Consider the following 576,716-nt stretch of genomic DNA (forward strand, 5'->3'; position numbering starts at 1 on the left):
AAAAAATCTTATAATCGCATTAAAAGTATTAGCTTACCTGGTTTCTTCATAAATGGCTTCAACTGTGACCAATCTTTTCTAACATTTTTCAAGATAATGCTTACAGGGTTGAACAGCTGGCAATTATTAGATAAAAGAATGCCATTAATTTTTTTTTTCTTTTCAGTGAACAGCAACAACATCATCTTAAAGTTTGTAAGTACCGTATGTCAACATCCAAGAGCTAAATAACAAGCTTGTATTATAAAAATGCCATAAACGATGTTTATTAACTGAAAAATCAATTGCACACATTAGAATGCATTTAACATTTTAGAATAAAAACAGATGAATCATACTTATCATTTCAGTTAAACTAGAAATAATTCAAGAAGTTTTCAGAAAAAAACAATTTTACCATAGAAACTTGAAAGAAGATTATTTTAAAAGAAATGTTTATAAGCTATCAAAAAATTCAAAATTTTACAATGATAATTTCATTTCCGCACACTCTTTCCTTCAAATTTTATTGAATATTTTAAAGAAAATTAAACGTATTAAAATGAATGCTAACTTTGAATTACTCTGCCACTATTCTTTTTTTTTAATTTCTAAATTATTTTGTAATATATATATATTATCAGATCTTTATTTGTTTCAATCTGATAATATCTAAAAGCAGGTAAAGGTCAGTCACACACGTGGAAACAACAACAGCAAAGCGGAACAGATGAAGCAAGTTTTCGAAGACAGCAGCGGATTCAGGCTTTGACAAATTAGACAATATTTTGTATTTTTTTCCATAGAAACTTTAGAGGGATAATTTGTTCCGAAACGCTATCTTAAAATTAAAAAGTTTCTTTAAATTGCTATTATTTCTTTAGAAAAGTGGGCACTTGTGATCTGGAAATAAGAAAATTTATATAGAATCCTCTACTACGCAGTTTTTCGCAAATGGTTTTAAGTATCAAATATTTTACACGAAAGTGGTTTTTGAGGTAAAAAATATTATATACGAAGTGATTTTAATTCCAGAATACGCCGGGTATATTATTTAGTATGTTATAAATATCGTATATTGCTACGTACGAAGCTGCAGACGATCACACTTCTGATTCAAAATATTTTTCCTGTATCAAGCGGATGTATCTAAATTTACTATTTTATGGTCCAGCGTTTGGATATTGGATCCTTCCAAAATGATACCCTGGGCCAGAGTGTATAGTTTAGCTTAATATATAGACTGATGAAATGCATACGTGATTAAAATTTTACTATAAGTTGAAAGAGAATGTATAGATAATTTGAGACAGATATGTGTGCATAATATTTCTGGGTGGCACATGATATTTCTTACGCCATGGGCGTATTATCAAGTGTGCAAAATGCGTAAATTTTTTTTGGTTGAATTAGATTTTATGTACGTTGGTGGGGTAAGGCAGTGACGTTGGTCTTTTTACTTGGAATGAATGACAAATTTCTTACTGATTTTGAAATACTGTCGAATCATAATCTATTAATTTTCATTCAGAGTATTAAAACGGAATTTCTCGCTTCGTTTGTATAGTAATATTATCCATCATTGTTACTCTGAATATCAAGATACATTTTTATTCAGAGATGCATGCGGCTAATTTGATGTAGAATTGCTATTGCAAATATAAACCAACTCAAAACAGGTTTAATATTTAAATGAAAGTAATTAATTTTCCTGCAACTTTATAACTTTCTGCGTGTTATGCATATTATTTCAATTTCAGTAAAACCAACGTAGAATTTTTTTAAGCTATCGTTGATTATGCGATTTTGCTTAAAGTGAAGGATATAAAGGGATAACAAACCTCTTAAAAACTGGAAAAGAAATATTATAAATAAAAGTTTTCCAATTTTCAGAATTTTGCTTAAGATAATGGCGTTTTTTTTATGTAAATCAATGCATTCATATTAACTATAAAAGTGTGATTTGAACCAGCATATTGTTAAAATCTTACTATAAACTGGATATTGAAAATACCAAATCAAGATAAAAAAATTTCCAAACTTGGAGCTATTTTTTTTTTACAAACTTTGCGTTTCTAAAATACAATGACCTATTTCTAATCATATTTGTAAAAATAATCCATTTTATAATATTAAGCAACTTATTTCATTTCCATTCAATTATTCATTGATTGTTCTTTGATATTAAACACATTTTTATGTATAGAAATATACCCATTTAATTTTTGGAAAGATCCACGTTAAAATATTTAGAAATAGCTTTGCCTGATTTCGAAACATAGATCATTTTTTCAGCCTTAAACTTTCGATAGAACTATAAGAACAACTGAGAGTCTGCCGAGCTCTTTACAAGTATTTAATTCAAGCAATTTTCTTAGTGTGTTAAGGAGCCATTCCCATCAGCAGAAATAATAAATTTTTTAAAAAAAATCCATCCCTCTAATTTTTATTTGATCCATATTTTGATTTGAAAATGAATAGCATTTTCTAACCAAATCCTGTAGTTGCTAATTAAATACTCACTTATAGCAAAATGTTCATTGAATAACAGAACTTCTCTCCGTTAATCTATTTAATTGAGCATTTTTTGCTGTCAAAATAATGATTTCATTCATTTATTTTTATTCGGAAGGAGGGGGATGGTGGAGAAATGTGAAGTCTGTTTCCTTAAGGGATGCGTATTTAATTGAAAGACTGCATTTTTAACTCCAACTAATTACTCGAGATTTAATGAAATAAAATTCTGTCAATAACGTTTCATAAATGGATAAAAAATAGAGGCCATAAAAAATAGAGAAAAAGGAAATCCGAAGCAAGTAAAAATGTTGGAAACTTGTTATTGATGAAGTAATTTCAACTTACTTGCAATCCATTGAAGCAAATAATTAAATCTTTGGCAAGGGAAAATGCATTTCTTAATTACCTTTAAACTTTTCACGAAACGATGAGAAGGGAAAAAAAGTTGTAGTTTCTGTTAACTACGAATCATTACAAACGAAAGAGGTTTCAATCGATGCGTCGATCTTTTTAATGAAATGTCCGTAAATAGCAAATAAAAACGGAGTTGTTCTCCAAAGCTCTGTTTAACATTTAGGATCGACTCTATTTTTGGAGGCCTTCTTCTTCTCTTCTCCTCATCTCTTGTTTACTAGCATTCAATGTGAAAATATTTGCTACTAAAGACTAAAATGTTATAGATTAAGGGATATGAAAAATTTCTATAAGTGTTTGTCAATTTAAATGAAATTTTACTCCGTGAATGAGACGTTTATAAATTTATCGTTGATGAAAAAATACGAAAGTTTTCTTATGTATCTAGAGCAACAATAATCCCAGATTCTTAGAACATAAATGAAATTCAGCATTATTGTTTTCTTAATCTTGGTGTTTTAAACACAATTTCTGCCCTTTAAACTAAGTCAGATGTTGACATGCTAAACAACGAGTATTCAGGCATTCATATTTGGTATCAAATATGTTCCGAGTTCATTTCTTTTAAAAAGAAATCGCAAATAATTTCCGTCACTGTGATGTAGTAATAATGTGTCGGTTTCGGGAATCAAGGAATCCAGACTCGAATCTCAATTCCACCAAAAAATAAACTTGTACTGTCAAATCATCACAAAGAGCAGTCATGACTGTTGGGTGTCTACTAAGCGAATCAACGAGACGCATTTGAATGCTTGAGCAATGTACTATATCATAATCAAAATCTTCGAGGAATAGAACCTATAGCGCTATTTTAGGGATTAATTATTTTTTAGTAATAGTCTGTTTGAATGCAGAGCATTCAGTGACAATTTTAATTTTAGTTCCTAATATGTAAGTGCGGAATTTTGTTAATACTTTAATAACAGCTAAAACTTCAAGTTCATAGCTCGATAAATTTTCTTATATTACTTATATTTTTTTACTCATATAACCTATGGGATGTAAATTATCATCGTCGTCAACCCAGTTTGGAAGCATCTGAACGGAGTTCCAGTTTGGAACCTGGTTTGTACAAATGTAAAACAAGATCTTGCGATAAAGCTCTTTTAAGAGTCTCAAAAGCTTTTATTTGAGGTGGACAAAATTCAAATGTTACATCCTTTCTAAGTTAATTGCTTAGAGTCTAGCTATTAAAGCATAATCTTTAATGTACTTCCGAAAATATCCCTTTAAACCCAAGAAACTTTGGATTTGTTTTACATTACGGAGGTGAGCAAAATTTAGTACTACTGACGTTTTTTCAATTGATAGTCTAATTTGTTCATTTTCGATGACTTGGCCAAGAAGGTTAATTTTTTTCTTTCAGAAATTGACATTTTTTTTTTTTTTTTTTTTTTTTAGATTTAACTGTAGACCAAATTTAGAGGTTGTATGTAAGACACGTTCCAACTTTAGAATACCTTCAGAAAATGTTTAGGAGGGGATGATGATATCATCCAAGTAAACAATTAAGGTTCCGTCATATATTAATTCTTGAAAAATTATTTGAATGTAACGTTGAAATATAGCAGGTGCATTCGAAGTCCGAAACAACATTTTTTAAACTGAAACAATCCTTCATGGCTAATAAAAGCCGTGTAATTGCAGCTGCCTGGAGCCAAATCAATATGAAAATAAGCATTTTTGATATCAAATGTGGAGAAAATTTTGCCTGAGTGTAACTTATCAAAAATATCTTCTATGTTTTGTAGAGGAAATTTATCTTTGATTTTTTTTTTGTTTTGTTCAAAGAGCGGAAATCAATACACAGTCTGGATTCGCGATATTTACGTTTCAGTAAGACAATTGGAGACGCATAATCAGAATAGCTTTTTTCAATGATATCCTGGGCAAGCCATTCCTCGATTCGTTTTGTAACTTGTTGTTTTCTATGGGAGCAAGACTACGAACCGGTGAGGTCACAGGGATGTTATCTGTTAAAATAATAGACATTTGCAAATCTGTATTTTATTTGGAGAGTAATTTGAAATTAAATGAATTACGTGATTATTTTTTATCAGAAAAGTACCCTATATCAAGATCATTTTCAGAATACACATTTAAAACATTTGTGCATACTTCCTTCACAAACCATTCAGAATTTACGTCAGGAAACTTTTCAAAACAAGTATCATTTATTAAATTAACATCAACAAATTTATCCTTATTCAAAGACATATCATCACTCTGTAAAAAATTCAGAGTCAGCATTCCTAATCGAACAAGTAGTAATACTTGTATTTTCATTTAGAATAGCAGATGAATTATTATCATTTTTTATACAACAAGCAGAATGAGAAGAAATATGCTTTGTTTCTTTTTTATTCTCATGGATTAATTTATTCGATTCGTTTCCGGTTTCAACAGAAGGAATTATGCAACGTTGGTATTATTTTGCATTTGATGACTCAAGCTCAGATTTATTTTCAGAAACGGATTCAGTTATAGGATTTTTACTGAAAAAGTATTTTTAAGATCTAAATAGCAGTTAGCTGGCATAATACATTCAAAATAAATATTTGTATTTGCACCTGCTAGAACTCCATTCGCTTCTGATTTTTTATCAACATGACTTATACCTATCGCCACTAACGAAAGATTCACAATTGAATGGTTCACTAATTTAATTTTTGTGCTACGGCCTACATAATTTAATTTATTTACATAATTAGGATTAATAATCATTAACATGCTTTCGCTATGAACCAACGCTTTCATAGGAATGTCATTTACAATAATATCAGCGCATTCCAACTTAGCGATTTTTAACTCTTGTGGGATTTCATTTGATTTAAACATGGGGTTTACAGGATTTGAGTTATGGGATCTTCCCTGATTGTTATGTTGTCTAGCATCAACATTTTGGGGACATAATTTTATTAGACGCGATGTAGAATTGCATTTAAAACAAGTTTTCCTATGAATATTTCCATCGTGTATATGCCCGTTATTTTAGCGGGAATTATTGACGCGCGACTTCGACCTGTAGTCATGTAGCTTTCTGCTTTTCTGCTTTCTTCCCAAAACAAACTTTTGTTTCTTGCGCGGAAGTAAATGTGTATTTCTTTTGATAACATCAGCGGTTTTAACCAGTCTGAGCCTTGGTTTGATCAAAATATGCTCGGATGTGTCCTTGTCAAAAGTGTGGTTAATTTATCTGTTACGATTAGTTCACAAAGAGTCACAAAATCTTTTAATTTCTTAGTTCTGAATAATATTCTAAATTCGCTTTTAATCTTGAGACGAATTGCACGTAATTTTCTCCTTTAAATCTTTTGGCGGCTTGAAAGTTATCCCAACATTCTTTAGCAGATGGTTGGAATTTTCTTAACACTATTTTTTTTATTTCATCATAATCTTTTATTACGCTTTCGTTCGCGTATAACGAAACATGTCGGCATTTCTCGCCTAAGAAATTTAGGAGGACTTCGGCTTTGTATTCAGTTTTAACCTGTTTTGTTTCGAAAGCACGTTTCAAAATATTGAAAAACAAATTAAAATTTTCTGATTTAGTTCATATTATCATTGTCAGATGCTTTTAATTATTTGCTAGAGGACTCCGCATGATTTTTTGGAGGAGGTCCGTTAGGACAAATTACTCCGGTTGCTTGAACGTTTCTCATACTTTCTTCATGAGCTAAAGTTAGTTTTAATTTTTCTAATTCAAATTGACTTTTCTTTTCACGCGCTTATTCTGCCTCTTTACACGCCCGTTCTGCCTCTTCACGCGCTCGTTCCGTCTCTATTTTTCCTCATTCCTCTGCCTCTATTTTTTCGCGTTCCTTTACAGTTGAGATGATAATGTCTTTCGTGGCTATTTTCTATAATTTGTTGAAGCTGCACAATATTTGTTTTTTCCGGAACTACCTCACCTATTGTTTCAGTGACAATAATTAAATCTTTCTTTTTGTATTTTTAAATATTTTAAATATGCCTGTATTTTTCCTAATAACAAATGTTAATATAATAAAGATGCTAATATTTCTTCAAAACAAAAATTCCTAAAATACACACATTCAAACAGTTTCTTTTTCTTGAAATAGTTATTCTCAAGTATACAAATCTTAAAATAAATGCTTGTAAGATTCTTTATTCAAAATGATTTAGAAAATTCCCCTGCCTGTTCTTCTTCAATTATATCCGTTTTCTACAGGAATTTAACAATTTGCCGCCCACTGCCGAACTGAAGATTTTCTTGAAAAATTTTGTCGGCTATTGCCGAATCGTAGATAATTTGTTCGAAAACTAATGGTGAAATTTCCGGATTCTTAACGGATCGAAGGTTATTTTTCCATTGCCGGGATCATTGCATACCAGAACGTGCCCCCACATGTAGAGAGGTAACTCTGGCTCGAAAAACAGGCTTCAACTAACCGGACTATATATCAAATCAAATTGAGTGCAAGCGGCGCCAGGATGACGATTAGGATACCACACACACATACACACATATATATATACACGATCAAGAAATAACAGCAGGTGTTTGGAACCCTTTAACGTGTTATGTACGGGACAAAATATAACAATATTTGGTCACCATACACATTAAAGTATGCGATTTTGATTTATCAAAAAAAAAAAAAAATTAGTACTAAAAACGCCGATAGGGGATATCCTTGCTCTGCAAGCGCATAATGTGTGGAAAAAGAATACATAGCTACCAATGGAAACAGTAAATAGTAACACAACAAATACCAATGGAAAACGTTTCTTATAGCAACTTGAAAATTTGGCTCAAAGTGATCACCAACTTGATGTTCCAATAATTGCTTGCTGTATACGAGGTTTTCGACGGTGGGTCGCAGCATATCAACATTTATTCGTCTGACATGTAACGTTATTTGATATTTTAAAGTAGGAATGTCAGCAACATGCCCTTGATATACAACGGCTTTCAAGTGAACCAAAACCACCTCACAACCAGAAATTGACAAGATTCAGACCAGTGTCATCAGTTAATGGGTGTTATCTTATACGGATAAAATGTCAGGATCTTACGCAATATCTTCTGCATAGTCGATAACGGGGTATCTATTTGTCATGATATTGAAAGTGCACTGCTGGCACTCTGCTTATTTGCTGTCGCCTGATCCATAGCGGCAGTTCCAACGTTTTCAACTTGTTCCTGCTTGATAATTTTACGTCCTCGGCCTGGTTACACACCAAGAAGTCCTGTTGTTTCAAATCTTTCAACCATTCTTCGTAAGTTAGTTATGGTCATCTGTCCTCTACGTATACGTAACTGTTATAACCGCCGTGAATACTCACGAAGAGCAGCACAAGCATTTTCATCCCGCTGATAAAACAGCTTGACTAATAAGACGCGTTCACGTAGTGACAACGCAATCGACGGACAAATTCTTGCAGAATGACATAAATTCCCGCAATCCTTCCTTTTTTCTTCGATGTCATGTCACAAAGTAACCGTATAAGCAAAGTACATAATAAAGTTTTCGATAGCAGGATTTCCCCTATCAACATTTTTTGGTACTATTTTTTTCTTGATAAATCGAAACCGCATACTTTAATGTGTATGGTAGCCAAATTTTATTATATTTCACCCAGTACATAACACGCTACAGGACTCCGAACACCTCCTGTTATTTCTTGATCACCCTGTATATAAATATATAGGGTTCTGCCTATCCCACTTAGATGAAACTTGGTGTACACGTTATATAGACTATGGGTAAAAGATTTATGCAATGAAAAAATAGTTTTAAATTTTGTTCACAAGATGGGACTTTTTAAAAATTCCTTATGCAAATTATTCAAACCTATAAAGACTTGCAGTCAGAGCCCGAAATTTTTTCTGCTTACCTATGTCATTGTTATTCATGCCTTTACAGAAGAAAGATCGAACTTTGTACTAGTAAAACTGTTTTATCAAAACGGCAGCAATAGCTTAGCATCACTGTGTGGATATAGTCGTTTAAAAGAACTGTGAAAAGGACGCATGTCGAAGAATTGTTTGAAGAAGATAATTATGAAATTTGAAAAGACTGGAGACTCGGTGTGCTGCCAGGAAGAGGGTGAAAACCGGTCGCGAATGAAACTGTCGAAGTCGCTATTGCTATCGTTGAAAGAGCCTAATCTTCAGCAAGTGCTCCATCGGTGCCACGTAATTTGAAGATTCCGTGGTCGACTGCTAGGAAAATTCTATGAGCCAATTTAAAATGGTATCCTTATAAGATCCACTTGCTGCAAATGCAACAAACACACTATGAATTTGCTTACCGATTTTTGACAAAACTGGAAGTAGATGACGCATAACCTTGGCAAATTCTATGGTCAGATGAGGTTGAGATTCTTTAGATGGAGCTGTGAATTGCCGCAAATGAGATTCTTCACCTCCCAATGTTCTGCACTAACAGCCTCTGCATTATGATTGCATGACTGCATAGTGATTTACTGCTGATTTTATCCTCGAACCATTTTTCTTTGAAACTCTGACTCCTCAAGGTCTTAAAACGTCCTCTGTCACAAGTGCACGGTCTAATGAACTTCTTCTACAGCAGATCATTCCTGTTTTAGAGAAACGACAATGTTAGCAGAGCACTGTCTTCATGCAAGATGGAATAACACCCCATGTTGGACACCAAATCAAAGAGCTCCTTCTTAAAATATTTGTCGAGAATCGTGTAATATTCAGGGTTTCACCAGATGCTTAGCCTCTTCGTTCACCTGACTTAAAGCCTGTGATTTCTGGTTGAGGGAATTCCTAAAAGACCATGTTTATAGAGGAGGATTTAACAGCCAGCATTGTACACCATATTGCTGATATCCCTCGGGAGTTTCTTCACGCTACCACTGAACACGCTATAATGCGCTTTCAACGTTGAGCACATTTTGTAACTAAATAAATTTTAATGATTCTAAAGGATTCTTTACCCTTCTTTAGGCACCACAATTCCTCCTGGTTGTCAAAAGTTGAAATATTTTTTATCACAGGAATCTTTTTCCCATTGTCCATATAATATATATACCAAGTTTCATCTTAATCCAAAAAAACAAAACGAGTTCTAGAAAGGTCTTAATAGGCTAAATTTAATTATAACCAACCTGTTTATATATATATATATATATATATATATATATATATATATATATATATATATATATATATATATATATATTGTTTATCGGTATTATCTATTTTGTCGCCAAAGTCGTCAAATTCATCACCAAGTTGCCAAATGATCGCTAAGCTTGTCACCAAGCCCAATATACATATATATGCATACACATTTTTGAACAATTGCAGGATAACTCGAATAAATGTTTGATTTAAAGTGTGCAATATATTTTTTATACCACCTCGTTTTATGAAAAGAAACATTATGAAGCTCTGCTTTACTGCTTTTTTTCTATCGTGCATTGAAAAAAAGATATGCGTCGAAGTTTTCTTTGTAGATTGTAAATGTAAAAGACGATAACATGTCATATTTTTACCAAGCCGACATGCATATGCTGAATTAAAGTATTTCTCACGCACTTAACTTTTGAACGGTGATAGTTGTAGAAATACAAATAGCGTCCATTTTAATAAAATGAAGCTCAATTTTATGGAGCTATTTAAAGTCTAAATGTCATCAATGAAAGCAGGATCTTGAAAACTATTTCAGGAACATAAAAACATTCAGTTATAAAAAGTATTGTTTGTATACGAATTCTAACAACTGGACATGTGTTTGTTTATTCACAGTAACAAACATGTTAACTTCACGAGATATCTGAGAAAGAAAACTTACGATGGACGCAAATTCGTCATGAAAATTTAAATGTAAGTCCTCTTTCGGAATTAGATGAAATTAGGAAGCATGTTTTCCCATTAATAACATTATTGATTGGCAGAGCATTTATTATTGACTTCTGAGAAATTTTGTACATGGTTTGTCAGTTCGGTACCAGATGAGGATGGTTTTATTTGTTATGGAAAAGCTTTAATCGGAGAGTTTAATCATATTTGCATTTTAACAGTATACGCTAACAAAATTTTAATGCTTGTATGTACTACAAAACATAACGTGATTATTTATATGATTGTGTATTGTTTGATTCTTGCATGGCTGATCTCTTGTTTCACAAGAAAATATAAAATTAGATGTAGTCGGAACAATACAGTACCAAATCATTGCTTATGGAAATACAGTTAATTGATATGGTCGTTTGTGAGACTGCATAATCATTCGCTATACGTTGAGATTCTATCTCAAGTTACGTTTGTATACAATGAAGTTGCATGCTTCCCATTCTTTGTTTCCATTTGTAACACGTGCCTTTTTCTACCAACTCAGTGTTTCTGATCTGCTATGTAATTTACAACTCTGACCTTATTTTGCATGTGTTTTGAGAATAACACTCTAAATTCTGCGTTTGACTATAGCCTGCACTGTAAGTAGCCTCATTAAATAGCGGATAAACAGTTTAATATATGGAGATGCCACTTTTATAACTAATGCCTGGCGTCTTTTAAAATGTGAAAAAGTGAAAAAAAAAAAAAGATTTTACTCTACATCCTATATAGCTTTCAGAGTTGCACATGTTTTATTCTTAGTATTCATATATGGAAGGTATCCCTTAGAATTTTATTTGTTCTCCACTAATATTTTATCGCTCACGAGTTTATAGTTCAATAAATAATTTTATAAACAGGAACTCTAATTTCGGTCTTTTCTGATTGCAGAAGCTGTAAACAAAATTCTTTAGTAAAATGTAATCAGATTAATATGTTTGGACATAACTTCATAACTATGACTGTTGGTGTCCAGAAATCAAATGTAGGATAAAAGGACTTTACTGGGCACCTGTTCAATACAAATGATGAAAGAGATAGACTGAAATTGAAATTTCTTTTATATTTAAAAATGAATTCATGTCTCCTTCTTTCGAACATCACCAAAGTAGCAAACCAAGTATAGACGTCGAAAATTAGTGTGAAAACATAATTAAAATAAATATATGACTCTGTAGAACGTTAAGTCTCCAAAATAGTCTCCTCTTTAAATGACATTTACTTTTTGTTTTGTTATGGCTGACTTTGATGAAAGACGTATATTTTAAAGGAATCTCTAAAAAGATTTTGAATTAACTTAAACATTATTTTTCTCTCCATCGTTCCCTTTCGTTGTTTGTTAGATAATAAAACATTTTAAACCGTTTATTCAATAGGAATTTAGAATATACGTCAGCTTAATTTCAAGCTTGTTCCCGGTCACCATATCAAATGCTCATTATATCTGCATTCCAATAATCTCTAAAATCATTTTTTTTAGTTAACCCACATATATCATGATATATTATTAATCACAGTTTCAGAACAAAAGTAGCGGTTTCAAAGCAATACAATGAACCAAACATATGAAATTGTAATGCAGCATCCTTCCCTGAATGACTTGCGCATGCGTTCAGAGTATCTGTGAGTGAAATGCTGAGTATTAGTCCAAATATTCCGAATTCCTTCATTCTAAGCCGATGAGAAATCTAGTATTCGTAAATGTAATGTGTATACATGCAACATTTAATGGGATATTGCAAATGGAGCTGCAGAAGTTTATTGTTCAGTCTGTAAATGAATACATCATTTTTAAAGCCTCTTAAAATTACCATTATTACAAGAAAGCCCTTTAAAAACATAAATATGCATTAATTTCAGTGCCACGAGTGATTTCCAAAGCAAAACTTAAAATTAAAGCAGAAAATTCTTTTGAAAAATCGTTTTTATTTTCCGAAAACTTTCTTTTGCAGATTATCTTTAATGTTTCTTTTTTCAATTTATGTGCATATTTCTTTTAAAATTAGAATTTAAAAAATACAAGAAAAATACCGTAGCTATTTATGCGCTGTATGTTTTTGTTGAAATATAATTCTGTATATGCAGAAAGAAAAAATGATAATTCAAGAAAATAAAAGAAATAATTTAAATTGAAATCTTAATTTAAACAAGTGGATTTTTGCAATTTTTTTTCTGTCCGCTCAGATAAAATAACACGTTATCTTGCTTCAAATGTCTAAACACATTGTGAGACCATGTCTTCACATGGCATGATATGTGTTATTGCATCAAAGCATGACACATTTATCATCGGATGTCAATATTTTGAAGAACAACTTGGCGAAAAGAGTCTTTATAAAATCTTATGCAGTCACGTTTAACTGTAGATCTGTTAATTTTCTTTGAAAATCTTTTTATAAATTAGATGTTGTAACAGGAATTTAAGAAAGGAGTTTAGTATCTTTTCTCCTAAATCGTTAAATAAAATAAGTAAAAATAAATGTTTGCATAATTAATTGCAACCACTTTCTGAATAGAGGAGAACGCTTTTAGCAGTTTCTCAGTCTGTCTAGCTAGATTATGTGGTAACTTTCAGTTTTCAATTACGAGATGTTTATAATATGCATTTATTAAATTAGATAATGCTAGAAGGTCAAAGAGGACTTCGTTCGTGCATTACATCAATATTTATTATGCACTATGCATGTTCATTGACATGCAGTGCTCTTACACGTTGAATCTGTTTTATACATTTTGAAATTTAATAATTTATGAATTTATATGTGAAGCAAAAAGTTTGAAACAAAATTTCACGATATAATACGCTGAAGATTTTATTTCTTTAAATGCTAATTTGTATGAAAAACGATTTATCATGTAATTGCATATTTGTTTATTTACATTGAAATTGTGTGGCATTTTATACACTTTTAAATGCCTCCCGGTTTTTGCTTGTCTCTTTTGCATTAGTAATAATAAAAGAAGAAACTTTGTAATGGTTTTTTTCACTTATTTCTTCTTGCACAAAAGTTTGAGAATTTCCTACAGTTACTAGTTCCCATTAACTGTAGAATGTTTTAATAACTTTGGAACCGGCGTCCTGGCATAGGGGTAGCGCGTCTTCCCCGTGTTCTGGGCGTCCTGGGTTCGAGTCCCGGTATTGGCATGGTTGTTCTTCCTCCGTTCTATGTGTGAATGTGCCCCCCTGTAAAAAGGGGTTGTATAAGCGAAGGAGATGTGTGAGTAGTTACGACGTGCTCTTGGTCCTAGTTGGCGCTACTAAAAACAAGAGACGCTCCCTTGGCTTAAAATTGTGCATGGCAAGTGCCATTATAAACAACAAGAATAATTTTAAAGCCTTTAGTTATGAATTAATTTTAATTTAACTAAAAACTGATATCTCACAAAGGTGGCATCATCTATAAATTACATATTTAGACTCTATAATATTCATGAATATAAATTATAAAATACATTAAAATATTAAAAATTTGAATATATATATATATATATATATATAAAGGATTTTTAACTTCATCTTATTAGTGTAATAAAAAGTTTAAAATATTATTTTTTAATCGAAAATAAAACTATGTTGTAAAGTAATTAAGACACAGTTTAATTATAAGAAATAAATTCTTAGATATTCATTGAAATTTAATTTGTATTTTGAATATGACTGAAGTTCCATTCACGTTGATTACTTTTATATGCAAATCACGCTTTTGAAATTTTTTATCATTAATATTTTTAATTAAAAAAACTATTTTAATTAAGAAGTTAAGAGTTTTATAAAAAGATATGAATTAGAAAATTTATTCTGAAAATTTGAATATCACTAATGTAAGCAGGAATATTTGTTATTCTTGTAGAATAGTAAATATACAAAATTAGAATATCTATTCTTAGAAATCTGGAATATTAGTAAAAGGTAATTTATTTTATAATTAAATTTTATATGACTATTTAGAACACAGATGTTAATTTAAAGATGACCGATTTGCTGTATGGTTCTATTTTCAGCTGAAAATTCGTGTTTTGTTTACGTCGTTCTTAAACCATGAAAAATATCATAGAAGACTAAAAAATTGTAAATAATAAAAATTAAGAAATCTTTCATCAGTGTATTAAAAAGGATGACCAGTTACTTTTATTAAAATTATGAAGGCTAAAACAAAAATCGTAAACTTCTCAGACATAGAAAACACTGATAAAAGGCTCTAAAACCACAGTGAATGTCATAAAAACAAAACCTAAAAATTCTGCTTATAAGAGTTAAAGTACAATATAATGTTATGTTGAAATTCCGATTTGATGAACACTGTTCTATTTCTGTCTTCGCTGTGTCGCTTATTGTTTCAACCTGCGCATTTTTGTTAAAATAGTTTGTTTCTTCTTTTTAGTTTTCTGATAGAAATTGAAAAGTTTTTATGCTCACTATTGCGATTTATTCTAAATACTAAAAATAGTGTTGTGATAAATTATAATAATTGTTTTTTGAAAATATGTCCTTAGTAGTCTGGTGTTATACCGAGATCGGTTTATCAAAGATCTGTCATTTAAGTCAGTAAGCTAATGCCACTTCGATAGTCATGAATCATCACTTGCCTTCCACCGCCCTCTAATAATAATAATAAAAAAATCCTGATAAGTCAAAATGTACACTCTGCATGAAGGGGGGAGGGGCGGTGTTGAGAAAATTTTCCTGCTACAATCATTGCAAATTATATTCTGTATGAAAAGTCATGATATCTAAATAGGTAAAAGTCAATGATTATCTTTCAACTACAGTTCTCCATCTTTGAGAGGTATCTCAAAACAAATTTTAACAGAGCTTTTTCAGCCTCAAATACGGGATTGATTTCACCCTTTTGCAAACACAGTAACTAAAACAGAATTCTATATGTTTATTGAGAATATATATTTTAAAACAGTACTTTTTTGCTGTTAGATGTATTTCTTGAATTTTGTTGATACAATCAATTAATACAGATAATATAATGGACAAAATTCTGGCCCCCGAAGGTGGTTAGTTAATATAAAGCAATATAGCTTTATCATGAGATAGTACTTTAACGTCAAGGGGTACCCCCAAAATATGGACGAGAAGAGTTTGGTCTAATGATTGGTTTTCGTATCTTTGTTGGAACAGTTATGTTGTGGGAACGAGCTACCTGCACTCCAATATAGGGGAGGGCCTTTTACAAGATGACTGTACAGTGGACGGTGATGACCATTCTTAATTCCTTCCCCAGTACTGTCAAGGCGCCGATCATTCAATTTAATCCCGGAATTGGGCTGGTTGGGAACAATACCGATATGGTTAACATTAGATAGCATTGGCTTAAATATATATAAGCATATGTTATCTTTCTGTCATATAGAATGAAACAAGCAATTGAAGAATTTCATTTAGTTTAGCTATGTGAATATATCATTTTCAAGCAGAATAATCGCCAAAAAATGGCACATTAATATGAATTGAGTGTTCTTGACGAAATTACACTATTTTAATGTTTTCAAAAATTAATTCTGAATTAATAGATGCTTTAATTTGGAGTGGTTTTAAATTAAAGGAAAATAGATTATAATATTCTTTAATATTTATAAAGTGATTTATAAACTGACAATTAAAAACATCTACTGTCAGGAATTGCAAAAAAGAGTTTTTTTTAAAGAAAAAACTACTTTTTTTTAATATTTATTTTTAGCGAGAAATACAAGTTTTTTTTTTGTTTTTTTTTTTTTGATTGGGTAGCTAAAGAAGAAAGGAAATTAACCGAATATTTATTTTATTTGTTCTTCTCTACGATTTTGCTTTTAACATAGAATCTAATGTCAAGACGGTTGAAAATATATTTTCGTTAATAATGAATTTCTCATGACTTTCACTATCTTCTCTACTTTATTACTCGAGATCAGAAGAATTACCTTTATACTAAAAAAATGATATTTACCATAAAAAAAATGTTGTTTTAACAAACTCCTAGTTATTCAAATTATTATAATATATTTTATATAATGCATTTTGTTTTTTAGCATTTTGAATAAATTATTTGAGATATGTGTTAAGGATATAAAGAACTTTTCTTGCAAGAAGCATCTTTATTTAAGAAGCATTTGCTTTAATTTATTTGAAGAAGAAATTATTCTGCCTGAAGTTAAATCCTTGGTTTATCTTAACGCTTTCTACGCTCATGTCTGCATTTTCATTTGTTTACTCCTTCACACTTTAGTGATCTTAGAACAAGTGCTTTATCAGCTTACGTGTAAAATAATCTATTATCCTAGGCTGCTTTAATGGTGTTGAATACCTTTCTGCTTTCTCTCTCCAATTATATTCATTTTTTTACAGGTAAAACCTTTATGTCAATACCCTTGATTTGTTAAGTTATTAGTTTATCTTTCACCAGCAAGTGAAATGGTATATATTTGTTAAAGAAGAAAAAGAGATATTTGGATCAATATGTTAGATGTTAAAACTGGGTACAAAATTTAGGAATTTATAAATAGCAATTTGCGTTTTATAGTTCTCGAGTTAACTTACACTGGAAGAGACAGACTAATTTATATTAAATTGATTTCATTCAAAATTTAATTTTAAAAAAATCTAAAAATTTGGTGTTAAGACCACTGACGAAATTTCATCCGTCTTGCTCAAAGCATTTTTGAGTTATAGGGTTTTCAGATAAACAAATTCCAAAAAATCTGTTTTTCTGACTCAGGGAGATTTGAAACTTGGAGATTTATAAAAATCTCAATTTAGAATTCTTTAACAATTACAATACCTTTTTTGAGACAGATAGATTTTCTATATATAGATATAAATTTAAGCTATTCAACATAATTCTCCTAAAGAATTCCAGTTGAGGTTTAAAATTAGATTTTTCGAAATTTATAGATTTTTTGAAATTTTATAATCAAAATCTGGACTACTTTGCAAATATTGATTATAATCTGAAGCGTGATTTGAAGACTGAAAACTTAAAAGCTATAAATGCCAAAAATGATAATGTTGGGAAATATCAAAGAAATGCTCGATCAGTTCGTTAAGACATTACATTGGTGAACCAACTTATACGCTCTTTTGAATTACATAAAGGTCTACCAAGCAATTTACATATTTACCAGATTAAAGACCATTGCTCATTCTACACTTTAACGTGAAAAAAATATTTGGTAATCACATCACTTACTTTTAGTTTTCATTTTATCTCAATAAAGTGATTATAATTTTGGTAGATTTCTTTAATAATATAACAACAATTCATTAATAATCTAGTGTCTGTTTTACATTTTATTGTCTCATTTCTATTGGAAATCAGTAATATTTGCATAAATTAAAAAAAAAATTAAAATTAGATACACCAGATTAATTTTTGAATAAACAGAACATTGTCATGAAACCTGATTTTATCTGAAAGTTTTAATTAAAAATTCAGATAATATTTCGTACATTTTTCACAGAATATTAAAAAAGTATATATATCATATTATAGCAGTATTATATTTTTCAAATATTCTTAGAAAAGTCTAAAGTGCTATTTAGAAATCATTTGTTGATATAGTATCATTGAACCGGAGACTATATAAAAATGAGTATGTTCGATAGAAATTGAAATAATATATATATATATATATATATATATATATATATATATATATATATATATATATATATATATATATATATATATATTAACAAAATCACATTAATGAAGCGGTTGCAGCTTTATAGTTAAATTACATTAAAAAAGAGATTTGAGATTACAGAATTAATTTGAAGTTTATATTTATGGAAAATAAAAGTTTGATTTTAACAATAATGATCAACCATGGAATGTTATTTATAAATGTGCTATATTATTTATAAACCTATCCAAAGGAAATTTAAGGATAAAAAATATCTACACGAAATATTAAAATAAAAAATAGATAAAAAATATTATGTGCAAAGTGTAAGATTTTAAACTCATACAAATATACAGTAAAAACAGTATTTATAAATTTAAATGAAGAATCATATTTATCCCTATGCGATATTTATCATTTGTACCATATCAATAATATATAATTTTTTTATGATTCGACTTTAAAAACTTCAATTGATTCTTAGAAAAAGCATTTTTTTTTAAGACTCCGCTTAATTAAGTAAAAAATCAAAGTTTTTCCAAATTGTATATATTTCAAAAAGGTTTATCTCGTAGAAATTCATATTATTAATAAATGTTCTGTTCCTTTTTTTAAAATTTCTGGTGAGCAGTTAAGTTATATAAGTATAGTATTAGGCATACTTCAGCTAAGTTGCTTGCATTTTTATTCTTCAGAAAATTCTTGAGAAGACTTATCAATATTCCATACAATTTAGTAGTCGTATAAGAACAAAAATACTCTTAACAAAATGCATTTTTATATCTTATAACTTTTCTTATTTTTTTCTTCTTTTATAAAATATGAAATTAAAAAAAGGTTTAGAGGGAATTTCAGAAATAATTTACTCCTAAAATCTTTAAAACTTGCATTTTGAATTTCTAACAAAATTCTTTAGGAAAAATGTCTTCAACGATAGTTGATTCAATGCATAATCTCAAACATATTTTGCAGACAATAAGCTAGTTAACGAGGCCATTTTCTGAAAAAAAAAATGAATGTCTGGTGAAAATTTAAAAACATTCAGAAAGAGTCATTTAAAAAAAATAAGGAGAAAATGTGACTTTGTTTATTTCATAAATGTTTTTTTTTGTTGGAATAAAGGAGAGTTTTAAATGTTTTGAATCTCTAAAACATGTGATTGTTTTAAATTAATTAATATGTGTTATCAAAAAAGGAGGAAAAATCTGTGCATTTAAGGAAAAATAATATCCAAATTCGTTTTGAAAATCAGGCCAATGGGAATAATTTCATGACAATTGAGTCTTATTTCGCTTGAAATGACTCAAGCAGCAGTTGTAAAATCACGATCATATCATCTATTATTAGCACGATTATAAATTAGCAATATTTAGTAATGATGCTATGCATCATCATGATTTGCATTTCGGAATAAATATGTTAGAATAATTTAAAAACAAAATAGCCATATTTGATGAAAATGTCAAATGCATTTCAACGTATTTTAATGATAAGCAATGTGAGTGGCTTCTTATAAATTTAATGACCATGTCTTGATATTAAAGAATGAAAATATTTCTCAGCTTGCATGTTACGATGCAGAATCATAAATGAAACAATTTATTGTGTTAAATAAAATCAAATTCTTTTGGTTTACGAGCTCTGGCATTAAGAATCGAATCGTCGTTCTTTATCCAAATAGGTCTAAGATGATAACTAATTAGAAGCCGAATCAGAGTCGGAAACTTTTACGAATCTTAATGAAAGCGCCAGTTGCAGATGGAATTTCTCTTTAAAATACAGCTGTTTCGAATGAAAATGTCTTCGGTATTCAATTACTTGGACCACGTGGAAAACTAATTATGTCCTCTGCAAAGTATTCTTTCGTTTTACAATCAAGTTTATAAACTGAGACAGAATCAAAATGTTGATTTTTAATTTCATTTTTTTATATGTTGTCGAATTCTTAAGGGAATGATGATATCTAACAGAAATATTTACTACAAATAATTTTGTGATTTAAAAGAAAATATTAAGAAGAAAAATTGTATCTTAATTTTTTCAAATACAAAGTGAATCAATTTTATTTTCTAAGTTTTGATGATAAGCATTTATTCATTTAAATGACTAAAACTTTTCAACTTTCAAAATCAGATGTTAAACGCACCTTGCATATAAATTAAAATGTATTTTTCAAAAGGGATGAAATGTGTGCTTGTACCTTGTTCTTGAAGTTAAAAGTTTAATCTGGTAATCATCGCTTAATAAGCTTTGGTCTTACACCTGGATCTTAATGTTATTCAAAAATGGACCAAGTATTAAATTACTCCTATTGTTTTTAAAACTACAATGTTATTTTGTAAACAATATTTTTAAATAAACATTTCCATCTATTAAATTACATTTGTTTTTACGGAATTATTTTTTATTAAAAATTTTCTTTATTCGAATAATCTTAGCCTATAAAAGAATAAAAATTTCTTGCAATGAGAAAATAAAATGAAATAAAGAAACAAAAATTAGCCAAAGGCATCGTAAATTATAATTACTTATTCCCTTCACAATATATATTTTGTACATGAAATGCAATATTATTATAGTATATATCTTTAAAATTTTCTCTCTAATATTTAATTTGTAAATTTAAAAGAACTTTCACTATCTTAATTAATATTTAACATAATCTCCCAATAATGTCTACTCAGTTTTGTAAATCGAGTTTACCGATTAAATAGAACAATGAGTTCATAATCGATGCTCTTGCTAGAGTTCAAATAATTCTAAAGTCAGTTTAGCAATAGACTATTTTAATAAATTGTTTTTTCAATAAGGCTTAATGACGCTTCTTTCTTTTTATAGCAAAACATATTTTTTTCGCCATTTTATTTCTGTATCCGATTTTTGGTAATTATCTTTGGTAAACCATGTCTTTACAGTAACATAATTTGATTCTATTCTTTGAATCATATATTTTCTTTTAAAAAAACTATGATATATAGTTGAATGAAAATAAGCTCCCAACAGTTCCCTCCCAATATTTGTTGGTTAGAAAATGTGAGGATGCAAAAAGTTGTCATTGTACAAGAAAAATATATTTCCAGCAAGATTCAGTGGCGATGATGCTTTATGTTAAATTTCAGATTGTAGGAATCAATCAGAAATCCTGATTGTGCACTGCTAAAATGTTGCATTCTTGTGACTTATTACTTGAAGGATAGTAAATACATAAAGTTCATTGATCCGTAAATTAGGATGGCCGTAACATATAGAAGAAATTATGAAAATCGCGGAATGCAGTAGAACGCGAATGGAGTTCTAACACGTGGGACAAGCGTATGGTTAAATTATTAAAGCCGTGTAATCCAAGTGATATCGCAGACGCATGAAAAACTTGGGCATCATGTAATACGGAGAATAAGTTGTAGTGGCTAATATCATCCAATGTTAAATCTTTTTTAACACACAGCAAATTAAGCTTTCGTAGATCTTCGTTTTGTGCCATAGATATTTTGCTTCATGAATTTCATTTAAAATTAAGTTTCAATAACATTATCCTGTTTTAAAATATTTTTTCCATTTGTTATAAAAATTAAAATTGTTATAAAAATAAACGATTGTTAGAAAAATTAAATTTGCGTATAATGAATTTTCAGCCTTTGCCATCATTGTAATTCCATTTAAAAATGCTCCTTTTTCAAATGATAAATCTGATGGATTGCAATTTATTCTTTTTTGTTAACCAAACCTTCATTTTACTAGTAAGTTTTGCAAGGATTTCTTCATTTGTGTATTTCCATTAAAATAAGGCAATTCAATGTTAAGTAATTCAAAAACATTTTATTATGAATACTGTATTTGCTTCCCATTTATTCTGAGGAGTGCACATAAACATCAAAATAAAAATGAGTTGACAGGAATAATTATTTCATGCAATTCCATTTCTTTCAAGCTTTATAAGTTTTTCGTTTAAAAGTTTTTTATAATAAACATTATTGGCATAAGAAATAAAATTATTAAAAAATTCAAAAGCAAAATATTTACGCAGCATTTTCTTGGAAATCACGTTTAAAAAATTACAACAAATGTACTTAACTGAAATCATTTTTAGATATTATAAGCTTAAATATTTCAAATGGGTATAATTTTCTGAATCAGTATATAACTTCAGTAAATACTTTATACATTTTACAACAATCAAATGAAATACAATATCTAATTTCATTGAAATTCTTTTTTTTACATATATCTTAATATTTCAGAAGTGGTATAATATCATAAATACATTCTTCAAACGTATAATTTATTAGAAAGTGAATGCTTAAGCCGTGCATCTGTCATATATAAAAAAGAAATGTTTACAAAGCTGCATTATATAATAACATTCTTGTACAATAATCATATATATTATACAGCTATGCATTAGAGTTTTTTTTTATATTAGTTTCTTTTATTTAACACTACTTTTGTTAGCTTAGATCTTCAATACACTAAAGAATAACATGACAAAAAATTATCATATATCTTACACAACTTCTGTTGAAAGCAATGGATTCACCAGAAAACAATTTTTAACTTCTTGTTATTCAGAAACTAAAATGTTGATTTTTAGTTAAATACTTATTGCAGTAGAACGGAAAAAGCACATTCTTTTAAATAAAGATTGTCAGTGATTGTAGTTCTGATAAGCAAATTGAATGGTCCGAGACATCTATTAGCTAAATTTATTTCTCTTTAATGTATGAAGAAATAACTAAAATAAACTTTATTTGAATTCAAATGTTCTTTTACTTTATTTTTTACAAAACGGGGGGAGGTAGGAAAATTTAAACATTTAGTGTAGTAGGCCTTTCTTTTTCTACGGGTCAAAGCAACGAATGCTGAGAGAAGAGAGAGTCTCGAAGGCTTTCGTTTAACAAGATTTCCCATTTAGAATAAAGATTAGCTACCGTTAAAAAACATTAAGATCTTGCTATCATTAAACATGAATTTGAGCAAGGAGACTGCTGTACTATCGTAGCGTCTAATATTTCATGGAAATTTTTAATCGAAATACACTGCACAGTTCAAAATGAAAATCTATTCCCAAAAATATCCGAGTTAGAAGGATAGATTATATGATGTTTAAGTCCAGTAGAAATTTGAACTCTTATTATTTGCGATAAAGGAATATTTTAAGATGATGTTGATAAACAGGTAATATTTATAATAAAAAGATAGAAACTGGAGGTAACAGTATGCCTAATATATAAAGCTCTTTAAATAATTATATTAGTTTTGAGCATAGAGCAATTTTATAGGTGAAACACGCGCCTTCTAAAATATTAAAAAAAAAACATTTATTTCATTTCCAAACAAAATGGGGTTGCATTTTGATTTATTTCAACTTACCATGAGGCAAATGAATAAAATTTAAAAAAATTAGAAAAACAATTAAAAATTTCTTCGCACATTTTGACTGAGGACATAATCTAAATACTTTTTTTTCTGTGATTATACAATTTAAAGGTTCATGCCTCATGTTTTTTCAAATCTTGATCATTTGCAATTAATAATTATGCACGTTATATTTCCAATAAAAAGATCCTCAAATCTTATGTAGCGGTTGAATGAATAATACTCATTCTTAGCAAACATTTTTGAAAGTATGTAAGAATGAAAACGTTTCAAGTATACATGGTCCTTTAAATAATATAAACCCTAGTTTGCGGAGAAAATGAAAAATCTTGAACTTAATTGAACTACTACGATAGGAGGAATTTTACCAAATTATAACTAATGCTATACTATTTGGGAATAATTACGATTTCAATTCATCTCCATTCCATTGACGGATGCATCCACTTGCTAATGACAATCTTTATTCTGTTCAGTTAATCATCTTAAAAACGCCATTATTAATTCTAGGTGACTATATTGTAGAATGTTCTTAAAGTACAATCAGAAATTTTACTAAATATTAAAAGAAAAATAATCGATTCATTTGCGATACTTTTTCAATTAATCATCGATGTTTCTTTAATTATATAATAATTATGCGTCAATGGCTTATACACTGAATAATTTCGTATTGCTTTATTTAAAGGATGAATTTCCTTGATAAAAGAATATGCATAAAATAAGAAATACGAATATAAGTGTGCTTGCCAACTATATCTTTGCACAACCGATTAAATTGCGGATTGATCATTAATATTATTTTTGCGATCGTTTTACATTAATCAAAGACTAGAATTTATAATATAATTGACGCTGTTTATATTCATTTATTTAGCAGATGTAATTTATGAAAAAAATTATTTCTATTATTTAAGGAATGAGCATTGAAGATGAAAAAGGACCGCAAAAGATCACAGAACAATAAATATTATCAGTACAAATATTTTACTACTATTTAGAATAGAAATAACTACGAAACTAAATTTCACAACTCCTCATTATTATTGCAATATATCCTTACTATTATAGGAATAATACATATCCATGATACGATTATATTAATTGATCATTTTTCAAGAATTATTATTAACTCCATCCTTGAAACAAAAATTAAACATCCCTTAATGAGAGAATTAAAGAAATTCCACTAATATTCATACATCAGAAATCATTTAAGCCATACGGCACTTTAAAAATTAAAAAAAAAACAATTAATGCTGTTTGCAACTCCTCAGAAGTTACTTAAAGAATATTTATTTTTTAATCAATATAAAAGAATATTTATGGAGCTAAATACAGTTATAATATAAATGAGTTTTCGAATACATTTACTGAATCTGAAATTTATATACAAATAAGAAATTCATTTTGAAGGCTCAAAACTTAACCACCTGTAATCTGGTGAAAAAATTATTCTTAGCTCATCTACAAACATCTTAAATCATTAACTTACTTTCGGTTATCAGTCATCAATAGATAAAGAATATACATGATTAAAAAAATAATTCAACGAATAGTTGACCTGCAATTTTATCCAAGAAGTAGATGTATTAGTTTGCAAATTGCTCAGTTATTTGAATGCTAGCAGTATAAATCAAAGTGAATCATTGTTATGATTTTTTCATTAGATCAAACAGGCAATATACCAATGAATAACACGATTTCTATACCAAAAAAAAAAAAATCGCAATTTCAACGTAGCTTTCACTTTATGCAAGATCGCATTCTTAGAAGAGTACGTTTTTATACTCACATTTTACTTCACACCTACCTGCATAAGAATTGTAATAAATCTAAAGAAATATTCAACAAAACATATAAATACAATCAACAATAACATTACGTTCTATTAATATATTAACAATAACAACAATTTTTGTAAATCATAAAATGCTGTGGGCACCTTTTGAAATAACAAATTTTAAAGTACAATCCCTTGTGTGAGTGAAGTGATTAACAAAAAAGATGCAGTAAAAACCACTTGGTCCAAAAGATTTCTTTCTTCATACATACACTCAATTTTTACCAATGCGAACTCTAATTAAGTACTAAGCTAGAAGTCCATTGAAAGTTGTTTCAGTTCGAAATGCTCTCATTTCTCACATCAAGTGAAAGCCTTTTCCGGAGTCTTTGATCGCCCAGGAAAATTTCGATTGTTCCCTAAAGCTTCAGAAAAAATGAGTGCCTATCACAATAGCAAGACTGATCCATGTTACTAAAAAACACAGTTTCATACATGGAGCTATATCTGAAAAGAAAAGTAAAAATTATTGGTGTTTACTTTTTAGGCTTTTTAATTGTAGCAAAAAAGTAAGAAAACAAGGTAACTGAAAGAGTAAACAGAATTTTGCAAAGACGATTTCAGCATCTGTTATTCGAAGAATTTCTTTCGATTTTGATTCTTTAAAGCAATTATCTATTTTTGAAAACAGAAGGATTTAGAAATAAATAAAAAAAGAACTCATTTTCTCAGTAAATGATTATGTGCAGTTTAACAATTTTCTGAGTTCTATTCTTACTTGAGGATCAAATCACAAGAGTAAAGATAATAAAGAAAAAAATTCATTGCTTTTGTTTTTAAGTGTAGTGATGTATATTGTTTCATTTTCTCCACCGTATTATTATACTTTCTTTTATAAGGCTAGGCATATTGAAATTTACAAAATAATTAAATTTTTTCAGTAAAAAATGTGACGTTCCTTAGTTACTGCAATATATATATAGTTTTTATAAATAGCATATAAAAAAGTATATGTTAGTATCTTATAAATACTTGGAAAAGATTGTCTGCCAAGGTCATTTTTAACCACTGAATTTTAAAAAAGAAAAAAGAAAAATTGTTACCTACAAAAGAAAAGTATAGAATATCTTAGAAAATCCTGTGACAGAATTTTTTAAATTAGTAATTATAATGAATGATATTTTTAAAAAAAGCCTTAAATACATAATCTTGGAACAAAAAGCAGGAATGCTTGTTCATTTGGAATTCTTGAATTTCGTTTGGTTTGATTTTTGAAAATCTGCGCAATTGATTATTACAAGTATTCCTCATATCTGGTTTATTTTAATTTATTTATATTTACTTCCAGTTTTGAAGCAATATGAGGCCTATTTTGAACGAAGGATGACGAGGGCTACATCAAATCCAAAATCCCCTCTGCAAATTTTCGCACCACACCAGCAGGAGGACATTTGGTTTCGGCGGATTTAATGTGCACCAGACTGCTTAGAAGGTAGGTCTTTGGTGAAATGGGATTTTTTAGTTTTTAGAAATTAAACACTTTAAGTGTTGGCAAATAAGTTGACTTAAATATCACATGACAAAAATTAATAATATTCATATATTCTGTATGTGACGATTGATTTATAAATTGTATGTTGAAAATTTATATAAAAATAATGTACAGATTTGTTACTGAACTGTGTGAACTGAAATTTAAATTTAGAGGATCTATTTTCATTTGGTTATATTTTGGCAAGATATTTTTTTCTTCTAATTTTCTACTGATGTGGGCATTTGGCCAATATCAATACCATGTATTTATAAATGCTTTTCAAAGTAACACCGAAACTTACTGCAGTATGGTTCTGGACTGCCGTTCCAGTCGGGAGATTCTGGTAGCCACGAACCATTTCTGCAAACAAGTATTTCCGGCCCACGCAACAGTTTCGAACTGTTGCAGCTGTATTGAACCATAGCACCTTCTCTGGGTCTGTTCCAGCAAGACTTTTCTTCCGTCATATTATAAGTCCCTGGACCCGGGTGAGGCGGGTTAGGATCACAGCCGTAATCTACAAAAATAAATAAATAAAAACGCTGAACACTAATATATTATTACACCATTTTAAATTCCACCTAAAAAGTAATATTGCCAATGCTATATCAAAATATCATATAACAAATTCGCTGGAACATTTAATAAATACAAAATAGTTACATTATTAAGTTACATAGCTTTCAAATTGTTATATTGCCTGATTTTTTGTGTTGTCACTAAGCACCATATGTTTATAGGCGTTACAACAAAATTTCGTATTTTTCTGCTGTGTTATTTTTTAATAATACGACATTTTGATATAACTATGATGATATGTGAAAACTGTCAAATCAAGCAATTTATAATTGCTGATAGTGTAGAGGTATTATTTAATCTTTATACTAGAGAAGGAAATCACAGCTGAAGTTAAGAAGTCAGAATATTTTTTTAAAAATTACTTGCAGACTGAAAGTAAAAGTATCGTACAGTTTTTCAAAAGTATTCTTGTAAGTAGGATACCCAAGTAATAAAAAAGTCTGCGTGGAAAACGGAATATATTTCTAATAGAATATACTTATAAGTAAAAGATGTAAACATTAATTAAAAAGATAACTGCATCTTTAGTTGTAAGAAATGTTTTGGAAGAGAATTATATGTATCTTAAATCGGAACTTTTAAAAGTATATATAACTTTTTATTTCAATAATCTTCACATAACACACTATGGAAAGGTTTTAAATATATTATCGGATATCAGAATGGAGTTAATGCATGAAATTGAATAAAAATTCGCTATTTATAGAAAAAATGCTCCTTTTTCTAAGAAATTTTTAAAATAATCCATAACATTACAAAATATGGGGTTTGAAATATCACAGCGCAAAAATGTGCAGCAGACATAAAAATACTGTAAGTTAATGGAAATGTTGATCAAATACATAGTATACTTTAATGAAGGAGTATTTCGGTATTTTCTTTCATGTAAAATAGTTAAACACTAATTTAACTTTCGGTTTGCTTTCATGATTGCGCACTTTTATGGTGTTATGCTTGCCGAGTAATTTTCGATACAAAAATTGTTTTCTGATTTGTAGTTCACTTCATGTGTATCTTATTTTTAAAAAAAATATTTTATTATATTTTAGTTATCAAATATAAATTATTATTAAAAATATCAAGGAGTCCTTTAATAAATTTTCTCTGGGTTTCGCAATCAGAGGGCATCATATGTATGGAATCAACTGTAATTAAAATTAATTGATTATAAAATGGTAACGTATGAAAAAGACATTTAAAAAATAATTCCATTTTTACAAACATGAAGCAAATGAAATTAAATCAAAATGACTAATTACAAGCCTATTTTGACAGTTTTATCATTATTCTGAATTTTCAATGAGAATATAACTGAATATTTTAAAAGGGATTTATGCATTTAAAAATTTGGGGTTCTTAAAATTTTTGTGATGTTCGTTGAATTTTAATGAAGATTGCAAAAATAAAAATAGAAATGCCTTTTCATGTTTCATGAAAAATGTCACTGAATGTATGAAAATGTGGAATAAACAAAGAATTTTTAGAGTGAAATGATAAAATTAGGTAAGAAAAAATTCCGATTAGAGATATCTTACTTTTATGAAGGAAAATGCAATGCTGCACATGTTGATTTAATATAGGTTTCGTAAGTTGTATATTTATTTTGATATTAGTATAGTTCTGTAGAATTTATTGGTGGAACATGAAAAAAAGCATAATTTATTGAGTGTATTTGAATTTAAGCGTCACTTCAATTGAATGATATTATATTTTTTTTATTCTTCTCAAAATATTTCAAATTTATTCTGGAATAATAATATCTTTGAAACATCAAAACAATGAAATAACAGAAACTAAGTTTCGAATAGCAAGGAAAAGGCGTTTTTTTTTTTTTTAATAAAATAGAAATGTTTTACATATATGATAAACTGAAGCTATAAAACATATTCTTATACTAGCGATAGCATACTGTTTTCGGGATATAGATTTTATTTCCTTTAAAAGTGATTCTTCTTTATTGATGTAAACAGCTGAGAGGAATAAGCAGAGGATGAAGTTTATAATTCTTTTTAAAATCAAGACCTTTATAATTCCTTCTAAAAATCAATAACTGAAGTCGTGTTTTCTTTTGCTTTATCTAGATGTGGTGCCGTCACTTCTGGTCACAAGTGTCAAAATCGCGCAAAACTGTCTCCGAACAATACTGTGATGACTGATGCTGGCGTTTAAATTTTTTTCTTATCATGCGATATTGTAGAAGAAACTTTTTATAACTCCTTTGTCACCCCAGTAAGAAGTTGAAATAAAAAAGTTGTGAGTGCATTTGAATTTTTCGTGTTGAAGTATTTATAGAATATATTTGCACGTCTTTTCGAATGCGAATTATGCGAAGAGGAAATACTGAAACTGTCAAAAATTTAAAATTTAAAATTCAGGTGGAATTCCACCTTCTGACATTAGTTCGAGAAGCATGATTTTGCAATTAAGTCTCATTATGAAATGTGAAATTTGGTCCTCAAACCAAATATGTAGATTTAGATTTTAATTAAGTGTTGAACGAAATCCATTCAAAGGAAGTTTTTTGGCTGGGTAACTTAAACAATTAGATATATAGTATTTAACGCACTGTTTAAACATGTAATATATAGATTCATATCAAATTTCGAATCAAATCCGTCACCTGGTTAACCACCTCTCAATCTTATATTCGCATGCTTGTAAATGCGATTACTTACAAATGCTACAGCTTAGTTAAAATTTGGCATGTGATCTTGAAAAAATGTGGTTATCTATCACATTTTATTCCATTTGATAAACGAAAAAACATTTAAGTTAGATACTCTATTTTCTTCATTATAACATGAAACACAAAATGTTTCTGCGCGGGTCTCTGAAAATAAAAGCTTGAGAACTCATGGCGTTCACGGTTTTGCACAAGATTCACAATTTTTATGCGGCTACAGAGAATATAATAATTGTTTTAATATGTATGTGACTATTCCCGCTGGGTGTTAGAAGAGATTATGGGTATATAACAGTGATTGCACGATTAGACGACGTTAAATACTAAATGCAAAAGGACACATACAAAATAACTATAATTAAAATGTAATTACTTAATAAAAGAAATGAATAGATGAATGTGTAATAAGATGACCAAAGAAATGTCTGCTCCGACAATCACATTCCACTTTCCTGCAATTGACTCTGGGCTTAGTTAATCATCATTTAAAATTGTGTTAATCTCTATTCTAAAATATTTATCAATCATCCTTGATAATGTGTTACTGGGTTTAAAACTGGTCTGTTAAAGAACATCAGATGAAAAGTAACTAGCAAATAAGCGAAAATTATTGCTTTCATCTTAATAACATGTTCATAAAAAAAAAAGGTTTAGCTCTTATCTACTCAGCGAAAATCAAAGTAGACAAAGCTATTCCAGAGACATTTAACTGTATTCAAAAACTGATTGTTAGCTTCTCCGGAAAATATTTCTGATTATCATTAATTAATTTCTTTAGAGTTTTCTGTCATTTCACATGAATGCATAACATAAAGTTCCTAAAGTTTTATAAATAACATTTCTATTGTAGATATGCTGCATGCTGACAGAAGTCATTCAACCACCATTATGTTATTAATCCACATCATTAATTTTGAAAGATAATTTTCCAAGGTAATTATCCAAAGCCAAGATAATTTTCTGTGTAGGCATTTTTTTCACTTCATTAAAACCTATTTTGCGAATTATTTTGTAAATTTTATGTTAGTTTGCAAAAATATATGCAACAAAAGAATTTAGAAAAAAAGGAACAAAGATCTGAAACATTTTTTTTCTTTTACAAAATCGAACAAAGCCAACAGTCTAAAAGTGTATTTCATTTTCATAAGTTATTCCTTACTTACTCAAACAATTAATCTTTTAAATAAAAATTAGCCAAGGATTTTTTTTAATATTCGGAGATTTTGCATCATTAAATCGGAGGCTGTTTTCCTAAAGCTTCTTGATGCAGAAACCAAATATTCATTTTTAGTTTAAAAAAAATTGCTTTAATGGCATCGGGGAAAGTTAAATTACTGCGTAAAATGAATACGATGTCTTTTTTTTTTCCAAGTAAAAGAATTTCAGAGGTATGCGCTAAAACAGCCAACCGGATAACAGAAGTCGTGGCAGTCGATGTTAGATCACTTGTCGGAATTCGTTCAATAAGCGCCCAGAAAAGTATTTAGATGAAAGTGTACGAAACATATTGCAAGAAAGATTCATTGTTATGGATATCTTCAATAAAATATTTATGGCAAAAAATTTATCACGCAAAACATTAATATAAAATTATACAATAATGCTTTTTGTAAAACAAGGTTTTTACATATCGTTAATGCCAATTCAACAACTAAGTTTTCTAAACAATTTTATATCGCAAGTCAACACTAGCTTTTTTTTAATTAAATAATTCATTTTAGTAAATTTTTAATACAATAAAATATAAGGATAATCAAAAAATAAGTTTCGTTATTCAGATGGCTTTAAAATCCATTTTATATATCCAAATGAGATAAAAGTTGAATTAAAGGTGATTTAATTGATGTGGTTGACTTATATTAAATTAAAACTTTTAGCAGCCAGCTTCAAAACTAAATTATGATATAACACAAATATTATTTATTCGCATATATTGAAAATGTGAAACATGATTTGCGTTACAGAGCATGCCTATTAGCCTTATTATTTGGATTAAAAGAAGGCGAAAACTGATTGAGCATTAAATCTGTGCGTGTCATGCCTCGTAGCAAGAAAACGCTCTACTGGTAAAAATTTTCTACCTGAACAACAGCAACGGCTTTAAGGATACTTTTTTATATTATTTAACATTTATAAAGTATATTAAATGTTTTATGTGTATGATTACAATCCTCATATCAGCGTATTTTATACTATTTTTTTTATTTAATAAGTGTCAAGTGTTTGGTTTGAGTCATCTGTAGTTCAAAGTTTACTTCAGTTTGATCAATATTGCGCATTCTGGAACTCTGAAGTGGAAAACTTATTTCTTACTAATCCTGTTTAAGAATATTGAGGATGTGCCAAATCTGTTCAATGCTATATTAAATAAGTACCCTGATATCATTTTAATGAATAATTGTACAGAGGTTTATTCGTATTATATAGTATTGAAGTGCAGTAATCAAAACTTTTGAAAATATATTCAATAGCAAACTCAGTAAGTATTATTTTAGTTTTCATTTGCCTACAGAAGAAGTACAGAAGAAAATTAGTTCTTTGCAGTATTTGTCCTGAGGAAATCATTTATCTCAAATGTGTGCAAAGATTATACATTTAATTTACGTTCTTATGGCACGCTTTAATTAACGAAACAAATGTCTAATCAAAAGTAGACACAAAAGTAGTAATCAAAGTAGTAAAAAAAAGTAATAAAAAGAATGTTACGCCAAAACAATAGAAGCAATTGTACGTCGTTCTCTTTACGTTACGTCATTTTTTTCTCACAATATGCACAATAAATTCTAAAAGTGAAATCATCCACATATTCTATTTGGCTAACGGTCATTTTCTACTGAAATTGTAAAAATTAACCAATAGCGTAACAAGATGCTATACTCAGCGATTGAATGTTAAAGACTAATTCAATTTATTCATGACGTAAAAACATTACACTTTGACGCTACGTCGTTTTCTTCTCGCAATATGCAGAATGAACTCTTAAAATAAAATGTGAATCTTTTTCTTTTTAATCAAAGATAATTTGTCTGCTGACAGGACAAGATCAAACAACTGCATAGCTCATATTGATGCGATATCTAACGATTAAAAGCTAAGGATGAATTCAATAAAATCATACCGAAAAAAAATGACTGAAAATATAATTTTGTTACAAAATAAAGTTTCTGAACATTAACTATTCATTCCGTATGTCAAATTATTTCAGAAAGTTTTCTCAAACCTAACTGATATAGCTTTCGAGAAAGAAAAATTCCTATGAGTATAAAACACTTTTTCCTCGTTTGCTATAAAGCTAACATGAAACAACTGCGTTGCAAAAGTTGATACGATTTTTAGCGATGAAATTATAAGGACTAATTCAATTAATTCATGACGAAAGATGCTTAAAGATTGTAGGTATAGTTTCGAAACAAAATCTTAATTGTAAATATTCGTTTCAAAATATTAATTCTACCTGTCATAACATAATCATTTTAGAAAATATTTCCAAACTCAACTGATATTGCGAACAAGAAAGAAAAATTCCTGAGGGTATAAAATACTTTTCATGCATTTGAAGTTTTTCTTTTACGATGAAAAAATCAATGGGGTCTGTGATCGTAAATCACAATTCAGAAGAAAAGCGAAGAACAGTGTTATCGACACATTCATCAACTCATCATATTTGAAAAAAAGACGGTAAGGTATTTTCATTCTTCTTAAATGCTGAGCTCTGTAAGCAGTTTCATTTCAATAGCAATCAGTAAATTAAAACATTAAAAGAAGATCGGTGAACTATAATGTATAGCTCTCTAGTTTTCAGAGATCCTCCATTAATAATAAAAGTCGAAAGACTAATTTTGAGATTTTATTTTCTTTTATTGAATATTCCAAAAAAAATCAAGATAAAGTAAATAACACAAGTAAAATAATTCTGAAACAAAATCCGAATGAAAAGTAGTAGAAAAATATTTATTTATAGAGCGCTGAATGCTGCTACATCTAAAAAGCCTATGAAGCTGTCCAAACGAGAAATTTATATTAATTTTGAATGATAAAATTATACTGTCCTTTAATAAGTGGGAATAAAGTGGGAATAAAAATGAATCCGGTCATAAGTTCTTATCAATGGCAGGATTGAAACCAAGGATTTTCATTGAGAGAGACCTGACTTTCACATAAAAAAATTTTACTCGTTACAAGAAAATTCCAGGAAATTAATGTTCCGGAAGAACATGAATTAATATGTACAATTATTATGTGTATATTATAATTATAAATGAGCAAATATAGCTTTTCAAAATTTAACTGTGAACCAAAAGGAATCCTCAAAAGAGATTAGTATAAGTACTGAATGAAAAAGACATTGCTTGAACGTATTATCTTTCCATTATTGAGAGATATTCAAATCTAGTGAAAAATTGAGACATTCTGTCTTGATAAAACGTGTTATAGTAACTTAACAAATTCAGTTAATGTATATTTATATATTCCCTTATTTTTGGAAAATTTCTCAAAAATATTTCCTTATTTTTTTGTAAAATATTATTGAAACGTCCAGTGAGTTCTACAAATTTTGCTCCTTATTTCTAATTTCAATTATAGTAATCAGTTTTCACAATTTTAAATAAATCGCTGTTTGAACTTTATAAACTATTCTTTAACAATTTAAAATAAAAATTTAAATTTCCTTGTTTGTGAAACTTTTATTGTTCGAAAAAGAAAGTTCATTTTGATTACCGTATAAATATTCTTTAATTTAAATAAAAACCTCTATCGCTATACATTTTTTCCCTAGTTTAAATTGTATTCTGATGTAATAAATTTATTTAGACATAATAAAATTAATACAAAAACATTTATCTACAAAATGATACCTAATTTTTCTCCAATTACCTTTCATACAGGGAAGCCAATTAATTTATCAGTCATTAAAACAAAACTTACATTTTTTTTATTTCTTGGGAAAGAATAACCACTTATTAAACGTGAAAAGTGTTTAAAGTAAATTGTGATATCGCTTAGTTATTTTGAAGAATATTTACTCCTAAACACATTATTGTTTCTCTGAAGTTATGGATTTTAGGATAAGTATTTTTCTGCCTTCACGGAAAAATTAATTTAAGTATACTGTTGACAAATTGTCCTAAAATTTCAATGCAAAAATAAATGAAATACTACTACTGATAATAGTTCGAATGTTTTCTTATGTGTAATTGCGAATTTCTTTTCTTTTTCTAGAATAAAATGAGTATTCAGAAAGAATTATGACACCAGATAGATCTTTTTAATTAATTTAAATTTGTTGCATTCTCATAATGCAAGCATATTTTCCTTGGGCCTAAAATCCCTTTATTGTATCACAACACTGACTGATTTGTTCCATCTCATGCCTTGACATCACAGGGTGGCACTGCGAGTATTTGTCACAACATCAAACTATTTAATAGATTTGGGATATTTTCAACAACGTTAATCATCGAAATTTTAGTTGCAAATAAATTAATTTTTTGCTAAGTTAAAACTATAATCGCTTTCAAATTTAGTATACTTTGGAAGAATAAAATGCTTTTAGAAATAAATCAGCATAACTGCTTTCAGAAACAAATCAGCATAATATTATTTGTCTGTAAAGTATTTATTAATTATTAGCAAACTGAAAATATATTGTATTGTGGCAAACTTCCAGTTCGTAACGAATATTCGCTAAGTTAAGAAAAAACATTTACTCCAAAGTATCCATAAAATATTATAACAAATTCATTAATTATATTGAAGTATTTGCATTTCTGTATTCTTAAAATAGATATTTAAAAAATTATGAATGTCATCTAATTTGAGGATATCAAAAATACTTACTATTTCCTATTATAAATATCATTTTAATATTATATCATTCCTCAGAAATAAATAAAAGTACGTTTAACATATGCATAGCGTTTATTAAAATTATAGTATGCAATTTTATACTAATAGAGTGAAAATAAGTTTACTAATATATCTACATACAGAAACTTGACAATAAAGGGAAATGTTTTGAGAAAAATGCAAAAAGCTAAATATTTTTGCCGTAAGTGCTCCTCTTAATTATAAATTTCTATAATCGTGAAGAGTTCTTTATCTTTTGAGGCTTAAAAAACGATTTTTAAGGGCACTAAACGAGCCAGTTCGCTTAAAACAGTCTGGAAATTGATTGAAACTTATTTCTTCTCCAAATAAAAATTATAAGTATTTATAAAAGAGCTGTACAATTTTATTTCTTTTATCCTATATATAATCCAGAGACGTCCTTGTCTTGGAGATAATTCATAAAGGAACATAGGCCGATAAAGCATTAAATAAAAAGGCCACATTAATCTGATACAAAAATTATTTTGAAAATTGTCTTTATATTAAAGAACATTGGTAAATTGTTTTCAAATGTAAATGAAAATTTTATTCAGTCATGACTCATAATAATGATTTGAAAAGAAAAAAAAAACAAAAAACATAACGATTAAAAAAAATAAAGAAATTTTGTTTTATTCTCTTCTTTTCTGTAAATATTGATTTAGTACATACATTTATTCAATAATAGTAAGTGATACAACTCATTTATATGAAAAGTTTGAAAGATGTTATTTCACTTGAAAATGAAATAGACTTTTTGTGTCAAACCTAATGAGAGACTGAATAAATTTCTAACGACAGTACTTTATCCACTTTTCTGATTATTATGATCACTCAAGAGACTCAATATCTTTGTGAATGGAGCTTCGATTTCTTTTTTCTATTCGCATGCGGAAAAAGATCGTAATAATAGTCAAATTAACCACACTGCGATTGTCCTTAAACAATACAGAGAAGTCCAAGGAATCTAGAGCGCCTTTAAAATCTTTTACAGGCTCTGATTTATTTAACTAAAAAACGAAAGAAAAAGTTTCCTAGCAATACAAAGCAAGAGTTTAATCTTCCGCAGTATGAAAGCCACTTAGGCCCCAAATGGGAACACGCAAGGGTGATACCTTAATATCTTTGCCGCAATTGGTGACAAAGACTCATAAGCATAAAGAACTACTTGACATTTTTCATGCTCCTTTATTCCAACGATGTGAAACTTTTTCTTCGTATACCATAATTTGTCAAACCCTTTTTAACGAGAGTCAAGATAACTTTCGAAAAATCACGTTTCCATCCTTCTTTAAAAAGGATAAGAGGGATATTGTTTACGGGAGCGTTGCTGTAATTTAATACCCCTTTTGTTAGAAACAATAGAGAAAGAGATTCATCGTGGTAAAGATTTGTCGAGATTCATTTTTTTGTTGACACAAGACTATGCTCTAGTAAACTCCTGTTATTAAAAGAAGTCTTGGCTCATGGAAACAAAGAAAAAAAGAATTTCTTGTTGTTCACAAAACTTTCAGGTTCCTGCGAGATTCTCCTAGAAACCGTCGGTAGCAGCAAAGGATGACAATGTCTCTTAAGAATAAGTCAATTGGAAATCGTATTATTACTTTTGGTAACACTATTTTTAGGTACAGACACCTTCTCCAGGAATTAAATGTATCCTTTTCCTATCGAATGGTAATGTATTAAATTTCGTCAGATTGTTTTTATTACCTAAAATCAGTAGATTAATGTTATATATACAAAGGGGAAATTTGTAATGATTTCATAGGTGTCATGTTCCATTTAAAACAGTAACAATTCATCAGCTTTTAAATGTTCAATTATATGATTATATATATATTTCTTCTCTTATTAATAAATAAATGTTCTTGTTTATAAAAAAAAACTTTTATGTAGTTTATGATACAATGAAAACTATTCGCATATCAATCAATTCTATTTTAATATTAATATTTTACATACTATGACATCGAAAGTGAACATTTTCAAAACATTGATTCATTTAAGAGTTTAATTTTACCTATAACTTTCATTATTTGTAATATATGAATAATAGTCAAATACTAAAAAAACTGCTTGTTAGCAATGCAAGTTACTGAATGTTATTAATCAAATATAATAAGTTGAATCAAATGTAATGTGTCCGCTGCGTTTAGCTAAAAGACTAGTATCTGTTAGGTGATGGGGTTTCTGATTTCTACAGACTCAAAACAAAACAAAATATATTTATGACTCTTTCACTATATGTAAGTGCATCTCAAAGAGAATAGATCATAAAAACCATATAAAAGATTCACATAAGCTTTCAGTCTGTTGCACTTTTATCTTCTTAACCGTATGCGTCGAATATATATTTCTATAAATAGAATATATATATTCCTATAAGTAGAATATATGAATGCGAATTCCTATAAATGGAATAACAGTTGGATATAAGTGGAATAGGCCCTATAAGTTTAATAACAGTGGAATAACAATGTGGTGACAAACGGAAGTCACATCGAATTATATTAAAATTGTTACTATACTTTCGTCAATATTTTTCATCTATTTGAAAAATTTAATGTTTAAGGTTAATAAGGTTTAATGGTTTCGAAGCTTTTCTAAAACGTAGTGTACACATATTACATAACTTCGACACTATTCCTTTTGAGCTAAATACCTTATGTTAATCAGTAATACAGTACACTGCAACAACGCATACGCATTTAGAGCAATATCAGATGAAGGAATAGCGGCGGAGTCATCAGATGTTGAGATGGGCATTTCAGAATGGGAACATGCAGAAGGCAAACATGAGAATCATTTCAAATTTCACCTAGCTCCTACAAATTGTTTGCAAAGCAAAGACATTTAGATCTTATAGCATTTCATAACATTTGTCATGAAAAATAGTTTAATAAATTTAGACAAAAATTATATAAAAAATATTTCCCGAAATTATGTTTTATATTTGATAAATTAAACGTATTATTAAAAGAATTACTGTAGTATAAGAAATTACGAAACTTTCAAAAGCGAAAGTACCTTTTGCACGCTAAACACGATTTTTAAATTTATGTGTTTCAATCTGTCAAATATCTTAACTATTTCTTTCAATTTTAGAAAATTCAAGACAAATTAAATAAGCTCATGGTTGCATTTCCTTGTTCATAACTTTAAACGCTTTCATAATTACCCTCAATATTTAATTCTTTCAAGTTCGAAAGTATGTTGCTCTCATCACCGTTTCATATCAGTTGAGAACTACATCATTATTAATTCGCCCGTGAAATATTTGCATAAAGCATTTAATCTTCGAAATAGTTGAAAGACGATACTTTATTTTCTTCATCGATGTGTAAAGAAATCAGAAATTTCTCAAGCGTGAATCTGAATAACTCGTAAGCAGAGGTGTAGGGGATTTTACGAGAATAGTTTCAATACAAATAACTGATCTTTATTTTTTGCTGAAATTTATAGATTAAACATAGTAACATGACTTATATACAGCATTTTCTTATTATTTATTTTATAGATTGTGAAGCTGCTTGCCAGAATAAATTAGAAAATTATTTGCTCAGTTGCCTCCTTTCCTTCTTTATTTATTTTTTTTGTAGTTTACAATCAAAAACTTTCAAAATAATGGAAATTCTAAGTTTAAAACACGAATGTTGGTTATACTAGATTTGAAATCTTTAAACAAGAGCAGATTGTCAAACTGCTTGACTTACATTTTTATCTTATTGTTTTGATTGACATTATGGTGTGATTTTCAAATATTAATTTTGCTTAAAATTAAAGTCTTAATGTTTATTTAAGTCAAATAAATATGCAAGGAAAATACAGAAATGTCTCTCTAAATATATATAATTGATAATATTGGTAAGTATATAGATAATAATTGGTAAGATCTGATAATTTTGTAGAACCATTTGAATGGTAATGTACCTGATATGTTAGTGACGAAGGGGGTGAGGATCAATGAGAATAATGTATAGAACATTGCACGAAAGTAATAAATCAGAAACTATTGCAATTTAGGTAATTGTTGAACCTATCATTCATTCACAGACTTCATCCTTTTTAATTTTTTTCTTTAATTAATCAGTAGTTAAACAATATTAACTAGATAAAAAACAATGTTAACGAAACAGACATGGTGTTATTTAAAACATATTGCGTCACAAATGTAATAAAAATATAACATATTAAAGAAACTTCGAAATGATGGCGAATGAAAATTTAAATTGCTTTTCAATCTATGTTCCTTGTTTGTCCTTGAAAGTATTAATTTTCTTTAATATCTTGCATATTTTGAATCTAAATGAAAAAAAAAACTGATCTCTTCTCTTTGCGAAAAAATAAATAGAATTTCCAACCCGAACAATTTTCTTTCAAAAATAAAATGGAAATCATATATGCAACTAATTTTTATTTCCTCTCATTCTAAGCGTCTGACAGAATTCTCTTTCTAAGCATCTTTCTGTGCCTACATAATTAACAAATATGATCACATAAGGACATAATATCAAACATATTTGATAAACATATGACAAAAAAAAAAGAACAGGAGTATTTGCATAAACAGAGATTTTTATGAATATCTTGCATCTAGAGTTTCAGATTTTCTGTGAAAGATGCACCAAAGTATTTCAATAAAACATAAAAAACTTGGAAAAAAATGTCTGCGTTTAATTTCATATGATCCAAAATCACTGATTCATTCTACCCCAAAAGAGAATTAATGTATAGTTACATTCAAATATGTTTATATACTTTATTAGATGGATAGTATTTGTCATTTCAAAGATGCTCCTAATTTTTAGGTACTTCTGAATTATTTCACTACAAGTAAAAACCCCTTTCCCGGTTTCTTATTATTTTAATTGCACAGAACATCAAATGAATTAAAGGTGGAATGACATTAATTCCTGCTAGGACTATGAAACTAAATTTCCCCAACATATTGGTATATTTGTGGGAAGTAATATAACTCATAATGATTTGAAAATAGGACAGAAACTTTAGATTATGTGATTGAGACTAATTAAATAGTAGTACAAATAATTGCTGTGACGCTATAATAACTGAAATTACATTCTAACAATCAATCAAAGCTAATGACGAGTTCAGTGAAAAAGGAAAAGGAGGGAGTCTTTTATATTTATTTCCTGTTCTTTGATAGAATAGACTAGCCATAAAAACAAATGTCTGTTAGTTAAATTTTTCTTCAAGAACGATTAGAAATTTGCTGCTAGAATCAGAATATTTCGCAAGCAGAAGAAAGTCCACCGATGACGAACTACTCAACGAACCCTATATAATGTTATTGAAAAATATGCAGAAAATCACAGATTTTGGAATTTTAGACCATAGAGAATAAAAACCTATATGTTGCACCTATATAGAAGATATGGCTACACAATCCCCATATTGGGTTTTCAAAGGGCCAACTGCTTCGCATACTGCTGTAGAGTCCTCCCCAATCATGCAACGGTATGCAAAGAATATTATGCGGTCTTAATTTTCATGAGTTTTTCTTGTAGATTTATCTATAGAAAACAGCGTCAAAAAAAGCTAACAACATTTCTGATATAGTGGCTGTAACAATATTATTGCGTCCAGAAAATGGTTATACAAAGAGAACGTTTTAATTTTCATAATGTCAACAGACATTATTACTAGCGGAACGCAGTGTTTTCTAGTTGCATAGGATTCTAAAATGATGTGTATAGAGAATTTTTCACAAACATTACAAAGCATTCAGCAGTTCAAAGTTCTTTACTGAAAATATTTTTTAATAAATTTCCATTCAGTTCTGAAAGGTTTCTTTCGAATCTCATTTCATTATTACCTATGCTGAGTCTGATAGAAGAAGAACTAAGTTAAGGAAGTTTAATTTCGACAAGTCTGCAGAACTGAAAATTCATTTGGTATTTCAGAGATCTGCTGCAAAATTTGTTTTCTTATCTTGTTTTATCATTTTGTTTCCTTTCCCTTTAAGGAAATAAATAAGGCTTATTTCTGAAAAAGAAAATGTATCAGATAGAAATAAAGAATTTCCTAAGTAATACAATGGCAATCACAATGCTTTTGACAACAACAAAAAAAAAAGATTGGGCAAACTTTCAATTTGGCAGAAGAACTCAAATCCTATATAATTATTAATAATTTTTATGTTTTGCCCTCCATTTCGGGAGAAAATGTGATGAAAAATAATTCTGTAATTCCGGAGAAACAGTGAATAACAAAATAGTGAAATAATGACAAAGGATAGAAAGAAAAGCCGAGAGAATTACTAAATCATAAAACACAAACAGTTGAAAAGTCTACTGTTTTTATTACATTTTAAAATATAATATCTAGGCTTCACAAAAAATCAACACATATCAAACAAACTACATTTATCTACTATTTATACATAGATTAATCATAAATAACGAAAATAAAGTTAATTTTTGATTTTTTTTATTTAATTGATTCAAATTTAAATATTTTTCTTATTTACTTTCCTGCGTTAAAACATGTTTAAATTAAATGTCAGAACAACGATATTCCTTCCTATCTGAATTATTCAAATTAAATCATTTTTGTTAGAATAATCATTCTTTATGAATCTCATTTCTACATTCATTCTTTATGAATCTCATTTTCTACAAGCCTGTTATCTTAATTCCATTGCAGCAGCAATTAAAATCCTTTTCGGTCATGAAAGATTATTACTCAATGAAAATTTTGTTTTATAGTCCCTTTAGTGGAAATAAATTTTTAAAATTCAGCATTTTATGAGGTAAATAGATTTTTTATGCCACAAAATAGCGAATGTTACAAATCTTGAGTCAATATGGAGGCTGTTTTAACTTAGTAGCAGGTAGTGCTGGTGAATGCAGGGTCATATTTTCAGATTCTAATGAAGATTCTGTTTTTTTATGATGGATCTAGATTCCAATGAAGATCAAAGATTTCTTGTACCTCCATAAATATAACTCATCCGTGAATAGTATGAGTTTTTGCGTAACAGGCAATTCTTCGGGAAAAAAATGATGTTCATCTGTCTTTCTCTTCATTTGGTTACACCTCAAAAGTTCCCCAACGCTGGCTTTCGTCTAACTTCAGAACTTTAAGTTTATCAAAAAATTTATACTACAATATAGCACATCATCTCAAAATGTAGAATATTTTTGGTAGTATTTGTATTTATTTCGCAGCTCAAAATTACGATACGGACAGCATTTTGGACATTGTAATAACATTGATGTTTACAGCCATATGAAGTTGTGATAAATGTTTTTAATCAGATTATTTTGTTTTCGTACAGTTTTTTTATATTAAATGCATTTCCAAAACAAAAAGTTATTTTCCCTAATTTTATAAATAATTTTCCTTTAAAATATATTTAAAACTCAACACAAAAAAGTTATTAAAAATCTATCTAATGCAAAATTTTATTTTTAATAAGTTAATAAAAGAAGAGATTAATTAAAACTTTATTGCTGTTATTTAAATATGAATGAAAATTTCTTTTCATTTTAGATAGATAATAACATAATTTGAGCTAACCAATGCACTTTATTAATCCTTTTAATAATTAATATTAGATTTCAAATTCATTTATTTAATTTCCTGATTACTCTAGCATTATAATATAAAAAGCATTCCACATATTTCTTTATGTACATTTTTTCTTCATTCTATAAAATTTTCCAGCTTTCTGCTTGTTTTGAGATTTGAGTTATAATAATGTCTTTTAAACATATTTGTAATATAATCTCTACATTTAATTGATTGTATTTTAGGTATAATTAATTTTCCCTCCTTTTTCTCTTCTCTTTATTTTGTCTTTAATCCTTATATAAGTTTTCATCATAATAATTAAAAATACACTGTACGATTAGAGTTTTAACGCATGTAAATATAATACATATTCAAATATATCATCAGATTTATTTTCCTTAAACATTCTAACATTTCGTCCTTATGTTGATTTTATATTTTACTTCCTGAATAAATTATAATTTCATAAGATGATATCCTCTGAAACATCAAACCTTGCTTAATCATATATTTAATGATTGATTTAAAATAGTTCGATGTACTTGAATTTATTCTATATATATATATATATATATATATATATATATATATATATAACATATTTGATCAATGTTATATTCAGGCATGAAGGATTGATTATGTTTTTAATAATTTTTGACTTACTTCCCTTTCATGTGAAACTGTGACCATGTTTACCTTTGTATTTTGAGCTATCCATTCTTGCATATTTTATTTCAAAACTCTATAAATAAACATCAATTAGGAGATTGCTGGTATCATTTTCGTGCTTTCAACCGTCACGTTATAATAAGCGCGTGAAAGCTCAAAATTTAATATCAATGTTCCGTCTTAGAGACGCCTTTCCCCTATTCCAGCTGTAGTCATCAGGAAACCGGCGCATGCGCAGTTTCTGTTGAACTTTGATACGCTTCTTTTTTATTACTTTATGATTCAGAATTTTGTAATGCCTATTAGAGATGTAACGGATGTGCCTCCTGTTGCTGTGTGTGCGCGTGCTTTTGTGATGTTATGTTAATGTGCTTCAGATGTCTTCGTCAGTAGCTGCTTTAGGTATAATAAATAGAAAAAAGACAGATCAGGTCCCCTTTATTTGATTACCCACGAACATTTTGGCGCCCAACGTGGGGCCTGATCTAATGGAAAAGCAGCTATGAAGATCGAAAGGAATCAGTAACCAGAAAGGTGAGCGAATATTTTCCTTTATTTAAGAGAAACTCGGACATTTAAAATAATTTAATTTCATGGATTTGAATGTCCGAAGTTAAAAGGAATGAATGTAACAATAGAGTGAAATTTGATTTTTATATTTGAAGTTGAATTTTTGTTACATATTAATACTATATTCGCTTTAAAGATATTGGTTACTGATAGAATACTATTGAAATATTGATTGATAATGCATGAATAAATCTAAAATTGATATTGAAATTTGATGTATTAGAAATACAATTTTAATTTGGAGTTTTTGAATATTAAATATAAGAACGATGGATAAACTTTCTAAATTGAGAAAAACCAGAGGGTTGCATAGATCTTCAGTTACAAAATACATTAACAAAATTAATAGCGATTTGGAGGAGAAAATAGATTCTCTTACCACCAAAGATTTGCAAGAGGCCTTAAATTATTTGAATATATCGTCTACACAGTTAAAAGACTATGATAAACCTATACAAAATCTAATCAAAGATGATAAGGAATTCGAAACCGAAATTGAGTCGGCTTTCGAATACAATGAAAAAATCATAGTTTGTTTGTCCAAGTTATCAGCGCAATTAAAATGTTTACAAGACGAATCAGAGCGCCAATCAATAACACCAAATGTTTCTTTACTAGGCGCTACAGGAAATCCTAATTTAGATGCAATAAACAACACTCAGGAAAGTTCAGCCATCGTACCTGTAAACGAATATAATTTTAAGACCATAAAATTGCCTAAACTTACAATTGAAAAATATTATGGAGACCCCTGTTGCTGGTTAGAATTTTGGAATCAATTTCAAAATTCTATTAATAATAACAAATCTCTGTCAAAAATAGATAAATTCTCATATTTAAAGTCACTATTAGGGGGTGCGGCCGCTATTGCGGTTAATGGCTTTGCGCTCTCAGACGAGAATTATGATCAGGCTTTAAAATTGTTGAAACAAAGATTTGGCAGAGAAGAACTGGTTATTAACGCACACATGTCAAAATTACTAAATCTTGTACCAGTAACTGATTCAAATAATATTTATGGTCTTAGGAAGTTATTTGATACCGTAGAGATAAACTTAAGAAGTTTAGAATCATTAAAAGTTACTTCAGAGATGTATGGGCATTTACTCTATCCCATTTTAATTAAATTGATTCCCGAAGATCTTGTCCTTGAATTTAATAGAAAAAAAGTTGATAATTCGGTGAAGTTCGAATTTAATGTAACTGAATTACTAAATTTTTTAAGAATTGAAATTGAATGTAGAGAATCCTCTGCGTTTATGCATACCTCAAAAGGCGATAGACGCAACGAAAATTCGCTCCCGAAAGCGAAACAGAATCCTTTCAACAACTTCAGTCGAAACACAGCTAGCTCGCATGATATATTGCGAAGTCCAAGGTCAAGCGCAAAACCGAAAGATCTTCAATGTTTTTCCGCGTCAGCATTAAACGAAAATTGTTTATATTGTAAAGGAGAGCATCGATCGGAGTTATGTTCTCAAACCGACTTAGAAACGAAACTCGGTGTTTTAAAACAAGATGGCAGATGTTTTTTATGCTTGAAGCCAAAACATCGAGTTAATGAATGCCGCCAGAGAAGATATTTGACATGTGAAATATGTGGAAAGAAGCATAATAAATCTATTTGCTCTCAAGCAGAATCTAACATGTCCGATTTAAATAAAGATAATAAGAACGTAATTACCGCAATTTCACATTACGATAAAAACAAAACAAGCTTCTTTCGCGGTAATATATTTCTTCAAACATGTGCAGCCCTAGTACGCAATGATGAAACAAATGAATTTGAAACAGTACGACTAATGTTAGATAATGGAAGTATGAGAACATTTATAACACGTGAAGTTTCAGAAAAATTAAAGTTAAAAGTAATAAGAAAAGAATCTTTATCGGTATACTCTTTTGGCGCTAAACAAGCAAAGGAACATTCTTACAATATAGTGAGAGTAGAATTAAAAAACCGTGAGGATCCCTCTTTACGTATTGAAGTAGAAGCTTTGGTTACAGAAAACATTTCAGCCACTACTCTTCCTGCACCTAACAACAATATTACTAAAACGTACAATAAATTGAAGCATTTACAGCTAGCTGATATTATTGATAATAGAGGCAAGAATATCTCAATATTAATTGGTGTAGATTATTATTATGAAATCGTTTCAGGCAGAATAAAAAGATTAAATAACAAACTGGTAGCGACTGAAACAATTTTTGGTTGGTGCTTGCAAGGCCACGTAGGTTTATCAAATGATTTAATGACCATGAAGATTGTAGTAGATGAAAAGGATATTTCGGACCAACTTAAACAATTTTGGGATCTTGAGAATTTAGGGGTAGAAGGGGTTGAAGAGGATGATTTCGAAAAACATACTGTAGATAAAGAAATTATGAAACAATTTGAAGAAAATATTGTTTATCAAAATAAAAGATATACTGTAAAGCTTCTTTGGAAAACAAATATGAAAGAATATTTAGCTAATAACTTTGAAGTGGCTAAAAGGAGGTTTTCGCATTTAAAATCAAAATTTATTAAAGATAATTCGTTGTTTTTAGATTATAAAGCTGTTATTGAAGATCATTTAAAAGAAGGTATCATTAAGAAAGTTATAACATGTGAAGAAGAAAAACCTTCATTTTATTTGCCTCACAGGGCGGTAATAAGGGAAGATAAAACTACCACTCGTTTGAGAGTGGTATTTGACGCAAGTTCTCATGCGAAAGGACAGTTGTCGTTAAATGATTGTTTACATACTGGTATCAATCTCATTCCAGATCTTTTTGAGATTTTAATAGGTTTTAGAGAACAGGCTGTTGCCATAACTGCCGACATAAAGAAGGCCTTTCTGCAAATACAGATTGCCGAAGAAGATCAGAATTATACTAGTTTCTTCTGGACGGAAGATCCGGAAAAGGAAGAAGAGGAAATTTTCAAGATGACTCGAGTTCTTTTCGGTGTCAAATCAAGCCCCTTTCTCCTTGCAGCTACAATCCAATACCATCTAAAGAGGTATGTAGAACAATTTTCTAATACCTGTCAAATGCTAGAAAAATCATTGTATGTCGACGATTTAATCTGTAGCCAAAGAGACTTTGATTCAGCTTTTAAAATAAGCCTAGAATGTTATAACATCTTTAAAGAAGCGAGCATGGAATTAAGGAAATGGAAAACTAACTCAGTTGAGCTTCGTGATAAATGGAGAGAGGCAGGTTTAGAAATAGACGAAGAAAAATATTCAATTAATGATAACTCTGCTTTAACTCCTTGTAAAGTGCTAGGATTGGCCTGGGATTCCGATTTAGATGTATTCCAGTTTGACACTCGAAGCTTAGAGAAATTCATGTCTAAAAAGATAAATTCCAAACGATATGTTCTTCAAGTAGCTGGACGCATTTTTGATCCAGTGGGGTTTTTAGGACCTTTTACCATCAAGATAAAATGTCTAATACAGGATATTTGGTGCTTGGGATTAGACTGGGATGACCCTCTCCCGAAAACACTGACCACTAAAATAAATGAATGGTGCGAAGAAATAAAAAATTTGCATCTTATTAAAATACCTAGATATTTTTTCGCCGAAGCGAAAACCACTGAAATAGTTGAAGCTCAACTACATTGTTTCTCCGACGCCTCTAAGAGGGCATATGGAACTGTAGCGTACATTAGAGTCTTATTGAAAAACGGGGAAATCAAATCAAATTTGGTCGCTTCAAAAAGTAGAGTAGCCCCTCTAAAGACACTTTCGATCCCAAGATTAGAACTAATGGGTGCTCTTTTAGCAGCAAGACTAGGCTGTAAAATAGTTAAGTGCATTAACTTTCCTGTTACACGATTCTTCTGGACTGACTCTTCAATTGTTTACTATTGGATGAAGGGTGACCCTGAAAGATTTAAAGTGTTCGTAAAAAACAGAATTAAAGAAATACAAAATATAACCAATCCCACTGAATGGAATCACACTCCTGGAACTGATAATCCGGCTGATCTAATATCAAGAGGGTTAACGGTACATGAACTGAGAAACTCTAACTTCTGGTGGCATGGGCCAAATTGGTTGTTAAAAAATGAATGTAAATGGCCTAAATTAGCTAAAATAAATAATGAGACAAATATCAAAGAAGACGCAGACAATTTAGAATTGAAAAAGAATATTCTAATAAGTTCTACAATAGCAAAAGTAAATCCATTAAATGATGATTTGATTAAAAGATATTCTTCTTTCAGCAAATTAATAAGAGTAACTGCATGGTGTTTAAGATTCTTACATAATTGTAAATCAGCTCTGCAAAACAGAAAGAAAGATAATTTAAATGTAAAAGAATTACAAAATGCTACAAAATCTTTAATAAAAATTATACAAATGAGAGAGTTTGAATTTGAAATAAATTGTCTAAAAAGGAATAAAGTTCTTCCAAAGAATAATCCCCTTCTGAACTTAAATGTATTCTTAGATAATGATGAACTTTTAAGAGTAGGCGGAAGATTAAAATTTTCTGATCTTCCAGATTCACAAAAATTTCCTCTACTCTTACCAAAGAAACACCATTTCACAGATACACTTATAGAATACTTTCATAAAAAAGCACTCCACTCCGGTGTTCAAACTACTCTGTATTTAATTAGACAGCAATACTGGATACCAGCTGGTCAAGCCAAAGTAAAAAGTGTAATCAAAAGATGCTTAACCTGTTTTAGAGTAAAAAATAAAACTATTCAACAGATGATGGGCGATTTACCAAGAGATCGAGTTATCCCATCTCGACCATTTGAAAAGGTGGGGCTCGATTTCGCTGGTCCCATAATTACTAAACCTAATCTAAAAAGATCTAGGGTGACTTTAAAATCATACATTGCAATTTTCATATGTTTTAGTACAAGAGCTACTCATTTTGAAGTAGTGTCTGATTTGACTACTGAGAGTTTTTTAGCTTGTCTTAGGAGATTCATAGCTAGGCGGTCAAAACCCTCAATCATATAGAGTGATAATGCCACTAATTTTAAGGGCGCAAAAAATATTTTGGATTCTTTGCTAAAAGCATGCAAATCGGATTCCGTGCAAAGATTTTGTGCCAAGGAAGGTATAGTGTGGAACTTCATACCTCCAGCATCTCCTCACTTCGGTGGATTATGGGAGGCAAATATTGGAGCTATGAAACGGATCTTGTTGAAGGTGACTAAATCAACAGTGTTGACTTTTGAAGAGCTTACTACGCTGGTGACACAGATTGAAGCAGTTTTGAATTCAAGACCACTGTGTCCTCTTTCTGCCGATCCAGCTGATATTCAACCTTTGACACCTGGCCATTTTTTGGTGGGAGCACCACTGTTGTCAATACCAGAACCCAGTGATTCCTTGACTAACATTTCTTTATCTTCTAGATGGTCTCTCATCCAGTCTCTTAGATCCAAATTTTGGAAAAGATGGAGTCAAGAATATCTCAACTCCTTGCAGTCTCGAGCTAAATGGAAACTACCTGAACTGAACATCAAACCCGGACAGCTGGTACTCCTGAAGGATAATAGCAAGAGCCCCATGGAATGGAACTTGGCCCGAATTGAAAGGATATATCCTGGAACAGATGGACTAGTCCGTGTCGCAGACATCAGAACCCCTAAAGGAATTTTTCGGCGAAGTATCAACAGACTCTGCCCACTCCCTTTCGAAGAAGGTGTTGGACAACTGTCCAACGGGGGCCGGGATGTTCCGTCTTAGAGACGCCTTTCCCCTATTCCAGCTGTAGTCATCAGGAAACCGGCGCATGCGCAGTTTCTGTTGAACTTTGATACGCTTCTTTTTTATTACTTTATGATTCAGAATTTTGTAATGCCTATTAGAGATGTAACGGATGCGCCTCCTGTTGCTGTGTGTGCGCGTGCTTTTGTGATGTTATGTTAATGTGCTTCAGATGTCTTCGTCAGTAGCTGCTTTAGGTATAATAAATAGAAAAAAGACAGATCAGGTCCCCTTTATTTGATTACCCACGAACAATCAATATGTTGAGGTTATTATTGTGGGTGTATGTAAACTGTTGAATTTTCAGTGTTTTTTACTTTTATAGTTAGGCTTATCCTTATTATTATTATTTTTGCTTCTTTATGGATTGTTTTCGATGATTTTAAGATATTCTATAAACACTTTTTATAGTTTATAGCAAACGTTACTTGAGTATTATAAAATCGATTTGAGACTTCTTTTATCAAAGTCTCTTAAAATATTGGTATAATATAACCTTTTCTTCTTTTTATGTATTTATCATTATATTTTATTATCTTATATAAATAAATTTCTCCTCTGTTTTTAACACTGCTTTTGTTTCTCTCTTTTGCAGTTATATCTCTAATTCGAAACACAGTGTTTTCTTCCATTCTGTATCTGTTGTTAATGGTTTTTATTATTCATCATTTATATTGATTTTCTTCTGGTTTCTATTCTGCATTATAGCAATTGTATATCTAAAATATTTATGATAATTTTATACCAGTTACACTGTTCAGAAACCATGGCTTAAACATCTCTTAACATTTATCGTATATGATATTACGATTTAATTGTTATTATTCCAGTTTAGGCATGACTGGTATATTATTTGGTAAATCTTATTTCTTTTTACTGATAATTCTATACATTTTATATTTTTGATCTATCATTTTTACTTATAAATGTAGAGCAGATTATTTCATTTTTAATTAACATAGCACATCTCATGATGTTAAGAAAGAATAAGTCAAACGTTCTATATTTTTATATATTAACGCGTATTCTTCCTTTTCTTCCTTAACATTTTTATTCTTCCTTTTCTTCAAGTGATTCGACCTCTTTGGCAGCGACAAGAAGATGATTAAGTTGATAATTATGAACATATTTTCATCGAAAGTATGGTATTTTTCTGATTCTAATTGTTTTATCTTCGTTAGATTACTTTAAATATTTTATTTTAATTCAATATCTTCTTGAGATATATTTATCACTAAATCTCTTTTATTCGGTACAGATGTTACGCTCAATTTTCGTATTCTTAGATTGCAGATTTTGTCACAATTTGATGGGCACAATCACTAAAAGACGAAAAGATTATTCTTCTTATATAAGGTTATTCAGGAAATCTGAAATAATTTTCAATTTTCACTACTTACATATAGCTTTTGAAATTACAGTAAGAAAATGTAAATTCCTATTCAATATCAGAATGATTCCATCCCCATTCTGAATTCCAGTTTAAGGAATGATTTTACTTACAGGCACAGACTTTTAAACTAAAGAAATTGGGATATATCATGAGAAAAAAAATTGAAGATATCAAGTGTGAAATTCTCCTGAGTACAAATCTATACTTATAATAAAGCTCAATGTGTGTGTGTGTGTGTGTGTGTGTGTGTTGGCGCTCTACAGGCCAGGTCATTTGACATACAGCTACCAAATTTGGTACATGTATACCTTAGAGGTCCGGAATGTGCACCTGGGGTCCCTTTTTTTTGAAATTTTAATTAGAATTTTAATTATTAATTAAAAACTAACTTTCCCGCCAAAAAAATCTTCCATTTTCCCCACCGCCAAATGAGTAAGGCTTCAATTTTTTTTTCTCCCAACAGTAATAAGTCTAGGGTTAACATTTTTCGGCGGATTATTTCAAACGATTCTGTTTATTTTCTTAATGTTTTATGCATTTAAAATTAAACATTGTTAATTAATCCATGTTTCAGATTCATTCTGAAGTACTTTTGAATTAAAATAACACAGAATAAAGGAAATTAAAAATGTCTAATCTGCATAGCGTTACCCCAACTGGCGTAGAAAAATTCACGCATTTGCGTTACCGGAGCTGGCGAAGAAAATTCACGCATGCGCATTCTGATTGTTGCCATGACAACCGTTATCAACGGATGATTTAAATTATTTTTAGGTTAGTAGCATGCTTTTGTAATTAAATTGTATTTATGTTAGTTATATATTTTTTGTATATGCTTATAGTTTTAAGTACATCGTTTTTTAAGTAGTTTTTTAAAACTGTTTTCGACCGATTATTTTAAACGATTCATTTTATTTTTTAAAAGTTTGATGCATTTAAAATTAAACATTGTTAATGAATCGATCTGTTCATGACGAATCTGAGAAAATTTTGTTGACAAATTCTTGAGATATTACATAACTTAAGAAAGATATTCTTTAGTGCCCATAAAGTTTAAACGCCCAGGGACTCTATTATCAGTAATCATATTATTAAAAAAAATCTTTGTTTCAGTAAAAAATAATATTATATTAATTGCAGTTTAGTCATTTCCATTTTAATTTTAAGCATAAATTCTACCGGAACTAACAGAAAATCAGAGAGATACATATTATGTTATGGCTGAAGGACTTTATATTATTATGAGTGAATTACAAGGACTATCAAAATTTGAAGCTTTAAAATATTTGATGAAGAAGCTATTAAAGTAGGAATTACATAAAATATTTAATTGTTAAAATTTTAACGAGCATTAAGATTGGCGAACCGGCTGGTCGCCAAAGGCGGCTAGTATATAATAATTTTAATTTTTCATAACAATAATTAAATCTTCGGAAGATTTATTTAGTTCGTTGTATGTAGAATGCTCACATTTTTTAGTAAAAACAAAATTTTATCAACTTTAACATCATTTTCATGGCGCAAACATCATGAAATAAGTTCTAGCTCATTTTTTACAAAAAAGTGATTTTAATTACTATGATGATGAGATTTTGGGCCTTTCCGAATTGAATGCAATTCCGGGAAGAAACATTTATTTATAAAGTGCTTAAAAACAAGCATCAAACTTATCTTACTGCACTATAGTAATTAGTTCTTCTCTAAAGATTTATCTCTAATTTTCAAGAAAATTAAGTATAATGAACACCATTGGATTATTCGTGGGTATTTCAGAATTTGATACATGCTTACATGCTACATGGATACATGCATACCTGCTCTCATATTATACAAAATTACATTTTCTTCATTGCATGTGAAGTAGTCGAATGTCATCCAAATAGAATAAAATTGTTCAATCCCCTGACGATACATTAAACCGTGTTAGAAGGAAAACGGTTGAAAATATTTGGTCCGTCGCATAAAGGTGCTGTTACCGCCATGACACATAGAAAAAGGCTTATAATACAAACTCTTAAGTCTTTGTGAAAGGATGGAGAATGCTACAAATATCTCTTTACCATTTTCCCAGAATTATCTGTATAACAACTCCACGGAACTAAAAAGGAAGCATGTGACTAATCAAGATTGCAGTGCTTATAATTTTGGTAAGTGCCAAATATTTCAATTACAAAGACGAAATAAAATTAAACTTTTGAGAACTCAAAAAGCAAGGAAGTAAGGGGAACTAGTAAACATATTTTCTGCATTCTCCTAAAGAGTATTTTCCAAAAACGAGTGTTTAATGAGGAGGTAAAAGAGAGATTTCACCAAAAAAATGGATATGGAAAGATATTACTAAGGAAGATGGGATGTTACTATGATTGAAAACTACTTCTAGCATCCTATTCAGTGGGAAATTGGTTAAGATACATAGAAACAAAAATTTCACTGAAAGTATGACCCAGAAAAACTATAAACAGTGATCTGAAAAATTGAAGTATGCTGTTAAATATTGTATTTGTTAATTTTTAATCAGAATAAAAATTTTCTTTTTGTTTCATAGGTGTATTATTTAATAAAAAATGAGACCAAAATTTGGAAGAAAACTGTACACATTGCTGTACACAGTGGAGAATTACCATAGCAACACGATTTAAATCAACGAACACGAAAATTATCTAAAACATTCCATGTAGCAAAAGTTTTTTAAATATTTTATTCTTCAGAACTCCGATAATGAGTATAAAAAATGATTAGTAATTTAGATTCTTCATTGAGAAAGTTAACATATGCAAGGCATGCGGGCTCCTGGAGGGCTATTTTGAAGTAATAAATACAAGAATTTTGTATTCTGAATATGAAATTTATAACAGTTTTTCATATTCCTATCTGAAAAATATCCTTTATTTATTTGGAAACAATGAATCGCAAAATTATCACAAGAAAATGGAATGAAAACTTATTTTTGATGTCTTTTCATTGAAGAGTTGTTGTTTTCTGTTGAAAATTTCAATCATATTTCATAAATTTCTCAGTTTCATATTTCTATTATAGTAGAAATTAATAGTCAATTACTATATTTTAGAGCGGTAAAGTAGAGTTTTCTTGTTATTTCTAATTTAAATACAAAAGAAAACTCGGTGTTCCTAGCCTTACACAAAGTCTAGAAGATATTATTCTGTTCAGTTTCATTTTTTATATGAATTTCATTTTGATGAAAGCAAAAAGAAATGTGCTTTGTTTGAGGAAAAAAAATAATCAATAGCTAGTGTGCTCTAAATGAAAAAAAGGTAACCACCAGCAGCACTTTTTGAAGTTTTAATATGTTCATTTCTTTTGGAGTATTAATTCCGAACAAATTTTTAATCACTACCGCACAATGACAATAAGTTTATGTTTTGAAAACGGTAATATAATAAGCAAGATAATAACTATCTGTTCATATTGTTTTGCTGCCCTTTGTCTTCAATAAACGCCCAAAACTCCAATCTGGGCTCTACTCTATCGTTGACCTTAGAATAACAGACACTTGTAACAATTATGACGCTCTGAGAACACTGGAGATAGAAAATAAATGCTTGTGTAAAAAGAATAATAACATGCAAAAGATTACAGACAAAGGAAACAATAGCTTTTGGAGAAACAAGGATTTGTCCATTCCTCCACAGATGAAAAACGAAGTGATGCGTGTTTTGTTCGTTTCACTTCGGTCATTAAAAATACAGCCGGAAATAGAGTAATTCCTTGTATCTTCTTAATACTCGGAGAGTAGAAAGATCTGAAGCGTAGGAAAAAAAAGACGTATCTTTTATTTGAAAAGATGCTCGCTTTTGTAATTTATTTCAACTAGCTCGCTCTTATTTCCATTGGACGGTTCTGATGCTACAAAATAAAATTTTTCTGAGAGTACGTACGTGAAGTTTTTTATTTATTCGCTTTTCGTAACCGATAAGGAAGTGCGTATGCCATTCGCATGGGGCGAAATTTAAGCTGCGGAAGAATCCTCTTACAACAAATCTAGGAGATGGAGTAACGTAACATCAGAAATAAGTTTCAGAGGTGTGACTTTTAAAAAAAATGTAAGATTGAATAAAGTTTGATAAAAAAATATAATTCATGAAATCTTGTGTGAAAAAAGAAATTAAATTCAAAAATTACTTCGAATACGAGAAGTTCCATTTTGTCATTAATGTGTTCACTGTTATGTTTAAAGCAGAATTTTTTAAGATAATAGTCGGATTTCTTTACCTTTCTTTACATTTTACTTCTTTTCGGCAACAAAAAAAATTATATCGATTCCATTTTTTGTTGACAATAAATTTTGGAACATTATTTTGTATCTGAAAAAATTTTAATCAAAGAAAAAAAAATAATTAGTTTCAAGTAGTAATTTTTAAATTTAATTCAAATGCTACAAAATCCTTTCTCCATATTCAATATGTTTTTATTATGATGGGTCAAGCATTTAAGACGACTGAATGTTCAATTGTTTTAATTAAAATTATTTTTTGTGGGATATGAAATGTGTTGGTTGACTTAACATGTCTCTGAAAATTATTTTCGTTCATCCGGTAATATTTTTGAATGCACAAAAAGTTTGTATAAGCATACTAACTGAGAACTCCAATATTTTATTCTAGAATAACCAAATATGTAAGCTTATGTAAAGCAGAAATAAACCAACGAAACATAAAATTCTGATCTTACTATCCCTGAGAACAGATTGAACTGTTATATAATGGAGTATTACATAGGATACCGCTGAATCGACTCCTTTCCGCTGAATTCAATCATTCTACTGAGATATTTTTGAGATTAGAAGGAGAGGATAAATTCATTTTAAAACCCACCCAAACACCAAAAAATATCTTTCAAATACGCAGTTATTTTGAATCGGGCGTAACTAATGTCAAATGTATACATTAATATAAATTGATATAAGTGAGGAAATTTTCTGGTGCAAAAATGGAAATCAGGTATCTTAATTGCTTTCTTTGTGGTTACATTATATTACTAAGTGATTTTATATACTTGATTCTTTCTCAGTGCTTATTACAACTTCGTTCTTTTTACTTTCACATTTTATTGGTTTGTATCATTGATTTAGCATTTGAAGTACTAGATAAGATAATTGATTTTGTAGCTCGAATTTAGGAATGAAATATTATTTAGTTATTTGATTGCATATCGAAAGTATATATAATCAAATACTCTACATGGATCTGATCTATTTGTGAACAGAATTGTAACGCAGATTAGTGTGACATGAAAGCTTTCCTGATATCCTTACTTTTGAGGAAAAAAACCCAACCTAATCTTTGCTTATTAATTATTATCTTAACGAAAGAATGAAATATTTTATAAGTTGTGATTTCTATTTTGATTCCCTTACATTTTTTTAATTTTGTTTTTTCAAATGAGTTCGCTCTGAAAAACAGGAAACGATTTGAGTTGTTTATACAGAAATAGAATGGAACGGGAAATAACTGTTCATACTAATGACCAACTTACCCCCAAAGAGTTTATACGTTATTCCGCGTCGCCAAGAAGTGCCATCAATAACAAAGAAGCACTTGAACCATATGTTCGTGTAGCTTGTCCAGTCCCGAATAACATATCGATTAGTGAGTGTTATTTCGTAGGTCGAATTTCGAAGCGTCACAATTCTATCGAAAGGAACGCTTGTCAAGTAAGTCCTCGTGTCCTCGTTGTAAACTCCACAAGATGCAGATGGCTTAGGAAACAACCCGACGCAATGCATACGAATGGTGTCAGTGCAAGTATCAGGATCCAATTCAGTTGTCCAGACATTTTCTTGGCAGGCATCTAAGGATAAGACAGGTTGTTAATAAAACATTCATATAGTAACAAAACATTCAAATAATGGGATATGTATGCATTAATAACGAAGCCAGTTCATTATATTAACATTCAAATGAAATATTTGACATAGCCTAGAATATCCGAGTCGATAATAATTATTATCAAATTAAAACAACATAATAATAGGATCATTAGACTTCAAAATATCTGACTATAGAAGCACAAAAATGCTATTAAAAGTATTTGAAGAAACGGATGAAAGCATATAGATAAAAAGACTATGATAAAATTCTTCATCATGATAATAAAAACAATAAAATTCAAGTTCATCTTGAAATCGATGTTTTTGCAATCATAAAGCGTGATTTTTTTACCTTCCAGCGGGGTATTCGTTATTATTTGAAATTATTTCGAAAGCTTTCATTTTCAGTTTCCTCAAATTTCCCCTCTTCTAAAGTCAAACTTTGGTGAAACATTATTTAATTCGAAGTGAAAAAGCCTTATTAAATAAGAATCAGGAGGATAAAACAAATAAGTAACAAAGGAATTATTAAAGAAGAAAAGGACTCCACGTTTTTTATTTCGTAAGATATATTATTTCGTAAAGATTTGTTTCGTAAGATATATTATTTCGTAAAGATTTATTTCGTAAAGATTTATTTCGTAAGATATATTATTTCGTAAAGATTTATTTCGTAAGATATATTTATTTCGTAAGATCTTGAAATGAACACTATTAACCTCAAAATATTTTATATTGTATTATATATCAAAATGTAAATAGTGAACCTAAAAAATATTCTTAGCCAGACAATCCTAAATATATAGAAAACCAAACTCTACTAATACTCATCAATAGAAAGTAGAGTTAAATGTTTATTTTTCACGTCCACCTGAAGCTTTCTTAGTGAAATTTATCTTTATTTCCAAGTGGTAAGTTATAGATTATTCTAGTTTATTCGACATGTTTACGAATCTCATGCAATTTATTTCGAGTGTATTTGGCAAATTCGTATAGTTGCTATAAAACTTTTATATTAAAACTTAAAAGCATTTATAATTGTTGATAATAAAGTCTAAATTCTTCAATCACCCATTAAATCTGTATCATATATTTATTCGGAGAATGCATCCATCTGAATTAATGAATGTGAAGTGTAACTTTTGGGTTTCTCTTCTAGGAATTAACTGAATTAATTTCCATGCAAATGACATTTAAAATCTATAATCTGAATTCTCAAAAAGAAGCAAACGGAGGGTAAACAACTCTTTGGACTCGGATCAGCAAATTTGGACATTCCTTAGCTAGTCCAATTGCTTTGGCATAGATGTCATAATTGGCCTGAGCAAAGAGATTCAGATGTAAACAACATTTGCTTGAGTTACCAATGGAATTGCGAAATGTTTCATTTCAATCATTTTGGCATGCTGTTCTGAAACTAGTAGCCAATTAAATAAGTGATATCTTCGACTGGAAAGTAATGATTAAAATTTATAAATCTAAACAATGAAGACATTAAGTATTACGTAGCATTTTCTTTTCGCTACTTCAGAAATCAATGATTTAGAACATTCTTTAATTAGGTAAATATATTTTCTGAGTTATTTTAAGTGGTCTGAACAAAGTGTTTCGCATGTGCCACAGCCTTAGTGTCACAAAGGAAATATCAAAGTTTTTCATATCAGTTGATTTGACATTGCTGAATATGTTGGTATAGTCTGTATCAGGATTACATAAGCTCTTCCACTATCATTTCAAACAATAAGTTTGAATACAGCAAATATTTTTTTTCATTTTTAATATTAAATCATTTATGCGGACAATAAAGTTGCCTAAATAAAAGTCATGATGGTTACTAAGTAAAGGGTTAGCAAGAAATAAGTTACCCACTTCAGAGGGCTCCAAAATGCGTTCTATTGATCCAAATGAGAGAAAATTTGAACAATAGATTAATGAGATGATGCGCTTTACATTTATTAAATAAAAAAAGTACAAAAATTCACCGTTAGGTGGCGTTGTAATACATATAAAACCATTTAATATGGTTTATAATTGTTAAATAAAGTAAAATTAAAATTGCTCAATATAAGATGACCGGAGGTAGTCTGCTGGAATATTAAGAATATGGCGCCGAATGTTGTACTTCAGATGTGGTAGAGACAATAGCCTTTGACAGTAGATATTGTCCTTCAAATAACCCCACAACCAAAAGTCGCAAGGGGTGATTTCCAGCGAGTGACGAGTGAAGTTATTGGGAAATGACGGCTCATAACTCGTGCTTTTGTGAAATGCTGTATTAACAATCGCTTTACATGACTATCAATATGAGGTGGTGCACCATCCTGCATGAAAATGTCTTGAAGGCATCCACGCTGTAGAAGAGTTGGGATTATAAAATCCCTCAGCATATGAAGGTACCGTTGTCCTGTGACGGAACAGGTTTGGATTCCATTTGAAGTTATCTATTCAAAGAAATACGGTCCAATCATAAAGATAGCTGTAAAACCACACCATATTGTCACTTTTTCTGGATGCAAGGGTTGTTCCTGGATAACGGGAGGGAATTTTCCTCTGCTCAAATTCGACAGTTGTTGGTGCTAACTTGCCCATTCGTTCAAAAGTGGGCCTCATCACTCCACAGAATGTTCCATGGCCAAATTGTGTCAACCACCATTCGAGCAAGGAACTGAAGTGCAAAAGTTTTACGGACCCCTAAGTCCCCGTCCTGCAACAGGTGCACAGATTTGATTTTGTATGGATAAAAATGCAAAATCTGCCGTAAGATTTTTCGTACAGTTGAATATGGCATATCCAGAACACGGGAAACAACTCGCAAATTCACACTATTATGCGACGACTGACTGCTGGCTCAACGAGCGCGTTCGCAACATTTTCGAAGCTGGAAGACTAGATTTTTTTTCGTCCTCTACCTGGAATCATCTGATATATCTGTAGTTCAAATCTCATCTTATTGGGACCAATAGAACGCATTTTAGAGCCGTCTGAAGTGGGTAACTTATTTCTTGCTAACTCTGTATTTGTTCATTATGATAGTTCAGGAAAAGTCAGTTTTCTTAATTAAGTATCTTTTAAGTTCTAATAATTATAATATCCCTCAGTACAACCCGTAATAATAAAAGTTTTCAGAAAGCAAATTCTGCGAGGTGATGATAAATTGTTTTCTTTCTATGTAACAAGTACCATTTATCTGCGTGATTTTCACATTATATATTTTTAAAAAAATTCATCCAAAATTTTAACAAAAGCAATATAAGCTTATAATTTTTAGTAAACAGGGTATTGGAAATGGTATTATCTTTCTATTAATAAGACATGAATATGGCACTAACCTACAATGACTATCAGTTGAAAATCAGTATAACCAGACATTTCATTGGTCTGCACCACGCAACGATACTTTCCTTCCATGTCCATGTGAGCCTGTCTTATAATGATGACACTGGGGTCGGTATTGGAGACATCCGTGCGTCCGAAGAATATTTCTCTGGCTACTGGCCTTCTATTAGGTCTCCACACGTATACCTCGACACTTTCTTCCGAACCACGATGTTTCCATTCCCAACGAACCGAGGAGACTGTCTCATCAGGAGCTGTCTGGTAATGGCAGTGAAGAGAGGCATGTTCGCCTTGAAGAGCATAATCAGTGCGGTTTGATTCACTCAGTAGACTGATGTGAGATACAATCACTCCAAGAGAACCTGTAAAACAAATTAATATTATTTACTTGTTTTACCCATTTAGAAAGAAAATAAAAATTCAATGAAAGATTAAATTTTACAGTTTATCAACATGCGGCTGCTGCATTTTAAATTCGTTGTTTTCTAAAATTTATCAAATAATTTTATTTCATTATTTTCCATTTATGTATCAAATATTTAAAATATAATTTAAAATCAAATTAAAATGTAAAAAATAATGTACATTAGAAAATACCCCACCCCCTTAAAAAATATAAATGTTTTATTCGGGTAAAACAATAGGACTTTACATGTCTCTGTAATGATGTTTCAAAAGCAAATGGCAGCCATTAAACCAGTATCAAAAGATTGGTCTTTTTTTTAAATCATAGCTACCCAAAACTCCCTCTGCTTTCATTCAATAATTATGCCATCTACCCAAAATTATGAAAAGTACATTCAAGTATAGTAATAAGACTTGACTATAACTAATATAATGTCATTTCGGATGTGAGGTGAATCTCATTAGGCCTGTAGAAAATAATTTTTCTTCTTTGAGTCATTGCTTCCAAATAATCTCCCTGCCTTCATTCACCATTTCAGTCGTTCTCCAAAAGCACATTTATGGTACATGTGGGTATAGAAATAAAATTTGACTGTATCATTGCAATGCAATTTGGATCCGCTTATATCGTAGAATTTTATCTTCCTAGAAAAATCGTTCTTTTCATAAGAAACTTATAAACTAATATTAAAAAGATACTAAATATTTTGGGATGAGTCAAAAATAACACAATCACCCAAATACGCTATGTGAATAGCTGGTAAATTATATCATATACATACTTTATAAACTTAAATTTTGTCCCATATTTCAATAGAAATTTTATATCATAAATTCTTTAGACTAGTCTATTTACACAGATTATTGAAATTTTAGGCAGTTAAAATAATATGGAATGCATTTAAAAATATTTCACTTCAAATATCCGATACGACTGAAAAATACGAGTTTGATTGGATAACTTTACTGCAAATTAGAAAGTGTTAATATTACAAAATAACAGCGAACTGAAAATTCTGCAAGGGATTAATGATAGGTAAAAACACTATTGAATGTTTTGATGGATGGGTTTGAATTTCATCATGGCATTTAAAAACATCGTATCAAATACAATTAAAAATATTAAAATTAAGGAAAAAATTGTATGGAAATGAAATTGATATTAACGAAAAAGTAATTTCTTCACTCTTACAAAGACTATTTTTGGAAAATAACTGTTTTGAAAGATATGAATATGAATATTTTTGTAGGAAAGTCATAATGCTTACTTATCTGGCAACGGGTAAGTCTATTTTTGAACTCTATTAGATCTATTAGATATTGAAGTCTATTTTTTTAATTTCTTTTATAACTTTTGATCTCAGACTGAATGTGCTTTTTGGCTACACAGCGAACCACTTCCAAAATATTTCTATTTTGAAGCTACATTTACTAGCTGAACGAAGAGTTGAATTAAGTTGAATGACACAGTTGTACAGTCTGAAATTTATATGATGATTTGTTTTCATTTGTTTGTTGCCATTCAGAAATAAGTAATAAGAGCTATTTCTGTGCCAAGTATGTTCGCGTTATATATATATATATATATATATATAATATTTTGGAATATATATATATTTTGCTAAGAAGCTACTCGAAATATCGTTGTTTGAATTTGTTCTTTTCTAAATTTTATCAATTCGTATAATAAACCAAGGAAAGAGAAAGACTTTTTTTATTTCAAAAATGAAAGTTTTTTTTTTTTTTTAGTTTTATTGTGAGTTATTTGAAAATGTATTGCTTACAGTTATCGGTCTATCGTCTCTTTATGAAAAGAAGTTATGGATACATCCTTCAACATTCAGTTAGATGCGTGGGTTACATGTCAGCCGCAAAAATTTTAAACTACTGCTTTTCGGAGGGTTCATCCATAATAGATGCTATAAGCAATAGATCTTTCTGATGTCTCTCAGAATAATACAGTGCATTTTATCAAGTTAAAAACTTTTCTGAACGCCAAAAAGCCAACACGAAATTGAAGTGAGTGACAGCAGCTCCCGTACCTTAAAATAAAAAGATATCAGTGTAATTTTGTAAATCCTATGGTTTTTTTGTTAGACTTACTTTTATCTGGAACATATTCTGTTTTTGTCCACAAATTTAATAAACATCATGTAAAAAATTTTAGGAGTAAATATAGCACATCTGAAAATAACTATTAAGGAATTAGAAAAGAGACTGAAATAGGTACATATATTCATTAGGAAACAAGAATTCCATACGTGTTTGCACAATCGGATATACTGTTTCAGGTGCTACTGGCAGTAAATATAATCTTGTTCATTGCTAATGTTACTGCAAATATTTTTCATGATTATTACAGGAAATGCAATTCTAGTTTTTGCAGGTTATCTGAAAATGAGTGGAATTTCAGCATTTAAAATAATTTTCTGAATGAAATAATAATAAAAAAAATATATTCTGGTAGTGACTAGCATCCTTTTATTTGTATATGTCCTTATGAATGAGTTTAAATACTCATTGCGCTCCCCAGATAATTTTCCCAGTTAATGAGGTAAACAGCTTTATTTGTAGTATAAGAAATACATTCTTCTAACCGAAAGCTAAAATCAGCATTTTTCTGAAACATGATGTAAGTTAAGATATACCAATGTTTTATATTATTTCTTTAAGAAAATATTACATCTGAGGTACTAAGATATTAGAACAAAATTATTTAAAATAGCGTCGTCATGCGAACAGTTTTGAATCATTCTGTAATTTGCATCATTCTATTGAGAAGCATACCATGCGTATTGAAATAAAAATAATCACATAAAGATATAAGGTAACAAATTCTATCTAGAAGCGTAAAAGGCCATGTTGTAAGTGAATAGGCGAGCCTTCTTTAGTCTTATTCCTAATGAGTAATAATTTTTAATATTTAAAAAAAATATCTTGTACAAAACTCATGTTTCATCTGAAAAAGACTAAACAGGAAAACCTTGGTACCAAGAAGATGCTTTTTTATACATTGCATTTAGTATTATGTTGATGCTCTGTATATGTCAGTGTGGCTAGAAAAAGTTCTGGGTAACTATTGTAGAATCGTTGTTCATCTCTTTGTAATTTTCACTGCAGTAACTTGTAAATAAAATGCTGTTGATTCTGTGTATTGTGCATTATCCGACAGGATGTCTAGTATTTACGAAATGTATTTGCAACCATATGCCCTATATAACTTTTATTTTCTTCTTTAACATAATTTGAATCTCCCTGTATGAACGTATTTATGTCCTATTCAAAGTTGATGACTTGCGAATGGATGTCAATAAAATTAATTCTCCATTGAACCAAACCGGAATCTCAGGCACAATTCAAGTCTTTTAGTGTTATCTTCCTCTTCTCAAAAAGGGTGGGGGTCACTTTTAATAGTTTCCTTTCTTTACCGTGCATTTAGAGCCATACGATTCAGTTAACTCAATTGCTCCTTGGAAAGTAGTCATCATCATACTGATCTCACAGGCAGAATGCGCCCAAAATTGGAGCACGTACGAAGGTTTGTGACATTTTTTTCTTTATTTTCTTATAAAGAGGATTAATTTTATTAATTGTATGATTGTATTATTCAAAATCTGTCAACATTTATCGAAAATATGAGAGCATTTTAGTTTGGCCTCCCAGGCATTCAGCTAAAATGATCCTGAAATTCTACATTATCTCTAATCCAAGTTATCTTATCGAAATTCTGGATTTGTTAGAAAATGATGATGAGGGAAGTCCTTTGGTGAACTCGGGTTTGGGAGAAGAAAGTCATATTGCATCTTAAGATAAGGTGGAAGAATGTCAGTTGACTGATTGCAAATGAATCTCATTTTCTAATGTCCTGCACTGTTATGTTAAATTTTATAATTTTCAATTCTTTTTATAATTTACAACTTTCAGTATTCTTTTTTAAATTTTTCACGTTTATTTAATTTTTAATCTGACAATTCATATCAATTTCTCGGAAAATTTGGTACTTTTTCTTTAAAAAGTTATCTTTTTAATAAGGATTTATATTCTTTTTTCCCTATTAAACATTTACACCAAATTCAAAATCAAAAGTTAATTCCTATACTGCTTTTAGACCTGAAGAACTATCACGGATATTTCCACTCTGGTCACTGATTCTGATCTCTAAATTAATCCATTTTTCTTTACGTAATGTTTTAAAGAAATGTGTTCAATACTTTATTCCTTCAGGTTATTATCTAAAATGAGAGTGAAATATGAGTTGACTATAAAATAATATTTCATGCTTGAAATAAACTGCACACAAAATTAATAAACGTATTGAAACCGAATTTCATATGCAGACAATCGAATATAAAGTAGCCAGAAATAAAAGAAGAAAAACACAACACCCAAAAAAGGGAACAAAAAACGAACAATAGGAGAGATTTTGTGGTTGTTAGAAAAGAAATATTTAAATGACTAAATGACAACAAACGTTAAGTAAATGAATTATGCAAAATTTCAATAATATTCGAGTAATGAAAAAAGAAAATACAGAAATAAATGACCCAGAAAATATTCTTTTATTAATCAAATTACGGCTACATTTTAATGTGCTGATCTTACTTTTGTCCATAAGATACTGCAATGGCATTTTTTTTCATTTCATTTCCCACAGTCTGCGCAAAAAATTTGATTTCATTCCTTTCATTAGTTAAAGAGCAGACGTCTCCAAGCTAGAAGAGTTTATTTCTTTGACTTCCTTGTATCTTTCAGGGAAATCTAATACATTATTAGAGCTATACATATGTTTAAAAATTGGAACTGTTCTGACATTCTGTAATACAACTCTTTTGATAAATAAATTATCGTATAACAGTTTGTGAAATCAATCATTTAGTTATAGTTGTAAAATAATTGCCTTTTTTTTATAAAAACGTGAAAATTGGGAATTTAAATAATTTCACAAATCCTGATTTAACTGTTTTGGAAAGGAATTTATAGCAGCAAATTTTCTTTTATAAACAAACAGTTCAAGCAAGATAATGGATCTTTTTTAAAATTAATTATTCAGTATTTTTATGCAGCAATTTTAAGCTTTCTTTGATCATAATAAAACAGAATTTCAGTTCTTGGAAGAAAATAGGAGCAAGACATTACTTTGGATATGAGATAACACAGCAAATTCCTTCATGCTACGTTTAATTGTATGGAAAGAAGGAAAAGAACGATATTAATAATTTTCTTAAAATAAAAAAATAGAGAAAAATATTCAAAATTTGTTGCTTTAAATTTATATTAAGTCGAGTGATGAGAAAAAATCGAGTTAAGTAGATTTGTGTAATTTTTTTTTCATTTGAGAAATACTAACAATGGAAAATATTAAAATTGAGATATATTTATCTTTGGGCATTCAGCAAATTTTTCATGCGGATTAAAATCCAAATTCTATACGCAACTTTAAGCAATATTTTTATGTAACTAACAGTAGAATTCTTTTTATTTAATTTGAATTCTTTTACCAGATTTTTCAACTTAATAACATTCCCAAAACGTTATGTTAAACCAGAGAAGCATTTAAATGAATGCAAGAAAAAAAATGTTGCTTTCTACAGCATTAAAAAAGTAACAGTATTTAAGGCTTATTATCATTCAGTTATGTTCATTGATGCTTATTATTTGTTTTGAACTTATTCCAGTAAACTTATTCCTTTTTGATACTGTGAGGATAAACAATAATATTCTCGAAGCTCTCCGTTAATGAAAATAGTTTTTTGAAAATTCTAATTATAAAATATAGAGCTATTAAATGTATGTTTATTTTAAGCAAATTTTTAACAAACCATATGAAAAAAAGAATTAAGCATTTGCTTATTTAGAAGTAAATCTCTTTTTATATTGAAGGTGAGTATTCACCGTATGAAAAATTAAGAATACGAGTTAAATAAAAACCGAGTTATTAAAATCTTATGGGGACTTCAAAACTTGTTTTTATGTCTTTGAGTTCTGAAGCTGGTGATTTAAGAGTTGACATAATAATTCTTGTCTATAATATATTTTTTATAGCTGTCAAAGAAATGTGATTAAAATTTTGGGAGAAATTACTATTGGAAATTGGTCAATGTTTCTTATCACAGTTTCATGCAGAAGAGGAAGAAACTTTAAATGAAATGGTTGGGTATAAGAATATCACGATACAATTATTATATAACGATTCAATTTTTTGAAAATAAAATAGGAGGCATAATCTGATCTTTTTAATAAAATATCTGAGACAGCTAAGAAAATACTTGGATGTATGTTGCGACCAATGTATGAAAAGTGAAGAGAACTGCTGCACAGTGACTTTCTAACCCCCAAACAATAAAATACAGAAGAAGTTTTAAGAAAACAAATTCAAGCAAGCTGTTTTGCTGTATTTTTAAAGTTAAAAAGGATGAAAAGTAAGAAAAAAGTTCGTCTGAAGTTAAGATATTATTTTATAGCCGAAATTGTCAAATTGACGTTCGACTTTGTCAAAAAATAAGGTAGTCATTCTCTTACAATTACGCAAAATTGTCTTTACACCAGTCATTTTTTTTTGAGTGTGAGGAGTTTTGCTTCCGTTGAAATAAAAACCCGGAAGGTGTAAAAGAAATTTATCTTTGACGGTAGTCATATGCAAAAGGAATCCAACTTACACAATCTAACTTCAAATATTCATTTTATATATATATATATATTTGTCTAATTTTTAGAAAATCCAAGATGTTCAGAAAGGAATAACTAATTTTCAACTTTCTTATAATAGAGACTATCTAGAATGTTAACCTGATAAAATAAGTGCGCAATTAAACTAGCTGTAGCTTGTAAGCATATACGGTAATAAAAAATCCGTGAAAGGAATTATAAAGCTCGTTGTAATTTATTTATTTCATATTTAAATTAAAGTAATTAAATTAAAAGTTGTCATTTAATTCATTTAAATGTATATATTAGTTGATTAAAATTAAAAGTTAATCATTATTCAGAACTTCATTGGAAATTAAAATGAACTGTGTTCACTAGATTAACAGATGTTAGTTCAGTCATCCAAAGAAGGCAGTTCCTTTTCTCTTTTAGTGAATACCTGAATCACCAGAGAAAGGTTACTATAAATCATCAGATTTTGAATTAAATTTCCACAAATAAAAAAAGTTGCATGTATTGAACTTCCAGATCCTTTTACCTTTTTTATCATATATAAGTATAAAATAATAATTATTGGAAAAATCTGTGAACGGGCAATAGAATCTGCTGTTGATTTCACAATTTCCATCAAAACATAGTAGCCTGTAATTCATATGAAAATTAATGTAATAATGATTAATAATTATAATTTAGTCTATTGAGTTTTAGAATCAAACATCACAGTTAGCAAATCATGCTTGTATAACATGAGCTGCTAACTGTGAAAATTTAATTTTATAAAATCATAAATTTATAAAAGTTGGTTTAAATTTTATAAAATCATTCCCTGAATTAACAACGGTTTTTACTGCTTTAAAAATAAATTTTATTCTTTCCTAATTGCTATAATTCTCTAAAATCGTATAATAATTTTATCGCATTTATTTGCAATCGTTGCAAAAAAATTATATTTATTTTTTTAAGATTTTTCTGCTACTGAATTCTTATCTTGAAATACGTCATGTCATTAACTACTAGTAATCGTATTTTCCATCAACATTAACTTGTAACCGGACTACGATGTAGGTGTGTAGTTTAGTATTTAGTTTGTGATAAATAGGAAAGAAAATTAATTTAGAAAAAAAAGAACAACTTGAGAAATATTTATAACACTATTTTCCAAATCTGTTTGATGATTGAGGTTACAATTATTTTTTTTTTGGCAGTATCATTATATTTCAACTTCTTCGAAGGTTTGTGCTACATTGAAGGATTTATAAAGTTCGTGTGTACTATTTGGCAAGATAAGGATGCATATAATTTCAAATGACAAACTAATCTTCAAAGTAGTAATCTTTAATATTTATTTTATTGTGTCGCTTTTTATTTTACAGCCATGATATTGCAATTTAAAAATGGCGAAACTGTTCTCTATGCTGTTTCATTATTTTTATTTTGATGTACGTTATATTCTTATTCACCAAATTCAATTTAACGAGACTTTGTGACAACAGTAAAATCAAAATAGAAAATGTCTGTGAAGGAAATTGATAAAACTTTTTCTCTATACTTTTGTTAGAATATCGTAAATTATTAGTTAACGCTGTTAAGAGAGGTAATTAATAATAAAAGAAAAATAATTTCTCTTAAGAAACTATGACTAGAAAAGTCACAGGAAAAAGTTAAGCAGCCATAATAATCACAGATGACTAAAATAATAATGAACGGAAAACATTTATTAGATACGATTAAAAAAATAGAGAATAAAATGAACCCCTTTAGTAAATTCACAGTAGATGTCCGAAGGGTCTATCAGTAGAAGTGTATTTTTCCTGAACTCGATGCACCGAAACACACCTATGGCTTCTGTGACCCAAACAGTAGGCTTGACTCGAGATCTCTTTCTAAGTGATTCAATATTGTCGTCAGTCCATTCATGAATGAGATACATATTTACCAACTCCTTGTTCGTGTGTAAATACTATTCTTGCAATGACGGAAGTCTGATGAGAAGAGAACTTCACTTCAGTCACTTTCTGCTGAAGTTTTTATTCCTGTGAATTTATGATTCCTCAAGACAGAAACTATCTTAAATAGTTCTTCAATTATCTTAAATATTTGTGCTCATCGTAATGAGATACGCTCTACTTAAAGACATGCATTGAAATCGGTAACGTGTTATTAAATTCATTAAAATGCGTATTGTGAATGCTTTATAAAAGTGGCTGGCATCTTACTTTTCCATATGGTACTATCAGTGGCAAAGTGTGAAATTCGACATTCCATAGAATAAGTTTAAATATTTAGCGATTAGTATTTCAGTCATTTTTATATAATGCCGAATGACAAACTGCAAATTATAAAATACTTCACCGAATCGTGTCGAATTCCTTGACGCTTTTAAGTCATCTCAGACGCGGAATTAGGCAAGTTATTTTGCATTTTGTTCCGAAGAAATCTGATTTTTTGTTTCGTTCGTAGAATGCGTATCTTTTAAATAAAAGCCATATCTTAATTTCATACTTTGATTAAATATAATTCTAATTCTAAAGAATGCCTAGGTATTACAAACAACACCGAGGAAAAGTAAATAGCATATTCAAATAATTATTTGTGTGGCATCGCATATTCAAATAAATGTGTAATCTAATAATTCATATTTTGCCTAAAAATGTCTTGACATTATATATTCCGTACATTAACAGTAACAATACCAACCTAAGAATGTGTCAAATTTTTACTTAATGCTATTGAAATTTCAAATATTTTTTTATAATTCTGATCCGAAAATACCATCAAAATAAGTGATTATTTGATTTTTTTTTTCTATTTGTAAAACAGATTTTTTTATAGTTAAAAATTTGTCAGGTGTAAGTTTTCAAAGGAGAAAAAGATAAACTAGTCCATAAGTATTAATACAAAATAACATATGAGGATATATCACAAGGTAGAAATATTCAAGCTCATCGATCCAATTATTTCTAAAATTCTTTCAACTTTAATTCTTACTAGCATATGGTAAGTGATTAAACAAATTAAATAAAACAAATGAATCCTAATAAATTCAATAAAAGTAGTTTTTAAAGGCAAGCTTTTATTAGTGAGCTAAAAATACTTCTTTCAGCTATTTCTTTCTTAGATTTTAATTTACAGTTCATTACTATAAATGTTAAGATTTCTTTGTCAATTCCACCACCATATGATTCTGCTAATATACAACCATCATATAATTAAAATAGTTGGATAACTGATAAGTAAGATCTGAAAATAGGAAAAAAGTTATTATTGAGTGACGATAAAATTATTTTTAAATGGAAATTTATCCTTATTCGATCGTAGTTGTATAATATTTCAAAGCGCTATTTCACTAGCTAATGAACGGAAAATCAATTACAAAATTCGCTCTTAGCAGACATAAGTTAAATAAAATTAGTTACAAATGTTCTCTCGTGAATTCTGGATAATTCCTTCAAATTCCAAGTTAATTTCATTATCTTTATCCAGATTATCCAGCACATATAAAGGGCATCACTTTTCATTTCCTCTTTCCTCATGTGATCTAAAATAAACTGCCAATCCACTAAGAACACGTATCTATTATCTGATGACAAGATGGTATAAAATGTTAAAAGATCAGCGCCAATGCAATTGCAGTTATCATACTTTACAATCGATGTTAATTGAACAGAATGTTATTCTCAGTGACAGTATGGAGATTGGACACGAGAAAGCTGTTCTGATAAGGAAGGATGCTCTGTCTTTCCCTATCTCCATATAAGCAGATTTTGCGATATTCAAAGAGAATTCGAATGATTTTTTTCGTTTGACATTAGGATAGAGCAGATACAAAATCTGCTTTAAAAGTATGATAAAACTTCTTGCAGGAAACAAATGCCTTTTATAAACGCATCATTTGAATATTCTATGTTGTTATTCGTAAGTGGAAATATAATACTTACTTTATATTCAAACATTAAAAAATCAAATACAGAGGAAAAAAATCAAGTTCAATTATAATTTTTTTTACTAGAAAATATCCAAAGTTAGATAAAATCTTCATAAACTGAAGCATAGTCTAAATATCTAAAAGGAAATGAAATTCAATATTTTGTTTTGAAACAATTTAATATAAGTAAAAAAATACATAATTTATTTATAAAAAGCACTATTTTGGAATTATTTGAAGAAATCATTTTTAAATATTTATTGCGATTGATGATTTTGATAGTTAAGTGGCTTTAAATAATAACGAAAAAAATCACTCTAACCGCATGCATAGTTTAAAAATTACTTTCAGATAAGAGGGATAAAATCTGATAGTATTTTATTATTAGTTTCTGCCATTAATTCTAATCAAACTGGAACAAAATCATTTTTGTTCGCGAAGAATATTATCGTTCTCGTAAATATTATCACAAGAGTGCAATAGCTGTAACAAATACTGCATTTGAGTATTTCCAAGCACTATAAACAAGATATTGCTAAGAAGTTAAATAATTTGGAACTCATCTTAGAAGCAAATTCCTCTAATTAGAAGTCAATTGCTATTTCAAGAATTGCTTTAGGGATCAATTTTCCACAGCGGATTTAATATTTATGGGGACATAGAAGACAGCTCTACATTAAAAAGCAAATTTTCTCAAAAGAACTTATCAACGAAAAGCATTGAAATTTTAGTTGCAAATATCAAAATTATGATAAAAGGCGTATTTTGAAAAAAAAATGCAAAAACGGTATCTTATTAATATATTATCATGTTAATTAAACTTTTGAAAATTTTTAGGAGCTTTTGAATTTTTGAATCTATATATAGCATATCTGTCGTAATTCGTTAATTTTTTCATACTTTATAAGGCTAAATTTTTTTTTTAATGATATTTTGACGGTACAAACAATCCCAGTTCTCATAAACTGAATACCTTTGATATTGTATGTAGAAATAATCATTTGTAAACTATTATATGTAGAAAAAAATGAATCTGCTCCTTAGATACATAATAAAATATTTCATTTTTTTGAAATAATTTTTTAGCCGAAGTTTTATATGAAGGTTTCTGTAGTAAGACAGACATATGTAAACAGTTCGCAAAAATCAAATGCGTGTTAGGAATCAAAATTTTTTAAAGATTTTTATTTAACCTTTTCATATATTCTGGAAATTTTTACTGCACTACTTAAGTAATTTTAGACAATAGGAATTTTCTTGGATATAAATTTGCATAACTGGAATCCTAAAAACTTAAAAGGAAACATTTGAAATAAAATGTACAAGAATATGGAAGAATTATATGCTTTTCTTTGGTAAAAACTAAAGGTCTTAAATGGGTACGTAATTAGCATATCAGATAAAACGTGACTGTTAATTATAAGAACCTAATTAGTCTAAACAGTCAAACAGGAATCCGCAGGGATCTCAGTTCCTAGGATAACTGCTTAAACATTCTCCGTTGAAGAGTTTCCGTTTTTTAAACTGTGAAAAAAAATTATTCTAGAGATTGGAAGAATCCTACTGCTCTTTAGCAAAGGAAATGGAAACGATCACACATATGACTTAACAAAGAAACAAAAATATATTAGAAAATTTATTGTGATAGCCTTTATAAGTGCACATGTTTTTTCTTTAAAAAGGGGTCATCTTCATATTACAATTTCTATTAATTCATCTTTATAATATCTAGTTTTGACGAAATAGATTATTCACATAAAGCATACCTGCGTTTTGTTTATGGAAATATTTTTTGAGTCTGGAAAGTAGGAAAATTATAGATCAAAAATCAGTTTCCTGGTATGAATATAATAAAGAATCATGAATCATGTTTGAAACATGAAATTACACGGTATTGTCTCTTGAATTACTATCTAAAAACAGAACTTCTTAGAAAATTTATAGAGCTATTTATATTTGTTCTGCTTAACCATTTGAAATGATGTAAATAAAACAGTAAATGTGACGTCATAAATATTGTTAAAATTTGGAATTGCAATTCTTTTTCTCAATTATTTTTGACAAATAAAATGACTTTGTGATTTATTATAGATATGTATTCTAAACTTTGCTAAACTTATTAAAAAGCTGCAGAATATTATTTTATTCCTTTGAAATCAATTTGAATTTTTCTTCATATATAGCATTTATATTCATTCCTGGTTGGAATCCAATTCTCTGATTAAATGAAACAAACTTGTAATTGAATTTGCATATAAAAGTATACTTCTTTAAAATAATTCCATAATCACTGTTCTTATAATCATTATATTTTCCTTTTATTCATATAATTACATATAGAATGTATCAAGCTTGATAATATATAACAAAGTGTCTTATCATTGTACCTTTTCTAAATCTATGTCAATAAATTTATAGAATTGATCTTTATAAAAAAAAATCAAGGATTAATTTCACAATTTAAATTTCATTTCTATTTTTAGTTTATCATTTTCCATTTAATCTTCCATGTGATATGTTGTATTGTGTAGAGTGATTTAAAATAATAACGACAGCACATTGAAAATGCAAATCAGGTCAATATTTAACAGCTTTGGAATAAAATAATCAACAAACTGAAACAACTGAATTGAAACTTATAGTCTCAAGTGCTATTTAAATTTGTTAGATAATGTTATAATGAGAACCTTTAAATAAAGTAAGTTTCTTTAATGTCGGTCAATAGATTCTATTCGAGTATGCTGCGTTTCACGTAGTAACTTGATCTACCTGATATACATTTTATTTGAGACAACCTCGCAGAAAGAGAAAGAGAAACAACAGGATGTATGTGAGACTTTCCGAAATAGCCAACGTAGTGAAGATATAAAGTGTGTATCCGTGCATGTGTGAAATAATTACAAGCCCTCTTGTAATTGTTTTATATGTCCTCTTTCAGTAGTTAGGAATGCAAATATCATTTATTATTGAAAAATCGTTGTTGTAATTGCGTTATGCATTACATATAGAAATACTTCCAGAAAGAGTTTGTGACCCGTGGCTCCAATGTGAGTTTTGTTAGTTTCCACATACCTGATTCCCTCTCCCAATTCTTTCATTTTCAGGACGTTATTTTTAATCACCTTGAGTAATAAAAATTCCAAAAAATAGATATTCTTCATCTACACTTGTTAAACTGATCTTTTCTCAAAACCAATCATGAAATATAATCTTTATTAAAAATATATACAATTCAATCAAATTCCAGAATTTCTAAAATCACATTCCAGTTTATTTAAAATATCACTAAAGTTTAGTTTAGAATAAATTCAAATGATATAGAAATTAAGAACATATATCAAAGAATAAAACATAAAATAGCAACTTGAACCATTTTAAATTTCTCATTGAAATCAGCATTTCTTCGGCATCAGTTTTTCGATCATCGTCTTCCTCGTTTCGTTTAAAGAAGCCAATCGAACAGCCTGCAAATTGAGATAAAATTATTAGCATTTCGATTTATTAAAAACAAACGTATTGCATAAAATATCAAATTTTAGAAAATAATTGTGGAAAAATCAACCTACCTATAAAGTATCCTTCAGAAAGCAAACATCATTGGATCTGTAGCTATTTTAGATATTCTTGGTAGTTAACATAGAAAAAAATGGAATACATTACCTAATGAAAGTCTCATCAACCTCTCAAGTATTCGAATGAAATCAAATTTAGTGCAACAAAAATTTATAAGAAGATACCACGCGTCATAAATCCTTCCATAACTAACTACTAATATTAACAGCTAACTAGTAATAAATGTTATTTATATACTGTAAGTCAATTTTTTATTGTTAACTTATCTGTTATGAAATTTTTAATCTTTCATTGAATTTTTATGTTTCATTGTTGCAAAATGACATAATAATAATACAAAAATCGTAGTTTCTAACTTCCGAAAAGTTTATTTAAAGTATGAAATAAATTTTCTCACTATGACCAAGCGTTTAAAAGTTTTATATAGAAAAAAATTTTAGAACCGTATAACATTATTTAATAGTTGATAAAAATGAATGCAACAGATTTTAACTACTGTTATTAAACAACAGTCATCTGAATTGTTGATTCTTGGTATAAAAGAATGTAGATAAATTGACTTTTATTATTTTTAATTTGGTCCTAGATTACTCATGGAAGCTTATTATTATTGTTTGTAAACTTGCATTGGAAACAGTAGATTCAATTACAAATTAAAACTTAAGCTTAAATCATGATTCTTTAGTATTGACATTCATTGCCAATTAAAATGAATTAGAGTACTCAAATTTCTGAGCTTCAAACTCAGAACATAAAAGCTTCTCAAATATTGTTATATGGCAAGCAAAGCATATGACGTAAATACAAGTTATCCAAAATGAGGAAAAACGTAACAGAGAAAATTCCAATTTCTAATGTATTGGAATAAAAGAGGCATTTTAGAAATTGCTGAAGGAGCTATTGATTGAAATTTGTTTGGAATTCCATTTGAACTGAAGATGCTCGAAGTAAACAGTTCTAAATGCTTTCAGGGAGTCTAATCTAATTACACGAATAATACAAGAATATATCAAGCTTCAAGAACATATAATCTTGGTGTTACTGGTTCAAAGATAAGTAAAAACAAGGCACGCAATTTAGACTTACATAATGAAATATTGCGTTCTCAGTTCTCGAATAGATGGATTACAGTTCTGTTGAAAGGATTTAAGTAAATAGCTTCGATGACTTTCTATAAGCCCTAAAGGAAGTGCAAGATGACAAATTTGATAAGTAACTTGATCATTTCGGTTGTATTTTAAATAGACATAACGGCATAAAATACATTGGGATTGTTGGAAACGCTTTGCACTCATTAAATAGTCTTGATCTGCAACTATTTCTTGAGGAAAAAATAATTTGTCTACAAATATTTCACCACACTTCTGCTACAAGTGTTTAGCGCAAAAATCATAAAGAAATAGAAAATAATTTCATAAAGCTTGTTGTTCTTATTCGAAAGTGCATAGGTTAAGATTATTAGCAAAGTCGGAATAAAATTTAAACCTTAAAACACGAAAAAAAATTGATTTAAACAAGTCATTAATCCATAACATGACATACAAACAAATCCATATGTGTCCCCATCTGCCATTAACAAGAGCCAGGATGGGCAATTTAAAAATAATAAAGAATTTTGGTATTTAAATACAAACAAAAAATATATAAATTTCTAACATGATTTTCTATTTACGGATCTGTAATAGTTGCTTAATAACATTTATGCAAGAGGGATAAAAGGAAAAAATGCCTAATATTCAGTGAAACAATATTTTAATGTAAAAAAATAATTTACTAGATAATTTTTATAAATTAAAAAAACATAATAAAAAATAATACAAATGCACATTTTAAAGGTCCCAGTATACTTACTTTCAATATTTCACAAATATTGAAAGAATGGAAATAATTTTTTTTCTATTTTTTAGCAAACTATAGTTTGTTTACAATGAACTTTAACGAAAGTCACTTACTCAGCCAAATACTTCAGTATGAAGGAGCCTTTATAACTACTGTAAACAAGAAAATTAGTACCTAAATGTTAGAAGTTTCTGAAGAATACTAGATAAATATGTTTTATTTTTTATTTTTTATAACTGAATGGATAACATAGAGTTGATATTCAACTGTGTTGTCAAAAGTTAACTCTTTGAAAGACAGTCGTTCCGTTCACGATTTTGCTATTACGTACTTTAAATTGTGAGAGATTGCGTCAAGTCGAAATGACAGCACAATGAATTTCGTTGGTGTACATGTGCTTTAATGAAAATCAAGAAGTTTATTGAGATGACTGACTCTTACCGATGAAGAAATTGAAAAGTGTCGTCATTTTTCGAAAGCAATTTTTTAAAGTGCTTGGCACTCAAACGATGAAGAAATACGTGAATTAGCCATTGGTGAAACAATCTTTTATCATAATTCTTCTTAATAGAAATAGTTAAATTCTTAAGAGAAATAGATAAAGACATTCTCAACAAATGATACAAATTTGACATTTACTAATAATAATTTCTTGATGGAAAAGTGAGCATACCATCAATATTTCAGTTGAATATTTATCAAATGATCACAAGTTTCAAATTTCTAAATTTCTCGGAGGGCTTGTAAAATATTCCATTACACAAAGACTATGTATTATTTTCATAAACGTATTCCTTAGTTTACAAAGTACTTTTAAATGTAGGAGGTTATTAGTTCTTTCGAGATATCTAATTTAAATGTTGCATTCATGAAGTTACAGAACACAAAAAAGATATCAAATGAAGTTCTTATTATCTTGAAATGAATTTCTATATACTAATAAATATAAATGCATACACATTACACGAAATACTTAAAAATTACATGAATAATAAATGTAATGAATATTCTTGAAATGTATTTTTTAACAATGTGATATCATATGAAATTTTAAAAGTAAATATGAAATACACTGTCAAATTTTTTTTCTCCTTTTAACAGTTGTTTGAATGCCTTTTTATCTAAAAAACTAATACTACAATTGTATAATAAGTGTATAATGTAGCAATATTTATTAAAAAGGTTAATTGAGTAATTTAACAATTGATGATATAATTTAACAATATACTCACAAATAATGTAAAATTCATTTTCCAATAAAATACTTTTGAGCTAAATTATCATTCAATTTATTCATAATTACAAATACATTTTTATGATAAAGTAATTTTGAGATTTCAATAAACGTTGTATTAAATTATGTCATGAAAAATGATATTCACACATTAATAGTTTCATGAAAATTGCAGTACTTGTGTGAAATAAAAACGTATTTGTATTCAATTATTTCATTAAAATGAAAGAAATTGCGAGACACAATTCGTTTAAATTATGTCACAATTTTCCTTATCCATCTGACTTTAAAATGTATCATTTTTAAAAGTTCTTTCTTTGTATATTTTGTGACTACGACGAGAATTGCTATAAAAGACACTGTTTAAAGTGCGAATCCCACTATCTCCCAGAATTCCTTTTAGCACTGTTTTATTTTTGGATTTAATGCAGGAAGTCCATAAAAAGCTCCATAGATACGGTCACGATGCACTGAGCCAACGATTTCAGGGCTCATTTTGGAAATGCACTTTAGCTTTTCATTCAGATTAGGTCTAATTTTCATAGAAACTGTAGGGAAAATTCACCCGCAATCGAATTTGGTGCGACTGTGAAAGCGAATTAAGAATTCTGGTGATGGCAAAATTCCTGTTACAGAGGAGTCCTGTCAATAACGCAGAAGTAATTGCTGGCATTAGTCTAGTAACCATGTTAAAACATTCAACTTTTGTCAGAACAAAATTGCAGTTTCTCTAAACATTTACAATAAAGCGCTTGTGCTATGTGACACCATTTTTTTACTGTAAAATTGAAGTAATTTACTGACAATTAGATTACTGAATGAAACAGTGATTCATATCATTAGACAATGTTCTCTTAAGATGTTTTCTTTCTATTTGGGATTTTTCGTTCATGAAGAAGGTGCCAAGTACCCACATATAATAATAAAAAAATAAAAAAGCTCAATAGCTTTTTAAATACATACTAGAAGTGTGTTCAATTGCTAACTTAAGGTATTTGTAGAAGGACATACAACTGATAAACTAGCACTGCTAAAGAAGAAAAAGCATATTTAGACATTTATCTTTTTACCTATGGAATGCTTTTGAATCTGATTTTAAATATAATTTGATAGCTGCATTTCGTGTGTATACACATAGATACATATTTAATCAAAGATATGAAGAGCCCTTGATATTATGAAGAGCATTGTTTATTGGAATTTATTATACTTATTTTAGAGTGAGTATGAGCAGTTAAAACTTCGAAAATACTCATTATAAAATTTATGTCGGCAGAAAAGAATGTGAGAATTCTGTATTTTTGTGCACATTTGTCAAATGCTCCTAAGCCATATTAAATGAAACTAAATTGCAAAAAAATATGTATTTCGTCATTTTTTATTATATACAAGAATCTGAAGAATATCAAGCTAACATTGGTTTAATCATTTTGAAAGGATGCCCTGGTGTACCATTATTGTATTAAAACATTGCGTTTAAACATACCTTTCACAAAAATCATTTAAATGATGCAAGTTGTTTGTTTATTGCAAAAATAACTGTTTTTGAGGATATTTCACTTTTGTGAAGCAAAAATTGTCCTTACCAGATTCCATTAAAGAACTCATTTCTATACTAGCACAGTTTGCGGTTTTGATAATATTAAATCATAGTAAAAGCGACATTAATTGCAAAAATTATAAATCTAAAATATTAATAACAAATATTTTTTAAGGAAAGGTAGTTTATCATATTTTAGAATTTCCTCAAAATATTTATTCAATGAGAATGTAATACATTTGTAAGCCTAGCTCTATTTTGGGAAGTTTACTGTTGACAATAATTTATAATATAAACTAAAAAGTGTAATTTGCTTGTAGGCGAAAAGTTTACTTCTTAAAATATTGATATAAAAAGCGTGTAGACTTTTTTAAAAGAATATATGAAAATGCTTTCAAAAATTGGAGAGAGTATCCATGTATTTCAATGCATGAAGCTTAATAGTTTCCTGAATGATAAAGAAATATCTAACATTTCTTGAGATAGCAAACTACCATATAAAAGTTATGCAAATTAAAGATTGGTGAAAACAACATACTAAATGGGTACATTTAGTATTCAAAGAAAATTGCCTAACTTGGAGTTAGAGTTCATTATAGATTATATCAGTTTTGTTATCACACAAAGAGTACTTTTGCAATCTCCTTACTGGCAGAATGCTACTGATGAGCTTAGATTTAAAATTAAAGAAAAAAACTACCAGCGATTATTTTCAGCGGGCCATTTGGTCCTTTATTTTAACGATGAGTAAAAAAGGCAGGAAGAAATAGAACAACAATATGAAAGCTATTTTAAAATATTTGATTGCTAAAATATCCTATGGGGATACGCACAATTCTGCATGATTACTTAGTTGAAGCGCAGAAAGACTGAATATTTTATCCCAGGAATTAAAGGAATAAAAATTGCAAATTAATTGGTATGACTACAATAAATGAGAATATTAATGTTATTTGTTGACGAAAACCATGAATGTGCATCTCTCAGAAAATCAAACTTAGATAAGCCTGCCAAATGTTTCTAGGAGTAGATATATCGTTTTTAAAAATTTCACTTTATGCTGAATAAAAAAAAATAGTTAAATATATTATTATCGCATGCTTATCGCGTCTAAAAGAATAGGATTCCTACATTCCATTAAAAATACTAATATTTTTCCGGATTTATCTAATTAAAAAATATAAAGCTTTTCTCTGTGTTCAGCGTCTTAAACTGACCGGTAATTACGTGAGAAATATCTATTCAAACATTTCAAAAATGAAATAAATACTCATGCAATTTATGTTACAAAATCTTTTCTATTTAAAACAATAAAGTTTTTTTTAAATTCTGGTGAAAGATAAAGACCCATAAATATCTAGAAATACAAAATCAATATAACTTTTATTTTATTCTGTTGTGATTGCCTAAGGTATGAATCACAGTAGCAATTAATGCGAAAACTGCATTTTTTAAAAAACTGTCCAAATGTCGAATTTTCTTTCCTTTTTATGCGGACATTTCCTGCCAATTCTCTTTTAAAAAGTGGAAAATTTTCCATCCTAATGGAAACCTTTGTTTAGCTACAAAGAGACTGGGTTCGATTGGGTTCATGCCAGAAATTCTTTATCAGATTTATAGCCGGAGACCGTCTTGACAGCGTGTTCAGAATCGTTATCATGATAAAAGCACCATTTCTAAGTCTTTTTTTTATTCTTGTCACATGGAAGCATATGCTTCGCTAGAATGTCCACGTGTTGCCTTTAGATTTGAACTTTCCGCTGTTAATCAAATCCAAATAGTAATATATAATTCCAAATCACTTAATATTAGCTTATTGCTAGTTTGAAATGAGAACATTTATTAATTAAGTTTTAATTAAATGATGAAGTTAGAAGATATAAAGAAAAATATTATAATCTATTATTGTTTCTTCTTAATATAACGACGGAAGATATTTTGTCTATATTTAAGGTTAAGTGAAAGCTGGGATTTAATTTACTTTATATTTTCTTGCATATCTTTCAAAAACTGTTTTCTGGCTTTATTTCTATTAATGAGAATTAACAAGAAGTTCAGACAGATTTCCAATTTTGACAGCAGCTGGAATTTGACCTTCAAAATAATGACGCATGCGTTAATATTTAGTGTAAAGTCTTGCTTTGTTACAACAAATAAAAAGCGACCTTGATTATCCGAGATCATATTACATTAAATGTTTGCGCGTGAGTCTGTAAATCTGTGACACTGATGTCTCGCTTTAAATAAAGCTTCAGAAAGATATTGGCAAAAATAAAAACTTTAGTTTTTATTATTATTATTATATTTTTATAAATACATCCAGAGAAGAAAATTTTTAAAAAAGCAATATTAAAATAATATGAATTGAAGATATTTAATAGTTGCTAATAACAGATGCTTAGATATAGCGTATACATAAATGCAATTCAAATAGAAACAAAAATTGACCGTTTACATGAAAATGAAAATACTTCATTCTGCTGCCTGGATTCATTTGTTTCCAGGTTTAATTATTTACCTCGCACTGTTATAAGCTTTCTTAAAAGTAATCTATCCACATTGTTATTGCGTGAATAGAAAAATCAGGGTCTTGATGTGAGAGATCAGATTGTCGATATGCATGCTGCATTGCTATGTAACTGCAATATCACTTGACGTGCGTATTTGTCCAATACACATCTTATCACAGTAGCCCTCCTTCAATTCTAGACTAATATCTTTCGTCAGAAATGTTTTATTTCTGAAGTGGAATCTAATTCGATGTTTTTTATCCTTATAACTGCATTTTTGCGATTTCAAGATTTTCAAGTCCAGTAAATCTAATTATTGATTTAAAATCATTGATTGAATTTTTGATTTCACTTTTCAATTACTAGTTTAATTTTCGATGAAAAGACAGATAAAACGAAATAGCAAAAACAATATTTGGGTAGTTAAAGTATGTAAAAACTCTTATTTCGGCAATAGGAAAAATGATAAGCCAATAGATTAGCAAATTTTGTACATATTAAAAATTCCAGTATTCGTTTTGAAAATCCGGTATTAATATATATTACAAAGAAATTAAATGTATTATAATGAAAATTTCATATTTATACTGAAATAATGAAAAAATAAAAGTAAGAAATGAAATTCTTGTTTTAATTATATAGAATACAAATCATTCTGAACATTTATATAATCAAAATTACAAAAACTTTTCTATTATTTACGCATCAGTTACGGCTTTTAGCTCCATTATATTCTATTTTAAAGATTTTTGTTATGAAATACGCAGAAAAGTGAGGGATATTGAATTGCCTTTTCAAAGCCAACAATAACAAAAGAAAAATACTGCGGGGAATAAATTTCAAGCAATCTATTCGTATGTTGTTATTAATAACATTTTAATTCCGGTTATTATAAAGAAAATTTAATTTTATAAGGAGTGTATCCATAAGAGTTCGTAAATATTGAGTATTTGTATAAAAAACAATCTTTTATCTTTATTTTTGTACCAACATATGAAGTTTTCTATTCATGGAAGTTTTAACACAATTTTAATTTAACAAAATAACAAATGAATAATATTTTTTAATAATTAATATATTTAATAATTATAATATTTTCCTGTATATTTGTTTGTACAATGAATTGTAAAGTAAAAAAAAATTGTATCTAATAGGAATATCTCCTTTTCAAAAAATTCTTTAACTTTCTCAGGCATAATAAAGTGAAAATTTTAGGTATCTTTATTTGGAAATGTAGTATTACAACTGTTAAAATTAGTATTAGAACTGATTCTAACAGTTGTAATTCTACGCAGTATTAGAACTGTTAAAACCTTCTATATATGGATGTAATCTTGAACTCTGTAACAAAAATGACTATCAATGTTGAAAATTGCAAGGGTGGTACTCTTCAACTATCTCCAGACGATCTCTTATGAAAGTTTTATGCATTAAAAATGTTGAGCAGACTTATTTTTCTATCTATATAGAGCGTTTCATTTGGGCATTTAATAATGTGAAGGGATAGAGGAGGATTTTGTTTTGTTTCTTCGGCTGCATATCACGGTATACCTTTCTGGAGATCGGATGGGATCTCTATTAAGATATATTGAAGGAAATCATATAAAATTGACTACTCTATTCATATACCTGAAAATGGTGTAAATTTAAAAGTGAGACTTTATATATATGTGCTACATGCATCCATGAATAATTTCATGATTCTGACGGAATATGCATTAAAGACTATGATTTCCCTATTATTATTAAAACTTGAATTTATAAGATAAATCTTCACGTTAGTTCTTTTATTGTAGTTGAAACTAACATAATTGACGATGCAATTTTATTATGATTAGCATGAGCTGTATTCGTTTACCGCTTTATAATCACTTTGGCTATTCATACATGTAAAATAGCATACCGTGACAAGTTAAGAAGGCTTCCGGCAGAATGTTAATCATGATGTTTGATATAACTCATGATGGCGTCATATTAACAGCATTCATATAATCATAAGTCAAGAAAGAGATAGGACCCTTCGCATTGTTGTTAAGATTTTGTTTTCTTTAGGATCATACAATACAGATGCGTAAAAGAAAAGAGGATGATTTCGTCTGATTGAGCAAAATTACTTTTCTAAAAGAATGCTGACAGTGTTTTCACAGATTCAGTATTTACTAATTTATCAAATTTTTCATCACTGAATATAACTGCTTCTTCCTATCACATTTTGAATGTTAAAAGCTTTAACGAATATTGGTAATCTTTTTGTTTTTATAAAATAATCTCAATAGTTTTTACATCAGATATGATGCATTTTGCACATTCAAGATACATATCTATATCCTATTGTGGGTTCCACCATTTTAATATGCATATATTTCCTACCGTACCTTAATTTACAGTAGAAAATAACATGTAACCCATATAGAAATTGCTTTATGGATGTCGCATCCTCGTAGGCAGACACATTGTGACTTTCTGTACAGAAATATTATGTCTGCTGTGATTACGAGAGCTAAACAATTGGATTTAGTTTAACCATTAAATGAAAGCGTCGTGAAATCAAAGAACTCTTTCTAAAATGAGAACTGTATTGAAAAGACAAGGAAGTGATTTCCTCCCGTTTCAAGACATTGTAAATTAACATATGTTCTCCTTTAATAGTGCATTTGTGATTACCCACCCTTGTTTTCTGTCGTTAGTTAAAACCCTCGAATGTCATGATAGAATAAGGAAACTGATTTATGTTGTTTAAAGGGGCTTAAAGGCCCCACAAATTAGCTCTCTATTGAGAACTCAATATTTTAGAGGAATATTCAATGTACCAGTTTATGCGGAGAAATAAAACTTTACTCATTTAATACAAGTACAGCTCAGAGGAATAACATTAATAAAAACACAAAATATCCGTTATAATCCATTTGGAAGAATCTCACGAAAATCTAATGAAAACAAAAATTCTATAAGGCCTGCTGAATCCTCAGCTGAGCAAATTGATATGACTCATGCAATATAATTATACATTAAAACATAATAATACATTGACACTATTGTCATGCAGTACAAAACAAAAATTCATTATCTTTCAGACTTCCACAACCTAAGAGTGTCAAAGAGAGAGTAAACTGATACTTTAAAATAAGTTTAACTGTACTGTAGAGTATGACTTCTTTTTCTTCATCATATGTTCATGACCCTTTTAGTTTTTATAGTCAAATCCAAAAGCATTTTTAAAAATTATATGAACTTTGAACAATTTTTCTTTTTTTCATTTGATTCCAAATAAAGTACATTTTCAATTTCAACTTACATATTTAATTCTGAAAGCAGTTGAAAGTTTCGTTCATTTCAATCAAAATATTTTACATGAATTCTACTGAAACCAAAAGAAAAATAAACACAACTTCTTATTTTTTTATATAACTGCTTTCCAGATTTAGTTATTCGTCTCATTTCATTCAATAATTATTGTTATGTATGAAAGAGAAAACTTTCATAATTAGTAATGCGAACTTTTAAAAATGAATTTCAGCCCCAAACCATTATATATATGGTAAAATATTTGGTTCCAATCATGTAACTTCAATAAAACGTAAGGACTCCTTAAAATATAATAGAAAAGGATTTTGGAAAAATATTACGCCATCTGAAATTTAAAATATTTCTGAAACGGTGAAGAATATAAATATTTTTAAGCATTATAATATCCATTATTTCATCTAAATATTAGGCATCCACTCTTGTTGAGGCCCAATACATAATTAATAAACAAATGATGCTTTAAATAATTTCAGAGTTATATTTAGCGTTATTTAAGTTAACAAATGCATTGCTGGGAAATAACTGAGTTTAAATCTTTATAGATCGCGTCAGGCATATTTTTAATGCTTAGAAAAATATTCTTGACGCAATAAAATAATAAAAAAGGGCTTTTTTTCATTTTTAGAATTTATTCATTTATGAAACCTTAATTTTCATTATCTTAAGCCAATCAACGGAGGCCGCGAATAAGCGCATTCCATTAATTGGCGGATTTTTTCCAAAACAACTTTGAAATGTTCTAAAGTAATGATATTCAATTTTTTTTTATAACTCAGTCAGTTTTAGTCTCAGAAATAAAGAGCGTTGATTTATTTAAAATGATAGTAAGCAATGAGCGTATTATTGGATATTACTAATAATGATAGGAGTACTAGATAAAATTTAGACTTTGCAGTTTTTTGGCAGTGCAATTATTTACACAAACAGCATAAAATATTTTTTTTATGTAATTTAAAGCATTCTTATAGTTTCGATTATGTCTACGTATGTCTGATGGTGTAGAAGTTATAAATAGGAATAAGGTACGAGAGAATACTCCCTATAGCAGTATTTACTTCAAAATGTTTAATAATTAGATAGAGTAATTTTTAATAAAACTTTGAAGCTGTACAAGACGCCACAAAAATTATCACAAGCCTTTATTCCCTTATGTATTGCAAATAGACATATATTTCCTATCGCGAAGATTTATCATATAAAACACCTTTGTAGAGGAGAATAAAAAAAATTTGAAAAATTAAATTTTTCAAAGCGAAAAGTGTCAATGAGTAAAATGTTTTTCATACACTGATTGAAGAACATTTTGTAGAAAGAATGCATTTTTACGGTTTAAAAAGTGATAATTTTACAGTACTGTTTCAATCTCAATTAAAGTAAATCTACTCAAATTGCATTTCTCGGAAAAGAAGGATTTGATTTAATCTAAGGTGGAGATCAATTATAAACATCGATTGCGCAATTTTCCACATTTATTGTATCAGTCCATGGACTCCACGAATATTGTATGGATGCCAGTTATTAAATTGAAATATTCTTCACTCTGGTGGTTTTAAAATGTTGAGTTCTGACTGGCTGTTAGCTCAATCGCACGTGTGTAACTTGGAAAATAAGCCAAATTGCCAATTTCTACATCATATGTATAACACCTAATCCTTCCCATTTCTCTCGAGAAAATCAGGATAATGTAACTTGTAATTGATAATCAATTGATAACCCATTCTATAAACATACTACTTATAAGGATGTCGATAATTTGGAAATCAACGTTTGTATTCATCTACTGTTAGGCTGCCACTACGATAATATATAGAATAAGTCGTTAGCATATCCAAACTTTCCTTGTTACTGAAATATACCATCCTTCTAAAAATCCTAGAAGTGAGAGTAAAGAGTTTTATTTTCTTGCTCTGCATTCCAGTTATTCTTTTGGATATATTTAATGCCCATTTTCTCGAGTTTTTCTCGCCTTCTTTATTAAGGCGATGTAACTGATGCGACTGTCGACCAATAAAAGTGAGCAACATTATGCCTTATTAGCAAATTTCTTTGAAATCATTATGTTTGAATTATTTATTATTAAACAAATATTTACATATCGCAGTTCTTCTGCATTGAATAAATGTGCCCTTCTGTAATAACTGTTTTAATCTAAATTTCTTATTTGTCCACTAAATTTAAAAATAATAATATATTTACAAATTTTGTTGATAAAAATAAGAAACTTTGTGTGTGCATAGATGAATAAAGATCGAATCATTACTAATTGGCATTTTTACACTATAAGTGAAGCATAAAAATTTAATTTTCATAGCCTGTTACCATCAACACTCATGGAAATCCAAGTGTTTTTACACAATTTCCCATTTTATTTCATGATACTTAATAGTTGAAATTACATATCTATATGCAATATTTAGAAAAATAAAGACTTGTTCAACTTTAGGGATGAGATCCAATATCCTTGTACACAGGGAAATTAGTTTTATTTCATAAGTCACATTGTTATTGCTAAAATTTAGAACATTTCCAATGAGGGTTTTTTTCATAATTGCTTGTTTAAAATTGCATCGGCTTAAAAAATGCAGAGTCTCAATATGTGACAAAATTCGTAAGAATATTGAAAACAATTTATAAAAAGTATTTTTGGAAGAAATTTAATTTTCTAATCACAGTAAATATTTACTTTCAAATTTATGATTTTTTGCTAAGAGCCAGTCTCTAAGGAAAAGAATTAAATAAAAAATATGTTAATTCTAACGGAAGAAAGAATTAATTAGGATCAAATTTTACATTCTCAAAAGAATCATATTTGAAGAATAAACTGCTTGCCTTTTTATTTCTCATTAAAATGAAGTAAATTTCTTATCAAATAATGAAGCATTAAAAGAATACCCATGCTTCTTTGATAAATAAATACGATCATACTAATTATATCGCAATGAAGAGTTTGTCTTATTTTTCAGTTAAATAAAATTCTAAAATGTTGACTACAAAACAGTACTTCTTATATTAGTTATGTAACATTTTACTAAATGTGTTGAATTAACTGTTAATTCTTTTTCAGTTAATTGGAACATATATATATATATATATATATATATATCGGAAATCAGAAATTCTAGTATTTTTTGCTTTTAGTGTTTATTATCTAAACAACTGACTTTTATCCATTTAAAAAGTTTCTGCTATTATAAATTTATAATGTTCGATAAAATATAGCAAAATATACATAACTGAATCTGAAGTCACCATATAAGATTTATTTCTTTTAATTTAATTCGTAGTATAACATCAAATCGTTTTATTAGTTCGTTGCTTAAAGTGATGGAAAATTTCTTCAATAAAACTTTAATTCTAATTCTCTGATTTCTTTAATTCTAATCCTCGATAATTCTAAATTCGGATATTTAACGATTCGGACCCATAGTAATACATTGGTACTGCACTTCGTTTCTTCAATATCGTTTGCCTGATAGCTTTAAAACAAGAGTTCTCTGGAGGCTAATCAATCAAAAGCAAGAGTTGACCTGTATTTTTTAATCTGATTAATACACATCACAATCAATTCTGGCTATCATCATTCATGCTGGAAATTTCTTCTGAAGTGGCTTGTATATATTTGTGAATGCAGCAATGATACGTGATACGTTTAGTAAATTTGAATGCAGTAAATAAAAAAATCAGAGGGGGATGCAATGCAATGCAAGGTTTTGAATCCAGTGTCGATGAGTAATTAACAAAATATATAATTATGAAAAACAATTTTGACGTATTTTTCTGTTTATTAATTTTTATATATTGATGTTTTCATTCTTTATTTGCTGATTTTTACCTTTCGCTCGAGGGTCTGGTATTCATGCAATGTGGGTCACGTATTCCAGATAATTTGTCTTTTTTTATGTTTTAAGTTCCTACCAAGTTTTCCTAGAGTTTTTTTTTTACATTTATTTATTTAAAAATCATATTAGAAAGAAATTAAATAAGTATGAAACTTAAAACACAAACGAAGGAAAGATTTATTTAATTTAAACTCTAAAACTGAAAAGTTATATAACGGGTTTGGTAATTTTCTGCATAAAAACTGAAAAAAAATATTTGAATTTGCAAATTTTAAAAATCCTGATCATAATAAATGAAAAGATAGAAAAAATTTTGAAGCCTTGACCGTTCTCAGATTCTCAATTGTAGCATGTTTTGAAAACGTGCATCGTCTTACCCAGGTGATTTTTGCAAATGAAAATGAAATCAGATGCATTGTGCTCGTAGGATATTCAGTTTTAGGATAGACTTATGTGGAAGTCTTAGGAAGAGGTAGTCTGAAATAAAGAATTAGAAAAAAATACATTGGCGTGAAACGTATGTTATTATCCCCTCCAACTTAGAACTAATCAAAAAAGTGCAAAAAAATTTAATGTTATAAGTTTTAATATTATTTTGCGCATAATAATTGTTATATTTAAATAAAAAAATGAATATAAGAAATTCTTTACTCAAAAGTTTATTTGCGCTATTTTTATTTCTAATACTATTTTATTTAGGAATAATTTCACAACTTTTGCAGAGACAAAATACAATTGTAATTTTATGATTCCATTTAGTTTTCATTATGAAATAAATTATGTCTGTGATTTCAGTATCTGCGTACTTCCTTTAAAATCTAGAAATGTTGAAATTTCAACATTTCTGGAATTGAATTTTGCTCACGTATTCCCTGTTTTGGGCTACAGTTAAAAATTTAGAATCGAATAAGAACTAAGCCTGCTTAGAAGTAGTATTTCTTCATGAGCAACTGAAACCTTTTTTTTATTTAAATCTTTTCTTTATTTATTTTACATAAGAACTTGCAGCGATATATTTATCCAGTTTCAAATATGAATGTTTATTTTTTAACATAAAAGGTTTTGTGCAATTTTGTTATAATGCCTTGTGCCTCTAGCGATGTTAGACTTTCAACTTACTATATTATGTTCTGCAAAGGATGGGCTTCCTTGATGGATTTATATTGCTGTGGTATAGATAACAACACGAATAATACAGAATGCCACCACTACTAATCAGTTAAAACTGAATTGCCAATTATTTGCAATTCTATTTGTAGGTTTTATCAATGGTGCTTGGCAAATAACTGCCAGTAATTTGAGAATTTCCAACAGTTATCAAAATTATACTATTCAGTTCTGTGAATTTTGTAACTTATTTACATAATACTTATTCAAATTGTGTATATATTTTTTTAAGGCACCTGATATTACTCCAGTATAGAATAAGATATTCGACTTGCAGATAGTAAATCTAATAATAATTTTTCCTAGTCTATATATATATACACAAGATAAGGAATTATCTTCTTTTTTACATTTCAGATATATTTTCTTTTGTGTTTCTATCTTCAAAAGAACAAAAATTATCATTTGCAGGCATGAATAGGAAAAAACTATCATTAAATTGATAAATGTGATTTTATTTATTTGCGAACAATTCGATGCACCTGACACCAAAATATTTTTCAAGCGAAGCAGCAATAAAAGGAATTTTACAACAAAAGGAATTATATGATCGTCTATTGTTTACACTTGAATATGGGATATTATTATATTAGGACCAAAATTACCAATCATTCGACAGAAAAAAATCATAAACTAGAAAAAGAAACATGTAAAAGTAGAACCTCTGTTTAAATACTTCAGAGTTTTTTGTATAATTTATGTTGTTTCTAACAGTGTACGATAAGAGACATTGTAATTCCGATGAGTTGAAGGAAATGAAATGGATAACAATTTGAGTAAGATTATTTGACAGCTTTCAAAATTACTCTTTTATTTAAATTAAATTATTAAAATTGGAGTATATTCGATTAAATATTTTACTATAATTTATTACCTAAAGTTTTAAGTTTATGTAATAAGTTTTAATATTTTAATTTGGAAAATAATATATTCCTTTTCGCAAATTGCTTAAATATAAGGCTTTTAAATAATTGATGCGTTCGTCTGTCAATCCCAATTCTATTTGATTTCATCTAAAGCCCGACAGAAATATATTTTTTATGTCTCTTTTGGATATATAAAGTATCTAATATGTCTGCTTGTAAATAATTCAAATAATTTCGAACGGATGCGTGATTTCTCCCTCTTAAGAATCTTATGTGCGAAAAATTTTAAATGAGGTTATTTTTATTTATTGGAGTCCACTCGATTCGTCCAAAACCAGTTCTCTGTTAAGGACTCTAATTTAAATATCGAATAGTCACATCGAGCATTGTTATGCAGAGCACGTTCTGGTGATTTCCTCCATTAAAGTACCAATTTAATAATGAATATTTTGAGTTAGTTCCCTGGACAACAACTGAAAATTGAGAAGCTAATTATGCTATTACCTGTAACTTCGAATACCACGCTTTTTAATTGATAAGAGATATTTCAGGAAAGAATTATTCTAGAAAGAGAAACAAGATAAAAAAAGAATGCATTTTTATTAATATGTAATAAATATCAAATATTTTTTTGAAATACAACAATTTACGAGTTACAAATACATTTAACTCTATTCGGTGTTAAATGTATATATAATAATAATGAATACATAATAATGATTAGTTACACTGAAATATTTTGTAAATGCTATAGAAAAACAGCGGATTTAAAGAATTATTGATATTTATCTAAAAAAGAAATAACATATATAATATGGCAAAAATTTAATAAATTTGTTAAATAACTTTTATTTTAAAATTGATCTCTTAGTTTTTCCATAATAGGGCACATTTTAAAAGCACATTAATTGATTAACATTGATTTAAAAAATCTTATATGTAATCAAATTTTCATTTTGAGAGCTATAAATCTAGCCATACATTTTTAAAAATATTCCGAGTATTTTATGTGGTGAATTAAATAAAGAATCGAGGAAATAAATTAAGTAAAATATTAAATCACATTGCGTTTTTATTATATTGCAGCCGTATAAGCACTACGATGAATTTATAAGCTAAATACACTTTTCAAGGGAAGTATTATTATCAAAAATAGTGTTTTATCTTTTCTTGCAAACTGTTTGCGTTAAGAGCCGTACATGCCTGCAAGCCGAAAGTTCAAGAACTGCTTACGAGTCATATGAATGAATTATTTTCTCATGACGAACTCAATGCGATATTTATTATGGTGACCACAATTCCCACCATCTTTGTAATCTTCATTTGTAAATATGACCGTGCAAATTCGTTGAGAAATCCGTTTATAATTGAATTGTGCCTCTCAGTCCGTGAAGCCTTTAAAAAAGATCTGACGTTTGCACGTGTTTTCTAACAAATTGCACATATACATTTTAAATAAATTTCTACGCTTTCAAAACATTTAACAATCACTATTTTATACTTAATCCCTTAATTCTTTGGCAGATATGAAAATTCGAAGAATATTATATGTAAGATGTCTTAAGGAATGATATATTACTGAAAATGATTCATATGCGCAATTTAACTAATCAAATAGCTAAATAAATCGAAGAATCTCATTCTAGCGTTATTTATCACAAAAATCAAAATAACTTGATGGCAAAAAAAAGTATATGATTTTTTTCAATTTAAATATAATTTGAGTTGGAATTACTATTGTTCTAGTTTATATAGCTTTAAAGTACATCTTAAATATATGTTTTAATATTTTAGGATGTTATAAATTACTGATTTGATTTTCATTTTTAAATAAAAACTTATTTCGAAGATAAGGTATCGACCAAACTGAGTGACATATAATTATTATAAATCTCAACTTGCATATCATAATCCTATGATAACAGTTGAAATCTCATTTCAAAATTTATCTTATCTTTTGAAATATATTTTGATGTGACAGTAAATTTTATATACAAAGTATCAGAAGTTAAATAGAAATATATATTGAAAACTCAAGAGAAATCAAATTTATTTTATCCAATATTTTATCAAGAAATATTTCACTCTAAATAAACACAATACTATAGCAATACGAAATATGAACTATGATACAAACCATTCTTGAAAAGGAAAAATAGATGAACCGTAGAAAAAATTTTGCACTTTATTTTCAATATTCAACTACCCTTTTATATCTCCAGTTTATATTCGTAGTTCTTTCTCAGTGATATTATTTAGTTCCAACATTCATTCTTCAATAAAATATTAAAATTTATATCCACACTTTCGTATATGGGGCATCAAAATATATGACTTAAAATATAGCAAATTTCACAAAAAATGTTTTGATAAATTTTAATAACACATCTGTTTCTTTCGCTTATTTATATGTATCAATTTATTTAGCTTAGAATAGTATCTGAAACCTAACATAGAGTGCTTTTTATTTGTTACATCATAATTCATGAAAGAGGAATTCTGAAAAAGATGTTTTTCAAATTTTCAGGAATATGCTTGAAAGCCGCTATAATTGTAATATACAGCATTCATATAATAGATTCTGGTGTATAGCATCAATATAAACTAGAACAGCTATCTTGAGTATATTAAAAAGGCAAAAGAAAAAATGAACATTAAAAAAGTCATATTTTCCTTAATGTTACGCAAGAGACATGGCTCTTTTCTTTTTGTAAAAATATTTCATTTCAGAAAAGGCAAATTTTATTTCAAATATTGATCTAACTTCCACTGAAATGACATGATCTTCCTTAAATATTTGTTTTAAAATGCTCGACACATTATTTGTATAAAAAGTGCTTTAATGAAATGGATCTCATTCCCTCACAAAATATTTGAACATTGCTGAAGAATCGAATAAAAAAGAATCGCGAATATAACCATACATACCATTTTACAAAACTGCACAATATTTTATTACAAATATTTAAAATAAAGGAGAAAAAAAAAGATTTTCAACTGAAAGCATTTCATTTTTTCAATGATGTATATATTGTGATTTTTTTCTTCACATTGTGATCTGTAAGAAACTGAGTCATTTTTTACATGAGAAGTTATTTTTTCTCAGTTTTGCTCGATATTTCTTGGATTTAAAGCTAAAATAGAAAAGTAGCCAAGAAATGAATTCAGTGTGCAAACAAGTAATATATGCTTCTACTATGATATTTATCAGTTTTTCGCTTTATAAATTATTTAAAGTTCTTAATTATAGCTGCGAAATCAAAAAAAGGAGAAAAATGCATGCATTTAAATTTAAAATATAACGTATCCAGTCACATATATTTAAACACCTTTATGAAAAAATTTTTTACAAAAAATAGCAAATAAAATATCTAACTTAATTTGAGTACTTTCTTTAATATTTCTAATTAGCATTACTACATTTCAATTATATGAATGATTTCAAGTTCTTCAATGTTTATCCTTCTACGTTTGCTGCATAGTCAGAATAATTTTTATAAAAACGTCATCTATTTTCATAGCTTAAATTATTTTAAAAGAAATAACCTGTGATTTTTTTTATTTACATGACAATCTTTCATAAAATCATTTATAGAAACTGTGTTGAATCATTTAATAACACTTTTTCAACGACAGAAGTATCGATTCAATCGAGATAGTATTTCTTCATATTTCCCAAATAAAGTACAAATGTATGTTGAAAATGAACTCAGCATTCCCCGTTGTTTGCAAGTAGTAAGCACTAGAGAGTTCCAATTTTTAGACTGATGAATGAGTCATTTGGTTCTTTGTAAATATCCCTCCATATCTAGCTATTTCCTTCATTGCGGTAGATGTAAACGTGGATTGTGATCCTGAAACTGGGCGCGTATAATTCTTACTTCTGTTTATAAGATTACCGACAGCTTCTCCAAGAAGGAACAATAGTGTCAATTGTTGATGATCATTCAATGTTGAAGCCTGTTTATGGAAATAACTTTGATTCTATCTGCAAACAGCCATCCATTTCGTGCCTCATATGGAAAATCGCGCCTTCTTTCTACGTCGAGATCCAGAAACTTTTCATTCAAAAACTGTATAGAGGAATTCAGTAATGGCTCGTCGACATACAAAGATGCGTCACTGATTATCCATGATCGAACTACAGGTAACAAAATAGGCTGGGTAAAGTAATAAATGAATAATGCTTCTAACTACAAAATTTCATTTCTTTGGTGCAGGTCATTATCACACTACAATAAATTCTGCACTTCTTTCTTAACAAAAAAGTTCGCATTGATTTCAAAAATGGCTATACCAAATACCCCAATAAATATTTAAAGCGTTGGATCACCTGGAGTAAAATAAAAACTCTTAATCACTCTGCTTATTGTTTAATAAAGTTTAGAAAATGTGTTTAATAACTAAGGAGTCATTTTTATCATTTAATTGACGTGTCATTTGTGATTCTTTTAAAAACAATTGTAAGAATAATTGTTAAGAATTCAGTTAATCACGTGGTCTTCTTGGGCGGAGCTAGCTGCCAATCATGTCATTACCACTTGGTCTCTCTGTTGGTATTAATTATTTTCTTTCCGACCAGAAGCAAACCTGACTCATGTACTATGGGGAGTGTGATCTCGGCTCTCTCCCGAGAAGTTTTATGCGTAGGTCTACTACACTATGGCGTAATTATGGCGTTTGTTGTTGATGTTACCAATAAATCACAAAAGACAAACCTGTGGCTTCAAATCATTTCACACAGACAACAATCTTCTCTATCAAATAAATTATTGTGTGATCAAGAAAAGCAAAATTTTTTCAATGATAATTGAGAGAACCAAAGGGATTGGCCTTCCTGAAACTTCGTCACATACTCTCCAATGAAAGTTTTATCCCCCTTCCTTCGCATAAAATTGTAATCTTGGGTAAAGCTGCGAATACTTTGTATGACATTGGTAAACGACAAATACGAAATATATAAATCTTTGAATCTATAATTTTTACTGAATCTATCCCCGATAATATGTATTTTGTGCACCTTTTTGCCGGCCGATTGGTACCAATATTTAACACAAAACTACATATGCAGTTACAAGATTACATACCGAATTTCATTGATTTAAATTATTGCGTTGACGGGAATGCAAAATTACAGCCCGACAGACAGTCAACCATTTGACATTTGGTGGAAAATTTCAAAAATATCTGTATTTTAGAATGCTAATCCTAAGTGCCAAATTTTATTTACCAAGCTCTTTGAGTTTTGTAATTCACTTTATTCAAACAATCAGACAAACAGACTTCCTGTAAATGGATTTTGTCAAAAATTTGATAAAAATTTACAAATTTGATCGCAATTCCGTATATCAAATTTTAATCCTCGAACTCAAAGTATTTTGAGTTATCGTATTCAAAGACAAATAGACAGGCATACACAATACCAAAAATAGGCTTTGCTACCTCAGGAAGGTCTAAAACGTGGAAATTCGGGAAAACCCCGAGTTCGAATTCTTTGTCGATTACAATACTTCCTTTATACTTCGTGTACGAGAAAGTAAAAATAAGTGAATATTCTGTTAATTGCAATCCCATCTATATATGGTTGCCATGCTCTTGCAGTAAATGAGTTACTGAAAATGACAGTTCGGATCACCTAGTTTCTTAGTTTCAAGTAAAGGTATCTTGCAACCAAACACAGTGTGGGTAAAAATTGATCCCATCACTTTATTTCTTCAAAAAGAAGAGTCATGAAATGCTTTTTCAGTTACTATCTAAATAAGTATTTTTTGCCCTCAAAGGGCAGGACATTCAGAATAAAAAATTCTTATCAACTCTTCAGGAACTGATTCTTATACAATTTGATCGTTCCAAGTCACGTAAACTAAACCGAGACCAGGCAGGTCTACCAAAGATAGAAATGTGTCCGCATTTTCAAGTATGATATTTTATTCAGAGTTATTTTATCCATACGATTTTAAACAGGAATTCTAAAAGGAGTTTTCAAATATTTCCCAAAAAAAAAATATTCAAAGTCTTATTTAAAAAAGTGTCCCGTAGCCAGTTCCTGTTAATTTGATTCAGCGGATGGTAAAATTTCCAGACGGAAGTGCTAAATTTTCTAATAATAATTTTACTCTATCCATATATTTTTCAACCACTGAAGTTTTAAAAAAAATATTCATTTTTAATTATAGTTTTCTGTTTAATTCCCCTAAAGCAAATGTTATAGTCAATTTAAATATTTAAAAATTTGCAATTTAAATATTTAGACCAATTATTATAAGGTGGTTTTATTAATATATTTCAGTCACAGTCATGAATTTTAGAAATAATTTTACAACGTTGGATGAAAAAATTCATTCAGAAAAATAAGAATTTATTAGAAAATTTAAACTGGTACGCTTTTTTTTCTCTTATTAAAATTTCTGCTTTTTTAACAACTTGTGAACACCCTAAGATAAGAACACCATAACACCTTCCTCAAAGAACTTACTTTGTAGTAGTTACACTTTAAAAATCATTCAAAAATGTCCTGACTCAGTGGAATCAAAGGAACGTTATTATTTATTTATCTGCTGCTACATGATGCAAAATCTTTGTGACACACAGTTAGGAGACTTCGAGGCAATAAGAATCCACGCACGTCATAAAAATGGAAGCCAAGAAAAAATTGGTAGAACTATTTAAATTCGAGAAACGGACTTTTAATGTCAATTCTTGGCAATATAACAAATTAATAGACATAAAAAAATGGGAAAAGAGTTTCAACAGCAAGTCACTTCTTTCTTCCCGTATGGTGAACAGTCAAATCAAACAAGAAATAACCGAAGTGTGGAGTAACAGCAAAACAATTAAGTAGATAGAATTAATTCTGGGGATATTAATTTATTTTTTCAAATAAGAGAAATTCAAAATAATAAAATTAGTGCTTTCAAAAATAAGGTAAAAATTCAACGCAGCGTACATTTTCATTAACAGCAGCTGCATGTCAGGCTTGTAAATCAGACATTTCCAATTTAAGATAACATTCCAAGTTATGTTAAATAATTGGGCTCCTAAATCTCTCTCTCTCTCTCTCTCTCTCTCTCTCTCTCTCTCTATATATATATATATATATATATATATATATATATATATATATATGTGTGTGTGTGTGTTATATATATATTACACACACATATATATATATATGTGTAATGTATGTGTTGCAGAAATCACTCTTGTTGCTTATTTGCGAATGCGAATGGCAACAGTCAAATGTAATTAAATCATCATGAAAAATTTAGACTGAATTATTGAAGATTTTTACTGAAGTTTTTACAGAAGCATTAAATGAACGCCTCGTCTATCTAATTAACGAAACAGCAAAATGTTATTAGAAATGTTCTGGAGTGTTCATGCCACCAAGAAGTCCATTCAGTCAGGAGCCATTCATTCATCAAGCACAAAAATAGGGTTTACCATCGCCAGATGAGTAATCGTTGTGACTTGGAAATTGCTGTTCAAACCTTCCAAAACAATTATCTTACAAAGTTGCTTTTCGTACTTTCTTCACACTCAAAAGTTGCCTTTTTAATGATATCAGTTTAATTTCCGTATAATTTCTGCCATTAATTTCAATAATATTTTTTATTAAATTTGTTATTCAATCTAAACAATGTCTTGAACTATTATGATGGAATTAAGATTCACCCATCAAAAGATTCAATCGCGAGCTTTTAACTCCATAGTAAGACTTTCACTTCCGTTTTTATTTCGTAATACATGCACTTTCTAATTTGCAGTTTAAACTGATTTAATTGAATTCCCGTTTTTCAGTCGTATTGTACAGCAAGATGACATTTAAAAAATATTTTCATATTAAACATTTAACAGCTTAGAAAGTCAATAATTTGAGCAAACAAGCTGATAGCCAAAAGTTTAAAGTTTCTATTTTAAATTTAATATAATTCCTATCAAAACATTTGTTCACATAAATTTATAAAATCCGTAAAAGCAGGAACTTGATCCATAAAAAGCAAAATGAACTCGTGTGTGTTCCCAACGGTTCACTTCAAAATTTAAAAAAAGAAAAATCAAATGCGAGTTGTACTTTTTCGGAAAAAAAATGCTAAAATAGTTTGCATAAACTAGTTATTGTATCTGAAAATTTCATATGGTTTATATATGAAGCAAATATAAAATTATGTCAATAACGTGCTGTAAAATGTGTATGAATGAATTTATAATAGCAGTGTTTTTATACGCATAATACTTTAAAGTCAAGTGTATACACTTAAACAGCTGTATGTGGCAGGGTTACTATAGAATAAAAAGATTAGGTTCACAGAAATAGAGTGCGTTGATGACGCCACCTTGCGAGCAGCGCCGGATTCTCTCAATAAGTAAAGGAATAAACATCAAATTTAACACTTTTCTGTACATTGATTATATTAGAGTACTGGTAGCTAAGTCAAAGTTAATTAATAAAATGAAATAAGTCTGTTTGAATAAATGGAAAAAAATATAATATAAATCAATATTAGGAAAACCGAATGATGAGTATTATGTTCAGTGATACAGGGCATTGAATCTGTTCGATTACAATGCGATATCCAGTGATACAGGGCATTGAATCTGTTCAACCAAAATGCGATATCTATTGATACTGGACATTCAAACAGTTCAATCACAATGTGATATCTAGTGATACTGGAAACTAAATCTGTTCAACAAATATGTGACATCCATCGAAACTGGACAGTGGCCCTTAAAGGGCTAAGAGCTAATTTAGATACAGAAATTTTTTTTTCTTAGCCTAATTCTTCTCCATCTTCATTCCAATATGGTCTCTTTCCAATAAATAAAGAAAAGAACAGCTCCTAATATTTCATATAATTAAAAAAAACTCTATTGATTCAGTAAAATGTTTTTAAGATACCTAATAAGTAAGCATAATTTTACTTATCCTTATGCAACACAGATATTTCTTATCCTTATATACACTCCTTATAAAGCACTTATACTGCTTTAACCATAGTACATTGCTTAGCTTAATCCAACTTCATTAAATATCTTTGAAGAAATTTTTTTTTAACTAACTTCTAATTTTGATACATTAGATATGAACTAAATGACAATGAGTATATTACCAATACTCTGCAGAAGTTATCAAATAAACAAATTAATCTTATTTTCGATTACTTTTTTTAAATAATTAGCAGCTAGCAAGAAATAATTCAAACACTTTTCTGGATAAATGAAAAACTAGCTATAATATTTCCATAATAAAAATATTCAGAAGAATGAAAATGTCTTGGATGATAAAGAACACAATTGTTCCCACTCTTCTTAAAACTGATTCAAGTTGCCATCTCGAAAATCATTCTATTGATCAAAAATACACCTGGTGCGTAAGGATGAATGAGGAAGAAGAACAGGAGTGATACGGAAAACAAATCTGTACGAGACTGCTGATAGATTTCCTAGAGATCATAAATTTGGTGCTCTAATGGATGTGATGAATAGACACCCATTAGCTGAAATATCTGGGCGCAGATACTAGCGTGTCTTCTAGAGTGTGACAAATATGAATAGAATGATGGCGACTTGTTACTTATAGTGTGGCTAACAAATAAAGCTATGCATAAGATGAAGTGATGGAAGTTAATAATAATACTTTGTAAAAGATCATGATTATAAAATGGTTTATTTGCAATGGTATCTTTCTAATTTATTTATTGCTTATTTATTTACTTTAAAAGCTAATATTTTAGAATGTCATTGAAATAAATATCTCGCTGATTTCAAGTATCCCGATAGTTTTAACTTAATGTTTAAATGTAAATTTTAAGTTACTTCAACTTAGATGTTTTACAAGGATCTTGGATCAATTTATTTTCTTCTGATTGCATTAGTTTCCAGAACTATTATTATTGCTCAGACGAAATACAAAAACAAAGATTTAGTTCTAAAATGTTTCGTTGAAATTAGCTATACAAAACCACGGATTGATCAAATAATAATGGTTCCTCATTTAAATAATATTAAATAATATTATTAATTTTATCTTCGATAATTTTGAACACAAAGTAAAATGTCGCTATTTTGAATTTTTTTTTTTTTGAAGAATGTCAATTTTATAATTTGTTTTTGATTTTGTTTATTCCTTTTTAATATAAATCGTTAAAAAATGTCAATCGTATATGCATTTTATTTTCATATTATTTCAACAAAAGAATAATAATTTATGATTTATACTGAATTATTATGAATTAATTATATAATCTTGATTAGAAATAATTTAAGGACATAAATTTTAAGTTTAGATATAACAGTAAAACTGTTCGTAATTAGTGCAAAACCATAAAATAGTTGAATAAAAGGTCAGAATCAATAGAAGTTAAAACACAAATAAAAATTTTCTTTTCATTTTAAAGGTTTCAACCAATTTCATAAGAACGAATCGTTACCCTTTATCCATAATAAAGCCCAGACGGAATTTAACTCTTAGAGTTTTCTAGCTCTTTTATTTTACCGTGGCGCTTCAAACAGATAAACGCGAGTCAAAGCAAAGAGAAATGCAATGGTTCTTCCAAAGGGATAAAGAAGCTTACTGTTTGGAATAAGCAAAGGAAATCTGCGGTAGGAAAGGATAAGCAGTGAATTCACAGTTCTTAAACTTTTTCAAGGATCAGTTTTCCATTAAACCCTTTACCTAAGAAACTTAAAAAGACTTCCGACTGACGGATGAGCTTTTAATTTGACTGAAAGTGTAGGAATTCAGAGACGATTTTATGCTATAAGAAAAATGTTTTCATCGCGAACAGTTGGATTCCGCACAATATTATTTTAAATTTCAAGACATTGAAAGTTCAGAGGAGGAAATGATCAAATATTTCTGTTAAATTCTTTCTTTAGCTCTTAAAGTCTTCGAAACATAATTTATTTGTTACATTTTGCTTAATAGCTGTTTGGCTTGGATTCAAGTAGCTTATTTTTGAAGATAGGTTTCACGTTCTTCTGTTGCTAATTCATTATATATTTAAATTTATATAATTGTGGTATTTTCATGTTATTAATTTAAAAAGCTCTTTTTTTTTTCAAAACACGTTAAAGATGTCTTACGCCAATTTTAATTATATATTTAGGACATGGCGAACATAGTCGGTACTTTTTAATTAGAAAACACCATAGACCATAGCATGCTTATGAAAATATCTCTGGTTTACCTATAGGATAAAATAGCTGAATTATTATTTTTGGAAAGCAAGAAAAACAAGAGTAGAATATGCGAAGCATAAGTTTCACAAAGAATATACATAGATTTTTCATTGATAGAAAACTTATTTAAATTAATTCCTTTAGCGTGTATGTTACAGAACTTCCAATTTTTCATTATGTCAAGGACCTCCGAACTTGAAACCTCTAGGGTTCTCTATAATATAAATGCGTATCCGCTGAAAGATTTGTTGAAACAAATTTCATATTAGAGATCACATCATAATGTAGAATAAGTTTTATTAGGAACAATGAATTCATGGAATTTATTGTAAAGTTTTGTTTGCTTAGAGAAAGAGAATGATGAGGAACATTAATGAGCCCTCGATGCAGGTGAACTGAATTGGGTGGGAGTAAAGGAATTATTGTGATCTTAGAATATCCTCTAGATCTTAGTTATTCTGAAAAAATAGTATTAGTTTTCTTCTTTCTATTTTGATTGAATTTGTTGTTGTTGTTTTTTCCTCGCTTTTCCATCAGGCTGGTTCGAGGTTTCATTTTCATGTATAATTTCTTTAGGCCTATGATCTCCATCAAGTAGTCTATTCAATCTTTTTCAAAATAAATATTGTTCTTGAGTACTTGTTTACTTTTTGACAAATTGAAAATATTTAAAAATAATTATGAGATGCCACATTACAGCGTTTGGAAATACCTCCAGTTTCTAAAATTCTTGGATCTGCAAATTCAGGTACATGAAATTAAATCACCAATTCCGGCTGAAAAGGAGTAGAAACATACGAGCAGTGTAATAAAGTAACATTTGTATACGTGTTTTAAAGACACAGGGAGTTTCCGTGTAGTAAATCTTTATAACACAGCACGTCTATCAATGTTGATTAAAGCTGCATTTTTATAAAATACACTAATTGTTTTTAAGTTCATCTATGAAGTAGAACTATGTTTCATAGTTTTTAATTTTCAACATTAAAACTCGGTTTGGTTTTACTCACCTTAGGGTGTCAAGTCAGTTATGATAACTTTCAAGAACCAAATAATCCGTATAGCAAGATATCTTTTAACAATTTATTTTAAAAAAATAAAGATTCATAGTATTCGCTAATCCTATTTGTATCAAATGTGAAGAATTACAGAGAAAATTTCTTTTTTTTATAATAGATATGATATTGGCAAGAAAATATATGCTACATTCGAAAGATATGTATTCTTTCTTTGACTCTAAAGAGATTGGGTAGGTTTCCAAATTTATATGCGGCATGCTATTTCAAAATGGTAAGAAACATGCCAAATAAATTTTCCCTTTAGCGATGTTGATAGCCCCGAAGCAACCCGCCGTGTCCTGCCTGTTTCTAATAGAATTTGGACTGCACATAGTCCCCACCCACTAAATGATCGATCGCCTACTCTAATGACCTGTTCATTAAGATGCTCAATGACGCTAATGTACCGGCTACACCTGGCAATTGGCCGCTCCCGACTTTGACTCATGCATTATTTGTTGATTTTCAAATGAGACAACTTTTATTTAGGCTTCCATCGATTCATTTAAAAGTGTCACATTAGGCGGAAACATGAAACGAGAATTTTTCATTATTTATTATGTGTCATGTATGAAACCGTATTAAGATAAGAAAGCTAGCTTTCAATTCACCTTTCATTCACTTAGAATATCCCTCAATTACACGGCTTGTCACTTAGGTAAAAATTAGAGCAATAAATGAACTTCTGTTCAAGAATTCGTGTTTTCTGGTATGAAATCATTCTAGTTTAGAATGAGTAAGATTCATTATACAGTAAATTTAAAATTTTTAAATTTAATTAAATTAATTTTAAATGCTATAATAAAAATACTGAACTAAAATTTAAAAACTAAAATAAAAATCTTAAAACTGATTAATAACAAAAAGAATTAATTCGTCATTTCTGCATCCTACATTTTATTAAAAATAATAAATTTCGGCTTTTATTTTCAACTTATAATTAATTAAAATGCAAAATACCATAAAAATTGAGTTTGCCTTGAGCAGAAAGACAGTTAAGCTTAGTTCAAAAGTAAAATAACTGATAAAGGGAAATGAACTTCTAACATCATATTATTTTTTTAAATATATTATCTGTGCTATAGAATTTTATAGAGGAAATGCGCCTAATTCATATGTAATTAGCTTTTTGACATTGAATGTCCTTCATACACTATTCAGATTATTTTTGAAGAAATATATGGTCGATTTGAAAATAAGTTCATTAATTTTTTTATTCATCATGGAACTATTTGCCTTCGTAGTTTTTCTATATTTTTTGCTTATACCTTTTGCATTACTTTAAAATATTTTGAAGTTACTCTGTTAGCAAAATACTAAAATATTTTCATGTTTTTCAAGGATTAGATATTTACTCTGCTTTTCTTCATTTGTAGCGGCCTCTACATTAAAAAAAAATGATGGCTTGTTTCTATAGAAAGCTCCTTCTTTATATTTTTACTTTTATGCTTGGATTTAATGAATAATTATTTCGATTCGAGATTCCATTTCAGTTCGGCAGAAATGGATTTTCTACTATTGCATTTTCAATCGTTTTTTTTTTAAATTTATATCGTCCATGTTTATTACGCATACATAAATCAATATGCATAGCTATCTAATTTCATGGTAGAATTATTCTGAAAGAATACTATGTAGCTGTTTCTTATAAAAGAAGATAAAACATTTAGGAAGTCTTTATATCACAAAAATTTCTCTAAAGACATTGAAATACAATAATGCAATTAAGGGAATATCATAATATTCAGCAATATAGACCAAAAAATAATATTGATGCAACAGATTGATAAATATTTATCAGTCTGTCAAATATCAAAGACAAATGAGCAAAATTAAGTTAAAAATGATCCCGCTTCATCGTTAGTCACAAGACCTTGAATACTCAAAAATGGTTTTTTTTTTTTTTTTTTTTTTTTTTTTTTGTATATAGTAATCATTATAAATTTATACGGTAATTTTTTTTTTACTTTTAAAAATGCCTTCCAATTTCCATTTTATATTTCTATAGGTTTTTTTTTTTCTTATACATTTTTGTTACATCTAGAACTGCTAATTTTTTATTTCGTAAAAAATTCTGAAGCATATCTATTTAAGAAAATAAACTAGTATTAAAATGATGCAAATATAGAAACACCAGAAACAATAAATTATACAAACTATTTTTTACCTGCAATTTCAATCATCACTGAATTTGTCTTTAATTTATTAGAATCATATGAAAGCAGGTCAGAAATTAAGGCAGGATATTGACTTTGACTTTTCTTATAATTAGCGAGAAAAACTATTAAACAATAGAAATTTTTTCATTCAAAAAAATTATTAATTCTTCTTTCATGAAATAAAAAGAAATGTTTTAATTCTATCATTGTTTTCGCTTGAACTGAAGAAATATACTGACATCGTTCGCATTGCATTTCAATACTAGAATTACTTCCTTTGATGAATAAGTAAAAAATGATTTAAAACCAATTAATTACAGTATGAAATTAAAAAATGTTAATTTTTCTGAAGAGATTTAAGCTAGTAAGTTCTATAAGCAAATAAATTACATTTGATTTTTTTTTATCTAAAATGCTGCTAAAAAATTCGGACACAAATTAATACTTCAAAATATAATTATCGCTAATTTGTTATCTTTAATAAATGATCTCAAAAATTAACTAATAATAAGAAATTATCATATTAATCATAATTATCATAAAGATTTTTTTAAAAAATCTTTTTTTGTACTTTTTCTTCTGTAAGAACTTTTTACCTATTGAGATATAACTCATAGATTAAACATATGGTAATATGTCTAAAAGTCTCAGAGTTGCTCATAGATATTGCCCTAAATATGCACCTCAGAAGATATAATTTTTATAAGTCTGAACTTGATTTGAATATGCACTACGGATACAAAAACACAAGGCGATTGAAATACAGCATAGAGAATTTTAAATATTGTAAAATGCACAAAATAAATCAAAATCACATGGGCGTGTATGATCGGAAAAATTTCTCGGATATTTACCGATGCCCCTTCGTAGCTTTTTTTGCCGGCGCATAGCCAATAATATCCCTCAAAGCATTCATAAATTGTTACATGTTCTTTGTGCACAATAAGAACTTTAAATAACTAGAGTTGAAGTCGAACAATATCATTAGAGGTTAACGGTTTTTGCCTATTACATTGGGACCGTTTTTTCATTTTTTTTCTTTGCATCGCATTTTTAATCAATTTGTATATTAATGAATTGAAGTTTTTATATAATAATGTTTAAAAATGGGGTGGCAAAGAGACATAAAAATATTCCAATAAGCCTTTTGACTATACTATGTAGCACAAAGTGTTCATATGCACGACTGTATTAATAATATTAATTCTTAGCGTTCACTGCCTTGTCCAAGTACCACAACTTAATGAGCGGGGAGGAGTGTTGCACTTTTATTAGAGAATATATGAGGCAGTTTGGGGGAATCTACTCTCGTTGGTATTTAATAACAAAAAATGGATAGTGAATTTTAATAACTTTATTTTCTTTTTGTTCTTACCGAATGTTTCAAATGCATATTTTATTTAAGTGTAAATTGTATACATTTTGATGTTATTTAATTGCAGTTATCTAAGATTCACGTGCAATATAAATCTAAATGGCGTCTTCAGAGACTCTAGAGCTTTGCAAGTTAATGCCAAAATTTATTAAACCTTTATCTGACTATATTACGTAGTTTTGAAAATTAAATCTTTTAAATTCATTTAGTTTCTCTCGTTAAATATAAAGAGAGAATTTTAAGCTTAAAAACTGTATACTTATTTCCTTTAAAATATTTCTTACAATTTCAATAATAATTTCATTCAGATTATAATAAATCTGATTATTATTATATAAAACCATATATAATTATAATTATCCAAACAGATTGTCAGATTATAATTATGAAAAAGCTAAAAATATTTAATGATAAAATTTCTCATAATTATTAATGCGTTTCTATTCGGTTCTAGTAATGTATTATTTTTTCATTCATTAGTTTTACCACTCATTTCAGATATTTTATATTCAATCGATTTTACTGAAAACAATTGTAAAAAAAAATACATTTGACAAAATGTTGCTTTCAAGAAAATTGTTTCTCTTTCTTTTATACTCAGAGCCCCAACCTGCTCTGAATCTGACACCAGACAAAGGATTTAGTTTCGCTCTTCACCACAGAGTTTGAACAGAGATGTAGAGCTCAGCTTTAGGCACCTCTTTCTTTTCTTCACAGAATGAAGTTTCAACTCTTTTCTTCAAAAAAATCTTATATTCTCTAAAATATATTTCGAAATTTCTAGACTACTTGAGGATTCTTTGTATCATTTATTTAAAATTTTGGAATTTCAACAAGTGATTATGTTATTCTTTTCTAGGTATTTCCAGTTTTATATTTGCTGTAGAGGAGCTGTTAAACATAAAATAAAGAAGTATATCAATGCTTAATATTTTCCCCTTTGAAAATATTTTCAAAAGAACGATTTCAATTTTACTCAAAACGTGTCAGCATAAATTTGTATTTTAAAATGATATCAGAAAAATTGAATCCCTTACCTTTCTGATTTATTTACTTCGTATAATTTTTGCTAAACGTTTCAAGATTATCTCAAATTAGGTTCTAATCAATCTTTCTAATTAGTTTAATTTTTTTAGAAACAAACCAGAAACGTTTTAAACAAATCCTTCTAGATTCGAGTATTTTCTAGCACCACCAAATCCTTTCTGTATATAAATTAAAGTATATTAAATTATTTTTTTATTCATTACTCTTCACTTACCTGGAGAATGAGTAATTATTACACATTTGCTCTTTAACATCTAATATTATAGATTTTTCGAAGTTAAAATTGCTACATATTCCTCTTTACCTATAATTTAAAAAATTGTTTTCAAATATATCTAATCTAATCATAACTAACTTTATTGCATCGCTATCATTGAAATACAGATTCCACTTCTAACCCAAATTGGAATTATTCTTTAAAATTCATAAATCTTGCATCAGTTATTTCGTCACTCTTATATCTTCTCTTCACACTCACAATCTCATGCTATAATTATAAACACCATAACCATTACTTTTCTAAATTGAAGAGTGTAAGTTCTTGAGTGACACTTGTGCCAAGTAAATAGCAAGGGTAGCTTTATTCCCTCCCTGCTGGCCTGCATTAGTTAATAGGCTAAGAGTGCTTGGATTGCACGTTATTGGAAAATACTTGTAGAATACACATGAACAAAAAAAATCAAAATGTTTAATGTTCCTTCCAAGAATTATATCCTCTATATGTATTTTTGAAATTATTTCCTAAAGTTTTATAGATGCCAAATTGGATTTTTCTTATCAAATTAACTCTTCAAAACATTCCAGAAAGATCAAAGGCCAAGCTTATCGATACTAGCATCGTAAAAGTGGATATCTATATTTCTATGCAAAGACAAGTGTGAAATTTATTAACTGTTTGAAAAAAGAATTGCATGTGGGAGGAGAAAATCCTGTTTAGTCATTAGTGTATACTGTATAGCCAAAACATACTTTCTCTGAAACTGGATGACGTCTCTTGTGCCGACCACTTTTAATGCAATAATTTTAACTTCAAATATTTTATAAAATTGAAATCGGTGGCATATTTATGGATATAATTGAAATATTAAATAATTTTCGGAGTTATCAAATTATTAGAACATTTCCGTAAGGAGAAATGCACATTATTTTAAATACTAATTAAAGACGTCAGAAATAATTATTAAGTAAATAATATAGTGCATAAGGAGGAGGGTTAAAAGGAATTTTGATAATTAATTTTGCTGCGTAAATTAGTTCATTTTTTATGGTTCAGAGAATTTACAGTCGAATCTTTTATTTATAAGATTATTTTAAGCTATTTTTTTATATTTTAACATTCATTTATGCGTTTCAATTTTCAAATGCATTTAATTTTTATGCTGAAAATCTTCCTTATAGTAGTTTCTATTCTGTGAGCAAAGCCTTCGAACAAATCAATGGAATAATTCAAATTTAAATTTATCTAGTGGAATTTCGTGATTTATCTTTGAAGTTAATACTGAAAATGTTGCGAAATAAATATATTCAGTATTTATTTTGATAAAAATTTAGTACCAAATTAAATTTTCTTATATCCTTTCAAATCAAAATGAAACTCCACACAGTAGCTGCATGTCGTTTTCTCTATCAAAATGAAAGTACAAATGTTTAACAATATTTTATTAAAGTAAATAACTGATATTGGTAACAAAGCAGACTAAAGAAGTATTACTTTATATTAATTCACTGCTGTTTAATGTACTTTTGAAAGTACCGGACTGTAAATTGGCACTTGAAATGAAAGCAATGTCTCTTTTTTTAACGCGTAACTCGTATTTTAACGCGTCTCGTTCTTCGTTTATATTCCATAATAATGTAGTTTTGCATAAGATATTGATAATTTAGCAGCCAAGAGTTACCACACATCTCAGACACGAATCTCTAATGTGAAATATTTCAAGGATCATTGGTCATTTTCATCAGGTTGTTTCGAAATGCTGAATAATACATGAATCATAACAAATCAATCTACCCTCATTCGTTGTTGAATCGAAGCCAAAATAGAAGGACTTTGCACTTGACGAACAATTCAGTAGCAAATGCGTATAAACTTCCCCAATCTCTGTTTCCCGATGCTATTTAAATTCACACTGCGTTGCATTTCATACAATTACAACTCAGAAAAATGAAACGATATCTAAAAGGATCTGTCCAGAGCTCATAAATGAAAGAAATGCGAATAAATATTCCTCCCAAAAAATAATATTGTTGCTGCAATAACGAAATAAGGCTATTTGTGGCATTCTCGGCCTGTTTAGGCAAATACCGACATCGAGGCTCCAATCGATCCTACAATTCTGCCAGTTTCGGTGTTCTTTGTATCTGAAAGACTGCTCCCCCTGACATGCCAAACATTTCTGCTGTCCAATTTCATGGGATATCCTTCTTTCCCCCTGTTTTCGACCTAAACACGTTGGGCATTGAGATCAATATCCATCAAGGATCCGTCTTTACCCCCATATAACAGAAAATAAGTTTTTTTTTTTTTCAATATGTAATCTTTTAATATGTGGTAGGAAATAGTTTCACAGAAAAAATTTGAGAAAGCAAATTTATAAAATTTAACTCAATAGGACGGTTTTCGCATTTGCGGATCTCTTGATACAGTACCCTACATTGTAAATTAGAAAGATAGATTAAACAAATTAAAGATATTGTTTTCTTTTAAACTTACACACTAATTCTCTCACACTAAAACTTACACACATGAACTCTCACAATAATTTAACTCTACTAAAAATAGCCTTTTACTTGGTTTAGTTTAGTCAGGAAATTTATGTTCAATTTCGGAACAATACTAGGACTAAAATCGGAGGAACATCGAAACAGTGTACGTCATTTGGCCAAATGAAGGTATTTTACTTGGAAGAAATAGTTTGATCCAAATTTTCATATGTATATTGAACATGTATTTAACTATAAGTTATTTTCAAGCTAAAAGGTAGAATTGCTTTTCTTTCATCTTGAATAACTTCTAATTAGGTTTTGCATGCTCTTCATTAGATGTATAAAAATAGTTATACGCCGCATGATCAAATCACTAGGAAAATGTTATATGTTGCATAAAATTATATATTTTTCGTCGTAATTTACTTAAGAATTCAACGAATAGAACCACTTATGTTTATTAATTAAGACACAATGGCATTCACAGCATTTACGTGAAATATATTCTAGTGTGCCAAAATTACTGAATTTCTTTTGGATATAATTTTAAATGAATTTAAATAAAACGAAAGTTAATTCGAATTGCAATAAAATTATTGAATATTTTCTATTTAACAACTGATAATAATCTGAATGGTACCTTACTATATAAGAAAGTTTTCCATTTTCTTGATAAAAAGTATTTTCTCACAACACAAAGGTAAGCGAAGAAAAAATATCAGAAAGGTAATTAATTTATAAAAATTACATTTTACACAAAAAAATTAACTGCATATTTAAACAACCAAATTACGGATCTAAATGTTCAAATTAAAAGGATTCCAGAATTTGTAAATGATTCAGAAACCGTATAGATAGATGAGAGTTCTGAAATAGTTATTTTCGACGAAAATTTTATCGAACGGTTTAGATTTATTATGTTTTCACCTCACAGTCTGACAGTTATGGAAGATACAAAATTTTACATGTTCTTTTATTTAGATAATAGATTTTGAAACTCTATAATGGGCTATTGTTCATAGACTTCTTATTTTTGAATAGCGAACGGAAAAGGAATATCCTAAATACTGAATAATATTAAAGATGAAATACGTTATTGATTTCTGAGCTGCCAGGAATGAGTTAATTTATACAAAGTACATAATGCTAAAATATCGACATTAATTCCCATTTATTTTGATTAATTCGTATGAACTTGTATTTCTAAACCGTCTTCGATACACAAATAAAGTTTTGTTGAATAATCGTTGTATTCAAAAATTATATTATACTATTTAGTTATTAAATTTCTTTTAATTATTTACTTATTTATCAAAATTAATTTTTAAAATAATCATTTCTTAAATTATAGCTATTTTGATTTCTAATGTACCGTTTTTTCTATTACTAATAATTTGTTGAAATTGTTACACATTAAAAATAAGCATTTATTATAATTTTCATCAAGACAAAATGTTGATTTCTCTTTATGCAATTACCTCTAAGGCTACTTTTTTCTTAAACTTTTTGGATGGTTATAGTTTTTATTCTCGTCTCTTAGGCTTCGAATTGGAACATATTCTTGTGCATTCATATCCATATCCTGTTTACTACATGTTGAATTACATACATTATTGAATATATAACAATGACTATTAAGTCAGTTCTTTAACAAGAGGTGCTTTCCTTTTTTCGATATTCAACAACTTAACATTAAAGGTTATTTAATGTACTGCTATTGAATTGATTAGCATGGATTTTGTTATGGGTTTCCCATAAAAATGTCGTAAGTAAAGTTAATATAGATTTTCATAAATTTTAAAGAAGGATTTTAGTATATGACAGGAAATTAAGCATTTTAGATGTTTTCAGTGGTAGTCTAGGTACTAACCGAAAATAAAATATGACACTGATAACTGATTTGCGAAGAAATTGTAAATATTGTGTGATGAAAAAATCTTTGGGTTTAAAAAATTAAATTTCAAACTATCCAAATTAATTTAGAATATTGCATTCTATAAAGTTGTAAATCTTGATTAGACTGCTACAAATATAAAAGATATCATTTAATAAAAATTGATATCAAGCAACTGAATATTTTTATATGCATGTTGTATCTTAATGCACAGAACTAAAGTATAATATTTACTAGGAATAAAGATGAATGTCTCTGCAGTATAAACTACAGATTTTTCTATAGATCCCATCATTGTTTCCTATCATTCAAGGCCTTTCGTGATGAGACGATTTAAATTCGCTATTGGATATTTTTACGATTGTTTCCGAGTATCCCTGCCAATTTGGAATAATTTCAATAATTTAAACTTACATTTTGCATTAAAATGTAACAATTGAAAATTCTTAAAAATTTATAAGAGCAAGAATATTATTTCAGATGAACAGCAAATTTTATGTATTTTAATTGTCTGGTAATTTCATACAATTATGTGAAAGAAAATCCATTCAAACTCTGATATTGAGATCGAGAACCATTTTTCGAATAATGAAAAGTTCTAATGACAGATAAAGTAAAAATTTTAAAGAAAACGTTTTATAGAAAAATGAAAGTGCATAAATATAAATATGAGCTTCATTAAATTGAATGATTGAAGCGATTAAATTCATTGATATGACTTCTGTACAAAATTTAATTTCTGGTGTAAAGTATTTTCACAAGAACTCGGATGAAATTACAGAAGAATCTGTCTACGCAAAAGGTTATAATATCTGATTACTTTTTCCGAGAAAATTTTAAAGAGTTACAGTGATCAATTATATATTTTTCTTAATTTAAAATACATTTTAGTAATTAGTTATGTGTCAAAATATATGAAAATGCTGTGAAAGCGGATACTAAATAGGTACCGATTTAAATAAATGTCGTTTATTTTAAACATATTATAAAATTTTTAGCTTTCTTTGTTGGAAAAAACAGCAACAAAAAAGCGATCAATGGAAAAATCGTAATGAAACAACCTGATATTAAATTAATTCTTTTAGGTAATGCTATATATAACCTCCACCAGCAAACGATGTAAAAAATTCCAAAATATGCTACATTATTCATTTCTAAAAAAAATGTATTTTTTTATTTTAAAAGCTTAATGTTTTGGAGATTTATTACTTTAAAAGTTGGATCATAATTTTAACCGTTTAATTTTACCCAAAGAAATTTTAATCAAAACGCTTGTTCACTGAACAATATATATGATAGTACATTCAAACCAAGTTAGGTCTACTGATTCGTCCGTTCACACATTAGAGAGTCATTAAGCTCTACGAGAATGACGAGATAAAAACAACCACACGAAAATGCTTTGCCCTTTAGCCATGGTTCATTTACTCTTTTATGATAGGGGTCAACTGCTTTTCAAAAAACGAAAAAAATCAATGGGTGAATTAACTGTTTCCATTTCTTACATGATCTGAGGGTTTTGGTGATGATAAAGAGAAATCTCTCCTTGCCAGTTTGAAATACATTCCGTGTCAGATACTTTGAATTCATTTACCGAGGAATGGGAGTTTTAATATGGATGTTTGTATTATGTTTAGTAAAATATATGTATGTGAGATAAAAATAAAAATAAATTAAGAATTTCAAGTCAAATACATATAAGATAGAGATTAAATGTAGGTTACTAATTTGTGCATTTATGAGTTAGTTTTAAAATTCCAAAATTATATGAATAAATTAGGATGTGTACTGGAATACGAATGCAACACAAAATGGATTTTCTGTCATAATATTGATTTTTGATTTTTTAAACACAGTTGGATTTTATACAACTAAAACAATAGCATTTATAGCAACCACGTTTTAAATTTATTTCTTTATATTAAAAGCAACGAAAAAACGGTGTCAAAGTATAACCGCTTTCTACAATCATATTTATTCTAAGATTGACTTTGATATTCACTTCATGAATTTTAAATTCACTAATAATTGAAAAGTGTTTGAAACATCGGTTGTAACTTTCAAAGAAAGGTCTTAGTTTTTGTTTAGCATACATCATCCATAAGCTTCAAAAAAATTCAAAAACGTTAAAAGATTAGAAGAGTCTGATAGACATCAAGAAACTTTCAATTACTGTATTTTTTTAAGCAATTAAAGTTATTAAATAGTTTGGTAGTAAAAGACGTGAAAATACAGAAACAACATAATTACACGATGGAAAGTAATACGTAGTTCAGATAATTTTCAAATATTTTGCTATCGGGAATACATATCAAAGCTCATAATATTAACTTTGCTTAGTATAAGTGTTCATATAATACTAATTTATAGAAAAAATATTTCCTTTCATTACTTAACTCGGACTTTTATTGTTTTTCTAGAGTCAATGTAGGCTTGACAAGAAATTACGTGTCTTAAGCTGAATACTTAGCTGTAAAATCATAACACTGATCGATATATTACATTCTTTTTGCAAATTATTGCTGCATGGATATTAAAGGATTGCTACCATTTCTATCTATATTAAATTTTCTTATCTGAACATCTCCATGCTTTTTCATAAATTTAAGCATTTAATCATAACTGTTGCGAAAAAAGATTCGAATTTCAAGATTCATTTTAGAAGAATGGGATTCTCTTAATGCAGCTTTTGATGCCCCCCAGAGATATAATTTAATAGTTGTTTGTTCAACAAATTTAAAGATTAAAGATATAAAACGTAGTTTTTCGCATTTAAACTGCAATTTACTTGCAAATTAGGCCCTCAAATAAAGTTCGGGTGGCATAGATAACAGATGCATAAACCCTTTCTCTTCTGAATTATTAACATCTCAATCTCTGTTTCATCTGAATTTCGGGGCAACTGAACAAAGCGAGAAGAGGCCATTTCAAGCAGTCAGTGGAAGCCACCGTGGCGCCTTGAAACCTTGCACTGAGTCAGCATGCCACTGTTAATGGACACTTTTCTTCTTTTGGATGAGTGGTTGCCCTTCTCCGAGGAGCATTTCGGAGTGACTGATGGCGATCGCGAAAGAGCCTCTAGTGACGCCTCACTGAAATCAATCGAATCCTATGATTTTCGAATCAAATAGGAAATGGGGTGCTGATGAAGTGATTACAAATGTTGTTGGAATACCACTATGATGTTTTAAGTGTGGCCCATGCAAGGGGAGGGGGGATTGCTTGCTCCAGTTAAATGGACATAAAACTGCCCAAGAATCTATTATCAATGGATTTACAGTTTCTAAACAGCGTTAAAGAGCATTCAAGTAAAGATGTGTGGGAATAGTTTAGTATAGCAATGAGATGATACTCAGGAAATTCGTTCCATCGCTTTTGCTTTCTTTTAAATGATACTTTCTTTGAAACTACGCGGTTCGGAGATTGCTAAAAAAAACACCATGTTGAGACATAATTGTACAGTTAAACAATGAAATCGTTTCATACAAATAGTATGGTTTTGCATCCTGTTTAAATTGAAATAAATGCTAACTTTGAATTATTCGGTATTTCAAAACAAGATTAGATTTATATATCTTGCAGCAACTTTAGTAAAAAGAAATAGAATAAAGACTTATATAATTTTTATAAAAATATTTCACTAATAATAAAAGATTTAGAAAAGTTTTTCCAAGAACTAAAATTAAATGCTGTATAATTCTCAAAAAAATAATAATAATAATACTTAATTTTTATTTCAAATCGCTTAAAATTCATTCCTTGATTTTCTTCATATTTGTGTTAAATATTTGCACTCTACATATTCGTGCTAAATTAATTCTGTGTTAATTTAATTTCTTTTTTATTCTTCATTCAAATATAATTTGATGAATTTTACTTGAGAAGAATGCCTTTAATCTGATACTTCTTTCTTGCCATTTATTATCACAAATTACAAATGAGTAAACGAAATTAATTGCTTTATTAACACATTGTGTTTTTTATATTTAATGTTTAACAATGTAATTAGATAAGATATTTCTTTACAAGACGGTTACTTTATATTTGAAACAAATGTAAAGAATCCGTTTATTTACGTAAAACTCCATGCTACGTGCACACTTTGTAATATTTTTGATGCACGTTTGATGTTGCTATCTCTATTTTTAGAAGATTAGCTTTATTCATATAATCGGAAACAGAACGCTTTTTCTGTTTTCTATTTATGCTCCATTGATAGAAACCACAAAAACCACTCTTATTTTGTTTCCTATTTCAGAAAAATTTTTTGCATCCGCCGTGGTTGAGTATTTTTAATATGGATATCAGATTCTTCAGCCTTTTGAATTTCCCATACATATTTATTTTCTTCTTATTCTCTTTTCTTATTGCAGTAGCACTCAAATTGTAATTCAAAAAACATGTAACCTTATCTAAATTGCATTTATTATAGGTCTTACATAATATGTATAGCGCTTCAGATGTTGTTTCGTAACATCGAAAACAATTTTGTATAATAGATAGAAATTGCAGGTTCTTAGAATTTATTTACTTCGATATTTTATAAAAATTCTTTACGTTTATCGCCATATAATCGTAACATTTCCAAAATCCTAAGACATCGGAATTTGATGTAAAAGAATTATTTTTCTGATATTAGCATTGCGTATAGAAGCGTAACAGAGACATATGCTTCTTTAAGCAATTATTTGTAAATAGTTGAGAGCATTTGAAAATAACGTATTGATAGAAGAGCACATAAATTCAAATGAATCATTAGACGTCATCACGCTTTAAGACATTATGTTACAATAAAAGCGCACAAAACATTATAAATTGACTTATAATTTTACGATTGTCTAAATATTTTAAATTTATTTTACTGCTATTCAAAATTGAATGTTTTAGATAAGTGTTTAAAGTAATGAGAGAATTTATATTCAAAATATTCAGAAATTATTTTTGACGTTGAAAAAATGCCCAAAAATGGAAAAAGAAATTAACAATTTTTAGTGTTATTACAAAGTATTTCAATTTTCTTACTTCTAAAGATTATGAAACTAAATTATGTATTTAAGAAAAGTTTTAGAGAAAACAGCAAATTTTATTTTGCATGCAAGAAATTTCTTTTAGATAAAAAAAAAGTATTCTGAAGATGTAGGATGAAATGAATATAATCGAAATATTCATTGTTCTTAATATCTGAAATCCCATGTTATTACAGAGGGAATCTTGGTTTCTTTTATATTTAAAAATCATCGATATCATTAGAATGAATTAGATTAACATTGAAGCAGCATCAAAAAAATTTTAACAGCAGAAATAAAAAAAGAATTCATCACATCTCTCGTTTCTCAGCTAATTCAGTAAATGTAACAGAAATTTACAAGTTTATTGTGATTGAAAAATTAAGATATTCTCAGAAGCTAAATACCCAGGTCCTTTTTTGATACTTCAAAGATAAAAGACAATTATTGATTTAATATAATAATGAGGAAATTTCGAAGGGCATACATACTCATATGATCACAAAACAAAAATATTTCTGCTTCCAACAGAGAAACTATTGATTATAAAATCAGTATAAGAAATTCTATTAATCAAATATGAATACGCTAATATCCTTCACAGTCTGATTTGTGAGTCAGTATTAGAGACGAATTACATTTATTGAATGAGATGATTTATCATCTTTTAAGAAAAATGATATTAAAGTGATCTAAAACAGGCTTCTTCAATGTTTCCTTAAATTTGAAGTATACTCAAGAGCTATATTATTCTTTTCTTATGAGCCATAAAAATAATTTAAATCCAAATCGATTCTGAATTTATTTTTTTCTAAAAAGCGTCGAAAAATTTGATATATGCGTTCGTAAGTAACAATTTTCCGATACTGAAATTATAGTATGCAACACAACTTGGTTCGAAACTAATATTTTAAGGAGCATATTTAAATAATAATATGATATAATCAGCGAGAATGATCTGTCAGAAACTTTCTCGTATATTCTTTCCTAAATATGCTAGCGTATTCATTAATCGTATGCCATTGGAGAACAATAATTACTAAAGTCTATTAAAGTGAGATCTCTAATGTTTTTTTTTTTTTTTATTAATCGCAAGCATGTGATATACTCAAGTATCAGGCCACTGTATTTGTATTTTGGACACCTTTTCTCCAAACAATTGATACTAAAATTTGATACAAATATACAATAGTTGTCACAAAATCACATATTAAATTTCATACATTTAAGACACTGCGTTTTTGAGTTATCGTGTTTCCATGTTTGTGAAAATGCGGTCCAGCAGACGGTCAGCTCCTTGGCGGATTTGGTTTAAAATTTGAGAAATATTTTAACTTTATATATTTAACCTGTGTGCCAAATTTTATCCTTCTAGCTTTCTTTGGTTTGTAGTTATCGTGATAACATATATTCGGACAGCCAAACAACCATACTTCATCAGAAAAGATTGTGTGCAAAATTTGATAGAAATCTGCAAATTTGGGGGAGAGACCATATACCATATTTCATCTGTCTAACTCAAAAGTAATTTTTGAGTTATCGTGTTCACAGAAAAATAGACGAACAGACATACTTTTAAAGATATATTTTTAGGAGGATTTGAAACTTGGGAATTCATAACAATCTCTATTCGAATTTTTTCACCATTATAGTACTTTCACTTTGTATACCTCAAGCACGAGAAAATAAAAATGTATGACAATATTTGTTCTAAATTCAGTCGGCAGCATATTGGAAATTTTTCTGATATATATATATATATATATATATATATATATATATATATATATATATATATATATATATATATATATATATATATATATATATATATATATATATATATATATATATATATATAATAGTGAAAATGAATCACAATGCAAAAATTTCAGTTCACGAAAACGATTCATTTGTGCGAACATCTATCAATTTTTTTTTTTAAACTTCGCATAAAACATTACATTCGAACCTTCTGAAATTCCCTTTAGAGAAGCCTTGACTCTCAGTATTGTGCAAGAATTTGGACGGGAATCTACCATTCACTCTGTTGGTGGCAACCTTACAAATGAATATGAATAAGTCAGTCCCTATAGCTATGCGGACGAACTATTGTGTAGAACGCATTAGGAATTACGAAAAGTGGTGCTCGGAGAGCTCTTGAATACCGTCTGTCACGTGCTCTCTAACCACAGAGAGCCGACGGACGATTAGTAGAGTAGCCCATTCATGAAATTGTGAACACAAGCTATGACACGTAATCGCTATAATAGCAGCACCCAAACAAGAGGAATGCTATCACAAGCAAGCTGGAATCAGAAGTGTAAATGATTCAAATGTTGTCAAAGAGCTCATTTGGATCGATTGATTGGTGGCTCAGGTGGTTTTGAAAAGGATGATAGCCTTTTAAGCAGCATAATTATAAAATTTAAAAACCAAAAATACTGTGTGTTTCAGTCATGGCCTATAATATGCATATATGGCGCTATGTATTTTTCATAAGTATAATTTTGTCTATTTTATCCATACAATTGGCTTTAATTCACCTTTTTTTTATGCAGAATACACAAAAAGAAAGTTCTGTAATCGTCAAAAAATTCAAACTTCTGGATTTTACAAATCTCCATGTGTCAGATTTCACTGAGTCCGAAAAAACATTTTTGTAATCGGTCTGAAAACAAGTGAACACGAAGAAAGAGAATTAGATGTAAAAAATGTGTTACATATTTTTAACATTTAAAATGTAGACCCCCCCCAAATTTCCAAATTTTTAATCAAATCAGTGAACCGGTTGACTATCTGGGGTTCTTTACAATATATATATATATATATATATATATATATATATATATATATATATATATATATATATATATATATATATATATATATATATATATATATATATATATATATTATTTTGTCTGAATGCAGAATGAAGTTTCGAAGACAGAAAGACTGATTGAAGTTTTAATTAGATTATTAAAAAGAGGGAGAAAAAAACTATCCTGTCTTATATGCTAGTTTTTTTTTAATAGGGATTTTCCTTGTATGTCAATCAAAAAACAAGGGAAACACAGGGATAATTTAGAAGAATTTATAAAGCCGGCACTATTTTGTCCCTTCGCGCAGAGCGTGTGAAAGTGTCGGCGTTTAGCCGATTCAGCAATTTTATAAAGCTTCCCTTGAATTAATTAAGTAGAGAAAGTTTAATTAGATCAGGAACTAAGAGAATGAAATTACTATGGCTAAATTGAGATAAAGCTTTGGAAATTAATCTGGAATAAATTAAGATTTTAAAATAGCATTACACATATATATAATAAATTAATTTATTTTGTAAAATTTTGTTTCATACGGTCTAAAAAAAGACGTACAAAATGCATACACACTTTTATTTGTTATATTACGAATCACAAAATGCTCATTTGTGGGACTCTGACAATAAAAATCTCAGCACTCGTGACTTTCACGTCCAATCTCAAAGTCCACAATATATATGCTAGGGATAACAACTTTATAAGAGAGCATGTGAGCTGAACTCACTTACTGATTTATTTTTGCATTACACACTGAATAATTTAAACTAAAATATTATTAACTAGCACATTGGAGGATTTATTTCCAATGATAATTAAATGTGAGAAAGTATCAATTCGTGTTATATATATTCAGTTATTTCATGTTTTGTTAAAAAAAAGGGCCACATTTTTAAAATCTATGGCAAAATTTCTTAATATTTTGATTATGGAAATATTGTTAAAAATTGTATTTGCTTATGTTCGAAAAGGAAATTTCTACAATCATATGTTTTATATTAAAAAATTGAACTCCATCGAAAATATATTTCATCTGGAATAAAAAACGTGAATGAAAATACATCCGACTCTAAACCTTGAATTAGAGTAGCTTGCGATAAAATTTCAGACTCGAGGTGTAAAATATGCGTTTCTGCAATAATGAATAACTTTGCATCTTAATCATTTTCCATTACCAACCAAAAAAAATCTAATATTCATTTTTCATGTTTTATTCATTTTATCGCTTTCATCTGTTGAGCAAATAAAGATGCAAATTTTCTTTCTACTGAAAAAACCATTTGAATTATAACATTTTCCAAGTTAAGAAAATGCATGTTTCATTTGAAATTTTAGTCATAAAAAGAAATATTTGTTTAGCTATATGTTATTCAACAGCAAAAATATAGAAATTTGTAATTAATATGTAGGTTATTCCCGGATATATTTATTTATCATACTAATTATTTGCAATTCAGTTATTTCTCTTCAATGGTTTTCTTTACGCTGGAGATTTCCAAGTCGTATACCTGATTCTGCCAAAGATCCGGTGTGTATATGAACATGATGTTTGTTAAATCTGACATGAAAAGTCAATCTTCATCCAGCGTGCATGACGTAGAGCAATATTTTTAGAGTGGAGGTTGACGGTTCGTATATAGTTCTTGTCAATTTGATATAGTTCAAAATTAGGAAGTCATTCTAAAAATAGCACGCGTAATACTTAAAAAGGGGATATGATTGTAACTAATTCAAACTTTTTGATAGTGAACCACATCAAGATTTAAGAGCTTATTCCATTGAAAAACACTGTAGTTCCTTTATTTTGAGTGGAAACAAACAAAGAGTTCTTTATCTAACTTCATTTCCGAAAGAGAGTTGTTATATTAGTAAAATTAATTAAAGCGTTCATTTATTAATATATGAAAACAATCTAGCCATCCTGTTTAGAGAACAGCTTGTAAATGAGTAAGTTTCGAAGCAATCTAATTACTTGCGTATTCGTCAGAGATTTGATCGCATCTACAGTTTTTTTTTTTTTAAATTCATAATTTTAAATCAAAACATCAATTCAAAAAAGGTTATATTTAAAATATTAATCATTTTTGAATAAGATAAAGGTTTTTCCAGATGATACTTCAAGTAGAATTAAGCGTTTATTTTTAAATAGCAAAATAATAGCAAATGCAACTTTATTGGTGATCATGATTTAATCAAATCATGAAAATTTTTCCTATAGAATAGGTTAATCGCAAATTTTAGAAACGTTTTCTTCATTAATTAATTTTTATTTACATATGACACCTAGAATGATAATTATCTTAAAAACAATAGAAACGAAAAGATTTTGCAGTTTTAATACATAACAATTGCTAACAAAAGCCACATTTGTTTACAATTTGGAAATCTTCGTTCAAATTTTCAAAAAGCTTTTTTCATATTCTAATAGATTTCTCTTTTATTAGAAAGTTTGAAAGCTTACCAAGCATGCCAAATCATCTTACTAAATAATTATAATAAGTAATTTTTTATGATAAGTAATTTTTCAGAGTTATCGAAATAATACTGTTTATAGATAACTATATAAGATCAGTTTAGTTTATGTAATTTTTTTAAAAAAATTAACAAGGCAAACTCTGATAATCAATTTTTGATTCCAACGTTCTTTTCATTGTGTATGTACCTCATTTTCTTCACTTAAAATTATTTTGAATACATAATTAAATTAACATTTATATGAATTATATTATAAAAAATTTATAAATAACAAATTATATAACAATATCTGATTTGTTATTTTACAAAATTTCCTATTTTAGAACCGATTACGCCCTGAAATGTTGCACCGCATTTGGGTAAGAAGAAATCATTTCTCTTTGAACATTTTTTTCCGAAAGATTCATTTTGGTCAGTTTCATCTCTATCTTTCATCGCTTTAAGCGAAACCATCCATCATCTTTCGAAGTCAGCGCTGTTCGGAGTTGTTACGTTACTTGGTTGAAACGTTACTTGATTTTGAAAACAAATGCTTCTCGATTTTCTAGTACGTAACAGGCATTGTCCGATATTATTAAGAAAAGAAAGGCAAAAAGAAACGGCTTTCGAAAAACATCATGAAAATAACGAGAAATCCAATCCTAAATTTGCATTTTAAACGGAAAGCTGTTGGGAGGATTTTTTGGAGGGCACGTTCTGAGCCTTTGCGTTTGCGTTGTAATGCACTTGAAACGATGAAGGCTGATTCACGACTGCAAAAAAATATCAGGGAGAATTCCACTGCATGAATGCCTGCCAGAATGCGGCAAGGGTTTCCAAACTTTATCGCGGAGCAATAACGCACAAGGAGCTTTATTTCCACACTTTGGATATGGCATACATATCGTCGTATTATTTAAAACATTTAGGGCAAATGAGATCTGTTACGATATATTTTCATGTAAGTATGTAAAGAGCCCGCATAAATGTTTCGATGAGTAACGCGTGTGGGCAAATCTGAGATCGAGAATAAATCCACTTCTTTTATTCAAAAGATTGTTTTGCGAATATAGAATTATTTCGTAACTTACATCATTCAAAAATGAACCCTATTCTCTCTCTGAAAGCTTTTGCTTGGCCAGAATAGCTTTGTGAAATATGACAATTTTATTCCGTTTCTAGAGACGTGTTTTATTTCATTTTCTATAATATGGTTCATTTAAATTTTGACTTTTTGTTGTGAATTGTTTATTTGAAACGTTTAAATTTCAACATTCAGCTGGAAATACTAATCCGAAAAAAAATTTCACATCAAAGTCTTAAAAATAGTAGTTTTTCTAACCGATTGAAATGTGGCAATGGATATTAAAGAATTTAACTTCTTTAGCTTATTTTTTTATATCATAATTTTAGATTCTAAGAATTAAATATGCAAGAGATATCACTATAATTTATTAGCTTTGCTTGGAATAATTATTTTTATGATGACTTTAATTTAACCTTTTGTTTAATATATTTAACTCTTAAAGGAAAGAAAGAACCATCGAATAATTTACAAATTTAGTTATTATCAATATTTATTCATTTTGGTATTTGTATTAATTATTTAATAATGTCTTTATGCCTAATACCATCGTCAACACGGTCAAATATAAAAATATTTCGTGCAATCAAAATTTATTATTCAATCCATTCTTCCGATTATTAAAGGAAAATGCGTTCAACTTTTCCTTCCATTACTTTTCCTATCTCTTCTCCTTTGTTAAAAATATATACTTTTTGAGAAAGTAAAACGAAATTTAATCAGAAGTCAGCGAAGTAAAAGTTTTTAGAATAAAAGAATACAATACACAATCACTTAATTTTTTTTAACAATTGAAATACAAAATGAAGCAAGACTCGTGCATCCGATCAAAACAAATTGTATTTTCACTCTTCTTGGTTGGATAATTCATTTTCTGTATTTCATTGGCCACGGTTCAGTTTGGTATTTAGGAAATAATATTTTTTTATTTGGATAAGAACAATTACATAAAGCCAGATTTCAAACGGCTGAAAGTATCTTATTTATTTCCGAACGTTTTCTTCTGAAATATTTCTTGTTTCTTGGACAAAAGTAATTGGGCCTATTTTTCACAGATGAATGTTCCCTCTTGTTATTTCTTGATATGCTATTTCTATCTTTTGCAATTAAATTAAAGATCAATAAACGCAATAATGCGTTGTAATGACACAGCAATATTTCTAAAAAGAATCTGATTCGAGTTTTTCGAGTAAGTGTTGAAGGAATAGAATTCATTGAAAAACACAGAAATATAAATAAATGGTTTTAATTTAAAGTAAATATTTAGGAGTGGATTCATAATTTATATTGGTTAAACGATTAAAAAAAGTTTCTTCTTTTTTTTACTCTAGAAGGAAATGCATAATTAGGAATTCTAGAATTTTCTTTTCTAAAATCTGGGTTTTCATTAAAAAAATATTTATGCTGAATGAATCTGAATATTTAGACAAAATCTCACGGCAGAATTTTTTTTATTGATTCCCATACTTTCCTCTTTGTATACTTCGTGTATGTGAAAAAAAGAATATTTTATATATTTAATCATTTGTATGAACAGTAAATTACAAAATTTTTCCGAAAATACAAAAACTGTGATGCAAATAAAGCTAAAACTGAGACATTTATTTATTTATTTGTTATTTTATCAATGCCATACTAAACTAGAAACAAACAAAAAAACATTTATTTAATCTAACGCCATTTTTCATTCTTTGGCATTTATCATCAGTTAATAAGCTCGGATTGTTTTTCTCCTATCACTTACAAAAAGATTTATCGCCCGTTTCCATTTCGACTGTCGGTCGAAATGGATGTGAAGAATAGTTATTTTCTCACCTGGAAACAAACGTGTAACCGCAGTGAAGCTTCCCGAAATTTTTCGTTTCTTGTATAAATTAAGAGCATTCTTTCAAAATTCTTAAAATATTAAATAAAAATTTGGTGCGATAAACATTTTTACTTAAGTAACATATACATTTTAAATACCTTGAATACCATTGACTGTTACCAATATTTATTATTTTAACTCTATCAATGATCGCTTTCATTCTTAATCAATTATCTCTTTAATACCTTCATATGAAATGATATCTTCTTGAAAAATATTGTTACAACAACGCTTTTTTCCTTTATCTATTAAAATCAATTTATTGCATTTAATGTTAAGAATATAAAAAATTGCATGTAACTGACAAAATTTTTTAATACTTTTCTTTCATGGAATATTTAATGTCATTCTCAGTTGCATTGAAAATAGCTTGTTTAGTCACACTTTCATTGAAAAGACAGTTGCTATTTTCTTTAATTAATTTACGATTTTCTGTGCTTAATTCAGTTAAATTTTTTTATATAAATTGTAAAAATGAGACATCCGTTTTAATTCGGAAAAATTGAATGTGAATTATTTCATCTTACTTGACTGAATTACTTTTAAAATATTATAATGTTTGAATTAAACTTTTAGTTTTTGTATGATAGTAGTTTTTACATGAATTTTACCCTGATTATTAAAGAAAAATGCATGTTCATCTCAAATTATTAGTGATTTAGCTCTTAGATATCACTAATATCATTGTATAAGAAATTCTGCGTTGAACTATTATATTTACGCATTCGTACTGAAGGTAATACTCCTAGATAGATATTTCGCTGTAAATGGTTTAGCATTTGGAAACGAAATTTTTCAGCCATTTCATTTTAAACTGAACATTTCTTGTACTTGGAGGGTAGATTTTCGCCCCCGCCTCTCTCTCTCTCTCTCTCTTTTTTTTTCTTTTTGGTTTCCTGAATACTATAAATGCAGTGCTCTCATCTCAAAAGAGATTAATCCCAGAGAGCTGCAATATTTCCCCCACAAAATCGTTTGATCAATGACTAAAGAGCTATGAGAAGCACGATCCCAGTTGGCTCCCCGTGGATGACCCTCCAAGGCGTAAGATTTCATTTGTTTCTGAAGGCATCCCCTGCAAAGTGATAAAGCACGTAGATACCACAAAGAAAGTGTCAAACAGTTCCATTCTCAGCAGAGGCGGAGCACTTCAACTTCAATTGTTCGTTTTTTGACTCAAGTTGGATCATCAGAAGGATTTTTTCCCCTTACATTTTTTTTCAGAAGAAATTTTACTGCAAATCCAGCGAAAGAATGAGCACTATTTATGAGATATCTTGCCCGAAATAATCTAGTTATAGCCCTGGTTTATATACGTATTGTCTGCATGCATGACTTCATATTTGTAATCAGACCTTCTGTTTGATGCTTACTAACTGCAGTTACAGTCAGCATTGGAAAAGCTATGCGGTGCATCATTATCCTCATCAAATAGCCCTGAATATGATTCCAATGTATTTAAAAGCAATAAATGCAATCAAATTAATTTAATCTCAAAGTCAAAGTCAATTAATTTAGTCAAAGTCATTAGAGATGCAATAGTTCATAGATTTCTTCTAGTCATTTACGATATTATTGGACAGTTCATAGTATTCTACATAGTGTTGATCTAAGTTGATGATTTGATTTCACGGTGCTCTTTCTATTGTCGTAAAATCTATAGAGACATATGCGATGTCATTCGTCAGTGATACAGTCTCTCATAATATTCTGCATATTGACCGTCTGAGTTTGTGGTTTGATTTCAACGCACATTTCTAAAACCCCAAGATTCATACAAGCATATAAGGCACCATTCGTCAATTTTGCGATTACCTATGTCATTCTATACTGTCAATATAGATTGTTAAGTTGATTTCATTGCGTTCTTTCTAGACCGCTAAGATACGTGGGAATATGTAGGATGTCATTCGCTAGTGATATTATTCTACATACGGCCAAATACGGCCAAACTGAGTTTAATTTCATGCTGTATAAGATGCATAGAAACATTTAAGGTCTTCATTAAGGTAAGGTAAACATTCAGATACACAGATACAGCGACAGATCGTGGATTTATTAATTTTGCAAAATTGAGTTGACTCTGGTTATTATATTCTAATGGCACTGCAATTAAAATGAATTAAATGAAAAATAATATTATAAATTTGTATGAAATGGAAGACTAATATAATGCGGATATTTTTCTTCAAACCTATCGCCTAAATATCTCTCATTTCTCTTCTTAAAGAAAGATTTCAAGCATTTAAAATCCGTAAAGAATAACAGCTGAATACTGTCAACAAAAAAATTGCAAATTTTCTTTAACCCTTTCAGGGACGGGTCATTAAAAATTTTGAAATATGATGAAATCAATTTCCTAATGAATAGGCAATCAATCAATCCTAATCAATGTGATTAATAGGCTGTGTAGACATAGATTTTACAATCATTTTCTTTTAATATCCCTCCTTCCATAGGGTGTAGTGTCCTCATTTGAGGACAACACCCGTCTAAAACAATCTCTGTGTAAGAAAATCTTTCAAAATAATTGCGCAAATTTCTTATAATACCAGTAATTATGAATATTTTAGATTAATAAACATTATTATTTATGTTTTATGTCATCTGAAATATTAAAAATACAGTTTATGACATATTTATAACGGAATTTCTAAATTTTATATAAATAAATAATAAAAAATAGAAACCATTGAAATTTAATACAAAATATCAATTATGAATAAGTACTATCTAACTAAAATGCTAAAAATATATATTCTTAATTAAATTTAAGTTGATAAATATCAAATAGAAAGCGAAAGAATAAAAAATAACTCATTATTTGGCATGAAATCTTTCGAAACATGTAGGAGTGTTATTTCGTCAATGGCAAATTGAATGATTTGCACATTGTTAGTGTTTCATGTACACTTTTTTTTTGGGGGGGGGAACTACACAAAGCACATCTTCGATATCTTTTCGACATTTTTTTCGCAATTTTCAAATACAAACTACAATAATAATAATTACGATTTTTTTTTAAAATTAAGGCTATATAAACATAAAAATTTACAGGAAAAAATCGCAAAAATGTAAGCAGAGCATGAGGGTTCAAATTAAGAATCCGTCTGGAACGAAAAGCAAATCTGAAATGTGATAAGTTTTCTGAATTCAAATATGGGTGGTCTTTTTCCGAAGACAATAACAACCTCCCCCCTACCCGCAAACACAAAATCTGCATCGCGCCCTTCTCTGAAAAACATCAAGTTACAGCTTTCAAACGGTTACGGGAGGCAGCAAAACAGAAGTGAGCGAAGGAAGAAACAGATGTCCTAGACGGGCGCTGTCCCCAAATGAGACCAAGCAGAAATTAACCACTCTGGTTCGTTCTTAAATTAATGAGAAGTTTAAAAAAACTATTGTTTTAAAACATCATGGATATTGTAAGAAAGCGGGTGGGTGATTTTGATAAAATTTCAATTCTTAAGAACTCACAAAAATACCCACATTTCAGGCAAAAAATCGAGGCATTTTTAACATAAAATTAACATAAAAAAATAATATAAAATTGCTCGGGCTGCCCTTTATTCATTAGAAAAGAAACCAATTTCACTTTTCCAACAATTTTTTTGAGTTTGAAAACCGATAGTTTTTTTATAGATTTTTTTTTAAATCGGTGTCCTCTTTTGCGACCACAGTTCCTGAAAGGGTTAAATACTTAGTTAATTATTTAAATTTTTCATCATACTTAATAAATAAAAAATATTTTACTTAAGAAAAACCTTTCTTTTTTTTTTCTTTTTGTTTCTAAAAAAGACTGAACAGTTTAATATTCAAAGCAGATTGCTTGCCAGACAAGATATTAATAGAAAGTAAACAGCAACTGTGAAATCTCCAGCAATAAACCTGAATGGATAATTCACGTCTCTGCAGTTTTAAATATTCCTGTGAAGCATATTACGAGGAATAAGCTCGGATCCTACGCTGCTAAATTAATTGGTGTTACGCCAGTGAAATCTTAATCACCTAGATTACAGAAAAGCATGCCCTACCTAGAATTTAAATATTTACTAGTGGAAGAGAACATTTATTGTCCAATTCGAGGTCATTCTTAGAACGTTTACCTAAATACTGGTCAAATAAAAGAGGTAGCACATTCCAAGATATTTTTCATCTCATGCTAAGTATATATTTGCTAATATGTATTCTAAAATACAGACTTTATCAGTTATTTATATTTCATCATTTGTGCTTTAGAATTATTTTAATTTGTGACAAAATTGCTTTTACTGAAAATTAAAAATGGTCCTTCAGCTCAATCGCATCAATTTGCTTTGCAGATTTCTATAGCATGGTTGTGTGAATTACTAATAGTTTAAAGAATGCATGAATAGAAACATAAATAAATTATTGTGCTAAATAATAATATTTATTGCATTATTGCTTCGTTAGACAATTAGTAAAAGTTCAGAACACTTGAGCTGTCATCAACTTTGCAAACCTTCCCATCATGGATAACTGATTCTGTTACGTTTAGGATACCACAATAATGTTTGAGCTTGCAAAACATAGAACATAAAATTGGTGTGATCCCTGATGGACAACAGAAATAACAGTCATACACTCTTTCTGGATATCTCACTTAAAACACGAAATTAGTTTCGTAAACTTTAAAAAGTATAATAATTATTGATGATATTTTACAAATACAGTAGTTTCAGAAGAAAATCCGTTATTATGAGACATCTGATATTTTATGTTATCTAACTTTTTCTATACATAAAATGCTAGCACGGAAATTGTTCTTATTGCTTATTGTCGAATGACAACAGTGAAATATAAACAAATCGTCTTGCAAACATTTCTGACTGCTTCACTGAATGTTTTTACAGATGCACTTGATTCAACATTTCGTTCAATTAATTAATGGAATTGTAAAATATTGTTAGAAAGGCAAGGAGGAAGACTTGCCGTGTCACTGAAAATTCTTTTAATAGGAGAAAAGAGAATGTAAATGAAATTAATATGATTATAAATAGGAATATTAATGCCGTGTCACCAAATATGGAACAAACAAAATGTTTAATCGAACTTGAAAATAAGCTCAACCATTCGCCAGATAAAAAAAAATCACTATGACTTGCCTATTGAAAATGATGTTCGTATTATCTCACAAAAATAGTTTCTGTATGAACTAAAAGAAAATCAATATCAAGTTTCATTTACGTATAGAATGTGTGTTTCTTTTTAATAAATTTTTAAAATTCAATTTGATACACAATCTGTAATAGTGTTTTCATTGTTATGAGGAAAATCAAACTCATCCATAATTTGTAATGTTCTATTTCAATTAAATTCATATTTCACATTAATATCAAGAAATAAGGTGAATTGTTTTAAATAACACATTTCATGCTAATAGTTTAAAATCCTAAAAGGTCAATAATCTAGGCAAACAAGCTGGTCGTCATAGGCTACTAGTATGAAGAAATATTCAGTCACATTGTAAAAGGATTGAAAGATATTTTTATTAATGTCATCTGGGGTTTTATCTGGAATTGATATTGATCATTTTGCGATTCTTTCATGGTAGAAAAATTGAGCACTTTTTCGGACTCATTGATCATTGTGATTTATTGGCCATTAATATTTATTCTCTTTTTCGAGTAAAAATAGTTAGACATCTTTATTACTAACAATATTATATCATTTTATTTTCTATGATAGTGAAATCGATTCAAAAATATGACTACAAAAATAATACTTAATGAAGCATCTCATAAATGAAACTTGAAAAACCTAGAAACAAAAGATTTTACTTACGTTAACTGGACTTTCCCAAAGTTGCAGTAACTTTTATGAAAAGGTTCAGATCAGATGTCAGTGATTAATTAGTACAATTAATTAAAAACAAAATTAAAGATATGAATACACTTCTTCATAATAAATTTTTGTGTTCTTAGTTTTAAAAGAAACGTGCTTTCTCTTATAATTAGAGTTTCATCAAAAATCCTGCATCAAATGACTTCCAGATGTTTAGAAATCGAAATGTTCATGCGCATACAATGTTTTGTTTTATAGTTTCTTCAAAAATGTTTGATTGTATTAAAATTAAATTTTTCCGTAAATATTCAGATTTTTTCCAATACCTTTGACAGTGCAATAAATCTAACTCTATCTAAAAAAATTCTCAGCAATCCGCATTCCAATAGCAGATTCCGAATTCGAAAGCGATTCCAGCATGTTAAATCATCCATGTAATATTGTCCCAAGATAATATGGAGGTGGGCCTCATCGGCAGGGATTCCGCCCTCCTAAAAAATCAAACACAAAATATTTAGTCGAGAGGCGTGTGTATTAGAGAGAAGCAATTATAGGAGGGAGGGGCGGAAAAAAATTTTCGCCCTAAACTAATTAGGTAACGAATAAGTTGGAATTCTCCCGGGGTCCTAAATTGAGACATAACTCAAAGTCTCATTCTTCCCTGCTGGGAAGACGAAAAAGAGAGGGGCATAGTTAATAGGGTCACAAAGGTTAGCTCTAAAAAGCTCCATTAATTTACCCTAAAAACGAAGAAAACAATTCCCATGCTGATTAATTGAGCTGATAGCATGTGCTATTAATTCGCAACAAATAATACGCAACCGTTTCGAGAGGGACTAATGAATTTTCGAGACCCCTCGGAGACAAAACTAAACGAATGCTGCTTCAATTAGAAGCAAATACTCTCTGGGCCATTTACCCAGATACGCGATTATGAATGAACTGAGGAACAAATCAAATATCACACTTATTTATTTACATACTTCCTAACTCACTTCACCGAAAGAACAAAGGTTTGATGTGCTTAGAATAAACACAGGATGATTGAAAGGCTTTTAAAACGTAGATTTTATTCTCGGTTTAGTTTTATGATGTGCACTATCCATTTAACTCCTTCCCCTGAAACTGGATCTGAGATATCATCAATTAGCAGGACTTCCGGGAGCATCTACCAAGTCTAATTCTGGCATTATTTCATTAATAATAAGGCCTACTTATGAGTTATTCATACAATAATTAAAAGTCTTGTTCTACATTTTATCTAACAAAATTTGAAAATTTTTGGATTGAATAAGTTATGTTGAGAAACAAAATGGATTTAATGCCCACTGGTTTGATGTAAAATTGAGTTTAAAAATTTGAAAGAGATTTATTAAAGTTAGTTATCTTCCGCTTATTGAAGAAAAAATGTAGTAATCTAAAGCATGATTTGTATTCATTGTTTCAGCCTTTTTCATGATATTTTTTGATAAATTATTGAGCCTTTTACACATCATTTTTAATTTTTTTACAGATAGAAAAAAAGATTCTTGCATCGAAAAGAACAGTAAATTATTTAGCAGTGCATTTTAGTTGTAAACGTTATACATTGAACAATTTATTTCTAAAATAACCATTAAATGGCTGTTCTCAAAAATCAATTAAAAAATTCTAGAAGAGCATGAAGGAAGATTAATTAAATCAAGTATCATTTTAAACGATAGCTAGCTTCTTTTAATGCAGACCAATGAAATATTACAATGCACGTATTGTATGATGTCTATTTTATTCGAAGTAAATGTATTGTGTTCAATAAATGATAAATGATATAAAATCAAGATCACTTTGGACAATGAAGGCTTTGTAATAAAATACGAACAAGTGTAATAAATGTAAATAATTTACTTATAGATTAGTAATCATTTCAATTGTCTTTTTTTCAATTTAGTGCTACAAGCATGCACAAAATAAACAGCCAGCCTCAAAAAACTTTTATTTCCAAACTGTAAAACAAACTATGCTGAAACTTGCCAAGATTATACAATTTAGTCTAAAAAAATAGCCAGAAAAAGAAAAAATGAGTTGAAATTAATATTTTCGGAAGAGAAGTTCTATCTAGATGGATCAGATTGAATGGAGCAGAAGTGGTATGATTTGCGACACTTTCCCAGGCGCCGCCGCCGTTCAGGAGAAGAATCTGTAATGACCTAGCTTATGGTTTGAGCAAAAAGTTTTATTTCAAGTGAGCTCAGCAACGTCAAATAAGGGCTACATTTGCTGCTGAATTATTTTTCAGAAAAAAAAAGGGAAAGCATATTGAGATTCTTCTGGTTAAATATCTTAGAATACGAGCCCTGTCAGAAAGCTGAGGCTTTACTTTTTTATCTATCAGACATTTAAATCTTTCTCAAGCTTTTCTGCTGTTTTCATTTTCCATAACATTTAATGCAACTTACAAACTTCTGTATGGAATCTTGCAATTTATGGAATCTACGGATTCCATGAATTGCAAGAATTTCATTAAGAGAAAATATTATGAATTCTACTTGAGTAAAAAAAAAGGGGGGGGGGGGCACAACAGTAATCAAAAACAATAAATGCGGGAATGAATAGAAAAGGTGGATTTCCTAGGTTGAAGCACAAAAGGACTATAACCTGAATAGAAAAGAATGTTTTTATTCTTTTTTTTAAAGAGAGAAATGTAAGAGATATCAATTGAATACTTTTGATCGTTGGAATTCTAAATCACAAGCTTTTGAAGGGGGAAAAACTATCCCCTTTTAAAATCTGCTTTTCCAGACTTGAAGAATAATGTTACATTTGGTGATTTTAAGGTATCCGCCTACTTTAAAAATTAATCTTTATTTAAAACTACAATATTTTTAAATATTTTTTTAAACACCTGTATCTTTGACTTTTCAAAATAGTCTTTATTCAACTTTTACGATAGTTAAAAATAAAATTGAAGGCGCTTTAATAGAACTTAACACCTATAAACAATAGTATAAATAAGCGTTTCTCGTTATTTCTTTAGTTGTTTAAAATTATTATTTTTTCTATTTCTTTACCTTTATTATATATTAAATAATACTTTGGAACATTTTCCAAGATAAATTCCTTTTCTTTATACGGCATTATCGCAAATTAAGATAATTCTGAGTCACTAAAATTTGATGCGTAATAAACGAATGGAAGTATTTAAATGGCACCTTGGACAAATATAAATTGATGAAAGTATCTCGAGGTTCGTTAACGGGTATTTTCAAGTGAATAGTAGAAGGAATAAATAATAGATATAGTAGAATATTGAAAACCGCCGGTGCCTGCTCCGTAAATGATCGCAATAAGTATTCATTGGATCCAAAAAAAGACCGAGAAAAAAATCTAAAATTCAATTTTAAATTAGGCTTCAGTTCAGTAATTACAATTAAAAACTAATATCTAATTATTTTAAATTACTTTGAAGAAAAAAGGCAATTAGCCTACCTATCCAGGAAGTTTTGAAGAAAGCCCCTTTTTTTCATCTCACTGAAAATTAAAAACAAAAACTCTAAACATAATTTTCTCGAAATTTGGATTTTCCATAAAATATTATTGTCCCAACTCGATTACTAAAACACTATTGAAAATATATACCTGAATTTTGGCATACATTTTGTTTAGAATATTATCTAGAGATTAAATCGAAATATAAGTGCAGTAATGAAGCATTGCAAAGTTTTGCAGTTTTAAACTTCGAAAAAAAGTTAATTTTTTTAAAAAAATGTGATTTTACATTACAATTCTAGTAATTATTTAGAATTTTGATTTGTTGCTAAACTTATGGTTAAATCCCTTATCAATACATCCACGAATAAGTCACACTAAAACGTCATTTATTTTTAATCTAAAACATTTAAAAAAATCTGATTTAGATTAAAAAAATTAACTTTTTTTAAATATTTGAAAAAATATTAAATTATAATTTTTTTTTATTATACATTAAATTGTTGCATGAATCTCATCTGAAAATTGAAATAAATCGTCAAATATCAGTATGATATATTTGGTTATTTTCTTTTTAAATTCACACTGTTTATTTCAATATTTTTACAAGAAATTTTAATTCTTTGAATTTTCCCTTCTGTTTTCAAATGAGGTATGCACTTTGATAAATTATTTCTTATGTTATTTTTTACGTAGTATAACAAAGATATTAAATAAAAGCGATTTTTGATCCTAAAATAAAAGACATTAAAAATCCCAAATACTACATAGAATACTTTGATTTAACTATTATAAAATATCTATGCAACATATAATTTTGCCAAACTAAAAAACACATAGTAAATAGGAATGATAACCTGATTATTAATATGAATCTCACAAAGCATTGTTAAAATAATCAATCGAAAAACATATGAAATATATTATATTTAAAAGAAGGCCATGGTTCAGGATTTTGCCCACTCCATAAGAATCTGAACCACTAAGCAATAGGTATTTTAAACACAATACATATAGGAGCATGACATATTGCTTGTGGTTCTTGCAATAAAATTCTCATTTAGTGTGAAAGGGTACTATTCAAAGTACCCTTTGCCCTAAAAATACTTCGATATTATCATAATCACTATCATTACCTTCATTATGCCCTGATCCAGTACGAAAATTTTACTACTTATTATTTCGCGAGGAATAGGATTTGCAAAGATTATAACAATGACCATACATGAAGCAAAATAAATTCTATTTTTAATATCTATAGAAAGGAACCAATATTATATTTTCTCGAGAATAAAATATTCATTTTAATAAAGATTGGCTTTTAATTATCATAAAAATATCAAAAAAGTAATAATCTAAACATAATTGCAGTAATTTAAAAGCTTTTAGAGTTGGAATAAATACAGTTTTTCATAAAATATTTTTATTTATATCAGATACTGGAGGCTATGAAGCATCTTCTGTCTTTTCTCGAATAATGTAGAAATCGCTTTTCTGGTAAACTGTTCCTTCTTAGGTTCATTGCTTAGCTGTATTTTAAGTAGACAGAGAGTTGAAAGACATATAACATATCATATTCTCAGCCTTTTCAAATATAAATACCCTATTTTGCTTATATTAGTTTTTGAATGCTATAAGTTTCTTGCTATTTTAAATGAGACACTAAGTTCATTGTTATGCTGGTATGTTAAGTACAACTCTATGTCAGCCTCCCGAATTCTATGTGAGAAATTGAAATAGAAAGATTCGATTACTTATTTCATTTTTTTATTTTTTAATATTTTATTAGTCTTTTATATGTCTATTTTATATCTATATCTCTTTCGAAATTGCATAGCTGAAGCAAACTAGATTATGTAAGTCTATCCTATTTAAACATGGCAAGTATGACAATATGAATAGTTTTCTGAAAATATAAAGCAAATTTCAGGTGAAGGCGTTGTTTTCATTGCAGTTCTCTAATAAACGATTGCAATGAAAAGTTTTTTGGAAATCGTTCATTTAACTAAAATCAAAAATAAATAACAATAAAATATTTACTATATATAAAGAATAAATAACATGCATAGCAAAAACATACACTCGCAGAAATTTTATATATACAGAATAACGCTCATTTTACAGACAGAAAAGACAAAAAGTTATCAATCCCAATTCTTTAACTTAATATTTAACACCAGCTGATGCATATCATTGTTTCTTTGATCACTAACTGAAATAAAAAAGTTCTTTTAATAAAATATTGATTCATTTAAGTAATAAAACATAATAAATAACGAAAACAATTTAAAATGTTTTTTTTTCTACAGATTTTAAATCCATCAAACTTTCTTCTCTAAAAATCTCATGGGGCATTCATTCTTAAATATCCAGAAGGGCGGTGTTGGCTTTCTGCCAACATATCCTGTTAAAAAACACGGACCAATACAGATTTTTTAAAACAATACATTTATATCAGTCAAATATTCAGATAACTTTTAACACCAATTTATTGAATATATAAGAAATTTTGAATTGCTTCTTTTCTGAAAGTGAATTTGAGTTATTGCACAAGAAAAGTGAATACTTTCAATTGTTAAAGTACAATAATAAAGTACAAAGTAAAGCCTTCAAAAGTGAATACAGATGCACTGAAAAAAAAGTGTAACAATTATCAGAGGGAAATATGAGGAACTAAAAGTGTTCATTTTAACATGATTTTAAAATTGACAAAAATGACAATTTTTTCATCATTCTAAAATACTAATAGAGTTTTCAAACATACAAAATTAAAGAGAGACACGAATAAAGTCTCTTTCATATTAAATATAGCTATTCAAAATTTTAAATCTTTTTTATAGTATCAATTTTTCTTATATGAGGTAAAATTAAACATGAAAATGAAACATTTACTTTAACCATTCAAGGATATTTTTAAAAAGCAATAATTTGGATTTTGCGCCTGTAATATGATTACTTTAAAATGGAACAGCAATAATCTAGTTCCTTTCTCTATGGTAAAGAAAAAAACTTACCATTTCTTTATCATGAAATATTATGTCAAAAAAACATTTATGTTAATTATGTATCATTTCCCATTGTTGCATGAATACAACATTTTACTTAAATAAACCGTATTGGAATTTACGTGACACGAGTAAAATTTTCCTGATTTTGTAATTCAAATGTATACTCATTTTGTTGAAGATCAGTCCTTCTAGGAAATAGTTAAAATATCAGGCAAAGGATTTTTGAGGAATTTCGATAAAATAACTTTGCTACTAATAATGAAGACGAATGTGTATGCGTTCATTTGTGTTTGAATGCATGTATTTTTTTCTGTTCTCTTAGCTCTCTAAACGATGAATCTATAAAATCAGAATTGCCAAATTTTATCCAAATAAGCTTTAAATATTAAGCATGTACGTTTTCTAAAAATTATCATACAGTTAAACATTTAGCGTTTTCGTAAAACTTTAATTAATAATAAATGAAGCAAAATTTCTGAACTATTTCTTCTGGTAGCATGCAGCATTTTTAGAAGTTATTACTGCCCAAAAATGAGAGTATATATTAAATTACATCACTTATCATGTAGTGTACTTTCTGTTCTAATTTTAAGATTTAAAAAAAATCATTTTTGAATATTATTTGCCACAATGAAAACCACTTCTGCAACGAAGTAAAAAACAATTTCATACATGATATTTTTTACATTTGTTTAAATCCTGTGTTAGATGTGTTTTTTTCTAAAGCTATTTTCAACACCAGTTTTTAAAAGGAATTTCTGTTATGCTTTCATTATCAAGTAATACACAAGATGAGTATTTAATATATCACTCAAACAAAACTTTTTTTTAATTCTTGATTTGTCATAAATAGTTTAAAAGCTTTTTTATTTTTATTAGTTCCAAATTCCTTTTTACACTCATTTTATCTTCATTATGCTGGAATTTTTCTGTCTCATCATATGGCAAAAAATATTCTTTTAACAGTTTAATAGCCCAGAATTTTAATATTCTGGACAATCAAGCCAGATGTTAGAAGTGGGTAGTTACTAATAAAAACAGGAAATAGTCGCATACCTGACGGGAGCATGATTTCAACCAGAAAGAAATTTAATCAAATCTTGTTACTAACCAAACTCCAAATAATAAGATTTAATTACTTTAAATAAACAAAATTCAATTACTTTAGTTTATTTACTTCTAAAATTACAGGTTAATGATGGTGCATCCTTAAATTAATTAAACTCGGTACAAAAGGAAAATCAACGAGCATTCCTAATTGAATACAATGAAATAGTTATTTTTCCACTGGGAAACTTCTCGATAAATAATGAAAAAAAACAACAACACTTGTTTAATTTCAAGTTAAGGCGAGATAACTAATGGTAAATATCCGAATATTTTCAGTCCTTTATTATCTTTTTTTTTCTAGTAATAATCGTCAGAACATCGTGACATATTTGTCAGAATTTCAATCACGTGTTATTTTTCGCATCCATGTGAAAGAGCATTCTTACCTAATAAAAAATACTATAGCATGAAACGCGCGGTATTCAATTTTCGTTTAAAGGAATTTTTAATTATAAAATGTTTCCATGTTTCACGCATATAGTACTAAATTCATCAGTGAAGTTTCATCCTGAAATTATTTCCAATTTACATACAATTCTGATGGATTTTTTTTATCAAATTCAATCATCTGAAGTAGTTTACCCGAAACTAATCAACTCTTGAAATAGATTAGATCATCCTCATTTACATATAAATTTAAAAATGTTGTCTTTTGCGCTTTAAAATTCAGACATATCATATCTTTAAATACAATCAAAAAGAATATCTTATTTCTCCGAATATAAATATTTCTGACTATCAACTACAAAACAAGAATAAAGCTTTACCCCAAAAGTGTCAAATAATAAAAAAGTAAAACTCTGCGTCTAGAAGAACCAGACAAGAAAAGCAATAAAATGAAATGGGATACACTCATTTCTCGGCCTACGGTAAAAGAAATAAATAAATAAAAAATAAAAAAAAAACGATCTCTTTAAAAGACTCCAATCTGTCCTTCACAATTGCTCGAAAAAAATGAAAATAATAACTGAGCGTGAATGATAAACAATTTCAGCAATAATTCCTTCTCGACTGCAGAACAAATGTTCAGTTATGCAGTTCCAACGCATAAACCCATTAAAAAACGCTACGTTTAAGTGGTTTTAGATTTCTGATATATCCCTGCTGGAATTTATGTAAGTACACTATGAAAAGCAATAATGCTCTTTCTATAGTTAAATTCATATAAGTATGCGACATATTTCTAGAACATCTTCACTGCCGCCTGGTGATATGTTATTGCTTTATGTGTTTCTTTTTTTTTCTTTTTTTTGGTTAAATAACTTAATAACTTTGGTTAATAACTTTTTCCATATCTTATAGTTTACAATATGTTACTAAATATTTTTATACTATCACAAGAACTACCAGAAATCAAAAGAGGCACAAATTAAATTTTTGTTCCAGTACTGTAAATTCTTGTCCAGTTTTTATTTCTTTAGATTTGGAATAAAATACCATTGCACTCCATCTTATAAATAACAGATATCTAACTGCATGCTTCATGCTTTTTTAAGTACTCAAATATAAAAGAATTTTATGTAAATGTGTTTCGTTCTGTAGTAAATTTTCTTTCAGATGCCTTTCACATTTTCGCATTCGAATTTTTATTGTAAATATCCATTTCTGATCATTTCGTTTCCAAAGAATGAAAAATAATAATAAATTTGTTCAAGAATTAGCAAAACAAATGAAACTGTTGGTGTAATTTTTTTTCAGTTGCACTGAATGTCTTTTCTTTCTTACTATTTTATTTATTTTATTTTTAAGTTTCATTGTTTTTATTTCAAAGCTTTTCCTAGACATGTTACACTTAACGTTTATATTAGTTCCTGATGTACCTCACAAGCTAAACAAAACAATAAATAACTTCATGATATTGTCCAATATTTCCTTCCAGTTTTATTTATAATAGAAATTTTTTTAGAAAACCATTCATTTGTTACATACGCATGTATTACATTAATTTGTTACATATATTGCATTGAAATATTTAATTGCAAAGAAATTTTTATGCAAGGAGATTTCTCTAATGAGTGCATTGAAAGACAACATTTATGTTTGTTTCTCAGAGGTATTAACCAAACTGTCTGTACGAAAATTACCAAACTGTAGCAATGGTAACAGGATTAAATGTGATACGTATCAAGTATCGCATATTTAACTGGAGTAGAAAATGACGCCCCTTACTGCATCATAAAGCACGTTCTACCATATATAAGATGGCATGCATAGTTGTAGTTGTTATGTGAATATGATAACAAGTAATTAATATCATTCAAACCAATCAGAAATATAGTGAAGTCAAATGTTGTCTTAAGCCCCTTTTCTGGTTATCACCAGATTGCTTCGATTTCAAGTAAATTCTAAACGACTGTAAATAACTTTATATCCACTCCCATAATCAAAGGCAAAAAATCTTTTAACAAAGATGAATTGCTTTCAGTGCAAGGATGCCAATCATTTAATATGGAAAAACATTTTTTTTTATCTGGCATAGATCATCCACATTTACTTCTCTTTTTACACAGTGAAAATTTACAGATTTCGACTTCCTTCTGTAAGAGTTCCTAGTAGCTAGAACAGTGAAGAAAAGAAAGACCTTTTATCCTATAGAGATTAACTTATTGTTGAGTGTAAATCAAATGCCGTCGAGAGATTACTCCACCCTGAAAATTCCTAGCCAATAATCCAATCGCACTGACAATCTTGACAAGCAAGCGCAGCAGTAACTGTCTATCAGTAGAAAGGTGCTCGAAACCAAACTGATCATTAGTTGACATACTTGGACACATTTAAACTTGCATTACGATTCGTTTTTCTTGGTTTTATTTTCGACATAAAGATTATCTTTTGAATCACATTTTAATGGAGAATTCGATTAAAACGAAATATAATTCCAATTGGATTGACGGGGTTACTTATCTAAGATTATTGAGATTTCGTAAAGAGAAGGGACATATATTTCTAAATTTTCAATGACAGCAATTTTATATACATATGAAATATACATATATGAAAAACTAATGTAAATTGAAAGAAATATGGAATTATATTTAAGTTCAAGAAAATTATAGATTTTCTTATAGATTTCTTTAATTTGTAAACTTGCATTTATCTTAGGTAAGTAATATTTTAATATTTTCAAGTATTAGAAATATGTATGACCAATATATGTATTTTTGTATATGCCGAAACAAACATTCAATAAATATTCAATATATACTAGAAACCATACAGATTGTTATTACTTGACGATACTACTTATCTAGGTTAAAAGCAATTTTAGAAAGAAAAAAATAGAACATTTGCAATTTTCCATTATTTAGAGCTAATTTCTTTTGATTTGCATTTATTTGCTTGACAATTATATGATTTATTAGTTCAAATTAACTGAATATTAGATGAACCTGTTAAAATAAAATGTGCCCTATATTAGATGCTTATACTGTAGAAGAAGTTCACACTGTTTTGTCTAGAGAATTTTTGATGATTAATATCTAAGAATGTCTCCAAAAAAAAACATGCCGATTTAATTTCTAGTTTTCAGAGCTTTATTTAGATATTGAAAAAAATCTTCTAATAGTTCTCTATAAATTGAGATGTCTGTTTTTTTTTTTTTTCTATTAACACCAGTCTTTATATTTTGTGTATAAACAAACTCTCGAACAAATTGTGTGAATTGATTCTCTCAACGAATATTTTGGAATTAAAATTTTTTGATATCAGATATTAAATTAATTTTTTAAAGCATACCATTTCCGTTATAATACATTAAAAAAACTACAAGAAAAAAATCTCAGTTTTTAAAAATCACTACTTTTATGTAATTTTAAATGCATTAAGTTTTAATATCATTTTTTCATAATTCAGAATCTGATTTTTACTTTATTCTTTCGAAAGTAAGAAAATCTTTTTAAAAAATAAAAACTTTACATTTTTTTTTTTTTTGGAAGACGGCTGTTAGAAGTAATTTTTTATCAGTTTAGTATCGTTTATCGAATAGATTAGTTGATTATACGTTCACAAATTTGCTAAGTTTCGGCTGCTCACGAACCAAAATGGCGAACAGTTCAATTCTAAAGCGACATAGACACAAATCCATTTGGAATATTGTTTTCAGGCAAGATTCACTCTCCTTTTCCAAATGTATTCTCACCACGTCATAAAATAAAATATTCAAAAGACAGCCGAGATTTTTATCATACATAGTATATGATGCGTACTAATCAATCCGGGGTTCTTCAGTTTAGCAAAAGTGTTGACTCAATGGATGACTGCTTTGGACAGAGGCCAACGCACCAACTTAGTAAAAATATAGATTTAGAATAATTTTGCGAAGGTGGGCAGAGAGCGTTTATTTTAAATTTCTTGTATATTACAAACCTGCACAATTTTTTTTGATTGAATTTATGATACATCGTCATTTCTTAAAATTAATGTAGGACACGCAGCTTCAATAAAAATATGCAAAAATTTTAAATAATCAAATTAATGATAAACCGTTTTAGGAAATATTTTATTTTTTCATTACCAACTTTAAAGTGTTTTTTATAATAATATGTATCTTTTTCCAATGACGTGTGACATATTTCTGAAAAATAATTCATTTTTATTTTGGATGATTCTACATATTTGATTGTATAAAGTGAAGAAATTGGAGAAAAAAAATCAATAGTCATTCACTAAAAATTAAAAAAAGAAATATTTTGTTCTATTGAAACTTTAAAACAAACTTTATAGTCGAAAGTATATATCACTGAAATCAATAAATGCAATTTTGTAATAAAATACAAAATTTTATTGAATTACTTAACGCAGGAAAAAGATGTGAAGATCAGCCATAAATTTACACACTAAAATAATATGAGCTCTAAAAAATATACTTCAGCATATATTTAAAAATAATTTTTCTTTTACTTTTTTTGTTTTCTTTATTTTATTATTTTTCTAAGACTTGTTTTTCAGCTCGGAATTCTAATTTTTTTTTTCGATTTTCAATAACTAAAGATCGAACTGAAACTACATTTTTATGCTGCAATTTTTGAAACTGGATCAAATTTTGAATTTGCGAACGTTGGTTTTGATATGTCCGCAAGAAAAAAAAATGTTAGCCGGAATGGTGCAGATCATATTTTTCTAAGATATAGATTCGCGACCGTAGATGCTATCTTTCTACATAACAAAAAAAAATCTGTATGACTGGACTGATATTTCTTACTTAATAAAGAGCAAAAAATTTGGGATAATGGATTCCGAAGGTCCTATTTTTCATTTTATTCTGAGATGTCAGAACTAGTTCGCCTGAAATCCATCAAAAACTATTTCTTTGGAAAAAAGCCTGATATGAACAAACCAATCACGATTTGGAATCCTAGTGAATGGGTGTAAGTTGTACGGAAATCAAACAGTTTTATTTGATTATATCGTATAGAAAACATTTGTTGCTTGAATTTGATTTTTGATTTATTTGATGTCATGAGGAAATACATTTTTATATATTTGTATTTTTTTTTATTAAAATATTTCTATATAATGCTCTCATGCTATATAAGGCATAAATTCCACATATTTTTACCAGAATTGGAAAAAAAAATCAATATTTTTTTTATATCAAAAGTCTATTTTTCATCATTTAGGTTTTAGTGTTTTATAAAAAAAATTAATAGCGTTAGTTTAAAAAAAACACCATATTCTTTGATAAACAGCATTTTTAAAGAATGTAGAAAGACCATTTAAACTCAATGAATTCTGCATCTAAATAACATTTCGAGCTCGTAAAATCTGTAAATTAAATATTTTTCGATCAAAAATAATCCTCAACTGATGGTGTACATTGAGAATACCTGTTATTAATTTCTACCTTATATCATGGTTAACATAGTGTTTGAATTCAGAATAATATAGATGCGAATATTGACGCTTTCATGAGGCCAATTTATTAAAGCATTTTGTTTCATAGCGTCTAAGAGGACCACTTGGCACAACGGTTTTGTTAAACTCCGTGGATCAATCACCATGAAGTTTCATCATTCTCTTCACCCACATAGTTTCATGAATACAAAAAAGCGATATCAACGAAGCCTGGTTGTGATTTCCTCCCCCTTTTTCTAAGCTGATGAATATGTTTAGGCATATCAGTCATATAAGTTCATGGATTTTATTCATTGACATAATGCAGTGCATGCTAGTGATTGCATCTTTAGTACTTTGAAAACCGCATAATAATATGTGCTAGCTCTTCTACAAAATAGGGATTGTAAAACAAAATGTTAAGGGATGATGATGATTAGTAGAGAGAGTTCTAATAAAATAAGAAGCCATTCCATCATAAGAAAACTACAAAATTTGGTATGACAGAAACTGATTCGAATTTCGTAGAATAATCTAAAGAAATGTGTAGGGGCATATTTTCAATCAATACTTTCATAATGGCCAGTTCTGATAAAATTCAAGTAAAAAGGTGCGAGGAGGCAATCCTTTACTCTTCGGGAAGCATCCACCCGTTTATTCCAGCAAATCAATTGTTATATTTTGCCTAATGTAACTAAATCTGATCTGACCCATCTGATGCTAGGTTTGTATATTTAGAATCTTAGCATTTTGTTAGATGTCTTAAATTCTACAGAAAGTATAATACATAGTTGCCAGAATATGATTTCTTTTATATCTGAAACTCAATGTTTTCTTATTGTGTGTAATTTCCAGAGGAATTTTCATTCACTGCAGATTCCTTATTTGCATTTAAAGATGTTAAGTTCTGATTTTATTCACAGCAGCTTTGTCTTAGATTTTATTTCTAGGGAATGAAATAGTTTTTAATATACATGCATATGAAGGGTGCCCTCTCTAAAAATGGTTTATGAGTTATTTCTAAATTATTAGAACTGACCATATATTTGTAATTTAAAGACGATTTAAAGAAGGAATTATTTTTTATGTTATTTGACTGCTGAAAAAAATTCGAAATCAAAATTTTTATGCAATATCCTTGTACTATTAGTCATATTTAATAAGATATTGTATAGACACTAATAGCTTTTTAAAAAATCTCAATCATTCGGGACGAAAAGTATCGATTTATATAGCCTTGCATTTTTAAATATTCAGAATTATTATTACTTATTTTGCTTTTTAATATGGATGTATATCAACAATAAGTTTTATCTGTTTATAGAGAAAAGTCATTTTAAATGGAAATTAGCACATTCTGATTTTGGCAATCATGAAATACAAATCGTTCAAAGGGACTTTATTGTTATGTGTTTTAAACAATATTGAACCTTACGATTGGACATTTTCTTCTTCTTAAGACATGAGAAGTTTTTCGAAATTCATTATAACAAATGTTATATGAAACCATTTGCGATAAATATGTAATAAGAACAATACGCTTCGACTACATTCAATAATATAACATTTAATAAATACAACTTACAGACACATTATATAATTTGTTCTAATTATTACTTCATCTGAAATATCTGTTGTCATATAAAGTACTCGTCAAAGAAATGCTGCATCACTATAACTAGGTTATTTAGTATTGCGTTTTCCTTAAACTCACCAGTTTTCTGAATAAAGAGGATATTTTTATTCAGATCTGCAACTAATTAACCAAGTTAGCTAAAATTTCGAAATTCTTCCATCACAGGAAACCAGATTTTTCAATAATTTGATCTGAAAAACCTTCTTCTATATGCGCATCAAAATTCACAGTAGATTGTGATTTATCATTAATTTCGCTCTTTAAAAACCCTGCTTGAAAAGAGTTGTTGTTGTTACTTATGGCACTTGTCATAGACAAGCCCGCTGCAGAAGTCAGCGATTCAAGCCGAGTTTCTGCAATAGCTTCTGGGGGTTAAGACCCCTGAGTACCCAAGGGCAGAAGTCTGAGTTCAATACTTTCTAGCTCATATGAAGATGAACCCCTTTTAACACGGGGGGGGGGGCTCTTTCACACATCTCACATTTATAAAATAAGGTAAAGAACAACCATGTCCGAATAGGACTCGAATCCGAGACGCCCAGATAACGGAGAAGACCCCTAGGCCAGGACGCCGGCGCTTGAAAAGAGTAAAGTCACTAAGGAAATAATATTAAGTACACCTCAATTTGTTAATAGCATTTACAATTTTTTTTTCTCATTTACATGTGGGCAAATTAATCAAACAGAATAAAGACTGGTTTTCAATATGAGTGTTTTTTGTTCTATTCTAAACGTCTCATGATTTTTTTTAATTAAAAGTTTCATTGCTTTTGTACAAATATTTTTAATCTAGCTTTAATTATTTATACTTCCGAAAAGACATTTCATTCACATCCAGAAATTTTTATAGCGAATGAATATATTTGTTCCAAGGTTTGTAAACGAAGTCACAGGTCATTGATAAGAAACTGTTCGCGTGATAACATTTTACGCCAATGAAGTTATCAATATTTTTTGAAAGGAGGAAATAAAAATTTCTTTAAATTTATTCTCCAGCGGAAATGATTGCTAATCGGATAGGACATTCATTAAACTGAATACTTTCATTTATTTATCAATATTACGGATATTATAAAATTTGGTTTTCAATTGAGTTCTGTGATATTTGAATCGAATAAATATAATAAGTAAGCTTTAAAATACCTTAAAGGAAAATATTTGTTTACCGATTATTAAATGCGAACAAAATCTCAGATTTTTTCTGGTGTCGTACATACTAGTAATGGTTTCACCCAAATTCACAGAAAGATAAATTTCTTTTGAGGGATTATACCCAACAGATGATTTAGATAATTTTTTCAAATAATAAAGTAAATAGAGGCCTAAAGATAAAGGTAAAATTGTTTTATATACAATTAGAAAACTCTGCTTCAAACTGCATTGGAAATATCTGCTTTACATCAAAATGGAAAATAAGAAATTGAGAGTATTTCTCTCATATCTACTTTGAACCTACTCAGAAATTTAGTGAATGAAATATTAAATGATGGAGTTGATTTTAAATAATATTTTTCAAGTATCAGCAGGAATAGAGGTCTGAAGCAATCAGAGTCAAAACTGCTTTATATACAATTAGAAAACTATATTTCATATCATATCTGAAATGGCTGTGTTATATAAATCATGAATGAATAGATTCTTCATGGATCTGCTTTGAACATAATTAGACATTTAAGTGAATGAAATATTAAACTTAAAAGATAGCTCTGCATATCTCCAGAAAATAAGTATATGAAAAATATGATTACAACGTCACGTTTGATGAAGTAAAAAATCATAAAGAGAAAAAGTAGTTATTATGAAGCTTCAAAATTTACTGAAAGAAAATATCAAATTTTTATAATGAAATCAAAAATTGTTAAGAATACACATGTTTAGATACGTTTATTGAAAACGCATTGCTCCTTACTTGCTTATAATTACATTATATATTAATTTTATGAAAAATTATGCTCCACAATGCAATGTTTTTTTTATTTTAAACATCCCCCAAAAAACTTTATCTTTTCAAAAGACTTTGACATTATTTCACAAAATTTGATTTCGCACGTTTTATTGATTCCTGTCTATTATTTGTTTCTTTCCAATCGAAACATTCTGTTGAAAATAACTTAATGACTCGTCTTACAACGAAAGAAATGTCCTCAACTTTCATTCGCTTTTCGTTTCATTTCAAAATGACTTTCAAAAATTAATGATCTGGCGAACCTTGATTTGAAAAAGCTTATTTGTTGCTCTTCCCCTCGATAGAAATCTGAAGGCCCAAATTAGTCGTGGCATGCCTCACCCGTTCTCGTTAGGGTTCGAGGCAAGGCAATGTGTCTTGATTTTCAGCGTTGAACCGACACTGCACTTCATTGGAGGAAAGACGCTTTCTCAAATGGTCAGGTTGCATTGGATAAATACTTATCTTATTGTCACAATACTTGAAGGCTTTTTAATAAATCTCCCCAACATTTTGTAAGTGACTCATGACAAGAAAGGAAATAAAATTCCCTGCCAAATTATTTTTTGAGTGATTACATTGATATGAAGAAAATTTTTCGAAGTTCTTTGCAGTATTGAGAATCCAAATTTGTATATTTTAATTCATAAGACCAAAAATAGAATTGTATTTGTTTTTACATCATTTTAGTTAATTAAACTAGACACATACATTGTTTGTATAAGCTGGTGTTTAAGAGATATATTTGTGATACAGTGGTTATGAACAATAGTTATCACGAGCCATTTTAAAATTTATTTTATATTTAATATTTCTTCTAAATAAGAAAATAAACTATATATGTTCGTTTGGAATTACTCTGTTTGCTTGCGGCTATACCTTATATGTATTTTATTTTTTATGAACATGTAGAGTATGTCGGAAAAATCTTTTGAAAGATTTTTTTTGTAACGAAGTTTTTACTCTCTATACGTATGATCGTATTAAAAAAGAAAAAAAAAACCCTCTTTGATAATACAAGGACTCTCAAAGGCCATTTTAAAGTTTTTTTTATTGCTAATTTTCCTTCCTTTCGATCTTTTTCATTCAAACGGCAGTAGTACAAGAAAAGGAGCTTTTACTCCTTTTAGATGCTAGTTCAAAGAAAATGCTTCTCATGTTTACATAGTAAATTATTCAGAAGTATGTTATTAAAAGGGCTGTAGATATGTGCAAGCTTCTAATATTAAATTAGCCCTACAGTTGAAAAAATTGTTTGTATTCAATTTTTAAAAGCCTAGATCATGAGGAAAATATTTTTTGAAACTGAATTCTGGAGCCTATCTATTACTTAAAGTTTGTGATCACATCGCATAAAGTGTCTGATAAAAACGTGTGTTCTTTAAGTTTATTTACAGAGACTGGTCATTCAACACATAAACAGTAAAAGAAAACTTGGACATGTCTTAATGCATGTTTTGTGTAAAACTAATTCTTCATTCATTCTTCTCTCGAAAACGCAAATAATTACATTACTGCACGAAATTACAAGAGAAAAAAGTTTGAGCTCAATAGACTTTTTTATATTTTTAAAAAACTTATATCAAAACAAATCGATCCCAGATTTCTAATTTTGAAGATTTCGGCTGAAATCACAAGCAAGAGATGCAAGAGAAACAGAACGGATTACTTGGAATGAGATTTTCGGATATTTTCCATCTTTATTACTTTGCTAAGGTTTCGTAAAATGACAGAACTTCTATTAATAGCCATTAAATTTTATTTCCAGTGTAAAGGCAGCACTCATCGTCCATTTGGTTCCAAAGACGGGGAAAAGTAAACAGAGTGCGAAAGAAAATTTTCAAGCAAGGTGCATAAGAATAATCGTCTTCTTGAGTATTTAACCTTTATCGTTGTTTGAGTTTCACTCATTAAGGATGTTATGTTGCACGGAAGCAATTTCTTTGTAATTGTTGTCTATACCACAGACACGTTCTGGAGATCTTAGTCGTCTCCAAACATTTTATGAATTTCCATAATAAAAGCTCGGGATTAGATAACACCAGACGATGAGAGAAAATGTGAACAGTTTTTTTCTTAATAGGAAAGCTGCGATATAAATTTTCAACTTTCAGTATAAGTATTCCATGTTATGAAATAATAAATCTTTATACAGTGGATTATTTCAAGCATTTGTTCAAAGATTCTGTGCAAATTTAATTTCAGAATCCATTTGACAGAAGAAAAACCTACATGGTATGCTACTGCAATATATTATGCCACAGTCACGTTTAGGATATCCAAGTCATCTTCAGACATTTTATAAATTTTCGTAATAAAAACACCGATTTAGATAGCAGCAAAGAATGGGAGTGCATATAAATAAAATTTTTAATACAAAAATCAAGATATAAATGTTTATTTTTTAGCATAAATATTTTAGTAAAAAGTAAGATGTCTCTTTATAATGAAATACTTCATATAAAGGTCCAAATATGCGAGCAAATTTCAGTTTGAAATCCCTTTTTCAGGATAGAAAATGAAGTGATATCATGGATTAGTATTTAAAAAAATCTAGATATTAAATAATTTGCGCAGTTATATTTATATTTGCCACAGAAGAAATAATAACAAAAATGAAAAAGCATTCTTAATTACATTGTATTGCTTCTCTAAAATACAAAGGCAAATTGGATTTAGAAGCTATGGATATTGGCATCAATATCATATATTAATGCTTTCGAAGTCCTTACCTGATGAAATAAATAATTCGTAGCAATTTCATTAATTTTGTTCCATTTTAAATATGCATATTTGATTCACATTTCAAAATAAAAAAGGAAATGTTTACAGAAGATCAATATAGCTCGTATTTGCAGAATTTTAAGTGATATTTTCATTTCTTAGTTAAATATTGAAATAAAGATTTACTGTCCAAAACTTACTATTATGATTTTATTTGCTTCTTTTGTGAATAGTTATAATTATATTTGTAATAGTTTTAAATAATGTATTTTAACTTCATTGCCTCACAATATTTCTTCATTTCTTCCAGCAAACAAAACTCATCTAAAGCCCTTTTGAAGCACAATTTGGCTTACTTGTAACAGAATAATTGCATTAAAAGATACATAGAGATTCCTCGATATATATATATGCAATTTAAGAATTACTTTCGACATTAGAAAAAAAAAAAAAAAAAAAAACTTCACTTACTGTAAAAATTAAATTGAATCTCGAATTTTTTCACAAATGTATTTTCACAGAAAGCAATTCGTAATTCACATCTCCAGAAAAACGAATCTCTTCAGAAAACAGGAATAAAATTTCGGTACGAAAGAATATTTCTCGTAATGAAGCTAAAGCAAAATCTAAAACTCTAAATCCCCATTTGCGTCGAGAGTATGACGAGCATTGGTGAATTTTCAAGATCAAACACTGATTGGATGGCTATCTTGGATTGCAACCTATTACCGTTGAGCACTAAACATCTGCTGAAACGTTATTCGATATGTCCACCCTGAAGGAACGAAAAGATTCTATTGAGTTAAGGAAAAAGGAGACGAACTGCTTGGAAAGACAAAACAGAGGCAGTGTTAGAAAATGATAACGTTTATGTGGAGGCTGTTCTGAGAGCTATTACAAGGGGTTTGGAGATTCGGCTGAGAAAGGTGTCGTAAAAATCCTTTACAGAAATAGAAAAAAAAAGCCCTTTTTAAATGAAAACAGTAAGGGAAAGCTTTCAAAAGAGCGTAGCAGGTGGAGTACAAATAATTCACTTACATATTCTCTCAAATGAAAATTTTATAAATAAATGAATAAGTCCCAAAATTGATCTCTTTCTCGAAAGACAATAATTTCTATCAATATTAAAGAGTATAGAATTTTAACTTTTGATAGTAAAATGGTTTATTCACAATAATTATGTAAGCTAGTGCTAACTTAATAACTTGAATAAAAATGGATTTGTATAATAAATATAAAAAAAAAAAACTTCTTTAGAAACGCTTTTATCAATTTATTAAAAATATTTTTATCGAAATTCCGAAAGATAAATAAAAAAATCATAAAAAAATGGGAGACATAGAAATAAATGCTCTAATTAAATAGGGCGCTTAATCACATTGACAATTATTTTTCGATTTTTATATAGTGAATGCGCAGAAATTTTTATTTCTTATTATATTCATTGTGGCTTTACATAATTTTATTATATACTGAGGGCCTAATGATTTTTCGATCCTTATATTGACAATCGAATTTCTGAATTTTTCTATTATTATCTGATTTATCTGATAAAACTAATATCTAAAGTCATTTATTATCAATTATTTCATAGGTTTCAGTCTTTATTTCTCACAGCATGGATGTAAAGATCCAGGCTTTATCTGAGGATGCAATGCAGTCAAAGATGATGCTGCATCGGCGTCTGTAAATTATTATACCAGATCGTCCAGATAACTTTAAATTTGCATCTATATTTTAACTAGTCATAAAAAAATCTCATCTTGTAGAAAATATGATATTTCTAAGAATAAATATTCTAATTAATAGTTAGTCTACATGCGTAATGCTCTATTAGAATAATAAATATTCTATTTAATATTAATCATCTTCTTATTTTAGGAATGAAAACTTTACTTCTTATAATCTTCTTTACTTCTCAATTTTACATTTTTAGCAAATACATAGAAATCAAAACTAAGCTGTAAGATCCTGAGATTCTAATAGAAATAGTTTAAATAAACTGTAATTTTCGTCCCATTCGTAATATATTTCTAAATATTGTGTTTTAATTTCTTTATAATAATGATTCATTCTTGATTTAAAAAAAAAAAATATTTCAAACATTTTTACCATACCAACGAAAGGGTTTTTTTAAACCTATTTATTTCTATTTTTTCTACTCTTTAATCTTTAATATGTATCTTAAGTCGGGAAGTCTTCTAGAATCTAAAATTAATATCTCAGAATAATTCCAAGATGGTATTGGTTTTCTGAAATAAATTTTTATATATGTTAATATATTAATTAATGATTAAGAAAAATAACATTAGTAAAATATTCTATTGTAATCTGGAACGAATAGCCATAAATTTTTTTAGAATTCTGGAATTTGAGGGGGGAGTAAAATATCGATTATAAAATTCTATCTTATCGGGTAAGAAACATGATAAGTTAATTAAAAACGTTTAAAAACAAATGCAAATACTTATATTAATGCATGCCACATGTATTCATTGTACTTATATTTATACATATACATATTTTAGAAAAAAATCTGAAAGGATATAAATTCTACGATTTTAGCAATAAAATGATGCATAATTTTGAATTATATTTTTAATAATAACTAAAAGAACATAAACTGAGTCAAGCACTACGCGGACCTTCAATTAAGACAGGTAAAGCTTTGTTTTTCTTTAAATACGGTAATATTTCTATTTTTCATTAAAAGACTAAAATATAGAATTTAATTTCTTGTTTGAGTTGTTTTATTACATTGTGATGATTGAGTAAATCTAACAATAATTGGCACTGACATACTTAGAATATTTCTTACTAGATATTTTATATTTTATATTGGGTATTTTATGCGCATATGTTTTGATAGCTGAATTTTTGCATTTCATTGTGAGGAGTGAGATGAATTTCACCATCGCTTGCATGGATAATTAAAATATTTTATATTTGAAAATCATTCGTAGGTTTTAAATTTACCAATTAACTTTCCATTTCATTTTTAATGCAGAATGCAGATAGTTCCATTTCACTAACTATTTTATTTTAATTATATTTCTTTCCATGAAACTAGAGATGTTGGATCCTCGCTTACAATGGAAATAAAAAAAAAATTATCCAATAAATTAACCACATCGTAAATTTAATAGGCTTTCATATTAATGATCAATATTTTCTCCTTAATATTTAAATAAATAATTGTTTTCAAATATAAAATAAATATTTTATATTAAACATATATTTATATAATTAATATTTACCAATTTGCAGTTATTAAATAATAAAAGCCATGCAGTTTCGTATTATTGACTATTTTATTTTCATTTATGATTCATTTCTATGAAACTACAGATGTGGATATTTGCTTACAACAAAAATAAAATAATTTGCCCAATTAATGGATCATGTCTATATTTTAACAGGTAGTCTCTAATGATCAACATTTTACCATTAATGCTCACATAAACCAGTATAGAAGAACCATTTCCGTTAAATCCAATGAGGTAATATTTAAATAATGGTTACCTGTTGCGAAGTTGAATGAAAATTAACATTATGTGAAACAGTGGTTCTTCCTGTCTTAAGACTTTTTCCATCTAACACGAAAAAATCTTATTGGTTATTTGGACGGTAACATAATGATGCATGTCAATTTCTTTTATCTGTGGGAAGATAATTATCGGCAACAGTATATATATCAATGAAAATTCAATGAATAAATCTTGTACAGTATAATAAGTACAGAAAAAAATTATTTTAAAAGGAATTGACTAAGTTGCTTTTAGAATCCTAACTGAAAATCTTTCTGAAAGGATTTTATGTCAATGGGAAAAAAATCGATATACATTTACAAGCAACTGAAGCGACACAAATGTTTCTCGATATTTTTTTAAGCATATTATTCATTTTGAAAACATTTTTCCAAATAAATAGCAAAGCACAGACATCATTCTATTCTTTAACATAGCACTTAATGAATTGAAATTTTAAACCTCTGAGTTGTGTTGTATATAAAACAAAAGATCATAAAGTTTTATAGAGCTTTATCAACAATTATGAGATTGTTTTCTACACGCTAAATAAAAAAAGCAATGTGTACAGATTATCAATCTCTTTAATACATGTCTCAAAACGAGTTCGATAATATCGCAGCTTATCCTATTCTGACTTTTGATACCTCGAAATCACGAAACTCCTAATTTTCCCTGCTTCCTTATCATATTTTCCATTTTAGCATAAAACATGAAAGCAAAGTTCAAATATAAAAATTAGAGGAAATAGAAAAATAATAAATTTTTTCGGGAAATTAGCCAGAATTAATAGCAGAAACTGAGGTAGTTACTGATGGAATATAAGAAGTTGTCAGTCTCTTTGACATGGAAGTTGTACTTTGTCAATGAATTATTTGACTTGCATAGCAAACAGTTGGCACATTTTGAGCTTATAGAAAATTTTAAGAGAATCACTATCATATAATACGTCATTTCAGCCCCAGAACCAGAAGAAAAGTAAATGACAATTGGGAGCTGGATAGATCTCTATACACTTGAAAAAGTGCTATGAGTTTTGGACACTTTAATGGAGAATTTAGTCAAAATACAAGACAAGGAAGTGGAGAGTATTAGTCTGCTGTGAAGAACTCTTACGTGCGACAAAATATGGTTGAATCTTCTGAGAACGTCATTGGATTTTATGATGTCAGAAAACGACATAATTATTAAAGTCTTTCATTAAGGTGCACTATTTTATTTCAAAATATATAGGAGCTCCCTTCTTTTCTATGCATGTTTTTCGAAGAGCTATTATAATTTCCCTTGCCTCCAATTCTTTAAAATATACTGTATCTGAATGGGAGTAGAATTCGGAAATACTTGCGAAGTCTTTTCAGTGAAAAAACAACATTGATGATAATCTACATGAAAATTTTCCCCATTACGGTTCATCTCACAAAACAAGCCCGTTTCATGTGCGAGGTTCCTGTAAGCAATGTTTAGCAATATAAGAGTCATACTAAGCAAAAATTTTCTTAGGGAACGCTTTGATTACCACCAATAAAGAATTTTAAAACTGTTCTAGTAACATCTCTCAACTATTCATTTTATAAAAGCTGTCACGTATTAATCACCTGGCACATGGCTTTAGTTACCTTAGTATGCAGACATAAGTACCTACAGATCGCTGCCATTTAACTTCGCGTTGATAACAATGCGTTTCACGTTTGTGATCACGTTTCATTTATGCCTAAATTCTCTGGAGAGTAATGAGTAGTCCAGAAGGACATCTGTAGGATAAGTTGTACTAACACAGATGCAAACCATCTACAATTTCTACAGGTTCCTTATTCCACATTTGTCACAATGTCGCGACGTCCAAATCCTTCCTGATTTAATAGGCACCTTTGTAACACATGATTGTGTGTAGAGCTAATTTCAATTGTCCTTTAAAATACTTTTGTCTTTGTGTATCGTACATTGCCTATTCCATTGGGATTAGCGTGTTTCAAGAGACTTATGAATGACTTGGCAGCGTTTTCGTACCATCAGGGATATTTGTGATTTGAATGGATTACTGCAACAAAGTGTCAACAATCCAAGTCCAAAGTTATGTCCTCAGTTAAATGTGTTCTGTATATGTTGGGATTCCTATAGTAAGGCGCCTGGAATATATAGAGAGGCCTTGAGTTAGAAGTGTAAAGGAAGTTCTTGCATGGCACAAAGATAAGCTAATAGTTATTGAGAGATTGCTTGTGTTTGTGTTTTATTGTCACTGATTTGCCACCAAAAAAAGGATAGATAATTCAATTTGTTCTAAGTTATTTATTTTGAAGCGAACAATATTCTAGAAACATATTTAATTTTTGTTTTCCTTTTTTGAATAGACGAAAGAAAAGTAAATGCTATTCTTCTTTTATTTTCGAAGTTTTTTTTTAATTCTAATATATATAAATCAGTTGAATATAATGCTTTATGGTTGTAAACAGCTTTTGTAAAAACATTTTTATTACCTTACTTATGATTAAGAGTTTTGAAATGTTTGTCATCTGGGTATTTTTCTTCATAATACTTTATATTAATACTTTCAAAACTCAGTTATCAGTTAATTAAATAAGTTTTTTTTAGATACGCCCGATAAATTACTTATTATAGTTATCCAAAATAATTTCTATATTTTTTTAGCTTTTAATTAAGGAACAATTTCTTCAATTTCACTAGTTATATGTTGTAAATGTTCACATTTGTATTCAATTTTTCTCTAAATACCTTATACGCTATAATTTTAAAATTTTACACATTAAAATAGTTTTTCTAAATTTGCATCATTTTAATATATTCATATTTCAATATCAGTTTATCAATTAATACATTTTTTTTTTTTCATATACGAATGGCACCAATGGTCAATGAAATAGAGGGAAAAGAATAGATTTCAAGATTCCATAATATTCATAAAAATGAAATTATAAATCAAAACCTAAATACAAAACAAAATAAGAATAAAAGAGATTTACTCTTTAGTACTCTGATAAAAGTACATTTTAAAAAACTCTTTTAATGATATTCAATTTTAACGTGTATATCAAAAATATTTCATGAGATATTAAGCACGCAGTAACATTTTTGATTTTTAAGCCATATTTTGATCTAATTTTTCCATTCAAAAACTTCATGTTTTTTTTTTTTTACTTTATCGAGATTACTCGTTAAATGTTTAATTAAATTAAATTAAAATTTTTGAAGCGTGAGAATTGAACAGAAAATGTTTTGAAATTCGAAATAGTAAAACAGTTTCCTTGAAACTGAGCACAAGTGAAATATTTTACTCACTGTACAATGTTAATTTCCCTTTTTAATTTTTCAACAAATAAGAAAACAGATTTTTTTAATTAAATTAAGTAGAAAAAACATATTAACTTCTTTTAAAGTTAATTTGTATTTCTCTGTGAGAAAACATTATATATATTTAAATTGTTAATAATATTCAATTCTTAAATTGGAATATTGAATAATTTCATATTCTTACAAGTATGTTCTTAAGAAAAGTGAAGTATTGCCTCTCCTTCCGCGGCTTGAATTCTCAAGAGGGAAAAAAAAACCTTGCCGACGTAACCAAATAAATCTTTCTCAAATTTAAAAAAAATTCTTAAAACAGTGCACTAAGGGAAATATAAGATTTACTCATTATACAATGTTAATTTTTCTTTTTAATTTTTAAACAAAAAAGAAAAGATATTGTTTATTAAATTGAATAGAAAAACATATCAACTTTTTTTTGCTTTATGTATTTTTGCTTAAGTTAATATGTATTTCTCTGTGAACGAACATCATCTGAAAGCTTTCTTTCAGATAAATATCTTTAAATTGTTAATAATATGCAATTCTTAAATTGGAATGTTGAATAATTTCATATTTTTGCTAGTATGCTATTAAGAAAAAGTTAAGTATTGTCTCTTTTTCCATGGCTTAAATTCCAAAACGGGGAAAAAAAAAGAAAAAGAAAAAGAAAATTATATGGCTACGTCTTCCCGACGTAGCCATATAATTCTTCCTCAAGTGAAAAAAAAATCAATAAATAATTTATAGTGGAAGAAAAATACTATTCTGAGCTCCAACTTGGAAACCAAAAATTTGCTTCAATCACTCTAAGAATTCACAGCTCAAGATGACAACATAAACTAGTTTATTTACTGATGATAGTAAATAAATCTATAAAAAGAAGCTGTGGGTACGGGAAAAATGGTCGCCCTTTGTGAGATCATGGGCCATAAATAGGATACTGGTCTTATGACAAATTGCTATTTTGTCCTCCTTTCTTCATCTCCGATATTTTACTTTCCTTTTTCCATGAGAGTAATGGGCTCCGTTTCAGTCCATCTTGATGCCAGCAAAATATCATCTGTTTAGGATACAAATTCCGTGAAACGAAAAGAACTGATTACGGCTTGAATTGTGCCTTTTGTCAAAGGATGTGAAGAAAAATGCAGAGACTGTCTCATAACATTGACTTCGAATTCTTGTGTTACAGAATATTGCTTTGGCCTTATTCATGTATTCTCTGTTTCAAACCAGGTAACATGGCTTTTATAGAAGTTAACTGTTTCATATCACTTATTCTATTATTATAAGATCTTTACTCGTGCACGATTAAATTCCAGATTCGGTTACTTGAAAATTTATGAGCGAAAAATTCGCTAATTAAATATCCTCCGCCAATAAAACGAATTTTCATACTTAAAAAATTGCTATTATATTTTAGTTGGCAATTACTGACGATTTTCGACTTGGAAGATTTTAGTAATTCATTTATTAATTGAGATTCGGAAGATGCGACAGAAGTGATCTCAGGATTTGCAACTCAGCCGATTTGAAACATTTCCTTTGCATCATAAGCGTAGATTTATTTTTGAAATCATATATAGATAATAAAAAATATCTATACTGTACATGTCAAAGGTTTTAGAAATAAAGCTCAAAATTATGCAAACTTCTCGGCGGGATTTTGGTTTTGCTGCTAAGAAATACATTTTGAAATATAATGATTGAATTATTATCATTTTGAAGGATTTACTAAACACGCGATAAGTTAATTTTTATAATGGAAATATTTTGTTCAAAAGTAAAGATCTTGTCGCTAAATACGAACTGAAACTCGTAATACCAGTGAATAGGTCAAATTTAGTAATTAAAATGTATCACAGAGAAGGGAACAATGGCATCGTTTTTCCTTGGGGATTGAATAATTAAAATTTGCATATCTTACCAACATGTTCGTAAAACTTATCTCAGTGCGATTGATCTTAAAATGATTTTCTAAAACTGTCATGAAACTAAAAGATGGGAATACTTCTCATAAAGAAAATTCTGCAATTTATGCATCACTTTTAAAGAAAAAAAAATACTCTTCGAGACATCAAATATCCACTCCAGATGCATCTTAAAATGTTTTAAAAGCTCTTTAGTATATCTCGAGTGATTTATTTTAAAGCCCAGATCATATTTGAAAATGCAAAAATAAATGTATTATTCAGAAATTTGTTGGTTTCAAAACTATTTGAATCAAATGTGTTTCTTAGAACTAACAAAATAAAAAAAAATCACCAAATCAAATCATCTTTCCACATTTTTTTCCCAACAGAAATGTTTGAAAAGCAAATGAAATTACCTTATCAATATCTATAAAAATGAAAATTATAGAATAATGTCTAAGACTTTATATCTGTTCAATACAAAATATTTTTAATAATGATTAATAATTAATATTTTTTAAATAAATAGAGCTAATAGTTGCATGAAGATTTTTCAATTATGAATAATAGTTATGCATTACATTTCTCTTATTTTCAGTTCCTTTTAATGATATAAGATATGAATGCTTTCACTGACGTAATTCAATGGAGAGATAAATAAAAGATTCTCAGATAAATGTCAAGGCTTTTCACATAAAAGCGAATTAAGAAAATCTGTACTAAGGGAAACAGTTTTATGAGAAGAGTTGAAAAACACTCTTCAATCTTTTAGAGACTGTCTCAATGAATGACGTCTAAATTATGACTACATTTAAGACAGTCTTCAAAGAAATCAATATTCTACTGCCACTGAAATAAAATCAATAAAGACATCGGTAATATCTGAAAGCTTTCGCATAACATGAGTTCCTGGAGCCGGTCTGGCGCCATGTGGACAGCAACCGCAAGACGAGGGACCGTCAGCATTCAACTGATTACGGAGATTAATCTACTTCGAAAAAATACAGTGGCAAAAAAGTACATCCATGAAAACAGAAGTGACACTTTGGTCCACCAATCACTGTGATCAAGGGTAGTGACGTCATGTAAGGAAAAACAAGCTATTTGCTGGAGTCGAAAACAGAAAAAACACATACACAATTATTTTGCCAACGAAGCTGGCAGACCTTTTAGTTTTCTGTCCCTGCTGTAATTTGAATAAAGAAATCAGCCGAATTTATTTGGAACTTTGATTGAATCAATCTCCTGAGATATGCTTCAAACATTGATTTGTTCGAGACGTTTTCATTCTTATTTCACATCCCTATGGGAATAACTTTCACCTTCATTAAGTATTTCTTTTAAAAACTTTCTTGGGGATTATTCTTTTTTAATTTCTATGAGAGAACATTCTGTCTCTTTTTTTTTAAAGTAAATAAACAAAGCTTTATCATCGACTCGAGCAATATTTTCTATTCAGCTCTTACATAAGCTTTTAAAATGTCTTTTTATTTTTAAAAAATGTAGCAAAGAGATATTACGTGAAATAGACAAATTCTTTATATGGGTATACGAATTCTTTAGTTAATTTGTATAACCATATAAACAGAAAATAAGCATGTGCAATATTTATGAGAAAAAATCAGAGCACATCTAGATACCGATATTGTCTGCAATTAATAAATGCGTTTGAATTTTATTTCTTTTTGCAGAAAGAAACAAATGCTGTTTCCTTTTTTTTTTTTTTTTTTTTTTTTTTTTTGTTCTGAAGAATAATTTTGAGTTACAATGTTCATATTTTTGTTAAAAATATTCCTTTTAAGCAATCTTAAGTAATTTATCTTTTTTTATTCTATAAAAATATTATTTAATAAACATATTTACATCTAAAAAGAAACATAAGCCGATTGTTATGTATTAACGTGTCGATGATTTTTCTATAAAAGCTTTCTGAAACTAATATTTGCTCTTTCACGTAATATAATCAAACAGGTTTTTTTGAAAATCTAATGTAAAACTAATACTGAAGAATGTACGCTCTTCAATATTAGATACAAGAAAAATCCAAGCAAACTATCTTAAATTTAAACAATTTACCTAGAGGTGAATAGATATCAGAGATCAATAGTTTTATTCACCTCTGATCACCAAGATATATATATATAATTTTACTATTGATTTAGTTAAACGAGAAAAATGTGGACATAAGTGGGATTGAGAGGAACTATTTCAAATTTAGTTAGGTCAAATGTATAAAATGATTCACTTAATAAAGCTTAATAGCAAATCGGGATAACTGTAATTTGTCAGAAATTATAGTTAATTGTTTAAACGAATGCAATTAGTCGAAAATTATTCTGAAATACTTAAGAAACGTCTGATTGTTTATTACAAAGATAATAGAATTTCTGTACAGAAAAAGATGCGAAAAATCAACACCACAGAAATAACTTCATCGTCGATTGCGATATTTTTATAAATTTAGAGAAATAAGCCAATGGATATTACAAATGGAAGACATAAACATAAATATGAAGCAGAGAGTCATTTATAAATAAAGTGTGGCATAAAAGACATTTTTGCATTGAATATGCTACTTTCCATTTTTTCCCTTTTTCAATTGCTTGAAGTTCCACGGATATGTAAAGATCGCCAATTCTTTTAAAGTTTTACGTCCTGCCATTTGCATAATTTGTTTCTGTGGAGTCTGTAATGTATCACATTGTGTCTATTGTTGAATTTTTGTTTCAATTATTTTTCGCCTTCTAAGATTTGAAGCCAAATTTCAGATGTTTTCTGGAACAGCGATATTATTAGAATAGTTTCAACTCATGTAATCAGTTATGTTCTGAAAAATCGAGTGATGATTATCAAATATTTCAGAATAATTCTGTTTTATTTGCTGCTTTTTTTAAAAAAAGTTCATTGCCATTTTATATGTTTCTGATAACGATTTGCTTATTCAAATATGGTAACGTAATAAAAAATTCTGTTAGTTCCTACTGTTACATAACGGTAACCCCTATAAACACCCATTTTTGTTTAGAAGGAATGTTTTTCCCATTGACATAATGCTAAAATAAATCCTAGGAAAAGCCACTCGAGCCATTTCGTGAGGCAGAAGGGATCGCACTCTCAATTTCAATGAAATACATTCTTTTTGTCTTTTTGACTTTGATCCTTTTCTGAAGAAAAAAAGGAAAACAGGAAGGGCATAAGTCAAAAACTACATCGGTAAGCAGATCAAAATTAAGCATTCCTTTCCAAATTTAAAGAGAAAATGGAGCTTTGTTCTCATTGTGATTAGTGCTTCGACCACATATTAAACATAGATAAAGATGTCATTTTCACCACAAAATAGTTTTTTGACCTCTAAACGAAGTCGGAGAGTATTTTCCTGAATCAGGACCAGCGTATAGAAATGAAACATCAGTATGACAGCGAGGAATTTCAAGAAAGCCGAATCCATCATTTGCGAGAGGTGACAAACAAACAAATAAAAAAAAAAACCACGTAGAATTTCAACGAAATTGAAGATGATACAGTTTATTCATCTATAATAACCAACGCATAGACTGGGTTTTTAATATGTCAGTTTGAAAACGTTTAATTCTTAAAAGACTGAAAGATCATAAAATGGGCCTTCTTTCCTTTTTTCATCGAATAATGCACTTTTTATTTTCTTTAGATAAGTCTCAATATTCACTGTCTAAAGAATAATAAATTAGAGCTTGTATCAGTAAATATTTCGTTTTCCAAAATGAAAACACTTCAGAGCTACCAATTTTGCATTTAAAGGAAGGAGACGATTATAGAGAGGTTACACTGCATTTCATTTCATATGTAAGCCTATATGGTTTCTTAGGGCCGAGGTAACACCATGGTAGAATCTTTCGTGTTCGCAACAGAGGCTTACAGAGATAAGATATTTGATTCAGCAGACGATTCAACGTTTAATTGGACATAGTGTCCTTTTAAGTTCGTCGAAAATCAAATACCCTTCCGTTTCCAGGAAAGGAAATTTGAAAGGAAGAAGGAGTAAGGAAATTTGGTGAGGATGTGTCAGTTTAGGTGTCATCCTCGTCATGCGGTCATCTCATCTACTTTAAAATTATGAGTTCCATACCAAACCGGTTCTTCTGAAGCTTCAAGACTGGCTGTTAATGTAACTACTGGTACTGTTATTAAAGTAAACTACTGGTACCTGTTATTTGCATTACTTATTTTGGCCAGATCTCCTTCCTAATGAAGTTTTTCTGAAATATAATCTCTCTACATCTCCTCTCTGCTTGTTATGATATAATTATTTGTTTAATATATCTTTGTAATTGCTAACCTTTTCTGAAACTTTATAGATTGAACTAGGATTAGAATCAAAGGAAATATTTGAACATTTTAAATAAATAAAGTATTTATATGCATGTAATTTAATTTATGTGAAAGTAGTAATGTGAAAGGATTATCAAAACTACAGAAAAATATCTTAAATTGATTAAAACAATCCCTAGTGTTTTAGGTGTCATATTTTCATTAAATTACTTCAAATCATTTTATTTCCTTTTCCTCTTTTTAACGCTTTTCTACTTCTAAATCTTCTCTTCATTTACCCCCAGAAAATAAATTCTTCAGACAGAAGAATAAAAAGAGTTTAAAAAATAAGGAGTCACATCACTAGGAGAGAAAAAATAATAAGATTGCATTAAAGAAAAGTTTTAAAAAAAGATTTCTAGGCAACTAACACGAAGAAAAATTCGGCATTAAAAAATTCCACAGACGTGCACAAAAACCCGTAAGGAAAGTAAGAAGGCAGCAGTCGTGTAATTCTTTCAGTTTTTATAAAACTCCGGATTCAGATCAACAAGTAATTTTATAAATAAAGGCTGAAAAGACTGAAACCGAATCAGTCTAGGAACTAAAAAAAAAAACCTTTTTTCTAAAAGAACGCTAATAAAAAAGCGGAACTTGATGCATCGTAAAGAAATAGAACTTTTGTTACACTATGTTAATCTTAGGTCTTTTATAAAGGTGACACATAGCTTTTTTTAAAACGATTATACGCTTTTGAACCGAACCAGAATTTTTTTTTATGTTGGTTCTCATGAGCGAATTGAAGTCACAATTGGACCCATATATCGTTTTCAGTTAATCAAAATTTCTATTTGAGCATTAAAGATTATAAATTACTAATTTAAAAAGATATTTGATTTCATCCTTCATCCACTTGGTTGTTGGAAGAATACTAGTGGGAATCTCTCTCCGTGACTTTCTCACATTCTTCTATCATATGCCACATCACCTTTTAATATTGGGAACCAAGGTGATCTTTTTTTTTTCATTAGACCAATTGTGTCCAGAATGGGACATCAATCTACAATTTGATAGGAAAGACAAAAAAAAAATATCGAGCATATTACGATGTATTTTATTCATATACCTTCATTAAATTGTCATTCTAACACGAATAGACAAATCGACAGGTAGTCAATTCACTATGTATTTGGTTCAAACCTTGAGCTACAACTTTAGCTTGGATTATAAAATTATATGCCAAAATTCACCCGAGTAACTCGCTACGTTTTACAGGTGTCGTGTTCACATACACACATAAGAATTAATTTATTTTTGGTAAATTTAGTTCAAAATGGGAGTGAAATTTAGAATTTTGATCTGAAGACCAGAAAATAAATGCCATCTTTCCAGTTCGCTGAGTTTTTCAATTATTGTGTTTTCAGACCGGCAATTTAACAGACAGATATAATTAATAAAATTGCTTTTCTTCTGATTCTGAGTGGCCTTAAATAGAGAGATTTAATAAAATCTCAAGGATGAGATTACGGATGATTAAAATGTTCATATACGTACAAATAATAATATAAGAGGTTAAATATAAAAAGAAATGCACACAATGGAAGTAAGCAGATAAATGAAATGTTCCTCAAAAATGAAAGGTATCATGTTAGCATGTCTTCAAATGGATTCTTGTTGCGATGCAGTTAATATTGACATCCTTCAAATGAAATGGAACTCATTTCAAATTGCAGCGCACCTGAGCAGTAAATGGATGACAGAAAACTTAAAAAAAAGGGTTTGGTAGACATTTCGATTTTGAAGAAATTATATCCGTTGATAAGAAATGTATCAGAGAATAATAAACTCTCAGTTATTAATTTCTTGTTTCTTTCATCTTGTTTCATGCTCGATCAGTCATTCTGAAGTTCTTTGCAAGCAATAAAATTATGAGTGTAAAATTATCTATGGGTCCATCAAATGAACTAATAAAATTGTGTTGCAACTGTGAAATTTTTAAGACAGCATAGTACCACCTAAGACAGTTTTTTTTATTTTGGTGTTTGGAATAATATTTTAATTGTGTTTTATGTAGAATATAACAAAAAAATGAATTATTTCAAAAAAGTTTGAAAATTTAAATTTAAAAAAAAAATGAGCTTTTTTTAAAATGCAGATATTTCTACAGATTTTTTTCCTATATAGCTACTAATATTTTATATAAAACTTACTATGGATTTCTTCATGTATATTTAAGTTTTTATAACTTTTTATTATTTTGAAAAACACAAAAAAATCTGGAAAATTCATTCATTCTGACTTGGAACCTTTTTAAAAACTACTAAATGTCTTAGAGCTAATTCCATAACATAGTTTATAAAACATATATTTTAGAACATTCACAAAAAATTTCACACCTATAATTTAATTTTTAAAAAAGCCACTAGCACCCGACTTGTGGTAAATTTTCAAAATGTTAATTCATTTATTCTAAATTATTTAAAATAAAATTAAGTGCAAAAGATTATTGAAATTAAATAGTATGCTTGTTTAATGAATATGTAAAGAAAAACTACGAATGATCAATATTTGAAAAATCATAATCATAACAACTTAAAAAAAAATACATATCACAGAGATGATTAAATGCGTGTTTCTGCTAACGAAAAAATCTTTCATTTAAAAGTTTCTTTCTTATAAGGAAAATCGCATGTAGATAAAACTAAGTGACTTATTTCCTTTCAATTTAACAATGCAAGTTTGTGAGTGGCAGAAATAGACAATAATTCATTTTTTATCGGCCTGTGTTTTAGCAGATGATCTCAAAAGTGGACGTGGTAGCATTGTTTTCTCGTCTGTCATGCATCAAAATTTTTTCAATAATTTAATTAAAAAAAAGCAGATACAGCTCTAAATTTTACAGACAGATTTTGTAAGGTTTAATTTATCCCATGAGCCCATAATTATTTTAATTGATATTTAGGTACAGTATCGCCTTAATCATATTGTTATGAATCTGTATTACTGAGTTTTTGAATATGTATTACTGCAATAATATATCATAACAACTCTTAACGGATGATAAATGAATGTCGGGTTAGTGGCCGCGACCTTAGCAAACATTTGGCTACGAATTTGGTGACAAAAATGAAAATTCCCGATTTGTTGCAATATCTCCATTAAGAAACGAAATCTGAGGGGTTTTCTAAAAATTCCATAACCTGTCAGAAAAAGTATATAAAATCGAGAGGCTAAAGCAAGTCATTGAAGTGAATTTTCTTTGAATTATTGATTGGGAATGAGCTCCTATCGGAAGATTTCCTTAAAAATATATTCAAATAAAAAAAATTGAATAAAATTCCAAAATATAATTTCTTAAAAGAACGAAAAAAGAATATCATTTTTGTCTGATCGATTAAAAAAAATCTTTAATAACGATACGATATTTGATCTTACTGGATTCCTTATTTTAAAATAGCCACAATTATGCTTTTATAAGATTTATTTTTAATTATAAAAAGAATTATAACAGAGCCATGCAAAGATTCCGGTTTTAAGAGATTAAATTTATTTTCAATTGTTATTTTTTTAGTAAAGAATAAATTTGACAACACTTTTTTGTAAACTACTTTATGTGTGAAAAAACTCATGGAATGCAAGTATTTGAAAATTAACCACACTAGAAAAAGTCTGCTTTGACGAAAAAATGTTGTTTAGATAAAAGACTTTTATGAACTCACTTCTTTTCGATATCCACCTACTTCAAAAATCTATTTTTGTCCAGTAATTACAAATTTATTTTGATGTTTTATATGAAAACTTATTTTTTTGTCTTTTCAAAATTGTTATTATTTCATGTCTACGATAATTAGAAATGAAATGAAATGTATTTTAATAGAACCTAACAGTTGAAATTGGAGCTGTAAACGATAATAAAAATTAAAAATTTTCAATATGTTTAATTATATTTAGAAATAATTGCTTTTTCCCTGTTTTTTTTCCTTTAGTAATATACAAAATATTGTTTTGGAATATTTTCAGTAAGAATTTCTTTGTTTTTGGTTGCATTGTTGGAAATCTAGATTCAAAATCATTTGAATGACACGATTTTCCACTGATGCTGATATATGATAATAAAAGCATGGAAATCATTTAAATCTTGCTTATGGCAAGTAACGATAATAGTGTCTTCAGTCTAGTAAATATTCATTTTCAAATAAAAAAAAACTGAAGAAATATCAAAATCTGCTAATGCCAGTTGTATAGCAGGTCGAAATATATACTCATTAGAGTGGAAAAAAATACAAAGAAAATTTCCAATTTTTGGAAATTATTCAGACAATTTGGACCCAAATGATACATATTTGTCATGTTCCTTTTTTCTCATATTCTATATATTTATAGTAGATTTAGTACATTAAAATTCTGATTTTTTTCCAAAATAAAATATAATAATTTCAAAATTTGCTTTGTAAATTTTTGGACAACCGAATAAATAATCTTCCCATTTAGAAGTATTTTACAATTGCTTTAAAGCTCCATAATGTTAAAAAAAATTGAAAAACGTCTATTGCTTATCAGTCGAACCTGTTGAAAGATTTGATAGAAATGCCTCACATTTCTTAGTTCATAATCACCCAACATATTTTTGTATGTTATCGACAAGATTTTAAACAAATTATTTGATGATCTTCAAAACTAGACATGTTTGCTAGACATACCTCAATTTTATCTAAAGAAAGAAAAAAAGAACATATTTCTTCCAATTTTCAAGGCATAGATTTTCATTTGATATATACAACAGACTTTGAATTGATATGTATTTCTTTCATAGGTATTTTTATAAGCTACTAAATGCAAAAACTCGCAAATATAAGTATTTTATAACATTTATCAATTAATGCATTGATTGAACATAATCACATACCTTTAAAATATCCTTTTTCATTAATTTACAATAATCAGTTTGAATAACTTCTTTGTTTTTCGTGTCCAAATATCCTCCATTTTTTCAGATACTGTTTATTTTAATGTTTTGAGAAATCAAACTATTTAATCCATTGATGCCCTATCGAATAGAACAAAAATGATTGATTTTTTTATATATATATTACGTATTACTTTATTTCGTTTCATATTTTTTTAAATTTTTAAATTTTTATTTATTTATTTATTTTTTGCAAATAAAGCATATTTTTTTTATTGGTGTTTTCATTTAAGTTGCCTCACTTTCGAGTTAAGTTTTACAGTTTAATCAGTTTTACAAAATCTTAAAAGCATTAATCGAGATTTTAAGTTACTAGTGATTACAGGTTTACAACATTAACTATTTATGCAATAATTTTTTAAAATTTATTTTATGATTTATTTACATAATAAGTATCAGAGAAATATTTTTAATTTTTTTATTTTTAGAGCAATTATTCTATAATAAGTTGTTTTTTGCAATGATATCTAATTCCCTTAGATAAGTAATGCATATGAAATATTCAAATTATTTTCTAAGTATTAAACATATATATGTTATTTATTTCAAAATCCCAAGAATTTCATTTGTTTTTGGCAATGATAGCCATGTTGCCGTTTGAAATAAGTGAAAACAGTTTTAAAACATCGGAGAGAAAGCGCACCAAAATTTCAGAAGCATAAGCTATCGATCTTTGAAACAAATATTGCTATTTCTTTCGTAAACATCAAAAAAGGAAACGGCTTAGTGCGTGGACCATATTTCACCATCCATTTTTATCAGAATTTTGTTGTCTTGAAACGGACGCTTTAAAAAGTGTAATGAGATATGTTTACATATTCAGATGCCGGAGATCACTTGTAAAAAATATTGTATAAAGCATGTATAGTCATTCGATACTTTGACATGTTTTTTGTTTCCATATTTAACTTTGAAATTTCCCCTTTGTGTGTCTTTAGAAACATGGTTGGTGTTTTCTTTCCCAACTCATTTCCTTTACCGTTTGCTTCAGTGACCTCCATCGTTCGTAATAAATTTCTTAACTCTCAGATCGCGCACCCTACCCTCACTAAGAATCAAAAGCATTTTAATATAACTAGTTTCCAAAATGAAATCATTTGCTTCCACATTACGTAGCAAAAATTCGATATTTTTTTTCTATGCATACATTTTGATAAGGTTCTCATATTTTTCAATTCTTCTTTTTGGCTTCATATTTTTCGCCAAATAGATTTTCTTTTACAGATGCTATCTATTTTGATGTTTTGGGAAAGCAAATTATTTAATTCAATGACGCGCAATTGGATAAAAAAATGAGTGATGTTTTATGAAATTTAAACATGTATTGTTAAATTTCATCTTTTTACCTTTTTTCTCAAATGTACATTTAATTCATTTGGCTTTATTTGCATTTAATTATCCTTCTAAACGCCTAATTATTACCAAAGGGAAACTTCTCCTAAAGTGGTTATCCCTTAAGAAGATCCTCATATTTTATTCGAAATGTTCGAAACTTCTGTGCGGAATTTTACCTCTTCCTTTGTACCTCTTCCCTTTACCTCTTCCACTAGTTAACTGTATTCCACTATGCTGGAATCAGTTAATTTCCCCTGGTTCCCTGCCATTACCTGTTGGTCAAGTATTTATAGCTTCTATAGCAGCTCATCCAACAGTGCATAAAAAATTCATTATATTGAAGAATATTCTGATATTCTTCAATGCAATGAATTGATTCCCTTTTTTGTTCAAGACTAACAACCGAAACCCATTTTCGGATGAAAATGGGTTTCATACATTTTAGGAAAAGACAACGATAGGAAAAAAACACTCTTGAAATGATTCTGAAAAAGTTAACTAGAAAGAAAAATAAATCGGGGAGGAGAAGGGATTAAATTTTGAAAGAATTAAAAATACTTAAAATTATTTCAGACTACATCACAAATTTTCTAAGATTAAATCATTAAAAATAATAAAGATATATGTAAAAGACAAATTAATTAGTATTTCGGTCAACGAAACCACTAAACAATGGACATTTATTTTTCAAACGATTTTCATGTTGCGGGTTCAAAACAAATCCACGCGAATTGTAGCAACGATGTATGTAAAATTTATAGAACTATATATTGCTACCATCTATTGTGCCACTACGATAGAAAGATGAAGATGATGAACAGAAAAAGCAGGGATATCAAGAAGAGGAAAGAAATAGTAGTGGTATCGCCAGGGGAGCATTTGAGAGCGGGTATTGAAAATTAGACCAATTGTGCTTAATAAACATTTATATATTTAGAAACAGTTTCTGGTAGGATAAAATGATAGTTGCGCAACTGCATACGCGCTACATTGCTCATTTCTGTTAAGTTATTTTTGTACTTTGTATTTATAATTAGGGCTCTATATTATTATAGAATTAAACAAAATAAAGTTCCAAGGATTGTATTCGCTTTAGAATCCAAGCAAGATATGCGTTTTCTTATTAATAAAAACATAAATTTACGTAGTAAGAAAATATTTATATTTCTTCTTCTATTTTTGAATTTTCGCAGCCAATTAATTCATTTATTATAAAAATCTATCAAAAATAATAAATTAACGAGTGATTTAGGAACATTTTGTAATTGAATATCATGAGTAATTGTATTATTTCACTAACCGATTATCTACTGTATCATTAAATTACACGAGTTCATTTTGTTTTATGAAAATTTGACCTTCCATTGTATCTTTGTTATCTAATTGTTATTTTTTAAAAAAAATAGTATACAACATTTTCAGGAAATGTTCTAATATTGTAAACAAAATTTCGTTCCTATAGTTTTCAAAAGGAGAATTGCGGGATATTGCACCTATTTTTAAGATATTACCGCTACATTTCATAAAAACGCATTCCAGAAGACATTGTATACCAGACATCATATTTTGAAATTGTTCAAACTCTGTTTTTATTTTTCAAGACACTCTTAGCATTCTTCATCTTTATGATTCTTATATAGAAAATAAAGTTTCACCGAGACAGTATTATGCAACATAGGATGACTATATGCAAATATCCAAAGACAGAATGTTTTGAAATACAGTAGATTAGTAAAAAAATGTTACCATCCTTATTTCCAGAAGATAATAATGATTGGATAGGTTACATTTTCGAATTTATCACACATGTTTTGGGATGAAGAACATGATTAGGAAAGACATGATTAAAGAAATACAGTTATCGTCCGGTCGTAAACTTCCGCAATCGGAGGATATACGCATAAACCTACCAATTTTCAAAATATTCCTGATAAGGCCTGTTATAGAATCATCGGGGAAGGAAAACTCTAGAAATTATTGCTTCCATCATTCGATGATCAAACTTCTTTTTCCTCTACATTCTTAAGAAATCTCAACTGCTTGCATCATCTCTCTTCTCTTTTTGTCGATGCAGTGAAATAGTAGAAGATCCAATTTGCAATTATAAGCTTCTGGTACTATTTTATTCTTCTAATCTTATACAATTTCTTAGGAGTAAAAATGTCTTACTCTAAATATTTTACTTAAAGGCACATTATATCAAATTTTCAATATAATTATTACCACACAAAGCCTTTAAAAAAAGAGGATATACCATTAAAATGATCCATTTATACATTTAGTCTAAGAATTTTCAGCATGGTTTTCCTTTCAATTACTGTTTCAAGACGTTAATCTCCATAAAAGCAAAACGTAATATAAGAGCTCTTATAAATAAAACTGATCATTACATCTAAATATATAAATTATAATTGCAAAATATGGAGATATAGCTCGATTTATATGTATCAGTGTTATAAATTTAAAGGTTAGTCATAAAAATAGCTCGCTATTATTTTAATAGGAAAAAAAGAATATTTTTAAATAGTTACAAAAGTTGTGATTATCATAAACCTATAATTCAATTAGCTCCTGGTATATTATTGATCTCTTCAGTATTGAGATATACCAAAACGATAGAAAAGTTGCAAATTTCATAATAGAACCAGATACATTGAATCGTTCTGCAGCTTGAATACAGCTGTTCTGTGCGCAAATAGAAGCCAGTAGGTGAAACCATTTCGAACTAATCATCAGCAACAAAAAAATTGTTTTTGGTTTTCTTATTTTCTTTCAACTTTCCCTTCTTTCAACACAACTGGTGCCCTTTTGGGAGGTTTATTTTTTTATAAATATCGTTCTATATTTTTTTTTTAAAATCTTGAATGTTACAGGGTATCCCATTCTTTATAGCTGTCGCTTAAATTTTTTCTTCTTGAGAGATCATTGGAACCTAATTTTCAAGAACACGTGGTTTAAACGTTCCTTTTTTTTCTACAAATCGCAGCTTGAAAAGGGAGTGAAAATGTGTTTTATATTTAATTTATTATATTTCAGTCCCTTTCCAAAAAGTCGACTGATTGCTTTATTTTGTGTCTGAAATATTATATTTCTTGTTTTATTATTGAGTAGTATATAGTTTTGTTTATTTTCCATAGCAAATATCTCTTTAGCTATAACAATTTTTTACATTCTGTCTTCGTAAATGCGATTTGTAAACACTAGTAGCCAAAGATGGCGTACTGACATGTACCTAGAAATGTCAATAATTTATAAAGGCGTGCCTTTTATTTTTTATGGCAAACGAATTATTTTGTCATGGTTTTTGCTTTGTTTTCTTTCATTAAGTGATGCAAATGATTCATTAAATACAATGTCATGACTACTTCTAATTTTATTGAAATCTCTTACAAAAATTGCAATCTTATTACATTTTTAATTTAGCCTTTTTATTGTATAGCTTAATTATACGTTAAGTTTTATATAATTAACATTAATTACATGCAGCTTTTTTAGTGCAACCATTTAAGGCTTAATATTATGAACTCTTCACTCAAGATATTTTATTCACTTTTACGAGCAATCATTCTGCCATTGCAATTAGTTGAATGGATAACTGAACATTTTTCATGATTATGCTAAAACTTAAATTTACACTCGTCTGTTTTCTTGACTCTTTTGCATGGTAGCTTTTAATTACGAAGATAATAATTATATTAAAAGCTTTTCTTGGGAATTTTCAAAAACGTTTTGACATTATTAAAAGTATCGATGGCTTTCATCGGTTTCATATATATAGGAAACTTTAACATTATTATAATTAAAAAATCAGTGGTTTGAGTAGCATAATAAAATATTGATGAAGTGAAGTATTAGTAGAGAAAAAAGTTTTCGCAATGTAAATTATTTGTGAATTTATAATTATAAATTGCCATAAACGCAATGAAGTTTCTCAAAATATCTGTATAAATAAAGCCAAAATTATCGCCGAGTTATCTTTATCAATTGTATCGTTCTATTTTATTAATAAATTTTGTGGAATTTCATTTCAAATGTTTGTCTTATATGAATAAGTTTTGTAAGTGAATTAACATGCAATTAACTAAAAAAACTTTATATTCATCCAGGTGCTATTTAATATTCCATATTAAATCATTGTTTGTGAATTTAACTAAAATAATGCTTTTTACAGCATGAAAGAAAATTTTCAACATTGATGATTCAGTACCTCCTATTATCCCATTAAAATTGTCAAATTTGAGGATTGGAATTATGGTTATGAAAAACAGGATTTTTAATTTATTTTTTAAAGTAGTATGTATATATAGATACAATAAAATAGAAGTAACAAATAATATTTTATCAAATAATTATTTACAATAAAAAATTTTATAATGTCCAGCATCTAAAGAACATTATTTGCCAAAATGTAACTTTTTCAAAAATTTGATCTTTCCAGCTTCAAGTACTTAACAATTATAATATGTAATATCCTTTAACTATGTGAAAAATATTTCGAAAATATGTTTGTAAATTGATTAATTTAAGTTGACTTTATAAATTAAATAAAAGGTTTCAAATTAATTTATCAACTAGTACAGTCTGGAAAGGATGGACAATTTCACAACTGACGTTTTAATCTCGAAAGTATGTACCAAAAGATCATACAGTATATATTCTCATAGACGAACTTTATTTACATGCTAAATTCCAAGTATTCTAAGTTTAATTAATTAGCTTTTATGCGACAAGTTTTCAGAATTAGTTGAAATATGTTGCAGTTTATTAAGTTATCATAAAATTTTAAAAAAATTACTTTTAGAAATACCTTTTTAAAATTGACTATACTCAAATAGCATTATACATGAAGTATTCATAGCATTCATGTGTGCAATAATTTTAAATGCTGACTGTATAGATAGGTAGGATTATTTATAACTAAAAATTTGAGTTTGTAGCTAAATGGGATTTTTAAAAAATGCAAAAATTTGAGTTTGTAGCTAAATGGGATTTTTAAAAAATGCAAAAATTTGAGTTTGTAGCTAAATGAGATTTTTAAAAATGCAAAAATTTGAATATTTGCCTACAGCATACTGCAAAAGTATTTTATACAATAAGCTGATTAATATTTCAACAAATAAGAGGAAAGTAAAAATATCCAAAGCTTAGAAATAATAAATCGTGCATTCTTTAAGCTCATATTTCTATGTTATAAGATTTCTATATAGAATTAGCTAGAATAATTTTATATTAGCAATTATTTGGTTACTCCAAATGAATCAGTCAATGCCACATCTGTATTTTGAACAAAAAATATCAATTAAATGTTCACCAAAATTTTTTAATTATGTTCTAACATATAAATCTAAAGATTTTTAAAGATTTTAGATGTGCATTTATTTAGGTGTGCGTTTATTAGGCTTTCATTGCCTTTCAAGATAAAACGTACAAATTTTGATTCTTTTTTCTACTTGCTATTCATGAATTTTATTTTATTTATTCAAGTATTGCCAAAATAAGACAATGAATACCTCTTAATTTGAATCAACACACTGCTTAAAATGCATGTGTACCATATACACTATTATGTGGATGTTAAAGCTATCTCTATTATATTGACTACATATTCCCTTTAATAATGATATTGAATTTACTCTCTACAATAGAGGCATAAAGTATATCTCGAACATATCATAGAGAACATCTTGAGGATTCAACAGAGGGCTCTAAGTAAATGGGCATATTGATTTCACTGCAATTTCCAAGATTTATAAACAGAGTTCTAGAAATATAATGCGAATTTTCAAATTTTAATGTTAAAGCACACAGTTGAGAATACTTCTGTATCATTGAATTTTTTAAAAAAATCTTAAATGGACAAAACTGGGGAAAATGAATGAAAGTTCAAGTTAAAATTTGCCAACCACCATATCACTTTTGAAAGAAGTAATACCAGTTTCAATGCATCTTAAAGCTATAGAAAAAAAAACTTCTTTGAAATTCAATAATTTTTATCTAAATATAGTGTTTTATTGCAAAAAAATATTGCTTATTAATGTTAAGTTCAAATATGTCGGTGAAAATCATTGGATCGTAATTAGAGATTATTCAACTGAACATAATGATTTCATTTATATTTTTCAATGTCTCTCTAACAATATTTAACAATGAATCCTGATCGAACTAACATATAAGGTTTCTGAAAATCCATACTTACATTCGTATTTAGCACAAATGAGTCCATTAAAAGCATTTGGATCATAATCAGAGTTATTTAACTGAGCAAAATGATGTACTGTGTTGCTCCCCACATATTTTCAATCTTAGATGTCACTAATAATAAATATTAGCTTCTCATCTTAATTAATCAGAGATTTTAGCTAAATTAGTATGGAAAATATAAGCGGATCCATACTAGCAAGCCTCACGTCCTTTTACATTATTAAAGAATTCTTTAAAACCGGAATCTTTCCCAATTTACCGAGTTTCTACGATAGCGTTTCCAACTTTCTAAATTCGCTACTAAAATCACTGGGATCGTACTCAATCGATAGAGCGATGTCACTTTACCATAGATGGATTTTGCTTTTCCAACAGTGGAAAACTTTGTTCTAAAATTAACGGGGGAGAAGAACGGCGTATCGGATATCCCGTGGATCACCAGATTTTTCATATTTATTCATGATGTTTCGTTGACTCTGTTGCTATTTATTCTATTCTGTTTATACTACATCAAGATAAGGTTTTCGTTTACTTTTATATTTTATTCTTCGACTCTTTAATACACATTTTACTAACTTACAGTTTTTTTCTATCGAGTTTGAGTAAATGAGCGATATGCTTTCGTATTCATGCAGTCTAATTAATTCATTATATTTTATCCACTTGGTTAATTTTAAGTACAATAATAGGGTTATGCATTTAACCCTCTTATTCAAAGCTATACAAAAATCGTATCTTAAATAGACAATTTATCTAGCGGTTCATTATTGTTGATCAATTTAAATGATTTATATTTTACTGTTATGTTATCAATCAGAATGTTTCAAAAGTGAACTGTTAGGGGAAGTATCGAGTACAAAATCAAGGCAGAATCGCAGAATGTACGCCCAGGAACGAAGTACAAATAAACTAGAGATATACGAATAATTAGAAATGACAAAATATTAGCCAATGAGGCCCTTTATTTGAATAATTTATACTTGTAACGTTGCAAGTTGAATAGTTGTATGTGCTTCCTGCGTAAATTGTGACATTCAATGGATTAAGAAGCTGTGATATCAAAAGCTGGTATTTTCAGCAGGCATGCCGCTCATTACTGCTGTATCTTGTATCATATCTGCTGTTACAGAATGCGTCCCTTTCGACGAATTTTGTTGCAAATTCGAAAACCTTTGTTTACACAGCACATATCAGTTTAGGCATATTTGTAAAAACTTTCGTGCTGCGGCTTTTCTGTTACCTTTACTACCTCATGTGAAAGATGCACATTCTACCTCTCAACAACCGTAAACTGTCAATATAAGCAATCGGAGATCGGAACGAGAAATACTGAAACTTAAATGAAATGCTGGAGTCCTCTATATCATCTTGTTGAAAAATATGTTGAAATAATTAAGTTTCATTTTTAATTAATTAATGATTGTGCAATGAATTTTAAAATATAATAATTTCATAGAAATGCATATAAATAGTGATTGGATTCGTTGTTAAAATATCTAGAAATGTTCACAAGTGTTACATTTAAATAGTAATTAAAAATATTCCCGAAACTTCAGTCATACTTAGCTTTTCTAAATGAAGAGATAAATATTCATTTCTTATTGTTTCAGTAATTCGGTATTTAACAAGTAAAATAGAGAATTGGTTTCATAATCTGCATTGGCAAATAAATATATATGGAAAGTATAATTCATTTTGATTAATAGTTCTTTCAAAAATAAAATAATTTAAAAAGTGTACCAGTTTGTAATGTTACTCTTCACAAACCATTATTGTACAAACTACAATAATTTTTTGTGGTATCTATATACTTCTTATTTGCAATCTCAATTTAATTGCTGAGGAAAAATAAATTAAATTGGTAATTTTTGAGATTTAGCAATTCACACAAAGAAGGTTTTATAAGCTCTAGCAAATTCAACGTATTTTAACAAAGTAATAAAAACACTCCAATATTATAAAAATCGTTATTAAAAAAGTATATACACGTTTATTTTGTAAAAAAAGAATACTGTAATAAGACCTTAATTATTAAAAAAATATATATGTTTTGAAAAACGTTATTTCACTGGTATAGTTTTTCAAAGAAGTAATTAGTTTGAGTAGTTTTCTTTAAAAATTAATATTCTTCTCAGTTAATTAATCTTATATGAAAAAAGGTTCCAAAATAAGCTGAGCTCTTTCTATACAATCAGTATAATTAATGGCATAATATGATCCGTATATTAGAAATTCTTTAGAAGTATTCGCAGTCATTTTACGGCGTTATGGATATCCAGATATACTAGAATATCAGGATCCTTTCTTAGAATTAAAAAGCTACAAAATTGTGCCATGTGTTATGTTGCTTTTCTCTAGTTATTTATATAATACATAATTCGATGCCATTTTAAACAGCATTACTTAGAACTATTTAATTAAACCCTTATAGTGAATAAAATCGTTATGATCAGAGAATGTTAATGTAATATAGAGAAGATAATTTTTCGTAAAAATTTTAAAATTGGTAGAAAACGTTTTCCTAATTCGTGCATGTACAGCTTTGACGTGTTTTCATGGCATGCCCCAAATTAACAAAGATAATGTTTATTCACTTTGTATTACAACTTTTTAATGGGGCTAATAAATATTTTCCTCTTAATTGTCTACTACCCTGTAGAATAAAAATATTTTTAAATTATAATTATTTATAATGATTTTATATCTTGAACTTAAATAATAGCAGCAATTTCATATTATATATGGAATATTTCATGGAAAGTAAAATGTTTTTGAAGTGGTTGCTGATAAATAATGATATGTAACTATTATTTGTGATTCTTTAATTCAAGAGATTTTTATTGTTAATAATATTGAATTTGATCTACTAAAATGATTTATGACATAGATTTTTTTAATGTTCGGAGTAATTCGATTTTTACATTTGACTACAGAGAAACTAAGAAAGCAAATGCATGCATTTCTACAGACTATATAAACTACAATAATTTCGTAGCTACATATAGTATACGTGCGATGATTTATGAAACATTCATTATTTAATATTTTGAATCTCATAAGAGTAATGAAAATCTAGGTTGTATTGGTTTGCTTATTTTGTGTTTTTCCTCTTAATTCCGCTATGAATTTTATAAAATGACTCAATAATTTTAAATGCAAAACAGTCTAATAGTTTTTTATTTATTTACTGATGCATCTACTTCTGTAAGCTCTTGGGATCTGATTATCTTATTGCTTCGTTTTTGAGATACTTAAAATGTAACATTGAAATGGGAAAGAAAGAAAATACTTTTGTACAATATACAGAAAAAAAAATTAAGAAAAAAAATCACAGATTTTATTAGCATATTGCTCTGTTTTTAAGAATATTACTATAACATTTTGCTACGCAAATAAACATGCAATTCCCATGAATTTATTTAAACAAACGTATTATAGTTCCTTGCATCAAAGTCAACTTTATATGTACAGGATTTGGGCAAACAGAGTAAACCTTATAAAACGATGCGCCTCCGAAACACAAAAAATTAATAAGATTCTGTCTTATAGTTATGTAGTAAATTGTGTGATATTAAACATTAAATAAAGTTATTTTTCATTTTATCTGCGTTATTAAAATAATTGGAATGCCACATGCAATAAACTTTATTATAGAAGAAATATCTGGTAACTGTTTCATATCAAAGAATCTCAGAAACATGGTTAAATAACACTGATATTGAAATTTGTTCATGGCTGAGCCTTAATATGCAAATGGTTCGAATTTACAGCATCCTGAAGAAGCGCGAGTGCAAAAGTGAGCAACCTTTTATCAAGATTTAATCGTACAATCAACATGCATCTAGTACGATTTCGAAATGATTTAGAATTGCAGAAAATCAAATCATATTTAATCTCAGGTTCTATAACAAGCATTATGACTCTTTAATCTGGAAGTTAGATGATTGAGTATCAGACCTTAATCACCAAACTGCACATTCACTATGGATTTGTCAGATTTTTTATCTTCATCATCTTTGTTTATACTGAAGTACAAGACATCTATAAGCTGCATAAATTTCTATTCATCCCACATGGTTCTTTTTTAAAGTCTTCATATCGAAGAATATGACTTTTGTTGGCAATCTTTAGAATGAGCACCTTATTTTAAGCCTCTAGTCAGGAGCCAAACAGGTTTGTTAATATTGAAGTATACAGCGCATTTTATTTCTTAACTAAATGTCGGAAGTAATTATTCTGATTTATTGTTTTTATTAGTGGTTACTTTATTCCCCACCCACTCCAGTGGTGCAAGTTTCTTAGTCCATTAGTATATATCCATTTAACTATTACTGATTTATTGCATTTATACTACTCTATCCCACATCTTCTTATTTACTGCAGAGAGTTCTCTAGAATAATTTCATTTGCTGATTTATATTGAGGATCTCAGCTTCAGTCAGCTTGATGTAGCATCGGAAGTTCAATTTTCTAGTTGCCATTCTCACTTATTGTTTATGGTTTGATACTTCTTTCTTTCATGGAATGATACATAACATTTTATCATTGCAATAACTCACTACCACTTTTGTATTTTTTATTGATTTGTATTGAGTTTACAGTCAACATATATGTATGAAGGTGCTTCATATTTCATGCAGCACCATTAATTTTTAATAATATATTTATAATTATAAGTTTTTAATTAATGAAGTAGAAAATGCAATTGCACTGAATAGTTTATAAGGTATTTCAATTTTGTGAAAATCAAATGAGGTAAATAAACGTTAAATAATTTTGATTGGGATATGCCATTTAAAATCAATAATTCAACTATACGCTATGAAAGAAACCTGTACAAAACGGCATTTATGATTTAGCTTCCATATTAATTTATATCATCAATTTTTCCTCGCCAAAGTATAATAGTAAAAAAGTTCCCAGTTTTGTTAATTTCATTTCCATTTTTCTCCTTCCTTCTGAAAATGCCTTATTCACAACTCTTAAAGTCATTTAAAGCTGCATGCATTTTGATTGTCCTTCGCATAATAATTATCCAAAGAAACGATATAGTGAATGAAAGAGCTTTCCAATTAAGTCTGGAAAATGTTCTGTTACGAAACATTCTCAGTGAGTACCCATTTCGAAAGGGGAATTTTCTGTGAGATCCTTGAAGTTTTCCACACTCTGAACATTTTCCCTCGAATTTTATTACCATCCAATAGACGACTGATTCCTTAGGACCATTTACTGAATTGCGAATTCATGAGTGCAAATCAGATCTAAGAGCTCTTTTAAGTGTTGAAGGGATCAATGTTGGAGATAAAGAAAATAATTATTAGAATAATCAAGGAAAATACATTGGAAGGTAAGATATTCTAGACCTAGTTTCGGCTCCAAGTAAAAGTGAGATGAATTCAAATAGGAACTGTTAATTAGTTTTAAGCCTAAATATCTCGGAATTTCAACATCGTCCGCACATGTGTCTGGTACAGTAACTTCAATTAGAATGGCGCATAAAAGTACGACTTAAATATGATACAAATTAACTTGCAAGATTTTAATTGATTTTCCTATGTTTATAAGCTGAGAAGCAATCTTATTTGATTAGTTAGATTTACTAAAAATTATTTTTGAGAATTTTTACTGCAGCATTAGAATTAAAAAAAAAACATTTTCCTTCATTTAAATAATCTATCTCCCAGCATATCTTTATCGATTTTAGTGTTCAATTTATTTTTAAGGAAACATTTATTTTTGTATCTTGTAATTACTTCTTATCTTGATTACTGCTAGATATGCATTTTAATATTTTCGTAATGAAGTTTTAGTAATTTATCCTCTTTAAAAATGTTATGGGCGTGTGCGAAACTTTATTCAAATAAATTTATTTATTCCTAATTTTCTTATTAAATCATAGAGCTAAATACCAAATGACCATGAAAATATGGCTTTGTAAATGATTAAACGAATTTTTGGTATTATTTAAGAAAATAACCTTTAATCAAAGGAAAATTCTTAAAATAAATATGATACATTCTTTGACGATCCTATTCGTTTTATTTAAGATTTAGTGAATACCAGATGAAACACTGAAAGAAATGCGAAAAGAAAATAAGTAAAGTATTTATATACAATCTTGTATCCTGGTGACATTTTTTTTTAAATTGATTCACTCAGATTATCCCAAAACATGAAATCCACTTAGGGTAGAAAAATATTTTGTAATTGTATTATAAAATCGTCAAATTTCAAATTTCATCATGGTTACCATCTTTCGCATGATCGCCTGAATTAAACACTTCAATTATTTGAACACAAATCTAATCTTGCCATTTTTTTTTTTTGTTCTCTATGAATAAACTCCTTGTGTGCCAACAAGTATACCACAAGGCTTACAGATGTAAGTCAGTACGCAATTGAGAGTAAAATAAATTTCAAATATAAGGTCGCAGGCACAAATGCAAAAAAAGAAGAAAGAAAAATAGGGGAAAACAAGTAGATACACAAACAAAAACAAAAATGAAACAAAATTGCTCACATAGTAATAGAAACATACAGTAAATGCTATAAAACAATTGAAGAAGCATGATCAATTAAAATATTCAAAATACAAATACAAAAGTATATATGCAAATATAAGTAGGCAAACACACTGAAGTAAAGTTTAAATCATACGGGGAAAAATACTATTAACATATGTATTATGAATAAAAAATGTAGTATGTTGATTTGACTTCAATCATATTCTATTGATCCCAATTATTTTTATAATATGGGTTTATAATATAGTAATCCCGATTATTTTAATAATATGAATTTATAATATAATAATCCCGATTGTTTTTATAGTATGTCCGTTTTAATTTTAAAAATGCAGACGCAGATATTTTTATAAGAAAGAAATGATACTATAAACTCGACAGTTTTCTTTTTAAATATCACTTTCTTTTTAAAATTATTGTGAATGAATGCAAAACATGAAAATCTCAAGTAAGAAAAAAAATTTCTTATAAAATAATTCAAATTTAATCAGTAGCGTTAACAACTTAGTTTATTTTAACTAAAAACGAAAATACTAGAATATATAAAGATTCGGAGATGAAGTAATTACAAATTTATCTGTATGAACGATTAACATATAAGAATTAATAATGATTCATATTTAAGAAATAAAAATGCTTAATACAAACGATGCATTAAAAAATCTTAATACCCGTTATTTGAAGAATTAATTATGATAAAGAACAATTTTTACGAATTTTATTTCTCTTTTCCGAATTAATATGTGACAAAGAAGTCTTTAGATTTCTCTGGGATTATAGAAAATAAATTGAAAAATTAAGGATTACAGATGCAAACTGAAATTAAAATCATTAATGCTTAGGAATTTTTCACAAAAATGTCGAAATTCATATATCTGTCTTCAATGAGTCTGTGAAGCAAAACAATTTTTTGCTTGACAGAGTAAAAAACAGTTCCATTTTGAAAGTAGAACAAAACGCAATTAAATATGACACAATAAATCGTCGTTGTACAGAGTTTAGCCATGACGAAAATTCCACGTATTTTGAGGAACGTGTGTGGATTTTCCCACGATCTGAAGATTGGGAAATGTCTTTTGATCTTGGAAAAGAAGAAAAAGTTAGAAATTTTCTCCAATTGTTTCTCTTGTGACATTTGCAAAGAAATCCTGCCACTTATTAAATAGACAATTGAGCCTTTAAACAATATCCTAAATAAGCTTCTAAAATATTTATACAAATCGGGTAATATCATTTTTAATGTATTGTCGGGATGTGCGGAACATTTCTAAAATTTTACTATCAATGTAGTTAAATTCCAAAAAGTAAGGTACAGTTTAAAAACAACACCTTTCATCCCCCCCCCAACATTTAATACTTTTTGTCCCATTATATGTATTACAGGTAAAAATGATTTCCGAGTTGGATCTAACTGCATTTTATATACTGGTTTTATATTTGATATTACTATTTTTCAGGAAATTAAAAGATTCGATGTAATACAATCAATGGAAAAGAGGAGACTGAATGTGAATTATTAATTGATGCAATCTAACGAAATTTTTTTTTAAAAATGGGAAAAAAACATTCAATTTTTGGTGACGAAAAATCGAGACTGCTTCTAAAATAAACTTTTTAAGAACAAAAATTTCCCTAATACAAGCTTTAAAAATTCATTTGCAAATGTTACCTTTTATAGTTTTAAATAATTACTTCGAAAGATAAATAAACATTTTTTTCCGCAATGCAAGTTTTCAAAAGTGATATTAAAAACAATCCACATGAAAACAATTTTTTTCATTGTTATACAAATTCAACTTATACAGTACATCAACAGTTTTTTATTTTTGCAAAACCATCCATGATACCGCCCATAACATATACATAATTCCAACGTTATCTTGGAAGCTAACGTTATGAGACAAGGTAATATTAGTATCTTCATAAATTATCGATTTTTTTATTGAATATCCATATCAAATTCATGACTAAAATAATCATAATATCCATAAAAAATGTTTTTAATAAAAGAACCTTAATATGTAGAGTAAGGAATAATTCATATTTGTGAAATTAATATGAATAACTGACTCTATTTAATTATTTTTAATTGAAATACTGTAAATATCATTAAATTAATCAAGATATTTGAAGAAGTGACAACAAAAAAGGAACTGACATTAAAAAATAAAATGCCATCCATAAATAATGAGTGTAAACATATTTGCAAATTGCATTCATTTAAGCGATAAAGATTCTTTTCGATAAATAACGCAGTCAAAAAATTCACTTTAGTTGACATTCAAATAATCATGATTTGTCGATTCTTCTTCTAGTGAAAAATCTATATAAAACAGTTGCTGCTAAAACATTCTGAAAGATTGATTTCGAAATTGAAGTTAAATATTTGCCTTGCCAATCATACCACAAATCAAATAAGTTTCTTTCGCAAGAATAACAATTAGTTAATCGATTAATTTGTAATTCAATTTTGATACTATATAAGATTTTTCATATAACAATGAACTTGATAAAAATTATGGCAATATTTGTGAAATATATCAGAATAAAGAAAATGAAAATAATAAAAACATAAAAAAATCAAAGGTATATTTTTATTGGTGTTCTAAAAAGCAAAAGAACCCAACAATATCATGTTACTTAAAATGCCCAAGCAGTCGATCTACCTATGCATACTCGGCCTATGAAAATTCAGTTTTTTTAAAAAAGTAAATCCATTTTCCAAAAAACACTTACAGCTCTTATTTCGGTAGATTATATATATATATATTTGTTCATGAGGTCAAAGGGATGTAGATGTACAGATTATTTCAAGAAGAAAAGAACATTGTCTTCACTTAACAGAACTGAGTGTAACCATTTTTAGAACATCCTTTAGGGAGAAAACTTACTGCGAACAACTTTTGAATTTAACGGATACAACATTTTACCAACAACTCTGAATTGCCAAATAAAACATTAAATTTTCATTTATCTCTATGGAAAATAACTTTACAAGACTTTGTTGATGGAAATTTATATTTTGAAAAAAAATTATGTTTTATATTTTGATAATTACAAAATACATCATGGCTTTAAGATTTATCTAATTTTTGTTCATTGTTGCAAATATCGTTTTGAATAGATCCAGTCCTGTGTGCTCTTCATGAAATTGAATGCTTACTACCTTAAATAACAATATTTAAATTTTCCATGAAATTTGCTCTCATGTTTGACTGATATTCAATTATTTCATTAGAGTGATTATCTTATGAAAGTAAATTTCTAAACCCCAATCAGTATTTCTATAATACAGAAAATTTTCCAGTAGAATTTCGAATCCTACAAAAGGCCCAATAACATTCAAATTGTATATTCGTAGTTGCTCTTTTCATGAATGGTATTTAAAAATGTATTCCCTTTGATTGATTTTGGTTGTTACACTTTTGGCCATTTTTTTAAACTACATGGGGCTGTGGTCGTACGAACTTTCAACATACCATTCAAATTCTGATTGCGAAGAAAACTTTTCTACCGAAAATGCCACAGATAACTTAGACCAACGTAATGATGCCTGACCATGTCTACATACTCGATTGATCGTCAGTAGAATCCGGTTTCCACCTTTGATTCTCTGATTTCATACATGAGATTCTGTTTCCAGACCACTGAAATTCTAAAGTGCTTTCAGTATAACATGAATTCATTTTGCGAACCATACTTTGGAAATAAAATGAGTAATAAAACCTTTTGACCATCCGGATCAGTAAAAAGGATTTACTTAGAAATAAGAATAAAAAGTTACATGTATAATTGCTATAAATATGAAATTTTATCACGTTTATTATGGATGATATAAAATATTTGAGATGAACTTTTCCGAGAATTAGAACTAATTTTGATGAAAGAGGGAAATAACCAAACCATAGTTATTGTCATCAAAAGCAATTTATTTTAATATGTTCCAGATAAAAAAAATGACCGATGATTTCTTAGAAACTTCTGTAATTTTGATATCTAGTATTTGGTAGAAGAAATCGCTTTTCTGATTTTCCACAATTACATTTTAAACTGATCTTGAATAACTGATATATTAGCATGACTGGTTGCAGAAAGATAAAATTTAAAAAAATGAAGGAGAAATACTCCATTATGGAAGCTATTTAAAAGATCTCATTTCAATAGACCAGAAATCCTTTTTATTTTAATTCTCAGAATAATAAAATTTTGCTTATAAGAGAGATTGGAAGTAATATAAGTAAGAAGTAGGATTCGGAAGTAAGAAGCCTTAGACTCCAAAAGCACCAAATCAAAAGTAATTTCCACCAAAAATCTACTGGATAAACACGCAAACACACTATCATAAGCTTTTCTGCTTATATGTGTTGGAAGTCAGAAAATCAACCTAACTACCTGACATCGTACTCAAAATCATAACATCCGTCACAAAATAGCTTTCTGATGGATAAAAAAAAATCGAGAATCAAAATTATTAAATTTAACTACTGAAATTTAAGAACTATTAGAACAAGTAACTCAACTTTTGTATTCGAAAGGCATGAGTCATAATAAAAAATAAAATCGTGAAATTGCATATGCGTATATATTTGGTCTTGAATTACTAACAATAGGTCTTACATCATGGAAAATACATCATTTTTAAATTAGAGACTGTAACAATCTGTAAATGAGAGGCAGATATCAAAATTATCTCATGGAACCAGAAAAATTCACCAAATCTTTTCGGAGATTTCATGTAAAATGTTGTGTAAATATTTCTAGTTGATGTTGAAATAGAGGTTTTCAAGAAATTTACAAGCCATTCAATGAAGTTGCATAAATCGCGCCATAGTGTGGAAGTAAAGTCGAGGCACGGGCACATCCGATGGCGTTAGAAAGAATTCAGCAATATTTTTTCTTGGTTATTCTTTGTACTTCATTTCCTTTCCATAATCCTACGTCGAACAATTCTTAAAACAAAATTGCATCTTTAAATTTCATTTTACCGGTCGTTACATAATAATAAAAAAGTTGTCTTCGAAATAGTTCACTTAATTTATTTAGATAGAAAAATGGATAACAAATGTACTTTATTAGTAAATACTTGTTTTGCTTAATTTTAGAAGTGCTTAAGTGAATGCTATCTTTTCAATCTTCCGTCTTTTTTTAGGTGAAGACCTATTATTTGATAAATTAAAACAAAAATTAACTGTAACAATTAAAATCGATCGAATAATTTCAGAGAAATTTATTTTTGTAAAGAATTAATCATGCAGTAGCAACACTTCATTAAATATTAGATAATTGGCAAGGATATAAATTTTCATCACTGAAAAAATTATTAAACAAGTATAAACTTTACTAACTAAACTTAAAAGAGCCCGCGTTTTTGTTGAAATAAGTTCTGGACGAATTTCAGAGGTATATTGAGCTGTGTATTATAAGATTTATTTATTTATTTCGTATGTATAATTATCAATTAGTATTATATTGTATGGTGATCAACAGGATTTATGCAATATTCTCGTTCTATTATTTCAAACTATAAGAATGTCTTCTATAAAATATAAAATAAATATCTTTTAGAAATCGAACACAACTTTCTTTATATTTTCGTGAGATTGATATTTAGATTAGTTCAGCTTGCAATGATATTCCATCAGGATATTTCAACAGAATCTGTTTTATGTAGGGGAATCAAAATGAAAATACTCTAACTTCAATCCTTTTTATTTTTCCGAGTTCATATTATAGATCGAGTTTATAGTTGATATCTCCTACACTATTATAGTTCCATTGAAATTCTGATATTATATTATTGTGCCAAACTCTCTTTTTCTCATTTTACTTATTTAGTTATCGTGGTATATTTTCCTCGTGAGCTTCTTCGAATTCTAAACCATCGAAAAATATAAATGTATCCATTTGAATGCTGGTAGTATTATTATCATGTCTATTTTTAGATGTTGAGATAGTTTAAAAAAATTATTTTCTTATAACCTGATCTTTATGCATTCGAGTGGTACCTGCAAACAGTTGAGAGAAATGATTGATTTTTATAGGTTGTTATAAATTTCTCATCAATTCTAAAATGATGGATGTGATATTAAAAAATGTGAATGATAGCAATTTCTAAATAAAATTTAAATACAAGGTTGGCAAGAAATGAGTTATTCCACTGCGAAGGATTTTAGAATGGATTCTATTGGTCCAAATCAGATGAAATTTGAACTACAGATAATTAAAATGATGTGCCTGATATTTATTTAATGATTTTTTTAAATTAAAAGCATGCGCCAACAGGTGGAATTATAATACATATAAAAATTCGGTATGCTTCAGTATTTATTATATTAAATAATATAAAAAGTAAAATTAAAACTACTCGATATTGTCTCCGTCATGTTCAACAATATTCTGTAATCGCAAAATAATATTTTCCACTGCTGACCGGAATAAGTCGACCAGAAAATCAAGAACATGGCACCGATTGCTGTCCTGATCTGGCACAGAAGCTGGTATTTGACAATAGATAGCCGCAACCAAAAGTCAAAGAGGGTGCTTTCCGGTGATCGAGAAGGATCATGAACGAGGAAAATAACAGCTGAGCACCCGTACATCTGTGAAATACTACCTTAGCAATCACTTTACTCGATAATCAGTGTGAAGAAATTCTCCACATTGCATGAAAACCACGTCTTGATGGCAGCCAAGCTGTTGAAGTTCTGGGATTATAAAATCCTTCAGCAAACTGTTAGTATCCCTCAGTATATCACCTTACCGTTGTCCTATGACGGAACAAGTTAGGATTCCATTTTTAATTATTTCTTCAAAAAAATACAGCCCAGTGAAAAAGGTAATTGTGAGATCACACCATACTGTCACTTTTTCAAGATGTCAAGGTTGTTCCTGGATAGTGTGAGGGTTTTTCACAACTCAAATTCGATACTTGTGGGTGTTAATTTGCCTATTGTAGCAAAAGAGGGCTTCGTCACTCTACAGAATCCAGCGGTCATGTGACATCAATGGCTAGTCCAGCAAGGAACTGAAATGCAAAAGCGTTGAGAACCTTTGAGTCCCCTTCCTGCAAAAAGTGCCCAAGCTTGTATTTTAGAGATAAAAAAAAATGCAAAATCTACCGTAATTTTTTTGTGCAGTGGAATACAGCTACATGGGAAAGAATTGACACACTCACGCTACCATACAGCGACTGATTGCTGCTTCAATGACTGCCGTAGCTATATTTTTGAAACCTGATGACGATATTTCATTTTGTCCTCTACCTGAAAGATTGCTAAATTACCCAGTTGCTTCAAATTTATGTATACATTTTGCATGAAGACATTGGACCTCTTCATACCGCTTCAAACGATAGAATTATTTTACAGTTGCAAAGGAATTTTGCAGATTCTGGTAGAAAAATTTACTCAGAAGAACTTTTTTTCCAACATAAGCATGTTGTGTAGAGAAGTAACTAATGCTCGTACAGAATCTGCCATCTTTTTATCGACAGAATAATGCTGATAGGCATGCACTGTAAAGAAAATGATGTTTCCCATTTTAAATGTATAAAAATAAATATCAATTTTGTTATAGCTTCATTTATAACAAAAATGGTATTGTTAAATTTTTGTACTAAACGTTTTTTAAGAAATATCAAGCGCATTATGTTTCAATTTTATATCATTTGAATCAATAGAACATAGTTTAGAGTTTTCTGAATGGGAAAACTTATTACTTGCTCATCCTATAGTTTTCAACTAGGAATATTCTTGCATTTGCTATTAATCTCTTCAATTTTAGAAAAAAAAATGCTGCCTCACAAATAATTATCGATAAGAAATGTGTTTTAAAATAATCCAAATCTATAACAAACAATTAGGGAAAATAAAACGAAAATCTATAAACAAATTATGGAATTAAATAATTTGAAAATTAGTTATTCATATTTATTTTGAAAACCCTCAAATCCTAAATAGACATATATTTGTTGTGAGAGAGAAATTAACTACCGGTAGAATGGGTGATAAAGCAAGATTTAATAATTGTATTGAAACTATCCAAGCCATATATGAATATTACTCCAGCAGATAAAACCCAGACAAAACTAAACTATTATTCTAATTCTAGGATCTTAAGAATTCATATTTCCATGTATCCTAATTTGAATTCTGAATGATGAAATTCAAAATTTGAAATCTGAATCTGTTTTTGAATCTGCATTTGAGTCTGTTTTTGAACAGTGTTCTGGATTGTAATTTTCAAAGTAAAAATCTGACAATGTCTCAAAATACTGGCAGTTACGATTTTCACTATGTTTTATTCTTATATGTTATTACATAAGAAAATTGCCGAAATTAAAAGTAAATATCCATTTAAATAAGAAAAGCATAACACTTTTATTACATAAGAAAATGTTACTTGTTAAAGACTTTTTGACAACATTGCAAAGTTTTAGTTTAATATTTCAATCATAATATTAAAATATCTTCATTTTATAGCATTGTCAACAGAGTATAATTCAAAACTACGATTGAAATCCAGTACATTACCTCCTAATCAATATCTTGTGATTATGAATACATTCATAGTGTCATTTGTAGTTTTTAATTTTAGTGTTACTCTCCTCATTTAACACTAAAACTAAAAACTTATTTTTCTCTAAAACTAAATTTTTTGAACTTCTACAACAACTATTGCTATATATAGTCGTTAGAAGAAATATATTTTAAAATTACCTGCAATATTCTTTGTTCAATAATTGTGAAATAAAGAATTTTTTTCGATAATTACTACAGATTCATTTGAAAAATATTAAATCATAATTTGAAAATATCTCAAATAAATATAATTAACAAACTGTATTCTGTTAAAATCGGAAATATGATGTCGCTTTGGAATTACCTGAAGTAATAATATTCAAATACTATAAATCATTGTTTTCTTCCAAAGAATAAAGAGTTATTATAAACTAACGTACGGATGAAAAATAAAGTTAATATATATTAAACGATTTTGAAATAAACTGCTTTATTTACAAGAATGGCGACAAAGTGGCTCATGTGTTTGCCTGAAATTGTAAATAAGACTATATCTCTCAAATGAGCATAAGGTCACAACTTCGAGCTAAGACGAAACTTCTTCGTTTGGCAAAACTCCACTACTTAATGACAATTGCACGCTTAAGCTCTAAAGTTATTCATTATTAAAGTGATTTCATTTAGGCTTAAAATGTAGTATTCAGTTTATAAAGGCGCAAGATATAGTGACATATATACTATAGTCATTCCATGCCAATTGGCATGTTACCCAAAGCTTTTATCGTAATAGGTAATTAAAGCACACATTAGAGAATCATACCATGTGAGGTACTAAGAGATAAAATTAAATTATTTAACTTTAGGAAAACTTTAAAATCTATTGTAACTGAATTTGGGTACTTTATATAAGCTTTCTGCTATATAAGTAAAAAAAGTCATTTAGTTTATAGAATTTGAAAATGATTCATGCTTTTCATCTTAAAAATATATATAAAACTCTTGGGTTCAGTGGTTTTATATATAAAATTCTAGCACTAATTATTTCAAAAGTGTATCACGACAAGCTATTTACATCTGATAAATAATTTTATCAGTCCAAGAATCGTGTTGTTAATGTATTAGGCTGTAGGTTATTGCTATTTATATTTAATTGAACTTAGCTAAGTGCTTTTGCAAATTGAAATGAATCAAAATATTTACCTACTGACTTTTATTTGCATTCAATGATTTGTTTCATTAATTTATAAGATTTCGATAGTGAAACCGTAAAATTTATGAAGAATTTTCAATGATTATCTATTTCTTGTTATTTTATATCTTATAATGAGGATTATACAGCAAAATATTATTTAATATTCGCTTTAGAAATCTTATTTTACTACCATCTTGTTCCTGTTGAACGGCTATTAGTCTGGTTTTGATCGTTTAAAACTAAATTAGATGATATTTCTAAACAGAAGTCTCATCAAAATCTATTACCATTACAACGGAAATCAAAACGTGGTAGGAGTAATCCTTTGGTACAACACGTGGTACGATGTTCAATACTAATATTAATAATGTTTTCGAAATGAAAGCCTGTATAGAAAGTTCTGTGTAAATGGAATAAAAAGACAGGTAAATTGGAACTTTTATATTATCTGAGAAATATCAAATATTAGTCTTAATTTAAAATATAATAGTTATTGATTATTTATGTTATTTCTACTTATATTCAAATAAAACGCCCATGTACATCCATTAGTTAAAAATTATAAATTTCAGTGAAATTTATTTGAAAAGAGAAATAAAATATCAGGCAGGGTAATTGGGTAATGCTAATCCTTGGCAGGGTAATCCTAACCCTCGCATTCATAGGGCCATTCTCTTCGCCATAATCATTGTCTTTTCGACGTCTGATTTACTTGCGACCCAATGTTTTTTGGTAATTTTTCATCTACTTAATGCCTATTATCCTTGCTCTGAATGTGTCTTTCGAATTTGATAAGGCTCTATGAGAACATCGGTACTGATGTTGAAGCGATGTTTTCTGGTTCCAATTTTAGTCTTTCTTGAATATAAAACTCCCCAGTTCTCACACTACACACTTATATCAAATTATAGAATATAAAATTCCTTGCATTTTCAAGCCTTTACTTTTTCTTCAAGTTTTAAATTTTTTTTCAAATATGGGTTCTAAACTACTTTTTCGTTTTCAGTAATTTAAGATCACCAAGATCACCAAATCCTCCTGTTACCAGCATGAAAAAAAAAAAAAAAAAGAATGGCTTTCACTTTAATGGTGGCTTTCAAACAATTCATAGTTTAAACACCATTTGTTATTTTTTTTATTAATTATTTACAGTTTTCCGACTCTCTATATTTTTGCGAGTTTCACTAATTAAACGTCGTTTGGGACCTCATGTTGTATGGTGATTCTTTATCATCTTGATGCCTACTATCACCCCTCTGAATTGTCGAATTCGGCAACTATATATATATATATATATATTCTCCATCTCTAACTATTGTTTTAAATCAAAGAAATTGGTAATATCTGCACAATTTGGTGCTAATTACGCCAACTGACCCTTTATAGAATTCAAGCAATCTTCATAGAATTCAAATTTATGAAAATAGACTTTCTAATAGGCTTTTTCAATATTTAATTCACAGTAACTAAACTCTTGGAAAGGGAATTTCCTTCTCTTTTATTTCTGCTTTTGGACATTTTGGTCAAATATTTATTTTATGGCAATACTTTCTGTAAAACAATCTTTAAATAATACTTCTATCTGTAGAGAACAAACATTTTGGCAAATAACTTTTAGTTAACCATGAACATATGTCATGCCTTTTTTTGTTATTTCATGATTAAATAGCATTGTTCTATTCCCATTAAGTTTCTAGAGTTAGCATATTTCGAGCATTTAAAATTAAGTTTCTGGTGTTACATTTTTTTTTTTTTTTTTTTGCATGATACGCATTTTTCTGGTAGAAGACAACGTCGAAAAGTCGAGTTTTAGTTTCAATTTTGTTTTACATTCATTTCGTATAAGTTGATTCATTTTTGCATGCCTACAACCTATTCTTTCCTTCTATTTTGCATCACTAAACACTCTTCTTTCTAATAGTCCTAAATTGTGATACTGGCTTTTTAAGAAAAACCAGATAAAAGCTAATGCATATTCTTTTTTCAAATGGATGATTCATATTGTCCATATATTTCAATAGTTTCAGAGTTATGAAATAAGTAATCTGTTCATTTAGGAAAAGCTTGCAATTGTTTTAATGCTTCAAAATACAAAGAAATTGAAAACGTCACGTTTTATCAGTTACATATATATATATATATCGGTTTACAAGAGTATTTAAAGAATGGATAGACATACAGCTCATTTCTTATTTCAAAAATTAAATAACACATTTCTTAAGCTATACAAAAAAAATCCTAAGCAAACCATTTGATAAATTTTTAAACTAAAAGGTTTTTGCTTCAAATATTTTTTAGATGAAAAATATTTCTCCCGCTTCTAAAAATGCTTTTGTTTTTTTTTAACTGATATATTTTTGTTACATAGATAAATTATTTTGGACTTTTCACATAAAAATTCCAAAATTTTGATATTTTATAACATTTTTCAAAAAATTCATTCTGAACAAAGTCACATAACGTAACTGTGTGATCGGTAATAACATTTTTTTCCTTCACAAGAAAAAAAAGCATGAATTTTTTCGTCCAAAGAAAAGTGGATACTAAAAAATAATTTTATATAACCAGAATATTAGATCAAATTCTTCGAGTAGATCAAACAACATCCATTAAAAAAAGCAGAAATGTTTTATTTTACTGTCTTGAAAGCCGCAGAAACTTCAATAGAATTTGTTAGTCAAGTTATATTAATTCATTTACAGGAATACTTTTAGTCTTTATCTCATCTAGGTTACCAAACACTGCAAAATTGTTGCACTTTATAAAGTAAAAATGAAACTCTTTCGCATGGGGTGTGGCCTTCCCTCGGCAGTTAATGACTATTCTTAGCATCCAATCAATTAAACCAATGCAAATTAAATTAACGCAATAGTTAATTAAAAGGCACTGACAGAATATATTACAAGAGGGGGACTGAAAGAATCAAGTTGATCAAACATACACCTGCGCTTGATTTATAAACAATCTATGTTACTACCAGCTAATGAATATTCTTATTTTAATCATATATTCACTTGTTTCCTCATTTTACGGAACTTCTCTCATACAGTTATAAAGTAAGATACTATAAAAATTTCCCTTTTCTTTATTCAATAAATTTTTAAGATTACAGAATGACTTTCAACCTTGTGTATTGGACTGAAGATATTTGCTGTTGTATTACATTTCGAAAAGATTTTTTCAACCAAATTAATAGAAACTGCGTTTGTTCAATGCCAACTAACCGAAAACTTACTTGGTCTGTGATCTGAATTTATACATGTTTTTCTTAATGCAAAATGAGCAATGGGTTGAAAAATTAAATTGGTGCGATAGTTTTCACCTGTATTATGGGTTATGGAATTGAGTCTATAGAAAGACACAAATTTATGCTGATCCTGGGAACTAAATGAATGCTATCAAATAATGTGACTTCAAAGCCATATAACTATTGCAATTGCGCATGCTCCGCAACAACTAGCTACAAACTATCTTGGTCTGTAGTGTTATGTATTCTTTTCTTAATGCAAAATGAGCAATATGTTGTAAAATTAAGTTAGTTTTCACCTGTAGCATGGACCCATTCATTGACGGTCTCTAGGCAATAATTCAAATTTTAAATAATTCTAGGATCTGAATGATATATATGTTTTACTAATTGAAATCTTAAGTTGATGTTTTTCTTCATGAACTAAAATGTATTGGATCAATATTAATAACATATTGTACAATAGAGGTTAATGCAACATAAATTATTTAAAAATTACAGTATATTAAAATTTTATAAAATAGACAAAGTGCTGTATACAAATAAAGTCGGTAGATAAATAAATATTTTTTGCCTAGAAATTGCTAATTCTAACCTAAAAAGGCCATATAATGATCGAATAATATATTAATAAAGAGCAATTCTAATTATAATAAAAGAAAATTCTTACACTAAAGTAATGCATTATTAATCATATTAACAAAAATCTCCAAAGCAAGAAGGGTCGAAAGATTTTCTTAGCCATTAAATACCCAGTTATTTTTAGATTCCAATTATTTTAATAAATATTAGCCAGCCAGCCCCCCCCCCCGCACTAAAGTTAGGCATCCCGTTCGAATAATTCACAGAAAAATATCTATATTACTCAATATATTTTATAAATGGATAGAATATTTTTATCTATATAAAATCTCAACTTATTATATTATCTTTGCAAATTCATATTCGTATTTCCTTCATATATTAAAAAGTTAGATCCTTTTACAACTTATTTCATTGCAACCTACACAGTCTAATGTTTTAGTAGGTTCTTTTAAGTTCTATTTGCAAAATAAATAAAGCATATAAATAAATGTTCTTTAGCTAAAAATTGCAGATTACAAATCTAAATAAACGTTCTAAAGATAAATATTCAACTAACGTATTGATAAATTACTACATTAATTGTACTGTAAAAAAATTCTTTTCCCTAACCCATACGAATGTAAAACATTCTTTACCATGTTAGCAGAAATCTTCAAAATAAAATGCATTTCAAACAAAGTCGCAGGAGTCGAAAGAATTTTTAGGATTGAGATGTCAATTATCTCTGGCGTCGAACTTTTTAAAGAAATCTTTCTCTCCAAGACTAAAGTCTTTCATCCAATCCGATGAAATTCACAGAGCAATATCAGAAAGAGAAGTCTTGACGAAATGACATTAAAGTACCATTCAGTTCAACAAACACATCCATTCTTTCCTTTGAGGAAGAAAAAGACTCCAAACCTATGCGAAGAAGAAAAACCTTTTTTCAGGCGCTTGCCAGTATTTCTGTCCTAACTTCAGGTAAAGGGAGGATTCTTCAAAAATAAATAAATAACAGTACATAAATAAACACAGAATTTCTCTTGTACCGACTGCATGTTCTATCCATCACTGTCCAGACACAACTTTTCCTCTCAGAACTTTCGTTTTGAGTTACGTCACGTTGCACTTTCTGAATGATTTAAACCATGGAATAGGATTGAGATGCAGTCCGATAGTAAATCCTTAACTGAACTTTTCGTTCTTCCTCAGAAATTTGCTTAAAGCAGAAATAATTTGTATGCAATAATAATTAATCGCTGAGACTCTGTCTAAAACAGCTGAAAAACAAGAATTGCGTGCAAAATTGCTTTTCTGCTCTAAGAAAATATTATTTATTAGATCATGTAATGCAAGAACACTTTCGATACTATAGAGTTCTGAAATTTTTACAATTGTGAATTTCCTATCACAAAACACTATTTCATTTTTTACCCAGAACTCAGTTTTCAGTTAATCGATTAATTTTAATCAAATTTTGTCGTAATTTTGTCGTTGTAAAAAATTATATCAGATAAATATTTTTATGAGATTCTAGATTATTTATAATAATAGATCATGAAATATATCAATGACTGAAAAATGCTTAAATATTACTGATTTTTTCGATATGAAAAAGTATAATGTGAGATATGGATTGATGAATGTTTTTCTCTTTTAATTTTGCTTGATTTGTTCGATGCTTGTAAGAAATTAATTTTGTATAATGAATTTTTCATTCACCTGATGTAATAAAATTCCGAAATTTCATACAATTGTGAATTTTACCAAAAATATCTTATCATTTTCCAAATTCATTATCAGAAAATTGATGAATTTTTATTCTATATGAGATGTGATATCTGGTAATATAATTGACAATATTTTTGTGATCTTCTAGGTTAATTATAATAATCTATCATGAAATTAATCAAAGATTGAAACATAAAACATAATAAAAAAATCTGAAAGTTTTAAAAGCAAGATTATGTTGGTAAATTACAAGGTAGAAAATAATTTTGTTACCAAAAATATGGAGAACAAAATAAAATTATGAAAGCGTGAGACACTGAAAATTATTCTATAAAAAAATAAAATCACAAATAATATCAGAAAAAAAGAAAATTCCCAAGCATTAGTTGAATTTTAAAATACATTATAAATATAATTAAATTATCAAATTTTTAGAATATTTCTCTCGGAGACTCATGTTTCTCTAATTTTGTTTTGACTTCAACATTTTTAATGAGGAATATTTCCTACATTTTTATTCACTAAAAGAATCGTGCTTTTAAAAATGCTTTTATTTTTATATTATTTCTCCTTTCTCATCTTTCGTTTTGCAGGTTCGTCTTTATGACTGAAATAGATAAAAAATAAGTATATTTATTTTTTGTCTTATAAATATCTAGTCTTAAAAATTGATTATAAATATGTAAGATTCGAAGAAGCTGTTATTTCAACTGCAGAATCTATATTTTTGCAATTTTAGATGCAAATGAGGCTAATTGAGGTAAATAATCGATTTTTGCAAAATGAAGATAAAATTTCCATTTTCATTCATTAGTCACCAGTTTTAAAAATAAAAATATTTTTCAGCATAAAATGTTGATTCAGTGTCGTTTGGCTTCACATAAGTCACCTGAAAGTATGAAATGCATATAAATAATTAAGCTCAAAAAAAGTTTTCAACATCTTTAGGGGTTTCCGATTACAGAATTTTGTTTCGTTAAGTTTGTGATTTTGCCTCATTGTTTAGTAAAGACTTTAATTTTAGATTTTTAAATAATTTTATTTTTTCCATTTTTAATATCTTGTTCAATTTTCATAAGTTGACAATGATATTATTTTCATGGCTTTTAAAATTATTGATTTTAATTTTTGTTTTTGATATTTATGTTAAAATTTATTTCGGAATTAAATTTAGTATCTAATAAGAGATGAAAATTTTTCTTCTGAATTTTTATAAGTCCAAAACACTATAATACTTATTTATCTTAATTTTATTAAAAGCAGTACTATTTTAATTAATTAATTCAAAAAGAATGCTAAAAAGGGATATGCATTCACTTTCTTCAAACTAGGAGCAATTATGTTCCAAAAAGAATACATCGACTCTTTTACTATGCCACAATCTTTTCAAACATTTAATCTTTCCAAATAAATGCTGCATACTCAACAAAAACAACAATTTGCAACGAAATAGAATCTTCAATATTTATTCTTCAACTAAATAGGCTGGATGAAAAAGCATATTGACTTTGAAAGCTCGTTAATAGTGCTTTTCTCAAACGATATTGTTATTGTAAATAGCATGTAACGAATAAAAGTAATGTCATCTCTCAAGAAATTGAAAGACTTTTGAAAAGAATTAATGGACCACTGATGAAAGGCTTTACTGTTTGGAATTTTATGGGTTTAAGAGTAGTGAAGTTGGCACTGTAAAAAACGTTTTGCGTCAAAGTTAGAAAATGTTTATACGTTATGAATTCATATATTATAAATACCAAAGAATTCTAACGTTTAAGCGCATGAGTAAAGCAAAAATATATACAATTAAGTACCTTACATATTCATTCTTTTTATTTTCCCTTCATTAAGAAATGACAGAGTCCATTCACGTTCTGAATAATTATAATTTTTGGATATATTTTGTTAAACATTTATTTGCTTAGTTATTTACATTTTTTATTATTCATATTCTTTGCATCATTAACAATCATGTTTATTTTTAATAACTCCTTCCCACAGCATTTTAAATTTATTATAGGTGTTTTGAAGATCAAGTCACGCTTTAAATTAAAAATCATCAAAACAGAATGTAAGCAAATTTCGTTTTCAGATATTACTAAAAATTAACAAAGTATTTTTACTCCTCCTTAATTTAAGAAATATTTGCTATTAATTCTATCGAAGTCTTAAAATCATGCTCATTTTCTTTTAAATAGTTTATTTATTTCTCAATTTTCAATCCCTTATATTTTACCTGAACCACCATAATGTAAGTATTCTAATTATGTCTAGCTTACTCAATGTGAAAACCTGATTCAAATTTTGATATTTTATTTCTCACATAACCTTTAGCAAAGACTGGTTCTCGAAGATTGCGAGTTGAGCATAAAGATTTCTTTTTAGCGAACATTCTGTAATTCTGTAATTCGATGAATGATAATAAAACCGCACCAAACTTACATGAAAAATGTTGAATTTGCTATAAATTATATGATTCACTCGCTCATTAATATTAAGTTTAGGTTTAGGTTTATATAGCTTCTGTATTATTGCGGTTGATGTAACATGCTATAAAATAAAAAAATAAGTCATTTCTGGTTTAATTTTTAAGCTCTATGTTATGTATACATTATGAGCCTTGATTGTTTGTCGCACATTTGACCAGCTGGTTAATTCATGTCGTTACTATTCAAGATTATCAGGTCTGGTTACTGGATAAGATTTAGGCATTATATATACTTGTCACAAATCTCTCTTTCGCCGTCAGATGTGGATTTATAATGAGGAGTGGAATCTCTTTTATTCAGGCGAATGTACAAGCAATTAGAACATCAAACAGTAGCCACCCAAACAAATTATATTGCTTTACCGTGAACTTTTATAGCATTTTTTTACATACTTCTGTTTCATATTTTCCTTTTTTTGTTTAGTTTGATATTTAAAATTTTTGTATTCTTGTTGGTAATACACTATTTTAAAATTTTCAGAAATTAATGATCAGTTAATCGATTAATTTGTTATACTATTACATTGATTTGCATTCTTGTAGGAAGACGTGGTAACGAATTTGGGGAAAAAACGTACTGATTTCTAGATTCCATAACACTTGTAATAACAAATTATGGATCGAAGATTTAAAAAAAATAGATAATAATTAATATACAATTTTCTATTTTTCCGTATATAAAAACGAGAGCTTAAAAACCGTAAATATTACATTTATTGTAATTATTGTCATTATTAGAGATAAGTAAAATTTCCACGTTTCATTGAAAGTAAGGCCAGTAAAGATTTTAGATAATTAAAAATATTTTAATTCTTATTTTGAAACAAAAATTCTGTCAGAGATTAAAATTATGAAATATAGACATCAGATAATTTGTTACGTAGCAGGAAAACAATTCTAAACAACATTTTTAAACACAGGGAAAATAAAAGTTTTACTTGTATCACTATTTTTCCTTCTAAGTAAAAGCACTCAACCACACTTTTAGGATAAATGTAGATAATACAATGATGCATCATTTTACATTTCATCAATACATCGATTGCGATGATAGTTATGAACAATATTCTGCTAATAGGATGATTTTATAATGGGATAATTTTCCTTATTTTGAAAGTTTGGGAATAAAACATTAACTGCAGATAAGCGAATATTTTCTGTAAAAGTCATTTCTCTGTAATTTAAAGGCTGTAGAAGAGAAATCAATTGTAAATGAATCAAAAATCCTAATCTACGTAAATGAAAGTTAAATTAATAAATAATTTTCTCTCTATAAAAAATAAAACTTCTACATAATCTTTCTCCAAATTTTGTTCACATATGTTAAGTGCAAAAAAGAATTCACAGGTGGATTGTAAATAATTTTCAATTTATTGAATATTTAATTTTATTAATTGAAAATTAGTGATATTAGCTCAAAAGTAACTAAATATTTTTGTAAATATCATTTCTTTGCACATTGAATGTTATAGAAAGGAAACCAATGTTACTTTTATAAGTAAAAGTTTATAAATAAAAGCAAAAGTACTTTTATAAATAAAAGTAAATTTCATAAACAATATGTAAGCGATAAAAACCGAAACTACTGAATAATCTTCCTCAAATTTAGCTCCTAACTTATATTAAATATAAGGAAGGTCTTATGGTTGGTTTACTCACAATTAATTAACAATCCAATTTTTATCAATTAAAAGTATGTTACCACTGAAAAAAACATATTACTTTATATTTAGTGTTTCCGTTCTTATTAAATTAAAATAGAGTAAAGAACCTTTCTCAGCTCTTTCTAGGGACTGACGATATATAAATTAAAAGATGTATAATCGAAACTTTCATTGACAACATTCATTGTTGAAAAATTAATGCTATTGATGCAACTAGCTTAAAAGCAATATAAAAAGTATTTTTCTGACAAACTGCTGGTATATTACTAAACAGCATTCCAAAATAATAAAATTTTTAAATTAAACATTTGTCCTAACAGTGCAAAAAATCATATATCTATAGTATATCTACTTGCGTTTTCCTTACTTTATACCATTCGTTAGCTTGCAAGTAAACGATAAATTGGAAAATATCTTTCATTGCCTCTCTCACGCTGGTTATCTGTAAGTATTTAGTACAGTTTACAAATCAAATAAAGTTCACTGAATGTTTTTTTTTTCGCAATAAAAAAACTCTTCAGTGATGTCCACTGCATCCTTAAAGGAGAGCAAAATGATTTTCCATGTTCTTCATCATCTCTTACGTTACCACTTGTCTATTAGTCTTCTATCAATTAATCAAATCTCAATAATCTGCATAATCCTCAAGTCATGAAAATTCCTCTTTATTTAGGAGTAAAAGAATAATGATTAAGATAGAAAATGTGCGAATTTTAGAAACGGAGAAAAGAACGTATGACCGGGTTTGGGGGATTTTTGCGTTGTATACGTGAAGTAATTTATCCTTATACTTGTTGCGAATGATTCAGAACTCTTATGAAGTGGCATATAAATTTAAACGACGTGCAAAGAAGAAGCATATAAATTGGGCTTCTCCATTCGAATTAAAAATGTTTTGCATAAATAATAAAAAAATATTTAAAGTCTGTCAAAAATTTAATATTTTTCTCCCTATTTCATTTTGGAAAAATATCTTTTATATTTGTCTTTACATTTCCTTAAAATATTTAAGCTAATTTGGAAAAGAAATTCTTAATCTTCAAACAATGGCTTCTCATTAAAAATGCCTCTTAAAGCCCATTTCATAAAAAGCACACTGAGCTTCAATGCATTTTTGCCAGCAGTATTCAAAAATAAATAGTTGTTCCCCTTCGAAAAAGAAAAGAGTAAAAAAGTTATTCTTGGTTTGAAAGCACCTAATAGAAGATCACAACCTATGGCAGTTTCCCTCCCCTTTCAGTGCTCCCCATTGTCCTATTATGAAAGCTATGAAAATAGAAATAGAACAGATAAAATAATGTGCAAAGTGGAAAGGGTTTTTATTTAACACGTCTGAATCACATTCGTTCTCCTATGACTTCTCCATTCGTCCCAACTGCAAGATTACAACAGGATTTACGTTTACCATTTTTTATTCCTGAAACCACGGTGCTTAAATTATTATTTTATTCTTTGGATTTTTGATTGAATGCAGAACTTTAGTATAATGTAAGGGATAGACATGTATCCCAGATAAATCTTTCTGTTGACACAGAATTGGAGAAGAAAGTAGATATGTTAAATCCGATGTTCCTATCTTTTCTTTAACTTCTTAAAATATTTTCGAAAAATTTAAATGTAGTGCTGAAAAACTTTCTTTGAAAAATTATTCAAATATATTATGATATTCTGTATTTTATTTGCGAGGTTAAAAACGTTTAATGTTGCAAACAATATATTAATAGTTTTTTGTTAAAAAAATGCAAGGAATCTTTTTGTAATTTTAATTATATGGTTCAATTCAACTATGGAGCACAAATAATTTGCTTTAACCCTCCATTATCAACAATATTTTTATTACTTTTATATCTAAAATTTGCAAATATCTCCCAACATTTTTGAAGGATATCGAATTTCTATTCATATTCTATGCTACAATAAGATTTTATATTTTAACAATATAATAGAATAAGTTGACTTGAATAGCCAGAAGAAATAACAAAGCAAGGAAATAAAAGTTTAATCATAAAATAAGTATAATTTTGCAACTTTACCGATTTTCTAAACTTAGTGCAGATTCTTAAAATATGTATCTTCAAAACTGTTTAAAAACTACCTATGTCAACTCTCTTTATTTACAAAGGATAAAATAAAGAAACAAGTTTATTAGCATTTATTGTATTAAGACAATTTATTTAGCTGTTAAAGAAATGTGTAGGTTTCGCTTAGTTTGAGAGAAATTTTCTGAATATGAATATTGAATAAAAATTTGCAAAAAGCTAGTTTGGTTTATAAAATAAATTGATAATTCTTTTAATCCGCATTTATCTGTCTATATTTGAGAATATTTGTTCGTAGCAAGAATTAATCGAAATATATAACTTAAGAATTATAAAATCTGTATTTTGTATGATTCATAACTATAAACTTTAAATATAAATTCCCTATAAATAGAAAATTGGATTACCTTATTTTAAAATTTAATAATCGAAATAAATCTGAAGTCAAAAAGTATTATTTATATGACTAGGTAAATGATTTGCTGCAAAAGAAATTCTACTTGAAAGTGAAATACTTTTTGTTTTATGCAAAATATTCTCCATTAGAGCCAGTTTCTCTTACATATTATTACTTTATACGGTTCCTCCAGAGAAAATTGTTTCATAAAATTCAATTATGAGTGTCGCGTTTTACAGACAAAAGAAGTGATTTTTGCCATATTAAATATTTTCAAAAAAGCCTTTGAAGCCCTTTATTCGGGCTTTTGTTTCAATGCGAAATAAGAAATTATCTCTAAAAGAGTTTCGCTCTATTTCTTGCCGTAAAATGAGCATTAAAGAATTTTCATTTTGATGTTATTTTTTGACATCCTTATCGTGTACCAGAACTTATTTGCCCTGACTATTTTTATAAATAAACGCTTGACTATCTTTAAAAACAAATGTTAGGCTTCTTGAATTATATTTCTGAGCAATGGAAAAATGCTATCCGAAACCAAATAAAAATTTATTGGTGTAGGTTCTTAGAGATATCATCGTATGTTTTTTATTAATAAAAATCACTTACCTGCAAACGGCTCCTTAAAGATTATCTAAAAATTCCGTATTTAATTTAAAAAATTGTTAACCGTATGAGTATCTTTAATAGAAAGAATTTGTAAGTTTGATGCATCAAATACTTCGTTTTGCAAATTTTATTCTTAAAAAATTAGCACATAAATTACTTATATGTCAGAATTTCCATTGGCTCATTGTTCCTCTAAAAAAATGTATGTCACATAATTGCCCAAAATAATATCAAACACTTCTGTCAAAAAAAGGCTTCCAAAGCAATGCAAGAAAAAGTACCATGACATGTCGAATTGTCAATTTCATGTTTAGTTGGATACCAAATTTAAAACCCACAAAAATATACAATTTAATTCATAAAAATATTGTGATGGGGTAATTATTTTAAAACATTTTTCCGATTCTTTATTCTTTTCCGAGTGCCCTAGCCACCTTTGCCGACCGACTGTTTGGCTCTTCATACTGGGTATGCTTATTTTTAGTTAGATCTTTTATACATAGCTTGATGTTTATGATTCTCCCAAGAAAAGTTTTAAGCACCAAACTGCACTGCCATTAAAGCCATGTTATATTAATAGCGTTACATATATTCTATTCAGACCCATCCTAATGGAGTCAAGTCCCATGACATCATAGAACTGATAAAAACTTAAAGCTTTAGTATATATTCTAACTATTGAGATACTGTAACTACACTTTCTGATTTTTTATGTAAACCATACGATAATAAATAGAATTCTACTTATTTAGCTTTCAAAAATGGAAAAAATTACGAAATCAAGTATTTGATAAACAACGAAAACGATGGGAATTTTAATTCAACGAAGAATTTTCTATAGTTAAAAATTAAACGAAAATATTTTTAAAAAATTGTAAAAATTTAGAAGAAAATTGTGCAACAATTAGATACTAATCATCAAAAAGATTTTTTTTTAATTTTAAAGTTGTGTAAAAATCAGTTACATATTATAATTATATTTAATAAATAATAATATAATAATTAATAAATATTATTTCCTATCGCGAAGAAATTCAAAATTTTGCATGGTTTTTAAATAATTTATTTATAGTTAAAATATTAAAAAACAACACCAAAGTGCACAGATTTTCCTTCGAATGTATATATGACTCTAATTTGGTTCATCTGGATTAAACGGTCTTTCCAAAAGAGTGCCTACATGTATGCACATTCATTTTTATTCATAGTAAAGATTTACTTATGAATTTGCAAGGATTTAAAACTTTAAATGATCTTTATAAAATCCAATATAATTAATAATATGTTAAACATTTTTTTTTAATTTTTAAAATAATATTTAAAAAGTTATGAGAAACAAGCAAGTCTGATTTTTCAGACTCTTATTTAAATATTTAAGTATTAAAATCTTGGGTTTAAAATAATTTATCCTTTATATAGATTCGAATCCTATCCAGCTGAAATTATTTCTTTGCAAAAAGAAATGAATGATTTAGGGCGAAAACAACATTATAAAATGGATAGTTAGTAGAATAACTAATGCAGATTTAAATAAACGGAGAAACAAATCTATACATATGCGGGTTAATGAAAAAACTATATAGTTATAAACGATCTTTTGAAATATTACTCAGTACGTAGGTCATGAAATTATAACAAATCCCAAGAATGAGGGTAAAAATGTGAGTTAAAACCCTGAGAAGTAAACATGTTTAGTTTCAAAGAATATCGATTTTTTTTCGGATAACATGTTAAAATATTTATAATAATTGAAGTTTAACTTATCATTCATGCTTACAAAAAGTCGTTTCCATTGAATCCCCGTCGACCTCTGTTTCCATCAACCATAGTGACACTAACAAGTTTTAGATTTCTTTGACATTTTTTTCCTCCCCAAGATAAAGAAATTTGAATGATAAATGACCGAGGAAGAAAGCATTTAGATTTGTTCTTTTCTATACAATGGCATTTTTAGATATTCTATATCACTGGATGCATTTCGCTTCCATTTGAAGTTTAGAAATTTCTTTGCGTTTTGATAGATATATCTACTTTTGTATGCCCCTGCATTAAGTGAAGTGAAAGTTTTCAGGCTAAATCATTATACTCACAAACACATGTTAAAAACTGAAGAATCAAAAATAAAATAATACCTTTTTTAAATCTACTTTAAAAATTCAATACTTGAATTTAAAGAAATATGGTATACTTATATTTTTTCAGATGTATGGATTCCAAATTCGAATTATTTCTGATGTTTCCATAAGGAAAAGAGACAACTATGCATCAATATTAATATTAAAATGTATCTTCTTAATCAGTGCTTTAGCATAAAAAATATTCTTTCAAAATATTAACACAGCCACCAACAATACTGAAGCTCTCAAAATAATGTTTGTCTTGATATGTGAGCAATCACTTCTTTTTATATTCAACACTATTTTTAGCAAAAGGTTTTCCAATTTATATTTAATACTATGGCATTTAATTTTCTTGTTTTTTCCTTCATAATACCATTATTCCTTTTCTTATCTTGAAGTTTAGCCAGCATTTATGTCTCTATATAAGACACCGGCACATATTTCGCTGTGGTGTTAGACAAAAACAATCATCTTTCTGTAATAAATAAAAAGCATTCATTCTGTATTTGGCTCCAAAAATTTGCTAGAAGCGGACAATACTTAACTTAAGATCAAGTTAGTTTACATAATGCTTTTAACCAAAGATATTTATGATTACTCAAGCTTCATATGGTAGTTAATTTAATTCAAATTGCTGCCAATATTCATAAAAAAAGGATAAGAAAGAAATAGCATTGTGATTCTATTTTTGTTTTAGTTGTTTGGTCTTAAAAAAGTTCCAAAATATATTGTATTCAAATTTTTGTTCGTAAAAAGCAGATAATAATTTTTTCGTGCCAATGCAAACGAACGAATTCTAAATTTAATTTTATTGTTATCTGTTATTAATGATTTTTAATTAGTGTAAATCTGTAATAGTTATGCCTTTGAAAATTTATGCAATTTAACAAATTCTATTACTCTCAATTTTTAAAAAAACTTTAAACGAATTATCCTGATTAAGCACTATAACTGCTCTTTTACTGCCTATTAACTTCTTCTTTGGAAAAATATTTCCTGTCATTTGCGAACACTGCTCCTGTAAGTGTCCCACGCGTATTTGATGGGATTTAGCAAGGGATTAATTGTTGGTGACTCAATAATCGATAAGTTCCTTGATGTAGGAAGTTTTTGAGCATCGAATGTTTTATCAGGTTAAAATATCCAATCTTTGGATAACCCATAATTTCACAAAGGGGCCACAGAGGGCTTTCATAGATTTTAACTTACATCCAAACATTGGCTTCTCAGTGAAGAAATTTAAAGAACCTTAGGCATCCACGCAAAAAGGTTGCACAAACTTTATCGGAATAAAAACTTCTTTTGTTTCCTTTTAACAAAATAAACTATTTTCTTTACAAATATTAATGCAAGCATAATTATGTGTCGCTTTAAATTTTTTTCTATCTAAGGTATTTTTTAAGATAAAACAAATGTGCATTTGCAGATTCTAATGATAAAAATTTTCAAAAAGGCAATTAATCTAATTAAAACCTAACTTGCATATGATTTGAGATAAAACGTGTTTTATTTTTTCCACCTATAGATAGAATCATATACTTTTCTTCTTGTAGCAGAAGAAAAGTATTTAATACATAAAATGATATTACGTTCATGAGCTTAACCTAATTCATGCTCCTTGTCTTAAACTCGCTAAATTTCTCAGATGATCACTGGAAACCATTTTAAATTAGAATCAATTCATATGAATAATCATTTCATTGAAAAATTGACTGTGTGTCTCATCTTAACTACACATTTTTATCCATGTACTATGATGTACGTTCTTTTAATTGCTTTAAGATGCACCATGGATATCATCATTCTACAGTAACAATGCCATCGAAATGAGAAAGAATCGACCACATTATGGCATTTGCCATACAGTAAATATTTTGCCCCAAAATATTTACTGTATGACAAACGCTATGGGGTAACGACAAGAAAACTACATGAGCATGCTAACATGCGCTTGTTGATGAGTTTATCAGTTGAGTATTTTTTTTTTATTTCTTTAAACGTGTGACCGTTGACATTTCTATCCCAAATCACATAAAATTTATATTTATAAGTATTTCGCTCTCATTAAAGATCTCAAATTACTCCTGTATAATTTTCGTTGAATTTCTAACAATATCTTTCGATCTATTGACAAGATTTCCAAATAGTAAGCCTTGTGGTATGTTTTATAAATATGGATAACTGTACTTTGATGTTAATATTGTATAGGATTAGCAGGCCACGAAAAGTACCCTGTCCAAACAAAGCATTCAGATTTGCTGAGCGCTACATAGAGTTAAAATTTTTCTATATAGGGCAACAAAGCAGGTAAGCCATCTTTTCAAAAATTTAACAGAATCATCTAACACCTAAATGCTACAACTATACCATCACTGGCTTCACTTAAAATGGAGAAAACCCAGAGCTTGAAGCCTTCTCAAAAGGCTTTTTTACATCAATGTAGGATTTATCCTTTTTAATAGGCTACAAACAACTAAGAATGACAACACTTCTTCAAGGAAAGAACTTTATCTTAGATTCCTAAAAATCAAGAACCATAAATGATGTGAGATTTAGTACTTTATTCAAGACCGCATCGGCAGTTAGCTGATTTTCCATAGAAACGACTTAGTGAAGGGAGACTTCAGTGATATGAGTATACTTGTTTCAGGAAGAAATAGCTAAAACAGCAATTAATACGCACTTGCGGGAAATTTTAATAGTCAATTCTTATTTTAAATGGCGTATTCAATCTGATCTGTATTTATTTATCATCAGCTTCTATAATTTCATTCTGACTCATGGTTTAAGGATAGGCATAAAATATATAATGGTGTCTTTTTTCATTGCTTGTGAAGCCAGAAAGTCGGTCAATTCATTTTACTGGATTCCTACATTTATCTTGACCAGTGGAGGCCTAACTATCACGGAACAATGATTTTACTTTCTGATTACATTTTAGAAATTTTAAGTACCGACCAAGAGTCGGGGGAGGGAGGGAAATGCCCTTTTTAAAAATCTTTTATATGTTAGATTGCTTTCTGCCTTAGTATAAGAATAGCTCAGTCTTAAATTGTGAAGTTCAAAGTTATGTTCATAACAATCAACTCGATTATTTTTGGGCACGCCACTGTATTTTTGCAATCTAAGTGCGCAATTGATTTTAAAACCAAACAAGCGGTTATCATTTAGCGTGAACGTGAAACTGGTACTTATTGCCATATTCTTATATTAATAAGAATATGGCAATCATTAACTGTGGCATAATTTTCCATTTTTTAAAAACGTATCGACATAGGCAACTGTGTGATGTATGGTGATTGTTATTTCAGACACATTAAACTTCGCTAAATACTTTACAATTAAAATTTGTGAAATGTTCAATGCCATTTGATGCATTTTGAATAATATTTGAAATTCTCCGAATCTTAGCTTCAAGTTTTTCAAATTAAATATTGACTAGTAACTTTCAATATTGGTGCATTGCGGAAATAGTATAACCATATTTCCTTTCTCAGTTCAGATTCATGTGTTAAAACGCACTTTCACTTATAACAACAATCCACATCAAGTTTTTTTTTTTTTGACGCAGAATTACAGTTTGGAAATTATTTGGTAACAGGAATTGTTCACGCTTGAAAGATGAACATTTATATTTGAGCAATTCAAGCAATTATGGGATTTTATAGTATCTCAAATGAATGTCTTGTCTCACTCTAATATTTCAAAAATAATTAATGAACATTCACAGTGACAAATAGAAAGAAAAAGGAAACAAAGATAATTATCTAAACTTACGAAATTAGCTCTATCTTGATTGAAGAAATCGACCTTGCGTATAAAAAAGGGGTTCTCGAGAAATTACTACCCGATTTTATTTCACAGAAAGAAGACAAAAGCAGTAGACTGAAAACTGGCGAAATTCCAATTTATTTCTGACAAAGTACTTTTAATCTCAGAACCAAATAACATTGTTTACTTCACCCTATTAACGTTTTGACAGCAATGGGGCTTTCATTTTATGTCCGAAAGAAGTGGTCACTTAGTGTTTTTTCACTAGTTGCGGAGAGGTTGCTAAGATATAAGGAATAAAATATTGTTTACTGAAAATGGTCCTTGCTAACTGAGAATTTAGGGCACATTTGCGATGCTGAAGATATTTCAATATAATAGGAAATATTTCATTCAATATAGGTAAACGTTACAGAACATTTCTACCAATGTGAAGAGCATAACAATGTTCTATCTAATTTCTGCAATTCAACTAGAGAATTAGAAAATCATTCATTCTAATATATGGATATTGTAAAAAAATCATTCGTTTCTAATGGAATGGATAAATTAATAAATAAATATATGTTTACATTTTAAATCAAAATGGCTCTTCCTTATTGAAAAACAGTTTTGCTTTATATTTCATATAATTTATTATTCAAATTTGGAGCTACTATTATTATTAATGCCTCAACTGTTTCTATACCGAAGAGGAAAAAAAATTCAAAGGCTTTTATTTTTCAAAACAATATAAATTCTTAATTTTTTCAGAAACTTAGCTTTTTTTTCTGTGAATCGTATATGCAAAACAGAAACATAACTACCAAAACTGCTTAGAAAGGTTTAACCAAATGGCATGATGCATGGTTAGTACATTGCGATTTTCTTTATCTTCGGAAACCTCAATACATGGATTTTAAAACCATATTTAATATAACAAACATAAAAAATATTTTTATTCAAGAAGTTAATAAAAATAATTATAACTATAATACAATTCTATAATATTTGTATCAATTTAATTGAATATTTATTTTTGAAAAATGATTTAAAGTATTCAAAATATGTATTTTATACTCAACATTCATGCAACACTGTTGGAAGATGTTCAGTGAATGACGTGACAACAGTTTCTGTGAAAATGATGTATGAACAGTGTATTGCACAGGAAAGATGACAAATCATGTTCATATTATTAAAATGTAAGTCTTGGCAAATTAGAACATTGAACATTAAATTAAAATCATGTGCGAATAGCTTGTTAATGGAAATTATAAAAGATATGGAAGCTTTTATTGATATGTTATTGAAGTGTGTTTAAGGGAACAGAGATTAGTTTTTAATTAGAATACTTATAGTTTTATGGATATATTTGAGAGTGGCCTCCTGTCACTATAACGGAAGATATTTTAAGATCGTGGTTATTCTTAAATCTTTAGACCGTTATCTCCTTGAACTTCACATATACTTCAACAATATGCCGTTTTTAGGACTTAACTCCAACTTTAATACAGATTGTTGAATATGCAGTTTGAAGAATATTTTTGCTTCTTGACTTATTTTGGCCAAAATTTGTAATTGAATTACATTTTTTTGGTATTAAAATCACATTAAAAAATTCCTACATTTAATAGCTATTTCTATTCTATTTTTGCTTATCAGGTTCACATATACATAAACAGACGTAGAAACAAAATGACAACCTAATGAAAGGTGGGTGTAAAATTTAATACATATATAAGTTTCTGATGATTGGTATATACCCAATTTAATCGATATTTCTCTTTCCGACTAGGAGTCGATCTCTTTGTCTGACCATTTTTCGAATTTATGAAGTTCTTCTCAAAACAGCCCTGTTATTGCTCAGAAAAGAAATGTACATACAGATAATCTATGAAAATTAAATAAACTGAACTCTCTTTCACACTGCGTTAACAATAAAATAAACATGGATATTTTATCCCAACTGCTCCTTTATACTCATCAGATGCAGCTTTTTGATATATTTTTCAAAAACTAAATTGAAAATCAGAAAAGAGCACAGGTTTTGAGAATAATTTCTGCATAAAGCGAAGTATTTCAAATGAGTTAAATGCCATCATCCGAGAAATGAATGAATCGTAGGGACTCGAAGCTATACTAGTATAGATCTGCCAAAATGGAATCAGAATGAATGGTAATGAAATATGTTCAAAGATAAAAGGGTAATGAGCTTGTTACGAAAAAAATAATTAAGAAGTTATAGCAAAATTACAGAATTAAAGATAGCAAAATCCAATTAAATATTTTTCCAAGAACAGGCATGCTTTCAACTGGAAAACCAATCTCTTCGAAATGCTGTTTTATGTCTGTTTGAAGTATTCATAATCTTACTAACAATTCTAACGGTCTTTATTCGTTAATGCAAATTTATTCATAATTCACATTACCTAACAAAAAAAAAAGAGCAAAGCTGTTTTCTCCCATTAATGGCAATTATTGCAATGGTTCTGATTATTATTTATTGAACAATAGTATCACCTATACTAGATCATAAAATATAAGAAAAAAGCTTAATAATATCAATAACTCAGATCTCTTAATCATTCAACCTCGTCTGGGATCGAATAAAACTAATATAAAAACACAAAAAATTAAATTATTTTTTCATTTCTATGGAGAGTTTAATTTTCTAATTCGATTTCCTCTATTATGATTGAAAACTCCTTTCTTTATTGTTATTTTAATTTCTAGAACTTAGTAATTTCTTTTAATTATCTGCTTTAGACTGTTAGTAAATTGACATAGTTCAGGTTTTCCGCTTCTGGATAGAAAATTCCATATTTAACTCCGTCTAATATCCCCTTATTACAATAGTCTATTACAACTTTAAATTTGGCATAACTCAAGTGTCTGCAAAATGATGAAAGATAGATAAAGGAAGAATATGTAAATGCTCATGTTCACATCGTAGTTGACCTTGCAAATAAATTACTTGATTCTTCAATTTTCACAGTCAATCAACCATTTTCCGGATTTCACCAGCCAGAAAATTCCAGTTTAACTTTATATTTGGAATAATTCAAGTGCCTGCAAAATGGTGTAAGATAGATATAGGAAGAGTGTTTAAATGCTCATGTTCACTTCATCATGTCAAACTAGAAAATAAATGCCTTGCTTCATTTATTTTCATAGTCAATCAACTGTTTTCAAAACTTTTGACAGGATGTTGGTTTTTCTTGGTTACATTTTTCAAATCTGTTGTTTAAAGTGTGTCTTATTGCGCATCTTTGGTAATTTTTATATCAAAATGAAATGTCGTTTGTTTTAAATTGTGTTCCTAATTCTCCTCCTGTGCGTTTCATGATTGAGATTCATAAAAAGGAAATGCGAATTTCTTTCTTTTGTGCGTGTTTTCAATCATATTTTCATATATGAATAATACGTTGTTCATATCCCTCTTTTATGTAGGATATAAAATGATGACATCAAATAGAGAAAAGTCCGTTTTTTTATTTTATGCCTTCATGTGTTCAAGTATGGCAGAAAATATTATTTTTTTGAATCAAGCAATGTATAGCAGTCAACAAAAAAAAAAAAAAAAAAAAAACGAGACTCTTCCAAAAAAATTTAATTAAATTTCGTATATTCAGAAACTTAGCATCAATGGAAAGGGCTTAAGTGGGCAGACTTATTCAAATTGCCCATTTTAATTCCGTAATTAATTGCTATCTTAAAAATTTCTAGTGTGCCTGTCGATTTTTTTTATTGAATTGATTTATCGTCATGAAATGAGCCCACGAATGTGAAATGTGAAACAAAACACGTGATCTTTTTGGTGATATCTTGATAAATATAGAATATTCTAAGATATTTTTATGCTCACACAAGTACATAATATTTAGCAAAATAATTAAAAACCCATCCACGCATACCCACCCACATATATATTATTTCAAAATTGCATTTTATTCGCTTTGTGATTGGTAGACAGGGAAATACCTGACCGATGACATTTGAGATTTATTTTGCCCGTACTGTTCGAAATATTTAATGCAAATTTTTATTACGTTATAGGAAATATTTATATTGCCCTTGACGGTGATATGGTGGCAAATAAGGAAAACTAAAGTTTAATAAACACAAATTAACAGCGAATGAGTTTAAAACAATATTTGTTAATTCTACTTTTAGACACACCTTTATGGCAACATTAACGAATAGCTTTCCGGTTTGTTTAGCTTTTTCGTGTCACAGAAAGTTTTCGCCTAGCACTCGTCTGATACCGAAGAAATGCACGTGTAAACTCTACAACATGTTCAAAATTTTATATGGAAGCAAATCTGAGACGGTAATTGTTGGAATAATAATAATAATAATAAACATCATATCTGCTACAATTGTCGAAAGATTTACGAAAACTTACAATTTTCCCAAAGCAGACGGCTAACACCCAACTTTTGAGGAGAGTATACATTATATTTATTTTTTTTTTGTTATTTGCGGATATACTCTTCGGGAAACTCTAGCTTTAATGGCCATTATCAAATTGTGACTGGACAAATAATGGCACTACTTTTAGATCAGATGATTTTAATATGAAATGGAGTTTTCTTCTTTTGTAAAATATTAAATATCTTTTTTTAACTCATATGATAGACGATTTAAAGAATTTCATCAAATGGTATTTCTCATTAGATGAAAGGATAGTTATGTTGGTATTGTTAAAATCTGCTACCTTGATTGCTTCAGAATGGTAGTAAATATTTAAATTAAAGAAAATATTATAACACTCAATAAAATTTAGTAAATTGTTATTTTAAATAGCACACGGACGTATTATTTTATGCAGTATAGGATTGCCAATGTTTTTCTCCCACTGGAAGTAGAAATTCGAGTAGATAAGCTACTCTGTAGAAAATACGGTTAATTAGAAACTGCTCATGGTTAGAGGAATGGCCTGAATAACACATAAATTAAAAGATAAAATTCATAAATGCAAATTGATTTATAATTAAAATAAAAGTACGAAAAATATGTGAATCAACTTTGATTGTGTTGATTTGTAATTGAATTTTTGTAATTTTTTCATATTTTTGCTCTTTTATATTAAACAACAGAACCTTTCCATATAATGAAGTATTTAAAGATCATTGTAGACTGTAATTTGCAATTTAAATACTCAAAAGAATGCCAGAATTATAAAATATTATTTAACAAAAGAAAACACATTTCAGAAAGTGAAAGACAAATTAGAATTGAAAGATCAAGAAAGTGTGGAAGAAAGTAAGTTGTTCATAACTTTGAGATTCCTCTTTTAAAATCTTACCTTTAGAAACGATCTGTCTTGTAGAAACAGATTTTTCCTTCTTTTTTTTCGATTTGAATCTCCTTCCCATTCCATTCTCCGTTTCTATAGTAACAGATGCCCAAAGACAATACAGAAGTGCCTTATTGTATTTCAAATGTTGTTATTGGAATCTTTTTGTTCAGAAAATGTAGCTTTATTGCGATGAGACTTGGAGCTTAGAAAGTTTTTTTTTTCTTCCAACTTTTTTTTTTTTTTTTTTTTTTTTTTTTTGCTGCAAATTGCAGACTTTTTCTTTTTTTAATTCAAAAACACTAGGAAAAAGAATTGGTTCCTCTATTTTCTTTTACTTGACACTTGACCCACCAAAAAAATCTCGGTTTAATATAGCGATCAAGTTGAAACTAAAGAGCAATGCAATTCTTAATTCTCTTAACTACAAACAGTTTTCTTATATTGCATTAAAAAGTTCGTGTAATGTAAATGTATTGGTTTTTTATAGGTTATTAAAGAGATGCATTAAACTAGTGTGAGGTTACTGCAAAGTGACAAACTGAAGGTATAGCAGAATTTTCAATAAATTCATACTATAAAAATTTATATAATTGAAATAACTTATTCCCTTTTCATACAACTCATAGAATTTTTGTTAAAATATTGGTCAGAGGAAAAGACAAGAAGCTTTAAATTTGATTCAAATCTTTATCTAAATAATAAACATCTTTACCTATGTAAATATAAAAATTGCCATAAATAATAAATTACGTTTTTCCAAGATAAAACTTCTATGATGCTTTTGAAGAAATTGCGCCATATTACAACGGGAACAATGATCCTATTTACATTTGCTAAAATTTCTGTCCACTTAGATGAATAGTGAAATAACTGCTAAGTTACCTGTATATTAATTTGGAGACTTTCTTGATTCTGAAATAAAGTTTTTTCTTTCTTTTTTAATACATAAATTTATTGATTGTCTTATTATTCGAAAGCTGTGCGGTGACCCTTTCTAGTCTATATAATTTATGAACTATTTTCCTGTAATTCCATTAAACATCGTATTAAGTTTTAAGTATGATAAAAAAGTGAATAATTTAGTCATTTTACAATAAAAAAACAAGTAACAGAAACATATATCATCATTTTAAAATAGAAAGAAAACATTCTTAAAAAATATGAATGGTTCTTCTAGCAAACCAACTGATTTCAGGAATACTTTCCGAAGAAATCAAATTAGCAAATGAAATATACCAAAAATCAGCAGAAATTTATTTTTTGTGGACGAATTTTCATAGCTCCCCCTGGGACCATCTATCTGTTCGCGTGATAGCTATCTGAAAGGTCCATTCCGTTGCTCCGCATCTTTTATCTCATACATTCGAGTCCAGATCGTAATCTTCAAAGGCGCTACTCCCTTCTCATAGCACATAATGCTTAATTTCATTTATCAATGACACCAATCCTATAGAAGGCAGCAAGGAGAACTTTTTTGTTATCATTTAGAGCGCTCTCCCTAAAATGAAAGGACGATGCTATCTTTAGGCTTCTCTAATGATATTGACGGTGCTGATAGAGACACCCCGAAATGTAAACATGTTTCTGCAGAAAACAATGGATAGAAATAGGGGGAAATGCTGTAGGAATGTACGGCCCTGTTATTGGGAAAGACTTATTTGTGGATAGAGATTGCTTTCAGTCGCAAAGCGAAAGTATAAATATTAAGGTATCGCGTTAACAGCTATTCTTTCCTTTATTCGATACTATATGAATACATGATATTTGTTGTTAAGGTTGATTTATTGCGTTATACATAAACCTGTTCTGCTCCATCACCTTCTTCCATCTTTCAGGAAGCCTCATTATTATCTCTCTACAAAGATTTGGGATTTACTTGTAAAATATTCCTATAGGCGTGTTTTCAATTTCTGTCAGGTTTGGCGACGTCCGTAATAGGGATCATTGTAAATGACAGAAACAAGTAATATTCGGATGGAGCAAGATATGAGTGCACGATAGATATGGTCCATAGTCAAACTGTAACAGCTCTTCTCTTACAGCCAATGCAACATGCAGCTTTTCATAGTATTGAAAAAAGACGCCTCGTCATTTCGACAATTCTAGACGTTTTTCTGATATGACGACTTTCAATTTTTCAAGCTGATCGCAGTATTCGGCAGAATCGATGCTTTTAATTTGAGGAAGGAGTTCGTTGTAGATTACGTATTTCCAGTTATACCAAATGAAAAAAAGAACTTCTTCGAGTGAAGTCCAGGTTTCGTGACATTTCAAGGTCTCTTGACTTTAGATCAAGTACGTTTTCGATTCACATCTTGACACAAGATCCAAATTTCATCTCCAGTGATGTGAAAGAAGCAAATCGCACATAGAGACACGGTACACATGGCCGATCTTCGTCAGTAAGGGTGAAATCCAAACTTTACATTTAGTGCTCATATCGCATACAGCACTAACATATCCCATCCTGATCATGTGTATTGTTGTCCTCGTAATGTGAGTGGCATCCGCAGCCTCGCGGACACGATATCGCGAGTTTTCATCGAACGTGGCTTAATAAAGTCTGTATCTGAGAAAGAATCATGCCTGAGATGGATGCTGTATGCGATCTTCATCTTTCAAATCAAAACTAGAAGATCTAGATCTCTTAGACCTATTGCGAGCGAAAATCATAGTCGTCGCGCCATTTCTGTAAATGATACAAATATCATTTGTAATATAATTTGAATTATTGCCTTTTTTAAAGCAATGAAGCCTAACATGCTCCAGAAAAGAGTTTTATAAAAGATTGTTTACTGATAAAATATAATTTAAAACCACTCTAGGACTGAAATCAATGTCATAGACGTCTAATAGATAAGCTTGTATTTTTACATCAATATGGCCAGTTAGAGTCATTCCCAGCATAATATAAAAGCTGCGCATAGGAAATTCTTAATATTATTTTACGAGGAAAATTCAGGGAAAATTAACTTTTTAATACTTATAATATGTTTCACCTGCAATAAGCCACTCAAAGAAATAAATGTGAAATGTATTATGGTTAAAAAATTATTACTGAACCAAAACGCTTCTTTTAATAATAGTTTAAGTAAAATCTACCATTGATTAGGAATTAAAAATGAACAAATATAATTAATTTTTAATTGATTAGTGCATCTAAACTTTGCTTCAATTCTGAAGTATCTACTCGGGTAAAAATTTTCTAATTAAATAAATTGTGAAGCACGTGCTCAGAATTTAATTTAATTTAATTACCATAATGCAATTTCATAATTTAGTAATTAATCAACATGATTATAATTAGTTAATTGTCATAACTAATGCCACTTTATTAATAGAATACATAAAATTTTAAATTCACAAAAATATGTGTGCAGTTCTAGGTTTTCATAAGCGCACATATATTCTGAATAAAGTTTGATGTATTAAGTTGGGAATTCACGTGAAAATTTCGAACACAAGGGGACTAGTAATTAGAAAAATATCAAAATATATTGAAGACATTTTAAAGGAACTTGCATAAGCGTCTTTAGAATAGCTTTTTAAAAGGTGGAGTTCATACATGAGATGAAATAAATAAGCATTGTGTATTCGATTTTCTGCTCGAATTTATTTTATTGAAGAAAATGCTAATTTACTCTTTGATAATTTAATTTAAGTAAGGGCATTTTGAAAAAAAATTCAAGTAAGAAAAAGAAAATTATAATTTAAAGTTTTCGAAACGTAGAATTTAGAAAAAATTAGTTAATATTTTTTATAAATTTGTTGTCTCCATAAATATAAACTGATAGCCAAATTACTAAGTAATTAATTGCCAATCAATAAAAAACAAGTCTTGAAGACTACTCAACAGATTATTCTCAATAGTTAATTTAATAGTTAATAGCTCTCATATTTTATTCAAAGCAATATATCTCTATGTTCCTTTTTATTTAAAAAAAGCACACTGGATTTTATCAAATAAAAATTTTGAATTTATATTAACAGATATTCTACATGTTTTCATAAAGATTAGGTAGAATTTTTGATTAATTGATAAAATATGAACCTTAATATCATTAATAATTTTTATACAGCGGTTAAGATCCTCAAACGTATCCATCTTAAGCCGGTAATTGTACAAATAGGAATTTCAGTTGCGGGTGGATTTTGCGATGTTAAAATCATCTTTAAACTCTCCAAGCAATATTATCCATTTTTTATATAAAAATTTTAAAACATTTTATATTCTTCTATAGGTATGGTTCTTATTTTGGCTATGGCTTCAACATTTTAGGTGATCTCTCAAAGAAAATATTCCTGCATGGAACACAATTTTCCTGTCTAGACAAATAAATCATCAAAGAATAGAATAGAGAAAGAAACTGTAAGTTCCTTTTTCAAAGTACGCACTGAAAGTTTCAACCTGATGTTTGATAATGTTTGTTGTAGAACAGAGATTCGAAATTTTGTCAAAACGAACTTGTGCAAGTGCCTGTTAATATGACAGAGAGTTTTCTAAATTTGTTTCTGCCCTTTCTATTAAAGAAAATGTTCTCGAAGTATTCCTCACAAAAGTTCGTTTCATAGAAGCTTACATGTGAATAATTCTTCATATTATTGAAGTGATCAAACGGTCTGTTTCATGGTATTCTAACTTATAAATTTCATTCCTCTAAAAGGAGCGTATAGTGTAACCTTCATTTCTTAGGCAAACGAACTTTTTTCTTCCTTAGAAGTACAATGTTGCCTTAACAGACTTGATAGAAACATACAATAATTACTTATTCTGAAAAGAATTGAATTGTTTAATGCTGTAAAAAATGCATCTACTTATTCTGAATTAAGTGAGATTCAAATTTTATAAATAATTTCCAATTCTCTTACCATTTATTTATGTTTAATTCAGGAAGTAAATGAGTTTTGGAAATTCATAGTTAATTGTAGAAAATTGTTAGTCAAATTTGAATTATTAAAATATCACTAGCTAATAATATATGTAACAGTCTCACGTAACATAAAAAGGTCAATTTTTTTTTCTTTACCTCGAAAATTTGACTTATAATTTAAATTATCGTTGTTTTGTTCTACTTTGGGTGTTTGTTTTTTTCACGCTATATACCGCAAGGGTTTCTATTATATTTCTGCTTATTTTATTTTAATATTTTCATCATAAATAAAATAATAGAGTCATAATATTTCAGATAAATATTAAGAATGAGTTGTTTTTTAGCCCTTTTACTTAGTCCCACAAATTTTACGTTTGTATGGATGGAATTTTATAAATATATGTTTTTCTCTTATTTTCACAAATACCAGAATTCTGAAATTTTATACACTTATTAATCCTCGATAAAAGTGAAAATTTTAAGATCACTAGATTATCAATTATCTCTTATTATATATATATATATATAACCTAATTAGTAATAAATATCAAGTTAATAAAGTAAAAAGGAAAAATAGAAATAAAATTAAATAAAAAGAAAAAGAAGCCGGCTTGAAGCCTTTCTCAAGGGTCACCCTCAGGCAAAGATTGAAAACAAGGGATTTTTTCTGTAAGGGATCAGACTTCTAGTCCAACGATATTGACACCTCGTGACCCGAAAATCCCCTGAAATTAAGGCCTAAGAGATACGCTTTTTTATATAAAAATAACACAATAAATCACAAAAGATTTTATTTTATTTTTATTTTGGTTTAATTTTGTTTCTATTTTTCCTTTTTCCTTTATTAACTTGATATTTATTACTAATTAGGTTATCCTTACATAAATGGGAAGGAGATTAAAAATTTCCTTTTTAATACACTGGCAAAAGTCAAGTTTATTTCAGTTTTAATTGCTGTAGGTCAAGGATCGCTTGATTTTCTAACCGAAAACAGTAGGACATATACTCGACTGAAACTACAAGAATAAAAACGATTGAAGAGCTTATTAACGAGTATATTACCCACTACTTCTCCAAGTCCGGTGATACGCTGTGATGGAAAGAAAAGAAAGTACGAGAAATCAAACAGAGTATGGCATAGAGATATTCAAAAAATAAAAAGGTGGAACTTAATAATGCAAATACTTAGTCCTTGTCCAAAATGTTAATATATTAATATATCTCCTTTTTACGGAAAAAAATTTTTTTCATAAAATAAAAGTACGAAAAGATCCCTGCAGCAGCTTGCATGAAAGAAAAACCGAAGTAGATCAAAACAGCAGTCATTTAAAACATTTGTTCAAGTTCTCCAGAAAAAAAGAAATATTTTATTTCTCTGTTCTCAAAACTATTGTTCGAAACTCCTTATGTGGCATTCATTGAATTTTCAAAAGCCTTTCCAATATAAGGAAATTCCCTTCACGCAAAAATATCCCCTAAACATTCAGCTTTGAAACTCAAACTACAGGGAAAAACATTAATATGTGTAGAATATGTATATTGAAACAAAAACGGTTTCTATGTCCACTCTTCTCCATTCTAAAGACATTACGAAAATGATTTTCTGAGGAAGTTTATCCAAGGAAAAGAAAATAAAATGAAATAGATATATCTTTAAAAAAGGGCAAAGAAGTTGATCGATTATTTGAGTGGAAACAGTCGATTATAGAATATGGATTTCGTTTGCGTTTTAAGAGATAGCAATCAATGAAACACGCTCGAGTTATTCCGGATAGGCCAAATAAAAAATAACTTTAAAAATCGAAAAGAGTGAAGTAAACTGACTCACATCACTGCAGCTGGCAGAATCTATATAACCGTAATAAACTTTCTAATGTAAATATTTTTTTTTCATTAAAATATTCTACAGATGCATGTACACTTCTATTGCACTTAATACAAGTTAAATGTGAATGCTTAAAAGTATTTAAACCAAGTAGGATATTAATTCTATACTATAGGTTATTTTATTTTTTAATGAAAATGCTTTTTTTCTTTATAAAATACTGCAAAGAAAACAGGAAATGTAGATTAAAATTTTAATCTCCAACTTAATTTTAATGAAAACTTTACTTTGAAATAAAAGTTTTCAAGCTTTTTCTTAAAATTTCTTTAATAAAATACTTTACTTCGTTAAATCAAAGTACGACTTTGATTTAAAAAATAATTAGAATTAGAAAAAAAGAAGGAATTTAAATTAAAGTCTTTCTTTCGTACTTACTCTTTCTATGAGTAAAGTTTTTATTAGTCATTCATTTAATTATTCCAATTTGATCGAAAAACAACAAAAATGGCAGTGATATAAACATGATTTACTCTCTCATGCGTTAAAACAATTTTACAATTCCAAGCCTAATTACTTTCTTTCTTCAATTAAACTTGTAAATTTAAGTTTTAAAAAACCAATGACATTCATTTGAAAAGAGGAAATATGTTTTTTCTTTGGCTCAGAGAACTCTCCAGAATTTCATAATTTGATAAATACTCGTAAAAATATTGTTAGTCTTATTATTATTATACATTTTTCTGGTTCTAAGTTTAGTTTCTAAGCATTTCGAGCTAATTTCAGTTAACAAGGATTTAATATATGAATTTATTGTTTTTAACAAGGATTTATGTTTTATTTATTTGATTCAAGGAATTTTATAACGAATTTACATAGCTGCCGCAGTTTGTATTTATAGAAAAATAAATTTTAGGCATTTCAGTTTAAAAAATTATTTTTAGAGAAAAAATCATCCGCGAAAATCAAAACATAAATAACGCATTGACTTTCATATTTATTAAAAGTAATTTAGTAATCTTATTTCACCTAGATACCAGCATGTGATTGCATCATCGAAACATCATTAAGAAATATTCCATTCTAAACTGTTTATAATAATAAATGTTTATAAAAAATTAGATTTCTTAAATAGATAATGCTTCAACATTATTTCCACTTGTTTCAACTTTAATTTTTTTCATCATACCAAATAAATCTGGAAATTAAAATTTTTTTTAAGATTATGTGGCTAATTCATTTTATTCGGCTGGAAATGCTTGTTCATATTCGATAGTGATTTTTTATATATATATCATACATCATTTTTTAAATAGCAGGATCATTTTTAACATGAGGCTGCCCTGGCCTAATGATAAGGTCAGGGTTATAAAGCTACACATTTGAAATAAGATTCTACCAAAAATGCAAGTTTATGCAGGCCTAGCGCACATTAAATTTGACATCGTGGGCCAAATGTCCTCTTGCTGGTTTGGTACAAAAGTTTGGATAGGCAGCATACTAGCGCAATTGTTATCATCGTCATCTGACGGAGAATCAAAATTACAAGGTCCGCACTAGTATTCCTAGTTTTACTCTCAAATAGGACGTTAATATAACTAAACTTCGATATCCATTATATTGATTCAAAAAATATATACTATAAATAAGAAAAATACATGATGAAAAACATTGGCAATTTTATTTTCCAACAATAATTTTATTTAGGCGTATAAGGATCCAAACTTTCATCTTCCAAGGAAGGCAGAAATAATAGACTTAATTTAACCTGTAAGCCAAAAAATTATAATATGAATATTTTCTCATACCCAGTTAACGCGTTAAATGTCTTTAGGTTCAGAAAAAGCGAGGAGAGCATTTATCTCCTATATTAAGAAAAATAAAACACTTGATTCAATGAAATTAAAATTCAACAAAACTAATTCAGACAAAATGTTTGTATTAATCTGGTGTGAAAAATAAAATTATTAGGAGCACAGTTCCAATATAAAAGGATTTCTTGTAAGAAAAGGTTATTGTTTCACCAGCAATATGCGTTTCGACCAAAAAATTACAACGCCTGGGGATATATGGTTATTTAGTTGGAATAGATTATTTTAGTTCGCTTCAGCTATATTAAAGCTGAAACTTTAATATAGATCTAGTTTTCGCTTTTAAAACGAATACAGCTGGGTCCAGCTCTATTCGTTTTAAAAGCGAAATTAGAGCTATTTTGGAACGAAATGTAGTTTTGAGATGCCGTCAAATATAAAGAGAGACAGCTCAGCTGACATCCTCAACTCCAAGATGCTTCGCCTGAGAGTGACCACCTGAGCTGGGGTGCATCATCACCAGCATTGGGGCGTTTAGCCTCCACGGACTAGCTTCACTTACACGGCGGTAATTAGGTAGGAGCGGGTCTCGAGCCTGGAACCCTTCAGTTGAAAAACGAGACCTCACCACGAGGCCACCACGGATCATTATTTCGCCCAGAGAAATGTATCAGGTATTTTCTGAATAATAAAATAGAATTTTAATATTTTTGGAAAATCAAAATTAAGTAGTCTCAGATTTACGAAACCTGCCCGGTGCCAATTATGAATATGATATTTTAATCAGTGTACAACTTGAATTGCCTTTGGTTTTTATATTTTAATGTTCTTCTACAAAGGGAAAAAATGTATGCATTTAATTTCAGATGGCATTATGCGATTCATTATTTCACAATTGTATTTTTAACATTACAAAGAATATAAAAAAAGAGTTAGAATGATATCATTTCAATCTTTTGCTTTTAAAGTTTATTAAACATTTAATTCTCTAAGTGATTCAATTTTCCTCTTTTTCCATTTCATATTTTTAAAAAATAATTGGGATTTTTTTAAATTGATGATTATTTCAGAGAATTACATTCCCAGTTACATAAAAGCGCTAACACTTTTAATTAATTTTTATTTTTAATTTGCGATTGCTCCTAGCAGCAGTTCATTATCACAACTAAATTTAAATTATATTAATTAGAGAACGCAGTATTTAATTTATTTGAGTACATTTTTTTGATATTCTCAATAATAAAATATTTAATTAGTAATATTTATCTTAAGTGATTCGGAATTTTTTCATTAAAGTATTTTAATATAACTGAAAACAGTTTTTAGAAACATATTTTTATAAGATTACTAAAAGCAGAATTTATTTATTTTATTTAGTATTGTTTTTTGATTTTGTGATCCATTTTTTTTAAATTCTATGTACAAGTTTTAAATTCTATGTACAAGTTTTAGTTTTTAAATTCTACATACAAGTATATAAAATTAAAATTCTAGCACATTTGGAAGCAAGTGAAAATTTTAATATAAAATTTTATCTTTATGAAAAGAAAATAATTCATATTAAATAAAAAATTTAAAAATTTACATAAAGAAAAAGTTCTATTGAGAAACTGTCTTCCTAAATGAAATCTTATATTATATTTCTATATTTTGAACTATTACATAAAAAAATGATAAATCATAATCTGTTTATTTATACAATAAAAAAAGGGGAAGTGGTCTCCACGAAATTTTCTCACATACTAAAAATGTTACTTTCTTAATCAAAATGGTATCCCTAACTTTTGTGTCAAAATTGTGAATCTGGAGCAAGAATGTAAATGCTAGAAGTGCTCACAATTTTATTTTCTCATTCTCACTATACAAACACTTAGCATAAGAGTTCGTATAGTGATCTAGTATATATAGTTGCGCTTCTTAGGATAATGGTGAAAGTCGTGTATGCAATTTAGACGCCTTTCTTCCGATTGAAACCAAATTCAACACAGAATACAATTGTAGTAGCATAAAAAATACCAATTATAGTAATACGGCTACATACCAAATTTTGTTCATGCAAGTTACTATGTCCGAGTTATTGGTTATATGCAAGCAAAAGAACCTCTGACAGAAGGTCTACTCGTTGACAGATTGAGTTCACAATTTGATACATATCTACAAGTTAAAAGCTATAGCAATATATTGCATTCTATATCTTAGTTTTTATCATATTCACTTGCAAGCAAATTTTCTGCAAATAGATTTCGCTCAAAATATTAGAGAAATCAATAAATGTAGTGTAATGGCTACGTACCAAAACCTTCCGTCCAGCTGAAAGCGCTTTTGAGTTAGCGTATGAACAGAAAGATACAGAATATGTATTTTGTACATAATGAGGTCTGAAAGGTGGACTTTTATGAAAATCCCGAGCTCGGGTTTTTGGACTGTTACAATGCTTTCTGTTTATATTCTTCATAGAAGAGAACGTAAAATTCTATCTCTATTTGCTATGTGTAATAATAGTAAACATTTATTCTAAGGATTTTGAAAAACGCATATCGTTTCTTCTTTAAGTACTGTTTTCACCTGAAAAACATCTCTTGATGAATCCAGTATTTTCAATAATCCATCTTTTTAAAGTATGGGAGAGTGCTGTTATTTTATGAAATGGTATAAAACTTTTCATTTAGAGTAAACTAAGTATACTAGATCCAAAATGAGTTTCTGAAATCGCGAAATAGTTAGTCATTAGTGAATGCCATCTGTATTTGACCTTTGGTCGTATGATCTATCGCAAGAGATTTCTATTCCAATCAGAAAATCCGTGCAATATGTGGATATATAATTATATTTTGGAAGCCGAAGATTAATTTTCTGTGTTCCATTCCTCTGAAGATTGGAATATTCTTCTTGAAAGAAGGATGGATTTAAATATTTTTAAGTACATTTCAATCTATTATTTGATATACGAAATTTTACAATATCTCAATTCTAAATGTTTTTACCTCTAGATGATTTAGAATGAGTCAAGATAGTCTTATTTTGACACAATCCATTAAAGAAATTTGAATCCATCAAAAAACATCTCAAAACAAAAATTTGTTTGGGTAAGTACCCTTTTATATTTATTGATACTAATTCAATAATGCATTTGCTAATGAGTTTCGCATTTTGAATAAAAAAGCGATAGAAACATCATGGATTGCAAGCGAAAGAGCAATGAAGTCGTAGCTACAAACCTATTGCTAGCATTCTTGAAACGAGGAAAGAAGGATGCAAATTTTTTTCAAACGATAAAGTTGCGTAAATATTTTATTCATTAAATATTAGAGTAATGAATATATTTCAAAAAAGCATTATTCTTTTAAAATGTAATAAAATTCTATATAATAGAAAATGACTGACAACTTGTATTTTATATAAGGTGTGTAAATATGAAACAAGAATTTTTCTATAGAAATGACACATTTATTGTATGAAAAAGATAAAAAAAAATATTTTATCCGAAATATTTCCAATCGTTAGCAAGTTTCATCGATGCAAATAAATAGCAGTCGGACGGAGCCAAGTCTGGTGAGCCCGCTGCAAGCGCAAATATTTTCCAAATGAACGCCTCGATCGTTTTCTTGACTGGTTATGCTATTTATTTAAATGTTTACGTCTTCTCGTGTATTAAAGATCCTACAAAAGTCAATGAAACTCGCTGCCATGAAAAATGGCAGCACTCGAAAGATAAGGATTCTGTTAAGAAACGAAAGAATATTTTTAAATTTTTCTTCCTGCTGATGGAGACAGTTTGATTGCAGAATATAATCGCATGACATAAATTAAACCCTTATAGGAAGACATAAGAGGGTGTGCTGAAAATGATAATGAGTAACTAATTAAGAAAAAACTTCACAATGCTAAATGTGAACAGAATTTGACACGAGAAATAACAGCTTCAAGAAACTATTACAGATGAAAATGTATTAAATATTTTCAAAGGTACTGAAATTTTTTGAATATGCAATTTTATAATAAATTTGTACAAGATAGAATTACAGACTTTTTTATAGTAAAGGTTATATGTTAAAATCTATAAAGTGGACATATTTTTATCTTCATTTTATAAATTAATTTTTAATTTTTCACTTAATCAATTTTCTTTATATTAAAGTTTTTTGGGCGTTCCTTTTAGTTCGAGTTTTCGTTAAAAAGAGACTCGACAATATTTAATTTCAGTTTATGTAATTACATTTTATTTCGTGCATTTTAAATATAATAATTACTGTTAAACTTGCAAGAAAGACACAAGAATATTCTCTTTGCTTTCACTAGAAAAAACAATTGAAATAGAGAATTAACTGCGAGTGTTGAAAATACGATTTAAATATAAATGGCGAAACTGAAAGTAAGAAGTTTCATTTTTGCTTTAAACTTAATTTATCAATGTGCGTGTCTCTAAAAATATGAATAACAGGGAAGGAAAGCAAAATTCTCCTTGCTTTTCTTTGAGCAACTGAATAAATTAAAGATCATTGTTGAAACTTTCTAATAATAATTGAATTCGCGATACTTAATAGCTGGAGTGGAAAAGAATGACTTTCTCATGTTTGTTCTATAAATCAAAAGGGATCGTATCGAACGTTTGCTCAAACAAAAGAACACTTAATGAAATTAACGTCCTTTTTAATTCAACTAATAAACATTATTGCAATCTTTGGATTCACGTCGCAAAATGGGAACTTCTTACAATATTCAGCATCGTCCCTGTTTCGCTGGGATGGAAAACTCACAGAATCAATATTTTGTTTATTGACTTGCCCTCAGAAAAGAAGGTCTTCTGCGCTCACATACCTATTCAGGGGGTAATAAATTGCATTTCTCTAATCTAAGTCCAATGTATACCCAAAAGATAAATCTTTCGCTAGACTGAAAAAAAAATAACGTAATAAAATATAACAATAACAATTGAACAACAGAGTGTTTTCTAATAACTAATACCATACACTTAGTTAAGAATTTGATTTAAAAATGTTTTATATATTATAAGTTTTTTCATACTACTAGTTGTTTTATACTCCCCTCCCCCAATTATTTCTGAAAGAGAAATTTTATTAAAAATTATTTATATCTATATTTTTTGCGCAGTGTTTAGATAAGAATTATGAACTTACTTTCTAAAAGAAAATTCTTTTTCATAATTATTTGAATTTCTTTCTGTTTATAATCAGAATAGAGTAGATATTTCTTAGTATTTCAAGCAGTTTTCTTTCATTGTTTATTCAGTACGTTTTAGAATTAAAAAAACTGTCTGTAGAATCCAATTCCTTCAGTTCTTTAACATGAAAAAAAAAATACAGATATTTAAAACTCTTAATAATACGCTCACAGAAAATTAGAAATGAAACAAAAAAGTAAGAAGTATTAATCACGAAATAACATTATAGAATGTATTTAAAAAAATTGGGGGAAAATGTTTTTGAATTTCTCTCGAATTACATTTTTCCGGTTGTGATAGCTCTCATCATAGAAATAATCCCAGGTATGAATTCAAAACTTAATATAATTTAACGCCGAATTATACTGCATAGATGGGCAGAATATATCAACAAGCAATAATTTTAGAACCTAAAAAAATATTATTATAAATCATAATATCATACTTATTTCCTAAAGTTAAACAAGACCTATAGATGACAAACCCATTGTAAAATGTGACAGTAGCAATCGTAAATTAAAATATTAGATTAATATTTTATTTTTAAAACATTACCAAGTATTACCAAGTATTAAGATATATAAATTCAAAAACTAATCCCAAGAAATAAATTTTAATATCACCCTGAGATGTAATTAGCAATCTTCTATAAACTATTGGATTGATAATTTTATACAGGGTATCCCAAAAATTCATCGACAAGCTGTCAAGGTGATCAGGTATACAGAATCAAACCAATTTTAAATTAGAACATGGGACCGCAAACACAAAAGGGTATCATTATAGTAAGTTCTTTGATAGAGAATTAAATAGAATTATCACTAAAGAGTACAAACAGGTTTAAAGATATAAGCATTTATAATAGCATAATACAATTACATGAGCAACAATATTACATGTTATAGCAAGAAAAATAAATCACGGAATGAACACTAAACCTTTAGAGTAATTATATGAGTGTTCAAAGAAATCGCTGTCCAAATGTATGCCTGCCTCATGTATTATTTCTCATGCAGCTGTTTGTTTTAATATTGTAAATCTGTATTCCATTAAACATGCGTGGTGCACCCAATGTGATGTATTCTTTTCTTTTATTTAATTCGGTGTCAAAGAGATTCTTGCAACTGTAGTTCTTTACGTTTGGATTGATCTCATATTCTGTTCTAAAAAATGATTTATTTTTGTAGATCTAAGCTACTCTGAGAGTTTGTAAATGATTTTTTAAGATACCCTGTATAATATACAAAGTGATATTAATGTTTTTTAAGCTTCAGAAAAAAGTGGAGAGACAGTCGGCAAACAATAGGTATCAAGCCAAAGTTGTTCATTAATAACAATTAAAGTGATTGTTTGGAAAAGAATTGTAATTTATGGGTAGCTATTTTTAAAGTTTTTTTTCAGCCTAAATATTGAATAGCTATTGTTTCAGATACAAGTACCCGAAAAAAAATTGATAAATCAAATTCGAAAAATTTGGCGACTTCTAATTATAATAAATTATTATTTATTGCGTGATTAAACTTAGTATCAAGAACACAGAAAAATGCATGTTTTATAAGAATAAACATCATGAATTCTAATAGTGAAATCCTAAATTGGCATTAGAAATGGCTTTCATTTTTAAGTAGTTGAATGATTTTTATTTATTATTCTTATCAATGTATTCAATAGTAATTCGTTTACTCTATTTTACAAATAATAAATAATAAATGTATTTATAAGTTCAAACTGTGAGAATTTCGACATCACTTTAACGAATTCGAGTATTTTGATTTTCCTTGAAGACTAAGAAACTTGGCACGGTTTCTGTGAGCTGTACGATTCACTCCAAAACTGAAAAAAGATAAATAATAATCTTAACACTAATCTTTTTTTCTATATCATATTACACACAATCTCATTAATAATTCATGAGATGCGGAAGGCGCCAATCGGTTTAATAGTGAAAGAATTAATTCGTTTTAAAATACTATCTAAAAAAGAATGCTAATGTCGTTTGCAGCTGATCCAGCGCCACGGGGATTAGGACGCCCCAAAAGATCGACCTTGAAAAGGTACGTGATACCAGTTTCTTCAGATTTGGTTCCACGGATTCGGATGAAATATTTGCAGAGGTTTTCATTAAACAAAACATTCTTTTAAGTTCTTAGCAATGTTCAGCCATTTCATTTAAAGTTATAAAGAATCCTAAAAGAACATTTTGAAATTTATTTTTAAGAACTATAAACATGCAGATATTTTTATAAATATAAAAAGCTAGTAAAATTATCTTTCATTTCTAGCTGACATTCGGATAAAAATTATATAATCAAATATCAAAGCAGATACTTTATTAACATCTTAACTCTTCTTCATAATTTTTGCAATGGAACATGGTTATAATACAATTTCCAAGGAAACTTCTTTGAATTTATTTCAATTAGAATTTATTGAGTTTAAGTAATGCTTGTATTTTATATTTTATCATCTTTTTGCTATAAATGATTTATTACTGTAATTTCTGCATAAGTGTGTTGTTATTCAAGAGATATAGCGCACAAATTAGAATATAAAAAAATGTGTCACGCATTTTACCGATCGTGCATCATTTTTTTGTCTGATACGTTTCTTTTAATATAAATAAGTACATTAACTAAGCAAAATGTTTATTCTGAATCATGTATTTTATTAAAATATTAAGACATTTTCATAACCACCGACAACATTTCTAATGGATATGATAACAATTAAATAAAAATTGGATATATATGTAGAAACCTTCAGAATAAAATTGCACGATACTTCCTTTTTAAAATCTTCTGTTATTGCGATTGATTTCACTTATAAAAACTTAATTTATAAAATTAATCGCAAAATTATCATCACTTATCTTCGGAGGTTAAATAAGTATTAAGAACAGACAGCAAAATACTTTAATCAAATATTTAATTTTCATTACTAAAATTAAAAAAAATATCTATAATGATAAAGTATGATTTTGATTTTTTTGTGTGATCCGAATACATTTATTTCAAAATCAAACACGTCTCTAAAAAATGTATTACAATGTTCTTGAAAAAAGATTTATTTTCAGGATTTGTGTATCTAAAATAACAATTGCATTAACACATATTTTTTTCAATTCACCATGGTCTATTGAAAACAAGACATATTTTATATTTATTTCGCCATTATAATATTTTATCATATTTCAGTTAACATGAGTGGGAAAAGTTTTGTTCTTCGTATAAATTATTATTATATAAGTTATATTCATCAGGTAGTATAAGTTATTATTCATCAGGCAGCAATACAAAAAAAACCCTTAAAAATATTTTATTCAATTTTTGTGCTTCATTATTGTATAAATTAATAACCTACAGTAATAAATTGTATTGCATAAATAAAACCATTTAATAATAAAAAAAGCAAACGTTTAATATCTTATTTGAGATAAATATTAAGTGAATATATCTAGATAATTAATATTTTCACCTCAACAGCGTTGTTAAACAAAAATTTGCGATTAATATTTTAGAGACTCTGCCATTTTAAACTCTTTTTTCGTTCTTCTTAGAAGATTCCAGTGAGAATTTTAATTCATGTCATGGTAATTACTGCTGTTTTCGATTAAATGTATATAGCCTGTTTACGAAAGTGGTATTTAAAAAAATCGTTGACACAAATAGCAAGTAAAAAAAAAGAGAATGGAATGAAGATAATACGACATAACTTGTATAATGAGCTGAAATTGAGTCGGATTTCCAATTAAAGAAAATGAGAGCACAGAGCTGATGGCAATTAACTTTCGACCGAAGAGTGAAAGAAAATCATTTTCACGAAAACTGAAACGCGATCAGTTTATTAAAAATACCCTTCTCGAATCGCTTCATTTGAATACCACGATAAGTGCCTATTTCATGAAGTAAATGTGTTTATTTGCAAGGCCGGTTGCGATTACATTCATTTATTGAAAGTTCCGAACTAAGATTTTTGTACGCTTCTAAGTAAATTAATGTAGTTGGGAGTTTCAAAAATTTCTACCTAAATCCTCAAATAAAATATAAAACCGTCTTTTATATTTTTATACGCCAAAAGAAAGTTTCTTACAATATTTTATAAAATTTCGAATTGAAAATATTAATCACAAAAACAACATTATATTATAGCTCGCATTTATTTAACAAAGATGCTTATGGGAATGCCTAAGGGAACTGAGGATCTTGTGAATTCAAGTTATTTCAACAAAATTCCTCGACTAAATTAAAATCAACTTTAGTGGTTTTATAAAGAGAAACAATTTTTTAATGAATTTCGTAAAATATCGAATGAGGAATTTCAATATATTATAAAGAATATGATGTAGCTAAAACTATCATTTGTTTAAAAATCAAGTTCTTCAAATGAATAGTAGTAAATTTCATACAAACAAATATTTTATAACATTATATGTTATATATGATATGTTTTTTAAAATTATAAAACTAATAATAAATTAAGAATAATTATAAAATAAATCATAATTTATCGTGCATGACACTGAATTCTCTCTCATAAGAAGTGTTGAAAATCAAATGATAAAATAATAATTTTTTCATCAGAAATCTGCATAAAAATAAAGATTTTCTGTTTCAAAAAAATAAAGGAAATCCATTAACGAATAAGGATTATTTATCAGGATCCACATAAATAAACAATCAGACATGAAGAAGACAATACAATTTGTTGAATCCTTCCTTTAAGCTTATCTAATTATCTTTATACAAAATATTTATTATTTTTCCTAGACAATAACATTGTTCCAAGCGAACTGTAAGAGTAGTCTGTCTATAAGAAATGATAGCAACTTTCCCAAAACTAATATGAATTTAAATAGATCCGGAAATGTGAGTCATAAAAGGGGAAAAAAGTAAACCTAAAATAATATAAAGAAAAATCGAAAGAATAAATCATTATTTATCATCTGTAGCTGGAGAACCCATCATTGGCACTTCACTACGTAAAAAAAGAAAAGGAGGAAGAAAAAAATCTTATCTGAGGAGAAATCAAAACATAGCGTTAAAACTCGAAAGATATATGACGGTTTGAAAATCGTCAAAAAGCTTCCATAGATTCCTTCTGTGTTTTCTTCAGTAAAAAAGGAGGTCTAGTATATTTTCGTCGACTTTTTTCCGGAAAGCGTATCTTAAGATATCAAGAGATTATCCATCTCTGACACGCAGCCCCCAAAACATTTATTTCCACCATTCCTCACACATCGAATAGCACTCACGTGGTAGCCCAGTGCCAATGCCATTTACTGAACTCGGAGTGTGATTCATAGACTTTGATTCAAATGGGCCTTTTTTTACTTCCAGCTCTTTCATCAGTTCGATTTAGGGTTAGATACAAGAGAAATTCATGATTCTTTGCTCACTTGGTGTTGATTCATCCGGAAATAACAAATCTATTAAAGCTATTGACTTGCATAGCCGTTTAATAGAATTTAAAGATCATTCGTAATCTTAGGCAACACAATGGAAATGGATAATATAAAGAAAATGCAAAAGATAAATTATAATATATTTTATCTTGTATTTAAAAAAATGTTTTTGAGAAATGTACGAATTTTAGTATAATATAAGTACTTCTTATTTTTTTTAAAGAAAAAATGTGTTTTCACTATATGAATTTCAATATAATAATATATAAATCTTATTTTCGTAAAGAATAAAAAATGTATTAGAAAGGGAACAAATTTCCTTTCTTTAAAGAATCTACCAGATAAAGAAAAGTTCTAATTTAATTTTAATTTTTAGAAAAATTAGATTTTCTATTTTTATTTATTTAACTTTTCAATTTCCATTGACTGATCTTTTGAGTGTGACTCATAGACTTTTATTCGACTAGTTCGCTCTTTCATCAGTTTGATTTTGTTTAGTATGATAAGACATTAATTAATATAATAATTAATAATTTTTTGTTCCAAGAAAGAGCTAAAGCATGTTTTTTTTCAAGTTATATCCCTAAACCAATCCATTGTAAAAGTATCCATTTAATATTTAAAATAAGTATTTTCAATAACGTCCATAAGTAATCTTTTTTATAGACTCATTCAAACCTGAATCTACAATACATTTATTAAATGTATTCACTTATAATATGCTCTCTAAATAATTATATTAGATCTTAAATTTCATTTTCAATGACAAAAGTAAATAAGACAGTTTAATATATATATTACACAAGAGTAGAACATTTTCCGTTGAAAATATGATTTGTATATATTTAAAATAGCAGTTAGTAAACAGCAAAGAGCAAATAACGGAGAAATAAGATAACTGTATATTACTGTGTCTTTAAGCAAATTCAGTGATCGATCGTCTTGCATATAACAATCAAGCACAAAAATAGAATTAACTTCCATTTCAAGATTCTCTTACCTTCCACATACGGGAATTTTATTCTTAGAATAAAATACCTTCACTGAGGAATAAATGCCGCTGCTGCGTACGCTTGCCGACATGTTCTGTATATCTTGAAAACATATCACCGCTAAAATTAAAAGAGTCTTTCGACTCAAAAGAAAATCTTTCATTGTTTCTCTCAAATAAACTGAATTCCTACTATCTTATAAAAACTTCACTCAGAATTCTTCTCCAATTTTTCACCTGATTGACGAAAAGAAGTTGTAAACACACACTCGGACATTTCCCTACACATGGAACTTTTATCTCATCTTAAAGCTGCTTGTTTTAGAAAGAAAAAGCCGTACGTAAACTTTCTAACAGTAGAAAAATGTTTCCCGATCAATTGGATAGAATGTCGTTGTTCAAATCTACTTTATTTTCAATTGCTTTTTTCTCAGAATTCGGCAGTGTTTGGCATCTCCATCGAAATGCTATAGAAGTCTAAATTATACCTGAGAAAGACAGCGATTGGCGGTTTGATGTGAGAACTAAAAGCAATGTTGATTAAATGTATAGTCTAGTTGAAGGTGGTTCAATGTAATTGGAAAACCATAAAAATCACTTGTCTGAACATGTTGTAGAGTTAAATTAATTACCCTGGAAGAAATTAGATGTTATTTTACTTAGCAGAAGCTATTTGATCAAGCCAATGAATCTAACAAAAATTAAGCTAAATTATTTTTAAGTGGACTCTTCAATCAAATGCTGTTTGCTTTTTTTCTACGAAGGATAAACGAGAATGTGTGAGAGACTCACTATCGCTGTGTGTTGGCGTTCTAAAAGACAATTGACCAAGAATAACATATTTGGCACAGATATACTTTGCATTATAAGCATGTGCATCTTATATCGATTTATTTATTGAAATTTTAATTAATTAACAATTAACAAGTATTTTTGGGTTTTCCACAATTCCCTCACCAGTTACCAGTTTAATTGTCGTGCAAATTATATATATATATATATATATATATATATATATATATATAATATGCATGTTATTTTCTGTAATAGATTTCATTGTTGTAATGAAATTCAAATCGTTTGCATTGTTTCAGTCAGTGTTTACTGGCATGCGTTTCCTTTATTGTTGAAAGCAAAGTAAAGAAAAAGAATTCTTCTGATATTTGCTTATCTACATAAAGAGTAAAAAGGTTAAATTAAAGTAGCATGAAAGTTAGAAGACTAAATAATACTTACCTTTATAATAGAAAATGATGTCAGGGGACATGACTCCAATAAGATGATTCTTAGAAAACAAATAAAACAAACGCGGAACGATTGAAATAACATAAAATAGCACGACTCTAATATCTGTCACAATTTGCAAAAATCATAATCAAGTTATGTATAAGAGATTTAATTGAAATTAATCACTATACTAATATTCTCGACAAAAAAGCTAGTCCGTGAATGTAGCATACAAAAAAAAAAAAAAAAAAAAAGATCGTATTATCTTCGACCTGTAAAGACAAAGAACATAATCTATTCTAGTGATATTTGAAGTCATAAGACAGACGTATCAACGCATGCCGAATAACATTTAAATGATGTTTGCCTTACGTTGTGCCATCGATGGGTAATATCATTTTTTCTTTTTTGCAATATAAGTAATGGATTCCTGAAAAAAATTGTTCACGATCAGGCATTAGTTCTATTGTATCTAAATAATTTTGTACTGTTTTACAAAAGTTATGGAAAAGAGTTAATAGCATACATTAAGAGTTCTAAATATTAGTAATTACATAATAGTAATCAAATAAAATGGGCAGAATACAGTATTTCATTTTTACTGCAATTTTGAAATCATGTCTAAAATTGTGGAATATTTTAGAAAAAGTACAATTTGAAAATTTGAAGGCTCATAACAGCAAGAGTATTTGCAGTGATACCGTAAAGTTATATGTCATTTAATAAATAATTTAACTAGAAATGCATTGTATTAAATTATGCTCAACTATCTTTATTTTAAAAAAAGGCTCTATCTAAATATCCAGAAAAAAGGAGCATACTTCATTTGATAAGTCCTAGCTTTTCTTTATTTGAATTGTATATAGTTTATGAGCCTAAGTGTTTAGATTGCCAATATAGCGGCATTTTGTTATGAATAGAATCAAGCAATTGATGTCTTGTAACTGAGAGGATATCGTTTTTTTTTTCTTTATTTTTATTACTGCTATCAAATCGGTTACTTTTTTTTGTATTTTTTCATTTTGTAACTTGTTAAAACGGAATTTTTAAAAAGTGCTTATTTAATGGAATATAATTTTTATATAAATGGCTTATGGAATTCTTAAACGTACGAAAAGATTCCCTACACCTAGCGAGGAAAGAATAGTTAAAAGCCTGTGTCTACGCGACGAAAGAAAATCATCTGGAATATATAAAATGAAATGACTCGATGCAAGTGTCAGAGTTCATTGCGAGGATCATTCAATAAAAAGAGCAGGGATTTGGAATAAACGTAAGGATTCTACGAAAAAAAAAGTCATTTCTTATTCCGAAACGAAGGTTGAAATGTTAAATTGAACAACCAAATGTTAACTTGATCGCAGAAGAATAAGACATTGTGATTTTAAGTGATTTGGCCCAAATCTCACTGTTTGGTAGCAGCTGCATAAAATATGTAAGGAGAAGATTTTCAGCATAATTGCATTACACCTGTTTCAAAATACCCAGTTCGTGTTATGATCTGAAGTTGTATAACAGGAAAGTATGTTGAAAATGTGTGTGATTAATGAGAATATAAAACCCCAAAAATATATTAATAAAATACGCGTTGCTAAACTTTTGTCTTCCACAAGCGATCTTTTCCCAGATAATGAAGAATTTATATTTCAGCATGTTTAGCACCATGCCATGTTGAAAATTTATGTAAAAACTAGTTTGAAGATAATCATATTTCATACTGAAATGGACTGAAAACAGTCCAGACCTTAACTCAGTCGAAAAACCTAAGGTGCTGACTAACAAAGAAGCAACCCAGAAATAAACTGAAATGAATTAAAGCAATAATTCATGAATAATATCATATTATAACAGCTAAAAACTAAATCATGGGTGAACTTCTTGGGGCATATTAGCTAGGCCTAAATCATGTTAAAGCCTACCCCACTTAAGTGTGAATTGCCATAAATGAAAAAGTTTAATATGTTATTATCTCTATATTTCCTTTTTCTTCCTTATAAATACAAATATCAATCATAGAAATTATTTCATTAACTTATTTTGAAAATGATGAATAGTTTTAAGGTATTTCTCTCAATAAAATTACTATTGTAAGCCATTATATCACAAAAATGCGCTTTTTCCGAAAGGTTTCCACCATTTTGGACAAAATATATAAGTAAATAAAAATCTTATGAATGAAATGTTCCGCAGAATATTCGTTAATCAATTAAATATACTAAGCCGATTTAACATTTAAGCTGATAAGGCGATTATTAAACCTTTAATGAATATATTTAATCTGATAAAAATTCTGAGATGAGCTTGCTTATTTTAAATACTAGACGAGGGTAATATAAAAAAATCATTCATTAAAAATTTTTCCAGTGAAATAAATTATTCATATTTAGATATCTATACTTAAGGTATTCCCTCAACAGCATTTAAACCCATTTCTATGTATTTTTATTAACACAACAAAATGAAAGGTGCAACACTAATATTTCTTTCAAAGCATAATCTTAAGAAAAATAGATCGCGTTTATTGAGCATTGTAAGACTAAGCAAAACTGGATGAAAATATTATTATAGCTCGAAACATTTGATTTCCATCGAATGTGTAATCAATTTCTTCTTTCGATCATTGAAGTGTAGTAATATGTCAGGATCTAGAAACATTAATAACAGTAAGAAGATGAAAAGAGATCTGAAAATTTTATTGATTCATTCTTTGCAATGAATTGTTGTTTCATGTTTGCTTTAGAAATGATATACCCATTTATTATTAAGTTAATATATTGCCTTACGGTCAAGCAAAATTCAACACAAATCTTATTAACAAATTTTTATTACATTTTTAAATAAAAACATGATATTGAAGGTGTATCCATTTTGTTAAAATAGAGATTAATGACTATTTTATTTTTAAAAAATTAATATGATAGGATATTATAACGATAAAAATTGTTGTGCATATTTCAAATACTTTAAAAAATTACAATTGTCAACAGAAATCGATAAACATAATTGGTATATTCATAAATAATTTATTTAATTTCTTTAAAAAATAATTGAAAAATATTTCAGGTAAGAAATAAAGAGCATAAAATTATGCTAAAAGTCATGATACATAAACAATCGCAAGAAAGTCAACTGCTTGAAGTGACTCACTGTATTAAAATATAAGGCAGCTATTAAATATTGATTACATATCTTTTACTTCTTTTTTCCATAAGAGATATTTAAAAATGATGTATCATATACGTGCAAACAGAACTTGAATTTTTTCAAAATGTTTTTCAATATAATAAAACTGTGACAGTAATTTTTGCACAAAAAATAGATAGATAAGTTACTATTTGATTTTTTTAATCAAACACAAAATTTATGAGATTATGTTCTAGTCAGGAGCACATCTTTTTTCTGTAAACTAGAGAATAGAACGATTTATCTCAATGCAATCATCAGGAAGAGTTATATTCATTCATTAAAGTTAATTTATCCAACAATAAAAATTTTAAAAGCCGAATTGTACTTCCTCGTTACCAAATGATTAATAACCAGCTATCTACACATTCAAAATAAGTATTTCAATTTCATAAATCCGGTTGATAAAATAATGGTAACCAACAATTGTTGATTTTAATTCATCTGTAGCTCAATTTCGCTAAAATTTCAGCGACGGCAGATCTTTTGTGTAAGGTAAAATCAACAATAATTAAACAACGGCAAATGTCTCCTTTAAAAGTTTGAAAATACAATCTTTATTTTTCACACTGACCCAATTACTATTAACCAAAAAAGTTTTACTGTGTTTTTGATCATTTTTTTTTTACTCCATGATTATTTTTACTTGATATTGAATTGTAGAAAGCATGTGATTTATGTTGCCAGAGATACTTATCACCTTATTTACATATTGTACAAGAGAATAAGCATTTAAAACAAAGCTATTTTTTTAACTCGTATTATGCAATGCAAATAAAGAATGCCATTTGTTCCAAAGCAAAAGATAGGCCCTTCAACTAGCTAATTCGAATAACGAAGACCTTCATTTCTTCAAGAGTGAAAAATATACTTTACTTCAGATAATTAGATTGAATCTGAATATATAAATTGAAATTTTTTTTGGTTCACTTGTCAGTTCTTTTCCGTGGAAATTTTGCATCTCGTGACAAAGGAATATATATAAAAAAAAAGCATTATCAGTCTCGATATCTGCTGTGGATGAAGTATTTGGCTTTTTTGAATTTACTCATCGGATTAAAAGGTTTCTTTTGAGCGTGAGTTTTTTTAAACTTATTTGTATTCAGATGAGTTAGGTAACAGTATTCTCTGAAGACCAGACCGAAAGAAAAGAGATTTCTGACTTTTCATCTCCTCATAATATCAATACTTACTTCTGTTTATTTTCTACTTATCCAAGGTCGAAACCCCTGATTTGCATTTGAACTTGTTATTTATATCTCGTTCCTTTTTTATTTCATTTTTTTACGTGGTATTAAATCAATTAATGTTACCAATTTTTTCCATTTGTTCAATAATTAAGATTTTTTTCTTGCTGTATTAATTTACTAATATATGTTTCTTGACATTTGCAATTATACGTCACTAAGAAATAGTAAAATAAAAAAATAACTAAGGTATATAAAGCTTAATATTTTAACAAGGAAAAGATATTCCTCATTGTTAAATGATAACCATCTTATTGCCCAATTCTTCATTGCAGGGTTGATAATTATATTGTAATATTTTCAACTGAAAAATTTGATGAATATCTTTAATTCATGCTATTGTGAAACAAATGAAGTGGCATTGACCAATTTAATTTTGGTATTCGCTACGTATTTTGTCGAAAGAAAGAAAACGTAATATCCCTGTATTATAATGTAAGGAAACCTGCATTCATGCTAGAATGATGCCGAACTTCTGCCATAAAACATTGGAATCACGTAGTTTAGTTTCAGTAAGTATAAAACTCTTCCATTCTAATCCGTCATCTATAGTTGCAAACAAGCTCTATAACTAATTTTTGCAATAAAGCGATGTTTATTAAAAATCATTAAATCATCAAATTAATTTAAAATTAAATTTATTCTATGTTGTTATTTTTATTGCATTGATATAACAAAAACTACTGAGGGATCCTGTTAGGATTAATCTTTCCTAAAGATTCTGTTAAAATCAATTTTAACCCTTACGAGCTGATAATTTTTTTAAAAAAAATGCAGATGAAAACACAATAATTCCAATCTTAATTTATAAATGCATTTTCCAATAATCATTTGAGAGATAAACGGTATAAAATACAATTGTCTTATTTTAGAATAAATCTATCAAAATTATAAATCGTCTGATATTGTCAATGTGCAAATATGATAAACTATAGCTTTTTAAATCTTTTAATTTAATGTAATATAAAATAATCTGAAGTTTAACTCATTAAAAGAACTAGCATGGATGGGTGTACTAGTTCGAAATTTAATCTGCTGATTTAGAAATGACTGAATTTCGAAACAGGATAGTGTAATCATAAAAGCATCGACAAACATTAAATTAAATTCAATTATGGAAAATTTGTGAGCTATTAATATTACCGGAACCAAAGCACACTATTTTGTAGAAGTTTAGTTAATTTCTTTTTCATTTTTCTAAACTTGGAAAGTACTGACAATAAAGGAAACGTGGTTGCTCAAAATCGTTTTTTGACGGCTCGAAAAGCATTGCATTTTAAGCCGAAAGGAGGGAACCACAGAAGCACCAAAGAGAGACCAAAAAATCCAATTATCGATACTTTTTATGCCTATATGCACTAGAATCAATACAGCATATTTTACTCTTAATACATTTCATAAAACACTCCTTCTAAAAAATGTATTTGGGGAAAATACAGTAATCGCTTCTCGGAATGTTTGTGAGATGCTCAGATGCAGGATGGTAAAACAACAAATCATTCACGCCCTCCTATTATATTTTGAAGATGTGTAATCAATGCTTTTCCGCGTTTACGCCAAATGATGAAAAAAAAGGGGGAAGAAAAAAATCCCTGTAAGAGGGTTGACTGATTAATGATTCATCTCATCAGCCTATACCATTTCTTGGCTTCGTCATTAAAGCAAAGTTGATGCCTTGGTTTATGGATTATGCCATCTTCTAGTTTTTGGCCTCTTTAAGTGCCTTAATGACAGCCAGTGATTTGTCATCCTAAAGCGAGGGAGCGAAGACGAATTTTATCTGACCTATGCTGCGGTGATTTACGCGAGATTCGATAGCCACCCTTTTTAATATTTCTTGCCAAACAGATTCTCGATTTTTTCTTTGTTAGCATATTTTATTATTCATCCAGTGTTTCTTTACTCTTTGAATTGAATAAGAACGAAAACAACAGATTTCAAGACACACGATAGTCAGTAAAATGTGAGAATAGTGCATATTTTAATCTCATCTTGATTTTATCGCAATTGTGTTATTTTATCATTTAAAGTTTCGCGGTATTCAATCAAAATTAATATTTTTCCCTTGATATTGCTGAAGTTTATATGGATAAAAAATGAATGCAGCTGTAAAATGAATATTTTAAATGGTTTTAGTACACCTGACTATGCAGAAAATATATTGTGATAAAGAAAAATTTACAACTAACACTTAGCGATATATGATTATGCTTATTCTTCAGAATGTTTATACATTCAGATTTTATGATTATACATTTAAAACACATGAAACAGAATATTCTTACAGATTTTACAAACATGAAGAAGCAAATATTATATAATTAGTAGTAACTTATATGAAAAATCAGAATCTATTTATTTGAATTTAAAATGTGACGAACTATTACTTATTATGGAATTGACAATTGCATAAGGCAATTATGTAAATAATACTAAATTAAAAGTAATATTTGTAAAATTAAAAAAGTAAAGGTGATATTTGAGTAATAAAATTAAAAACAAGTGTCTACTTGGGAGGTGTGAAAAAACTCTAAGCTAAAAATTTACTATTAAGCTTTGATTGGAGAAGAAATTTGAAATATCATTGATATCACATGATCGGAAGATAAATATTAATACTAAATATATTTTTAAAATTAAAAATAAATTAAATAAAAATTAAAAATAAATATTAATAATATAATATTTATTAAATAAAATATTTTTGAAATGAAGATAAGTATAAATAATATAATATTCATTAAATAAAATATTTTTTAATGAAAATAAATATACATTTGAAGCATTTGTAACAATTTGTGCACTAGGCTTACAGCAGCCACATAAGGCTATTCCGCCCGCCTAATGAAAAGTATTTGAATTAGATTTGAATGGCCAAACAACCGCGGAAGCATTGACGGGAACTAAGGTTGAGCCATAATGAACATCAACGGCACCGTACAACCTTTCCCGTGGGAAGCACGTACCATCATCGGTATCGGGTGGCGAGAACCAACCACCAAGCCGGAAGTTTCTCATTCTCATATCTGAGGTGCCCACTAGAGGGAGATATGCTTGCACTAAAACTAAATTCTAGTATATGTATTTAATTACACTTTTCGATCAGATCAGATATGCTGGTAATTTTAAATATAATGATTTATTTTTAACAATTAATACAAAAGATTTTAATGGTTTTGAAGTACCCACATGAAGTTCTTTGGTGAATATTAGAAAAGACAGTCAAGACTTTAAAGATTTCGGCATTCATACCCACATTATCCGAATACTGCGTTTAGATTGATGGCACATTCAGTCTCAATCAACGGCTAATTTTTCCATCAACGACTGTAAAAAACTGGAAACAAATAAAAAAAATACTGAAGAAACTCACTGACTAATTTTTATGGTGCCTTTTTCGATTATATTATTTTCATAAATCCGTTGCTGAAATAACCCTAACAAGAAATCACATACGCTCGGGAAAAAAAATGTGATATTTTAAGGAAAATTATATATTATGCATAAATTAGGGATGTCCATTAATATGGGTATGGTGTCTCTGAAGAAGGCTTGTAGGCATGATGGTTTTATCGTTGGATAGTCCGTACAGCAGATATACATATCTGATGAAACTCCGAAAATTTCAGAACGATTTCACAAATAATTGGTTAAAAGAAATTTATTATCTAAATAATAAAACTGTCTTTATTATTATTTTTTTATTTTTCTGGTATCATTGTTAGCGAGAGTCATTTTTAAAGGTTAGAAAGTTATCAGTACTACTAACCGCTAAAATTGTCTCTGCAGTTAATAACTTATCAAAAATTACTGAAATGTCAAGGTATCTGAAAGAAGTTCACTAACAATGCCCTTTTTAATCAATGCGATGGACGATATTTCCTATTATATTATATATCTATAATTTAAAGAACTCTTATGACTCGGTTCATTAATAACGGAAACAAAGCAAAATATATACTTGAAACATACTGATTGTCTTTATTGTCGTAACAAAGATAAGGGAAAATATTCACTTCAAAATTTAGCTCTCCATATCACCTTCAGATATTAATTCAATGCATGAGAACAGTAGAAAATCAATTTTTAACCAATTACTTTTAAAATATGTTCTTAACCATGGCATTAACCCGAAATCTGTGAAGAGAAGACTGAATCACGTATTTCAGTGATAGTAAATTTTTAAAAGAATTTCTTAATATTCCTTCAGTAAGATCATTCACCAATCCATTGTTTTCTAGATAGACTAATTTTAAAATTATTAAATGGGACCTAAAATATTTGAAAGAAGTGAAAATAATAATGAATAAAACTGGGAAAAAAATTTTAAATTTATGTTTTTATGTTTTAAGTTGTCTGATCTTTCTTATACGGCGCAAGAGATTTTCAAAGAGCTGGAAGGATATTGTCTTAAAGATTCAAGTACGCCATCTTCCTCCCTGAAAAAATGATAAATAAAACTGCCTTTTATAAATCTAAATACTTTCAAGATTTTTTTCAATCCTGAAATGTGTCTAATATTATACCCTGCAGCTCACAAATTACTATTATCTAATACTAGATATGAGTCACATAAGTAACAAAGTGAAAATTTTAATTTCTATTGTTAACTGATTGCTTGCTTTAGTTCGTATCTGTTCTTGAAACTTAAAACTGACTTCTTTCCTTTCTTACTCATTGTTGAAAGCACAAAGGTGGTTGCATTTTATTAATAAAAAAAATGAGTCAATTTTTATCTGGACCTAAAGTAGTTGCGAAACGATGTACTTAATTAGTATTGGACAGAATTGTGACTTTCTTTTGACTTCATATGTAAATGTTTTGAATGTATTTAAAGTATATTTTGAGCAACTTTTATGATCATTTTTTTTCCTTAAATTATTTTAGAAAAAAATCATTCTCCAAAAAAAATCATTTTTCAGTTATGCTGGAGACAGACTAAAATTTAATCCTAAAAAAAATTATTTTCCCTCTAAATCAATAATTTTTTTATATGCTACAACATGGATTGATATGAAAAAGAAAACATTCAATTTTCATTAATTGCAAGTCTTGTATTCTTAACTGGAGGTCGAATTTTTAACTGATATTACCACATTTTCTTTCTGTACTTCGTGTATGAGAAAATAAACATTCTTACAAGTAGTGATGTTATGAAAACTACATAACTATATTGATCAGATTAAAATATATTACAGAAATAATGATGAGATCTCATGTCATGCATATTTACATAATGTTCCATATATGAATTCATATCGACATAATTCTAATCCTAAAATAACATAAGACTCCATTTGATTGATACGAATCCAAATGGTTTTATGAAGTTGACTGAACCGTTTTTATTTTTCTCATTCATTCTCATGATTAAATTCTACAAAGCTTAACCCAAGGGTTAATATTAGTATATTTTGTTCAATACTCCATATTGTATTTGTCTTGTCTCATCAAATAGCATTTTAAAATCCTCTTTTGCCAACTGAAAAGAAACTCAAACGTATATTTCAATAGCTCTATAACACTTCATGTTTATCATAATAAAGTTGTGAAAATAACGTGTGATTGGCGAAACTAAAGAAAGATTTTGGACCAAGTCTTTTTAGAAGCTGCCTTGGGAAAAAATACTTGTAAAAAGAAGATATTTGAAGTAAGGAAAAAGCTTTGAAATGAATTTCTTTCCACAAGGGAGATTCTACTAAATCTTTCGTATTTCTGTCGGACCCTGTGGTTTTGTCGAAAAGGAAAGAATCCATGGATTTCCTTTCAGCATCTGTTTTCCCCGCACATTTCTTTCTGAAAAGAAAAACTTTTCTTTTTCCTACGGGATGATTACTGTTTTTATAGGATAGCAACAATTAAAACCATGACATAAGTGAGCGACTGTTTTTTATGAAACAGCTTTTATTACAGTTAAATATTTTTTTTTTCTTTTTTTTGTCGATTGAAAAGAATTAAATGTTTTTTGGGATAAAATAACCTCAGAAAAACCTCATGTTTCCGTTAAAACTTATTTCAAATTTGTTAAAATAATCACGTATTTTGCACTCACGACAGAACAGATTCAATTTTTCCTTAATTTAAATCATGAGTGAATTTTATCTCATATATTTTCAGTTTACTTGAAAAGCTATAAGTTATTTATAAGAAACTTCTTTAACAGTAATTTATTGCCAGAAACAAAACACATCATTTTAAAGAAATCGAGTTAAAAAGCAATTATATGTACTGGAGAAATGGTATTGTTTAATTTAATTTTAAATACTATTAAGATTATAATCCCGCAACATAATTTTAAGTGGAAAACTCATTTTCAGAAATGCATTTTGATTTATAAATAATAACGATATTTTTTTAGCAAAATGATTGATGCTAATACCAATAATACGCTTTTCAAGAAAAAAAAAATTAAGAATTTTCTAATTTCTTCTGATCAAGTTATCTTTAACTTAAAAAGACTAATTAATTGAATTATAAGATTTAGGAATTAGGAATTTAGGAATTGAATTATAAGATTTAGGAACTAAAAAATTATAAAATCTAAAAATACATTTAATTTTGAAAAGTTTGAAAAAAATTATCTGAAGCACTATTTGCTAAAATCTTGGGCGAAATTTAAAGCTGTTTTAAATTTTTTTTGCACAAAATTTTATATCTGACCTCTAATCCTAAGTTATTATAAAATTCAGTGCAATGCAAAAAAGGGACGGCTGTGATTTTTTCTTAGTATTTACATTAAGTTTAGTGTATAGTAACATCATTTTCGGTGTCGTGTTCATTATTTTTCACTGATATATTTTGCCTCCTGCTACCCTGCTTATATCAACCTGTATATCCAAGAGTTTTGTGTTTAAGTAGGTCAACCTTTCTATTATTTTTATTTACATATATTTTTTTTCTTTCCTTTTATTTTTTGAAAAATATATTTTACATTTTATGTCACACTATTCTGGAAAACTTTTTGTAATGAATTTCTTTTAGTTGCATATATTTATGTGTACAATTTTTTATATTTGTATCTATTTATGTGTATATTTTGTATTTTAGTTTTCTCCCTCTCTATAATTAATAAGATCCGAACTAAAAATTCAATGATCACTCTTTTCCATACACTGAGTGACAGTCCCTCAAAAGAGAAAAGTTGAAATAAAATACAAATTCAGTAGCAATTTTTTTCGTTGAAAATTTCAGAGCTTGTATGCCTTAAAAACAATAATTTCTTTAATAATAACATTTAAAAATAAATAAATGAATGGTTTCATACCTCCCCTCACATACATTCCTAACTGAAAAACCATTAAAAATAAACAAATGAATCGCTTCGTATCTCCCCTCACTTACATTCGTAATTGATTAGGACAGACCTACACTCTAAGAACAGGGATGTGACGTGACGTAATAGTGGTATCTTAGTTTATTATAGTTATTCTATACTTTCTCTTAAAGATATGAATTATTTACTTCATAATGAAATTCTAGTATCAATTATCTCTATAACGATTAATGATCTCTATCTAGTACCAATGATCTTATAAACATCTTATAATTAAAGTGCATTATAAATATCTCCTTTGTTCTAATTCAGTTCCACCAAATAATTTAATAAAATCTCTTATAGATAAGAAACATGAATATTTCTGTAAATAATATTTTCACAGGTGTATTAAATTAATATATTAGAACCCAATAAAATAATGCATGCTTATTGTTGCATCGAATGTTGGGCAAATTCGGCATATAAAACGGAAAAATTCTTTAAAAAACATAAAACGGTTATTAAAAAGCCATTAAAATAATATATTAAAAGGTAGACTTTTTATTTTAGTTAATTTCATCATATAGTCTTTATTATGTAATTAATCATTATAAATACAATAATATTTATACAATACAGTAATAATCGAAAAATAATTTCTAAATTCAATAAAATTTAGAAATCATTTTTCTATTGGTTACCTATTTTATGCATTTCAGTTACACTGAAAATTTAATTATGAAACTATTTCATTATTATTGTCGACGCAAAGACACGATTGGACAAAATTCCTAAACTTTAGCATATTAGGGCATAAACATTAAATCGAAAAACAACTTCCATCTTTACAAAAATGAAATTAAATTAAAAATGATTTTTTGTAAAATACTTAGAAGCATGTTTCAAGCTTCATAATTCTACACATTTTGAATTGTTTCATTCAAAAGAAATCTCAATATAGTTTCTGAAAACAAAAACAGCCTTCTAATTTATGTCACAAAATTTGTAATAAAATTGTCACAATTTTCTTGGGTATCTGTTCAGGCATTGCTATCCAAGCTTTTCCATTACACTGCATTCGTATCAACTGTTCACGAATATCATTAGTGAAAGAGTCATTTGGACTATCCCTAGCGAACAATTAAATATTAAACGACAGCATAAACATATAATTAAATGAAACATGAGAAATACAACTTCTTTCAACGAAAATGGACTAACATAATGACAATCTATCATCGAGCAGTTCTGGACCAGGAGACAGAAATTAAGTTACCTGGAAGCGTCACAATTTCCGCAAATTCTAATTTGCACTGAAACAATGATGTTGCCTGGTGAGCAAAATTTATTATTCATACATGAGAGAACATTGAGTCAAATGTTCCATTTTTCTCTTGACATTATAAGATCTATTTTCCAAAACACTGTTTTTTGAGAGTATAATTTTGAACTACATGCAAAAATACAACTCCAATTTACTGGCGATAACCCGCTTTTTAATGACCTGAAAATGGTAGTAAAATATTATGTTTTTTTTTTCAAATAAATCAGTTTAATATTTCAATAAAGAAAGTCGAAATTTCAAAAAGTCCGAAGATGTAACATGAATAAAAATTTCTCGTCAAGTGTCACTTACTATTGAAAAATTGCGAAAACATCATAATTTGAAGAAAACACTTAAAAAGAAAATTTTATTACAACAGTAAATATATTCTTAAAAGGAATAAAAAGTGTCGTTTCACAAAACGCAAATTCGAAAATTTCTAGTTTATTTGTCCAATTCTTTCACCCTGAACATGTTGAAAATAGAAAAGAGCCTATTTTGAAACTCAGTAGATAAATTTAATTAAAAATTAATTTTAACTTTCACGTTAGCTTAGAAAGAAATTTAGATACATAATAAACCATCTAGAAATTAATCATAGCTTTATAATATTTGTATACAAATATGAATGCTTATCATCTACTTTGGGTTATGTGCTTAAGGGTTAGTTGCACAACTAATATAAAAAAAGGGGGAAAAATGGCATTCACAATCGAAATAAATGCGATAATGTAGATATAGACTGCATAAAAGTATTTCGAATGTTGGTGTTTCACGGAATAAGATTAACACAAAAGGAAGGTGATCACTTTTCCTATGGTTAAACGAATGGCTTTTAATTTTTCTCAAGGGAAAACAATTTCAGAAAGCTGATGTTTCTAAAAGAATCAACTTGTTTCATGCAACTAATATAGTTGTATCAATCCGAATAAAAAAATTTCTTGCAAAAGGTCTACAGCAAATACAAAAATAAAGTAACTCAACGACTAGTAGAATAATTTCCCATTTGTTTTTGGCCATAACAAGCCATTAGGTTGCTCTGTGTTTTGAGAAAATCTAGATTTAAGCTCCGCTCAATTAATATATCTGCACAAGTAGGTGTAAACTTCCTTGAAGGATAGGTGTTTGATGGTCTATGACTAATATAATAGGAAAGTGATCTTTGGCCCAACGACCAGTGGAATGGCGTTCCATTTGTTTTCAGGCGAAAGAAACGCAAGGAGAGACAAAGCTTTTAAAGTGTCTTCATTAACAAACACTCCCATTACGATTTTCAACTCTTTCTGAGTTTAAAGACTCTATCAGTCGCAGCAAGGGAGAAACTTTTCAAGAAAACCATCCCCCTTCCACCACTTCCGTCGGGTGTTCCCCGCCGCTTATTTTCACTTGAGATGAGGAACTGGATTAGAGTCCTTTTCGGAGAAAAAGATAAGTGCATTTATTCGGGAGTAAACCGCGAGCATTTTCGAAGGGATGCAAGGGGGGAGAGTGAGATGGAGCCCCAAAGCTGGTTAACAGCCGTAACAGAGCCGCCAGTCGACCGGCAAATAGAATAAAATCGATTTTTGCTTGAACACTTCTTTTCAATTCTTTTGACTGAGGAGTGAAAAACAGGGGCTTTCTCACGAATCTTGAAATAATGTTTTACAGTTTTAGCCAAGACTTCCCATATGTTTTCTTTTGTTTTCCATTCCAAGACACCTCGAAAGAACCCTTGTTTTAAGCAGGTAGAGGAACATGTCGGAATTTTAAAAGAATTTTAATAACTTTTGATCATATTAAGTTGTATGTTCAGCATGAAATGCTCGTTCAGTTTTTTGCTTTTTAGTAATAGATACGTCAGCTCTATAGGAAGAACATTGTTGGTAACATATGAGTTGCTATTTCTTGCCTCTTCAAATTTAAGACTGAAATTCTTTAGAATTTTACTTCAAATGTAATTTAACGAAAGATCAACGGTACTGAGAAACAACAATATTCGGGTAATGCTGTCTGCAAAGTGTTACAAAATGGTAGATGTTAGGAAAATAAAATAAATATTATTCAATACAAATATAGCTAAAATATATTTCTGCCCAATTCATTATTTTAAATAATTATCCTTATAAAGCGATCATATAGTTTCGAAATTCAAATTTCCTTAGATATATTGCATATAATAATTTTAAAAAATGGTTGTTTCCTTTCGTATTTAACACCTAAAGGGAAAAAAACATGTATTATGACATAGATCTCTTAACTTTTTGATTGGTCTGATGTTATGTATGGACTAATACAATTTTTGAAGACTTTCAGAGATTTTAAATTCTTTAATTTGTCTTGTAAAGATTCGATTGCCTCTCAATTTTGAATTAAGACCACGAAATAAAAACGAATCATTTTTTATGCTGAATTTTGCCGTGAGTCGATCCTACATAACTGTGATGTAATGGTCTGATTTAGTGAGCCCTCTTTGTTGTTGCGTAAGATTTTCAGTAAGCATATCGTATATCTTATCAGCTTCAATGAAAAGCCAGACTATCATATGTTATCATATTCCTTATTGCATCTTTCAGCAAAACCTGTAGCAACAATCGCATTATTTGTTGTTTTGAAAATATCCATTCAGGACATATGTCTAGACATACTGCGAAGTTTCATCTGCAGACATCATTTAGCAAGATACAGTTACCTTTTATTATCTTTTAGAATATACAACTACTGGCTTTTCAAAAAATACTCAATATTAATATAGGAACTTAATATAACGGCAAAAACTATCTGGCAAAATGATCTTTTTCTATTAAATTAAAAATAGAAATATCAAATATATTTTCGGGAATAATAATAGAAATTCGAATAGCCTGAAACTGACATGCCTTATTAAATGGTGATATGGCTTGGTTTGGTAACATTTCATCTTCAAACTATTTTTAAATAAGCAGATTACATCAGAAACAGAACTCTTGTCCATAAACTCGTATATTAGACCTTCTTTAAGTTAAATTTTATTTGAAACCTTGCAAATCATCACTAAAGTGATGTGCCATAAATAAATATGATTTAAAAAACAGGTGCGTTGCGAAAGATAGTAATATTGATGAGTATCGAAAATATTAGTTTTAATGTGTCAATCATTTATTGAAAAATTATATAAAATTCAAAAGTCTTATTATTTTTTCAATTAACGTAGAGAGTATAATTTTCCAGTGGTAGGATAAATAAACTGAATAAAAAAATATGGAGCTTTACATTATATTTGGTAACATATTAAAAGTACCACCATATTACTCTAATAAATCATTATTCTAATTATACTAAATGTTGTCAATATTTTTTTTTAAAAGTGACAAACTTCCAATGTTAAATTATAAACTATAAAAGTTCACTCAAACTGACAAAGTTCAAATTTGTGACATGTACTCAATCATAAACACATGCATCACATCACATCACATGCAACGCATACAGCATAATCACATGCACACAGTCATAACTGATGTTTGCATTATTTTAAATACATAAAAAGACAAACATTAATAAAGGTTTTTCGCTTTCATCACTACAATGAAAGGAGAAAAAAAAATTCTTTATGTAATTGCCGCATCTTATACAATTTATTTTATTATCCCGTGGGTTTAGAATTAACTATAGAGCATTCGAAATTACATTTTTCTTTGTCGCATGTATATGCATCAAGGATGGTATTTTTCTCAGCTGTCACCAACCCATAAACGTGACAAGATCAATGAGAAAAAGAATTAAGAGATAAAAACTAACTACCTCCACTTGCTGTAAATTGATATTTTTTAGTATCCTCTTCCACCTAGTAAAATTGGCGAAAATCAAATACTAAATGCTTCCTCCTTCAAATAAAATACGATTGCCATCTGTTCCTCTCTAAGAAAGCGTCCGTAAAGAGTTGTCAAGAAAAACAAAACCTTTCTCAAGTAAAGAATACGAACACGAAAATCCTATTTGCATGTCACCCACACCGTGCTCGATGTATGTAATAAGAGACGCTTGGCTTACCACGCGCTTTGTCCCATCAATCTAAATCCTATAACATTAACATTCTCAGAGGGTGAGGAAGTTTTCTCATCCCGCCTCAGGTTATTTTCTCTCCCGTGATCTTTTATCGTTTGAACAAATAACTGCATTAAGGATGGGAATTTTTCGGGCTTATCCGCTGTTTCGAATCCGGAGAGGCCGGCTAATTGTGAACTGGCTCGAGTGCTTTCCGATTCGATAGGTTTACGTGCATGTTATTCACTTTCCGCTGCATAGTTTTTGAGTTATAATTACTCAGTCTAAATACCTGGGGAAGTAGAAAAGCGGCCACTTATTCTAAAAACTCTGCATCCATTAAATACCATCCCTGCTGCGCTTTATTAAGGAACTTCATCACTCAATAAGATGCTTCAAGCAAACCACTTTGGGATGAATATTTTTTTTTTCTATTTCCACCGAATCAATGAATTACTACTTTTTTCAGCAACCTTCAAATTTACTATTTTATTGATGTTTTGTTTCAAAAGTTTGAAGGATCATAGATACATAGAGTAATTTATCTTGTAATCTTTGAATAACCGATTCAATTTAATTTCTGAAAGATGCTATATTCATATTAAGTATCTTACATAATACAACATGACATGATATAAATTATCAGTATAAGATACCTATATAAATTATTAGTATAAGATAAGTATATGCACTCTTACATCACCTTTTTAATGCAACAAATTTAGTTTGTTGTCCACAACAATTGCGTTTGCAGTTATAGTGGTACTGAAATCCATTTCAATTGGGTATTAACAATTTTTCTTATTTTAAACATTAAATTAGTAATTTTATTAACGATTTGTTTTAAAAATTTTAATGGTGATTTATACTTGATACAATCCATACCGTAATAGTTGAACATAGTGGTTCCAATTTCATTCGGAAAAATATCATAGAAGAGTTTGAAAGGCAATATGCTTCCCATAATACAGTATCGCATAATGTCAAATAATATATCTGAGGTAATTCGTTATGACAAATTTTGTAATTACAGTGTTTTTGAAATCACAGTTTTACTAAACATCAACAGTCTTTTTCAGCTCAATTTTTAGTTCAATCTGTAAACTCGCTTTTATTTGAAAACTTTATCGAAATGTTTCTCATTCTCCCCAAATAACAAAATAGCTTCACTACTCTATTCAAACGCATGCGAAATTAAAATAAATCAGTAATAAAATGTGTCCATAAACAATTAGAAAATGTCACTATAACAAGTTTTGTGTTATGATTACTTTTTCTAGTGCCGTTCAGTGAACTATAAAAACCGTTCCATATATTTAAATACCCTTAAACGAAAACAGTATTATAGTTAAATTATTTTTTTATCTTTGTACATATAGCAACATGCACTGAAAATAAAACTCTATTATAATTTTATGTCTTTTTCTCAAATTTATACCATAGTCCTTTCCTTTTATCATTATGGAAAACATACTATTATACGTATCTTTGGACCAAAATAACTATAAAATACTTTTAGTCAAAAGATTTAGCTGCAATGCTTCGAGGTTTTGGATCTTCTATTTTATATTATTTTACGATAACACTGTCATTTTAACTAGTTTAATATGAGTACAATACGAGTTGAGTAGTTTTGTTCTTAATGCAAAATTTCTGTTCTTTATGCCATATATACAGAAATTCAAAGGAATATTTTATAAACAATCCACGTAAAATTAATTGAAAATTGTTCATATATATATATGACTTTTGAGAATAGTTAAGGATTGTAATTCCTCGCCTTCCTATAAAATTCCGATCAGTTCTTTTATATCTTCTATCACTTTTCTCGACTAAGGTCAAATCATTCAGACGTTTCTAATTGGAAATAACTTCTTAAAGAGTTTTGAAGCATTGATTCTCGTTCATTTTTTGCGTATTTCTTCAATAAAAAAGCAATACCACAATTGAAATATTCCCTAGGAGATTTAAATATCCTTTTTCGCAAAATTGCTGAAAATATGAAGGAGAAATACGCTTCATAGTTTTGAGATGATGCAAGCAATTTGAATTTTGGCAAATGTAATTTGGAAAGGATTTAAATCTAAATAAACTATACTGCGTTATTTGTTACGTAAGCATTATTAATAAATCATAAATCATCGAGAATTTCCAAATAATAAAATTTGATTTAGTTGCTTTCATTAAAAGGCTGTATATATCTGTCATTTTGTGTCATAGCGCTAATATATGATATTTTATCAAAAGAGCATTCTGTTCAAATGAAATTTCAGACTTTTTGTTTAATATTTAACTAAAAATTGACCTATGATATCGTATTAGAGAAGCTGATAAGATTCAAATATTTGCGCCTCCATACATCTGTACATTAAAAAAAGTATTATTAATCTGAGGTATTAAGTATAATAGACTGAAAATATAGGTGCTACACAATATCCACACAACATTACATTTTACAAATGTAAAACAATATGAACTTTTACGAAACTTAAATTCTTAAATGATAAATAATTTAGTCAAAGTAGAATAAAATTGTACTTTGAGAGACAATATTCTTATAAATATTGATTAAATATTGATCAAATGAGATTAAATTTATTATTTTCTTAAAATTTTCCACTAAATAACTAATTCAGCACTAAATATAGAAAAAAAAAATTCGAAAATGTTTTAGCAAAAAGTCTTTACTAGCCCATTGAAATAAGAATACTCAGTTTACCTTTAACTTTCGCAGTTAAAACATAAATATTGCAAAGAACTGATGACAAAAAATGTTTAAATTGATAAACTGTTAGTGGAATTATTATTATCTAATGTAGTGGATATATACTATATAACAATCTGTAAACCTTGAACATATTTAAAACGTAATAAATAAAAACTGTTTTTATTCTAAAAGAAAATTCTATTCATTTATCGTCCAATAGTAAAGAAATACACTTTTATAAATTATAAGAAATTCAAATTTCATGGTATATTCCCTCAAATAAGTTTATTTTCTTTTGCCAAACATTTTCTCTTATTCTTAATACGCCCGTTTTGTTTTGGGGAATTTTATAAATCTTTCAGTTTCAGTGGAATCGCAAGAAAGTAAGAATTTCTTTAAAACATTTGAACTGCGAAATGCTTCACTCCTATTTTTTCTTTACTGGCAATTGAAAGTTCAGTGCGATCAGCAAATCATTTTGACAACGCCTTTTCAGCCATTTTGGCAACGACTTTGAGGAACTATTTACAGGAAGTAAATACTTCGTGAAATGTAAAGTATTTTGGTAAACAAATTCAAAAATTCTGGATTTGTGATCTTAAAATTCTACCCAGTCCATAATCAGCTCTGATATAGTCGTTTAAAAACCATCACCACCTATCTTTATTTTCTAACTTTTTCAGGGCAAGTAAAAAACTGTATTTTGGCTGAAAATCGAATCGATTGTTTTCCCCATCTAGTAAGAAAATGAGGTTTGATGCCCATGCTATATGAAAAAAACATAAATATTCGTTATGGAGTACAGAAATAAATTAATTTAAACGAATCATTTTTTTTGTGAAGCATTTTAAAATTGAGATATAAGTCGTGCTGCTTTCCTGCAACGATGTATTGTATCTGAAACACAACATATTCACTACTATTATGATTTTTACAAGCATTTCACTCGACACACCCATTTATGAATATAAAATTTTTGAAGCGATTCAATGGTAATATTTCCAATGACATTTGCTTACTTTTCATCTAAATGGTTTCTACCTTCAAGGAAAAGAAATCAGATGCTTAGATTCATTCGTCAATAACAGAATTTCGAGAATACTTCCTAGTTTTAATCACTTGATTTAAGATGAAGAGTATTCTTATATTTTCCAAATGTAATGTGAGTTACGAATTAAATAATTATGATTTCTTATTAACAAAAAAAAATGTATTGTATATATTTGCATATTTGTGCATATGTGTGTAAAACGTGCATATTTGTGTAAATCGGAAACATTAATTTTTCCAGAAGTAATGAATTCTTTATATATTAAGATCAAATCATTAAAGTTTAGCTTTAGTAGCAGTTTAAATTCTTTTTAAAAATTTTATGTGATTTGAAGACACCAAGATGAGAAGTAGTGACCTAATAATCCAGACAGAAAATTAAGCAGATCGAAGGTATAAAATGTATTTACTCAAAAAAAAAAATATTTTGTCATTCGCCATACAATTTTTTCGATAATTGTGCATCGAAAATTAGAAATGCATATCTTCAAATAATTATTAAAGGCTCCAAATATGAATTTATGAGAAATAAATAAATTTATTGCTGTACTCCCTTAAATAATAGATACATATTTATATCATACGCTGTACTACTGATTACTTTATATTACTTATTATATTTGTGTATAGAAAACAGAATATAATAAGTAATATACTATGAAAATACAGCTTACAATTTTTATGTCAATGAAGGGAACGAATAAGATATTTTGTAGCATAATTTAAAACTAATCGAATAATAAACATTATATAATGTAATCTAAGTCAAAATTAATAAAAAATCATGGAAATAACTCACACCAACATGATGAATGTGTCGTTATAGCAATCCAGTATTTAATTGTTATTTGGTTTTTCTTTCATAAAATTATTTAATTATTTTATTTTCTTGAAACTTTAGATGTCAATACTAGAAAATCGCATTTCATTGAAATGTACTCTTATTAAATTTTGTAAAATAATAATCTATACTGCTATTTTTCTTTCCAGCATATTGGTTACTTTTAAATACCACTATCGTTATTTCAATTTTAATTTAACGCTTTAAAAATGCTGCAATACTAAAAAATTTCAGATTATCCAAAGAATGAGTTAGTGTAATGTATAAGTGAAGTAAAATGCTATATCAAAAATGTTCAAAACAAATTCGCCAGGTTTTAAAAAGGCGAGGTAATTTTATTTTTTCGAATGTAAAGATATGGTTCCATTAATTTTAAAAGCGACTCAATAATTGAGCTAAAACTAAAGCACATTTCTTCAATTTAGTTACTTAAATCGTTGACTGTTTTTTTATATTTATTTGAGTAAAAGAAATAAAAAAAATTGTCGCGATCTTAAATAATTCTTTCAACTCATTAACAAAAGCTATTTATATTTATAAACTGGATTTTATTAAAGCGAAACAGCACTTTATTGTTTTTAGAGAATTGCATTTTTTTAGTAGACAAAATAAAATGTCAGTTGCCGTAATGAATGATCCAAGAGTAAAATTATTTTTTTCGATAAATCCTTCCAGAGAACACAGAAAGGCTATTGTTGCCTGATAAATTGAAGCTAGACTGTCCCCTCATCATTTTCCATGCTTCCAAAAGGGTTGAATACTGTAGAAGCTTTTATTTAAAGAATTCAAATGCTTTTAAAGCTTCTATGTCTCCCAAACACTTGTTTATTAAAATACAATGGAAAAACACATAAAAAGTTGAAAAATCATTTCAACAAAGCTACCCACTTATTTCATGGCCCTGTTATTGAGAAAACGTTTCTTATTGATGATGGAGTATTTGTTATGATATCTATATATTTTATATGTTATAAAAGAAACCTTGAAGAAATGAAAAATTCTTTTGTAATCTTCAAACTTTTTAAGTGTCTATGGCTAAGTTATTTTTTTTAATAAAAAATCGATTTTTGTGCAGAAGATACTTTTAATAAATCTAAATTTATCCTCCATAAAGAAATTAATTGTACGAATTAATGTTTTTAAAAAGAATATATCGATATAAATTAAAATTTGTAAAACTAAACAATATAGAATACACAAAAGCATAAAGATAAAATTTTCAATATTTTTTTAGATCTAATAATTATTTAAATTATAAATGTTCCATATTCATCCATGCTTATAATAATGATTTTGAATCCTAAAGGTTGTAATAATAATGTTAAATTTCGAGTTAAATTCAGTTAAATCTATTTGAAGTCATATATTTTACTCTTATTCTATGCAATCAAAAATTTGATAGTTAAGATAAATACACATAATATATTAAGCATCTTTTCATTAGACAGACAAAAAGTGTCATTCTTTTTTATTTTTATTATGTTCTAATTTTTATTCCATGGAATTCGTAATTATAAGCATTATGTACATATAAAATCAATTTTTTTCTCAATGCCTGAATGGTACTACAAGTATGAAATCAAAATTTAGTTGAAATAATAGATTAAATGGTCATTAAGTTCTCCCTTCAGCTTTCCTTCTAAAATATTAAAACTCTGGATTGCCGTTCAGACTGCATAATATTAATAATTTCGTCTTTATCACATCGGGAAATGAATAAAAAATCAACTAGAGAACTTCATTTTCACAAATACATGAAATATTTCATTGCATTGGCACAAAACTTTTTACTAAATTGATTTAAAATCATATGAATTTTTATTTATTTCTGAAAAGCAATAATTTTTAAGATGCCATTTATAAAGAAAAATCATTTATTTCTTAGTTACATATTCAACTCATTTCAGCATTTATTTTAAAATTTGAAAATGGAATCACAAATATTATCGAACTTTTATTCACATACCAAGAAAATTTTGGATTGTTTTATAAACCAGTATTTTTTTCTGAGCGTACTGATTTGTGTTTATAATTTTGAAAATTATATCACCACAATGCATTTTCAATTTCTCAATAAAATGCAAATATCCATGTTTAGGCTGTTTCATAACTATGTTAATTATTCCTGACCCTCAAACGTGCACCCATGGTCACGCTCTGAAAATAAGGGAGTTTAATACTCATTTCTATAGTGAATTATACATTTATCATATCGCCTTATAACGACAAGGTTGTAAGAAACCAAGTAAATCAAATAGTAATAAATATTTTTCATTGCAAAATAAAGCTATGCTATATGTCTTCTTCGAGCTCATAGCATATCGAAGCATGTCTCCAAGTCCGATACTGTAGTAGATTTTCCGCTGACTAGATATATGAATTTTTAATTTGTTTTGTCTCTAAAAAAAGATCTAAAACAAGCAAAGAAGAAAACCCCTGATGAATTGCTTCTTGCTCTCCTGCCACATCATTTGTTCAGAATAAAAAATGGCAGAAACTGCAGCAGTGGGACATCTTCCTAATCTTGCAATTACTTTTAATTAGGGAATGTATATGACCGTCTTGTGACTGGTCGCTGAAAAGAAACTAGTTTCACATGATTCTATTTTATTAATAACGATTTGAACAGTCTTTATTTTTTTCTATTTATCAAACTGAGAAGAAAATGATATTTTTCAAGAAAATCTGTAAAAATACAATCAGTTTCCATCCTCTAGAATCCAAGAGGAATAAACTCGACCAGTCCAAAGTAGACATGCTTTCCTTCCTCTAGTATATAATATATTTTTCCTTGAGTATCTCACAGTTGTTTCATTCACATTCTTGTTAACTCGGTTTGTTACATCCAACAATATATATAAGACCAGAATTTTCTGGTCAGTTTTATGAGTCTTAAAATCAATGCTACAAATGTGGTCCTTGAAATTTTTCCATTAGGAGAATTCATGAGATTTAAAGAAATGAATGTCTTAAATTTGCATAAATTATTAAAATTTCGTTAATTAACCAACTAGAAAAACAGCTTGGTAAATTCTTTATTTATCAAATATACTTTCCATCAGTTTTTCAATTTTATTTGTGCATCATTAGATAAATTTTGGTGCAAAATAATCTCAGGAAAAAAAATTCTTGCTTTATTAAAATAAATTAATTTATAATTAAAGATTTTTAAAATTTGCTTTTAGCTGATATCTATTGTTTACTATCGGAGTGACGCTCTTTGTGTTCTTTTGAGCAGCATCAGAAAAAATAGTCCTATTACGTAGATATTAGCATGATTTAAATGATATTTTTGAGTGCTGTCAGGATATAAGGGATTTAAATAAATTGGTAACAATAACTTTTGGAAATTTGTTTCAAGAAATTGCCTTTTTAAATAATGCAAAATATTAGAAAAAATGTATATATTTATTTATAACATACTTTAACTAAGTATATTTACTTCTCATGATGGTCTAATAATTTATAATATAAGAAATGATTTTATAATACATCTTTACATCGATTTACATTTTTCACTGATCCTCAATAATCAGTTTCAAAATAATTTTTTGTGTTATTTTCATTTTATTCTTCATCATTTATTTAAATTTAAAAAATAACTTATGAATCATATAAGTCACCCGAAATTACATTTATAAACTTTAAGGGAGAAAAAGAACCCGAAAGCGGAGAACATATGACCAAAAGATCACTCTGTTGTACTAACACGTAAGAATTACAAAGAAATAAATTTCTTTATAGCTCCTCAGTTTTAAGGCAACGATATTAAAATTTATCTATCTATCAGAACAACGATATACCAGACGTTTGTTAAATCTAGAATTCGCATTCTTGCAAAAGTTTATAATCACAGAGTTTGATACCCGAAAATCATAGAGAACCAACTTCAAAAGTTAGGTTAATCAAAGAAGTGCAAATTTCAATTTTGCATTCAATGTAAAGAATTGAAATCTGACACATCATTTGGAAAAAATAGCATGCCTGTAAATACAAATTGAAAATTTATGTTTGAATAAAGAAATTCAGTTTTCTTCTCATTACATTAATGCATCTTCTGTCTAATTAAGTTGTTTCTCTAATCTACGTATGAATATAATATTTATTTTTAAGACTTTCATTTTTCGGGGAAATTCAGTTCTGAAACATTATATTATATATATATATATATATATTTAAACAAATAACTTCAAATGAAATTAGAGCTTATCAATTGAAATAAACTCTACGAAATATTTCTAGTACACCATTTGTTATTCTGTAATGATCGAACATAAAAAAATATTTGCCTTGTCATGCATCTTCTGAAGGTTTTCATTTTTGTTTAAGAATTCAGTAATTTTTATGAGGTTGTGTTATATTTTCATTACTGAAAATAATGATACATTATTTCAAAATTTAGCTGTTCAATTTGCACGGCTCTATAATGAAATTTATTTATATTTGATATTTAAATACACTGCCCAAATAAAACAAATATAAAAACTTACAATTTTAAAGTGGCGAAATATTCTATTTATTTAAAATATTTCATTTTTAATAAAATTAAGGCTATATGGTTTGCATTTAACAAATAAAGTTATGCAGAAGCCCTATAAATATAATAACTAATGTTAATAGAAATGAACAGATTATAATTATCCATGATTAATCTATATGGTATGGTAGTATATGTCTTTTAAGAAATTTAAAAGAGGCTTGAATATCAAAAATTGTATTATTTAATAAACAGTTAATCATCTATAATATTAGAAATTTCAATATAACATAATAAATTTTGAGTTCGCCTTTCACAAAAATTCTATTTCTTACACTAAATCCTTATTCTTCAATTTTTTGAAACACCACTTGGTTCAAGTGCATAGCAAATAGAAATAGAGCGACAGAATCTTTAGCAATGCTAAACAGCTGTCAACAAGAAAGGAAATATTTCCGCCGTTAGCCACAGAATTAACTTAACATAAAAATTATTCAACTGCATTTTATTTTATGGAAGAGTCACTGGTTTTAAAACAGCTTTCTACAAATTTTGATAAAAGCAATCGACAACCAAATCCTTGCTTATTCTGATGTTCACATTTTTCTCTCATATCTCACGTCAATTTATAAAACTTTTTTTATTACATGATTATTTTTCAATATTATAAAAGGCAAGAATATCTTAATTTGATGCCAATTAATTTGTCTCTGTTTATTCAAGGACGAAAAAATTTTTTAAACATTCCATAACGGAATAAAAAATAACATTTTTATCACTCTATATTCAATTCTTAATATCCGCTCTTCCAGTAAAAATATTCCAACTTGTATGAAGTTATCTGAAGTTCTACCCTTTATGATACATTATCATCCTGCATGTAACATTGTATATGCATTTTTAATAAACGAAGAAAAACGCAGGCAAGACCATGAGATTTGGTAAATTAACAACATTCTAAATATACTTCAACTGATTATAAGAATGAAAAAGATTTTAATAACTCTTTTAGCACAAGTTCTATAAAATTGCTATAGTTCATTCACGTTATTGAACGATGTTCAAAATATCGGAGAATATCTAAGATATATAGTTCGATATCTAATTCCAATTTGAAAAAAGAAGTGTTAAAAGTGTATAGATTTTATATTAGTTAGTTTTAATAAAATATTTAAAGTATCTACCAAATTAAAAATCCATTTATGACCAGAAATAACGTATTTTTAAATATTTTATCTGAAATTCCTGTTCTTTACCTTCTCAAAACTCTTTTTATTTTACAACTATGTTAATTAGAAATAACATTAAATACATTTTGGTAGAACTTATCTGATTAAAATGGAACTGAGAATACGCTGAATAGACGTACTTTAAATACACTTTTTTTATTATTTTTATTTAAATTGTTTAGATATTATTTTTGAGATATTTTCAGCAAGAAGTTCTTTGTGTGTTGATAGCGTTGTTTTAAATTTTGATTATTCTGAATCATAAAGTGTCTTTCATGTTGTAATTTCTAACAATGAACGCATGGAAAGCATTCATATCGTACTTAGAGTAAATATTATTTGGTAATAATACACCCAGATCAGTTAAGTTAAAAAATAGAAGAAATATCAATATTTCCTAATACCAACTGCACAGAAGATAATAATAAATGCTCATTAGAGTGGAGAAAAAGACGAAGAAAAGAATTCCAAAATTTAAAAAAAAAATAATGAATTGAGTTCAAGAAAAAAGAGAATTAACGAACCAATCTAAGACGAAAACTCCTTTTTCTATCTTATAGAAAATTAAAAACAAAAACGTTACAGCTATTTTCTAGAAATGTAGTTTTAACTAAAATTTTTCCTTTTATAAACATGATTAATAAAACACTTTTAAAAATATCAGTGACTATATTTGACATATATTTAGTTTATAATACTGTCTACATAATGAACTCAAAACATAAATGCATTGATGAAACATCATAAAATTATGCGCCTTTTAAGTTTTGTATAGGGATGAAAATTTAAAAAAAAATTATGATTTTATTTAAGAAATTATTGTAATTTGCAAGACTTTTGCTTTTGATTCAGAATGTTTGAAAAAAATAAAATTCTGAGCAAAAAAAATTCTAAGTATATCAAATATTTAAAAACATAAATTAAATTACAAAATATATTTGTATGACTCATTAAGTTTTTACTTAAATATCATCTGAAAACAAAAACAAAAAAAAATATTACTTCAAATACGATTATTTAAAAAATGTGGCCGAACTTAGTTAATTAACTGCAATACATAGGCAATTTTAAATAACAATTTCTGCGTCCCTTGTCCTCCTTTATATGTATTTCACCAAACGTGATTAAAAAGTTAAAATTATAATGCAACGTAGAGGTTAAAATGTTAATTATTTTCAGTAAAAACAGTAACAAATGAAGCTTGAAACTCAAATGCTACTGTGTTCAAAGCTTACATAGTAGACTGATGTAATGCAATATCTATCAATTTATTTATCAATATTTATTGCATAAGCCGTAAAACATTCAATTCTTTTCTGTCAGTGTTTCATCTCAAACATGTCTTAAAGACACTTCCATGAAACTTCTTCAGAGTTTGCAGATAAATTTATTTTTCTGCATCAATTGCTTCAAAACGGTAAACAAGAAGCAACAATTCAATGCATAGAAAATAGAAAATGTCACATGGTACCTTTTAATATAAATCTAAAATTTGTAAAGTCATGTTTTCTATTTTTTTTTCTTTTTTCTTTACAAAAGTTAATGAATAATAATTGCACTATGAGAGGAAGCATTATTTTGATGTGAAACCTATACGTTATCTTGCCACAATTTAAGAGGTTTTCAACGATCTAAATACCGAAATTCACGCAAATGCCAAAACTTTCTAATAATCTTCTTCATAAGCTGGCTAGGTGATAAGAATCCACAATGATCAATACTAAAACAACCAAAGAAACAGACAGTTCTATCTGTTTTCAGAGATTTTGTTTTTTGTGTTTGACTTCAGCTTTTAAGCTCTATCCACTTGATAGCACGATTTTAACTGAATGAAAAGAATCGATGCAATTTCTTTAAAGTCAACAGTATGTTTTTAAAGTTATCATATTAAGAAACCACCTTCATTAACGTCAACAATGTTTTTTAAAAAGTTATAACAATGAGAAACCGTCTTTGGGACACTTTACCTTTAAGAATCGAAACAACCTTGCTATATCCAACACTAAACAAAACTAAATCCCTTTCTATATCTTGCGAAACCACCCGAGATGTTATTATTATTTGGATATGCTGTTGTTTTGAGAAAGATTTATATTAGAAGCAATTTCAGAAACAACAAAGAGCAAATCCAAATTATGTTCTCGACAAAAACCCAAACTTCTTTGACCCTCTAGACATGCTGATGATTTGTCGAAGAGGATTGTCTAAAAAACAATGATTCCTCTACAACAATTTTGTATCTTATTTCAACATTTTATACTATTCTAATATTCATATTTCGATAAGCAAGAGCTTCTAAAGTGTTTTTCCAGAAATGTTTTTGAAATTCAAAAATTGCATTGCGAAAACAACATTTAAATGAATATGCTTTCCTCAATGCATTCATCAGTTTGAAAAGCTGATGAAGTTAAAATTATCAACAAAAAAAATATATCTAGTTATCATCAAAATTATTTCTAATATATATAACTGTATCTGATATAAATATTTCAAACGGAGCATTCCTTTATTATATAATATCAATATATATATTTATGTATATATATTGAAATAATTACATAAAGTTAAATATAACATGGCTGGAATAAATGGAAAAATGCACAAAAAATAGCTAAAGCGGCCAATCAATTTATACAGATTATAAATTTCGAATAAACACCTATTTCGGTATCTTCTGCAGAAAGTGAATAATTCCTAAAAACGTCGTTCGTGCTCCCTTTCCAGTATTGCTTTTTGTTACATCTTTCTGTTTTTATTCCGAGGACATTTTATTTCATTACAAGTAATTTTTTGTGAATATTTATCACTTTGTGAATATTTATCACTATTGTGAATATTTATCATGTTGATGATTTGTTGCATTTAATCATTCACTGCATTGCTTTCTGTTATTTCTAACATTTTTCTAAAATTTGATCCTTTAATTTTAAGCGAAATTCGTTCAGAAGTCTGTCTTGGATTTCGAGTGCAAGTGAACTCAATACTTACAAAACGCAAAGAGCTATATAGATAAATTTGGTACACAGATTTACCATCTAAAATGAGGTTTCTTACCACATTTTGAATCAAATCTGTCAAAATGTCTGATTGTCTACTGATCTGTACTTTCGTATTCATATAAATATCCTAACACTTAAACACAAAAACTTAAATCAATGAAATTCGGTTTGTGATCTTGAGACTGCAACTGTAGTTCAATCTGATTTCAATCTATCAGAATGAAAGGCTCTCAAAATATAAATCAGATTTCAGCGTGTTTGTGTATTAATCATATGCTGATTACTCAACAAATCGCCTAAGATCACTGGATAGATTAAGTAAAAATGCTAGATTCATTCCAAAGATCTATATTTTGTAACTATTGTTCCCCAATGCTATGCAAAGCTTTTCTGACCTTCCCAAGGTAGATGATTTTATGAGAGGGGGGAAAGACCTTTATCGGAGGATATGTAAGAAAGTTTCGAGTTGACCACTGCCGTTAGTTTTAAACCAACTTTACTTTAAATGTGTTTAAGACCATAATGACTACTGACATATTGCTTGACAAGATAACTAATTTAGCATGCGCTTAATGACAATTCTAATTTCATTCAATAGTATGTGTAAGGATATTTTCTGGAAAATTATCCATCCTTCGTAAGGCACAGCAGAAATAAAATCAAACGAAGAAAATCTACGCATTTTGAATAGACTGTAGAACGCTGGTTAAGACATTGAGCACTTCGATAAAAACGCTGCAAAAGCGTTAATATGACTGAAATTCTTAATGAGTGATAATGTCTTCAATTTCAAATTAAATCTTTAATTTTAGCTATTTTAAATCTGTTATTAATTTTAGGGCAATAAGGGTAATGTCGAATATATCATACATTCTCAAAAAAGAAAATTGGTTTATTGAATTTTTTTTTCCATACTTGTGCATTATTAAACGCAGGTCAATGGCGAACAATAGCAACACAAAAGCCTATTAGCGTGTGAATTTCAGCCATTAATAGCTAAGGTGAGGTAGATACAGAAGTACCAGGAAACATAATGTGTATTTTTAACAACTTTTTATTGACCGAATAAGACTAAAATTTAACATGGAACTACAATTGTAGCTACAAGTTTTTATACCTATTTTCATATATTTTAGTCATCGCGTTTTTTGAGTTATCACGTTTACATATTTGTGAAAGTACAGACTGACTGACGGTCGATCCTCCAATCTAACCTTCTAGATTTCTCCGTTTTGCAGTTATCGCGTTAATTTATACTCTGATAGATAAACGTCTTCTGAATGCATTTCGTTCAAAATTTGGTAGGTATCTACAAATTTGAAGTAGAGACCATAAACCAAATTTCATCTGCTCAAAGTAGTTTTGAGTTATCGTGTTCACAAACCGGCAAAGGTAAATACAAGAATGCGTTTTATAGACTTTGGGAGGTCTGAAACATGGAGATTAATCAAAATCTCAAATTCCAAATTTTTTAACGATTGCAATACTTTCTCTTTCAATATTTCGTATTCGAGATAGTAAAAAAACGTTCATGCTCAAGAGTAACTCTTGTAATAATTAGTTTTGACTTAACAAGTCATTAGTCTGAGGCTTTCTTGCAAGGGCTCGCAGATTCCTTCCAAGACCTCACAGATATATTCATTTAGTTCTTTTCAAATTAGGGATTTTAAGAGAAAAACTATCTCTCTGTCCATTCGTACCTTTATATTATGGATTAACTTTATTTTTCAACTGAATTATTATTTTAATGTCATAAAGAGCAATTGAAAAAAATTTCGACGAATTGTCTCGTTTAAAACTTGAAATTCCTTTAGAACAAGATTATTATTAGAAACTTCATGTTCATGAATCATGTTTCTAGACATATTTTCATTTGGGATCTAACTTAATTCATAATAGATATTTAAACTTCGTGGATTCTTTTTAAATCACTATTTAATTAAAACATGAAAGTTAACAAATAGAGTCAAATATCTTTGTTTACAAAAGTTTAAAAAAGTTTGCATACAAAACTATAACAATGCAGTAAAATTCTATGCCATTATAATAGTATTATTAAATTAGCTTGCAAAATTCGTGATATGAAGCATAAAGAATACTAGTTTCAACACATAACTCACGAAATCTAGTAATATATATTCTTAAACTATCAAACAACTTCTGAAAGCTTATGCAATATGTGAGAAATTATCGAATTATCTGGCAGTGATCCTTAAATTAAATTTCGATTTTAAATTAATAACATAACTGTATGATGAACTGGCATGCGTTAAAATCTTTTACTGGCTACTTTATTATATATTGATTTCAATTAATTAAATGAAGCTATTTAAAGCACTTGATTAAATTATGCCTCATAATACTTAAACACAAATAACTTCTCCTGCCATTGCAAAATTTGGCCTTTTCTTGCTAGCCTTGAATATAAATAATAATAATTTCGCTGTGAAAGTACTAAAGCCATTGCATAAAAACACAATGAGCAATACCCTAAGGCTTCTAGTTATTGTTAGGGATCATTGGCAATTTGCCTATAAATTATTGGATCGTTATTTACTTTAGGTTTAACTTTTTGAGTTCTTACTCTATAGTTCTATTTTTGAGATGTATCTTCATATATGTCTACATATTTCACCAAGTCATTAAAATGAAATATTGAGAAGCATATAAAATCGAATATATATCGTATAAAATATAATGACACAAATTCAAATGTAAATTATTCCCACCACATACGTTAAAAGAATTACCTTCGAAATTTGACATTCATTTTAATACAGTTAATGACTTCCCAAATTATATGCATCGATTTTCATCACTTTTTGCTAAGCTCAAGATCATATCTTTTAGTTTTTGCAATGAAATTTATCTTATTATTTCTTTTTAATAAATTTTGGAGATAAAAATAACACATAACCTTATTTACAAAATATACATCACAACATGAGAAGTTTTTTTACCTCATACAATGACAAGATTTCGATTAATCATTTTTTCAGAATACATTCCTAATTTTTTTTTTCGAATTAAAAGTACTTGAATTTGGTCTACCTCTCAAATTATCTCAAAATAATAATTCGCATGCGCATATTTTAAAATATTCCCTCTCGTAATTCCAGTTTTATGATTCTAAATTAAAGGAACGGCATGTATCACCTTAGCATATTTCAGGGGGGAAAACGGAAAATCTACATCAGATGATGAAAAAAAGTCTCTCAAAAATGACATAAAATGATTGATGCCATAAAAGTTTTTTATGCGCATATGAAGAAGAGGAGGGGGTTGAAGTCGTTTGAATATCATTTCTAAACACAAGGAGGCATTTCAATGGAGACCCAAAATCTGGAGTGCTGTGAAGGCATTCATTTGTCGTCTCCCATTCAGATGGAAATTGGCATGGATTTGGTGACACAGCAGTCTTACTCAAAATGGACTTTCACTAATAGCTGTAAGTTAAATTAATTTGTTTGGCAAAATGGTGAAGACGGAAAGAATAATTATTCGTTATTAATGAAGAACCCGAGGAAAGGGAACGAAATTCCTTATTTAATAAAAAGTAGAATTACTATTTTTATAACATTAATTAACTTAATCACAAATATGCATCTCAGAAATAATAGTTCTTGAAATCAGCAAGAACCATTTAAAAGAATGAAATTATTCTGAATTTAACATAAGATTCATATAATGTGTCATAATTCATATAATTTTTAGTATTATAGAATTTTTTACAAAAAATATATAATTTTTAGATAAGCTTTTTGGACAAATTTTTTGGAAAAAATGTTCGGCATTTCATTAAATTAATTAAAAATTGCAGTGCATGATATATAAAGAAGTTAGAAATCAAAATCCTAAATTGTTTTACATTATCACTTATACGAAAAATTTCTTTTTACAAAATGTTCTTCTTCCACAAATTAAAAGACGCAGAATTTTAGAGAATTTCCATTGATATGCTAAACAAAAAATATGACGTCTCATGTTGATGACTCTCATTACAAGAGTTTTATTATAATTTTAAAATAAAGAAAGTACCGTAAGGAAATAAAAAAAAAATATTCATTATAATATCGCTTAGAATAAAAGCATAAAAAATAATTCAGTCATTTATAAACTTTGTAGAAATAACACCTTTTTGCAAAGCATGTTCAAAAATTTTTCTTTCCCTGCTACTACAGAAAAGAATTCAACTAACATGCAATAATCACCTTTGCCTCAAACTCACAATTGGTTATTATTCAATATTAACAAGCATTATTAAGTGACTTAACAAATATAGAACGACATTATTTAGCTACCCAAGCAATATGGGGCATTAAAAAATTTTGCCTTTAGATATTCAATTCCCACATTGAATTTTGCTATCAATCTTTAAATGTTTAAAGACTTTTTTCAAGTTTTCATTTTTGAAAACTTGATAAATAAACCTAATTTTGAGAAGCAACTAATATTTGCATTTTCTTATATTTCGGCGCAGTGAGGATTTTTTTTAATCCCAGAACATTATATTTTAAATTGTAATTAATCCCTCGGCCTTTAAAATTAAATACATATTTGCATTTATTATATAAAGTATGTTGTTCAAAATTAAAATAAGATCAGGTTTTGTACATCGCTTTATTAATATAAAAAATGCATTTTACTCATGAAATGTTTTTATTATAAGCGATATAAAATTAATTTTATTTTTAACTTTTTGAAAATATAATTCTACAGAATTTACATCGATTACCTACAATCCTGCTTTCTTTCTTAACAAAATTTATAATAAGTTTCTCTAAGACCAACATTTACGAAATTCAAATCAACGGTACGGAATGTATCAAAAGCATGAAGCATGTATACAATAAATAAATTCCGTATTCAATATTATTAAATAAAAACATACCCTACCTTCTTTGGATTAATCTTTCATCTCTTGAATTTATTATAAGTTACTATATATCTTATGCTTCAGTTTTATACAGCTGTAATTTTTAATGGATATCACATTAAAATAAACTAGTTCATATGAAACTGTTGTTTATTCTTGATATAGTGCATAATTTTAAAAAAAATGTATCTTCACATGAGTTACACCGACCATTTATTACAGCCTGAATATTCTGTAAGCAAAAGATATACAAAATCATTTTTTCTAAGTAATTTCCCTACTCTACTCTTTCAGATATTTAAAACTTCAGTTTGAATTTATTTAAATCCCTTCCACAAACGCGGACAAAGTTTGTTCTTTTTACAATTCAGAAAATTATTCTTATCAATAGAAACTCAAGAAATTCACTTCTCTGTCTCAAATATACAAGCTTACCTAATCCGGCGCTAAATATAAGCTCTTTTATCTTTCGGGCTTTTTTTGTATTTCTTTAAAGAAACGAATCATACACTTTGAAAAAATACGTTTATTTCTATTTTCTTCGGGATTCTTTTATCTCCATCTGGTTTATATTCTTCAAAAAGATTCTACAAAATACAATTGGTTTTTCTTACTTTGCTGCCTGGTTTGTTTTTTATTAGTCAGCATGTTTTTCTGATAGTTTTATCAACAAGTTTATAATATAACGCTCTAACGACAGTGCTTGAACTAGTCTAGAGTAAATATAAGTACATGTGTTTACTCTGTTTTCAGAATATTAATTTTTCAAAAAATATTTTTATATTTCAAATAGGTAGTTTCTTACTTTTTTTGTAAGTTATAGGCTTTATAAATTTCTGTAAGATTACTTTTTTGTTTCTCATTTTTGAACAAAATATTAACTATTCTTTCCTTTTGTTTTATACATCTATAAAAATTGAATGTTATTGTATTCTGTTTTATTACTAATTTAATTTAAAGAGTTGTATTTTTTGATTAAAAATACTTCATAATTGTTATCATGATTTCTTCTAATGAAATATTAGAATTTTTAGTACTGGGAAATATCTAAAGATTACTAGTGCATTGCAAAATTTTACTTATTTAAATCCACACAGTAACATAAAAAAATATACACAAAATTTAGGCTATATGAGCAAAGTGACCTACGTTAATGGAACGACTTCTGAATTTTTAATGGTATTAATTAATGCTACAACAATTTTAAAAGAAATAATACAAAATTATCTTATCGTTGCAGATACACATTGAAATTCGCGAAACTTCAAATGTGTGCATTGCATCACTTGGCAGAAGCTCTTTCGTAAAATGTAGGAAGTCATAAAAACTAATAAATTAATCCCCTAAATTTCAAACGAAAGCACCAAGAAAATTTTTCAGAAATTATTTAATCATTATATTAAACTCTTAAATAAACTTGTAAATAGCTCACATTACATTAGTGTTTGATCGTTATTGACAGTATATTTATTAGTATGAAGAAATTGTCAAATGGGTTAAGAGAAATAAAGGAAGAATGATATGAATCCTAACCTACGGCTGCATTCAAAATCAATTTTTTTTTCAAATTTGCTATATTTATATGTGTTTTACAACGAACAATTGAGATATCTTGAGATCTTCCTCTTAAAAATTCACCCAGATTTTCAAAGTAATTTTTCTTATAGGATTCATTCTTATTCTTGAATTTTCCTCCTTAAAGAATCAATTACTTCAATTTGTAACTTTAGATATAAGAAGAACCACAGACTTCAGTATAAAAATCGTATCAACAATAATTAGAGATCAGAGACCTTAATACTCTTCCATAGTAATCAATAGAAGAGTAATGTCGTATTTTGGCCAATTTCACTTTTTTATTTAGTAAAATATGAATAATAATGTCTTGATAATTGAGTATCAATTAAATTATTGGTTATTTCTCTAAGCGTTTTTAACCACCACATACGATAATAATTGATTGTTCTATAATACTGATTTATTATCAAATCCAAAAGTTTCTGTTAAAAATATTAGAAAAAAATATATAGTTACATGAAAAAGCACTCATGTATTTCTTTTAGTTATTAATATTAGCTATATCCCTATGCAGTTATATTCTTATGCACTTTTATTTTCTCACAAATTTACGGAATTAAGTTTCACATTAATTCATTCTGTGCTGCAATAAATTAGTATACTTCATTCGCTTTCCATTTTTCAGAAAGTTAGCAAACCTGACATCCCCTATGAAATGTGTCAAAATACATTTTGGAGCATAAAAAAAAAGTCCTTCAATTATTCATATAAAAATAAATCATTAAAGTCATTTATATTAATAAGCACAGAATCTTAAAAGAAACTCTTAAAAATAAAATAATTATAATCCCATAATGAATCAAAGAATGTAAGAGATTGAATTTTGAGAGGGTTTTCTAGAATATCACGTGCAATAATTAAAAAGCATACCTGTCGTTACACAAAATATAGACCTTATTATAAGACTGCATTCTTTCACCATGAAAATCAGAAATTTAAGTGGAAATTTCTTTTTAAAACCCTTATTTTCTACTGAAGTATGTTTGATACCGTAAACTGATGCTTCACTTTCAAACTACATAATGGACTGCTTGCCATTTTATTAAAATTCATTGATTCTCATGAGATGACTAAACAATCAAGTTAATATTAAATATAATCCTAATAACTATAAGCAAAGAAGTGAAATGAAGGACTTAAAAAAATCGCACGCTCTATGATATTGCTTTTAAAGTAGCATGGGGTCTCTTGAAGATTTATTATGGATTCTTTGCACTCACTATCATACATGGTCAGATATTTCTAAACAATTATTTCCATTAAATTATAACCAATGACTGATACTTTTTAATTCAAAGGTTTTTATCATCTACAGAGTATGTACCATTGCATCAAGCAGAAGAATAAAGGATAAAAATAAAGTCCTAGATTTGAGGTGATGGTTAAAAAAATAAATAAGGTTGATCTCAACGACCCAGATGGAATTTATAGCTGTTAGAGGGGTGATAATAAGGCCCGACGTTGTTTTTCAGCTTGTGAGATTGGGGGAGGCTCATTAGTTGCTTGGCGTGCAGTCGGCTGGAAGAAAGAAGGTGATATCGAATTAGGGAATGGTAGAATTAACTGTATGGCCTATCAAGAAATAGTGTGTGAGTAATTACCGACCAAGAGAATCAACGTAAATATGGTGGTAGGCTCTGCCCTTATGTCTCATCTTTTGTTACAATCTACTCCAAGGTTTTTGTTTTACTAGCGTCACGGTTTGTTCAGTTCCTTTCATTTTTCCATAGTTCAGTGGCAATTTAGAATTCCTTCCTGAATGAAATGCATTAAAATAATCTAGAAATCTGAAAAGCTAAAACGCTTTAAATATACTACTTTTAGTGATAGTTAATGACCAGATTAGTCTGGTATATTTTGTATAAAATATAATATAGATAGATAGATGCAAATACAGATTTATTTTTGAATACATGTTAATCTTAATATCTTGTTGATCCGATACTCGAGTTGCCATTATTAGTTGTTTCACAGTGCGTGACAGGAGATCTGGATTCACCTTTAAAACCATCTAGAAATTTGAAATATTTTCTGTAATATTAAATAATAAAATCAACCATTAAATACAGATAAATATTTCATTGTTCCACATTTCCTAAAGGGAAATCTTAATGCACGTCCATTGACAATTCATTCAGCAATTTGTAAAAAATGTCAAATAAAGGTTTTTAAGTATAATAATAACCATTAAAAGCTTATTATTTTGTAAAAAAGAGACAGCTGAAAAAGAGAGTCTAACCTTATGAATCGAAAATGGATCTTATCAAATTGCCTTATGGCGCTGAAATTTGATAAGGAATAAGTGACGATTGTAAAGCAATAGGAAAAGAGTTATCGGTCTCATGCTCAATCTGTGATCCATCTAGCGACCACACTGACGCGTTGACATCTCTAATGGTAGTCAAAAGGCAATTGCGGAATACGTCTTATCTTAATATAAATAAGTCATTGTGGCTATGAATTCATATAAGTAGATGTGTATATATTTATCTCCTCTTAAACGACTTAAAGAGTACTGTCAACTTTTGAAAATACAAATGCTAATTAAAAATTTATAGAAAGTTTTCGTTTTCTTGCAGGAAGTTAAAATCTTTCAAGAAATATTTTAATACTTTCTTAAAATTCAAAATTTTGCTATTTTAATGATATTTATTTCATTATTGCGCAATATTTCTTCCAAATGTTATTAATTTTTTATTAAAAGATAAAAGCATTAAAAATAATAATATTGAATTACCCTAACAATATGTCCGAATAGCAGTTTTATTTCAATACTTGTCTTTTTACCAGTTTTTATTTGATTCAAAGTAGTTATTTAACAATTTCTTAAAACAATATAACTCAGTCACTCAAACGGAGGTAAGAGAAGCAAAGCTCTTTCGAGTAAATGAAACAGAGCAACTGCTTCAATCTATAAGCAATTATCTCATATTTCTCCTGCTTTCTTCAGATATTTCGGAGGTAAAAAAGATTTGCATTATCATAAATGTAACGATTTTACATTTTTCAAGATACTAAATTCCGATTTATGCAATTCTTCTTTTAATTGTAATTAATTCTTTAAAAGATGTAACGCATATTATTTTGAAATAAGTAATTTTATATGTACTCTTTTGCAGATAACGTCAAAACTTTGAATTACTGTACCTCCATTTTTTAGATTTATCTCTTATTTCAATACGTATGTTTTACAAAGAACTTTGTGCATCATGATATTTTATAAAAAAATAGTTCTTACATTAAAAATGTTATGTATGAAAAGATTTTAATCGAGACGCACCGGGTTACCAGCTGCTTATTTATAAAACGTAAGAAACTTCTAACTGCCATTTCATGTACAATATTACATGGTTTGTAGTAGCATTCTGATGTATCTTTTTACAATTAGGCTCTCAGAATGGCATTAATAATTTGATCTTATTTTTTACATGACTTCATGGAGCATTTTTTGATTAGACTTATGGTCATATGCCACTTACAGTAAGATATTACCAAAGTATCGATTAATGTTATATTTATTGACTTTCTGTTAAAGTCAAGCATAAGTATAAAGAGAATCTAGTTAAATGCATAAAAAATCAAGGCAAGAAATAAGGAGTAAAACCAATTAAATAGTGATAACAACAAATAAATAGAGTTAGATGAAAATTTGTTAATAGGAATAGTTAATAAAAAATTATTTCAAGGCTATTGAAATTAAATTCATCACATAAACATCTATGCGATATTTCCAATAAAATTATGAACTCCTGAATAATGATATCTTTGTGAAGTAAAATTTTTGATGTTTATGATAAAACAGCCTTGGAACAGCACAGATTACGTAAGTAAAAATCATATCAAAACCAAGGATTAAATTGTTCAGGTATTATATTAAAAATGTGTCTGATTAATTACCTTTGTAGATACTGAGTGGTAAATTCGCAGATATTTTTTAACAAAGCCAAAAGCTTAGTGGTGTTAAAACAAGCTATGATCGGCAAAAAGTGACAAAAAAGTCTCTGTTGAGTCATATTTTAAGACTCTTTCTTTTTTGCGAATAATGGAACTCTAGATTTTACTACCCCATAAAATGTTAAAACAAATGCTTCCATAAGTTTTAGAGTTTTATGTAACGTGATAAAAATTTAATGTTTTTTTGCTATGATACAGAGAAAAATGTGCTTTAGCACTTATCGTAGCATTTCCTGTAAGATTTCATTGTAACAATGTGCAAACGAAGAAAGCGGCCAATCATCAACTGGTGACTAATGGAAATGTTATTATCTACCAGTTTTATGGCAGATAAAATGAAATTTAAATGTCAGAAATATTTCTAAACCCACCGTTTTTATTTTTCTAGTGTTTAAAATTTCACAATATAAACAACGTGAAGGAACATTTTAACACTGTATAAAACTGGCTTTTAGACTATAAATGTTACCAGAAAATCTATGGCATATCCTTATTCACGTTGCCTGAATTAGAGAAAATGTGTTGTTGAACCTATTGGCCGAACCAAATGCGATTCTGATTGGAAATTTTCGTTTGAAAATTAAATATTTTAGTTCTATCAACTTTAAGAATTCATACTGATATATAATTCCATTTTCAATACCTACATTCAAGACAATTACTATATTTCATTTAGTATTGTTTTTGTGTTTCTAAGTCGTCGAATTCACATCATACAGACAAGAGGAGAGATATTTATTTGTATATTAGATTTAGTCCGAAATTAAATTCAGACCTATAATTTTGGAATGATATTAATACACAAATTTCAGCAATACTGTTTCATTTACGCACGCCGATTTAGTTAGAGTACAGCAGCACTGTGTGGCGAATTTTGTGCTTCGGAGTATAAAATATAATAGTATAATGCCTTTTCGAAGCCTTTTTTTTCGTAGTATAATGCTTTTTGAAAGCCTTATTTTCGATCTGTTGAAGCCAAAAAACAAGATATTAGTTTCAATGCTACGAATTAAATTTTTTATAACTAAGTAGTTACGATTTTGGGTAATCGAGTTCGTATGCACGCAGACCTACGGATGGTCAGCCTGTTGACGAATTCGGTCCAAAGTGTGACCCATCTCTATGATTCCAATAATAACTTTTTTCTTAAAATTTTTTGTACTTCAAGTTTTATCCAATTGAATTTTTGAACTTTTTAACAGTAGTACTCACAGGCTGTGGAACAAATAGACAGATAACTATCCCTTCGACGTGACTAAAAGCATGACGCCAATCATTTATGTAAACACTTATTAAATATAACGAAATTTTACACAAATGTAACGAGCCGCTTCGAAATTAATGCATTCAGCAACTGAATTAAATGCTCATAACGAAATAGAGCTTCTTATTAACCCTTTATTTACTGACGGTACTTAAAAGTACCATTTAAATCCGGCTTACATCTTCGAAATATGACAATTTTTGCTGATGGTATTCTAAAGAACACGGAGAATGTAATCCAAATAGCAAGAAGTTAATATAAGCTAAAGGTAGGAATTAAAAATATTTAATAAATAATTAAATTAATTAAGTTATTTCTATTAATTAAAATATTTTTCTTGGGTTCCCTGGGATTATTCTGCAAGAAAACTTAACTACTAGTGCAAAAATAAAGTTGAAAAATTGATGGCAAAATAATTCAGTAAATAAAGGGTTAAAAGGGGTGAATCTTAAATCGATATAAGTCGCTTGTTTGTGTGTTGCTCTTTCTTTTATCGTGTTGCTACCATCTGGCTTAATACAAAGTTTACATCAAACAACATTTTTGGAAATCGAGGAAAGAGACATATATATTTTAAATCTTGTAGTTACCAATTAAAAATTGACTCAGAATCATCAATCTGTCAATTTCCGGACCATTCACTTAAAAATATTTATTAAGAAATTAAGATGTTTGCCAAATTTCATCGAAATCGACAATTTAGGGGTGAATATCACTTATTAAATTCCTTCCGTCAGTCTTAGTGTGTTTTAAATGACAGTGTCCCCTGACAGATACAACTACAAAAAAGGGATCTTTTAAGAAAAGAATTCAGGGACCCACAATCATCGAAATTTCAAGCTTAATATTTTTTTACCAATAATAAATATCATTTACCAATAATAATAAAATTTTTCCAATAATAAATATCAAAACTTTGTGCAATATTGTTTATGGGTATTTTAAATATTTTTTCTGTGTCTATTCAGCTATCATTAATACTTATAGGTTTTGGGGAAATTCAAATGTGATTAAGCAAGAATAGCAGCATGCAGAATAATTTACATTTAAGTTTGTAATTTTTTAGACTGTCGTGTCCGATATGTAATTCTTTATAATACAAAAAAATGGAGTGATATTTCTATATTTATTCAACAGTTTAAAGAAACAGTCGTAGTAAATCGAGGCTCAGGGTAAGAAGAGATTTTTTTTAAGTACATTGTATATATACGAAAGTAAAAATGTAACCAGAAAATCCGCGATTTTTTTCTAGAGAAAAAATTCTTTGCAATCTGAAACTTGAATGATTCTTTTTACATTTCTAAGAGTTATTTTAACTGATTGATCTTTTCTCTTGTATTTCCGAACTTAGGAATAAATAATCTTTCAGAATCTTGACTCAATGACAAAAAAGTTGCTTTTAGAATTATGCATTTTCTATTTTGGAATGGCATAGAAAAATGATAGATTATGAAAAAGAAAAATGGGCTTTTATTATAGCATTTGTTAAGAAAAATTCATAGATAAATTGTAGTGTCGAAATGTGACTGGAATCAATATGTATTTAAAAAAATGATTCGGCCTTTTCACCATTCTTCAATTTTTTTTCTCTTCTATTTTATCAAAAGTTCCGTACAAAAAAAAAAAAAAAAAAAAAAAACTAAGCTCTTTTTTTTTCTATGCCTTGCTGTCGGCATGAAATGGGAATGTGCTTTTCAATTTTTTTAAACAAAACTTGGAAACAAATCAACATTTACTTTTGACACTCGACAAATATTCGGAATAAAAAAACGTGTGTTTCCTACCTAGTGTGAAATATCTTAACACACGTGACCAAGGGCTTAAAAAGACGAATTTTTTTCAATCAAACGATGTTTCGAAAGCAAAAAGATAAAATATTTTAATGCATTTCCATCAGATTTTCAAGAGACCGCTGCAGAAATTTAATGCATATTGTGTTAGTTTATGATGCTAGTATAATTGAAATTTTTTTTAAGTTCGCCCATGCTTATAAAAAGATGTCTCGATTTTTTATTCTTATTACCGAAACGTGCTTTCTTATCAGTTGCGACACAATCATTATTTTGTCTTGTTAAGATTCACACTTGATTCATTTTTGTTTCTTTGTGAGTCAGTTCAATTCTTTGATTTGATTCAGCATTGTTTGGTTTGTTCTTTATCTCCATTGTTTATACATATATGTAATCCATCGTGCATTCTTGTTTCAACTTTTGTACTTTGAGTGATAATTCATATGATTTCTTTACCCCTCATGCTCCAACTTCGGGATATTTTGAATTGTTATTTATCTCTTATTCTTATAAAAGGGTTTAAATATTTTTATAAAGAAGTGAATAGTTATTATATTTAAATTTATAATACAATAATCACTTAGTCAACATCAAGGAGACCCAACTCAAACTTTTATATTTAAAGCATGATTGACTCCCTCGCTATAATGGCGTAATGTAAATCAATATAATAAAGAATGCAATAAAATTATTTTAATCAATACAAAATAAAGTAGTCAGTGAAAGGTTGTCTTACATCCGGAAGGACATTATTTAACATTTTGTCTTCATATAAAACATTGTGTAAGAGGATTCTATAATTTACAAATGTTGCATGTTTTTTTTTTAATTTTCTGTCATACAATCGTAGAAAGTATTGCAATTTTCAAAAAATTCAGCGTCATTTTGACGAAATTTACGTTTTAGATCTAATTTGTTTTCAAACTCCTTAAGTCCAAAAACACATTTTTGTAATATCTGTCTGCCTGCAAATGTAGTAACTCTAAAATAATTTGAGCCTGAAAGAGTGAAATATAGTCCTAACACCAAATCTGTAGATTCTTATCAAATTTTGGACATAATCCATCTTAGGAAAGTCTGTCGTCTATCTGTACGGATGTGATCTTGATAACACAAAAACACAAAAGATGAGATGAATGAAATTTGATATGTTTTTGGAATTTGGCTTGTTTATCTCCCTTTGAACACGATAATTCAGAAACGTTTTAAACTAGACAGACGAAATTAGATATATGATTTTTACACCAAATTTTTAGATTTCTGTTAAATTTTGTTTGAAATCTATTTCAAATAAGTTTGTCTTTGCATTTGTCCGAGTGAAAGTGACAAAGATAACTGAAAAGCGGAAGAATTAGACAAATAAAATTTAGTAACCAGTTTGAAAATCTAAAATGTAGATCATATCAAATCTTGACCCAAATCCATCAAAAAGTTGATTGACAGTCGATTGTCGCGATAACTCAAAATCGCAGCAACTAAGATAAATGAAATTTGGCACAATATCGTGTTATTAACGTTATAGTTTTGTATGAAATTTTGGTTTCGATTGATGATTAAAAATGTCCAAAATGTATACTGTTTCTTCTCTATACTACAAAGCACAAAACATATCATGAAAAGGAATTGGAAAAAAAAAAATCCGAATAATCGAGGCATTCACGGCTTTACCTATGATTCCCACTTTTTATTCTTAAAAGAGGAAGGATAATTTCTTTATTAGGGAGAATGAGGAAATTCTTCTTGAAGAACACTACCGCTGTTGAACGTATGATTTTCCCATTAGACCATAGTGATTCTATATTTACTAAGTTAATATCTCAAACATAAGTTACAATTATTTTCTCAAGTTATAGGGTCTTTCAGGGTAAAGGAATTGTTTCATCTCATGTTGTCTGTACACATCTTTACTTTTATTTGTAGGAAACTAAATTTATCGCTGAGTATAAATGTGGTAAAAAAAAAGCAAAATTTGGATATTATTTGTATAATTCATAGCCTGATTACTTGTCTAATGCTTTATAGAATCTATTGTACATCTTTAATACAATCAAACTAGGTGTATTAATTCAAATGATGAATTGTAAATGCTATTACATTAAAATTGTTACCATTTTCGGTTATTAAAATTAATTCTTCTTAAGATAATATTAAGACCTTACGTAACGAATTAATAGAAAAAACATGCACAACTGTCAGTGATTTAATAATTTTTTTTTTATTAAATTGTAAACAATAACTTTTTTCTACCTCAAACACTAAAGTAGTAAGCTTTTTAAATCTATCTCAATGCAGAACAACGCTTCCACTCCGATCTCAATAACATTTGTTTTTCAGCAAGAATTGACGTGTTTTGAATAATGCAAGCGGTTTTGTGAAATAAACACAAAGATTTTCTTGCATTTTTATGGAAAAAGTTTTTTAAGAAATGTTAGAATGTACACTGAAATTTAGTTTTTTTGTTCCTAGCAATGATTTTGAAAGCATTTTTAGTAGAAAACACACTTCAAAATGTATTCTTATAGAAGTAAGTTATAATTTCGACATTTAAACTAATATATTAGAAGAAATTAATCATATAAGCAAATTTATTAATTATCTTATAATCAATTACTGGAAAAACGCTTACTTGAACATTTTTTTCACCGACATATCATCTTTGTTTTTCACATAAATTTACCATCTTAATAGAAGCACTTCATAACATATTTGGCAAGAAAGCTTCTGAAGCAATAGGGTATCCCAAAAAATAGAACAACTTTTACTTCCCTAAATATTGCACCTACGTGTACATTTCCAGTTACAAAGGGCCATTAAATAAGGTGGGCATTTGTATGAAAACTCTTTGCTTTTTATGTAGGTTAATAGTCATATGTTTGAAGAAAATCAAATTTTTATACGTTTTCTCTAGCGTAAATGTTTCAATGAGTTAATATTGTTTTGCATTCAACTATCCGCCTATAAAGTGTCATGTTCCTAGTTACAAAATTTGTACGAATAGTTTTATTTTTAAATTTAAAAAGACTCATTACAAATATAGATTAAAACATTTATTTCTATATTGCAAATTTATAAAGTTCATAAAAATTGGATATGTAATTATTCGTCTAATTGTACATCATTCACTCATCATGACTTCAAATAAACGTGCCATTCACGTATAGTTCATTTTAATTGATCGACAGTTGCAACTTCGTCTTTAAGTAGTAGCAAAGAGAAACCTGCTAAACTGCACTTTTAAAATATCTCAGAGATGTATTGGAAAGCAGAGCAAGAAAACAAAACTCTTAGCTGACATTTGTGTGTTCCCGAAAAGAATGATACATTCAGCAATAAGGAATGTTTAGATATTCTGACGAATTGCATTATATAAAGTCGTAATACCGGCCTACTTATAGAAGAATATAAACGTTGTTTTCTAAATTCGTCGTTATCCATCAGGAAGTGCGTTTACAAAATGGGTTAGCTATTACAAATTACAGGATCATTATAATTGGAATTTTGTCTTATTTTTCAAGATACGCTCATGCTATTTCACGAACAATGAGTCCATAGACCAACATTCCAAAACCAAAAGTGTAGAGATTATTTCAGTCTAATTACTGGCATCCATACAGTACTCATATCGTTCATAGACTGTTACAGCAATTACATGGACAACTAACTACACTATCGACATCTAGAATTTTTTAATTGGGCCTTATTTTACGTAAAATCATATTCTTCTTTTCTCAAAAATACGCTTTGGGTGGACGAATGCAGCTTTAAACATTCGTAGCATTAATCTTCAAAATAATTACTTTTGAAAAAATAAAATTCTATTCTCCATATGACAATTTTTTATATATGTATGGTATGTCATTTTTATAATGTCTTTGGTTGTTTCCATTTTGTACAACAGTAGACTGAATGTTAATTGATATATCCAGTTAATTTTATTTGGCGTTATATTTGAATTAAGGAATGAATTCGCTTTTGTAAATACAAGCTTTCTATCTTTGCTGATGAATTCAAAAAAATTATTGTCTTTATGTCACAAGCGATAAACTTGGTGGCATATGAGCACGTATTGTTAAAAGAATACAACTTTATATCGGTATCGAATGTATTAATTTTGAAAAAAAAATTAAGCACTTCAGTTTATGTTTTATCTAGCCTTTTTCAATTTAATGAAAGTTAGTAAATGGTCTTTATTTTGTGATTTTTCCCTTTTAATAATATTTCGTGATATGAAAGTCTCCTAACTTTACAGCGAAAGCCTCCCTGAAACCCCGGCCAGATGTATGGATAAATGGGCTAAATCAAAAAATTTGCCTTTTAATATTTCAGCAAGTTTTACAGTTAGAAGCATGGCAGTTTATATCTCTATAAAAGAGTGCAAAAAAAACAATTTACACATTGACACATTTTAGCTATAGGGACAGTATAAAAAATAATTTATATATATTTTTTTAATTTTCCCCTCTACAGAAGTTAAAGTATTTGCATATATCTAGTTATCTTATTTAATGAAATTTTGCAATTGGAAATATATATCTAATTGCAATATTCAAAGGGAAAAACGCTTGTTCATCTTTCTTGCAACACCCTGTATATAAGCCCATAAACCCCCATTTAAATCTATAAACTATTAAGCAACGCTTCAATTTTTAAGAAGAGTTATAACTAAGAGTTCAGAAAATATGTGAAACAAGCACAATAGTCTTCTGCAAGTATAAAATAATAATCATAACCTTCCCGCCGACTAATTTATGAGGCTGGCGTATATTTTCGATTTAGATTTTGTACCCATTTTGCCTAGAATAACCGACTCTTTCATATTAAAATAACAGCAAATTTAAATTTATTATGTATGAATACATACTACAATAATCATCTGCTGAGTTGCAGTTTTATCAAATGAATTTAACACAATAACATGTACGGGATTTGGTACGGGATTTTTTTTTTCTTCCTTACAACAAAGAATTTTCCATGAATAGAATATCTGAGAAGATGAATTATCTCTCACGAAGCAATGAATAAGAATTGTAACCATATGGAGTATTCTGCCCTGGAATTTAATACTTGCAAAATACAGCGCCATTTAAATTTTGTATTATAATGACATTCCAAAATTTGATGTACATTTACAATTTTAGTGTCGCGATTGTATAGTACATTTAATTTATGCAACTTCTTTTGTTTCTGACTTAACGTGTTCACATACACAATGACAGACAAATTGATAAACCATCTTTTGATTGATGCAATCCAAATTTGGTTGCATATCTACAATATTGGTATACAATCTATAATCTAAATTTCATCCATCCCACCTGTTGTGTTTTTCAGTCACTGTTTCCCCAAAGAAACGAAGATACGTATCAATAGAACAATCCTATAAGGGATTTGATAAAAAATTGAATAAACATCTATTCAGCTTCGAACTCATTAAGAAATTTTTCCTTCTTTTAAATAGAACTGGTTAATACCAGCAATTGATTATATTCTCAGGCTCTGGGGTGGTGCACGGCATGCCTTAGATCACCTAGCAACTAAAGTAATTCATTATGTTTTAACTATTTAAAGTGAAGAAATTTAGTTTAGTTATAATCTCGACCGATTTGGAAGCAATCTAATGTCTTTTTTTTTTTCAGGGTGGGGAGTGAAGCTCGCAATTTCATGTTGTAGTCAAATAACGACGACGATACTTGTGCCGGCACCTCTTGTTCAAACTTCCGAAGCGCACTAGCGGGAGAATATTTGACCATGACCATGACGGATTTATCATACACCAGATCTATACATCCATTAAATGACACGGCAGCTCTTTGAAACTGGAACTTCCGGTCATGAATCCATGATTTCATCAATAAGCCACAGCGGCCACTTACATTCAAATATCGGTTATGCTGGCATAATTAACTATTAGAGGTTAGATATAGATATTCATTAATAAAAGTTAAATTATCAATTATTATCATATATAACTAAAATTCTGTTAATAAAAGCCATATTTTTTCCTTAAACTTGTGTTTTTAATCATGTAGCTCTCATATAAAGGGACAGCCGGGTAGATTTAAAAAATGAATTCCCATCAACAGATTTTTGTGCAAAATTTGGTATAAATATATATTTTAGGCGTTAAGACCGCAAGCGAAATTTCATGATCTTTTATGAGGTTCATGAGATTTCATGCAATTTTTAATCATCATGATCATAAAAGAAATATAATTCCAAAATTTGTTTTTTTGACTCACGGAGGCTTAAAACTTGTAAATTCATCAAAATCAGGATATAAAAGGAATTTTAACAACTTTTTACCTGGGTCGTTGAAGCATTGCTTTGTACACCTGGAATTGACAGCCAATTATTCAGTAAAAAAGTGTATCGTGATTACAATAAGTGGTAGATATTTATATATTAATAAATTTAATAAAATCAAATTAATTTATTTGTGCGCAGCCTGTATAAAATCCCCAGTTCTTTACAAAACATGCAATTACATACAAAAGTTTAAAGAGCACATTTTATCTTAATGCGTTGTTCATAGAAAGCATTATTGTGTACTAATGATCTGACATTCCCTCCTTACACAATCATCTACACGAAGACAATTTAGTACGAAAACAGGGTAAAAGATAAAGAAGCAGAACTTTACGTGGCTTAGAAGGAAATGTATCCAAATACAGGGGAAAAAAAGTACCATTAATCAAATAAATGTTAATGCTTCCTAATAAAATAATAAAAGCTCTTCGACGTATGGAAACTTTAACTTTTGGCATTTTACCAAACAAAACCCCAAACGAAGAATATTTCTTTTTGACCTCAAGCCTCTGTTTTGTTTCTTCAATGGGAGAAATATTGTTGATATTATTCCTTGACTGTGAAATGTCTTTATTGAACTATTTTTAAAAAGAGCAACTTTCAATTGGGATACTTGGAAGAGCTAAACGCTATTTAAATTTATCACCAGCAGTTTGGCACTTTGTAATAAATTTGATCGTGCGTAGAGGCTGCATTTAAAACGGCTCGATAAAATCAAAAAACAAAAGGAAACTTCAGATGCATTCCGATGAATCTTTAGGAGGGCGATTTATTAAATAATACAGCCATATGCTATTGAATTAAAAAAAGAAACAGATTCGCAATATATGATAAGCAATGTTGATAAAAAAAATGTTCTGCTATTTTCATTTGGATGTGTATATAGGAGAAGGTATGATGTAATCACGTGCAGCTTCCATAAAATTCCCAAGAGTGTGTATAAAAAGTAATTTGATGCTATTATAGTTGTTATCAAATTAACTTTAGTCATGCTATTTACTGAATATCGTAATCACATTCTATATGGTTCAAAAAAGAAAAAAAAACTATGTGCATTTGATATTCTATGTGTGCATAAGGAAATTCAATTTTCCAATTTTTTGGTCTTTATCATGTGCATCAAAAATGTTGAAATTCTGATTCTTTTCTAATGAGCGTTAATAAATAAATTAGATTTTATTACTACTGCTGACATATTAAATATTATTAAATAAGGCAGCTATATAAATTATTACTTTCTCGAATACGAAGTATAAAAAGAGTCATCCTTAAATAATTTGTACTCGAGATTTTGACAACTCGGAACACGTTTTTGAAATTATTTTAGTCAGTCACTCTGTCTGCCAAAACCCTAACTCAAAACCGCTTTGGATAGACGGATGAAATGTAACACCAAATTTATAGATTTCTATTAAATTTTGAATGAAATCCATTAAAAGGAAATCTGTCTGTATGCCTCACTATTCCAATGCTACTATTCCAATAAAAGAATCAGTATCTGCTACAGGCAGGTTTAACTTTTAAACCAGCAAACAATCATGTTACTATTCTTTCCTCTGTAACTAATCTTCGTCTGCTTTAATCACACAACTGATCGGATTGCTCTTCTATCCCGTCCAGTCAATCGATATATAATGACTAGTTTAATGACTCATGAAAGAAAACACGAATGGTAACTTCATGGCCAGTCGATGGAAACCAGAGATATTATTTTCTATTTTCTCGAAAAGAGAGAAAAGCTTTCCATATTTCTCAACTGCAATTTTCTATCTCAGAAGCATTTGAGTTTTCCTTTAGCCCTTTATCTATTGGTCAGGGAAATGAAACAACATCCCCTTGTAAAGAAACCTCAGAAGAACAAAGTTATTTCTAATATATGGAAAGGATCCTAGAAAGACTCTTTAGGAAATCAGCCAACATTCGCGTGTCACAGTTTGGAGGTATGTTTCTCCAGACTAAACTACATTGCAGTCTAGTATCTAACTGAAGCGCACATTTTATCTTCTGATTCAGTTACAAAAGAAATGGACTAAATCCATAACATTTAATAAGGATTCTCAGTTAACAGACTATGAAGACGTCTTTTAACTTAGATTAAATTAAGTTTCTTTAGATTGATGTATCGTTTTAAAGCTATATGAAGGACATTTTGGGATGAGATGGAATTTCCAGTCGTAGTTGAACGAGGAAGATAGTTTTGTAGCAATGAGAAGGTTGCTACGATGAAGATGGTTTGTATCTGCAGTGAGTAGGCATAAACCTTACAGATAACCAGCCCATTCCAACATAAGCAGGGTTGACCCATGTCATCATGCATCAGAGCGATATGAACGGCATATTTTTGATAGAATCATTTCTCATTGCGTGTGATCCACGAATCTGGAAATTGAGACTTTATCATCAGATAACATCAGCGACTCGACTCCTTCGTCTTGCTAGCAATTAGTGGAATTGCACTGTTTTAATTGATGGGGCTGCAGCAATAAATTTGGTTACCAGGTCATCACAGTGGCTCCCTTAATACTAATGATTAGAAAATATATTTATTTAACACAGGTTTATGTTTAAAAAAATAGTTGCTAAAAGCATTAGAGATTGTCATGGCAGACATTTGGATTAACGATTTTCATTTTGAAACATTTTTACAAATTGACAATTAAGTTTTAATTTTTTTCTTTGATACTTCTCGAATGCGAATCACCGAAGAAAAGTATTTTTATCGTCAAAAGATTCAGTTTAGAGATTTTGATGCATTTCAGCGCTTCAGATGTCATTGTATCTGGAAAAAAATGTCATTTAAATTATGAACTCAAAAACGCAAGGAATTAGAAATATGAAATTTGATATAGGGTTATGACATTAATATTGTAGGCATGTATCAAATTTTGTTAGAAATTTTTATCAAATTTTATATTTGTATTTGCCTACCCATCGGTTCCGATTATGAACACAATAACTAACTAGACGGAGTGATCTCCCCGAAACTTTCTAGCATATTCTACAATAAAAGTCTTATATTCCTTCCTCCGCATAAAACTGTGGACCTTGAATAAGGTCACGAACACCTTGCATGGAACTGGTGAGCGATAGTTACAAAATATAGATCTTTGACGTGATCTAGAACTATTTGAAATCTACCGAGAGAATGTGCCTTTTGGACGCACTTTGCAGCTCTTTTGACACTTACATTTGACTGCAGTGGTAGTCACAAAAGTGCATACATGAGTTATTAAATTTATATGCATGCGAAAGTACAGACTGACAGACGCTCAAACGTTTAATGGATTTCGTTCAAAATATGTTATCTATATTTTCAGTGCTAAACATGTTTTATGTACTTTGCCTTTTGTTGTCATCTACTTCCCTTATAATTGAACAGCCACACAGTAGTAAATCCACTTGTAATTCCATATAGCGAATTTCAATTGTCTAGCCGAAGCCTTTTTGAGTTATCGTGTTCGCAGGCATACCAAGAAGCCTAATGGTAAACATATATTTTTCGAATTCAGAAAGTCTGAAACAAGGAGAAATTTCGAGTTCAAATTTTTTGACGATAACAATACTTCCTTAATAATATGTATACAAGAAAGTAAAAGGACAACAATCTAGATATATGGAAGAATTTTGATGAAACTGGTCGTATAGTTTCATCACCAATATTATAAGTGTGTTTTAAATTTAGAACTAAAATAGTCATGGGATTGATAAATCGTCGGTCTGTTTATTCATGATTTGTATGAATGTGAACGCAACAGTTCAAAATTTCAAAAATTTAAATGAATGAAATGCGATATGTGGTCGAAACATTGATATCAATATAATAAAACTATGTTAAAAAAAACGTTACCTGTTGGTTTAGGAGAATACAATTGGTAATAGGCAGAAGTTTCCAGGTAAAGAAATTATAAAAGGTAATCAATTGTGAAACTCTATTACTATAAATGGTTTGTTTACATGTAATTTAATAGCCTTCTGGTGAGTTTCCAACGGTTTGATATATTTTTTTACTATTTATTCAGCATGCTCTCATAAAAAAATTATATCGTTTAATGAATAATTGTAAAATGTGCAGTTAATAAAAATGGATAATTATAATATGCATCGAGACGATATAATATGCACAAAATAATGAATTTTAATTTTTCAGGGGCATTAATAATGTTTTATATTTCACTTTTTTTGCTAATTGAATATGTTCTATGCAAAAGGATAAAATTATCCCAAAAGTTGCTTTTCCAATTGTACTTTGAAAAGAAATAAAAAATATACTATCTCCAAAAAATGAAAAAAAATCCATAAATATTACCGAGTTATTTCATTATTTAATTTTAAACTGTACTAGCTATATTCTGAATGTACAGATTGTATTCTGATAATTATTCCATAATGTGCTTATAAACAACGTTTTTAAAGTTATTTTTTTTTCAATACAACAATGATATTAAATTCACTAGTCTCTTAATATTTTTCTTATTTTATATTATTCTTCAAACAAATTTCCTTGCTTCAAGAAGAAAAAAAAATTTTTTTCTTGAAAGGTCAACACATATTTTAATAAAATAAAATGAAATAAAAATGGAAATGGTCGTCAGAACCAATCACAACAACAACAAAAAAAAACTAGAATTTCAAAACTTTTTTCGAAGGATCTTTGGCGTCTAATGGGTCGGTCAAGACGTATAAATTTGCTTGCATCAATCCTTATTCTCTTAAACCATATCTTCAAAAAAGGTATTTCGGTGGCTGTTTAAAAAGGTTTCTTGAGTGCATGACGTTGATGGAATACACGGTTCCCCTACAGAATTTTTCAGGAGCACTGGAGCATGCTCAAAAATTCTCCTTTTGTTCGAGTTTTCTTGTTATTCCCTTTTTTTAAAGGCGCTAAGCGAAACAAAAAAGAAAAGAAAAAAAAACAGCTTTTCAGCCAATCATAAAAGCGACAATCAGTTTTTGCTAACAGATGATATGAACAAAGCAATGGCTAAAAAATGCAACACTTTTATTCCAATTGTGTCTCTGGTTGTACCAAATCCAAAAAACTAAGCCACAGTCTGTATGTTTTATATAAACTCATTCAGTTCTGGATCATTTTCCACTGCATATAAAAAAAGAGCAATCACATACTTATCTCAAAGACCACTAACTCACAAACGAATTGCTTAGCGGCACGTTCCCGCGAAATACCTATTCAAAGTGATAATAAAAAGCGGCTAGACCAGTATGAGATGGACTAATAAAAATGGTACCTGTGCAAAAAAATCCTAACTAGGATTGGCTTCCTTAATCCCGAGAGACCAATCTACCTAATGAGCACTATGCTAGACAAGAAAAAGTCAACCGAGCGAAGCCTTCATTCTTAGGGCTCTCACGTTGGTACCATTTCTTCTAGATTTGGAGACTAATGTCAAACGCGCGCGCTTTCCGATCGATGGAATACGAAATAAAGTTGGTGAAAGCTGCTAAAAAGGCTGTTGGAGAATTCGCCTCACGGAAACTTGATCCTTTGACAGCTCTAGGAAGACGAACTTTTTCGGCCTTCTTAACCCCTAAAACTTTGGGCAATGATCTTAGATGCAGCCGTCACTATGGCACTTCGATCACGGGATTTTTTGATTGTTTTCGCAATGGCCACCGATCAATTGACGGTTATTTCAATCGAACGGCAAAATGCCATTCCTCTGTTGTTGTTCCCCCTCTCTTTGGGGACAGCTTGACAGACGTGACTTTTATCTTGTCGCATTCTTTCCCAAAAAAGATTTCTCCCGCACTTTAGATCCGTGGCCTTTCACAACATTTTCATTGATTTTAATTGGAGGAACATCAACCGGTTTTCCTGTAACCTTATTGCTTACCATTACAATCATTTAAAAAGAAAAGGAATGCGAAATTTATTTTTTATAAACTCTGAAATAAAAGGGTGCTTTCACTGAGAGCGTATTCTAGCCATTTCAATAAAAAAATTTTGATAGCTATTCCAAATATTTTTCTAAAGAAATCACCTGGTGAAAATCATTTTGTGCTTCCCTGTATTATTTGAGATTTCAGTGTTTATATAAATTAATTTTTATAAAGTAATTACTTCTACACATATCAGATTTAAAATAATATTATTAAGGAATTATTGCAAACATTTAAAGACAAAAAAGGTTTTTTTTTTTATTTCTTTTAGAAAATTATCATTGATATCATAGTAAGCTTCAAATTTTTGTAGCAGCCTGTCTAATTCATAATAACATCAGCATTAAAAAAATATCATTTTTTTTCTCCTAGCGATCTTTTGAATAAAATTATTTACCATTTATTAGTAAAGTTTATTATTCTGAGGATTACATGAAGCGACGTATTAAAAAAAACATTTGCAGTCTTTTTAAGCATATAAGAATATTGCAAAATTTTATATCATTAATACTATTTTTTGTCAAGTTTAATTTTACTTATCAGTAAACTTGTCTTTTCGGTCTATGTCCAGTAGAATCATTAATAATAAAATATCTGCCCATCAAAATTTTTGTGGTTAAGCCAACAACTCTCTGAAGAATTTGAATTAGTTCAGGGGTTCTTTCCGACAGTGCTGTTAAACAGCAATATTAAAAAATTGGTCGATCAATGTGTACTTTAGCAGTGTCAGCTGAAAAAGCTGAAGTGCAAATTAGAATTGCCAGCAGTGCAGAATTGGTATCTGACGTCAAGAAAGCAGATGAAAAACTCCCGACTTTTTTTCGTCACAAATGTGAACCAATTTCTCCTCAAAGACCTCAATCTAACACCATTTAAAGAAAATAAGACAGACATCTATCCAAATGGCTGCATTGGTGTGTCAAGATATTTTTGACTGAAAAGGTGTTTGGTTCATGAATCTAACTAGTTACACTACACCAGGAGAAAATTAGTCAACAGCAACATCAATAAAAGCTGTTCAAAAGTTGTGGAAAGTTTTCATAAAATAAAATTTTATCAAATGTTTTAAATAAATTTTTTATCAAATGTTATAAAATTAGCATAATTGATAGCATAAATGAAATAAAATTAGCATAAAATAAAATTTTATCAAATGTTATAAAATTAGCATAAATGATATAAAAATAGCATAAAATAAAATTTTATCAAATGCTATAAAAATAGCATAAAATAAAATTTTATCAAATGCTATAAAATTAGCGTAATTATGTAACATCATTAACATAATTGTTTAGTACTTCATTGATAATTGTATAGGTTAAAGTAAAATTAATCATTTTATTTCATTATATTATATAAAAAGTTCCATTAATTTCGAAAAAAAAACCATTCTTCTAAGCATCTGTTTTTCCTATTTACAGTTAAAAATCAATTTTAAATTTATACAATGTATTTTCCAAGAAATTTTCCAGATAAACGTGATTGTATTTATTCACAAAAACTTCAAATTTTATCGATTATATGAACAGACGCTCTTAAAGAAATCGCTTCTTGACTTTTGAGCTAATGCTGTTTTTCCAAACTTGAAAAGAATTATCCGAATTTCAAAGACAGTGTCAGATTTAATAACATATTACTTTCGATCAAAACTATAAGGATTTTCACTTCACTCAAAACGAAAGTCGGAAGAAATTTTATTTATAATGAAGTGCATATTTTATAGAAACTTTATTTCCCGAATCCTGTCTGAAATAATATAATCAGTAGCCACTAAACCAAACCAAAATAGTTTATGAAGAAAAACATTTTATGGAATAATGAACTTCTACAGTTCTATGAATAATATAAATTGAAATGTTTTGTTGTTTCTTCAGAATTTATAAAAGTCAATAAAATGCACTTTCCACAAAAACTTAATTTAACTTTTAAACTTAATTTAAACTTTTAATTTTAAACTTTTCAGTATTATTCAAATATTATTTTTAAACTATTAAATAAAAATATATATAACTTTAAATTATACTTCAGTTTACTTTTACCGCAGAAAATATATAACATATATTTAGTTTAAATTCAAATAGCTCATTCTATTATAAATGATAAATCATTTATTCCCCAATTCGTTGTTCAATGTACATATAAAATTATAATTCGAATAACCAATACTAAACCTCTGTAATTAAAATGAAAATTTGAATTATTCAGTTTGTAGAATGTGTGGTAACAATTAAATGTCCAATTTATTTTTTTATGTACATAAAGTTTCAAGTAACTTTATTATGACTTTAAGTCTTTAACACTGCTGTTCTGTTCATATTTACTGTACGAGTGTAATGTTCAGGTCAATATTAAGTGAGCATTTAATATTAACTTTAGGAACCTATGTCCTTCTTATTTTCAAAAAAAAATTATATTTTGAGATAAATAAGAATTATTTTAATACAAAAAACAACGTGATATAGTTGGAAATTTGCAATAAATATCTAAACATAATGCTTATGTATCTAAAATAAAAAAAATGTGTAAGATTTTAAAAAAATCTTACTTCAGTTTTAATTTCTATTAAGACAAAAATATGGCTTTCTTGTCTGTGTTTGTTACAAATCTTGCTCAGTTCATTTCATTTGTTTTGATTGTTTGATGGACCTTATTGATGGACCTTATTGCTCAATTATAAACTAACAGAGGAAGCAGATGATGAGTTATTTTATCTTTAACCCTGTAATTATTCAAGTGCATTATTCAAATCTTCATTTCTGGGGAGATATTGTCTTGTCTGAACATTTATTATTTGCCTAATTGTTTTAAAAACAGCTTTATTTTGATCAATTTGTTTTCAATCCACTGGGTATTTACTAATATTCAAAAAGTAAATGCGTTACCAGCAAGACTATTAAAGAAAATGTTATAAAATCTAATCTTAGGTCAGCGAGTTAGGTATTTTCCTTTGGCAAATTCATTTATTCAAAAGTGAATCAAGAGTATCCGCAGCTCTTTACCCTGTGATCATCTAATCTAATTTTATAGGATTTTGTAAAGTGTGTAACTAATTGATTTATCAACATACACTGTGTCCATAAGGTTCTCCTACTTTTTTAGTATATTATACACAGCAATTGTATCATTTGTAAAATAATAATTAGGGCTAAGCAAAAATGTCATTCGATCAGGAAGTTCTAATTTATTTATTTTTCTCTTTGTATCAAAAAAAATATTTTATTTAAGAAGATGCTGTCCTAGTTTGTAAGAAATTATGTTATCGTATGTACTAATGTACTTTCTAATTAAATCATTTACATATCGCATGGCGTGATTTTTTTTGTGTGTGAATCATGCTCTTTTACAATATAAATATGCACCTTTAAAGCTAATAACGTATTTACTTCCTCAAAAATATTTTTTAATTCCATATTTAGATGGTTCATTTGAAATATACTATTCTCAGGCTACGAAAAGAAGTAATTGGTCATAGATTGGTACATTTTCATATTGATAAAAATATTTGGAATTTCATAGGTTGGTTATAGAATAGGTTTCATAGAATTCGTTTGTCATCTTTCCCAAATTTCGCGAGCAGGAGAAACTTAAGCTGTGCGACTTTTTTGTTGACTAATTGATTTATTATTCAAAAGAATACTTAGCAGAAATTTATTTTTATCCTTTCTAGTATAATTAATAATACACAGTGCAAGACTTTCAGAACAATTAAGGATAAGAAGTGTCCGGTCATTTAACCCCAAAAGATACATTGCTAGAATTTGAAGAGAAAAAAAATTGAGGAAAATATATATATACAAGGGCATCCTTTTCAGGATAATGACATAACGTTCTCCTTAAAAAAGTTAGGAAATATCTATGAAATGATTTCATACCATCATTTTTCATAAACAGTTCAAAAAGGTTTCTCATCAAATAGACCCGAACATAACAAAACTTATGAAATTTTCAGTTTTTCAAAAGTCAGATATTATGGTCAAATTCAGTAATGTAAACTAGATATAATTAAGCGTAGCATCTCATTATTCTCGAAATCTTGCAAAATGTTATCAGTTATATATGAAATTAGAGTGAAAAATTAGGAATTATTTCTGATCAGACGGAATTAGAACTCGGAGAATTCAAGAGGTAGAACCAGAAACACCAACCATTAATTTTCAGCTGGGTTGCTGTAAAAGTAGGCCAAGAAATTTAATAAAGTAAAGTTCATTTTAAAACAGTTTGGACATTTTAGGATACACTTCTAAGGACGCATGTAAGTAAAGTAGTTGAAAATTTTCTATGTCGTATATTTTAAAAAGTGATAAAGGTAAATTTCTGTTTTACATACAATTCGTTTGAAATGCAAAATGCGTTAATGAAAAATCTAAATAACTCCAAGAATTTAATATTTTTAAACTATTACTGATGCTTATCTGCTAATTTTCTTCATCAACTACATAAGATCATAACTCTTTTCAAATAGCAATTGATTAAAATATAAGAGTAATTAATAAACTGAATTCGAATGCTGCATTTCAACTGTTCCTATTAATCGTAATGATACCATGTTCATATTTGAAATCCCAGAATGTCTAAATAGTCATCTGTGACTTTTCAGAAGACTCCGAGATTCCTGAAAATGAGTTGATTGATTGTTTGGAAGAAAACATAACAAAAGTGCAACAAATAAAATTGTAAATGTCTTCTTCAATTTCTTTTATATAGATTACAATAAAATATATATTGCCCTCATAAAATTTAAACCCTTTTGAAGTGGACTGAATACAGTGAAACTGAACCTTTAAAGCTGTGAAATGATTTTTTAACAGGGGTGCCAACACTTTACTGAATTAATGGTGGCAAATTCAAATTTTGCGTTAATGTTGTGTTAATATTACCCTTTATATATGAATAATAAAGATTAAATAAAATGTTATTGGAAACACCATTTTGCATTCATTTTGACTATTTTTTAATTTCGCCTTTATTTATATATTTTGTGAAAAATCTGCAAGACCAAAAATAATGTGAGGTACGTTTATGGTACGTGTTTCAATGTTTACAAAAACCTGTTTTAAAATATTTGTTTACAGCTTCTTTCCTCAGTAGGACTCAAATCTTCAAAATAATTCTAGCTATCCTAAACAATGAACCTTGTATTCTTGTTTTAAATATTTACTAATAACGCTTTTGATAACCTGCGTACCAATTTGCATCACAATTTCAATCAGCATTCATAATTTTTCATTTATTCTTCAGTTTTTAATGTTTAGACAGCTTTACTTTTAAAAATGTGATGATTTCCTTTCAAATTTGAACCTTCATAAATATGTATAAATGCAAAGCATGTATTAAATGATTTCGAAAAATGTTTTGTTTTTAAATTCTTTTATAACTGAAAAGTTATTGTAATTGTTAATCTAGATATATTAAATGTTTTAGCTTAGTTTGTTTTTCATGCATACGTTTTTCCCCTTATCATCATAAACATGAAGTTTTAAGTTGTTCATTTATTTTATCCAAGCATAAAACTCTGACGGTATTCAGAACTTCAATAAATGTCGTTTTTTTTTATTTATTTAAAATTGATTTCACTTTTTTTGCTTATATAGATGTTGCTTTTTTGCTGAATAAAGAATTCTTCTAAAAACATTTTTGAAGTAAAGAAGAGTATTTTTTTCTTCTAAAAAGTTATAACGAATTTGAATTTAGGATAACGGAATATATTAGAGAAGAAATTCGCTTACCATTTATCAAAAAAACTATTGAATAAAATTCAGGTAATTCTCGTGATGACTGATTCTGGTTTCACTACTTTTTTGTGGTATAATAACTGTAATTGGCTGATTAGTGTGTTTCTCTCTACTTCTATAACACCAAATGACATAAATAAAACAAGTAAGTAAAGTTGCAGAAATCCGAGTAAAATGAATCATGATCAATTTCGAAACCAAGTAAAAATCTGAATCCAGTCTGTTAAAATCAAGATATCTAATGAATGAAAGTCAATTAAAATTGTTATAGTTTCTACTTTAATTATAATGAAATAGATAATTGTTTTATAACACCCAAAACCACTGTACGTTCATTCCCTGAATCTTACTTTTAAAATACATTACCTGTGAGAATAAAATTTTTGTTATATTTGATTCATTTACTCTGAAGTTTAGTTCATACTTTTATAGGCAGCTGATAGTTAATTACCCATCAGTACTTCATAATCTGAATTTAATTATTCAAAGATTATATAATTTCAATTATTTCTCCAAATAATTTTGAATGTCTTAAATTATGTTAACACTTGAAATCTTTTTTGTTCAAAAACATTTTTTTCACCAGATGGACATGGTATCTAATTGACAATAATCGTCAAAATATAGCATTATTAACTTTGCATTCATTTCATTTTCTCGTAAGTCATGCTCTTTTTTCAACATATTGGTCGTTAAACACCTTTTTACTGATTATATTTAGATATTGTATCATAAAGAAGATTTTTCAAGAAATTCAAACAACATTGCAGTAATCTGTCTTTTTCTAATATCTAAGAGGTAAGATTTTTAATTTCATGTGCAAAAATTTAAAACTAATCCTAACCCCATTACTGTGGGAACTCTTATTTTCTTATTAAGAACGAATAAATAAAATAAAATGTTTTGATTTTGTGTGCAAGAATTTAGAGTAGTACATTTCGATTGAAATTTCCAGTCTTTATGCACATAATTTTTTAAAAACACATGTCTTCAAACTAATTACAATAAAATATATAATTAGATAATTAGCTAAATAACTTAGCAAATAAAGAAGTACTTCAACTACTCTTAAAATGATACCATAAATCAAATAGAAATGTATGTAAAAATGTTTTATATATTATGAAATGAAGCAAATTTGCACTTTTAAGTAGAATTCATATAGGTTATTTCTATAATAGCTGCATTTCTAATGAAAGCGCCAACTAATTTCCTCCCCTGCTACTTTGTTTCATGAAATGTTAGCCTAAATATTTTTTTCACAAAATGTTTATAAGTGTATATAAGGTTTTGATACATTGTGCAAGAATAGCCCTCTAATAGTAAAGGAGAATGTATGTCGCTCTCTTTGTATGTCTGTTTACGCTCAACAGAACAGACCAAGAGTTACTAAATATGGTACAAAATATTCTAGATGGCTTTAATACACTCTTCGAAGTCCCAATTTTAAAAGTTTTATTAATTAAAGGTTAGGCGAGATTTTGATACGACTTACTTGTTTATTAACGACTTAGTTGTACGACTTTTTTCTGAATTTTGACATTTATTAAAAAAATTATTTCTGAATAATTTATAATAATATTTTTCATTATTGCAACAAAATTCCATCTCTTTTCATTGTTTCAATAAAATAATTAATGATGTTATTTCCTTACACTGTTGAATTTAAGAAAGTTTCAATTAATTGTATACGCAGCTTACATATTTGATATATTAGAAAGATTCTAGTTTATATTGTTAGAGAACAAAGGCAAGACTATTAAAATAATAAGGCTTTAATGCTTCTCACAAAGGTTGGTTTGTTGAGACTATTCTGAACATTAAGATACATATGAAATATTAAATTTAAACTATGTACATCAGATATGTCTGGTTCACCTGCTGGTAACCAAAGACGTCTAGTTATAAAAAAATTGCCAAAATCAGGGAAATTTAATCTTTTTGATTGGATTTCGAAGCTGCGAGAGATCCAAATACTTCAATTTAAACAAAATTCATTCTACAATTTTTCCCTAAAATCTATATGCAAAATTTTAAGTCCTGTTTAATCATGGTGAATAGTAAAATACAAAGAGAATCGAACTTCATAAGAAACTTCTTGATCTTGTATTGAATGCTCTACATGCGTGTTCCATAAAGGCATTCTTTACGTCATAAGAAAATTTTACCCTGAAACGGAATTGGTCAGGTTTATCACATTTTCTAATCCAACAGAAATTCTGCCTCAACAAAAAATAAAGGAGAACCCCATCCTCTAATCTACATTATCATTGTACCTTGCGCCATTTGATGGCAAGGTGGCTTGAGTCTTTTCTCCAGTTCTACAGATAACATTTGAAATTCTGCTTGAAAATGACTACACATATGGGGCAATTGAGGCATGAGGGTATTTTGAAGCAAAGAATGTGTGTGTGTGTGTGTGTGTGTGTGTGTGTGTGTGTGTGTGTGTGTGTGTGTGTGTGTGTGTGTGTGTGTGTGTGTGTGTGTGTGTGTGTGTGTGTGTGCGTTTAAAATATGAATTCCGAAAAATCTAGAAAAGCGGTTTGGGCTAAAAGATATCTTAAGAAAGATTGAAGATTCGCTGCTTGTTTTATTTTAAATTGTAGCGTAAAACATGTATTTTTATAAAGTACACACTTAAAATCGCCACATCAAAAAAGTTCTCTTGATTTAGAACCATTTAATGTTATTAACAGAATCCTTCAGAAGAGTTTCAAATATCTGATTAATGATTAAATAGTATGATGCTCTGAAATTAATAATAAAATCTTCTTTTATCTTTCAAAATTAAATCGAAAGTGAACTCACGAGAATAGCGGAAGGGAAACGATCCACCACTTGAGAAACGTTAAGATTCGAAACAAATGATCGATGTTAATGCAATTAAGTTATGGAATGATAACTAGAATTACGGTGCTGCGAATTGCGCATTGCTAATGGGAATGGTGAATCTGAGCTCGGAAATGAAAAGCTCAAAACCGGAATTTTTAAAATACTTGGTTTGCGGGGTAAAATCTTTATATTTTAAATAAACCGTTTCTAAATTTCAGTGGAAAAAAATAATGTAAATAATGTTGTTGTTTTCTCAACAAAAAATGTTCAGAGATCCAAAAAAATGAATGATAAGAAATTGAGTTAAGAGCTTTTGAAATAAAAATAAGCAAAAAATATAGAAATCATACTTAGTTTGAAGAAAGAATTAAATAATCTCAAATAAAATGTGCATCAGTTTTATTAAAGAACATTATGTTGAAAGAAGTAATAGATAAAAATAAATAAGAATTACCTTACATGTAAAAAGGATTAACTATTTTTTTAAAAAGAAATCCAGATTTAATAAAAAAGAAGAAATCTAGATTTAATTGAAAGATTAGTAGATAATTCTATACATAAGTCAAAACTTTTGACGATGATGATGAAAAACAGCTTTTTTTCTCATTTTAAAATTTAAAAAAATGTTATTGTCATTTCTTGAAAAGGTAAGCTTTCACGTGCATAAAAAGAAACTTTGCAATAAAAAATACAATCAAAGTTCGTGGATAATTTTTTATATGTTAAAATATGTTGGTAAGTAGCATTTTGATGTGAGTTTGACCTGACATTTTCAATGCCTGTTGTCAATGAGGAAAGCTCTGAACTTCAGGAGAATCAGGCGCGTATTAAGTAAGTATCTAACGATACTTACTTACTTTTAAATATTTTCCATCCGAATTTTTTTTAAAATTTCAATAGATGAAAAGCAGATCATAATAAACTACAAAGAAGAAGTAGAAATAGATGAATAAAAACATTCATTGAACTTCACGAAGAAAACAATCATACAGTTAACAGCTGTTTTTAGAAGAAAGAAAAGTAATCGATTACATTTTATACTTCTAATAATCTGTGATAAAGAGTATGTTAATAAAAAAGGCATCCGCATATAATGAACACTTTCATTATTTTTAAAATTAATCAGCATTTGTAACACGTATTTAATTATCATCATGTCATAAATTTATATAGATTTTAATTTTAAAAAATTTTTGTGTATGATAAAAGCATTTCATTTGAAATGTTAGTTGAACATATTTTAATAGATTCATATTTTATTCTATAGGGTCATTTAAGGTAATTGGGAATGTATTTTTCAGACTTTATCATTTTTATAAATTTGAAATGACCTCATGAAATATAAAATACACAATTTATGTACCAAACATTACCACAATTTATGTAAAAATTCAATCACTTTATGGGAAGCTCAGTAACTCTGCCTGTTTTCCTAAACTAATTTATGAATTAATCAGAGCGACGTTCATAATTACACCACTATACTCACAATCACCCCTGAAACTATAGAATAAATGAGATCACCTGTTTTAGGCTCTGATAACAAACTGATTTAAATGGTTTTTAAGAAAAAGAGAAAGTTTATGTGAGCATAAAATTTTTGCTTGAAAAAAATAGGGAAATATGGTATCATTCTCGTTTCTGGAAAAACATAAAATTCATCTGTTTCTATGTTAGGCAATGAAAGATTAACTTCCAACTTAATTAAGTGAACTAATTGAGTTTATAAAAACATTAAAAAATCAGTTATGCATATTGTATGAAGCAAAAACGTTAAATCGTGTTAATGGAATATTCATTGAACATAATACTACATTAATAAGACTAGATTCCTTTCAAGCAGTTGTCTAAATAGTATTGTGGATAACTGCAATGCAAAATTACCACAATTTATCTTTCCCGCATATACAAAACATACAATTGCTATATCAATATTTCTTAAACATTTTTTTCCAGTTTTTTTCCATTTTTTTTAAATCCCGCATACCAGTAAAATATATGAAATTAGCTTCTACGGTATTTAAGATTATAAAGAAAATGATTATGCTTCATTTAGCTGAAAAAATTCTTCTTGTCATTTTTTTATATTCCATTCTAATATACATTCAGCAGATTTCTGTATTTTTCATCTTAATTATTTGAAATTAGCAAGAAATGACCAAAACTTTTCATTAATAAAATTTTAATTATCGGAAAAGTAATAGGGTGATGGTGTTTACACAGATTACTTTCTTTAACTACCTTCTTAAATTTGTAATTGTCAGAAAATTTGATCTTAATATTTGATTCATACCTACATTATAAACGTCAAAAAATTTCGTCAGAATTTTTTTAAAATTTATATCTGCCTATGAACACAATAAATTTATTAAAAATACTTTTTACATCACATTTATATTAATGCACCAAAACTAGATTATTATATTAATTTTAATTATTTTCAAATTTTCAGTCTTTTTCACTCTATTTACTAACCAATTGTCTATCAATATTGAAAGACCCCTAACGCCCATTCAACGAAATTACGAAGGGTGTCCGAAGCGACCGGATATCATTGTGAAAATTTTCCCCCATTCGTTAATCGTAGTTGATTGAATATCCGAGAAGCGAACTTTGTTCGTTAAAGATTTTGGTACAGGTAGGTATGTTAGACAGGGTGGTTTTGAGAGAACACTCAAAAGATGTCCGAAGGTTTATTTGCCAACATTGCAAGAGGAATCTTTTTCATATATATGAAACCCTTCAAAACATCATTGTGCAGTTTTTGAGGAAGGCGTTCCTGGGGTACATGAACTCGAATGAATTTTGGAAATAGACAGATCCGCGCTTTTCGGTTTCCTGCTACATGTTCTGTTGAAAAAACATTTTATTGTGTGCTTTACCTACTCTTTAAATCTGCCCCATGATTTTAGAAACACACTGCGTGACATTTGCCTATTAATTAATATTTTTGTAAATAATTAGGTGATAACAATACAAATATATAAGAACCAAATGTTAGACTTTTTTTCACGTTCGAGTTGCAATAATTATTTAAAACTTTTAAGCTCTCTCGAGTTTGATTTGAAAGATTTTATTTAGAAAATTGCAATAACTGAAGTGACTCACTAATGATTATGGTCACGAATATTCATTTGAATTTATTTCTAAAAATTCTAGATAGCTCACAATTTTTACTATCTTATCCACCTTTGCTGGACATATTTCTGCTTGTTTTCTTACTTTTGTTTCACTACTGTTCTTGTTTTAAAAAGGTTTCCTTACAACCTTGAGTTCAATTAAATCTCACGTTTTGTCTTTCTCAGCTTACAAATTTCTCTTTCAATGGTTTTCTCTTAAATGCTAGCTGATAAGAAAAAGTGATATATCAAAACCTTTAATAAAATTATTCTTAAAAAAGAACTCTATTTAAGAAAAATAGAAAATGGAGAAGGATAAAAGTGCAACATTTTATTTGGAACAGGCTCATGTGTTGCTTTCGGGATCTATTCGTCACACATTAGAAAAAAAAAATATTTCTAAAATATGAGCTTGCTTTAAACTTTAAAAATATACTTTAAATAAAAGTGTTGCTAAAAGGATTTTTTACTTAACTTTAAATTCATTGTTTAATCATCAGTAATATTAAGATTATAGTTATAATAAGATGTTATTCAGATATGCGTGTAATAAACTAATTTGACTCACTAATATACTCTTACTATATCGTAATTTAAATTTAGATACCTTTGAGTCCTTATACTGAACTTAATATATAGCTTATAGGCGTATCAATTATTTTTAAAATTCTCTGTCTTTCTCTTCTCTTGAAAATCCACAAATAATGTGGTGAATATATTGAAAGAATTGTAGATACGTAAGCACATTATGCTTCTTTTTCAAAAAATATAAAAGTGAAAAATCTTAAAATTTTTCTAGTAATCATAAGTGTTACTTCCAACAATTTATGATGCAATAATACAGAGGCTTTAAGCGGAATTTATTTACTTGATTTCTGATAGAATAATGGGCAATGCTTTTGAAACTTGCCTTGTCAATTACTTATTATTAAGTTACCTGAAATTATATACATTTTGTACAGTAATTTTGCTTTGGGAGTAAATTATTCGGCTACTCCGGCCCCTTCCGTCAGACCGTTCCGTTGCCTCAATCAAGGCTTACATGAATTATAAGATGACGCTCAACAGCGCCTTCTGATGGAACAGAAATCGGTAACATAGAGTATCAAAAGAAAAATATTTATTATATACGCAAAACAGTACAAACAAATAATAAATTACTTCAGCAGAATCTTTGTACTCTCATATTATAAATTCCTAGTTTCATTTCGCGCATATTTCAGTTTGCTTTCAATGTAAAAATACTCCTTTACAAATTTCTTTTTTAGAAGAAAAATGACTTTGTTTCATCATCAAATCTTTGTGAAATCCAATAATGATTTAATCTTGTGATCCACTTAACTTTCAATGTCTCTCCATATCATATAAAAATTTCAAATTTATTACAAAAACATTATACATCTAAATGACATGCATCTGTTAGAATCTCAAGCAAAAGTAATTTTTGAAAAATAGGAAAATTTAATAATAGTAATTTGTGATACGAATACAAAATATAATATTTGTTGAAAAAATAAGAATGAAAAATTGTGAATTCTGTAATGAGATTTAAAAACTATATATTCTTTGCGCTTTTTGCGCATAAATTCTGGCAATCTGTCTATCTAACAATTTTAGAGTCTTGGTAATTGTGATATTTTAAGCTGTTATGTGTATATTTAGCTTAAAACTTCGGTTATTTTTGCAATTTTTTATTACTTTCTTTCTTTTAAATAATATACATTGATTTTTAAACAAAAACGTCTTATTAATTCCTGGACTTAAGACACAATTCCTTATAAAAACTATAGAATTTTGCATTAAAAGGTTCTTTTCTAATATCTATAGGTCATTAATATTCTTAACTGAGTTCAAGTATTTTAAGAAAATAAATTAAAGTAGTTTTTGGTCTAGTGAGTGTACGTGAGAAGTCCAACAAGCAGCGTAACGATTAATGACACTTTATTCCAGAAGAAAACAAAAGATAATGGACATCAGAACACAGCAAAAGCCTGCACGAAAAGTGCGCTCGTAGAAACCAAGAATACACTCATATAGCAATCGTTATTAAATAACAGCAACAGCATAATGGCGTTTAGATTGCAGCTAGAGAATTTGCTCAGCCATCAACATTCCGAAAAGAGAATTGACCGTTCATGTGATAATCTATGATTATGTAATCACCGTGATAGATTTGGAGATCTCTGAGTCACGATTCTTAAAAAAAGATATCACTTGATGCTGAAATGATTGAAATAAATATATCACTATAATTCTTGTATTTTCGGGAACTTCCAATTTTGTTGCCGAATTTTTGAGCTAGGTCGGGGGTGATTGCATCCATTCAGCATCCAATAAATGTATCTGTAAATTTCTCTTTCTAGCAATGATACTATCATTACTGGAAAACAGTGTTACTTAGTCAAATATACTTAGTTCATATAGTAAATTATAATCAGAAGTTATATTATAAAAATGAATCGCAAATATATTCCTCGAAACTTTTTTTTTCACATCAGAAGAAGTAAAATGTTTTATCCAAATTTTTAAATGCTTTTTTCAAAAGTCAGAAAGTTTTCCATGTAACAAAAAAGGTGTTAAGCATCTATATAAATTTGAACATTTAATAAAAGTTGGATATACTAATTTATTTTTCACACATTTTGAAACAAATTTTCCCACATTAATAGTATCCTCGAATAAAAACAATTAGTAGAAAAATATACATTTTCAACCAGTTTGCTCTCTTTCTAATTATTAAAATACTTTTACATTATAGCTTACAAATTTCTCAGTTCTCATCTTTTTAAATAAATGCGGGAAAAAACATTAGAAAAACAAGTAATCGCCTCAATATTTCTACAAATAATATTAGCATTTGAAATAGTACTTAAAAAGGAAAAATTCAGGGTAAGAAATAATTGCATAGGTTTTTCCTCTTTTGACCGTCAAGTTGTCGAAATAATTATCGGCAAGTTTCCAGAAACGCTGAATCGTTGTTGAAAAAACAAATAATCGTAGAAAAGAATTCAAACAATTTACAATGCAAATTAAATCGCAGACACTGAAACAGTGCGCGTAATTACCATATTTTTCTTCTAAGCATTATCTTTAACAGACTTCTATGAACGAAGACACATGTCAAGACATCGAATTTTCTTGTAGGAATAAAAGTCTTTATATGAGCTATTTACTTTCCCCAAAGGAACGTAAAAAGTTATGGCGTCTCGGAGATTTCGAATTTAAATTACATATACCGGAAGGTGTAAAAGGATATAACCAAAAATATCAACTAAACAGAAAAATGTGTAGTTTTTGAGTTATTATTTATCAAATCATATATAAATAAAAATAAAGTCTAGAAAATTCAGCAGTTAATTGAAGAGGCGATGGAATTAAAAGTGACAGAAAAAGCCGTTAGCATGGATCTTGTTTATTGTATTGTGCTAGAAATCAGGAAATAAACCAGCAGGATTATTCTACCCTCAAGTATTTTGTATACTTAACCGATATCTTGTTGAATATGAGAGCATAATGAACAAAACTGATTATGTATTTCTTTACATTTTCACGTTAATAAATTTCGTCCAAATTTGGATATAAATCTATAATTATAGCAATAAGACAACTTATTGAAAATCATTTTTGTTGTTTGTTGCGTTAATATTTACAGGATAGAGAAACCGACAAATAGAGTAACTATTTGGACAATTTGGCCAGAACTCTGACACAAAAATTTAAATTTGTTGAGGAAACCATAAAAAAAAATTCATTCTTCTATCTCGTTATGTTAAGTTACCAGAGACAGACAGACAAACAAAATTCCAATCAACAATCGTAATCTACCCAAACTTTCTCACATACAATCTAATAAAGGTGGTATCTCCTTCCCACTCTCGTTTTCAATTAGGAATCTTGTTCAAAGATCCGTGAAATATATGGATATTTAATTTCAGATTCCCACACATGAAGGTTTTCTGCTTCTTATTGTAGTAAAGAACAGCATATTTGTGCGTTATTAGTCGAATTCTATTGATGAATAATAAAAGAGCCTATAAATGTGTGATCATTGACTATTTTTATTTAGAAATTAATCGCTGTGATGCGGTTACTTCACAAGAACAAGAAAGCCGAATATGTATTTCAGACGTCTTTTCTCCGAAAAATTTTATTACCAAAATTTCAGATAGAATTATAACTGTAGTCACAAGATAGCATACTCACTTTTACTAATTTAAGTCTTTACAGCTTTCATTTAGGGATTTATCAAAATACTGATGTCAAATCTTTTGACGAAAACAATACTTTATGTATTCTTTTTTATATACGAATGTAAAAACCGATTAAATTATCCTTATTCACGGCAGTGCTTTGGATGAAGAGAGAAATTCCCAGGAACTTGTTTTCTCCCAGTGAAGTAGGTCTTGTTTGTTAATAGTATCTTCGAAGTTTAAATTAAATCTTGCTTCGTCTAGAGTTTGAAAATCTTCAATTATTCGCTCTATTTTAAATTCTTCACCCTCTCTATCATGTTGACGAACTCTTTATAAATGCATGTTATGTCATCGTGTCATTTCTTTGCAGTCAACTGTCAACGATGTCATTCTACCTCATCGATAAAAATCTGGAAAGAAGCGGAAGTTCTGCGAAAAACTTTTTTTTAAAGATTTCTAAAAAAATCTTTATTTGAAAGAATATTTATTATTCAGAAGTAGTTTATTGTTTTCGCAAAATATTTCTATGTCTTTAAATAACGAGAAGCATTTAATTCTCCTCATGATGATCTTAATGACAAATCTTATTTGTTTATCAGTAACTAAAAGCATAGATAGCCTTTTTGAACAAGATATTACACAAATTGCTTACTATTGCAAAAAGTCTTGTAATAGCAAGACGGAGAAAAATCAAACAACACATCTTATTTTTTTATGAAACCTATTTTATTTGATAATATTAAAATGTATAACTCAAACTGCTCTGTACATACTTGTCCATGGTATATCCTGAATTAACTCTTTAACAGCATAACGGCTTCCCTTGTCATTCAATGGCAAGAATTTTATCACCAAACCCCAGTTGCACCAACATTATAGAGTAAAACTTGTGAATGTTTTTCTGTTTTTCTCACTATCCGTCAAAAATTCATTACTTTTCTGAATACCATTTTGAGTATAAATGCATCAATCCTTTTCAATCATTTCCTTTAAACATTGTTCTGAAATTTCAACAACAGGAAAAAGGAATACATTTAACTCAAAGAAACTATCTTACTCTACATTAAGAAAACATTTGCTTCAATATCCCATTAAGTCTATAGTAACAAGCAATACAAAAGTAGCTACAACCCACACATGCTAATGAAAGAATCAATAAATTAACTTTTTTTTCTTTACTTTTGAACTGAATCCTATATACAAAACAGAAAGAGTAGAATTATTCACATTCGCCAAGTCAAACACTATAGTTTTTTAACTGCTTTTATCTCTCAAGATAAAAATTCACTAATATTTATACATTATTATTCAAATCCGTAGCTATAAAAGTACAAAAATCGCCGTTTTATAGCTTCCTAATTAAGCTAGAATTAACAAAGAGAAAAGATAAATGACTTTTGTAATATACTAGCTAATATCAATGCGAGGACTTCTTTAATCCAAAAGCAAAACGAATAGCAATCGTTCCATGAACTAGGTCATTTGACTGAAAGCATTATGTCCAACTGTCTGCAACTGTAGAAAAAAATCCCATTAAATTAGGTTGTTTAGAACAAGAAAAAATCATCAACATTCGCACCATTTACATCTGATAGTGAATGGGTTCTTTCATAAGATGGTATCCAAAAATAAAAAATGCAGTATTAAGTTTCAAGACATTGATGTCATCATATTTAAAGCCCTTCAGAGGGCTATGGAAATTCTTGAAATGAATACGTATTGTGGAAAAGTTATTGAACTGAGTTTTTAAATTTAAGATATAAAAAATAAAAAATAATTCTAAACAAAAATTTTATTTTATACATGAAATTTACAAATTCCACTTAATTTAATTTTTTTTTCTTTAACTCATAATAACGCAGCTTATTCAGTTCGTACTCCATTATTAACGTACAAATTTTCAGCACATTTCTGTTAAAAACCATTTTCTATAATTAATAAAGAAAGCAGTTTTAATTTGATATTTAAATTATAAATCAAATCAAGAACGCCATGTGCAATCGTATGTGCGCATAAAAATTTTTTAATCAATCCGAAATTAAAATTTAAAACTCACAAAAAGTTCATAATTTTTTTACTATTATTATGTGAGTTTATATAACTTATACACACCTATATTAATTAATTATACTCTATAACTATATTAATCGATAGTCACTAAACATGAATTTCATTTTGAAGAATTCCAAATTTTCCTAAGTAATGTGGTTGATATATATTATTTCCATTTTTTGTTGGTTATTTTTTATTTGTCGGTGAAGATATTTTTCAAACAAAGAGTAAATCAATTTTTGATTGCCGCTCAGCGATTTGGACCCGTACAACTGGTTTGGTGGTATCTTAATTAATGGGTTATTTCTAAATGCAATCATATGAGCCCATAAAAAATTTCAAATCTATTTGTAAATGAAATCCAAGAATTTCAAAAAATACATAATCTCTACAGCGTTTTTATAGGTTTATAGCATCCATAGATAATTCACTTGTGATTCGCCTGAATGCCAACAGATGGCGCATTGAGAGGACTAAGAGCTAAACTCTTTTTTTTTTTTTTTTTTTTTCAAGACTCTATTACAATTGGGTGTTTTGATGTAAACAGTCGCATTCTGTAGACACGTGGATAATGTATGTTATCAGGGCCACATGTCCAAAATCTATGCTTTGTATTTTTAATTTTTAAGCAATTAATATTCCGTATGTCCAAGCCAATGAATCGAAGCCCTAAATAAGTATGAGATTTGAACGAGGTTAGCCAATCATTTGTTTGTGATAATTTTCATTTATTAAATCTGAACATATTCTATTCATTATTTTGCATCTAATTCGTCTATGTACTTAATTAAATTACCATTTTTGATCCGTAGCGCCTATGGACAATGGACAATGGCTTCCAAAGCGAAAATCTTAAAATCACTTCTAAATTTCAATAATGTCTGTAAAGAAGTTAAGAGAATTGAGGAGGTTAAAAATGCCGTTGAAAAAGCAGACAGTTCAGAAGCATTATTCAATGTGTTGTAAATAAAAGTGAGTACTTATGAGCAAAAATTTTAAAATTCGTTTTCGAATTTAAATGTTAATGCAGAGAAACTTGAAAAACATTTGGAAATTCAGGATGTGATTATTTGATTGTGCCGTGCTATTGGAAAACACTAATGCTAAGGCAGAAAGTCAGGCTGATAGCTCAAATATTAAAACACAGGCTACTAAAAAATTGATTAAATTTGAATTGCAACATTTTAATAGAGATATGGAGGATTAGATAACATTCAAAGAATTATTTTAAGCAACTGTAATTGATAATTTAGAATTATCAAACATAGAAAGATTACAATATTTATTCGCATCTACCGAAGGTAATGTCGCAAAATTAATTCGTACATTTGCACTTCGGGAAGAAAATCTAAAAAATTGTAGGGAATTATTATACGAAAGATTTGAAAACAAAAGCCAGTTGGCTAATTGCCAAATTCATAAGTTGTTTAATCAAAAAATACAAAACACAAATTCATCTAAACTATTATTCGAGATTCTAGATAATTTTAATGAATATATTAGAAATTTAAGTGTTTTAGGTTTAGAAGTAAATGAACTTTTTATAATAAATAATTTGATTTCAAAATTATACGAGGAGATAATTCACGCCCGAGATTTGATCTTGCACCCTGATACGTTTCCGCCGCTGTATTCCTTTAAAGCCTTCATCGAGAGGGAAGCGAGATCTTTAATAATCGTAGCTCAGCTAAACATAAACAACTGCCGGTTAATCTAACCACTGAAAAGAAATCCTTTCCAGATGGCCAAAAATATAGTCGGATTGAAAAGAGGGATCGATGTAGTCGACGGAATGTCGACCAAACAAAAAAAGTGACAGTCATTGTGTAACTGAGGGGAAAAGCGATTCTTTTTCTCCTTTTTTAATCCAAGAAAATTTAAATTATAAAGGTCCTGTTTTCAATCGAATGAAAGTCGGAGTGCGACTGGAAACAATCGAAAGAATTTGTTGTGAGAATTATCTTCGCACAAACCATAAAATGGATAATTGCAAAATAAATATCGTATGCAAGGTTTGCAAAGAGCGGCATCACACGTTACATCATGGATATAAAGTAAATCTTCCGACTGAGACGAAAAGTAATGTTGTAGCTGTTTCTAATGGAATGCAGTTTCAAACGAAGCAGTAAAATAGTTCTATATTTTTCTCAACGGCCGTGATAGAGGTCAAAGAACACTCAGGAAAACTTATTGAATGCAGAGTCTTAAATGACGATGCTTCACAGCTATTACTGATTTCAAAAAAGTTATCGCAACAATTAAATTTACCATTAAAGAATACAAATCATAAATTAACCGGTATTAATGGAATTAGTGCAGAAACTCCATTACATAGTTGTTCCATAGAATTCCCCCGTTATTCCTCGTCTAAATCATTTAATCTTGAAATACTTAAAAATAAAGTTACTTCGCCACTTCCAAATTCCGATATTCAAAATCAGCATTGACCACATGTAGATAAGTTTATACTAGTAAATTCAAATTTGTATATTTCGCAACAAATCCTTATTTCGCTAGGCTCAGACATTTATTCACTCCTCCTGGAAGGACTTCCCATTATTGTGTCTTCAGGAACTCCTACTGAAATTCCCCCTAAATTGGGATATATCTTGACTAGGAAAGTTTACACTTCACAAGTGCCTGAATCGATTATCCGTTCAACTTTGCGTGATTAGCTAAATAAATTCTGGTCTATCGAAGAGATCCTTCCGAACGTCCCAATGGAAAAAATTATATGATCCTTGCAAGAAATTCTATCAGCAATCGGTTCGTCGAAGTGATGAAGGCAAGTTTATTGTCAGCCTTCCATTCAAAGAGGACAAAACCTTTGGTGAAAGCAAAGAAAGAGCTATGCATCTACTTTATGTATTAGAAAAAAGACTTAGTCGAAAACCACAATTAAAAGAAAAAATTCGTCAATTCATCAATGAATACTTCTCGGTCGGCCATATGAAGGCGATTTTGGTGGACAGGGCGGGAGAATCACCGAATTGTTATATGCCATATCATATGCTTCAAAATAAAACTCCAATAGTATGAAGTGTCGTGTTGTCTTTAATGTGTCGTCAAAACTAGTAATGGTAAATATTTAATGAAGATTTGATGATAGATCCTAAGCTACAAACTATGATTTTCTTTCATTTAATCAAATCAAATTTAGACCCTACTGTGTAATTTCGCAGCAGGCATCGGAAAGATGTATTGTTAAATTCTAATTGCTGATGATGACCGTAAATATCAAAGAATCGTTTGGTGATAATTCCATCAGATCCCTTAATCTCTGATGTAGCTTCAAATAGTAACTTACGGCACATCAAGTGCTCCTTTTCTTGCGTTGCTAACACTGTAACAATTGTGTGTGGACGAATAAAAAACTTTTCCAATCACCACACATTATACTAAAACACATTTTTTATATTGAATATTTGCTGGCAGGAGCTAGCACTAAAGAAGAAGATGAGGCAATTATTGTCGAAATTCAAAAATTAATGAAATCAGGTTGATTTAGTCTTTGAAAATGGTCTAGTAGTCATAAAACTATTTTGAAAGAGTTAGACAGTTTCTTAGTAACCACAGAATCTATACATTCGTTGTGTGATTAAGAATTAAAACATAGTGTATTAAGAATTTTTTGGAATATTTTAATGGAGTCGAAAAATCGCTAATACAAAGAGGCAACTCCTATACCGCATGAACTATTGAAATCTGAAGTCGCTTGGGATGATCCTGTTCCTCCTATTATTCTGGAAAACTGGACTAAGTTCAGACAACAAATTTATAATCTAAACTTGATTTCAGTTCCTTGGTTCTTGGGAAACGACAATAATTCTTGCATCCAATTACAAGGATTATGCGATGCATGTACAAAAGCGATCGCTCTGGTTATATATTTAAAATCTTCACAGAATCAAGTATCACTCGTATGAGCAAAAACTCGTGTTGCTCCTACAAAACAACTTACTATCCAAAAGGTGGAACTATGCGGAGCTCTTCTGTTCGCTCAGCTAGTGAGAATACCAGAAAGTATTATTTTTTTCAATAAAAGAGAGATATTTATGGACAGATTCACCTATCATATTAATTGAATAAATAACCCCCAAGTAAAGATAATATTTTCATTCAAATTCAGGTTAACAATATCTTAAATTTTCCAAAGTCTGATTGGTGTCACATTCCTGGTAAACTCAATCCAGCCGATTATGCTACTCGAGGACTTCTTCAAGAGCATCTCAAAGATGCATCTTATTGATGGAATGATCCCAATTGGATCAGACAAGACCTCCGTCCTCTTCTTCCAACCTTAGAACTTCTAAGGTTGATAGAAGAGGATGAATGAGAACCAACTTAAAAGAGCTATACTCCGTGCCAGAACCTACATCCTTCAATGTGAACGCAAAGCCTTAGAACAACGAACTGCTCAAATTTTCTCCCAACACTAAAGTGAAAGAGTACTTACATGACATTTCATTTAAAACTGTAAATCTACTCATTCAAACTCTAAATCAAAAGGACAGCTTCAAGCAGAAGAAATAGAGTAGAGTCTTCGCTTAAAAGTATAGTCAAAATTATTCAGCAAAATGAATTCTATCAGGAAATTAATTGTTTGTAATTGAACAAACCCAGATCCAAATCAAGTATACTACTTCCATGAAATGAATTTATAGATAAAGATGGGTTTTTCAGAAGAGAGGACAGGTTATTGAAACCTCTGACTTTCCCCTATGATCAAAAATAGTCATCATAAAAAGGCATCATCTAATCCCCCTCATAATTTGGCATTTTCATCAACTCAGTCTCCATGTTGGACCGAAATTTATGTTATCTCTTATTCGTAAAAGTTCTGGATTCCAGATCGTCGTTCCACTGTTCGTCATGAAATCAAGCGTTGTAACATTTGTTGCTGACTGAATGACCTTCGAAACCTAAGATGGCGACTTGCCAAGTACCCGAATAATAAAATCTCGTTCTTTTGTAAGAGTTTCGGTTGATTTCACTGAACTGTTAGCTATTACTACTACTATTGCTATTACTAAAGTTACTTAGTCTGCCAAGAAGTTTCAACACTTCAGGAAATATCCCAATTTTTTAAATATTGACTGATACGCAAATCATTTTGACTTCAAATTTTTACATAATCATCCCTTATTTTATTGATTTTTTTAAACACGACAACAAGAAATTGCCTTTAATTGATGAGTATCTTTTCCTACAAGATGTATTAATGTACAAACATGATTTCGTGAATCTGAGCAATTATCGGTTTTCACAGCCATGGGAACACTTAAAAGATATTTTAGTTTCGCTGCTCATGTTTTTATGATATCAGTTGCCATGTAAAACGAATCTAAAATAACAACTAAATCACCTCGTCTTGTATCTTCTAATTACTTCTTTTTATATCACTATTAAGATATAGGAGACAATAACAGAAGTGTTTGAGAAACACCTTGTACTTTTTAACAAACCATGTATGTTTGGCCAAAAGGACCCCTCGCGCATGGTTGTGAATTACTTCAATAATATTAATTTATAGATACCTTCATGTGAAATAAGGAAGCATTTTAATTCTCGGTTCACCAAATGTCAGTATCTCAGAAAAGCTACCCAATTCAAGTCCTACTTTTGTTCATTGCACAGCAACTCGAGCAGTTAACCAATATGTCAACGAAAGCATTTTAGCCGCACTTCGTCGGTTTATCGGTTTTCTTCGACGAGGTTATTTCAGTGACATTTTGTCAGACAACGGAACGAACTTCGTAGATATAGATAATTATTTAAAGCAATTTTTCAAGTAAGTCCTATAACAACCTGTGCAAAGTTTTCTAACTGCGAGAAACATCATTTGGAATTTCTTCCCATCATATTCTCCCCATTTCAGTAGGATTTGGGAATCATTGACAAGGACATTTGCTTAACTTTGATCAAATGTATACCCTCTTGTGTCGGATAGAGGCGTGTATTAATTTCAGACTTCTAATACCACTTTCCAATGATCCAGTTCATCTCAGGACTCTCATCCCTTGGCCTTTCCTAATCGGGCAGCACCTTCTTGGGCTTCTTGAAGGAACTGGTGTTTGAAATCAAAATCTTAGTCTTTATTGCATATGGAAAAGTTTCTTACAGTTGAAACAACAATTTTCGAATAGATGGACAAGAGACGTCCTTCACCATTTTTAAGCCCGACAAAAGTTACATTAGCATCGTCTTCCGGTGCGTGTCGGAGATATTTTCGTTATTCAAGCGGACAATTTGCCACCACTATCCTGACCGCAAGATCGTATCCTAGAGATCTTCTAAGAAGCTGATGGTATTCCTAGAGTTGCTATGCTTCATACTCTATCTGTATCTGCCAAAACAGCCATTAACAGATTCATCGCACTGACAATGCCGACAATTCGTGCCTCGGTGGATGGTGATTCGCCTAAACGTCAACAGATGGCACATTAAAAGAACTTTAGAGCTATTTTTTCTTCTTTTTTTCCTTAGACTTGATTATTTTTCAGCATTTTGATGTGATCATTCATATTCTTTAAGCAATTATTATTGCGCATGTCCAAGCCAATGAATCGAAGCTCTAAATAAATATCGATATTTGAACAAGATGAATCAATCATTTATTTTCTATAATATTCATTTATTTAAATCTGCCCATAATTCTATTCATTCTTTTGAATCTAATATGTCTATATACTTAATTAAATTGTCATTTACAAAAGCATCACATATACACTTATATACTGATAGATATTTTCCAAACAGAAATTTCAGTCTAAAGAATTGTGCCTTTTCCTGAATAACGTGGTTGACATATACTTCCCATTTCCATGCAGGTTATTTTCTATTTATCGGTGCAGATATTCCTCAAGTGAAGCGCAAACCATTTGTGATTGCCGCTCAACGATTTGGACCTCTGTCACTGGTTTGGCGGTATCGGAATTAATGAGTTATTTCGAAATGTAATCATATGTCCCCATAAAAAAATTTCGGAGCAAGCTATAACTGAAATCCAAGATTTTCAAAAAAATTCATAATCTCTTTAGCATTTTTATAGGATTCTTAACTAACTTACCAAAGCCCTTAAATATTGATCGATATTTTTCAAACACAAATTTCATTCTGAAGAACTATGCATTTTCCTGAATAATGTGGGCAGACATATATTTCCATTTCCATGCAAGTTATTTTCCATCTGTCGGTGCAGATATTCCTCAAGCGAAGCGCGAACCAACTTTTGATTGCCGCTCAACGATTTGGAACACGCGTCACTGGCTTGGTGGTGTCTGAACTAATGAGTTATTTCGAAATGCAACAGTTTATGCTCTTTGCATTAACATTAGCAAACTTTTATAAATACGAGACTCATTTTTTGCTCATGGAAAAGTTGTATTTTTTAAAAAATGGTTTGGGGTATAAATTCCGATTTATTTTAAGTTACGTCCTCATTTCCTGAGAACAGTTATTATATATCTTTCCTGAATATATATTTTTTCCATTTACTACATTATATAAAAGTCTCAAAATTAGATCTCTTTTAATATACACAAGAGGAAAATTTTGTAGAACAAGAACGACAGGTAAAGATATCCTCAAATTTTTCCCATATGGTACCTGATAAAGGCTTTGTCTCCCAACCCCACCCTATAAAAAACATTTGTGGACTTTAAGCAAGATCCTGAATACCCCGAATGCTCATAATTTTATTTTCAGAAGCCCGTGTATGAGCATCTTGTACTTCGTATTATAGTGTAGAAAACATAATATGCATGTTGCAGCCTTTTTTTTTCTCACTCGAATGATGCCAAAATTTGGGACAAAGCTACAAGATTATTAAAAAAACCAACTACCAAATTTCATTTATCTCAGTTAAGTTATTGAGTTATTGCATTTGCATGCATGCGAAAGTAAATGCCAACAGACTATCAATCCGGTAATAGATTTGTTTCAAAATTTGATAAGAAGACGATAAAAGACATTTTATATGCTAAACCTGTGAACCAAAATTGTTCTGCCTAGTTCTATACATTTTGCAAATATATTGTTCACCTGCACTCAGACAAATAAACAAATTTCCTGTGAATAGAATTCGTTCAAAATTGGAGAAATTTTAAGAGATTTGGTGTAAAAGCCACATATCAAATTTTATCCATCTAGCTTAAAGAATTTCTGAGTTATTGTATTCAAAGGTATACAGAGAAATAGACAGGCATTGTTCCAAAGTTTTATTTTTGAACTCAAAAGTCTAAACTCGCGAAAATTTTCCACGATTATAATACCTTCTTTCGATACGCTTTTGTATATGAAAATGTAATAAATTTATCTCAGCCAAGAAGTCATGTAAACCACTTTAAACTCCATGTGTCAGGCCATTTTGCTTTATCTAGGTACTCCAATACTTCCCCATACTCCTTTTACATAACAGATAGAAATACTTTAAGCATGTAAATCGAATTTTTAAGTGAATTAACATTAGTTTCTGAAAATTTAATAAAGCAACTAAGATCTAGAGCAAAATTATCGACTCTTTAGCTCTCCAAAATGCAATGCGTTTCGCGTATATTTAATTAGCTGTATTATTTTAGCACAACTTTAATGCAAGCAAAAGGGGTTTCTTCTCTTCTATTTTCTTGTATATTTCTAATATGGCGCATTTTATGTTTAGGCTAGTCATCTAGCGAAGAAAATTGTATATTCTTTTAAGATCTCTTTCTCTTCAGCTTTTGCATTCAAAATGTGACAAATATTTATAATTTAGATGTTGAGATTACATTACAAATTTTATTTATCTAACTTGATGCATTTTCCATTTATGATCCATTGGTCAAGTATCTGACCTGATTTGGTCACTCGTTTAATTAACCGATCAATTTCTAGGTTCAATTTACAGAACTGTTTTTTTTTTTTTTTTTTTCACTTAAGTAACCGAACTTCACTGAACGGAACCTATTCAATGATCTCATTTTTGCTTTATTTAAGAATATGGCTTAAACTACCCATTAGTGGGATTTTAAAGTTAGTGACATCATTACGAAATTTTTTGTTCATCACTTTGATTTATTTTTGAGATAATGAAAAGAATTAGATAATAAATTTGAATTTTTCACATATTACTACTTTTTAAAAATCTTTTGACAAAAATCTATAATAAAGTTGTTTAAATTGATTTAGAATTTTACCGATTTTTTATGATAATTTTTCTAAAAAGATTTTTAAAAGTAATTAAATTCAAAAGTATAATTTTCAGGAAATATTTAATTTTATTCTACTATTATATTAATCTTGGTGTTTTAATAGGACTTAAAAGGCACTTACTGAAATCTATGCATTAAAATAAGTGGGACATTGGCGGATTAAAATGTGCAATTCCCATTATGAAGCCATTTGTTTAAAATTTATTAATTTAACTGCTTACGTCTTCGAGTAATATTAATTATTCAAATAAATACGCAGGGACAGACAGACTTCTTTTTGAAGATATCCATCCAAATGTGATAAAGATCTGCAATTTTGGTGTAAACATAGTATATCTAAATTCGTTCTTTTGTCTCTTTTGCTTTTTGTATCATTGTTTGTCCTGAGAAACAAATAAACAATTCCAAAAATGTGTTTTTGGACACACAAATATTTAAAAATTCGACAGATTCTTTAAAATTTCGACAGATGAATTGTTTGATGATTACAATACTTTCTTTCTGCGTACTTTGCACGCGATGATGTTAATGTACAAAGAGATGAAAACCTTTCATTTCCAGAATTTCTTTTTCTTTATCAAATTAACAGCATTTTTGCTTGATAACTGACATTTTTAATAAGACATAAAACATAAATGACGCGTTTATTTTATTGTTATCGATAACCTAACAATAAAATCTAATGATTCGTCTTTCCGTGAAATAGAAATATTAAGTAATCGAATAGAGAAAAATGAGTTCTCATGTCGTCAAAGATTTAATATTTTCATTTAGAGCTATGGCGATCACTTTCTGTTTATTTTGATCTTACTCAGAAAATCATCAACGATATTTCTTTGTTGAAAGTATTAAGACTGTTGATTGAAGTCTATGAATGCAGTCGTCGATGAGCCATAATATGAACTATAATTAACATATATCTAACCATTTGCTTTAGGCATGGATAAATTTGATGTGAAACTGTTCTACCTTTGAAATTTCAGTCCCTCCATAAATTAAACTTTTGATGCTAATGAGAAAGCATCGTTACATATACATAAAGCAATAGTTTTCAACAGTGTTTATGTGTATTCCTTTGTGGTGCATGAAATATTATGCATACTGTTCCAGAAATTTGAATTTATTCTAATTACATTGGCGTGTTGTATTATTTTTCCTAATTTTTATTTTTATATAAAGTAAGAGAAAAAAGATTTGAAGAAGTTTATATATGCGAAAACCAATGAGGCGTAATAAATGGACTTTAGTGTAATTGTATTAAATTGATTATAATATAGTTTTTTAATTAATACAAGAACAAATGCTTAAAATTGCGTTAAAGCTATATCATATATCATAACTATATCATATATCATATCTATATCATAACTATTCAGAATTAATATTCTAGAAAGAAGATTAATTTCTAAAAAAAATAATAAATTTATTCATTATGCAATCTTAAAAAAAGTTTAAAGTTTTGATATCGTAAATATTAATTTAGTCATTTCAGTCATTTTAAAAAAAAGATTATCCTAAGCAGATTTTTTAATGAATTGTAAAAATACGTTTTTTATAATAGCAGATTCCTTAGAATACCAGTTATTTAACTTCATATTCATGACTAAGAATTTAATATTGCCTCATCAATAATCCTCAATTAATAGACATAATAACACATAATAACTGTCGTGAAAATGATATCTTTGTTACCTCTTAACTATTTCACTCACGAATAATTTCGTGAAAAATTTAAGAATAATAGAGCAGTAAACTACAGAATATGTGCTACTGTTTAAAACAATTTATTTTGAAGCAGGAATGTGAATTTTTTTAACGTGAGAATCGTTATAGAAACACAGAATAAGAATACACATGAAAAATGATACTAAGAAACTCAAAGCAGAAAAATGAGCTCACTAATTTAATTCATTTTTTTATTTCCAAGAAGAACTTTACAAAGGAGAATAGGTTAAATTGAAAGGAACCAGATTTAAGGTTTCAGAAACAAAAATCTTTAACTATTTTATTTTTATATTTATTGTTGTGATCTAAATTAAATTAGTGTTAGTTACATTACAAGGAAACAACATTAATGAAAAATCTTTATTAGTTATACTTATTTATTAAACATATTTTGTATATGAAGCCTACAGTTACGATACATTCTTAAAATATTAAAATTAATAATATCCCCTACTTATTTCATCAAAGGATCAGTAAGTAAATTTATTACCAAAAATCATTTTAAAAATTAAAAATTAATTTCTGTTTATCTTGATTGCTTGATCATATCAAATTTTTCAATAAATTCGCTTTATCTAGAATTTCTTTTCTTTATCTATTAGAATACATTTTAGATTGTTTTCAGCTGTAATTTGAGATATAGTTTGACAATTTATCTAGATTATAAATAATTGTAAAATCAATTTCTGCCCATCTATGATAATATAAAACATGGCAATCATCATGAAGTAGTTTTGATCCTGGAAAAAAAAATCTGCAAAATATTTTTCCGATAAACTTATATTTCAACTAACGTTGTAAAGTAAATTTTCGTACCTCTAATTTACTATTACATTTTCTCATATATATATATATATATATATATATACACAAATTTTGTGTAATATCCTTTACTATAGTAGGAAAATTACAGCATTCTCAATTTTAGTAGTTTTTTTAACTGCATTAAATCATGTTTGATTTTAAGATATCGCATATGCAAAACAAAACCATAGTCTTCACATGTCATTTTACCTTCTAAATTTCTTCATTATTTTTAAAGTTACTTTTCAAAAACTCAACTTCCAATCATTATTTTTTTTAAAACCTGTTTCATTTGAATGTTAGACAATCTTAAATATTATTTTAATTTTCAGAACTCATTGTTGCGGCGCTTCCGTAAATAACAAATTGACAAGGATGCTTATCATGAGAGGCTACTGCCGAAAGAGTTAATCAAACATATCAGAAGCAAATTAATGAAATAAAATATTTAACAGAACTTATAATTTCTCAAGAACTAACAAGTGGTTGCGTACCTAATTATTTACAAAAGATTCGAATTTTTTATAGCATTTAACGATTTTCTACTACAATCTAATTTTTAATTCGTAAAGATCAATACACATTGAAATGGATATTTTTATTAAGAATCTAAAATCGGATAATGAAATCTACTTGGATCATAAACACCAGCCAATATCACACTCCCACAATTCTGATACTCAATCTATAATCCAATCATTTTGAATTAAAATGGACACTTGAAAACAGTCAGGGTTTATAAGAACAGAATCAATATCATGTACTTCAACTAAAACCCTTCCAATATCTTTTTATCTATTTTTAACTGAAAGTGAGACTTTGATTTGATCATGCAAGTTAAATTTTCTCATCTATTTCAAAATGACTGTCAAACGTAATTTCAAGAATTGACTTGTATACATCAGATGTTTTTATTATTTATTTCTATTTGTTTGTTTTCTTATTTTTTATTTTTTAAATATTTTGCTTTTTATCTCGAAACTCATTTCACCTTAGTCCATCCAAGCGATAAAAGACTTTCAAGTTGTAGTTCAGCCGGAGTTACTGAGGTTACTGAAAAGTATGAACTTCCCAGTCGCTGTTAAATATATCTGTTTAAAAAATTGCTGAATGAATACTTCTCAAGTCTCCGTTTTTATATGTAAGTGAAGATGCATTTGATTACTTTTATATTATGCTATATGATTTATAGTTTTAAAAACGTCTCATTTCATCAATTAACACTCCTTGAACATTCTGAAGTTTAAATTATAATTGAAAAAAACAATATTTTGTTTTTATTCCATTGTCTTTGTCAAAAGAGTCCACTTCTTTCAAATGCTATTACAATATTCCTATGTAATCAGATTCTGTATATTGCTATAAATGCAGATTTTAATGTTGCAGTATTGCTATGGAATATGAAAGGCACTAATATATTTTGGACCACATTTTCTTTAGTAATAATATGACCAAGGCAGGCCTCATTGAAGACTCGTTGACATTTCCAGATAAACCAGTTTCAAAAAGAAAAAAATGAGTGAAAGATATCTTAATTTTTTATCGTTTCGGGCCTTAACTATTAGTAGCGAACCTCCTCCTGCAGTCAAGTTTACAATTGTCAATACGCAGTCTCGCATGAATTGTTCGATATAACTTACAGCTAGTAGAGAGGTACATCGAAAGCGCAATATACGAATACGAATAACGGGTCTTGTTAAAAAAATCAACACTAGTTGCACATAAATCGGCTTCAGAATAAAAAATTAAAATAAAAATATTTTTCGGACATCGTTTTGAACTTGAGCCGTTAATGATTTAACCCTCCCCCTAATAAATTCGAAAAGTGAGAATATGTAGTAAAGCATGGAGAATTTACATGAGCTGAGTATGAAGCAGTGGAAGAAATTACCATTTGTAAGAGATATTCTCAATGTAATTGAAAAAGCTAAGAATGCGCAGTAATGTATAAAATTTTAATAATATTCAGCTAGCAGTGGGTCAGAAAATTGGACTGCGAGTAAATTAAAAATAACGGAAATTTTATGAGCTCTGTCCGATTTCCAACAAATGTGTTTCAGAAGAAAAACATAAAAAAATAATTTTCGTACAAAATTTTAGTTTTGTACCATTAATGATTCAAACTCCAATAATGAAGAAAACTGAAAATCTGTAGTTAAAGCGTGAATGGTTTGCTTGGAATGAGTATGAAGCAGTGGAAGAAAGTATCATTTGCAAGTAAAACTCTCAATGAAATCGAAAAAATGAAAACTCGCAGTAATTATGAAATGTTAAATATAACATTCTATTAGCGAAAGAATTGCACTGTCTGTTAATAGACAATAACGGGACTTTTGTGAGCTCAGCCCCATTTTCAAATAAAACTTTCAGAAAAAAATGTTTAAAAATTTTCACACATCATTTAATTTATTGTAAATGATTCAAACTCCAATAATGTCGAAAATGAAAAATATGTAGTTAAAGCATGAATGATTTACGTGGAATGAGTATGAAGCATTGAAAGAAAGCAACATTAATAAGTGAGTCCCCCCCCCAATGAAATCGAAAATGTATAATGATAATGACATATTAAATATAAGCTTACGCTAATAATTATAACAGATTAATTCAACCTGTTATTAATTCAGACCCACTTGCGAATAAGTCAATTTCAGAAAGAAAAAAAATAATTTTAATATTGTTCACGAATTTAGAATTTTAACCGCTTATCACTCCAACCCCAATAAAGACGAGAATGCGTAGGAAAGTATGAATGACTTACGTGGGATGAGTATGAAGCAGTGGAAGAAAGCCGAAGTGAGGAGCCACGCCGAAACGAAACGTGCTTTTCTCATCGCAACTCAAGCGCTCCGTCCACTCTGTAGGACTCTCAAATTCTGACTGAGGACACGTTCCTTGCCGAAGGGAGGCGGGAACACTCCGATCACCAATCGGAAGACGCCGCGCGCGCACCCGGAAACAAAATGGTAGGCTTCGAACAAAGTTTTCTCTACCCTTCTTTCGAGAATCACTGCTTAGGACGATGCCCAAGAATTAATAATAAAGAGTCAACGCAGACGAAGGAACTTCAGAAAAGCATGAAAAGTTTTTATAAATTCCGAGATGTACGAAAGCGTACTTACTTTTAAAACTATTTTCTTTAAAAATCGCATGAAAGGGTTATTCTAATAGTCGTCGTTATATTATTTTATAACAGTGATTTTTTATTTTCAAACAGGGCAGACCTGCTGAAACTATATTTCCAGATTGAAAGTGAGGTTTTGTACGTGAGTTTTGAAATAGCATCTTCGTCACTTAAGGTGAAATCTATATAAATAGAAAAAACAAACTAAAGTAGATGAAGAAATATTAAGAAACCATGTAAAGATTTTAATAAATCTGGAATTTGTTAAAATGGTCTTATTTTAAAAAAATATTTTCATTAATGCCACAGGAAACAGTTAATCCAAGATTAATTCTGTACTATGAGTTCTATCAGCTGCTACAAGCAGTAAGTTCCAATTTTGGGAGAGTACAGGATGGTGGATTGCTGAAACTGTGAATTCCGTTCCTAAATGAGATCTTGAATTTTGAAGTAATTAAGAATACTTCCTCATTACTTTAGATGATATCCGAGATTTAGCGATTAAGATTCACAACTGACGAAACTTAAAGGAATCAAGAAAATATTATTATTAATTCTGAGATTTGCAAATTGCTTCAAATAGAATTTGAAAAAAATTTCTCGTAGTAAAAATATTCTATCGATCTTCACAATAAGATTCTTGAGATTGTGGACTGGGATCGTGTACATGCATGTAGAAAGTGGTAAGTAGTTAAAATATGCTTCCCCTTTACTTTAACAAAGCAATTTAAATCAATTTAAACAAAATATAAGAACTTTTCTTAAGTTCTGGAGCTAATGAGGAAATGCTCAAGATATAAAGGTTCTAATATTGTTATTATACTGAACTGAGAATTAGAATGCTTCTTTATTTCACAGGAAGGTATCTATAAATTAAAATTATTGAAATAATTCACAACCATGCGCGAGGGTTCCTTTTGGCCAAACATACCTCGTTTGTTAAAAAGTACAAGGTGTTTCTCAAACACTTCTGTTATTGTCTCCTATATCTTAATAGTGATATAAAAAGAAGTAATTAGAAGATACAAGACGAGGTGATTTAGTTGTTATTTTAGATTCGTTTTACATGGCAACTGATATCATAAAAACATGAGCAGCGAAACTAAAATATCTTTTAAGTGTTCCCATGGCTGTGAAAACCGATAATTGCTCAGATTCACGAAATCACGTTTGTACATTAATACATCTTGTAGGAAAAGATACTCATCAATTAAAGGCAATTTCTTGTTGTCGTGTTTAAAAAAATCAATAAAATAAGGGATGATTATGTAAAAATTTGAAGTCAAAATGATTTTGCGTATCAGTAAATATTTAAAAAATTGGGATATTTGCTGAAGTGTTAAAACTTCTTCGCAGACTAAGTAACTTCAGAAAATGTGGAAACTTTCTATTTCGTAATGTCAGGAATTTTTAATAAGTTGCTTATTTGTAAAAATAATTTCGCTAAAAGTTACATTCAACTTGTTACAACAAGAATATTTTACTAATAATTGGAATAAGTCCTCTAATTGGGAGATCAACATTTACAAGAATTAATGGGCATGAATTTTGGAGTGACACTGACAGCCAATAATTTAATCAGATTCTGGAATATTAGTAAGTGAATATAGTTTATAAACTCGTCTTCAACCGAGGTATATGAATGAGTTAATTAAATGTCTTTGTCTGTCATTAACTGTTACATCATTTCCTGGATTGTTATCTCATTTATATAAATGAGATAACAATATGATAATATGCGGAATTATAGAATATCTTAACAGGTAAAAAGTTTTAGAATTTCCACGTTAGAGGAATCGGAAAATTCATAAAAGTGACTCTTTTCTTTTTCTCCCATATACCTATGAATTTTCATTAAAAATGATATATTCTATAAAATAAAGAATTTTAATATTTTAAAAGTTATGCTATTTAAACAATAATTAGGATCATAGATATAGCGATTATTGCAACAATTGAATTAGCAATTAGAAGAAAAGAAAGTATGCGAAAACAATTTTCCATGGAAAACTTAAAAAATGTCATATTTTTATTATTGAATGTTTTAGCAACACTTTCATGAGGGATTCTTTAGATCAATAATTAATTTATTTATTTTCGTTCCTACTTTTTACACTTTATTTGATAAACCTTGTTTTAAGCATTTCGAATTCTTACACTTTGTTCCCTCCTTCAAATTGATGATTCAACCTTTGTAGCAGGCAATTGAGACCATTCTGCAGCGTTCTCTCAGTTATGAATATGGATATTTCAAGTCTATAATTGTATATTTTGTCGAGCAAACGGAAAACAATATTAATAAGAAATTTCCAATTACTTCTGTTGCAAAATATTAAGCACAACACAATCTTAAAGAGAAATTATTTGATATGAATCTAAACAATTAACTGTTAATAAAATGTCAATTTCTACTGATCGCATTAAATTTATTTTTAAGACTTTTTATACTGATACTTCAAAGTTTTGTGGGACATAATGGATTTATAAGAGCTAAACGTATCCATATATTTTACTTTTAAAGAATCCAAAAAATCTTATTTCGAATTTTGAACTTCTAAGTATAGGATGAAACGTATTTTGAATAAAACAAGCTAAAGTTTATTGTTATTAATTCACCCTTATTACTTGGATTCAGAAATCAATACACAATTAATTTATACATGGTTGAAAGATGCTCAGAAATGGGATGCTCATGATAGTAGAAACTTGTAGAGATGAATCTATGACTGTTCTTGAAATTTCAAAAATGGAATTCAAGTGGTCTGTTACTTGAAAATAGCATCGATCTCGAATTCCGTCCAGAAGTTTTGGGGAAAACCCTTGAATATAAAAAAATATAGTAAAAAGAAAACAAATGAATGTAGTGATCCATAAAAAAGTGAATGTTCTGCATTTATAAGGTTTCAACCCTTTGTATCCATCCATATTGTCCTTGATTTTGATTGTCATAAAAAAACTCCCAGAAAGTTGCTAATTATTTTTTTGAGTCCTTATATTCACGCATATAATTATATACATAATTCCGAGTGCTAATTCATTTCCAAATCTAAAACATTATTATTTTTATTTTATTTATTTATTGAGATTTGCCAGAAAACTTCAAAAAAGATATGCTGAGTTTCTACTTCATAGTTGAACAAAACAACTAATAACTGTACGAAAATCCGAATTTCGATATCTCTAGCCGTATTTAATAAGATTCTCTAGTATTAAAATTTAATGAGATTGTATTTAAGACTGTGTAAAACATTAAAGGAACGTCTGGGTTTATATGAATAAAGCTAATTGCTAAAAATGGAATAGCATATTGGTATCCATGAAGTTGAAACGATGAGTCTTCTTCCATTTTTGACATTAATATTTGTCTCTTGTTTGTATTGAAGTAATACTTATCTACTAAGCAATCCATTTCCCTTTCCGAATCGTGTGATCTACAATAGGAAACAGGCACAACTTGTAAGTCATTCCATTTATGTTAAGTAATTTCTTTTCATTGAAAATTTTAGGAGTTTTATACGGAGTCATTTATAACATTTCTTGTTACATAGCATCCAAAAAAACTTTAATTATAAATATCAAAACTATTTTATTCATATATACAATAGTAATTTATTCTTTAGATGGAATTAATCTGTCAAAATAATATTTAGACCATTGGAATCTGAGTTAACAACAAATATTTCTAGCTGGTTTCATTGCTCAAGGGATTGTTTCTTGAATTCTTAAAAGAAACCCAATCATTTTCTTTCCATCAATAGAAAGCATAAAGATACTTAAAAAAGGTTTGTAAATTCACTTATTAGAATATCAGTATACAAGGCAGCTCCCAAATGACTAATACAGCATTAGATAGTAGATTTCTCAAATCTGACACTATTTGATTTTTAAAAATTACAGTTAAGTTGCATATGTATTAGTCATATCATCTTTCTCATTTGGGACCTTTAATCTCTATTTTTATCTTTTTTTCTTTCCCCTCTTTTTTCTATTTTAAAGAGGAAATAAACAATATTTGTACCTTACAATGCACAGAAAATTATAGATCCAAAACATTAAAAATAAATAATACTTAGGTTTTAAATACATAATAAATTATAGATTCAACATGTGGAAAATAAATAATGCTTGTTCTTAATGATATACAGATAATTATCGATCCAACATACTGAGAAAGTTCACAGGTAAAATATGCAATGCCGTTTCCAAATTTTTTATTCCCTTTTTCTATAAGTAAATTTGTAGGCATTATTAATATTTTTAATTTAATATTTGAAAAAAATCTATTCAAGTTGATAAAATTTTATATAAAACTATAAAAAAATCCTCAAGTTACATTGTAAAAAAATCATGCTCTGTATTGATAATATATTTATTTATTTTATTTATATATATTTTATGAATATTAATATATTATACTGTATTTAATGCTCTAAATTTCAAAGAATTCACTATCCCAAAGTTTTCCTGAAAAGTCCTTAAATTATAAGAATTTAATTTCAAAGTAAACATTATTTATAAGTAAGTATCATTCATTAAATTAAAAAAAAAATTCCTTTTTTCACCTCTTTCCATATTAAATAACTTGTATTAACAACATGTATAGCAATTAACCACTGAAGAAGCAATTCATTACTTTACTTGCGTGACAAGTCAGTTCACGGAGACTTGTTCCAAAGGAAGCTTATCCGTCTTTTAACGAGCGCCCTTACGTGTTTGGAACTTTTAGCAAGATCACTCGTAAGCAACAAAATTAGGCGATGCGCTATGCACATTTTGTCCACATAGCTCACAGTAAATAATCAATTTGCAAATCACGTCATTCCAACACAAGCTGTTGACATGCATATAGCTTTAATTAGAAACAAAATATAAATCAAGTTTTCCTTCATGTTCGAAGAACTTTGGGTTCTGTTAAATCTTCCTGTACGTTGGAATAAACTGAGTGATAACGAGAGAGCCTAAATTATAAATCCCGATCCCAAACAGTTATTTTTTGGGGGGAGATGTTTTCAGGCAGATTCTCTTATTCAGCAAACAGTGCTTATTCAAAAATAGAAAACATTTTAGTAGGATACTAAAAAATAAATCTTTTAAATCATTTTATTTGTTACTGTGACTTGAATATAAAATCTTGCATTCAAGTTTTTGAAACTATGAATTGCAAAACCCTTTGGGATCATGTAACTGAATTTTGGACTCGTTATAGGTTTTGCCAGCTTCTTCCCTTCTGCAAATTGCAATTTGATTACTTCAAGTAAGCTAAAATAAAGCAGAAAAATATTTCATTTAAAAATTTAAAAAAATATCTTCTAAATCAGTTTGAACATTGGTTTAAATGCAAAATCATGCATCGAAGGATCTGAAATTATAATGTGGTGGGGTCTTGGAAATGAATTTCATGTTCACTGAGGTTTTTTTAAGCTTCTTCAATGTAAGGAAGCAAAAATAATAACAAAAAATAACTAAAATAAAAAACACGTTTTCTAAAATTATCTAAAATAAAAAAATTAAAGCTACTGAAATAAACTAAATTCAAAAGTTTAAAATGGGGAACCTAAAACTACGGGATTGGATCTAAAATTAGATTGTTTAAATTAATTCTGGGTAAGAACGGTTTCATTTTACTTCTTCAGTATAAGTGAGCAAAACTAATCATGAAATTTAAAACATTGCATTAATAAAATAAAATCATTGCTTCCAATTTCTTTTCATTTATCATCAATAAATCTTTCATATCTGCATTTTGTTTTCTGTTTATGTGATCACTTAAAATGGATAATAAATAGCTCAGATATCATCCAAAGTAATTAGGAATTTGCAAAGTATTTTTGAGAATGAAATGCAGTAGTCAGAAAAAGAAATTTAACTTATTAGACTTGTCTTTATTAAATAGCATTAAAAACTTTTTCTAAATCTATCTGGATCAAATTCTAATGATACATACTTAATGTATTTTGTAGTAATTTTTTTATATCTGCATTGCATTTCATTATTAATAGATTTTTAATTTTTATCAATTGTATTATATAAACTATGTTACAATCCTTCACTGCTCATTATAATGATTTATATTCCATTATCCTCTTAATTCTCCTCATATAATTATTAAACTAATCATCATTTTGCGATTTGGATTATTTACATTAGCAAATTAGAAAAGATGTTTTTTCTTTTTTGCAATCTGTTTCAGAAATTTTATACAACTTTAATGAAACTTTTGCTATACTAAGCATTTCAAAAAAAAATCTTCTTTTTTTATTTCAGAACGCTAATTAGCCCATTTTTAATTATTCTATATGTTATTTTTATGATACTTTGTTGAAATAGAAATCAGCAATTAATTAAATCAGACTTTAAAGTTTTAAGAGCTTTACCTCCAATGATACGAAATTATTTCTTGGGGGAAAAATTCTGCCTGTGTGGATAATTAACTAAAAGAAGAGGCTGAACAAGTCACAAAAAGATTTCATTAAATTTAATTCTTTCTTCCTTAACGTAAACTTGCTTATTTATTTTCGTTTTCTTAAATTTAAAACCCTCTTCATCAATAGTTACATTAGCTTTAAAATATTAAAATTTTGCCATTTTATAGAATTAAATTAAATCAATTTTTTTAAATTGAAAATTTTCGTTTTTTGAGTTTTAAGGTAGATTAAGGTTTTTGAGATTTAAGGTATTAAATCGTGCATGAAAACTATAGTTAAGGGCTTTATTAACTTGTATTTGATGTATAAAATTTCATAAATCTGAGATCTGAACCTAGGAATCTTTAAGTCCATAATCCTAGAGTAAATATCAAGAGCGGTACAATGTGTTGTACTAATTAGTTACTTGCTAATGTGGAGTGTAAGTTTGGAGGGAGTGTGGTTCAGATATCGTTCCTTCACTCTCATAGAGGTTCGGAATTAAGAGATCCGTCCCAAAATAACCCAAAAGTAACTTTAAAACGGTGCATCAGTCTAACTTAACTACAAAAAAAATAATTTATTCTGCATATTGCCTTGGAAAAAAACATTTTATATGTAAATCCATAAAGTTCATTTCCCTCAAGCAGCTAACTACGATATCTTCAGTTTTGCTATAGATAAATTTTCAGTTTTTTCAGTTTTTGCTATGCTCACCAAAGTGTAATGACTGAATCCGTTCAATAATGAAAGACAGCAAGAATAATCGCCCCTCGGTTGATCGAAAGAGACGATATATTTTGTCTTACAATGATTAATTTAGCAAAAAAATTGCATTTTTTCCTTCGAAATTCTCCTCTTAAAGTACTATCTGAGATTTCTTTTATCCGTAATTCAAAGATTAGGGTGAAGTTTTAACCTCTATTTAAAATTTGACGGATAATGTTTTTAATATGTATCCTCTTTTTTTTTCTAGAATTGGAAGTATAGAAAGAAAAAAACAATTTAATTTTTAGCACAGGGAATGCCAAGGTAAAATATCTCTTTTCGGGGAAGCCAATTTTCGCTGCCCATACACGGTGTACGACTGGATGAAATTTGAAATAATAACTACCGCTCTATCTTCTCATTCGTTTTCCAATATTTGGATCTCGAATATTTTGTTGTTGTTGTTAATAACTGGAATATTATTGAAAAAAAATTAAAACAGTGAATTTTGTCTCCGTTTTCGAATTCGTTTTTCAACACTTGTCTCTCGAATCTTTTTTTCTGTCTAGAGAAAGACTGCGAGTGGAAAAAAGTTTTTGTCTTGCATTGTATTTTCGTATTTATTTTACAATATTTAGATGACGAAAATTTTTCTCCGTCTTTAGAGAAGTCAGAACTGGAAGAAATTTTAAGTAAAGAATTTTAGTCCTGCTTTTTTTAATTTGTTTTCTAACATTTTGATAACAAATACTTTTTTCTGTCCGTACAGAGAATGCGTGGAAAAGATTTAAGAACCGACAAAATTGATTTCGAGCAACAAAAGAAGCAGGAAATTTCTAACACTAAAAATACTAATATATTTTGGATTTTAAATCAAAAAACATTTAAAGCAATTTCTCAGCTATTTTTTTTTCCGTAGCATCTTTTAATGAGTATTTTTCCCTCATAAAAGAGAAAGTTCGAAAAAACAAAAAAATGCATTGGATCGAATTCTAAAACGATTTCTTCGTTCTTTTTCTTATTGTCTCGTAATGTAGCTTTCTGCGATAGTAGCTAGAGCAAAAACATTTTACTGTCGGAATAGCAACTTTATTGAGAAGTGTATACTACTCGATTGAAAGTTCTTCACTGTGATGTCTGTTTAGTCTAACAAAGATGTTGACATTCTCTTTTTTCAAGATTTTGTATCAATTGCATTCCTTTAGAGTAAAAAGTTGTATTTTTTCTGTATATTAGTTCATCTTGCTAGTGGCAGGCGAAACAACCTTTTTAGGGTTGAATTGTACTTTAAAATGTTTTCAGTTTAATAGTTTTCTAACAAGTTTTTTCATAAGATAGATAGATTTATTAACAAAATTAGTTAAATAAATGATAATTTTGAGCTATTATAACAAAAAAGTATTTTCTTGATATTAGATAATAATATTTATGGAGAAAATAATGTTTAAAATTAAATGGAAAGGGCTTTCTGTTAGCTATGGTTGGTATAAACTATCTTTAGCTCATTAGTGAAACGACAAACAGTCTTTTTGAACGGCTAAAAAGAACTTTAAAATCTTTGAGTCTATTATATTTTCTTTCAATTAACCAGACTGGCTTATTCCCAAAATTAATTAAAATAATTATTACAATCATCCATACATCTTTTAAAATAGAAAAATATTCTTTCTTAATAGAACTCAAACATTTTTGGAAGAAAGTATTTAAAAATAGAAAGAAATTTTTTTGTCTGTCACGGTTGGTATAAACTACCCCTCGCATGTCTGTAACAAGAAAACAGCATTTTTTGAGTAGAATAAAAACTTTTAAAACCTTTAGATCTAGTAGTGAATTCTTTTCTTCAAGTAGGTTTGCCCGCAAAATTAATTAAATTAATGCTTACAATGAACCATATATCCTTTACAATAGGAATACTCTTTTGTCGATATTAAAACGATAATATTTAAGAAGGAAACAATTTAAAAATAAAAAAGGAAATAACTTTTTATTATTTTCCATTTCTTTTTTACTCTGACAAACTTCAAATGCATTCTTATGATTTGGCTCAGAGCCATATGAATTTAGTGAGAAAAATGGATAGTTCCCTTTTCTTTATTGTTTTTTTCCCCAAAGAAATATTTTTCTGCTCATCTTCAACAAGTTAAATTGAGTATAACGTTTATCAGTCTAAACCATTTTCATCATATTGTAGGTTTTTTATACCCCATGTAAAATTCTGACCGAACTAAAATTGCCTGTAAATTCAACATCCTATTTCTAAATTCAATTCTTTCTCTTGAAGAAGTACAAATAAGAGAATATAAAGAATAATTACTTATTTTTCAAATGCCTGGCAAACATTGAAATAAATAAAAAGGATGGCTTCTTTAAAATTTTCCAGTCAGTTAAACAGATACTCTCATACAACGTTATTTCATGATTAGGGATGGATACAATGGATTAAATGGAATTTCCCCAAACGTTTCATAAAGCATGTCATGGAAGAAAAATGATTTCTTTTCGTTAAAAACACTGAGATCAAAGAGATTGTTCTAACGCAACTCAATCTTCTAAGCACTAAGTCCTTCTCTCTCTCTTTTTCTTTCCTTCTTGGATTCAAATGGAAAAAATGATTTCTCATTTCTAAATTTTGGTGCTTTTCTGTAAGCGAAATGCAGTTCTGCTTTCAGATATAGTTCTCAAACTTGCAAAGTAATCTGAGTAGACATTAAAGCAACATTCTTAGGATTAGGGATATTAGTTTCATTTTTGCATAGTTTGTATAAAATCATGTAATGTACGAAATGTTTTTGTCTAAAGAAATAAGAAAATCAAAAATATAATAGTAATAATAGAGTCATCTCGAAAATTTTTGATGAAAAATATTCTAATTTTTCCAAATACATTTTTAGAAAGCCTTAATAAAAGGCAAAGTAATATATAGGAGTGATAAATAGTACCTCATTATGCAATAGTAGGCTGAAAATATACCAAAATACATAAAAATATAAAGAGGATAATGTGATTGATTAAATATATGGTTTAACATTTCTTTTATAAGAAATCATGGATATAAGCATGCATTTTATATGCGTTTGTCTTATTTCATGTCTATCGAGATGGGTTTTTTTTAATCATTTTTTTACTCACTTTCTGATGTGCTAAAATTTTGAAATTTTGTAGCTTATATACTAAAGGTGATAATACATTATTAATGTTCAGATTTAAATTATAATTAGTCAGTTTAATTTAGCTTTGATTTTACTCAAATGGCGTCACTTATTAATGAATTTCAAAACAAAATGATTTCCAGATTTTATAATAATTATAATAATGTATTAAAAAACAAGGACGGGAAGGTAGAAAACAATTTTTTATTATATTTTATTATCTAACGTAATTTGTTGTAAAAACTTTTTAATTATTTATTTCAAATGCAACTTAAATATTTACAGAAATATTAAGTTAACATCATTAAACAATTTTATTACCTTAAATGTAATTTAAAAAAAGTATATGGGTTTGTATAATATAAAAATATATCTGAAACTTATGCAAACGTACTCAGGCGTACTCAAAAGAATTTTTTGGTAAATCCTATTTATGCCCTATGAACAACGTAAATTACAAGAAAGAAAAAAGTAACATGAGAGAGATTTAAATTATTTACCTAAAAATAAGTGTTCGGCACCTTCATTTTTGTTCAATTTCTTTAATGTATTCCCATAATTTACGTTTAAGGAATAAACTAGCACCTTTAATGTGTTCAAAACATGGTTTTCATTCCCCTTCCTTTGCATAAATATACATTTTAACTGTTTTATATTATTTCGATTACCTCATATATCATAACTGTGAATTCTCTTTCTTTTCTGGATCCTCATAAGTGAGAAGAATTTCAATGAAACGTGAGGAAGAAGTTTAATATGTGACCAATTTAAAGAGACGTTTTTAAAAGTAATACTGTTACAAATTACCAAAGACTTGAATTTGTCACTAACTTTGGACTAAGATCGGTGTTCACTGATCTGGCATCCAGTCAGAATCCACTACAAATAGTTGCAAATCTCAATTCCTTATTATGAGACTAGTTGCACAGGAAAGCAATATTATGTATTTGCAAATATATGAAAGAATCACTGCATATTTCCTGAAATAATTACTCTTCATTTAAGGAATCGAATGCAAATTAAAAATGTTCCGTTTCATTCAACTATTTAATTAATATGTATAACGTAAGTTGCAGTATACAGATGCACATTTCTACTGTGCAAAAATTGCATCCAATTTATTTTAATTTTTATTATTATTGATAAGTGATTCATATTAGTGCTGAGTTTAATAATATGTCACGCAGGTCATAGTAATCAGAACCATATATGGCTCATTTTCATAATAAATGTATAAAATTAGGTAATTAAATTAAAATCAATAATTGTGATTCTATTGATTTATCAGATTGATATCCTAATTCATCTTTCAGAATTTCGGATATTTGTCAGAAATGCGAGACGTAGGTATTGTGTGAACTACTATCAGGTGTTCACTCTAATCTAATAGCTAATTTTCAAACCATTAGAATTTGGCATATACTTCCATTTGATAAATTGCTCTAAATGAATCAAAGAATCGTATTTAATGTTGCCTGAATGAAAAAAAATGAACAGTTGGAAAAATTACATAATCTAAATTTTTATGCATTTGTCCTATTCATCTCATATTTAATGAAATATTTTTGACACATGATATCTTAAACAAAAAACGCACTATTCTGCGATCAAAAATTAACCATATTCTTAACATTTGAATTTCATTCTTTTAGGCAAATCAACTCCCGATAAGAGGTGAACCTCGAGATCGCCATTGAAATGACCTAATTTCTATTCTATATACGTAGAGTGAATATTTCGTTGTTTGACACTTTTGCATAAGAATAATGGGTCATTAATGCAAAAATCACAAACTGTTAAAACAAAATCAAAACAAATCACAAAATATTTAAAACTTATTTATATTTTCCTGCGCAAATCAAATTGCGCCTGAGATAAACACTTAAAAACGTTATTAAAATTCGACATTAGCTTCAAATAAGTTGAATTATTTTACTTGAGTATATTTAATACATGCTTCTAAAAACTATTTATAGTTGTTAAAACTCGTATTATTAAATTTACAGATCTTTAAAAATCTGTTCTTTAAAATTATTCTGTTGGAATACAATTCTGAAAGAACTTTTATTCTTTCAGAAGCCATATCCAATTTTGTGCATTTATACACATTTATTGCAACATATTCCATATATTTTGGTTTCTGTTTGTAAAGATTTCGTAAAGAAAGGACTGCAATAAGAAATGTACTTTTAGTTGCCATTGTTTGAAATCGGAAATAAAATTTCTTATACAGAAGAGGGATATACGACCAGCAATTCAAAATGTACCAGCTTCTGGTTTCATAAAAAGACCTCAACTTTCTTCAAAACGATCCAAATGATAGCTTTGCTACTTCTAAAAATCCAAAAAAGTGCGCAACAGTTGATTTTGGTAACAATTGCTTTCTCTTATTCTACCACGCTGTTAAATGGTTATCTTCTATATCTAGGAATCATCTGATATTTCTAAGCCCCATATGGCCTTTATTGTTAGTACTCCTTCTAATAAGGAAGCAGCATAAAGCCCTACACGCGCAATGGAATAGCGTGCCAAGAGTTGTTAAAAAAATGACCATGCGTGCTTACAAACTTGAAAGTACCAGTTGCTGAAAGAAACAGATTGTTCACTGCAAATGTTCTTTTCTACATTTTTAAGCTTTTCTCGACTGCTGAACAAATAATTCTCTTTTTTCGCTTAGGGTAAAACGGCCTCTTTTATTTAAAACTTCTACAATTCTTTCAATTAGAATCACATGAAATTCTCATGAGGCTGAAGTACATAATGAAAAGGGAAAACGCAGCTATATTTTGAATTCTCTTTTTCCATCTGCAAAACATAAATGTAAATTTAAGAAGAAATGTTTGAATAAAAATGAAAACTCTCCGTGTCTGTAGTAACGTTTAGTTGTGAATTTCTATTAGCACAGGTTATAAATATTTAGTTTCACCTCATAACACTTCGAACGAGAGGACGCGAAGATAGGTGCTGTTTCAGCAGCCTTTTTCGGAAGCACTCAGAATTTAAATTTCGCCTTACTTCAAACAAAAACAAAAAATTCTCGTTTTTATAATTCAGTTTTCGTTAAATATAAAGATTCAACCAGAACTATTTGGTTTTATTTAAATGTCTCTTGAGACATGGTCCATTTTTATCATTTAATAGCGCAAGAACTATAGCTATTATTACTGGGACAAAATCATCTCAAAAATTGAAATGAGTTAGTAAAAACCAAATATAAAGAAAACTACCATCATATTTCTAAAGAAGAAGAGGAAATACAGTCACCAGACTTTGCTTAATCTTATTTATATGTCATTTAAAAATGATTATTTAAAATAATGATTCTACCACTTACTTTAAGGATCATAAATTCTGTTTATCCAACGTGTAAAAGCTGTGAAGTTTAATGTTTGTCCTATTTAGCGGATACATCATTAATAAATCAAGACACGACATTAATAAATCAATAATAGCAATAACAACTATCAATTATTTTAACAAACCGAAGCAATTTTAATACATCGAAATTTTTATCTTCTTAGATACGAAACAGTCATTATAATTTAGTTTAATCGATCATTGTACGACTTTTATTGTAAAAATTCATGTATGTAATTCTATTTAGAAATATGAAAAACAATATTTTTAAAGAAAGATGTTCTCGTCAGTGTTACTATTCCGACTTGGTCTACAATAGTGAACCACTGTCATACCAAGGTATACTTGGTAATTTGGAATACTTTGTATAGTCTACCAAGTTCATAAGTCAAAGACTCGTGATAAAATGAGACATTTTCTGTTCATCTAAGAAACCCGGAGCACATAAACAATGCCTAAGGTGACTGATTAGCTTTATTCATTACAAGGGACAGATTACATTCCCTTATGCATTTCTGGAAAAATTGTTTAAGAAGGAAGAAGGGGGGAAAAGAAGAAAAGGAAAAAAAAATTTCATGCAGCCAATCCGCAGATCATTTCTAAAGTTCGCATCGGTCAAGGACTCATGATAAAATGGAACTGTTTTTCTTCTGTTAGTCGTTTCTAAAGTTCACACAGAGTCAAGGGATTCGTGTTAAAATAAAAGTGTAGCATGTTCTATGAGTCAAAATGAAATAGGACACATATATATCAACTAAGGTAGATGACTGGCTCAACTTTCGTAAAAGGGAATCGAAAAATTGCCTTTCGGTTTGACTATGAGAGGAAAATGACTAAATTTGTGCTTTTGCTATGAGAAAAAGTAAACGTAAAAAATTTCCAACAATGATAACATTGTTTCGAAAGCTCACATTAGTGTATCTGTTTTTGAGAATAATGGTTAAGAAATCAACGGGAGAACAAATCGTTATTCATTTATGAAACTAACGACAATTAAATATCAAAATCAGACACATACACTGTGTGCTGCCAAAATATGAACATAGCAGATAAAAAACGTTTCAAAAACTACACTTACTTTGGTTAGATTTTATAAATTAAATCTCAAACAAAATAATATCTTGACTCATTTACAAACAGAATACGAAAAATGACATAGTTAAAATATATATAATCAAAAATTGTGATTTTTTAATCATATTATTATTACTCTTCAAAGAATGCTTCACTTTTTCTACCTAAAAATCGATGATTTAATTCGATAATTTAGAATCTAATACTTTTATAAGAACTGAGTAAATTTTGATTTATAGAAGAAAATTAAAAGTAATTCAAATATAAATTATGCAAAGTGTGGGTATAATACCAATAGTTCACAAATTTAAGTGTCAACTATTTTTGAGAACAAATCAGAATATAAGATCTGTAACTTTCAATTGGTATCTAAATATTACTTAACCAGCTATACGTATATATAAATATATTTAAACGTGTTAAAAAATACAAAATTATCATTATTAGTTTAATTTTACTATGTGTTACCTAATGAAACCAACAAGTCGCAGTTCATTTACTCTAGCCAGGGAAATTTCACACTTTTAAAAGACGGCATGTTTGTTAACTGCTCTTTCGGTTGCAGTGAATGAAATATCCACTTCAAAACTGATTCCCCGAGGTTGCTGTTAGTGTGCTTCTAAGTGCGTTAATACATTAATCCCTTGAAAATTGTTGCTGCCGGTAGTAACTCGGACGAGGAATCAATGGACTGCAAATAGTAGACTAATCTTTCAATTAGTCTTTACATTGGATACCTAGAACTCGGAAATCGATATTGAAATTCTCTTAGAACAGAAGTTCTATTACGTTTGAATTCGTGGTCATTAAAGCTGTTCCAAAATTCAATTCCTGCAAACTATTTGTTATTTTTATTGATTCTGCCAAGCTGAAACGACTGTTTATAAAATAACTAATAGTATTTAATATGTTATTGGCATTTTGATGAGCGAATTAAAGTTTCAGCAAATAAGCTTCACAGATAATATAAAAAGAAATAATTTCATTTCATTTGCTTTTAATTTTAAAATTAATAAATATCAGACATTTAAAAATGCTCATTCAGTTTGGAGAAAACAAAGCATTTTCTTATATGTTTTCAATGCGAATTTAAAGCGAATAAATATTCCAGTTTGCATAATTCAATAAATTTGTTTTGTTCAATTTTATTTGATTGTTAGTCTAGTTTGTGAATCAATTCCTATAATAATATTAGTTTGTTTTCATAATTTCTTGAAATTTAAAAGTTTACACCTGTTCAAAAGTATGTAAGGAAATCAGATTCAATATTACATTATTTCCCATTTAATTTAATTTCATCTGGTTGATATGATTTAAATGTATTTATGCAAATAGGAACCAACTAGCATTTTATGGAGTTTAGATTCCCGCGTTGAAATTTGTAGCTAAATGTTTATAATTTCTCATCGAAAATCAATCCAATAAAACTGAATAAAAGATTAAGTAGAACAAGGCCAGTATTTTAAAAGAAGACAATATTGATGCTAATCTGTACCGTTTTGCCAAAACAGTTATATTCGAAAGTGTTGTCTTGGATTTGGCTCCTTACTCCATAGTCACATACATTTGAGACTTACGGTGACAATTTTTCCATCAAATGAAATAAACATAAATAATTTTCCTAAATATGAACAGTTATTAACATCTTTATTTCCTTTCAAATTAAATCGGAAACATATTCGCTATCGTGGATCCTCCAAACGGTCCGTCTAGAATTAAAATTCTTTGTAATGTAGGCTCAAAATAAATGTAAAAAATGACTCAAAATAAATTTGCTGAAAATCTCATTCATTTTTGATACAAAATTTTAAATAGTTTGCATCTAGGTTTGTAAATATATGTAGTACCTATTAAAATTCTTCATTTAGAACAAAATAAAATATCTTTAAAATTCAAATCTCTCATTTGTGGATTATTTTCAAATGAAGTTTTTTGGTATTTTTGTAAATTATCACGAACCGCAACAAATATTATTTAGCTTTCTACCGATTTTTTTTGTATTGATAGATTTAATTCTTACTCTCATCGTATACATGAAGAGATTAGCAACAATTTAATCTTAGAATTCTCTAAGCAGTGTGCCTGGGGAAAAAAAGTATGATATACAACTTGATAAAAGAAAACGTGCACCTGGAGATGACATGTACAAATGCTTATATCATGTGTTCGTTGAAATACATTAATAAACTTGACTCAAATAGGATTTCATTGAATATTATAAACAACGAAAAAAGTTTGAGATATCCTATATAAATTCTGAAAAAAATGCAAGCACTTGAGTCTTAAATTTAAAAAGTAAAGATTCCACACATACGAAACTAGCTTAAAGATGGACATTCTAAGATTAATATGAAGTGTTTTGAAAGTTTTTTTTTAAATACAATTAAGGATTTCTCGAATTTTTCACATTGTGCCATAGTATGATTATCCTATTACTTAGTAAAAAAGAAATTGTTAAACTAAAGTTTAATAAATATGTAATAAAAAACTCATAAGCATTGATATTTTGAAGAATAATTCTTGAGCAATAAGCAAAGTAATCACTCTTATCATGTCTCGAAAACTCATTCCTGAACCGTAAGAAATAGGCAAAAACTTCTATTATGAAAAAATGCTAATAGATGAAGCAATTATATCTAAATTGATTCAAGTCAGTAAATGTAGTTAAGAATAATTTATAGTCTCTCAGTCTTAACAGTAATTTTTAATAATATATTCTTGATATTACAATATTTTCAACTAAACAAGTTCCACTCTTATGCAACTAAAACTGATCGTGTTATGAAGCTTTGACTATCACCATTTTAGACGTTTTTAGACCTTTTCTATTGTCGAATTGAGAAAGATTCCCCAATCAACTGGCAATGCCTGCATGAAGTGGCAATAATATTCAAATATTATATAATAATATTCAAACCCTTATATTCCAATCATTGTTAGAGACAGAAATGCAGATTATGTTTTATTTAAGATGTTAAAACGTCAAGAAAACTGCATTGTATATGACTAACAGGACCGGGGAATTATATAGAAATCTAACTTTGTAATTTTTATTAATACATTTATTGTCTCAAATATTATAAAATATGCATCTTTCAAATTTTCAAATTGTAAGCTTATACTATCACTAACGGTGATATTATTCTCTTTTAGTTAATAAAAATTACCAAAGGGTTTAATCAATGATGGATTTTTTTTTCAAAATATAAGAGAGCTTTTTAATTTTCAAATAACAAATCTCTGTAATATATCAGAAACGGCATGCTGCAAGAAAAATTTCATTTATTACTTTTTTAAGCCATTCTCAACAATATCTTTTCTCTCTTGGCAAAATTTCTGTTTTATTTCTTCCTAGTATTTTTATAGTTAATTTATTCATTCATATAGCTTACATGATTTGCCCATAAAATATATTTTCCGAATATTTACAAGGAAAACCCCTTTCAAATATAAATTTCGTTTACATTTATCCATACTTCAAAAAATCCATTCTTCATAAATAATAAAAATAATAATTGGTATTAATAAAAGGATCCCAGACATATTTTTCGATCCATCTCTTTTCAAGATGAATTTCTTTTAAATTCGTTAACAACAAATTTGATTTTCAAACATATACTAGAACAAAAATTGCCTTGAAATCCTGAATTACAACAAAATTTGCTCTTAATTTCCTTGAATCAAGAGACAACACGAAAAACGAAAAGCTTGCTCTAGTTAAATAAAAATATTGACACTAATTAATAATTAATTGAAAGAATTCAGAAAAGGTAAATGTAAAGAAATAGCCAATAATGGTAGTTCATAAGTCCATTCAATAAAATGCAGTTATTTTAATGGATTGTATTTATTTGTCCACTCTTTTTCCCGTTCATATAACACTGTTGCCAATTAAGCAACCGAAATACGTGAAGAATATTTGAACTAATAAAATCCACTCTTTTTCCCGTTCATATAACACTGTTGCCAATTAAGCAACCGAAATACGTGAAGAATATCTGAACTAATAAAATGAATTTAGCATAATTTAAATTGAAATGCTTTTCTTGTGTGTTTTTTTCAATTTCAAAAAAGAAAAACAAGTTAGTAAATTATTTAAAGATGGTAGAACTATAATAATTAATTTAACAACTTGAATTTAAAATAATTTGGTCTAAAAAGGTGTTTAATAACAGAAAACGACAATTTTTAAGTTATAAATTATAGTTATGATTAAATTTTAATTATTTGCCAATTTTAATCAATTGTATACATTTAATAAATAATCATTTTCTAAAAATTGTAATAATTAAATTAGTAATTAATATAATTTTAAAATGTTATTAATTTAAGAATAATTTCTCTAAATCTGTATGTAAATCTAATTACGCACCATATTATAAGAAATAATGGCAACACTTCCAATGCAAGACGTAAGCAGAAAAATCAAACTAAACAGTAAATTCTTAAAAGAATGACGTGTTCAAAGTCATTCAAAAAAGTGAGACATTTTTATTACTTTTGAATTTAATACTTTTTACAGAAGTAAAGTTCTCGGGTGAATTGAAGGATCTTAAAAATTATTAACTTATAATTACTCTAGACTACAAGAACCTGCATATTAAAAATACGAAAACAATTCAGAAATGAAGTGTTTTTTATAAAAACATCAAATTAAAAAAACGCCTTCAAACTACAAATTTAATTACTTCATACTTAATAAATTTGAATCTTGTAGGATACTTTAACATTATGTGAATAAGAAATTCAAGATACCAGATAAAAAATTCGAATAAAAGCCTTTCAACTAACAAAATGCCACTCTGATATCCTACTTGATATTTTTTGTACTGTTTCTTGATATTCAAACAAAAGAAGAACACATATATTTAGCTAAAATATTTAACAAAAAAATCGTAGTTCCAATTGTATTTTCATCTTGAATTAGATAATTAATCCCTGAATGACAAGATTTCGAACTCCAAATTCTTGTCTTTGTGAGCGATTGCTTATGTTAGGCAATTACATAATTTCTTTCTCCTTCTTCAGAAAGAAAATTGAATCGTGATGATTAACAACTTGATGCTTTTGTTTAAAATACTAATTAATAATTATAACTTTCAGAAAAGTAATCTTATGAAAAGATAATTAGAAAAGCTGTAAACAAAATTTTAATTAATCTTGCATATTGTTCAGTCAGCATCTCAAAATTTTGCTTGAACGAACAACAGGACAAAAAAAAATTTGGAAGTTGCCCAAGAAAATTTTCTGCATCCTCATGGGAAAAATTCAGTTAAAAGAAGCAGTTTCCATTGATTCAAGTCACTGGAGGAAAAAAAAATTAGATTTCGAGTAGTAGTAGTATAAATATTTTTAAAGATTTTGCACTTTTGACAAAAGCTGCCGCAGAAACAAACGAAAAGAGAACAAAGAAAACTTTAAGAAGAAGATCTTTTATGATACATTTTATTATTAACAGAGATACTGCTCTTGTGAAAGTGCCTCCATTCACGCATGTTCGTGGTAGAAACACTTTCATGAAAAGAAAAAAAAAACTTCTTCTTACAGATCTTTTTTTTTTATTTGCTCAACCAGCTCATTGTGATAAAATTCCCATAAATAACAAGAAAATTACTGATATTCTAAAAACCTCGCAATATTTTAGGAAGAAAGAAAAATGCTCCTTTGAAATTTTAAGGAAAATATTCGATAGGCGACGTATAATTAGTTAACGACGGAAAACAAGCTTAAATAAACAAAATATTTTTAAATTTATCAACTAATTATACGCATCCATTCTACAATCTAATAGTTTCCTGTATACAAATCAGACACGTTTTATGGTTTTTATAGATCATTATTTTCTATTGTTTTCAGTTTTAATGGAAAACAAAACAATTCGCAATAAAAGAAAAAGACACGTATAAGAAATTTAACCCTACATTTTTTAAAACTTATTAAAGGAAGTAAAAATTATAAAACTATACTAATACAATATCTGAATAATGCTCGCTTTTTTTCCCTAGCTTTCTTTAAATGAAATAAAAATACCTTTTTTTTTAATGCAAATAGCTTTATATTGATTAAGTAAACAATGTTAAACAAAAAAGAAATTACGGAAAAATAGCTTAAACCATTCATTGGCTTAGATTAAATTATTAAGATATTTTTTACTATAATAGTTCCATATTCTTATTTCTTTAGCGTGAATTTTTTATATTTTTCGAAGTAGATTTTTAAGTACGATAGCTTATATTTCTCTGTAGGAAAAATAATAATCGAAATACATATAATTTTTTTGATTTCCAAGCTGCTGAGCTTCCAATTTTCCCCAATATACAGATCAATGATAGCGTTTAATGATTTTTATTATCCTGTTTTGTTTTTGTTTTTTTGAAAATATTTCTTGTGATCTGTATTAATGTTGTAATGGAAATCAGTCAGTTGGCGTACGGTGAACACGCTGGATAAGGGAAAACGAAAATTCCAGAAAACATGAATCACAGGTAACAAAAACACGGGCGAGATGTACACAAAGAACAACATTTGTAGATACTAATAATATACGCATGCAGAAAATCATTAATTGAATAATTGCAAAAGTGTCCAGCAACTATGGCTTCTAGCTATCTCTGCAAATTCAATGCCAAAGGAAGAATGAGTTCATTTTAGTTTCTCAGATTTATAGAGGTTTCGTAACAGAGCATGGCGTGGAATTTTCTTGAAGGATCTCGGTTCCAAATACTGATAGATTCATAATTCTTGAGTTTTACAAACCTTCATTTTTATCGCCAATGGGTTACCAAATTTATCACCAAGATTGGTTGTCATTGATCAGGTATCCATTAAAAATCTCTCCTTCTAGATGTGAGAGAAATCTGACAGGGAAGCGATATTACAGATTCGCAACAATATTATTAATAAAAATATATTATCTTCTCTGAAAGATAATTTATTTGTATCAAACGGCTTTTAAAATTTTAGTAATAAATGCAGGGCTGCTATGATCTCGTGGTGTGACCTCATCCGCAAGGTTATAGATTAAAACCGATTCCACAAACAAAAAAAAGCCGTATATGAGATATTGGTGCGAATTAGCGTGCGAATCAAATCTTGTAAAGCAATTTTTTTTTTGGGGGGGGGGGGGGGCTGAAATCCATGTCTGCACATTTCAGTTAAATTTAAATCATACATTTAGCGCATTTCAGATTCAAATGACTCGAGTGCATTACTACATTTAGAGATTTACTAATTTACAGTCAATTTTGAAATATATCCGTAAGAAGGTTACCATATTAATGCATTTAAAAATAAAATTAAACTTTAAAATTATATGAGAAAAAATAAGCATGGGCTTCATGTCTTTAATGATTTTTTTATTATTATCAATCTTATGTCCGAAAGAATTTCATGATTACACTTGGATATTAATATGGAAGAAAGTAGTAATAACATTGATGTTAAAATCCGGATAACAGTTCAGAAAAAATTATTAAATTATTAATTTAAAAAATTAATAATTAATTATTGAGGAAAGCTCTAACTAATTCAGGGTCGAAGTGGGACCTCCGAGAAAATAATAAAATCGTTTCTTGGGCCTGGAACACTGACCTTATCCTCTATTACGATTCTAGAATAAGCGATGGGCCGCTTTCTACTACGGTCAGTCGGTTTTCTATAGCAGACCAGCGTGACCTCTCGCATGTTTTGGATTCTAAAACCCTTTATGTGTTTAAAATTCGTGCAAATATTTCTAGTTTAACAATGGATTACATAGAACAGAATATGTATCTTCACCGACATGCACGTAAGTACTTAACACGTTTTGTTTCTCTTTATAAGCATTTTCCGAGTTTGAAATTTTTTATTGCAGCAACACATTAAGCCTAAGATTATGTTAGCATTATAGTCATTGTAGCGAGTAGACAGACGCGTTTTGATGATATTAATAACTCGTATTTTATATTATCACCTTAAGAATAATTTGTTTGATGTAATTTACTTTTGTTTTTTATGAAAAAAAATCTTTCTTTTGTGCATTTTTTTATCTTAAAGTTTTCGTCCAGTGACATTTCTAAATTATTTATCAATTTGTATATAAAATGCATAAAATTCGATTCTCTTACATTTCGGAAAATATTGTTTATAAAAAGAAATAAATTGTCTTAAGTATTCACATGAATTTTAAGGATGGTACTGTATTCTGTCCTTTTAAATGATTTTTTTAAACAATTTTATAAAAAAACAGTTTCATCATTTTTGATAAACACTATTGATACTTAGTATAAGAAGGAATTATTCCATTATTAAATAAAATTAACACGATAGTTTTAATTAGTATATCTGTCTTCAAAATTTTCAGTTATATTTGTCAAAGAAAACTCGATTGTATTTAATAGAATAACTTCTTAAATATTATATATATTAATGATTAATTGCTAAAATTGCAGTTTAAAATAATTATAAAACATTAAAAATATTTTGTGACATTTCATTTCATATTATTGTTCTGATGGCAGGTTTTATCTAGGGGAGGGGGGTAGTTTACTCGATGTATATATAAATAGAAAAACAGGCTTGCAATTCCCGGTCAAAATAAATGAAACACATGGAAAAACACCCTTCAGAAATATTTTGTTAATTTGAATATATAACAATTTTTAATTATATTTTAAAACTAATTTTTTTTTCGCTGATTTAAAAAATAATTACTCATTAATAAATTTTAATAGGATGGTTACATTTTTTAAAAAAAGTAAATAATCTGATACTATAAGAGGCAGATTTAGTAGATAATGATAATTTTGTGGTAGTCTCTACTGCATTACTATTGAACAGAATCGGACAAAAAAGAAACGGATAACAGACTGAAGTTGACTTAAAAATAACATGAGTTTTATGAGTAATTTAATACCCACGTAATTTTATCTTTCTAAATACACCATTCATAAACTGAAGTTTCATTTACGAAGTGATATAAAAAATTAATATATCATCCAAAATTTTAATATTTGAAATACGTTTTGTGTTAAAGAAATCTTTATTTGATATTTATAAGCGAAAGCTGTTACATCCTAATGAAGACATTTTTAAGAGGTAGTAATAAATTTAAAAATATTTTTGTTACAATATTTTTATACTGCCTTTATATTTGCTTAGAGAATGCTTATTAAGTGAATAATCTTTAAATTATTTTTTAGAATCAACTTTCTCTGTAAATACAAATTCTTCAAATTGATTTCGGAAAAAATATAAATTTAGTATCTTATGTTTTTACTATGATGAAATATATATAAAATGATTAAATCATTAACATTATAAAATAAGTAATCAATTCTGTTAGTTACAAATTGAAATTTATGTCACATAGTTTTAAAACATGAGAAGATATGTAAGCGAAAGCAATCATCGCTCAGCCTTTCTCCCTTCTCGGTTGTTCCAGACCCATAGAATGTATTTTCATCGTGGCGTTCTCTTCCGAAAGCGCAACAGTACATCATTACGTTCCCATGACGGGGAGGATGCCAAATTTATGATGATATCCGGGACCATGGGACGATGGGGTACGTTAGATCGCTTGAGTATGTTTTGTTCTCTTTCTTGAAATCAATTGACGACTGCTCTTATTGAACTCTCAACATTAGTTACCCACCCACCAAACACTTGAAAATTCAAATGTAATCTGATAGATAGATCACTATGTCGAAAGTCGTACATTTATTTCTCTATTTCTGCATCTTTTATTTGTAATTTTTACAATTTTTTCTGTCATAATTGTAAAACATGAAATTTATGTGACTTGGGTGTGTCATTTCTCTATAAATCGGAAATTTTTGTTTAAAAAAAGAATTGTTTGAAGCTTGTGCAGTAGAATACAAAAGAAAAAGCTACAAATATTGTCATTTTAGAATATGATTAAAGGAGGGTTGATTGAGTCGAAAGAATACGTGTAGCTCACATTATTTTGAAAGCAACCAAACAATGACCAGTGGGGATTGTTTTACGCAATACGGAATAACCTAATTGTATTTGCAATCAAGACATTCATAATACCAAACCTTTAAGCTTTTCTTAATTCATTATTTGTTTGTTAATTCATTATTTGCAAACTCCCCGACAGAGATACCTTGAATAGTATACTGGCTTGCAATTTCCCATTACTTCAATCTTAAAAAGGTTTATTACCTGAAAGAGACTCTTTTTGGTCACTTGAAGATATACTGCTACGGAAAGTTTGCCAAACCTGTCAAAACACCAAGAAATGAAGGCTGATGAAATTTACAGGTTACGGCTATGGTGTTTATTATATTTAGAAACATAAAAATATTAAAGAAATATAAAATGCAAATTTGACTGCTAACACTTGATCAACGAAGGCGATGAATCTGAATAAGAATTTTTGCATCATAATTTTTCATTAATTCAATATCTATGGATAAACTTATTCTATAAATACCAAAAGATAATTGCTATAAAATTGTTATTACTTTAACAATCTATGGAAAATCTGTAATTTTAAGAATATCATAATTAAAATTGCTATACTTCTCTTATTTTGACCTATTTATCTTTTAATTTTTACTATAATATAAATGTCATTAAAGATTGTTATTATATATTTTGTTTGATAATAAAAATTGAACATTAAGCCTTCGTGTATATAAAAAGGAGTATATAATTTTTAATAATCTCCACCCGTACTATGAGGCATAAAAACCCACACTTAGCAAAGGATTGATGTAACTAAAGTAGCAATGAAAGCACTTTCATAATTATATAAGCATTTCATTTAAAAGGACAATATTCACAGCCTAACTATAAACAAATCGCAATACACTGCAGCAAATGACTTACGGCAACTGAAATAATAAAGTAAATCTGTAAGATGATGCTTTTAATTTAACGTTGAGTTCAGGAAATCGCATAATGCATAATATAGTATAATGCTTAACCCTCTCTGCCTTTTCCAAAACCTACTCTTTCTTTCAGGACCTTTAGATCATTTCTTTAAGCATTTACAATTGATCCAAGCATATAACTTACAAAAGACGTATAGCTGTGCAAAAAATTGCCGTGGTTTAATATTTAAAGTCATGAATCATTTGCAGCTGCAACTGCGATTCCAGAATACGGCACATAAGTTTTAAAATTTCCATCTTTTTAGCATCGCAATAGCAGTCGTCATGACAATCGGAATTTGGACCAGAAGAATAATCTGGCTATAGTCTTCATTCCTATCATCTTTTAACTTATTTGAAAATAATTTTTTACCTTTCTTCTGCAATGAAGATAAAGTCAATTCATGTCATATGATACAAGAGCGCTAAGCCCATTTTATTTGAAATCTACGACGCATTTTTCTGGAAGAAAAGGGTCGTAACATAAAAACATAGAGTAAGAAAACTTAAATTTATATGTAACATGATATGAAAAATTACGTTTTCGCAAACAATTTCATGCAGTTGTGTATGCTATTTAATAGGGAGGCCTCGCAAACTGACTCATTTGCATGTTTATTGTTGATATTCCTTGCTTAAACGTAAAGTGAATTCTTTGTTGTTTTCCAAAATGTTCAAATACCCTAACTGTTAAAAAAATGAATGAATGAAAAATGAAAAAAAATGACATTAAAGCTTTGAAAACTCTTGATTATGAAGTAAAAATACATTAATTTTAAAAGAAATTACAGAAAAGTTGAAGTGAGAATGCTTGAATAATGAGAATGCTTGTTTTATTTTAAAGCATCTTTTATGAATCGTATCATTGCTAAATATTTAATCAATATTATTTCAAAGAAGATTTATTATCCAAGCATAAAATCAAATTTGATAAATATATTTTTCTACCCATTCTGGAAACCATAGGCCTTCTTCTTTTACCCATATACCTCATAAAAATAAAAGAAAAGATTTTGCGAAGAGTATATTTAAACAAATTTCGGTTTGCTCGTCCAAAAGAGTAGCTCGGCGTGAAGCTCAATCTCTGTCTGTTCATCAAGAACCAGTGGGGCTCGTTATGTCAAAAAAAATATCAGAAAAAGAAATTGAAGGATGAAAAATAGCGAGAAAATTCCTATGCCTCTGAGTAAATAAAGTTTTTGCTGTTCCAAATCTCATCTCCATACCTTACCATTTCTTAAGAAGTCTCGGATTCATAAAGCAAGGAGGGAAAAGAAAGCAAACTGAATTTCAAAGCAGCTGTAGAGATGACTAACAAACTGAATTGTTGAATACAACGCAGTAAAGAGAAACTGCGCTTAGAAATTACTCTGGATGGAGAGAAGAAAGCTGCCTTCTTCGCCCAGCGGTTGTGATCCATGGAATTGTAGAAGTGCATTTCCAAGCTTAGAAAATTCGCAGTCATGTTCTGGGAAACATAGGACCGAGATTAATACAAATGCGGTATTGGTATCGGTAGAATTTTGATTTCAATTAAACAAAAAAAAATATATCAAAGGAAAACTGTTTTTATTTTCGGAACATAAAAAACTTTATGAAAGAGCTAAAATAACGGAAGTGTGTGATGGAGCGTACAATTAAATTAATATTAGAAATAATCTTCTCAAAATATTTAGATTTTTTAACTAACAAGTTCTTCATAAATTTATTGTTCTTCTGGAATACACTTTCATTATATAAACTCTTTTTCACTCTAGCGACTTAACGATGATATTTCATCCTCGGAGCTCGGTGCATCTTGAATCAAACTAGTAACTATCATATAAATGGGAGTAAAGCATGTCAAATTTTTCGGGGCCAGATGCTCTCTAGCTGCGGAAAACGCTGGTTCTGTTTCATCCTCGTCATCTGACTACGGTTCGAAAATTAAAGATCCGCCTAAAAATAGTCCTAGTGGTGTTTCAAAACCCATTCAGGACCATGATCACGTATACCTGATTATGCGAGTCTCCCTTCACGGCCCACGGTATCATATACACGACGAGCCTTTCCCTCTCTATGGGCCCATGATTACGCCGGTGCAATTTCCATTTGGAACGTTTTATTTAAATTTTTAAATAACACTAGATAGTGGTTGAAATCCATTATAACTTTGAAGTATATAATGACCCCGAGTGTTGACCTTCAACATACGTTTTCGGTTCTGAGGTGTTTTGTGTGTGTGTGTGTGTGTGTGTGTGTGTGTGTGTGTGTGTGTGTGTGTGTGTGTGTGTGTGTGTGTGTGTGTGTGTGTGTGTGTTTACCCAGGATATTAAAGCATGTAAGCAATTACGCGCGTTCGGCTCTTTTGGGAGGATCGGACATTTAAAGGGCCATAATTTATTTTGCTCTGATGTTTTTGTTTACATTTTGAATGAGTGGGGAAAGGATGGAAGGCTTATTGGTTTATATAGCGGGAATAGGTTTGTTGTTTGCAGTTTCGGGATAGCTAGCTACATAGTATTTTGTATGTTTTTGATCATTCCTATTTTGCCTTCCCATTATAAAAAGAGTGAAATATTTAACTGTCTAATTGTATTTCATTTGACCTTCATTTGCGGGCAGACATTGATTTCTGTTATGCGCCTTTAGATTTGATAGATTTATTGGTATTAACAAACGGCTCTCTGAAAGTGTATGTGTGTTTTAAAGGGACTCCGGCGTTCTTGTTGACTGCTTAGGGTTTTTTTCATTAGGAGAAGAGGGATAGGGACGCTCAGATGTCTGTTGTTGGGGATGAGAGTGAAATATTATATAATTTTTATATTTATAATTTTGTTTCCATGTGTATAATATTTGTTTCCGTGGGTATAATTAAAAGTTAAGTGTTTTGCTTATTTCATTCATTTCTACTAATGTTATAATCTTTAAATTAATACATATTAACAAGTAGTATATTACAAATGTTACTTGTGAAATTGAAGTATTTACATTAAAATAATAATTTTATATGATTTTGGTAAAATTAGGCTGAACTGCGAAAACAGCGTGGGCTCATGGTGACGTTAGAATGCGGAGAGCCCGGGTCCGTGAGAGAGCTTCGTTAACCACGCGTTGGTCCTGAAGGGGTTAAAACCGAGAGGCAAATGTAATTAAACTAGCTTTTTCTTAATGAAATAAGTTTTTGATCATATAATGTATATAAAAGTATAACATTAATTTAATTTTGAAATCCACTGTGCATCTTGCAGGGGAAAAAGAGATTTATTGTAAAAGCCAAATAACATGCTTAGTTTATTTTGATTACTTTGAAGTTTCATTTTCATACTATATTCGCCTTACTTTCGAATCGGAACCCACAATTTTGAACCCCGGTCAGGCAGCGAGAACTACTCCTGAACTGCCACCACCTTCTTCCGCATCTCCGAGCGAGTCAGTGGGAGACTATTTGATTATAAAGCCTTGAACTGCAACTAGATCTTCCTCTCAGACGTTCTTCGCAGAAATCGTATTTCGAAACATGAAATCCCCCATCCTGAAATAGAGACTTGACTACCAGACGACTGAAATCCTGCAGATAAATATGCAGCTGCCTTTTAGAAGATATGCTGAATTACTCTTATGTGATTATGATGTCGTATGATTCTCATTCAAATTATCTATCAATTCTCTTATAATTTGATAAAAGTAGAAATGTGTATATAATATTTTTTTTCTACGAACTGCCTGTAAATACAAAATTTTGGTTTCACTTCTTTTTTTATTTGAATATCATTCCAACTTTCATCTTAGGATAATATTTATATTAGTGACACATTCGTCGCTCTTACATTCTTCTTCAATTATCGACTGTAATTCTTTGTTCCCTTCGAATCAACACGGAAAAAATTGTATTTAATTCTTCAGGTATGACATTCTGAAAACTCACGATTTATCACAGTAACATAGTGATCCATAATTGAAATTGAAACTTAAAACCAATCCATTATTGTCAGACATTTTTTTTGTTCGTCAAGATTCATTTTGAAAATGATTCTGGAATTAAAAAAAAATATCTTGGCAAATGTAATCAGTATAACTAGAAAAGTCATAGACTGTTTAATCGGAATAAAAGTTGCATCGCCATCCCTTTCGACTTATATCAACTGTATAGACTGGTGTCGAGTTTTCTACAAGTATATTTTCAGAAAAAAAGTATCGTATTCTGTTGAAGGAAGCGAAAATTAACGTTTATTTGCAAACATTTAATTAAATTATGAATTTTGAAATTTTAAATATGAGTCTCATATGTAGTTTTCATATTTTTAGCCTTTATTATATTTCAATATTGCCCCAAGAAAGAGTACAGTTTCTTCAATTCTTGTAGTATTTGGCTTTTCTAGAAACATGAGTAATGACATCGATATGAAAAGCAATGGAGTAGAATATTTATTCACTGGTTTTACTAATGAAACGAGAAAAAGGCAACGATCGAATAGTAGGAGGAGAAAAAGTTTTTGCCTTCGAGAATAGATTTGAGAAATTCTACATTAGATGATGTAAATCAAGAAGATCGTTAGAAAAGAATGTGCCGAGATTTCTATTCCTAGAAATCCTCTTCTGAGTTTGAAGATGAGCAGCAGATGATACGCCTTGAATTACGCAATCTCAAATTTAGATAAACTAAAACAAAGTTTTTTTTTTCCACAGACGATACTTTAGATTTATGTTTGAAGAACGCCTCATTGCGCGAAATAGTTTTTAATTATTTTGCTTTCGAATTATTGATTTTGCCCCAAAAAATATTTTATTGAGTGTAAAAGTTGTATTTTTAAGTTAATGTATACGCGCATTGAGTGCACAAACTTGAGACGCTGTTATATCAGTTAAAGAAAAAAATTGCGATCATAATATAAAGAATTTCAGATATTCTACCCATATTTTTAAATTTTTCGCACTGAAACGAAATATTATTGATCTTAAGTGCAATATAATAGTCTTCAAATTATTTATTTTCATTATATTTATTTGCATTTTATTAGGGAGCACTTTCTTCTAATCTCAGTCTAATACTACATATCAAAATATCGTATATCAAATTTGTATAGGATAACTAAATGCAAATATTAGTTATAACAAATATGGTAATATGATATTTGATTGTTGTATAGTCCCCAAGCATCATATGTACCTAGTGGTTCCACCTACTATTTCAACAAATAATAATAATAATGTCATAACAAACCAAGTATAAATACTATGGGTAGCATTTCATTCAAAACAGACTACATATACTTTTCTGCTAGTGATTTTTTTTGACAAACGGCATTTTGATATAAAAATGAACGATATATATCATGAGTTAAAAATGTTATGAAAGAAATTAAACTTAGGTCACATTTCTAGTAATCAGAGACTTACCCAGGCTCTCGATGTCAAAAGTATAAGTTTTAGATGAAAGTTTTTATTTCAAAAAAAAAAATCCCATATTCATTCCTGCGACTGAACTCACCAAAATGTATTTATAATCCTTTATACAATTAAATTATTTCTTAATCTCTTTTACAGATTGAAACATACAGTACATTATAGTCGATTCTAACTATTTAAATTTGATTCCATTAAATTCATTATACATCTAAGATAGATTCGCTGATTTTAAAAAATGAGCAAATTCAGTTGAGAGGAAAATGTAATTCTTTTGTTGTAAAAAACTGTTACTAAAATCACTGTTATCAAATTTCTTTCGCGTTACTTCTTTTTTGCATATGTATCAGCAAGTGTTACACATTTTTATAGACTAAATCAACATCACATTATTTAGCTATGGTAAAACATAAAAGAGTGACGCTAAGAAATGCCTCAAATTATTTTGGAAAATTCTAGTGACTAGTGTATCTACAATATTTAAAGTTTAGATAAAAGTTTATAAAAATTATAGACTCCTGGAATAAATTTTAAAAAAAGTCCATGTGCTCAAAAATTTAATTGTTATTTAAATTCAAAATGTGATACATTTTAAATACAATTTTGCTCTTATAACAATAAAAACGCATTTTCCATAATTAAAGAATTTACTTCTCTTCTTAAAAACGACTATCAATTAAATTTTTTTATTGTAAACTTAATTGTTAATTTTTATTTTATTTTTTTATTGTATTTTATTTGTAAATATATTTTGGTGTTTATAACTCATTTCTGTTTAAAATCATTATACAAGTATACACATGACTTAATAAATTTGTTAGAAATCTTACTATCCATTATAGGAGAGTTACATTAAAATGTCTCAAATACAATATAGCACATCAACTCTGCAGTAGAATGTAGTATTAATGAAAGAATGAAAAATATGTTATCTTAATTATTCGAAAAGTACTTTTATTGGTTTATATAAAACTAGAACTATTTATAGAATATCTATATTATATAATATCTATAAAATCTATATTTTTTTAATTTTTTTTTAAAAAATAAATCTTGATTTAAACTATTATGCATACTAGAATATATCTAGTATGCCTTCTTGAAGTGTCTAAAATGCAAGTATAAAATACACTGTAATATCAAGAGCATAGTTAAAATAATATCAGGCTGGATATTTTAGATGCATCATTGTTAATCGATATAAACATTAAAACGGTTTAATATATTATTGTATGACTTAGAACAGTGGCAACAAACTACAAACGTCTTTTAAACAATAGAAATATTTTATTAAAATTTTGGATTGTTGTGTGAAGTCTTTATCAAAGAGATCCCTTTATTATATATATATATATATATATATATATATATATATATATATTATGGAATTTTTCTTGTTTAAAAATAATATCGTTAAAAAATAACCTTGTTAAAAATAAATATCGTCGAATAAATTTAAGACATCATAATAGAACCTCAGAAATATGAGAAACAAATCTGCTGCAGGATTTAGCTTTCTTTAATATGTGATATAGGTTTCAATTGTTTTTTTAAGAAAAATAAAAAAAAATGTTGGTATAGTTTGGTATAAATATACAATGAGAAAAACTCACTTAATGTTCTGAAAATTGATACAATTGCAATTATATGAGATATTTTTATAATTTTAATACATTTAGTCCCTTTTTAATAAAGTAAATTAGCTCCGTGCTGTATATATACTATTCTGAGTAAATTACCACACAGTGCATTATTCCAACACAATGGAATAATTCTTGCTCTGTAAGAAATGTCCAACTTGATATAACGAACTGTGCGATCCCTTATTGACAAAATGTCGTGAATATTTCTTTGTACCAGTTTATTTAGAAACATTATTATCAGAGGATGGATTGCATATCAAAATGCATAACAATAAGGAACAGAATGCCGAAACGTTTATAGGTTATTTATAAATATATTATGCATAAATATGCCATTTCCTTTCTTGTGTCTTTTTATTTGCATATCATCAAAAAGTTCATCCTCGATATTTTGATAAATCATGCCGTTTAATACTTCATTGCCCTCGATATAAAGTTATTTTTAAAGTATGCCTGTCCTTCTGTGTAATAACGAATCAGAAATATAAGAAGAGCAGTAATAAAATTTTATAAGTGGTTTTTACATCAAAATTGTTGATCCGCTTCAGACATTTTTTGAAATCTGTTAAAGGCAAGTTTGTTTGTCCGTCCATGGTTATGGCATTACTTTAAAGCGCAAGAAGTAGATAAATGACATGTACTACTTGTTTTATCGCTGGAATTCTAAATATATGCCCTATTTCAGACTAAATTTGATAGCTTGTAAGCGTATGAGCTTATAAATATTATTCAAACTGCTAGAAGAGAGGGCAAGTATGTCTTTGTGCTTTCTATTGATATTAAAGGAGTCTTCGACAACTTTCAACACAAAGCAATACTTAAGATCCTGGATATCACCACCTGTTCTTTAAACATCAATAGTCTCATTCACAGCCTTTTTCGAAACAGAAAAGTAACCCTACTGATTCCACAATGTACGGCCATGAAAGGTCAGAGAAAGGCTGTCCTCAAGGATTATGCAGTAGTCCGACCTTGTGGAATCTTGTATCCAGCGAAATTTTTAAACAAGCCTGGCTAGAAAATGTACATATCCAAGCCTTCAAAGGTGTTTTTTACTCGTTATCAAAACAGACACAAAAAATAGCCTTGAAAGAGATACACAACTTGCAATAGCCAAATTCAAACATATCAAGCTAAGTTCAAACATATCAACATTCCGTAAATATCAAGGCGATTATTTGAACAATAGTTCAAATAATCAATCGTATTTCCATTTCCACAGAAAAAAAATTCATATTTTGTTCAGCAAAAATTCGAGAAGCCGCAGAATCACATGGGACGTATACATCATCAAGAGAACCAAATCTCCACCAAATGTCATGCATATTAGGACTAAGGGAAAAAAAAGAAATAAACTACCACAGTTTCTTCACATAAATATGCATTCATAAATATATTTCAAATAGAGATTCTCTTTGTTACCATTAAACAAATTGTTTTATATTCGATTTTTTTAACTGCATCCTCATCTGCTATGTTATGATAACAAGTGCAATAATCATATAATTCATACATATCTTTTGCATATTATTACTCCAGATAATTTTTCTATAATATTTTAACGTAGATAAATCGCTATAGGTGGTTTCATATTATAATCATTTCTTATATGTTTATAAATTATGTATATAGTTATTTTTGTTTTGTTCTTCTGTAAATATTCTGGTATTTAATAAAATTCCCGAAACATGCCCATCAAAATGTTCAGTGACCATAATGGTTAAGGATACGGGAGTATGAGACCTGTTCTGTGTATTCGTATGTATATGTATGTAAAGGGGAGGGAGAGAGAGAGAAAGGTTTGGATCATTTAAAAACACATTAATTAATTAAATTAAATTAACGTCCTGTTTTAAATCAACACAAGGGCCATTTTGGGACAGACCACGTCATTTTGAACGTCGGTCAGCTAATGAGGAATTCACCTGAACTGCACCTCACTTTCCAAACTTCCGCACAGCACAAGAGGGAGGACATTTGGACCCGACGTATTTAACGCGCCTCAGACCAGTTCACACGGTGGTTCTGTAAGAGAATCAGGTCTCGAACCTATAATCCTTCGGCCTCGCAGACGAGACCTTACCACCACACCACCGCGGCCTCCGAAAGCTCACGAGATAGATTAATATAACTTGGCATAAGTTTCTTTTCACCAAAACTATATGTATGTATCAAATTTTAGATTCAATCCGTTAAGACGGAAAAACTCCAACTCGTATATTTGCTTATTTTTATTATTCGAAGAAGCCAAACTCAAAATGCCCAATTTCTTACTCTAAGCCGGAATACTCTTTTTCGGAAATATAACTTAATAATATTTCGAGACCAAAAGTTTAAATCAAGAATAATTTTCGACAATGTTTTAACCAAAAGCCAAATCCTTATAATTTTAAAGTAAAACTCCAGTATTGAAGTCCATGTATATTTTTTTCACTCCTCAAGATATTCTCATGCAAATGGAAAAGGATCTTTATAACCTGTCATAAAGACATGGAATTCTTGTATTGGAAAAATCGAAAATGGAAGAAAAGAGTAAGGAAATGCTTGCATTCGGTTTATGTAAGTGTATGTTGGTCAGGGTTTTCAATTTGTTACGCCAGAAATGGAGCCTCAGATCCCGAGTGAAAAGATCCTTTGCTTTAGAGTTGCGATGCATATTGAAATAGTTGTAGAGAGCAAAAAGGTTTCTTTACACATCTTTTCAACTGATCAATGCTTTTGCCTCTCATAATGATCCTGCCTTTTGATGATTTCCCTCATTGTGGGTTTTGGTGTTTTGCGCATTTTCTTCTGATTCCCGGGAACATAATAAAGATTTTATTCTCACTGCCTCACAGCATCTGAATTGAAAGTGGATATCATCAGAAAAATGCACTTTCCCATCTTTTTGCATCGAAATGTACTTGACTTGCGCTTTTGCCAAAAAGTCTTTTCGAAGTTTTATTAGAAATATTGGATTATTTTAAAACTTTGGATGCCAGTAATGATGTGACTTGCATAATGACCTTTGAAGATTAGATAGATGAATTTTATTGTATCGTCTTCACTGATTTTTGCTTTTGGCCAATATTGAAAAGAATCTAATAAAACATCACATAAATAATTCCGAGAAAATCTTATTTAAATCCAATTCTTGGGCAAATAAAATTCAAAGGGGGTTAATATGGAACAAATTTCTTTCTCTAGATTGATTTCCCTGTTTGTGTACAAATAAACTAAAAGATGATGCCGTTCTTTATTCTTATTATACACTGTTATTCAACTTGTTTCATATTTATAAAATTCAATACTTTGCTTTACTCTTCCTGATGTGCTACATATTTGAAATTTTACACATTTATTTATTCTCAATTGCAAAACACTGCTTCAATAGTTTTAATCCAAATTAAAAATAAGTCAGTATATTTTGTTTTTGTTCTAGTACCGCTATCTGATAGTCAATTTTGAAAAAATATTTGAAATGAAAAAAAAAATTCTTTTGAATATTTTGATATAAAATTTTAAATAATCAAATGTTTTCTGTGTATGTTTTGAAAATCATTTATTTATATCAAATACTAAACAAGAATTTAAATTCAGCAAGTTTTAAATCCTCATCGATGCATTAATTTGAATTTTTCTGAAATCAGCAGCTTCTTCCAAAAGTTAATCATCTGATGTTCTTAACCTCTCAAAGGAATTTAAGCTAAAAATAAGTTATCTTAAAGCAGAAAAATAAAATAGAACAGGCTGTTTTAATATAAAAATATTCTCTCACCTTGAAGTTAAGTGGTAGTTTTAATTCAATTATTCATTTAATATTTTTTATTTACATTCCGCATTTGACGACCAGTTGATTCACCAGAATTACTGGTTGCAAAATATTTTAATTAAACATTTCATGTAACTTGGCTTTAATGCCTTCTTCAGTAAAATATTTTTTAATTTCAAATTTTTATAGGCATATAACTCATATTTATTAGAATTGTATTCCGCTTAAAAATCTCTCTCCGTTTTTTTAAAAAATTTGTATTTATACATATCCAATTATATCATATTAGTTAATCATAAAATAAAATATTAGTAACAATAATCAAAATTATATTAGTTTCATTTTGGTAAAGAAATACTCTGTTGAAAAATATACTCAAAACATTTAGAAGTTTAATTAAAAATAGCAATTTTTTACTATACAGTTTTTCTATCATTGAAAAGATAATTTTTTTGAATTTCAAGATGACATAAAACATTTTTTGCACTATAATGTTTTCGGAAACTATGGTGATAAACGTTAAAATTTTGACTCATTTTGTATTAAAATTCTAAATAAATTTTCAAAACAAAATTGCTTCGAGGTACATATCCTACCCTCCAAATGATGTAACTTTAGATCAAATACCTGGGAGTAGAGCGCCAACATATGAATATTCCTTTTTATTATTGGTAATTAAATAATTACATATAATTCAAAAGAAACTGACACTGGATAAAAAAAACATTATTAGCAATCCATGTATTATAAATTCATTTCAGTAAAAAATAGTATCAGCCAAGGCCACATTGACTAAAACTTGATTAATTATTTACAGGAATGGCTATGGTAATTCACTTGAAAAAATATACCTGACGCATTTCATGCATAAATGTTACAATGAACTTTCATTACTGCTAATTCATTAACTTCCTAATATCACTCGTTCCCTTTCCCAATTTTGGCATGCTCTTAATTAAGATAAAAAGGAAATTAGTACTCTTTTAGGATCAATAGACAAATTCGCACGAAACATGCAACATCCGAATGGATACATATCATAAGCATTTTTGTTAGGATGTAACAAAATTTAACTTGGTAAATATATGGAAAATTAAGCCGAATATTATTCATTTTATAACAATTTATCACATTTAAAATAGCAACTAAGCCCTCTAACCAACTTCACCAACCTTACAGGAACCTGTCCCTTCGTCACGCTATTTGCACTTCCACTTACTAATTCGGTTATTTCGGCTGCATGCAAATGTGCCTTTTCCAGAATGATTGTTTTCGAAAGCACTGCTTTGACAATTCTCACAAATGATATGCGACCTAAACTTTCCTATTAAAAACAAATATGAAGAGCAGGAAATAAGGAAAATTAAAAAGAATTCAGAAAGTCAAATATTAATTTTATAACAATTTATTATGTTAGCCAAATATTAATCATTTTATAACAATTTATTATATTAGCTAAATATCAATTATTTTATAACAATTTATTATGTTAGCTAAATATCAATTATTTTATAACAATTTATTATGTTAGCTAAATATCAATCATTTTAGAACAATTTATTATTAGGTTAGCTAGATATCAATCATTTTATAATAATTAATCACGTTTATGAAAATAACTAAGTCTCTTTATCATCATGTCCAACCATACAAGAAGATCCTATCTCGGCGTCACGCTACTTGTACGTCTATTTGATAATTCTTTTATCTCGGTTACATGCATATGCGTTAGTTCTAGAATGATTGTTTTCGAAAGCACTATTTTTGTAATCTATACCGAATGGTATGAATCCAACTTTTTATATTAAATTCAAATATAAACATGCAAAAAATTATGAAAGTAAAATAGCTTTTAGAAAGCACGTTTTTAATAGTGTACTAAAAGGTAAAATAATAATAATAATAATTTATCAAAAATCGTAAAATATTGAAGTGCTGTTATAAATATTCTGAATAAATTGAAAATTTTATAATATTCATAGTTTAACTTCTAAAGAAAGGCCGCGGTAGCCTGGTGGTAAGGTTCCGGCGTCAGAACCACAGGTTTTCAGCTTCAAGACCCAATTCCATTGAAGAAACACCGTGTAAGTGAGCTTGGTACACGTTAAATACGCCGGGTCCAAATGTCCTCCCACTGGTGTGGTGTGGTGTGGAAGTTTGGGAAAGGGGGTGTAGCTTATGTGCCGCCCTCGTCAAATGATCGTGGCTCAGAATTACGAGATCCTTTCCAAAATAGCCCTAGTATTGCTCTAAAACGGGATGTTAATATAATTAAACTAAGAAACTAATTGTCAATGAATGAATAGGAGTGTTCGTTCATTTCATATTGATTATTGATCAAATTCCTTTTCGTTTATTTTCATTATTTGTAGGATTTTTGCTTCAACTTCCATATTGTTTAGTAATTATTTACATTTGAATACACTAATAAAAGCAAGATTTTTTACAGTATTTTTTTTTTCTATTTTTATTATTTTGGTCAATTTAATATATTTCATTATTCCATATAACAAATAAGCAATGGAATTTTAGCATTCATATATCTCGAATTCATTTCCAGATGACCCCTCTCAAGAGTAAAGATTGAATAAAATTCATTGATTGACTGATAATTAAATTCTAAAAATATACAGTACAGAATTTTCCCACACATCAGTGAGCAATTCGGAAATCGATTAAAAAATTTTATCTTTCAACACGAAAAGACAGGAAACTAAATGCTAATTTAAAAAAACGATATCTATGACTTACCATATATAACCATAAAACCAACCTTTCAATGCATAAGTGGGTTCAACAAATAAATAATAAAGATATACAAAAAAATGTTTGATCAAATAATTAAGTACAAATAAAATATGAGGGTATGGATATGGATAAAATATATGGAATCTTTATCATGTTACAAATAAAATCCACTTTAAATAAAAAGTCCCCAAGTATTCTTAGAGCCGACATCTGTCGTATGATTCGAAATGAAGAAGTATATATATATATATATATATATATATATATATATATATCTTGAACCACAGTCTTTTAATTTAATTCTACTGAAGTCTCGTTTTATAAACGGGACGTTATAATAACTAAAGTGCTATTAGAGCAATATTAAGGTTATTTTGGGACGGAACTCGCAATTTCGAACAGCAATCAGATGACGAGAATGGCACCTGAGCTAGCACCCCTCACCAAACTTCTATATCACATAAGTTGGAAGACATTTGGCCCCGACGGATTTAAAATGCACTAAGCTCGCTTATACGGTGGTTCTTCGGTGGAATAGAGTCTAAAATCTTGAAATCTTAAGGCCTGAATCTGGGGCCTGAACATCCTACCACCGAGGCTTGCTTCAACAATAAAACAATGGAAAAAATTATTTATATGTTTCAAAATACTCGAAAAATCTAGACAAGATTTAATAAATTTCTTTCTATAAATTCGTTGAAAGCATGTAAAATCATTTGCAATGAATAATGAATTCAATTCTTATTTCGTTATTTTTTATTGAATTCAAAGAGAGTTCTTGGATTCGTAGGATATTTTTCCTTTCAACCATAGAATGATAAAAAAACAACTTTTACTTGAAAATATTTTTATTATTTCTGAAGTGAATTCAAGTATCTTAAATTCAAATTTAAGATTTTAAAAGAAATTGTGTTTCTGCCATCGTTTTTTTATCTTTTAAACAGCGTTAAGTAAATAAAAATTACTGGATGTAATCTTATTTAAAAATGTCTAATTTAAATAAAAATTTTATTCTTTTCAAAGATAGATTTAATAATTATGTTTTTTTTTTTTTGTAATAATTCTTTTATCTTCAATTTCTTTCCAAGCTGATTTTCTTTCGATAAAACATATACATTTTAGACTTCTGTCTTGGATCAATGAAATTCTATTTTAAATACATTTTAAAGATTTCGCATCTATTAAGGAGCTAAACAAAATGTTCTTTATTATTCTTCCGTTTCTCATCCTCGACACATTTCCAGAACGGTAATTAAAGTGTAATTAACACAAAGTTTCGTCAACTGCTTGAAATAAATCGCAGGCAAATAGATACTGTTGCACGCATCGTATTAGTAATGAGTTGCCTTAACTGGGTTCGAACTTCTTATCATACCCAAAATATTCAAAGATAAAATTAAAATATCTCCCATTGTCAATTGTAGTATTTGAGTACTTTTCAGAACAATATCTTTTAAGTCTCTCTGAAGAGATAATGAGGAAAAAAGAAGAAAATTGTGAAGATTTCTCTTAAATAAAATGTAAAACGCAAGCACTAAATTCTGGTATCAACTAAAAATATTCCCATTTATTAATCAGGGAATTTGTGAATGTTTACAAACAACATTCTCAAGCGTTGTGAACAGATAATTTTTTTCTTTAGGGAAAAAAGAAGAGGATTGCAGCAATTATTCTTAATTAAATAATTTACTACAGATCGAATCATAAAAAACTACTTTAAATGAAAATATCCCAATCAACACATTTGAAAAAATTTCAATCAATGATTCTAAGCCATTCCAACGAAATCTCAGATATAAAAGTTCAGATATAAATATATATATATATATATTGTAGCAATCGTTTGGATGAATAATTTAGAGCAGACACGATTACTGAAAAGTACTCTAAACTAAACACGTTCCAACTGATCAATTGGTACAGTTAAGACTATTTTCGAACAACGTTTCTAAACCTCTCGGAAGAGGCCATCTCTCCTTTCATGTGAAAAAAACGGGATTGTAATAATCATTTAAGTAAATAATTTACAACAGACACAACCACCGAAATCAACTAAGTGCTCTGCTTCAAAATCTCTTCCTAAATATTCCCCTGTTTGAGCACTTCCGCAGACCCATTGATCATCTCCCCCCCTCCCCGCCTTCATGCATGCTGCCGAAACCGTTTGCAGTTATACCAAAAAGCAACCCGTCTCAAACAGAGGATAACTCTTTGAATGCAAGGAACGCACTTCCAACTACAGCCTCATTGTAATTATAGAACTCACATAGAGCCTAACCACCGCCCAACTATTTTTGCCTACGGTTTAATATTTTCCCAAGCTATCATTAGGACTGCTTACGTTTAGAGATACTTTTATTGATTCTCTGGAGGTAAAATCACTGGCTTCAAATCACACGCGCTAGAAGAAAAATGGGAAATGTGGTTCGTTTTTGCTCTCTTTTCCATTCCAACAGGAAAGCAGGGATTGGGGGAAAATATTGCATTTTCCGTTTGAAATTTATCACAGCAGAGGGTGGCTGAATTCCGCTATTTCGTGAAGTCCCCCCAAGCCGACCTCTGGAGATTTGTAGGTATGGATCAAATAACGAAGATTGATTTTCCTCCCTCCAAGATGTGTACAAATATTAAACTATGCATTTTCTAATCTCTCTTGGCAAGTGTTATTGTGCATATATATGAATTGTTTGCTTCCATGCTGGAAATTAATGACTGTGACTACTGTCTGAAATGAATCTAACATAGAAAAATAGTGGGGCCATGTTATTATACGGTATTTATAGAAAATTAGCCTTATTCTCATTTATTATTTTCGCTTTCTTTTACTTACCTGAACTGAATTTATTTGAGATATTTGTACACACTTTCACGCATGATTTGAATAAACTTGCACTAAATGAATCATCATTTAAAAATGCCAGAATATGTATAAGATAAAATATCCTCCATCATTTTTATTAAAAACTCTTAACCGTATCACAAAATGACAGTTGAATTAGAAGATACAAAATCATATTACGTCGTGTATTTTAGATAAATACTGATTCAGCGAATTTTCCATGGATTAAAGACTAAAAATATTTAATAAAAAACGTTATAAGCAATTTCATTTTTATCACGTTGCCCATGTAGGCATTATGTTTCAGATTTCTGCTGCCTCGACAGGATAAGCTCATAAACATCAGATCCAAGCATATACGTTTCTGAATAATCATTTCATAGGGTATGCAATCTTCATGTATATATACAATTACTACGATGTGATGAAGATATCTTTTAGTCCGTTCAATTTTAATTAAAATTGAAATAATAATAATCAAAATATTTTTAAAGTAAAGATGAGTTGTGGCAACTTGTGTGCTCAATTAAATTATCATAGAGAATTAAATGACCTCTCTCGTGTATTATCGATGCAAATCAAAAACCTACCATATCATATACAAGACTTCTTACGATTTTTAGTCTTCTTTTCTCTAAAGGCACTTTTGAAGAAAATAGGACTGAAGCATTTCATTTAAATTTATAATTTTACAAAACAAAAGTTGAGAGTAAATAAGGAGACCATTCACATCCATTTTTTATTACAGCGGGTTTCTGACAATGGCGAACCTCCGACCTCATGTAAATGAGAGAACTTGCAGAAAGGGAAAAGTATGACATGTATGAACATGATGAAACATTATTTTATCCAACCAGTTTCTTTTTTTCCTATTTTTCATTATTGGCATGTCCTGCGTTGGTGAAGAATTTAGTATAATGAGGGAAGGAAACAGATCTAGATTTGTCAAATCTAGATTCGCTTCGCGCCCGCCTGTCCCCTAAATTATAAAATTAGACTCGTCTGATATCAAACTACTCTGATGACATTTTCACCAACTCATTAGAATCAGACTATACTCATAAAAAAAATCAGAATTTTCAGGTGACTGTCAAATTAGTTATAGAATATTTTGTCAAAACGTATTTCTCGTATGTTGGATTTTAAGCTTAAAAGTCCAAGCTTTGCTGATATTTATCATAGCTTGTCTTTATTTTTACAGCCCTTTTAAACAAAATTATATAATGATAAAATATTAAACATTTTTGTAATTCCAATATCATTAAAAAGGTTAAATTTTTAAATATGTATCATTAGATTTTAGAAGTTTAGCACTTTTATATGTTGATTCAAATCCTATAGATTCCGTCTATATATACAAAAGCATTTACAGCAGGGTGCAAAAAGCTTCAGAGGAATTGTATGCAAGATAAAAATTCTAACGTTTAATCATTTTTTAACACATTTATTAATAACGAATTGTAAAAAGTTAAAATTCTTACAGTTATACTTATTTACAATTCAAGAATTTGGATTAGTCTAGAAGATGTATTTCATGTTTATTCTAGTCATATCACTAAAATTCCGAAATCAATCATCAGATACATATTTTTAGGAAATTAACTTCTTTATTTTCTAAAGATTTATAAGATATTTTATGATCATCGATGCTGAAAATTAATTTAACTGAAATATTTAAAGTGAGACGAAATCAACATGAAATAATTGTAAAACAACAAAATTTATATTAACAACTCAATTTTTTAACATCGCTTTCGGCTTTTCTGTTAGCATAAAATTAACCAATTAAATAGAATTTTTTTTAATCTTATTTCATATAAGGTATCTTAAATTGGTGTAGTTAGATATTAATTTATTATAAATTTTTAAATTTATAGATGAAGTTGATTATGTTTGGATTAATTCACTTATTAAAGGTATTTCTATTAATCAATTATGAAATCAAAATGAATTTTGTTTTGATTTTTCTATCCATTTGACACTTCACAAAATAAAAGAAAATAATTTCAAAAATTGATTATTCCTTTTAAAGGAAATAATCATTTACTATTTTTTTAAATGCCTTTTAAAGTTTCTTTTAAAGGAAAAGTTTTTAAAATTTCTTTTAAAAGAAATAATAATTTACAGATTTTTTTATTATGCCACGGTATTTTTTATTATGGTTATCTAATCAAATTAATATTAAAAAAAAGAATAGAAATTAATGGTATTTTGAATTCCGAATTTCCCGAACAAAAAAGAATAGAAAATCCTAAAAATGTATCGTAGCTGAAATCAGTTATCTAGTTAATCTATAAATCCGATTACTTTATTCCGTACAATACTTAATGGTAGTATTTTTTTCAGACAAAAAGATTTATTTTTACCCTCTATTCAAACTAGACAGTAACAATAAACAAATAAACTAGCTTTCTAATTAATTTTCCTCAATAAGTAACAATAAAGGCTAGATTTGTCAGCATCTATTTCATTCATTAATCCCGACGTCCATTGATGCTTACGCAAGAGGTAAATCATGCAGTTTATGGATTTACTTAGTGCTAAAGACAAATACACAAACGCAAAAAGAAAGTCGTTGCCAAAGCTCTTTTGGTCACATGGGGAAGCATTTCAAGCTACTGCTAATGTTCTGAATTAACCAAAAAAATGTTTTTAAAGTTGTCCTCATTAGGTGCTATAGAAATAATATAAGAAATTTATTATAATATAAAGCATGTATTAAGACACAAAGAATCATGAAATGATTATATATTTATGTTTTTAACAATATAAGGAGATTTTGTATCCTATTTTGTACCCTATCTCGATGTTTCCGATGAGATATTTAATGTAATTTTCTGAACAACTAACAATTGAGAACTCCTGGCGTTTGAAACAATATTAAATATTAACTCATAACTTGACTATTAGCAAATTATTTATATTTACTTGAATTATTTCTTTTATGACTGATTAACAAATTAATGGATTATTTGTTTCTGTGTGAACGAATATTTTCCTTTTGTTTAACCCATCTTTGAAGATCAAAAATATGAAGAGCAGTTCTTTTAGTACTAAGTTATTTATAGATAATTAGTCTTATACTAAACACAAATTTGATAATTACCTGTTATGCAATTTCTATGTTACAGTTCAGTGATTTCCATACTTTCGGATTCTGCTTATAGCTTTAATACTCAGAAATTTTAAAGGAAATATATATTAAATATAGAACCAAGCCCTAACAGCATTTTGAGGTCTAGATCTTTGCTGCTCAGGAAAATAAAATAGGACTAGTTATTCAATACGCAACCAAGTTCGAAACAACATTTTGAGATAAAGCTATCTGATACTAATTTAATGGTAATACTTCAAATTCAATCAAGAAGCAAAATAACATTTCGAGATATAGCTGCTTGATGCTCAAAAGCATTAAACAAAAATAATTATTCAATAAAGAATCAAGCCCAAAAGCACAAACAGGACTCTAATGCTGAAGAATAATAGTTGGAAATAACAATTTATTCAGGAACTGAGTGCAAAATAAATTTCTGAGAGAGAGTTGTATTCATAGAACAATGCAGCTTATATCATATTTTCTCAAATTTAATTAAGCAATCTATGGTGTGTTGTCTAGATTACTATGGTTTTCATCCTGGACGGCAAATAGTATGCCCTTAGATCCAGTTTCTTGTATTGTAATCGCATTTCATGAAATGGATTTAACCTTTTAACCTTCCATAAACATTGCAATATTTAAATAAAAAAATATGACGATTTTTTTTTTCTTCTTATAAACGATATGAAACAAAAGCAGCATCCAAAATTTTTTATTCTAAACAAGATTGAAATTTGAAAACTTTTATGTTAAAGTATGAAAAGAAATGAAGGTTGAACCCAAGATGGATGCATTTTACTGCTTTCTCGAAAGAAAATAAGTGTTCTGAGTAAGAAAAAGTATGCCATCAGCGGACGGCGAACAAAAGTAATCGATCACTGTAGAAACAAACGTGTATTAGTCTACAGTGAGTAACTCACAAATGTAGAACCAAACATACGGCATCCACTCTGTCGTCAGCCAAGAGAGGAGTCGTCGTTGCCACATCATAAATCTATTTATCTATCTTATAAAAGGATGGATCTTTTGAAAAATATTCTAATCAATTTTAAATAGTTAGCGTTGAGAGGAGGTATATTTCAAAGTTTCTAGGCTGATAGGAGAAGATAAATGTGATATAAAGTTTAATAAATATTGTTCGATATTAAATGTCAATGCCTTTATAAAGTTTGAAAATTTCGAGAAATGCATTGCAGGTTGAAAAAGTATGGCACAATTTTTTCAAGAATGGAGTATAGCCTTTCAATGTATCTCAACTTTTGATTGTATAGTGTGACAACTATTTCATGACCTTGTCGGTATGATTCCTTTTAATAAATGACATTTAATCCTAATATATAACAATCTGATTACTAAACATGATAATTTGTCTAGTAATGAGTCTGAGGAGAAAATGTGTCAACATGGAAAGTTTAGCAAATATTATTCGATATTAAAAATCAATGGTCTTTAAAAGTCTCGACATTTTGAGAGATTCTCCAGCGTAGGTCGAAAAGACAAGTAACTTTTTTTTTTGAAAAATAATCTATATCTGTTCAACAAAATTCTACTTTTTGGTTTTGTATAGTGACGAGGGCTTCTTCAATTCATCAAACTTTTAGTAAATTCAAAATTTATCTTGATGAGAGTAAATTGGTTAATGAAGTAGGTAATTTTTCTTAGTATGATTTGCCAATGAAATTGAGTGATATTTCAGCTGTAAAACTTGTTGTAATTTAGATGTGTTTATTTTCTCTTATCTAAAGATAAATTTATAGTTTAAAAATCAAATAGCACTTTGGATGGTATCAAGCATACAAACTTTTACAAACATATCTGTACATAAATACATACTTTTTACAAACATATCTGTGAATGAAATCTACCATCTATGGGTGCAAGATTTCCAATGATTTTCAATTTTAAACGGTTTGGCAATTAGGACGTGCATCACGTAAACATGAATCGACTTCATTCTATCATAATACTCTAGACAAAAAAAATATTTGAAGAATAAGTAGCTGTATGTAAGTATATGTATTAAGGATAAATAAATATTTTAATTAAGAATAGATAATTTTTTTTAAATATTTTTACTGAATCTTTGTTTATACACTCTTGAAGGAAATTAGCGAATTTCATTTATTTCAGATAATTTAATGAATCCAGTGATGGAAAAAAATGTATGTAGGAAAAATCATTTTTTTAATCTGGATGTGTATTTTGATTAATGTAGAAACTATATACATCTGTGTTATGATCTATAGTTTACGGTATTAATCTGTTTGAAAGAATGATATTTACTGCAACAAATCAAGATGAAGTTAATTTTAAAATATTTTTGTTAGAAGAACACTTTTTCTGTAAAGTACTTTCTTTTCGATTTTTCTTGAGATGAATGCTTGAAGAAAAAATGAAAAGAAAAGCTTCCTAAGGGTTCCGCTTTCTCCTAAAAAAATTAGCTTTCATTTAAAAGAAATTTTTTATTTTTCGTTTCGAAATACATTGTAAATAATTTATTTTAAGGATAATGGTAACGTTTATGTTACCTTGTCAAAGGCGTGCATTTAAAAAGACTTTTTTTATGCGTTTGCTTTCGGTTTTTCAATACTTTCGTAATTATTCACTTTTTTTTATCATTATAAATAGACAGACAGTTTTTATTCAACAGCATTTTTTTCTACGCATATTTGTTTTGGAAAGTTGAAAGTGTTATTGAATAATTTTAAAAATGCAATTTTATATTAATTTATTATACTGAAAAAAATTCCTTTTAAGCCGTTTCAATTTTTAGCAAATATTTAAATAAACAATATATTTAATAATCATCAGAGTTTAAAAAAGAGCTCATAAATAACATTTGAAAGTTATGAAGGAACTCTTACAAGAATTATTTTTTTCTTAAATAAAGAATATACTGATTAAATATACTTACATTTAATTATCTGCAAATGCAACCAAATCTACTTACACTTTTTATTAAATACTTATTTAACTGCATCCAAAAAGAATCTGTAGTGTTTGTAATTTAATGTTTACATACCGTCATCCAATAATTAGATATTTATTTAATAAAAACATTTGATGAATAAACATTGAAGCGTATATAATTTTGATACATTTAAAAACGTTTTAGTTCTGCTCTAAAAAATTTTACTAAATTTATTTTATCTTAGTTCATAAATTAAATATTAAAACTTATTTTACTTTTCGTTTAATAAATTATTAAAGATTATTAAATTACACCCTCAGCAATAAATTTTTTCTTACAGATAATTTTTTAATGGTGATTGATTTTAATGAATGAATCTCATAAACAGTTGTGTAAAATGAAACCTCTCAAAATTGTGCTTAACTGTTTTTCAATTGTTTTTTATAAAAAATAATTAATTTTTAAATACAAACATTTTTCTTTTAAACAGATCTTATTAGGAAAATTCTCAAAAACATTGAAAATATCCTTTCAGTCATTTTCAAAAGTTTGCGAAAGAAGAAACCTGGGTTTTTTTTCAGTTTTTTTACTTTATTTTATATGCATGTAATTTTTCTTTATGCATATTCTTAAAATTCCACGGGTAAAATATTCTTGAGATTTTAAAAATATAAGTTAAAATAAAAAGATTTGGTTTATTTAACCGCAAAACTTACTTTCAGTGTCATTTTCCAAGTTATCATGGAATCCACTTTTTTTTTTATCACAAAAAATGAACATCGTATCGGTAGGAAATATAAGGTAGATGTCTATAGGATATCATTTTCAATTATTTTTAGAAGAATATTCATTGTACAGAAATAAACGTTTTACTTGTTCAAAAAATTATAGTGTGTGTCACATTTTAAAGAGAGATTTAAAATAAACTCATCAAAATTGATTTATTATGTTTTCATTTGGTGTAAATAGCATTTTTTGCAGTTGAAAGCAATTGAATGAAATCATCTTCAGAGAATTTCCACAGATTATGAATTTATATTCCGACTATATCGAATATTAATCTTGGATCCTGAATTATATGGCTCTAGTTTGAAAAAGCATCAAGTAAGTAAAATAATCTCTCTATCATATTTATTCTTCTCGGATAGACCTTAAATTTTCTTCCATTAATGTCAAATTTTTCAGAAAACCTGAGCCATAGAGAGAAATAAATGAAATGAACAAAAAGAGTGATCTCAAATAGATCGCGAAAATTTTTCATTTTTCATACTAGAGATGGACTATCAAGCATTACGAAGGATCTGTTTGAAAGCGAAAATGATTATATGTTTTCCAACAGTGACAGTGATGAAGGATTTATTTATTTATTTGGGGAACATCCTTCCCCCTAGTGGTGCCAGCCTACTGCCTTGAGTCAAAGTGGGTGAAAACGGAAACATTATCATTGAGTAAAAGAATATTTTCAGCTCATCCCCAGTTTGAAACAACGGTGAAACTGAAGAAAGAAAGTGACCAAGAAAATAACACTGTTGATCTCTGAGTTATAAAAATGAAAAATGATCTCTCTTCTGCAGCATCGCAACTTTATAATTTTTCATACAGTAAGAAAGGTGTTATTTTCAATGACAAATAATTAATGCAATATGGGTAAATCAAGCGAAGAAGTAGATGAAAGGCACAGCATGATTGAATTTTGGAAAACAATCTGCCTTTTTATATTCTTTCGCACCTTTTTTTTAAGTTGATAACCAAAAATTCCATTCAAAATTTCATCTGTCTAAGAGTGTTGCTTATACATTTTTGCCTTTTTCAAGATATTAAAAAGGTGCAGATCTTTAGATTGAGTATTACATAAAAATCTGGCGCATGGTAATCGACTTGATTCATCGCAATTTTTTAAATTCTAGTATACGAAATTGGTGCAGGTGTGATGGTCAAAATTTTTGCTTTTTAATCGTTCTAATTAGTAACATTTTAGTCATTGTAAGTTATAATACTGGTTCTTATCCCTAAATTGGTTATTACATTATTATGTTCTTATCCCTGGATTGGTTATTAACAATTGGTGCATAGTAAATGGCTTAATACTTCACAATTAGTCCGCTTTAATTTACAAGAATGGTAAAGATATGATGGCACACTGTATTTATTGTGGGATACATTAATAATAAAAAATAGAAAATGAGCGGGATAGATTTTCTTTTTTTATTGAATTTCTGAGGCTCAAAAATATACAATAATTTTAAGTGGAAAACTTGTTAGTTTCAGAAATTGCACCAAAATCAAAATCAAGAAGAACGTAACAAAAAAAAAGAAAAAAATGTCTCGCATTTGTTTATTAAAGCAAATGAAGGAAAGTAGCATTTTGAAGCCGAGATATAAAGTATTTTGTTAAGAGGACAAATAACATAGAAGTTGCACTCAAAAATGATGAATTATTGTTCTGAAATAACCGCTCTTTTCGATACATAAAGAAGATTTAAACGAAACCTCCAAATTGATAATGTTGATAATTTTTAATTTTTTAAAGTTGTTTAAGCTCACTTGCGGCGCTAGTCCCCCCTGGGGTGTCGAAAGAGGCAATCCCTTAGTTCAGACTGGGTTCTCCTACGAGCTGGACCAAGAGATAGATACTCCTCTACTAATCAGGAAACAAAATTCTCATTTTTATTACTATTCACATTTATCTCCTGTTAAACGAGGGTGTGATCTAATATTGCAATTTTATGATGCGTTTAAATAATTTAATTACCATTAATCAAATCATAATTTGATATGTCTTTGTTGAGTTTCACAATAAACTGTTTGAAAAACTACAATCCACTTCATTTTATTGAGCTAAAGGCAAAAGTATTAAATTTCAGGCTTAACAGTTGTTAAAAGCATTCAAAATGCTTAATTTACTACATTTTAAAATTCATTTATAATGCAGAATTGTAATGATACTACGCTATAATTTTATTGGCCGCTAATGGAGTTTTAATTGGAGATATCTGTCACATTACAACCTTTATCTAAAAAGACATCGTTATCTGAGCCTGTAAATATCTTACAGCCTCTGGATAGGATTCTTAGATACCTACAAATAAATAAATAGTAAAGAAAAACTTATTTCAGCAATAGTAATAATTTTTTTTAATTTTTTTTGTATATAATTTTAATGTCAATTAATACAGATCATCTTTATGAAATATCCTATCTAATTTTATCCATAAAAATCTGCAGATTTTCAAGTTCCGTCTTAATGCATGAGAAGCTCTCCATGTTGCAAACCATCTTATTTCAGATTAATACTTCTATCAAAGGTTTTTGATATAATCACATGTAGAATAGCATTGATTTTCAAATAGTTTGTTGAGCATTAGCAAATAATATTCATATTGTAGAAATTAAGCTTTATCAAGATCAAAACTATTTGTTTATTAATTTATCAAAAAAGTGCTTTTAAAAGCTTATTTTATCGTTAAGCTTGTCTTAACAGTACATATATCTTAGGTAAAATATTTTTTTTTTTTTTTTAAGGAGCGGTTTTCTTAAGTGTAATGAAACCTGGCATTTTTAACTGGTCAAAGTTCTGATTTAAAATTACATTATACTTTAGTAAAATTTTCTTTATTTAGCAGCAAAATACCTAATTAATATTAATTTATCGATGCTATGATTTAAAAGAAATAGCTTAAACCACAGAAATTTTGTCCCTTATTTATGAGTTTTAACCATACTTTGCCAAAAATTAGGAATTGTTTCATTCATTCCAAATCGATGAAAGTCGTCTTCCCCTTTTGCTTATCCTTATGAGTGCAAACAATACCCATGATCTCTGAATAAAATAACTCTTAGCAAAGTTTATTAGGAAGAATGTATAAAATGTCGCTTAATAAAGAATGCAGCTCATCTCAATTTTCCAAATTTTACAAAGAAAAAGAAAACAGATTTTTTCGCAACCATCACATATCATATCGCATAAAGTCTCGTGTTCATATTATATATGAAAAATATCAAAAATATTCATTATTTTCTGTGAAAATCATTTTTTCCCTTTCATATAACTCTTTCTTATGTAGGATAAAACAGTTAAAATTTTCTTTCAGTTAAAAATACGATCAGCGTCATGCGTGTTCTTTTTCATAAGAGATTTGTTTAACCTTATAATGACGGTTCGAACGATTTCGCGCAACCAAACACTTATTTTTTAACGCCCAGGAAAGAGATTGCAGATGCAGTGGGTTAATACATTAAAAGTATTTGAAATTGATGCATCTACCATCACTTACTCAACACCAAAAAAAAATGATTGAATAAGCTTCTAAGGTAATTCAAGAAAATAAAAAGCTCATTTTGCTCTATGCTTTTTAAATGTCTTATTAATAGGGAAACTTACTTATTAATAGGGAAATATACTGATGATAATTCAAATTCCACTTAATTTAACATGGCAAGTTAAATCCATTAATCGAAGATGCATTATAAAATAGAAGTATGACATTATCAATTGAACAAAACAATCCAGGAGACCTAGATGTTATTTGAAGTAGAACAGTTTATTGAGATAGGTTGCCTTTCTCTAGGGCACATAGGGTAAGCTGATTCTCATTGGATGGAAAGCAGGAAACTATTCAGTAGTTAGTCTGAACGCAGAGAACAATCAATGCACATTAGTCTATCAGTTTATGAATAATGCTGGATAAGATCACATTCTGATAAGAGAACACATAACCCTCAATAGTGTAATATTTAAGCCACAATGATATTGATTCAATTTCATAAATATAAGGTTGATAGTTCCTATATTTTTATTGTTAACATAAAAGGATCTATGAAATTTAATTTTTCTCAGAATGTTCTCTCAGAATTTAATTTCTCAAAATGTTCACAAAAAAGTTATAAAAGCGAGGGAAATTAGAATCGTCGAATTTTATATCTGTGTTAGTGATAATCTTCAGCATACAAACAAAACGTAAGAAAAATATAAAACTTCCCATTTTTTATGAGATCATTACGTATGGTATTTTTAGGTTGATTATCCACTTTGTATAGAGCATTATTGCCTTTTTTCCAAAATGTAATGGATTGCAAGAAAAATGGCTTCATCAACTACAAGAGCCAAAACATTGGTTGCTAGACTAAACAGTTGCAGATTTGCTGCTTCGAATCTGACTAATTTCTGCCCTGTGCTTGGATGAAATGCACTTTAATACGTTAATCTTCCCAACAAAAATATTTTTAAACTTGCTGAGTCAAGAAAAGCAACTGGCTCATTATACATGTAAAAATCGAAAAAATATTGACGAAGGCTGTCAAAAATAGCGATTTCGAACGTGAAACAAGTGCGCTTCATCGACCTTCTAAGACAAAACAGTGACTCACCGAGTGACATATACATGAATAAAAACAGGATTGTGTAAATTCTTATTGTTTATTCGGAGTTGAAATTTGGTAACAGCACAGTAAGCAGCAAAGTAATATGGTATGAAATCGCTCAAACCACAAAATTTAATTGAACCTATAGTATCATGTATATTTTTAAAGAATTATAGACAGTAGCGGAAAGGAACAAAAACGCTTCCAGAAGTTAATGGATAATATATTATTATTCGATGAAGAGGATGGCCGATTCGGGACTTCTACGGATAAACACGAGTCCGAATTTAGCTATTCGTCATCACTTAGCTCAGCGGGTAGCGATAAGCCATAATTAACTAATGGGAATCTTTCTTGCATACCCTCTAATAAGCTTGTCATGCCAGAAAACACCTTACATGGCATTTGCGTATAATAGTTACGAAATATTAACTTTAGCGTGAACTTTTTACTGGATCTATCTACTATCATCATTAGCGAATTATTTGGCGATGAATCCCTGGCATGCGTTAACAGTAGCCAACAATCGAATTTCTGTTTTAGACACGTTTTTCCCGACCGATTAAAACAAAAATTTGACACAATAGTTCATACTCATAGTTCCAAAATCCAGTACTAAATTTCATACATTTAAGTCATTGCGTTTTTAAATGATTGCGTTTACATGTTTCTAATAGTGCAGGACAGACAGTCAATTGGCTCAAAATGTGTCAGGTGTCTTTACTATAGATGTTAAATCTGTGCACCGCATTTTATCTATCTATCTCTCTTCATTTTGTAATTAACGTGGTAACTTATATACGAATGGCTGGACAGAAGGATTTCCTCATAACATATTTTACTCAAAATTTGATAAAAATTCTGCAAATTTGATGTAAAGACTGTATATTAAATTTCAACCATCTAATTGAAAGCGGTTTTGAATTATCTTTGTCATAGACAGACAGACCTTTTCCAAATATGTGTTTTCTGAATTCTGGGAAGTCTAAAGCGTGGTGATTCATTAAAATCTCGAGTTCGAATTTTTTGACGATTACTATATTTTCTCTATAATACATATTTGAGAAAGTAAAAAAGAACTAAGAATTCTAAGTTATTAAGAATTTTATGACTAATGTGACTCATTGTTGAACTGTAGATAATCAAGCAAAAGATTTCACACGAAACATAATACACCTTAACAAATGCATTACCTGTAAGATACAGTTGCTTCGCATGACGATTCATATATTCATCCTTCTGAGAAAAACATCCTGACATCCTGAAAATGGAATGCAGGCTCAGGTGTCATCCTCAAATAAAACAGTGGCACAAAATTTCTAGTTCAAACAGCATTGGCGTCAAAAACAAAAGGTTCATTTACAGAATCGTTATCATCTTAAGACATTATTGTATTTAATATGCAAACCTAGAATTGCGTATTGGATGAAAAATATTTCAATGACATCAATCGAATAAAAAAATATATTTCATTTTTTAAATTGTTTTCTTTTAAGTTTGAATAAAATATTTATCAAAATTTCTTACTATATTCTAAAATGATTGTAAAACACTACAATAATGAATGAAGTACCTTCAAATAAGAACAGAAATCCCAAAAACTTCCGGTTACAACGATGATTCTACGCATTTTACGATATCCTTTGTTATTTATTTCTTAGAATTGGTACAAAGTAAACTAACATAGATTTGTACGAAGCATTCGGAAAAATATTCAAATAAATTGTTATAGGAAATTGGTTTGAAAAATTCAAGTTAACGCATCGTTAACTCCCGATTCGACGTTTCACAAAGAAATATTCCTTTCTATTGACAGATTTTGGCTTTTTTTTTAGATCTTTTGTATTTGCTTTCTTTTTCAGTTATAGAAATAACTGAAAAATAAAATAAATCTAGTTCTAAATTTCTTTTCGCTTGAATTTCGGTGCAATTTGCCTTGCAAGAAAAGCAGAAACGAGAAATACTTAAATTGTGTCAACAAAAATAAGCTTAGCAGGGAGACAAGGTATATGTAGATATATTTTTGTTAGTTTCTGCATTTGCATACAATTTGACAAAATATCTATCTGTATGTATGCATTTGGATTCGGCATCCATACCACAGATTTTTTTAAAATTTTTAATACTTTTCAGAAAATATTGAAATTATTTAAGAAATTAAATCTAATTTCAGTTAGGTTAACTTTTTGTTGAGAAGCTACTTCAGAACTATTTTGGGATGCTTCCCGAAGCTAAATAATAATGACAATATTGATATCTCGGCCAGAACGTCGTTCTCTGAATTCACTAATCACAATAACAGATGGAACATTTAGAACGTGCAATAATATATTGAAACGGAAAATCGGCTATTGAGTGTGCGATGAAAAAGAATCTATTCGTTGGATAATGAGAAAATACGCTCGCTTTATTCTATTACATAAACCAAAGCACAGGTAGCAAGAGCACAGCTGCATAGTACTTTTAGTAACTCACTACACAAGCAGACAAAAAACAGCAATAGTGCTCACAATGGGGTTAGAGAGTGCACTACGATCAATATTTCAAAGAGAGAATTCATTGAATCGCTTCAACGACAAACGTTTATATAGTTTTCCGAGAGAGCGTGGAATCTACATAAAGAAATCCAAATCTCGAGTATTAATAGTGTTAGAGAGAAATTTCTTGTATTTTCCATAACCTTCATTTTTATAGCCAAATGATACCAAGGTTGCTGGTTATGGACAAGACATCCCTTCATCAAGCATTTAGAATCGTTGCAAGTTTATCTTTTTAGTCATGTCAATTTTTAATCATTTAACAATATCAAACAGGGAAATTGTATTACAGATTTGTAACAATATCAAACCCATCTGACAATCGAGATTCTATGCGAAGGTTTTCTCAGATATACAGGAAAAGTTAAATATTAATGATTAATAACTGTGCTCTGTTTTATTCTTAAATCATAAAACATTGAAAGCTAAAAAAATTAAAATATTAAATTTATTTTTATTGCATTTTTCTTCTTTTTGCATAACCTTTTGCTCTTTTCCTGTTATTTTCTCTAATCAATGTCCCCTTTTCTGACTGTAGTTGGATTTTTAATATAAATTTTTTTAGGGGTCAAAAAGAAATAAATTTTATGAAAGCAGATATTTTAGAGACGTTTTAATAAATGCCATAAAGATCCAACAATTTTAGGTAATCATTTAAAAGTAAATACAGTCTTGTCGAATATAAACATGTATAAACACTCAGTGTTCAATTTAATATCACTGTTTTAAAGCGATTTTAGACTATTTCAGCGGCTGCCTCAGGAAAGATCATACAATCAACGAATCCGCTTTCTAGTGGTGATCGTTGATTGATCTAAATTTTTAAAAAAATTCAGTGCATCATAATTCGACCAGCTATGTTCACAGAAGAATGAAACTTTTTCATTGAAGGCGTCGATGTACAAGAATATTTTACTATATATAACTAATAAGGCCGTAATTTGTAAACTTTTACAGCAGTACCTATATTGACTGAAAGAAGCCAAAATAGAAATGTTTATACATTTAAAGTTCTTTCTAACAATAAATATATACATGTTTCTAAAGATTCGGAAATTGGATATTCGCACACATTTACAAAGGGAGCCCATTATATAATACAGAAATGCAATAATTGAACACACACTCACATGTATATGGTGGATATGTTCAGTAGGATGAGAAAAATTCAGCATTAGAACGTTTTTCAAATATTTTATTAAGTTTATAGCTAGCAAGATAAAAGGGAAATGGTTTGGTTTGGTTATATTAACGTCCCGTTTGAAGCAACACTAGGGCTATTTTGGGACTGACCTCGTAATTTTGAATCGCGGTCAGATGACGAGGACGACACCTGAGATGGCCCCCCCCTCTCCACACCACACCACACCACACCACACCAGCGGGAGGACGTTTGGTCATGACGGATTTAACGTGCAACAGACCCCCTTATACGACGGTTCTTCGGTGGAATCGGGTCTCGAACCTGAAACCCTCCGGTTCCAAAGCCGAGACCTTACCACCAGGCCACCGCGGCCCTAGATAAGAGGGAAATAAGCTTTAAAAATGTAACGAGTTAATAAAAAAAACAATAAAATCACTTTGAAAAAAGAAATAATACTTAAAGAAAATAATACTTACTCGTCATTTTACATAAAAAGAAGGTCATGTATAAAAGTCTGTGTTTAGTATATTTTGTTCATTCTACATCTTTAAAAAATAGCGTTCCTTCTTTAAGTTTAAATAAGAGACGTTATCATTAAAGTATATCTCCCGTTAGTATTGTTTTCTGATATTAAGTAGTGTCATTTTAAATAAAAGTGTACATTGATGATTTAATTAAAGTGTACGAGTTTTAATAAAAGTATGCATAGATGCTCATAAAGCTAACAATGCTGCTTCACATAACCCAGTAACAGCCGGTAATTTTCAACTTTTTTTATATAAGTGGACTCTTTTTTTAATCCCTTTTTATGTTCAAAAGTAGCGAAATGTCCAAATATTTATGTAACTCAGGAAACTGCCATTTAGGAGCAAGGCTATAACAGTATACCCGAAAATTTACATAAAACAACACAGACACTATTTCCATGTCACTTAAATGCTTAAAATGTAATTTCTCTCATAGATATTAAATTTAAAAAAAAAATGACATCTTTTTTAAGAACACGTTCTAAAAAACAGATTTAACATAATTGTATTTTCAGTTACATGAATAGAAAGAAGAGAACGAGAAAAGACACATTAAAATGAAAAGAATACATTGAAATGAAGCCATGAAATCCCATATACATAATCTTTTGTTGCAAAACAACCCTTTTGGGAAAGCAAATATTGCTTTGTTGTCATATTGCAGAGATGGGATTCACTTATTGGAATTCCATAAGTATAGCGATTTGACTGTTTCTCTCTGAAAATGATATTTTGCGCAGTCAGCGAACAGGTGCGCGTTTGTTTGTTGGACGAAAATGGTTTCTGGCCATAGAGGTAGAAGGAAAACGTTTTTCCATGTTTGGATCAGAGGATTAATAAACAGTCTGCTATCATAAATTGATATGTGAACACTAATGAATATTCCATGTCAATTTGTAGAATTTAAACATCATGGGAGTTATTTCAAACCCCTGCAAAAACTCACAAGATTCAATGTATCAATCTGAAAGTTATATATAAAGTATCTGTCTCTGTTTATATTAATAATGCGACATAACGATAACCCTTGTGCAACTATCTTCTGAATAGACTGCTAATAGTAATATTTCTTTCAGAAATACATTTTTCCAGGAGTTTTAATATATAATATAATTTTTACTTTCTCATGTTCGAAATACAGAAAAAGAAACTATTGTTATCAACAAAAATTTAAATTTGAAAAAATTATTTAATAGCTATAACCTCCTTAAATTCGTAAAACAACGTTTTTAGTATTAACTTTGTTTTTGAACACTATAACTCAAAATCATAATAAGACAGAATAAAGACATTCATTCTTACATGTTAACCTCAAAATTGTTGATCATTCAATTTTATAGAGAGAAGGAATTGTACACCCATATTCATGTAAGCACGGTTGCTGTTAAACGTAACGAGCTACATAGAGGATATATAACTCACAGATTTCCTGTCCAAATAATAAATGTGTTTCAAATTTTAAACAGAATTTAACATTGAAATGACTGTCTCAAATATACTTATTTATTCGTGTGCATGGGATCATTGACAGGCTGGATGCAGGACTTTTCATAGGAGAATCTTTACAGTAAGTATGCGGAATGATATACAAGGGTGGAAAAACTCAGTAAACGGAAAAAAGTTCTATTTCAAAATAATCGTTTGATTCAATTCAAAAGTAACAAGGCTAAATATGAAACATGAATTGATGGGAACTAGGGATTGCAATACCGGACCAAAATTTCAATACCGGTATTCGGTATTTTTAAAATCTTAATACCGGGATACCGGTTTTAATACCGGTATTAGAAATTTTAGAAAAAGAAAGAAAACACAGGTGTTTCTTTGTTTTATTTACCAGTTTTGTTATAGAGTGTAAATGTCACAAAAAATAATTTATAACTTATAAATTATAACAGTATATAATTACAAAAAAGTAAAGAAACATCTTATTTATTTAAATCACAAAAAAAGTGCAAATATCACTATTCAGTCTGTGGTACTATTACAAAGTTTTGAAATGTGATCTTAAAAAACATAATGCATCCATTGTACTGTCATTAAGCCTGAAAAGTAATTTTGTGTAAAAATGACCAGCTGTCGAAAACGCTCTTTCGGCATCTACGCTAGTTGGTGGTACTGTTAGCAATGCGCGATATATTCCCAAGTATTTATCTCTAAATCCCTTATCTTCAAATAAAATAAATCGATTTCTCGTCGGATGATTTTGGATATAGCTGATTTCTGTATTGTATTTTGGTTCGTTTAAATTTTTTTTTTACCGCTAATTCTAATTTTTGTTCAAGAGACAATTCCTTTTCACTATTGATAGTAGTGACATCATAATCTTCGATAATTGAACCGAATTCTTCTGAATGTAAATAGGTTTGTGGGTAAAAAATTTTAAGAAAATTTACTATAAGCTTAATCAGATTTGAATTATTTTCTTTTCTTCTTTTTCATTTTCATTTTTAAAATCATTATAATTATGTAAATAATCCATTTCTATTTCGGTATGCCTATCTTCTGTGCGATTTTTCAATGTAATATATAATTCTTCAGATAGTGATGTGTGCTGTTCTTTCAATGACTGCAACATGAAATTTAGTGTTGCATTAGCTGTTAATAAATTAGAATCTCTCCGACATAATGCCTCAATCGTCAGTTTTATTGGAAGTAGAGCTGATATAGTTCTGGATATTAAGTCAAATTCACTATCTGAAAAATTAATTTATAGGTTTAAGTCGATTATTGCTTTTGGATTGGATTTCTCAGTTTCAAAAATCGTTCCATCATTAGGAGCAAACTGTTCCAACGTGTTTTAGAATCTATTAACATATATTCTGTTTTATTTTCAGTTAGTATATATTTTAGTAATATATCCTTTTTATAGGGGAACGTTTCAATATCTGAACAATTTTTCGAACTTCCTATAAATTATAGGAAGCATTTCTTGATAGGTTAATATTTCATCCTCATTAGAAATATCTTCTTCAACAATTACGTTGTCATTATCTTCATTGTCAATATCACTCTCACTCTTACACTTTTCGAAGTTGGAATCCGAAATTTCTATATCCACAGTATTTGGATTCTTCTGTTCTTTATTTTTTTTGGTATAATACATCTATTACTCCTAAACCTTTTTCATAATTGTTGCTCCATCAGTCGTTATGGTTACAATATTTTCTTTCAGGGATAATCCATGTTTCGCTAATATAGATTTAAGCAATTAATTAAGCCATTCATTATCTAATTAATTTCGCCCGTTAGGGAGGCATGAAAACAAAAACGTATACTATTTTGCTATGTTTCGCGATACCTGAACAGATAGTGGAGACAATTTTAAAAATTTCTAGTAAATACCGAAAAACCGGTATTTAAACTTGTGAATACCGGTATTACGAAATTGTACAAATGGCTCGAAATACCGGTATTCGGTATCCCGGTATACCGGTATTGCAATCCCTAATGGGAACGTATAAGAGAAAGTCAAATAGATAAAACTGTCGTTTGATTTCAAGCAGACCATCGAAATCCTGAAATTATTGAAAATGTCTTAAAATAATCATCGAAAATGATCAGTTATTGTATCAAAACAGGAGAAAATGATCAAAGGGCTTTCCTTAGGATATTGACAGTACCAATAATAAGCAGCTCTTTATTTAATTGCTAGATTATTGTTGGACGAAATCTCACGCATAAATGTAGGATCGTGTTCGATTTTTGACAATACAACAGGAAACTTCTTATCCGTCTTTTTTACTTTCTGGTATACAAAGAAAAAAATATTGGTTGTGTGAGATTTAATGGTGCCAGAGCCATATTTGGCTATACTGAAAGACTGTAAACGTCAGAACATTCAAACTTAAGATTTTCACGAATCTATCTGTCTTTGAACAGTATAACAAAAATCGCTTTGAGATAGATGAATGAATTTGGTATATAGACATAATACCCAATCTGTAGATTTCTATTAAATTTTGACCGAAATCAATTCGCAGAAAGTTTATCTGGTTGCACGAATTCAAATAAACACGATTTCAACAAAAAGTAAAAACTAGATTGATGATATTTGGTATACAGGTTTAGAAACCTAAAATATAGATACGTAACAAATTTGGAGCTAATCCATTAAGGGATTGTGCGTCTATCGTTTTGATTAAAATATACGAAATCTAGTGTGTGATATTGTGACTCTATTTGTAGTTTTATGTCAAATTTCAGTTTTAAGGCATCCAAAATAAATATTTGATTTTCTGGTACTTATGTATTCACATCATGCCTGTGAATGATCGTCACAACAAATTGCTAAACATCACATGCTAGATTTAACTGATAAATTGATATTTCGCATTATTGCTCTAATACCATGCAGCTAATACAAAAGTTTTATTTATTATATTAAGAAGCACACGACTCTCATTTGTGGGACTGACACAGCATTTTGTGGTTTACACAGCATTACCCATTGTCTATAATTTAATGCGCAGATGGATTGAGGATAACACCTTTATTAGTTTGAAAGATATGATGTTTTCGAGAGACCACTCTCGCTGATTTAAGACAGCGGAAAATAAGATTTGTTTAATCATATCTCAATTGCATCTTATCTTGCAAATATAACTGTTGTCATACAATAGAATACGAGAGTAAAATTGTCAACAAAAGGATTCAATGTACCTCAAATTATCACTGTGAAAAGAATGAAATCCCACTGTACATTTTAATAGTATAAACTTATAATTACCTATAGACACAGGATAAAATTTGTCCATACGTCTTCTTTATCTCTAGAAAGAAAAAGGACAGCTTCTTCTGTCAAAATAACACCAAATAACATTTATTGACAAGTCAAATAGATAAAAATTAAACTCGCTTCAATATTTGCTAAAATAAATGTATATTTTTTTTATTGTTTAAATTCTTCCAAATATATAATTTAGAGGGCAGGATTTTTCACTGAAGAATGATTTTTTATATTTTAATTACAATTTTAAGCAGAATGTTTGTGTTTTTTGTCAATAGCCGGTATCATTATCAGACAAAATTAATTTTTGCAATATCTTGAAACTCAAAAAAATTTATTTCCAATCTTACAAATTTAACTCCGAATTTGAGAATGTTTGAAAAATATTTACAAGCATAATTTGCAATAAAACTCTTTATTATATCATTAAAATTCAAATCGTTTACATTTCATCTACATTTTTTAATCGTATCATTTTCTTCTATTGTTGAATGTTGCGGAGGATGGATTTAAATGCATTTCATTTTTCGAATTTCTGGGTTGCTAAATTATGTTGCGATAATTTATTCCATTAGGCTAACTGGAGGGAGAGTATTTCCTTTTTACGACGTTAATGAATATGTCAGAAGAGGTATTCTTTGTGTCTGTGTTCCGTGACGAAACACTTAAACCGACCCTCTTTGGCTTTTCTCATAGTTTATTGATCTAAAGAGTGGCCTAAGCAATTCTCGGCCCAGCATTTATTTGCACGTGTTTCTAGTTTTATTCTCTAATAAATACTCGATTCAGCTATATTTCATAAAGAATTTTTCAAAACAGTTTTCAATTGAATTCCTTTTTATTATATATAAAAATTTAACTGAAGTATTGTATTATGAAAATTTGTATTATTTATACTTTTTTTTTGTGTTTGCAACAACTCATACTTACAATAATTTCATAGACTTCGTTTCAGGTCTGTTGAAAATGAAAAAAAACGGGAGAATACGTAATTAAAATACTTGTTCCCAATCTTGATCTTTTTTTAATAAGGGCAAATATACTTCAATAAAAATGACAATCATTAAATTTACTTTCAATCAGCTTCATGTGTTTAAGTTGCATAAGAGTGAGTTCATGTGTGAGGTATCTATGTGTGCGTCAAAATACCATATTCCATATTCAAGACGATAAAAAACGACTCAACTAACTACTCAAAGTTTTCCCTTCTGGTGAAGCTAGGGGTCAACAGTGATTCTGTAAAATAAGTCGATCTTAAGTTAAAACAAAATAAGAAATAAATAAGTAGATGTATTAGATCATACTTACCAAAATTGTTTACAAGGTAACCACTATTTCAAAATTTACATCAACATTATTTATGAATGCCCTTTATTCTTCAAAGAATTAGAAGGCTGAAACTCAGCTATTCTCTTCTGAATTTGAAAGATTATAGGATGCTTCGTAAGATTTGCAACATAATCTGAAAACCCTGTAGCATGTAAATAGAAGAGTACAATACATGCTCTTCAATTTTTATTATTATTATCAGGAATAAATTCGTTTTAAATTTTCTTTTTCTTTCAGTAGGAATAGAAGTTTCAAAAAAATGTACACATACCAAAAAGGATTCTTCAAGTTTCCTAATCTTTTTTACGAATTATTTCCCTCGCTTTTTACAAAGTCACGATTATTTTAGTTAGCAGATGAATTATGACAACACTGTTTATGTCAGTTCTAAGTCAAATCGTATCAAAATTCTGGAATGGATTGTGAAGCTGCGTTAACGACATTTATCATGAAACAATAATACGTATGTTTCCTTCTATGCATAATCTATGCAAATGAAAAATAATACGCATTTCAGAAATGTTCAGAATAAAAGATTATAATTTGTAGCTTAAATTATTTAAGCAATTACCAAAACTTATGATGATTTCGTAACTTGAAATTTCTGTCCTATCCAAAAATTAATATAGGTATTTATATTAAATATCATTTTGAAATGCTTGCCTTGCATTCAGGTCTCACTAACAGTTATATCTCATTGACATTTCAAAAATATAATTTTTAAATCTCAAAAATCTAGTCATCTCTCTCAAAACATCCATTTACTCTTAAATATTAAATTGAGTAACTGAAGTAAAAAACTATCCAAAAATCTCTCTCCCACTTACTAACCTTTTTATGATCTCAGGATAATTGTTTTTCGTAAATTATTTTTGCAGAGTTCTCAGCGAAATGAAATAAATTTCCCAGAAATAAAAACCAAGACAAGAACAATCCAAACTTTTCTTCCTCCTTTTTACAACATTTTAATTGAAAAACACCTGAGAGTTTTAAAAATATTTTTTACGAGAAAAAATTTCTCAGGTTTTCTGTATGATAAATAGGAATCTTTCTTCCCCAAAACTTGCCAGTCTAATGCAATAATGCGATTTTAACGTTTGTATTTTACATCCAATTTGAAAATTCCGCTAGAAAAAACTCTCTCATTTCAGGCACGCTCAGGCAGTTGGTTACTTTTAGACGCCTGCTGTAATGGATTTGAATTTTTTCGCAAAGGTCACGCATTCAACAGTTTTCTCCTTCAATGTGAAGAAAGAAACTCTCCTTTAAAAGAAAAAAAAGGCGTTCCACGATTCTAATTACCCAAATCATGCGGATAAAGTACGGCATCCAAGATGACTGTTTTTAGTAATTCTCCTCACGAAATCCAAAACAGCCCCTCGAACACTCACAGGGAGTAGAGGTAGACACTAATATATGAGAAGAGGGATCATCGAGTCTGTTTGGTATTCATGGCGGTGCTTGTATGAATTTTGTTAAATGCACTCAACTCGCGCTCCGATGTTTTCAGCTGTGATTTCGATTGGGAGATAAGCTATAAATAATGCACGACTAGCAAAACAAGGGTTAAGGCAACTCCAAGTGAAAACCGCTTGTCTCCCCAAATCATTAGTGAAAACGAAGTTTAGCTTTCAGCTCTTGATATTTGGAATCGCTCTCGCAACCACTTACTATTGTGCACCGCTCATATTTATCGCTATCGATGAAGCGTTAGCATATATTCTACTGCGCTCTTTTTCGCTTTTAACGACCTATGGAAGCGATTCCGTTGATAAATGTACCAGAAGGAAAACAGTTAGTAGAAAAGTTTTAAAGAGTCGCAAAACTTGAGTGTAAATTATGATATTTATCTCGAAATAAAAGTTGTTTTCTAATCAAAGTGAAATTTTTAAAAAGTATGAAGATTAAGAGGTCTTTTTTTTTCTTTGTACAAAAAAGCTACACTGTCTTTTTATTCTTTTGTTTCTCATACCTTTTGACTTTGTAATGAAATAAATTCCTTTTTCGAATAAAAAGATTTATCAGAAAAATTCGTTTTTAATTATTTAGGTAACGGTTAGTGTTTATAAGGAAGTATGCGAGAAAAAAAAATAGAAAGTTTTGAACTGTTGCAAAACTGAAGTATAAATTATGATATTTATCTAACGATGAAGGCTAATCTAATTAAATTGAAACTTAAACAATAATACATTTTTTAATGCTTTTATCCAAAAAATTCCATATAGTATTCTTTTACCCCCCCCCCCCCTCCCATTTCGAATTAATCAAGAAACAAATTTAGTTTGTCTGAAAACATTTATCTAGAAATTTTTTTAAGAATTTTTAGCTGATATCTGTTGATTTGAAAATTTGAATATTTATCGATTTTGATGAAGTTTTGAACAGATATCGTTGTGAAGCTTTCTTTCCTGTTTTTAATTACTTTTTTAATGAATTGCGCTTATAAATGAAAGTACCAGAAGAAAGATAGTAGAACAGCTTTAAAGAGTTGCAAAACTTGAGTATAAATTATGATATTTATCTGGAGATGAAGGTTGTTTTAATCCAGTTCAATGGAGTAGTGAGAGTTGATTTTTGTCGAAAATTAGAATTTTGTTTTATTCAACATATGTAGTTTCTGAAGAATTCTTTCATAAAGCCTTTTAATTTTGCTTCAATATTCATCTTTTGGTAGTTGCATCCACTTTTATATTTTCAAGTTCTAAGTTTTGATACAACCTTCTTACTAAAAAATCCCACATTAATAGAAATCTAATCCATATTTGTATCGCAGATTGATATGATAATTTCTCAATACGTCTTTCAGTTCCTGAACTGAAAATAAGAAATTTAAATTAACAATTTTTTTTTATTTTTATTTAATATTTCATCATGTAAAAAAAATCCGTCTTCCATGATATTTATCAGTTCAATCCTAGTATTTAAAGATTGGATAGAAATGCTGTTTATTTTTAGTTCAGGAATTCTGCAATATATTACCTAATCTATCTGTAAAATTCTGAACGAATCATTCAATAAATTTCTCAACTACGATATTTTAGATTTACACATTTTAACCAAAAAACTATATTCCTCCAATTATCAAATGACTTTCGACTTTTAACATATTTTTGTTTTACAGATGTTGTTTTCAAACTGTTTTATACAAAAATCCAAAATTGTAAACATTTTAAAAAATCAAACAATTCAACTCGAACGTATTTACATGACCTAACGAGGGAGGACGCACATTGCTTAGAAGGTTCCAAATATGTTTTATTTCCAAATTAATATTATAATTTTTGATCAAAAAAGAATAATTTCTATATAATTCTTATATTTTTGAGTTTTCAAAGTGTCATAATCTTTAAAATTCGCTCAAAGACTCCATGCTTAAAAAATTCTTAATTGTGCAATTTTAAAGCTGACATTTATCTGGAAAGACGTTTTGTATTTTATATATTATGCTTTTATGCAACTAAAGTTTTTTGCATTATAATTTTCTATAATAATGCGTTTTGCTAAAAAAAAATTCTCGAGCCCCTGAGAAGCTCGATACGAGTCCTTAGGTAAGTAAGAACAAATAACGCACATCTTAGGAGGTGAATGCATATATGTATCTTAGTGGAAACTTACATTTCATTAAAAAATACAGGAAGTCTATTGCTGATAATCTATAAATATATAACAAATATTAATTCTAATATAACAACGTACCCACTTTGCAACCAGTTAAACTGCATTTTAATAAGGGAACCTATTTCGATAATATTTTGGACTATTTTTGTTGGTTAAAATGTTTTAATCTTAATGAATTCTCACACATTTCAGTGTATGAAATGGCGGCTAAAACATTTAAAATTTCCCAAGTTTATTTTAAATTTCTTCAATAAATAATCATTAATCAGTGATATATAATAAGCAAGAGGTAAAGTAATTTAAATTAATATTTTTCAATTCAGAAAGATATATGGTCACTGCAACCTGTTCTACGAATCGGTGCATCCTTATTTTTTTAAAATTTTTGAATCAAATGTAATTTTGATTCATGTAATGAAATTGTATGTTGCAGAAGTTTCGTGATCAGCATTTACTAATGTAACAAAATATTTTTAACGGCCCCAATTTCTTTTTGGTTCGTGATTTTTCTCCTTGCGTTTGGATGCCTAAAGCCCCCCAAAATTACAATTCAATTCAGTTCGTCTGCTAATGAAAGAATCACCAATATTTTTTGTTATCGGTAGAAGTATCGTCTTTGTTATCTCACCACGGTTCAATGTTAAGAGGTCTTTCCCAAAATAGTCCTTGTGTTGCTTTAAAATGGAACGTAAATATAAATAAATTTCTACTGCTCATCATTCAGAAACCGTTTCTTGAAATTCAGAGTTTTACAAGTCTACTAAATAACTCAGTCTGGGAAAATTTCAATTTATATTAAAATGGTTTCACATGAAAAAAATGAATGCAAATATTAATATGACTATGATCCCTCTCATAAACAAAAATAACAGAGAAGTAACAGCAAACCATTTCTTTAAGATTATGAATGATTTTAGTTTTGGCCTGCGACTATTAGTTACTAAGTGTCAAACAACATTTTGGTACCTTATGATAGATTCTACCAGGAATATATAAGCGAGTGGTTTTATCGCTTAGTTGAAATAACTATAAGCTTTATAATTTTTATTCTTTACTTATGTTGTCAATCACTGTTTAAATAATAGTATGGGAAAGAGCTAAGATATATCAAATTTAAAGGTTACTGGAAAAAAAATCAAAAAATCCCTATGTAGAATAGCCATGAAGAATAGACATGTAGAATCCATATGTAGAATAGACATGAATCCAAACTACTTCTTATTAAAAACAACAATCAATTGTTATTTTACAGTTTGAAAAAATACTGCACAAAAGTTATGCAATTTGTAAATTTGCTTATAACATACTAAAAATGAATATTCTTATATAAAATGAAACTGATTATTTTTTATAGTTTCCTTCCACTTTCTACGTCCTAATTTCTCTTTCAAAGATTTCATTTAGTTAATCGCATCATTTTAGGATTCACTAAAGATTTCTGTTTAGGTGCTCACTTCATTTCAGAAATCGTTTAAAGTTTTCTTTCAGTTTATTTTTAGATTTTTTTTTTTTACATCGAACATGAATTTGAAGCAAAAGTCTAGATCTATGCAATAGGAAAGGTTATGAAATAAGGCTACTTAGAATAATGGGCTAAGAATAACATAAGTCATTACTGTTTTCTTGTAAACAATCCTCCAAAGTTCCATAAATTTGTTACAATTAGTTGGATGAAAGCCTATTGTATTTATGTTCCTTGTAATGACCAAAATCCGTATGAATGTTTATTGCAATAAGTATATATAACGTTTATGTGAACATATCCATTCGAAATATTAAAATTCTTTTGATATAGAGTAAATGGAAAACCAGGATTCCAGAAAAAAACTCGTTGTACATTGTTAACAATATTTATCATTATGTTGAAATACCAAGACAAAAGAAAAAATTCCGCTCGTTTGAAAAGTTAAGTCACGTTACGTTATTTTCTAAAAAATGCATTTTCATTACTTTTGAATCCCGTTTACTGGAAATAGGGAAAATTTTATTAATAAAAGTCTAAGTACAAATATTCTTAATTTTGAAGTGCACATCTTTAAAAAAAACAGATATTTCGATGAGAATCGCTACAATTTCGTTAAATGTAGTTCCCAGTGTAAGCGGAAAATGTTTAATTAGAATGAAGACCCTTTAGTCATATTTTATAAATTATCAGCTAGCTGAAATTTCCTTCTCTCAAATAATTTCAAAACATCGCAGACCCCCAAATGTATTTATATTTATGTGCATTTCACATATATTTTCATGTATCATTTATTTTCATGCGATAGAATTACAAACTTTTCAATTGATTTTAAGTTATATATCAAGACCTTAAAATCTGGATTGCAAGAAATTATTTTTGTATTCATGGAAAATACTGAAATAGTTAGTTTTGCAATGTAAACATGTTTGCTTTCCTCGTTTCACTTTCAATTGGAGTAGATTTGAAAGACATCAGAGGAAATAGAGGAATCTAAGGAAATATATCAGATGAATATGAACTCAGAGAAATAATAAGTATTAATATAAAGAGAAATACAACATAAATAACACTTTCATATTTTTAATAACATATTTGACCACTTTATTAAATTCTATCAGATTCGTAGGTATTTCATGTCTTTTTAATTTATCATTTTACTCTTTATTAATTCATTTACTTAATTCATTTACAGTATATAAATTGTCGGATAAATTAAAAAGCTGAGAATTCAAGTGTTAACTGCGGATAAAGGCTTGAATTTTCGCACGTCTTGTACAAAGGAACTTATTTGAATATTTTTATCGGATATAGTTAATATATTAATATAGTTTTATCGGAACTCGATTTCAGAATGAATTCTCACTTGAAATCCGTGCTAAAATCTGAAGAAAATTCATTTTTAATACAAATTTCCAAATGTTTAACAAGCTAAAGGAAAGTAGTGTAAGATGCTAAAATCTTAACGCGTACAATTTTTTCTGAATAGTTCTGGAATTTTATCTCCTTAGCTCATTACAAATTTCAATTTTGGTTAATATATCTCCATTTAGAAAACCCAGAAAGCAGGTAAGAACATATTTATTCAAATTGTATGTCAATGCAAAAATTTAAATGAGAATTAGAAATGCAATATACTCAGATAAAATTGATGCAAAACAAAGATTATAAATGGATTTACTCTCTATTTCAACTATTTCATAATAATAAAAACTGATAGAGAGTAACGCCAAATTATGATCATAAATAGCTGACTAACGAAAAGAGGGCTTTAATCAAAATATTTTTTTTTTTAACTGAGGGGTTTTTCCTAGTCAACTCAATACAGGAGTAAACCTCACCATTTCAGATTTGTTTGATATTTGATGCAGATATACAGGGTTAGCAAGAAATGAGTTACCCACTTCAAAGGGTTCTACAATGTTTTCTATTGGTCCAAATAAGATAAAATTTAAATTACAGATTATTCAGATGATGCGCATTACATTTATTAATTTAAAAATTTAGTACAGAAATTAACCAATAGATGGCGCTGTAACACAAATGGCATTTATTTGCATATATTGAAAATGTGAAACATAATTTGCGTTACAGCGCATGTCCATTGCCATTTTTCTTTGAAAGAAAAGAAGGCGGATTCTGCCCGAACATTAGTTTCTTCTCTGTTCGTCATGCCTATGTTGCAAGAAAAAGCGCTACTGGTGAAATTGTTCTACCAGAACCAACAAAACTCCGTTGCAGCTCTAAAGGAATTTCGCAGTATGAAACAGAAAGGAAGAGGTCCAATGTTTCCAGGTTCCCTATGCAAGATGATGCAGAAATTTGAAAAAATAGAACAATTTGCCATTCTTCCGTGTAGAGGAAGAAAAAAAAATCCCGTCTTCCAGCGTCGAAAATGTTGGGACCGTCTCGTTGAAACCAGCAGTCAGTTGCCGCATAACAGTGTGAGTTTGCCAGTTGTTTCCCGTGTTCTGGATATGCCGTATTCAACTGTACGAAAAATCGTACGGCAGATTTTGCATTTTTATCCATTCAAAATCAAGTATGTGCACCAGTTGCAGGACGGGGACTTAGGGGTCCGTAAAACTTTTGCACTTCATTTCCTTGCTCGAATGGTGGTTGACACAACTTGGCCATTAAACATTCTGTGGAGTGATGAGGCCCACTTTTGCCTCAATGGGCAAGTTAAGACCCACAACTTTCGAATTTGGGCAGAGGAAAACCTTCTCGTTATCCAGGAACAACCCTTGCATCCTGATAAAGTAACAGTATGATGTGATTTGAAACTTCTATCTGAAAAATGAAAGAAATTTTCAAAGTATAACCTCCTTAAATATATATTATTGCCCAGTAATAAATAAAAACGTTTAACACATGAATAATTTCTGTAAACATTTTAATAATTTAATATTGCTTCCCTGCTGATTTAGTTTCAGAGTAAGGAAGAAAGATTTGCAGCATCAATGACCCCCTGCCTTAGCAGTATACTTGTCAACCATTTAACGACATTGGCAAAAAATGAAGATTCTTGAAAATATCTCTATTAGATTACGGAGATCCAGGTTACGGAGATCCCTCTTGATATTTCTATAAAACGATAAAGCAAATGAGGAGCGATCGCGGAGCAAGTTCTCTAGCTACTATCTGAGCATTAGTACTCTGTTCAGTTATTTAATTAGCACATATACATTTGATTGCATGCTTGTTGCTTTCTGCAAGAGCTGTCTTTTTGTATACTTCAGGTATGTTTTACTCTCTGTGTTTCCTGTGGAATAAGGCGTGGTTATCGGGCAGTTTGTTTTTCCACCATACATACCAATTTCTGTAATAATACAAATGCAATAAAAAATTTATATATGCTTGTCGGAATTTCAAGAAAAAATAGGTTTTGAGAGATATGTTATATATAGTACCTTTATTGTATTAGCTCATTTTAATATTTTTTAGTTCATCTCTGAATTTTGAATGTTGTCGACACCGATACATTTTTGTAATCGGCTTTTTTTTTCATATTAAAACTTTCTCAGTTCTTTTATCTTTTCAAAGCATTATAAAACTAAATTGCAGATTTCAATAATCTTTGAATTTTACAACTAAATTCCTTGCCAAATAATTAATTAAATTTTAAAACATAAGATTGTCCTTGACTAGTCAGAAAGAATACCTTAATACATCTCTACCAACACTTTACATATTACTTTATTTATTTTTAGAAGTTGTAGTAAGAAATATGCGCCTGTTCGCATTTCCACATGACGTTTTCTTTCATTATAACCTTAACTGAATTGCCAGACTTTAAAATAGGTCATCAATCAAAGTAAGGAAAAATTAATGCAATCCTTTTTGTTCACTTTTTGACAACACCAACAAAAATTCTATCATGAATATTAAAATAAAATATAGCATCTGATTTTCAGCCTTTTTGATTATTCTTTTAGTGTCCTATTAGGGGTGCGCATATGTTCACCAATTTGAAATAGCTTCCCGAAAGCTGACACTCTTCCTTTCGCTAGGTTTTATAAATTTAAAGAGACACTTATTCTCCACGTTAAAATTTATCTATGCTTTCCTAAACAACAAAGTGGGTTCATTTACATATATGCAAAAATAGAGCAGAATAAAGTGACCCTCCCCCATCAACTTCAATCCCAATTTAAGTAAGAAACACTGAATATATATTACTGAAAGAAATATTTCAAAAGTCTTACTGCATGGTAAAATTTATTTTGAAAAGCAGTTCCTTCACAATTGGGTGAAAAGTAAAACATTTTTAAAAACATGTTTTTATTATTACAATAAAAATTATTTTTTACTTGTTTTTATATTTTAACATTTAATTAATATTTCATTGTTATAAATACATGGAGTTTTTTAAATCAAAAGACTAATACTAAATGTAGATCGATTATAGTATATCAGGGAAACAAATTATTTCTTCTTTAGAACATAGAACTCCAAATGCAAAGGGAGGCCCCTGAATAGCCCTTTTTCAGTGAATTTAAAAAATATACTTATAATTAATTAAAGAATAAAAAAGTATACACTGAGAAAAAATGTACAGCACAGTAATAGAATAAAATTTAAAATACTGTAACAACCCTATTGCATGAATCGCAACATTATAAGTCGTACACAACATGATAAATACGACGATGGCAAATAGGATGCAATATTAACAAGTTTCTTGGAATAGTTAATTTAAGTGTTCAAAGGATCTGTTGTTTAAAGTAATACACGCATCGCATGTTGGTAATTCTGAAACAATGATGTTTGTATCGTTTGTATTCCATGAAATCTTTCCTATGCATTTTATCTAATATATTCTTTTTATCTTAATTCACTGTTTCCATATGTTTCATTAAAATTTAAAGTTTAACTTTGATTTGAAAAATACTTTCCAGCAGAGTCATGAAAGCAGTATTTTTGTCGTATTCTGTTTCAAGTAGCATTCAAAATAAATCAATTTATCGATTACTTATAGCTAATTTTTCATAATATAAAAGTAGGATATTGTACTCAAGAAAACATAAATGTGCAAAACTGCAGAATCCAACACATCAGGAAGTGATAGAAAAATCAATTACAAAAATCCATTTTTAAAATTCTGAAGCATGTAGTTTAAGAAACAAAATATATACAAGGAAGCATTCAGTTATCTCATTTCATCCAACACGAAAATATTCAGAACTTTTTGTAAGAAATTATATTCGTTTTTGGAGTTCTTATAATCAGTAATTTACTTTGATGAAAGTAAATGAGTCTGGTGTTAGATACAGACTCATAATCTATCCTACTGGCTCTAATCACGGCGAAGAAGAATCCATTGACCCAAATTGACCCGAAGCATAAGAATTATTTAGAAGGCATTATAAGGGTCAGGAAGGAAACATTTCTTTTTTAGCGTTTGATTTTTTTCTTTTTTTTATATTGTATCATAGGATCAAATCAATGTCTCTGTAAAAAATTTAATATCTTTCACCCTTTTTGTGCCCCGTACTTTCTTAGATCACGATTATTTCACCGAAATTAACTTCCGAATTTGACTAATTTAGTGAATGGGGATTCTAAATGAGAAATGTTGATGATGAAATCCAAATTACTTAATTTAACTGTCATACTTTTCCTCTTAAATAATTCTATATATTAAAAAGTTTTCAGGTAATATAAAAACATAAGACAGAGATTAATTCAAGAAAACTCAAAAAACCATTCCTATCAATTGATTGTAGGCATGGTGTATGTGTATAAGACACATTTTGATTTTGACTTATTCAGAGAACATAGATTCTAGGGTAGAAATTTTGATGATGAAATTCAAGCTCATTGATCCTATAGACATAATTTCCTCTTAAAGAATTTGCAGCAGGAAGTTTCTTAAGAAATCAACTGTTTTTATGTTATATAAAATATCAGCCATAGTCTGATTCAAGGAAACTGAAAGGCCACTACCTTAAATTGAGGGTTGCTAAATTACCACCGATATCTGGATCTTTAACTGCATCGCACTTGATGCACCTTTAAATACTTTCATGTATAATATATTTAAAGCAAAAATTAATTTTATATAATAATTATAATACACAAAATTCTTTTTATTATACCACATTACTCAACTGACTCCCCTTAGAGAATAATAAGGGAATAATTAATAAGGGAATATAAAGGGAATTTCAGCTCTTCCTTTCATTTCTTGTAGGCACTGTTAAACAGCTCCTTTAAAGCAATAAAAAATTCAAAGATATGAAGCAGAAATTTCAAAAAATAGTGTTAAAATAGATGTCTTATAGTTATTGTAGCTCAAAATTGAAAATTAAATTTTAAGAGCATTAATAAAAATTGAATAAAAATTACTCTGCAAAAAATTCGGCATCATTGAAAAGGTAACAATTTGAGTATTAGATGACATTAAAATATTTCTTTCAAAATAATTTGCTCGGAAGTTAACTGCAGAAAAATGGAAAAATCACAGATAATTTAAAATTAATTGAATATTTGATTAACTTTCACACTTTAAAAAGTTGATGGTGTACCTTTTCTTGCCCAAAAAATGATTTGGTTGAAATCGGACCAGTTTTTAAGGATAGCATTCATACAATAATTCATATTCGCTTTGAATTGTATGAAAATGAATGCCCATAGTTTATAGGGAAAGCCTCAAATGAAAACCGTCTTGAAGCCCGAAACACCATAAGCTATATTTTTAAACAATCCATTTGATACTGCAATTGTTTGTTTGATTTCGTTATCTCCTTGACCATGTCAACACTTGGTCACTATCACAATCTAAATGCTCACAAATCCCATAAGTGCAGATAAATAAAAGCAAACTGAAACAGTAAATCGGTATCTAGAACATGAGATGAAACCATACCTGATTCTTAAATAAATATGAGACAGGCAGAATCTCTGTACTTCGACAACATTTGACGATCCTCATTTATATTTGAAACACAAAAGCCATGAAAAACCTCAAAATATTTTTGGCATTGTATCTCTGGTAAAACTAAATCTGCTTGTTATCCTTAAAGCTGCAATTCATCAAGAGAAGTAACTCAAATTACTCGAAATTCATACAGATTTCCGCATACAATAATTTTGAGTACATTATTAAAATATCATCCATTTTTGATACTACAGAGAATACAATCATACCTTGTTTTTCCGTCTAAACCTACGTTTCGCGAAATACTATAATTCTTCATTCGATGCTCGTCTCTTGACTTTGGGGGTTTAGTGATTACGAGAAAAATGTGAGACATTTTCTTTGGGAAAGACGCTATATATATATGCCTTTTTAATGGTTTCATATTTTTGAAAAGAATTTAAATTAAACAGCTTTATGGAAGCTAAAGCATAGGAAGGGAATTAGTTATAATTAAGAATAAATTGGATATTTAAAATTGTGCAAATACTAAATAAAAAATACTTCTTCTGTTCTATAATTATATTTAATCGCGAGTTGTTGGATAATGTAGTTGTAAGTTAGTTTGTAGCTTCAAATTGCTAAGTTTTCAATCAGAATCAATATTGCATTACATCTTTCATTTGCTTTAACATTTTTTTTTCAATTTTTAGCTTAACCTTATTATTATGAAATATAACAATTTTTTTTATTCCATTAGCTGATCGAAATTTGTTGTTTTATTTCAGTTCAATATGAACTTATTTTAAAAGTAAGATGAAAATAAAGAGTTTTCAAACAAAGTCCAGTTCCGATTGCCCAGTTCTCGATGCATAAAAAGAAAAAAACGAAAAAATACAGAAAGACCCAAAATAATGTAATTAGAGAAAAAAGAGAAGTAGCAGAATCACCTTATAAAGAATTTCGAAAAATGTTTCCGAAAATAATTAGCAAAGGAATCTTATCTTAATATTGATTATTTGAAAAAAAAAAAAAACAATTTATGGATAAAGATGCAAAGTTTATGTGGAAAAACTTAGGCAGGTTCTTCATAGCAGATAAGGCACTATAGGATCAGCAACTCAGGCCATTGAAGTTCTCAAATCCATATTATTCCGAATTGAATTTCAATCACTATCAAAACAATTCTTATAGGAAAGAATGAGGAAACAAAGTTTCGCAGTCAAGGGGTTCTGCTAACCAGTTTAAAATGTAGTTCTGAATTGAAAATTTTAAAAATCCAGAAATTATCTGAACACTGAAAGTAAGAATTAGGGATAATATTTTAAATGTGTAGTTCGATTGAATCTAGTTTTTTTTAATGTTACGTTCTATATTTATTTTCTTTTGCTACTTTTATTAAGGAACAGATTAAAGTCATCAACTGCTATTATTATCATGAGACAGGAGGAATATTATATTTTAAAAAAAGAGAAAAAGCATAGAAAATGCGAATTTTATATTAATTCCGAAGAAAAATTTTCATGAGCTCTATGCTTAAAAATGAAAGTTCTTACTGTAAACAATAAAAAAAATGCAATTTTTGTAATCATTTTTATTTCTTTTGTACTGGAAACTAAGTTAGACAAACGTAAACCATTATTCCTTGGAGATTCCGAGCTATCAGATAATGTAAAACAGAACTCGAAATGAGATAAACTTGATAAGACACCACATTAACTGTTATAAAGTTGGCTTTCATGCAAAATTTCGAGACATGAAATGCAGGTGCAGTTACTATCAGTATTTTCCATCTGCATTTTAGGAGTTTCGATTCACTTTTAACACATTTCCCTTGACTCCTTGAATAAGATTGAATAAATTGAAATATTCTGTAATACTTAATACTTAGAATAAATAATAGGAAGGGGATTTGCTTGGAACATGTATACATTTTAACTATATTGCATGCAAAATAATATTTATATTCGGCCTTTTAGTCGAATATGCTATGTTTGTTAATTATTTAATGTTAAAATGAGCCTTTTCTCACTGGAAATGAATTTAATTTTATTTATTTATTTCACTATTCAAATGCAACGAAAATTATTGCTAAAAATCACTCGTTATAAATCAAATTATAAGATATTTGATTATCAGCAAAAATGTGTCCTTGAAAGGATAAAAGTGCTCCCCAACAACAACAATATCTCTATTTATAAGGCACCCAGAATAAATAACACCAAACCAAAGTCATTCAAATAATAAAAAGAAAGAAAGTGTGTCAAACCGTAGTAAATGGATGCTTCAGAGGTGCAATGTGTACTGACTCATTCAGTCAAAGTGTGAGCAGATTATCAATTGATCATCCAGTGAGAGCACATTTCCATTTATTCCTTTCTAAGAAAGGTTATTTAATATAACTGACAGTGAATATTTCTTCTATGTTCATTTGTTTTCAATCTGGGTCACCATATTTTTGTACAGAGAGTTCCAAAATCAATCAACATCTTAAATAATTATTACATGAAAAATTAATAATAAGTTTTTAAGTTTAGTATCTCAAATAAAATAACACATTTAAAATAAATGCAGAATCTTGTTACTCACCGGAAATATTCATCATGCTTTCAATAGTTGTTCTGAAATCACTCATAATACTACTGTTAGAACTATAGACACTATGCCTATCAATTGGTATTTGGTGAATACTCTTTTAGTAATTAATCTTGTCTAGAGACGTTGAATTTCAATTTATCTAAGTAAAAAGAGTCAATCGGATTAAGATTGGTGAGAGAAAAAGCGCAATCTCTCTATTTATCTGCTTATAAAAATTGTATTTCAATTCTATTGTACTGCTTTCTTGCAATGTTAATGTCATCGAGGGAAAAGAGAGATTTACAACGATTGTTAATTATTTCTGAATGAGTGTTAATTTAATGACCGTAGCATTGGTAAAGAACTTAGAGACCATATGGAAACTAGGCAACGAATTTGTCGACTTTGACGACAAAAATGAAGGTTTTGGAAAATGTAGGAATTTTGATGTAATTGCTTTTAGAAGTATGTTATCGTGTAATGCAGAGCAGTTTTTGATTATGCAACGCCTTAGAATTCCTTCTCTGTACACCTACTGGGTGATATCCGGAATGATTCTATAGATAGGTTCTTACGCCACAATGGTAGTTAAAATTCTTAGTTGTATGCTGTCTATTTTAATGGAGTAATACAAAGGATGTGTACAAATGTTATCCATTATTGTCTTGGCCTTGATGATGACGTCGAACAATGAAATCTCCATCTCTTTAAAAGAGTTAATTGTCTTTGATAAATTTTCTTTCGATGATTTCTCTCAATTCTTTTATTGAAGTTGGTTTTGAGTTATAAACATTAAGTTTGAGATATCCTCAAAAGCCTCCATCCATCTGAGGAAACTATCTATTCCATCCGAATACGTCTCCCGTTACAATGTGGTTAATGCATTATTTAATGTGAATTATTAAACTTTGATGCATATCATTAATTATTTATTTAAAAGCTCAAAAGGATTACGCAAATTTATGGTACCCTGTATTATGTTTGAATATATCTGAGGGAATATCTGACACTCAATGAACGTTGAAGTCTAAAAAGTTCAAAATCAATGAAACCTGATGAAAAGTGAGAGCAAAAAAATTGTTCGTACACGAGACTTGAAAAGGTGGAGTTCTAATATATAAAAGAAGACAGCTAAAAAATTATTAAGCCCTTCGAGGCGTATTTGTCCAACACGCTTTCTTTCCTTTCGTTTAAGCTGTTCAGAATAAGGCGGATAAAATTTGACAGCACATTTTTTAAAAAAGAAAATAAAAGTAGAGCTCATACGTTTTGTGAATAGATTTATTCATAGTTTCTTCCAACTTGTTGTGCAAAAAGTTTAATAAAAAAAATCTGTTTTTTATAACTACTTGTAGTGATTACAGTACACTAAAAGTTTTCTTTTCGGAAACTGCAAATAACAAATTTCCATTTCTTCAAATATTATATCATTCCTTTGTGCTATTTTTATACTGATTTTAAATAAACCTAATTTACGTTAAAAGCGTGTTATGAACAATAGAGGTTAATTATAAAAAAAATTTATTATTAAAATGGGAAATGCAAGAATAAAAAAATTTTTGATCTCTCTTTCTTATACGAACGATTTACACAAAATTAAATGCATAATTTTGAATAAAACGTTATTCTATTTGAAACTTTAATTTGTTATTTTGCTAATTGGGCTCTTTCTGAAGATAAAATTCAATTGCAATTCTTTATTATAATTTATGGTATTAATATCGAAGTAACATAGTTATATATTGCACAGCTCAATTTAAATAATTCTGTAATTCTCAATCTAGTTCATTTTAGAAGATAAATACGAGAACTTTTACGTATGTTTCTTAGTTAAGTCAATCATTTACTTACAACGAAGCCAGTGTTTTGCTCTACTGGCTTCTATTACCCTGTACTACTTACTATTACTGTACTTACTATTACCCTGTATAATAACTAAATGTTTTAAATTATAGCTGCAGAATACCAGAAGCCATCCTTGGACTTCAATGTTACAAAACTAAACAAACTAATTTCTTAAATAACTTGGACTATTTGTCTGAAAAAATTCATGATATTTTTCAATATGAATGGCCCGTTAAAATCAGATTACGCAACAGGAATGAATAAAAATAAGTTGAATGAATAAAAATACTTCTAAATGTTACAGAATAAAGCTTCGTATGAATACAATAAAAAGAACTCTATGTATATTTTTATTCTGTTAAAAGCGTTAATTGCTTATTTCCCTGATCATACCTTTTTAAGGATAAAATATTTTATTTATTTTTTATTTATGGTTCATATTTAATTTATTAAATTATTTCAGTTATTAATATCGAAATGGGTTAAGTACTCCAATTTTTTAATACTTAACATAAGAGGGGCACAAATAAAAATTTCGAAATTTTCCATTTCGTAATATTGTTTAGCATTATGTAAACTTCTAAATTTGGATAATTTAGAGTTCTTATCGTAAACTAACGAACTACTGTGACAAGAGAAGTAATTCATTTTCTTTTATGGACATTATTATATGGTTCTTTACAATTGAATTTGGAATTTTATTGCTCCAAAGCCAGAATACTAGCCACATTACACCCAGTACGGATTTACTCATATTCTTAATAAAATGGATTATAATTCGTCAAGGACGAAATTTAAGAAAAGAATTCCTGGTGCTTAAACTTACTTAAAAAAAACATGATATAATTTTAATATAAATTAAAAGCTATAAAGAGTTAATGTTTTTATTTGAAAGTGTTTATGTGAGAGGAGACTCGTAGATCATGATGATACAAATAAGTATTTTTTCAAGAAACACTTTTAATATAACTTAAATTGTCTGAAGTATCGTGGGGGTATCAAACCTTGGACATTCAAGTAAAATTTTTAAAAATTATAATAACGTAGTTGTCTTGTGGTTACATAGGCATTTTGCTTTTCTAGTAATAAATATCAGCGACTAAATACCGTAATAGACAAATAAAAACTTTGCCAGTTATTTAAAGATGACAAGTTTGATACGTTAAGCATCATGAAGTCGGCTTAGAGATCCAAGACTACGCTGAATTTTATAAAAGAATGAATTTCTGAGATTTTTAAAATCTGTAACATTAAGGGGCGGGTCATTTTAAAGCATTATTAATAATGTAACTGCAGTTGCCTCGAATGAACGCGAAGGTATTGAAACTTGGGCTTTGGTATTGGGAAAATACGAAAAATTGTAGTGCCACAATTGCCATATGTACAAAGAGTCATTTTTTTCTATAAATAATAAATTCTATGTGTAAATATCGTGCATCTTATTCTGAGATAAATTAATATCTGTCATTTTATTAATTACTTAAATATCGCCATTTTTTTATTTTTATTTAGTAGCATGAAACTTGTTTAGAGTTTCAGAACTCCTCTGAATTTTATGTTGGAATAAACAACATCTTCATGTATTAATTCTTTAGAATGTATTCGTTAAAAAAGAGTGAGATATTTTCCTTTTATTTGCTATCATTTGAACGTGTTGTAGCAAAGTTAAAATTTTATATCGCTGAATGATTTGAACAATCAAGGAAACTAACGAGAATGATCTCCCTTAAACTTTTTTGAAATACTCCCTAATAATGGTGTTATCCCTCTCCCCCACACCAAATTGTGCAAATCGGCCTTCAATACCTTGCATGGCATCAGTGAGCAACAATTTCGAAATATGGATCTATGGTGTGAATCTAAGATTTTTACTGAATTTACGTAGGATCTTTGACGATTAATCCCTGACATGTGGTCGATACACAAGTTCTCGAAAATCGACAGTGTATTGTAAATGCCTTTTTTCCTGTCGATTCCATCTAAAATTTGACATAGAAATACAATTGTAGTGACAAGATCACATATCAAATTCCCTTTATTTTATATAATTGCATTTTTGAATTATTGTGTTTACGTGCATGAGAAAATACAGAACGACAGATGGTCAACCCTTTGGCAGATTCGGTTCAACATTTTATAAGGATCTACATTTTAAATACTAAACATGTACATCAAATGTTTTCAATCTAGTGCTTTAGGTTTTGTATTCATCAAATTCACTTCAGACAGACAGACTTCCTCTAAGTGGATTTAATTCGAAATTTGATAGGCATCTTCAAATACAGTCTAAAGACAATATACTAAAAGACATTCATTTAGCTCAAAATGCTTTTGAGTTATCGAGTTTACAAACAAACGACGGACATAATACCAAAAATGTGTTTGTCAATCTCAAGAAAGAGATTCGTCCAAATCTCGAATTCGAATTTTTTGTTGAACACGATAGTTTCTCTTTGTATACTTCTTATACTAGAAAGTAAAAAAGCATGAAATAAAATATCAAAAGTTTGTATTACTCAGTACCATATTGGAAATACTCCATTTAATTGAACAGGAAAGTACTATATACCAGTAAGTCTTGTTTAAAGCATAACAGATGCGTCGTTGCATAATATAAAGTTAAATTTAAACTCGTGGAATGATCCGAAAGAAAAGCACTTCCAGAACGAATCGAAGCTCCTTCATCTCCCGATTTGATCTCTCGGGTTTTCTCTTCTCTGAAATTTGTTTTTCATCCCCCACTCCCCTTTTGAGATGTCATTTGGGGTTCGACTTCCTGGAGACAAAAAAAAATAGGAAGAAAAGAGTTTCAAATGTAATTCTTTCTGGTAAAACATGGATAGTGCTCTGTTCTGAACAACGGCAACAGCTCTTTAAGAGTCGAGTCTTAACGGGCGATTGCTGACACTTAGGAGTTTTGTAAAGGGAATTCATCATTGCAGTCAATAAAATGGATTGATTGATTTTTATTTTGTTTTTTAGTGATAGGCAATAAATATCCTTTCAAAGTACTTTTTTTATCAAGAAATGTAATCGTGATTAACAAAGAATCTGTATTGAAATAATCTGTTTGGCATTTTAAAATATATAATTTTTTTAAAGCAGAAACCAATAGCATTTAATGAAGCTTAATATCACAATCAAAGATTTGGAAGGAGAAATAAATCTTAAAATACACGTTTTTATTTGTATTTTTTGTATGCTTTATTTGTATGTTTTTATTTGTACCAATAATGCCCATAAAGTAATTTTTTAATTAACTGTTTCTTTACGATTTTCTAAGCGTAAAAAGAGATTAAAATGATAAAAAATATAACCAGTTTTTAGAAATTGTACTGTTAGTTAACTGCACTGAAAAGTAGTTAGGATTAAATATAAGTTTGAACAAGGGCAAGATGACGATATCGACAGCTGACAATTATTAATAAATTTAATCTTTGAGATAAATTATTTTTTGCATATTTTATTAGAATTTTCTTTTCTTGTATAGTACCTAGTTGGACAAATCCTTAATATAATCAATATTACTTGGCTATTTTAATGCAAAAATGCCATCTTGCCCTGGTACTGGAGCAAGATGACAATCCGTATAAAAGACAAATACATTTTTTTTTATATTAGAAATCTTAAGAAAGCGCCCAAATGAATTAAACATTGTTAAGTACGTTTTCTAGAATAATATGTAATGGAAGGTTATTGATTTTAAAACTGTATCTCGTAGCAAATTAATGATCGGCGTTTCATAGCTCATAAACGATGAGGTTTTCTTTTATTGTTATAAAACATTTAAATTAAATTTTCCTTCTAAATTTGAGCATCCCTTATATAAAGTATATCTTTTGTGATATTTTGCCCTAGTTTCCTAATGATAATCTAAACAGATCTCACTGCATGCCTATACAAAAGTATAATCTAAAAAGGGAGAATTACTGAATCGTTTCAACCGTTCGTGATATATGCATTTTCCAACAGACTATGCCATTACACCGAATTATTAAGGATCTTCAGATTTTGTTTTCTAATAAAGATAGAACTATAATTCTTGCATTTTCCAGAGTCTTCTTTTTATCACCAATGTCAAAACTTATTGGCCTGGCATCCATTAAATATCCCTATGAATTCATCTTTCCATCGATGAGAAAACGTGTCAGTGAAATGATATTACAGATTCGTAACAATATATATATATATATATATATATATATATATATATATATATATATATATATATATATATATATATATATATATATATTGGGTGCCCATTATTGGGTTTCCATTGGGTCACCATTTTCAAATTGGTCACTCTGATTACAAATGGCTATAACTTCCTTATAAAGATTACAGGAAGAAAAAATATGATCATATAGGAGGAAGATTCAAGACTTGTTTCCCTATATACTAATTAACCCTGTGTGTACGTATGGACATATTCATATAATGAATTGCCTGCATGACATCGAAGTAATAGATTATTTCTTAATTCCGTGATACTGAAATGAATTATTCATTCATTGTTGCACTGAATGAGTGAAGATCAGAGAGGATCCAAATATGATGCACAATAGGTAAAGGAATACATTTTTTTAGCCATAATAATTGGTAAAATTACTCCCTTCAAATAGATTGCATTATCCACGTCATCTTAAACCATAACACAGCTTTTTATTGCTTACAATTTCAGCGTAGGGTGCTTTTATATTCAGGGAAATTATTCCCAGTTATTCTCACTCAGTTTACAATCTACAAATAATAAATATTGGCGGCCTTTTTTGGTAAATAATAATTTTTCAATGAATGAAAATAACCTTTTGGGCGTATTTATACCTAATCTGGCAATACTGAATTTATTTTTATCATAATGCCCCATGTGATTCATTTTTTTTTATCCTGAAATAATACTTTCTAACATTCAGTACCCGTTTTTCAGAAATATAATTTGAGGCATTCTGCTTTACGGTTAAATTGCTGCTGGTTGTGCTACGAAGCTGATTTTTTTTTTTACATATTTCTAAAAATTTTAACAAATTTTGAACACAAAAGGAAAAATCTCTTTAACAATGCAAATGCTCGAAATTTTTTTCAGCCTTTTAGTGGAAACGATTAGTGTCATGATTAGAAATCTGAATTGCTTGATTATCATACAAAAATAAATGAAAATAAAGAATAAAATACAATGAAGAATCGCGAAGTTGCAAAGAAGCACTCTAGATTAGAGTGGAATATTATCTTCTGAAAAATGCTGGAGAATTATTTCTTTTAATGTACAAGAACAAGACTCGGAAACTTCATTTAAATTATCGCCATCAAAGCAGAAGTATTCTAATCAAAGTTATTTAATAAAATTTTATTATATTAATTCTGTTTAAAACATGAAATACGTAAGTATATTTTATGTTGCATTTAGAATTTGTTGTTATTTATATTTGTCATTATTGTGTATGTGAAAATGTGACACACACATATGCCATACATATATGCATGTGTTTATAATTCATTGCGATTAGTGAAATAAACACAGTTATGTAAAATCGATGATCTAAATATTTGATATCTAAATCTAAATGATATTTGAAGTTAGAAGAAGTTAAGTGGATCGCTACAACTTAAATGAATAAACATTTTATACTCGAAAGTAAAAACAAAAATCATGTATTGCTTTAACTGGAATTGTTTTTCAACATTATATTTAAAGTTAGGGACCTTATACGTAATTATTTCTTTAGTTTTGATGAATAGTTCTTTATTTTTTTAGTTTCTTTATTATTTTTATTTATTTTTTTTCATTGATGTTACATCTTATAGAAGCTGGAGTTTTATTAAATATTCCACATTTCTCTTTTTTTCTTCGTATCGTTTAGAACTAGCTTAATGTTTTCACAAAATAAACAGATCTCAAAACAATTCATCTGATGCTGAAAGAATTATTAAATTTGAATTTTTTTTTTTTCATTTCTTAACGCTGGAAGAAGTTAGCACTGATACCACGATGACGTCATAAATGCATTTGCTCTTTATCAATCTACCTCTCTACTTCTTTATCACAAATAACTTTGGTTAATACAGTTTTCAGCACATCTCATCAATGAAAACACAAGAAGTAATGAGGGAAGATTTAGATGTCCATACGCATAATTAAACAATTTAAAATTATTACATATTTAAATGAATCGTTCTATTGATACTAAATTTTGCGTATGCATTCAATAGATACATAAAGTAGAAGTAACGATAAAAGTAGATGTTAAAGGTTCACGCAAAGAATATACGGTCTTCGATAGCTGCGAACATGCTTTTCAATAAATGATGCGAAGTGGAAGATCGTTTAAATATGACAATGAAGGCATAAATAATTTTCTATAATTGCTTAGAAGGGATTTATAGTAATTTGTGACCAGTACGATCATTTTGAATAATCCTAGGTTCAATTAATTATAATCGAATCTCACTATATCGAAAATCTTTGAATTCGACTTTTTCTCATGAGATTAAAATTTTCGGTAGAAAAACGTTTATGTGCATTGAATTCTAATATTGGATTTCTAATATTGGACGAAACTTTTCATATAAAAAATTTATGTTTAATTTATGTTATTGCAAACAAAGCGAACTGTTGGAGTCCATTCACCAGAATAAATATAAATGGAAAAAAATACTGTTTCACCTATTTTAGCTTCATGGAAGACATGAATCGTTTACAAAAAAATTAAAAAAATTTGCAAGACAGTCATATTTTTTTCTTCCCTTCTACAAATTTTATTTCTAACTTATAGCAAGTTTTTTTTCCGAATTCAATTTAGTTTTAGATTGCTAATACCAACGTTTTAGATTGTTTAATTGTTTTAGATTGAGTAATTGAGTATGAACCAAAGGAAAAAGTTGGAATAAAAAGATGATCATCGTAATAAATGATATTGAAAATCAGATGAAAAATAAAGACAGGGCAAAAAAGTTATAAAAGTTCTTTGAATACGACATCCAAAATATGAAAAATTAAGATTCAGATATCAAAACTTTTGAGATGGTGGAAATCGAGAAGGATTTAAATCCTCAAAATTTCGGTAGGCTTATTAGAATGGATGAAAACGATACAAAACAAGAAAATGCCTTCGACTAGACCGCTCATTAAAATAAATAGACAAAATAGGCTACAAATTTGGAAAATTTCTACTTTCAAGAAAGACCTGGATGGTTTGACAAATTCAGCAAACGATATGCCATTCAAGAAATGGTAATATCGAGTAGAATTATTTGCATATCGAGCGACTGATATCCCCAAAGGCAAAAAATCATTTCTGAAAATTATTTTCGAAGAATATGAAATCGACTATAAATTCAGCATGGATAAAACTAATGTTTACTCAATAAAATTCTTAACTTCAAAGGCAGTAAATGTTTCGAAGGAAAATATGGTAAAGACCGAATCATGGTTGCCGATTGTGTGAACATGATTGGTAAGGAGAAAATAAGAATCTTTGTGATAGGGGAAAGTAAAGAGCTGCAATATTTCAAAGGGCGTGAAATCGCTGGGAGTTTCTATGATTTTTAGCAAAAAATCGTGGATGATGGAAGATGTTTTTAACTAAGTTCGATAAGCAAACAGATGCTCAAATGAAAAAGAAAAGTGCTTCTTTTTGTGAACTTTAAACCGGATTATTCTATATTTAAAAGAAAATTTATTAAACTTGTTTTACATAGCTTTAATACGACCGTTAAATTAAAATACATTTATTTAAGGGTAGGTAAAGATACCTCTAAGGTATATTTGAGAAGTATTATCAAAAACAACTGTCATTGCGTTTGATCTTTGCATTTAAAAATAACAAATCTACAGAAAATGGATAAATTTTAAATTATTTATAATTTAATTATGTTAGTCAAAGTATGCAATAATGATTTGTAACCCAATACAATAAAAAACGCTTTTGCTATAGCTGGTCTTTCTGCATAAAATCAAGAATAAACAGATGATAAAAGAGCAAACAAATTTTCAAAATACAAACGAGTCATGGAAACTACTCTTTTCATTACAGGAAATAAATGACGGTATTAAATTCGAGAAATTTTATATATGGACGAGAACTCAATTGCAGCTTATTATCCCACCCATCTGAACATACAGAAAGACTGGCTTGATCAAGATGAACACAAAAATATTGATGAAATTAAAGACGAATATATATATCTTATATAACTTAATTATTTTAAGCCCTTTTTTAATTTCATCCCCTGCCACTTAACATTCTATAAAACACTCTGAACCTACAGATAGTCAATGTCAGAAAACCTCTTATTAGGAATTTTTTGCTTGTTTCCAAAGAATTTTTTTGTCCGTTTAAGGGGACGATAATCAGATTTCTTTCCCTTTCTTTTTTCTTTCTTTCGACAGGCTTTTATCTTCTACCGTATTTGCAAATTTAATATTTTATAATGGACTTTTCATTCCATGATTCGCACAGCTGTATGTTCCGGAAAACAACACACAATTTCAAAACAACCCAGCCTTAATTATCAGTTGATATTTTCTAACTAGATTTTCATTCCAATTATAAAGCGTCATCTAGCAATGAATTTGAGGAAAAAAGAGTATAACTGAATTCCGTAATAATTGTAATAATGAATCACAAAATATATTACCGATTATGAATCAGAAAATCATTATTAATAATATATCATTATTAAAATATAAACATTAAAAACTCGCTTTTATTGGTTACTAAAAGGCGAATATAATATTTTATAAAATATCTAAATATCGCAACAAAAATGGCAAAAATTTTAGGCGTCGAAAGCAATAAAATAAGGTCACTAATTCGCAGTGAATATAATAAAGAAAAAAATAAGAACGCTTGTTAAAAATGAAATTATCCTATCATTAAAAATCAAAATAGATTATGATTAAAATTCAATTTTATTTAAAACATTTCAAACAATGCCTCATTTTCTTACTATTTTTGTTTTGATCTCCGAGGTTTTGCTTTGGAAGTAAAATATTTTCTACTTTTTAGATTACTTATTTTTTTATTAAAAAGATAAAAGCTTCAAGAGAGAAAAACTTTTTAGGTAAAGTAAAAGTACAAAGAAAAGCAAACTATGCTTCCAGCCTTTCAGACAAATTTTGAGAAGTATTTTTCATCTCATTTTTTTAGACTATGATTATATAATTCAGTAGTTAAAGGCAATAATTTTTATTCATCAAAATACGTGCTCAAACCGAAATGGTACTTTCTCTCAATAATTTTTTGATGTCATCGTCTTAAACCATTTAATATATACCATGTTCGATCAGACTTCATGTAAAAGAAAAACAAGTCGATATCTAGATACATCGCATAATATTTATTAAACCAACGAAGTCACGAAGAACTAGCCTGTATAAAAACAAAGAACACCATTGAATTTTTAGAAAACTATGTCTGAGAAACGCCCCAAAATATCTTGGCTGAGTTCATGGGCATCATTTTTCTTAGAAGCGAGACATGCTTTTCGTTTGAGACATATCCATTACGTCTCAAGGTAAGCGTCATGTCTCACTAGAGATGGCTGTACATAATATCGAAGAGCAGTGACTGTACATGTGCTGTCAAACTAAAATGTCTCGGTATCTTTCAAATCTGATGAGTCACTATTTTGGTACAAATGGATTTTCCCTCTTTATTTACTCTAACCCTGAAAAATGATTAGATAATACAGAGAGGCCATAAAATAAGTTTCCTTGTTTAGAGTTATTAACAACAAAGTCTAATGAATAGAATAAAACCAAATTTCATATAAAGATTGTGGAAGTTATGGGGGGGGGGGTATTTCTAAAAGAATAAAAGTTGCCGATGCAATGTTTTGAACACAAAGGTAATATCCACACGCTGAAAATTAAATTCCTAATGTTGATATGTTGATTAATAAAAGAAAATTTTCTCTGATTTCCATACTACACGTCATTCATTTCTATAAAAGCTTTTTTTAATTTGAACATTGATGAAAGCATGCCTAATCTATTTTCGATGCGTTCGTTGTAATTATTGACCTCAGTGCTTTCGCTCCGTCCCTTTGTTGCTATTTTTTGTTGTGATTACATTTTAGACATTTTTCGAAACACATCTACCCACGCATTTAAGAATCTCTATGTGAAATTTTAATTTATTCCGTTTATTTATTGATGCCTTCAAACAGGAAAGGACAAAGAAAGTCATTTTATGACCATTTGTATTTTAGTTTATTAATTTCAATTTTTAAAAACGCACGAAATGGATTTTAAAGGAAAATAATTAATTCGATAAAGGCTGATGATTAAATCCAATAATTTTCATCATTAAGAGTATATTTTTCATTTCCAACTCATTAGCATATACACATTACTTTGGAAATATCTCAAAATGGTTGTCTTGATTATCTAAAGCTAAAACTTCTAAATAATGATAGGAAGAAAGAAATTTGAATATATTGTACTAGAATGAAGCTTAAAGTTATATCAGTGTTCGCAATACTTTTCTAGATTATCCTTATGGTCAATATCCAAGTATTAATCTATTTCAACCCATAAATTATGAAGCATGTCCTGGTCATGGCATTCTTTGTGTGTGAATTTAACGTCTCCTTCTATCTCTACTAGTCAACGGATTATAATAGTAAAATTTAGATTTAATGAAAAGATAAATTCAAATACTTAAAGTAAGCAGATTGTGAATTTCTGCGATCATCCAAATCTCCTAACATATTGCTTGTATACTTATTTAGTGGGGATATGGTGAACGCCCTGCCTTAATGCTTTCTTTACATGTAACAGCGAACTAACCGAATGAATTGTAATTGATAATACACTTCAATATAATGCGAAGAATTATCCAAAGAATATTAATAGAGAATGTCTTGCATAAAAAGGAATAGACCCCCTCTTTAATACTGTCAATGTGATTAAGAAAGTCAACTGAACAGCTATTGCGCACGCAAAAATGAATTGTGGCTTGTGGTCTTAAAAACAAAAATGTAGATCTAGATCAAATTTTGGACCAAACCTTCTGTGCTCAATCATCCCTTCCATTTTTACATTTCACGTGTAATAAATAATAATTTTTTTATTAAAACTTGTAAATGAAACAGTTTTTATTTTTCTGTTTTTGTAATTTACATACATCACATTAGATTTATTTCTAATTTTTCATGTCATATTTTTGAAGATCATGTTTTTTTTTATTTATATATAAATCATGTTTCTTTTTCAATAACTATATTTTATATTGTGTAATTCTTTAATTAGAATCGATTTATATATAACAGAATATATATAAACTCTAGAAATAGAGGTTTACAAGAGTTTTATTATTTTCACTTGAAGTATCACAAAATCGAAATAGGAAACAAACTTATAATTAAATAAATAGCTTAATAGTTGGTACAGAGATATTTTTTTTAAAAAAAATCCATTAAAGTTTAGCATGCTGAGATTTCTTGAAGCACTGGATTATTACTGCAATATCAACTTGAAACTCTTATTATTTACTCTAAGCTTATGAAGGGTAAAGAAAATTCAAAATCGATTCGTTGCCATTAGTAAGTAAAAACAATTTTTATCTGCAAATTGATAACTTCTTGAATGGAGGAAATTGGTTTTGGGATTTTAACTTGCAATATCACAAAATCAAAACAGAAAACGAAACTTATTATTAAATGAATATCTTAATCATTCATTTAGAAATTAAATAAAAAAGAAATTTCTTTAAAATCCGACATGATAAGACATTCTGGTAGCGTAAGATTATCACTATAGCTTCTACTGGAACCTCGAATTATTTACTCTAAACTTGTGCAGTGTAAAAAATGCGAAATCGATCCGTTGTCATCTGTATATAAAATCCTTTTTTGTCGCTCCTTGTAAAGTGCGAATGAAGACATGGATCGAAGGCGGAGCCTCTGCTCCTAGATGATTGCGGACAAGGGCTACGTGATTAAATCGAATCCATTTTAGAAGGAAAACGGAGGATAGTTTCCTCAGGGTTTCACTAGATAATAAGCACGGATCCATCGGAAATGGTTCTTTTTTATCATTCAAATGTCTTTATTTGATAAGCCTCCAAGGTTATTTTTGGTTTCGAGTGCTGCTGTTTGAGAAAATATTTGTTATAACATTTTTTTTTTTTTTTTTTTTTAGTCTGTAGTCAGCCCCGAAGAAAGTTTTTTATTTGGCTTTTTTTCATTCGCTCCAACACGATTTTGATTTTTTATTCAGATATTATTTATTATTCGCTAAGTTTTTAATAAATAGAAAATGCAAAATAAGATTAGCATCCACTTATAGAGGAAAACATGCTTAAATCAGATAACTTCAAGGAGGAAATAAAAGCTTGTAAAGAATTACTTACTGTTTAATCTTTCATAGATTTTAAATTGATAATATGTAATACAATACGAAGTAAAAAATTAAGTAATCAAAAATTGGAAAAAAAAAACCTAAGAATTCAAAGACTTGTTTACGAAAAGCATTTTTTTTTATCTCTTAGGTATGTAAGTATAAAAGTCCGTGGACGAATTGATCTTCAATTTCACGTAAAAATCGCATTTTATAAAAATAATTATTTGGTATTTGATATCGCCATCTGCCTGTAAAGCCATAAGACATAGGATAGTTAAAAATAAATATGATCAATAAAGTTCTACAGCCCACTTTCTTAATTAAAGAACATATCAAATGTTCGTTCTAAGCGATTTTTATGATGAGTTTAGTGCAATTTTGTTTTATTAAATTTGTTTCAAAAGAGTAAGGAGAGAATTTTGTATTCCATTTTTTACTCCCTTCCAAATAAATTGTTATTTTGAAATATTATGCGCTTGTGTAATTTCAATTAAAAGAGATCATTTTAATGTTTTTAGAAATTAATTACATTTCATAGAAATGAGTTTGGATTCCATATCTATGACTCCATTTTAGTTGAAACACCTGGTGTTGAATTGCAAAAAAGAAACTGGTTTCAGGATATTTCCATGGCTTTTGCAATAATTTATAAATGAAATATTAATGGATAAGGAATAATCAAAATTAAAATGATATTTTTAGTATATTAATGAAGTACATTTTAAAAACAACATGATTAAAATTCTCCTTATGTTGACGAAAATTCATATTAAAATAGTAAAGTTATTAAAAAATTTTAAAAATGCTTTTTTTAAAGTATCTATGGTATATGTTATTAATGGTTAACATTTTATATAAAGATTCTGCTGAAATTAATACTTTAAATGCGATCATTATTTCTCCATCTAAAATTTTGACCTTCATCATGAAATTTTGTAGGCTTAATTGTTTGGCAAAATAAAACAAAGTTTGGCGAAATAAAGTCCATTCTAGCACTCATTCTGGCGCATTTTTTTCAAATAAAGTTGATTTTTTGTTATTCTATATCAAGACCAAATCAGAATGCAATATATATTATCTCATATAACGTCCCAAACAGCTTTTTAAAATTCATAATAGCATTAAAAACATAAAATGTTAAAAACGTTATTGATTGTTTTGAAACATTTCTGCTAAAATGCGTGAGTTCGAATTTAAAATAATATTTCGAGACCAATTTTAATACTATTTATATAAAGATAATTCATAATTGTTAATGAATAAGTTGAACTAACGTTTCATCTTAACCTAAAACTTATGTGCGTTTCCTGTTTGTTAGCAACTCGCAATTACAAGCCAAAAAATTAAAAGTCAAAAGTTGTAATTACATATTCTGATTTTTCATGTTATTCCCGAGCATGACCAATTAAGAATAGGATTTATGTCATCATAAATAATGCCTCAAATGCCTTTTGAAAAATAATTTTTAGCACTGAAAACTTAATTATATTACAAAACTTTATTGATTATTATGAAACATTGCTGCTGAAATATTCGAATTCAAATTTAAGGCATTATTTCAAATCTATTTATATGCAGATAGTTCAGTATTATCCATAACTAGTTAGCGGTTCATTCTACCCTAAACCTTGTGTATATTAATGCGACATTCAGTTGCAAGAAGAAGATAAAAAATGCAGAATCTTCTTGTTTGATATCATGGCTGTAATTGCAAGGAGTATCTAGCAATAATCTTTTGTGTTGAATTTTGTCTTTCCAAATACAAAAACAAGAATGAAACAATTTAGCCTTTACTGAAATCTGTTAGAAGAATTCATATAATCTCGGAGCAATTTCTATCTCAGATGACTAATTCTTAATATATTTTGATTGTATTCTTGCGAAATCTTGAAAAGAGTTGTAAGAATTCTTTCACTTGATCAGATGGAACTAAAAGGAACAAAAACTTTATCAGTAAAACATTATTTGGATGTTCTTCTAATTAACTGGTAACAAAGACATTTGATTAGTTACGAACTATTTGAAATTAAATCCTTGGTCTATTTTACTATCCCCTGGCACTTAGCTGTGAAATATTATAATTATTAGTTCCTTAGCGTATTTAATACGTTATCGCTATAAATGCTATAAAAACGTTTGCTTTTTTTTCAAAATATTCGTATAAGCTTCTAATTTTAATTGATTATGCAGAAAAATAAGTTTATGAGTGCGAGATTTAATAAAAATTAATTTGAATTATTTCCAATGAACAGTTTTTATTGATCAATTGGTAAAATGATATCAAAATTTTGATCAATGATCAATTGATAAAAATTTTGCGTTTGAAAATATAGTATTTTAGTAAAACATGGAATTTATTTGTAAAATATAAGATATTGCTTTCAAATAATGATGCTAGAAAGAGTATTTATTTTGTTTATCCTATAACAGAACGATAAAAAGAAAGTAATAAAACTTGCATCGAAAAAATCAATTGAAGTTCTTAAATTATTAATGTATATGTAATAAAAAAATCTGGTTTTGAATGCTGAAAGAAATAATCTTGATTTTATTTTAAATAAATTCTTTGGAAATTATTTCAAGCCACAATATTTTTTACAGTCGACTTTCTATTCATAACACTATGTTCAACCCTTATCATAAGAAAGTAATAATGATATTTATTTCAAAAATTTCAAATGCTACAATCTTAAAAATAATGCAATGATTAAACTAGAAAATTGCAAAAATATAGTAAATATTAATAATAATAATAATAATATACGAAATATATGCAAATACAGCTTAAAAGATTGTGTTTCATAAGAATACAGACTAAATGGCTTTATAAATAGAAGATAGATGAATTCATCATGTTAAAATATTTTTGTTTAAAAGTATAGATAGGTGTCTATGGAAATAAACAAACCGCTAAATAAAACAAAAAAAAATTGACTTGTTTTCAAGATAACAATGCTCTGTTACCTTGAAAAGTTCTTTTTATTCAAAAAGATGTGCTGAAGCATGCTTGGGAATCTTGGTATTACAGTAAGACGTACTATGCCTCCAAAAGTGTTTGTACACTTACCAATTTTAATGCAATATTATTCTTTCTGTTACTAAAAACCAATATTTCAAAATTTAAAAAAATTATTAATTATTATAATTGCTTACTAACAAAACTTCATTAAAAGTTTTAAGAATATATAAAAAAAAATATTTTTTTGAAAAATAGATAATTAAAAGGAAACAAATAAGATATCTCGCAAAAGTCATGCCACAATTCCAAGAATACCTATACATATTAACAACTGTTCTGTTACTTCGGTTAGTTCGCAGAGCATCCTGTAACATCCGCAATAGCTTTTAACTTCTGCACATACAGACTACGTTTGTTTGTTTTTTATTGCATCAGTACTCCTCCATTCTTCTTTCATTATTTTTTTGTACCAATGTCGTTTCTTCGTTCTCTAACGTCCACTTCTTTCAAAATATTTTTATTGTATTTAAATTCGGTTATTGAGGGGATGTTTTCAGATATTTTGGACAATTATAGAGAAACCAGAGGTGAATGTTGAGAACAGTGCACCGGTATTCTGATAAAAAAAAATTGTTTGTTTAATATCCAAATGTTCCACTGATAATCTCAAATATCCTTTTTATATATTTTATTAAAAAATATGATTCATTACTACATCAATATATAGTTTTCTACAAATTTTTAAAATGCACGAGCACTTTTGGGAGCCTCACGATAACTTGGTTTGACAAAAACGTCTGAAGTGCCCAATTTTATACTTAAATTTGCTCTACTAAAATAATGACTTAATATTCCTTAAATGCTATGTATGATCTCCATGAGCCCATCTCACATCGCATACAATATGAAAATAAGGTTGAGCTTCTCTTTTATGAAGAGTTTTTCTTATTTGACAGTTTAGTTTGATCTATCAATGGTAAAATTGAAACGATGAATACAACTGTTCCAATTTGAGTGCCTGAAGGAACATATTCCGCATACATTGCTTAATTTATAAGAAAATAAAATGATATATACTCTGCCGATGATGTTTGTGAAAAGGAAAATATTTTATTGTTCCTGCTATCAGTTGTTGGCTTAGAAAACAGCATTAGAATAGCACCGCTTAAACATGATTTTAGTCATTGAGTAATATAAATAAGTCCCAAGTTTCCAGTTTCCAATTTCGTCATCATTAGAAATTCCATGACCGATTCTTGTGAAAGGTTTATCAGATGTAGAAAGATTTTCAAATTATTAAACCATTCAAGGTTTAAAATGCCTTTTGATTTAACAGAACCTATTACACTTGCAATGAATACGTGAGAAGCACTGTAAATCATCATTAAATGAGACGTTAACGTAATTTTAGTGTACATGGACATCATCTATAATTCTAATTACGGCCTGTTTATTCTGTCATACAACACCACTGAAAATACGTGCTATATTTTTCTATCATAAATTTCTCTTGACCTAAAATAGAATGTTTAATCAAACACCCGTTAAGCACGATGGTCCACCAACATATTTCAGAGCGGAAGTGCGACTTACATAGGAATATTTTTTTCATTGAAAAATAGAAGGTATTCATTAGACGTTTTGAATATTGTAGTGAATAGCTACCATACAGTATACTTTTGGCTTATGCCCGTTCTTCGGAATGCATTCGAGCTTTTCTGGGTTAAATATTCCTGATCTCAATTATTTTTATCAATTACTTTATTTCCCTGTTACTCTTCTAGCAGATACAAAGCATACATTACATAATACATTACATAAAGTGGCGTTTATTATTGATAAGAGTTTAAAGTCCAAAAAATATGACTTGAAGCTTCCTGAATCTCTGAGGTTGCCACCAAACTTAGAGACCTAAGGAAAAGTCTATCTTCAACTTCAGATAGAAGTACTTCATATTCCTCTTTTTACAGCCTTTTCCGTTCTTTACTTTATACTTCCTAATCATTTCTTTTTCAGTACGTCGGCTATAAACAGACGATTATTCCATAACAATCAGTCTTCTCCGTATCCCGCCCTCAACTGTCAGGAAGCAAAAATATGACATCTCAACATGTCCTTTTTTTTCTTGCAAAATCAATCAACAAACGAGTCGTGGCTGCTACCCAAAAGCCGAATCCTTTTGAAATAAAAAGTACAATTCAAATATTAAGGGATAAGAAAGAAAAGACTTTTCTCCAAATAAATGTTTTTTACTGTGATTCATTGTAGAAAGGGTGAAATATCTAAAACTCTTGGGTTGTTTTTTTAAAAGAAATTTCTGGTTCTCTGTATTAACATAAACTTGCATAAAAATAAAGTCTTTATCAATAGACAGATTCTTGACAAACTTATAATGAATTTTCCCACATTATTTTATTCAATCTGTATTTAGTGGAGATTATCAAAGTTATTTCATGAATTAAGTAACTTACTGCAAAAGATTATTGTTGTTGCAACGGGAAACGAACAAACTTTATTCGTTTTCGTAGTTTCCTGTAATTCCTTTTTTTATTATTATTTGTTTTTTTTATATATATATGATGCATCTGTTCATTTCCGGTCTGGTGGCGCCAGAAGGGATTATTATTTATATTGGGTTTTTTTGTAATTTAACAGTTGTCTGTTAGAACTCCTGAAGGAGTGTTTGTAATTTATATAACTGCATTAAAAATGCTAAACAAAACGTACTCACTGCTTTTGTCATGTGGAGAAGTTATTGGATATTTTTAGGGTAGGCAAGCTCTATCCCGGACATTTTGGCTCGAACTTTGATCAGCAGAAAGGTATGTGGATTCTTTTTTGTTGATCAATAGAAATTAAAGAACAGCAAATCCGCAATATGGCATCCCTGCCGGGATCAGAGCTTGATAAGTTTTTGATAGAATTTTATGAATAAGCATTTGAAAATCGAAACTTCGATTTATTGGAACATTTTCGAACATGTTTAGAACTTTATTTAAATTTGAAAATTAGAACATTTTAGAACTCAAGAACAATTTCGGTTTCAATTTTGAAATATTAGAACTTTTTCTAACCAACTGAATTTGGTGCTTAGAAAATTAGATTTCCTTTTAGAATTACTTGCAACTTGAAGCAATAAAAAGAACTTTTGAAATATTTATGAATGGTTGGATTTCTGACACTAGCATCAGGAATATTTTTTAGAAACGAAACTGAATTTTTATGTAACTTCAATTTAGAATTTTAGAATATTTGAATTTTTATGAAACTTGAATTTAGAATTTTAGAATATTTGAATTTTTATGAAACTTGAATTTAGAATATTTGAATTTTTATGAAATTTGAATTTAGGAGTTTTGAATATTTGAAATCTTGTGAATTTATACTTTTGTATATTTATAGAAACTGAATTTTAAATGTGCTTTCTATTTGAAATTTTGAATATTTGTTTTTGAAATTGAAATGTGTAAAAATTGAAGTATTGTGGGGAATAATTTATTATTGATATTGAATGCTTAGATTAGTAAAGAGTATTTTTTGAGTATTTAAAATGTCGGAACAACAGCAATTTGATTTGTTAAAACGAAAACGGAAGTCTTTACGCACCGCGGTAACGAAAGCTGTAAACGATTTAGAAACTGAATTGGCTAATGAACAATTAAATTCTGAAAAGTTAGAGGAATTTTCGGAAATTCTTAATTGTAAATTCGAACAATTGTCTATAGTTGATCAACAACTTGAGCCTCTTTTTAATACAGATAATTTTGAGGAAGAGTTTGAAACGGCGCAAGAATATAGAGATAAAGTTTTACTTTGTCTGTTCCGCACTAAAAAGAAAATTAATCATGTTGCTAAGTTGAACTTGGATAATTCGTCATTAGTAGAAAACACGGCTTCGACTATTCCAACAGAAAACTTTCTTCCCCAGAATGTTGAAAGTATCAAAATTAAAATCCCCAAATATCATATAGCCAGATTTTTTGGCGATGATGCCTCTAAGTGGCTGACATTTTGGAACAGTTTTGAAACGGCTGTACATAACAATGAGTCATTAAATAAAGTCGACAAATTTAATTATTTAAAGGCTCATCTTGGAGGATCTGCATTAAATACCGTAGAAGGATTTCCTATTTCAGCAGCTGCGTACGATGAAGCAGTTCAATTATTGAAAGAACGATTTGCAAGTACTGAAGTATTGGTTCAAGCCCATATGAATAAAATATTATCTTTACCACCATTAAAAGATTCTAACGACATTCGGTCCTTCCGACAATTTGTTGATAACTGTAATGTTCAATTGAGAAGTTTGGAGTCTTTAGGTATTTCAACCTCACAATATGGAAGTATCTTGTGTCCAATAATCATGAAACTTATTCCGGCTGATTTACTTTTAGAATACAATAAATCAGAAAAACAAAATTCAGGTTCTAAAATTGAGGAACTGTTATCCTTCATTACTCATGCCTTAGCTGCCAGAGAAAAAACGCAGTCTATTAACAAAACAAATAAATCGTGTATTGAATTGCGTAATCGACGTATGGAGTTTAAATACCAGGATCGCGAAAATAAAAGAATAAATCAAAAAGGTATCTCTACTGCTACTGCTAATGAACTGTTAGTGACTCCTCTCAATGAAAATAGAAACAAAACGAAGAATAGCTGTGTCTTTTGTGAATCGATGACTCATACTACGAATAGCTGTGGACGTGCGATGACAGATCTTTCTCTACAGGAAAGAAAGAATATTTTATTGCGAAACGGTTGCTGTTTCAATTGCCTTAAAATAGATCGGCATCTTAGTAGGAATTGTCCCATAAATAAAACGAAATGTGAATTTTGTTCAGGATTACATCACAAATTTTTATGTTTTAGACAGCAACACATAGAAAGAAAAAATCTGGTTCAGACTGGGTCGACAGATCTAGGTAATCAGAGTGAAGGAGAAGTTTTTTTACAAACTTTGGTTGTTTACATCAAAAATGGTAATTGTGAACGGCTAGTAAGGGCAATTTTAGATACCGGAAGTCAGAAGAGTTATGTTTCGCAATACATTGCTAAAACTTTGGGTTTGAAGAGCCTAGGAAAACACAAGGTAACGCATGGACTTTTTGGCGGTCAACAAATGACTGAAGTGCATGATAGATATTCTATTAAATTATGTAGTCTGGATAGAAATTTTGATTTTACTTTGGAAGTTAACGATCAGAAGAATATATGTTTAGGAATATCTAGAATTACTGACCATCGTATTTTAAAGAAATTAGAGCAACTTGATATTTTTATAAGTGATTCTACTGTGAATAACAAGCATTGCATTTTTGATAAAAACGTTGATGAAATTCATATTTTGTTAGGAGCGGACATAATAGGAAAACTATTTACGGGTGAGATTAAACAAGTATCTAAAGGTCTCACAGCAGTAAATACAAAATTGGGATGGACTGTTATGGGAAAATCGAACTCTAAATCCACTTTTGAATCTAAAAATTCATTACTGGTGCATTCTTTGCTTACAAATCAGACAAAAATTTCGGACCTATGGGAATTAGATTCTTTGGGAATTAAGGACCCAAGTGAAAAGAAAACGAAACTTGAGTTGCAAGATCTTACTTTAAAACATTTTGAGAATACGGTCTCGCAAAATGAAGATGGTAGATATTATGTATACATTCCTTGGATCGATGGACATGATAAACTTAGTGATAATTTTCAACTAGCCGAAAGAAGGTTGAAAAATACTGTAAGATCTCTAAAAGGTAATGGTAGACTATTAGATTATGAGCAAGTGTTTTTTGAATGGGAAAATGAGGGGATTATTGAAAGGGTTAATGAAAATGATCATGAAAAAAATAAGAAAATTCATTACCTACCACACAGACCTGTGTTCAAAGAAAACTCTACAACCAAAATCCGCCCTGTATTTGATGGGTCCGCTCGTCATGGACACTTTTGTTCTCTGAACTCTTGCATTGAACCAGGACCTAATTTAATTGAAATGATACCTGCAATCTTGAATAGGTTTCGTTTAAGAAAGATAGGAGTAATATCGGATATTCGTAAAGCATTCTTGCAAATCGCTTTACACGAAAACGATAGGAACTTTCTACGTTTTTTGTGGTGGGAAGGTGGCGATCATGAAAAGGTTATTATTTATAGACATTGTCGAGTAGTCTTTGGAGTATCATGCAGTCCCTTCCTGCTAGCTGCAGTATTAAATTTTCATCTAAAACGGGCACCTGAGCATTTGAAAGCTGCAGCTGAAAAGCTACTAGACTCTATGTACGTTGACAATTGCTTAACGAGTGTGGAAACATTCGAAGAATACTTGTCTTTTCAACGAGACTCTAGAGAATTGTTGGCATTAGGAAATTTCGACTTACGTGGTTGGAGACATAGTAACATGCATTCACCTATTTTGGAGGAAAGCATTGATCAACCTGATCTCTATTCGCCCGAGGTACAAGTTCTTGGTCTTTTGTGGAATGTGGAAAGAGATACTTTGTCCATCTCTTTCAAAGAGCCCGTTCTTGAAGAAGGACCTGTTTCGAAAAGAAAAATACTTTCCATTACTCATCGAATTTTTGACCCAATTGGAGTCACCTGCCCTGTCACTCTAATTCCCAAACTGATTCTGCAAGAGTGCTGGAAGATGGAAGCGTCTTGGGATTCTCCATTGCCTGAAGACATCGAGAAAAAATTTGAAATTTGGCAGCGTCAACTTAAAGACTTGAAAGAATTAGAAATTTCACGGAGGCTGTCACACCTCGATCTTAAAGACGCCAGCTTGTCACTAGAGGTATTTTGCGACGCTTCAAAATTGGCTTACGCTACGTGCGCATTTCTTCGAGTTGAGAAAGATGGCAAGGTGACCTGCCAATTAATCCAAGCACGATCAAAGGTTGCTCCTTTGAAAGGTATTTCTATCCCAAGATTGGAACTTTTATCTTGCATGATCGGAGCAAGGTTAGCTGATGCGATAAAGAGAGATTTGCATTTGGAAGATATTGAAAGCACTTTCTGGTCTGATTCAATGGATGTTCTACATTGGATAAAAAGAGAAGGCCCATGGGCTACCTTTGTTGCTAATAGAGTGGAGGAGATAAGAAAACTATCTTCTGTGGAAAATTGGAGACATGTACCTGGTATTTCTAACACAGCTGATCTCCCATCGAGAGGATGTACAGTGAGGACCCTCATCAAAAGTCATTGGTGGGAAGGACCTGATTGGATCAAAAGGTCGAAAGAAGATTGGCCAAAATCTGCTCATTTTCCAAATATGGAAGTGGTTAATTCAGAAAAGAAGAAGACTATTGTAACCGCTTCTGTTTTACAACTTGAGGAAAAGTATTATCATCGATTTTCATCGTATGTTAAAATTGTCCGAATTACAGCTTGGCTTTTAAGGTTTCTTAAGAATCTGAAGAATGGGAGAAATCGAAGAACAGTAGGTCCATTGAATTATGATGAAATCAAGAAGGCTGAACGTATTTTGCTGAAACAAGTGCAGTTAGAAGCCTTTTATGATGAGAACGACAAAAGGTTAAAATCTTTACAAGTTATCAAAGACTCTGAGGGAATTCTAAGAGTGAAAACCAGAATATTTTTTAGGGAAGACCATAGAGATTTTCGTCTACCCATAATTCTTCCTTCCGATCATCCTGTTGTCATGACTCTCATAATGTATGAACACGAACATCATGGACATTCTGGAGTTCAAATGCTTATGTACCTTCTTAGGGAAAATTACTGGATTTTGAAGTCAAGAAAAGCTATTAAAAAAGTTATAAAGTCCTGCATCATTTGCAATAGATTTGATGCAAAACCGGTTTTTGTTCAGGAGGGCCTATTGCCTCAAGACCGTGTGAGAGATGCTGAAACTTTCGAAATCGTAGGATTAGATCTAGCTGGACCTGTCATCCTTAAAGAAGAAAGAAAGGCTTGGATTTTGATCCTAACTTGCGCGGTTTACCGTGCAGTCCACCTCGAACTTTTAACTTCAGTATCAACTGAAAATTTCCTACTAGGTTTGAGGAGATTTATTGCACGAAGAGGTCGACCATCTGTCATCTATTCAGATAATGGTACAAATTTGAAAAGTGCTCATCGTCTACTGAAGGAAGTTGATTTCGAAAAACTGAAGAATATTGAAGAACTAAGTCCTATTTCTTGGACTTTTATACCTCCAAATGCCCCCTGGTTGGGAGGATTTTGGGAGAGACTTATCGGCCTTATGAAGCGGATTTTAAGAAGAACTTTAAGAAAGACATCTTTAAATCATGAAGAAATGAACACAGTTCTTTGTGACTGTGAAAGAGTAATGAATTCAAGACCACTTACTTATGTTTCGGAAGATGCCGAAGATTTGGAACCCCTTACTCCAGCAATGTTCCTGCACAATATTAGAGAAACCGGTGTGCCTGATTTAGACCTAATTGAAGAAACTAAGTTTAATAAAAGATTGGCCTACCGAAACAGAATCCAAAAGGATCTAAGGAAACGTTTTCGATCGGAATACTTGGGACAATTGCGAGAAATACAAAAGGTAAAAAGAGAAACTGCTTTATGTATTGGAGACATCGTTTTGGTTGAAGATAATACCAAAAGATTGAACTGGAATTTGGGGAGGATTTTGAAACTGTTTCAAGGAAAAGACAATAGAGCTAGAGTAGCTCTAGTTAAAACCAAGTTTGGTTCTTTTCTGCGTCCTGTGCAGAAATTATATCCACTTGAAGTGAGCGAAAATGATAAACCTGTTGAACACAATACTAATTCTCCTCTAATTTCAGGTGCTAATAGACGAGAGACTTTTCCCATCTCTTTAGATAGGAAGACTTCCCTGATAGAGCCCCCTGATGGTCTTCCACTTCCTTCTAAAGAATCTGACTGTGGAACCGACATGGTGCCGACGATGGATTCTTCGCCTCTCCTTCCGAATGAAACTTCTCATCCTGTCTTACCTGACGGAACTGAAAAATTGGAACCAAGGCGATCCCGTTATGGACGATTGCTGAGACCTGTCCAAAGACTATGAACTTTTATTTGAGTTTATGAACAGCTTATAAACTCAAAGTGGGGAGTGTTGCAACGGGAAACGAACAAACTTTATTCGTTTTCGTAGTTTCCTGTAATTCCCTTTTTTATTATTATTTGTTTTTTTATATATATATATGATGCATCTGTTCATTTCCGGTCTGGTGGCGCCAGAAGGGATTATTATTTATATTGGGTTTTTTTGTAATTTAACAGTTGTCTGTTAGAACTCCTGAAGGAGTGTTTGTAATTTATATAACTGCATTAAAAATGTTAAACAAAACGTACTCACTGCTTTTGTCATGTGGAGAAGTTATTGGATATTTTTAGGGTAGGCAAGCTCTATCCCGGACATTTTGGCTCGAACTTTGATCAGCAGAAAGGTATGTGGATTCTTTTTTGTTGATCAATAGAAATTAAAGAACAGCAAATCCGCAATAATTGTATTATATATCCATAAAATATTGCTGAATATTTATAACATTAAAATACTTACTAATTCAAATAAAAAAAGGCAAACTTTCATTGACGTAAAATATTGTAAGATGTAAAGCAATTTATTGCTGGAATTTAAGATTTCTTCCAAAATTTTCAAGTATGGAATAAAAAATAAATATGAAGGAAAAAGGAAATTATCATTTTCTCTCAATAGTTAAAAACATTTTTTACATTAAATTTTTCTTCATTATTCATTTAATATCATAATTCAAATCAGTCAATAAGCAAGATAAAGGCAGTGTGCAATTAATTTTAGAGGACATGCGCAGTTAGATATATCATGTGACAGTAACGTCACACGAATTAATCCCATTAATTACATGAGAGATAAATTCTAAATTTTTCCACATGTCATTCCTTTTTTGAACTCGAAGTTCTTTTCTAAGTCAAATCCTTTCAATGCAGCATTTAAAACGACCACGACATTCGTTATTATTTTCGTTAAGAAATGTTAAGGAAAGGAATATTTTTCAAATTGCATTTTTTCGTAATCGTTTGTTTATGAGCTCCTGAATAATTTTACATGACCTCAAATGATTTTAATAAATTCTTGATAATAATACATCGATATTAAAATAATTAGCCAGAGAAGCAAAAAAATGTGAAGGTATCTGGATACATTTAGGGTATAAATTCATTTTTGTAGTAAATGGATTTATTTATGTAATTAATTAAGTTTCTTAAAAACAAACTTTTATTAGCATATGGAAAAAATAAACATTTTTTATTATAAATACTTTCTGCTGTTTAGTTCTTAATATATTATATTTATTTTAAATATTATGAATTAGTTTAGTTACATATTTACATCCTGTTTCCAAGAAACACTAGGACTGTATTGAGACGGACTTAGTAATTTAGGTTCGTGATTGGCGGGCTTATCATGCAAATAAGACCAAGAATCAAGATCATATGGAGGCTGCATCAAGATAATGAGTTTTATCATACTGCATTTTCAATTTATGAGCTTTGGAAATGTCTGTTTGGTTCATCAGTCCTTTTATCTCTCAATTTGAGTCCAAATGATATTTTTCTTCGATTCCCAAAATTAAAATTCATCTGAAAGGTCATCATTTTATGGTAACAAAAAAATTAAGAGGCCGTTGCCAACCAGCGGAAGATTGGCAACTACTGAGTCAATATCCGAGATCTGGCATTGCTATGAAGAATGTTAAAGTGGTCTCCAACAGTGCATGGAGACAACAAAAGATTTAATTTTAAATGAATAAATAATTATGAAAATATACGCTTCATTACTTTATTTACAAGTTTCATATTTCTTTCAGTTTTTCAATCACATTTTTAACCTTTAAAGTGCATTCAAGACGGAATTTCGTATATTCCTTTAAATGCAGAATTTTGACAGAGAAATTCCGTTTAAATTTCCTTAAAGACTAATGTTTATGGTCTTTCTAGACACCCTTTAGAGAAGCTCCTTCTTACTTTCCCCTATATATTCTAATAATAAATATGTGTGCGTGTGTGTGTTAAAAATTACTATCAATCATGCTGAATACAATATTTCAAAATTTTAAAAAGTTCTTTTGCAATATTTACCAATTTAATAGTCATCTAATTTTTCCCTGGAATCAGGCAGTTTTTTTATTTATTTTATTTTATTTTCTTAATCTCCAACAATAAATTATACTGTTTCCCTGACATTCAAATCATTTTCTTTCTTATCAAATAATTAATTATGTCACTCTCTTCCACAGTTGGAAGTTCTTGAAGAAGGATTTTTATATCTGTGTAATTTACAAGACGAATTAAAAATAGACGCTACAATATAGCAAAAATTAGATTAGACATTTATGTTTTAATAACGCTATGATACCGTGAGATTGGCTTTCATTAGAATGGTTTGTGTACGCAGTGAATGGAGCGTTATAAGGTAATGAAAATAACAAGGTTTTAATGTTTAATACTGTGATGAAATCATTGACATGTGAAACATGACACATGTCGTGTATGACATAACTGAAATGAAACATAACCAAAAATCTCGACCAACCAGCTTGTCACCAAATGTGACGAACTAATAATAAATTTGCTTACTAAGCTAGAATAAGAGAATAAATTATTTACTGAGTAAATAGGTATCCCTCAGATTATCCGTTCGAAGGGAATGAAATTAATAACTTAGTGTATAATATTTGTACGAATCTATCTGTAGAAGGAACATATCTGTTGGTACAAATATGAAATTTGAATTAATTCTGATTGTCAACTATAATGCATTTAATACTCTACAGCATTCAATGTTGTATTTGCTTCTTATAAAAGAACTACCTATGTATGTTAATAAAAACTAATTAGGCTTTACAAAAATTCTACAAAATTATTTACATAATAATATGCTGTTTTTTTAATCAATCCGGCAGAAGAATACATGAAATTATATTCAAACTAAGGTTCAAGAATTTAAAATTGTAAATTATAATAAGTGATATTTAATTTAATTTATTTTTATTTTTATCTTTTCAATTGTAAAAGCATTGGTTTCCTTTGATATAATCAGAAGTTTCTCATCTTCTCCTTCTTTAACAAAAAGCAAAGAGTAAACAAAAAAGTCCCTTGGCAATTCTTAAGGAAAACGTTTTTATCCATCCGTTTCATAGAATTCAAACATTTAGAGAAGTGTGATTCATTTTAAAAATAACTCTCCTTCAAACTCGAAAAACATTGTACTTCAGCGAAAAATATTATTTAATGAATTATTGAATGTTCTGTCAAAATATGGCTGAAGACGTATCTAGCTGAAAAAGATAAGCGAAAAACATAGTTTTTCACTTTGTCAATATATCCGGTTGACTTTAGAGGATTCATGAAGTATGTCTCGTGACTCAAGGAGATATTCGGGGTAATATTGTTCAGAAATTACTTTTCTTAGATGAACTCCGAAAAATTTTCATTTATATATAACCGATATAATATCTTATATATAGTATATTTTATGATATAGAAAGACAGTAGTTCCTATAAAATATTATCAAGAAATACGAAGGAGAATCTTCCAACTTTAAAAAATAAAGTATAAAATAAGAGAATTTCTTCATTTCTATATATTTAGAAAAAAGAATTCTTGCTGTAAATTTTATTCATTTCGATTCAGCATTCGCATAATGGAAGTATTTCTAGATTATTTCATATATCAGTCTTGTCATTGTTTCAATGTATGCAAGTAGAAAATAAAAGAATCATCAAAGAGTTCATTATCGAGATTTTGATAGTACCGATGTCTTAAGTCTCCTTGGGTTTGGAAAAATAATCTTGCAAGTCTATCTGTATGCTTGTGCGCATGTAATTCCAAAAGCAATTTAGTTGTATTAAAGCTCTGTTTGGAAGCAATAAGAAATTTATTTTAGAACGATCGTCGTAACATTGAACCCCAATCAGATGGCAAGGACGACGACTGAGCTGGCAATGCCTTCCCATCGCTGAACGTCTCCGGAACACCAATGGGAAGACTTTTGGTCCATGACGTCAGAGTTCGAATACAATACGAAACTTATTTGGTTCCGAGTTCCGAATCTGGAGCCCTCCGACTCCGAAAACAATATGTTGCCGCTAGACCACCATTATGCTCAGCATTGGATGGAGCTGGATAAATGAAATTTGGTAAATGTTCTTTACATTGAAACTGTAAATAGGCATTAAATGTTGTACAAAATTCGTGAACAAGAGAGGGTTTTTTTCTTCTATCTACGTATGCACGAACGCAATAATCTCAAATCCCAATGGGTGATTTAAATTCTTAAACAATTTTATAACCTGAATTTCCTATCTGTATTAAATTTTGAACCAAATCCCTCTTCATAAGACGGTACGACTGTCCAAAAAATGTTCGTGTGTGTTTGACTCTAATAACTCTAAAACATAACAAACTATATAAAGAAAATTTGGAATATTATTTTGGCGCCAAAATTGTAATGCTATTGCGAATTTCGCACCCAGTCAGTCAAAGGTAAAAAGTGCAAAATGATATCCGAATGTCTTCATTATAGTACGAAGTAAAACACAAAACTCAACTCCTTGAGAAGATTATTTATTCAAATTGGGAACCAATCATCCAAAAAAAAAAAAAAAACATTGTTCTCTGAGAAAAATAAATGTTTCTTAAAAAGCACTTTAATATCTACACTCCGGGACCACCTGGAAGAAGAGATAAAGTAGAGAATTAACTGCTATAAAATAGTATTGCCGACTCTTTCCTGAAGATCAGTTACTTTTGATTAAAATTAAATTCAACAATTAAAAGATTTTAATTCAGTTTATCTAAAATTCAAATACCTAGTATTAAATAAGATAAATGTCGATGCTAACCGTTTATTTTGAATGTGTGTAAAACAACTCTTAGGCTGCAACTCACTCTCAAACACATTTCTAAACTTAAGAATACCACCTGCTTTCGAGAATAAAAGAGAGCTTCGATAGGCATATTCTCTGCTAAATTTATTTGACAACTTTTGTTGTGTGTCATGAAGAAATGATACGCAGTAATAACATACGGTTAATAAAACCTTTATGGGTTAGTTTAAGTTTCTTATTATTTCTTGAAGATTACATAAAATACAGATTTCAAATTTCTGTTAAAAAATACTTTAGTTAGATAGTGTAAAATAGCAATTCTGGTAATAGAAATTATGCATTAACATAGTGTAAAAACCCTTTATGGACTTCAATCTTTCTTTTCCTTTATTTCATGTACAGAGAAATATTCCTTATTGAATGACAGCTATCTTAAAATTTGTGGATACTATCACATTGATGTATCCACAAATGTGAAAAAATACAAAATTTTTGAAAAAACTTTTATAAATGTTAAAACTTTATATTGTTGAAAGACAAATTAAAATGAATCATTAAAGTAATCCCATGAAAATCATTAAGACTCAACGCATCATTTTTAAAGTATTATATTGATTAAAAATAAGAATGGAAAAAATACGAACAATCCATTATGCATTTGTCATTTAAAGAAGGAAGCAATGGTTATCACAAATATGTTTATTTTAATCTTGAAGTATATTTCTCTAAATAAAGAAGGGTTGATTGAAATCTTTAAAGTAGTATTTTATGTAGATCCGAACCATGATCATTATACGAAAACACATCACACATCTTCACTGACGAAATTTCAAAACAGAAAGTGAAAATTTGGAAACCACGAATAGATTTTATCCATTCGAAACAGGAATTTCATGCTTCCGTTGAGGTTCCTGATTTTCACGGGGTATTTTAATTCGATGTCAGATAGTTAAAATTACAGTAATTAGAATTGGAGAAGCGTGGGGAAAATCATGGGCCTGCGTGATTCAAAAGATAAAGTCTCTTATCTTTGAATTTAAGTGATAAAGAAAAGAATTAATTTTGAAAAGCGCGGATAAATTGAATTTATCTGCTAATTCTAGAAAAATAAAGTAAATTATAAGTGAATGAGTATAAAAAGTTTGAAATACTTTATTTAACATAAATGATTGAAATTACTATTGATTTATTTGTAAAGAAAGGAAAAGTAAGAAACACAGGAATTTTATAATAGACTTTCAGTTTGTAAATGACAGCTACTTAGCGTTATATCTATTTCATTTCCACTAACACTTTCTGTATTTTTTTTAAAAAATAAAATTATTTTGTTCACTATATATCATACAGCACTCCTTTTTTTTAAAAAAAAAAATTTTAAGCGAAAACATTCTTTTATTCAAAATCTTCGAATTTCTCTTCTTGTATGTATTAATTCTCAAAATATGATAGAAAACTACGCATTTCCAGAAGGATATTGAAGAAAATATAAGAAATTGACGGGCAGCCATCAGACATTTCAACTTGCATCTTCAGATCAAAATTCTACTCGAGCAGGATAAATGTGAATATCCGATTTCACTTTAAGAGATATCCCCTAGGTTTCAAAGAATGAGCCGCAGACCAAAATCTCTTGCAAATTCCATTTCATCTATCTCGAGAGAGAATATTTTCGAGATGGGCACCAAAATAGTATTTCTTTATATCATTGCGTCAGGTTTAGGCTTATCAGAATTAGATAGCTATTTTTTTTTATTTTGAATGATTCATTAAAAATGTAAATGGATGTAAACGCGCGCTTATCACAAGAACATTTTTTGAAGTTATGTTAATCTAAGATCAGGATTCTTAGTTAGAAACCATAAGAATCCTTCGTTTTTTAATCGCAATATAAATAATACGGATATAAAGTAAAATCCGATTCGGAAATAAACCATTTTGATATAAAAGAAAATAGGATGAGTCTTAAAATACCGCTGTTAAATAACAGAACGAGAATTATTTTTAAATTCAGTTAATATTAGGAAAAGATTTAAATTTTCATTTTCTTTTAAACAACGAACTTTTTATACGCATGATAAAGTACCAGAATGTTTTTCTTCACTTGAAATAGAACTATAATTTTTAAAAAAAGTTATTCAGAAAACAATTAATACATTTTAATTTAGGCTGAAATCTGATTTGATGATCCCTTATCATTTTATCTCAAAGTGATACAATAATTGTTTCTGAATGAACTTACCATTTGTACAACCATTACCATTGTACCTAGGTAAAATGTACAGTACAAAAAAAAATTCAAACTAATCGTAATGCATTTGCGATTAAGATATGTTGCAATTTTTTCCACTATCAACTCTAAAAAATAAAATTTGATAATATGATCCTAAATTATATTTTGCAATAATCTATGCACAGCTTTTGTAAATCGATTACTGTTATTTCAGCCTTATGAAAAACTTTATAAAATGTAATATAAACCCTAAAATGTAATAAAACTATGTAGAATATAGAAGGAAATGAATCCTGAGATGATTAAACATAGTCGTTCAAAAAAAATTGGACAATTTCCATCTTAAGAATTCGAATTATTTGCCAGAGAATAGAAAAGTACTTCATGAAACTATCTAACATGGTTTCTTATTTTTATAAGAACACTCAAGTAATGCATTATCCCTTACAAAATATTGAATAAAATGTTCTAAAAATGTCTACAACTTTTTTCTTCGTTAAGAATATTCAGATAATTCAATTTTTATATAAAATGGAGCCGAAGAGGAATTTTTATTCTTTTCAAATATTCTTCTGAACTTTAAGGGCTTAAGCAGAAAATTAATCCTTAGATTCACGAGTTTATTATAATTTGATTTCAATATCATTTAACAATAAATAACAATCATTTTCACATGACTTCACTTATATAATTTTTATCGTCACCTTTTTAACCGAAATTTTTTCTTTTCAATTAAAATTATACTTTTTTTTTTTTGCGCGCGTTGAAAAATGTGATCCAGAATTATCTATCAATATCAAAACAAATTCCTCTATCAATATCAAAAAAATTTATCAATCAATAGCAAAACAAAAGCCACAAGAAAAATCAATATTTTCCACAGAAAGTGTCCCTTATAGATGAAATAAAGTCAAATTAAAAAATTTTCAGTCTGATCTTGTTATAAAGAGATATTTGTTTGCTTAGAAGTTTCCTAATTTACTATCGTCATCTGACCGTGGTTCAAAATTACGAGGGCCGTCCCAAAATAGCCCTAGTGTTGCTTCAAACGGGACGTTAATATAACCAAACCAAAAAATCCTAATTTACTAATCATTTGAATGTATTATTTCTGCTTTATCCAAAAAGAAAAAAATTATTACTGCGAAGGAAAGTGATAAATAAGCTCAACATCGTTCCGTTTCCTGGAATTAAATTGAAAGAAAATTGAGCATCTAGAAACTATTAAATTTATGCCTCTGATACTTTTCTATTAGTGATAAATGTTTCAAATTTCAAACATTTTGGAATATGTTGTTGAACGAAAAGTTCTTTCAATAAAAGGCATTTTCAATTTGTCAATATTTTTTTGTGAAATCTACAAGTTTGCATTCCCTTTTAAGTTTCAGTCTAAAGTTGCTGATAATAACTCATGATTTTCGCTCTTGATAAAGAGTTATGTTTATGCCTGAAAAATGATCTACTTCAACCAGGCGAAACTTGAAATTTAATTAAATTTTAAGTTATTGCTAATTATTTGTGAATGCTAAAACTTAAAATTCAGTTATTGAAAAGAAATTAGTTATTGAAAAGAAATAAAATTAGTTATTGAAAAGAAATATTATATAGCAACATATTAAACAGCTTCAAAGTTATGAATGTAAACACGATATGAACTCTAGAAAAGAGTTGATATTAAAATAGAGTAACATAATCATTACACATTGACTGTATTGTTCAATTTATCCTTTGCGGAAGTTTATACATTCTACTCTAAATGTACACAATAGAAATGCAGTATATCTCGGGAAAATTTTGATATGAAATGCAGAAATCAAAGATTTGAATATTCCTCTATCAGAAATTCAGGTTTTAAAGATAATTCAATTACGTTCATTTTGTACTTTTACAACATTCTCGTGCAAACACAAAAGGTAAGTATCAAAGATTAATTAAGTGAAAAAAATACTTTACTCTTAATGGCAGTATATGTGATCGATTTATCTAAGAGATTAAAAAACAAATACGATATTAAAATTTGGAATAAGGTGCAGCAGATGGTCTTCAAAAAAGAAATGACGGTATTCATTAAAAGTATGGAAGCTTTAATACGTTCGGAATTTTCCTGCATTTTGGAAAGTAGAGGAAAAGAAAGGGAAAACTACGAGAAAAACTGCAAAAGAATAACGTGAATCAAAAAGAAAATTATATTAGATAGTTCCTATAACTGTAAGAACTGCAAGTTGTTATAATTCGCAATTTTAGAGAGCCGTATGAAATAAAGTAAGTATTCAATAACCTTGAAAATATAATTTTTTACTGATTCATTTTGACTGATTTCACAGTAATTAAGCAGTTACGAAATAAAATTCCTTTTAGTTCATAAGATACATTTTATCTTTTGTTTCTCTATTATCCGATTTCTTTGCATTTGTTGACTTAGAATTACTTTTGGCACTTTATAAGGTAATACTCTTATGAATCGACTTAAATGGATTTTGACGGGTGAGAGCTAAAAACTTCGAATAAATCTTTTTGTATACTTTTATTTAACTGCTTTTATTTCTCGCTTGTATTAAAGGTCGAATTTTATAACCGAATTTATAGTCGCTTCCTTTGCACTAGAGTTTTGGAATTATATATTTGTATGCATTCTTGCCGATAATGCATTATTTTAAATATTTCAGATTTTGAATTATCTTTCAACTGAATAATTTAATTAAATATGGATTCCATAGTAGTGAAGGCGCCTGATAAGGAATGTCAGAGAAGATTGATCTCAAAATTCACCAAATTTTATATCAATGAGTGATAAATTAAAGACAAGATTTAACTATATAAAAAATAATATATTAAATTTAAATATATAAAAGTAAAACATTAAAATAAGAATTCAACCTTCTGTCCAAAGCAAGGTAGCACGAATATGTTTTATACTTGATTCAACTGCGTTTATTTATTTTTTAAATTACTTTTACTTACAGAGATACATTAACGTCCACATCAAAAAATGTATATAATATCCATGCAACGCGCATGGCTATATATATATATATATACAGTAATTAAAACAATAAATGCATTATCAAAAAATGTTAAAATATTTTTTTTAAATTATTAACTTTAAAGGAAATATCATACAGAAATCAATTTAGCAAGTGCTGAAAAACTTAATTTGTCTTAATCGGTTGATTGTAAATTTGTGTAAAAATAATCTGTAGCGCTTTTGATTGAAAATATAAAAATTTTGATTAATTTTTTATTAAAAATTTGATCAATTCTTAGTGAATACCTACTTCCAAGAAGTAACTTGTACTAAAATGCGTAACTTTGGATCTAAAGGTCTACCCTGTAGAAGGAAGGAAGATTTTTTTCATCATACATGATGCATGTCACTTGAGAAAATGTACAAATAGTATGCTTTTCTACAAACATTATTAATATTACAGTTATTCTGCAATTTATCATCCTAATAAAAAGCGTGTTTTTAAAGAACGTTTTTATTTTTATTCCTTCTTTTTAAACAAATTCATCTATGTACTGGCAATGATTTAATAATCATAATAGTCAAAATTTAAATTTGGTGTAAAAAGTGACATAGACCATACGATTCCCATTGAACTTTTCTAGAAAAAATTATTACTTGTGTAATAAATTATCAACAATCAATGAACTTAAATTTAATGTTATTCAGATACACAGCGTATCTGAAGTTCAAAAATAATAGCAGATGCTCTACAAACGCTTTCGTTAGAAGTATATCATAGCTAATAACCACATTTCTTGATAGAAACGCTTGTGTTCTAAGCATTTTTCTGCTCTTGTTCTACAAAGACCAATATCAATTCAGTCAAAATACTTCCAAAGCCTTCTATTCTGTTAACTCTGCGGAGATCTAATACATTGTCAATCGATTCTACATCAGAATTTTTTGGCATTTAACAATTGGGAAATAAACTTTCTATCAAATTACCTGAGTGGATACATGGTGTTCCAACTACCTGAGTGGATACACCATGGAAAGAGTTGCACGGATAAAAAAAATGCAGAAATAATTTATTTTAAATATTTTTTTCAAAAACGTTCAACAGTTCTAGTTAAACCATTCAGGGAAAAAATTGTTTGAATTGTAACAAATGATCAACTAAACATGCACTCGATATTCTTCAATTTAATACCATTTATATCAATAACGCATCTAGAATCCAAAAGCAACCGAAAATGCTCTGAAAAAGCTTTCATCAGAAGATTATCAGCACTAAGAGTCACATTTTCAGATAGAAACTCTTGTGTAATAAACATTGTATCGTCCGCTCTTGCCATATAAAGACTAATATCAATTCAGTCAAAGTACTTTCAAAGACTTCCTTTCTGTCAACTCTGCGCAGATCTAAGCCACCTTCAATTGATACCACATCGGATTTTTTTTTCACATCTAATCACTGAAAAAGAGAACCTGTTATCGTTCTAATTATCTGAGTGAGGATACACTAAGGAAAGGGAAGCAGGCCGCTAGAAAAGATCCAAAAATAACTTATTTTGATCTCCACTCTCTATATTTTTTTATTGGTAGACTATTGGTCACCCTGGATACAGATATAAGCAGAAAGAAATGGTTGACAGTTTCTATTCACTAAAAATGAACGGGAAGCTTGGGGAAAGAAATGTGTAAAAAATTACGTATTTTTCGGAACAGCAATCACAAAAAAAGCGTCTTCGTTCTTTTAATCTTTTTTCTGTTCTCTTTAGTTTTTCGACGTGTTTGGAAAGTAAAGTTTTTATTTACTGTTTCAACAAACAAGTAAATCATCTAAAAAAATTCGTCAAACATTTTTCTCCATCCTGTTTGATATTGGAAAAGAATACTTTTCTTCTTATACAATAGCAATGCGGTTTTTCTCGAATCTTTTGGCTGCGTGCTCTGCAAAGGCCATTTAAAATGACTTACGTCATTTAAAGTGAAAGTAGCTTATTCAGTTTGGATAAAAACTTTGAAAATATGGTTTGAATCGAATTCTTTGAACACCTGAATACTTTTGTACTATCAATACGGGGTATGAATTTGAAATCTATGGCTTTAAAATTTATCAAAACACATATAAAAAAGGTGATGTTTTTCTGAGCTAAAATAATAGCAAAATTGTTGTTAATAAATCACCTGTAGTTTACATATTTACCGAAATAAATTAATGCTCTTACTTTTTTGGAGATACTTTTCTAGGAATAAGAAATCATGTTTCATTGTTTCTATTTAGTTCAGTTCAGTTTAGTAATATTAACGTCACGTTTTATAAAGCAACTCTATGGCTATTTTGGGACAGGCTTCGTAATTTTGAAATGAGGACACCTTATTGTCTTAACTTCCGCACAACACCAGCAGGAAGACATTTAGCCACGACATGCACTAGACAAGTTTAGATAACAAGTCTTAGATGGAATCGGATCTCGAACCTGAAACCTTATCACCAGACCACTGCGCTGTCATGTCACACTGGACAAACTATTATTGAATATATTTATGCAAGTTAAAACGTACCTAATTTGCCTTTGCATATATTGCTCGTTTCTTTTTTTTATATATATAAATTGTCAGCTTTATTGTGCATATATTAACAAAAGTAAAGTGTTATGTATTCAGTTTTGAAAAAAAAAAGTATTAAAGTGTTAAATTTATTTTATGAATATTCGAGAATGTTTATCGAGCTTTATGTGAATTACAAATTGCTGTACGAGAATTATCGAACGAATTTGTGCAAGTTTTAAAGCATTTCTCTAATTTATAAAGGAGAATACTGCATGTTTTAAAGAGTCAGCTTCAATGTGCATATGTAAATATGAGATAAAAATTATATATTTACATTTCCATATAAAAACATTAAGAACTAAAAAAGGCCAAAACATGTCTCTGACTTGTAGCTGCACATGTTTCTTGTTATTTTCTTGGAACTGTCAACTTCACCATAACTGAAATAGCCTGAAAAAGAAGAAAAAAATCTATATATTAGCATTAGTCTTTGAGAAAAAAATATTATTTAATAAACTTTTAACAAAATTCTCGCATTTAAGAAAGTGAAAAAATGTTGGAAATGTTTAATTTTGATTTCACATATAAATTTTTCAAATTATCTAGAACGTATTGATCCACAATATATAAATTTTGTGGACATTTGAAACTGTTATTAACGATTTTTTGTTAAAATTTCACTTTTTGAACTGACAGTGTTTGTAAGTATGGCTAATCGAAGCTATCTTAAAATGTACGGTCTAAAACTCTCACACATGCATGCGAAATTTCAAGACATTTTATTAGACTGCTTTTCAGATATCATGATTTCCGTGAACCAATCATTGTGAAATATTCATTCTTCGGAAAATGCATTTATAAATTATACTTGCACAATATTCCATCGAATTACAACAATATGGAATACTGCTTTCAAGCTTTTCAAACAGAATAGCCTGAAATAAGCAAACTGGAATTATTAAATGTTTCAACATTTAAAATATTCATCTGCGGCTATATAAACATTTCAGATAATTTGAGATAATTTTTTGGTAAAAATAAAAATAAAATAAATCATATACTTCCGGTTGAAAATATCACTATTTCCGGTCTCATTTATATCTGCTATATATTATTTAAACTTCTACATCCCCAGTTCTGTTTCATATTGACTAAAAATAAAAACTCTTTTTCAATCTAAAAAGTTAGGATTTTATTTTTATATCATGAGCAAAATTCGAATTATTTAGGAAGTATCTCCTTTACAACTTAGTCGAATACCATAAAAACTATTAAAAAGCTAAATTTGTCACAATTTTCCCCTAGTTGTACGAATTCATATGATGCGATGATGATTTACCCAGTTTTACACATTTAAACATCCGATGCAAGAATCAAAAGTTTCCGATCCTCTTTGGTAATTTACATAAGAATTCTCTTATATTTACAAAATTATAAATGTCTAAGTGCAGCTACAAAATGGGAGGAAAAAATGAATATACTTGAGAGCACAAAATGAAAATTTTATAACTATTATTAGAACAATATAAATTATAGCTATATAAAATATTTCCATGCACGATTTCTAAGTTATGTCCTAAACAAATGAAATGTGCATTAATTACAGGACCAGTAAGTGGTTAGTCAGAATATACGATGCATGCAAAACTTTTTGTTTGTTTGTTTTTTGCTTAAATGACACATTTTCGGGAAGAATTCCCTTTTCATTTTTAAAAAAAATACAATTAAGAAATATTGAAATAAATATTAGAAGTACTCAAAACAATGCAGTGTTCTAATATAAGGGTTTTTAAATACAATTGTACGTTAGACTGATTCCCATACTTACGGAAATTAATGTGTTAAAATTTGGACCATAAACATTTATACGAGATTAATCGGAATGTACATAATTTGATTAAAGTTGCATAGAAACGAATACAGGGAGCTAAACAAATAACGAGCACCATAGTAACAAAAAAAAATTAAATTAAAATGATGTAGCAAGCATTCCATTCTGATTTTTCAATATTTGGAACTCCACATTGAATTTTATTTTGCCACAATGAATATATCTGTGATATCCATTAATTTATCGTTAAAGAACGTTTTAAAGCTCCCATTTTTCATCTATGTCAGTAAAAAAAGCTCGCATTTTGTTTTCTATTGAGAAAAATCCCTTTGTTAAGAAAGCAAGGAAGCATTCTTTTCACTTTAATAAGCTATCAAGAATATCACTTCACTGATAATGTTATCTATTATCCGATGACGAAAATATTCATCGGATCATTAAAAGTGAAAATCTGTCATTGGTCAAGTATACAAGTCGCATAGTTATTGACTAACAAATCAACATTTCAAATCTAACCAGGAGAAAAAAGCATTTCACCTAGAAAGCAGATTCAACTCAATGAGCTATCGAATATACCTGTTGATTTGTTGGACGTGATGAATCGTATTGCTTATTGAGTCGGAAAGTAATTTCTTTATTTAAGTGTATGGCATTTAAGGATTCATTGGACTGTGAGAAAGAATATTGTTTGAGCATTTAATCAAGATAAGAGCTGGACGTCGTGCAATAAATTCGATTTGTCGAATAAATCATTCAATACACAATATGGTGTTTTCATGTGTTCACATTATTTTCGTCAACGTATTATTTTTTCTAAAAATATTTGAAGATAAAATAAATTTATCAGTTTGATGATACGAAATGGCTCATATTAATTATAAATACTTCAAATTTGATCATCTATATGCAATATTATATATATAATTACGTATCTGAGCCCGTCGTATTTGGAAATTGGTACATAAATAAACAGTATTGTCTTTAAAAAGAAAACGTTGTTAATGGGTGCCTGAGTTGGCATTTTATTTTGATTGATAAACTGAAATTGTTCTTTTTTTTATTCAATATAGAATGAAAATTTTGTGCTAAAAATAGGAAAATACAGTTGATAAGTTATTTATATCTGATAATAATCGAATATGTTTGTAAATATATCTTTTAGAATGCTAAATCATTTGCCGAATTTCTTATAGGCCATCCGAAGAATACATTCATTAGATAAAACAATAAATACTTTTTCAAGAAATCCTCAATTAATTTTGTGTATTTTGCGTATCTATTTACCAAGAAAAATATATTGGAAATCGAAAGTTTTCAATTATCAATTTTCTGTCCACAGACTTTCATGTAACATGCATACAATCGTGAGAAGTGACATGCCAAACTGAGCATGTCATGTATCATCTAACTGTACACTGTCTTACGCTATTCTGTGACGACGGTTCCTCTTCCACCTTATAGGATGATTCCAAAATTAGTTTAACGTCCGCTTTTAAAGCTATATAAATATAAACTGGCTCAGGTCTCATAAAATTTAACCCCTTTGTTGAATGAGGCCTCTGAACTAGCTTCCGCTTTCCTAATTTCCACACAACGAAATTTGACCCTCGTTGGATTTAACCAAGCCCGAATACACGACTGATCTTCTGTGTAATTGAGGTGCGAATTCAAGAATCTCCTATTTCGAAACCGTAAATTTACCATTAGTTTGCTACGCCGGATCCCAAAATTAAATTTGTGCCACGCACATGATATCTCTCATATAAATATAGATATAATGCAGTATAATCTGAAATATTCAGTATAATAATGTCAATACAACTTGAAATCAGTAATTAAAACAGTTTAATTAAAAGCCTCCATGATACCTTAATCTTTAGTAGTTAGGTGTTAAACTGTAAGATACTTTAGGCTTTATTAACCATCGATGTTTCAAGACTCTGTGGTCTCATTAAGTGTTGTCTATGAGGTTGTGTGCCTGGAATTGCAGTTGTGTGCTAAATACAATTGCTCCATTCTTCTGAGACTAAAACTGATACCTCATATCACAGAAGAGAAGAACTTTTTTTTGTTAAAAATTTTAGAATGACAAATTTTATTAAATATAACTGGTAAGAACTGGAAAATGTATAAAAATTTAGACTTTGTAATTTATTATCAATACATTTATTGACTCAAACAGCGCTTCTTTGCACCATTTAAAAAAAATTCATTGGAAGTATATACATATCCTCAATGGTTTAGAAATTAGCCATTAAGCCAAAAATTGTCTAGAAATGACACTCTATACATATTACAAAACTTTCCGAGGGGCAAATGAAATGTCTTTGCTTTTAATGAGATATTTATCATTATTATTTTAATGAGATATTTATCATTATCTTTTGGTGAAGCCAGCTAAGAAATTTGATATGATATTTGTAATCATAAATTAATTACAATAAAGACTTCAGTGTTATTGAGTTCTGAATGAAAAGGCTTTTATAAACGTTGATCAAATAGAAATATCAAAATTCAAATCTTCATAAAAACGCTAAAGAAGGGAACAGTAGTTTTTTTTATGGTGTTATAAGCTCCGAATCAATCAACTCAAGTCAAATAACTAAGATGTTGTACATACGTTTTTCCTGATTAAACCTTTATTTTTCACATTATGAAATTGAAATCAAAGCAAAGCCTCCCAGTGAAAAGTAAAAAATGTAGAGGAAAATTAAACTTTCGTTTTTCAATTTGTTCCCGAAATTCCTTTACTATTACATTATATATCAAATGTTGTTTGTCAAGATATCCTATATCAATTCGTATTTCTATCACTGGAATATGTTCAGAGAATAACAGTATAGGTATTTTATTTAAAACTAGCTGGTACACGGCGCGTTGTTGCCGCAGAAGAAATAATTTTGGAAGTATTGTTTGAAATTTGAAACAGCTATCTTGTTTAATTAGGAAGAATAGAAAGAATGATATTTATTTTCTTGTCAACGAATACATTAATTGAAATTGGATAATATATAAAAGAGAAGTATAAATAATATTTATTCTTTTTTTTTTTCTTCATTATTCAAGGGCTTTAGGGTAGACAATATTTTTTTGTTTTTCCGTCTTAAACTATAAAAAAAAAATCTTGGCTGCCCGACTCTTGAGCATCCAACATATAACTGGCCATGTGAAAAACATTGATTTTCTAGGTTCAATCCGCACTTGAAGTAATTGATCTTACGCATTATTGATGACCATCGAGAATGTTAGTCGAATGGGGAACTGCAGTCGTTTAAAATCAAAAGGTGTGTCGGTGGGAATAATGGGAATGTGTGGAACAAACACATCTTCTCCATTCGACTTTCCATTAAGAATAGTTGCTTAAATTTTTGCTGTATGTTGGTCTTCTGATTTCGATACGCGTGATCTGTTAGCACATAAACGTTGTCTTGCCGCAACGTTCTTGATTCTTGCCGCATGTTTATCTTGAGATTCTGAAGCAGTGAATTTGTAATTCGTAAACTGATTCATTGCTCGCTTATCGTTCCTCGTTTATTTCATAAGCTCGAATTATCTTATTTCTACGTGCTGTGCTGGTAGATCAATTAAGTGACGAACGTTTGGAGGGGCATATTTTTTTACAAAACAATTAACACGATATATGCTTGTATAACCGAAATATGTAGCGAGAACAAAATGTTCAGGATCCCTGTCTTTAAATATTTAACTCACAATTAGGATTCAGATATAAAAGTCAATAACAAATTTGTTTATCATTTGAATTTTGTTTAAAATTTATTTATAGCATACTCGGATATATGTGTAAACTGTTTTTCAGTTTAAAAATTTACAATAAATTACATTAAATTTGATACAAAATTCAATGATGGAGACGGCTCTATTGTAACTATTCAGTAACTTGAAGTTCATTTATCTTTCGGTAATAGCGGATATTTTAAATTTAGAAACTCTTATCACTTAATAGCAGAATAGCAATGAATCAGAGAAGCGATACGTAAAGATAGTGATGTCACGACACAGCATAAGATAGCATTCAGTTACATATCTGAAAGCATGCGGGGTTATGTTTTATGCCATTATAACGCTATATGAATTAGTTGCATTATGATCTGCCTTTAAAATTACATACTCAATGTAACAAATATAACACGAGTGATGTTTAACAACTCTAAGTAATGACTAAAGTTAAATAAAAGACAATTGCATAAAACAAGTTGCAATTAAATATATTAAAAGACAATTATATGATGAATGGAAATTCACTGTTTTCAAAAGTAGTATGCTTTATTTGAATAAAAAAACTATTTTACTTTTGCCGAATAAACTAAATTTTTTATTTAGAGTTTTCAATAAAGCATATTAAAATTTCATCAAAAGGACTTCACTCCTAATATCTTAAACGAAATGATCTGCTTTCTACATCGGAAAACAGTAAAAGATTCCCACATAAGTTTAATTCTCTCCTTGCCTATTCAAAATCTACGCAAACAGAGAAAAACGCAAGAAGAAATTAAGAAGTACTTTTTACCAACCTTCCGACTTTTATTAGCCAATGAACTGCACACTAAAATACTTCATTAAATAGAATTTTAAAGGATTAGTAAACAGTTTTTATTAGACTCAAAATCTGGGATCAAAATTAACGAGGGGAATAAAATGATATGACGCACCTTAATAAGCGCTTTGTTTTCGGCATGGATGAAAAAAAGGTTAGGTACACAAAATAAGCTTTTTAATCTCCCGCTTTAAAGTAAATGTTTGAACGGAAAAGAAAAAAAGGCTTCCCAAAATGAAAATTGCAGGCTATTTCGAAATCTTTTGCAAAACTCGTGTTTTCTGAAGAGCTTCATTTGAAATCCTATGTTGTATTAATCACGAATTTTGAAAATTGTAACGATAAAGTATGGTTTCTTTTTACATTGTAAAAATGTAGTTATTGAGTAAGAAAACAATTTCAAATATCATATTTGTGCATTTTAGCATAACAAAAATTTAACATTCATCAAATAAAGAAACATAAAATTGAAATAAGAATTGATACAGCAAAACATTTATTCTATTTATGAAAAAAATCGAGACATGATTAATGTACAAAACTGCAAAAAAGTACTTTTTAACCTGTAAATGTTTTCAGTCACACAGCACACAGTGTTATTTCAAAAATAAAATAGGATACTGCCAATAATCTTTACTTTTCGTTAACTGACCATGCTAAATGAAAAAAATATTTGCAAGAATAAGATAAAGCAAAATCATATAGCATTTTACAATTTGCTCATATTACTCTCCCAGTTTACACTTTATAATGTTGAATTATTTTTAATCTTCATTTAAATAAAGGATAAAGAAAGAATCGTCTTGATTTGCCTAGAAATGCGGAGTACTACATAATGAGGACGCCGCAAATAGTAGCATGTGCATAGTAGCCAGTTACAAAATGGCCATCAACGACCCAAACACTAAATATACCCAAAGGAGGTAGGCTCCGTCTTCGGAGATGTAGCAAACACAGCCACATTCAATTACTATTCATCATGAGAAGCTCATTTTTTCACCCAATGAATTCTCATATCCATATTTGAGATACCTGCTAGGCGAATTTAACGTTAAAAAAGCAATCAACGTAATAAATTTAATTTAATCCTTTAAAGAATGATTAATTATCCAGTTGAAATTTAAAAAATAGTATTGATTTTTTTTTAAATTTTTTCTCATATTTTGCGTATATCAGAAAGGAAAGATTAAAAAATCTAAAAAGCATCAGTTTGTGGCACTTTGATAAATTATTTACGCATCCCTGAAATATGTCGCGTAGTTATAAGAATAATTCATTTTCTTTTTTTATCGAGGCTTTTATTTAAAATTCCGAATTATAAAGTAACAAATTTTTTCAGATAGTTATTAACTGTAAAAACTACGATGGGAAAATTAGTAGAAAATAAACTTACTAATGCAATTTTAAAAAATTAAGTAATTTCAAAGTTCCGCGAATTTTTACATCGCTCTATTAAATTCAAACTCGAAAGTTAATACAACCGATCATTTATTTAAACTTTTCTTGTTTTGCAAAGATAATTATGCCTGTATAGAATTTTAGTATACACAGGCTGACATGAAGTTTTCTCTATTAATAAGATAGTTATTTTCAAAAACATGCTATCTTTATTGTATATAGATTATACACAGTTCAGTTTTATAAAAGATTTAACAAAAATGCTTAATAAAAGTAATATAAGGATAATTATATTTTGATACTTTAGTATAAAACTATTGACAGATAAATTCTGCATATCAGGAAAAAATATTTCTAAAGTCTAATATTTTCAATTGAATTTTTCTAGATGCATTACAACGATAGAAGACAAACTCGGAGCAACGGTATGTGGGAAATTTTACTCAAAGAAGTACCTATCAATTAAAATGTTCATTAAATAACTTGTCTTTAAGCATTTACTATGCTTTTAATGGATAGATTAAGTTTTTAGAAGTTAGTAAATAGTAGAGAGTTCGAAATAATAAAGAAACATGTTATTATTCAGAATCATAAATTTCTTGTTCAAAACTTAATTTTAAAAATGTCTCCACCATTTAAAAAAATTTTTTAATGTATTAATGCATAATTTTCAAATGCATATTTTTTTTAAAAATTTTTAGCTCTTTTATTTTTTAAAATTTTTCTGGGTCCCTGTTATATTCTACACCATTCTACTAAGGCCATGCTTCATAAAATAAAAGCCCCTTCCTTATATTATTATTCTTTTCCTTCTAAAATATTAATTCTAGATATAAAGACTTTCGATTTTATATTAAAATTGAGTATATTCCATTCAAAAGAAAAATCAAGGTGAAAATTTTAACAAGAAACTTACTAGGGCTTATTCAGTATTTCACTATAACATAAGCATTATTTGGGATACTCATTATAAATATTATTCTTTTTGCTCTCTGAGCATTAAATCTCTGCATATTCATGGAATGCTTCATTTAACTTCGAGTTATTTGATTATGTCATAAAAAATGATGTCGAAAAAAAATTTCTGTAAGCAATGAATTTTTGCGCAGCTTATCTTTTTACGGTTATTTTTCTCTCAGTTTTCCTCAGATCCCTGTGAAGAGATCAATTAATTATGGAGCGCACTCAGAATATCGATATACAATAGCATTCCCCAAACGAAAAGATCACTTAAGGCATACCAGTCCCATCGTCCTCGAGATGACAAGCGAACTTAAAAAAATAAGATATAAGCACTATCGAGAAAAGGACAAAAAAACGAGCTGAAAAACAAAGAGTGATTTTTGGTTTGAAAATGGAAATAAATGCCCGAGTCAAATCTCAAGAAACACTCTCTCAAGTAAAGATACTCCTTCAAATGGGAGGGGGGGGGGGCGGTTAAATGGGTGAAAATGAAAAAAGCTGTATCCTTCGATTTTATAAATTATTTATTTACTTACTTATGATTTAAAAAATAAACAAAATTCCATTTTTTTGAGGCGATGTCATCTTCATTCTAATGATTCTTGAAGCGCACTTGTCCTCTCGAAGGCACAGCGTGAGGCTGAATTCGAACCTCGGGGGATTCTTTACGTAGACGGATGTTTTAAAAATGCGAATGAAAGGCATGAGAGCGAGGAAAAAGAATAGCATTGAAAATTCTCGTTCATCTTCAAGAAAATTTTCTCAAGAATAGATAAGAATATCGCTGAGGGATATTTTAACCGTACACTCTGGGTCTCGAACAGGAAATCTGAGCTCTTTTTTCCCAGTCCTGGCTTTTCGCTAGATATTTAGCGCTTTTCTTCGCAAGTTCCAACATCATGTTAAAGGCTTACGCATGTACCATTATAAATTATCTCTCTGTAATACATTGCATAGGATAAATAATGAAAAAATAAACATTATAAGTACTTAGAATATAAATAGAGAATTATTTCTTATTTATTTATAAAAAGTAATCATATTTCATTTCATACACATAAATTTTATTTAATACTTACATAGCCTTTTTATTTATCATTCTTCAATACAACATATCATAGACATATTAAAAAAATAAACAATATAAAAAGTTTAAAACATATCAAATCAATAAGCGACTTTTCAAACCAGAAGTTTCTTTCCAGAGTTGTCCTTCTTCTAGATATTTGACATTTTTCTTATTAAGTAACCATGTAATAGTCACAAGACTTCCGTGCGACTGTTGCCACATGACGATCTCTGAAAGTGAAAGATATTATTAGTAGTAGTATAGTGAAGGGCAGCAGAAACAGATGTTAGATCAACAGTTATTATTTATTGACTAATTATTATTATTTATTAAAAAGTGAAATTTTATTGTGAATACAAAGTCAATGAGATATAATGAATAGATTAATTAAATCTCATTGAAAATATCTGAAAGGAGTGTGCATGAAAGTAGTCTAAATTTAAGCAGATAATCTTGATATTTCTCAATTATAATTATATATTTCTCAACTTTTCCCCTTTAATTATTACTTTCTATCCGCTTTTGGTGACCAGCTGGATTGCAGAAATTACTGGTTTGCATAAGTAAATTTTTTATGCATTATTTGATTCATGATTCCTTCAACAAAATGTTGTTAAACATCAAATTGTGGCAAATATTAAAATTATGTTATTTTAATTGCTTTATTTTTTTTATCTGTATCGATAAAAATGCATGTATACATGAATCTTCCCAATGGAGTCAATTCCCATGACTTCATAATGCGCTTAACTTAACCCAAACTTAAGTTTAGTTAATCTAAAAATCTTTCAAATCTTTTAAAAATCTTTTAAATCTTTCAAATCTCATATTTGCCTTTTGATGTAATTAAATATTTGATGGAAAAATGAAATTGGTTTGAATTTTATTCCAAAAATGAACTATACTGTTGAAAATTATTCAAAAGATGTATTTTTAAAAAAATATCAAAATTCAAAAATTCCATGTTCGCCCTAATTAAAATTACCACTTCGACATTTCAAAAGATGCTTAGTAACCTCATAACTACACACTAATCTAACTAAACCGAGCCAAACTTCAGAGGTAAATTATATATCATTAAATAAATAATCATGTCGAGAAACGTATTCGTTGGGAAAGCAGAAAAAGATTCAATAATACAAAATTTGTAAATATTTTCAATACTACATGCTGGCAAATGTTTACAATTTATTTGTTCAATTTAAGAGTTTCTCAAAGTTATTTACACAAATTTTTTGTTTGCAACATTCGGAATATAAAGATGTTTTTCACTTATAATTATGATAATCACTAAAACACATGCCATCTGATCTAATGAATGTTGTTTCTTATGTAGTGTGTCGCAGATTAAATGGAAACCACTTGGTATAAAGACAATTTATCCCCTCATTTACCAAATTTCTTCATTGAACTTACAGCGAATGTTCTAATAGCATCACTTACTGCCTTTCCACAGCCGGTTCAGTTTATGTTAATATTTTAGCCCTTCACCATGAATTCTCTTAATAATGAGGCTGAACAGAATAACAGATGCTTTTTTCAAAGATACAGGGTTTCACTCGGTCGTTTCCAATTCACTGGCTCTAGAATGTATCAGTGAGTCGACACAGGTCAATTTTCTTCCTTTATAGCTAGATATAAATTCCATTTGGAATCTATGAAACGAGATAAAACAGTCTCTTGAAGTTCATAAATCATAGTGAGACCCTACCTCATCTGAGCTAGTTCTACTTTCGAATGCCTATTAATAATAACAAATTTTTATTCTGATAACTGAAAAACTCTTTGAGAAGATCGTAGGAAATTTCTTATATCTTCTTTACACCAAATTTTAGGTTTCTATCAAAATTTGAACAAACTCGATTCAGTTGAAGTCTATTTGTCCGAATAGAAGTTAACAAGACAACTAAAAAACGAAGAGATCTGAACAGATAACATTTCATACATAGATTTAAAATCTAAAGTTTAGACGTGCATCAAATTTGAAACCAAATCCGTCAAGGTGATGACTGTTGCATAACGAGATAGTTCAAAAACATAAATTCTTAAGCAAATAAAATTTCACAGTTTTAATATCTTAATTGTAAATGTTTATCAAATTTGGAACCCCCTCTGTCAAAGAATTGACCGTCTGTTGGTCTGTACTTTCAAAAGCATGTGAACTACAAAATACCAACAACTTAAATATATGCAATATGGCATGTGATCTTGTGACTTTATATGAGTTTTGTTTAAAATATTTGGTTTCAAAAAAAGTTTGGTTGGAAAAAAAAGGTCAAAATACATATTTGGTTTTCTAGTACTTGTGCATTAATCGCATCCCAAGGATTAAATTGCTTACTATCACACAGTATTAGGCTCTTTCATAAGTAAGCGAGGAAGATTCGGAGAGACCACTCTAGATAATTTAAATGGTTACTATTGAATTGTCCAGTTCATTTCAAACATATTTTCTGAAAATATTTATTGGTTTGCATTAATCATACATCATATATAACTCTTGATAAAAAAAAAAAATTCCAATCGACATATATGAAACAAGTGAAACCGATCTCTTGTGTTCTTAAACTCCTGGTTTCCTGGGCGTCCTGGGTTCGAGTCCCGGTACGGGCATGGTTGTTCTTCCTCCGTTCTATCTGTGAGATGTGTGAATGTGCCCCCCTGTAAAAAGGGGTTGTGCAAACGAATGAGATGTGTGAGTAGCTAAGACGTACTCTTGGCCCTAGTTGGCGCTACTAAAAACAAGAGACGCTCCCTTGGCTTGAAATCGCTGACTTCGTCAGCGAGCTTGTGCATGGCAAGTGCCATTATAAACAACAACAATCTGAATAATTCATTCGAGCAAATTATAAATCGTTAACGTTTTAAAGAAATCACATTTAATATAGGATCATGCCTATAAAATTCCATTTGAAATCTATAAAATGAGCTAAACCACTCTCTTTGAGTCCATATCTACGAAAACATAGCTAGTAATACTTTTGAATATTAAGTAATAATAACATATTTTTATATATTCGTCCTGTAAAGCTAGTAACTGATAACATTGATTCGTCTGAAATATGAATCATTATCGTTTCAAATATATTTACGAAAGCTCCTTCCTGTTTTCGATTAAACATGCACAAGAGGATTTTGTCCAACGCCAAAAAATCAGTATCAAAACTATGAAATTTGTAATTAAATTATGTTATTTACTAATTATCAATTGAACATATGAACTTGAATTGTTTTATTAAATTTGATTTATATATTTTCAGAATTTCAGTAGATGTTTAATAAAACTATCCTTGAAATCTAGAGCTTCTTCTACAGTTTGGACAAGCACATTCTTCAGATATTCCTAAAAAATCCTTGGGGTAAAAAAAGATAAAGCAGATTTATTTCTTAGAGCATTACCACTGATTATCCGCAGATTTCGCGGTTGTTTTCCCGCCAGTAAGCTTATTCCTCCAGTAATCCAAAAAGGCTTCAAAAAGGACACGAAAATGCTTTTGAACAATTTTTACTTACAGTGAGGGGTTTACACCTGACTTGCCAAATAGTAGATAACTGTACTTGTTAAATAATCCAATAAATTTGTTATGGATGTATTTGTATGGATTATTTATGTAAATTTGTTAGTTCATTTTTTTTAAATGTAGTTAACTTTTGGGTTGTGTATGTTAAAATACTTCTATTTTATTTAATAGCATTAAAATATTAGCAAACGGTTTGGGATTCCAATTATTTGGATAGTAAATAAATCAAAAGCAGAACGAAGCATTTGCTAAGCAAAACTAAAAACACCTCAAATTGTCTATAATCCAAAGAATATAATTATAACACTCATCTTCTAATTATAATTAAAATGATAAGGTTGTTGAAAATAGTATAATTAAAAGTAGCAGAATATAGTAAAATTAAAAATAATATAATTAAAAGGATAAGGTAGTTTAACGCCAGCTGAAATTTCATTCAAAATATCAAGGAAATGTCTTTCACCAAAATGTCCTTCTTTATACTTCCATAATATAAATGTTTCTGATTAATTACATGACAGAGTCTTTCAACTTGTTAACAGGGATGATAAAATATTTCAATGCGAAGCTAGTTGAATGAAATTTAATTACCCAGTTAATGAGTTGTTCAGAAGGTGTATGATTTGATGTTGGTCAAATTTGCTGTGTGAAGAAACGTACTGCACTCATAAAAACAATTTTTATTTTTAATGTATTCTTAACACGTGGCCAAGACAATAATTATACGAAACTTCAAGAATAAAATAGACTTTTAGTTCAATATCCTTTAACCCAAATTCCATTAAAAATTATTCTTAATTTCTTAAAATTTCTTAATTTAAAATTTTTATTTTTATCCATACATGATATAAGCTTTTTTCAATAATTATACGATAATTCCCTATTAGAGAAATATTTGTTAATTGGCATAATATCCAATTAATATCATTTAATTTCTAAACTGACTAGGATGGAAAACACATTGCTTTCATAAAGGCAATATATATATATAGTTTATTGCTTGTTCGTGGCAAAGACAAAAATTTCATGGTACTTTCAGAAATAACTTTTAATTTTTTAACCTCACTATTAAAGCATAATTTTTTTAATAATCTAAAAGTTAACAATTTTTATCTTTATGGCATGGATAGTTAATTTATATTCAAGGTAAGAGATTATATAAATTCATTCTGTTACTTTTAATTCATTTTATTGCACACAATGCAATACCAATTACAAAATATATTTCTATTTTTAAGATACAAAAGACTCTTAGCAGTAAAATTAAAGCAGTATATTAATTTTCAACATCTTACAGAGTTTTATAGAAAATAATTTCCTCAAAAATTCATTTGTACCTGGGGATATACTTTTAAAATTTCCAAATAAAGTTTATCAAAAAAATTGTTCTCCCCTCAGCTTTTCGTATATTTTGACAAAAAAAAAGATTTTGAAATCAGAATATTAAAAAGAACAACGTGTGCCTATTGAATAAAATATAAATCTATTTCCATGGATCGATTGGGTTCAAAATTGGAAATAAGCCTATAATTTCGATATCTAAAAAATATACCATATTTCATTTGTTTTAAAATAGTATTTTTTATTCATAATTTTTTTCATTCATTACATATCCATGGTTAGACATAAAAATATACTATCTATCCTTGGAAGGATTTTACATGTTTTTTTTACAAATTTTTAGCTAGTATTTCACAAAAAAATTATTACAAATTTTAAAAATAAATATTTAATCCAAGTTTTATCTGTGTAGGTTGTTGCATTTTTGAGTTATCGCTTTCGCTTATGCATGAACATACTTATCTACGAATTCAATCCTGTGAAGGAAATCATCCATAATATGATAGAATTTACAATTTGGTTGTAAAAAACATGTACCAGATAACATCTATTATTAATCAAAATTTTTGAATTGAAGGAAAAAAAAATCAAAAATAATTCATTTAAACTCCATTTATACACCAACCCAAAATAAAAAAGAAGAATGATAGGTTTTCTTTGCTACCAGAAAAAAAAAAAAAAAAAAAAAACTTCTTTCACATTTAAATAAACAAAGCCCAAAGGAAGTGAAATTTTCATCTATGCGCTCTCAGAAAATAAACTGAGAAAAAAAAAACTACCTAGTTCGTTACACACTGCAGTTCCTGGCATTTACTCTTCGTAGCATCTGATGGTCATATGCAAGCGCTGAAAGGTCTACATTAGCGACCATTTTCAGCAATCGATTCCAGAACAGTCTAAGGCATCCCCCACAATCCCTTCAGTAGCATTTTGAATTTAAAATAATAAACACCTCAATGTTGTTACTATAAATAGAGATGCTCGACTTACTTCGGAGTCCATGATCCGAAAGTGGTTTCTCACTTCTGGGGGGAGAGCAGTCATGGATATCGCTGCTTTGGGAAAGATTTAGAGAGTATATTTTTATATCCACTCATAAAAACGGAAAACATCTCTTTTTGTGTTCAGAACTGAATGAGGTTCTTAGGAATTCAATGAGAAAGAAAAGAGCTTTAAGAGATCATTTCTTTTCAAGGATATCTCAGGAATGGATATGACTAGCTTGATAAAGTGCGTAGCTTTAAAAGTTTTAAAACAACAACACTTGGATCACCTCTTTTGCACATCGAATACCATACGCGATACGAGCTCGAAGATCATCAAATGTTGCTAAATTAATTGTTTCATCTGATGAGAAATGATATAGGAAGATCTTTCAGAATTGCATTCTGGAAAAGGAAATGGGTAAAGAATAATTTTTGAAGTTTAAATAGCTTAGAAGAATTGAAGAAGGGAAAAAATTTTTATCACTAATGAAATTTCTTGTGCTTCTCATATTGAAGAAAACCATACCAGAGTTAAGGCTCTTTGTAGAGTTCTATTCATTTTTTACTGCAAAATCTATTATCTTAATTTCATTTTAAATTTTGTGTGTTTTAAAATTTACATACGGGATTATTTTTGTGAACATGCATAAATCATCGTTCCTTCTCAAAAATATAATATATTGTATTTAATGCGCTGAAATCAATACAAGTAAATTTTAATTTCTAATACTCTAAAATAAATATTAATAAGAGTTTAAATTACATATGCAATTCATTACCACATTTTGTACGCTCATCTGATGATTCCATAATTATCCTGTCATGTGAAATCTCTATTCAGGTGATAATCAGGAAAGGTATTCCTTTATTCTATTCTATTACCAATCGGAAAGTTATACATCCATCCAGACCCTATTTTGCTACATTATTTGGACTTTTCTTTAGAGAGCAGTGTTTGAGAATAACTAAGAACATTCCAAAAAGAATTTTTTTTTTATTTTAATGAACTCATGTGTAAGAAAATGCTATACTTTATTGATTGTATTGATTTGCATGAAAATGGCCATATTGTATCACTAGCGTTCATTTGCATTAAAATCCGTGAAAATAGCACATTGTATTACGTACATAGTTCAGCAGGAAAACGCCTCATTAATCAATTATAAAATCGATTGGTGTTTTCAAGTTCCAGTAAACCAAAGAAAGTATCTACTCAGTTTTTCAAAAAAATGGCAAAAGGTTTAATTTCTGTTTTACGTGCTATTAATATAAACAAAAATATAATATTAAACCAATTTAAAACAAAATCGGTGAAAAAATACATATAATAAATGTTCGTCATGAAAAAAAAAAACTTTATTCTTCTCGAACAAGGATTCTAAGCATTCATACTGAAACTCATTTTCAAACCAAAATCTGTCTCCTTCAGAACCAATTTTAACGGCACTTCCAAATAAGACATTGGAAGATAATTGGACTTTTTGTCATTGTGGTAATTTATTTAACGCGTCTTTTATTCTTTCAACTATGCCTTGTACCTAAGAAACGTTTACATATTTCCTCAAGCAAGTTTCCTGCATCATGTTCCTCCTATAGTATAATCAATTAGCCTGTATTGATTATCTTCAGTAATTATATCTCTTATACTAATTAAATAAATCTTTTGAGTAGCTGATGGCTTCTACTTTGCTTTTAATTAACTTAGAACTATATTTAGCCATAACTGCAAAAGACAAAATATGCAAATGAACTATTAGTTTACACGAAATTCAAACTAACCAAAATTCCTTGAAATGAAAGGGTTTTTTCTTGAATTCTTTTTATCGCTCTGCATGTAGAACGACTAAAGATATTATTTCACATAAAATTTGGCTTATTGTTAAAAATAATCTTTATGTAGATTACTTTTCATCGATAGTTGAATTTATAAGTTACATTACAGAAGACAATAAAAATAAAATAAATAATTACATTGCAGAAAAAAATAAAGTTGAAGTAAAAACTTTCAATATTTTTATTACAACCGTTTATGTCTAACCGTTTAAATAAAAAATTATCATTTTATAAAATTATCATCTCTGAGACAAAGAATACTATCATTTTAAACAAAAATAATTTTTGTTTAATAGAATAAAACCTTATCAAAGAGACATGTCGATTTAATATTGATCCATCAATGTAGTGTGTCATGATATTCCTAGATTGGTCTATGGAGCGTTAAAACAATATGATGTTATACTGTGAAATATAGCGACTTTTTAATGTAGTTTATAAAGTTAATCACGTAGCATCAATCACGTAGAGCGTGTTGTTCAAATTATTCGGAGAATGAAATTTAAGCAGCTCAAGCAAGAACACTTCAAAAATATGATTATAAACACCACACTAAACCAGCTCTCAATGTCCACACAGCAATATCGCAAAACTAGTTCCAAGATACTCAATTCCACAGAAGTAACTCAAAGCATTTTCATTTCTCTACGAATCTGAAGATTCACCTTCATTTCTAACACTCTGCATAAAACAATGAACCGTTATTCAATACACTTTCTCCACAAGTCAGCAACATTGTTCTTCTTCTCTACACTTCATATACTTTCTGCCGTGTTATGCCGCATAATATGCTCACATATTATACATAACATGTCTTGAACAATTTCGTAGAATAACGAAGAAAATCAAGTATGCAACTTGAACTTTTGCCCTTTCGTCCAAATTTTGATACAAATACACAATTTTGGTATCAATAGCATATGTTAAACAGATGGTTTTTATTTATCTAACCATCTATCTGCTGATATTTATTTAACTAACTAATTAATTTTTATCACGTCCCTATACACAAGAATAAATACTCTCCGTCAAGACTGTTTTTATCCAGAATTTGATATACAACTACAGTTTGATGTGGTATCTTTCATGTGGATAAAACCGCATATACTTGGCCTAGCCTGTTCCAGTTTTGAATTCCCATGCTCATAAAGAGACAAACATTTTTCCATAACCGTGCTTTTCGAACTGGAGGAAATCTAAAATTTGAGACTAATCGAAGTCAGATTATTTTGTCGATTTTAATGCTTTCTGTTAGAGAAAATAAGAGCATTTAAGATATTTAGTGATATATGAAGTTCTTACTCTAATTTTCATGTGTAGAAAGAAATATAAAAGGTACTCCATAAATGGTGCAACTTTATATGTCAAGAGGGAAAAAAATCTAATTTCTATCATTCGATCTTAAGAAACATAAGACAATCGCAAGATTTCGTTCCTACTGCTTGAAGTAATGTTATATGCTTGATTCAGCTATTTTTTTATTGGTTCATAATCCTAAATTTAAATCATTAAAGTACCTAAATTATGCAACTGGAATTTTTTAAAATGAAGCATAGAACGAAACTAATTATACCTTAATGAACGTCCAAAGAACGAAAAAGAGGCTTCAGAAAAACAGGATATGCTATGGAAAATATAAAGTTTATTAAAACTAAACTTGTAAAAGTTCATTTTACCAAGTACTTAAATTTAACATCGGAACGGGAAATAAGGTTTCCAAGAATTTCTATATAATCAAACATATTGAGAGAAAAAAAAGTTGCAGAATTCAAGAGGAAAAAAAATTTATTATAATGTTAGTTTTTTTACCTATATGAAAAGAATACCTAATAGAAATACATTATTTCGTATTTCTAAAAACGTGGAATATTTTACTTTATTTTTCGCACTGGTTTAATTACATCTAAAAATGTTCCGTAATATTTTTCAAATGTCTACGCATGAAGCTAGTAGCAAATACTTACTTGCAATCATTGCATCCTTTCAAAACAATCTATTTATTGGATTTTTTAATTAGTTAAAATTTTGAATTAAAATAATCAGAGTTATCCTTACCATTTAGTTGATTATATAAGTATTCAGTTTTATAGTTTTAATTATTTATTACTATTTACCTTTATTTTTCCTATATATTTATCCCCCTGAAACTCTTTTTTTCTCATAATTCAAGTTAATAATTTTTTATAAAAAAAAATTATTATTTCATGACGTTGTTATTTTGGTTTCTTGTTGATATTTGACGATGATGAACAATGTGGATTAATCCTTTAAGAATAATTGATCGAAATTCTTTCCATTATTTAATTAAATATCTTTTGAAATAATTGCTTCTGAAAGATCTAAATGACATAATTACTTAAAAGTGGATCCTCGAATGGCACGTGCAAATTTTATGTCGCCACTGCTTATCTTTACGGAAGAGTTATTGTGACAGATATGCAATGAAAGAGTTACTGTGGTATACATGCGTCATGTTTACGGTATGAACTCGTTCTGAAAATGGGCTTACAAAATGAACTGACAGAAGCCCTCACAAATTTCTGGTTATTTTAGATTCATCCCATAAGGAGTTTTAAAAAGATTTTAAATGTAGTGCAGCAAGAATATTTGTTTTTGAAAGATTTAAACAATCGAAAATGATACTCTTCGAAAAAGAATAGTTCACTGATAGCACTTGGGAAAAAAATGTCGTTGCTTTGATCTGACATTTATTTTCCACTAACTTTGGTTTGTGGATGCAAATAGGACCTCAGGTTTCTTCTACACATTAAGCTTTATAATATTGCGCATTTTCTTCAAAACCCCTATAAGTTCTATGAATAGAATCGAAATTAAAAATATAATTTGCATGGAAGTACTTTATTTGCATTTACCCTGTCCCTACAAGAATATATTGCTACTGTCTGTAAAATTGTGTATGAGTTATGGCAATTAGGGTAAAAATTAGCGCTTATAGCTTTTCTTATTTTGTGTAAAATTCCGCTTTATTCTCTAGTATCAGTCAACCGGCATATGCTTATCCTCTTTACTATGGTTAATGATAGTGACCTTGTGACTTATGGCTCTGATGAAATCATTTTGACCACACTGATGGCACCATGACAATGAGGGAAATTTTGAAAATGGCATTGTAGCAAATATACCTTGTTGCTCATACTGGAGCAAAATATTTAGTAGGAATTGAAAAACTATTGAAAGATCTCGATGCAATGCTATGCGTGTTTATTTTCAAGAAAGTTCTTCCCAATGGCATTGAAAAACCTCTAAGAAAGAAAACTCTTTCTTACCAAAAAGACAATTGTAAGTAAGAAACCAATCAGAAATTCTTGATATTATCCTTGTAAATTGTTAATTTTTGATCAGTTGCCGATTCTATGGATCATCAAATACGCTGGCTTCTATTGCTTTAAAATGTAGGCAAAAAAGGTAGCAATAAAGTCCCTACAGTTAGAAAACGCAACATACTGCTTTTTGGGACTTCATATGCAGAGATGGAATATTATTTTTTTTTATCGACAACTCATGCAAAATGTCTCACAGGGTAAATCGTGGAAACCAATTGCTTTCTCTCCAATGTCTCTGTTTGGTCTACAATCTCACCTGCACAGATAACAAGAATATTTTGTATACTTGCATTGCTGATCATGAAGGAAACATACCATTTTAAGTTCTACAGATATGACCCAATTGTGTGAACTATTTTAGCAGTGATTTTCTTTATATCTTCATATTCGCCGAAAATGGTCAATTGAAAAGGTCAAAATGATTGTCTTTGAGAGGAAATAGAGCTTAAACTGGGGAAAAGATTTTTTAAAGCTCTCCTTAAAACTATCGAAGAGCATTCGCCATTCCTTTGCATTATACTTTGGTATTCCTCAAATCATTAAATTTCATATGTTAAATCAAAACCACTATGACTTCTAAAGTATTGTAGAGATTTGCTTTTTCTATTTCGAAATCCTGTTGATTTCGAAGCAAATTTTTCTTATGCAATCTTGATAGTAATAATTCTTAAATCTTCTGCGACTGTACCAAATCAGTAGATCAAATCCCTTACGACTACTGCCATCTTGTTCAAAAAATCGACACCATTTTTATCACGATCTTCATCATCTTAATCATGTACTTCCGAACAGAAAAGTAATGAAACCGGAATAGAAATGAGAAATATTTACTGAATAAGGCTGTGCATATAATTGATGGTGCACTCGGATATTCTATGTCAAGTTTATTTTTCTTGTGTCCTGATACTTCCCTTATGTAGAAATATCAATTACATTCAGGGTTTCTTGGATTTCTTATATTTCCCATACCGAACTAGTTTACACAAAGGATGTAAAGCTGATGGTTTGTCGTTATAGGAATTATACCTCATTTCAAATGTGGAAGGCGTTTTGGTCTCTGACAGTAACTCCTCCATACCAGTTTGAATAATGGTCTGACGATAAGCTTTAATGGAAATATCTAACCTGATAAAAAAATTAACTGTGGTTCAAAAATCAACATGCTTAGTTTAGTCCAAATCAGTGAAACTGCGGCATGAACAAAAAATGTTCAGAATTCCTCCTAAGTAAAAATGTTAAGAGGAAATGGGACTTCAGATCTCTAACTGTAGGAAATAATAGCTGGAGGGGTAGGATAGTGAATATGGTAACAGTGAATCACAACAAATCCTATTGATACTGCTTTGTTCAATGCGAAAGAGGTAGTCGGCAGTACACAAATGTAGTGAACAATGGCTGTGTTGAAATAACACGTTAAAAATAAAATTCTTGGGCAAATCTTTTATCGGAAGAAATAAATTCCCTAATGCATACTTTAACTTGTCTTTTTCATCAAAATAGGAAGAAAACATTCTATAGTTAAAGTAGATAGTTGGTCCATCAAACAGACACAATAAACAAGTTATAAGCAATAAGTTAGTTAACTTATTTACAATAGACATTATATATATGCAAAATGAATTAATTAAAAATACTGGAAGTAAACAAAATACAATACAATAAGAATTTTTCTTTGATAAAGATAACGGTGAAAATATTTAATAGCAATAATGGTAGAAATGTTGTGCAGTCACATACATTTTCAGGATATTAATGAGATGAAAATGATAAATAACCTAAAGAGCCGTACGGCTCTTGTTTTATAATTGTAGTAACCCGATGATTGGTCATAAACTAAATAAACCTACAAATTTTTTCAATTGGATAGTGATTATTCTGACCAGGCAAACGTTATAGTGCAAAGAATGTTTCTCGGTTTCTTTCTAAATTTGGTAACCATTGCATACATATATCTAAAGGTCATTCTGTTTTTAGAAGTCTTTACTGAATAAGAATCTTTACAGTAGTCGTTTCAGACAACATTTTCGCATGAACAACATGCTATATTTTAACGTTTATATTTATAAGAGAAACATATTTTATATCACTCTCAATGTTCTTACATGCAATGAATGGCCAACTACTTGTTAAAATCCCAACCGCTGATCATGAAAACTAAAAACTACGTTTAGATCCTGTACATATTTGCACAAAGTTCCTATGTGATCATGCATTGATCAATGTGATCTGTTGTATAGTGGTTTTTCTAAACAATTCTGAAACGAGTTACGGTTTTCTTGTCCTTCCACTTATCTTATCCTCATTAGCAAGAAATCTCCGGAATTTTAGATGCAGAGGTATGAGGCAGAGTTAATATCTAAATTATGTTGTAAACTAGAAGAATTTCATTGAAGAATTCTGAGTCAATACTAAATTTCGAAGACATTTATGATGTCGAATCATTACACAATGCATTCAGTATCATATTGAATTTAAGTTCAGAAACTTTCTTCTTGCTGATTAAAAAGGCATTGACAACTACTCAGCAAGAAAATTACAGTAGTGCATTAGATGATATGAAGAAAAGTTTCATTCACATTGAAACTCATTCAAACGGATTTTTTTATTATTTCTTATGAATGACTTTACATTTTATGAAACAAAGTCAACCCGTTGTACAAACGTGTATTGCAATTATGATAAAAAAAAAAAAAAAAAAAACCTCTTTCAAAAAAGTTTTCAATCCTTTCATTTTCTTCATAGAACCTAAAATACAAGGAATGCAATAAAATGGTTTTTATTTGATTAAAATTTTAGAAAATTTCAAAACATGCCGCTTAAATACACAAGATTATGTGTTCAGATAAGATTTCCAAACATGGGTCATCTGATTAGAAATAAGAATGAAAGTATTCATTCCCAAATTAATTAATTCAAGTCATTCAAATATCCTAAGAATGAGATATTCCGCCATCATTAAATTACCTGAAATTTCCAGCGTTCATTTACAAAAACTTAATATCAAAAATTTATTTCATTTATATTCATGTAAAATATTTTTACTTTTCTATTGTAAATTCCATCCCTTAAATCTAGAATTTTTGTTTTTATCCTTCTCATTTTAAGTCTCCTTTTATTCGAACTTTGCCATTTTTACTTTGTAATAGATATTTTCCAACAACTCAAATTTCTTAATTAAAAATATGGGAAAGTCCATTTCACGTTTTGAAATTTATTGGGATTACTTTAAGGTTAAGTCAGGCGTAGAGTGAAAAGCCATTTTTGGAATAGAACATATGGTCCGAAATGTAATGGAGGGGGTGGGGCTGCTGAGAATTACTAAGTTAAAGAAAAAGATAAATCAGAATATATGTACATCAGAGATTTAATGGAATACAAATTTACAATAGTATAACAACACAGTTGCATGAATGAGTGTGCGAAACGTGTATGACTTCAGATTGCAAATCCTTTGAACACTTATTTTAAGTACTCTAAAGAGTTCTTTGTGATTCTGCGTCATCCCTGCTATTTATGTATCTCTTATTCTGCAACTTGCAACTTTACATATTTTTAATCTATATGACACTAAATCGGCATATCTCTATTGTAAATATTATCTGGTGTAGCTTTACCTTTAATATGATTCACAGACAAAGAGATTCCTGTAGTATTCCACAACCTCTTCTTTTTCGATTTTATGTTTTGCAGAAAAAAAATTGTTTTGTTTATGTATGCCTAGCCAATTCTTAAATTTCGTAAACGAGCTTTTGGAATACTCTATATCATATCTTTATATAGGTTTCATTTTAATAATATTTTTATCGGGTTTTTTTTTTCTTTTGGCACAAATTATCTCATAATCATCTTTATGTTAGCATTATCAGTATCTACTGGCTACAAATTTTCTACTTCATAAAAACTTTAGAATGTGATTTTCAAGTATTATATGCGATATAAGAAATGTATTAGAAAAATCTCAAATCTAGTTAAGGTAAAAACCATTACTTGTAAATACTGTAAGATATTAACTAATTTAGATTTATAATGAAACATAAAAAACCGGATGCAATAAGTATTAGGAAACTGATATTTTTTTAATATTTAATTTTTCTCATAAGCATTTGTTTTATTTCCAAAGAATGAACGATTAAAAAGCAGCACTTGTTAGAATCCATGAGAAATGTTGATTCTAAGACTGTAATTAACAGATTATTCATGCTAAAGACAAAAACTTCTTGTATTATTGTAATCTAAGGATTATTAAAAAACAGCTACAACTCTGATGAATTTACAATCCTCAAAGAAATAAAAGGTAGAAGAAATTAATGAGGCTGTTTCACCGTTAAAACAAAACATTTTTTTTTCTGTTTTTACAAGAAAGCATAAATCAAAGAAAAACTCAGCAGTTTAATTATTACTAGTATCTTTTAATAAATTTGAGGTTTTTTTATATCCTAAATAATTTTTTTCAATTCTGTATTTACCCTGCTTAAAATTGAGACTCGATTGCAATGTTTTTGCTTTCTCGTTCCTAATTACTTGTTCCATTAGTGATATTTATTATTATGCTTTTATCAGATGAGACGGCGTTTGCTGTCTAATGGGCTACAAGATCTCTTTATTGAAGCATATAAACATGATAATTAATATTGAAATCTATTAAATGATTGCTGACATAGACCTTCTCAATGAAGCCGCAGAAAGAAATCCAAGAAATAAAACGTCAAATATTCCTCGAGCTATAATAAAATCGTGTTCTGTGACTGTCAAGAATCTTCAACTATATTCTGACAGCTAAATTGAAATCCTCTCAGAATTTTCCTATTTTATTAGGAATGATGAATTTCACTCTGTCAGTTTCTCTCTCTTATCTTAAATTCTTTATATATAAATTAACTTTTTCTTTATCACAAATGAAAACTTCAACAAGATTTTTTTTGTTGCAACGAATAATAATTTAACACATAGGTGCATTTCTTTGCTAAAGTGCTCCATTTTATTGGAGAATTTTTAGCAAAGTATGTTATTACTCATATTTTATTTTTACAATACAATTTCAAAATTGAGAAGTAGAAGAAATTATATTATTCTTATTTCCTGCTTGATAGTTTCTTGAAATTTTTATTCTTGTTGTTTTTTAATATATTTTTCCCCATTTCATTCCTTCTCAAACTACAATATTTTGTAACATTTCCTGCTCTATGCATAAAAATAAAAATGTCTGAAATATCAAACCGATTCATGTAAAATATTAAATTTCTTAAAATTAAAATTTCACAAAGAAACACACTAAGTTTTTAAAAAGTCGGGTTAATTTTTCCTTGTGTACAGATGTTGTACCAGCAAATATTTGGTCTCTGTATACGCTACGCTATTAAGCCATTAGAATTTCACTCTCCTCGTGAAACCTATCACTCGAATCTCTAATCACCCTAAAAATAATATTATGCTTATGTTCTCCTGTACAATAACACGAACGGTGAATATGCTTCTTGCTGCTTAGCTGTTTTAGGCTATCAAAAAGCTTATCACACCTATAGATTGTGTTTAACATAAATGAAAACTGCGACATTGCTCAAATTTCAATATGCAAGGGTTTTTTTTGACATAGTGAAATATATAAATTTTATATTTTAGTAGCCTTATACCTGTTCTGTTCATTTACAATAAGTAGAAATGGCGTAAAAATGAAAAAGAATAAAAGACAAGGAATATGGATAAACTGGAATGTGAATACGAAGGAAAATGGTATTTAGAAGAAATCCTGAATAGAAAAGGAAAACAATAGTTAGAGATTAAAGACGACAAGAAAAGAAAGGAAGGCAATATTAGAAATGAAAGAAATAATTTTTTTTCAAACTTCAAAAAAAGGAAAGAAAAGTCCTGTTTCTGTATTAAAAACTCCATCTTAAGAGAAAAAGAAAAACATGAATAGGAGAGAAGACAGTAATTAGAGATAAAGAAAGGCAAGAAAAGATGAAGTGACTGTTTTTAAATAGTATTTTTCCCAATAATCTGAAAAGAAAGGAAAGGGCATTCCAGTTTCTTTACTAAAACAATAATCTTAAGAGAAAATCTTAGACTTCGCTTGTAGCCATAATCTACAGATTACCGTATCTATTTGTACAGTTATGTATACTACAGATGAATAGCATTTTTCGGCAGAAGATATCTTAAATTTAAGAAGTAATCTCTGATTTATGTATATGGGATCAATAATTTGTTATTCCGTTAAAACAATAATCAGTTAATTTCACCACAAAATATTATTTTTTCTTGCCATAACAAAACTATAAATTAATTTGTATCTACAATTTTTCGTCTACGCAGACGCATTCCTTATTTTTAAAAGACATGTTTGAGATTTTGTAATAAATATATGAAGTTTAAATATGAATATTTTAAGTCAAAAACACAAAAATGTGATTAAATTCAATTTAACTTCCAAAACAGTCATTTTACATCATGAAAAAATTTCAGTCTAAATTTAAAAGCTATTTGGTCACACCATACTTGATTAAAATAAATTGGTTTTGGACTTGTTAATAAAACTAAATCACACAAATTATTAAATGTCTCATAAAAATGAATTGAATCATAAATGCAATTTTTAAACAAGTTATTTGTTGTACAGTCTGAACTGAATGTCTGAAAATCTGTGGAAAATGGAAAGTTATAACAAAATCTCGAAACAAATCATAACATATAACACCTAGCAACATTTATCATGATTTGTGTTTGACTTATGCTGTCAAATTTTCTTATTTAAATATTAACGTGCTCCCTCAAATGTCATATCTCTTCCAAAGGATTCTCTTTTCAGTCTAACAGAGACTCAATAAAATAATCCTAACTCATTTATGTTGCAAAAGTAATTAAAAAATATGTGTACATAATTAATAAGAAATTTAAACAACAAGAAAAGACGAGGGAAAAGTTTGATGAAAGAAAATAAGAAAAATGGGGAAAAAAGTGAAGAAGAGGATTTTAAACACATACATAAATTCTGAAAAACACGAGCAGTTTTATGCGGAGATGTGCATAGCAACTATGAAGATATATCACATACTTTAAAACCCCGTTTTGAAGCAGCATTAGGGTTTCTTGATGACAGATCATGTAAATTTGAAATGTGGTCAGACAAAAGGACAGTGCCTGGACTCTCACTCTTTCTCCCCCTTCCGTGCCTTACTATGAGAGAGAAGTTTAATCCAGGCAAATTTAGCATATACCAAACTCACTTACTTGGTAGTTCTTCGCCGAAGTCGAGCTTCGAATCAGGAATATGCTGAAGCTAAAACATTACAAACATGACACCGTTCTGCAAGGAAAGTGGGCTCAATGCTTAATTTATAAAATGTAAGTATAGAATTTGTACGATTTAAAGCAATCTATCATTTGTTTATGTTAACTACAATTATGTTGCAGACTGGATTTATATTGATTGTTGAACGAATTTTAACTTTATTTTACTGTAAACCATTTTGTATCATTTATTACTCCTATTGCAAGTGATAACAATTACCAAATGTCTTATGTACTTTAATCAATCAAAGAATGATAAAAAGGAAATGTTAATTATTACTGTCTTTGTAATCCAATTTTTGTACAAGTAATTTTTAACAGTATCTGGCTCCAGTTGCAAGTCGACTTTGCAATGCCCGACAAATTCTGAAAAAATATTTTACGGGCTAAATTCAACAAAATTGTTGTATGCATTTTTCATGCTAATTATGAATGAGTAGTTAAGCTATAAAGAAAAGTAATTAAATTCAAGGAATAGCAAATATATTTAAAAATATAAACATTTAGCCAAAAAAATTATAAAACTAGCCCCTCTCACCTCTACAGAAAATGATTTCTTTTAATAACTTCAGACGAAACTATGCTGAAGTTACAAAACTACTTCTTCCCACTCATTAGTGTGAAAATAAATGGCAGAGACAAATTGTTTAGGAAGACAGCAATGCATATATTTAGCAATGAATTGCGATATTGAATAATACCGATATATTTACTTGGTCTTTACATGAAAGCACCAATGCATTAACAATGACTCTGAAATTCCCCCTTAAAAACCGGACTTCGCCATCTCCGATTTTCATAACTTTTTGAATATTTAAAGCTATTCTTTTGGACTAAATCCTCCAGGTGACGATTCTGTGAAAAAGGCATCACCACCTGATTATCATCATAAGCAGCATCGTTCTTTAGGTCACCAGTTCATTGAAAACAAGCTTTGTTTTTATACAATATCTATTCATATATCTAGTTCATATATAATGCAATATTTAGATTTCAAACAATATATATTTAAATCTTTTTATTCTAAATTAGAAAAAAATATTCATGCTTTAAATTTGTTTCCCATCATCCCGCCTCCTTACTTCATCGGTTTGACTGTATTTATCAAACGCAATCTATATAACGACATTTTCTAAATGATATAAAGCATAAACTTCTATACTATTATAAAATGTAATTCTATTTTATTCCACCTGTTGTTGTTGCTTCTAATGGCACTTGCCATTGACAAGCCCGCTGTTCCAAGACAGCCGGTTTAAGCCTGAGGGGGAGCGCCTCTTGTTTCTATAGTAGCGCCATCTAGGGCCAAGAGAACGACTTAGCTACACACACGTCACAACCCTTTTTACGGGGCGGACTTCATTCACGCATTTCATTCACTCAACCACAGATCGTAACTTAGACCCGAATCAGAGAACGATCACCCCTGATCCAGTACTCCCAGTGGTATTACTCTCGACATGGAGGACTTTGTGACCACGACAAATTTAACGCGCGTCAGCCACCAAACACGCGGGGAATCTTCGGCCGGCGGGGTTTGAACTCGCAACCTAAGGGACGCGAATCCGACGCTCTACCAACCAGGTTATCCCGGCCCTCATTTGTACATCTAAATGCTGATATTAAAAAATTTTATTAAGTGATTGAACGACCTATAGTATGATGATAAATAGCGAATTAGAGCTATCTAAAGAGTTTGACTTAAATTTAAAACTATTTTGAAATGTTGATGTAAACTGATTAGTCTTTGATAACTAATCAGTTTTGTAATACCATCAATCTATTAATTCGATATAGTTGGTAAAGGCAAATTAAACGGAATGCAGCAATATTTGATCAATGTATACACTGATTGGTTTGAAAATCAAAAACAAAACAATTTAAAGAATATTACAAGTCAATACTGAAGCCAAATGAAAAACAAATCCAGTTAATATTTGTAAAAAATGCTTTGAAAGCAAGTATGTGAATAATATATTGAAAAATAATGTGTACATCAAATATAACTTCAAGCATTTTTTTTATGATGTCATTAATTCATTACTTGATTCTTAACATCCACAACGCCATTAACAAAGACAAGAGTACTGAAATTCTGTGATAAAATTTTGTAAATCTATTCCGGATGGAGAAAAAAATGTCTTTTTCTAAAAAAAATAAAAAATAAAAAAAAAAACACTTTGGGGACTTTATGAGAATCTCTCCAATATTAAATGTTGGATCTTAGGAAAATTATCATATGTTTCATATTTCATAAGTTATGAAGGAATATGTGTGGAATATGATAGTGGGCCTGATGATGTTGAGTGAGATGATAACAGTCACATTATAATTCCATTTAGTTGGCTAAAACGAACTGATCAGAACACAACAATGCAAGACAGATAATAATTTGGAAGAAGATATGCTGTTGTAAGGTCATAATTCATAAAATCCGCAACTCCATCAATGAACAATGTTTCATTATCTAAATCTAATATTATTCCTCCACAGTATTTACTGATACATGGAGCCAGATTGTCGCCAAAATCAAATGCATCAGCGAGAATAAGAAACATGTCTCATCATTCCAAATAGCAGCAATTCCAGTTTCTATGGTCCATAAACATCGGGAAGTTCATTATTCCAAATGCCCTTAAAGAAGCGACAAATGGGTTTTGTGACTTAGCTTCTGCGTGGCAACCGTATTCAGAAAACCTCTACATCAGTAGATGTTTTAACTGGACTCTGGTATTACCTGTTTACAAGTTATATAAATTTAAGAAGAATAACGTACTACTCTTGGCATAGAGAATTGATTAGTATATTTCATTGTAATTCTTTCAAAAATATGCAAAACATTTTTGTTAGAGAGAATTGCTCAGCTGTGTTGTCGTCATCAATCGAAGCAAGACATTGCTTTTGCAATTCGTTGTGAAATTAATACTCATATGATATTCAAAAAGCTTACAAGAAGTTTGTGTTTATGAAAGTCTGCAAATAGAAAGAAATATTTATGAATGTCTGCAAATCTAGTAAATTATTAGTTATCCGACCAGGAAAAAAATATCCATATTATCCGTAAAAAAGTAAATTATTTAAGTCCTAGTAAATAATTTACTAAATTAACCGAGAATATTAGGTTTTTGGTTTATTTCATTTTCTAGAAGTTCTTACGCGCTTAAATCTAGCGCATTATAGGTATTGGAAGGTATTGGAAGGCGCATTTGGAAGGTATTTTATACCTTCCAAATATTTTGTTATAAAGGAAATATTATCCTTAAATGTAAATTTCGTCAAAACTAATCACTTAGTCCATGGCAAACGATAATTGTTTTTCTTTAACATTATGTGTTCAATCTTAAAACATGAATAAAATAAACAATAAAAATGATTTGAAAAATGAAAATTACTTATATTTTTATATAGTTAATCATAGTGACATATTTTTTAAGAAAAAAAAATTACCTTTTTTCATTTATTAAAAAGTTAGTAAATGAATATTTCAGTTTATAGATTTTATATACATATGTATATATATAAATTTATATCACTTTTGAAAGAAAGAATTATTTAAATATTTCTTAGTTTAAAGCATAAAATATGTAAAATTTGAAATTCAATTTTCAGCAATATTTATTTCTAAGTGGTTTAATCTTTAGATTACTTTTATTGCTGGCGCCCTGGCCAAGGGGTAACGCGTCTTCCCGGTGATTTGGGTGTCCTGGTTCGGACATGGTTGTTCCTCATCCTGTGTAATATCTGTGAGGGGTGTGAAAGAGCCACCTGTAAAAAGGGGTTGTGCAAGCGAATATGTAAGTGCCATCTTCATATGATCTAGAAGTCAGACTTCTGCCCTCGGGTGCTCAGGGGTCTTCACCCTCAGAAACTGCTGCTCCCCCTTTCAGTGGCAACGCGGAGACGACATCATCATTGCTTTTATTCTAATCTTACAAAATAATGTATCGACTTTTAGATTTGTTTTCGGCCTTTACAAGACTATTTTTCTTCAATTATTTAAGTATTTTATCAATCGTATCCTACCAATTCTTGAAAAAATTTCATTGTTACTCCTTGACAACCATGAAACTCGCCTAATTATTCCTATTATTAAGATTATAAAAAAATGGTGTGAATATTATGATCTTCCATTCACACAACAATCGTTGAACGCATCCATCTAGCACGGATGTATTTGATCAATTCAAAACTTATTACAATCACACAATAAACAACCGGATGTAGACACCAAATAATAGTGGAAAACCTGTTACTATTTATGATGTGACTACATTGGCTTACTAAATCTTATTCTATATATCATGGGAGTGTTCAATATTATATTTTGCTTTCTTTAATGAGAATATGTTACTAATACACACTACTATGTTGTACCATGGAATAGCGTGCAAATTTTTTTTAAAAATTATTAAAAATTTTAAAATTGAAAATTTCGGTCCTTTAAAATATGTGAAAAACACAAGACTAAGCAAAGTTGAAATCGGCAAAATTCGGCATTCAAAATATGAATTTTTAATTTACATACAAAACCAATTAATCAGTAATATCGAAAATCGGTCAAAGATACAATTCTCTCCTCTACACCAACTATAAAATATTACCATATTAAAAACTGAAGCTAAAAGCAATTATTCTAATCTTATCAATTAGAATTGGACAAAATGCATCATTCAATAAGTATATTCTATTATTTCATTAATGTAATTATCGTTTTTATGAAATTCATCTTCGTTTCTTCCGAAGTCAAACTATACAATCATGATCTAAAAACGTATCTTATTATAATTATAATATACCTCAGATAGGTTTTTTTATGTGTACACATAAAACTAAACATGAAAGAAAATTAAGTATGGGATCGTAACTTCATGTTCAACATTTTTATGCTAGATTGTAGTAAAGATTAGTGAGTTGAGGGCTTCAATTTTTATTATACTGATTTATTATATTCTCACTACAAATGCAAATTATTTCCCTTATTTTCTTTCGGCTTTTTTATTTTGAATTTAGCGATGCATTTTTTTTTTATTTGAAGATCATTATTTGTCTCGATCCGTTTTTAATAATTACTTTTGATTTTACAGTTCGTAAATTTTTTTTTAGATCATAGAATTCCGGATCTTCATTGTTTACTTTTAATGTTACTATAAATTTAAATCTAAAGGGCGCCACAAATTATATTTTATTATATATTTTTTAAATTTCTTAAGCACTCTGTCAGTGTGTTTGCGATTTTCTGTAACAACTTTCGTTAATTCATCTGTGGCAATCAGATCTAAGCTATTGTTTGCAGGATCATAGCACCTCTAGAAGAGGGCATCTTCTAATGTAAATGCCTTCGATTCATGCGTGTATGAGAGATGTTGAATTCGTCCTGCCAGTCAAATTTCACAACCGTGGCCCTTTTTTACAGAAGAAATACTGACATCAGATCGCACATAGAATTCTTAAACAGCTCTAATAATGGCCATTCCCTGCTTTTACGAGCCTATGTTTTATTGCATATATTACTTGTTTTTATATGCCTAACCAATACATAAAGTTTCCATACGACCTCTTCGGGATTTCACATATTTTCTAAAACAGAAAACTCAAAAAGTGAAAGAAAATTAAGATTCCGAATAGGATATCAGTAAATATTAGCACAAATCATCATTTGATGAGAAAAATGTAAAAAATAATTGGTTTCCAGCCTTTTTGCCATTATACTTAAATACATAGTGAAGGCCATCAATTTCTATTTTTGCGAGTTATTTTATTTATGCGAATCATCAACTCATTTTATTATTATTCATATTTATTTTTAATATTTATGTTAAAATCACCATGTCAGTCGAATTTCAGAATCCATCACATATTTTAAAGAAAGAAAACTAATGTCAGATTACACATAGATAAATTGTAGTAGGTGGCATGTACTTAAATGTTTGTTATGTAACTGTAACAACAGGAGTGATTTCAAATTTTTGTGAGGTCGCAGACGATAAATTAAAACGCTGGGGAAAACATTGGAAAAGAACTTGCAGGATTTAATAATTCTCTTTAGAAGGATAAATCAATAACTTTATAAGAAGATCTAAATATCATCACTTTATTTTATCATCCAAATGTGGAAAGGATTTATTACATGTGTAAAAACAGTAGCAAATTTCTACAGGAAGATAGTGTAGATATATCAGATAAAAAATGATTCAAACATCAAAAATTGCTCATAAAATTTTTAATCAGAGACTCAATTAATGAAGTAAATATTCTAAGAAATAATTTTCTATAATTTATATTTCTGTATCAAAGTGCGTATATTCACGTGATATATGTCAAAATTCAACTGTTCAAATGGAAAATTGTTATAGGTAATTTTTCTCAAAACATTTGATTTTTTTATCTTGGATTTTCGTTCATTAAGGTTTATAAAGTGGCAAAATGTCGTATGTAAAGCTGGTCAGATGTTTCATCATTAAAGAAATTGAATTGATTGATTTAGATACCAGAAGTCGCAAAAAATAACTAAGTTGCATGTTATATATCCATCTGAAGCAGAACAATCTGTGTCAGTTTTATTTTGGAATGAATTTCATTGTTGGATAAAAAAATGTGAACTCAAACCGCAGTATAAGGAAACGAGCATAAGACGTGCACATATGTTCGTCATGAGAATGGGCTGTCACATGAATGAATTCCACTGTTCTGCTACTAAGCAGATAATAAATTTAATTAAAAATAGAAAACACATTGAACAGATTCTTGCAAAAAATATTAGGAAAATTCTTGCAAAAACTAATAATTCTTGTAAAAAAGAAATATGTGGAAATTGCATCAACTTCAAACATGTTTCATCTATATATATATATTTTTTTCATCTGGGACAAATTTATTACAGACTGACAAGTTTTAGGAAATCTCAACTGAAAAGAGGTGCAGCTCCATTAGATAAAAAGATGGTCCAGACATCGAAGACTCTCGAGTGAAGTGCATATAGGAAATGAAAATGACCCAAGGAAATATTTTTAGCCGATCTCCGATCGTATTTTATGGAAACAATTTCAAGTTGTATCAAGTATTTACAGAAAAAATCTTGATAATGGAGCATACTGATCGTAAACTGAGACAACTGATACAAATATTTCAAAAGAATCCTAAAAGAAAACGGAAAAGACAATAAATATACAAGCAAAAGAAATTCCACTGAATAATTCAACACAGTACGGCCAGAAATTTCCTGCCCACCCCACCCTAAAAAGCATGCAGAAAAATTGTCTGTTAATATTTCACAATTTACGGGTACTTTTCAGCTTAGGAAACAGCAGCAAAAAAAAGAATGTTCCTCTTTGGATTATTTACAGAGGATCAATATGTCAGTAGATGTATATCTACGTGAAGTGCAATAAAAATTTCCACATTTCATACAACTGGAAAGACAACCATAGACATTACTCATCTCAACCATTTAGGTCTATTTGAGCCTAAAGGGAAATCAAATTTTTCATTGAAGATGGCATTGTTACATTTGTAAAAGTTAACCTGAAATATCTATAAATAGATTTTTGTTATCTCAAATAAACCAACAAAATTATAAACAAATCTGTAGATGAAATAATCATTTTAGCTACTTGCCATTTCAATGGCAGTGATGATCATTAGTCACTATTACCATTTTGCTTATTTGAAGATTAAAAAATATCTAACAGCCTAGTAAAAAGTTTAAAAGCCAAAATAAAGAGTTAACAGATTTTTCTGGCCATGTGCTAATAAGAATAGACTGCAAAAATGCAACAAAATCGACTGTTAAAAATTAAGCCTGAAGAATTTTATATCGTTCTTCGATCTTATATTCAAATTTCTAAAATATTAAAATTGAATCACTTAAGTAGCTTTAAAATCACTGTTTTATCGCTTTTTTTATATCATTTCAATGCCATATAGAAAATAGATCATTAACACGCGGTGTGAATTAACACTCCCTCCAGGCCGGCATTGATTGGCCTAAAATAATGGAATCCAAAGCTTAACTTCTCGGACAGGTTTTGCCACAAAAGAATAGTAGATTTTTTTTTTATGTTTGTTTAAAATATCAATGTGTCAAAACTATCTTACTCAATAAGAATAATTGGGCCGGGCGACTATATAAAAATTTGATTTCGTTGTTTTTAATTTCTTGTATACGAAGAGCAGACAAATTATTGTAATCATCAAGAAATTCGAACTCGAGAGTTTGACGAATTTCTACGTTTCAGACTTCCCTGAGTTCAAAAAACATATTTTTGGTTGTCTTTCTGTGAACACGATAACTCGAAAACACTTTAAACCACGTGGATGAAATTTAGGGTATAGGTTTAAAGGCAAAAATATAGATTTCTTTATAATATTGAACGAATTCTGTTCAGAGGAAGTTTGTTTTTCAGGCTATTCGAAAATAAATGAACTCGATAACTATAAAACGTAAAGAGTTAGATAAGACTTGCTACACAGGTTGTTTAGCATCTGAAATGTAGATTCTTATCAAATGTTGACTTATTTAAGAGAACTAAATCTGTCGCATAGTTGACCGTCTGTACTTTCGCATGCATGTAAATTCAATAACTCATAAACGTAATAACTTAAAAAAATGAAAACAGATAGGCTATCTTGCGACCACAATTATAGTTTTGTGCGAAATTTAGTTCCAGTCAGTCTAAAAAAGGGCAACCAAAGTCAGTAAAAATGCTAAAATCTATATTTCGTAACTACTCTTCGTCAATGCTGTGCATGGCATTCTATCCTTACCAAAGATCCGCATTTTTATAGGGGGAGAACATGTGGGGAAGTCTCGAGGAGACCACATTCTCGCTAGTTTCAATAGTGAAGTTACCAAAACAAACAACATAAAATACAATCCTCTACGAAATTTAGAGCACATTTCCAATTGGAATTAAATGCCTTTCTTTATCTGTTTGGAATTTGCTATTGAAATTGAAATAGAATAGGCATTGTGTATGTAAAAGTGAAAATCGTACTTAATTCGTATATTACAGAAATCCAAAATACTGAATATATATTTTCTTCAAATTTTATCTCGAATTCGAAATAAATGTTTATTGAAGGTTTCGGGAAGATTGTCAATTTTCATTAATTAAGAATTGTGTTTCAATTCATAGAAAATATAGTTTTGTCTTGAATGTTGTCATTCTTGTTGAATGAATATATTATATATATTTTAGATCATTATATTTATTCGCCTCTGAATCGCCTCGCGCCATGTTAAGTTAAATTCTGCGTCCTTCTTTAAAAATTATTCATAATTAATGGAAAAAATTCTGTCTAAGTTTTTAAAAATCTTGTTTGTAAAAGTTTATAATTTTTCCAAGACGTTCTTCAAGATTTAAAAATTATTTGGTGTCATTGGTATTCTTATTTTCATTGAAAACAAATGTGAAAACGATTTTGCATATCATAATATGTTGTGCAAATATATTTTTAATTAAAAATATTCTAATCCAAACAACGCTAATTATATCAAATAGTTGTGTATAAACTAGACTTTTGAAAATTTTATTTATAGTAAAAAATTTACATTTATAGTTAAAAAGGCATCAAATTATTTAAACGGAAAATTAATATAGGTTTGCACAGAATTAAAGAAAAATATGTTATCATCAACAACACAATAAATGAATTTTTTTGAAACTTTATCTAAATCTTGAATTTGAGGAACTCTCAAATAAAGGAAAATACAAAAATTCAAAAGTCAATTATATACCTTTTATGACCAAGAATAAGCGACAGAAAATTTAGTAAAAGATCATCATGCTGTTAGATTAATTAATTTCTAATATATCTTTTCTTGATATATCAACATCATTCTAATTCTTTTTCAATCAATAATAAAATGCATTTTCAATATTTTTAAAATATTGAATTCTCCATCAACTTGCACATGGATAACTTTTCTCAAGAGAGCAGGTAGATTGAAAAGAAAAATGGACTTGGAGTCAATTCGTATGGAATTAAAGATATTGTTACGGATCTGTAATGCTGCTTCCCAGCATAGCTGGTTCCATAAGAGGTCCCAGAACTTGGCGACCATTTAGTGACTTGGCGACGAATTTGGCGACTTTGGCGCCAAAATAGATTATACCCGAAACATCGAGAATTTTCCCGATCCGTCCAGTAGGAACAGAGTTACGCCTCGAACGTTCCTGATTGGTTAAGAGGCTTCTAGCCTCGCCTCCTGAGACCTATAAAAGGAGCAGCCTGCAGCTGCCGCAGTAGTGTGAACCAGTGGTGAATTGAGTAGTCGGAAGCGACAGAGAAGAGTAGTCGTGAACCAGATCGGTCGTAGTCGGAACCGACGGTAAAGAACTGGCCTTCCAGAGATAAGCGGAGCAGCGACGGAGTGAAGCTAGTGCTGAACCAAGCTGTGTGCTACTGTCTGCAGTAGAATCTGTTGTATGCTGCACGTCTCGGCTGAAGATAATCGTCTTCTGTGCTGTATATAGTTGTCGTCTTTGTGCTGTACTCTGTGTCTTCGTGTAAATGAACGTCGTTGTTTTATTTTCTACTGCTGATTGTGCGTTCTTTACACCATACAACTCCCACTATCCAAACGAACCCCGGGAAATTTCGTAACAATATGATTAACAGCGCATGCTATTAAACATATTAATTTAAATTTCATTGAAGGGCAAATATCTAAGGTAATTTCTCCAGTAATCAATTTCCATTTCTTTCTAGTAAATTAGCTTATACCTGAAAAAACTATTTGCAATTTTGAAATTAAATTTTTTAAATAATATTTAAGTTGACTATGTTTTGAACTGTAAACCAACAGATTACAGAAAACTAAATATTGCCTTTAAAATGAAATATGTTGACAAAAAGAAAGATTAAATGCTTGTTATTATTTTCTAAACATGCAGAGACTTATTACGTTTAAACGTATCTTTTCAAAATTTTTAAACCGATTTATTTACTTTTCAATATGTTTAAGTAAGACAAATGCAAACATCAATTTTGTTTGCCTTAGGATGAGAAGGTTTATATTTATTAAGATCTAGTTTTCTCGTCTAGACTTTTCAGTGATGCACAAAACATGATTCAAACAACTACTGTTTATATTTTTTAGTAATTTTACTTTTGCTTAGATACGTTACTTTTGCTTGCATGAGTTGAATTTTTTAAAAGTTTTTTAACTCCTCAATACTGCGCTGAATTTATATTGATGTTTTTCATCTCTTGTTTTCAGTTAAGAGTTTATCAGAAAATAGTAGAAATTCGCACAATCCTAATGTAAATAAATAACATTGTAGCTATGTATATATTTCCACATTTTCTCCTAAATGACTGGACCATTTTCAATCTAAATGTGCAGACTTATTCTTTAAGACAACAGAAACCAACTTTACCATGAACTGATTCAACAGATTCAAATTGCAAAAGTTAATTACGTATTTAATTAATTAGAAATAATAAAATGTTGTCGTTTCTCAGCAGTAAGCAAAAATCAAATTAGTTTACTAGAAATATTTTAATACCACCTTAAAATTCAAAATTTTAATTTTTCAATCTTACCAAAGTCCATTCTGTGCAATATTTTTTTCAATTTTGATTAATTGTTTTAAAATTTGGTGTAGATACTTTTGAAAATAATTAATATGTTTAATAGCATATCAGTATCTTAACAGCTAGATACTGATATGCTCTGCGACTATTTTTTGAAACTTCTGTTTCATATCTTTTGGAATTTCATTACTGATTTAATGTAATTGTTTAATTATGCCTAAAAGAATTGAAAGAAACAGTCGATATACCCTTCATTTTCAAGCTTTTACAAGTAACCACTGCGCAGCAAAGGAAGTAGCAAAGCATAATATATTGTATGGTTTGGTATATCAAGTGGTGTATTAATTTATACATGTATTATTATACATATATCAAATTGTATTAATTTTAAAATATTATAACTTGAAGTATTAAACTTCTAGAAAAGCTGGGTATACCATTATTACCATTATAAAAATTAAAAATTATGAGTTTTTTGTACCATTATTAAAAATTAGGAATTTTTTTGTAAATTATAAATCTAATGAAATATTTTTAATAATTCATTAGATTTTATTTCAGTTTCCGTAAAGTAAATCAAATTATGTTCGTTAAAATAAATTCTTCCGAGGTCTGAATTATAGTAATTTCCTCTTTATTAGGCCATAGACAGACATCATACAACTCAACTGTTCACACGAACAAATCTTTATCTGCTGTCATCCCCTTTCAAATATAAAAGCCGTTCATATATTATTTGAATGTTTCTAACCATAATGCAACCAATCTTTAGTTTAAAGTAATTTTATTTTTATAGTAATGTATTGTTCAGACATCAGTTTATTGTCTGATATTATAAACTGCTTTATAAAAAATATAAAATGGCATTTGTAAAATGGACAATATATAGAAGTCTGTAATTTCTCTAATATGTGTTCAAAAGAAATCGAATTTCCACGGATATTTCTTGGGTAGAATTTTGAATTTGAATTAAATATATTTAAAAAGTTTTTTAAGCTGTTAAAATACCGTATTTCAGCTACAAATAGTATAAAAAAACTAATTTGATTGTTAAAAAATATGTCGTTCTTACATTCCTCCTAGAAGTGTAGGCGAATATTGATTTTGACACAGAATTTCATGCGAGATGCATTTGTTGACTGAAAATTGATTTTTTTTAATAATGCTAGAAAAATTAATGATATATTTAAACGATTACAGTAACAGAAGATCACAAATTTTAAAAATCAACTCCCCGTATAATAAATATAAAATTTCCCCCCTGATTTTTGTGGAAAAAATAACATATTTTTTCTTGCATAGCTATCAAGCAATACAATTCCATCAAAACAAAGTATACAGATATATATATAAATCCGTTGTTAAAATCTTTAATAAATAAAACAGAAATTTTATATAAACTTTAAATAGCATATGTATTCCTGCAAAATCACTAAATATATCACTCATGGATTTATCCGTGCTCGAAAAAAATATCATTAAATAGTTGTATATTTAAAACTATCACTGCATAACTTAAGACTAAGGGTGAATGAATAGGATCAATTATCAATTTTACTTTGTTACAAAAAATTATTAATATCGATAATAAGATAGCCAAAAAAATTTAATCTCATTAAACCTAATTTTTATATGCCAGAATCATTCAAATGATGCATGAACTTCTTGTGTAATTTTAATTTGCTTTCCATACATGAAACTACCTATGTGGTCATAGATGAAATGCTAATTCAATAACATAAAAGGTATAAAAATGGTAAACATTTTAATGCCAATAGCGGAAATAGTGAAAAGCGAAAAAAAACTATTAATATTAGCCATAGAAACGCTTACTACACATTTACACAAAATCTTTGGAAGTTCTTAGGGAACTTCCAAAAAGTAGATAATGTAAGATCCAAGTTTACATATATTAGAGTATTGCTCATTTAACACTTTAATGTGAAAAATGATGTCAAATTTTTTTAGCATCTGCATTGATTATCACTTTTTTTCTGCAGTTAACACATTTTCTTCCATCAAATACTCTACTTTGAAGTAAACCTTGATATTTTCTTCGTTCATAATGTAAAGGCTAAAGCGATGCTATTTTTACAAATATTTTAACACATGTATCATTTTATCAATGCTACCAAAACTGTTACTTCAAAATAGTTCATTCATTTTATTGATTTTAATTAAGTTAAACGATCATTAGAAATAGTTTTTCTGAAAGTGTTATATCGTCTAGTTCTTTGAAGTAATTATTTTCAACTCACTTACAGTCTCTTTGATGAGTATGGTTTCGCTATTTGTGATTGATGAATGCCTACTAGAAAGTTCAATTAAACTCTCTCAAGTTAATTATATATGATGCGATGTCATTTTACTCAACAACTGAAAATACTTAGAGTAAACAGAATCCTTATTCTTGCATTCTTTTTACATTGAACTAATTATTTTTAATCAGCCAGCTATTGAATATCGTATGGACACATATAAAACTATAAGAGACATATAAGACTATAAGAGGAAGGATATCTTTTTCATTTGTTGAAACTTAGAAAGAGGATATATATTTAAGGGATTCAATAACTGCTTCATCAGCCCCCTTTAAATAGCTTATCTTATATAGCAATTGGTAATTTTGAATTAATTAATTGAAAATAATGCAGTTTAATTCTGCTTTGTATTTAAAATGCGATTATGATAAGGGGATAAATTTATGAATGTAAATTAAAGGAATCCATCCTCTTATTTACTTTCCATTTGTTACGATTTATTAAAAGTATCAAATATTTCCGATACCTATGTCACAAAACTGTTTACCTTTCACAAGATCGCTAAGTAATTCATTAAATTCTATTAAATATAAATAACTGCACCTATTTATAATGATAAGTATTCAATAAATATAATTAAAGTTTATTACTTTTTAAATACTTATAAAAGAAAATTTGGCAGCTAAATTTAGAATACATATTTAGAAATAGAAAAATAAAATTATATTCAGTATAAAGTAACTTCAAATTCAAAATCATTGCTTCTATTGAAAGTTACGGAAAACCAAATAAACAGTAAAATCCAGATTATGTGCAGACGCAGCAAATATTGATAAATAAATTCCGTAGATAAGATGCCCAATTATTGAAAACGGAAAAAAATCAAAATAATAGTGCTTATGAACAAAAAGGATTGCATGATTGTAACTTAAAAATAAACTTTTGTGCTTATAAGATCATTTGCTTACTTTTGATACGAAGAGAATTGATTCATGGCTTTTTTTTTTTTAATAAAGTACACTTTCTTTTATTTGGATTATTTTTAAATACATTTTGTCAAAAAATGATGTCCCAGTTTTTAAAAAACGTCTTTTATTTAAACTTTTCAGCCTTTAATTTATAACTCATTTTTAAAATTATCATGTAATTTTTAACTCATTTTTCTCGCCAGGTGTTTATATATGTATGGAATCAAAATTTAATGAAATTAAGCTATTAATTTATAATTAAAATCTGAAAATATAAAAATAATATTTTGACACCGACAATCCACAAGTGTACAACATTTGAAAACTCTAGCATGTCAGAAAGGGCTTGAAAATCCGATCACAAAATTCTTCCTTTATAAACGTGGAACAGGAAATTGCCCATTACAGAAAAAGTTCTCAGTATAGAGTGCATTACAAAATGAACGTCAAACATTAAAAAAAATAAAAAACTATAAGTAAGAGAATACTATAAACATGAAAAAAGCAATAGAAGTTGAATAATTTTATACTCAATCTAAAAACATAAAAGAAAATTAGGAATTTAGCAGATGGGAAATCTCAATTTTAAAAATGTATAAGAGATTTAAAAACAAACTATATTCGATCTTAAAAACATCAAAAATGCAATAAGAATTTAAAAGTTTAATGGAATCAATCTTAAAAATTTTCAAACACCGTGAATGCATATACAGAATATAAACAAACTTAGAGATATTAAGAATTTCAAATTTGTAAACATTCAATCCTAAAATATTAATAATTGCATTAAAAATTTGAAAATTTAAAGCATTTAAGTCTAAAAATTTTTAAAAACAAATTATAAATTTAAAAGTTGCGACCATTTTATTTTGAAAACACCAAAGGACATATTAAAAATACCAAGTCTACCTCTCTTTACTTGTAAAGAAAAACTTAATAAATACATTGTAAAATTTATATAAGGAAGAATTGTTTAATTTTAACTGACAAACAAATAAATCGAAAATTAAATTGAATTTAATTGAAAATTATTTTAGCTTATAATTAATTTAACTTATCATTACTTTTTCTACATAATAAACGCTTTAGTGCTGATACAGCAAAATAAAGACATTAAAGAGCATAAAAAAGTTACTTTTATTATGTATTTTAAAAGTTGCATCAAAGCTGATTCACAACTTCTACTTCTTCTAAAATTTGTCCAGTTTTGTCTAAAACATAAAAGTTACAGCATTCACCACTATAACTGAAATTTGCCAACAAATGATTAAAAATAATTGAGAAATACCTCTATTAGATACATGTAATATCCATTTACTGTCCCTGTTTTCATTACTTTATATCGTACAACAGTAAAAGCCTAACCAAATTCTGTGACCTTTCCTTTGATCGTGATTACGAATTCCACGAATTTCAGTGGAATCTTTAGTTGCCCGAAATCCCCTTTTTGATGTCCTCATCATAAAAAATTCATGATGATGATGTTCAAAATTCCATATTTCCATCGCATTTTTAACTTAGAGAATGCCCATCTTTATTGCATTACTCAGGAAACTCTGATAAAAATGATTCTTTAAAATAAAAGAAGACATGGTATTGTCTCTATAGAAATAAATATGGTTTTTAAAAGTTGAATTTATTTTAAAAGGTTTTTCATTCAACAGCAAAATATTCTTTAGTACTCCGTTAATAATTAACTTAAATGTGTGTTAGCATATGCTCATTTTTAGGAATGTGAAAACTATCTGTATGCAATCAAAAGCTCAAACTCGTTAAATATCCCTAAAAGAAATCAGTATTTCCTAGTACAGAAAGCACCATATTTTCCTCAGACTTGGGCGACTCGAGAACGAGGGATAAAATAAATTATCAGATAAATAATTTAAAAATGAAGAAAACACAACATAAAAATGGTTTTGAACATTTTTTTTACCGTAAGTGACTTACACATACAACTATCATTTAACACATAGTATATTTCTGTACTTTCAAGTTAACAATTTGCGTTAATCTTTTGTTAGCAAATTTCTTACCGTAATATATTATAGCAATCGATAAATATGATGGAATTTAGATTTTTACAAAAAAATCCAACCACAGATAACCAAAATTTACTGTAATTTATATTAAAGCATTAAACAAGTTTTCAAGTGATTTATTGGACCTCAAATTTTTGCTTTCAAACAATTTCTTAAAATATATAAAGTACTTCAATGAGAACATAACTTGTTACTTATACCAGTATCAAAACAAATTACAGTCATTTCTTTTTTTACGAATCTTCATATCATAAGGAATACTAGAACACGATCATTATTTTTCTATTTATAGTTCTTATCATCAATACTTATTACTTGCCATTCATTTTGCATAAAAAAGTAAATTTTTACAAATTTATATACTTTTTAAACCATATTTCTATTATTTTATATTAATTTCAATTCAGAACTACCGGCTACTGCTTGGGAATTCGTGTTTTTAACTTTCATTTAGAAATAAATGAACATTTGGAAACGCAATTTCTTTTTAACTTAATTGTTTCTTAACTCCTTTTATTTTTAACTTTCCAGTTTCCTTTTAATTAGCTAAAAAATTGATTCAGATTATACTTTCTGTAATTGCTCTTGAATTCGTTATGACCTCTGTTTTAAAAAAATCATCTATTCCATTTTGTAGGAAATGTTACATTTTGACTAAATATCACTTATGTTTTCACTGGAATGTCTATAAAATATTTACAGAAATCATTACAAAAAGTACATTGCAAATCATAGGTGAAAATTGAGATTAACAGGAAATATTTCTCAACAAATGTATTAAAACGCAGACGTAATATTTGGTAATTATATACTATTCATATTTTCAACAATTGTAGGAGCCAAAGAAATGCAGATAAATTTAAAACTCAGATGTCTTCAAGTCTATATTTACTCACAGGGATGCAAGAAGTTTAAAAAGAAGTTCGTTATAAGATATAAACAGAAAATAATTTTACCCAAAATTAAAGCAAATGATCAGTGGTTAATTTTTTAAAGTTTTAAATTAAATCATATTTTGATGCCTGAATGTGCGTTTTGAAAGATTAATTTTTTGCTGAAGTTAAAGTGTGAGCTGTCGATGCATGTCACTTCAAGTCCATGATTGAGTTCTACTACCACTCGAATCACTTCGTAACGAAGTGTGGATTAAGCATATCAAATATATAAAAGTCTTTAAAAAAAATTCTTTCATTTTAAACTTACCATCTCTGGGACATTCATTCTCATGAGCCCATTTTTCTTTCTGTATTTAAAAGAAGATTATTTTAATCCCTTTATAAATTATCGATAAGTCGAAATTTTATGGTAAACGTGAAAGTTACTTTTTACATATAGGCAAGCACTAAAGTCTTGACTTTACCATACATTAACATCAAACATGGACAATAAAGTGAGTATGGGCTATCGGTTGAGACCATTACAGAGCCGACTAGCGAAAAAATTCGAAATTAGCGTTTTTATTCTCGAAAATGCAATAAAGCATGCAGAAAAATCAATGGCAATGATTTAGTGTAAAAAGAGACATCTTATGCTTATTAATGTTCAGAATAGAACACATAAAATTAGCAATTCAATTAGTTTGGTTAGATACAATTTCCAAAATTGTAACATTGTATGAGGAAGAATGAAACGATTATCTATCATTAGGCTCATTTATTCTTCTTGATGTCAAAATGTGCAATTGGAAAGATAGAATTGAAATTTTAGGACTGCAAATCGACGCGTGAACTTAGCAACATAACATGGAAAACACTAATACAAAGGTCATTACCACGGTGTCGAAGGTTCAGCAATATTGAAGGATGTATTTTTCCAGCAGCTAGAAAAGGATGTTCTGTCTGTTGAGTAAGTTATTACGCAAAAAACATTTTTTTTTTCTATCTATATATAATCCGTGATAGAGATGCAAAACATATAACTTTTCTTATGCCCATAATTTGCTTTAAACTTTCGGAAATCAACATTTTAAGAAGCATATAAACTACTCGTTAGAAATGCTGGAACATGTGAAAGAAAAAATACGTACTTCATGTGCTCTGTTTTTGTTTTTTCACATTATTAGGCTTAAAGTACCTTTTCGTATTAAATCGATCTGTTGTGCAACTTTGCAACTGATTGTTTTCCCTCATTTCCTACCATTTTTGATATAGGAACACAAACTCCGAATTCTGTCTCTTGGTAGTACTTGTTATAAGTGCTTTCACCGTGTATTGCCTGAATACTTTACTACACTTAGACATCTCTTTTTAGACTCCAGCTGTCACCATTCTAAAGCTAGATAGGAAGAACTTCGGGGTGCACCCTGTATAATGCTGTAATACTATACATTTTCAAATAAGATGGAATCATTGAGACATGATTTCTATTAGTCTAAGGTGAGAAAGCGATATAAACATGGTACAAAACTGCTCTATATTTATAATATATATTTTGAAATTAGTCCTTTAGACTAAGATTTGCTTGCTCTCTTACACATCATTGAGAGCATTTCACTTTTCAGTTATCGTTTAATGTTAGTGGTATAAATAACCGAAGATTCGTCTCAATGTTCAACTATTTAATATATATAAATAAATTAATAAATATGTCAATGCATGCACTTGTCAGCAGTTCATTGTGGTCCTAATGAAAATGTTGCAAGTGAAGACTACATAGCCTTACTATAGCAATTGGAAGATAATCATACATTCAGTCATACATTTCTAAATTAGGATCATTTCTTTTTAAAAAAAAAAGAAACCGCCGAAAATCCAGGAAAACTACAAGCCTTCAAAAAAAGACTTTTAATTAATTTTTTTTTAACAATATCACTAATGTGTGAAGCAAGGAAGCAGGAATTAGACATTGAAATTAATAAAATGTGTTTCTGGATCAGATATCGTCCTTGTCTATTTACGAGATTCTTTTCTAACAGTACGCATGAAGAGTAAATGATAGCCAGGACAAAATAGGATTAGTTTGTCTCCAATCGTCATCATTGATTGCCAGGAAAATTGGCCACGTTATATTATTTCAGCCCCATTTTCCTTAAAAGACAGTAATATTTTTTCCCCTAAATTAGTACTTGTACGTTACCCAGTCATTACACCACTATCACGAATAGATTGAAACTAGCATATAATGCGAATCAAATCTTTGAAATATTTTTTTTTTAATTCTGAACTAAAAACGCTACACATCATTGAAAAATGCTTTATCGTTCCTTTTGGTTATATCCAAAGGGTGTTAAAAATTCATCACCATTCCTGTACATTGTTAAAACAAAGTATTTATTACCCCATTCGATAAACATTAAACGCTAATAAATAACAAATAGCAGAAATGGCCGTCAATTCTCTTCGATGATGAGCCCCTATTTAACCTTTCCAAGAAATAGCATTACAAAAAGCAACTCACGTGATGAGATGGTCGCAATGTGAGCGAGCAGTCCCATTGTGACCCTGACGTGCGACCAGCGCTGCCGCATCCAATTTCAAAGAGCACCTCCCCAAACAAAGCGGATGGTCAGAAGAAAGAAGCCCTCCAGGCATTGCCTATAGATTTCCGTGCGAAACAAATGAAAAAAGATTCGAGGGGGAAAAAGAAACGCACCCTCAAGCTGTCGTTGTTACTGCGTTAATAATGCGTCAGCTGTGCGGTGGAAGTAATTAATGAAGTTTCCATTCGAAGGCACTTGAGTGAGAAAGCACAATTAAAATTTCACGAGGAGAGGGGAAAAAAGAGCGAAAGAAAATTCACGTAGAAGCAATTGGCTGCTTGTTGGGATGGAAATAAAACTTTTCTTTCGCTTGGGCAGAGCGAAATTTTGCATGCAACCAAACAAACGCCCGTTTACTGCCCCGGATTAGTGAAGGATCTGCATTCCGCCGCTTAAAAAAAAGACGTTTTTGTGCTGTCTTTTTCAGACGAGGATCCCATTTTTTTCCCTCCTGGATTCATTTGCAATTTTGTTTTTATTTTTATTTTTTTCTTCCGGAGTTGTTTTCCGGAAATCATTTTGGGGTAGAATTTAAAGGGGGAAATTGAACTACCTGAAGTGACACCCTTTAGCAGGAAATGCGTTACTTGTTACTATGCGTATTTGTTATTGGAACACAGGAATTTCTTTATTTGTTTCGACAACAGAGCAGATGCGGACCGAGAGTTCCGATTATTACAACATAAGTAGAGACTTTTAATAGAATTTAAAGATCGATTGATACTTTACGTCATCATTTTCATTAATTATGTGTGTCATTTATCCTGGTTATAAAAGGGGGACAAGAAAAATTATTTTATTGTAATGAGCAGTAAATTTTTGAATTTTATGATAAAGAATTTGCGCTTACTCATGCAATGTGTATGAGGAAGTAACTCCGATTTAAATTTAGAAACCATTGCACATTTTGCAGGTAATTAAAGCTTGTGATATGGAAATGCAGAGTAAACAATAATATGATATATGCTTCCATGTTATCAATATAGCTTTTCAACTACTAGCATTTCAAGAAGATAAGGGATTGGTTGATATGAATATGAAACATCTATTTTATCGGCATAGCTTCTGACTAAGAGAATCTAAAATAAGATTTTGGGAGGAGAGAAATTGATAAGAAGTAGTTACGGTTGGTTGACTCCAATCCGAATTCATTAGGAATGTCAACATAAATAAGATTTTTTTTTTTTTTTTTTTTGAAAATACTTAATTCTTAGGATTTTTTACATATCATTTGGAAGAACTGAAAAGACGCAGACATGATTGATAATAATCCAAAATCATGAGAATCTAATTAACAGCAGTTTTGTTTTAAATATGTAGATATCATTTGTCACACATCAGAAATATCTTGGTGTCGAAAACTCAAAGATTTCTATTTTACTCACTTTTATCAAACTCGTGTTAAGAAAGAAATTAAATTCATATCCATATGTCATGAGAAGAATCGGTTCATGAAATGCGATCTTACTCCAAGAACAGGGAAATAACGACAACTTATTGACAAAACCTTGATTCTGAAGAGAACTCATTCAGTTCCCCCAATTAAGTGCTGTAATATACTTAAACTCTGTCCAAAGTCAATCAGATTTTTTATAGAAATTTGTAGAGTGTTACATTATCTGGTTGCTCACCTTTATTTGATCTTGAATTAAGATATGAGTTTTTTACAAATACATCGCTTGCACACGCAACACGATATTCATCTGGATTTGTTGGTAAATTGTCACAGCAATTGTCTTCTTCAAGGCCTCGAAGAAGGCCTCAACACAAAGAAGGATAACCAAGAGGAATTCAGAACGAGTTTGACTTAATCTGCCAAACGAAAGAAGGTGATAGAAGAGTCCACTCAGATAATTAAACACTATAGCAAAACTATCCTATCTCTTACCGTGTGCAAATTATGATGTATAAAGTGATTATGCTAGAAAGTAGTAAAGAATCCTAATTTAAGAAATTTCTGGCAGATTTCACACGTAAAATAATAGTATATTTTAAAAGAGAAGTAAAATTCCTATGAAATAACACATTTCTCATCGGAAAATTTGGCCGAACTACCAGCGTACAACTGAGAAACTTAAAATTGAATTCTCATCCAATTGAATATCGCGAATACCGTTACAATACATCGCATTTACAGAAAATTAGTTTGCTCTTCAACTTTCAAATGAGCCTACAAGGAACCATATCAGTTCTTCAATTCAGGATAAATTTTGTCTTCCGCTTGCAATACACCACTGAAATCGTCGAAACTCGCGACAAATTATTGTCGCTCCTATTTCAATTCCCTGTCAACCACTGGCTACTCATTAGGCTGAAGAAAGAAAATTTTAAAGTTAAATAAGAAAAGTGGTATTTTTATTGCAAACACACAACTAAAACAAACTAACAGAGTCTTTATTGTCAGAAAGAGTTCAATTTGGAGGATTTACTGACATTCTATTTATCCACCTTCCTCTCATTTTTGAATTTTCCGACAAATACGTGTTTCGAAGACCACCCATTTCAATTATGTATTATTGGTAAATTTGATATGCTGTACTAGAGCAGTATTCTCACTACTATATTAAACATTTTGGCGACAATTCAATTTTATATTTCTAAGTAGTACGCTTATCAATCGGTTTTAAATATGCTGATAAAAATGATGTCATCTTATAGGATTTTTTCCGCTCTTTCAAAATATGTTCATATTTTTGTGTCTTTTATAAATTTTTTGTATTCGGATTGTTGATCGATTTTAACATAATCACTTTATCCGCCATAATAGACAAACTGTAAGAGAAAGGACAGAGTTGCTATAATGTTTTAAAATCACCATGGTCTTTTTCAATTGGCAGATTAGTCAAATTAACCCCTTATATTTGTTTTACTCAGGAAACTTCTGAGATACTAAAATTCACAGTTTAAATAATAATCTTGAAATTAACCAATTTAAAAACGAAACTAGACTTATTAATCATGTTTTCCAATTAAATCAGTTCTTGCAAAATCTTAACTTTCACTGATGCATTCGTTTCGAACATAACAAATGTAATAACAAAAACATGCAAATAGACATGTATGTACAAAAATTGTATTATTATGTTTAAAAAAACCATATTTCTAATAGTATATCAGTCGAATATCCAAACGTACTAATGCCTCTGGAATGCATATATGAATATTTTCCAACTATAAATACATTCTAAACTTGACATGCTACTATAAAAACTTTTACATTTTATTTTTACATCTGAAACTTCTGAACAGCTTGAAAAAAAATTGAGTAAAATTTATTTCCCATATGTTATCCTGGTTTATTCTTATATTTTTAAAAAAAATTACCGCCTCTTTTTATTAGATAAATATAGTATGAATATGCTATTTTTTAACTAATGTTTTATTGTTACTCTAAGTAAAATCATTAACTATATTTAATGGAGTAGATAAATTTCACACGAGAGTGAAAATCTATTACCAAAGTCTATTTAACTTAAAGAGGTGCGTAGAATTGTACAATAATGCATAATTTATACTGGTTTAGTTTATCTTTTTTTAAGTACTTCTTTTAATGTTCTTAAAATAATACTTTTATTTTAGGAGTATCATAAGAGTATCATGCAACATTGAAGCTAAAGTTAATTGGAAAGCAACTATCTGGAGGTAAAATACAAGTTATGAAGTTTCATTATAGAATCACCTCAATGATTTGAATTGTCAGAGCCATCTTTTAACAAAAAAAATGTATTTTAATCTTTTGTCTTTCGAAATTCTATAAATTTTACTTGCGTTCTTGTGAAATGAAAGTATATATTTTTAATAGTATTAATGTCACTTCGTTATAAGGACTACAATGCAGTCAGCTTTTTAGACTTTTAGTATTTTATTACTTCTGATATTATTCTTATCTACTAAACACTGAGGCTTTACAACAGATGAAAAAAATAAAAAACTATTCAAGTTGACAAAACTTTCAAAACTTATCTAATACATGTTAATTAAGAAATGCGTAGTTAAAATTTAAAGTCTAAAATTAATAAACACCTAAAATTAAAATCTAGCAATTACAAATTCAAAACCAACGGGAGTGGCCTCCTAAAAACTTTCTCGCGGAAACTTGTCATGACAGAGAACGTCTGAAGTGGCATTGGTGTAAAATAGTTACGGAATATTAACTTTTGGGGTGAATTATAAATTTTTATTAAACCTATCGTGTCATGCTCTGGCGAGTTATTTGGCGATTAATCCCTGCCATACGTTAAAAGCATTCAAAAATCGAATCTGCAGGTTTCTCTCAACCGATTGAAACAAAAATGTGGCATAAAACAGCATTTGTAGTCACAAATTCCCAAACCAAATTTGGTATATTTAAGTCATTGCATTTTTGAATGATCGCGTTTACTTACTTCTGAAAGTACAGAGTGACAGACAGTCATCCCTTGGTTGGATTTGGCTTAAAATTTTACAGGTATCTACACTATAAATGTTAAGTCTTTGTACCTAATTTTATCCAACTAGATCTCTTCATTTTGTAATTATCGTGTTAACTTATATTCGAACAGCTAGGAAGATGGACCTTTTCTGAACAGATTTTACACAAAATGTAATAGAAAACTACAAGTTTGGTGTAAAGACCCTATATCAAATTTCAATCATCTAGATCAAAGTTTTTTTTAGTTATCTTTGTCACAGTCATACTGACAGACAGATATTTTCCAAAAATGTGTTTTTCGAACTCAGGGAGGTCTGAAACGTGGAGATTCATCAAAATCTCGAGTTCGAATTTTTTGAAGATCACTATACTTTCTCTATACTACGTATACGAGAAAGTAAAAAATGAAACAAAATCCAGGAAAAATAATATTATGCATCAATATTGCTATTGCTTCGTTATTTTGTCAAATAGAAAACATAGTTTCAAACTCCCTTATTTTGTAACAGTGTTCTCATACTCTTATACGAATCGTTTGGCCAGATACTCTCCACTTTGGGGCAATATAGTTCATTCGAAATCAATTCTTCACTGGTCTCAGCCATAATTACTACTGTTTTCTGCTTTCTATGTTACATTATTGTTCTGAATTACCCACATCTACAATTTTCCTTGCCTCATTTTCTTCATTCATATTCTGCCCAATAAACACAAGAACTGAAGTCATAAATCTCTATTTTACCAAATTTAGGGTGCATCATTCTTTTATTCTTCAAAATAATCCCTACCTGAAAAAATACAATTTCTCATATTCATTTCTATCGGTAAAAACTGCACACATTAAATGGTACACATTAGATAGGTTTTCAGCTTCGTCGTCATTTTCTTATCTTCTCCATCACGACAGAAGGCCTTTTAGCCTTTCAGGAGCACGAGACTATCACAGGGGTATAAGGAGGAGGATTCAGTGTAATGATACAATTAGGATCAGAATCTAGCGAGCAATCACTTCTAAGTATGTTGGATTTTCGGGCTATTTTTGCACATAATTTTCTCAATCCTAAATATTTTGTCAGAATCGTCTCTAAATTAATTTCAGAAATATCCATCAGCATTGCTCTTTCTTCCAAATCTTTCTTTCCTTCTAGATATTACAGCTTTTGTTGAATTACTTGATATATTTGAAATGAAGTCTTTTCTTCAGTATGTTATCTCCTTAATAAGCTCTCACCAATTCTGAAATTTCTTGGCAGTGTTTTTTTCACATTTCATCAAACATTTTTCGTCAATCATTTACTGGAATTAAAAAACTGGGGACCACACAAAGCGATATTGTTTGGACCTTTCCTGGTGCTCTAATGGAACCTCCGCAGCCAATGAAGATCATGCAAGTGGACAAATATCATCTGCAACCCACCCTGAAGAATAATATCCATATTTATTGAAATGATTATGAGGAGAAAATAGTCTTCTATTTAGAAAGAATCTCATAATTTGCTTATCTTAAAACAAAAAAAGAAATGTGTGTCATTATCTCGCTTTGAATCACGCCTACTTTAATGTGTTGTGAGAAATCTGATAAGATTATATTTCGTCACAATCGCATTCAAATAAACTCAAATAAGCGCCAAAAATTTAATCGTGGCAACCATATAATTACAAATGATACAACATAGGTGCAAGCTTGAAACAATTATAGTACTGCAACTCAATCACCAGCATTATGTACAGTTTCTTTTCAGCTTTGTCGAAATGGGTGGAATGTATGAAGCAGCACAAGTTCTGTTGATATTTCGGATGAAGCACTGCATTGCTTCAAAATTTTAAGAAAATTTTCTATAGTACCGTCAACAGAACTGATACTGCTTTATGAATTCTACAACTTTCACATAACTGGAAACGACATTTATAGTTTTGCAATGTAGTAGTCACCAGCATCATGTGCAGTTCTTTACCTCAGGAGTTCTTTACTTACAAGTACTTTACCACATACCTCAGGAGTTTCAACAACCATCCGAGACTGTTGTTTCGATAAATACCATCCGCAAGGAAGCATATTTGCTTGGTTTTTATGGTCGTACTGCCCCCAAGGCACGTTGAAATTGGATCAAAGATGAGTGAAAATAGGTTTTCTGGAGAGATGAATCAAGGTTCAATCTCTGCCAGTCGAATGGCAGAGTCTGGGTTTGACGTATGCCTGTAGAACGCCTTTTGCCAGAATGCATAGTGCCTACACTAAAGTTTGAAGGATATAGAATTATGGTCTGAAGATATTTCTCCTGGTATGAATTGAAATCCTTGATCCCAATTCATTGTAAGCTCAGCGTCGACTCAGCAGTTTTACAGGTTAGGGCATTGTTATTTCCAGGATGACAACACCACTTGTCATGCAGTGAGGCCCACCATGGATCGGTATGACGACAACGGAGTGAACCGATTGGACTGACCTGCCCAGAGTCGAGACATGAATCATATATAAAACCTCTGGTATGAGTTAGATCGCCGAATTAAGGAGTGCAGCAACCGTCCAAAATCGGTGAAAAAACTTACATGTCTTCTCCAAGTTGAGTGGAAGAAAATACCACTGTCTGTTATCCAAGCACTTGTGGAAAGTATGCCCCGGAAGGTTAAGGCTATAATTTCCTCAGGTGGAGGCTCTACCAAATATTGAATACGAATAAATTGTGTTTTAACTCTTTTATCAAAGGTATCCAATTATTTATTGGTAGATAGCGTGTATTATATATATATATATAATGATCTTACGTCACAGCTCCAGTCTTAGCGAATAACTAGTTTCATTGAAATTTTTTTCTGAATGAATATCACTTGTTCCTAGATATAACTACAAGCAAACTACATCGAATTTTTATATAATTTTATGTACATGCTTTTTTTCGCAACCTTACTACAATCGTATTATCTCTCCTGCTTAAGGCAACTTTTCAAGCCTTATTTTTTTTTCACAGTTACAGCTGTTTCTTTCTTCAATTTATACTCAACGCTTTTGTGATATCGTCTATAACTTCAATGAATAACTAAGACGCGTTTTTTGCCAGAGATAAAAGGGTTAACGATAGGAAAATAAAAAAAAATTGTAAAAATAGGAAGACATGTTGGCTTTGAATTCCGCCATTTCTTTTGTCTAGATGATTAAATATTACTGACATTTTATGCAGAAGAATAAGCATATGGAATACACAGCAAAATCTCATACTAATTATTCATATACAATTTTAGTGATAATTCTTTCGTCATAATCCTGAAAATTTGATGCATTTTTATCCAAACACAGCCATAAGAAGGAGAATTTAATCTCTAAAAAAATGCAACTTTTCTGTTTCAAATGAAAGAAAAAAAATTAGACAAAGACATAAGGTGTTTTTTTATTATTATTGTTATTATGGAAATAGAAATTTAGACTATATTCTGCGTTTTCTGGACAAAATTCTTGCTACTTCTAATTGCAACTTATAAGCAACGCTGTTTTGACATCTTCCTTGAAATTTATGGAATTATTAAGATGCAATTTTCACTTTTCTCAAGGCAACAGGGTAACCGGTAATAAACAGAAATTTGTAACATAAACTAAAATCAGAGTGGTAGAATTCCATTATTTCTTGTTCTCTAGGAGATAAGCTTACCGACATTTAAAAAAGAAAATTCGTGGATAACTTAGGAAAACTTGATGCGAATTATAAATATAAAACTTTAGAAAGCAATCTTTCGCCATCAGCCAGAATTTGAGCACATTTTTATCCAACTTTGTCCATAAAAAAAAAAAAAGATTATGGTAGGCAGAAAAGATTGTAACCTTTCTGTTACAAAGAAAGACAAAATTAAACTAAGAAATAACTGCTTTAATGAAAATAGAAATTAAAATTGATGATGAACAGCAAAGTGAAGTTTAATATTTGCTGTGTTTTCAAAAGCGGAGAAGTAAAATTTTATTTTTCTTCCCATTTTTATTTGTTCTTCAAATTATGAAGCTTTGAATAAAGACAAGAGAATAGCATCTCTTGAAGAGAAATTAAATTTAATTCAACAAGAAGATGGAAAACTATCTTGGGAGATAAGTGAGAAAAGCGTTACCAAAAGAGAAAAGGAGAAGTTGACCAAACAAAAGGTGAAGAAAAAGACTGTTTCTAATTTAGTTTGGGAAATAGAAAAATTACAGACCGAAACCACTACTCTTGCCAAAGAAAAAGATAAATGGAAGGATTGCCGTAAAAGAATTCTCAAGCTCAAATGGAAAAATTTCTTCTCCTTTACTTTGGAAAAGAATAATCAGAAATAATCTGAAATCCAAGAGGAAAATGAGAAGAGGAGTTAAACTATAAGTGTACAAAAATGTAGTCAGGGAAAAAGAAATGAAGCATTGCTCAATTTACTGAACCAGTTAAAGCAAAAGGAAGCAGAGATGTGTGACTTCTACACCCGAGGAGAAAAACTATAGCAAGAAATGAATAACTCAGAGAGAATGCGAAAGTACTTCTAAGAAATCGGCTAAAGATTGCCAAGGAAAGTTGGAGCTTGAAATTAAAAATGGGGAAAAGATAGAAGGGAAATGCCATCTGATCGCCATAATATAAATAATAATAACTGAAGTTATTAAAAAGTTTCAGTAGAAAGTCGTCGTAAATCTACTGCTAATAAGATATTTGTTGAGGAAAGGACTTCTCAGTTTTAAATCTATAAATTGTTGATAATAATTTTAACAATGAAACTTTTGCGGATTGATGAATTTTTATTTTCTGTAAATGCATTTCGTTGCAGTTTCAATGCTACAAAAAGAAAGTCAATGTTAAGTGAGTCCATAAAAATAAAAATAAAAATTCATAAATTATTTATACACTATAGAAACTGAAATTCCTGGATAATCTTTAAATTTTGTTCATGAATATTATTGATATTAAGAATGGCTTTAGGGACGGTTTGGTGACAATTAATTTAATATTTCATTTTTATTGATTAAAAATTCGCCTACATTAGATGCTAATTAGTGAACATTTACTGTAGATGTCATTTCACTAAGCTATGAATGTTACAGTAAGAAAACCAACATTAAGGGAGTTTAGAATCCCAATCTATACAAATAAGAGTGAAAATTCGTAAGTTAGTACGTTGTAGAAATCCTAATCGCAAGATCGATTTTTCTCAAATTTTGGTCGCATTTACTTATAAATACAAACAATGTTAGAGGAGCAGTTTCGTGACAAAATATTCAATTTTTATTAATTAAAATGCTTTACTATAAGATATGAATTTGAAAATAGACGCTGTTTAGTATTACCATTCTTATTGAATTAAAATACAGTTGAGTACAGTTAATACGTCTTTCAAAGAACTAACGTAAACTGAGATGTAAATAAAAGATCTATAATTGAAATTTTTGAAAAAAAATTGGTTATTGGAAATTTAATGATAATAATCGAAATTTATTTAAAAGCAATAATTAGAAAGGTTTTTAAGATAGTACTATCGTATTAGTTACTTCATAGTATTGAAAACAAGAACTAAATTTTAAAATTAAATATTCACCATAAAAGTGAGAAAAATCATATCTTTATTGTATGTCTGAGTACTTGTTTCACAAATATTTTTATAAGATTTATGTACGCAAGTGCGTGATTAACAAATTTTAATCGTTATTTCCTTGAGTATTAAGCACAGATTCCGGAAACAAATGAAATTCATTAAATGCTTTTTCACTAAAGTTTTGACAAGCAAAATAATCTTGAAATTTTTTCATTATCCCTTTATATCATTAAAGGACGGTGAAATACCTTCACATTTTTTTCTAGTCCTCATTTTGAGTTACACTAAACAGCTTGCCGTCCATTAATTCACCAATTCAGAATAGCTTAGGAGAAATTATATCTTTATCAAAATGAAAATTTTCGCCCTTCAATGGGAATGGAAAATAAATGTCCGAGGAAGGGAATTTGCAAATTTTAGAAAGGGCAAAAGATGTATATAAAGACACCTTGCGTAGCACTAACGAAGTACTTTATCATTGCAATGGTTACGTGTGAATGTGAGGAATGAGGTACAAATGGTGCTTCAAACGCATAAATGCGGTAAATGGGAAATGTATTAATGGGGCTTAATTGCAATATACATATTTTAAATCAGTTTATGTTTTCATTCTGAGGTTGCCAGCAATATTTACTTATATTTTGTAGCATTCTTTCAAAAATTTTAACACTTAGTGGGAAAAAATTAGCTTTCAATGGCTTCTAAAAATTCTTTGACCGCAGAGTCAGTAATTTGCAGAGAAATTATAAAATTTAAAACTTACTTGGTCTAACGCACTATTATTATAAATCAAATTATAACTGATAAGAAGATTTTTCTATTTTATATAAAAAATTTTAATATTTAAATTACTATTATTAATACTATACTATACTACTATAATTACTATAATATATATATATATAACTTGAAACTTACCAGAATTAATGGCAACATTTTATGTTTAATACCTATAACCTTTATTATACTTTAAATATTTCATTTTTTTTCAGGTAAGAAAGAGGAGGAGGAATTTAGTGAAGCTTTTGTGAAAATTAAATACATAGTTCTTATTATAAAAAATTATTTTCCATGAAAAAATTCTTTCAGGTTGGCATTAAATGGCCCCAAACATAAACTTATTTTTTCCAAATAATTTGAATTTGGTCAGCCCTTCAAAAAAAATGACGGGCTAGCATTTGTTCATAGAAATTATAAATTATATTTATATTCAAGGCTCATTTTGGTAAGTGATGTTACATCGTTTTATTTTTATAATTCATACTGAATACATATAATAAAGAAATAAAATCTAGAGATAGTAAAGAGAAATAAAGTTTAATAAAAAAATTATATTAAAATTAGACATGCTAAATTTCATATGAAGACAGATTCTTGAAATGTTCTTGAGTCCGCGGCTAATTAAAAACAACAAAAAAAATTTAATGTGCTTAGACATAGACTGACTTTCCGGCCAGTCCGAAGGCATACGGATAAACCTGAATGACCGGACTGCCGCGACAGCAACATTGGCGGGAACTGTGGTTGAGCCTCAAGGGCCGTCACCGGCTATGGTACAACCCTTCCCTAAGGAAGAATGTACCGTCCGTCAACAATGGGAGGAGCCTGACCCGCACCTTTTCGTTGTGGCGAGAACCACCACCATGCCAAAAGCTTTTCATCGTCAATTACGAGGTGCCAACCCGGCGGATTTCTAATATGCTCATAAAAGAAATTCTCTTACAGAAAATTCTTCTTTTAAATTTTTCTATTGTGTAAATTGAGGAATATTTCAATTAGAATTAATACTGACAATAAAAAAGCATGAGCATAAAAGGAATTAATGTAATCGTAACCCCGAAATTGTTTTTTACTCATAGGAAGAATGAAAAAATGAATTTAACACATAGTTTCCGTTATTCGTTAATAAAGTTATAATAAAAGTAACAAGTGTTTATCATCTTTATGATGTAATTATGCAATATATAAGACAACCATCTGGCAAATTTTGAATTTTATTTGGCTTATATTTCTTTTCCTAATGTTACATAAAATACTAGATTGATAAATATTAACAAAATGTTTCAAATTTAATTGAGGGACTTTTCAATTTCTTTACACTATATCGTGCTTTTTTTATCCAATGTTTTATGTCAATATAGAAAAGTTTTTAAAGATTTGATACAACAGGCCCGATAAAGAAAGCAATTTTAAAAAAGCGCTTAATTCAATTCACTGCCCGCTATATAGAGACTTTTGTGACAACAAATAACAACTTGTAATAAGATGAAATTAACAAATTCAAATGTTTTGCATCAATAAAATAAAGTTTGATGGAAATCTGAGATACGACATTTTGATATAACAAAGTGTCGAAATGAGTATCAAAATAATACATACTAAGAAAAAATTTTGATTTTTCTTTAAATTCAAATAATCTTGTAATTGAAATAATTTCATTCAGTTAATAATTTAATGAAGAAGTCCCTGTCTTGAATTATCCTGTTAATTAATTCTATTAATGTTAGCAATAATTCTTATCATTCTACTTTAAGAAACTACTTTGCTCAAGACATAAAAAGAAATCCAAGAAAATTACATAAACAGAAATGTATGGAATAGGAGAATGGCTCAAATCATATTTAACATTAATAAAAACTAATCAAAAGGTATAATTTTGCTGATATCGTACATGGAGGAGGGGAAGGACTCACAATATATTTAACCTTAACAAAAACTAATTAAAAAGTATAATTTTTCTGATAAATTGTATGGAGTTGGGGAATTACACCAAATATATTCATCGTTAATAATAACTAATCAAAAAATATAATTATGCAAATATTTTGCTTAAGAGATCTCTTTATACTTTTCTATCTTATTTTAAACAAGGATTAGTGATCCGCTGCATATACATGATTATACCAGGAGATACGAAAGTCTTCATGGAAAATGCTTCACTGAAAATTCGTCAAAAACTTTTCTTTACAAAACTACTCAAATTACTTTAGCATTGATACACAAATTAAAAACGACTTTCGTCCAAATTAAAAAGCAATAGCAAATGAGAACTCTCCAAAATTATAGAACAGAAAATTACGGAAAAGATTAATGGTTTTATATCAGAATAGAACTTATCCTAACTTTCTGGTGTCTTTTCTGTTCTCCCTAAGACAGGGAACAAATTTGCAGTTTAAAGTTCGGTCAAGAAAACAAGAGCCAAAATCCCAATATAATTTATACACTTTTTTTCCGCTCACCAAAATACAAAAATGTTTTCCTCGTTTTAAAGTGTCAAGAAAGAACGTCGCAGAATTAATTTAACTTTAATCTACGGGATCAGAAATTTGATTTCCAACTTGACGTCAGTCCAACTTTTCTTCTTTCGTAGAATGAAAGGATGTCGAGTAACCGTCTACTTGCAATTCATAATTTATGACTCTTCCCTCCGCTGGAGCCTTCAAAATGATGCCTTCACTTGACTGGCTGCACTTTCCCGTGAATACCAAAGAGCTTTACACTTCACGAAAGAATTGACTTTTCCCTGATTCGTGGCATTCTTATAAATATCATCACTCAAATTTTTTTCCATGTCATACAAAAGAAAAGGCCCACAAAAATGACCTCAATCAACTTTAATTTGATATCATTTGCGAAAGCGGATCAATGGATTGCTACGCAAACTGAATCAAGAGAGGTTTTGCTTTTTCGTTGTCTATAAAAAATATCCATGCATTCGATTGTCTGATACTGAATTCAGAGACGAAAGGCGCGAACAAATACAGAAATTTCTCAGTAGGATTAAAAGAACTATCTTTCTTGCTATCAGTTGGTAAATAAGAGGATTAAAGGTTTGATTTATCATGTTAATATGAAATAAGGCATAAAATTTTGTATTGCATCTATAAGCACTAAAAATTTAAAAGTCGCACTGGATGATTTTACGAAAGAAATTTTATTATTTATACAAGGCAATAGTTGGCAATATTTTAATATAGGCAATAGTTGTAAGCAAATATCATGTTAATTATTTTTAGAATACAAATTTAAGATGTAAGAATACATGTAAGAAATTTCATAAAGCTAAATTCTGCTGATATTTTTCTTGGATTAATAATACGGGCAATCATACATTCAATTAACATACCAATTTTATTTCTGTTTCCACTCGTATTCTTAACGCTTTACACTCTAATTGATAAAAATTTCATCCATATTAAAGTCAGCTGAAATTTATGAAACAAAAAATATCAAATTGATTCTGAGTTTTACTGTGCTCATTATCTGCTTATTTCACTAAATCAAAATCAATGATCACTCACATTTTTTGCTACAATTTTCAGTAAACATTACATAAAAACTAAAATGCTGAATTATTTCAAATGTAGTATAGTTTCAAAACAATTTTATATAGCAACCGACATACTGTAAGAAGCATTTTAATAAGTGAATTGAAAATCACCCAAACTGGTCCATGAATGCTAACCAAGTCCAAATAAATTTTCCTTATATCATTAACTAAAGATTTATTTTTTGATTAGAATGATAAGAATTGAATCTGCGTTTCCGCGTCTTCCGTTTCTTCCGCGTTTTAATTCTACTTCAGATTGTTGAAAAAGCTTTTTTTGGTGGAAACGCGATTGGGGAGTTTTTTACTCCAAAAAGCGAGAGAGAGAGCGAAAGAAAAAAATTTTAAATCCCTTTTAGAAGCCATGGTGTAATATTGAGAAAATATATATGAAAAAGGGAAAGACAAATATCATAATCAATACTGCTGACTATTAATCATAAATAACAAACCGATTCAACAAGAGGATACGTTCACGAAATTTCAGCCAAGACGAAGAAGAGAATTAAAATTTTCTTCGACATGCAAAATTAACACTTTCATAAAAAAAGCGTTTTTATTCTCCTTAATTTATGTATTGTGTCCCATCCTAACCCATCTTTCTCAGGTAACATGTCTCAAAGGTCAGATCAATATATACATTAGCATCATCTTTTCTAATAATAAATTCTTCCTCTAACGTCAAGTTGTGCAAGTGAAGACGTCATTTACGATGCTTTTATGTAAGTACACATAATCTATGGAGTTCCGAGTAATCAGTGAGCATTTCTAAAATCCATACGTTAATTGAATTTATTGAACAGAGCCCATCAAAACTTCCGCAACAGTGACTAACAGTACACATCATCAACTCTTATATGGTTTCCTTTCAAAACATATGAATAAATTATTTTGGTGATTGGTTGACATTTATTTTGATAAATTATTGATTATTGATTATTTGATAAATTATTTGGTTTTTCAACTCATAAATTATTTTGATGTATATGCTTCCTAAATATGCGGATACGTGAAGTAATAATTTTTGCAAAAGCATGCACTTACTTTAATAGTTGTCACTGTTTGAATACAAGACGGGTTTGAAAAATTCACAGTTTTGCAAGATTAGTTATACAACTCAAAAGAAATGTGAGTAATAGGGTTATCACATACTTATTTAACATGAGTGAAAGGAGAACCTTAAAAATAAGTTTATACACAAAGTCAATTTTTTAATGATCAAAATCATTTATCGTACTCTAATGTAATACATCAATGGAGGCTATCATACTCACGGGATAAAGGTCAAACACACTATACTAGTTTAAATCTGGATATCTCTAATAGAACTCTATATCTAAAATCTCTACTGCTTATTTTGTGGTAAGAAAGAGGATTTTATGTCACAGCACAGTAAAAAACAAAGGGCAGTAAAACAATAAATGACAAGAAGAGCTAATTTATTCATAAGGTTGCGATATTATTTCAAGCCTTTAATTTTTCTTTTGAAGATATAAAAGATGTATGGTTACAAAATAGCTTTTAACATTTTGATTCCAACGAATGGAACAGATTCACCTGACGTAACGACGCAAATAACGTTATAACATAAATGATACATTTTGGATCATTATGCTGACAAAGGTATATGAGCTTGTTCATCTAACGTTTAATGGCACATTGTCTTATAGAGGGCTGAGATGTATCTTTCTGTAAAATGTATCGCAATCATTTTATAAAAGTACAGGAGTGTAACATCTAATTTCTAATTGCGTGTTTCCTCGGACTTTGCTGAGATTATAATCCTTATTCCTCCTGTAAAATGTATACGTATAAATTGACGCCAGTGTCATTGAAATATTAATATTTTTATAAAAATAATGAATAATAAACGCATTTAACTAGTTCAATTTTCTTAGGAAGAAGATAAATTGAGTATGACTTACCTCATCATGATATACATTCAACTTCTAAAATCCTGTTATGATTAATTTATTATCAAAAGCTTTTAGTAATCTTCATTAGAAAAATGTTTCTAAATAATGAGTTAATATTATTATTTACCTTTTAACCATTTTATATTATCTTGATCCAAAACAGTCCCATTTTTAAGCACAGTGCAGAAGGTTGAAATTGAATGATTGGCTGATTGGATGATTTGATTGGTTCTTCAAATCGATGAAGATTTGATGAAATTAAGATGTTATAGGAAAAAAGAATTTTGCAAATGCAAATGTTAAAATGGAGCTGGATAGTATTTTTTCATTAAATTGCGTTAGAAGAAAGGAAATTTGGACATTAATTTAAAGCAGCAACAAAGTTACCGAAACAGGAGTAAATTTTATCAACAGCAAAGCAAGTCTCTGGAAGGTAATTAATATCATTACTTGATAAGCGTTTGTTTGAATGAAATCTGATCACGTGCGTATTGGTTTTATGGCACTAAAGAATTATTCACTTATACGAAACTCATTATCATTTTATCCGTTCCAAATCATTACTTTATTATCTAATTGCAAATACCCCAATATTATTCTGTTATGAATATCAACTTTCCTTTATTGAAAGACCTTATTAAAGAAAGATGGATTGAATAAAGAAATTTATTTAGTAGTCTTTAGAAACGTGCAACTTATTTACACTAAAAGAAAATTAAATAATTGTCAGAAGTAAAACTGAAAGAGAACTAAGGGCATGAAAAAAAAATTTCCGACATTAAATACAAGAAACGCTACTGTTTATTTCTATATTTTTTGTCAAGGACTTTATACCTTTGGTGCATTTCGGCTAACATAAATAAACGAGTTCAGTGAATCATGACTTACACTGCAGTTTTGGTTTCCTTTAGTTGCAAGATGCAAAAAAAAATCATTTTCTGAAACTCTGGGCGGAGTAACATGTTTCTTAAAGTTCTCAGTAGATAGCTGGCAGAAATCCAGAGCTCTATCAGTTTTTAAAGAGAAAAGTATCTTTTGAATAAAATAAAAAGCAATTCAATGCATTTTTAAGTTTGAAATCTAGAAACAGGGCTACTTTGTAACAGGGTAGCCTTTCAGATTGAAGGTAAGGAGTAATCAATTGCAACGCCATTTCTCATGGAAACAAATCAGTAAAACGATTTATCTCTTTATTGCTCTTTACAAAGTAGAAATCTGTCATTGCTTATTCTTGCAAAATGTATCACTTTGGAAATCAAAATAATCATCCACAAGAGGACATAATGATGGAATGGAGCAAAGCATACTTTTCAAATCAAAATTCCGCGATATTTATTTTGACTTCGTACATCTAGAAATAAAATGCAAGGCCTTTCAAAACAGTCGCTTTTATTACAAATTATAATACTTTAATCCTAAATAATAGTGGTAAGAAATGCCTTCAACTAAAACCGAAAAAAGTTCAAAATGTAATAGGCAGCTTCAGAACCAATGACTTCAATTATCGTATTTTCGTAGTGTAACATGGTGCCAGGAGCAATTATTTAATAACATTAACAACCCGTTTTGGAACATTATAAGCACGCTATTTAGAAGATGATGACAACATTCGAGTTACCAGCTCCACATGCATGACAGTTCTTGAGGAGAATTGGTTTACGAATCCAGATATCTCGATTCTCAAAGCCAAGAGACTTTACCACCCACTTATTGATTTTTCTTGATGGAAGCAAAAGAAGAAATGTTTTTTGAATTCCAGTTTCAGAACGGTCCAGTTATTTCGAAAGCTCTACAGTCATATTGTCTGGCTAAATGTTTGAAAAGAGAACGCTGATAGAATTCTCCAGTCAATCAGGATACATTATTCCGTTCTGCTCACAAGAAGATGAATATGGCACAGAAAATCGTCATCGGCTGCATTACTCAACAAAGTGAATATAGAGAGTAAACTGACATCGATGACTACAGACAGTGTCAAATAGATTTTCATTTGAATTCTACCCGTTTGATCAGCAGTAGTCACATGGATCGATTTTAAAATGCACCAGTAACGGGGCCTCCTTGATATATTTCTGCTTGTGAAAAGCATCACAAAGCGCGATGTTAAAATGCAAAGCGTGGATTTTATCCACTTGGTCAGTGAGAGTCATATAGGACTGTTTCATTACACCAGAAATAAAACCCACATACAAAAAGATCCCGTTACTGTGTGGTTGAGATTATTTATTTGAAATTGGAATGTCCTTTATCTAGTTCCATTTTCTGTAATATATCTAAAACATTTCAATTGTATCAATAAGTATTTCTCCATTCTTGTACATAAGCAGAAACATCCTTAAAAATGAGTGAACAAAATAAAGAATAAATCATTTACTATACTTTCGTAGTTTCTGTAGAAAATTCCAACGCAATAATTTTTTCATTGTTTTAGATGCAATTTCAAATGCTAAATTCTTTAATCCGTATTTCAGCCTATCCGTATCTTAGAAAGTTCCTAATTTAGCCTATAAACGTTTTTCTACCATTTGAAATCTCTGACCTCTTTTTTTATCTCGCAAATGAATATTCTGAATTTCTTAATTAAACTTTAACTACTTAAAAGAAAGAATGGAAGAGAAACAAATTATTAATAAAAATTAATCGTATGATTTTAATGTATCATCTTATTCTTCAGAAACTCATTCTACTGATCATTTTTTTCTTTCTACCGTTTAATTGTTTCTTTGCCTTAAAAAAGTATGAAAAGCCTTTAACTAATTAAGCATTTCCTTATCTATGGCATTATTGTCCAGAATTCATTGTATGTAACCATAATATTCTTCTATATTAGACTGACCAATTACACTGCTCACAAAAAGCATGGGATACATAAAATGAATATAAAAAGATAACAAAGAATTTTTTTAATTTAATAACGTTTTTGCGGAACATTAGGAAAGTAAACAATCCAAAGAACACTTTTTGTTTATTCACCCGGATAACGTCTGGTAAACCGTTTAATACCTCCCAAAACACTTCTTGAGCTGGTAGTTGCCCTGAAAAAAATATAGAAAAGATATTATGAGATGTTTAAAAATGAATATAAAGGGATAAAATGAATATAAAGCAATTACTAAACAGACTTTATGCAGAACATCAAGGGAGAAAATAATCCAAAGAAAATTTTTTTGGTTATGCACTGAAAAAGCTTCTGCTAAACCCTAACACCTCGAACTGGTAGTTCCCTAAAATAAATTAAAAAGAAACCCACAAGATCTTTGATCTGTGATTTACTCTTCTGTTGTTTTCGTCTAATCAAAAAAGCAATCAAAGGCTTCTTTATTTATTACTTTATATTTCTCCTGAAATATTCCCTAATTTTCAAAATCGGTTTTAGTTTCATTGTTCTATTTAGGATATTTTATGATTTCTGAGCTTAGAAAGCTTTCGTTGAGAAAAATAATAAAAAGAATTAATAATCAGTAGGAACAATCTCAAAGAAACTTTCTCTCTTGCTCCCGCATAAAACTGTGGTCGTTGTGTAAGGCCGTGAATGCCACGTGCGCTCAGATTTATATTTTTGCACATGATAAAGATAGGCTTAGTAGTATACTAAAGATAACTGGTATTTGTGTAGTAACTAAATGTTATTAGCGAACAATAATTACGGAGGATTCGATCATTGAAAAGAATATAGCATTTTTATTTCATCTAACGTTCTATCTTTCACGATTAACCACTAAAATTTTACTAAAAAGTACCAGAAAATTGAGCATTTTTCTTGGACATTTTTTTTCGAATAAATTTGACATAGAACTGCAATTGTAGTCACAAGATCACATACCGCCCATCCTTTATTTAGTACAACGCGTTTTGGAGTTATCGAATGCAATGAGAAAGTACAAATCAACATATGGTCAACCGTTTGCCAAATCTTATTCAAAAGTTGATACGAATATGCATTATAGATGCCATACCTATGCACCAAGTCTTATTTGTCTAGTTCTGTAAGGTTTTGTAATTATCGTATTCACTTATATTCGCACAGCCGGATAAGCAAACATCCTCCGAATCAATTTCGTTCAAAATTTAAGAGAAATCTGAAAGTCCATGATAAATTTCATTCATTCTCTATGAAGGAATTTTTGAGTTATCATACTCGCAGACAGGTTGCCAATTGTGTCTTTAGAATTCAGTGAGGATTGAAACGTGACGATTCGCCAAATCTCGAGTTTGAATGTTTTTTCTAGTCATAATATTTTTCCTTTGTATACTTCATATTCGAGATAATAGGAACAGCGAGTGCAATGGATAGTTGGCATAAATAATAAATGCTATCATTTTGCCCTTAACTAATGTTAAAACTTTAATTTCTTATATTGACATGCTGGTTTTACAGTAAAGTTCAATTTAATTTAATTTAGTTGAATTCTGTTTTGAAGCAACACGAAGACTATTTTGGGAAAGACCTCGTCATTTTGAACAGAGATCAGATGATAAAAACGATACCTGAGCCGTCATCCATTCGTACCATACCAGCAAAAGGGTGTTTGTTGTAAAACTTCAGACGAGCTTGCACCTGCCCCTATAAACTGCGGATCATTGATAAAATCAGTTTTGCGAAACTGAGACTTTACAGCTGGCCATAATGAAAAAATAAGATTAAATATAAACATGAATTATTAGATAATAAGAATTACCCCGAAACCACTAGTCCTCATGCGGCGCTTGGCACACTACAACAGTTCCGCTGGGAGATCCATTCTGATTATAATCCTGATATTGCTGAAAGCGACTACCATCTATTCCAGCACTTGAAAAGGTTCTTGGATGTGTAGCGTCTCCTCAGTGACGACGACTTGCACACGACTGTCATAAGCTGGCTCCGATCTCAGAAGGTGGATTTCGATACAGAAATTTCTATATGGATTTCAAAACAAAAATTAGTCTCATTGCATGAGACGTATGTTAGTTTCGATGGATCTTTTATTAAGAGGCAGTTGATTCGTTTCAATAAAAGTTTCCTGGTAATTACGTTTTGTGTCTCTTTACAGACTTCAGGAGACTTACTTCCTGGACGAACAAAATACAACAAATCGATTTCATCTGTGATTGTTTATTCGCTAGGTTTATTCCATTTCCGTTCATTAGTGGAACTGAATTTTTCTCTAAAATTTAACATCTTAGCCGTTCTTCCTCATTACCTTCAAGTACTCCAGAATTTGTTTTTCTAAAGAATTCTAAAATCGCAATGTAGTGGACGGTGTAAAATGCTCTTTACACACTTTCTCTGACGCTACTTTAGGCTTAAAGCCCATTTAAAACTCGTTTAGATCTAAAAGACTATGCACAATTCTTAGAGTTGGAAAAAAAACCAAGTGGATTTCTTGACCAACAGTGCTTGGCGCCAACAGTTATTTTTCTTGCTTACACTTGTTTCTTTACTCTTTACTTGTTATTTATTATCCTGATAATCTTGGCCGCTTTAATGATTTTTTGAAGAGATTACGCCAATTTCCTAGCTAATGTTAGACGGAAAAAACAGTACTTTTTCCTCCATTTAAATCTAAATGGTTGCATTGAGTCAGAAAAGAGAAAAAAACCTAAGACATAGATCTAAAAGTTAGTATTTTTCTTGGATCTGTTTCTTCTAAATATTTTTCACTTTTGTACTTTATATTACAACTTTTTGATTTTTTAAACTTGAGCGCTTACGATATAGATAACATAGATAAATGACACATTATATAAAATTTACTTAATTCTAAAAAGTACTTTTTTCACTATAGATAGGTTTTTCACAAAGGGATACAGTTTTAGCTTTGGCACTATCTCAGAGATAAAGTGTCTTTTTTACTTAATATGACAATCTATAGCATACAAATTTCAGAAATTTGGTAAAATTAATCTTACGGTATTTTTATCCCTGCTTGATTCAAACCATGTTCTTTTTTCTTTGAGAACATAATCCCATATAACAAGAATTTATCTACCAGTTAAAGTTTCTTAAATGCAAAATCAATAATGCTTGGCAATGAAAAAAGAAGCAGTTTTTAAACATCTACGAAAGAAAAAGATTAGTGGTTAATCAATACAGAAACAATTTATTTCTTTTTATCATACTATATTAATGTTTCTTTCTGTGTAACTAATTTCAAAGACCAGAGATGATGGAGTATCTTTGCGAGCTCCTCAGTTCATTCTCTTTCTCCAACCACGTTATTTTTCTCTACAAAATCATGAATTTATTTTCTTCATTGCTTTAGCCAGATTACATGGCATTGGAAAAAAATACTAAAAAAAAATTAAAGACAAAAGGGAAGCTTTTACTAATATTTTGAATGCTGAAGTAAGAGATAATAATGGGGGTAAAAAATTAAGGAATTAAATTGTAAATCCTTTGTATATTACTTTTAGTTTGATAGTTGTTTATACTAATACTCTCGAAAATTTTAATGTTCATATATTTGAAACCATTTTTTAGATAATTTGTTACATTATTTTAAATAAATCATTGCATCCAATTCGAGATTAGATATATATAATCAAAGAAGTATGACTGGTATTTGAATATTTGAATAAAAAAGAAAAGACACAATTGTACAGCAATTATTAACTTGCCATCCCGTATCACAAATTTAACTTGCATTACGACATTTGTTACAAAAACAAAGTTCTAGTCAAAATATTCAGTTTATTCTTGTAATCTCGTAATTACCTCAATAATTAAGCCAACCGTTTTTGCTTTCAGTTAATGGTACCATTTCCATCAGAAAAATTCTGCTAGGACCCCGATGTTAGGAAAAAAATGTGAAAGTGAAGGATTAAGTAATAATCAAAAAAGGAAATTCAATCCACAAAGGGTAAGAAACAATCTTTAATGAAATATTCTGTGACCAAATCTTTTCCTTGGCTTCTTTAATTTTTTAAACAATGTTCAATATTTTGAATGAAGGCCCTGTTGGGTCTTCGCAGTCCTAGTTGTTTTCCACTCGACTCTATTTCCAATAAGCTCCTATTAGGAAAACCGTTATTTAAACAAATAATTTATAATATTTAGCTTGTTTCTTTTTCAATCTATTTTTTGAAGAAACTCATAATTTTAATATCATTTCCAGAAAATGGTTTCAAAGATACAATATAAATGAGATCAATAGTAACAGCCACAATCAATTTAGGCAATCAAAACTCAATCATTTCAAAGTCTCTAGCTGTCTTTTGATATCATAATTGATCAACGAATCAGATAATCGTAAATAAGCTGCTCTTGCCTTGAGGGATAATCTGAGTGGCCGTTGTCATGACAGTATGGAGATGGAAAACAAGGCAGAATCCTAACGGCCATTACAAGTCATAGTAAAACCCTTTAGACAGGGAAATATGTCCCAACTGCAAATTAACTAACAAAAATATAACATCTTGCACAATAGAAACATTTTAATGATGAAAAGCCAATTAGCAGTTTGATATTTATTAAAGAAGAGAATGCAAATAAATGCAGTCGAAGTAAACTTTTTATTTAAACCAGAACATATTACTGTGGCTGGAAACCCAATTAGGGTTGCTTAAAAAATAATGGGGTTATCGAATTCTCATAGATTCTTCATATTTCATATATTTAAAGATCAGCTTATGCTCTTTAACACCATCTTAACTAACAAAAATATTACATTTTGCCCTATAAAAATACTTAAGGTGAGGAAATGACTATTAACAATTTAATTTGTCTTTAAATAAAAGACATTCTTGCGTTTTCGTACGTCTGTGATGATTTCCAACTTCGGTAATTATTTCCTAAGCCAGCTAGAATTTAATTTGCTATTAAATGTCAAATAGCAATTATTGACGTCTGAGTTGTTGGATTCAGTGTGTTTGAAGTTAAATTAATTAATAACACACCAGTAACAGCAGCTGCAGTCATTAGGGTCTCTCGATTAACCATATTGAAATTGTTCCATAAATAGTTTTTAGTAAGGTACTGTTGATACGTTTTTTGGAGTATAAATGAAAATAGAAATGTTTTTCTTTCACAAAGATAACATGTCCCAATCGTTATCGGTTGGCTGCTTCAGGTGACCTTTCGCTTTATCGTCACAATTGTACTTCAACATTATATCGACGGTCGTTCCTAGCTGCTAGAACATGTGGGGAGAAGAAACGAGGCATCACATCCGAGCTATTAGGCATTGGCCCTTAAGGGTAGTTAGAACGATTCTCCAGAACAATTCTTTTAACAAAAACAGGAAGACTGAGAAATGAGATGAGGGAGCGTGAGAAAGGCAGTTATTTCCCACCCCATGTGATGGTCTTTGGAAAAGGATTGTGATGGCCGAATCTTACTATAGAAGCTTCTTTCAGTCAAAATTCTTCCCTCATAAAGTAGAAAGTTGGTATGAGAAACCAGAGCTAAAAAATGGCGTTTAAAGACGTTGATTAGAATTAGGTGCATATAACACAATAAGGGAGATAAAAGAAGAACAAAAAGAATTGATTTGTTGAAACGCTACTAAATTGTGACTGTTTTAATAAAAAAAACAAGATTTATTATTTATCTTTAAAGGAAATAAATATAAGAATCTCTTTTTAAAAAGAGGTAATGTAATAGCACAACGTTTTCTTTATTATTACAATAATTCTTAAATCGTTGTTTTTTATACTGCTATTATCTGCGTAGTAAAATTTTGGTTATTGTAGAAATATTAACATATATTAACCAGGGCTGTTTCTTCATATCAATATTTTTCGGAGTTTATCAGTTCCCCTTGTGGAAATAAAAAAATACAAAAGTCTTTGTTATCTGAAACATTTAAAAAATCATATAAATAATCGAGAAACAAACATTCATATATTTCGTAGCCAATTCCCTGTCATGCATTTCGATATAGAGAACAATTGCTTTTTATTGCAACAAACTCAAAATATTCTCAATCCTTAGAAAGACAGAACGATTCCAAAATGCTTTCTTGAACATGACCTCATAGTACAATACATCTGAAATATAATACCTGCTGAAAACAATGCTTCTTTAAGAACATGAATAGAATAAATATGTTTGATGCTCAATTCCATATTTTTAAAATGAGCAAATGATAAACAGTTTTTATTCAAGTTATGAGATATTAAATTTATTATACATTGGAATTGGGCTTCTGAGTCCATAAATAGAAAAGAGTTTCTAAAAAATTAATTTCGATAGCTCTTGATGGAATCTTTCGTTGTGATCCAGTTATAGCTCATTTATGAAATCATCGCCATTCTGATTAATTTAAGAAATTTCAGTAAATTATTATCTTTATTTTGGTTTATTTTAACTTAAATTAGTTTAGTTATATTAATGTACCGTTTCTGAACAACACTAGAACTATTTTGTTAAGTTCCCTAGAACTGAGAAACCATGTTCAATATCCGTGTTAAAAAAGATTAATCGTACTCTCAAAATTGAAAGTCTAGACTTTGGCTGGTAGAGAGGAAATTGGAGAATTTATCTGCTTAACTCTATAGAAATGGAGAACCATTTCATGCTCTTATGCACAAATAGGAAGTGTTGGGCAAATCTGGCTTTCACATCAAGTGCTCTAAGACAATTAAATTTCAAAATTAATCGAGTGCATGAAAGGAAAAAGTACGTAACGTTATTGCTCAGCATAAAGAAATTTGAAGTTAGATGGTGGATGGTAAATTTTGTTACATTTGCTGCTTATCACCAGAATTGCACCAATTGATAACACTGATTTTTTTAAATATGAAGTGTAGAAATGTTAAATTGAATCGTGCTCTCCGGAATAGACTCTGTCCTCGTAGAATCCAAAATCTATCTATCAAAATGTAGTGAATCCCAACTTGGGGACTGCTATGAATCCCAAAAGTGACTACTTTGATAAAAAAAAAAATATATACAAAAGGGAAATATCGCCATTAGACAAATTTTTCCGACAATGAGTCTGTCTTGAATCGAATCCAAACAAATAATAGAAATCTGACTATAGACTGCATCATTTCACTAGAATTATATCTAAATTGCTGATAATTGTAGAAATGAAATTGAAAGTTGAAAGTTTTGATTTATTAGTCTATTTTTGTTAGAACTTCGTAAACTACAACAATGCTTTCATGATTTAAATTCACTTTGTGGCAAAGTGTAGCCTTTGTTTTTAAAGTGCCAAGTTGACAATATTTGATTCCACAAAGGATATAATGCACATTATATCGGCCGATGCTTCAATTTCTTTTTATCTCGAAATTAAAGTGATATAGTGCATGCTATCCAAAATTCAAAAACAGAATTCCTATTCAAATAGCCAATTCAGCTACCTTTAAAAAATAAATAACCTTCTCAAGAATGTAGTGACAAAAGTAAAAAAATAAAAACATTATAAGAGGAAAACATTCATCGAGGCACTCCGAATGTGAAAATATCAATAATAAAGAATCTCCTAGAAATTACTCCCACATATAAAAAGTATTCACACCATTACCTCACTCGACGAAAAAAAGTAACGTTCCTAAATAATAATTAACAGTTTTAGAATAAATCGAATTTCTGATAAAATTACAATTGTTGAACATCAGACGACACTGAAATACTTTTTTAAAACTAAAAAAACTCTTTTATCGCTTACTGATTAAAAACTCTAATTTTTCTGATAACAGAATTATTTTTTAAAAGTACGTAAAACTTTGTATTGGGTATTTTCAATGTTAATTTATGACCAACGCTCGCAGATTCATAAAAAAGATAAAAGATAAAAAAAACTGAACATGTTTTCATGAGTGTTTCTTTGCCATTACTCGTAACAGGATATGATACTCTCGATTAAAAATTACGGTATTTTTAGACTCTGGTAATTAAAAATAAATTAGTATGTTTAATGAAGCTTTTTCCAATCATTAGCAAAATAAAAAGAGAGCGTGGTGTTTTGAAGCACGCAAAGCGTGTAAAGACACAGATCGAAAGTTTCCTGGTGGATAAAGCGTTTTAATTTGAACCAAACATTAATTGTTTCTCCACTGTGGCGAAAATCAATTTTCGGTGGTTATTAAATTTGAAAGAGACTTTAACATAGTTTATTTTTATAAAAAATACCATTGTGGTTGAAAATAATATTTACTTTCAGTCAAAAGAAATTCTATTAATATTTTAATCGAATTTTTGAATAATGCAAAATTTTACCTGCTCTCCTCGTTTATTTCGGAAGAAAGAACTCTGTCATATCGACTAAAATAAAAAAAAAATGTAGATGAATCCCTTTAAAAAAATTTAAATACCTGGCATCCCATTCTACTCTCATTTGCAAAATAGAAGACCAATCAAAAGTAGCAATTACTGAATACTAGCTCTTTAATTTAAATCGCTTTATTTCAACGTAATCTTTCATTACAAAATAGCACTTTTATTTCTTTACTGCTCTGGAGATGCTTTTCTCTAAAATATAGGGATTTTTTTTTCATTTACAGATCAAATATATAATTCATTTTACAATAATTTTTATTTGCAATTCTTTCTTTGTTCTTTGCTTTAAAATTGTATAATTAATTAATGAAAATGTTTAGAAAAGAAGCCACTAAAAATGAATCATTAATAATTTCTTGGGAAAACTATGACAGAACTATTTTATAGACACGACTAAAAAAATCAGATATTAAAAATTTATATTACATCACTAGAAATATTGATATGTATATAATCCCGCCGAGCAATGTCTATAATTTTAACCCGGGATTCAACCTGCTTAAAATATAGTTTCTTATAGAATACTTATTTTTTATTTCACCAAAATATAAAAGATTGTGTTCGAATAAAGACAAAAGTATAAATCAATTTGTAACGGCAATGAGAACTTTCTAGAGTTCTAAATTTCCTGTTATAGTTTTATACAACAGAGATATAGTATTTTAATCCCTACATTATTTTTAACTTCCTCTAAGTGCATATTGTAACAGAATATGTTGTTTTTATTCAGAGAAATATTTCTAAAAAATTATCTGATTTTCAACAATTCAGTACTCATGTAGATACAGATGATTATCATGCGTCAACAGCCGGTTATAAAAGATGATTGAAATCTATTTTTATTTTAAAAACAATATATTTTTCTCTCAGTTAAATTGGATCTAATATAAATAATAAAATAAATATAACTACTGCATACATTACAAATACATGATAACATTTGAAGAGTCAGTTCATTGAACATTGAAGTTAGCTTCGAAATGTTTAAGATGAGCCTTTCCTGAAAGTTAAGTTAATAGTTAATAAAGTTAATAAAAAGTTAGTTAAAGTTAATAAAATTCTCATTTTAAAAGTTTTTAAAACGTGTAGAAAACATGTTGGAAAACTCGAGGAATAGGCTCAGCAAAACAAGGCAGAAAATAGAAAAAGACAAGAGAGCACATTCAGGGCTCGCATGCCATCAAAAAGGTATTTTACCAAAAATTAACTAACCAAGTATTTATTTTAGTCACGTGATTTTCATGTGTTACCTAAGCTTAACTTTGGACGGTTAAAAATACAGAAATTATTCCCTGAGAAGTGCGAGAAAACAAAAAAACTAGCAACTCAGAAGTGAAAATGAAGTTTGGAGTTAAGTGAATGGAAAATAAATCATTTTGAGAAGGAAGGATAGATTGAATTTATTACATATATCCTAAAATATTCCTTTTCTTTTAAAATATTTTGTTGGGTTTTAAGTCCTTTGCAATTAATTCTACTATTGATTCGTTTATATAAATAATATCCATAACTTTCGCTATAATATAGAGTTTTAAAAAATCCATAATCTTCAATATAATATAGAATTTAATGTTTATTCATCTACGATTAGGGAATATGGGATGTTACTTTTTAATGGCTCTCTGGTTACCCATTTGGCTTTTTCATTCATAAAACAAATAATAAAGCTGAAGTGCAGTCTACACTACTCATGTATGCATTTTAATTGCTAACGCATTGAATTTCTTTTATACAAATACTTTATAGACAGCCTATGGCATGTTAACGATATCTGCCAAACATGTGCTTGTTTATTAGCTCTGGAAATGATAGTCATTAGGAAGTTTTAGAGAAAGAACTGTATTCATTCATTATCGTAGTAATTACTCCAATGCTAATACTTTATTCTCAAAATATTATAAGTTGTCTAATTCCATTTATAAATAATGGATTCTAGCCAGTGCGCAATTCATTAACACAAAAAATACGCTGAATGCCTCTTTTGGATTAGATTTGTCAACAATATTTTGGTTAGCCATCAGAAACAATCGGATTTATGACTGTGCAATTCATCACACATTCAATGGGGCACAGTTGAGCAATATTATTTTTTAAATCACGTCAAAAACATTATTTATTGCAAGCTCATAAATTTCTTCTAGTCATCTCATATCTATTCCAGCTTCATTGTCGTCATTCCTGCCCATCCTCATTCTGTTCTTAATCTTCTCTGGGAAATAAATTTCATGTTTTTCATTTTGTATGAAATATCATCTGCGTGATAGTTGCAGTCAAATAGAATAGTTGGGGAGGAATCTGAATAGTAATCGCATCCATTATTTCGGAGCCAAATGGCAAAGCACATTTTTGCATTCAGTTTCTTTGCGAGATTTATATGAGCAGCATAACAAATTATATGTATCTCATTTCTAAATAAACTACAGTAAATTTAAAATTTGAAACGCAGCGTAATAAGAGGTGAAATTCATTTAAATATGTTTTGATCTCCGCATAGCAGTTTCATGAACCTTTTAAGTATGTGTGACGAATGGAAATAACAAAATAAACTTTAATGGATTAAAATAAATGAATAGTTTCTTGAATTTCAGTCAGTATGTGCATTTCAAGAATTTCTAAATTTTCAACAAATTTTTACAATAGGATTAGTTGCGACATGTCTGTTGTTTTAAAATTAATAAAAGGAACATTAATTTCTTCATATTTGTTTAAGAACAAAACTTGGTTAATGAACCCCATTTAAAATAATTATAACTAAAAAAGGCTATTTTTAGTAATATACCAAACAGCAGAAACATTTTTTAATTTAATCTTTTTTTCCGTTTCTTTTTAATCTTCAGTTTCATTTTTTTCTAACTCACCATAAGATGGCACCACTGGTATGGAAGCAAATTTTTTTTAATGATTAACCAATAATTAAGCTCTGAATGCATTAAAATATACCGTTTTCATCAAAAATACCCAAAGTTTTAATCTTTTGCACATAGAATATTAGTGAAAATCAAGTACCAAAGTCCATCTTTACATATACGAAGAAATCATAGCAAGCAAAAGTTTAAAAAAAAAAGAAATATGTTAAAAAGTTCAGTTTACTGAAGAAAGGCCCTTATCTATCAACAAGGGATAAATTATGAAGCAATTTATATTTTATTAGAATTATTATAAAGGCCTAGGAAGAACATTTAGATGTGAAAAAATAACATTATTATGAGTGTCAGATCAATTTATCCTTAAGTGCAATATCATGTAATATTTTTCCTTATTTTTGAAATGAAAAGTGTCCTTCGACATTAAGTGGTTTCCCTTTACACGCAATATTACTTTCGGACAACATGGATGTTGCTATTCTCATAACTAATACTTTTGTTATTGCAGGAAATTTAGAGCTCTAACTGCTGCAGTAAATGGAATAATACAACTGAAAATTTTTTCACTGCATTTCTTGCGACTTTTACTTCACTTTTGATTTAATGTCATGGACTAAAGTGAGAATTTGAAGTTGCCGAAGAGCAATCAGTTTACATGGAAAGATCCTACTCACGGTTTTTACATTTCAAATTCATTTTGTATGAGCGTTTCTGTGGCGAAATGTTTGAACATTTACCAGGACCTCATGGTCTTCGCCAAATAAGGACTCAAGTCAAAAATTGTGTATTCTAACAATCATCTGAGCAAGAATTTTTCTGCCATATAAAAAAAGTTCTTTTTTTATTATTTTTCCTTCAAAAAAAACTTTTTTTTCCTATACTTTTGCCTTTCCTCTTTTTTAAAAAATATTTATAGATCCCAAATACATTATGCTTTACAATTTTGTAATAGTTTTTAAGAAACTGTGAAATGCTAATGAATCTTAATAGTGCTAAGAAAAGTATGTATATAGATGTGTCTAGATGACATTGACTGCTCAAATTTGAATCTATTGTTCATCGTGAAACAGTAAGAACAATTATTTTATGTTTGCAATAATGTCTTACTTTTGTCTTACATTTTCTTTTGTACTATAATTCTCTCATTCTTATATTATACAGGGTGGTTAATTAAAGTGCAAGTGTTTGAAGGACTGTAAAAGAAAAACTACTTGGAGTATATTGAAGAAATTTGGTATACGTTATATTTACAGCATTGGGAAATTAATTATACAATAAAAAAATTTTAGTTCATTTTTTTTCAATAGATGGCGCTGTGGATTATTAAAACGTTGTTTTTGCTCTGTACTATGTCAAAATGAATACCATTTCAATTTTTAAATTATTAGAATGATAAAAGTCATGTATCTTCTTTGACAAAGGAAGAACGTGTTATTACCAAAATGTCATTACCAAAAGAATAGCAATTATAGTGCTGCTTTGAAAGAATATCGCCGTCTTATCGTTTTGACAAAAGGACCGATTTCTGTGTATGGCTTAAAGAAAATGATTAATAAATTTGAAGCTATAGGAGACCTCGGAGTGCTACCTGTAACTTGAGGAAGAATATCTGTGAATCAGGAAGTTGTGGAAGAGATTAGGGAAGCAATCGATTCAGGGTTAGTGGATCAGCGACCTGTAATCGCTAGAAGTGTAGCAAGGACTTTATCAAATCCATGGGCGACTGTACGCAAGGTCTTGCGCTACATTTTAAGACGCTATCCGTATAAAATTAAAATTTTGCAGCATTTGCAACCAGACAATCCACAACAAAGAATTGATTTTGCCAACTTCATTCTTGCCAAAATTGATGAAGATGAATCATGGATTCGAAAGATTTTGTGGACTGATGAAACACATTTTACTGTATCTGAACAAGTCAACACCCATAACTGTAGGATATGCGGCTCATCCAACCTGCATACTGTTTTGGGGAAACCCTTGCATTCAACTTCTGTTACAGTTTGGTTTGGTATGACTGCTGACTTTATAATTGGTCCTTTTGTTTTTGAAAATCTTACACCAACAGGGCTAGTTTGCTGCACCGTAAAAGGCACTAGTTACATGTAATAATAGACGTAAAATTGCCTGTGTTGCATCTATTAGAGTCAAGAATCGTAGGATTGTATGAATAATGTAATGTTTAATAAAGTATTTTTTTACGTTCTTGCTTTATATAACTTGCTGAAGCTACTACAGATGTTACTAATAAGAAATTAAAATCCTATCTATTATTACTTTTGCATGTAACGTTTTGATGGCAATACTGTAATTTTTAACCTACTAACGAAACTGAATATAAATATTTGAAAGAATCTAAAAATAATATTGACAAAAGAATCAATATGAATATGTAATTACTCCAAGTTTAAAAATATAGCAAATAATTTTTTCATATTCTCATTATTCATGACTCATACATGAATCAGTATAATCATTTAAAGTATATTCTAAATTGCACTGTTTATATTTTTATAACATAATTGGTCTTTAAACTATTATGCTATCATCGTAACAATTACCTTGCTTCACTTCTGTTCCATCTATCAAATCTTTCTTGAAGGTTATAGAAAAAAAAATTCTGAAATCTAGCGCTAACATATACGAATCAGTAACTTCAACTAATTTTTTTTTTAAATTTTTATTAACTGTTTTCAATATTATAATGAAATCATGAATAAAATGAAATCATTCCTTCTTTTCGGAAATGATTTCAATCGCCAAGAAGAAATTTAGTTCGGCTTTTCAAAGAATATTACGGTAAATAATTATTTCCATATTTTAGGCTAATGTCTGAAAGTAAGAAAGTAGTATGAATACCATGTAACTGAAAATAACAAACGAAGCAAGAATAAATCCAATTTGTTCAATTTTTATAGTTTAATTGCATGGATTCAACGTTTACTTTAATCAATCGCGAAATATTTACAGGAAAATCTCCTCATTGGCTGAATCATTTTCAAAAAAAGGATTAATAGCTCTGTCTCTTAGAACGAAAATTCCAAAATAGGAACTAATTATAAAAGCGATTTTGAAATAATAAAAGTAATAAAATTAATAACTTTTTAGTTGTGTAACTTAACTAAAAACCATTTATGAATCTGCCTTGAATACTGTATCAAAGATTTTCTGTCTTTAATCAGAATTCACAAACTTAATCATCCATAAAGTATACCAATTGCATAAACATAGAATTTACAAAAAGCACTAAATAAAATATTATCCCTCCAAGCCTTTTCCAAATAGCAACTTCAATTTCTCTAAAAAGAGACTAGTTTTCTTGATAAATGTATTACTTCTAAACATTTCCTCTACTATCTATATTAAACCAAACATTAAATGACTCTTCCATCTAAAGATCATCAGAATTTCATAATCTTTCCATCATAAAATGATCATCTTGCGATTCAAACATTCAAAACGAGAAGCAGATTTGCACTACGTATCTGTCCAAGAAAGGCACTAACTACAATGATCTACCCAGCACTTCCTTCGATACCTAAACGAGTTTGGGAGCTCTGGTGCGTCCTTGACATGTCTGAAGGATACTAGGTGATCTACCAAAAATCGATGTGAATGTTAAAGCGCAGACCATCTATTTAATAAGATGAACTCCCGAGAACGATTTCTTTTCCACTCATGCGTCCTTTGGCATGAATCGCATATTTGTCTGATTATGGGATGTTTTCAATCGAGCCATCAACATTTGCAATGCAAATGACCTTTTTCTGTTGAGTGCGCTCTCGGAAGCACGCCGCGCATCGCTGAATCCAGTTTTAGTATTCATTCGATCTCTGAGCACCCCTCTGGTGTTTTACATATCGTTGGGGAGAAACTGCGTTTTGGGAGATAATGAGAATCCAACTCACACATCTCTATTACTTAAAAACGGTCCAATTAAAAGTAATTCGCACAAATTACTTTTGATTAGCGCAAAAGGTTAGGAGAATGCGAAATAACTTTCGTCATTTCAAAACAAGTTTAAATTAACTGTTATTTGAACTATTCCATTTCATTTGGAGGGGTCGTCTCTGTGTTGACCGAGGAATATCACAAATCACTGGAGATTTACACAGAAGAGATTAGGAATAAATATACTTTTTAGAAAAACATTTCAGATTTATTTAACTGTATTGGTGAGTGTGTGAAAAAAAAACCCATCAATGGATGAAATTTTTCAAAAAATTTCACATAGGTTTTAAATTTGAAAATTTCGCACGTAAATTTTACATAATATATTAAAATGATGATTATTGAAAGTATCTGTTAGAAGCTTTCAACACTTAGATATTATCGAAATAGTAATGATGGTTTATGAAGTTTTATGGCACAAGAGTCTGTCTTGGCTAGACTACGCATCGTAATAGTAATTATATGTACATGTGTATGTGTGTGTGTGTATTACAGTGAAAACCCGAAATTAGTAAAAACGCGAATTAACTTGATAAAATGCGCTTTAACTGACAGCGCTAGGGAAAGCCCGCTTTATTCATGTTTTGCCTGATTTGTAAGACAATATTATTTACGTCTATCCAAAATTATTGTATTAAACTATACTTAGTAAAACAGTGTTTGAGAAAAAAACCTATCATTGAAGAAAAAAATACTTTATTTGGATATTGTTTAAAGCAGCACTGTTATTAAAAATACTTATTTCGACAAGGCAAATTACTGTGACACTTACAGTTGCAAAGAGAACCATTTTTCATACAGAAACATCTCTTTGAAAAACAATCTTTTTCTACAAGAACAGCGGGCGAACCCTTGTCCAGTTCCTACAGTTCCTTTTCTTGCTACTGTTCTTAGCTAAATTACCTGATTCGGTAGTCGTTCTTGAGTCAAGAAAATTTGCGGTGATACATCGAATTCAGACCCGAAAATCAGTGAATATGTTTTTGTACAAAACTTGTGCCCTATTTAGCTGTAATCTACTGTATAAATACTTATAGAATTTAAAGTTAATATAAATAATAACCATGTATTTATTGAATAAATCCTGAACTGATTAAGTTTAATTATCATTTCTTACCTCGAATTCAGTTTGCTCAAAACTCGATCTTCGTACCAATTCTGTACAGGCCATCTTTATTTTTTCAAACACTATATTGATAAAATATCGCAAATCAGTTTTTGCTCTATAAACATGTTGAATGGGAACAACAACATTACCTCCAATATCATCCACAGGATGTGTTGCATCAGAGATCTTTTTCATTCATTTGATTTGCTTTATTAAATTTTCTTTGGTTTCCTCTCCAATTAGAAAAATGTCGGTCGACTTACTAACAAGAATATGCTCCCCTGAATGTGCTTGTTCAGTTTCTTGCTCTTCTGCAATCATGCCCTCGAAAATTTTCTGAAGTTTATCCTCTTCTTCGATATTTTTTATAATATCTGATGGCAAGGTTGAGGTTGTCATTCCAACTCTTGATTCAATCCCAAACATATCTTTGTATGGTGATTGTTTAATTCCTGAATGTAGAGCGGTTTTTCATGATGTTGTGAAAGCTTATAAGCCAGTTAATAGCTACGCTACACGAGCAATTGCTTTTGCATTGTGGTCATGTTACTGGACTGCGAACCACAAGGTCCAGGCTCTATCCTCGCGCATTCAATTCGACACATTGGTGACCTCGGACGATGATCCTTCGTACAGCTGTTGTGGCGCCATCTGCCCTCAACCAAAGTCGTCAGATTCACTTGATACAGCAACACAAAAAGTCCGCAGCAACCCAAAGTCGTCAGACTCACTTGACGCAGCAACAGCATCAGCAACCACTCACCCATACACGCTCGCCATAACGCTTGGCACTACTCAAATGGGTACATTTTATGTGCTTTTTACTAAGTAGGACTTTTGTAAAGAACTTCCTTGATCCGTATCAACTAGCGGCACTCTACTTTGCTCACAAATAAGCGGCAAAAATGCAGAAAAAATTACCCCTTTCTATTTTTCAATTCAATTATCCCTTGGTTTTTATTTGAGTTTTTTGGCACAATCCATTTCTATCAATTATCTCTAGGATAGATGAAAACATTTTAAAAATAAACAGCTTGAAATCTAGGGTACAAATTAAAAAGTAACCTGCTTAATTCATAGTGGTTCGGATTCATAAAACGAAGATATGTCAAGATTTCAAAGAATGATGATTCCCTCATTAGCCCAGCTGATTTCAACAATAACACCTGAAACAATCTTGACTTAGCTTAGATCCAACAGTTCAAAATGCGTTAATATAAAAACTTGTAATTAAAAGAACAAAAAGCCATTCCGTTATATATTTTATGTGCTTTTTACTATGTGTCCTTTTTTAAGAAATGTTGCTTGACACATTTAACAAGGGGCACTCATATTTTTTCAGAAATAAGTCACCAAGACACAAAAGAAATCACCCCTCTCTATTTCCGAATTAAGCTCTCTCTAGAAAAACATTAGAAGAATAAATAGCTTGAAAGCTAGCGTACCAATTAAAAAGCAACCTGCTCAGCAGAAAACTAATTCGGATTCACAAAAAGCCGATTTGTCGACGCTTCAAAGAAGAATGAACTGTCATTAGCTCAGCTTATTTCAACATTAAAATCTGAAGCAATCCTGACGTTGCTTAGATCCAGCTATTCGAAACGCGTTAAAGGCGTTTTTAATATCTCTCCAAGAAGTGGAAAACCATGAAAAAACAGGATGTTCTCCAGACAAGTTTGTCTGGAGAACACATTTTGTAATAAGATGGCACACTTGATTTCGATTATGTGCTTTTTATTCTTTTAATTCTGGAAGGAAAGATAAATTCAAATTCAATTAATTAGACTTGTTAAATTGCTTAAGTTTTAAGAAACGCAATCACTAAATTTCAAATACAAGATCTATTATGAAACGTGATACTTTTCCACTTATATGAACAGAAATTCTCATTACTACTAAGCATGTATCGATTTTTTTTAGTTCAATCTGCTAAGGTGGATATTATCTTAAGTGATTACTTATGTTATTCATTTTTAAAATAAAAGAAAAAAGAAATAGACGAGAGAAAGATATTTAAAAACGGCGTATAAACTCTATCATATGTCTTATTTCAAAACGCAAATAGGACAAAATTTTCATTATTTATTAGTTTGTTTGATTTATACATGCTACCGATTCCCTTTAAATAATTTCTTAAAGATTAAATAAAATTGTCATAAAATGTATTAGCCCATCTTTTTGGAGATGAAGTGCCCATTTCAAAATTTTATTAGTTCGTCATGGCTACATGACAACATGTCTTCTTATTACTTTATTCACAAACATTAGTTGAGTCTTACCTTTGAGTATGACCTCCCCCCACCAGTTTAGTTTAGTTTAGTTATATTAACGTCCCGTTGTAAAGCAACACTAGGGCTAATTTAGGACGGACCTCGTAATTTTAAACCGCGGTCAGATGACGAAGACGACACCTGAGCTGGCACCCCCCTCTCCACGCCACACCACACCAGCGGGAGGACGTTTGCCATGGCGGATTTAACGTGCAACAGGCCCCCTTACACGACGGTTCTTCGGTGAAATCGGGTCTCAAATTCCCCCCCCCCACACACACCAATTCGAGACTTCTTTTCTGCAGTTAGTAACGGAATTGTATATATTTGCAATTCATCCTTTCGATGCGGCTCTAATAGCTAATTTTTTCAAGATATATACGATCAGTTGGTTTATATAAAAATCAATCAAACAAAAGCTAAGCTTATTCATTCTTTCACGTAATAATAACTTTTAAACATTAATAACATTGATTAAAAATTTTGAAACATTTATCTGTAATTGATAAATTATATTGTCCGCTTCCAATCTTGGACCTGCCATGGTAAATATGTCTGTATTAATAATAACTTTTCACACATAGTTGTAAATATAAGTTTGAAACTATTTTAAAATGGACTCTAAAATATTTCTAAATTGTTGGTGAGTGAAACACGAATCAAAACAAATTTCGACTCAATGACAACGAATTCATATGCATTATTTTATTGAAATATACATAAATATCTCGGAAATCAAATTTTTAAACGTGTAAAAAAACATATATATATTTTATTGATGTTATTTTACATTAAGCGCAGAAAAATGTCATGTTCAAAGAGTCTATCTTTAAAAAATATATATATTTATTTATTTATTGAAATGCAAATTACTGTTTTCTGATGACCATCTATGGTAATTTTTGGACTAAGGTTCTGTTCCAAGAAGACAAAACTGGCTGAATGAAGAAATTAATTCTTTTTAAAAACCACTTAAGTCAAACAATAGTGAACTGCATCGAACAAAAGATATGAATTATTTTTTTTACAGCTCTAACAGTTTAGAGTAATCATTTGAACAGAAACTGAAAGATTTTAAGAAAGACTCAAAAATGAAAATTATTCCTAATCTATTTTATTTAAAAAAAATTAATTATTTCAATCATTCATAAAGAAAGCTCGACCGTTTAGTTACTGATGAAAAATTATTTTGAAAGACTTATTTTGTTTTAAAATTATTTTTAAAACATTAAACATTAGAAGAAGCCTTTGATAATGTGCATCATTTCTGTTACTTATCTCTTACGAATGAAGTTGCCTCATTAAAACGTGTAAAGAAATGGAGTCTGTAATTTAATCCTTTTATTTCAAGACGTACAGAACATAAAATCTTCTTTCACGTAGTCGTTTATTATTTGTTAAAAAAAATCTTACTGTTGTTATTCAAGCAGCTAAAAGATAAAATGATGATCAAAAACTTAATGCAGCGGTAATGAATACACCCAGGAAAAAAACAGTTAATCAAACAACAGTCACTTGAAGTAATTCAAGTGTGTTTTCAATAACATTTTTTCCCATTCGAAGCAAATTTACAAAACTATCTCGTATATTTTGATAACGGAATCTGGCAAAATAATGGTAGGTTTTAAAAATATCCTGGAATCAAGCAGCTGCTGTTAGCGTTCGGAACTCAGCGAAATTTACCGCTTGATTTACAATTCTATTCGAAAATCATTTGATGCTTTCGTTCTTTTCACTCGACCCATTCCGTGGCATCGAAAAAGAAACATTCTTCCGAAGTTAAATGTTGTTTCCACGCTGCTCTTTCAACGATTGACTCGCGCCTTTTTTTTTTTTTTTCCCCTTATTTCTGGCTCAGAAAAAAACGACCCAATACATTTGATCTCTCATTAAAATAAATAGATTGCTGCTTTATTCCTTCAGTTCCTGGAACTATCATTGAAGGGGATATAAAAACATTTGCGTAAAATTAGTTTTTATCGTGCGAACAACTGAACTTTCACCTTTCTGGGAGCAATTTTATTAGTTGCACATCGAATGAGAACTGATGTTTACAAGCAGGCTATAAGAGTTTCCGTTTTAATTTCCACAAAGGTAAAACGCTTAAAGAGGAAAAAAATCGTTTTAATTAAAGAAAAAAGGAAATTATAAACAATGAATTAACTCCATTTTTAAAACAGCATTTTTAAATAGCAATACATTTTTAATTAATATCAAAAAACAAAAGAAATTGTACAGCAATTATCACTATGGTCTATTAATCTTCATTTTACTTGCTGAAAACAAATCTATATATTAATTAATTAATTTCTGAAACGATATATTAGGAGTAGATGAAAGAAAATTTGATGAAGAAACAAGATTAAGATCAATTTCACGAATAATGGGATCCTTGTTCTGCTTAAATTGAGTAAATACCAGCTTAATTTGATTAGTTAATATAGCGTTATCTTGAGACACCCCTATAACTTTGAATTAAGATCGGGTAGTGACAGCTACATCTAAGGCAGCAAACTCTTAGCAAACTTTCACACCAGTAAAGAGAATATTTGGCCTCAAGAGATTCAATGCCCATTCGCAAATATATTCCGAAGAGTTACCAAATCAAAGGAAATTCGTAGGCTGGAAAAAAGATTTCAATTTCGATAAAAAGTATTGAATTAGCAGTTAGCGCAAAATACAAATGGGATGCAAAAAGGATACCAACTTACTGCTTTTCATCGTAATCATCAAATCGATTAATCGGTTTTCAAACCACAGGAACAACTTATTCAATCCGGTTTAGTAGCAAACATATCTTTCCTCATCTAACCACTTTTTGGAAGCTGTCCTGATTCCATCATCTGTAAAGAACTTTGTTCCTGATAAGAACTCCTTCATATGTGGATTATGGAAATAAACCAAATCAGGGTACTATAGAAGATGGCACTAGATCCCCAACTTGAAATTTCATATTATATCTAGAGTTTAGCTGTCAGACCTGCCATTGGAATGTAGGAGAGTAACGCCCAAAGTTTTCATCGGATGATCAAAGTTATCGAAATGGCAAATAACAACACGCTTATGCTCTTTAAAATCCTGCTAAATAACACAGGCAAAATCCCAAAACATGGTATCCATCGATATGCAGCTCAAGCAATCAATTGAAAAATTTCTTTTTGTGTGATAACTCTATTTGTTTCCACTCCACATTAGATATTTGCTCATTGGAATGAAAAAGAGCAGCCAAGTTTTATCCCTGGTAAGTATGCGATGACTGAAATACTGCCCTTCAGTAGAATAATGGTGCATATATTCATGACTAACCATCGTTCGTATGACTTTCTTTTTACCAGATAAGACGCATGGAAACTAATGGACACAAATATTTCCTTATCCGAGAATTCAGGCTCAGATGAAATCATATATTGCTATCAATCATTCTGAAACATTTTTTAACTCGTAGCTGGTTCCTTTTTAAGATTAATGAACTTTGATATCTATTATGTGAATTAAGGCAGATTTTCATATTCTGCTTCCTCAATTCAGAGGAGTTATTATATTTCGCGACATGCTGTCTACACATCACTTTTATTATTATCTTAAACGGTTTGATAATGAATTTCCCATGCCGTAACAATTTCAGCCCATAGGTTTAATATTAAGCCCCGTATTTCAAAGAAAGACCCATTTCTAACAAGTCCCGACATTCCAGTTACTATAACTCGTCTTAAGTTCAATGAACTTTGCGAAAAACTATAATGGAACAACCAAAATATGTTATTTCCTTCTGAAGAGGACAAATTCAACTTGCGAATCATTTGTTTGGGAATACTTCTTGAAATCTTTGGTTAATCACATGAGCTTAACAAATTTATTCTTCATAAATTTGAAAAACATAATTTAACTCGAAATCTGAAACGTTGATTGTAATGTATTTATGCAATTACTTTAACCGCCCTACAATAAATAAAGGGGGAGGGAGGTGAAAAGAAATATATTAAGAAATAGCAATACAAGTAGTAAATTTGCACTGAACTAAATTTACTTATAATTGCAATTTCAATTCCAGAAATCAAAATCATGCTTTACATTCTAACATCGAGGATCTTTCTCTACAAAAATAAGTAACAGAATAAAAAGAATGCCCCAATCGTCTAAGAAATTTTTATGTAAATATTAAGAACTGTTTTTCGGTAATATCTTTCTGTTATCTTAAAATATTTTTTTAAGATTGTACAGCATGATTATTTTGCTCTTTTTTCTTAGTATAATTTTTATAATTAGAGTAAAATATTAAATATAAATTACTTTCATAGAGCATGCAAAAAGCATAAATAAAAAATATAAATAAAAGCAGACTTTAATCTCACTTTTTATGGTATTGTTCTTTACTGATGTCTTTAAAATGATGTCTTTACTGATGTCTTTAAAATTACGATGTCTCTAATATGTATCCCACATTAATTTAGAAAAATAGTATTTTCTCATATTATAAGTTTATAATATCTTCCCATCCCATTATTTCAGTATCAACAAAGTACTTTTAATTAGAAAAAAAAAAGATAAATTCGATGTATTTTAATAAGGTACAGTGAAATATTAAGATAATTGGTTAAATAAATTGTTTTTCTAATTTTCCGTAGAAATATTGTAATTGAGTAATCATAATGCTTTATTGAAAATTAACAGAACTGAAAGTCATGGTCATAAATCAATAAAAAATCTTCTTTCCCTATTACAAAAAGTGATGGCATTGTTTGGAATTACATTAGATAAGAACTTTATTTAATATTTTGTAAGCCGTTTTCATTGATAAGATTTTAATAAAATCTGTCTGAACTAAAATAGTTTATTTTCCTTCGACATAAAGCATTCGTTTAATTATCGCTTATTTGTTTATGATTTACTTTCAAATATATTTTATTTCAATCAGTATATGCTTCTTATAAAATTACGAATTTCTTGAAGAGCAGAAAAGAAATCAAAGGTCAAATTCAAGAATATTTTTCAATATGAAAATCTTATGTTCTAAGGTCATTAATATTCAAATTTTTCAAATACAAATACTTTATGCAATCCGAGATTAGGATTTTATATCTTCCGTGGGGAATTTTTTCAGCTTTTCATTTCATAATAATTTTATTTATTACTCTTGTCTGCCCTGTGTCTTGCGCTTCTACTTCAAAATATCTAATTAATTTTCTTGCTAATATTAATTTCAGATTTGTTTATTTATTCATATCAGAATTTGATAACTTTTCATTTGTTTTTGTTTTGATTCATAAATTCTTCACGTTTGCATATTTGCAATTCATCAATAATATATTCCTTGTAGTTCTACTCTGCTCATGAACACTAATTTCTTCCAACTCAGTTAAGGATTTGATGAAGAAATATCTTTCTAATTTGGAATTTCTTCTGTATATTATCTTCATCTGTATTTCCTAGAGAGTATAATTAGCAAATATATAATTTTTTGTGATTCTTAATATATGTGATGCTTTCATACCCATTGTAAGATTCAATAGCCATAATGGTTACAAGCACGGGAATATAAAATAGTTTTCTGTATGCAATAAGATCTTTCTAACTAGTCTTTCTATGTTAAAGTAAAACTACTTTAACTTTCAGGGTGCACATCCAATACTACTCTCCTTGTAAATAAGGATGACCTCTTCAAAATACTGAATCGATTATTTCTATTTATTATATTCCATAATAAGCATTCTCTTTGTTTTAAAGGCGTGAAACGTCCAAGGTACTAGTTTAGCTTGCTCTTTCTATTTATTAACGGTGGATGCATACAACTCCACCCACAATATTCAAAAAGGATATCAGGTTAATTTTTACATTGAAAGAAATATAATTCCGTTCTATCTTCAAACATAATCGTAAGTCTGCTATGCGTACCGGAACGAGCGTTTTATTTTCATCTGTTATTCACAATTTGGTTCCAAATGGTCAGCTGAATTCCTTAAGCAGATAAAGAGAAACGCTATTCTCTCCTTTTTTCCAAATAATCGACAAAAGCATCTATTACAGGACAATTCCTTCGGTCTAATTTTTTAATATCTAGAATCCGTAATCAGGTTTATAATAACAAAGATAACTTTTCCGACGACCATTTTTGGTGACAATAAGAGATCTGATTGCAAACAAAGAGGAATTTTTAGATTAAAAGTTCAATATAATACCGTTCTATTTTTAGCAATCACAAATTTACAGCATAATATGCTTTGTGATAATAAGAATGATTATATTTATTTTTTAAAAAAATAACACCAACGTCTTTATATTTACTAAAATTTATCTTCTTTTAGTAAATACTTTCGAGTATTACTAACAATTTTGCGTTATTTAATGAATGTTATAGATTCTCATCTCATTCAAAACCTCAATAAAAATTACGCCCTTAAATAATTCTGACATAAGGAAAGGAAACTAAGTATACAAATAATGATTTTTGATGAAAATACCTTTTTTTTGTAGTGAGACTACAAAAGAAAAAAAAAGTGCTGTGTTAATGTTGACTCAATGAGAGCCTTATTGCCTGTTGCATCTTCTTGTCAAATCTCGCTTCTAATGAGGAAATTGCGTGTCCTTTGCTCCCGCGTAATTGACGCTTTTCCGCAGTTGATTTTCAGAAAATATTAGCTCAATTCCTTTTCATTGAATATACAAATACGCCCATGCACTTTGCGTAACAACTTTTTGCAGTTATTAGTTATTTGGCTGAAGTTTGTATTCGAACATAAAAAAGTCATGGAATCTGTTATTAAAAGCATCCTCTTAGAAATTAGGAGCTTCTAAAAAAATAAAAGCTCACGATATCTCATTAATCGAGAATTACTTACATTGCGGCCTAATGACAAGGTATTTACAAATATCAATTATTAACAATCTTCTGCGGAATTCTGATTTTAATTTAAGGTTAATAAAACTTAATTTTATTTAAAATATAGCTAAATATATAAGCATCTAAAAGAAAATTTAAATTTATTCTTTTAAACGATTTATTCTCAGTTTTAAATTAAGATTCTGAGACAATATTTATGCTACTGTAATAAAAATTTACATGGAGAGATTGCATAAAACAAAGATAGAAATATTTTGCGAAAATTTACTTTACCGCTACAAAGTAATGCCCTCTGATTACAATGCACCTCTACGAATATTTTTTCCAATCATCAAAACATACTTTAAAGTCTTGTGAAACCCTTTCAGAGTTCGTAGCAAATTTTATGGAATTAATAGATTCAAAAAGGTGACCCCGAAGTGGCCATTTGAATCAGGGAAATAAGAAAAAGTCAGATGATGCCATATCAGTTGAATATGGAACTTCTGTAGATGAGATTGATGAACATTTGTCAAAAATTCAAGAATAATAATGGCACTGTGAAAAGACGCAACATCGTGTTGCAAAGCACTCGATATTGAGTTATTCCTCCCCAGTTTTTTGTAGTTTTGGACTTCCCCATATGAGAACTTGTTCAATAACACTTCTAATTATTTAACGGCGATCGCTGATCGCCAATTCTCTTATCTGATTGATCTGTTGATGATTAAAACAAAATGGATGGTCTTATGTGATTCATCCAGGTCACATTTTACTACCCCTTTAAAATATTTTATTCCACTCACACACTCTTATTTTTGTCAAACAATTGTTTTTAAAGGCTTTTCACTTCATTTCAAATATTTTTGTGTCAAGAATTGCTTTGAGCAAAGGAATTGTAATGTATATTCTCTATTCAATTGCATCCTACATTTTAGAAAATCGGCAAAGTCAAATTTCTAGTCTTATTAAAAATAAAGACAATAAAATGAAATAACTTTCTGAATGTTGTCAGATGTTTATAAAAATATTTGATAAAAGTTTTCAGTTATTTCTACAGAAGATGCATTTTAAGAGGAGCATTCCTGGCACTTTTTAAGCATAGTCGTGGTACTAAAATAGGTTTACTAAGACCAAAGCATTCACCCATCTTTCGCTTATTATTCTCACTGTTTTGAAATAATAGGGACATCATTTCAAAATATTTCAGATTTTTTGGCCTTTTCAATTGAGAAACAGAGTCGTATTTAGTGAGCTAAGTAACGTCATTTAAAGCTGCTATTCCAATAAAAATCTATGCATCTCAATATCTGAAACGAAGCCTTTTTTGTTAAAGTAAGCTTACGGCAAAATTTGATGAAACATTTTACAAATTCTTATACAAAATTGCCCTTAAGGTAAGTGATAGATGACGAACACCTTGTGACTAGGATCTAAATTATATATTTTAATTAATTAAAGAAGTCTAGGAAAACAGATATTTGAAAGAAAGGTGTATGCAAATAAGAATGTACTTTTCATACATAACAATACATAATAGTACATATTAAAATAAAAGTATTATATAAAATAAGTTTTTTTTATCTTTGATTTCAGAAAATCTAACAAATTTATCTGATTATTCAACTATTTTTCCTTTTTGTCTCACGAAATATTTCTTTCTATAAATTAATATATTTTTATTCCTTGCCTTGCAGCTATTATATGTTACACATTAGAATCGATTGATTAAAAAAATTTTAATGATTCTTGAATTCAACAGAGGTTTTCTATCAATATTGCAATTATCATATGCGTTTCTGACGCTTCTGGTTTTAAAATATATCAGCTTCATCAACTTGGCATGAATTAAGCATCTCATTAACATCATTGATATCAACTTCGAAATCCTATTTATTGGCAAGACTGACAACTTCTAATTACATTAGCAAGTTCATCAATGTATGAAATCTTCGGTTTCATTTTTGAAAAATAGTGAACAAATGACCCATTTATTTTTAAAATTAATCTTTATTTTTATTTCTTTATTGCCTTTATTTCATTTTTCATTTGCATTATATTTTAAGTTGGAAATATTGTAAACGAATGGAGGAAATACGAAATCGCAAAATCTCCAGTTCATGTAAGTCGGGATGCTATTACATTCTGCTTGCATAATAAAAACAATCATAAATAGAAATGCAGAAATAATTTCTGAATATAGTGTTACAGAAATCCATTCGATGGATGTGCGGTGCAAGAAATCCAAGTAGCATGATAATGGATAAAGACACTTCATCTCACCGGCAGACACCAAACACAAATAGAAACATATAACCGAAATGTGCAAAAAGATAGCCTTTGCAGAAACCAACTACACACACACAAATATAAAATCGTTATTAAACAGCATTAGCACAAAAGCGTTCAAAATTCTGCAAGAGATTTCGTCCGGTGACAACACTCCACAGAGAAAAATAATGGTCGTGTGCGTGTATCCACTTATATTGTCTCCGTAGGAGGGTATAGAATTTCCTAGAAGGATCTTTGGATCTCAGCTCCCTATTGATGCATCATCATAATACTTGTATTTTCGAGAATCTTTATTTTTATCTCCAAGTTGGCTGTCAAATTTGAGAGTCATTATCCGGACATCTGTTCAGCATCTGTTAAAAATATCTTTAAATCTCCCTTCTGAGAGACTATATGCGGAGAAAAATACTATTAGTGATTTCTAATATTATAAGAACAGGCTTCATAACAATATAAGAAAGAATGGTCTAAAATGAATGTATTGAAGAAAAATTATTTGCAAAACGAGGAAGTAAGAAAATATTCAATTATTGTTAATATGTAATTTTAAAAGACATGTTTTTTATTAAAGAATGATTATGAAATTAGCTCGTAAAGATTTTGACATTTTGTGTAGATCGAGCAAATTAAATATATGTGAAAATATTCCGTATATCTGAACATAAAAAAGAGTTTAGCGTCAAAAAAAAGTTCTTCGAAAGAAAGAAGGAGTGATGATCTAACGATCATTTGAGCTTATGTTTTCTTCATCACCAACAATCAGCAGATGATGAGTGATCAGCAAACACTCGAATAAGCATTGAATCCACTTGAATGTCAGCATTGAATAAGTCAGAAAATTCGCACTTCCATACGGGATATCATTTTGAAAGAACCTGAAATAAATTGATATGTTAAAATAAATTGAAAATGTTAAAATATTTGAACTACATCTTCAGCACACTTTCTCAGAAAAATTATTATTTTTTGCAAATTTCTCATGAAATTTTCAAGCACGGAATAATTTGTGAAATAAATCATTCTGTGATTGTTATATACACTATTCCTAAATTCTTATAATTTATATTATTTTTTCAGCTTTATTTTATTATAAAAATGATATAAAGATAGTGATTTTATAATGAATAATGACTTGAAAAATAAAAATTTGATGGTGAATATAGATAAATCAGCTTACTTCTTCCACTATGAAATATTCAAGAAACTCCCATTTCACAAAAAATATCTCGGTTTTTCAAAGTTCTTTTTATTAGCAAAGGTTTTGATATTACTGCACTTATCAATGAAAAATGCATTATAAGAAAGATTAAGAACCCATTCTTTATTCGCGTTTTTCAGCAAGTTTATATTTTTCTGCAACATTTCTATTTTTTAAGCATCTGCCTTTTAGTTTATAAATTTTTAGAAACATTAATATACTAACCAATCTAAGCAGGCACCTCCATCTTTCGTTTTAGTTTACTTGGGGAATCAGAGTGAGTACTGCTGACAAATATTAAATCAGCTTCCTCTCAAAATGTCAAGACTCAGTTTCGTCTAACGAGTAAAAAGTACAAATATTTTAGTACGCAGAAGATATGCTATATTGAGGGATATCGTCATACCATTGTCAGAAGTATAAATATAGCAATTTCATCTTCTGAATCATGTTTTATGTACAGTGATGAATGCTGTACTAAGAAGAAAGATTCTAAGCTAAAAATAAAGAAGAAAAATGATAATCTGCAATAAAAGAAAAGAAAGAAAACGACTCCATCTTAAACGAAAACATTTTTACTATTTTTAATCCTTAAAACTTCTACAGGTGTCTATTCTTAGGTCAATTGAACAATAAATGACGGTCAAAAAAACTTTAAAAACATTTTTCTTTTACTCTCAAATATTTTTTGTTAAGTGAATTTAATTCAGCAAATTATAATTAACTGTGTCGTTCCTTTTGGTCAAAAGATTTATTTAAATGGCTCGAATCGAATAGATATCTATCCTAAAAATCCCTGTAAATTAATTCCTAGATGGAAAATAAAGGGTATGAGAAGAAAAAAAATCACAAAAAACAGAAACAGATGAAAAGAAGATTCACCTTTGAAATTTAAGCCAAGAGATAGATAAAGTAATTATTCAAAAAATACTTTATTAGTACCCTCAATTAAATAAAAAAATTAAAAATCAGTGTGATTGTTTGTTCATAAAAAATTACCAAAATTATTTCATAAAGCCTTATTTTTTTTATTTTCGAGCAATTTTTTCTAGCTTATATTTTAGTGTCCAGAATCCAAAAACTTGCTTACATATATACAAAAGTAACTTTGTAATTTTAGTAGACTATCATCTTCATTTATAATTTAAAACTTGATTTCAATAAAACAGCTAAATTCATTGAAAAGATAAATGAAAATGATATTCTCACTTTGCGTAGCAAATTTCTAAGTAATCAATACAAACTTTTATTACCGGACATTTTTTCAATGTCTAGGATCCCAAAATACGTTCTATTAACAAAACTAACTTTTAAGACAAACCATTTTTGTCTGCAATTAATGATCTGATTGCAAATGAATAAATAATGCAATACCATTTTCTAAATAATCGATCAAAATTCTATAAACAAAAATTTTTTTCAATCTGCTATTTTAATGTCTAGAGCCCTGAAACCTACTTATATGAAAAAGTAACTTTGGGATACAACATTTTTGCTTTCAGTGAGTGATTTGAATGAATAGTGATTTTAATCAAATCAGGAATCAATGCCGTAGCATTTTCTAAATAATCGATAAGAAAAATCTATTAACTATTTAAATATTTTTTCAAACTAATTTTATAATGTCTGGAATCCTGAAACTTGCTTACATGAAAAAGTAACTTTGGGACGCATCATTTTTGTTTGCAATTAGTGATCTTAATGATTAGTGATTTTAACTAAATGAGGAATCAATGTCGAGGCATTTCCTAAATAATCGGTAAGAAAAATCTATTAACTAATGAAATGCTTTTTCGACTCATTTTTTAATATCTAGAATTTTAAAATGTGCTTTACGTACAAAAGTAACTTTTGAAGCATACAATTTTCGTTTACAATTAGCGATTTCATTGCAAATGAAAAGCCAATACAGTAGCAGCGGAGAGATTTTCTTCCCGCATCCACTCCCCTTTAATCTAAAAGAATAGCTGAAGAATCCGCTGAGACAGCGAATAGAGAAAAAGCGATGAGTAAACAAAAAAGCATAACGGCGTTAAAGAGACGTTTGAGACATTCAGTGTCGACGTGGGACTAGTCAAAAATAAATGTGCATGGGGTGAAGAACGCCGTAGGCAAGTATTAATGGACAACGGCCGTTATTGAAGCGGGCTATTTGTTCTTGGTTTGAAGGGAAACTTTTAATTACGTGATTTTATATTTGGAGTCCCGTGGGATTCGCTTGAAAGAAGAGTCATTAAAATTAAACAGGATATTTATTCCCTTCTTTCGCTGTTTGTTATCAGAAAGGAAGAAAAAATGGTTTCGAATAGCCGAAAGAAATTACACAATGGTTTTTTAATCGCCAAGCAGAATCCTCTCATGGAATGCAGTGCATAAGCAGAAGAAAGATTTATTGTGAGTTTTAAAAAAATCAACCACAGAAATTCAATTCCATGGAGATATTTTCAATAGTGATAATGACAATACTCTTAAATTTTGAAACAGTTATGAAAACTTTTTTTTTTCATTTTAAATGGATGGTTTATTTATACATCAAAAAATGATTTTTTGTCAGATTTCTGAAAACTTTTCATATATGTTGAACATATTACATTGATCAGGTTTGAGTAGAGTCATTTCGGAACTAAGTCAACTAATTGTTAAAATATATATAAAAATTGAAAATTTTGAATTAGTGTAATGTTTTTAAGGACATTCAAAATAAGAAAAATTAATTCAGAAGATGATGAAAAAAGAACTGAAATGTTTTTGCATAATATTTTATAACAGAGGGACAAATAATATTAAATCAAAGGCAACTAGACAGACTGAGAAGAAAAGATAAACAATTTTGGTGTACCTATCAAAGATGTGTAAGTCAAAAGATTCCTTTCGAAATGGTCCGTGCTTTGGTTCTAGGAACCATCCGTAGCAGGCAAAGTTTCATCGCGATTGATGTAGGTCAAGTAGAAAATTGGAGACACAATCACAATTTGTGAGACAATTTTTTTCCGCTATTTCTCTGCTGTTATTGGGGATTTCTGTGCTACAGGCACCGTTTCAAGGCAATGTATTGTTCTTTGCTATGAGGAACACATTCCAATGAAAAAAAGTTGGTGTTGCCATTTGAAAATTTTGAAATTTTGTCACTATAACCGCAATTGTTGTGTTTCATATGATTCTTAAGCGCATGCCTCAAAATACCAAACCAAACTTGAACAAAAATTTTACTCCGTTCCTGTGAGCGGTATGATTATTACGGTCTCATATTTCGGAATAGTTTTTTATAATAATCATGTATCCTACTTAATGAATTGCATTTCATTCATCTACAGATACCTTTCACATCTTTGATAGGATTTTATCGCAATTTCTTTTTTCATCGGGAATTTATAAATTCTTAAATGTTTCAATTTTCATAATTTAAATACCTAAAATATTTCATGCAACACGTGTTGTTATAGAATTGTACTTCTTCTGTTAAGTTTTGTTACTTTTCTCTTTCTACTTTTATTAACGAAATCAAAGTTTTCAGTAAAGAAAGTCTTGAAAATATTTTGACCACTTGAAGTGCGAATTTTCTTTACTGCCTAATTAGATACTCTTCTTCTTCTGAGAAAATAAGAAGTTTTCTCATTTTGAGTAGATAGAAATTCATGGATTCTTAAGTAATTCACGTTATTTGTATAGTAAATTAATATAAGATTTCAAGCTCAGTAATTCAAAAAGTCGCTGTGCTTATCTGATACAGAATTGGATTTCAGGTGCAAAGACTTAATACTTTTCTGTTTCCTTTTTGTTGTAAATTCACTATAAAATCTTTGGACTCTTTTAAAAATTTGTTCCATCATGCTAAAAAAATTTGAATAATAATTCATTGATTCTTAAAAATTTCCCACTATCTACATAATTACGTATAAATACTATTATGCAAACTTGCCAACACAAAAATTCAACAAGCATTTACACATGTTCCACATAGACATCGTGTTTTGAGCATTGGTACCTTTATCTCTCATTTTAGGTCATTTAGTTTAACATAAAGCCTTCAGATTGTTTTTACAAAGTATTAAATTTGCTGAGACAATTTAATGGCTATAATATTCAAACCGAACTGCCCTTCAGTCTTTCACGACAAAGTGTTTTCAGAATTTGATCCCACTATAAAGAGTTTATAACTTTATAGTTTATCGACATCCAAAAATTCGGACGTTGATTAATGGCATTCTGAATTCATAAACTTCTATTTTTTTTTTTAAAAAAACATCCATTTAAAAAGAAAAGAAAATTTTTGGCCCAACTTTTAAAACTCTTGAAATATTTTTGGGGGAAAGAATATAATGAATTTATAGGAACCAGCATTCTATCGACTTCCTACTAAATGAAAAAATTATTTAAGAATTTCATTCATTTCATTATAGAAAGAAAACTTAGAAATATTTCATTTTAGAAAGAAAAGACATATTTATGTTTCTGTTTAAAAACGAATATAGCAAAATCCTATCTAATCTGTGCTTTATTGTCTATATCTTAAAAAATTAATATTTATAAAAATTCCTTTTTAATAATTATTTCTGTTTTCAGTTTATAACCTTGCAATAAACTTGATATGTTTCCTGTTTCCAAAGAACAATGTTTGTAATCGATTTTTCAATGCTTTTCCGATATGCTAAAGTGTTAAAATTTTATAAAAATGTGCTCCCGGTAAAAATATATACTACTTTAATACTTTCAAATTTAAATTATCAGTTTACCTATCATTTAGTTAAATTTTAATTCCATACGAGTAACGCCCTCTGATAGTGAATTGGCGGAAAAAAATAACTTTGAATTAGCATAAAGGTTTTTTTATATAAATAATGAGTAATAAAATTAAGAATAAAATGGAAAATAATGAAAATAAAAAAATCTCTTAAATTAATTTATTGATTTACTTAAACTTTCAATATATACGAGTGACGTTCTCTGCTGATAAATTTCAGGAAAAAAAATGGCTATAAGTTTTTATGATAATAAATTAAAAACTTCAAACTAAAATGCATAAACTAATTTAAAAAATTTTAAAATCCGCTTTTTCGCACAATAGTATAAGTATGTTTATAAAAAACTGTTTTAATTAAATTTATTCTCAGTAATATTTACTGGTAAAACTTCAATGTATGTATAAGTAGCTTTGCTCTATTCCCAGTTTTACAATTTCATAGAAACGAATATCAGAACTGAAGACAATATTCCCATTTCAAACAACATAAGATTTTCTGCTGTTCATTGATAGAATCCAAATATAAATACATGCTTTTTTTCACTAAATAAATAGCAGATATTTATGTAAAACATCTGTCAACTGTCAAACAAGAGAATATTAAATTACTGTCACTCATTTAAAATAGAAATTAAACACTCTGAAAATGAGCCTAATATTTCAGAAACTCTACTACTAAATTCCTATTTCAGCAATAATTTTCAAAAATATTAATACATGCTCAAATTTATCGGTTGCAAAATCCAAATATGAAATCAAATTGTTGTTGCTGTTTTGGCTTAATAGATAAGTAGTATTTATGTGCAACATTTTTTAGCAGTCAGATGATGGAACATTGAATTCCTGTTATTCCTGCTATTGAATTCCTGTTATTCCTGCTATTGAATTCCTGTTATTTATTTTAAACAGAAATTAACTGAATCCTAGTCTGATATTTCGGGAACTTTAGTGCTTTCTTCACTCTGCAACAATTTTAAAAAACAATGAAAAATTCTTGAAATTCGCTTTTATTAATATTAGTTTATTCCGAAATCTTTTTAATTATCTTCTTCTTTGAAGTCGTTATTTAATTTAACAATATAAAAAGTACAAAATTTTCAATTTTTTTTAAAATTTACTACCTGGTGATATCACGATTATAAAAGTAAACTTAACTATTAGTTGCTTGACAAATAATTGATTGTGAAAATATTTTAGTAGCGTATTGCCATCGGGGATACATAAATGTTTTAAATTTTAAAACTCTAGCAAACCTGGAAGTGGGTTAAAAAATGATTACAAGATTTCATCTTTATAAACATGAAACAAGTAAGAAGATGTATAAAAATGCAATTTATTTATTTGAAAAATAGGGAAATGCCTGTTGCACGCATTTCAACTATCAAATAAATATCTCATTGCCTGTCTGTGTCTATCTTATGCCTGCATCCATCTTAGAGTATAAAGATTGGTATAGGCATTAACAGTAGCAGATTAATTGCCTATAATGTATTAATGGGACAGTAAAACATTCGCCTGGAAGTCGGGTTTTATGCCTCAAAACAACAATCAGTGATCCCACACAGGAAACTTTTTCTATAAATTGAATGTCAAAAAAATTATTCCATTCATTTTAATATCTTAAGACTCGATAAACTGGATTTCGGAAAAATGCATTGAGATTATTTGTTTCTAAAAGAAACATTTACATTTTTTTTAAAATCTGAATGTTTAGAAAGTCTGGGTAGTAAAAATTATGCTTAGAAGATATAAGAAAAAAAAATATTTATATTGTTTTATAATTTTCTTGGAGATTTTTTTTCTCAAAACATAATCCAAAAATTCAAACATATATTGGTTTGGTACGATAATACAATCAATCGGCAAATTGTCATTGTTTTTATTAACAATTTATCATATCATTTTTCTTCCAATTTTCGTTCAAAACTTTTTTTTTACTTAAACTTTCTTGATTGAGATAAATGTCTCTGCTGCTTTCTGGATGAGGCAGACTTTTCCATCATCCTTTATTTAATCAACGAAAAATAATCAATAAAACTCTTACAATCAGCACTAAATGTCAAAATGAACCTTACTTCTCCAAAAACTTAAAAACAAAAATAAGCTCAGAAAAGATACTTTTTGGCAAAAACTTTCAAAATGCCATTTAAAAAAGAATTTCATACAATAAAATAATTTTGGAAGATTTTCAATTGAACATTATTCAGTATGAATAATGTTTGAAACAATAAAATCAGATAGCATTTTTAACACATAAAATCATACAATAATTTTAATATATAAAATCGCACAAGTTGAATAATTGTTTGAATGAAAATGAAATAATTTTAAGATAGTTGTAAAAATTACCATTCCAGAAATTTCTTATACGATTCATCAATATTGCACATTTTGTGATTAGCTACATCATATGGTGAAGCATTACATTATACATTTTGGCACGGTACCTATATATATGGGTTGATATTATCCAAAAAACGATGTAAATCTGCAATCAACACCACAATTCGAATTACATTCATCTACCTCTTTAAATTTTTTGAGTTTTCATATTCAATTGTGCATTAAGCAGTTCAAGTATAGGAAGATTAAATCGAAAAATTTTTGTAGATCTATAATTATAATTTAAATGTCATTATGAAAAAACTTTCACTGGTTTGTTGCTGCGTTTTAGAGTCATTGTGTTACTATATTTATAACAGACAGACAGAAAGACAGTTACCATTCAGAGAGATTTGTCCCAAAAGGTTAATACAAATTTACAATTCTAGTAATAAAACTGCAGGTAAAATTTCGTGTATATAACTCATCACATTCTTGAATTATTGTTTTCACATGCATATAGAAGAGAACACAGACTGATTTCACATGCGTCCAAAATTTGACAGAAATCAGCTATTTTGGTCATCCGTTTACCTGATTGCGTTTTTCAACTATAGCGTTTACAAAAGGGTGGCATGATTTTAAAAATACTTTTTTCCGTATTCTGAGAAATCTCAATCTTGGATATTCTTCACGCATAGAAAAATAAAGCAATTATATATATGCTTTTGCATGATAAATGACTCAGAAGGTGATTATTTTTGAGAATTGGAATATCTATTTCAGCAGAGTAATGTTCTACTCACTACGGCCCAAAAACCAATGTGTAAAATTATTCCGGGTCTAACGTCCTCATACTAACATAATCTGGATTTTTTTTTTTTTTTTTTTTGCAAGTACAGGTTTATATGTCGTCTGACCACAGCTCAAAATTATTTATTCGAAAATTATCTTTTTTTAGATTTAAAACGGCAAGTTCATTTTGCAATCAAAACTATAGCAAATCTATAACATAAAGATCCCTTTGAATATACTTACTTTCTAGAAAAAAATTTTAAACCAAGCTTTTTTTATACAAAGATTGCATAAGCATATCGCTGCAATTCATATGTTGTTTTAAAACTATATTTTAATCTAATTTAACTAAGATGTTGCTTTCAAGTGTAGCTCTTCAAAATTACTGTTCTAGGTCACTATAACAATTTTCTTCTGATATTTGGCAACAAAGGAAAGCATTTATTGCTAGTAAATAAATCTTCTCATGTTAGATAAGTTTTTATATTATTCTATTTATGTTCAATTTCCTTTTTTTTGTTTGTCTACAATATTTAATAGAATATTGTAGACAAACAAAAAAATATTGAACAAAATCCTTGAAAAACTCATCCTACCTATGCAGTATTCGGTCACTTAAATATTTTGGTTTACTCTGAGCAAGATGTTTTAAAAGCCTACCTTCTAAAGCTTAGTTTTCTGACATATATGGAACCACCGCCTTCTAAAGATTGTGTTTGGATTTTTAAAGATTGAAAATCCATTGTTCTCTGAAACATGAAGGTATATCGTTCCTTCAGAAGATTTCCTCTTTATATTCACCCCGGATATCTTCCAAGACCGCTTTTTTTATGTTTGTGTTTTTCTATAACATGTGCTAGGGACATTTGACCGAAAAGAAAACTGATAACCACTGAAATTTCTCAACTTTTAGCAAAACTCTAGATAAGATTCAAAAATGGGGTTATACCTTACACTTATCAAGCTCGATTCCAGAATTTTTTTCATTTATTTATGTGAAACATTTTTTATCGCATTTCCAGTTTATATCCAGTATAAAACGCTGGGGAGATTTTTTTTTCACAGGAACTGAAAATCGTCTCGAATCAATAAAAGCCCAACTCAATCTGAAGCGCGTCTTTCCTTTGAAAAAGATCGAAGAATAGTGAGTTTTCAGCAGACAGTCCGTTTATCTCCCCTGTCAGCGGCACTTCTGCTGCTACCATCCTCTATTAGCTTAGCGAGGTTTTAGTACCTCTAACAGGGTTATACAATCCCCCTTTTTATTAGTGTCATGCCATGATGGGGTGGCTATAAAAGACATCCTTCGTCTCCACCCATACGACTTGTTTGGGCTACATCTTTAAAGACTTCGAGTCTTGTCTGTGATTTTGGAGTAGTAATGGGCGTCAACAGCATCTTACAACAAGATTTCCTTACAAATGTTCGCATTCAAAAGTTAAAAGACCTCGGGACTTTCTAACGTTACGGAATCAAAAGGATGAAAAATAAAACTAACTGCAAATCTATTCAAAATAGGATTCTAAGACACAATAGGGGGATTTCATATAACATTCCTAGGTGTCGATCTGCAATAAATATTCTCTAATGCTGATTGGAAAGAATATTGATTTTTAGCATTTAATAAATATTTAAAGTGAATTGAACTTATTTGAATTATTTGAACATAAATGTGAAAAACATCTAATCAATAGTGGAAATGTAAATTTTTGAAGTGGCTCCTGATCAGCAGAATGAAAACAAAATTTCTTGTAATTATAGTTTTATATTTTTGGAAACTTGTTATGAGTAAACATTCTGTAGGTTTAAGTACTAATAATATTAAAGGTACTAATAATATTAAATTATACACATTTTGATTCATAAGTTGCCATGATATTCCAGATACTTCACAGTTTTCTTTTCTGATTCTCTTTTAGGGATTTGATAAATATTCAACTGCTCAGATTACATTGCAACAAATTTTCAACTTAAACCTTCAAGGGGTTTTTTTTGCAAAACAATTTTCGCTGATGTTTCGGAATAAAGTTGGCGTGCTGAATATAGCATATTCTTATCTGGTACATAATTATCAACTTCTACAAAACTTTCATTATTTACGCTATGAGTTATTACTTTCTAGGCTCTTCGGAAGAATCACCCACTTAATCAGTAGCAATTGTTAGCATTGTTAGTGCTTGCAATTGTTAACCAGGTCTGTCGGTTTACAAATTTGTAGGAGAGCTAGAAATCACCTTGGAAATTCATACTCACATAGCAATACATGATTGGAAATGTCTCACTAGTGTGACAAATGATGTTGACGAGACGTGAAAGTTCTCAATGTTCTCGCATCGAAATTGTTTCACATTCAGGTGGAAAATTTCAATGCGACTTAGCGTCGCACGGCACATTGGGGCGCACTAAACTATTTGCGGCAAATAATAGGGTAGACTTTGCAGGTCTTCATTGAACCTCACTGATATCGTACTGTCAGACCTAATACAACAATTGTATCGCTCCCCAACACCTGTTGCTGCGGCTTTTGAATGGCAAACAGCTTTCTGCCGCGATACAATCTTTCTGTAGTTTAGACCAATTAGACTGAGGCCCATTTCAGGTATGTTAACTTTGACTTATCTAATATTTGTCTCAGGTACCAACATTCTTTTATGTACTCCAATGGGAATGTCAGTCTTCATTTTTAAACAATATGTTATATATTGTAAGAAAACTCACTTAGTTTTCTTAACAATAGTCATTTAGTGCTTTACGCTTGATTGTATTTTCCTTGGTGAGATTATTTTAATTTCCTTGATAGATTTGGCTTATAATTTCCTTGTTTCTATAGAAAGAAGAAGGAAAAACCTAACTGCATAATGCCAGAAAGAAAAAAAAATGCTGGGGAAATTAGACTGTTTATGTTTTGTCTAATAGTTATTGTTTGTAACTTATTCCATTTTCAACCTGATTTGCTTTTAATTCTGTCATCTGTTTTTCACAGCCTTCCTGATGTGACAAAGCTTCGATATTTTGTACTCTTGCTTATTTTCAATGTACAATATACTATTTGAATGTTTACGTAACTTAATCAAAAATGAATCAACTAATTTAATTACATTTTGATTCCATATTTAGTATGTTATTCAAAAAATTCTTGAAATTTAGAAAAAAATTTTAAATGTTGAGACAGACAGATTTTGAGTCCAAAGATAATATTTATTGTTTAACATTTCTTCTAAAGTATATTCAACACATCTCATTTAAACTGAATTCAGTGATTCTGAGCATGAAGTTCAGCCATTTTCGTCAAATATCTTTACTCAGAAAAGCATATTCAATCAATCAGAACATGATTAGCATCATGTAAATTTAAATAATGGGCACAATCTCATCGTCTCATGTACAAAAAAATTATTTTATTTGAAAGGATCGTTCATAGAATATATTCTCTGAAGAAATGTTTTTCTATATAATAAGCAAAAGCGTCTCTTACATACTTCAGGAATTCTGTAAATATGGTAATAGAATATCATTTCAAAATGCTTTTTAGTGTCTGATATCAAAATCCATGCTAGTAAAAAAAATCACTTTGAGTCTTTAAGGACTGTTCATATTATACACTATACACTGACTAAAATTTTGACTGTGGACATTTTTGAAAGGATTTCTAGAGAAAAAGGCAAGTAAAAAAAACACCTTTTCCGTTAAAACCAAGCCGCTATTTTTATCAGATTTGTTTTTTCAGGAATAATGAAGATCGACTACTTTTAGAGGAGCTAACATATAAATCAGCGATGATCCAGAAAACTTTTGTTTGTTTTTAAAGGCATTCTCTGATGCCTGACATTTCTATTTTTTCAGGATTTAAATATTTTCGACGAACTTTGCATTTGCATTCGAGTTATCCTACTTACTTGGCAGCGCTATTTATTTATTTTTATATTACTAAAGCAGATTATTCTTCGAATATCCTACTTTCTTTTTTCTCCTCGCAGACATTTTGAGTCGCCATTTTTTTTTCTTTTTTTTTTTTCAATTTCATTTCATTTTTATTTTTCTTCGGCGGTTCCTTCAAGCTTTAGCGCTATTCATATCTCTTTTTTCCACTGTTAGTTGTTGTGTACAGAGAAAAAAACTGCAGTAATATTTTTTGGTGGTTCTTAGGACGATTTTTATCTATTTTCTTTATACGATACATTTCACAGAAACAGCTTTTAACTTTATTTTTCTTCTTTTCGTATCTATAATCACTACATTTCTCGGAATTTCAGTTTCGTCAAAAATGAACTATACTTGCATTGGTCTGTATCCGGAATTATTTCTGGTATTCTTTGAAGTGGTATAGCAAGAAAATTCCTTCAGCAAACAGAACAAAATAAGCGTTTTCCCTTAAAAGGAAATATTCAGACAGGATTTAAAGACATTACAAACAGAACAAATTCGGTTGCATGCATTCTTAAAATCATTTTAACAGCGAATAAATATTCCTAGAGTAAATGTATCCTAAAATAATTGAACAGGGCATCTCTGATTTAATTGCATTTTCTTTTACAGCGTGTTATGATGACATATCATTTTTCAAGTTGCAAATTTTGCTCTACAGTTATCTTTGTGCATTTAAAAAAATCTAAAATGAGTGTATTAACTTTTAGGGGAAGGAAAAATTGCAAATTCATCGAATGTGGAATACATATTTTGAAAATGATTTTTGCACGGAATAAATATTCTTGGAGTATTAATAAGTAATCTTTTGTTAGATCCCATAAAGAGTCTAAAATTTTGATTTCTTGTGTTAATTAATGGAACTGATTCATGTGAATAGTCACGTGATAAATGTAACTTCGCATGTCATCTAACATATAATTGTTTGTTTGTTTTTTTGACTCTGAATTTTGCTGTCATATCTTTTGTTTCTTTTGTAAGCTGCACAATTTTATACAAGTTGTGCACTGAAAAGTTGTATGCAAAATTTTACTTTACCTTTAAAGAGGGGGAAGAGAATCTTAAAAATGTGTAGTTGCGCGAATTTGGGATATTTCTATTTATAAAATCATGTTGCAAAAAAATAATTTTCCGGCAGTATTAATAAATATAAAATTATTTTTCCATACAGAAGTTGTAATTTTATCACTTGTATCAATTACAGGAATAAATTCCATCATATGATACATTAAATATATAATCTCTATTAATTATGTATGTGAGATTTGTCGCAATGGTATGTTTTATTTCAAACGTGTCAAATTCTAGATTTCAAAAGGAACAAAAATTTGTCCTTCCAAAAAAAGCAAACAAAAATATCGAATTTTAATCTACTTATCTAATACGACTAAAAATGTAATAACTCGTAATTATATTCCAAAATTTATTCAGTGATTGTAATTTGATTAATCATAAACAATGGCATGTAATTCCTGCCATCATTCATGATACTAATTAAATTTGAATGAAAAAAAAAATTTTAAAAATTCGCACATATAAACTTAACATATAAGCCTTAGGAACTATTATTTACAAAGTGTCTGATTAGTTTTAAAATTAATGAGTAAACTAAAAATCTATATGTGTAAAGGGCTAACGTATGTGGCACATGAATCGTCTAATTGTCTATTGTCGAATGACAGTAGTTCAATATAAAGAAATTACTGTACAAATATCTCAGACTACTTCACTGAATGTTGTTATAGCTATACTAATTAATGAAGCTTCGAAATATTATTAGAAAAGTTCTGGGTGGGTAAAACTCATAAAAAAATCCATTCATTCAGAGAAAAGAAGATGTAAAAAAAATCAAGAAATAAGCGTCAAACGAAGTTTAATCGGGCACAAAAATAGGTTTCACCATTTTCAGATGACTAATCGTTATGGTTTACCTATGGAAATGGATGATCATATCTTATTATTATCTCGCAAAATGGGGGTTTTAATCACCTTACAACTCAAAAAATTACCTTTTTATAATATCAAATTCATTTCTATACCATGTTTTTTTTTAATTTTTAATAATTTTTTCTCTATTAAACAATATGTAGCAATTTTTATAGTTATGGAGTTCAAACTTCTCCTTCAAATCATTCAATCGCGTAATTTTGCCAATGTTGAAATGATGACTAAAAAAATAGCTTCTCTTGATATTAATTCCAAAATAGGATTTTCACTTAGGCTTTTATTTTATAGTATATTCACTTTTTAATTCGCATGCATTATAATTTGTTTTGACTTATTCAATTAAATTTATAGTTTTCGATCTTGTCAAATAATAAGATAAAACTTATATATCCTACATTAATTTTTAATAAAGTTAATAATCTGAGCGAACAAGCCAAAGGCGTCTAGTAATTAAGTCATGTTCTAATCTGAAGAAAAAATAAATGAACTTCAGGAAATATGAAGTGTACTTTCTAAGCATTCTGTTTCAAAATTGATTTCTATTTAAATCAAGTTACAAAACAATATTTTTGGTTTGGACGGCTGACTGTAAATTCCTTGTATTCAGAAGTTATTTGCACAACACACAGAATTATTTCTAGTTGTGCACATATGACAAAAACATAGGTTTAAAATAGATTTGAAATAATAGTTTCAACTTTCTAACCTCGGGTTACTTTTTACTTATCCAGTTTAGAATCGTGGGCTATTTTTGATTGCTATTTATTACAACTCTTCCGAACAAGTCCAAATACTTTTGAAACCGTTAACTATAAGAGGCTCTAATAGCATCAATCTCGAAATGTAGCGAATAAATGAAACGCGATTTTTAAATTGCCCGACTCAAGATAATTTAAATTCCATTTCTAAAGTAAGCGTTTAACTTATAGTAAAAAAAATATTCATTGAAAATAGTGAAACATGCGGAAAAAAGTAAAAAATAAAATCCTCCGAGTAAACATTTGATCTTCACAATTTTTTTTTACATAGTTCTTTTAGATGACAAAACCAAACATGTTAAAATATGAAAGTAAAATAATAAATCAGTTAGCTTTATTTTAATAGAATTAATAACAATAAGAACCTATCCCCGTAGATTTTGTCAAATTTTATACACGAAGCTGGTACAATCGTTTAAAGGATGACATGATAGAAATAACGACTAACATACTTTCCTATAAACTCCTTCCTTCCGACTAATAGGCTCACTTTCTTATAGACGGAACAATCAAATTACCTTCTTTTCAACTATGAATTTACGAGGTCACATTTACTAAAAACACAAAGAGTGCGTTTCAATTTTCCGTTTCTTTAGGTAATATTTTCGATTAAAATAAACAATTTTTATCACTCATGAAATATCTCACAATTTTAAATAAGTATATCTCATCTATTATACGCAATTTTGTAAAAACTTGTATTTTCTTGCAGACCAAAATTCAATTTTCTTATTCTACAATTGCTTAGTAAATATTTACAAAAAAGAACCTCTAGATATCTAACCCGATTGCTACTTTTGAATGGCATCATTTAATATTCTTAATAAATACAATCACTTTTATCGCCTAAGAGATATCCTAGAAATTTCGTTTGGAATTTCGAAACTATTACGCGGAATTCTTTAAGAATTTCTCTTTTCTTGCAAACCAAAAAAATTCACCGCTTCTATTCTGTTACAATTTAACAAACACTTTTGAAGAGAAAGAATGGCAGATTCAAATGCGATTCTTTGAAAAGTAATACTCCTTTCATATCATTTCAAAAATATTTATTGAAAACTCGTTTCTACATTTTTTGAATCTATGCAAACATTTTTCTTTACAGATTCCTTTTACATACCGATTTTCGGTAACATATTCCGTAAATTTTTCTGTTGAAAACTGTAATGCTGTTTCAATGAAACTTTCTAACTATTTACATTGCTATTCCCTCTTTCTCAATTTATTCTGATATTCCTGTTCCTATAAAACTAAGAAATAATTTTAGAGCTACAACTGAATGTGTCACTCGGATTTGTATTTAGCGATTCTGTATGTGACTAATCTATGCTTTAAATTATTTTAAACATTTTTGTTTTTCCTGAGATGTTTCAGGGTTGCAAAGATGTAATACTACAATCGATTTTTCATTCACTTCTTTATGAGTTAAATTATTGAAATTCGGTGCAATTGTGTGTTCTCTATGAAAATTCACAATTTTAATGTTTTCAAGATTTAACCAGTGTTTGATGCATTTATTTCACTAAATTCTTATTCCATGCAATTAGTACTACTTAGTACCAAATTCGAAAACAAACCCATGGATTGCATTTCCAAATAGATTCCATAATATTTATGATAATTAATAAAACACTAAAAGTGAGAAATAGTTAAAATAAAAAATTTTCATTAGTTAAAATAAAACACTAATGAAAAGGAGTTTTTAACAATTTCTTTTATAATATTTAATTTATAATATTACTTTACTTGTTTCATGTTTGTAAGGATAAAATTTTGTAATTGATTTTATTTTCCTTCCTGATGATCTAGATTTCTAAAATTTTTCACAGTTATGTGCTCCTGATGATTATGCAACATTTTAATGATCTTAAAACCCTTAACTGCTTATCAATATGTTAATTAAATTAATATTAGTTTCATACAGAGGAAATTAATAATAATTTTATCTTTATTTATAACATACTGTGGCTAATTTCAATAATATTAATTTAAAGGTTCCTATTAAGGAACCTTTAAGGATGGTATATATTAATATACCATCGCGAATGAGGAAATAAATAGAAAAACAAAAGAGGATAATATTATAAAAGTAATAAGTTTTTAAACAGACTGTTATTAGCGATATAAAAAGTAGAAAATAATATTTTTTGCTGAAAATCAAGCAGTATTGCAAATAAGTCATGACGTAAAATAAATATTATTTAAAAAAAAGGTTTCTTAGCATTCATTAAAAGTTAAAATATATTATGAATGCGATTAAAAATCCAATTTACTTAAAATATCTCTAGCAGAAATTCATGCGTTTACAATTTTCATTCGCCATCCATATTTTTAATTTAAAAATTGAATAAAGAATATATTTATTCTTTTATTACTGTTAATACTAAAGCTAATTAAAATGTATAATATTCTAAATGAATATAAAATATGTAGATTATATACGTTTTAGAATATTTATATAATTAAATTTTCTTTAAGAAGAAATTTTATATAATCCTTTAAAATATGGATGCCCCAAAGTCTCTCGATAAACTAGTTTGCGCAACTCCAAGGTAACAGGATTCAGTTCCTGGAAGAAGATTGGGTGTTTTATAAGATCGACAGGTAAGTAGAAAAAGCCCCATTTTTAAAGGTTATTATTTGGTGAAACTGGAATGCAACACTTAGAGAAAGCTTTTAAAGGGGAAATAAATTTATTTATGAACAATTTTTAGCCCAAAACAAAAATTATAAAATATTAAATGACAGAAAACAACAGGAGAAGGGTATAAAGTCAGAATCAATTTTACAAAAAAAAATAAGGTATTTCTAAGCAATTATTATATGAAAATTAAAATTAAATATTAATGTGATTACATTTACAAATTTCTTAAAACAATTCAGTTTCTGTTTCGCGCTTTTGAAATTTTTTTACTTCCATATTGATAAAAAAAAGAATATTTTCCTTTTGAATACACCGATAAAAATATTTTTAAAGATTTTGTATTTATTATTTGCTTGAATTGTGGAGTTACTTCACAGAAACGTGCAAAGGAGGAAATCTTTAATTTTATAAGACTAAGAATTACTGTTCATTAAGAAATAAAATCGAATCCGATCTGGAGATTTTATCAAGGATCGTATTCAGCCTGAGATTCAAATCCTGGATTTTCCTGTGAGGGAACTGATTTTAGTCCAAAAATTGACATCACGTTTTAAGGATCCAATATCTAGAAGATAAAGCTTCGCTCGGCAGGTTTTTTTTTTTATTATTTGTAAAATTGTGTTTTTCGGAGAAAATATTTGGAAACAAATCGCATATAGATTATATATGAATACTTTCTTTTCCATCTTACCTACACATGAACTAATCATTTAATTAAAAAAAATCATGAATGCGAAATAATCTGCTATATTACAATATTCATTTTACAATTTATCTATCATTAGTTATATTTTTGAACTTAACTCATTTTTACCATGGTGAAATCAGGTCCGAGATGACGCTATATGACATTGTTAGCATGGGAGCAGATAGAAAAAGGCTCTAATAATTAGTTATAAAAATGTTTGTGCGTGTGTGTGTGTGTTTTCAGGAAAAATACCTATATAGATAAACTTAAAAAGCAAAAATATTAAATATAAATGCATAAGTAAAAAAATAAGGAAAATAAGGCAGAAAGCACGACTCGAACTGAGGCCTCACAACACACGCATCATTCATGTTGCTCTGACCACTAATCTGCACTGCCCACACTTCGGAGTTGAATATATTTATTCTAAGGATTGGTTATAAAAAGAAAATTTTGTGTCGTCAATCGTCAGAAAATTTTGTGTCACCTATATAGATAATCTTAAAAAGCCAAACCTTATTTAAATCTAAATTTGATCCAAATCGTTAGAGCCGTTTCTGAGATATACGAAATAAATTTATGTATACACAAGAATTGCTCGTGGACAAAAGTCAAATTCTTCACAGAAAAAATCCTTGATTTGAATCAGTGCTTGATAAATTCTTCAGGCTGTATTCAGCATTATTCCTATAGTTTTTCCCTTAATTTGTTAAGGCACAATATTTCTCAGACTTACATATTTCATTTTTTTCTCCTTTGGATAACTTAATTTATGTTTCAGATGTAGCGGTATTCTATGCATTCTAAATGCAATTTTTTCTAATGTTTTGTCTAATGATTTTAGTAATTTGAATAAGTTAGTTTCATAGATTTTATTTATAGCTTTAATTGTTTATCGATATTCTCAGAGTCATGTTGCTTTTCCACCAATATGAAAATCATTGATAAAAAACAGGTTTTAAAGATACCTAGACTTCGCAACTAAGGAAGATTTACTTCGCTTAATATTCATCTTGATTCTTATTATAATAGTTAACGTTTAACATGATTAACTTGTAATGCAAACATTTATAAACTATTTTTATAAAACTGTGAAGCCCTTTTTTCATAGTTAGAAGACTTTTGCCAATAATACAGAAACAATTGCTTGGAAACAGCGTTTAAATTTTTCAAAAATCGACAGTGAATAAAAAAGTTGTCCCATATTTGAGAATATACAAACATAACGATTTTAAAATCCTTTCATTATTTTCTTAAATTACCTTATAAAACATTGAAAAATTCAAACCTTCAATTTCATATTTGTTTTTTCAAAGACCATATGTCTATGCTATTTCAGAAGTATTCAGGAAAGAAATTCGTTGCAAATTGGAAAATATCAATATTACTTTCGGATAAATACCATATTATTTTATTTCTTCAGTTTGAAATTTAGTATAACAATCACATTCAAAAGTAAATCGGTTTTTAAAGATTTAGGTAGAATTTGTACTTCTTGTCTCAGATAAATTAAAATTATTAAAATGTTTATGGTAACTTGATAAAATTATAGTTCATTCTATAAGAACTTATTACTTCTTTCTACCTTCATAGATGCAATTTTTTTAATTAATGTATCCTAAGCAATAAATTTAAAAAACATCGTAAAATCATATTTAGGGCTTAATCCCCGTTCTGAGGCAGTGATATCTATAAATAAGTTGCAGAAATCACATATCATTCGATTCAGGGAAGAAATGAATTATATTGTCATTTAAACTAGTGAAGTATCATTGTTACATTAAATTTTAGGGCGATCTCTAAAATATTTAGCTGCTTCATTTAGAAATTCGGATTAATGAACTAATTCTAAAGGAAATGGATTTTTTTTAAATTTAAGGTAGAATTTAAATTGCTTCTTTAGCTAATTAAAATTACAAAACTGTCTTATTAGAATTTATATGGCAACAATAAGCTTCTTATGAGCTTCCTGTGTGGGAGTCATTTGCTAATAAGTGTAATAATAAATGTAAGTAAATTTGCAGTTTATGAGCCACTAATAAGAGTATCGTTGTTCATTATAAAATTCGTAAGGTCTTTTTTTTTTCTTTTTCCTAGAGGTGTTTCTATAAAATAATTTAACCTGACAGCTGCATGGAAAGGAAACAATTCCTGTTTGTTCTTCAACTGTAAATCAAACCTCTTAACATTAGACTATGCTATATTATTTTAAAAAATTTTAAAATATGATATTATTTTATAAAAATTACCTTCTTATCCGTTGTGGATCGGTTGAGCGTCTTTATCTGCGATACTATTCAAAAATTTGTATTTTTTATCGATTATTATAATAATAACACTTAATTCAAAATTTATTTTCCTTAAATCGGGGAAAATGAATTTGAAATTTTGCCTATTTTTATTTCATTTAAGAATTATTTCACTTTTTAATAAGCGTTATTAATTCCATAACTCTTTATTGAACAATGCCGACAGGTAATAGAAATTTGAGAAAAATGTTCATCAAATAATACAGGATTTCTTAAAATTTTGACATGGAAAGAAAACAAATTTTATGATACAAACAAATTTTAAGACTCAAATTGATTTTCATAATGAAATTAGTTTCATGTTTTATATTTGAACATTTTCCTTTGGGCTAGAATTTGAGCACGAAAACCAAAGTCGAGTTAATTTTATTGAATATGTATTTACTATATATTCATTCCTCTGAAAATGTATTTAATTTACGAGTTATTTAAATCCTTTTTTAAGAACAGCTCTAATCTTTAAATTACCGTATGAATTATTTTTCTATGTTTCTGCTTATTCAAGTTTTTACTTTTGTTTCTATAATTCATGATACTTAACAATAAAGGCAGCTTTTGTGCTTTCACACATTCACTAATAAAAGTTTCATAAGAAAACTCAACTGCAAGCTGATGGTTGCAATGCAAAGATATATGTGTTTGCCTTATTTTTTCGCTGATGGGCTCAGGAAATTCTTTTAAGACAGAGGTTACTTTTAGAAGAAAAACTTCAAATGAAATTTGTTCTGAAATAGTTTAAGCTGTTAACTACACATTATTTATTATGCATTATTAAGTGCATCATACCACACAATATGTTTTACGATGAATCATTATAATTTGGCCTTTAAATATTTCTAGAAAACTTTCACGGTTTTTTAAATAGCTTGTATGAACGATTCAATTAAATTCATTCACTTTTTTAACAGCAGTTACTTTTAAGGAATTTTTCATAACAATATGTCTGAGAATCAGACAGTAAAAACAAATGAGTCGCGTTTCCTACCATCGCAGCCCAAAAACTTAATTTTTTCCCACATGTAATAAATATGCATTTTGTTGACATGCATGACAAATTTGGATAATATCTTTCATCCCACCCATTTTTCATTTTTCAAAAAACTTCCAATGAACTTGAACCTTTTGTAACTTTTATAAGCATTATTTTTCTTTTAGCGAAGCATTGTATCGCGTTTCTTAATTTTTTATTGGCTACTGTCTTCGCTTTCGGAACAGCAGCTTGAATTCTCTTCTCAGACACTGGAATGGGAATTAGTGCTGGATCAACTTTTTTCCTTCCAGATGTCTTTTCCCTTCATTGGAAAAAGAACAGCACTGCAAAACTTTTCATTGAAATGGTAATCAGCCATTGCACCGTGAAATCAAACGTCTGTCTGGTGATGCTTTTACATTTAGAAGGAAGAAATACAATGAAGTGTCCAAAAAATAAGCAAACTATTTTTGGAATGATGAAATTCCGATGAAATTGTTTCATCGTGAAGAGAAAAATCTTTCTGTCAGCATCATTTTTTGTCTTATTATAAGAGACGATGTTTTTCACGGCTCTCCGTTCATTTCCTTGAGGTTCATAATATTTCATTAAAAATTCGATTTTCCTTCTGCCTGAACGGAAACTATTCCCAACGGAACGGAATGTTTATACCCTTTAATAAAGTATTAATAAAAGTATAGATAAGTAAAGTAAATAAAATCATCGTAAAATTTTTCCGTTTGTTTAAATAAAGTGCAACAAAATCTTATCATTTTAATATATTTATAAAGTATACAAATTATTGTAATTATCCAAAACTTAGACCTAGAAATTTTCATGAATCAGTACGTTTTAAAGCTTTCTGATCCCAAAAAAATTAATTTCCGTCGGCGTTCAAAAAACGGAAGGATCTAGTCAAAATAAATTTGGCTTGCATCAACACTGAATCAAATTTGGGACTTCAAAGAGAAGCTTGTGTGTCATCCATGTCCGAAGACATAAGATCAGAAACGCGGAGAGCCAGACACATGAATTATTCTTATATTTTAATATCCGTATGGAATTTTGGATTAAAGTTATTAAACTTTTGATTGTCAGTGTGTTAGTGTACAAATGAACCTGATAATTCAAATAATGGAAGAGTATAGATGAATAAAATTTTATAAGGGATTTTGACACTAAAATTTTACATCAATATAATGATGAACTCAATCGGACACAGAAGATGTTGAAAATTCGAAATTCTCCTCAATAAACAATGATGTTAAATACAAAGAGCGCTAAGTTTTGAAAGCATACAAGAAAGTGGACACTCAGGCAGATTAGCTTATAGTTGACACTTTCTGTCCTGCTCTGATCTTACCGCTGCGAATAATAAATTTGGTCTCTGCGGTCTATATATAGTGGCCTCAATACGAGCGGCGCACACGAATATTCCTCAAACTGAAATACTATCTTTCATGAAAGAGGGATCTTTTAATCAAGCAAGACTACTTTTAGTGTATCTTCCAAAGAAGCTTCCTAATGAAGCTAATACTTAATAATATATTATATGACATTTCAGCATCCATCAGAGTACTCCTTAATGGTAATGAAATTTAGATTCTTAAAATGATAATTAACCAGAGTAAGTTATCTTCCCGAGACCTCCTCGTATGTTCTCTAATTAAGGTACTTGTATATTATTAACTGCATGCCATTGGTGAACAACAGTTACGGAAGAAACTAATAGCAATCTTTGCTGCGATTGATCACTGGAATGTGATGAATACACAAGTACCAGATAAAATCACATACCTTTCGATTGAAATTAAAATTTGACGCTGAACTACAATTAAAATCACTAGCCAAATTATATATATTTAAATCATTGTGTTAACCGCATTGACATGCTGGTTCAAACCGCAAATCAAATTTTTCAAAATTTGATCCTAACCTACACTTATAAATATTAAATCTGCGTACCAAATTTTATTCATCCTTCTCTCTTCGTTTTATACATATCGAGTTAACTTATATTCAGACAACCAGACATGCAAACTTCCTTCAAAATGTGATAAAACTCTACAACCTTGATGTGAAAACAATATACCACAACTCATCTGTCTAACTGAAGGCAGTTTTGAATGGTCACATCATAGATAGACATAATTCCAAAAAAGTTTCGGCATCAGGGAGTTCTGAAATGGGAATCTAGAGTTTGAATTTTTTGTAGATTACAATACTTTTTCTTTGTATATATTTCCTATATGAGAAAGTAAACATGAGTAGGGTTCTTATTAGTTCCTGGAAATACGAAAGGAATTTTGAAGTTTATAAAATGCAATCGAAAAAAACTCTTTTAATTTCCAATTTATCTAAAACTTCAAAAGCTCATTCCTATCATTTTATGCATAAGTGAAAATCGCCCATTCATTTTTTTTCTGCTATGTTAAATATATTAAAACGTTACTCGGTTTCTCATTTCACTGCAAGTACAATTTAGATGTACTGATCCTCAAATTCCAAATACCACCGCTTAGGAGATCGCAGTTTACAATATTTTAGTAACTTAATTCTAAATCTAAAACTTCAAAAATCATACCTACAATTTTAGGCATAAGTGGAAACCGGCCATTCATTTTTTCTACTATGTTAAATATGTTAAAACGTCACTCAGTTGCTGATTGCACTGTCAGTACAATTTAGCTCTTTTGATCCTCACATTTCAAATACCACTGCTAAGAAGACTTCAGTTTACAAGATTTAAGGTTTTTCAGTAACTTAATTCGTTCACTGATCGTCAAAAGACGCAATTATGAAGTTATTTATCTCGAGGAAGTAATTCTGTAATTTGGTGAATTTCGATGATCCGAATATATTTTAACGAAAGCGGCAGAGAAGTAATTTTAATAAAAATAATATATATTAAATAAATTATATATAATATTAAAAATCATATTTTAATTATAAAAAAGTTCTTTGTTTAGTAAAAAAATTGCTTTTTACTTTCAAATTCACACCGAGATATAATGTATGAATTCAAGTATGAATATTTTATGCCATGTATTATGAAACAAAACCACGTAGTTTTAATTTTCTTTCTTTTCGAATAAATGTTTGTTGTCTCCTATATTTTTGATACTCTCTCGTATGCGAAATATTCTAAGAGAAAATATTGTAATTGCCAAAATATTCGATCTCAAGATTTTAACGAATCTCTCCCTTTCAGACCTCACTGAATTCGAAAAACACTTTTTTGGAATTATATCTGCCTGTTGCCCACTCTGACTGTCTTTAAATATAATAATTCGAAATTGCTTTGAGCTAGATGGATTAGACTTGGTAAACTATACGAAATTTGTAAATTTCTATCAAATTATGAATGAAATCGATTTAAAGGAAATCTTTTTTCTGGCTATCCGAATACAAGGCAACACGATAACAACGTAACGAAAAGAGTTCAATAAATAAAATGAAGTATACCGATTTAGCACCTAAAGTGTATATCCGCAACAAATTTGAAATCAAATCCGTCAATAGGTTTACTATCTATCTGTACTTTAATAAGAAGTAGGCACGGTATTAAAGGATGCGGTGAATTAAATAAATGAAATCTGGCATGTGTTCTTGTAAATGGAATTGTAGTTCTTTGTCGAATTTTGGTTTCAATAGATTGATAAAAATGTGTCGAAAATACGTATTCGATTTTCTGGTACTTGTGTATTAAACGCATATCGGCGATTAATTATAGTGATTGCATGCTAATAGTCGCTTTCATAACTATTATTCACAAACGACATATGGTTAATAATGTACAAGTTACCGTTTTTCTTTACTAAACAACATAATTCTCATATTCAGGATTCTGAAAATAAAAATTTGAGCACTTGTGGCGTTCACGGTCTTGCCAAGATCCACAATTTATGCGGAGATGAGAGGGGAATAACACCTTTATTAGAGCGAAAGTTTTCGAGGAGATCAATCCTTCTGGATCTTTGCTTTAACTTGTTTCAATTCCAATTTATGATGATGTCGACTATAGCTTTTTCCTGCGCTATTCTTCTAATTCAAGATAGAGTCCCGTGAATGAAACTATCCAGGTAAGTAACCATTTTTGATCTAATATGAACAATTTCGAGACAAACAAAAGCACCTACCTTGTATCTAAAGGATTTTAATAAAATTATAACGGCAAATTATATCCAAATACGTTTTCTCACTTAAATTATAATAACATGTATTGTTACTTACTTTAAAGCAATGTAAAGAATGCAAGTCTTCAGTTAAAATATTTGATTGATGATATAAATATTTGCTCTCTAACAGTAAAATTTTCTCTAAAATATAATTCTGTAAATCACGGTCCTTTCTAATGTAAATTATCCATTTTATGGCTTAAACATTTAATATATTAGAAATTACAATCTTAATGACTGTCCAAAGTCAGCATCTCTTCCTAATATTTTATTTCACATATTATTAAAGGTAGTAAGACATTAATTATAAAATGTGTTCAACAAATGATAAATTGATAATCTCTCATGATAGATTAAATTAACCACTAAATAAAACTTACTATACAAAGTATCTAATCTAATTATTAAAATGTGTATCATCTAATCTTAATAATTAAAGTGTTATCGTTTGGAATAACATTAAATCTAAGCCTTTCATTTCCGTTATTCGATGAAAGTCATTTTTAATTTAATTTGCAATACAAATGCTATTTTATTAAATCGCATACACGTTAGTAAAATGAACTCACTTTACTCCAGAATCAGTTGAGAGCTTAGTTTTCTTTTTCCTCCCCTGATGAGATAGCTAATGAGTCCTCTGTCTTGTTCCTCACGCTCAGAAGAGTTTTTATCAGATGCATGCTTCACAATGACTCTGCGAAGGCTGTTTACAGCTGTTGGAAGGTGTTTAGCAATCTGAAGGCGTCTGGAATTTTAATTACCTTGTCTATATACGTGTGATTAAAGAATAGTAGTCTTTTATTTTTTGAGTTATAGATATAGGAGATAAATGGAGGAGCAAAATAGAACAGATATTTTTAATTAAAGGGCCACATACTTTCAGTATTGTCTCAAACTTCAGGATTCTTTAGCATATTAATCGAGATTAAAAAGACTTGAACAGCAGACGTTATTCAAACATGTGTGAAAGGATAACTATGTATTTTGAATATATTTACGGCATCTTTAAAATACTGAACATAACTTAATTAATTCAAGCATTGAAAAGGATGTCAAAATTATATTTTTATGAAAAATTTGCAAACTTTTTTGCTGGGCTGGAGGATTTTTTTTTACGAATTTTGCAAACAGAAATTTTACACTTTTGTTTTACATTTTTATAAATCACAAGACACTCTTTAGAAATAACATAAAATCTTTTTAAGCTTTTCAAATGCCCCAATCTATGATATCCAATGCCTATATAACATTACACATACACTCGCAATGGAGGAATCATTATACATCATCATTAATGGACAATGATAATTTATTTCGCACATCTTATGTTAAATTGAAAATAAGTTTAAAGCTTAAAAAACAGACTTTTTTTTTATTTTAAAAGGTAAGTTTCAGTTTCTAGAGGCAGGTTTATATTTTACATAAGTAGTCAATATTTCTAACATATTAAAAATGACTACTTAAACTGTGAATATATTGATAGCAAATAGCAGAATTATAATCATGAGAATGCTTCATTATCATAATTATAATTAAAATTAAGATAATGAAACATGATAATGGATCGTATCGTAATTCATATAAGAATCATATCATAAATCATCGTCAAAAATTTAAAAGCCATATACGCTTTTGTTAAAAAAAAAAATATATCAATCACGTGCAACCTTCCTACCCAAAATTATCTGATGTTTTATTACAATTCTCTCTGCACAAACTGTCTATAACAAATTAACAAAAAATCATGTATGTAGTTGTTACATTTGATCTTCTCTTGGTAGAAGGTGATTATTATAAATAATAAAAAAATGCATAAAAATAAAAATCCGTTAAAAAATAAATAATAAAATTAAAAGTATTGCAAATGAAATTTCAAATATTAATGCATTAATTAAAATTAATTTAAAGCCTCTAATTCAACTCGCTATTTTTGTTTAACTTTAAAGACTTACTATGTACAGCGTTCTTGTTGCAATATACAAATTATTTGTTTAATTATTAGTTAATCAATTTAAGTGAATTTTGATACCCTTCCAATTCGCCACCTGTTAGTGAATTTCAGAGAAATTGATCTCAAGATGAAAAAGTGAAAAATAATTAAAATAAAAAATATGAATTTTAGCAGGTTAATAAAGATATGTTTTCAAAATCTATTTTCAATAAATTAAATTGCTAGTTCTCAAGTGTATTAATTATCACATATATTCTTTTTAGTCCTTATAACCGAGATCTCCGTAACTCTGTACTAATTAAGTTTTTTTCGGAATCAGATATAATTACAGAAAAACTTTGCGCAGTTGCATTTGATTTTTTCTATTTTGCTTCTTTGTTTCTATAGGCATTTTTTCTGGGCAAACAAAACAGTTTTTTTTTTACTCAGTGATATTTAAATTTTTCTCCTTTTAAACATTTTTAATATCATACAGAACAAGTATTTAAATCTTTATTTGAAATCCCATCAACATTAGAAAATTTTTGACTAAATAGAAGAAGTTTATAAAGTAAATTACTTTTGGAAATTTTTATTTCCTCTTTTTTTTTCCTTCGTTTTTTATAAAGTGAAGCAATACTTTTGATAATAAAAACATGAAGAAAAATATTTCGTGTTTAACTAGGTTGAATTGGAAATCAATGAATTTTTACACAATCCAGCTTTGTTTGAATGTCCTCTTTAAACCTTTCCATATTGTTTTTTTTTAATGTTACACTTTCTTCTTTTTTAATAGTAATGAATTTTTTTCAAATCGATATTGATATGCGATATCTGCGAGCTTCTTTTTGAAGTTTTGCCCCTTAATTACTTTCGGAAAAACAAATCATTACTCTCCTATTACAACTTAGTGTAAACTATATTTTTTATAGCATTATATCCAACAAAGCTTAAACATTCATTTATCATGAATATTAATGTTTTAAAAAATTGTATGAATATTAATGTATTTTTAAATATGTTTTAAAAAGGAAAGTAAAATTGGAAATTTTACTTTCCTTTTATTTTATTATTATTAATGTCCAGTAAGTTTTGGTAAAATTTGAGAAAATAAATCTTTGGAATATTTGTTTCAAAATGTTTGGTTCATTAAATGATTTCTTGAATAAATGTTCGCTTATTTTCAAATAATATTATATTGTCCTTGTATTCTCTTTTGTTTTTAAATGATGCTATATTAGTAGTGAAATAGGGTTAAACTATCCTCTTTTGTTTATATCAAAGTGATGTAATAATGCGTGCTTTATTAAATATTTCTTAACAAAGTATAAGACAGTATTTTCATAGTATTCTATTTCTATTTAGCGTATTAGGATAGAGTACCCTAAAATATTATCATGTGTTAATTCGATGCATTTTTTATAGTTTTATAACTTTGAATTCAATCCTAGTTGTTTATATATAAACAGAGCATTTCGCTGAGATTTTTAGAGAGTATCAAATATCTCTTATAAAATGGATAATTGTAAATCTGGCGAAACTCGTTTTAGATAAAGTAATTACACAAGAAATAGTCCAAACTCTGCCCAAAATAATCCAAGCTCTATGAATGACAGCCTTCGTAACAGCACAGATGCATAAACTGAGACTGAATTCTAATAACCCTCACCGCCCACGGTGCAATCCCTTCTGTAGTAGGTACTTTTCGGTCATGGAAGTGGAAGTAGCTCCATCCCACAGACTTAATGTACCCAATCGGAAAACGAGAAGAAGCCACAATACTGAAAACGTCTCATCCTTATACCTTAGATGTCTCCCGGCGGGAGTTTTTCATATTGTATATCTTTCTATATAAGTTATGATCAAAACGCAATTATGGCAACTTCGAATAGAGATAAGTTTTAGACACATGGTTTAAACATTTGTTGCCACCTCTGGCTGCATGATTTTTAACCTTGAAGATTCCCCAAAGAATTTAACTCCATTTAATAAAGACGTTTTTTTGGATTATTTTGCCGAAGGATCTTTGCCAAACTTTTGCAAAAATTTCTCTTAAAAAAGGAATATTTCGTAGTAATTAGCTCAATATAATTTGGAAAAGGAGTAGAAATTTCAATATTTTGGAATGAGGACAACTCATATTTTCAGCCGCAAAAGCAAATTATAAAGATATCCTTCTTGCAATTTCCTCTTATTCTCTTCTAAAAACAAACAACATTTTAATTCAATAATAAAGTAAAACTAGAAATTTATCCTTTATAATATCAGCATAATTTTAAAATAAACAATTGGTATTAATCTAAAATGTTACATGTGGACCGTGTAGGCCTGGTGGTAAGTTCTTGGCATTGGAATCGATAGCTTCCAAATTCGAAAGTCGCTGATGTTGAAGGGAGAACCTGATGAATACAAAATCAAACAGGGTCAATTTGTCGTGTCGAAAGAACTTGAAAATCATATGTTGACTCAAATATTGTTCTTGTCATCGTTATTTCATGCCAGGGTATGTACATAATTAACCTAATCTACGGTTTAAGAAAAACCTACTAAAAAACTAAACCAAATATCTTTGGAAAGACGGTTCTTTAATCTACTTGGTGTAATATTCATGACATGGTTACAGCAAACTTTTACAGTGAACAATTTGACCGATTAAAAGTATGAAGAGAATTCGACCGACAAATTCAGAGAGGTGATGGTTGGCACCAAGAGGATCAAAAATAACCATTCAACATAGGGTCCTAAACGACGTATAGTAGGTAAAAATCGCAAAAATATAGGGTGCCCGAAAATTGTTAAAAACTGTAAAAAATTAATTAAAAATAACAAAAGATGTTCCAAAAATTATTTTTTTAAGTGAAAGCACATTCTTCACATATGTAGGTAACGCGACGATTTGATGATCCAAAGAGTAGCAAATCCCTGAAAACGAAAAAATACTTTGAAAACATTACCTGCAAAAGTATTAAAACGTGAAGAAAAATAAAAACATGGAAATTTAGGGAATTTCATATTCTTTAATTTAATATAAGCATGTAGTTTAAAAACTGAGGAGTTTTTAAGATATTTAAGAAAAACTAAAATAGGCATAAGAAAACATCCCAGCAACATCTGTACCGATGTTTGCAAAGGGTGGTGACAAATTCGAAAGATAAATTCAGAGAGGTGATAGTAGGCATTAAAAAGATGAAAAATTACCATAAAACATAGGGTCGCAGTTGATATTTATTCGGTGAAAATAGCAAAAATAAACGTCGAGATATCAATGAGCCTGGCGAAGAGAATGGTCCTATGAATGCGATGATTTGGAACAAGATAGTCGAGAAGATGATGTCTTCTCGTATTTAAATTTTCCTTACATTCGAGGAAAATAAAAGCAGCTAGCATGTATTCATTAATGAGCATTGCATAATTGATGATCGCTAAACTTCATTCGCAAACAGCATGTTAGATTTCACGAATAACGAATATGCAGATATGCGTTTAACTTACGGCTGAGCAGATGACAATGGACGTCTAGCACAAAGAATGTACCAGGAGCAATAACCTAGGAAGTGTTGTCCGCACCATACCACCTTTATAAACGTCGATCGATGGCTACGAAAGACAGGATCCTTCAAAACAAGGAGGCCAAATGCAGGGCACATTTGTCAGTGTGCGCACACCTGACACAGAAAATACAGTTTTGAAGCACTTTGCCGACACCCCATCAACAAGCACAAGATCAGTTGCAGTTGAACCGGTATTCGGTTCGAAACGGCGAAATTATAAGTGATGAAAACATGCACCCCTTCCACTTGCAGATAGTCCAACTCCTATACGATGATCATTTCCCACGTCGGGTGGGGTTCGCAGGCTGGATGCTTGATGCCACGCAGGAAGTTGCACACTTTCCTGCTAGAGTTTTATTCTCAGATGAAGCCTGCTTTACGAGAGAAGGCGTCTTCAAAATGCTCTATGACATATTTAGTCATTCGAAAATCGCCAGATCACTATCTGATCGAACGTACAACACAAGTTTAATATTAGAATTTGTGTAGTGACTCTCAGAGATAATCTGTTGGGACCTTATCTTCTACCCGAACGCCTCAGTTGCGCAAAATGTTTTGTATTCTTGCAACACGTCCCTTCGGAGTTACTGCAGGGACCATTGTACACTAGAACATTTGGTTACTGCATGATGGTGCACCAGCACTTTTTAGTTGCATTCGAGAAATCTGACATGTTGTTTACGAATGAAGTTTAATAACTATCAATTCTGCAATGGTCATTAAGGAATACATGATCGCTGTTTTTATTTTCCTCGCATTCATGGGGTCATTCTCTTTGACATGTTCATTAATTTTTCGTCGTTTGTTTTTGCGCCCCTATGTTTTATGGTAATTTTTCATCTCCCTAATGTTTATTATCACCACTCTGAATTTATCTTTCGAATTTGCCAACACCCTCTGCAAATATTGGAACCAATGTTGCCGCGTTTCTTTCTGGTGTCCATTTTAGTTTTTCTTAAATATCTTTAAAACTTTTCAGTTTTCACAATACATGCTTATATCAAATTGAAAGCATAAGATTCCTTATATTTTCATGCTTTTATTTTTCTTCAAGTTTTAATATTTTTGCCGATAAAGTTTCCAAAATACTTTTTCGTTTTCAGGAATTTGCGACCCACTGGAGCGTCAAATCGTCTTGTTACCTACATAAAAAACACTTTTAAGAATGTGCTTTCACTTAAAAGAATTCATTGTTGAAAAATCATTTGTTATTTTTTATTTATATTTATTATTTTTATTTTATAGTTTTTATCAATTTTCGGATACCCTGCATTTTTGCGATTTTCACCTACTAAACGCCGTTTGGGACCCTATAATATCTGGTGATTTTTGATCCTCTTGGTGCTTGCTATTACTTCTCTGAATTTGTTGGTCGAATTCATCAACACCCTGTATATTGAGCTAATATTCAACAACTACTAAAACAAAGTTCCTTCGCTTCTAGTATTTGAGAAAAAAATATTATTAAGTTCTAGATAAATATTTTCCTATCAGAAAAATTCCTCGATGTTTGCCTTTAAGCGAAAATAACATTTACCATTTTATGTCATTGGATTGAATAATGCTGCAGGGGTTTTTTAAAATTAATTTTCAATTCTCTAATTTAATTTTTTTTCAAATTCCCCCGATATGAACAAAGAATTAGATTCAATCATTTATTTTTTAAATATTATTTATTTATTTATTTATTGAAGAAGGAGAAGATGATGAAAATTAAAGATGAACAGTAGAGTGAAACAATGCTCCATCTCCGTACACAATATGAATACAAAAAAGGAGAAAGGAGAAAAATACGCTTGTACACCATAAAAAATTTTTAATTACATAAAACTTTTTCCTAATCTCTTGTGTTTTTGAGTTTTATCTTTTGTGTTCATTTTTATATTCGAAAAAAATAACGTTCATGGTTTATTGCCCAACCCAATATTTTTGGGGAACTATAGATCCCGAAACAATTTCAGGATGCCATAAAGCTATTTTTTTAAAAAAGAAAGAAAATTTGATAAATAAACGTCTTAACATAGTTTAGTTTTCATAGTTTAATTATATTAATCTCTTGCTCTGTAGCAACTCAAAAACTATTTTTCAATTTTTTAATGAACGCCTATAGGGTATTATAGCTAGGGATTGTTCAATATTTTAGAACTTTATCAAGAATACCAAAGGGATAAGAAACTTTATATTTTAAGTAAAAATTTGTAAATCCAAGCATAAGCATAGCTATAATATGAAAAACTGCAAACCCATTATGCAACGATTACGATTTTCCAATTAGAGTGATTGCGACTTTTTCTTCTTTCATCTTTATCTCTCTAACAGCGGATGGTACGAAGCCATATTTGTAAACATATGTAGACAATGTTTACATGAATAGGAACCTACAAAGTTCTTCATTTCATTCTTGATCCTAATGACTTTCAAAGAATGAAATATCATCAAGACACCGAAATAAGTCAAACTTCGAAAAGTAGGTACCATTGCATTCCTTGAAAAAAATAAAGACTGATACAGACATTGTATATATACCTAAGCTTCATTATTTTTACTATAACTAACACCCAATATATAGTTGAAAAGATTTCTTTAAGAAGGCAGTTTCTATGCACTGCTTTTCTAAATTAAGTGATGACATAATATGATGATGATGGCCTTTATATTTTTATTTTTCCTAATTATTGATAATAAAAATCGTTTCAAAAAGCCATTACTGCCAAATATGGTAAATCATTGAATTCGTAATACTATGAAATGTTTTTCCAGGGTATGTTTTGCATTTCAAATGTAAATGCATCTTCGAATAATGTTTCGAGTTATTTAAATGAATTGGCAAATGACTTTATTTCTAGCATATCATCCATTCCCTCAATTGACTCGGCGATTTAAAATTCTAGTTTTTCAATCGATCAAAGATTCAAAAACAAGAATACTCATGCAATTTAATCAGTTTTTCCTTTGAAGTCGACAGTGAAACCGATCATTTAAATTATTGAATGTTCAGGAGTCAACTTTTCAACAATTTCTGAAATCGAATGAGCAGAATCTTAATCTCTTGCCAACAATTCTTTACATTTCATGAGCATACTGAAATTTTGTGATTTTGTCCTATCATAAGACATTTGAAAAGTCAAAAAAACATATCACAAAAATAAATATATTTTTGTATAATAGATATAAAAAATTGTCTATAAACCATAGGTAAAAAATGGCCTTTTTCGAAGTATAATATAAATATGTAATGAAAACACAGGATGATCATTATTTAAGATCTCAGTCACGAACCAATGGGAGTGGTCTCCAGGAAATTTTCTGGCATATTCTATAATAAATATACTTGTATATTATTAAATCTATGCTATTGGCGAAAGAGCCTATTAGAGTGAGATCTGTAGCGTTTTCTGCGATTAATTGCTGGGATATTTCTAATACACAAGTTCCAGAAAGCATAATGTGTATTTTTATTGCCTTCTTTTCTGACTGACTGTTACCAAAATTTCACACAGAATTGCGATTGCAACCATAAAGCCACATAGCAAATTTCATATATTTAAGTCATTGATTCTTTTTTAAATGCTTGTGAAAGTACATACCGGCAGCCTCTTGAAGGATTTGGTAGATTATGGATGTTAAATCAGTGTACTAAATTTTATCCATCAAGCTCCCTTCATTTTGTACTTAGGAATATTTGGACGGGCAGACAGACAGACTTCCTTTGATTGTAATTCATTCAAAATTTGATAGAAATCACCAAATGTGGATTAAAGATCATATACCAAATTCCATCTGTCTAGCTCAAAGCAATTTTGAATTATAGCATTCACCGACAGACAGGTATAATTCCAAAAATTTATTTTTTGGAAGTCTGAAACGGGAAAATTCGTCAAAATCTCGAGTTCAAATTTTTTGGCAATTAAAATACTTTTTTTATAACTTTGCATACAAGAAAGAAAAAAGTACTATACAAAACATGACACCATTTTGTAAATACTTTATTTAAGCCATATAGAATCAATTAATAAAGGATGAAACAGTAATTGACACTTTTCCGACTAGAAGTAAAATTAGCTTTACAAACTGAACTTGGGCAATCAAATAGATATAAAAATTAAACACAGAACTCTAAAGAATTCTTTATTTAATTTAAAGAATTCTCCGATGATTAAATTTTAATAAATTTTATAAATATGATTGATTAATATTTAATCGTCGTTTTAATTCAGAATTAAATTTTAAGTGGTTACAGTTTATTTTTAACATTTAATTTAAATGTACACATTTACAATTCAACTGCCCACTTAACAATGCAGAATTTTTTCCTTATAACTTTCCATCTTTTATTTCATTATATATAAAATGTGTTTATAATGTTTTCCTTGCACATGAGCGATGTACAACCCTTCTTAAAATAACACCGTCGATTAAAAAAATGCAGCTCATTTATGTCACTCTCCTGACAGTAGTGGTATACGGTCTGTAAAATCGGGTAAGTTATCCATATTCCCGATGTATACAAGCTGTTTCATATTATTATGTTAAATTGAAGTTGACAAAAAGTTGCAGAATCCGAATTTTACAAAAGACACGTTCTATATCTTGGAAAAACAAAAGCAAATGATGACATTCAGCATATAACTATAATGATTGCGGAACAAAAATGTTTGTTTTGTTTTTTTACATTGTGACATAACTGCAAATATTTAAATATTTTATTATTAAAGTATATCAAGAATTACTACTAAATAGAAGAACGCTTAAGTCACAGTACATGTAAATGAACTGTAGAACCTAATACAAATAACACATTCTAAATCAAAAAAGAAAAAAATACCACCAATAAAATT

The 576,716-nt window shown here is 28.9% G+C and overlaps 3 protein-coding genes across 4 annotated transcripts; 2 read left to right on the forward strand and 1 right to left on the reverse strand.

Annotated features, from left to right (window-relative positions):
• Window positions 1-25,067: 25,067 nt before the first annotated feature.
• On the reverse strand, window positions 25,068-327,726 carry LOC129960771 (uncharacterized). The gene is made up of 5 exons (XM_056074400.1): window positions 327,638-327,726; window positions 61,235-61,603; window positions 57,572-57,886; window positions 27,350-27,565; window positions 25,068-26,021 (listed from the first exon to the last, which is right to left on the reverse strand). The coding sequence occupies exons 1-5, from the start codon at window positions 327,708-327,710 to the stop codon at window positions 25,942-25,944; spliced, it is 1,053 nt and encodes a 350-aa protein (XP_055930375.1). The 5' UTR covers window positions 327,711-327,726; the 3' UTR covers window positions 25,068-25,941.
• LOC129960770 (uncharacterized) lies at window positions 44,580-50,791 on the forward strand. Of its 2 annotated transcripts, none has more exons than XR_008783684.1 (2): window positions 44,580-44,917; window positions 50,331-50,469. XR_008783684.1 is itself a non-coding variant. In XM_056074399.1 (2 exons), the coding sequence occupies exons 1-2, from the start codon at window positions 46,045-46,047 to the stop codon at window positions 50,662-50,664; spliced, it is 2,250 nt and encodes a 749-aa protein (XP_055930374.1). In that variant the 5' UTR covers window positions 45,997-46,044; the 3' UTR covers window positions 50,665-50,791. The 2 variants fall into 2 exon arrangements, 1 of the variants encoding a protein (XP_055930374.1); XM_056074399.1 differs by lacking the exon at window positions 44,580-44,917 and adding an exon at window positions 45,997-47,960 and having other exon boundaries at window positions 50,331-50,791.
• A 99,063-nt stretch (window positions 327,727-426,789) lies between the features above and the next one.
• On the forward strand, window positions 426,790-432,270 carry LOC129959872 (uncharacterized). Its single transcript, XM_056072766.1, has 2 exons — window positions 426,790-427,945; window positions 428,594-432,270. The coding sequence occupies exons 1-2, from the start codon at window positions 426,790-426,792 to the stop codon at window positions 432,268-432,270; spliced, it is 4,833 nt and encodes a 1,610-aa protein (XP_055928741.1).
• The last annotated feature ends 144,446 nt before the right edge of the window (window positions 432,271-576,716 follow it).

The sequence above is a fragment of the Argiope bruennichi genome, chromosome X2 (genome assembly GCF_947563725.1).
Source record: "Argiope bruennichi chromosome X2, qqArgBrue1.1, whole genome shotgun sequence".
Taxonomy (NCBI): domain Eukaryota; kingdom Metazoa; phylum Arthropoda; class Arachnida; order Araneae; family Araneidae; genus Argiope; species Argiope bruennichi.

What these genes read in the sequence shown, in the direction of transcription:
- LOC129960770 (XM_056074399.1), top strand. Translation starts at nt 46,045, where the DNA reads ATGTATGGGCATTTACTCTATCCCATTTTAATTAAATTGATTCCCGAA. An exon ending in ATCCAATACCATCTAAAGAG is followed by an intron (nt 47,961 to 50,330) that starts GTATGTAGAACA and finishes TTTATCTTCTAG; the next exon opens with ATGGTCTCTCATCCAGTCTC.
- LOC129960771 (XM_056074400.1), bottom strand. Translation starts at nt 327,710, where the DNA reads ATGAGAAAAGCACGTTTCGTTTCGGCGTGGCTCCTCACTTCGGCTTTC. An exon ending in AACGTATAAACTCTTTGGGG is followed by an intron (nt 27,566 to 57,571) that starts GTAAGTTGGTCA and finishes TTATTTTTGTAG; the next exon opens with ATTACGGCTGTGATCCTAAC. An exon ending in CAGTCCAGAACCATACTGCA is followed by an intron (nt 26,022 to 27,349) that starts GTAAGTTTCGGT and finishes TTTTCTTTTCAG; the next exon opens with ATATAGCTCCATGTATGAAA.
- LOC129959872 (XM_056072766.1), top strand. Translation starts at nt 426,790, where the DNA reads ATGTCGGAACAACAGCAATTTGATTTGTTAAAACGAAAACGGAAGTCT. An exon ending in TACTACGAATAGCTGTGGAC is followed by an intron (nt 427,946 to 428,593) that starts GTGCGATGACAG and finishes ATATTTTGTTAG; the next exon opens with GAGCGGACATAATAGGAAAA.